The sequence below is a fragment of the Ictidomys tridecemlineatus genome, chromosome 9, assembly GCF_052094955.1.
Source record: "Ictidomys tridecemlineatus isolate mIctTri1 chromosome 9, mIctTri1.hap1, whole genome shotgun sequence".
Taxonomy (NCBI): Eukaryota; Metazoa; Chordata; class Mammalia; order Rodentia; family Sciuridae; genus Ictidomys; species Ictidomys tridecemlineatus.
The window spans coordinates 125,109,215-125,685,930 of record NC_135485.1 but is presented as its reverse complement, the minus strand read 5'-3'; the positions used below and the strand labels follow the sequence as shown (position 1 = coordinate 125,685,930).

The 576,716-nt window shown below is 36.3% G+C and overlaps 2 protein-coding genes and 1 non-coding gene across 3 annotated transcripts; 1 reads left to right on the top strand and 2 right to left on the bottom strand.

Annotated features, from left to right (window-relative positions):
* Nucleotides 1–108,720: 108,720 nt before the first annotated feature.
* On the bottom strand, nt 108,721–414,621 carry Iqcm (IQ motif containing M). Its single transcript, XM_078020750.1, is given in 16 exon segments — nt 108,721–109,126; nt 177,479–177,616; nt 242,846–242,863; nt 258,144–258,160; nt 259,195–259,318; nt 266,063–266,207; nt 272,282–272,477; nt 291,881–291,939; nt 311,855–311,967; nt 350,833–350,924; nt 355,080–355,170; nt 393,517–393,784; nt 395,962–396,044; nt 404,301–404,377; nt 405,654–405,745; nt 414,433–414,621. Coding segments are annotated over 16 exon segments (1,815 nt in total). The 3' UTR covers nt 108,721–109,013.
* LOC120892634 (U6 spliceosomal RNA) lies at nt 120,751–120,857 on the top strand. Its single transcript, XR_005737421.1, has one exon. It is a non-coding gene; the product is annotated as a U6 spliceosomal RNA (small nuclear RNA).
* On the bottom strand, nt 180,116–181,877 carry LOC144364714 (AP-1 complex subunit sigma-2). The gene has a single exon (XM_078022046.1). It carries the CDS (start codon nt 181,823–181,825, stop codon nt 181,352–181,354), a length of 474 nt encoding a protein of 157 aa, XP_077878172.1. The 5' UTR covers nt 181,826–181,877; the 3' UTR covers nt 180,116–181,351.
* Nucleotides 414,622–576,716: the final 162,095 nt, after the last annotated feature.

Sequence of the window (576,716 nt, the reverse complement as noted above, 5' to 3'; positions counted from 1 at the left end):
CCTTGCCACAAGTCCAAAGCCAACAGATTATGGACTGGAAATTCCAAAACTGTAAGCCAAAATAAACCTTTCTTCTTTTAAGTTGACTATCTCAGGCATTTTCCTACAGTAAAAGAAAACTGACTAACATAGGAACTTAGGGAAATTATTCCTTTCCTACACCTGAATGTTTCTAATGATCAACGCTCATGGGCTCTCAGTAACAAGGGGAGCCTATAATTTGCTTGCTCATGGTGAGCTACACTGTTTGAACCAAGTCAGTCTTCTCTTTCTCCTCAGTCATTTTTGGCATATGGAGAAGAATTTTTGCTGCATCATCAGCAGATAGCTGGAGGAGGGTGTTTCATCCTATAGGTTACCTCTGCACATAAGCAGAAGGTGCTCCTTGACTAGACTAGTATTTATAGAGATTCTTTGCCACTGAATATGCAGAGACTAAACCCTTCTAAAGCTACTGGCATGAAAAAAAAAGTAAAGAATTCAAGAAACTTGCTGGTTAAATTATTAACCAAAAAGAACTTAGTATACTAGGGGGAAAGTGCTATGTTTAATATTTTAGAACCTTTTAAATCCCTGCAGTAGTGAGCTACTGTACTTTAGTTGAGATTAGTGCCACGTAAACTTGCCAAGATAAAGCACCCTTGTCAAATGACTGTTTCCCAGCTGCTTTATGATTAGCAATACAACAATCATAGAACCACATCTCGAGATCCCCTACCTGCTAAAGACTTTCAGTACACCAGAATTTCACATTAAATGAAAATGACTATTAAAATCCATTTTAGTTTATGTTGATTGGGCCTCTGCAGTTCTGAAATTTCTGATGATTTCCTCTTTTCATCATTTTATACTGTGTTTTAACATTCTGAGCTTAAAAAACACAAATTCATTTTAGCTTTTATGTCACTCATGCCTAAGCAAAAAAGAACCACATCTTTTTTATTTTTCCTGTGAAAAGAAACAGCGTTACAAATTTACCTAGATGCAAACATATTTTTCAGTGGTTATCCAGGCCATATTCAAAAACATTCCAGTGGAAGAAAATGACTGGGTGACATTCTTTACATTTTTAATTCCTGGCATTATTCTTGTGACTTCAATGATTTCATTATTAAGTCAAAACGAAGGCCTTGGCAGCAGTATCCCTTGAAAGATGAACAAAGCAGGTTAATTAGAAGCATTTTGACTTTTCTTAGGTTACAAATTCTCATGAGTATAAGAAATGGAGGAAAAAATCTCATAGTGCAAGAAGAAAAATGGCATTGTTTTTATACTCCCCGATGAATAAGCTAGGCTCTAGAAAAGCTATCATTTATGGAAAATCTATAACAATAGTGGGATTTTTTTCCCCTGAGAAAATTGGCCCCGTGCCTTCTTTCTTGCTGAGAATTTACTCCCTATTGCTACCACAGCATCAGCATTTTTACATAACATTTTCTCTTCTCTTCTTTTCTTCCCTGTCTTACAGCCCTTCTTTTCCATGTTTGGATGGGAATTGGTGAGTGTGTGTGATCACAATGATCTATAGTTTTCTTTCGATAATCATTATGGACATTTTCCACTTCCCAGATTACCTCCGGCACTTTCTGAGCCAGCTTCTCCCACTGTGCAGCAGGCTTCCAGGATAAATTCCCTGCCATCAGTTGCTGTGTGGGCAGCAAATGCAGACTAATTTTAACCTGAGCTTAACCAAAGCATTATTAGAATCTTCAAACCACAGAAAACAAATCATATGAGAGAGGCCAAAGGCAAATAGGAATGATCTGGGGAGCAAGTATGTGGCTGTGTCACATAGGGGGTGATTCCAATGTCTGATTCCTTTAATGATAGCTGGGAGTAGAGTCTATAGCTGTGAATATTTATTATTCCTAAAGCACATGTCAGACAGGCAATATTTATCTGGGTCAGTGAGTTCAGTTGGTGTGGCGTTCGTAAGGCCAAAAGCATGGGCTCCTTCTCCATAGTGACCTGGAAAATGTGACTCTGGGAGAAAAAACAAACCTATTCTACATTCACAAGTTGCACCCCCAAAGCTGGCCAGACATCTCGCAGATGCATGCTCTGGGTAACAAGTGGGGTGGACGTGCTCCCTCAGAACAAGTCCAATGCAAATGTTCTAAAGCCGACTCAAACTGAGGTCCTTCAGGAAGCAGGTCGGGATTGTGGGTGATCAGGAGATATGGGGATTCATACACCAGATAAAACAGCATACAGAAGCATACCATCACCATTTCTATAGGAAAATTGTAAGATGTTGTTATTATACTGGCATAGACGCATTATTTGTTTTAAAGAATTAATAAAAATTTTCTGATGGTTTCCACGACGCTCAGCGTCTGCATCTTACATGTGGCTCAGTGTCTTGGCCACTTTGAAAGCCTCTGTATAGAATTATGCAAAAGTCACTGTATAGAATTATCATCTTTGCAATCAAAGAGACCTGAGATCAGATCTCCCTTTGATTATTCACACATGGCCTTGGGCAAGGTACTTACATTCTTTAGCCCTCACATGCAAAGTGAAGGTATAATAGAGACATAGGGAGGATTCCATGAGATAAAGCATATAAAATTACTTAGTATCTAAGACATAATAAATTCTCCTATAGAAGCCACTTTTATTATTATTATGCCACGGGCTAGCCTATGCAAAGTGGCTGGTATGGTGTTAATTTCATAATAGGCAGTCAGTAAAGAGGAGTGCCCATTCTTCTTCCCTTGCTTGATGGGTTTCTGTTGTTTTCCTGCTGGTACCCGCTTTTCCTCATGGTGCTGAGTTTCTTGCATTTTTGTGGGGCACTCTGCTCTTCCAGCCCAGGGCAATCCTGGTCTCCGAATCCTGGTGCGTTGCTAGCCCAGGTGTGCTGTGTCCTCCAACCCTGGCTTCCTGCCTGGACCATGTTCTGATGCCCTTTTTTTCTGAAACAGCAATCTTGTTATTTAACTTTCTCCAGAGCTCACTCATCAGGAGAATTATGTATCCTCAGCTTAAAAAAGTTTATACATGGTGGTCTTCCAGAAGCCAAATGTGAGGGATGCATTTGGAAGGGAGAGACGACTTAGTTCCAGAAAGTTGAACTCTTGTGGATTTCTTAGTGTCTAGGAGCTGTGTTCTAACTGATACGAGTGGTTAGACGGCAGGAGCACCCACCTGGATTCCAAAGTCTCATGATCTGGTTATTTAACCTTGAATTGCATCAACTTAGTTCCTTGTGGACCTGCTGACATCATGGGCATAATAATAAAGTTGGAGAAGGCCTTGCTGCTACGATCACAATTCTTACTGGGAGTGTATACCATAAAGTGAGCACCATCCAATCAGCAGCCTATGCTCTTGTCCTCCGTCTATCAGTGCAACTATAAGAACCAGTTTGCTGTAATCTTCTCTTCCTTTCCTTCTCTCCTTCTTTACTTTCTTCCCTTCCTTTCCTTGGCTTTTCTCTTTTTCTCTCAGTCGATGAAACCAGACCCCTCAGATGCCACATGGGGAACCCCTACTCTGGGCCACTAATTCCTATTTTTCCCCAAAGTGGCCGTCCTCCTTTGTTTTCTCACACACTGTGCCCCTCAACTTGCCTACCAGGTTGACAGTATCTTTACCACATTCAATCTGCTGAATTCATTGTTTAATTCCCCTCTCAAGTGAAGTTGAAAGCTGGCTTCATCAAAACAAATTTGTGGGCATGAGAGAAATTTCTAATGAACTGTAACTCTATTCTCTAATGTTAGGTTTCTCAAAATTCACTGTAAGAGTAGGAACTCTTACGTTGCTTCTGTATTTCAGTGATTTAAGGAGTAGAAATCACCGAATTTGACTTTTCCATTTGCATCTGAGACAGTTCTTTAATTCATCTTCCAAGCCATTAGAGAAGAAAAATCTCATTTGCCTCCTTCATAGGAAACAGGTTCCAAAGGCCTCTGTAAGAACCCCACCAGAGCAGTCCATGATTCAGGAAATTTGTGCAGGACTAACCAGTTCTGAATCCAGAGGCCCTCCCCTATCTTATCTCACCTGATCTTATCCTACCTTATCTTAATCTTAATCCTTTTCCAAGGTGTGTCTTAATAAGATTTGATGTCTTCTGTTTTTAATGCAACCCAATCTCAGTTTGTCCACAGATGTGATTTTTCTGTGTGATTATTCTAGACCTTCTCAGATATAACTCACTGATACTTGTACTTTGTATGAGTTTTGGAAGCAATTGGTAGGAATCACAGAGACAAGATTGTGGATGCAAGCATCTTGGTATGGAAGACACAACTGAATGAACAAAGACCAATAAATCACATATTTTAAAAGTGTTATCCCTGAATAAATGAATAGCATTTTAGAAAACATCTAAAGGATTTCGTCCCCAACCTCTTCTTCATATAATATCCATCAATAAAAGCAGATGTGTTAAGGTGTTTTGTTTTTTGTTTTCTCAGATTCTCCAAAGAATTTGTGTGAAAACTGACAGGAACACTAGGAAGAAATATCTTTCCATATGGTTTAAGAAGCTAAGAATTTGGTTTACAACTTGGGAAGGCATATTCTAATATTTTCTGGCCACTCCATGAATAGGGTCCAATTCATTCATTCATTCAACTAATGTATATTAAACACTTAAAGATGATTAGACACACAGATTTAAAGATGAATTCATTATCTCTACCCACAATCTAATAGGGAAAGGCAGACACGTAGACAAATCACAGTATGAAGTTAATTATATAGGTAAGTGACATATTTTAATACTTAGTTTCCTTATTGACTATATGTTCTGCTTTTAAATACTATTGAAAAATTGCATCCTTTTGGATGCAGTTAGTATCATATATTTTTCTACATAAAGTCTCACTATGTTCTTTATCAATATTATTCCCATCCTCATTTTTATTTTTAATTTATTTTCCTTCTTCTAGGATTCAGGCCCTTGACTAACCAGTTTTCTCTGGTTTTCTTTTTGCTGAGAGGCAGGAACAGTTGTATTATAGGTTATAGAACTAACTAAATCACTAACTAAATATAGTCAGATCTAGAATCATTTGACAATGCTGTTGATTTGGGTCTCTAATGGAATTATATACTGGATGATACTTGAATTGAGCACAAATATGAATACTTTTTATTGAGACCCTCCCTCTAATCAAGAATTCACATTTAAAATCCCAATATACAAATAAAGTCCTTTCTTGTGGATTTATTCACTTATTCTAACTGCTGTCATAATGTTTTCAAAAATGTATAGGTCCCAGAACACCAAGTATATTCATTAAGAAGGTATATCTTAATCCAATTACAAAAGGTAAAAGATCTCAATTAGTCAAACTAAGCTCATGAATATTCGTACAACTTAGCGTGCTTTTTTTCCCCTCATAGAATATAAGACCCTGCAAATGTATTCCCTTTTCTTTATACTGAATGAACTTATTAACAAAGATTACAATGATCAGAAGTGAAATGTTTAACGGAGCTGACATTTAGGAGCTCATGACTGGCTTTCAAAGTTACCATATTATTAAGACGGATAGGAGACTGTGTCATTTTATCTTGTTTCAATGGGCTGGTTCCATGGGCCATGGTACATCACCAGAGGAGGGCATGGAGTCCATGAGTTTAAGATAGGATCCAGTAGAAATCTCAGAGAGCCATCAATTTTCAGGAGTCTTACCTAGACTTTCAGTACTCTTCTAATATGCTGACTCTGTACAAGTTGGATCTTTGCTTATAAATCAACTACATGTGTTTGTGTGTCTAAGTGTTTTTCACTTTGTTCCCCTCGGTTACATCTGTTTCTATACTTTTCATCTTTTATTTTTCCTTTAGCCTCTGGAAGAAATTGATTCTGCTCAGGTGCTGCTTTGTAAGGAGTGTTTTTAATCTAGTGTGTTCATTATATGTACCAGAATCCTAAGATTTTTCAATTGTATCCCTGGGTTAAGCCTCTATCTATAAAAATAATAGAATGGGTTTTTACTAAATCTTAAAGCACAGAGAGAGTTCTGTGAAAGGGATTCCTGTACAATTCACTTAAGTAGGATAGAAAATGAAGCCTTGGTCTAATGTTAACACCCAGTCCAGCCCTTCCTTAAATTGGTGACAGTCTTAGGTAAATTTGGCTAAAATGCTTGACTTTAACCTCTTTAAGTATGGATCCTCATCTTTGATTTTTTTTTTCCTGACATTGCTTTGCTCCCTTGCCAAAAGGTAAGTTCTATAAGGCAAGACCTCCATCTATTTTGGTCTTTTTTGTTTCCTTCTGAATTTCCCATGCCCGGATGGTTCTAAATCTTACTACTACATTAACTGTTTCTCTGGCTTCTAGGAGGGTAGTGACTCAGCTTTTCTGTATAAATGTCATGTTTGTTTTTATGTAGCCTACTAATTAATCATATACATATATATATATATATATATATATGCATTTGTATACATACTCAATTATATATATACGTGTATAATTTTTTTCCCCAGAACTGGGAATTAGACCCAGGGCTTTGCATATGCTAACCCATGTCCTACCAGTGAATTATACTCTCAATACATATATAAACATTTGTAGACAAATTATATGCATACATGAGTAGTGAGGAACTCATATCTATTTGCATAAATTTATATTCATATATAAATTTATTAATAAATTTTTATATAAATAAATTATTTTATATATTTTTATATAAATAAACATATAAATATATGTGAGTATCAGTCCATTAGTTCTACAGAATTCTAGATTTTTGAACATTATCAAATGCCAAACACTCCTCTGTTATTTTCTTAGTCACACAGGACTACCTGGGTGTATGGCAAACAGTACTAGGATTATCTTTAATTTTACGTGAAATGTCTCGTACAACTATTCCAAAGTTTCAGAAAGTTGCTGATATCTAGTATACTGTCCCCTGAACCTCAGTTAAAAAAGATGTTGCAAAAATCCCAGCTGTTCACTCAGACGTTACCAAGTCATATCTCACAATGCCACTGGTTGAGGAGGGTCTAGAGAGAAGACTTGGATTGGAAAAATTGGATCTACCTCTTCAATGTTTCCAGGTGCTGGAGCTCAGTACTGTTCTATCGTGGGAACTTCTGCCATTGGGTTTTTTCCTTTTTACTTGACATAACAGAGCTTGAGATTCTAGATTTGCTTCAAGAGAGAGGAACAAAGTGATTCTTTGCATCTGCAGAGCCAGATGTGTGGGAGAGAAGAGAAAATTCCAGATGCCTTTGGGAGTCACCTTCTGGAGGAGCAGAGTGGAGTGTAAAGGGATGAAGGTCTAGAGAAGCCGCAGTGCTAGCAGCCGCCGTGGGTCTCAGAGATTGGTCTCTGGGATATTATTTCTAAAAATCTCAAGACTTCTGAGATCAGAGGAGATGAGATGGGGCCCATTCAGGATGGGATGGCTATAGACAAAACTCAAGACTCGATGATTCATGAAGGGTGGAATTCACGGACGGACGGATCAAGACCACCAACTTGTTCACCATATGTCTACCTCCTCTTCTGGCCCTGTTCCTGGCATTTGTGTTTCAATATTTCCATCAGTTTATGGCCAGTTTTACTCAACAGAGATTTGCATAGCACATAATGTATGTTGAGAGCTACTCAAAGAACTGAAAAATATTAACTCAGTGGTTCTGCACCAGGAGCCATACTGGGAATATCTTTGGTGACTGTGATGAGGGGGGTGTTGCTTTTCTGTCTCCTAGGTAAGGGCTCAAGATGCTGCTCTGGGTTCTCTCATGCACAGGACAACTCGCCTTCTTCCACCCCAACAAGAAATCATCCAGCCCCAAACCTCAATAGCACTGGTGTTGAGAAACTCTGCATTAGCTCATTAATCTTCTTAACAGTCTTATTAAGTAGGCACTGTTATTCTCCTCCTTTTACAGATAAAGAAAGTGAGCCACAGAGAGGTTAACTAACTGGCTCAAGGTCAAACAGCTGATAAGTGACTGGTGCTCAAGACCAAGTAGCCTGTCTTTGCATAATCCATGTCCTATCACCTCACCAGGATGCCTCTCCTGCAGGCTTAAGTGCAATTTACCTCCACTATTTTGAAATCTCACAAAGAAAGGCCACTCTGTATGTCCTTCTATTTTCTTACCCCCAGACCACAGTGCCCAGACACTGCTGGCTTTGTTCTATGTGGTACCTTCCTTCCAAGGATGCCTTGGTATTCTAACCAGAGCAAGTATGTCCAACCCAGGGAATTTACTCCTCCCGATGCTGATCTCAGCTTGAAGTGCATTCTTAATACTGCTCAGAAATTATTTGATCTTTTTATCCTCTTTTTCAATACTTCTAGCCTTTGGGCTATTTTTAAGCTAATTTATGTATGCTTCAGAAGGTAGGTAAGGGGTAATGAAATTTAAATGAATCTCTTTTGTGACAAGTTAGCAGTCCCAAGAAGATGTAAATATACAGTTTGAAAAATAATGAATAAAATTAAAATTATCCCATTATCTGGACATTCTTTATATTGTAAGAATCTTCTAGGTCCTTAGATTTAATGCTAGGTTAAATGTAAATACATTATTGACAGTTGCAAAAATTGATGCAGCAAAATTACATGATAAATCCATACTTAACCTGAAAAAAAAAAAAGTGAAACTGGGTATTTGTGTTATCCCAAACAGTACTGGGTGTATATTCCCTGGGAAAACACAGGGTTTCTAAGCAATACGTGAATGCTGTCACATAAAATATCTCATGGGAAATATACTAACATGCAAGTTTCAAAAAGCTATTCTAAAGTTTGCAAAACACTTGCTGCCCGTCAAACAATGTGTGGGTGGACAGCCTTGCTCTCAGTAAATAAGAAACAGGGAGTAATAATTGGACTCCTTTTTACTTTCCTGTACAATGTGGCGCTGTTGATTATGTATGATGTTGAGAAACCATGCTACTTCATCATGACTGCCTAGATTTTTCTGATGTCATGTCACAGATGGCCTGCGACCCAGAGTTACCTGGTGTGACCTGTGGAGACTGTATACAACTTCTTTTCTATTAAAGCTCTCACTTTTGCGACAGCATCATTACCAGCCCATGGGTGCTGAAGGGATGAGACCCACAGGGGAAGAGAGACAAGGGAAGCCAATGAGACGAAATGGGCCAAAGCTCAAGTCTGTCAACTTTAGAAAGAAGAGGGGGACCAGTAAGGAAGTATTTAGGAGATAACACAAATATCCAGCTTCCCTTTAATTTTTTCAGGTAAGTATGGATTTATTGTGTCATTTCATGTAATAACTCTCCATGTTCAATGACAATGTTATCTTCCAAAGGTAGAAAAAGAAGTATGTCAAAGTGAATAAACAACGACATCAAATATCCTGTGATCAGACAGAGTGAAAAATCCCCAACCTGATCTGTTTGGGTATTTTTGGGTTTTGTTTGTGGGTGTTCTTGTTTTTGTCCTTTTTTTCTGATTTGCTTAAGACAGAGTCTCACTAAGCTGCCGAGGCTGACCTTCAACTTGTGACCCTCCTGCCTCAGTCTCCTGAGTAGCTCAGATTATAGGCATGTGCCACCACACCTGGGTCCCCTCCAGGCCCTTCTAGCTGACACTGAGGCCTGGTTTCCCAGTCTTGGGATATAAGTTCTTCCCATGAATTACTTTGCTTCTGGCCACCTCAGGTACATTCAGTCATGTCTCCTGAGCCTCCTAGGATCACTTCTGTCATCAGTACCAGGGGCATTAAATGCAGAATGGAAGAAAACAAGAGAGAAGAGAAGGCCCCTCCTGCCCAGGAATCCTAAACTCTCTTCACGGTGCCTCTTTTGTTCTGTCATATTCTTTCCACCACAGAATTGGACTCTAGGCTATTTCTTCGGTGTTCTCCTGCAAATCTAAGCTGATAACTTGGGAAAATGAATCTTGTTTCTGGTTCCCTTACAGAACTAAGATTTTGAAGCCAGGCACTTTCAGTTTCTGTCCACATTCTGCTGCAGAGGACAGAATAGAAAATATTGAACATGGACTTTTTCTTTTAAATACTGAAAATTGCTACCTCTGGCCACAATTCTTCAGTTAGTCAGGCCCATTTCAAGTGGCAGAATCACTAAGCCTTTATCAATAGTGATTCTGGGACCAAAATTCTATTCTCTTTTGTGTTCTGTGTGTGGGCACACATGTATGCAGAAGCTAATGGATACTCATGGGCACAGAAGCTAATGGACACACATGTGTGCAGAAGCTAATGGGCACACATGGGCACAGAAGCACCATGGCTCTCCCTCATTAGAGTGAACATGGTGTCAGAATGCCAGGACACTGGTCTGCTTTTCAGGTGGTTGGCTGGAGAAAATTAGTTCTATCAAAACTTTCCTCCAATTACAGTTACCATGCACCTTGCACTATTTGGTGTGAAAGGTCCCTTAGCACTAAGTAGAAGTACTAGAGTTTCCCCTCTCCTCAGGAACCAAGCTCTGCTTGTCTTAAAAACTGGTCTTCTAAATCAGAGTGAAGGATCACATGTGGTTGATGCTCTCATGACTGTATTTATCGGGAAGCACAAAATGCCCCTTTGAGAAAAAGTATAGTTGGCCAATAAATATATGAAAAAATATTGCATCTATAGCCATCAGGGAAGTGCAAATCAAAACTACAGTGAGATTTCATGTCACCCTGGTTAGAACAGCAATCATTAAGAAGAAAAATCAGTGTAGGAGAAAAAGGGAATGAAGGGAAGGGAGGAAGAGAAAGACTGGAATGAATCTGCCATAGAGTTCCTATGTACATGTATAAAGACACCACAGAGAATCCACCATCATGTACTGTACATCCATCCACAAGACACTGATTGAAAAAAATAACTATAAGTAAATAGCAAAAAGATCAATAGAGTAAAGGGAAGGGACAAGGGGGTGGAAGAAGAGATTGGAGGGAAGGGGAAGTACTGGTGACTGAATTAGAGCAAATTATATTCCATGCTTTCTATAATAATGTGAAAATAAATCCTATTGTCATGTATAACTAAAAAGAACCCATAAAATTTGACCTATTTATCCCTCTCCTTGGTCTATATTTTATGACTTAAAATCAGCATAGTATAGGGACACAGACATATCAATGTTTTTAGCACCTAAACTGTGGAACCAACCTAGATGCTCTTCAGTAGATGAATGGATTTAAAAAATGTGGCCTATATACACAATGAAATTTTACTCAGCAACAAAAGAGAATAAAATCATGGCATTTGCAGGTAAATGGTAGCATTGGAGAAGATAATGCTAAGTGAAGTTAGCCAAACCCCCCCAAAAACAAATAATGCTAAGTGAAGTTAGCCAATCCCCCAAAAAACAAATGCTGAATGTTTTCTCTGATATAAGGAGGCTGACTCATAGTGGGGTAGGGAGGGAGAGCATGGGAGGAATAGACAAACTCTAGATAGGGCAGAGGGGTGGGAGGGAAAAGGAGGGGGCAGAGGGTTAGCAAGGATGGTGGAATGTGATGGGCATCATTATACAAAGTACATGTACAAAGACACAAATTGGTGTCAACATACTTTATATACAACGAGAGAAATGAAAATTTGTGCTGTATATGTGTAATAAGAATTGTATGGGCTGGGGATGTGGCTCAAGCGGTAGCGCGCTCACCTTGGTTCGATACTCAGCACCACATACAAACAAAGATGTTGTGTCCGCCGAGAACTGAAAAATAAATATTAAAAAATTCTCTCTCTCTCTCTCTCTCTCTCTCTCTCTCTCTCTCTCTCTCTTTAAGAAAATTGTAATGCACTCCACTATCATTTATTTTTAAAAAACTCAATAAAAACATACAAATAAAAAATAATAAAACAAGAAATAATATGAACTAAGGAGACCAAATCCTCTCAAATAAATACATTCAAAGAATTTTAAGAAGCACGAATTATAGCCCAGTTCAGTGGCTCACTCCTGTAATCCTAGCGACTCAGCAGGCTGAGGCACGAGAAACTCAAGGTCAAATCCAACCTCAGCAACTTAGTGAAACCTTATCCCAAATTAAAAAATACAAAAGAAAGAGTTGAGGATGTAGTTCACTGGCCCGAGGTTCACTCCTTGGTACCAAAAAATAAAGAAGACATACAATAAATACTGGTGAAAATAGCAAGAAAAAGGAATTCTTGCACGTTGTGGGTAGAAATGTAAATTAGTTCAACCATATACGTAATTATGTTTATAGCAGCTCAATTCACAATAGCCAAGTTATGGAACCAACCTAGGTGTCTGTCAATGGATGCATGTATAAAGAAAATGTAGTATATATACAATGGGGTTTATTTAGCCATTAAAAAGATCGAAATTATCCTATTTGCAGGAAAATGGATGGAGGAGGAAGATTTTATGCCAATTGAAGTTGGTTAGACTCAGAAAGTCAAGGGTCCTATATTTCTTTTACATATTGAAGCTAGACAGACCAAAAAAATGGGGGGCATCTCATGAAAATAGAAGGGAGAGCAGGAGGGCAGAGGAAGAGGAGCTGGGGGAGGCAGAAGGGCAGGGGAAGAGGAAGTACCTGGGAATGCTATATGCCAATATGCCACAATGAATCCCAGGATAATGCACCAATACATTTTAGAAAAATAAAATATTTTTAAAATTTGAACACATTTTTTTTTTTGGACTGGGGGTGAACCCAGTTGTGCTCTAACTATTGAATTACATTCCAGCCTTTTAATTAATCAATTAAATAATTATATTTTGATTTTTTTTTTTTTAGGAAAGATCTCCTTAAATTGCTGAGGTTGGCCTTGAATTTGTGACCCTCCCACTATAACCTCAGCTTCCCAAGTCACTGGAACTATTGGCATGTGCCACCAGGCCCAGCTTTGAATATCTTCTTAACACAGATACAACATCCAACAGCATACAAAGACTGTATATGTGCCATTTGATGAGCTTTACCAAATACATTTATCTGAATAACCCATATCCCTATCAGGACATAAATTATCTGATCACTCCAGAATATTTCCTCATGATCCTTCCCAGACAGTCCCCTTATCTGGTTTCTGTCACCTTATAATAATTTTGTCTATTTTGAAAATGACATAAATGTTTTATACAATATTATGTATAAGAATTATTTTACTTTTTCTCACTTCTTTATCATGTTTTGACATATTTCCCGGGTGTTGCTTGTATCAGTTCATTTCACCAATTGCTGAGTATTATTCTGTTATATAAATGTACTATGATTTGTTTTTTGATTCTCTGGTTTGGGATACCTGAGATGTTTCCTGTTTGGGGGTTATTATAAATAAAGCTTCTACCAACATTCTTGTTAGAAAAACAAAAAATGAAAATACAATGCCTCTTTGAATGGAAAGATTAACAGTTTGCTAAACTTTTTTTTAAAATTTACTTTTAAAAAAGAGAAATCATGTGGGATGTGGTGGTGCATGCCTGTAATCCTAGTGAATCAGGAGCCGAGGCAGGAGGATCACAAGTCCAAAGCCAGCCCAAGCAACTTATACACTCTGTCTCAAAACAAAATTTATAAAAGGGGCTGGGAATGAGACTCATGATACAAAAAAAAAAAAAAAAAAAAAACACCAACACCAACACCAAAAAACCGGAATTGTTTCTGATTTCCAGGAAAAATCTGAGTTAAAAATATGGAGAGTCTTTGAGATCCTACTATTGGATTTATTCTAACCCTCCAGATAAGTATTAAGAACGCTATTTTATACTGAGGAATTGGCGGGCCACTCTGAGAGCTGAGGAATCACATTAGTCCCATTGAACAACAATCTAATGCATTGAACTTGGGTCATAATAAGCTTAACAGGGGTCCCAAGTTAAAAAGCATCCAGATAAAGGTAGATAGATAGAACAGGTGGCTTGTAGGTGGCCAGAGGTAAAAATGGTACAATGGAGAAATACTGGGCTAGAATAGGATCCCTTGTCCTAGTGGCAGCTGTACAAGTCTCAGCTGTGTGACAGAGAGAATTGCACTCTCTCTGAGCCTCAGCTCCCTTATTTCTAAACTGGGACGTGACGTCCTGCCTACTCTCCCCAGCCTGCGTTTCTTCATTTATACAATGAGTTGTAACTTGGTAGTTAAGAGCCACGGCTGCAGAGTTCCACCACATCCTGTTGGATGACATTCACAAGTTACTTGGCCTCTTTCTGCCTTGTTTCTCATCTGTAGAATGAAGAGAACCACAGCACCTGCGGCCAAGGAGTGTTCTGAGAGTTAAACAAATCGATCCTTAGAAATAGTGAGAGGGATGCCTGGTGAAGAGGTAAGTGCTGGTGTTAGTTGCAGTCTCAGCCTGGCCGCCCGTGGGATATGGGAGTGAGGGGGGCGTGAGACAGATTTGTCCCGTGCTCTTGTGGAGTTTGTTGTACAAGGACTGTATGCACAGAAAACTTCATACATTTGTTTTAAGAATCAAGAAACAATAAATGAGGGGGGAAAGCTTTGTAAGTTACGTTCTTTACCAACACAAGGCAAGAAAACTGACTTTAATGATGTACATTAAGCTTAATAATGCAGAATTTAATTAGTTTAAACGGTGGGATTCTGTATGAAAGACTTTTTAGGTGAGTAGTAACATTGCTTTTAGGAAATAATGGGTCCGTTTTAGGGTATTAAATGAGTTTCTAATGCCTTAAAGAATGAATGTGCCCCCTGATGAGCCCTTCTTAGGACCAACTTGGCACTAGGGAAAAGACAGATCTTGTTGAGGCTGAGACAGCTCTTAATCCCTCAAATAAGCCATTTTGGGCCATGTAGGAATGGCCTGGGATTAGGCAGACTTCTTTTTGTTAGTAGTTTCCATTCTACTTTTTAATAGGTTTAACCCTTTCAATGTTTACTTTCTTTAAAACGTTTGAGTGTTTTCTAGTGTTCTGTTTTATAGAAGGTTAAGTTCTTTAGACTTAAACACAAGAAATTCTTAGGACTGTGATTAGTGTTGGAGGTCTTGGGCCGTGAACCCAGAGCTTTGTATATGCTAAGCAAGTGCTCTACCACTGAGCCACATCCTGCACCCCACTCCACCCCTTGCACCGCCCTTTTTATTTTTTGAGACAGGGCTTCACTAAGTGGCTGGCCTTAGTGAAGCTGGCCTCCAACTTGTGATCCTTCTGCTTTAGCCTCCTGAGTAGCTAGGATTACAAAAGCAGGCAACCGCACCTGACAAGAAATTATTATTTTTTTTTTAAGGAGACTGATTCAAACACTGGTACAGTGTCTGTCAGTTTTTAGCCTGACAGTTGAATATCTTGAATCTTTTGACAATTTAAATGTTAATGTCATTTTCAGCAGCCCCCTATGTGTTATATCCAATACAATTGAAAGATAAACAGATACATTCGAGAGAGAGCAGGCGTTTGATAATGTGAGCTGTCTGAAATGTCCAACAGAGACGTTCCCAAGAAAAGGGAAAAGTGCAATTTTTGATGCAAGACCTTGGCTTCCATGTAGCTTCTCCATTTCTAGAAAAGTTGAGTCTAATTTCATAAAAGATCCTATCCAATTTGCTACCTCTAGAGATAGACAGTTTTTGGATTCAGGGGTTGGGCAGGAATAAACCCATCATTTTTCTCGGAAATAAAAATCTCTAGCGCCTCAAAAATGAACCACTTTCAGAAGATGGGCTCTCAGTTCCTGCTGTTATTTTGAAAGGTAATCTTTGAAAAGGAGTTTTTAAACCAATGGTACAGCTTTGATAGAATTCAAGCACCCAGGTAGTTTTAAAAATGAAACACAGCAGAAAATTCAGACACAAGTTAATTGTTGGCTATATTTAATAATCATGAACTTCAGGTAGCATCCATTGAATTCTGTATTCTACATTCTGTAATGAGTAATAACCAGAAATAAGACAAGTTCCAAGAATTTGCAGATAGAATTAAATTGACAAGATACAAAATGAGGCTGGTTATAAAGAATAAATTCAGGATAGAAAAGCCAAAAATTATATAGTAATATTCAGTCTGTCACAGCTCATCTTTGTACCAAATGGTGAATCTAGAAATTTTTTTCCAAGAGAAAATTTTAAGAATAAATGTTCAATGGCTCACTTTGAAGTCAACCGGACCTGGAATTGAATCCTGTTTCTGCTAATTATGTGATGTAATATGTGATGATGGACAAATTACTTAAACAAATCTCTGTGCTTTCCTCTGGAGATAGTGTATAATAAATAATGTCTACCTCCAGAACTGAGGGGAAAGAACATGACAACATAATTGAAAAATTCTTAGCTCACGACGAATAATTTCCGTGTAGTGTATATGTGTACGTGTGTGTATACATATTCCTCACTTACATAAAGATACATGGAGAACATGGTGGATAAAATGTGTTCTCCAGGCACACAAAGCTTTTCAGTAGCAAAATTGACTTTGAATCGAAGACAAACTTTTTAAGGTTTTTCATAGTCAATGCAATCTTCATAAAGACCAATAAAAATCTGTAGGACCCTCTAATTCTCACTTCTAAAAACTATTAGTTTGCTTGGTTATTTCTATACCTGATCAAGTAACATCATGACGACGACAAAAACTGTGTATCATTATCCAAGTGAAATAACCCACAAACCAGCATGACAGAAGACTGAGGAAGTCTCCAAGATGCTAAAACTGGAAGAAAACTAATTAACTTGGAAAGCAGGTTAAATGTAAACACAGCAGACAACCTGCTGGGTCTTTATTTAGGATTGGTGAGTGGGAGAGAAATGTCTATTTCATTCACAGTGTAAACTAAACCTTGCAGCGGATGTCAGCAACTTAGCATATCCAAAATTTTTGATTCATCACTGTAGGTTTTACTTTCCTTTCAGCCATCTTTTGCTTTAGCTTGTGTGTTTTTGCTTGCAGTAATAATGATAATTAATAGTGATAATTCCTGCAGTTCTTCCAAGTTTTATTTGAAACTAAGTCTATGTTAAACACCAATTCCATTATGAATTGATTGCAATGCAAATGTAGTCCCAATAATAATGCTATGCTTTCTCTCTCTTCAAGACTATATGAGGTATGTAAATGATTCTAAGATGCGGTCATTGATTTCAATATGTTACTATCATTTGGGAAGAAAATATGTAGGATTAGGTTACTTTATGAGTGACAGAAAATTCAAAAAACTCAAACAAGTGTATCTGTTTCCTAGGATTGCTGAACAAAATGATCACAACTTGGTGAGGACAGATATTTATCCTCTCGTAGTTCCAGAGGTTACAAGCCCCAAATATAGGAGCTGGCTGGGAATACTTTCCTTCTAGAAGTTTTTTGGGGGAGATTTCTCACTGATCTCCTTCAACTACTGGTGGCTCCCCCATTCCAAGAAGCTATAGCATTCCAGTCTGCCTCCTGCCTACCTGCCCTCCTCTTCTGGCTTCCCAAGGCTTCTCCACATCAGTTTATCTGTCTCCTATAAGAACATGAACTTAGGGCTCACCTGGAAAATTCAGGATGATCTCTTCCTAAAATAAATGCTCACCTTAATTACATTTGTAAAGATTTTCCAAATAAAATGATATTCCCAAGTTTCAGAGACTGGGATGTGGGCATATCTTTTGGGAGAGCTACTCTTCAACCCAGTACAATGAAGTAGAAGTTTATGTGTCTCTTATAAAATCTAGGTAACCAGTCAAAGGCTGATTTGACTTTCCGCACTGTCTGCCATCCAGACCCCTACCCCCTGGTTTCTCTGCTAAAAGCAACTTACTTTCTGAGAAAGAAAGAAACCACCTTATAGTCCACGATGGTTTCCCAAGCCATCACAAACTGATTTTGAGCTAGTACAAGGAGAAATAGGGTAAAAGAAAGATAAGAACCAAAATTTAAGTCAAAAAATGGTGCAGCTTTTCCTGAATTTGTAGGCCTACATTTAAACTTATGAGTGTCTTAAAGGAATCTTCAAATGGCCATAAAAGAGCTGCAAAGGAAGTTTGGAAGAATTCATGTGCTCAGCTGAAATTCAAGGTTTTTATTAAATGTGGAGGGTCAACTGGCAGTTCCCTGTCTAGGGAACCTGGCAGAGACTATTGGCTTGCTAACATGGCCCTTCAGCCCTTATTTGTTTTGTGATAAAGGCTCTAAAAGCTCATCTCCCTATTCTGTGCACCCTGGATGCTCCAGCTGGCCACGTGATCCAGTTGAACAGAAGTGAACCGAGCAAAACGTAAACAGAAATTGCTCCAGCATCCTGGGAAAAGTCAGCATTCCTGTTGAAAGGGAAGATGAGGGTTCTGCTTGGAGCTGATGCAGCCATTATGTTATCATGAGACAGCTTTCCAAATAAATTGCAAAGTTGCTGCCTCGGATACTCCAGGCTCCTTTTTGAATAAGAAATATAAACTCCAAACTTTAGGTCTTCATAAATTAAGCTAGCTTTTCTGTCCCTTTCTGCAAACACATTCTTAAGAAACATCAGGTCTTGAGGTACATAAACACATTATAAGCTATTAAGACATAGAGCAGCACCTCATAGTGGGTGGTGATAGAGTCCAGAAGAAGTAGGGAGACTTCTGAGGCTTAGATGCTCCAAGAGGAACTGGTTCCTCAGTATAAAGATTAATGGGATTTAGCAATCTGGAAAAAAAAAGTGATTTTCAAATGCCTTTAAGATTTGATTGATAGGTCTTGATCCTTGGATTGTCTTAGTTACCTGTTACCTAAAAACACTGGATTACCATATCAGGAACAAAATAATGTTATCCTGAAAAGAACCTGATGTTGCACCACTACAAGCCTCTTAGGTTTGTTTTGTGATGTTAATGGAGGCTGGTCCAGGAAGGAAGGTTAGATGACACCTAGATTTACCTAAGAAAGCGCTGCACTATCTGAAGAACAAAACTTGATCTGGAAGATAAGCGGAGAGGTGAGAGGGTCAAAGATTTGAGGCAAATGGGGAAAGAGTTTGTGCAGGATACTCTTTTGTTTGCAGTACTGCTACCCAACCCATGCTGCCGCATATTTAATGCCTCTTAAAGAGAATTCAGAACTGCTTTCAGTACTGTTGAAGACCTTTGGCATAACATCTGGATTTCTTCTAATGTTTATTTTACAATATAGACAGCAAGCCTAAGACAAGGACAAGAAAGAAGGCTTAGATATTTAGGCAAGGCATATTTGGGATATATTTGTACCTCTAGGATTAAAACAGTAGCAATACTCAACAAACTCTGCACTGTCCAAATCCCCATTGTGATCACTTGTGATTATCTAGAGGTAGATAACTCCAGGTAGAGATCCTTGAGAAATTAGGCATAGAAACATTCACTCACTTAAAAGAACAGAAGAATGGAGAAGAGGAAAATATTTAAGTGTGGTGTTAGGTATTGGTCATGTGCATGTTAGGTACAGTAATATATTATCTTCTTTTTTGAAAAAATAACATGCAAAGTATGTAGATATTCACCCTGAATATTTGTCCATAAGTTTCCCTTGTGAAAGGGAACCCTGGATACCCGGAGGACCAGGCACCTGGTGTTTACTTGCTACACACTGCCATCTGGTGGCAGGTGCTGAAAATTTCAGACACAGGGTCCTTGGGTTCCAGAAGACTCTCAAGGTCATTACCTAAAGTGTTAATTCAGTGGAAAATAATAAAATACACTGTCTGTCTGAGAAAATCTGCTGAAGTTGAAGACTGAGTTAATTGTGAATTATTCTCATTGGTATTCCCACTATATATTAAATATATTCCCAATAAAAATGAACTTCTTCAGGAAGAAATTGATTCTTAATCCAACAATTCTCCCTTTGCATAGTTCTGCAATATTTCAAGTCCTATTCATATTCATGATCATGCCAGATGGGCATGGATATTATATTCTGCCTTTCTTACAAATGTAAACTGAGGCTCAAGTAAGTTAAAGAAAACCCTCAAATTTACAAAGCTTTTATTTCAAAAAATGCTAGTGAAGCAGAAATAAAAACTGTGTTTCCAATTCATATGCTTTCTTCCTAGTGATCCTGTCCCCCTCTGCTTACAATGGAATGAAGCTCTTTCATTAACAAGATTGGAGCTTAGGCTCTAGCTGAAAGAAGTCTTGAGTTAGTTAGTACTAACTCAAGTGTCCCCACAGATTCTGGAGGAAGACACAGCAAACCTTGGTAGAAACCGCTGTGCATTCTGAAGCTTGGTGCATGACTTTTTTCTTGTTGTCTTCCCAGTTAAACATACGCAATGTCATTTCTTTGCCTCTGCATTTTACTCTACTGCTTTGTCTCGGAATTCATTCTTTCTAAGCTGTTTTCCATCAGAAGCACCTCCTACTTTTCCGTAGACCTTCAGGTGGCCTCTCCCTCTCTCCCAGTAGATGTATTTCCTTTGGAGTAAATCAAAGGATGATATTTAAGCTGGCATCTCTGATTGGACATCTAAGATGACTTATGCCATTCATATCAATGAGACCTTTTCAACCCTAATATCTGTACCAATGATCTATGGAGTATAGCCTTGAAAGTTAATTATGGCCATGTTTCAAAAGCTTGATAGACAGTTTTAAACATCTTGCTTTAACATCATTAAACAGTCCTAAGTTTCAGTGCTATAAAAGATTGAAGACCAGTCTATGCATGTCTTACCTTCATTATGATCTGTAGATATATTTCTCAGAAACTATAGGAAGGTTTCTTATTTTGTGGCTATGATATTTCACCTTGAGTGGAACTACTGAAATTTAAAACCATTTTTTTTTTAAAGCCTACTTAAGCCAGAGGATATTGTCTTGATGCTGTCAGTAAGTACTTTGGTTACTGTTATAGAGTCACTACATTATTAGACTTGAATGATGAGTCCTGTAACCATTCCAGGACCCAAACTGAGATTTATTAATCTTGTATTCACCTAAAATAATCTTCTGAGATTATTATTAATATGCATTTTATAATGTTTAGTTTTTATTATTCCATCAAATCCACTTAAAATATATACATACTTTAAAATTTATCTGAAAATGCAGAACATTTTCTTTTCTACAGTTAGAACTCCACTACATTCGCCACCAGCAGCCATAAAGATTTTGGAATTAGAATTTAGGTGACCATTTGAGGATGATGTATTAGCCTGTCTTTGGCTACGTTTGGTCTAGAGACCTGATTAATATAAATATCAGTTTATTTGTAAACTAGGAATATGTAACACAGAAAAGAGCCGAGACTGCCATTTCAAGAGCCTTCTCCCAAACCCTAAATGAACTTGAGTTGGCCATAGCTGATAAACACGGGAAGTCATGCTGCCCACTGTGAAGGGAAATACACCGACATCAATCTCCTGTCAAGGTTAAGAAGGTGGAACTCTGTGTCAAGAGCTCATCATATAAATCCAGTTTACAAGAAATTTGAAACTGATCAACAACAACAACAAAAAACTGTATATATTTGCCCGTGAAGTCAAAAGGAAAACTGGTGTGTTGATGGAGCCCAACAATCATGCTTTAATAACCCTGGGAGGGAGCAGCATGTTGGAAAGGGTAAGGAAGGTATAAATCAACTGAAGGAATTCTGAGCCAAAGACCTTCATTTTTTTAAAGGCGAAGATTAAAATCACCAAGCTAATAAGATCTGCTCAGGGACCTAGAAATGTCAGCCAAAAATGTGGAAAATGTATCCCCCAAGAGCAGCTTTATTCAGGTTGGTTTATAAATAATAGTTATCTGCTGAAAACAGACTATTAAGCTTGCCATTTAGCTTAAAGGCAGTCTTTAGTTAGAATTCTCTATATAGGATGTCTTATTCGTGTATTAATGTTCATGTCTAATAGGGAAAGGAATAAACGTCACAGTGTTTGCATTAGCTTCCTATCTTTTTTGCTTCAATCTGGCACTTGCCTCTCTGTTCCAATAATACAGCTTTGAAAACTCTCCCCCATCCAAAACCCTCAAAAAATCCTCTTTGTCAATGGGGTGGCCCCTTCTTACTGGGGAGGGGGGATATTGATTTTATCCAAATATTGTTATAATTTACTAACTCCAGATACATACATTGTCTGCTGAATTGGTGATCATTCCCAATAGAATAGAGACTGTCTTAAAGAACAAAAGAATTACCTTGCTGATTTTTATATCTCCAGGGCATAAGAAAATTCATAATAAATGGTGGTGCTCAATGCAAAACTCTTGGCCTTTATTTGATCTCTCACGATATCTCCATATAAACCTATAGCCAACCCAGCTCGTCAAGTTACTGGTCCTTAGACCCTAAAATTTCCACCTCAGTGACCTGCCTCATACCATTTCTTCTTCCAGGAAGTTTGACTCTTGTTTAATTTTTAAATCTTCCTTTTCTTGTTAGTTTATTAAACATTCTTTTCCAGAGAACATGAATTTTTCTCTTCTGGAGTGTTTACTGTTTTCTTCAATTCTCCTAGCTAGCCATTATTAATACATCCTAGCATGAGTTTGGCTTATCTTTTTAACTCACAACCTGAAGTTCTAAATGAGGTTAAGTTTCCTCAAGAACCAGAGTCACATCTTGGATTTTGTTACCCAGCGGTTACCTAAAGCATTGTATCAGCACGCTTGAGTCCTCAGTAGGATTGTGTTTAAAGAAAGATGGTACAATGTTAGTCTAATAAGATAGCTTTTCAAAAAAATTAAGCTCAGTGCCTGACAACTACAAGAAGAAACTATGAATAGTATCTTGATAAATTGTGTCAAAGTTCAGGCTAAAAACACAATACATACAATAACTGGATGAAATTCACTATTATAGGTAGCATGAATCATAACAAAAAAGTTGTGTAGTGGATCCTACTCATTCAAGGTGCGAAGGAACGAAATGCTCTTGATCTCAACTAGAGATAATGACCTCCTACCATACCTAAGTAACCAAAACATAGGATTTGTTTCTCAAGTATTTTATTTTCTCTACTATTGCTTGGGGTTTCTATAATCTTCATTTTAGAATGTACTCCATCAAACATAACCTGATTTGTTCTCTTCTAAGACAAGGTATTAAAGGAAAGGGTCAGAATTAATTTATCTTCTAAATGATCAAATGATCCAAATACTTAAAATGCAGCCTTCCAACTGAAAGGAATCTATGTACACTATATATAATACGTGAATGAATAATGATATATGACACTAATATGGATACATTCAAGTTAAAATTTTAGTGCCTGGAGACTACCAACTGATTTTGATCCTAAAAAGGATTTTTTATGGGTGGGGGGGTACCAAGAGTGGAATAAGGAGCACTTAACCACTAAGTAATATTTCCCAGGCCTTTCTGCTCTTTATTTTGAGACAGGGTCTCCCCCAAGTTGCTTAGCAACTCTCTAAGTTGCTGAGGTTGGCCTTAACCTTGCGATCCTCCTGCCTTAGCCTTCCAACTCCCTGGGATTAATGGCATGCACCACTACTACCCTCGCAGCATATTTTTCAATTACAATGTTTCTGGAATAAAAGTATCTTTTGCATTTGATATAACATTTAATATTGTTGGTGTGCATGTGTGAACAGCAATTTAGTACTCCATGGCACATCTTAGAATAAATGCCATCTTTGATTTGAGGAAATAACATATAGGTCCAAACTTCTGGCTCAAGGATCAGATACTGGGTTTACATGTGTCCACAAAAGATAGCACATGGTTTAGGGTGAAGTGAAGAAGTATCCATCTTCCCAGAGAGGTGCAGAGTTGTTTGCTCTGTGCATTTATCTCTGTAATGAAACCAGAAAGTCTCAACTAGGACTAGAATACATATTGACCCCTAAAGAACTCCAAGGAGTTGTTTTAAAAGAAGGTCTCCACCTGCTCATTTCTCTTGCATTTGGTCATTCTCAGTGTGAATCTGTTAGCCTCCCATTCCCCATTAAAATTTTAGTGCTGGAGACTACCAACTGATCTTCTTTGAATATAGTTGCCTTTTCTTCTCCTTCTTTATTCATGTTTTTCCTGAATCTTCTCGTTCATTATAGAGAAGAGCTACTTTGGATATGCAGAATCTTGGGTCCATAGCCAAAGAGTGGTTGGCCGGTTTGCAAATTAAATCCTTGGTTACAAAGAGGTCCAGGAAACAACCAAAAATGTGCACCACATAGGGCGCCTAGAATTCTACTTCTAGAAACACATTCTCTGGCCCTAGATGTGCTGACAGCATGATGTGAGCATGACCTTAATCACAAAGGACAGCAGGCTAAGCTACTCCCATTGCAGGGCAGGAAATAATCAAGAGTAAAGAACCATCTCTGATCCCCTGCCACCTTCTTTGGGATTATCCATAAAATCAATAAAAGCAAACAGAGGAGAGAAATTACACACTGCATTCATTTTGGATAATGGCCAAGACAGCTGCTTAAGTAGATATTCAGGAAATCTCTGATAAGACAAAAAGACATTTATTATTTCTCAGGAATGTGTGTGTGTGTGTGTGTGTGTATATATATATATATATATATATATATATATATATATATAAAATGCTGTTGTTTATTTATCTTTTACATAGCATAGCAGTCAAACCACTATGTGTCTGCGCATGTATCTGGGCAGGGATGAGTGGGCAAAGTATAAAAAAGTATTAAGTGGAATTGTATTTTGACATTAGATCATTGCTATGAGGCTGTCATTTTCCTTGTGAGTCCACAGAGTTAATATTTTTTTTCTAGCATGATGTTATTTTCCATCCGAAAGAATCAGATTACTCCCAGAAAAATGCCACTTAAATGGAGGAAAATAAAAGAAAGCAAGAAAGGGATCGACAAAAAAAAAAAGTGGGTTTGAATGCATAATGAATGCTTAGCCACTCATTGATAGGCAACCCTTAAAACAAAGCATCGTTGTGTGAAATGTTCTAGAGAAAGGAACTCCAGAGTTTATCAAATGAGTTATTGGAAAAGAACTTTTTTTTTTTTACATTTGCTAGAATGTACCAGGCCATTATTGCAGCTTATAAATTATTTATTATTCTTAGATATGTCATAAAGTCCAACCCAAATAAAAGAAAATTGCTGACAAGACAGAAACATCATTGTGAATATAGAGATAGCTTCCTGAAGCCGCGCAGAAAAGTTCCAAGAATCTTTGCACTCTGCCTGCCACATTTTCTCCACTTAACAAAGTTTGCATCTGTATAATTGAAAGTGTCAGCACTTTCCTTTCCCAACCAGACCACCCTTTCCTATTTTTCTTCATATGACTTAGCTAAGAGAACACAAACCCACAAACCCTGCATGTGAATGTATGTACGTGTGTGTGTTAGAGAGAGAGAGAATAGATTATGACAAACTAAGTAAAATACAATAGAGAAGTTCAATTCTTAAAACATCAACCAATATCATTGCTTCTGTGCACCTTTGCCAGATTTTCCAGTTGCTCAGGACAGCCTTGGCTCTTCTAGAACCTCACTTAATAAAACAGTGAAGTCTCCCTAGACTTTCATCCTTCCGAAGCAGGCTAATGAAATGCCATAGAAATAGCTTCATGTTAACACTAGAAAGTCATTAAATGTCTGACTGTCAAATGTTTTTCTCCCGATTCATTTTTTAAGGATCTTATGAGAACGAGTTTGGTTTCATGTGATAGAAATCTCAAAGTTGCCTGGTTACATGAAGATAGAGCATCTTTCATCTCTTGCTTTATTCTTTGCCCACTGCTTATTTCAGATTCTGAAAGCACATTTTTTTTTTCTCCTTTGTGGCCTTACCAGTGAATGAATAGAACTAGATCACAAATTCCTTTAGGAGACATCCTGCCTTATATAGCTGACAGTCCTCAACATTTCAAAAGCTTTGAAGGTCCCAAGTTATAAATATTCCTTGATTTTAAGGAACATATGTGGAGGCTGGGGTGGGGAGAATATTTCACATCCTTCTACTGGGTACTTAACAAAACTCTTGGGCACTGAATATCACACCAAATTATCTTTTCTTCTTCTCCATGGCTGATGTATAGGAGATCACAACTCCATTCCTTTGAAGTTGAGAAATAATATAACCTCACCATTTGCCATTTAACTCCTGTTCATAAGCAAAACAAACCTAAGAAGCCAACTTGCCTACTGTCAACCCTCAGGTGACTCAAAACTTGCCTACCTCCATCTTCTTAATCTTTTATCTAAGTAAATGCACTTTTGATACATATTTTTTTTTTCAGAAACATTCCTCTATTCTTTGCAAAGGATTTCTCTGGAAGTCTTCAGATGCAAGAAACTAAACTCTGGATGGCCTAATATGTAACAGAAAGTAGAAAATTCAAGGCATTGTAGTAGCAATTATAGAGGGAATGGAGGAATGATGTAGAAGGGTAAATTTGCCTGTGGAAAATAAGGAATTATTCTCATTTTATACTCTCTATTTTCCCACCATCATGGCCTTAGAAAGACTTAAACATAAATAGGAAGTTAAGGCAGTGGAAAAGATGGGGCTGGTGATGAGGATGGCTTACTGCTAACACTTTGGGAGTCAGGTGAAGTATTTGCAATTGTAAAGTGAAGACATTTGTCTGGATTACTTAATTTTCCCATCAGCTTTTGTGTTCTTTGGAGTCTGTCTGAATTTTTCCTTTCTTCCAGGTTTCTTTATCAATCATTCCACAAGGACTCCTGATATTTCCTTCAAAATGTGCCTCCATCTCTTCTGGCCACTGTCTTAGTTCAGATTAATATAAAATCTTCCTATATAAGCCTGTCTTTTAAAAGCTAATTCATCCTGTATTTTTTAGTCTCCTCACATCATGAGATACATGTCAGCATGTCCAGCTCTAGTATCTTCAAAGATACCCCCTGACTAGAGAACACAGTTCATGTGCCCTACTCTAAGTCCCTCCTTAGGTAGAGTTGCATTTGCTTTGCATTTGCTCTTTGTTGAGAAGTTAGTTACCAGCTGGCTTCCTACCCTTTCTTTCTAAATGTAGGTACAAAGGATTCTCTCTTGTAAGTACCAAACATAATCTTTACAGGTGCAATTTGAGGACTACTTCCTTTTCTGGTTCACGATACCAGACTTCCTTGTCTTCTAACTCTCCATTGGTGATGTCTTTACCATTCATTTCTCCTTTGTCGTGTATTGCCTCATAATTAGCTGAAAACATTACCTTCAGTTATTATCTGTGTGGCTTTGGGAAAATGACCTCCTCTCTCAAATCCTCAGTAGCTCTATCTGGTAAATTTGAGTGACAGACATATGCACACACATAGTTTGGGATTCTTTCAGATAAGCATGCAAAGCATCCAGCACTGTGCTCAGTTCCTAATGGCAACTGATGGTAATATCTACAACAGATGCACATTGTTCTTTCTCATTATAAGGAGTTGGCTCTCGATCACAATAGGGTACAAGGCAAGGAAAAATAAAAGTAACATCTATTTATGGGTAGAATTCATTAGGTATCTAAACATATGTTCCAATAATGGTATAAGTGGTCAAAAGTTTGTAAACATGGGGAGTATGAGGCATCCATGGTAGAAAAAGATGTGGGAAAATATCATTCTCATAATTTTCAAGGGCTTCCTTGTAGAAATAATGCAGGGAACCATATTAACAGGTGATACTCAAAGGACTTATTGCAACTCATTCCTTTATGACACAAGGATATCCTGATGGGATCCAAATGAGAGTATTAAAAACACTTGGAATGGTATTTAACTTGGAGAGCAAAGAACTGGAAGGGAATGTGAGCTACAGTGTAGAAGGGATTCCCTTTGGCAGTTGTGGATTGAGGACAGTTGAGGGATTGTAAGAGGGTATGTTCAGGATCATGGGTGTTTATCCACAGCAGAACAAATAGTGGTGTGCTTTTCCTGCTCTCCCAGACCACACTGATGCTCTTAAACACTAGGAAAAGACAGTGTTGACAGTCTGTACCTCTTTGGAGGATTTTCTACCACTTATACAAGGAAACACACAAAGTAAAAATCCACCAAATCGAACTTTATACTCAGTGGTTTTTTTCCCTCTAAATTTCCTAAATAATGGATTTAACAAAAGTCCAGTCAATATAGTTAGTTGACTAAAGTTGTGCATTGAATTCATTTTTTTTTAAAGTTCAAATAAATGCTATACATTTGGTTGCAGAAATGGCAATGTCAGTTTTTGAAAAGTAAAATATGTGATATTGTGAGACTTTTTAAAAAATGGAACCATAGTCTTAGATGACATGAAGAGAAAGCCAGAACTTGAATGAAAAAAAAAGTGGAGTAAAGTATGATGATGTTTTCATCTTGCATTATAGAGAGCTAATAAATGCCATTTTGTTCTTGATATCAATAAAGCACTTTCTGAAAATTAAGCATTCATCTAAATAAACTGTGAGTTATTAGTATTTTGATATTAATATATCCAAACTGAATTTGTCAAATATATTGGGAGAGACATTGACAAATGCTGCATGTTAAAGATTATAGAACCTGGCCAACGTGGAATTTAAAAGCAAATTTATGCCACAAAGTACTATACTAGCCGTATACTATGACTAAAATAAGAAGAAATACATGTATGCAACAACAAAAATAACAGTACAAAAGAAAGGAGAGAAAGAAGATATAGAGATATATTTAGAGGTAAGCATAGGCAAAAATGGTTAAAAGGAATTCCTTCTATTGATCACTCAGAGTGATAAAAATGTTCATAAAATTTTGAATTACATTTGAGCATGTCTGATATAAAATATTGGATATATGGCACCTCAAAATTAATTTTAGAGGCTCTTTAGGGCAAATCAAGTAGGTTTTCACATCTTAATAGAATTCAAACTGAGGATGAATTTTCATCTAATCTTAAGGACAACTGGAAAGGTCTTCTGTCAAATAAATACCACAAAGGACACACAAACTTGGGAGCTCATGAGGGTAACTAAAAGTGATGTTCTTAATTGTACAAAATGACTGGAACTGAGGCAGAATGAGTGATGCAGAGATTAAGAGATAGGATGTACCACACGTAATGTAAACATAGGGAGTACGAGGAATCCATGATAGAAAAAGACATGGGAATGTAAGAGAAAAAGAAGGGTTTATTTCAACATAAGGATAAAATTTTTAAAAAAATCACAATGACAGAAGGAAGAAGTGTGAGGAGACTGAAATTTTATCTTTTCAAACTAAGTTCCCTTTGCCTCCCAAGTCCTGTGGGGGTGATATGGAGTCACTGTATGAATACTGGGCACCCAGCATATTTATATCCCAGCTAGAGAATCCTGAGCTGGATTCTAAGTCTCTAATAACGGGCGACTTGTAACCAGCCTGACCTATTTTCCAGAGGAAAGTCTTACCTTTATTATTCTCAACAGTAAAGAAAGTTTCCCTCTGCTCCCAAAGAAGATACTGTCTCTATCTTCCAAGGCTGTCTGCCATGCAAATATCCTTGAAAAGATAGTCTAGAACAATGGCTACCCTTGCCTCTGCTCACACTGTGGGAAACACACATGAAGTATTGTTTCCACGGACAAATGCTCTAAATTGCAGATATTCATTTGTAATTTCTCTGCCTTTTACCTGTATCACTTCATATAGCATGTGAAAAAGATAAATAGCAGCCAGGAATTGTTTCACAGTTCATGAGTCTTTATGCAAATTAGGATAGATAGTTCAGCCAGTGGTATATAGATTCAGAGGTTAAAAAAACTCAAACCACCAGCTGGATGATCTGGACAAAAGTAAAAATCATAGAAAATTAGAAACTAGAGAAGATGTATAACCATAGACATAGAAATCACAAAATTAATTATTTAAAAGCACTCTATGTAATTAATGATAACATTGCTACAATGCATAATCCTCTAGGAAAATATGAAATACCAATATTTTGGGCATTTAACATTTTAATTCACTTGGAATAAACTTTAGTAAATAATATGATAGAGGCACTGAATTTTTTAAACATCAATATTTCAAATACCCCAACACCATGTATTATATAATGCAACTTTAATGTAGTTAGAGAAAACTGCAAATAAAATCAAACAGCATAAGATTAGCACAAAAACTAAATTTTTCATAGTTTTAATTTGTGATATTATTACTATACATCCTACATCGGAAGTAGTCTAGGGTAACACTTACTAGAATAGGACCAGGTAAGAAATTTAGCCTGCCCCTTAGTAGCCTAATGAGAATGTTTCTTTACCTCTTAAACTTTCTGAACCTCTGCTTCATCCAGTGTGAAGTGAAAATTATTTATTAGAATTAAATAAGTCAGTAACTATGAAGGGTTAAAGCAGTACTAGCATATAAGATTCTTATGCATTGCTATTTCTTGCAGAACACAATGAATAAATGTAGACGGCAAAAGAAAAAAAGTGTAATATCTCTGAGGTGCAGAGCATGAAGATTTAATTTTTCAGAAACAGAAAAATATTTAAGAAAAAATATGAATATCCTGCAGTGAATCCTACTTATATATGTAATATAATACAATAATTGAGATAATAGTAATAATGATGATAATGATAATAGTAATATAAGGGAGATCAGCAGAGCAGAGCAAGTGCATTGTGGGAGGGAGAATTGGGAAATGAGATTGATCAAATTGTGTTTTGTGCATGTACAAATTCAGCATGATGAATCATAATGAATCCCTCTATACTCTTCTGTATAATTATAATGCATCAATAAAATTTTTTAAAAATTACAAAGACCCTGATAAAGAAATCTAAGCTAATACACACATACAAAAGTACAATGGAAAATAATATAAATTATTTAATATTAGTAACACTAAAAAATGAAAATTCAAACATTAAAATCTATAGAAAAATACACATGGAAGTTCCTAAACTGTAAGAAAAATACAGAATGTTATCAAATTTCTGGAGGACATACATCAATATGGATCAAATCCTCAAATCTCTTAAGAAGAAATCACAGTACTAGAAATTTATTCCAATGATAAAATTTAAAAAGTCTATGGTGTTATTTTTACATGTTCACATAGAATTATTTATAATAGGAAAATATTAAAAAAGCATAAATGGACCAACGGTAGACCAATGGTTATGTACATTATGGTGCATCTACAGAGACTGTGTGCAGGACTGGCCCTCCGGCAAGGCCAGGGAGACACTCAGGACACAAAGTGTAAGGACTCCCTGTCATGGTCATCCATGCACTAACACAGATCTTGTAGACTCCTAAGGGTGAGCAACTACTTACACTTCACTACCAAGTGCCGCAGTCTGGCTGGGCAAAATAACCGGGGGTTGGGGTGGGGTGACAAGCAACTTGTGAAGGTTGATACAGCGGGAGCCACTTTATTGTAGGACAGCAGAGGTATTTATACCTAACTCATCATACACAGCTTGTTTCAATTAACATCATCTAGATTCATCAATTAGTCATTAAGGAATCCTCATCATCTTAATAATTACACACAGCTTAACTTAATTAACATCATCTAGATACAGCAGTCAGTCATTAAGGAATCTCCATCATCTTAATGACTCGCTGGTATTACTTCTCAAACGACTCCTCCTAGCAAAGTGCCAGGCACCATCTTGACTTGTCTGTGGCCCTCAACAACCAAGGCCCTTTTTTTGCCTCACTCTAATCCAGTTTCTCAATGTGAGTATCACCAGGCTAGACACATGCACATACACAGCATATTAGGTTTATCACAGTCTAACTTTTCTATTAATTATTTGACATTAAATTATTTAATTCCATGCTTTTATTTTACTACTTTCACTTGCATTATAATGACTGTCTTTGTATATAATTCTTTCTATAGGTTGTAGATTATATTTGTTTATTTTTTAGAATTGAGATCATTGGTCAAAGAGAATAAGTATCTTCCAGACCTTTCATAAAAGTAGATGATTGATTTACAGAAGGCCATTTTCCACCTTCAAGTGGGCAGTTTAACTCTCTAAGACCACTGGACCATGTGTTCACCTCTTCTACTGAACTCAAACGCATCATCAATTTGCATGGTTTCCCCAACTCACCAACTATGTTGAGTCCTCCCTCCATGGAGGGAAAGATGTGGCTGTATACATTTTTGTTTTCCTTTATGTGCTTTTCACTTTGCATATTTAGACCATGTTAGAAACCTACTTGGTACCAGTTGAGGACTAACATCTTGGACATACTTTTCTACCTCATTCTTTAAATTTTTTTAAAACTATGTGTTTTTTTTTCCTTTCCTTCAGTCTTTGGGTAGCAGCAATTTGAAGGGAGGCTGGCCAGAAGTCAGGGCAAGACAAAGGCTCTAGCTGGCTTTGGGAGCTTCTGTAAAGTGGTAGGAGTCACAGCGTGGAGGATGCTGAGAAATGGCAAATTAACGTTAGTCTTTCAGAAAAACTTCTCCCTCTGCCTCTTGCTAGCCCTGATTGCCACTATTCTGGGATTAAACACAAATGATATGGCACAGGTCATACTGAGAATTTACTAAATTAAAATGTGAGCAATGATATATATATATGCATGCCACTTGAAGAAGAGTAGAGAGAAAAAATCCCTGACTCTTGCTTGCATTGCTGAGGCATATTAGAAAAAGGCAGCTCTCTGAAATGTTTTCATGGGAATGGCCCCGGTGTCAAAGTAGACATGTTGGTGCTCTCAGGCCACATCTAAACTGACCCCTGGCTAATCTATTAATCTTCTTGCTTTCCTGACTGTATTAATGGGAATTTCCACCCACTTGATCAGGTCAGTGATCCAAACCTGCTATTTAGGGACAGTAAGTATACAGAATCAATAGTGTCACAAGTGAATTTTCCTTATTCTCCAGGACACAGGTCCAGACACCACATTAAATAACTTCAGGCTTCCCTGTTAGTAGTGACTTGGCTGCTGGTGACAGTGAACAGCTAGAATTTGCAGTGTGAGAGAAAAACCAACACATACCCCAAATATGGTATTGTCCATGTTCTCAGAGTCTAGAGAGGAAAATGTATTGTTTAGGTTTTGACATTAGTTCCTTCCTCTACCTCTTTTGGTCCCCATCTCATATTTATGACTTTATAAGGGAACTGTCAACAAAGACTACCTGTGCTTTTAAAAAAGCAGGTGGTCCACTTTGTTATTACCTAATAACCACAAATAGGCTCTTTTGCAAAGAGATTCAGGTATTGTAGATAGACATGAAAATTATTTTAAAAAGAAGAAGAAAGGCCAATGTCAATTTTAGCCATTGACCCAGAGATAGTTACTTGTGATCTTTCTTCCAGGCACTATGAGATCATTCTTACAATTATCACTTTTGAACTTTGAACCATCCACATCCCTTCTTTAGCAGCCATGATGTCGAAAACAGTAATATGGTTTTTAAAAATCTAAAAACCTTTTCTGAGAACCTAAACAAAATGAAGCCATCTTAAGAGTCTTCTCTCTTTGGTCTCTCAACATCTGGCTGGGTCAGGCTTTCTTGGCACCTGCTGTCACCAGCTGTGGTGGCTCCAATCTGGCCATGTAATAATAGCACTAATCAGAATTTTGCACTACCAGCTGCTCCATGCTTCCATGTTTTGTCCTCAGGGTCCCATTCTGATTCTGGTTGACCCACTTGGTTATAGTGCAAGTGCTGTGAGCATGAGTTATGAATGGCTCGCCTGGCCCATCCATCACCTGGACTCCACGGGCCACCCACACCTGTCAACACAGGCAGGTTGCTCCTTGCAAAAAGCTATCGCCAATAACCGAGCACATTCAGGAAAAGGTGACATTCTCTGCATCCGTGTTGTACAGTTCGGTTCTGGGCCTTCCATGTTCCCTGATCTGTTCAATAGAGCTTTCCCTTCTTTCTAGCCAGTGAGGACGTTTTGTAGTTGGAAATCTTCTGACAAACATAAAATGAGATGAGAGGAAAGAGTCAGAAGAAGTCTTGAGTCTGAGTTCCACTTGAGGATGTGAGCTCATTTTTGCAATCTGGACCTGCATATTCATCTAATGAATTCCGTTTGGAAATTTGGCTCCCAAAGCTACTTCCTAAAAGAGGTGGAATGCCAGGAGGGGAGCAGCTGGGGGGGAGGGAGGGAAGGCTGGAGAGTGGGCGAGACTAATTGGTCTTGTCACATAACACAGATTAGATTATGTCTGCCTAGACTGAGGAAGGGAAGGGAGATTTAATCTTTGTTTAGACCAAAAAGATACAGAGCAGAGCATCCTCACAGAACCAGAGGCAGGGATAGAAGCACAAGTCTCTAGACAAGAAAACAGGAAAAACTAAGCATAAGACAATTTTAAAAAGAAAGGCATGACATTTTGCTCTTCCATTAGATACAGACTAGGAACCAGAACAGGAAAGCATAATCTGATAAGGATTGTATGGATTTTTGATAATCCACTAAGGTCAGAACCAAACTTTTTCCAAACTTTTTCTGTTGATCAACAGATTTAGAAGAGACAGAGAGTGCAGAGGTTGCAGGGAGCATTCTAACAATAATGAAAGGTCGAACTTTGCAAGAAATTAAGAGTAAGCATTGTAATATGAATAATTAATATTGATTACTGTGAATTATTATCTGACATGAGAGTAAGGCATCTTAAGATCTCTTCTCTAACATGAAGTTGCTATCGTAATCCAAGTGACCATATGTTCTACAGAGTAAAACAGTATTTTTACAGACAATAGATCAGATTCAGAATCCAGGCCGAGCTTTCTATCATTTACTCTCAATATTTAAGGGGATCCCCAGGAACAAAGTTCCTAAAAGAAGAAACCCTATGTGTGCATTCTCTATCCTCTTCTTAGCTTCAGGTTCTGCTTCCATTCTTTGATCTTCCTGTTTTTCCTTCTTTCCTAAGATACTTAGTCCCTTTCTACCAAGTCTCAGTTGTTTTACTAGGAAAACAGAGGGAAGAAATAGAAAGTGTTGATTTGTGACTGAAAGGTTCCTGTAGATTATGTGTAGGTTCTGTAACATAAACCTTTTCCCTAGACTCTGGGACTCAAGTGAAATAGATATTTCCCACTGGTCATTATCTGTGTTGTCTCTGGCCATGGACCGGAGTTAAATAAACCTCCCTTGGTTTGTCTTACATACCACATCGAACGTCCTAAACCCCCTTCATTATTAAACCCAGCTGTGAGCTAACTAATAGAACCGAAATAGATTTTTCTCTCCTTTTTACTGTTGGGAAAACATATACCAGAGTCATAGCTCCCTGTACATAGCTGAGTTGGTTTTGTAGCTTTAGTAAATAACCCTTGGCTTTGTAATAGAACATTTTTATTTAATTGGAGGACCTGGTTTGTCCCATTGCATTGCACCGAAGACTTTTTTTGTTGTTGTCTTTGAGAAGGTTTCCTGGAGGTTTCCTTTACTCAATAAATCTTTCCAGCTTTTTCTTTCTTTTTCTACTTTGAGTTGCTAAATATTCATTTTCTGTGAAATTGCAATCAGTGATACTCCTAAAAAGAATAGTACTGGATTTTATATGGCACCTTTCACGCTCCAAGTTCTCCCCGGATAGGTTTTAGCAAGGTGAATGTTAAGGCAACAGAATTACAGGGAAGGTTAAACGTTTTAATCATTTGTTGTTCAAAACTGACTTACTTATGAGCTCCAAGTCAAACTCAAAACATTTTTTTTTTTTTTTTTTTTTTTAGGGAGAGGGGGAGATATTGGCCAGGAAGTCCTATCAGGGAAGATTATTGCTTTTAGACACATCAGAGAATAATTTGAGCTTTGAAGTATATATGCACATGATCACAGCTGTTGATAAGGTGGGAGCTGGAGGGTAGGTCCCAGGGGGAGCATGCAGAGAGGGAGGGGTCATGAAGTGAGGAGGAAGGGCATTTTGGGTGAATACGTAACATGAGCACAGGAACCAGATTATTTTGGAACACAAAAGTGACTTTGGCCTTCAAATTCATTACAGGAAAACTCTGGGCGTGACATAATAAAAAAAAATAATCCTCTTAATTTTTTTTTTTTAAAAAGTAATTAAATTATTTTTTGCAGACACTATTGCCAAACTCTGATTTTCAAAAACATAAGCCAAGATATAGGTTCAGGAGGAGCAAGCTTCCTTTTCCTTGTGACTTTGCTGTCCACTAAACTGTGGAGCAGTATTTTAATCTGTTGTGGTAACGATTGCAGCTGCAAGCAACATGGACAGCTCTGGTAGTCCATGATACTTTTAGATTCCATTCCAATAAACAAAAAGTCGTCTATGCCTTTTGGTATTTATGAAGATGATTGGTGCTAAATTTTATTGATCACTTATAATTGTGATAATGATATCTATCTATCTATCCTTATTAAATTCTCATAATTTTATGAAGGTGAGTAATATCTTTATTTTTACAATGAAAAAAAAGTTAATACTAAAAGGTTGAAAATTTCCCAGGGTCATAAGACAAGTAAGAGGCAGAACCTAAGACCTGAATCTGCATCATTTTGATTTCAAAGTCCATATAATTACCTGGCTGATTTGACATTCTAATAGATTTCACTTTATTACATGACAAAAATGTGTTTTTACCAGGTAGCAGAGACAAGAGTTACAAGAAATGTCGAAATAAAATGACCTGGTTTTGTTTACGTTCATTCGCACATCTCCCCTTTTCTGGTTACTTATTATAAATTCTTACCCAGGTAATTAGATCAGAAAAAGTACCGATAGGTTCACAGGATTGCACGTTGGTGCTTTCTGTCTGCTTTAGCACTTGCATTATTCTCAGGGAACATTTTATAAGTGCTCTGAGATCTTCTTTCCCAGCTGTATTTTGCACTACTTGGTTTCTGTTTTTATTTGTCCCTCAAGAGACAGAGTTTTAGTCTCCATAAAACTCATAAGAGTAACTAGAAATATTTCTCAAGTTCTAAATGACCTCCAAGTCACAACCTTGAAATGACACTGCACTGTATTTTTTAAAATATCGAATTTGTCTGAATCCTATTCTTTATAAAATGACTTAATGTAACTTACAGGAAAGAGGCAATGATACTAATATGAAGGAAAGGGGATCAGAAAATAAGTTGTAACAAAAAGGGGAGAATGAGACAGCCCATGGAGGGACTCAGTTATACAACTGAACTCTGAGGCTCCCTCTGAACTTCCTCGGCAACAGGATCAAAAGCAAGTCAAATGGACTACACTGTTCTTGTCTCTGGAGGTCCAATGTTTTTGATAATGAAACTGAGTGTGTGTGTCAGCCTCATTATGAATCTTTCTTTATTTTCTTGTTTGTATTCTGCCCGTTCCCCCATGTTAATTTTTCTGTATTATTTGGGGGTAACAAAATCATATGTGACCTGTTTTTTTAAATCCCATATGTTCCTGGAATTGATATAAACAAAATGTTATTATAAAAGGAATATTCATTTTAAAAAATATATAAATGTTCAGAATCATTTTTTTCATATACCTGTTGGCCATTTACTTGTCTTCTTTTGAAAAGTATATATTTAGGTCCATTGTGGATCTTTTGGTTCTTTGCTATTGAGTTTTAGAGTTCTTTATGTCATATCAACCTCTTGTTACATGATACTTTCAGACAATTTTTCTCCCATTCTATAGGTTGTCACTTCACTCTGATGATTATTTCCTTTGCAGACACATTTTAGTTTGATGTACACTATTTGTCTTTTGGCTTTTGTTTCCTGTGCTTTTGAGGACTTGTCCAAGAAATCTTCAGCCATTCCAAGAAGCTGAAGAATTTTCCCTATGCTACCTTCTACGAGTTTCATTATTTCAACTCTTATGTTTAGGTTTTTAATCAAATATTACTTGGGTTTTGTAAGTGGTGAAAGATAAGCATCTAGTTTCATTCTTGTGCACATACATATAGAATTTTCCAAGCACCATTTATTAAAAATACCGTCCTTTTGTTAATGCATGTTCTTAACATCCTTATTGAAATCCAGTTGACTGTAGATGGGTGGGTTTACTTCTAGGTTTTCTATTCTGATCCATTGGTCTATGTGTATCATTTTATTCCATTGCCATGCTGTTTTGATAACTATAGCATTGTAGTATATTTTAAAGCCAGGTTAATTGACTGCTTCCTCTTTATTTTTTTTTCTTTTTGCTCAAGATGGCTTTGGATATTAGGGCGTGTTTGTGAATGTGTGTGTGTGTGTGTGTGTGTGTGTGTGTTTCCATATATATTTTAGGATTGTTTTACCCATTTCTGTGAAGAATGTCATTGGAATTTTGAGAGGGATTGCACTGAATCTATAGATTACCTTGAGTAGCACAATTTAACTATATTGATTCTTCCAATCCATGAACATGGGATATCTTACCGTTTTTGTGTGTGTCCTCTCCAATGTCTTTAATTAATGTTTTATAATTTTCAATGTAGAAAACATCACTAATTATCATGGAAATTCAAATCAAGCCATAATGAAGTGCCACCTCACCTCAGTTAGAATGGCTATTACCACAAAAGAAAGACTGAAGATAACAAGTGCTGGTGAGCACGTGGAAAAAATGGAGCCCTTGCAGTGTTGGTGGGAATGTAAATAACTACAGCTATTTTGGACAACAGTTTGAAAGTACTTCAAAAAATTAAAAGTTAAATTACCATATGATCTAGCAACCTCACTTCTGAGTGATTACACAAAAGAAATGAAATCAGTATGTCAAAGGTACATTCCCATGTTTACTGCAGTGCTACTCATCATAACAGATAAATGGCAAAAACCTAAACGCTCATCAACAGATAAAGATAATGTGGAGAAAGAAAATGCAGTCTACATACACAATGTAACATTATTCAGGCCTAAAAAGGAATGAGATCCTGTTATTTGTGACAACACAAATGAAACCAGAGATCATTTTGTTAAGTGAAATCAGCCAGGCCAGAAAGATATCATCTCACATATATGTGAAATCCAGAAATTCATCTCATGTAAGATAGAAGGCTGTTTACCGGAGGTCAGGAAGATTATAGAAGGAAAGATGGGAGAGGTTGATCAACGAGGCCTAAGTTACACTTAGGTATAAGAAGTCATGGTGTGCGATTGTACCTGAGCATCGTTAACAGTAATGAACTATACATCTCAAAAAGCTAAAGTACTCTAAGAGTTTTCACAAATACAGAATGATGAATATTTGAGGAAACAGATATGTTTAACATGATTTAACATTACAGAAAACATAGAGGGATTGAAACATCACATGTTACCTGTTAACAAGGACAATTTTTATGTTTTGATGTAACAGTTTAAAATAAATTTAAGGTTGAAGATGTAGCTCAGTGGTAGAGCACTTGCTTAGCATGTCCAAAATTCTGGATTAATCCCCAACCTCAAGCACACCCAAACAAATAAATAATAAATTTAAATTATAAATGAAGAAATTTGGGCTGGAGATGTGGCTCAAGCGGTAGCACGCTCGCCTGGCATGCGTGTGGCCCGGGTTTGATCCTCAGCACCACATACCAACAAAGATGTTGTGTCCGCCGAGAACTAAAAAATAAATATTAAAAATTCTCTCTCTCTGTCTCTCTCTCCTCTCTCACTCTCTCTTTAAAAATAAATAAATAAATAAATGAAGAAATTTAAAGCCTCGTGTTTTATTTTAATGATTTTTCTCTTGGGTCTTCAATTATGAAAACCATTAGATAAAGCATTGAGGATTATGAAAAGAGAAACATAAGCATCTGTAAGATGGTACCAGTGACCCAACTGAAGAGGGGGAGCAATCTATATTAATTTCACATCTCAAAATCTGGCTGGCAGTGTTTAACTCGCTCTCTTATTATGTGAGCGTCAAAAAGAATATGTGATGGTACTGGGAATCTTGGGGAAGTTATAGGATGAAATATTGAAGACGCTTCCCACCAGTTGTTTTGTTTTCTTTAAATTAATGACCAAATCATTATGTGTTTCTGGAGCAACTGACTACAAAATCAAACTTCACAGTTTCACAAAATTATTTACAGTCTGAAAAATATTTCCCATCTAGAACCATATACCTCAGCTGGCCACTACAAACAGCGTGAAATGTGTTTAGGGAGAGCGTTTTCCAGCTGTTCCTACAGCTTTTGGTTAGTCATAATTTTTCTTGACACTGAGTTTTTCCCAAACCCAATTCTAGTTGGTATTTTTGTAACCCTTGAACCGTTAAATGAGTCATAGTCTCACTAGATCTGCAATCTCAAACACCAACAAAATGGTTTTTAGACTTTTCTGGTATATAAAAGTGAAAAAAAATTTAAAAAGTAAAAGTAAAATGATTTTTATTTACATTTAACAACAATGACCAAAAAAAAAAAAATCAAAGCTATCTTCTATTTACATCACTTTATAACACTTCTGAAATCAGAATGTGTATTAATGTGCTCCTGGTTTGCATTATGGAAATTTTCTATGAAAAATGCTACCATTATTGTTGAGAAGAAACTTGGCACACAGAAATAGCTCATAAAATCCAAGCAAGGCAGCACACACCTGTAATCCTGGTGGCTCCAAAGACTGAGGCAGAAAGATTACAAGTTCAAGGCCAACCTCAGCAACTTAGCAAGACTCTAAACAACTTAGTGAGACCCTGTCTCAAAATAAAAAATTTTAAAAAGTGCTGCGGATATGGCTAGGTGGTAGAACTTCCCTGGGTTAAATCTCCAGTACCCCCATAAAAATAAAAGAAAAGAAAGTGTTCATTAAAAAGTCATGTAAACAGGTATTTACTGGAATTCATGAGATGAGATTAATCCCACTTAATGATTTCATTGCTCTCAGTTTTGATAAATTTGTCTCTTAATTTTGAAATAAATGTATTATAAATTTTTATGTAATTTCACTTTATACAGTTGCCATTAAACTTATTCCTTATAATATAATTGGAAATGAAGCAACATATAGTGGGAAATGTCCCTCAGGTTCTGATGCCAAAAGAATTAATCATTCATTATCAAGGATGAGGTTCTATGTATGCTCTGGGGTAACATACTAGCAAATGTATTTTTGGAACAATATTTATAGATGATACAGACAGGATATAGGGAACATGACTATTTCTGACTTTGTTTGCATTATTAACATCATGCTCTGATCACAGATGAAGAAGGGGACTATTTACCTGGGAAGGTAAATTCTAAGAAAGAACAAAAACTGTTTTCAGATCAGATATGTAGAGGAGATGCTACATTTGATTTATGTTAGCCAAGAACACAAATTTTAGTATCCATAAGGGGCTTTTAGGGTGAAATTGTTTTCAACTATTTACAAAAATCACTTTATATTATAAGTTCCATGAAAGCTGGAATGGCATGTGTTTTAGCACTGTATCCTAAGTATCTAGCAAAATGAGTGGAATCAGGACTTTAGGAGAAGGGAAAGAATTTCCATTATGCTGGAGAACTTGCTCTCCAGTATATGTTACCATCCACGGAGGGGAGGTCTGGCTAGAAATTTAGCAGAAAAAGACATATAGGGAGACCCAAACTGAGCGTCACAATCTAGACCTCAAGAGTTCAGATCCTCCAGTTCAGCAGTTGTAGACTTTCTCTATAAATGCCAGAGAGTGAATATTTTGGTATGGAAAGCCAGATGGACTTTCTCTTCTTATTCAGCTCTGCTATCACAGTCCCAAAGCAAGCCCAGACAAGGAAACAAAATGGTGTAACCGGACGTGACTCATGGGCAGGGCCTAATTTGCCAACCCATGATCCAGTTTCATATCATTCTATTCCTACTTCCTTCATTTCCCACTGCCTTTCAGTGCAATTTTATTTCAACGTCCCAATTAGATCTCAAGGGAACTACAAGAAATTCATCAAAGAATGAACTTCTGTTAAAGCTAGGGCAGCTCCCTCTGAGCCAGGAGAATGGTATCAGCGATGACAAGGAAAAGATCACAAATGCAGACAGAAGTCACAGGAGCAAATTGGGGCATAAGGTCCAACCAGCACATTTCCTTAACACCTCCCCAGAAGATCTTCTTGGGCATTTACAGCACCTGTCTTATGTGATTACGGTATGATGATGATGATGATGATGATGATGATGATGATGATGATGATGGTGATGATGTTGTTAGGGGTTCTGGCTCTCAGAAAAATGGAGTAAAACATTATTTCCTGTCTCCTACACTGAATGCATTTAAATGCATGGACAGAATACATACTTAGGTATTTGAAGACACTGGTAGGTAAATAGCAGCAGACGGGTTGGGGGATGAGACTAGAATTCTAAATACCATGAAATCACCAGTGATTCTGCCATTTTTTCTTTGTTGTCTCCAGACTTAGAATCAAAGCAGCCTCAAACTCAGAAGTAGACATTCTCAAAGAGAGGTCCAGAAAAAGCCCTCAGGTGTCAGCTTGCCCAAAGGGAAAGGGGGCTTCAAAGGCCCAGAGTCTGGTAGAACTCATCATTTGTTGGTGGTGTTTTCTGTTTTCTCTCCTAACCTCCCTGCCCTCCCACCCACAGTCCTCGAGCAATCCAGTGCTGCTGGTGGTGACAGTGGCAGCAGGGACCATAATGGCAACGGGGCCCACAGGAGCCTAACAGTGAGGAACAGAAGCTTCCTTTCAACTCAGAGAATGGTAGACTCTGATGCGTGCGTAAGCACCTAGGTTTTAAGTTTGCTTTGTTTTGTTTTTGTTTGCTTGCTTTGTCCTTTTTCTTGCTTCAAATGACCATCACTGCAAAATGTGCAGGACAGACCTGGGAGAATAAAATTCCCTTTTCCTGTCCAAACTAAAAATAAATAAATAAATAAATAAATAAATAACATTTAAAAGCTTCATGGAGCCAGAAAATTCTAGGGGAATCATAAAGAGAAAGAAATTCTGATGTAATATCCTAGAACACCACAAGATCCATATGTATGATTTTTAATAACAGAATGCCATCAACTTGAACAAATGAGCAAAATATAGATCTCCACCCAGAACTTAGAATAGCCATAAAGTGCACAAACATAGGTCAGATCTGATTACAGTTACCAATGCACAGATAGAGAAAGGGACAGATAGAGAAAGTGACATTAAGACCACAACCCCCATCCACTTTGCAACCTGAAACCAACAGGGCCTCCTGTCTGTTGAAACAAAAATACCAAGGTCCAGAAAATCTTAGCATGATATGCACAACATGCAGGATATGATTCAAAAGTGCATGGCATATGAAAGACCAGGAAAATATCTATTTGTATGGAAGATGAAACCAACACGGAGCTAACACTGAAGCTGGGGTTAGTCAACCAAGACTTCAAAGCAACGATTGTAAAAATTCTCATCAGTTAGGCACAAGAGGAGATGGAAATGACAGTCTTACTGAACTTGAAGAGAGATTTTAAAAATTATTCAACCCAAATAAATGGGAAAAACAAACTATTTACCAAAATAAATGACCAAGGTCTCAAGGACTTGTGGAGCAATGCAGAAAGGTTTAAAATTTGTGTCACTGGAGACACTGAAGATAAAGAATTATCTAAAAATTTCTCAAGTTTAGGGAAAGACATAAACCTACATGCTGAAGAAATGCAGCAAACCCTCAACAGAATATATCCAAAGAAATTCTCACAGAGGCATATTATAATCAAAACTGAATTTAAAAAAATCTTGCTAAGACCAGAGAAAACACTGTATTACTTACAGAAGAACATAATTTGATTCTGAAGAAGAAGATGAAAAAGAAGGAGGAGGAGGAGGGGGAGGAGGAGGAGGAGGAGGAGGAGGAGGAGGAGGAGGAGGAGGAGGAGGAGGAGGAGAAAGCTACAAGAAATTAGAACAACTCTTTTTAAAATGTGGTAAGAAATGTAAGAAAATCCACCCACGATTCTATATCAAGCAAAACTATTATTCAGAAATGAAGGTGAAATTAGGTCAATAACAAATGAAGGGCACTTAATAATAATTCATTTTCAGCAGATCAGGACAAAAGAAATTGTTAATGAAAGTTCATCAGAAAAAAGGAAATGATAGATGAGGTAACTTGGAGGGTAAGGAATCAAGAAATTGCAACAGAATGGTAAATAAATTAAAACATATCATAGACTATTTTTCTCTTGAGTTCTTTTGAATATGTTTATAGTAGAAAGCAAAAAAATATAACATGTCTGATGTGATTTTCAAACTATGTAGATGCAATTTATGAGTAAGGGGATCTAAATGATAGAAGACTTCTACACTCTACTCAAGTGGTAAATTGTAAATATTAAATTAACTGAGAGATGTTAAGTTATGTATATTATAATCTCTGCAGTGACCACTAAAATCTTTTCCAATGAAATAAAATCCCTTTGCCCATTTATTAATTGCTTTTTGTTTTGTTTTCTATTAAGTTTTCTGAGTTCTTTATATATCCTGGAGATTAATGCTCTATCTGAGGTGCAGGTTGCAAAGACTTTCTCCCAATTCTGTAGGCTCTCTCTTCACGCTCTTGGTTATGAAAAGGCCTTTCAGTTTGATACCATCCAAAAGGGATGATCTTACTTCTTGGGCTTTAGGAGTCTCGTTGAGGAAGTCAGTTTCTAAACCAACATGATGGAGTGTTGGGCTTGCATTTTCTTCTGGTAGATGTAGGGTTTCTGGTCAAATGCCTAGGTCATTATCCATTTTGAGTTGAGTTTTGTGCAGAGTGAGAGACAGGAGTCAAATTTCATTCTGCAGAATATAGATTTCTGGTTTTGCCAGCACCATTTGTTAAAGAACAGACATTCACAGAAGAAGAAGAAATATGAATGTGCGCTCTCTCTCTCTCTCTCTCTCTCTCTCTATATATATATATATATATATATATATATATATATATATTCAATGTCTATAGCAATTAGAGAAACACAAAATAAAACTACACTGAAATTTGGTCTCACTCCAGTAAGAATGGCAACATCAGGAATTCAAGTAATAATAAATGTTGGAAAGGATATGGGGAAAAGAAAACACTCATACATTTCTTGTGGGATTGCAAACTGGTGCAACCACTGTAGAAATTAGTATGGAGATTCCTCAGAAAACTTGGAATGCAACCATCATTTGACTCAGTTATTTTAAGATCTTAAAATCAGAATACTATAGTGATGCAGCCACATCAATGTTTATAGCAGCCTAATTCTCAATAGCTAAGCTATGAAACCAACCTAGATGCCCTTTAGCAGATGAATGGTCAAATAAAATGTGGCATATATACACAATGGAATATTACTCCGCCATAAAAAAGAATGACTTCATGACATTTTCCAGAAAATGGATGGAACTTGAGGACACCATGCTAAGTGAAATAAGCCAATCTCAAAAAACCAAAGGTTAGATGTTCTCTCTCATATGTGGGTGCTAACACACAATAAGGAGGGGTGGGAATAATAGATGTTCAGTGGATTAGACAAAGGGGAATAAAGGAAAGGGAGGCAGGAAAGGAATAGGAAAAACAGTGGAGTGATTCCTTTGTACATAATGAATACATTAGAGAATCTCTTCATCATGTACAGCCCCACGACTGGAATCTTTATTAGAATAAGATGTACTCCATGTTTGTAGGGATAAGTCAAATTGTTTCTCTACTGTCATATAAAAAGAGCAAAAATTTAAAAAATAAATATAGTAAAAATAATAATATAATAGACTAAATCCAAATGCTCAAAATATTGGTCAAATAAACCAAAAGAAGTCAGGAAAGGAGAAACAAGATCAAATAAAAAAGGGAACAAACACCAGTGAAATAATAAGGCGGTAGACTTAAGTCCAAACATATCAAGAATGTTATTCAACAAAAATGGCCTGAACAAGCTAACTGAAAGGCAAAGATTAGCATAATATATTCCTCTTTTAAAAAATTAAAGAAAGACAAACATAAACCAATTTGATGCTGTCAATAAAAACTTACATTTAAATACAATTATATATATCAAATAAAAGAAATGGAGAATATAAACATGCACCAATATAACTAAAAATAAAATCAGACAAAATAAATTGTAGAGCAAAGAAGATTATCTGGAACAAAAAGAAACTATGTAAAGCTAAACAGGCAAATTTACAGAAAACATGTAACAATCATAAATATTTATGCATCAAACAACAGAGCTTCAAAGTTCATGAAACAAAAAAGTCACACAGAATGGAAGAATTAGAATTGCAATTTTATTTTGTATTTTACCTCATGTCGTTTTCTTGAGCATTGTTTCTTACGTCAATTATTCTTTTAGAATTTTCTATACATTGCTTATTTTTCCTTTGTGTCTTTTTCTTGCTAATGTATAAGAATTCTTTGGATTTTATAGATATTAATTCTTTGTCAGTAATCTGTGTGGAAACATTATCCTAATAGTTGTCTACAGTTATTTGTCAACTGACTACTTGCTCACCATTTTCCATATAAAAGTTTTTATAACAAAAAAATTGCAATTTTAGCTGAAGCTGTCAACATTCCTGTCTGAATAATCAATTGAATCAATAGACAGAAAATCAGTAAGGATACAGAAAAACTAAAAGCATCATCAATCAGCTGGATCTATTTGACATTTACAAAATTCACAGCCAACATCAGAGGAACAAACATTTTTTTTTTTGAAGTCTATATGAAGCATTGACCCAAATAGACTGTATTCTGGGTGATAAACATTAATGAATAGTATGTTCTTTAACCAGAATGGAATTTTATTAGAAATAAATAACAGAAAGCTAAAACTCAACTCCTTGGATATTAAGTAAGATAATTCTAAAATAACCTATGAATCAAAGAATAATATAATGTGGGTTACATATAAAGAGAGAGATTATCAGAATATATTCATACACATGTATGTATGTATGTGTGTGTGTGTGTGTGTGTGTGTGTGTGTGTGTGTGAGAGAGAGAGAGAGAGAGAGAGAGAGAGAAATATTGGGGGTCAAACCAGGGCCTCATGCATGCTAGGCAAGTGCTCTACTGCTAAGTCACATTTCCAGGCCCTCAAGAAAGATTTATTTAGGAAAAAATATAAAATATTTTCCATATATCAAAACATGTTAGCAGTAGTTGAAGCAGTACTTAGCTGTAGATTCGTAGCATTCATTGTTTACACTGAAAAAAGATGAAAAGCTTCAAGTTGACAATAAGAAATTTTCTTGCTCTTTTTCTACTCTAAGAAAAAGAGCAAGAAAATTTGTATCAAGCAAAAAGAATGAAATAAAAAGAGAAGACATCGATAAAATTGGAAATAAAACACAGAAAAAGGGAAATATATGAATTTCTTTAAAAAAAAAATCTATAAACTCGATAGACATCTTGCAAGACTGATAAGAACAAATCCAAATCATCAAGAATGAAAGTTTTTATCACTACCAACAGGGATCACATTGAGAGAATACTAAAAGAATACTAAAGCAATTCTATGCATAGATCTTTAAGAACTTGGATAAAATAAGAAAATCCCTTGAAAACTACTAACTCCCAAGACTCACCCACAGGGAAACAAATAAACAGAATGGCCCTATAACTACTAAGAAATTAAATTCGTATTTTAAAACCTTACAAAAAGGAATCTTCAGGCCCTGGTGCTTTCTCAGGAGAATGCAACCAAAATTTAAAGAAAAAGCAAGAGAATTTTAAAATAATCTCTAACAGAAAACAGGAAAAGATAGGACGATTTCCAAATCATTCTATGAGGCCAGCAACCCTGATACAATTAGAAGATAGTACAAGAAAAGAAAACTGCAGACTAATATTCCTCACTAACACAGATAAAAAAAATCTCCAACAAGATCTGAATAAAATTCAGCAATATGTAAAAAGAATAATATCCCTCAAACCTAGTGACATCTATCCTAAGAAAGTAAGACTATGTTAGTCTTCCAAAGGTGTTTGGTCTAATCCACATCTTGTAGTCAAAGAAAAATACGATAAATATTAATTGATGAAGAAGAAGCATCTGACAACATTCCCAATTCACTTATGATAAAAACTCTCAGCAAATAAGGCTTAAAGAGGAACTTTTTCAAGTTAATAAAAAATGTAGGCAAGAGTCCTATACTAACATGACACTTGATAGGGAAAATTTGAACACCTTAACAGTAGAGATTGGGGACAAGGGAAGGATTTCTACTCTTGCTGGTTATATCAGTGTTAAACTAAAAGTCCTAGTTAGTAAGATAAGAAAAAAATTAAAATCCATAAATATTTTTTAAAATGACATAAAATTGCCACTCTACTCAGACAATATGATTATATATGTTGAAAAGAAGTTGTAGAAAAATTGGAAAAAGGGCTGGGGATGTGGCTCAAGTGGTAGCGCGCTCGTCTGGCATGCATGTGGCCCGGGTTCGATCCTCAGCACCACATACAAACAAAGATGTTGTGTCCACCAAAAACTGAAAAATAAATATTAAAAATTCTCTCTCTCTCTCTCTCTCTCTTAAAAAAAAAGTTGGGAAAAGCCAACTTTTGACTCTGGAGGCTGAGGCTGGAGAGTTACAACTTCAAAACCAGCTTCAGTAACTTAGTGAGGCTCTAAACACTTTAGTGAGCTTGTGTCTCAAAATAAAAAGTAAAAAGGGTTGAGGATGGGGCTCAGTGGCTAAGCGCCCCTGGGTTCCATCCCTGATACACACATAAAAAAAAAAAAGGCACAATAATTATTGTTGGTGTAAGCACAGGCTTAGATCAATGGGCCGGTGAAAGGTACAGAAATAGACCTACAATAGTTTGACCAGTTAATTGCAAAGGAAACTCAATGAAGAGACAAAAGTCTTTTCAAAAATGGTATTGAAAGAATTGTCTATCAAATCAAAGAAAAGAACTTCAACCTAAAACTTGCACCTTCTATAAGAATCAACACGTAATGGATCATAGAGGTAAAAGTCAAAAGTAAAATTAATTTTTTTCTAGAATTAAATGGAGAAGAAAATCATGTGCTTGGGATTTAAAAAAGAATTCTTAAACATGACATCCAAAGTATGATCCATCTAATAAAAAGGTGAAAAATAGGACTTTACCAAGATTAAAACTTTTGGGCAGTGAGAGACACTGTTGAGAGAGAGAAAATAAAATAAGCCATCACTGGGAAAGATATTTGTAAATCATATGTCTGGAATATAATTTGCATTCAGAATAAGTAAAGAAGTCTCAGGTTCAACAATAAAAAACTAAATAAGCCAATTTAAAAATGGGCAAAAGACTTGAATCAAAACTGCATTGTAAAGAATATATGGACAGAATAGGAATAAACTATGTTTCACGCCCTGGACATCCCCAGTTACATCCACGCTGAGGTAGACACCACTGCACATCTGTGACAACAGTTAATATCAAAAGGGCTGAAAATGCCAAAGGCTGACGAGAAAGAAGCACAACTGGAACTTTATAAAATGCAGAAAAGAATCACAACGTCATAACTGCTCTGAAAAACACTTTGACAGTTCCTTCCATGCTTCCCATATGACCCAGGGATCTCCTTTCTAGACCTTCACCCTGAGGAACAGAGATTCCTGGAGGAATTGGTAAACAGATGTTATAGGCCTTCACTTCAGGATGAGCCCCCACTGAGAACAGCCAAGATGTCCTTCAGCAGGGAATGGCAAATCCAGTAAAGGAAGATGCAGATGACAGAACACAGCTCCCAGTAGAGGGAGGGAGTCCCCAGAGCCACAACTCAGACACCCAGGGCATCGAGCTGAATAAAAGCAGCCAGTCCCCAAAGGTTGCTCGTCTGATTTTGCTTATAGGGCTTTAGCAAAACACCGCAATACAGTGCAGGGAGGGGTCTGACTACTGCTGTGACTTAATGGGATTGTCCCCCAAGTGCCGAAAGCTTAGTCCTGAGTGGTGATGCTGAGAGGTGGCAGAACCTCTATGAGACTGTGCTCCTTGGGAGGTGATAGGTCACTGGGGACACCATTTTGGCAAAGGATTAATGCTGTCTCCAGTGAGTCCCAGTTCTCTCATGGGATCAGATTAGCACTTGTGAGAGCAGATTATTATAACCAAGTCTGGTACCTCCCCTGAATCCCTTTTCTGCATGCTCTCATCACCCCATACTAGTCATGCTATTCACCAAGTTTTGACTCAGCTGGAGGGCCTCACCAGATGTGGACATGTGAACTTAAACGTATCAGCTCCTGAAATCATGAGCTGAAATGAACCTCCTTTACTTTACAAAGTATCCAGTTTCCGGTATTTTGTTACAGCAACACAAAGCAGACTTAGACAACATCAGAGGGATAGTATGAGGGCATTTTTTTCAGTGATGGAACTATTGTGCATTATGATTGTGGTAATGGTTGTATGAATCAATACTTTGTTAAAATACAGAGACCTATCCACTTAAAAAGTATACATGTTAAAAGCGTATTTATATTGTACTTTAATTTGAGCAATAAATTTTTAAAACATAAAGCTCATCAGGGAAAAGTAAAATTATAATGTGAAAGGAACTTTGAGTTGAAAATCCTTCATTCTAGATCAGCTTCTAGTAAGTCAATTTTACCAAGTGAATCCAGTTTTAATCATTGTAATTCCCAATCTATAAAATAAATGTTGAAATACCTGTCTCAACTATTTTGACAGTTATAGTTCCCAGTGGTGTTTTTTTTTTTTAAATCTAGATCTCCAATAATGTTCTTAAAAATTACTATGAGTGCCAAAGAATTTGTTTAGGGGTTATTATTGTCAGTACTTACACTATTAGAAATTAAAATGAAAGCAAGTATAAATATTTAACTCATTTTAAATTTGCTAATAATAAAACCATTACAAATTAACACAGATAGCATTTTTAATAAAAACTATTTTCCAAATTAAAGAAAAGAGTGGAATTGGTTTAAATATTCTCAAGTCTAATATCCACCTTCATAGAAGACAGCTGAATTCTCTGTGTGTCTTGTTTGTTGGGTTGGTTGGTTTGGTTTGGTTTTGCACTATGGGGAAGGAAGCCAGGCAAGCGCTCACCCCTGAGCTACACCCCCAGACCCAGGACAGTGGACTTCTTATCCTCCGTACTCATCTCTGGGACTCCTGGAATCTGCACACCATCCCTTGAAACTACGACCTTCTAGAATAGGAAAAATAATAAAAACAAAATTGCCCCTACCAACAAATATCTATAAACAAACCATTCACATGTTTTAAAGTGGCGTGAGTTATAAATTTATAAACCGGCTGAAGGATACTCATTTCTATATGTATGAAAACACGTGGAAAATTATTGCCCTGGCCAAAACCAGTTCTACTTCCCTCAATCCTGAATTCCACAGGCCACATTGTTTTCCAGATGCCTTGCTAGGGACGTTACAAATTCAAGCTCCCTGCCCAGATTACGTTGCCAGGTGTATTAAACAAGTTTGGAATCGCTCAATATTTTTATACTCTAAAAATGCTCTTCTGATTTACTTTGCTCTTTCTCCCATTTTTTTTTCCTCTTAAATTCTTTTTCCCTGATAATGTCTTCCCAAATATTGTCTGAATTTTTCTGAATAACAACAGCTGTTCATTCCCAGGTTGGCTACGACCCCAAAGCATCAATGGCACCACGCCAGCGTTCTCTCCTTGACAGCATCACGAAAACTAACATTTTCTGGATTCTGCTCATTGCCAGATCCTCTTCGTGTTTGAACCCACAGGAGATGATGATAGGAAGAGAGAAGTTAGATGAAAATAGCACACCTTCTGGACTCTTTGTTTTGGCATATTTGCGAATATTGGCATGTTTGGAATGTCATTAATGCAGAGTATATCTGGATGTTCATGTATTTTAAAACTCAAGAGTTTGAAATGCCCTCAAGGGCGGTTGGATTGCCTATCCCCTTTATCTAGGAATTCATGGGTGCAAAGTACATCAAAGAAGAAACGGGAAGGGGACGTCACATCTTCCCAAGGAGCCCATTATAGTAGATAGGTTTTGATGCATAATGAGCTACAACCTCAATGTGGTTCTTATTTAGCCTGTGATTCTGTGGGCCAGCAGTTTGGGCTCAGGTCAACTGGCTGGTGTTTCTGGGCTCAGCTAGATTTATGCATCTAGAATGAGCTGGGAGTGTTTGTTTCTGCAGCATGAGGCTGACTCCCCTGACTGGCCCACATGTTGCCTAGCCAGAATTTTGATGCAGACCAGATCATTAAGACTCTTTTGAGGCATGAACTTGGAATTTTCAAACTGTCATATTTCCTATGAGCCAGAGCAAAGCCATCCCAGATTCAATGGGTAGGGCTGTAGAAGCCATCTCTGGACAGGAGCACTGCTGTGACCTGGTAAGGGTATTTTCACAGGAAAGGGTAAGACAGTAGTTTGTCACACAATCGACCACACCCATTTTATAAAGAGATCCAGAAAGTTACCTCAAGTCCATTTTCAGCACTAGAAGAGAATTGTAAAGAAGGTAGAAATGGAAATAAGAAATATTCACATGTGGAAAAGTATCAAAATAGATGAGAGACACGTTTGTTGGTGGTAATAGGGAAAAACAGAAAAAGCAGAGTTTTAAGAAAAATTTTAAAGAGTACCCGGAACACTGTTTTGTGGTTAGCTAGGGTATAACTAAGGGGCAATGAAGAGTGAAATTGAGAAAAAGAAAACTTCAGGCAGAATTCTAAGTAAGTTCTAAGAGTTAAAATTGTTCTTCTGTAGAATAATCTTGCAGACAAAGCCGTGCATTGTGTGTTGCATAAGCATTTAAAGAAAAGCCTGTAAAAAAACACACTGATTTCATAAGGAAGGAGTTTGCTGTACCCGGCAATGCGGGGGGATTTGTTTAAGCATCTTTCTTTCTATCCCTGTCTGCTGACGTCACTAATCTTCAAAGCACATTTGCCCTTTGCCCTCCATTTTAACATTCTCTGGACCATCTTAATTGGATCATGCCTGGTGTGATGTAACATCCCAACTGGCCATCCTGTTTCTTCTTTCTCTTTTCTACACCTCTGTTTGGAACTAAGTCCCCAAAGCATCACCGGGGAATTACACTATTCTTAAAACCTGAGTATTTTACTTAAACCATCATTACTAGTCAATAAGCATTTTTTCAGGTCTTGACAAATGCTCGATACAAACTGATTCTGTTATTTAAAATATCGTGATTCTAACTGCATAGATCCCCTTGAACTATTTCCAAGAATGTTGTCATCTAGGATTTCATTGGGTCAATGGAAATTGACTATGTAGATATTCTTTCCTCCCTTCTCTGTATATGAAAACTGAGGCACTTGGATATACACAGGAGTGATCACGGGCATGTGGCAAGTTTGTCAAATTTTCCAGTTGCCCAAGTTTAAGAATTAAGACTGTAAGGCCTAAGGAGGAGATAGGAGTGTATCTTGCTCTATTTGTTCTGGTTGAACTGTTCATCCCAAATTTGTCCCAAATTTGATCTTCTAAATTGACCTTGACTCAAAAACCACTTGCTCTGCAAACATAGGCCATCCTCCCTCCCATGATGATATGCTCTTCCTACTGCCAATTTTCTCCTCTCTACAAAAATGTTGCTCCATTTTCACCTCCTCCAGAGAATCTCCTCAGAGAATCTCAAGCCATAAAATATATATTACACTGCATTAAAAGAAACGATTCCTGTAAATTTTATCTGATCCTCACCTGGTGAGTTTAGCGGTCATTTATCCTACTTTAATAAAAGACCTAATATATCTCAAAAAGTTGAAGGAAGCCAGGCATTTTGGCACATACCTACAATCCTAGCAACTCAGGAGGCTGAGGCAGGAGGATCAAAAGTTCAAGGTCAGCCTGGGTAACTTAGTAAGACCCTGTCTCAAAATAATAACTAAGAAGATGGGCTGAAGATGTGGCTCAGTGGTGTTCAGCCCATGAGCTCAATACCCAGTCCCACCAAAAAAAGAAAAGAAAAAAAAAGGTGAAGTGTTCCCTAGGTTCACAACTAGTCCGAGTCCATATTATGATTGAAGAATCAGGGAAGGTCCTTTCACAAACCAGTGGCTCTCATCAGTAATCATTAGTAATGACAGTTTCTCCTTAATGCCTATGAGTGTTGCTATATCTAAGCCCATATTCCCTTGTTTAAATACCTTTTCATTGGGGCATCTTCTCCTATTCCCTGTTATTTGCTGAAACATGTCCCTGGCCTCCAAATTCATACACTGAAGTCCCAAGTCCCAGCTCTTTGGAACATGACTGTATTTAGAGATAAGGTCTTCATAAAGGTAATTTAGTTGGTTTAGTCAAAACAAGGCTGTTAGGATAGGTTTATAATCCATAGCCCTCGTGTCCTGATAATCAGAGAGAGACACAAGGATATAAATGCCCACCCAGAGAAAAGCCCACGCGGAGGCACAGGGAGATGGCCAAGGAGAAGAGGCTGGAGGAGAAAACCTGTCAACTCCTTGATCTTAGACCTCCAGCTTCCAGCACTCTGAGAAAATGAATTTCTGTTGCTTGGACCACCAGGTTTGTGGTACTTTACTATGGCATCCTTTGCAAATGAATATACACCTAAACCTATGCTGTCATAGTGCTTACTGTTCCTTTAATATTATTGTGCTATTCTTGTTGTAATAGCACTATTTTCATTTCCTGGAAGGTTTTGTTCCAATTTAAGATTTCACACTTAGGAGGTTTTTCAGGATCTTCAGAAATCAGAAAGAAAACACATATAAGCTTTAGCCGCGTTATTCTTTCTTCAAGATATATCCATCAAATGATCTCTGCACTAAAACAACTGTTAAGGGTTTTAAGGTAAGAAAATGGGGCGGGGGAGGAAATTTGATCAGGCTGGTGTTATTTCATATTATGTCCTCGCAGCTTAAGGCTTTAAGGTCACCAAAGATAAAACCTGAGGAGCCCTTGCTTATTATTAAACGCTTATCGGGAGCAAGAGAAGTGTGGTTGGAGAGCATCACACACGCTGTGTGACCACAGTAACAAAGTGTGCAGCTCAAGGAGAATCTGCTCCTTCCTCCACCAGCAGTTTAATTTCCAAAGGGAGAAACAGGAAGAACATATATGGCAAAATGCTGAGCCTCACTGGGTGCTAAAGTTTTGATGCACCCTGTTTTCTACCAGGATCTTGAATGTTTCTGGTCATTTCTGAAATGCAATGTTGACTTTTTTTTTTTTTTTTAAGCTTTGGGATAATTTGATCATTCTCCTAAAATAATGAGTTTTCGATATACAGGGAACTGATGAGACGTGGCAGCGTGGTCCTTAGCCTACCAAAGCCCTGGCAAGGGATTTAGAGGAGAAATAACTCACATCAATGCCACTCACACCTGCCAGATTTTTGGTCAACGAATGTGGCAGATATTTGACAGAACGGTGATGAATGAACAATGAGCATGTTTAGGAAACATTAAAAAACTGCTCTATCCTATGATCTGCACAGCGCACAGACTAAACGACATGATGGATGATGGATTCGAGTCACAGCTCAGAGGACAGGACCTCACGTAGCTGGGCACACATCAGGACTACAATGGATGGAAGGGTAAGCAAATTATTTTTTAGGAATCTCTGAGATTCTGGGCTTGGCCTGGCCTGGGCTGCACTTCTGGTCGGCCAGATGCTCATCAATGGATCTCAGCAGATCAGGAGAACCACAGAGAAGTTAAGAATCCCTCTATGGGTCTGGATTCACTACAGGGTTATTTGGAACCAGCTCTGTGGGAACTGACCAAAATAAATATTCCCTCCTTTCAATAAACAAACCTCTCAGGTTACACTAGATCAAAACTGACCTTATTCTGAGTAGGAACCAAGACCAGAGACAGTTTTCTAGTGAACACAGAATCAAATTTCAGATCTCCCCAGGTCTCAAGCACCAAGTCAGCCTCTAGGGCTGGGAGGTAGGGTGGGCTGGAGGTAAAGAGGGTCCTTCAACCTGGGATAAAACAGGGAGGAAATCTCTCATCAGGAATTCTTCCCACAAATGTCTATAAAAATTTACTTTCCTCTTCTATGTTGCCATTGAGCCCCAGAATGCCTAAACATTTGTCAGCTGAATTCATTTCTTTTGCCTTTCTGGTTAGCATGTGGAAGGTAACAGATAAGAGGGCGCAGCACACACCGCACCTGAAATCTAACTTTCTTTCCGCTCTGTAGACCTCATTAATATGGAGAAGACCATGGTGTCAGAGGGAGGATTACGTTCTGAAGGGGAGTAAAATATGGAGCTGCCCTCTCTGCCTTAAAGCTTCAAAGTGCGTATAAATAATTCAAAATGCAGATTATTAACTTGTTCATAAAGTTAACTTTTGCTACAAATTCAGCAGGCCAGTATAAATGAAAAGAAAATACTTTTTTTGCAAAGAGATTTGGAAAACAGAGTTCTATTTTCAGATTCATTTTGAAAAAAAGGACTTTAAATCATTGTAGGTATTTTTTATTATAAATAATGCATTGAAATAGCATTCATAATAAAAAATTTTAAAAATTTTTAAAGTTTAGACATTACAGAAGGATATAAAGTAAGACATATATACTACTTTCTTCTACCTAATTTGTCCCCTTCCTCTGAATGCAATTCTCTGGGACAGGCTTCTAACAATCTGATGGACAGCACTGTATGAATGTCTTTATAAATTCATAAATATGTATCTCATACCCAACCAAATTATAGTGATTAAATCATACAGTATAGAATGCCCTGCTATACTTTCATTTGGCAATTTACCAAGGATACTTTGTAAAACAGAATATATAGATCTGCATTATTTTTAACCACCACATATTTTAGTACATGAATCGTAGCACACTTTATTTAACTAATCCCTAAAGATAAAAATACAAGGCTTTCCAAATATCTGCATTTATAAGGAATACTGTACTTATACACTTGAGCGTATATTATACACTATTTTCCCTTGTAGCACACATTCCTAAAAATGCAATTGATGACTGAAAGAGTATTAGCAATTTAAATATTGACATATTTTGACAAATTTTTCCACCAAATGTATACTGAACTCATCAACAAGTCTAATAGCACAATATATGAATGCCCAATTCCTTCACCCAAACTGGTAGTGCCTTTTTGTCTTTTGTTCATAGAACAGGTAAAAAAATTACATCTCTTGGTTGCTTAACTTTTATTTATTTAGTGAAATTGAACATGTTTTATTTGACATTGGATATTTGTGTTTCCTGTTCTGTGAGCTGCTGGTTCATACCCTTGTCATTAAAAAAAAAAAAAAGTTTTCTTGATCTGAGGATGTAGCTCAGAGGTACAGCACTTAAACTTAACTAGTATTCATGAGGCTCCAGCTTTAATCTCCAGCTTTGCAAAAAAAGAAAAAGAAAAGTGTTTCCTTCCTTTTTTTAATTATATTGGTATGAAAGATCTCATTTCATTCAAAGATATTATTTTATGTGCTATATATTGTGAATATTTTTCATTTTTATCATTTTGGAGGTTACTTTGCTCATGAAGAATTTTAAATTGGCATGTAATATTAACCTACAAGTTCATTAATAGATGAATGGTTAAGGAAAATGTGGTACATATACAAAAATGCCATACTAGTCACTCTTTAAAAAGAAGGTCATTCTGCCATTGGCAAAAACATGGAGAATGTTGTGCTAGTGGAATAAGCTTGACTCAGAAAGACAAATACCTTGTTATCCCATTTGTATGTGAAATCTGAAAAATGTTACATTTCTCAAAGTAAAGAATACAGTGGTGGTTACCAAGGGCAGGTGGGAGGATTGGGGAGAGAATGATCAAAGTATACAAAATTCCAGTTAAACAGGAGGAATAATTTCAATAAATGTATTGTCCATTGTGAAACATGGACTATAGTTAATAACAACGTATTGTACACTTGAAAACTGAGTACATTTTACTCACCACATAAAAATGCTATGAACTTACCACAATAAAAAAATGTTCTGTAGTTAAAATATATTGTTTTTCTTCTTTATTATTTCTAGATTTTGTATCAGGCTTCAAAAAGTCTATTTCAAGTCCAGATTTTCATAATATTGATTGCAGCTCATTCAAGACTTCTGTGGTTGCATTAAAATATACATAACATTTTTAATTCATCTGGAATATATTCTGGTGTTAAATTTGAAGTGAATATCCAACTCTTTTTTTTTCTTTTGTAGTTGTAGATGGTCAGAATGCCTTTATTTTATTTGTTTATTTTTATGTGGTGCTGAGGATTGAACCCAGTGCCTCACGTATGCTAGGCAAGTGCTTCACCACTAAGCTACAGTCCCAGCCCCCCATCTCTTATTTTTAAATGACTATGTCACTGCTCAAACTATCGGTGACTGAATTATTTCCCCAATGATTTTAAATGCTGTCATCATTATACAATAAATTCCAATAAATGTTTTAATCTACTTATTGATCATTCTGCACCATTCTATTATCTATTCTTTAACTGGTGCTATTTTATTTTAACTATCATAGCTTTATAAGAATGTCTTTAAGTCTGAGACAAATATTTTTCCTGGTTATTTTTTTTTCTCTAGCATTTTTTAACCCACTCTTGCTTACTTATAGTTATAAAAAACATTTTTGAAGTTTTACAAAATCTGTGTTTGACTTACATTGGGGTTACATTTGCTGTCAAGATTTCTTTTTTTTATCATGACAGTACTCAGTCTTCTCAATAAGAGTTCCCTTCCTCTTTAAAATTATGATTTTTCATAGTTGTGTTTATCATTTTCTTAAAAGAAGTGGTATTTTTTTTAAAAAAAAATTAATATATTCCTACATGTTTTTTTTCTGTGCTATTTCTTTGACTGAAATATTTTTATCTAATTACCTTTGCTAAATGATTATTAGCATTTGTACGGTAATTGTTAACTAGTACCTGAGCAAGTTTAAGAATTGAATTTGATATTCTACTGTGTTTCATTCCCCTCCAGATATGCAAATAATCTACCCCACGTGAGTGGAAACTCCATGAGCTCAGCCAGTACATCTTTGCATGAGAGTATAGCAAAAGAAACTTATGATATGGCTGGCACTTACCAGGCCCATAATTAATGTTTGTGAAATAAATGGATGAAAAATGATCTTCTCCTTTGCCCAAACACTCCACACAATTCTTCATTAGTCTAAAACTTTACCAGCAGTTGTGGGCATCACCAATGTGTCTCTAAGTCTCCCTGTGCTTCACTCTTCATCATTGTACTTTTAGTAGACATAAATACTTTTTTAAGTAAATGAAACTTCTATCTGTTCAGACTTCTCTAAGCATTTTTCTTCTTGAATCAGGAATGGGTAATGAAATTTTTCAAATATCATATCAGCATATGTTGAAGACATCATTTGTTTTTTTCTCCTTTGGCTTATTAATATGCTGGCTATTATTAATGCATTTTAAAATATTGAATTGATTTTTGATTTCTGGACTGAATCCCACTTGGCCATAGTGAATTATTCTTTTAATGTACTGCTGGATTCTATTTGCTAATATTTTATTTAGGACATACATCAATATTTCTAAGTGAGATTAGTCTTTACTTCTTGTACATTGTATTTATTTATTTATTTTTGGTGTCAGCGTTATGGACTTCAGATAACAGGGTAGGAAGTTTAATTTCTTTCTTTGGGTCATAGAACATTTTAAATAGTGGCCAATCATTTCTGACTTAGAGCTCTCCTTCCTGCAATTCTAATGAGATGAATGTGCCTTTGAGTGGCAGTTCTTCATTCCTAGGTTTGAACTGTGTCTCCTATCTGGATTTTTCAGGTTTGGCAGTTTTTTTTCATTTGTTTTGTTTTGTTTTGTTTGTAGCTTATTGCCCCTTGGATAAGAAAGCATGTATAATTACAGTGTGTCCTCAACACACACACACACACACACACACACACACACATGCGCGCACACGTACACACTTGAATACTTAAGAAACTTTTTCTTCCTTATTCAGAGCAAATCTGAATTTCATCACATGCTTGTCCTTTCTGTGTGTCTTTCTGTGTTTGGTGTGTGTGTGTGTGTGTGTGTGTGTGTGTGTGTCTGTCTGTCTGTGTATGTGTGTGTGTGTGTGTGTGTGCTGGTGATTGAACACAGGGCTCTGTGCATGCTAGGCATTCACCTTACCCCTGAGCTATACCTCCAGACCCACATATTTATTACAATTCCCATTGGTATAAACATATGTTGCATACTATTAAAGACCTTTATCAAACACAATACTTGGGTTCTATGTAAACATTTTAAAAGAGAGATCTCCTGGAGAAGACTATTTACTATTTATCATTATCTTTAGTACAGGTATTGTGAATAATTTTGGAAATGTGTCAAATATCACTTGAGAGAGGTGCAGGATGAAATCAGAAGGGAGTATGAGTTGCTAGAAGTGTTGGTAAATATAACAGTATTTTTGTTGCTGTAGTATCATTATTTGATATTTTTAAAAATGTAAAATCTGGATAATTTCTGCCCAAAATGTCTCCAGAAAATTTTATGCTACATGAAAATTTCAACTGGAACAAAATGGATTGCCTTAAAAACATCCCTCATTATAAAAACCCTTTCAATGTATCTTACTATTTTTATTCCAAATGATATGTTACCCCAACCAGATTGAGCAACTATTATTTGCTCAATCAGATATTTTTGTTTACTATAAATGTAATTTTATTAATTTTCCCAGAGCCAGTTTTGGATTTTTTCTACATTTGTAGGATGACAGAAGGACTTAGAAAAATGGGAGAGGCCCATGGAAGGACAATTGGAGAGGACAGTGACACCTTAGTGAAAAGGATGATGGAAGCTTTTGTTTTCTCATAAAGCACTCTTGGTGGAGCTCCTTCTGGTTACCAGAAAGACTAGGCTTGGGTTAGAAGGATGGTACTTTCAGCCCTGCCTCCTAACTTCTTGGGAAGAGAGGGGGGCTGGAGATTGAGTTCACCACCCATGACCCATGATTTTATTAACCTCGCCTCTCTCGTGGAACCTTCAGGAAAACCCAAGCATGACAAGGTTCCTGGAGGTTCTGGGTTGGTGAACACGCCCACTGCTGGGAACAGGGTGCACCCAGTTCACAGGGATGGAAGACACTGCGCTCAGACACCTCTGCCTGTCACCCTATGTGACTCTTCATCTGGCTGTTCATTGTGTCCTGGATAATAACCTGGTGAACCTAAGAACATGTCTCCATGAGCTCTGTGTGCTGCTGGAGTGCACCTTAGAACCCGAGGAGGGTGTTATGGGAAACTGTCTGTAGTCAGTTATCAAGAGTATGGGGGCCCCAAGTCTTACAATCGGCACCTGAAGTTGGAGGGGCAGTCTTGTGTGGCTGAGCCCTTGATCTGTGGGATCTGCATAACTCTGGGTAATGAGTGTCAGAATTGAACCAAACTATTGGACAATTAGTGGGTGTTGGGGTATTGTAGAAGTGGTGCTGAAGAAACACCACATATTTGGTGTCAAGAGGATAAAACAACTGTCAGGTACACATCATTATTAGCCTGATCAATGTAAAACTAGAAAACATTGAATAGAAAATCAGCTATAATGAGATGAGCTCTATGAGTTCTATGCTATTCCCCATATAAAATTTAGTAATAGGGGATGGGTGTGTAGCTAAGTGGCTCAGTGATAGAACACACTCTTAGCATGCATGAGGTTCTGGGTTCAATCCCCTGCATGCAAAGAAAGAAAGACAAAAAGAAAGAGCTGTGGTTGTAGCTCAGTGGTAAAGCACTCACCTAACACATGTGAGGTACTGGGTTCAATCCTTAGCACTACGTAAAAATAAGTAAATGAAAGTATTCTGTCCATCTACAAAAAAAAAATAAACTTAAGAAAAAAAATTCAATGAAATATCCTATATGTCCAAAATCAAATCATGAGCACAATTAAACCTTCTTTTTATGCATGCAAACTTTATAAAATCAGCAATATTCCTTCCTCTGCATCATCCGGACAGTTTGAGTACTGTTTACAAGATAAGAATATAATAATTATTTTATTTAGCTTATAAATTTTAGGATCACTCTGAGATAAAGCTTATATTGCAATGAGTCACAATTCTAGACCTGTGTTGTAACTACTCCAAAATATTATATGATGAGACATTCAGGACATATACCAACAATACAAATGTCCCGTGAAATAAATGTATCATTGATTTTTACTACAATTCTGGTGTGCATTTCAAAGGAGCAGCAAGAAGTTATCTTTGAGACCCTGGGCATCTTCCTGAGATGAAATTTAAAAGCATAAATTTCCCCTCAGAGTCAAAGAGTATGCCAGTATGGAAATTGAAGTACTGTCTGTTACAGAATTCTTTCTTGTAATTTATACTTTAGTTATTTACTGAGGTATACACATGCTATAGAAATAGATAAGCATCTCATCTTTGTTCCCTCTCAATTCACATAAATATTCTAAAGCAAATATTATTCTCAGATACTATATTAAAGAATCTATGAAATATTCATTGGTTCTTCTATCTCCCTAGAAAGTAAAGGGTATGTCAGTTTTAGTCTAAAATGTTAATGTGAGATAACATTTTCCTCAATAACTTTCCGGTGTATATGGGAATAAAGGGGAAAATTATAAACCCAATACTTGTTTAATATAACACATAATGCCAATGTGAATCTCATAATTAATAGATGATTTTACAGACTATGAAAAAATTAAAATTCAATCTATTTCAGTCTTATTCACTCAATATGTTGACAAAAGGTTTTATATGGCAAGTTAATTATATATTTGGAGATAGAAATCTTTGGCTTATATGGCTTTAAGTTACCCAGAATTATTTCTACTCATAGCCAATAACATATACTGAATTATTTAAGCAATGTTCAGAATCAGTGAATGTATTTTAGAAGAAAAATATTACACTTCTTAGTGGTAGTTTTATATTGAAGACAGACCTGAGTTATTGATAGAAATTTCTTAATAAAGTATAGAATACCTCTTCAATCCCTCTCACCTCTTTCTCTTCCCCTGTTCTATATGGAATTTTGATTTGTAACATAAGCAATTTAAATGAGATGACAAAGATTTGTGAATACATGAGCAGGTGTTGCTGTTAAAATTAGAGCAAGAAAATGAAAAAAAGGGGGCTTATCACATCTCAATTCACATTAGCATAAAAACACAATGATACACACATATGGATATCTGAGGCAGAAGGTTCATATGGAATTTTATTCTATGACTGTATTGTTCACACATATAAATTAGTAGAATTAAAAACTATCATGTCTATAAGTGGACACATTGACTTTAATGTTAAAAAATAAACTACTGGTATTTTGGAAGACATGTACAAAAAAAATAAAGAAAAGAACATAAAGGCAAAAACTGAAGAATGATTAAAAGAGTAATTATCTCTCCTTTTTTTTCCAAAAGTCTGCTTTGTATTGTACCTAAATGTAAACAAAGAACTATGTAAGTAATAGTTCCATTGATAATTTACACTTTATTTTATTTCATTTTATTAATATTTAATTGATTAAAAAAATGCCGAATATTTTCTCTGATATAAGGTGACTGACCCATAATGGGGTAGGGAAGGGGACATGGGAGAAATAGATAAACTCTAGATAGGGCAAAGGAAAGGAAGGGAGGGAAAAGAGGGTTAGGAATGATGGTGGAATGTGATGGACATCATTATTCAAAGTACATGTATGAAGACATGAGTTGGTGTGAGCATACTTTATATACAAACAGAGATATGAAAAATTGTGCTCTATATGTGTAATAAGAAAATTGCAATTTTTTCCACGGTCATGTATTTAAAATAAAATCAATTAAATTATCTCTCCTTAACAATTTTTACTGCATTATATCAAAAAAGGAAACTCTGAAAATATTAACTGACCAAATTCAAGTTAACTCACAGACCATTGGATACATTCCCAGGTGCTATGGAAGGCAGTAAGGCTCTGAATAAATCAAAGAACAATCTAATCATGGAAAACTAAAACTCTTCAGGTTATAAAAAATTTAAATCAAATACAAATTTAAAATTAAAAGAGAGCTTTGTCTAAAACACTGCTGCAGTCCGGCTGCAGCAAAATAACCCGGGGGGGTGGGGGTGACGAGCAACTTGTGTACATTGATACAGCAGGAGTGGGAGCCATTTATTGTAGGACAGGAGGGGTATATATACATTACACACAGCTTATCTTAATTAACATAAACTAGATACAGCAGTCAACTAATAAGGAATCTCCACACTTAATGGCTTGCTGGCGCCATCTTGACTTGTTTACAGACCCTAACAAAATACCACAATATGAAACTTTTTCTTCCAGAATATTGACACTCTTTTTTTTTTTTTATAGAAAATCTTAGTTATCTCAATTGTCCTATTCATATTCAGGCTACTGGAAGCAGATTTATGTAAGAGAATCTCATTAACAATGTTTTATGTAGACACCAGAGAGATTCTACACACTTTCATTAGTTTTTCATAACAAAATTAATATAGCAATGTCAACATTTAAAAGGATGCCATTTTGTTTTACTCAGAGTATCCACTACATTTGGACCAAAATATCAAAGTATTGGGGATGGTCATTTTCAAAGGAACATAGTTTAAAGGGCTTGGATTTCTTTTTTAGATTTTTAAAATTTGTTCTTTTTTAGATCTATGACAGCAGAGTGTATTTTGACCTATTATACATACATGTAGTATAAGTTATTCTAATTAGGATCCCAATTCTTGTGGTTGTACATGATGTGGAGTTTCATTGGTGGTGTATTCATATACAAACACAGGAAAGTTATGTCTAATTAATTGATTTTTAATATATAGCACTTCTACTCATATCAGATCTGGCATCTTTTCAGAAAAGCATGGAAAACCCAACAAATGTGAATCAGGTTTTCATGCAGATCTCTTTTAAGCTTGGACCATCTCCAGAATTCAATCTAGTAATGAATGTACTGTACTATATCTGACTGCAGACACTTTTACTCAGTCAAGCCTCCTGAATTTTTGCCTTATAAAAAAAATGGTAAAAGTAGATCTTTCTATTATGTGCCCACTTTGTTAAAAGACAGTTTAGAAGCATTGACTCCTTTCCCTTGTTCCAATCATCCAATTTCCAAGTCAGCACTTTATCGCTCACATTGAAATGTTCGTGTTCCATGCTAGTCTAGAATTTTTCCGTTTGTTTCCTTTTGCAGAGGAAAGGAATGGGGTGAAGACAGCGTGGTGATAGAGAGCCCCTCTTGAAAGCCATATTCTTTTTCTCTCCTCCAATTTCATGAGTATCTCCATGACAATCTACTAAATAACAGATATTGTCTAACGTGTCATTTCCCACTAGATAATTCCAATGTAAAACAGGATATTCTGGTCTTTCAATTGCCTGACAGGAGAGACTCTCTTTGAATGAAACAGACCATATGTTTTCCCACATCGAAAACAAAGACGGGAAGAGTCTGGTGGGAAGGGATCAGACACACCTCACCAGGAGGAAGGCAAGCAGCAGGGCAGAGGCCTCTCTGAGCCACACTCTGAAGGAGCATGTCAGAACAGATTTAGGAAATGATGATCCAAGCCACCGAGAAATATTTAGCCAGGGGAAAGGAGAGTACATTTTCTAACCAAAATGCTATTTAACATGGAGTTCTGCGGAGCAAAAAGTTGATAGGGTAAATTCTTTGGCTTCCCTGCTAAGATAATTCCCTGAGAATGCCTCTTCAACCCTTATCTTAAAATACCCCACTGAATCTTGGAATGGTAATGACTTTCATTGCTTTTATGAGGACTTGTCAGTTTTTTTTTAAGTTCAAGTATGTGAATTATTTATTTCCTCCAAATAACTAGGGAAATATTCACAGATATTATTTAACAAGTATTCCTTCATCCTGAGTTCAGTTATAAATAACATTTGCTTCATACATTATTATATTACATGTAATTTTAAAGAGGGATAATATTAATATAACTGCAAATGACTTATATATACCATGAAAAAAAATGTAACCATAATAATAATCTTCATTAGGTATTTTCATCAAGTAGGGGTCTTGTAAAGTATGTTTGTTATCATGACTAATCAATGTTCCTTTCTTAACTAATACTTATCAAGTGTATTTTACATACTAAATACTATACTAGGCACTGGAGAAACAGAAATGATTGAGAACATATTCTACAAAATAGAATAGTTGTAATTACTATCTTTTTTAATGAGCTAGAAATTAATTTCTTTCTTTCTTTTTTTTTTTTTTTTTTGGTACGAGAGATTGAACCCAGGGCCTTAACCACTAAGTCACATCCCCAGAACCCTTTTTAAATATTTTGTTTTGAGACAGGATCTTGTTAAGTTGCTTAGGGCCTCACTAAGTTGCTAAGGCTGGCTATGAATTTGCGATGCTTCTGCCTCAGCTTCCAGAGCCTCTGGGATTACAGGTGTGTGCCATGGCACCCAGCAAGAAATAAACTATTTATAAACAGATACTTGTTAAGTGTCTCATAGGTTCCAGAAGTTGTGGCTATTTGCTGAAAAGTTAAGAGTATATAAGAAAGGCAAGATTACTTCTCCCAAGAGGATACTATATAGTGTAAAATGTCGATTAATAACAACTGCAGAGAAATGTGATCAATTCTGAAAGGGAAGTAAAGATTACTAACAGGAGTACATAGCTGACACGCCAAAACAGTTAAAATTAACCAAGGAGTACAGATGTCTAGGAGGAAATGTCTACGCTGGGACCCAGGGAATCATTAACAGTTGTAAGACCCAGGCAGGGAAAGTATTGAGAAGGAAGAATTATAGACAGAGAAAGGGAAGAGGAAGTAGCTGAAACAAGTTTATTATGCTGAGGTCCAATCTTTAGGAATGGGAGTGCAGAAACTAAGGGAAAAAAAGGAGAAATCAGCAACCAGACCAGGAAGGATCTTGAACACTACTTGGTAAAATTGGTCTTCATTTTAAGATCAGTCAGGAATCATTCAGGTTTTAAGTACAGGGACAAATTATCAAACTAGGCCTTGGACATAGGACAGAGGCTGCACTGTGGACGTCACATCAGGTAGAAAGCAGAGGGACAGATGTGGACTTTACAACAGTTATCCAGATAAGGATAACAAGGGCACCGGTACTGCATTTGGAAAGGCTGGATGATGAAGATAGTTAGAGGGTACAGTGGTGGTTCTGAGTGGCTGGTCAATGCAGAAAGAGTGAAGGAGACGACGCCAGAATAACCCGGGTTTCTGGTGGAAGTGGATGGATGTGCCAATCACAGAGTCATGGAATCCAGAAGGAGCTACCGTGTCATGAGGTGGGAAGATATGATGGGTTCAGATTTGGATATGCCAAGTTTAAAATTCTGTGAGTTCTCTAAGTAATAATATCTATCAGGCAAAGAGTCTAGGAGCATAAGAGAAGACTGGATTAGAAGAATAAATGTGGGAGTAGGTGTCTCTCAAACCCATAAAGTATGCCATCAGAGAAGCCAAGAGAAGAGAGTATGGCTTCAATAACAATCTCCCTACCTGAGGGCTTTATTTTTTCTTGCCTATGAACGTACACTAGGTCTACCTACAGTGCCAGACAGAAACTGTACATTAAAACAGTTCATCATCCAATGATAGATAGGAGAAGTGTGAATACACACCCTAGCTCACCTGTACCTTTTTGCAACAGCTCTGAGGTCTAGCCTACACTGATAACAGTGAAATTGGGCCTCAGTTGTCCTTGGTGGCAACATGCTTGCTAATTTGCCCTTTATTACTTCCTTTTCTACCTCACTTCATCATTCCTCTACTTGTTTTCTGCCCACTGGAATCACCTGGAAAATTAATAACTTGCCTTCACGTCCTTGTCTCAGAATCTGCTTCTGAGATAACTGAAATTTAAATAGCTGGCACAAGAATTTGTCTTAGGAAGCTGTCTCTCAATATGGCATTCTGGAATTCCATCATCCATCAATCAGATAGCAATTAAGGGCACCATTGCTGGTTGTAAGTGAGGTGGTCACAACTCTTGATGTGTTGTAGCACCTTAATTACTGAGGCTCCCAGGTGTGGTGAATTGGGATGAATTGGGTTCAGCCAGGAATGCACTGATTGTGCAATACCTTACAAAGGAGAGCGAGTTGACAGTAATATAAGGATTGAGAAATAAGTCGATGGAAACTCTAGCCCCTACACATTTCCTATGTTTAAATTAGGGCCCCCACAGAGTTGTTGAAATCAGAATATTTGGGCCAATAGGCTTTGAATGGTTTTACCAAAGGTATGAGCCAATATGATAACTAGATGACCCAAAAGACCCCCAAGCCTCCCTGTTAGAGATCAGTATTGGGAGGCCTAGTGCTGAATGGATTCCATGAATCTGCACAGTGGTTATTTTTCCAGTCTAGGAGAATAAACAGGATAGATATAATCAACCCTTCCCAGAACCCTTAGATTGGTTTCCTAATATGTAAATTAAAACCTATGATTTGAATTTGATTGGCAGAAAGAAAAAAACAAAAAAACGAAGATAAGCCCCTGAAACAGCCCTAGTCCCAGGCAAAATCATCAAGTCAAAACAAAAGCAAATCCTCAGTGGAATGTTAGAGATCAGTTCCGCCTTCAAAGATTTTATGTAACACACAGGTTTCCTGATCATATTTCCATCAAATTAGCCAGTCGGGTACTTTGAAAAGCCAGATGAATAATGGCAGATGATAGCCAACTGCTGCACACTTAAGCAGTAGCCCCAAATCCCAACATAGTTGTTGTGTCCTATGTGATGTACTTACTAGAACATACTGACTCAGCCTCTGGAAATGGGTAGTTATTGACCAGGTAAATGCATGTTCTGATCTTCATCATGAAGGAGGTTCTGAAGCAATGTGCCTTCACCAGGGATGGACAGTAGTTTACATTCTTGGTCTTTTCACAGGGTTAAGCCTAATTTTTCTTTCGGCTACATAAAGAATAAATCGTTCCAATTTATATTGTCTCCAACTAAGAAAGAAGAATAGTGGTTCCTATCTCTCTTTGGATTTGGAGAAAGCACATACAACACTGTTGTCTTAACCAATTTATCAAGTAATTTGGAAGCCTGATCATTTCTGGGGATCCCAGATAAAAAGAGGGCAATGCACCTGATACAGACTGTAATACCATTAACCCTGTTATTTGGCCACATGACTTAGCCATGGGGTCTATCTTTGATATTAAAGGGGGTACTCATGGTAGATAAGGATGTCATGTAGACTTGGTAGTGAACACTGACTTCAAAATCACAATGTATGCTTCTGGATTTCTGGAACAAAGTCATGGCTTTTATATTCAAAAAGTAGTCTAATGTGCCATTTTACCTCATGTATGACTATGTAACTGGAACATTCCAATATGACTATAATTGAAACGTCCCATTAAAAGCTGGATATTGCCAAACCAATCAGATCCTAAGGTTGATAGGCACAGCAGCAACCCATCAGACAACAGATATGGTATATTTGGAATGGGATTTATTCAGATCAGGAAGGCAAAAGTAAATTATATTAACAGGTGGAACACATCACCATGTCACCTATTTCTGTTCCAACTAACTCCCCTTCTCTCTTAGCTCACAAAGGTGGCTTTGTTAAGGAGTCCCTGTGATCAGCTAATAGAGAGGAAGGAATGAAAACTGGCTTATTTCCCAGATGATTTGGCTTTGTATGTCTATAAGACCCAAAATTGGACTGCAAATGAGCAAGAGCAGTAGAGCCCCACTTAGGAGTTGTCCTGAAGAACTGGTGAGAGACAGTGGGCAGAGTTTCATATCTTGGTCATCAACTTTATAAAGTATGAAAATTCTCAGTCAGTAGTGAGTGGCTTGGCTATTTGTTGGGTCTGGGGCCATGAAGGTCAATGACTTGAAAGTTAAAAACAACGAATTATAAGAAACAAGTCTGTGCCTGGATTTGTGAGAATGTACACAGAATCTGCAGTTCTTTGTGTTTCACAACTGTTATGGTTTAGATTTGGTGTCTTCCAAATGCTCACGTGTGAGACAGTCAAGAAGGTTCAGAGGAGGGATGATTGGTTTATAAGAGTCTTAACGCAATCAGTGAATTAATCCCCTGATAGGGATTAACTGAGTGGTAAATTGAAGTGGTGGGGTGTGGTTAGAGGAGGTGGGAATTGGGGCGTGGCTTTGGGGTATATATTTTGTAGGTGGAGAGAGGAGACTCTCTCTCTCTGCTTCTGATCATGACGTGAGCTGCTTCTCTCTGCCACACTCTCCCACTATCATGATATTCAGCCTCACCTCAAGCCCCAAGGAATGGAGGTGGCCTTCTATGGATTGAGACTTCCAAAACCATGAGCCCCTCAACCAAGTTTTCCTCCTCTAAAATTGTTCTGGTTGGGTCCTTTAGTCACAGCAGTGAAAAAGCTGACTAAACCAGCAACCATACCTGACTGACAGAATCCCCTAAAAAGAAGGCACTAAGGAGCCAGATGGGCAGGATGACATTTCCTGTGAATGTCAGCCAACCTATGCTTTTGGTCACTTCAGTGTTTGCACAATAAGCCCAGGAACAGAGTAGCTGGGTGATGGAATTGGAGGGTTTGAATAGGGTCAGCGTGGACTGCCCGGCTCCAAAGCTAACCTGACTACTTAGCAGCTGGAGAGCAGCCTATCAGAGGCCAAGACCAACACTAACCCCTCAATGTGGCGCAATCCTAGAGGAGACGGCTATATGTGGGGTGTCCCTCCAAGGCCCATTCATTAAAGGCTTGGTCCCTAGTCCATGATGCTATTGGAAGATGGTAAAAACTTTAAGAGATGGGGCCTAGGTCACTGGGGGGGTGCTATGAAAGAGGATTGTGGGACCATGGTCGCTGCCTCTTTCTCTCCTTCACTTCCAGCCTCCATGATGTGACAGCTTTTCCCTGGCACATGTTCCCTGCCATGCTGGGCAGCCTCCCCACACACCCAAAATCAACGGAGCCCATTGATTAAACACTGAAAACCCCCCAAACTCTGAATCAAAATAAACCTTTTCTGCTTGAAAGTTGATTCACTTAGGTATTTGGTTTAAAGGAATACAAAGCTCACAGAGAACCAAAGAATGGCTTGGTAGAAAGTTAATTACACTGAACCACTTCCTTCCTGGAAGGAGTAGCAATTCAGAATGATTGGGATCAATACAGTGTCTGAGTATGAATTTGTCTTTCTTACTGTGATAAAAGAGTTCATAGAGTGTTTCATCTGTCATCAAGGGATCCTGGGCAATAGTACCTTGGTCCAATTTTGTGGGGAAGAGGGTATGATAGTAGGCACATTATTATGGGATCCTTGTTCCTATCATTACCACAACATCCTGAAATTGTCAGAATAAAAAAATTAAAGTAGAGGCACAGATATGGTGCCAACTTGAAGATAATTCTGCAAGGCAGGGGTCTGCCCTTAAAACAAAGACTATAGTTTGAAGCAGCTGCTATATAGTACCATGTCTTTGAAAGGTAGAAAACATGGTTTGGAAAACAAATGGTAGAAATATAAGAATGACCTTGATCATCACCACTCTTGGTGACTCACTCACAGATGTTGAGTCTTATTTTCAGAAGGACACTTCCTAGGTTTTGTCAAATTATTTTGGGATCCTCATTCCTATAGAAGTCTAAGAAATGAGTTACAGGAATATCAGTGGTGCTGACTCTGTCTATTTTATGAAGAATGGGGCTGATACTGTACCACAGGGTCAAAAAAGGGAAATGTAGAAGTAACATCTAGAACCAAAAGACCCCCGTTCACTGTTGCCTCTCTTGGTACTTTCATGTCTTCCATTCCTGTGAACAGGAAATTGGGGCATTGATCACTAGACCCCTGGAGCTTTACTTAGGAGCTCTGGCCCCTCCAACCTAAAGGTCTGGGATACCCTACTGAGAAATTCAGTTACCTTCTCATAAAAGGTGACCAAGGTAGGAGATAATGAGTAGCAAAGAAGGAAAATGGTAAATGCCAGCTACATTCAGAACCAGCTGCAATGGGGTAGAACACAGCTTGGCTCCACGGGTCTTCCTGCTAGGCATTCTTTTATGGGAAATGGTAACTAGGCATCACCTAGAAAAATCAGTGACAAAACAGAGGGTCTTAATTTAGGACACAGGTATCCATGAGTAGTATAAGGGGTGGATCATATCAAATGCAGTCTCATCACTTATTCTGTGGGCACACACTGGAACCTACTGAAGCTCTTTATTGAAGAGACCTGACCTCTACCTGAGGATCTTCTCTGTCTAGAGCAGCACTCTCTGTGAATTGGAATTATTGGGAAACAATTATCCCAGAGTAGAATCTTTTGATTGAGGATGGTGTTTCAGGTGAGTCCCCTTGGCAGGAATAACTCTGGGATGTGTTTTACATGGTCACCCAGGTTTCCCCAGTGGTTTTGAGGACCCTTTCTCATGTCAGTGACTTGTTTGAATATGAAGTCTTGACTTGCATCTGAATCCTTACCTTAGGGTTTGCTTGTTGCCTTAGATTCAAGCTACTGTGTGTCTTGTGGTAGAGATGGTTCTCGTTCAGAGAGTTGTTCATGGGTAAATGGGATCTAGAAACCAGAAGACCGCAGAGAGCATAGGCAGCCGTGAACTTCACAGACATGAACTATACAGGGCCAGAGGAAATCAAGAGGACTATTCAATTGGTATGCCACATGAGGTTTTTAAAGACTAAATTGCTGGGGATTCACTAATATGCAAGATCAAGCATAGGAATGCCTTTTGAACAACACAAGAAGACATATCTGTGAATTATAAGTTGGACTGTCCCTAAAGAGAATGGACAATGTCATTTATCCAGGGAAGAAAGCAACCTTAAGTTAGCAAGGAAGAACTCAAAAAGAAAGCCTTAAATTAGACAGAAGGAGGCTCCCACCCTGCCAACCATTTTTTTTCTTCTCAAGTCTTCCCCCACCCACCCCAGGGGATTGAACCCAGAGCCACTCCACCACTGAGCTATCTCCCCAGCCCTTTTTATTTGTTCATTTGTTTGTTTTGAGGAAAGGTCTCGCTAAATTGCTTAGGCTGGCTGGGAACTTGGAATCCTACTGCCTCAGCCTCCCAAGTAGTTGGGATGACGGTTGGTTTCTGCCTTGCCCAGCTTTTCTTAAGTCTTGGGGATTCTGAGGCACCTGGGAATGGGCATGACTAGAACTCTCCTCGTAACCTCTGCCACGGTTAGACTGGAAACTGACTAGAACGCATTCAGCGAAGGAACTTAGGGATGATCTGGGATTCTGGGTCTGACCAGAACTATGTCCAATAAAGTCAGACACTTTTAAATCATATGGACTCTCTGCTACTCTAAACGTGAGTAAATGGTTTTATGTACTATGGTCTCATTTGATTTAATTATGGAGATTAAGAGAGGTTATGAATCACCCTACAACCAAAGGATAATGATGAGGTCAGTGTCCCTCCCAGCCCCATCCATCAAGCCAGAGTGCTGGGTTAATAAGCCATCCAACTGACCCTTACAGGGAGGATGATGCCCGAGGAGTCGGGACAAGAGGAGGAAGTTTATGCAGGAGAACAAAGGCGTAAAGCATAGAGGTCTAGTCTCTGAGTACAGGTGGAACAACACAGTGACAAATTCTGTAAGATAAAAAATGGACACTTAAGGGCACAAAAGGGTAACACAGAAAAGTGGGGGCTTAACATAGTAGGGATTATTTGTAGAAATTTAACCTAATGGAGTGAAACTACTGAGACCAGACCCATTTGAGTTTTTAAATTAAAAGAAAGTGTATACGGAAGGTGTAAAATGAAGAGAAGAAATGATACCAGTCATAAAGATTTATTTTAGCTATTTTGAGAAAAGTTTTGACTATAATTCAGTATAACAAAGATTCAGAGTATCCTTTTCTAAAGATTTTTTTTTGAGGCAATATAGAAGTAGGGTCATATTTGTAATCAAGGAAATGGGCTCCCTATGTTCAGCTTTCTATTTAAAATATGTGAACATGCACTTGAATATATTATTTAGACTTATTATAAACTCTTCTTAAATACATGTATGAGTTTTTTTAGAAAATTTGATTTATAATAATATATACATATAACAAAATGAAAGCCTGATAGTAATATATCACAAACTTAAAATTTTCATATAGATCAGCTGGAAGATTAAATTGCTGTATAGATACAGATCAGTTTCATAAATAGATACAAGAGGGTAGGTGTTTTTATATTTTTGTTTAGCGATGCTCACAAGAAACTAAGATTTATATTACTGTTACATTCTTATAATCAAAACTTTTCTTGAAAATAAATATTAAATCACTGTTATATTTTGCTTATTTCACATGAAAATTTGAAATATCAGAAATGTTTTCCTAAGCAACACCTTATCCTAAATATATATCTATACATACACAGGGTGTGTGCTTGTGTTCACATATGCTATCAAGATGATAACTACCTGTTGATTTTTGTACACAGGGATTCAAAACTTTTTGATATGATAATGGGCCTCTAAGAATGTAATTAGAATGTGTCTATTTGCTATCTTGTTAGGCTACTCAGTATATGCCAAGTTATAGGACTCTAAAAAATCTAGTCTAAAAATTTGAATTTCACAGATGTCTAAAACATATTAGAAAATTTATCTATCAATTATCAACATCTTTGTATGTACAAACAAAACATTTATGGTTTTCTAAGAATGAGATTAAAAACAGAGAAACACAAAAACTAGGGATTTTCTACATATAGCCTTCTTTTATTTAATAAAAATAGTTGACATGTACAGAAATCAGAAAGAATGAAGACATTCTGAATTTATCCCACAAAGTTGTAGGAATCTAGGTTTCTTGAGTTCATATGTAGAAGTATTCTGGAGTGTTTGTTTAGGAAGAGAGACCAAGAATGTCAACAAAAGTTAGGGCCATGGGTACAATGGCACATGCCTATAATCCCAATGGCTTGGGATGATAATTCAGGAGGATCTAGAGTTCAAATCCAGCCTCAGCAAAAGTGGGGCACAAATCAACTCAGTGAGAACCTGTCTGTAAATAAAAAATACAAATAAGGGTTGGAATGCAGCTCAGTGGTCAAGTGAGCCTGAGTTCAATCTCTGGTGCCAAAAAAAAAAAAAAAAAAGTTAGGGCCTGGAGCTGTAAGTTAGAAATAGAGCAGAAAAGTTAGACATGGTCATGTTTGGAACTAGGAAATGTGCTCTATTCTTATTATCCAGTAAAATATTTTACCAATTGATACTTAATATATTTAATATATTTGGGAAAAATACATGGTTACATAGTTTGATAGTAATGCTAAACACTTTATTACATATTTACTATATATTTAATAGAGAGGTAATGAAAAAATATATATACATACATATATTTTTCAAAGGCAAGTTGTAAAAATTATTTTAAATTATACAATTCCCATGCTGTATTAGTGGGTACTGAATATCAACTTACTTTTTTTATGAAACAAAAAAGATTTTTATATATTCTGAGGTCAACATATTTTAATTAATCTAATTTTAATATAATTTTCATGATTTTAGTATGTATACAAAAATCAAATCTGAAATCTGTGAATGCATGACTCTTTAGAAACCATGACAAAGTTAATTACATTGATATCACATAATATATTGGAAAAATACCAAAATTCTATGCAACTCTAATAGGTTATTTTTGTGTAACCATATAATAGTCTGGAGACCTGGTAAAAACCACATAGATGGGTCTACCTTCTGCATGAAAATGTCCCTGGTAAGTACCCTTGTTCTTGAAATTGCCATTGCTTTTATAGATTTTTAATAAAAACCATAAGCTCCATGTGTTACTCATAGGCTACAATCAATAAATACCTATCATATGAATTAATTTGGACCATGCATTGTAGAACATTTAATATAGCAAGCATCTTAGAGATCAATTGATCTAAAACCAATATTGTATACAGAAAGAAAATGAGGCCCAGAGAAGCAATTTTATTTGTCCCAATGATTCAGTTAAGAGTAGAGCTGAGATTGGAACTCACTCAACATTAAACATTTGTTTATTTACTTCCCCACCCTGCCTCACACATCCCATAAAATCTAGTACCATTCCATGCTTTACTATTAGTTTTATTTCTTAAAACAACCTTATTTTCACAAAATTATAACATACTTCTAAGTTGCCTTCAGAGGGCAGCAGGGTGCTCATTAAAAGTGTATTCAGAGGCTAATGGCTGACCACTCCACGCAGCCACTGTAACCTGTTATGTGGTTCCCGCAGCAGCCTCCTGCCTTGTCTGACTGCTTTTCCCTGCACCCTGTCATCTTTGCTCTACATGGACCCACAGTGATGCTTCAAGTTGGGTGATGTCACCCATCTTGAAGTGATGTCACTCCTCTGCTCAATATTCTGTAATGGCTCCATGATTCTGCCTCCAGCCCCAGAACACACCTCTCTCACCTCATCACCTATGGTTCATGCCCACTCTGATGCCATCCCAGCCCCGCAGACCTCCTTACTATGCCCACATATGCCATTAGTCCTTTGAACTACATGCATTCCTGTATCTAAAATTCTCTCATCCCAAATATCTGCAGATTCATCTTACCCTTTTTAAGTGTGCTCCAATGTCATGTTTTAAATAAGACCCATCTCACCACCCAGTGAGTACCTTCCTCCTGTTGTAAAGCACCTTAAGAGCTATTCCTTTATTTTGGTTTATAGCATGTATTACGTTTAAACACTAAAGTTTGTTTTTGTGTTATATTTTGTAATTGTGTCTCCTCTCACTGGAAAGTAAGCCCCACAGTGGTAGGGGCATTATTTTTTGCTTACTGATGTATTCTATGTACCTAGATCTGTAGATGGCACAGAGCAGAGACTTAATAAACGTCTGTTAAATTGAAGTTAATAGCCCTACTTTCCAACGAAAAATCAATTACTTCACTAACAGAATATTATATTTTTAAAATGCCTCCAATAAGTGCATTTATATTGATTACCATGATAAGAATATATTAATAATTTTCGATTGAGCAAAGTTGATACAGAAAAATGAAAAACTGGGCAGACTATATGGAGTTTATATTTCACATAATTCTGATTTTGATTTTTTCAGTGTATAGCTCTTCCTGAAAGTGTTTTAGTTGTCTTTGAAGCTATATCAAAACTTTAGGTGACTAAGGTACTCTTGAAAACACTGAACAGGAAAACAGTAGTTCAAAATAGTAAACCAAAAATTGCCCTCATTCATCATGTTTGTACCTTTAAGACTTACAGAAACAGTTTTATTGTTTTAACAATAATTAATTCTGATTGGGTCCTTATGGTTTAAAAACCTCATTCATATGGTTCATCTTGTCACTTAAATTCAAGTAGAAACAGATCTGGCCAAATATAAATAGAACCATACATATGGCAACAATAATGTTCTTTCAATTCGGTTGTATTTTCTTTAATCCAATTACAAATGCTTTTTTTTTCCTTTTATTTTTTATCATTATTATGTCTTCTAATAATTTCTTACAATAGAAAAAGCAATATATTAAAAAAAATTCCTGAGTAAAAATGTTATTTAAGAAAACATTGTTTGGGAATGTTTAAAAACAACTTTGTGTCTCCCCAACAAGAGTTAATTGTAAGATGAAATTTTTCTAACAGTTTTCTTTTTATAACTATAAAATTTGCTAATTGAAGCAGAGAATCTTTTGAGCTTTTGTTATCCCCAGTAGAGAAGCTGAAAATGTGTGAGTTGATATACTGTGACTACGGAGCTTAGATACTATTAACAAGGGGAAAAACGGATATGCTTCTAGGCCACCATCCATTTTTAGTAACTATATTTCTAACTATTATTTTCCCTATTGAAAAGGTACATTAGGATCTGATGTGCTTGGCATGGTGTATAAAATGCTAATAATTTCTAATTATAGACTGTTTCTTGAAAATCAGGTAAATGCTGCAAATAAATGTTCAACCCATCTGCACCTGCAGCATAGCTCTATTAATTCTGTAGTGCTCAGGCACCAAGCGGTCAGTGGAAGATGCTGCTCAACAGGACGATTTTATCTTCATTTTGATTTCCTTCTCAATATATTCCTCTGATAGAACATTCTGGATTGTTCTCTCAAATTTATTCTGATTCAGGTTGAAAGACCATTTGAAAGCCTTAAAAATCTTTTACGCTCATCCTCTTGGAATATAAAAATCTCCATGGATATTCACAAGGAATAAGAGTAAGGAGTTAGACTCAAACTAGATGAAACTGTGGATAGGCAAGTTATCAAGGTAGGGAGGGAGTGTGCCTGATGGAAAGGCAGACGCTCTGGGGCCAGCCCAATCTTAATTCAAATCCGGCCTTGGCTTCTTTAAATTAAGCCTCAGTCGCTTCATTTCTCATAATGTGATAATAATAACCTAACCCAAAGGATTTTTTTCCTGTGTGTGAGCAATAATGAGATATCATAAAGCTTCCAGTATAATCTTTGTACTTGCTACATTCTCAATGAACAGTAGCAATTATGTGCATTATTTTGTTAACTTTACTTACATTTTTCTTTTAGATGGTTAGATCATCCTAAAATTAATAATCCAGTAGGACAAGAACATTGAAATTATGCAAGGTAAATTTATTACGGTATTTTTCTTAGCTAAATAAAACACTGAGGCTTCTATTGAAGTTTTTACTAAAAAACAAATTTCGAGTGAGTTTTTGCAAGATGTTTTAAGTACCATATGGCTACAATGGAAACCTAATTCTGAAGAGCCTCAAGGTAGGATGACTGGCACCGCCAAAGGAATAGGAAAGCAGACTGTCTCACTAGAGGTTACAAGAGGAGATATTCATTGCCCCAGCAATTTCCTCATGATCCAAATGATGAGCACCTAACTCCATGCTCAGTTGCAGGTTTGTGATGTCTAAAATGTTTGAATCATGGCATAACTATGGCAGGAGCAGTTTTTTTTTCTTTTCCTCAAAAGTTGTTTTTACACTTGCAGAACAGAGCCGACTCCATGATGTTTGATAATGTGTGTGATTTTCTGTCCCTACTCTATATTAGATTTTCCATTTTTATAAAGAAATCAAAGTTTGGCAGGTGTAAGTAATTTTCACCAAGAGCATTCAAATAGGACTGTAAATAAAAGACTTCTAAATGTTCAAACCCAGGAGCATCAAACTCCAAATCCTGTTCTTCTCTTTTGTTTGGGTGTTGGGGAGTGGATCTAAGTCCTCACACATGCCAGGAAGTACTCTACCACTGAGCTCCAGCCCTGGTCTCAAAGCTATTACTTTTTCTACTGTATCATATATTTATCCCCACATACTGAGTATGGAGCCCAATGACTTCTTTTTGGTGGGGGAAGGGATCATAACCTCTTCCTCCAGCCATTCCATCAATTTTTCCTGATGCAAAAATGCTTTCTTGCAAATGGCTATAGCAAGTGCATGTGAAGGTATTGTCAGGTGTAACTGAGACACGCTTCACATGACAAACCAAACAAAGTGTATAATATACATAAGCCTCAAACCCACACAGGTTTAATTTCAACCTTCTGTTTTGCAAACATTTGGATTGATTTAGACAATGGTCCTCAACTAGAAGTGCTGGTATCCCCCAGGGAATATTTGGCAATGTTTGGAGAAAAAAATTTGGTTGTCAGTAACTGTGAATGTACTACCTTGGCTTAATAGTACCAAAAGTGTCTTAACAAAAGACAAAGGTGATATCAAGCATCCTACAATGCAAAGAATAATCTTCTGCCACAATTTAAAGAACAAGATTTGAATTAAGGCAGGATTTGAATTAAGATTGTCCAAATATGTCACTAGTACTGAAGTTGAGAAACTCCAGTCTGGGCAACTGTGATAATTCAAAAAGCCCAATTTTAATAACAGTTCAGATTCTCATTTACTAGTCTTCCTAAGCATCAAATATATATCCACAAAGTGGGAATAAGAATATTCACTTTACTCAGATATTTTGCATATGTAAACAGCTTAAATGGGTTCCTGATATGGTGAACCCTTCATATTTGTTATTGCTATTATTACTATTGTTGTATTCTTTGTAACCTCTGTGCAAAACAAGTCTCAGTTTTTCCTTGAGGAATATACCCTAACCTTTCCTCCAAAAAATAATCACTTCCTCAATCTAAGCAAAAAAAAAAAAAAATGAATTTGGTGGTTAGTAGGAGTACTCTTTCTTCTTTCATACCACACCATGTCTGCTCTGAAAACTGAGCATCTGTGATCACTTTACACTTTTCCTGATCCTTTCTGTGAACTAGCAGATTGATTTTTAAGCTTATCCTGTTGACATTTTCAGCTCCTAGGAAGTAAGACATTTGTTTTGCTCTAAGTTTTGTCGCTGTGGATAACTCTAACCCAATGGCACCCATCTTTTTGGGATTTCAACAATCCCCCAAATAAACCCAAGTCCATCTGCTAAAGGATCTAAAAAGCATCGGATGTGTGATTAAAGGAAACTGAGATTTTGGTCTCACCATTCCCTCCGGATTTTATTTTTGTTTGGTTTTCACAAAACTCTGAATTTTCCATGGAACGAAGACTGTTTCCTGCAGGCTGACATGTGTATTTCTCAGTAATATGAGAAAGAGGGAGAAAAGGTGTTGGATAAAAGAGGTAATGACTGGGGGAATGTAGGAGGATGAGCTACAATGAAGGAGGAAAGAATATTCCAAACTAATGCATTTTTAAAACTTTCTTCCATGATTAGCCTTTAATATGTAGAGAATGACATTTTCCATATGGAAAGGCAATTTGGTAGAAAAAAATCTTTGGCTTGGATTTAGGCATGCCTAAATATCTGGACTGATTCATTTACTTTCTCTATCTATATCATGAGGACAATAATATGTTCATAGGGTAATTTTAAGAATTAATCTATCCACCTATAAGGACTTGACACAGAAAACACTCAACACATTTTACACTATGACTTTAATTTTCTAATACCCTATCTCTATCCCTCTCTGGGATGAGGAATGCCTAATGTGTTTTAATCAAACTTTTGAGATAATTATAGCTTCCTATATAGCTTTTAGAAATATCAAGATTTCGTGTTCTCTTTACCCATTTTCTTACAATAGCAACATCATACAAAACTATGGTACAATATCACACCCAGAACATTGACAATGATAGTCAAGATTCAGAACATTTTTATCTCCACAGGCTACCACATAATACTATTTCAGTTACCCTCACATCTGGACCATCTCACTCTCTTCCTAAACTTGGGGACCATGATTATATTCTCCATTGTCTATCATTCTTCATTTTAAGATTTCACAAATGGAATCATATACTGTATATGATCTATCCAGCATATATCAATGGTTTATTACTTTTATTGCTGAATAGCATTTCATGGTATAGATGTACCACAGTTTGTTTAAACATTAACCTTTAGTTATTTACAGTTTGGGGCTATTACAAGTAAAGCTACTATAAACATTCCTGTGAAGGTTTTTATATAAAGGTATGTCTCCTTCTCTCTGGGATAAATGCCCAGGAGTGCTTTGGATGGATCATATGGTAGGCCCATGTTTAATAGTTTAGGAAAATGCCACATTATTTCCCAGAGTGACTGTACAACTACACATTTCCAAAAGCAATATTTGAAAATGTAAATATCCATTTACAAATGAAAAAATATCCATTTTCTTTAAATCCTTACCAACATTAGTTATTTTTATTACTTTTTGATTTATTGAGATATAGATACTTGACAAATAACATTTACATATAATCAAGATATACAACATGATGTTTATGTCATATGTCATATATAGTTATAGATGTATATTATGCATACCATATACTATATATACACATTTCAATATACATTAAACTAGGATATGATTGTCACAATTGAGCTAATTAACATATCCCTCATTTCATATGGTTACCTTGTGTGTATACATACATATGTATGTACTGAGAATATGTAAGATCTACCCTCTTAGCAAAAATAAATATACCTTATTTTTAACTGTAGTCACCTACAGGTGTGCTGGGCTCCAAGAAGAAGTCAGAGTTGACTCTTGAGGGGCAGCAAAGTCTGGTATAGGATTACTAAGATCATAATGAGAGACTGGAAAACTACAGGTACACCTGAGGCAAGGGCTGTATAAAGCCACATGTTGGGGGGGGGTCACTCCAGGAGCTTGAATTAAGTAAGGCCGAGCCTCCCTTTAGGTTGATGACCAGATCTCTGATTGCTCCAAGGTCATTTCTATTTTGAATATACTATTGGTCCAGATTCTGTGCAGCTGAAACAGGTTAAGATGGACATGGCAAAAACTATCCCATAAGTAGGGATGCTTAAAGGAAAAAGAGACACAGAGAGAAAGCAACAAGTAAACAAGTAGAAATAATCCCCAGTAAAATGGGTATGAGACAAAGTATAGGGATGTGTCACAAACTAATACAATGGATGACCATAAACAAGCTCAGTAATCAGGGGATCAATGTTCAGTATAAAATAAAAAATAAGCATAAATGAGATATAGGGAAGAAAAGAAAACATTTTTAAGAATACTTCAAGAATCAAAATCTGGCATATGGGCTGAGGCTGTGGCTCAGTAGCAGAGTACTTGCCTAGCACATGTGAGGCACTGGGTTCAATCCTTAGCACCACATAAAAATAAATAATGGCATTCTGTCCACCTACAACTACAAAAATGTTTAAAAATCAGGCATATATGAATTAAGAATAAATAGATGTACAAAAAAACTATTTAGAAAAATTTTGCAGTTAAAACATGTTCATTAAAAAATGTCTTAAAGAGAATAAAAAAAACAACTTAGGATAGAAAGAGTCAAAGGAGGAATTAGTAAATTGGAATAGAGCCCTGGGAATCTATAAAACACAGCTTTGAGAGATGAAGAGAAATACTACAGAAAAATTAAGAGACATGAAAGAGAGATTGAGCCACCAATATAAATTTAGAACAAATACATTTCCCCAAACTGAGACTAGAAAGAGTGACAAAGACACAATATATATTAAGTACAGCTGAAAATTTCTCAGATTTGAAGATTAAATATACACATAAAATCAGATAAGTGAAAATAAATTACTCCATATATATATTTAGTAAAACTGATATATTAAGAAAAAATTCTTATTAATCTTTGAGAAATGTTTTTAAAAAATTCATTACAAAGGAATGATAAATACAGCACTGATCTCATCAATAAGAATATATAGCAGAGGACAATAAAATAAAATCTTCAAAGTATTGAAGAAAATTAATTCAAATTATCGATCCAGTAAAAGTTTCACTCAAAAGGGAGGGAAGTAAAGATAGTTACAGATATTCAATAAGCGGAAGAGAATTTACTATGTGACGAACCTCATTACAAGAATTACTAAAGGACATTTCAATGAGATTAAAAATAAACCAACAAAATATCTATCTACATGAATGGCAGAGGGAGTGGTCTAGGCCTTAGAGAGGATGGCTGCTGGGCTCCTGCCCTTGCTGAGAGGCCTCCCATATTTTTTTCTTTTTCTTTCTTTCCTCTGTTTAAAAAAGTCTTTGCACATTGATTTTATTATTAAATTTATGAGAAACAGAAATTTATTAAGAACAATCTCTGGTCTTCTAGAACATAGGAGGAAAGACAGGAAGAGAAGAGCCAGGGGAGGTGTCCTAGTGAACAGTCTCTAATGTCTCTTGCACGTGGGGGCAGAGGAGATTCCTGGTGGATTCAGAAGCTATACTCCTGAATCTATGCAGAGAAGCTGGAGTGAGTCTGCATACCTCACTCTTGCAGCTGCTTGAGTCCACACCTGACTCATGCCTACACCTGGATGGCAGGATCCACAGAGATCAGGGTCTTCTGGCTGTCCACTGGTTTGTGGGTCTCAGCTCTGCATTTTCCTTGGAGCCACTTGGTTTCTGAATTTAGCACTTCTCTACCCTCGTTCCATTGGTGCCATTCTCTTTCTGAATTCTGGCCCATAGAAGCATGGCATGCAACAACACAATTGTTGGATGTAAGTGGTGATCCTCCTAGTTGCATACTTCCAGCCCTTGCTATTGTCATGGTTTTGCCCTGTGGAGGTTCCTTAGGAGGACATGCTGCTATCTGCTGTGACTCACCTACTAAGGATCATCCAGGGGTTAGGTCTATGGGACACATGGGCATGCTGGGAGGCTATGCCAGGAGGGTTCCTTTTAAAATGTCCTATTTGTTCACAATTGTAGCATGTTCTTGGCCTGGCATCTAAAGCCTGTTTTACTGCAGCTGCCACGACTTGCCCTTGTTCATTAATGTCTCTGGCATCTAAAGCCTGTTTTACTGCAGCTGCCACGACTTGCTCTTGTTCATTAATGTCTCTACATAATTTAATATATGTGTTTAAATCTTCATGTTTCCATGATCTAATGACTTCTCTGCACCAACGATTCGCTTGTTCATAAGCCAGTTGTTTTAGTAATGGCATTGCTTGTTCTGTATTCCCCAAAACTCTGGTAGCTGTTTGAATAAGCCTATCTATAAATTCAGCATAAGGTTCATTAGCTCCTTGTATTACCTTAGATAATTGACCTTGTAAACCTCCATGTCCTTGTAAAGTCTTCCATGCCTTAACTGCATCTACAGCAATTTGTGCGTATACACCAGGATCATATGCAATATGTTGCTGCTGATCCTCATAAGGTCCCTTTCCTAACAACATATCTAGATTTCTCTGAGGATAACCAGCTGCTGCATTTCGCCTAGCCGTCTCCTTGCAAAATTCCTCATTGGCAACCTTCCATAACAGGTGTTGTCCTCTATTTAGCACAGCTTTACACATATTAACCCAATCTGCTGGCGTCATGTTCAAGTTGTTAATGGATTCGACCAAGCTTACAGTGAAGGATGCTTGAGGACCATAGGTTGTTACAGCCTCTTTTAGCTGCTTCACTGTTTTGAAATTTAAAGCATGGTGAACTCGCTGCCCTCCTGCCTCAAACACAGGGCATGTTAATATTTGAGATCTTGTCCCAGGATCCCAACTATCAACTGCGGGGGTTGGGGGCCTCCCAGCATATGGAGGTGGCCTTGTTAGTTGGACACTTACGTCCTCTGGTGATAGAAAGGTGTTAGTAGCAGTCTCCTGTTGTAACTTTCCCCCTGATGGCTTTTTCTGCTTTATACTTTCTTTCTCTGTCTGACTAGCTTGAGAGGCCTTCTCTTTTACTTGAATTTATTCCTCTGACTAGCTCGAGAGACCTTCTCTTTTGCTTGAATATTTCTACTATAACTATAATACAACCCAAGAAGATAACGCCAAACAAAACTGAAACAGAATGAAACAAAATTGGAACAACAGAAAATCATTATAGCCTTTCTATCCTCCTGAAATGTCCATCTGTCCTTTCTCTCTATCTGTTCCTCAGATGTGAGCGGTTTTCCTTCCATCTTACACATCTCCAGGGACAGGCAACTTAAAACAAAAGTGAAGCAAAACAAAAGAGGAATCTTAAAATGGCTACCCATCCTCTCGCCCTGCCCTCAGGGGCGAGCAGTTTACCTTATCACTTACCCTCAGTCATTCCCTGTGTGGCCCACCAAATGCCGCAGTCTGGTTAGGCACAATTCAGGAGCCACTTGTCAAAAGAAATGAACTTTATTTTTAGAACCACACTGGCCAAGCAAAACAGCTCCTCAGGAAAAACCCTCAGAGACCAACTGCCACCACCGGCTTCCCACAAGCCTCTCCCTCAACCACCAGCCTCTCCACCTCCCACAATCCTCTTGCTTTTGAGGCCGATTGGCTGGGTCGTGTGGGCGGAGCCAAAAAAGTCCCCCAATGAGCAGCTCCATGGTCTGAAAGGGCAGGGAAACAGCCCAATGAGCATCACCACAGAGGAGCCAACCAGTTGGCAGCTAGAAGTTGTTGAGGCCGCTGTGAGCCAATCATCAGCTGGCAGCTGGAAGCTTGCTGGCAGCTGTAAGTTTGCTGGGGCCCCTTTGGCTGTAGCTGTCAACATCATATCGCACATCCTGATGCTATACTGTATCAGGTACATAGCCATCTTCTCATTCTATTTTTGATTTGACAGGGACACCCAGGTATTATAGGGGTCATAACCCATGTCAAACATGATGTCACAATTGTAGGGTCTGGGTTTGGAAGAAGCTCACTCAAATGTCTGGGTGAATCATCCTCACGGTGACCATGAGTGCCCCATTATCTGCTCTATTGTGGGCCTCCCTGTGGGGTGCACTGTCTGTATTTGAAAGATGCTCTGTTCTCCCTCAGGAACATTTGAAGGAAGGTTGTACTTTGTCAGCTGCTTAAGAGTGGTTGCCATAAATGGGCATCTCCCTGTGACCATAAAATACAGAATGACACCAGGTTTCAGGTGTCCACCCTGGGAGACCTCATATTATTTCTATTGGAGGACTTTGATGTGAGATCTAGGAGAGTAACCTGAAACTTGTTCAACTTCTGCCCAGCTATGAATTTGGTGCTCAGGCCAACGTTGATGCATTTGATTTCACCTCTGGTATCCACCAGGACGTTCTCTGTCTTGGAGATTAAGTGTATGATGCCCTTCTTGAGGCAGTAGCACAAGGCACTTGTGATATGCCTGAACTGTCTCCAAGCCTCCTCCTACATGTCACCAGTCTCCAGGATGCAGGGCCATCACTATCATTATGCAAGTTCCATAATGATGTACATATTTTCAATAGTCTCAATGATCTCAATGATCACCACATTTTGGTGATCCATAGTCATCATTATACTAGGTTCAGATAGGATGGCATGTTCCACTCTACCTTTGGCAGGACTTTCATCACCTCTTCTGTTCTGGTGAAGAGACCGCACGAAAGTTTTATCTGGGTGAAGCCCCCTTATCTGACATCCCTAAGGACCTGATAATGGTCCATGAAGGTGATCTCATAGCAGGAGCTGGGCCCCTGCAGCACTACCCTGACTATCTCACTACACACCCTAAGCTAGAACACCAACTAAAAATACTAGCTAAAATTAATTAATTAAACAAATAAACTTCCTTAACAAGTCTCCCAAAGTCCAAGAAATAAATCAAAAATCACTAAGTGGAATGCCGTCAAACTAAAAAGCTTCTGCACAGGGAAGCAAATGATTAAAAGCATGAAGAGAGAGCCTACAGAATGGGAGAAAAGCTTGCCCAGCCCCTCCTTTGATAGGGGATTACTATCCAGAATACACAAAGAACTCAAAAAACTTAACACTAAAATAAATAAATAAATAACCCAATCAATAAATGGGCAAAAGAACTGAACAGAAATTTCTCAAAAAGAAGAAACACAATTTCCCCCCCCTCCAAAAAAAATACATGGAAAAAAATGTTCAGTGTCTCTAGCAACAGGGAAATGCAAATCAAACTCCACTAAAATTTCATTTCATTCCACTCATAATGGCAATTATCAAGAATGAAATGAAATTTTAGTGGAGTTTGCAATAAAAATAGTGAGCAATAATAAATACTGATGGGGTTTTTGGGGAAAAGGAACACTTGTACATTTTTGGTGAGACTGGAAACAAATACAACCACTCTGGAAATCAGTTTTGAGATTACTCAAAAAATGAGGGATGGAACAAGGATATGACCCACTGCTTGATTTTTTTTTTCCCCCAAAGACCTAAAATCGGCCTACTATGTAGCTACCTCAATGTTTATAGCAGCACAGTTCACAGTAGCTAAATTAGGAATCAACCCAGATGCCTAACAACAGATGAATGGATTAAGACATTGTGGCAAACATACACAATGGAGTTCAACTCAGCCTTAAAGAACAATGAAATTATGGCATTCACCTATAAATGGATGGAAATGGAGAGTATCATGCTAAGTGAAATTAGCCAAACTCAGAAATTTAAAGGTAAAATGTTTTCTCTCATGCATAAACTAAATTAAAATAAAGGAAAGGGGGAGGGAAGGACAGGATAACAAAGAACCAATCAAATATAAATTAATAGACAAGTGTCAGGAAGTCTAGTAAAGGAAGGAGAATGGGAGAGGGGAGGGAGGATGAGAGAAGAAGAGAGAAGGAAAAGCCGGGTAACATGAAATGAAATCAATTTCCACGCACATATGATTTTGTTGGGATGAACTCAACTACTATGTATAACTATAAAGCTCTAAAAAAAAAAATACATCCAAAGAACACAACCACCAACCATCAGCCACCAAATGGGCTATCTGGGACTGACAGGTCACCAACAAGAGCTTCCAGCTACTTATGGACAAAACGCAGTCACAGCCAGCCTCTCATATGCCCCAGGTATGAAATTCCCTCACACTGGCTCCTTGTGAGATCACAGCAAGAAATGTCCCAGTCACGCCTGCCCATAACCCCAGTGATCATCTCATGTTTTGGCCTCTAGGCCTTTTTCAACTTTCAGAATGAGAATAAGAAAGGACTCTGGGAGCTTTTTTGCTGCAGTGGATTATGGGAACTGATATTTACTTGTTCAGAAATTAAAATGTGGAGGATACTTCAATGGTCCTTTCATTTTGAGGCTGAAAATATGTAATAACTTTTGCTTTTTAAAGAGCTCATCATATCTACATTCAAAGTTTTCAATTCTTTTTTTCTTCCAGCTTGGAATGATAGGTGTCAAAGGGATGATAGCACTTCACTCACATGAAGACAATGTAACAAAATACTCTGCTGTCTAACACACTCTAGAGCTTGGTATTAACACCTACGAGGTTGAGAGCAAAGGAGTGCCCATCATCATTTTCTCATAACGTCCTCAACAGATGTCTCGTTAGAAACTCTGGAGTACAAAAGGCAATGGGCTGATCTATTCAAAGTGGTAAAGGACAAAAAATGCAAGCAAGAATATTAGAATGAGCAAAATGGTCCTTGCCATAGAGAGAAGAAATGGAGGCATTCCCAGATGCCTTGGTCCCTTTGTGCTGCTGTAACAAAATAACTTAGATTGGGTAATTAACAGACATTCACTTCCCACAGTTCTGAAGACTGGCAAGTGCAGGGTCAAAACACCTTGTTATTGTATCCTCACTGGATGGAAGGGACTAAAGGGTTGAACTCATTCCCTCAAGTCTTCCTTCTCCTTTTCCTCTCCGCCTTTCTATATTGACATACTGGCAATGGAACAGAGGGCCTTGGGCATATTAGGCATGTGCTCTACCACTGAGGCACAACCCTAGACTTTTTTATTTTCAGAGACTGTTTCACCAAATTATTCAGGTTGAGATTGAATATCTGATCCTCTCGCTCGGTGTCCTGAGTAGAGAGGATCACAACCTGTTATGGATTTGAGGTTTGGATTTGAGGTGTTCCCCAGAAGCTCCTGTGTTAATGAAGGAATATCCAGAGGTGAACTGATTGGATTGTGAGCTGTGACCTCGACAGTCCATCTGCAGGCAGGTGGGGCATGGATGGAACCAGCCTCTTATACAGCCTGTGTTTGAAATTCCCTCACAGTGGTTCCTTGTGAGGTTAGAGCAAGAAATAGCCCAGTCATGCCTGGGCAAAACTCCTGATGGGTCATCTCACTTTTGGCCTCCAGGACCTTTTTGATTTTCAAAGTAAGTACTAAAAAAGATCTCCAGGAGGTTTTTTGTTTTTGTGAGTTTTGGAGACTAATATTTACTTGTTTAGAAATTAAAATGTATAGGAACAAAACCCAACCCACAAGAAAAAACTAATATCACAATACTAACAATATATTTACTAAAAATACTACTGCTTTGAGTTAAAATTATGTGTAAATCTAGTATTCTAAAAATAAATTCTGTCTAATGAAGAGCAGAGAGTTAAATTTCATAAAATAGCAAGTTAAAACCTTGCTACATTCGATTTCTCACTTGGGAAAATAGAGGTAATGAAAACTTGAGGCTGATAAAAAATGAATGTATATTATTATTAACATTGGTAAGGGTAATAAATAGAGGCTATAAATAAGGTAGGGTTTTGTACAAATCAACAGCAAGTTCTCAACATTTTGCCAGTAAATCAAAAACTTCTTTATGTCAATTGCCAAAAGCAACCTAAGAAAAAACTAAACCAATGCTTATTTTAAAAGTGAAATTGCAGAATAACATCTCTCCCTCAAAAAAGAAAAAACAAAATTAGTAAGCTTAAGCAATTTTATAATATAGTTTTATTAATCATCAAATCCTACCATATGTAAAAAATATAGTTAGGGAGTGGGTTAACAACTTAATGTAGAGAAGCTAATATTGGAAATAAGACATAATAGAATATTTAAGAAAATAAAAAATTATAGACAATCTCATGTAACAACATACCTACAAAGTCCCAAATATAATCTTAATAAAAATATAATTTATTTATTTTGGTAGCACTGGGATCAAATGCTAGACAAGCATTCTACCATTGACCCACACACTTCTATCCTCTGCATATATTTTTTTGTAAATCAAATCCATCAGTTTTAATAAATGCCTTATAAATAAGGATTCATCACAGAAATGCAAAAATGGTTCAACCTTAGAAAATATGGCAATGCACTTTACACATTAACAAACGAAAAGTTATATAAGGACAATATTTATATATATATACTTATATAAAATAACATATATGCTTATAAATATTATAATTATGTATATACATAATTTTATAAATGTATAACATATAATTTTATGTCTATATACAGTAAAACTTTGAAGCATCTTCATTAATCATGAATAAAATAGTGTTGCCTACTATCACTCAATACTCATCATTGCTCATTATGGTACAGAAGTTCCTAACCAAGGCAAGGCTACCAGAAAAATAAATATATGAGAGTGGTAAAGAATAAACAAAACATTATTTATATAGAGCACATTTATCATAAAATGATATATGATAATCTCCAAACTATTAGATTTCATAAAAATGTTCATCATCAAGATGGCCAGGCATAAGATTAATATATAAAATTTAAAAAGTGTATGCTTTAATATATTAAAGATCCAAAAACAACAACCAACTAAAATAGAAAATGATACCATAAAATCAAAACAGTTTATAATGCGCTGGGGATGTAGCTCACTGGTAGAGCGCTTACCTAGCATGTGCAAGGCCCTGGGTTCCATCACCAAGACTGCTAAAAAAAAAAAAAAAAGAGTGCAATATATAAGGGATAAAAGACTATAAAAATGTGAGTGATTATTTATTTCTTACAGTTTCCTTAACAAAGTAGCACAGATCACGTGGCTTAAAATATCAGAAATCTATTGTCTTACAGATCTGGGAACTAGAAATCTGAAACTGATGTGTGTGCATGTGGCCGTAGGACCTCCCAATCCTCTCGAGGAGGATCCTTCCTTGCCTCTTCCAGTTTCCGGCCACCCTGGGTGTCCTTGCCTGGTAGAGTCTTTCCTCCATTCTGCTTCTGTCTTCCAAGTTGAAAGGATTATTTAAAGATTTAGAAGGCACATGTCACTGCCCCAAAGTTAAAAATCACAGGGAACAGACCTGTCATCAGAATGACCTACTGTGAATTTTAAGGATTATGATACTTGACTCAGCAAAGACTGTATGATACAGGGCATGGTGGGCATCTCCGTGAGAAGGGAAGGTGCATGGTGGTTTTTTGATCCAGATTTGAACTTGCATTGGGTTATTTGGGGAAGGCTTAAGGAAGTGGGGGGCTTGCTCCGGACTGGATGGCGTCAGAAAGCAGAGGTGATTGCTTGGGGAGTGAGGGTCACTGGAGAAGTTAATTTTTTATCCAATAAGTATGGAGGACAGTGTGGGGCTAAATCTATAACTGGTGAGGAAGCAACATTCAAACCTGCTAGCTGGGAAAGGAGATGTTTGGTCAGTTTCATGGTGTGTGGGGTATTCTTGCTTTGTTCTGATGTTAGGGGATGACTTTTTTTTTTTTCTTTTTATCTTCCTCTATCACGGTCTTGGTGACCTCATCCTTATATTGTTTAATAATTATATTGTTAATGATTATTAGTCTTCTCCACCCCACCTGAGTAAATGATGACATTTATCTTGACTGTGAACAGGAGCCATAGAAAGATCTTCATTCCACCCAAATTAATCCGTGAAATCACTTGGTAGTAGGAACTATGGCAAACTTGAAATTTCATGTTCCTTACAAAAGACATCAAGATTTTTCAGAAGGAAAAACTATTCATCTGTGGAACTGATCCAGCCTTTAATTCATTGCCACAGTCTGGCTGGGCACAAAATCACGAGCCACTCACAACCTTGTACATTCAAACAGCAATTCTTTATTCTCGAACTCACACCAGCACTCTACACGCATGTTTTTGGAGAAATCCATATTCTAGGCCAAATCCACGTACTCCACCAAGCTCTCAATCCCAAATACTCTCTGAATCCGAGAGAACTCAACGGGAACTCAAGGAGCAGGATACGCCCTATTCCCAGCAGGGTACACCTTAAACCTGGAACCGCCCTAAACCCAAGGAGCGGGATACTGCCTAATCCCAGCAGGATACACCCTAAACCTGGATCCGCCCAGTCCTTGAGCAAGGTCACCTTACTCAAGCATACATGCAATGTCACTGCAAATGACCTGGGTCCAAAACAAGCCCATTTCCACAATGGAGAGTCCTTCCTCTAAGCAACATGGAGTAGGCTGACAAAGAAATTGCCATGCGTCATTCCTACTTGGCAATGGCTCTCAGCAATTCATATTTAAGGTGACAACCCATTCTGGTTTCACTGGAACAGCACTGGCTTAAGCCTGTTTCCCAGCTTCCAGTCTGGTGGGTAGACTTCCACCCTACCCCAGGGCTCCTAGAGTTCTCATTTTTAAACTTAAGTATCTATTTTCATAATTACATTAAAGGTAAGAAAGAATTGGTTTGGAAATTCTCCACCATGTACTTCCAGCTTCTAGTAGTTTCATCTAGTGGTGTGGGATATGTATATGCAGTGAAGAGCTTTCCTTCAACAGAGGTTACTCATAACATCAGTGAATCGCCATCTTTCTTCTCCAAACTCTTTTCCTACGTATGAACCTTACATTTCCCACATGAGGACAACATGCAGAACATTCGCTGATAAAACAAAATGTGTACCGAGAACAGCAAGAGAGACAGCAGACTTCCCTTGTGCTCCAGTTACTTATGGGTGGAAGGTATTTCCTGCTGCTTTCCCTGCAGCATTAAATCACAGGGTGTACCATGTACTTCTGAGGAGCCCTGTCATTGTAAGTAAGAAGCTAATTAGAGTCAGTGGGGTCAGTAGGAAACACAAGAAATTTTACAAATGTTAGGTTGGATGTCTTTGAAATATGTATTGGAAATGGAGGCTGAGTGGTCAACCGTAATGTATAATCTGAACACCCTGGCACAGCTTTCTAACTAATGCCTATTTCAGTAACACTTTTTGTCCCCTTCCCCCATTTTGGAAAGATTTGTTCCATCATTTATTATTTAAAGACTTGTGAATTTCCCCCCTCTGGGTTAAAAAATGCAGTATTATAATTAGACTTCATTCTAGCGTTTTCAGTTTGTTCATAAACTTCTCAGAAAGTGAGAAACTTATCAATTATTATTTGTAGCATATTTACTTCTCTGTTTAAGCCTAGTATCCTCGCAAAATATTTGCAGCACCAGTAACCCATATGTTGTTCGGTAACAATATAATTTTTCAACAGACACTATTTAGTAGCCATAAAGTCAAGGTATGATATCTACATTCTGTTACAAATTAGGGCCTGGGCTGGGATTGTGGCTCAATGGTAGAGTACTTGCCTCTCATACATGAGACCCTGGGTTTGATCCTCAGCACCACATAAAACACATAAAAAATAAATAAATCAATAAAAATAAAGATATTATGTCCATCTACAACTAAAAATTTAACAAAAAATTAGGGACTGAATTTTTTTCTCAAAAACATTGATAATAAAATTTTCCAGTCATTATTTTAAGAAGATACAGCTCAAAATGATGACTTAAAATGTTCGGATTCAGAAGAAGCTTTTTAGTAAAGTTGACATCATTTAGATCAATTATACAATGACTTTTTGCTTAATTTCAATTCCCACTTTTCTTTTGTATGTTCTCCAAAGGAAGCAATAGCTGTTAATGTGTTAACTTTATTAGCAGAAAAAAATATTCCGCAAACTATATTATACTAACACCACTAGATCTTATAAAGAGAAAAATTAGTGAAGGTAACCCCAATAATTCTATTATTTTCCCCACATATTTTGTGGAATTAAATAGAAACTTAGGAATTTCATTCTCTCAAAGGTGAACCATTTGACCTTTCACCTCTCAAGGTGGTAATATTTGAAATATTTATTAATTATTTTGCCAATTTAATCAAAAGGCTTACTGTTACTTTTGTTTTTGCAGTAGTTGTATCAATATAAAGTTTGTGAAGAGTGGAGTTATGATAAAAGCAACATCCTAGCAAAAACTACAAAAGCTTTAGGGCAGGAATATTCTTGAAATTGATTGTCCCACACACATATTTACAATTGCATACAAATGAGCTACAATGTTCTGTCAATTGAAAAAGAAACTGTAGTTGTTAAATTTCAAATGTGCACATGCATACTTTTAACCAGTTACAATAATCATACAACAAAGTTGGGGGTATGAAAATGAAACTGGTAATGAAGCAGGACCTCAGCGAAGCAGCATGCACTTTCTCTCCTCACTGCCAATCATCAATCTGATTTCAAATATGTGAGGCCTTTAAAGAACAACTTTGTGGTTGAGTCCTACAGTGGTATTGAACCTTTCTTGACTCCTCCACATTTTGGCTCCATTTTATCAGAACCAATATGAAATATTTAATTAAAATATTCAACAGACAGATTTGTTACAAGATGGTACCTCTCTGTGTTTGTGTGTGTGTGCTCAAATGCATGTGCACGTGAACATATTTATTAATATGAATCATACCCTGTACATTCTCAGTTATTTTTTTTCCTATATTGGGCAAATGTTAGCAAATAAGCATGTGAGTGAATGCCTAATATCCCCCCATCTTAGGATTCTGTTAATTTCTCTGAATTACCAATAATTTTTTATTGATTTTTAAAATTTGTGCATTATAGTTACCTATAAAAGTGGGATTCATTGATATGCTAAACATGCATATGACATAGTTTGGTTAGCTCTATTCTGCAATTCCTCCCCTTTCCCTTCTCTCCTCCCTACCTGTCATTTCGCTTTCTCTACTTCGCTGTTCTCTCTTCTCTCATGAGATTCTCTACTCCACCTTTTCTGTGAAGAAGCCATCTTTTACAGACTTTGCTGAATTTCAATTTTTGGAAAAGAAAACTTGGAAATAGTCTTTCAGACACTGACATCCACATAAAATCAAGCAAGGAAATAAGCAAGTTAAACAACAGTAGCTTAAATAGTATCTACGATTTAATTCGCAAAGTCTACAATTTTACTTTAAAGTATGTTGACTAGTAGGAATACTATTTACTGAAGTTCTGGTAATTAATAAGAGAAATTATGTCTGTAATACAATGAAATTGGCAGTGCCTTATGATTTTGCAAGAACTAATGTTGGTAAAACATTAAAAATTAACAAAAAAAACACCAAAGATATTAGTCAGATTTACATCACTATAATGAATTCCTAGGCAATTAACATGTAAGCAGGAAAGGTATATTTTCATTCATGGGTTTGGCGGTTTCTGTTTAAGATCAGGTGGCTGGCCCCATTTCTTTGGGATTCTGATAAGGTGGCACATCATGGCAACAGTATGTGGGAGAGCAAACCATGTACTTCACATCATAAACCAGGAAGAGAGAGGAAGGGACCGTGGGCTGGGTCTCGCAATCCCTGTGAGGAACACTACCAATGACAGAAGGACTTCCTACCTCTCAAAAGCCTACAGTTCCTCTCAATAGTGCCAACTGTGGACCTTGGAGGACAGTCATTTAAACTATCATAGATATATTTATATACTTTCTTCAAATTTAATAAAGAATGGTTTCTGGAAGTGTACATTAAGTATCTGTGAAAACATCTGTGTGCAAATATTTATATACATCAACACACACACACACATAAATTTACAAATTGGAAATATCTTTCACTTGGCATATTTTTCCAAGCTTACCAGATACTCAGTACATACAAACAGTATTTCTTTCTCAACTAAAAATAATATAACAGAGAAGATTTAATTTTAGGTGTCACGATTTTAAATTCGTTCATCATAAACTGCAATTTAGGAAAATATTTCAGCTAATTTTATTTAAAAAAATAAAAGAATGAGATCGTATTTGAGAAAAGATTTGAAGATGCTGTATTAAGGAGGTGTGTAATTTTCTAAAGCATATGATTTTAAAGTTTAGATTTATAGTGGCAGGGCCTGGAACGTAACACCCCAAAATAGGGCACAGTGGAATTAAGCTGCAGAAGCAAGAGGGTCACTCTGCCCTTCCTTGTCTTTCTGAGTGAAGTCTGCTCACAAAGGATTTCTCTGACATAGCTCCTTCAAAGCAGGTCATCAGACCCTCATGCTTGGGGCCCCGGTGGGGATAGGGGGGCTGCCACATCCCCAGAGGGAAGAAATGTTTCCCAAAGAAGACAAGAAGAATCTGAACAGATAGGGCTTTGCAGTGTTCCCCCAGGTACTAGTGTTAGTTAATATTCCCTTTTATTCAGTCATGATTCTCCACAACTATTTACTTCCTTCATCAGACTAACCACAAAAATACACAGTTTTCCCAGGCCTTTGGGTCCCCGTTTCTGAAGGCTCCCACATCACTTAACATATTGATTAAATATGTAAATCCACAAGAATGAGGTCCTAGTTAGAAGAAGATATACTCCTTGCTGGTGTAATTATTTCAGAATGACTTTTACTGCCATGTATAATGAAAAAGAACCAGTTAAAAAAATGATATTAATTAAATAAATATGGTACACTTCTCTCTTGTTGACATGCCTATTATTGTAGGAGTATCAGTCATAATCTTTGCAATGAATGGGAAGAAGATGGTACTCTTTCTCCCCTATAATATCAAAATAATAATAATAATTCTGCTTATCCAATATTTAATGTTGAAATAATCAATAAAAATGCATTTCTATATATTACAGTAAATATTATAGATATATTTATCTAAAAAACTTATTTTTGAAAGCAGTTTTTGAATAGAAGAATTTTTATAGATACCAATGTAATAAAACTAATCTATTGGACAATACGAATATAATTTTAGTTATTTTTATTACCCCTTTTACTCTCACAATTGTGTCAATTTAGTTGAGTAGTTTTTGACCTGCCTGTTTATGTTGCTACTGTTTCTATATTTTCCAGCATTGACTATAGGATCAAAAACTGAAGGCTCTACATCTTGATGAAATCCTTCCTAGCCTACTCTCCTTGCTCAATCAACCTGCTTCAAATTCTCTCCATTCAAGGAACATCTCTCAAAAACTTGTGCTAGGTTTTTGCATGTGGAATAATCTTTGCTTTCAGAAATATTTCTCTTTCCCTGGTGAGTGAGAAGTTTTTCATAAGACAAATGAGTGACACCAGCATAAGTCAATTCAAAATCTATGATCAAGAGCAAAAATAAATGGTATAGACAAATGCAAAGTGGCAGAAGGGACACAAAAACACAGAGAATGGCTGAGTGTTAGGGAAAGATTTTAAGGTGCGTAGCTCTATGGCTGGTTTCCTAAAAGACCTGCTCCACTCTAGGGAAACTAGAAGAAAATGGGAATGGAGTGTTGACAGCAGGAGACTAGGAATCGGGCTTTCTGAGGATGGCCAACAGCCTGCTGAAGAAGGAGATGTACATTTGCAGACAAGGTGGAATGCTAGGTGAAAATTTGGATTTCAGCTCAGGATATAGAGATTCAAGAGTGAGGTTTCAGAACAGCTTTGAGTAGAACAGCGATCTAGTGCTAGATGGATTCAAGTTGTATAATTACATCTGATAAAATTCTGAGACCTGTTAAGAAATTCAGACTAGAAGTGATAAGGACTTAGAACAAAAGAAGAAAGATGAACAAGACCCCTATCTCCCTACAAAAATCAAACCGAAATGGATCAAAGATCTACGAAAGACCTGAAACCCTGAAACTGAGGTAGGAATGGAGGAATAAGTAGGGGATGTAAAGACAGGACAACAACAACAACAAATTTAATTCAAAAGTTCCAGATCCTTTTTCAGGCCTGTCACTCCTCAGCCAAACTCTCTTCCAGACCAGTTACTCCCAAATCCCTGAGAAATCTGTAAAACTGCCAGTGAGTTATAAAGTAACCCCCAACGAATGAATTAAGCAAAGAAAGCTAAGACATCTTGAGCAATGTGAGATGTGGGGGATTTCCCAGTGCCATCTATTGATCAGATAATGAAGGTTGCATCAGCCTGAGGACCTTGAGACTAACTCAGAAGCCATCTGGAGCTCACTAGATTGACCTCATTCCTACATCCATTTCGATGCCCAGCCCCCACCATCTCCATTCTCTTTTCTTCTAAAAGAAGAGCAGGGGAACCCCCCAAGCTATATCTTACTCTCAAGATGGCCCACATTCTCCTTTGAATGCAAAGTCCCTATTTTATCCCCACAGGCATCTCTCTCTGGAGCTGTGCACTTTCTCCCTTCAAAATGTGTCTACTTTCCCAAATAAATCTCTGTCTGTGTCTCTGACTCGCATTTGCTGAAATTCTTTTTTGTCATGTAAGTCAAGAACTCCTCTAGTCCTGAGATGAGTACCTCTTTCCCTCCAGAAACTCCTCAAAACCTTCTTTGGAGACATCTCTTCTCCCACGACCAAACTGCTAGGGGAAAACACGTTCAGTCATTGGTACAGGCAATCATTTCCTGGATAGGACCCCAAAGCACTGGAAATAAAAGCAAAGAGTGTTAAAGGGGATTGTATCAAACTAAAAAGCTTCCTGTTCAAAAAAGGACACAATCAATGGAGTAACAAGCCAACTTAAATGCCACAGTCTGGTTGGGCACAATTCAGGAGCCACTTGTCAAAAGAAACGAACTTTATTTTTAGAACACACACACCAAACCACACAGCTCCTCAGGAAAACCCTCAGAGCCCAACTGCCACCACTGGCTTCCCACAAGCCTCTCAATCTCCTCCAATCCTCCTGCTCTTGAGGCTGATTGACTGGGTTGTGTGGGCAGAGCCAAAAAAAAAAATCCCTCAATGAGCAGCTCTGTGGTCTGAAAGGGCGGGGAAACAGCCCAATGAGCATCACCACAGAGGAGCCAATCAGTTGGCAGCTGGAAGTTTGCTGGGGCCCCTGTGAGCCAATCATCAGCCGGCAGTTGGAAGTTTGCTGGCAGCTGGAAGTTTGCTGGGGCCCCTTTGGCTGTGGCTCTCAACATCTCCCCCTCTCTGTTTAAACAACAAGCATGTGGCTTAGGGACCATGCCTGCCTTAGGTTGTCCAATAGTACATATGGTCCTTATCCATCATCAGATGAGCTGACCTCAAGGCGTCAGCCTCCTGTCTTAGGTTGGTACCATTGTAATTGGATCTTACCCGTCATTGACTACCGGTCCAGCATACAGCCACACCTGTGGAGAGGTCTTTGTACCAGCAGGGGCATGAGGTTCTTTGCCTCACCTCTGTTGGCCTCCAAATTTTAGCTGAACGACCATCACAAGCAAAAGGGAGGAAGATACACCAAGCCAATTGATGGCTCCTTTTGGAAAAATTGTACCACCAATGACACCATCAGCAAAAATTCCCCAACACTACCACAAGTCGCTGCACCAACAGATAGTTCACAATGCATACAAGTGAGTTTACAATGCATACAAGTGATACATAGTCCAGGCAAGTTCTGCAAGCAGTTCAGTGATGGCTATTGCAGAAGCTGTAGATTAGTTTTATCTTTGTCTTCACCGGCACTGGGATGAAGATAGGAATTCTGGCAATAATGGCTAAAGAAAAAATTATGTAACTTCCAGAAGGCACTAAAGAAAAAGAACTTTCTGAACAATTTACATTATCTTGAACAGAATTATTAAATATAATGAAAAGGAAAGGTGAAAGTAAACAAACAGATCTGTTAACCTTCTTTTTTGTTCACATATTAAAACAATCCTCAATAGCTGTTTACCCAATTTAAATTTAAATCACGTGAATAAAAAAAAATATTTGGATCCATTTTTTCATGAGTGCTCATCATATATGATATATGGACATACATACATACAAACATACAATATAAAACACAAGTGTGCACACATAATATAATACATACAACACATAACATAGTAGTAAAGGCCTTATAACTTTCTACAGGTGGAATCTCCATTGCAATGTTTAAAAACTCTATAATCAAAAAATAGAACTGATCAGCAAAACATTAACCTAGGTCTGTATGAGCTCAAAAAACAAAATAGAACTTCATGATGTGGGAAAGGGTAATAATAAAATAGATATTGAAAAAAGCATCCTGGTTCTGTTGCAGATGTAAGGGTAGCCAAACTGGAGTTCTGGATATCAGCTGTTATGAATTTGAACTAAATCATCTTCTTTTTGGTCTGTAGAAATCGCTTTAGTTAATCTCTCTGGAATCCAAATAAACTGCTGTTCTCCCTGTGGAAACACACAAACAGACCCCCGACTCCAGACAATCTCTGGATCAGGACCTTTCCATTGTCCTGGTAGAATATCCTTCCAAAGTACCTTGGGCTTATGTACATTTTTTGGACACATAAACCTTTCTGCAGCACTAAGAGAAAGGCAGAAATATTTGTCAATCATTCATTTGATAGAGGGTTAATATCTAGAACTCACAAGGAACTAAAAACAAAAAAAAACTTAAAAATAAATGGGAATGGGCAAACAAACTTAATAAATACTTATGAAAAGAAAAAAATACAAATGGCCAACAAGTTCATGAAAAAAATGTTCATTATCATTAGCCACCAGGGGAATTCAAACCAAAACTATAATGAGACATCATCTATTTAATTTAGAATGGCTATTATCAAAGATAAACAAATATTTAACAACAAATGCTCATAAGGATGAAAATAAAAAATGGGACTTTTATATACTATTGGTGAGAATGTAAATTAGAGCCATTGTACAGAATAGTATGAAGGTTCTTCAAAAACACTAAAAATAAACTTACCTAACAAGCTATCCCACTTGTATATGTACAGAAAGAAAATAAAATCAGCATATCAAAGAGATAACTGTAAGCCTGTTTACTGCAGTACTACTCATAATAGCTCAGATATGGAAACATCCTAAGTGCCCATCAAAATATGCATAAAGAAAATGTGACATTCTCCACAATGGAGTATTATTCAGCCAGAAAGAGGAAAGAAATGCTGTCATTTGCAGAAAAATGGATGGAGCTGGAAGACATTATGTTAAGTACAATAAGCCAGACACCAAAAGACAAGTACCACATGTTCTCTCTTCCATGTAAGACTTAAAAAAAAAATGTTGACCTAAAGGTAGAATAGGTAGAAGAGTGGTTAATAAAGGATAATATGTGTTGATAAAGGGAGTTTGGATTTGATCAGAGCAATCTCTATATAGGTATGTAAAAAGTCAAATGGGACCCCATTAAGATGTAGAACCCCGTTAATATATAGAACCTCATTAATATGAAGAACTCCATTAACAAGTAATCAAAATAAATAAATATAGGTGTGAGTGAAAAAGAAAGGGACAAATTCAAAATGTATCTTTAAGAAAAAGTGTGGAGAAATTGGTGGACTATCATACATTAATAAAATGAATCTTCTAATACAATGCAATTCTTTGTGGTTAACTGAGGGATTTTGTATCAAGTCTCTTGGAATCCACGATTAAATAGGCACTTTTCCTGCATAAAAATCTCAAATTACCTTCACATTGTACTGATACAGTGATCTTTTCACATGGTATATATAATAGGAGTCTCACTTTATGAAAATCGTTAATACGCAGGCAAAATAAAATGTCTAGAGGGATGCTTTTGTGTTTCTATGAAACCAGTGGTCAATCCAGGTGATGTGGATGTCACCAAGGTGCCCCTTAACTGGTCCGCATAGTGTCTGAAGCTCCCATCATTACTCACTCAGGATGAGGGGATGGGCCCTGTTAAAATGCCGGCAAGGTAACACAGAAGCAATTAGGATCCATTAACGCTTTAACCCATTTAATGGATTGAATTAGCTACCCTATGTTTAGGTGACGGAAAGGAGGGCAGAGGACACAAAGAGGGTGGCAGAAAGCTGTGTGTATGAGAGAAGGAGACAGAGGGAAGATGGTCAAAGATGTCAGGAGGAATCCATCATCCTGGGTGCGCGTGGTCATTTGGGCTGCTATCCAGTCACTTTGTCTTCTGTGAAGGGGATCCAAAAAGTCGGATTGGCATCAGAAGCTCTCATGCCAACCCCAGCCTGGGCCCTGAATTGCTGTAGAGTTCTCGTACCCTTTCTGCCCCAGCTCTTGCTACTGTAAAATGAAGCCCTTGGACTCCTGATCCAGCTGTTCAGTTCTGTTAGGTACATTCTAATTTTCATAGCTGTTTTTGTTGTTGTCTTCTCATAGTATAAGGGAGACAGTTTTATAAAAAGACAACTTTTATAAAGAAAATCACCTGAGATTCTATAGCATCAGCATTGTTTCAAAAATCATGTTTTCAGATTCTTTTTACAGACTGGCTGGCCATCTTGATTTATGATGAGAATATAGAATCTATGATACGCACAATGCGATATCCGTTTTCCTTATAATCATATTTCACTGATTACAAAATCCCAATATATGTTACATTTATCACCTAACTATGAGAGATTTCACTTCCAGACTAACCATTACATTATCATTGAAATTGTATATGATTTACAAATATTTTAGCCTTCAATATACATGTTGTCAAAATGCAGAAAGATTAAACTGATAAATGTCTTCCTATTGCATCTTTTCATTTTTGTGGATTATAAACAACTGTCAAATCTCCAGGGTTTCATGAAATTATCATCCTGCTATCAAAAATCGAGTTACTTTTCTGATACCTTTGCCTTTTCTTCTATAGAGAATTACTTACAGAAACACTATTTAGTATACAAATATGCTTTCAACTAAGGTGAAGCTGCAAGTTATATGCAAGGGGAACAGGGAACTAGGACTGCTGGGGACAATGTGACATGCCAGGAAATCTGATATCTGGCATTTACACTTATGGAGTATATAGAGAGTCTTCATTTTGAAAAAGGTATCTTGATTTTTAAATATGCTTGTATTGGTAGAGCCCTCATTGACTAACATTATTTAACAAAGAGGAAGGAAAGGATGCAATGGTAAATGGGTGGAAGGAAAATACATGGGTGTTGTGAGGGGGCAAAATTGCAACATGTGTAGTCAGGGGAGAAATAAAGAATGTCCACACGCTTCTGCCCCTTTCAATGCTTTATTCACTCAAATTACCCAATACAATTTCACTCTATAGGTTCTTAATCAAGAAAATGACAATCCTTAATGCTGGGCACAGCAGTAGACATCATCAATTCACAGCAAACAATTCTAGATGAATTCTAAGCACTGCAAAACACACTGAATCAGGACAGGCTAAGGACAGACATTCCCTCTGCATGTTAAGTTCAAAGGTCAGATCAAAAGTCTGAAGCCTTAGGCTTTGAGTCCAGCAGATGCACACTCACTCAGACCACGGTGACCAGGTCCGGAACCAAGGCAGGCTTCTCCTGGCATGGAGTGGATGACCAGTTGAGGAGAGGGTCATAGGGAGAAGTTGAAGCTCTCACCTGGGTCCAGATAAAGGTGGTAGAGTTTGAGAGTGGTGAGGACAAGGATGACCAATGATGGGATGTCAGTCCAGGTCCTCCTCAGGCTCTCCAGCTCCAGTGCATCCTTGTTTCGGCTGGCTGGATCCTTGTTCATTTGCTCTATTGTTTATACTAAATTTGGGGGCTTTTGACTCCTCTTCCAATCCTTATCAGCTACCACCAGATTTCTCAGTGACATCCTTTACCCTGGGGTCAGAAACATCTGGTCTGGTGGTCTCCGCCCTGATCTTCTTGCCTTTCCCTCTCATCAGGTGAGGACAGGCTGCCAGGGGCTTCACTCTGTTTACCAGGGTGAGGGGGAGTCACTTGTCTGAGGCCATACGGGAGGGCTCTGTCGGTGCGCCTGGTGAGACTGGAGTTTTAAAAATGGAGCTGCTCAGGCTCAGGCCTAAGGCCATTCTCACAGTGGGTGAGGATTCTCAGTTGAATTCTAGCTATATTAATCAGAAAGAGACTTATTTTATTATTATTTTTATTTTTGGCACCAGGGATTGAACTCAGGGGCACTTGACCATTGAGCCACATCTCCAGCCCTATTCTGTATTTATTTAGTGACAGGGACTCACTCAGTTGCTTAGAGCCTGGCTTTTGTTGAGTCTAGCATTGAATTCCTGATCCTCCTGAGCCACTGGGATTACAGGCATGCATCACTGCACCTGGCCAGAAAGAGGTTTATTAAGGTCTATGGGCAACTCAGATATTGGTTGGGATTGCAGAAGAAATAATTCCAACAAAGTTCTATGAACCAACCCTGGTTTCATCCCAGAACTCCTTGCCCAAATCAGGAAACCGCATCACAAAAGTATGCCACAGTCCTTGTCCTCAGAACCACTAGCCAGACCAGGCCACTGCCATGTAGAACAGTAGAACATATGCTCTGTGCTCACCCTCTATCTCCACATAACTAATCTCCAGAGCAAAGTTTCATTTAGGATCAAGGGAACCTGAATAGCTTGTTATTTTGTGTCTTGAAAAGTATGTTTTACCATATGGAAAACTAGCAAAATGTGCAGAGACTTCTCAATTAAAAAAATAAAAATAAAGAGAAAACAAAAAGATATTTAATGCAGAATTCGTTTTATAATCCCCAAACTTGAAAGTTTAAGACTTTATTCCAGAAAGAGCTAGTGGCCTTGAAAGCAGAGACTTAAGCTAGCATATGTCTTCAAAGATTCTAGCAAATTTGTTTGAAATTTTGGTTAAGACTATGCTTTCTGTTTCCTTCTGCTATTTAGAGAAAGGTGAGGGGGGGGGGGAGAATAGAATAGAATAGAATTTTAATTCCTCAGTGTTCTTCCCATTCCAATAAAATGAAAACTCACTTCTGAAATGGCAAATCAGACTTGCCTTAGTACCACTTTATCATACCTGCTTTTATTGATTTATTTTACATAAAAAAGTATGGAGATGTACAATTCTGTGTCCCTTTCTACTGTTCTGAAAATATTAGTTTCTGATCAAGTTTTTTTTTTCCAAACAGGAAATGGTCTTTTCTAGTAAAAGAAGGATGCTTATCAAAATATTACTGAAAATTAGGTACTTGACTTAATTAAACATTAAGAACAAATGAAAAATAAAAACCAAAGTTTTTCAATTTCCAGAAAGAGTACAAATCTAAGAAATGAAAAGGAAAATGGGTTTTCAGAATTTTGGATGGAACTGTGCAAGGGAATTAGCATCAAAATCTTGGGGAAACGAGAAGGGATTGGATTTTGGAGTAATTTTATTATAAAATTATTTGAAACCAGGACGATGACAGTCCAACTGGAGCCACTGAAAATATTTCCTATACCCCCAAATCACGGTGTAGACAATCTACTTTCTGTGGCAGAAATAAGCACAGTCCTCTTTGATGCAAAGCTAGGCCACATTTCCTTGTACCTTTGAATATAGGTGGACTCAGGTGACAAGTTTTCCCCAATAGGCTGGTATTGCTCATGATCCAATTTTAGACCCAAGTAGTTAAGAAGTTAAGTAACTTGTCTGAGTTTCTTTCTCTACATTCTCTTTTGTCAATTTCCTGGATGGAGAGAGTGTGGCAATAGTCTTAAAAAATGGCTATTAGAAGAAATGTAAATTAAAACTATACTGAGATTTAATCTCTCTCCAGCCAGAATGGCAATTATAGAGAATACAAGTAACAATAATTGTTGGTGAGGATGTGGGGAAAAAGACACACTCGTACTTTGTTAGTGGGATTGCAAATTGGAGCAATCACTTTGGAAAGCAATATGGAGATTTCTCAAAAAACAAGGACTGAAACCACAATTTGACCTAGTTATTCCACTCTTCAGTATATATCCAAAGGACTTAAAATCAGCATATTACTGTGACACAGGTACATCAATATTCACAGCAGCAAAATTCACAATAGCTAAGCTATGGAGCTAACCTAGGCACCCTTCAACAAATGGATGGATAAAAAAATCATGGTACATATACACAATGGAGTATTACTCAGCCATAAAGAAGAATGACTTCATGACATTTTCCAGTAAATGGATGGATCTGGAAACTATCCTGCTAAATGAAATAAGCAAATTCAAAAAAAAAAAAAAAGGCAAATGTCTTCTCTGATGTGTGGAAGCTAATCCACAACAAGGAAAAGAGGAGAATAGAAGTTCAGTAAGTTAGACAAAGGGGAATGAAGGGAAGGGAGGGAGAGTAGGAACAAGAAAGACTGTGACATGAATCTGACATAACTTTCCCATGTTCATATAGAAATAGACCACAGTGAATCTCACCATTTTGTATATCCACAAGACTGAGGTCTTAATTAGAATAAGCTATATTCCTATATCATTATTGTATAATTACTTCAAAATGGACTCTACTGTCACATGTAACTAAAAAGAAGCAATAAAAAAAATAAAGAATAACTATTAGGATAGAAAAGATCTGTATCCCTGAAAGACTGCATGGAGTAGAGTCCCTGCTGACTCACACTGGATTGTGAAATAAGCTACAAAGAAATTAGTATCTTAAACTGATAGTATTTTTTTTTAATTGTTAACTTACCCTGACTGACACACTTCTGTGAACATAGGATGCTTCAGGAGAAAACAGTTTTAACGTAAAATTTGATCCACCTATTAAAGTCTCCACAACTCATATTTGTGCAAAAGTTCCCTACAAACTCTAAAGCATTTTGCAAATATATTTTAGCAGAATTAACAGAAATATTAATAACTACACAGAATTCAACGGTCCAATTGTTTTTGTTCTTTGGAATAAAAGTTGGAAAGAAATGAAGGGTCAAGGAAAAATATCCTCTTAAATTGTAATTACTTGAGAGCAGTCCATGTTGCAGGATCACAGAAGTTTGGCATTCAACTACTCTAAATGCCACAGTTTTAAGAAAAAAATCTGAATTTATAAGAAAATGTAAAATTCATAAGACACAATTTAAAAGAAATAACAAGCCTACATCTCGACCTTGCCTTGTTTCTGTTTTTCCTTTTCCTTAATGCACTTTTATTTAATTTGGCTTAGCTATTTTAAAGATCTCATATTACTTTAGTCAGAAGCAGTGTTTTAGAATTCAGCTGGGTCACAGGAACTTTCTCACCACTCCATTCTAATTTGCAGTTTTGCTATAATAAAAGCCCTAAATATATTGCTACTGTCTAGACGTTTTATCTGAAACAAGTGTCCTTTGTAGTCTCAGAGGACTTTTCTATTTTATTTCCAGTAAATCAAAGTCTGTGAAGAGCTTCAGCTCTTATTAAGACATACCCTTCACAGTCCAGTGCCTGCCAACTGTGGGGAGCCATTGACAGTTCATTTACATATAAGTGATGGCTTCCATCAGGTAGTTGGCTCCCAACACAATGGACATTCAGAGCATATCCAATATTTCTTGTTCTTTGATGAGCACCAAGTGCCAATTTTTATATAGAAACTGACTACTGAAAAGTGAAGCCTTCTTCCCCCTGACCTTACACTGTCTTCCCCACCTCTAGAGGGACATTGTCACTGAACTTAATGGAGAATCACATCTCTCACAGACATTCAGCAGGAGCCCTATTTGACTCTGCTAAGAATCCGGAACAGTTAAATGTAGAAATGTAGGAAACATGAAACAAAAGTGATCAGATTGAAAAAAATATGTGTGTGTGTGTGTGTGTGTGTGTGTGTGTGTGTGTGTGTGTATACACACACAATTAAGGAAAAACAAACTTCTAGATCCTGCCCCAAATGCCTTCATTGCAAGTTAATCTTTATATTTTATTTTTATCAAGTACTTTTTATATTACTTTGTGTTAATTACATCTTATAACTACACTTACCATTTGGAACAGCAATTGAACAACACCCACTGAGAAATCCTGTACTGAAGTTGGTAAGTATCTTACATTATAACTGCAAGCTTTTGTTACCATTTTCATAGAACAGAGGTCATAAAAATCTAGCCAAATTTTTACCACGGTGATGCCATAAAACACATCAAACTGATGATCTGTGACCATACTGATATTCAAATTGTATATGATTTTCCCTCATTTTCTTCTTAATTGTGCCATTTCCACCTTTTTCAGCATACAATTAAAGAAAAAAAAACTTTTTAAAGTGAAATTCTCGGTTATCAATAAGGAGAATATATACAATTTAATTTCATAGAAAAACCAAGCTTAAACTAGTATTCACTGCTTTCTTTCCCTACCAAATGTTTTATTCTAAAATTTTCTTGCTAGACTTCATCATTTGTCTTTAGCCCATCTTGGTTTGGTTTGGGTGAACTCTTAACATTTATATAATTCTTATAATTGACTTTCTAAAGATTAGTGTCAGTAACTTTCATATGTATTCTTACAGTAAACTCCAGCATGAAAGCAGCCTGAAAGAGCTGTCTGTTTAAAACCAATGAATTTATCATAAAAGTAACAGATCAAGGATAAGTACTTTGAAAAAAATAGAACACCTGTCATGCAGTTCCCGTCTCCATTCACACCTTGTCTCTATGCTGTGCAGAGATTCTATACCTTCAACTATCGTTCTTTTCTTCTTTCTTTAATTCATTCATAAATAGAGGGTGGAGGATAAATGGATGGATGGATAAAATTAATTCCAATATTTTTAAGGAATTGGTGTTAGCCATTATGCGTCAAGTTTTTCTAGACCCAAGGCAAGTAAACTCAGAAGGCAAGATAGATTGATAGAGTGTCCCTTCAGAATAAGAAATGAGTAAAGGAATATAATATTCTGGCCATGCTAAAAATTACTATAGCTTCAAACCCATTTTTCAGAAGCAAATTCAAAAAACTTAAGTGATGCTAGGTTTGCTAAAAAACAAACCCTTTGATATATATTTTAGTAAAACAATACCCTATTATCATTTTAAAGAATAAAAAAGATGAATCTAACAGCATTTAATATCAGAATCATGAGTTTTTAAAATAATTCTAAAGTTTCTTCCGAGCCTTTATTGTTAATAGAACAAAACAAATTTCAGTCTGATGAAAGCAGTACTTGACACTATGTAGTTTCATTTTATCATGATGTTTATGAAGAAGATAAAATAAGCAGTGTTCAGGCAAAGATATTTAGAAATTACAGACTAACTCATCAAAGTCCTTCTTTGCATGTACAAAAATGCTTGTTTTTTTTTTTTTCCTGTTGATGCCAAATTCATCCATGGCCACTGTAAACCTTCTTTTTGGATAGACAGATTGAACCATTATAAGCAACAGCACTGGATTGCTTCTCAACCTTATTAAACTTCTCGTGATTCAAAATATGCTCTCATTTTCCTTTCTCTTATCGATCTGGCCACCAATTTTCCAACAATCTGGATGTTAGCTCTTCTGAGTATTGGATGTCGATTCACTATAATACAAAAAAATAATAACTACATTAATAAATGCTCCATGAATATAAAAGAAATTTACTATGCTTCGGAAATACTAGAATGTTATAGAAAATTAATTATGGTTGTGCTAGAACATGCTCAAAATTTGACATGGGCACATTTCCATCAGTCTTTTTGTATTACCTATAGATCATGCCAAGAGACTTGGGAAATGCTATGGTTAGACCAGAGCTGAGGGAGGGGAGAGCAGGAACAGAGTTCTACCAGTGTACAGAATACTTGAAATAAGTTAGATGTATCATGTTTTGTTATAAAAATTATACCAGTTCTGATACTGATATTTGAATCAACATAAACCACTAATTGTATAGATTGCTTATATTTGGTCCATTCTTATCTATAAAAATGACACTCCAAATAAGCAATGAAAGTCTTATGTTTACCATTGCTACCATTATGCACAGCAATAATTTTTAGACAGGGTAGTATATCTTCACTGTTCAGGTCCTATAGTTGTTATTAAATAAAAACATAGCCAACTGCCCCAAAACAGTTAAGGTTGGGCGAAGAATCCACCTTAATAAAAGGGCATGAATGACTTGATGGGTTATAAGGCGAGGACATTATTGCCATATTTATACCTGCAGAGTTCTTAGAGGAAGAGCAAGGCCTTATAACAATACAACTAACTTAGGTCACATTAACAAAGGACTTGCACAGGCATCACTCCAAAAAAAGACATACCGATGACTACCAGGCATATGAAAAATTACTCAGCATCATTAATCATCAAGGAAATGCAACTTAAAATCACTATGAAATGTCACATCACATCTGTAAGAATGGCTGTTATCAAAAAGTTCATAGAGATAAGTGTTGGCAAGGGTGTGGAGAGATGGACAAACTTGGATACTGCTGGTGGGAAGGTAGACTGCGCGGCCCTTATGGTAAACAGTAAGGAGGTTGCTACAAAAGTCAAAAGTAGAGCTACCCTGCAACCCAGCAAGCCCTCCTCCAAGTAGACACTCAAAGAAATTGAACTCAACTCCTCATGAAAATTTGTGCTCCCATGTTTACCACAGCATTATTTGCAAACTGCTGGGATGTGAAAATAAAACTAAGTACTGAGTTAATGCATGGATGGATAAAGAAACGTGGGCTATTACTACAAAAGGAGATCCTACTTACCACAACATAACACTATGTAAATAAGGCAGAAACTGGAAGACATTATACTATGTGAAATAAGCCAGGTGCAGAAAGGAAAGCCTGCATGATCTTACCTATGCTATGGAATTTTAGAAAAGGTTTAAGTACACAGAGGTAGATAGAGAACTAAATGGTGGTTACTAGGGGTGTCAGGCATAGGAAATGGGGAACTATAGCTCAGTGGTTACAAATTGCAAAACTGAAGGAAGGACAACTGTGCAGATATACTTTGAAAAAAAGTAGATGATGAATGTGTGCTTCACTATAATAATCCTTTTACCACCTGTATATCATAATATCACATATTCCATTAAATATTCACACTAGTATTTATTTTTAAAAATAAATTAGCTCATATTAAGAGAACTTATAAAATAATCAGTTCAGTAATTATTCCTATTATGATAATTGGAAAGGCAACCACCAATTCAGGTCCTATCTAGTTGTTACACTAGATAAGCAGGTTAGATTTTTATTTTTATTTTTTGGTACCAGGGATTATACTCATGGGCACTCTATCCTTGACCATATTTCTTCGTATTTTATTTAGAGACAGGGTCTCACTGAGTTGTTTAGCACCTTGCTATTGCTAAGGCTGGCTTTGAACTCGCCTTCCTCCTGTCTCAGCCTCCTGAACCACTGAGATTACAGGCATGTGCCAAGGAGCATAGCAGCAGGTTAGATCTTGAGATGAGATCTTAGTATAGAATATTTTCCTATTGTGAATTTTTCTGAAAATATGCAGTGCTAAGAATATTTAATCAGGCAGAAGAGAGCTAAAATTCAGGATTACTCAATGTAGTTACAACAGAAACATAAATATAATGATCCACATTCTTATTCTTACACATTTGTAAATGAATCTAGGTTTAGTACACAATCTCAAGTTTCTTATTGTTGAAATGAGCATAGTATCTATCTTGTGCAGTTTTTGAAGGAATTAAAAAATATCCATCAAAAGATACATGAACAATAATACTTTATGGTCTTCTCAACGGCCTACAAATGTGGCATACTAATTCAAGGTATTAAAAATAGGGGAACCTTGGAGGTATATGATAAACACTGTACTTTAGACTCAATATTTCTGTAAACCAATATTTCTAGAAAACCAAAATCACCATCATCATCATCATCATCATCACCATCATCATCATCATCATCTATGAATTTAAAAGATGTATCTAAGGCTTTGTAAATATTAAAAATATAGTAGTAGTATTATCTATATTATGACATTATAATAGAGGGTTTTCAAATTTCACTAAACAATTGTTTAATCTGTTGTTTCATAAATTTTTAAGTTCAGTAAAAGACCACTTCATCTTTGGAAAAATACAAATGCAAGTTCAAATGATCTTTCAAAGTAAATATTCTTGACCTTCATTTCTGTCATATGGCAGGATAGATTCAAAAAACAATCCTTTTGATTAAGTCCAATCCTGAATAAAATATTAGATGTGCTTTAACTTCATTGCTGAACTGGCAGGGAGGAAAGAAAACACAGAGGCCAAAAACAAAGTGAAATCAGTCACCTTAGTAGATATTTCAGTGCCAAAGCCATTGTTTTTTTTTAAGTCCAAGGTTCTCTGTTAAGCCCTGGATGTCTGAGCTGCAGTCTTGGGAGGGGAGTGGGGACAGGAGATAAAACCTGGGTTCCCCCAAAGGGGGAGTCTAGCATGAGACCCACACCGAGGGCTAGAGAAGGAAGGAGGAAGGAAAGAAGGCAGGAAAGGTTGGAGGATGGCCTGTGGGAGAAAGAGTGGGAGGGAAGAAAGCAGGGGAAAAAAGAAAAAGAAAAAACTTCAATGAAGGGGACAGCAAGAAAAGCCTGTTTCCATGAGGCTGGGCAGAGGCACCATGACTCCAAAATTGGCCCATGGTTTGGTGTTCCAATTCATGTCACTTGTGTGGTCCAAAAAATACTTCCAATCTAAAGTTTGTTGGTCCCCAAGAACAAATGAAAAACCCCTTAAAAGAAAAGCAATTTCAACTAAGACCTTTAAAATATATCACAGAAGTGTATTTTATTAAAACCCAGTGTGTTACAGTGTGCTTTTAAATGGAAAAGCAGGTTACCAAATAGTATCTACAATGGGATCCCAGTTTGTAAAAAGTTATATGCCCAGCAAAACATGTAAAATATTAATATCAAAATATTAGTAGTGACTGGAATTATAATTTAGCTTCAGATATTCCTCCTTATTCTTATTTTCAGCAGAAAATATTATTTATGTGAAAAATAACAACATTAAGGGATTTTCAACTTTTTAGATTGGAATATGTGGTAGAAAGTGATTTTAATAGTAGATGGTTAAAAAACAATTAAATATTTTGGTTTACAATTCAATTATTTAAAGAAATGGTTTGGAGGGTATGGGGACAGAAAAGATGGTGGAATGAGATGGACATCATTACCCTAGATATATGTAAGACTGCACATAGGGTGCAATGCTACATCGCCAACAGGCAGATAAATGAAAAGTTGTGCTGCAATTGTGTACAATGAATCAAAATGCATTTTGCTGTAATATATACCTCCTTAAAATAAATTTAAAAAAGAAATGGATTGAACTTTTTTTTGAAAATGTTCAAATGAAATAGATAACATGCTGATCTGCATTACATATATCATATTCTAAGAAATGTGATTTTTTTCCTCAAAGATTTGAAAAGCAATTTGCTGTTTTCTTTTAAACTAGATACAAATTTTCATATCCACCATTTTATTTTATTATTTAGCATGCAAATTTGCCTGTCTACTCAAGGTTGTACATTGTTCTACACTACTGACTACTTCTTGTGAATACTTCAAAATGAATCTTTGTAAAGCAACATGGAAAGAAAACAATCAGAGATTGTGTAAATGCAAGTGTAGGTCATGGAGTATTTGTTGAGTCTAGATGCATGCTAAGGTCTCAGCTGAGACCTTTCTGGGTCACCACTTCTTAATACAGAAACAACAAATAAAACAGCAAAAACTCACAATAATTGTGTTTTCATAGTGATTTAATCTTAAAATACAAGAAAGCACTACCTGGCCTGGGGTTGTGGCTCAGTGGTAGAACACTTGCCTGGCATGTGTGAGGCATTGGGTTGGATCCTCAGCACCACATAAAAATAAATAAATAAATAGAAATAAAGGTAAAAAAAGATAAAGCACTACCTAACATGGTATCGTGGTCCTGACATGGTCATAGTCAATACAAAGCTAACTCCAGTTCTAAATGACAAATGAGAGTAAACAAATAGTTACAATTGATTTTCATACAGAGCAAGGTCCAAGCTTGAACCTAACTTTTGCTTACTTTAGAATTTCAGAAAGGGATATGTCCAGAACAATGAAAGAATAAATCCTTGAGGGATCCCTTTGCAAAAGACCAAGAATCCTTTTGTGGGGATGGGGGCAGAGTGGAGCTGCAAGATTCTGGAAGATCCTGGGGTGTATTACTTTGAGAGGAAGGTCCCAAGTGAATGAATAGAAATATCTAAAACATTATTCTCCCACACAAGGTCCTGGGAATGCTGAGAGCACAGGACATCAGGGTCTGGATTAAAAAAAAAAAAAACCTGTGGTACAAAGGACAGGAAAGGGGCTTCTCCCCTCAGCAGGTTGTCTTAGATCCATGTGTCTTCACCACAGAAGAGTCTAGACAGATGCTGGAACAGAAACAGCAAAACACTTTCACTAGGGTTCCCCAGCTTCAGAGTAACAGCAGCGGACACCTCAAGAGGGCAGGGGAGGGTGTGGTGTGGTGTGGGGCTGGAATTGTGGAATTCTATGCTGCAACCAAAAGTGATGGATTTGTGAGCACATGCAAAATACATTAGAATTCCTAGATATTTCTGAGGTTATTGGGACTTCTTTCAAGAGACCAGAGGTTGTGACCATTCTCGTGTGTGTGTGTGTGTGTGTGTGTGTGTGTGTGTGTATGGGGTATGTAGTTGGATATTGTTTTGAAACATTAAAATCCTCACTGCTCTTAGCTCCTGACTCTGATATTCAGGTAACACTAATGGCTTCCTAAAGACTGAAAATAGATCATCTAATCTCTGATGCTTACCGATTTTAAAACAAGGAAAATTATTATAAGCAGCTAATAAATATTCTATTCTTGAATAGAATATTTTAAATAATCAGACTGTTCTTTGATAATTTGCAAAAAAAGGAAAGCATAGCTATTTAAAATGATTCAAATTGTAATACTCCATACATGCATGTCCCTCAAGCAGAAAAATCCAAGAACACAGAAGACAGCTGCATTTCAAGAAAGAAGTTAAAAAACGAAAAGAAAAGCAAAAAGCCATACTTTCAAAAGTAAGCCTTCCACTTGGAAGTGTATGGCTTTGCTCAGAATGAATGGTATTTTGGGTATCCAAGAAACCAGAATCTGGAAAACTCAGCACATGGAGCCATATGGTGAGGAAGATTGTGTGATGATGAGAACCCCTTCCAAATTAATGAAGTAAGTATTGAACTAGCAGATTGGTGGGAGAACAAAAGACAGACATTGAAGGGCACCTGAAAAAAAGATCAGTCTCTGGGATGTGTGTGTGTGTGTGTGTGTGTGTGTGTGTGTGTGTGTGTGTGTGTGTTTGTGTTTTACTGGGAATTGAACCCAGGAGCATTCCAGCACTGAGTTACATCTCCAATCCTTTTTGATTTTTTTTTTTTTTTGAGACAGGGTTTTGCAAAATTGTCTGAGCTTGGATTCCATCCATCTGCCTCAAATTTGAAAGTAGCTGGGATTATAGGCATGTGCCACCAAACCCATCCTCTTATCCCCTTGTCTCTTGCCCTGAAGGAGTAGGAAATAGAAACTTCAATGATGGAAAGCACTTAGAGTCAGTGGGAGAATCTGGCAGTAGGGAGCTTTTGTTGAAAGGGGCTTCATTCTTCTTTAAAAAGCCATGTGGTTAATATAGTGCTAAGCAATATGGGAAACAGTATTTAGGATCTGCAACCATAGGAAACAAATAGCATTGCAGTGTGGTATGAGGACACCTACTGAGATTACTGAATGTCCTGAGGGTACCTGGGATTTCTGAGAATGCTGACTGATTAGAAGAAGCTATGCGTTCAACTACTGGGACCATAGCAGATATTAAGAATGGATGCCAGTGAATGGCTCCCAAGGTCCAGGTGAAATGATTTATAGCACGGAAGAGTCCATCAAGGAGAGGAGATTGCATTCAGGATGTCTCTCAGTAGATGAAAGAAATGAGAGAGCAGGTCTATTATGAATGGGTGCCCAGGCACAGATTAAAAATAGAGGATGAAATAGATGGAATATATAAATAACAGGAGCAGCATAAAAACACAAAATTTAGAAATGTCACTTATAGAAAGAAGTTAGTCTGATTACTAGCAGGAAAAATGGTTCTACACTTAAGGATAAAACTGTACATACCAAGAAATGAACGTTTCATCCTAAGTGATTGCAACACAATAAAAGGCATGGAAAAAAAGAAAGAAACTGACCCAAGTAACTTCAGAAAATGAGTTCCGGTTAGAAACTGGAGGTTAAGGACAAAATGCAGATGGATATACAATCACAGATGTGTAAGTATATGTGTGTATATAAGCATGTGCATTGTTTGTGTTATAGAGGAACAGTGCCAGGAATGAGTGACACCGTCGGTAGCAATGAGCTCCTCCAGTGATGCGATCTTGTTTTCCAAATATCACTTTCCAATAGAAGCAGCTTGGACTACTGAAGAAATGGACGATTCCAGGGTTTGGCCAGAGCTAATACAAGAAGCTCCTACAGAGTAGGAGCTTCTTGTATTAGCTGTGTAGTGTAGTGATGGAAAGTAAGAAAGTACTCAAAAGACCAAAAAAGATCGGGGCATGTCAAAGGGACTGAGGAGTCAACCTGGAAAAGCTCTCAATGTCTAAAGGTATCTAAAATTGAAGAATATTCATAACAAAATAATGTAGCATTAGATTATAACTTAAATTATAAAATAAACATGTTAGTAAATACTTGATTGGATAAACAGGAGAGGAAAAAGTCTTTATTACATAATAATTCTTAATAATATATGTAGATGCTTCCTTATCTGGAAAGAAAAGTTTAATTTTGTCCCCTTTCTGTCCTTTGGATATGGGAAAGACTTAGTTTTATGCTTCCCAAAAACAACTCGCAGAAAGGGTATGTGTGAATTTATAGTAGAGAAACCTGACAAATACTACCTTGGTCAGGTGATCAAGGTTAATATCATCAGTCATAAGTCATATTGACAGCAAGTTTCTGTAGAGATGATGTACTGAAAAGGGCACTTAGCTTCTCGATGTTCTTTCAAAAATTGTGCAACCCCATTTTATCCCTGAGAAAAACACGTAACAAGCCCACGTTGAGAACATTCTGCAAAATACTTGTCTAATAATTCTCAAAACTGTCAAGGTCATGAATCAATAAGGAAATACTAAGAACCTGCAAGAACACAAGGAGCCCAAGAAGACAAGCCAAGAGAACACAAGTGGTATTTGAGATCGCATCCTGAAGGGCAAAAAAAAGACATGAGTGGAAGAATTAGTAGCATCCAAATAAAGTCTAGAGTTTGCTCAATCACAATGTGGAAATATTGGTTCCTTAGTTTTTATAATAATATACCCCAAGTACCACAATTATGTAAGGTATCAGTAGGAAAACTGGGAGAGGGAATTCTGTACTAGGTTCAGAGTCATCTGTAAATTTAAATTGTTCCAAAATAGAAATGACAGAATAACAACTGGCATTCAATACACTTGGTTCAGTGTCAGGCACTGTGTTGAGTGCTGTACTTATGTTAACTCAATTTCTCTTTCCATTAGTACCTGTTGCTAGCATCATCATCATTGTGAGAAACTAAGACTATTATGAGTGATGAGTTTCACTAAGCAGTAGGAAATATTGACCCACATGGATTTCAAAACTGTTATAACTCATTGGAAACCAAGCAGCATCTAAGCCATTCAGTTTGTTTTTTTTTTAAAGACAGATACATTTTTATTAGAACTATTTTGCTTAAGTTCACATCATAAATATATAAGGCACCTTTCCAAAAGAAAATAATAATAAAAAAATGTCTTTAAATGTGGACTTTCTTAACATCTATCCAGAGCATGGGTTCATGTTGTCTTTATCACTTGGAATTTTCAAAGCCAAATATCAGGAGAGATTTTCTTATGCTACATTAAATTGTTGTCTGTCTTTAATTATGCATGTGTTACACCTTCAAACCACCAGTAATTCATTTATTTCTCTCACTGTATTAATCCCAAGGACAGTGTCTTACAGATAACGGAATATTCAGTAAATATGTAAATGCTTATATTTTAACAGAAATGATATATTCACATTTTGCTTCTTTCACTTCAGAATTGTTCATGGAAATCCCTCTAAACCAACAAATATAGATATAATTCATTATTTTAAGTGCTACATAATATTCTGTGAGATGAATAGATCATAATCTCTTATTAACAATTACTTAGTTCCCATTTTCAAACTACTAATAATGCTAAAATAAGCTTTTTTGTTCATTTAGCAGTGCTTTTATTTCCATGGGATAGATTCCCAAGGTGGAAGTGCAGTCAAAAGTGTATATGCATGATACTAAAAATAAATATGTATATTTATTTTTCATACATATTGCTAAGTTGCTTTCTAAAATTCAATGAAATTCATATTGCTACTAGCAGTGTGACAAGCCAGCAATAGCGGTTATTATTTTATCTTGCCTTACTTAATTTGTGCCAATGTGAGAAGGGTTGATCCCACTGTATTCCCATAGGTAGTGACCTGGAGCATCTCAGTTTATGTTGGATAGCAGTAGATTTGGTTTTATGAATCGTTTCTCTGCCTCTTTGGCCTATTTTGCTCTTAGATTATCTCCTTGTTTTCATTTTAAATAGTTCATTGTATTAAACCTCCGTCTTCTAGCATGCAATTCCCCTTCCTATCATTTTTTTAGATTTATTTATGATATTTTTCCATAGAAAATTTTTGAAAATTAAAAAAATCAAAGTCACTTATATTTTATTTCATATTCTTTATTTTTCTTTTTGGGCTGGGGATTGAACTTAGGGCCTTGTGCATGTGAGGCAAACACTCTACCAACTGAGCTACATCCCCAGCCCATCATATTCTTTCTTAAGGGTATTCTTTATTGCTCCTATAGTAAACAATTGATTCTCTAGCTTGACTTTCAGAATTTTTATTCATCTCTTTATCTATCTATCCCTCTATCATCTAATTATTTAAACTGGGTATTGAATTTTATCAATAGTTTTTATAATAATTAATAATATATACTTGTTGTCTTTGATATATTATTATAATGAAGTATGAGAACAGAATACTTAATATGGCAGCATTCTTATATTCCTAGAATAGTATGTATTTGGGCTTTATGATACCCTTTAATATATAACTGAGTTTACATTTTAACTTTTCTTACATTTACCTATGACCATTAATATAAAGATTCTCTAACCATTTTCATCTTGGAAGAGACCGTCTTTGGATTGTTCAGGTCCCATTAGAAGAAATCTACTCTCAATAAGAGCTCTCCAGCCAAGTTTCTATAAAAGTAGCCTGCGTTGTTCCCATTACCTAGATCTCATTCTCTGTATGGTGGCTACAAAGTGAAGTTTTGAAGTAAGGACACAAGAGATAAAAATATAAGAGCAATCTCAGGTTTTTAGTCTGAAATTCTTTCTCATCATATTTCTTCTTTTGAGGCATTAAGTGGTTGGTAGAAAAGTACAGGCTAATACAAGTTGAAGACTTCAGAGTCTATGTGAAAGACAAAAGTAAATTTCCCTGAGTTGACATAAATCCTAGTAATCCAAACAAATAGACAAAATTAACATAAATAGGCCTAGTTAGAAAACACATCTGTATTTATTTACATACTTTGAAAATTAATAAAGTAATTAATTGATTTTTGGTGCCAAAGATTGGATGCTTAACTACTCAGCCACATCCCCAACCCTTTAAAAATATCTTATTTTGAGACAGGGTCTTGCTAAGTGGCTTAGGGCCTTGCTAAATTGCTGAAGCTGCCTTTGAATTTGCAATCTACCTGCTGGGATTATGGGTATGGGCCATTGCACCCTGTTACTCTAAACTTAAACTCATTTAATTAAAATGGTCATGATTATTTGTTCTGTCATATAAGTTCAGGCAATAATTTCTCAGTAAATAAGTCTATCTCAAAAAAATTTCTGTGGAGCTGAATGCATGAAAAACTCCATTTTCAAGTCGTTTAGATTCACATTTAGTATTTCTCTGCTCCCAGGGATGGCCATCCCTAGACCTAATTTAGTGGCATGTCCCATGACCAAGTCATTTTTCTCTATTTGATAATTTTCATGAATTTCTCAAGCTTTAAGAAAATTATTGTAATTAGTCTGAATGAATAATTGAAAATACCACCACCCAAACATGTACAAACTGTTAAGTCCCACAATGGTGGAGACATTCTCTCATTCTCAGAGGTCCAAGTTTATCTTACTTGGATGTTATCTGAAGGAAGAATTTAAAATCCCTCAAAAATGAGTTGTTTGTGGTCTTGGTTAAAACTTGGAAATTGGCTGGAAATGTAATGAAGAAATTTACTTCAAATTTATTCAATTAATGAGTTTATGTGATATTGAATAGATTTTCTTCTCTTTCTGGCATATCTTGTCTTGATCAGGGCACTTGGAATAAAATTTTAAATTTTGGCTTCAAAATTATCAGCATACTGCTTGGCATTGTGACATTATCCCAAGAGTCATAAAGTTCAGTCTTGCTGATGCCTCTATTTTACCATTCTACACTACAAAACTAACCAACCAAAACCAACAACAACAAAAAATGAAATGTACTCTTAGCTCAAGTACAGAGCAATTTTAATGTTGAGTACAGCAAGTTTGTTTTAAAATTCTGGGTAATAGGTGCCACAAGGTAACCCAAATGTAAGTCAGGAATCCATGTGACCCCATTTTGGGCATAATGTATGCTAATAATAAATAATTATAATTTTATACTGCTCTAAGGTAGTGATCGAGAATTCCCGTTTTTACACATAAGAAAATGCCAAAGATGTAGCTTCTTAAAAATTCTTTAAAAATAATCTCTAGAAATATTTTCATTCAACCAGTCAATATTTTTACATACCCCCTTGAAACTCCTTTTAAAACTGTACTCTCCATTTATTCTTCTGCTCCTCAATGATCCCCAACACCAAGCCAATGAGTTCTTTGTCATTATCCTCTAATTTTTACTACTCAGCATCAGCTAAAAATCTTTCACTCTTATATCCAAATGTCAAGAAGTGTTCTATTGTCATGATACTTCCTTACTCTCCTTTTTCTTACACAAACCTAGATGGCACAGGTCAATCATTCCACGTGGCCTTTTGATTCAATTAAGAGATTCCATAAATACAAGATACATACGTGCTCACTTCGACAGCATGTATACTAAAATTAGAACCATATAAAGAAGATTAGCATGGCCCTTGCGCAAGGATGACATGCCAATTCATGAAGTGTTCCATATTTTTAATGTGATGATCATTATTATCCAAAGTGCATGTATGAAGACACGAATTGAGTATACTATGTATACAATCAGAGATAGGAAAAATTCAGCTCTGTAGATATAATAAGAATTGTAATGCATTCTGCTGTTATATATAAATAAAAAATTTTAAAAGTCATCCTAATTGGTGAAAATACAAATTCACAAAATACAAATGACACAGGGAAATAATATTTGAAATAGGAAATAGTAAATGTCTACTTGGAATAATTTCTGTGCAAAAGTAAAAAATAAAATAAAAAGATATATGAAGTTGCTGTTGGTATAACAGCAATAATGTTTTAGAGTTGGTTTTTAAAATAGTAGTTCACTCTAAAATAATAATCAAAGTATAGTACAGTAAATATATAAACCATGTTGTACATAATTGTGCTATACTTTTATGTGCCTGGAAGTAAAATAGGTTCGTTTACATTGGTATCATCACAAACGTGAGCAGGGTCTCACTGAGTTGCTTAGTGCCTCACTTTTGCTGAGGCTGAGTTATGAACTCGACATTCTCCTGCCTCATCTTTCCAAGCTGCTGGGATTAGCCTGAGATAATTTATAATGTAATCTGTGTCTATAAAATAGAATAAACAGCAAAAGGATGCAGAAACTATATCTTTGTTCTTAAAATTTCCAAGAAAAAATTAAAAGTTGACTCGACTGATATTGGTAAAGTAAATTCAGTAACTAACTTTAACTTGGTTTCTGGCAGTACACAGATGGAACACAGGGATGCTCTTACCACTGAGCTATATGCCCAGATCTTTTCATGTTTTATTTAGAGACAGAGTCCAGCTAAGTTGCAAAGGATGGCCTTGAACTTGTGATCCTCCCATCTCAGTTTTCCAAGCTGCTGGGATTACAGGTGTGCACCACTGTACCCAGCTAAATATAAAATGTTTTTTAAAATATCTTGGATTTTATGTTGTGCAGACACTATTAAAATTTTGTATGAATTATTTTATTCATTTCTTAATCACATTTCAATATAACAGCATTATAATCTCAAGTTTTCATATAAGAAAACCGAGGCATAGAAATTTTAAGTAAATTTCTCATAGTGATATTTTTAGTAAATTCCATAACCAGATTCAAACTTAAGCCGTGGTGGTGAAGTGCCTGAGTCCAACAAGCAACACAAATGACCTCAGCAACAAAACAGAAAGAATTAATCACATTACATAAGCACTTTACATCTATTTTCTCATCCATTCTTGTCACTGAGTCTATGAGATGTTACTCTTATAATTCTCATTTTAAGGATGAAAAAACTAAGATTTACACAAGTTACGTAACTGATAGAAAAGACCATATTCTTTTTTAAAATATATTTTTTTAGTTGTAGATGGGCACAATACTTTCATTTTGTTTATTTATTTTTATGTGGTGCTGAGGATCAAACCCCAGTGCCTCACCCACACAAGGCAAGCACTCTACCACTGAGCCACAACCCTAGCCCCAAGATCACATTTTTAATGAGTTGCAAGATCAAGATTGAAATCTAAACTGTCAGTAAAATGTACTATCAGTACTATTTTACTATCAGTAAAATTTACTTCTCTTAATATTAATTACTTACATAAGTAATTCAGATATATGTTTACATTTTATATAAACTAATGGACAGAAGGTAGTTACTACCCAAGTCTTGGTTGCAGGGGCATCTTATAAATATAGTTGCTCTTTTAAAAAAATTAAAAGAACAACTATATTTACTAAATGGTCCAGTAATTGAAATGCAAAATAACTATACAAGTATTGGCAGATATTTTCTGTTCCTGGATATTGGATCTGTAGTGGGTATTATGGGATAACTGTCCCTTTCAATCTTTCTTAGACCTAAAGTAGCCAGAAATTAAATTAAATTAAATCTTATAAATATAGTTGCTCTGTTTTATTTTTTTTCTGTTCATCAACTCTTTGTTTTATTGGTTGTTCACAACATTACAAAGCTCTTGACATATCATATTTCATACATTAGATTGTAGTGGGTTATGAACTCCCAATTTTACCCCAAATGCAGATTGCAGAATCACGTCGGTTACACATCCACAATTTTACATAATGCCCTATTAGTAATTGTTGTATTCTGCTACCTATTCTATCCCCTACTATCCCCCCTCCCCTTCCCTCATATCTTCTCTCTCTACCCCATCTACTGTAATTCATTTCTCTCCTTGTTTATTTTCCCATTCCCCTCACAATAGTTGCTCTGTTTTAAAAGAGCAACTATATTTATAAGATGCCCCTCCAACTAAGACTTGGGTAGTAACTACCTTCTGCCCATTAGCTGCACTTAACACAACATCCAGAAGACAGAAATGAGGTGGAAACCATTTTTCTGCCCCACTCCCCATCGGTATTTTAATTCTTTCTGGCAAGGTCTAGAAAAAGTGAGTTTGTCTTGCTGCAGTGTTCCAAGGCTGGTTACCTGGATTCCTGGGTGACCAGCAGCAGTCACAGCAGCAGCAGACTATAGGGTCAGGATCTTGGTGGATCAGCCTTCCATTGTTCTGTCCTGGAACCCAATCGCCTTCAGCCCTCCAGCAATGTTTTAAAATAACTTCTATCAAATCCTTACTTTTTCTTAACATTATGGTGTGCATTTCATTACCCTCACTGAGCCTTGGCTGATAAAGTATGTGCTGTTTAAACTGTATTACTGCGGGTTGACAGAAGTTCTGGCAGCCGATGCCTTTCAGAGATTGAAGTGCCATTGGGTCTTAGTTTTGCCTCCTGGTGCATTTCAGTCTGCTGTGATTTGAATGTCTCTCCAAAGCTCATGATGAAACTCAGTTGCCAGTCTGCCTGGGAACTGGGAGGTGTGAACTTTAGAGGTGTCAGAAATAATCCATTCTCATGGATACATTAATGTCATTATTGAGGGAATGGGCTAGTTAGTCCAGGGGTAGCTTTGTCCTGTACGCTTCACCTTGTCATATGATGCCCTCTGCCATGTTATGATGCAGCAAGAAGGCTCTTCCCAGATCTGTCCCCTCATTCTTGGTCTTCCCAGCTCCAGAACTGTGAGGAGTATATTTCTTTACTTTGTAAATTATCCAGTGTCAGATATGCTCTTACAGCAACACAAAGTGGACTAAAACGTAATCCATCTTCATCACCCCAATCCCCTTGTTCACTGCTCCAAAGCCATCTTTGAAAATCATTTTGACAGGGGCTGGGGTTGTAGCTCAGTGGTAGAGCGCAAGACTTGCTTGCACGTGTGGGGCACTCTGTTCCATGCTCAGCACCGCATAGAAATAAATAAAGGTATTGTGTCCATGTACAACTAAAAAAAAAACTTTAAAATTTTAAAAAAAATCATTCTGACAGCCAAGCCTACCACAACCTTTGGTTGTAGTTTAGAAGTGTTAAAATTGTTTTAAAAGAAACAGAAAATTCTGGAAGCAGAATGTTCAGATTTTTATTTAAGACATTTTCAACAATGAAGTTTCTGACTAAAAGATTCCTTCCTTTCCTTTATTCTTTCCTTCCTTCCCTCTCCCCATTTCCATTCCCTGCTGTATCTGAACTAGGATGCGCTAATATCAAGCTCTTAAACCCTCCTTTACTCATTTTCCACATACTTTTTACCCCTGGTAAAATACCCCTTTCCATCCTTCGCTTCTGCTATTATTGCTTCTTAACCCTTGCTCTGAATATTTTGTTTCAAAAAGGGTGTATGTGCTGTTGCCTGATAGTTGACATTTGCTTGAAAATTAGATGTCTAGACATATTTAAAAACAGAGGCCAAAATCATCCCCAGTCCTGTGCTCTGCCACAAAATTTCATGCAAAGTTTAAGCACTAAGAAACACACCTCTTTTTCTCTCCCTCCCTTCCCACTCATTTTAAAAATCTTTCTGGATATTCTATTTCAGCAAAATTTATCCTAAAACCAGCCATTAAGTTAGTCCCAAATCCATTCAGTTTAAAAGCTCAATAACTTCATACTGGTACCAGAGTACCTTGCTTCGTTTGTTCTCAGCTGCACACTAAAATAAATACCATACATATTTATACATGATGGGAGTTGGGAAGAATATCAGGAGGGTAAACAACATTTGGAAAAACCAACAGCCATTTGTTTCTTTGTACCTGATCAAAAATACATTCAGCTGGTATTTGTGCTACTACATAGATGGGCGCCTACAGGCCATCTGACACTTCTGCTCTCGTCCTCGTCCTCTTTCCCTGCAGAAGGAGGGGAGGAGGCAGAGACATCAAAACTGTATCCAAGTCCAGAACGCCATGGCTAAGCCAGAGAAGCCTAACTCAACAGAGAGTCCTCATCCCCAGAAGTAAGTTAGTTCCCACTTTTTGGTGTCTGGATGGCTGGGAATTGGAAATGTTTTTGTAAAAAAAAAAAAAAAAAATTAAAAATAAAAACTAAGTCAACAATTGCTCCTCTCAAATTTTATTTTCAGTATTAGTTTTATGGTTTGTCAGTTTAATTTAATTTAATTCTATGGAATGAAGAACAGGCACTTTTTATACTTTGGTTTCTTCCTGAATCTTTTGCAAAAACACAATTCCCATTGCTTCTTTCTTGCTACCAATTGTGGGGTTTTTTTACATACTGTAATTTAATTTATAGATTCTTCCTCCAAATTCATGTTTCCTCATATTCAGATGGAAGTATGGAATTTCCTCAGCAAACATGCTGCCATATTATTTAACTTGGAAATGAAATAATCATTGGATGAAATAAACAAATGTCCATTCCCTCTGCACTAACGGATCAAGAGCAATATTTGAATATTTTGTGTTTTGAATGATTTGTTATGAAAAATTTCCAACACAGTAAAACCATGAAAGAGCCAAACAGTGAAAACCTTGATTCTACAAGTGATATTTGACTCTGTTTTTTTTTAATCATATGTCTGTCCATCTATTTTTTCTTGTTTGGGGATATTGTAACCACTTTATAAGTGAAAACAGCTGAAAAAAAATCTGAGCCTGATTTAATAGAAATATTCCCACCCCACCTTCAGAATGTTTTCCCACTTTCTGAATTTAGTTTTTCCTATGTAAAAATTATGATAAAAATCTGGGAAGTATTAGAAGTGAACCTTAGATTATGACTCACATTTCAATACTTTCTGTAGGTTTGCCCATGTTTTTCAATAAAGTGGAGTTTGTTGAGTAGTAGAGGAGAAAGGGTTATCACTGAGCATCGGGCTCATAAATAAAGCTCCTTACATGCCATCGCTCTGCCCTCAATTTTTAAATAATGGGATTTTATAAAAAGACTGAATAAAGGACTCTAAAGCGATAAACTACAGAGAGATACAAGACACTAGTGCCAAAAAGCAGATAGCATTCAATTAGTTTTTTAAAAAGCATTCTTATCACATCTCCTCCTAATATTAGCTTTCTCCATAAACAATAGCCTGCTGCAATATTGCCAGAGTTGCCCAGCTGAGATGACATTGTGCAGTGACAGATGATAGGGCTGGGCCAAAGCTGTGGATGTTATTCACAAATGGCACTCAATGGTCCTTCAGTTTTAAAGATTATTCTATGACTCTAACATGAAACTAGATTCATATTTATGGGGTAATCGAGATAAGAAACGTATTTTTTCTGCAATAAAAAATTAACTAAACATATCTTGGGGGCCCCCTTTTGAGCGGCTCATTTTTATCTAACAGAATACTCCAACATACAGAAGTAAAAAAAAAAACAAATGATTCTGCATTTTTAAAAAAAGGTTTCAAATCTTATATGTCTATTCAAGACATCCATTTAGATTGCATTTACTTTAAATGAAGGTGAAGTGGGTATGGCCAAAAAAACTCTATTTTAATAATGCCATGCACCCTGGGCTATGTCAGTCTCTCTTGTTGAAATATATGAATGATTTGCCCTCATGAAGCTTTTGGTTTTAACTTATCATCATATTTCATAACCAGTTTTTTTCTCCAGAAGACAGGAAATCTTCCACATTTAGAGCAGTAAATAAATAAATCACTACTTTAATCCATCTAGTGAAAAAGCTTCTTTTTAATACCTTTTGGCCAACTCGATAGAATCGAATAAATTGACCTTATAACAAAATTTATTTTTATTCAGATGCTAGAACTAAAACTAAAGTGAGGCATACTAAATCTTCATAACATGATTAATATTTCTAATCAAGACATAAAGCAATCATTCCTAGCTTATCTCTCATAACCACAAATTTCGGAACCTTATCCATGAGGCCCTAAAAGTCTGGCCCCTTCCTATCTTCCCAATGGCATCTGGAATGTCCCAGGGCTTCCAGTCAAATCAGACCTCTGCTGTCCTCTTACCTCTTCAGCCTCCTCTCAGTGTGTCAGGGACTCTTCCTCCTCCTCTGACCCGGGATCCTACGGTGAGCCTTGAACTTCTCCAAAGCTGCTCCACTCCCATTTCCCCCTCCTCTTCAGCTCAAGAATCTCTCCATCTTGTAAGGTTCCAGGCTTCCGTCATTAGACTTTCTTTTTCTGAACCCCACAGCTGGTCCTGGGGCTGGATCTCCTGAAGACATTCCAAACCTAAACACTCGCCACCATCTCCAGAGGCCCCTTCTCCCACGCCATTTCTGCCTGGGCTACTCCACCTTGTTCTCCTCAGCCCTCAGGTTCTTTCTCTGCAGTGGTCGGGGTATATAATGGCCCTCTTTTGCTCCATTAAGCTTCCCCCTTCCCGCACACTCGAGCACATAAACCCTGCCAGGCCCCTCCAGTCAGCTCCCCTCCTTCAGGCCCAGCTCTTCACCTCCTCATTCATTCTTTTCCAACTGCCTGGGCTCCTCGGCTGGTCTGAAACCCTCTACACCCTCTCCGCTCAGGTCCTTTGTCTGTGCAGTTCACTCTTTTGATCAGAATGTCTCCTCGATTATTCACTTAGCTCCATCCCTCGCCTTCTTCAGGTCACACTCTGAAGGCAGTTCCTCCAGGTCACCTGCTATGGTTTGCCTAATTGTTAGACACAGTCCTCAAGGGGACTCTATTGGGAAGTGCTTGAACCACTAGGTGGCAGGACTTTGCAGGAGGTTCTTAGAGGGTGAGCCCTCAGGAGGACTGTGTGGGTCCTTCGACTTTTGATTCTTGGCTGAGGAGTTGGGTGGATTCGCCCCACCTCACAAGCCTTGGGCTAGGCCCAAATCAATGGGCCACTTGACTTTGGACTGCAAGTTCCAAAACCACAAGCTCAAATAAACTGTTTCTCTTCTAGAATAATTCCCTCAGATATTTTGTTATAGTAACAGAAAGCTGACTAATGCACCATTCCATTTAAATGGAAGCACTGCCTAACCTCAGGCTGCCCTATCATCTTTCTGGTCCTTTCCCTCTCACAATATTAAGAAGCATATAATATAGTGTGTTTTTCATTCATTTTATGTATTTTTTTCATTTTATCTAAAATATGTATTCATTGCTGGCAGAGATTGTTTTTTTACTATTTAGATCACAATTGTTCCCCATGTTTCTAGGATGGAACCTGGTATGTAGTAGATGCTCAATAAACCGCTGAATAAATGAATGAGTGAATTCATAAAATATAAAAATACTTGTCAGGGTGCAGTTGGGGGAAATGGCTGAATTACACAGACTATTTGTCTTCACGGCCCTAATTCAATGGAATATTGCCAACTCTTTAGTCTGCTTTGTTCTATTTAGATTTTGCATCTGTGTAGATTTCTCTTCCAAAATTTGGGGATGTATAGTAATTTAGTCAGTGAAAGAGTTGTTTCCATGGATTCCTGGTAAACTGATTATAATGAAATTGGCACTGGGTCCTAGTTTTAATATGACACTATGGCATATTATAATTCTAATTTCTACTCTGAAGTTTCTCTAGTAGCAAAATGGGTACTTTCCCAGGTCATTTTTTACCCCTACAGAAACTTAGATAAAAAGCCCATGTTGTATTTGGCATCTGATCACTCAGAGCAATCTTCTGGGATAAAAACACAATGTCAGGGAGAAAAAGAAAAAAGACCTCGTGCTGAATAGAAAGGAATAATCCCTTGCAGAACTGTCTCTGGATGCTAATGAATCAACAATAAAGGCCCTATTATGTGATTGTTTTGAGTGATACTGTTCTTATTAAGTTTCAGTGGTACCAAAGGCAGAATCACCCTGAGGCTTTGATACTTTGGTTAGAATAATGAAATAGATTTAAGCCCATCAATTTTGCTAATGCTTCATGCATCTAGTTTAGATCAGCAATGGAAAAGTGGAACTTGAGTTTTATTTTTATCCATATTTTGACTGATCATATCCTTGAGCAGAAAAAAAGAAAAAAAAATTAAAAGCTTTAATATTGTGAAACACATGCAAATACATACCTCTGAGACAATACATCCATTACAAGTATGTGGAGTCCCCCCACCTGTCCCAGGGCCCCAGCAGTAGCACTGATTGTGTTCTCTTGAACGTCTCTGTCATCCTCCAGGAGGCTGAAGCCTGGTTAGACTGGTAATTGCTTCCACTGCCTAATGAAGACGCTTTAAATAATGATGTGCGTGATGCAAACTGGGACAAAACGCTTGGTCAATACATTTTGACTTGCTCATAAATCTAGAAAACTCAGAGAAGATCTAGTCATTAAGAGGTGTTTGAAATCATGAATGTGAAAAATGAACACCTCATTGATTCTCCAACGATAATACAGATTCCGAGAGGCATAATCAATTTATACCACATGCATGTGATGTTGTGAGTAGACAGACAGTATTTTGCCATGGTCAATGAACCAACTTTGATACAATTTTGTTTTTTTAAGTGTACAATTCTAGTTAGATTGAAAACTCAGCAGCTGGTTTCAGGAATGTTAAAATAATCAGCTATGAAATGTGAAAGGATAGATCGTCTTGATAAACTGTCTACTGAAGCTAAACCTTTCCATGGTAAATCTTCACATTTTCTATACAATATTCTGGAACTTATCCTTTATTAGAAATCCTCATAAATTTACCAGGTTCTGCGAATGGGAAAATCATTAGAACCAGTGAAGGAAATTAGGTCTCCCAGTGAAATCTGAGACCTGAGAGGAATAGCAGAGAGATCATCTTAGTTCACTGAGATTCAAGACGGAGAAGCAATATGAATCCATACTGACGTTCCAAGTGCATGTGCCACTTCCAACAGGCCACACATACGAATTATTTTAAGGAAACTGAGAAGCAGCAGATGCAGGAAGAACTCTCTGCCCTCCCCCTTTCTTCCTAAAAATGCCATTTTCTCTTTTGAAAGTGACCCATATGGGGAAGAGGAGATGACTCTCACCAACAGTAGTGAGTGAAGTATGTGCAAGAAATCTTACCCAACGATGCTTATCTCCCATTAGTTTACCCAGGTATTCACTTTCCCACAATTTACTGCTCCTACAAACCCAACCTCTTTTCCTTTATCTATTCACATCTCCACAATTTATGGCCCTTTGTGAAAATGCGGTAGAAGCCCAAGTCCACTCTCTCATTAGGTTTTTCCTCTTCTTCCTGTGAACTCTTTCCCAGCCATGCATGTAAAAATTCTAACACCCACAAAATTCTCCTGCTGATCTTTTATCAGTTGAATATTCCATGTGTTGCGGTGGTGAGGTGGAGGGAGGGATGAAGGAAGGGCTGCTACTGCCATTCATCCTAAAAGGCTGTTTTAGAAAGATTCTAGAGGGAGCCTGCTGCCTCAGTGATGTGGGACCAGCTCTGACCCAGGATTCATTGTTGTAGGGTCTCCATGCACCTTTGGATTCATACCTTTATGTGCCCCTAAAAGTAAGTACCTACAAGTGTCAGTGCTGGTAACAAAAAGTAAGTTTGATGCCTCTGTTCAAAGGCTCTACAACAAAATATGAGGAAACTGAAAACCAAGTGTGATGGAGAGGCTATGGTCACCATGGTAGCAGCCCATGCCAAGATAACAGGGGCACAAAGGAAGGAGGAGACGCCGCAGCACAGGGCAAGCTGAGAAAACCCAACAGAGAAGGTGACCCTAGAGCTCATGAAAACTGCTTAGAAGGAAAGTGGTGAGATATGTCATTTTTATGTAGATGGATGGAACACAAATTGACCTCCAAGACTTCAACAAGCCAAGTCTCCCCCCACCTCCAAGATGCAGGTCGAGGTATTGACTTGATAAATTCATCAAGCTTTATATATTCAAAATTTAACTTGTAATTTTTTTCCTTGCAAACTGATCTTCTTCACTGTAGATATTTGATCTTGTTTCGTGAGTTAAAAATCCAAGCCAAACTCAACTCCTCTATTATCAAACCACGGTCAAGTTTTTTCCTACTAATATTACCCTCAAAATATCTTTCATATACGTCCAAGTCTTTCAGTTTTCTCCATGACTACCATAATTCCAACTGTGATGATCCATCATCTCTGCCACTGCATTGCTTCAGCACTTAGAAACAAGCCTAGCCTATTCTTGGTGCTCAATAAACATGCTTGAATGAATACACTGTTGACTGAACCAGGTTCCTTCCAGCGCCTTAGCTGACTCTTCCCAGAGTAAACTTCTCAGTTCTCTAATGTGATCGTGCCATCTCCTATTAAAAACCCTTCAGTGGTTTCCCATCACTTTTAAAGAGAAAAATTAATAAGACTTGGAAGGTCTTGCATGGATAGATTGGTTAATGCTCTCTTGTACAAAATAAGATGAGAAATGTGAGTCTGTGCACTTGTGATTTATTATCACTGTACAGCATTTGCACTGTGATGTCACCTACAGACCAAATACTGTGGAGCTCCCAGGATGCCATACTCCAGTGGAGGCCAGAGGAGAAAAAAGAGTGGGGGAAAGGGGGTGACCCCAGAGGGACTCGTTTGTTTTAACAAATGTTTTTAACTGTAAACATTTTTCAAACAAAAAGTAGAGAATACACTCTTGTTGCATAGATATAGGCATCAGCAACATTTTGCATTCTATTTTTTTTTTTTGGCTGAAGTACTTTCAGAGCAATCCTAGACCCCATTTCCCTTAATTTTAATGTGCCTTTGAAAGACATGTGCATTTTCGTAAAGCTACAATTATTGTTACATACCTAACAGAAATAATAAAAATTCCTTGGCAAAGCTGTACTAATTTTTTTTCAATTGTCTCAAAGATGAACCTTCTTTTACATACAGTTATAGGAATCAGGATACAAATAAGGTCCACATATTGTATTTGGTTATATCTCCCAAGTCTCAATCTGAAACCCTCCTTCTTCCCATTTTTAAAACAATTTCATTCCACTAACTTGAAGAAACTGGACCAATAGCTCTATAGAATGTACAATACTCTAGATTTTTTTTCTATTTGATTCTGTTGTGGTGTCATTTAATCAGTTCCACCAACAAAACAAATGTTTTGTCCACTCAAAATGTTCAAATACTTTCAACTTGAATGTCCTTTTCCATCTCCCTTCAATAAGAACTTCATAAGTGATGGTCCACATCCCATATTAGCACCACAAAGCTGGACGTGATATTGCTATCTGTCTTTTGGTGATGCTAAGATAGTTAATGGGTTTAGATAGTGTCTTAGTCTACTCAGGCTTCTATAACAAAATACCTTAGACTGGGTGGCTTATAAAGAACATAACTTCCTTTCCCATATTTCTGGAGGCTGGGAAGTCCAAGATCAAGGTGCCAGCAGATTTGATGTCTGGTGAGGCCTATTCTCTAGTTCCTTCTAGTTGAGTCTTCTTATGATGGAAGGGGCCATAAAGTTCTCTCAGAAATAGTCACACTTATGGGCCTCCACCATCCATCATGAATTAATGACTTCTCAAAGGTTTCCACCTCTTGATGTCATCATCACAGGGGTTAGAACTTTAACATATGAAGTGGGGGGTTGCAGGAAAACTATTCAGAATGTAGCATGAGTGACAGAGCGATTCCCCAACTATTAAAATGATCAGTTAGACTGTTAGGTTCATTCTTTGATGATCTTTGTCTCAACTGGTTTCTTAAATGTGACAAAATGGTGATTTTTCTTTAATATTCTTTGGTGTGATTTCTTGGTAAGAAAATCTGTATTATCTTCATCAACCAAGATTCTTTATCAACCCTCAAATACAGTTCATATATAAAGGAGGAACATTTTTAATTATTTTCCTCTAATTGATAAGAGGAGTTGTTCTAGAGTAAATTCTTTTCTTTAAAAAAAAGTAGCTTTAAGGCTGGGGATGTGGCTCAAGCCGTAGCGCGCTCGCCTGGCATGCGTGCGGCCCGGGTTCGATCCTCAGCACCACATACAAACAAAGATGTTGTGTCTGCCAAGAACTAAAAAATAAATGTTTAAAAAATTCTCTCTCTCTCTCTCTTTAAAAAAAATTCTCTCTCTCTCTCTCTCTCTCTCTCTCTCTCTCTCTCTCTCTCTCTTTAAAAAAAAAGTAGCTTTATTGACAGTTCATACACCATAAATTTCACTCCTTTAAAGAGCACCATTCGGGGCTTTTTAGCTTACTCAGAATTTTGTAGTCATCACTGCAATTGGGTTTTAGAACATTTTCAATACTCTTCCAGAAAACCTGCCCACTGGCAGTCATTCTCATTACCCCTGCTCCCTATTCCCAATTTGTCTATCTCTACAGATGTGCCTATGTGGGGCATTTCAAATAAATAGAATCAAGCAATATGCCACATTGTCTGATAGATTTCTTTAACTCAGCATAACATTTTCAAGGTAATGCAAGTTGGAGCATGTGTCAGAACTTCATTCTTTTTATTGCTGATTAATATTTCATTGTATGGATATACCATGTTGGTTTATCCATTCATATGTTGGTAGATACTAAATCACATCTATTTGGATTTTTCATAGATATTCTTTATCAAGTTGAGAATTTCCTTTATATTCTTAATTATTGAATGTATTTATTACAAAACTGTATTGGATTTGGTCATATGACTTTCCTGTATCTAGAGAAATAATCATATAGTTCTTATCCTTTATTCTACCAATGTTGTATGTTGTATTGATGATTGATTTTGTATGTTGGATCTGTTCATATCACTTTTCTGTATCTATTGAAATTATAGTGTGGTTATTGTGTGTGTTGTGTTGATTGTCTTTTGCAAGTTAATTCAGTTTTGCACCCTGGATTAAATCTCACTTGATGATGGTATAAAATCCTTTTTATATATTGCTAAATTCAATTTGCTAATATTTTGTTGAGCATTTATTTTCATCTATCTGTATAAGGAATATTGTTCTCAAGTTTTGTTTTCTTCTGATATCTTTATCGGGTATTGCTCCTAGAATGAGTTGGAAAGTGTTCTGCTCTTGATTTTAATATTTAATATGTAAACAGTGACATTACAAAATAAGAAATATCTCACAGCAACAATCTAAATTTCCACCTTAAGAATGGAAAGCTATAGTAAACCAAGTGGTATGAAACTAGCATATGGACAGATGTAGACAAATGGTAACTGTGCTTTATAATGATTGGCATTAATATTAAATGTTTGATAACTTTGAAAGATGGCACTGGTGGGGGTTATGTTTTCTTTACAGGAGGGTTTTGATTACTAGTACCATCTCTCCTTTTGTTACCTGAGCATTCAGATTTTTATTTCTTCCTGAGTCAGTTTCGAAAGTTTGTATGCCCCTTTCATTTGTTTTCTATTTGTTGACATCCCAGATGTTTGGGTTTTTTTTTAATTTATTTTTTAAATTTATATATGACAACAGAATGCATTACAGTTCTTATCACATATATAGAGCACAACTTTTCATATCTCTGGTTGTATACATAGTATATTCACACCAATTTGTGTCTTCATACCTGTACTTTGGATAGTAATGACCATCACATTCCACCATCATTAATTACCCCATGCCTCCTCCCTTCCCCTCCCACCCCTCTGCCCTATCTAGAGTTCATTTATTCCTCCCATGCTCCCTTCTCCCCATTCCACTATGAATCAGCTTCCTTATATCAGAGAAAACATTCAGCATTAGGTTTTTTGGGATTGGCTAACTTCACTTAGCATTTGTTTGTTTGTTTGTTTGTTTGTTTGTTTTGTGTGTGGTGCTGGGGATTGAACACAGGGCCTCCTGCATGTGAGGCAAGCACTCTACCAACTGAGCTATATTCCTAGCCAATGTTGACAGTATTCATTAAACTTTTATTTCTATAAGGTCAGTCACAATGGCCGCTGTTTTCTTTCTGAACCCAGTAGTTTGAGTCTTTTCCCTCCCTCTCCCTTGTCTTTCTGAATTTCAATAAATATCTGTAGCTTTTGTTGATATTTTCAAAGAACCAACTTTTGTTTTTGTTGATATTTTCTATTGTTTCTCTTTTCTTATTCCATTTATTTCCTTTTGGATTTTTATTAACACATTTCTGCTCCTTGCTTTGGGTATTATCTCCCATTTCTAGATTTTTAAGGAGGATGGTTAGATTGTTGCTTTGAAATTTTTCTTCCTTTTTAATATAGCCATTTATATACTCAATATTAACAGAATTTTGCTCTAAGCACTTCTTAGTTGCATTCCACAAATTTCAGGATATTGTATTTTCATTTACATTTTTTAAAAGTGTTTTTAAATTTCATTTGAGATTTATTCGTTGACATCATGGTTCAATTCAACCTTTTATTTTGAAAACAGATTCATTAAAATAATTCATATGACATATGAATATAAAATACCACCATGATATAAAATTTTTAAGAGTGAGGGAGAGTTTTTGCTAAATGCATGTAAAGAATCTGGAAAAATATGCAAAAAATTAAATATAGTCAAAGAGGTGATGACAAAATGAAGGACTAACTTTAGAAGACTGTCATGACTAATGACTGATTTAAACACCGTCTTTAAGAATCCTTTGCAAGTAATCAAAACTGTACTAAGATTCCAACTCACTGCAGTCAGAATGGTAAGGATCAAGAATACAAGTAATAATAAATACTGTTGAAGTTGTGAGGAGAAAGGAACACCTGTACACTGTTGGTGGGACTGCAGACCAGTACAACCACTCTGAAAAGCAGTTTGGAGATTCCTCAAAAAATTAGGGATAAAACTTCCATATGACCCATCTATCCCACTTGTTGGTATTTTCCCAAAAGGACTAAAATTATCACATCACAGTCACATCAATATTTATAGCAGTACAAATCATAATAGCTGTATTATGGAATCAACCCATAAGCCCGTCAATAGATGAATGGATTAAGAAATTACAGTTCATATACACACATGTGTACACACACAATGGTGTTCTACTCAGCCACTGAAAAAAATGAAATTATGGCATTTGCCAGTAGATGGATGGAAATGGAGAATATCATGCTAAGTGAAATTAGCAAAACTCAGAAAATCAAAGGTTGAACATCTTCTGTAATGTGGAAGCTAGAGTAAAATAAAAGGGGAAGGAAGAATAGAAAGACATAAAGAAGCAATAACATTAAATATATGAACAAAAAGATGCCTAATAGAGTAGAAAGAGGAGAAGGAGTGGGGGAAGGAGAATTGGGAGAGAAAAAGGGGATCATGAACTGAAATTGATTTCCATGCATGTATGAGTTTTGGGGAATGAACCCAACTAATATGTAAAATCATAAAGCTCTAACAGCAAAAAAATTATAATAAAAATTTTAAAGTTTTAAAAAATAAGAATTTACATTATACTGATTTTAAAAATCTCATTGAGTTTCTGCTGTGCATGATGAATTATTTTTATCATACTGATTTCAGTAATATTATTTTTACTTTTGGAACTGTGAATTAAATTTGTTCTTATCTGAATATGAATGAAAGCACTATATTTAAAGAAATTATCAATATATATGAATAAAAAGAGGTATCATGTACATATTTCACTTCTACAACAAAAAGAATACTTCGAAAGTATGGCATATTATAATACTGGACTGTGTATAGAAAGGAGGAAGGAAGGGGATAACTCATGTCCCTTGCCACCTAAAGACTCTAGAACCCCCTATTAAAGTAATGCAAATATCCAAGAGGCAAAAATTAATAGGAGGATATAAATCGGCGTGAATAGTAGAAGCTAAAATATAGAGCTACCTAGGGGTTGTCAGTCTTCATCATCTGTAACCAATATCCCTGAGCCAACATCAGGTAAAGAATGCACTTACTGTCTCCATGTAATGCTTTGAAAGATTATAACCTCAGTAAATGAATGGAACAGATAAAAATCTGTCCATGGGGAGAAAGAAATGACTTACAAACATGTCTGACATGACCTAGACACTAGATAGAAAATATAAGACAAAATTCAGTCTTCACTGAATATATACGACCATAGTTCTTCCCTTGTGGATTTAAGATTAAAATTTATACCAGCTCTATGGTCCCAGAAACCCCATGAAACAAATTTACAGTTGTTCCATAATGGGGGGAGGAGTCCCAGAAACCTGGGAAAAAAAGTCACAGAAGATCTTTTCTGAGCATTTTATAAGATCACAATTTAAAATCCACATAATGCCCCAGGAAACAGTCATCAGTAAAAGCTGAACAACACACTGAAGATTTAGACTACCAAGAATTTCACATTTTTAAAAACATATGAGATAAAATAGAACCTTGGGAAACCTGAGAAATAAGATTGTATTAAAAACATGAACAAGGGGCTGGGGTTGTGGCTCAGTGGTGAAGTGCTTACCTGGCACATGTGAGACACTGGGTTCAATCCTCAGTACCACATAAAAATAAATAAAAATAAAACAAAAGTGTAAAAAAATGAACAAATAATGAGATTTTCTTAAAACACAGGGTGACATAGAAAACAACCAGTTACATTTCTATATGTTAGAACTATAATACCTGGAATTATAAACGTCCATTTGGTTAAATAGATATTGTTAAAGAAGAAAGAGTAAACTATGAGAAAGAGTTGAAAATTAATAAGAATGCTAAGTAAACAGAAAATATGAAAGATAAATTACAAGATATTAAGGAAAGAAAGAGAGATTCCAATATCAATTGGGAGCTTTACGTACAAAGGGCATAGTGTAAAAGATGGAAAAGTCAAAAGAACAGTGGCTAAAATTTTCTAAGAACATACTGAAATATCCACATTCAAGATTCTGGAGTCTCAAACAAGATAAATAAAAACAGATCTACCTCTGAACACCTCTTAGTTAAACTGCAGGAAGACAAATATCAAGAACATATTTTAAAAGATTCAAGTAAAAAAAAAGAACACTTAAGTTAAAAATAACCACAATAAGCCCATCTTAATACTGGTAAGGCAATAAGAAAAAATGACTGCAGAACAAGAATTAAATGACTAGATTAATGATCATTCCAAGCAAAATGAGAGTAAAGAAATTTAGGCAAATAAAAATAAAAAGAGAATGTTTACCAACAACGGGCCCCTTACTAAAACATTTTTTTAAAGGACACATTTCTAGAAAATGAAGTATTGCCAAGGGAACATCTGAGATGTAAGTATATAGCTGGGAAAAAATGAGCAAATTAATTGGTTTACAAAATTCTAATGTCAAGTGAATAAAACAGAAAGCGGAGTGGATGTAAAATCTTCCCATGCCAGGAGGTGGGATCTCAGATCCATTCCTGCATTATCCTCTCATAGCCATTGTTCCTGTTACGTCTAAAGCAATTTTTGTTCAAGTTTGTTTAAATATAATCTCTTTTACTTGTTTCATTTCTTTTTTGTAAGCTTTTTGGATAATTTGACATGGGAACTTATCCTGGTGGGTACATTACCACATTTATTTTATTAGGTTCATAGAGGTCCTGTTTAAATGGCTCCTACCTTAAATGTCAAGAAGCTTTTCTTTCATTATTTCTTTGATAATAGTATTTCCTTCATTTTTTTCTTGCTTCACTTTTTGAAACTAGTATTTCCTATGGTACTTTTTAGATGAATCTTATACGTTCCCCCCAATGTTTTCATTTGTTGTTGTACTATTTCTTTTTTTTTAAAGAGATTAATCTTGCAAACGTATTATTTTAATGTTGATTATAGTATCGGTTTCTAAGCACTCTTTTTGTCTCTCTTCATTGAATGGGCCTAGTTTATGTACTCTCTTGGTTTAGTGTAGCCATACCTACTCCCTCTGGGCACTTGATTGCCTGTTCTATCTAGAGTCCTGAAGTTCACCTCACTTTCTTTCTCCCATAACCAGAGAGCTTAGTCTTCCTGTGAGGTGAGGATCCGTTTCAGTGGCACCCAGGTGCCTCCCAAGGTGGAAGTCCCTCTATAGGTGGATGCTTAGGTCCTGCTCAAGCAAATCCATTCCCACTACTTAACAACTGACTCGAAGCTCATGGGACGTGGCCTCTACATTAGCAAATCCATCACACACTCAGAAGAGTTAATCTGAAAGACTTACTACAAATAGTTTTGTATATCTAATCTCCTCATTCTGAGAAAGGATTAATTTTAATAAGTTTTCCTATTTATTCATTAATTTATGCCAGAGAAAGGGACTTAAATATTTCTGGAGAATTTGCTTGATTATACAATTACACTGCCTTGGGGTCCACCTCACCTACTCTGGACAGGCTTATTTTGTTTTTTATTGGCTTATAATTTTACTGACACAGGAAACATGTTAGAAAGAAACTTTACCAAATAAAAAAAAAGTAGCTAAGGGAATAGGAAGAGCACATATCCACATATAGTATTTAAAGATGCCCCACTGAATCTAAGAATTTAGAAGAGGCCAATTCAAGTGGGAAAGATGTCACAAAGCGAAACATATAAACATATCTATAGCTAACATTTGTTTTCATCACACATTCCTCTAGGAAACACATGGCAACTAGGAAGAAAAAATCCTAGTTTTCACTGCCAGCAGTGAAAGGGCTAACCTGCTTCGGAATCCAAAGTATTAGGGGTGTTGTGTGTGTTTTAAAACTGAGCAAGTGCCACTTTACACAAATGGTAGAGACTCAACTTTTTGCAGTGATGGTAACTGTTTCTATTATAAAAATATCATTTTCTGAGCATGGTTTTCAGGCAGAAGGAAAAAAAACAGTGTGGTAATTAACAGACATGAGGTCTGATTAAGTGTTGCTCTTTTAAGAATGGCTTATAGAAGGGTTCCCCAGATTTAATGTTTTATTTAAGTACAGGTTGGTTTGTTTGGGTTTTTTTTTTTTTTGATACAACAAATAATGGGAAATACAGAAGCATAATCTGAAAGGCATCCTGAAGTGTAACACACTGCTTCTCTTTAACCACTAGGGCATTATATAACCCACATGTCAAGGGCTGTGTGTTCTTTATCAAAGAATGAGAATGAATGCCAAATTACTCTAAGTAGCTCAGTTCGATTACCTTAACCAGATCATCAGGAGACAGAAAAATATTGGGGGAACAATAAAGTACTATGCAAATGCTAGTTGTTAAATACTGGGTAGTAAGACTTTCTCACTATCCCCAGAAGAGAATGACTAGACATGTTGTATCTTAAAAAAATCCTGGTGTCTTTGAAAACACTGCTTCTTTTCTGCTTTCTCTATAGAAATAACATTCAAATTTTACTTTTTCCCAAATAGCCCTACTTCTCCATCTCATGTCATTCTTCCCTTTGGATAATTGCCAAAATTTTCCATGCTGCAAATTTAAAACAAGTAGGCAATTAGCAAAAAGAAAAAAAGTGATTTTGGGGGTAAATTCTGACGTTATTAATATTTTAATAAAGGCCAAGATCTCATTCAAATCTATCATGTATAATACTTACATCTTAATTTTTAAGACTTTTTATTATAAGTATTTTTGATGTATAGAAAATTCAAAGACTACAAGGAATACCTGCATCACTAGGTAGCCAACTTTGTTCAATACCATTAGCTTCATTAAATTGATGCTGTTGTCTTCCCAAATGTCTTAGAATCTGTGGGTGATTATTACAATCATCTATCTAATTACCTATTATACTCACCTATTTCTAGTTTATCTTTACTTTTCTGAAATATAAGTATATGCAGCCAATGTGGTGACCATACCTGTAGTATCAGCATCTCAGGAGGCTGAGGCAGGAGGATCACAAGTTCAAGGCCAGTTTCAACAACTTAGCAAGGTCCTAAGCAACTTGGTGAGCCCATGTCTCAAAATAAAATATAAAAACTGCTGGGGATGTTGTTCAGTGGTTGAGCACCCCTGGGTTCAATCCCATCATGAAGAAGAAGAAGGAGAAGGAGAAGAAGACAATCTCTCTCTCTCTCTCTCTCTCTCTCTCTCTCTCTCTCTCTCTCTCTCTCTTTCTCTCTCTCTCTATCTCTCTCTCTCTCACACACACACACACACACACACAGGAAAGGAATGTGGAAGAATGCATGCAATACAGTTCTACATCATATTGACTTCATGTAAAATTGTACCCTGATGTTCTTCAAATACCAGTGACAATGATCATTTTCACTCTTTAAAAATTGTCACAACACTTAACATGAGGTTACCCTCAACAAATTTTTAAGTGCACAATATATTATTACTGACTAAAGATATGATGTTGTACAGTAGCTCTGTGGACCTTAGTCATCCTACGGGACTGCAATATTATGCCTATTGACTACTGTCTCCAATTATCCAGTCTCCTCAGCCCCTGGAAACTACCATTCAGGTATTTTATTCTATGAATTTGGCTATTTTAGACATTTAATATCATTGAAGTCATGCAATATTTGTCTTTGCTTCACTTAGCATCATGTCCTCAAGTTATGTTCATGTTGTAATTGGCAGAATTTCCTTCTTTGTTAAGGCTAAGTAGTATTCCATTGTGTGTATGGCCACATTTCCTTTATTCATTTGTTTGCAAATGAACAGATTATTTTTATATCTTGCTTATTGTGAATAAAGTGCTATGAATGTAGGAATCCTAAATCCACTTTACATGGAAATACTGATTTCAATTCTGTCGAAAAAACAAAAAAAAGCAGTGTGATTGCTGGATCATACAGTAATTCTACATTTTTAATTTTTTTGAGGAGTCTCCATACTGTTTTCCTTTCCTTTCCTTTCCCTTTTTCTGGAATTGGATCCAGGGGTGCTTAACCACTGAGCAACATCCCCAGATCTTTTATATTTTAAAATTGCTTAGGGCCTCCCTAAGTTGCTGAGGCTGGCCTTGAACTTGTGATCCTCCTTCTTCAGCTTCCAAAGCTGCTGGAATTACAGGCCTCACCATGGTGCTCACCTCCATACTGTTGTCTTCAGTGCTATTCCAGAATGGGAGGAGACAGCCACTGATTCCATGACACTTTTCCACATTCGTCAGGTAATGGTCCTTTATTTCATGACATCATCTTATGAAGATCAATACTTCATCAACCAAAATGAGAAATTGTATAATAATGCTCCACTCAACTATTTAATTATCACACATTCACATTACTGGATGCTTAATTGAGAAGTTTTCTCTATTTGGAATGTCATGCCTCATAAGAGTATTTTAAATAAAGTATGTGTTTATTCGAATGGTGTTTCATAATTTACAAAGCATTTTCACAAAATTGGTTTTCATCTAAACCTCACAACTTTTTGAGGACTTAACTCTATTTTATAAGTGAGGAGGTTTTTGATGACATGAGCTAGTAAATGGATAAGCCAGGATATTAGTCAGGGTCTTTCAATTCTATTTCATGTTATTTTTGTTTCAACAGAGTACTTGCATTTCATGATACAGAAAATACACTGTTCTTTACCTTTTTTCACTTATAAAATAACTTATCACAATCCTCAGATGCCATTCTTATTTGAAAATCCATCAAAAACATCTCCAGTATAAGCATTTTTAAGTGAATGGAATATTTTGATTATCTTAAGCATTTTATTTCTTGAGACCAAATTTAGTTGGTGTTCAATCCTCCTTAAGAGAGATATTTATAGATTGAAACTACCTTTCCAGACTGCTGGTTTCATTCCAAACCAAATTTCTCTTTACTTTTTTTTTCCCTCTGGCACAAGTTCCTGCATGTAACAGCAGGAATACAAATTATGTCCAAAGCACTTACGTAGTTGGCAGAAGTATTTTCTCTTTTGCTATAAATTTATCAAACATTTCTCAAAACAGTAAATCCCTGAAAACAAGGGCTGAATTCCAAATAGGATCATCATAGTTATGCCATTTACAATGTTTTAGTTAAAAGAATCTTCAATTATCCATTGTAAAGATCCTAAGTTTGAGAGCAATAACAATTTGCTATGGGTCTGAACTGGCAGGCTAATTTTCAGCCTCAGCAACTCTATTTTTTTTTTCTTGAAACTTTAGGCTAATTTTTCACTATGGGAAATGCATTGCTAATTAGTGATCAGTTTCTGCTTGAGTCTTTAGACTCAGCCTAGGAATATGCATGCCGTTGCTGGTAGCACCATCATCAAATCAGGGGCACAGTGGGGCAGATGGAGGAGAACGGAAGCTCTTTGAGGAGTCAGAAGACAAATTGAAGTGCAGTGAGCATCATTTATAATGTCCCGATGTGTGCAAATTCAATTAGAGGTAAAATATTGATTAGGTAGCTGATGTCATAGATAATATATTATGGAAAAGCAATTAAACATTTTCAATTTTTCATTTTTAAAATATTCACAGAATTAAAGATGAGTTAGTCTGGAAGCAAATGGTGTTGACGAAAGAGAGAAATGAGTGGACTATGGACAAACAGCAAAATGGGTAATGTTTAATTATCAAGTGTTCAGCAAGCATTTATTATGTGCCTAATACATGCCAGGCACTCTTTCATACCAAATGGACACAAAAGATGGATACTAAGAGGAAGACTTAATTCTTTTATTTGTTTTTTTTTTTTAGTTATATAGGACAGTAGAATGTATTTTGACATGTTATACATACATGGAGTATCCCCTTCTGGTTGACATGATGTGGAATTACACTGGTCATGTATTCATATATTAACATAAGAAAGTCATATCCAGTTTATTCTACTGTCTTTCCTATTCCCATTTCCCCTCCCTTCCCTTCACTCCCCTTTGTCTAATCCAAAGTGCTTCTGTTCTTACCTACCCTCCCATTGTAAGTCAGCATCCTCATATCAGAGGGAACATTTGGCCTTTGGTTTGGGGGATTGTCTTATTTCACTAAGCACGTCAGACATAATTCTTTTCCTCAAAGAACTCTCACCTCTTGAGAGCAGTGAAAAGATCCTTAATCACTTGGCTACCTCACACCATGGCTCAAATTGAGAGAAGACATTCCTAAGATGCTGAGGCACATTCTAGTGACCCAATCAATATGGGAACCTACTCTGGAAGCAATATGGAGATTCCTTAAAAAATCTGGAATAGAACCACCATTTGACCCAGTTATACACTCCTTGGCATATACTCAGAGGACTTAAAATCAGCATACTACAAAGATGCCACCACATCAATAGTTATAGCAACTCAATTCACAATAGCTAAGCTATGGAACCAACCTAGGTGCCCTTCAACAGATTAATGAATGGATAAAGAATATGTGGTACACATACACAATGGAATATTACTCAGCCACAAAGAGAAATGAAATTAAGGCATTTGCCGGTAAATGAGTAGAACTGTAGACTCCCATGCCAAGTGAAATTAGCCAATTCCAAAGAACCAAAGGCAGAAGGTTTCCTCTGGTATTTAGATGCTAAATCACAATGGTTTGGGGGAATGAAAGGACGGGAGGGGAATGGAAATAGGAAAGACAGAACGAATTGGACATGTTTCCTATGTTCACATGTGAATATATGACCAGTGTAATGTCACACCATGTACAACCACAAAATAGGAAGTTATCCTTCATGTATGTTTTATATGTTAAAAATACATTCTACTGCCATGTATAACTAAAAAGAACAAATATTTTTTTTAAAGGAACCCAGCTGCCCCATTCTATTGATCCAATCAACACAGCACATGGTATGGTGCAGCACATGGCCAACACCAAAGCATGGATTTATTGAGACCTCCCAGATTCTGAATATTTAAACTTTGACCTCTTTTTGTAAACCGTACTAGAAAATATCAACAAGATGAAAAAAAATCAAATAAAAAGATGCCCTGGGAGTTCACATATCAATCTGAATAATCTTTACTACAAACATTGAAATACACAGGAGGTAGAAATCTTATGAAAAGTTCCAATGTATAAGCACATGAGGGAGAAGAGCGTGTAAGAGATACACGTGTGGGGGGGGCAATGCTTTTTTCTTGGGATTAAAAAAATAAAGAATTCAAGTGGGTGGCAAAAGCTCAAGAAAAACAATCAAATCAGCTATAGAACAAAAAGAAGTATAATTACCGACCACAGATAGGAAAGTGTTTAAAGTACATAGTGAAAGAAAAGAACATACTCTCCAAGGTAAGGAAAAAGAACAGTATAGAATATGCATACACAAACACAGGGTTTTTCAAAGTAATTTTATGGGGAAATATGAATTAGCAAGTTAATAGCAAAGTGTCCTTCTGTTGAAATAACAAACAAATACATTTGACAGAGGGATACAGACTTTATATATATATAAAAAATTTTAAGAAGTTTATGTTTTTGTACTGGGGATTAACCATTGATTGACAACCCCATCCCTTTTTATTTTGTTACAGTGTCTTGCTAAGTTGCTGAGGGCCTCACTAAGGTGCTGAGGATGGCCTTGAACTCACCATGCTCCTGCCACAGCCTCAGAACATTTATATTTTATGTAGCAAGAATAATTTGAACAGCCTATTAAGCTGAAATCATTTAAGTTTCCCTTGGTGGAAAAGCAACAACTCATGAAATACATACAAGTGTTCCATCTCGAAATGGCAAACTGTGTTTAGGGATTAAAGGAGATCCTCTTCATTTAGGGGTCTCCTGTGCGGCAAATCTGCATGTGCAGAAGAGCAGCCAAAGAAAGTGGGTAAAGTTATTATAAAATGTCAGCACAGTTCCTAGCACAGTGCCAGCACGTTTGTTGATTACTTAATCAGTCAAAAAGAAACTTCTGTGCTCTCATTCTAGAGCAGCTTGACCCTTATTTTTAACACTTTTCTGGTTTTGCCACCTATTTTCTTAGCCCACAAGACACTGGAGAGGGAGGTAAGTAACCTGATAACTAATAGCAGGCTTTGAAAGACTAAGGGACAGGACAGAAAATATGATTTGAAAAAAGCCTCAAGAGAACTACAATCAATCACTACTTAATGTTGGGATTTGTCCCTGAGAAAGCTCTGTGAAAATGGCATTTGTTCATCCATTCTTTTTTTTTTTTTTGTACTGGGAATTGAACCCAGGGATGCTTTACCACTGAGCTATATCTCCAGTGCTTTTTTCATTTTTTATTTTGAGACACGGTCTTTCTAAGTTGCTGAGGCTGACCTAGAACTTGTGATCCTCCTGCCACAGGCTCCCAAATCTCTGGGATTACTGACGTGTACCACTGCACTTGACCCATTCATCCATTCTTGCAATAAATATTTTTTGGTCATCTGTCTTACTGTTTCACTGTGATTTTCTCATTTAATCTCCTAAGGGAAACTTTTCAGATATTTATTCCCCAAAGCTCTCCTCTCTGAGACTGTATGACAATACCATGAAGTTGTTGTACCACAGAGTTTTTATCTTTTTATGTCCTGCAGCTTTTTAGAGGGTTGAAAGCCATTGTGTCATCTAAAATTAGTTTCACCTTCTCATGAATCAAGCTTTCCTTCTTGAAGGCAATATCATCCCCATTAAAAATGTACATTCTACCTTAAGACAGGTGCTGTCCCAGATACTGAGGGTTTGAAAGGTCAGCAACACAATTTTTGCCCCTGTAGAATTCATTGCTTAGACAGAGATATAATTAAAGTAGACTTGTTATAGTGACAAATGCTAGAATGAACACTGAACCAATAATGCTGAATATCACCTTCAGTCAGGTAGTAAAGGCTCCTTTGGAAAGTGACAATTGAAGAGAGGTATGAAGGATGAATAGAATTATCTAGTAGTCACAGTAGAGAAACAGCATGTACAAAGGCCTGTGGCAAGAGGGAACATGGTAAAAGTAAGAGACTTTAGAAGACCTGTATAGAAAGAAACATGAGAAAAAGCAGTGAGACAGGAATAGGAGGTAAGGTAAAGTGTGCAGTGAGACTGGAATAGGAGGTAAGGGGTCTATAGACCATACTAAGGATTTTCATCTCTATTCTAAAAGCAATGTGAAAATAAAAGCTTTAAACACAATCAGGATCTTTGAAATGATCAGTCAGAGTAATCACGCACATTGCTGTATCTTCAAAATAAGCGGTTTTATTAAATGCCCACAACTGTGCCAGTGGTAAAACTTAACAATGATTTTCATTAAACCAACTTTTTTTTTTAATTTAATGCTTCTGGAGCAGATTTTAGTTATTATCTGGAAAATTAATTCTCAATAATCCAAGGAAAAGCAGGTGTGTTTTTACTTAAAGTTAAACCATCTTCTTGGGACATACACAGTAATAAAGAAAATAAATTATGAATTATGCAGCAGATAATTATATCTAAAGTAGAACAAGTAGACCGACTATAAAATAATGGATGAAGAATAAATGCTGATAAGAAGCCTAAGATATACTATCCTGAAAGCCACAAGAATCTCTCCTCAGCTGTTAGACTGTGCATCCATATATAAGGAAACCAGAGAACCATTGTGTAATCTGCTTTTTTATCCTAGAACACCTGTTTCCTCTAACAGATAAGCCATTTCCATTAGAAACCAGGTAATTTTAAGAAAAAGCAGTAGCAATCACTCATTCCCTATTTTTTTGGAACTATAATGATAAGAAGTGAATCTTCAAGAACTCAAACATTTGTTTAAATATAAGTTTCCATTAAGTTTCAAGCATCACTTTGAGTAATACCCTTCATACTTTATGCTTGTGCATGTGTATGCTTACTGTGTTGATATGAAGTTTAAAAATAAAACAAAAAAATCTTTTGAGGGTTTTCTAATTATTAATTTTGGTTTTTCACATAATTCCACAGCAGAAAATTAAAATCTGTTCTTAAGAGCAGACTGCAGCCCAACTGATGCTCCCAGGGTAACCAGAAAGTATATAATATGAAAGGTAACACGGTGAGGTCTAGAAGTTTGATTTTTAAGCCATTCAAGAAAAATCTTGCCTCGTTCTAGCCCAACAACTCAATACTTTGAATACACAACACAACCTGTGATAAAATTTCTTCGGGCAGTTACTTACTTTTTCCAAATGAGGTCAAGTTATATAAAACGATTGACAATGTTCCACAACCCTCCTGAAGATGGCAGAAACACGGCCCTATGTCATTCTGGAAAAATAGGATGAGCTCCCCAAACCGACAGGAGTCCCTGAGCCAATTCTAGGGCCTTTGGAAACTATCCAGTGGGTGAAAAGCCAGGTCTGAAAATATTTACCAGGAAGATTCACAAAAGGTCAGTCACAACGGGGCCTCGGAGGACATTACAAATGACTCTAGGAGGGTCCAAGGCGGGAGGTGTGTGGGAACTGAAGGACTGAAAGGTCTGGCAGGGGTCAGACTGGTGTGGGCCAGGCATCCCCCAGCCCAGGAATTCATGGCTCACACCAGAATGCTCTCCACTCAGACATTCTGGCACTCCCTGTGGCTGCACACTGAGTCATAGGATGTGGCAAATAGGCCAGCAATTATCATTCTGGCATTTCACAAAGTAAAAATCATGGGGTTGCTTTTGTTCTATTTGGTGATGGCCAAACTGGCAAAGAGCAGCACAAGAGATGGCAGAAAACTTTCCTTAAGTTTATTCCCCAATGCCCTTTTGGAAGTCCACTAGAAACCTGGGGTGGCATAGAGTGCAACTGTTTTTATTATAGGAAAGAAAAAGAGCAGTGTGTACAAGGGCTCCAGGGTGGCTCTGAATCCTGCTTGAGGACCTGGGATGCTGGACTCGCTCCTGTCTACTGCTTCCTCCCTCTTTTGATGAAGACCCTCCATCCTTCTCGCTTTCAAAGAAGGCCAGGGCTCAGCAGTGAGGCTTTTGCACAGAGCAGACAGTGGCAACAGCCTGTTGGCCGCCCCTCCCTGCTGCTTGGCCCTCCGCACGCTGCCCTCCGCAGCATCCAGCTTCTCCTGAAAACCCAGGTTTCAGTCGCTCAAGTGTGCACCCTAGCACTCCTTAAAACCACAATTTCTAAAATTACGCTTTATGCTACTGTATTTATATAGCAAAACAATGTGGCCCTAAGTTATTAAAATAAGCTTTTCCTCTCAGAGGTACAAATATTTGTTCTACAAATATATCCATATACATAACATATAATACATACATATGTATTCATATGGATATATACATATATATGCATGTATATATTCATAGATACAATATCCATATATACATTTTTATATTATTTATATTATATGATATGTTTCATAATATATAAGTAAGCTTTATCTATTTATCCATGTAGTCTTAATTTTGTAATTTATAAAGTACTAGTTTATCGTGGAAAATCTGTAATTTTACACACTGGAATCTAAAAACCAAGGATATTAACAGTAGCATTCATGTTGTCACTTTTTTTTAAAAAAAAAAAGCAGACAACTTGTTCATGCAACTTTTTCTTAAGAAGAGCTGTTTTCAATGACATTTAGGTTAAAATTAGTGAAAAATCAGACTTCTATCTTTACCTAAGATATTTGGTGAAGATGAAATTCTGTGGCTATCATTATTAAAGAAGCTATCCTACAGCTGCAGACTTATTTCCAGTCCTCAATAGAGCAGAATTTGTTGATTTATTTCACCTCAGTAGATGCTAATTTATATACTATAACTATGTATAATATCCTTCTGAACAAATGAGCAAAACTCTTCTTCATTGTTGTTTGAAATTATGGGCGGCAGGGGGAAGGGGGGAAGAAATGAAGAAAACTTAATTATCTTAGTGGTTTCCAAAAGTTAAGTGTGGCCTTCCCTGTTGCCATGGTGATGGGTATCATGTTTATAATAATGGGATTTTCAAAGAAATTGAAGTTCATTAAAATCACCAATTATAAAGAAGTACTTCTACTGCAATATCCCATTAAATTTATAAAATTTATGTATCCTCAATATTACACTTTTAGTAGTATTTAGTAGCAGATTTTTCCTACAATATGTTTTTTTAATGTCACCTTTAAAAGATTAATATTTTAGAGCATTTTAAAAGAAAATACAGATTTCTGTTCATTGCAGTCCTGTTGGAGAAAACATAATTGTTTAACAGTTCAAAATATGTTTGTGGTCATGAAAAAAGGTTAAAAATCTGTCATTAAAAATCCAATTGTAGCGAACATTTTTGAGTGTTCATTATGTGTTCAACCTTCCTGTAGGTGACTTACATACAACTTATTTGTTTTGGGAGATGGAAATTTAGTTGGCAGATTGAACAGAGACTGAAATAAGTTAATCATATTTTGATTATGCAGAAAAATGAAATGTATTGATCAGATGTTTCACCCAGTGAAAGAGAAGAAAAACAAAAGGAAAAAATTCTTAGAGTGTTTTTTTCAATGTTTCTAATTCATCCTGAGATCCCTTTTATTTGATTAAAAGGTAAGTTTACTAGGGAGGAATGGCTAACAATTGGGTATTTTTTCTTCTTTTTTGAGATGGGGTTGCACTATGTTGTCCAGGCTCCCCTTAAATTTCTGGACTCAGGTGAGCTTACTGCCTCAGCCTCCCAAGCACACACCACCACACCCAAAATTACTGAGTATTTTTAAACTGGGTATTACATTATGCTACCTAAACATCTTACATTATTAAATCTGCACAATATTCTTTCCAAAATTTTCATTTTCAGATTAAAAACTGATGCTAAAGAAAGTAAATAATATGCTCCAAGACTTTATTTGGGATTGAGGGATGGATTCCAGATTATTCAGTCATTCTATCCCAGAACTGGAGGTCTCAACTAAGTCAGTCATTTATTTTCATAATTATAGTAGTCCCCCCTCCTTACTCCATTTCCCATCATTTTGGTTACCTGCAGTCAACCTGTCCAAAATATTAAATGAAAATTCCAGAAATAATTCAAAACGTTTGAATTGCACATTGTTATTAGTAGCAGGATGAAATCTGTGTCATGCCACTCTATCCCACCCAGGACTTGAATCACCCCTTTGTCCAGTGTATCCATCCTGTATATACTATATGTCTTTTAGTCACTTGGTGGCCATTTTGGTTTTCAGATCAACTGTTGCAATATAGCAGTATTTGTATATAGATTGTGGCCCTATCTGTGATTTCAGGCATCCACTGGGTATCTTGCAACATATCCTCTGCATATAAGAGGAACTACTATATATTATTAAGCTATATAGCCTTTTCTGGTAGATATAGTCATAAATATTTTGTCTTCATATATATCATTATATATATATGCGTCTGTATATACACACATATATTTCTTCAGTATCTAATCCCTCTTCTTCAGTCTTAGAGAATAGAATAGGAGAACAATGGAGGCGACTTATAGTGGTTATGATAGTATAATAGCTATGTCTTTAGGCTCTATGGAAAAAAAAAAGAAAATATAAGACCAAGAAAATAATAGACCAAGCCTGGGTCTAAAAAATCCTCAAAACTTAACAATAAGGCCAATGAGGTTTTCTCCATTTATTATTTAGAGTATAGTATCTTTTTCGTTTTGACCATTTAAAAGGCAGCTATGAATACCGAGACCCCTTCCAACAAGAATCTAATTTTCCTTTGTATTCTAACATCTTCACATCAATGTACACTGATTGAATTTAAAGTCATATATTTAGTTTTTGTTGTAAGCAGGATCTGTTATACACTCTTTTTTTCTCTTTCCACATTTTTATAGGTGCTTTATAGTTGTCCATAGTGATGGGATTTGTTGTTGCATATTCATACATGCACACAACATAGCAATAAAATTTAGTCAATATCACTCCCCAGTGCTTCCTGCCTCTCTCTGTTATACACTCTTAGATTTCTGTTCACTTATTCAAAGCTCTTTACAGAGCACCTGTGATGTACCAGCAGCGTGTGAGGTACTGTAGATGTGAAGATTAACACAAAATGGTTCTTACCTCCCATAGCTTAATGGAGACTATGGGAGGCAGATGTGTAGTTCTCAGTTAGACTGTACTGTGCCCAGTGTTTCCAAAGTGTAGAACAAAGGACAATGGGAAGTCATAAGATGTGGTGACTACAAAAATCACAGTGCTTCATGCCATGAGGCCACTAGATTTAGTTCATGTACAACATGAGGAGACCAGAAATCTTCTGTAAGAAGGAACCTGTGCTAAAGCATGTTTAGGAGAAGTGTGAAGTTCAGAGTGGTCAAGAAAGGGGCAGGTAGGTGATGGGGTGAAAACGTACGGGGTCAGACTATGGAGGAGCTTTAACTTTATTCTTATAGCCAGTGGTTGCCCAAATCTTTTGTTGTGCTCCTCTGTTAGCTTGAGTCATCCAGTCTATGTATATTTATCTGTTTATAGGAAATACATGCACATTACAAAAACACATTAAAAGTACAAATTTTGAAATTACAAGATAAAAGATAAATTCAGGTAGTGATGCTAAGACAATGGGTCCAACTGTGAGTGCCTCACATTAGAAACAACTCCTCTAGGCAATGGCCATCAGGGAGAGATGTGAGAAACGCAGGATGGGAGCAGCTTTAAGGGACTGAATTGAGGGGAAGGGAGGAGAATGGGTGGGAAGAGGAAACCAGGCAGCAGAGAGAGATCTGGGAGATCAGGAAGGGCCCAGAGTGGTCTTCCAAGAGAGATGGTGGGAAGCCAGCTTGAACCTGCAGTAGAAAGTCAGGCTGCAGCTAAGGAGGGAGAACGGGAGGGGAGCGTGGGTGCCAGGGTCTCCTGCCACCTGTCCACCTGCCATGGCTACACAGACACAGTTCCTAAGGGTACTCCTCTTCTGCATGCTTTATCAAACTTTGTTGTGGAAAGAAAAAGAAATGAAATGAAGAAAAGAAATTTTAAAAGGGTTAGTACAGAAACAAAATTTGAAGAGTTCTGTTGAGTAGTACACGGGCAAGTGTCCACTATATTAGTCTCCATATTTCTTTCTGTTTTGAAATTTTTTAAAATACAGCTTATTTACATGCTTATATTTTAAAATCAACTTCATTAACTAATGGAGAATTTTGATAGCTGTGATTATTAAACATTAAATTCCCCTTGCGGAAACTGAGCAATTTTGTTAAATTTGGCAAAATGTTGACATGTGAGAATTTCTTACCTTAAAATGACTAAACATTTCATACATCTGCAGATAGGTGCAAAATTCCTATCAACTCCCCTCTTCTGTTACAAAATTAATGAGTGTTCAGTGAAGCTATAACAAAGAATTTTCCTCTGGGCATGTTATAAAAACATTTCCAGTTCTCATCTGAATGCAATGTCTTGTGCGAGAGCCAATGATTTGAAAAATGCACATTTTTGAAGATGACGAATACCATACAAAAGAATTCTTTTGATTTTTCTCATATTTAAAACCCTGTCCTCCCTTATCAACTCCTATCTTATAATGAATGTCTTCCTAAGGGAGGGCTGAGGAACAATTAATGATTAAATTCAGAACATTCTCCTCCTTTCACCAGACTACATAGGGATGTGGAGCTGCCATACATTCTGAATATCACCAGAGTACTCAATTGATTCTACTGTATCTTCTTCATAATGGATGATTTTGTCCAAAACTGATACCTCAAATTACCTCAGGAGTAAGGGATTTGCTTTCACTCTGACAGCTTTTCAATTACATAATAATGCCAGCGTCTGAATTTCAGATCTGATTCATGGTACATTCATTTTAGTCTCACTATAAGGGAAAAGCAGTTTTGGAAAGGCGAGATATGAGGCTGTGGAGTGCAGAGAGTCATATATTCATGAAATAAATCATCATCCATGCACTTGGAGTTGGTCCATTATGTTCCTTATGGTAGAAATGTAAGACTTTCATTTTATCTTCTCCACTTCCCTTTTTAAGAGCCCCTAAGAGAATTTTCTATATTTTATACTTTTCCATTACATAACTATTTGTTATTAAGCTTAATAAATAAAAAATACCCGAATTTAAGAATCTGAAGATTTGTACATCAATAGTCTTACTTAAAAATGTTAATGTTTTACAGAATAATAAGAAGTTTCAAATGTAAAACTTAATACAATAAGTTTAAAATGTTCATGGTCTCCAGAAAGAACAATAAGAAACAATGAAAATGCAAATATGAGAATCACAGAAGCAAAACCTTCCTGCTTTGTATTCTCATGGAGGAGAATGATTTGCATGAAATCTAATACCAACGTGTTTGGGGGCTAGGGAGGTGGCTTAGTGGTAGAGCACTTGCCCAGAATGTGCAAAGTCCTGGGTTTCAACCACAATATCAGAAGGTTGGGGGTGGGGGTGCATTATAGCATGGATTCAACTATAAGTATATTTTCTTTTAAAAATTTCCATTCATATTTTATAGTATTTGTATCTAATTGAAAATGAACTTTTGTTCTATAACTTCTAAGATGTCAATTATGCTGCAAAAGAAATGGATACTCCAATTAAAATGTCATCACGTCACATTTTCATCATATTTAAAAATGTATGCAGGGAAGGACAGCCTTGAGCCTGTTGAAGTTTCGAGGTTACCGAGAAAAATTATCTTGCGATCACTGGTTTGTGAAGAAAGCTCAATCATATCAATCATAGACATTTCCTGCTCATGACTCTTTGTAATTGATGGTATCACTGTATCAAAGAGAACCTACTATAAGCTGACTGTGGAATCTCGGGCAAGACATTATTCTTTAAACCTCAACTTTCTAGTATGCAAAGTGAAAACAAAAATCCATCTATATGTATTTATCAGTTCTACCTACCTACCTACCTACCTACCTACCTGTTACTCATCTCAATGTTATTAAATGGTCACTGTTTTTGTAAACGACATAATAAGGTCCAACATGCACAAGGAACAGGTAGGAGCATCCGATCGAGCCATACTGGAATACCAGGTGTTGGCTACAAGGCTGCTCTATGACCTCTGAGTTCTTAGAATTAAGTACTTTTCTAAATCTTCCATCCTAACCCCAGAAATGTCCACCCTACATCTACTCATCAATTGCAACTACATCAGGAAAAAAAAACAACATAGGGACAAAGAAAGAAACTGATAAGAGCATATACCATTCTGGAATATATAAAATTATACATAATGTAGTAATAAATACTTCAATGATTGATTGATTGATTGATTGATTGATTGATTGATTGATTTATATCCTGGAGATTGAACCCTGGATGCTTTGCCACTGAACTACATGCCCTGTCCTTTTTTTTTTTTTAAATTTTGTGACAGAGTCTTGCTAAATTGCCAAGGATCTAAGTTACCAGGGCTGACCTCAACCTTGCTATCCTCCTTCCTCAGCCTCCCACATCACTAAGTTTATAGGTGTGTACTACCATGACCAGCTAGGCTCTCTTTAATAAACCCATCTATTCAAAGTCAGAGAAGCAAACAAGAAGATTGGTATAAAAGCCTATTTCAGTATAAAAAGGGTTGGACTAGGTAAAAAGCTTGCTAGGACAGCTAGTTTATAATCCTCCTAATCAGATGATGAACACCCATAAACACATGATTAATATCAGCCCTGTGGTTTTTTTTTGGTTTTTTTTAGGATATGAAGAGATATGCTTCTATGAGAATTAAATGAGATCACTTAAATAAATCCAGGTAAATAATTTATCAGTGATTTCCATAGAGGAAATATTCAATACATGTGAGTTGTAATTATTTTCTTCACTAAAAATGTAGTGTCTTGAACACAGATATATATTTACTAAACAGATGTTGATTTTCTTTGACTTTAAATAATTGCATTTAATCTCATAATGAAAACTGAAATCACAATTCCCTGGTAATTCTTAAACAGTAAGCATATACTAAAGAACACAATGAGTGGAATAAATGCTTTACAACAACATTTTATGCAGCAATTATTTTAAAAATAGTTAACTTCTGCCTGTACCTATGACAATGTATACTGAGGTTCTAGCACTACTATAAAATTCTTCTCACATATCTCTTCCATAATTTTCCCTTCTGTCTTTTAACTTTTACTTTTGAAATCTCTAGTAGGTACCAATTAGACAATCAGATGGAGGTTAGTATGGATAATTATTAAAAACACAAGTGTTTAATAGTTCCAAACTATTATATTATTTGAATTTTTTTTAAATTCAGGTGTCCTGAGAGTCCACTGCAAATTGGAGAGAAAGAGATCTACTTCATGTCCAGATGTTCTTTTCCATTTTTTATGTCTACATTATTAGAGATCCCAGATACAGAGTACCAGAATATGCACTTCAGAATACTCAAGGAATGAATGTATAAATGTATAGGGGTTTGAACTTCCCTTCAAATAAACTGAGACGCAACTGCTCATTTGTTGCAAAGATATCTGTCATACTCACTTTGATAAAAGAAGCAGACCGTATCACCAAAAAAATAATAAAATAATAAAACTGGACAGTATGTAACTGTGATATGAATGCATAAAACAGATGTGTGGAAGTCTAGTTCACTGAATCCTTTCCATCCATAAATAAAGGAAGTAGGGTTAAAATTGTTGGAGGACCTCTAATATTTGCAAAAAGAAACAAAGATGAATTACTTTCATAAAACTGTTTTGTACAAGCAGCTGCCAATGTATCCAGGTGTTTGCATACAGAATGAAATCTTGGAATCTCTACATTTTTAACATCCATTACTCACTATTTTCCCCCCAATATGCAAAAAGTAAAAGCTAAATAAATCGTATTTATTGGTTGATGCTAAATCTAAAATATCTATGTTTCTAGAGAAATACCTATGTTCCAGGCAGGACTTCCAGCCACTCATTCACACAGCACCTCCGGCCACAGTGCCTGAGCAGGACCACTGGCATCAGCACCTGTGCAGGACCTCCAGCCACCACTCCCATGTGGACCCCCATCTACCAACATGGAGCTCCCGGTCACGTCCATCTTCAACCATGGCCATAGTGCCCTACACACAAGTAGCCTACACCTGGGACACTGGAGAGGTTCTGGAGACAGCCACCCGCCACAACACTGCGCAACACAGAGCCTCATCTCTGAACTTGCCACCTAACACCAGTACCCATCACACCCAACCCAACACCCCATCTCTGAAAACAGCTGCCTCCATCTTGGGACCCCTTTGGCACCATCTTTAGTTGGGACAACTCCCAACTTGGGACACTGGCTAGGGCCTAGAAGCAATATTAAGGTACCTAGATTTCCCAACTGCTCCCCTCCCCTGCAACCACTAACCAGGCGCAGTGCTTGTGGCTACACAGCTGATCAGGAGCTCGCACAGCCTGGTCCTGAATGGCCATTATAAAACAGCTCTCTGTGACAGGTGTGCAGCCCCCCAGGGCACAGCTCACATGACCTCCAGAGAGAGAGGTTCCTAACTGGGAAGTAGAAAGGAAGAGGGGGAGTGAGATACAGTTTAGAGACTAAATTAGAGACCAAGAATTGCATGGTATGCAGGTGATATAAGATGAGACCAGGTGCCCACATCACAAGAGGAGGCCTCAAAGGAGATCCTTGGGGTGCAGTCTCCACTAGGGGGCCAGCAAATGCTATCTCCAAGAGCTCCACCCCAAAGACCAACCTTCCCACCCTAATAACCTTTACCATCCTGAGGGTGGAGATACCAGCAAACAACAGACAGCCCCACTACTGGATGAGAAGGGAAGCTGAAAAGATACCAATCTCCAACAAAAACAATCCTTGTATTTTCCTTGAAGTTTTTCTTCTTCTTCTTCTTCTTCTTCTTCTTCTTCTTCTTCTTCTTCTTCTTCTTCTTCTTCTTCTTCTTCTTTTTCTTCTTCTTTTCTCTCTCTCTCTCTCTCTCTGTCTCTCTCTCACTCACCTTTTCTCCCTCTCTCTTCTCCCACCCTCACATTCCTAACATTTACGAAACCAAGTACCTTTCATGAATTAGGCTACTGAGGACTGGGATATCTGAATAGTATATTACAGTTGTGTTGTATATTTTTTATCTCCTATTTTTACATTTTAAATTTTTCTTAATTTTTGTTTGTTTGTTTGTTTTTGTACTCTCTCTACTGTCTTCCCACTGACTTGTCTCCCCCAAATCACTTTATTTTTTTCCTGCTACTAGCCAACTTCTTTAGATTCCTCTTTCAAGCTTCCTAAGATCTAATAACTCTATATACTCACCTCCTACCTTCTTAACATCACACCGTACACCCCATCCCTGGTTCTCTCTTTGTCCACCATCAGAAACTGTAGAGCCTTTTGAAAACCTACTGTTTATATTGTAGAAAATAATTGAACTCACCATTTCTGTATATTGGGACAAAACCATAAACATCTTAATAGCATCTATTTGGTTTCAGATTGTATATTGTTTGTATTGGGATCTGTTAATATTGTTCTCTCCACTAAAGAAGAGATATTGGAACCCTGCAGGAACACTATAAGCCTATCAAAAACTGTAATGCCTCAGATCTGCAGTGCTGGGAGGGAAGACTCACAAATAACATACAAAAACAAAGGAAGAAAGTGCCCAAACAAACCAAGATAATACATTATTAGAAACCATGGCCCGCACAGCAAAAGAAAATAGAGAGTAGGAGTTCAGGATGTACATAATTGAAATGTTCTGTGAATTAAAGGATGATATAAGAGAGAAAATACAGACAGCAAAAGATCATTTTGATAAAGAGCTACATGAACAAATACAGAAAGCAAAAGTGTAAATCAAAAGGAGCTTAAAGGTTCTGAAAAAACAAACAAACAAAAAACCCCAAACAAATAGAAATCCTTGAAATGAAGGAAACAATAAACCAAATTAAAAACTCAATGGAAAGCACCGCCAACAGATTAGATCACTTGGAAGACAGAACCTCAGAGGATTAAGACAAAATTTATAATCTTGAAGATAAAGTTGACCACATAGTAAAGATGGTAAGAAACCATGAATGGAACATTCAAGAATTATGGGATAACATAAAAAGATCATATTTAAGAGTTATTGGGAGAGAGGAAGGCATAGAGTTCCAAACCAAAGGAATGAACAATCTATTCAATAAAATAATATCAGAAAATTTTTCAAACATGAAAAATGAATTGGAAAATCAAATATAAGAGACTTACAGAACACCAAATGTACAAAATTACAACAGACTTACACTAAGGCACATTATAATGAAAATGCCTAGTATGCAGAATAAGGAAAGAATTTTAAAAGCCACAACAGAAAGGAACCAGATTACATATATGGGGAAACCAATTAGGATCTCTGCAGATTTCTCAACCTAAACCCTGAAAGCTAGAAGATCCTGGAATAACATATATACCAGGATTTGAAAGAAAATGGATGCCAATCAAGAATCTTATATCTAGCAAAATTAAGCTTTAGATTTTATGACAAAATAAAAATCTTCCATGATGAACAAAAGTTAAAAGAATTTACATCTAGGAAGCCTGCACTCCAGAACATCCTCCGCAAAATATTCTATGAAGAGGAAATTAAAAACAACAATAAAAATCAGTAGAAGGAGGTATTACACTAAAGGAAAAACCAATCAAAGGAGAAACCAAGTCAAGTTGAATACCAAAAATAAACAAAAATGACCGGGAATACAAATCATGTCTCAATAATAACCCTGAATATTAATGGCCTAAAATCATCAATCAAAATACTTACACTGGCAGATGAGATTTAAAAAAAAAGACCCAACAATATCCTGCTTTCAAGAGACTTGTCTCATAGGAAAAGACATCCACAGACTGAAGGTGAAAGGTTGCGAAAAAACATACCACTCACATGGACTGAGTAAGCAAGCAGGGATTTCCATCCTCATATCAAATAAAGTAGACTTCAAATCAAAGTTAATCAAAAGGGATAAAGAAGGACATTTCATACTGCTTAAGGGAAATATACATCAACAAGGCATAATTATAAATATACATGCCCCAAGTAATGGAGCATCTACATTCATCAAACAAACTCTTCTAAATTTCATGAGTCAAATAGATGAGAATACAATAACTCTGGGTAACTTTAACACACTCTTTCAACACTACATAGATTTTTTTTAAAAAGCTAAAAAAAGAAACTATAGAATACAATAATATAATCAGTAACTTAGACTTAACAGACATAAAGAGAATATTTCATCCATCAACAAGTTAATACACTTTCTTCTCAGCAACACATGGATCCTTCTCTAATACAGACCATAATTATGCCACAAAGAAACTCTAAGCAAATATAAAAAAAAAGTAGAGATACCACTCTGCATTCTATCATATCATAATGGCATCAAATTAGAAACCAATGATAAAATAAAAAAAATAGAAGCTACTCCAACACCTAGGAGACTAAATCATATGCTATTGAATGAACAATGGATTGCAGAAGACATCAAAGAGGACATTAAAAAATTCTTAGAGGTAAATGAGAACACTGATACAAAATATCAAAATCTCAGGGACACTATGAAGGGAGTACTAAGAGGAAAATTCATTGCATGGTGTTCATTACATAAAAGAAGAAAAAGTCAACAAATACATGACCTAACATTACATCTCACAGCCCTAGAAAAAGAACAATTCAACACCAAAAACAGTAGAAGACAGGAAATAATTAAAATCAGAGCTAAAATCAATTAAATTGAAACAAAAGAAACAAATTTAAAAATTGACAAAACAAAAAGTTGGTTCTTTGAAAAAATAAATAACATTGATAAACCATTAGCCATGCTAACAAAGAGAAGGATGGAGAAAACTCAAATTAATAATATCCATGATAAAAAAAGGAAATATCATGATGGACACTGCAAAAATATAGAAGATAATTAGAAATTAATTTGAAACTCTATACTCCAGTAAAATTGAAAATATCAAATGCATCAATAAATTTCTAGAGTCATATGATTTGTCAAAACTGAATCAGGATGAACAGATCAATTTCAAGCAATGAAATAGTAGAGGCCACCAGAAGTCTACCAACCAAGAAAAGCCCAGGACCAGATGGATATACAGCTGAGTTCTATAAGATCTTCAAAGAAGAATGAATATCAATCAAATTATTCCATAAAATAGAAAAAATGAGAACACTTCCCAACTCATTCTATAAGGCCAATATCACCCTGGTTCCAAAACTAACACAGATATATCAAAAAAAAAAAAAAGAAAACTTCAGAACAATATCTCTAATGCACCTGGATACAAAAATTCTCAATAAAATTCTAGCAGATCAAATACAAAAATATATTAAAAAGATTGTGCACTACAAACAAATGAGATTTATCCCAGGGATGCAAGGTCAGTTCAACATACAGAAATCAATAAATGTAACTCATCACATAATATACTTAAAGATAAGAATCATATGATCATCTCAATATATGCAGAAAAAGAATTGAACAAAATACAGCACCCTTCATGTTTAAAACACTAGAAGAAATAGGAATAATGGGAACATATCTCAACATTTTAAAAGCTGTCTGTGCTAAGCCCCAAGCCAACATCATTCTAAATCAGAAAAAATTAAAAGCATTCCCTCTGAAAACTGGAACAAGACAGGGATGCCCTCTTTTACCACTTCTATTTAATATAGTTTTTGGAACTCTGCCAGAGCAATTAGACAGATAAAAGAAATTAAAGGGATACAGATAGGAAAAGAAGAATTTGAAATATCCAAAAATTCCACCAGACTTTGAGAACTAACAAATGAATTCAGCAAAGTAGCAGGATATAAAATCAACGCCCATAAATTAAAGATATTTCTGCACATCAGTGACAAATCCTCTGAAAGAGAAACTAGAAAAACTAGCCCATTTACAATAGCCTCCAAATAAAATAAAATAAAATGCTTGGGAATCAACCTAAAGATGTGAAAGTCCTCTACAATGAAATCTACAGAACACTAAAAGAAAAAAATTAAAGAAGACTTTAGAAGACAGAAAGATCTCCCTTGTTCTTGGATAGGCAGAATTAATATTGTCAAAATGAACATACTACCAAAAGTACTATACAGATTTAGTGCAATTCTAATAAAAATCCCAATGACATTCCTCATAAAAAAAGAAAAAGCAGCTATAAAATTCATCTGGAATTATAAGAGACCCAGATAGCTAAAACAACCCTTAGCAAGAAGAGTGAAACAGGTGGCATAACTATTCCAGATCTTAAACTATACTACAAAGCAATAGTAACAAAACAGCATGGTATTGGCATCTAAATAGACTTATAGACCAACGGTATAGAATAGAGGAAATGGAGACAAACTCATGTAAATACAGTTATCTCATACTAGACAATGGTGCCAAAAACATATATCAGATAAATGATAGCATCTTCAACAAATGGTTCTAGGAGAACTGGAAATCCATATGCAGCAAAATGAATTTAAGCCCCTATTTTTCACCTTGCATAAAACTCAACTCAAAGTGGATCAAGGACCTAGGAAATAGACCAGAGACCCTGTGCCTAATAGATTAAAAGTAGACCCAAATCTATATCATGTCAGATTAACAATACTCCTATAGCACAAAAAATAAAATCAAGAATTAATAAATGGGATGGATTCAAACTGAAAAGCTTCTTCTCAGCAAAAGAAACAATCAGTGAGGTGAATAGAGAGCCTACACCTTCAAAGCAAATTTTTACCACATGCACATCAGATAGAGCACTAATCTCTAGGATACACAAGGAACCCAAAAAGCTTAACAACAACAACAAAAACAACAACAACAAAAAACCAAACCAAATTACCCAATCAATATATGGGCTAAAGAACTCTTCTCAGAAGAGGATATATAATCAATCAACAAACATGAAAAAATGTTCAACATCTCTAGCAATTAGATAAATGCAAATGAAAACTACTCTAAGAGTTCATCTCATTCCAGTCAGAATGAGAGCTACCAAGAATACAAACAACAATAAGTGTTGACGAGGATGTGGGGGAAAGGCACACTCATATATTGCTGGTGGGACTGAAAATTGGTGTAACCACTCTGGAAAGTGGTATGAAGATTTCTCAGAAACATGGGAATTGAACCACCATTTGACCCAGCTATCTGTTTCCTTGTTTTATACCCAAAGGACTTAAAAACAGCATAATACAATGACACTGCTATGTCAATGTCTATAGCAACACAATTCACAATAGCTAAATTATGGAACTAATGTAGATGCCCTTTAATATATGAATGGATAAAGAAACTACGGTGTACATACACAATGGAATATTAGTCAGTTTTTTAAAAGATAATAAAATCATGGCGTTTGCAGGTGAATGGATAGAGTTGGAGAATATCATACTAAGTAAAATAAGCCAATCCCAAAAGACCAAATGCCAAATGTTTTCTCTAATATGAGGATGCTGACTCATAATGGGGATGGGGGAGCATGAGAAGAATGGAGGAACTTTAGATAGTGCAAAGGGGAGGGAGAGCCAAGGAGGGGATATGGGGGAAGAAAGATGGTGGAAGGAGATGGACATCATTGAGCTAAGTACATGTATGAAGACAGGAATCGTGTGACTCTAACTTGTGTACAACCAGAGACATGAAAAATAGTGGTGTATATGTGTACTATGAATTGAAATGCACTCTTCTTTTATGTATAACAAATTAGAATAAGTAAATAAACTTAAAAAGAAATACCTATGTTCCTAATTTTAAAGGCTTTGCATAGGAAAGACAGCTATGGTTTTAATATAAGATTTAGATACTTGTTCAAACTAATGTTAACTTTAAAGGCATTTAAAATGTTCTCTGCCCTGCAGGTAAGCTTATTTAACAGGTTAATTTATTCTAATATTATATAATCAAAACAGGATTCGGGCAAACTATATTTGAACCGAGATTAACATAATGACATACCTTTAATAGAAATTCTTATCAGCTCCCTACAATTATCAAATGTTCTAATTTAACTGACAGTCAAACAATACGGAGGATAATTATAAAAATTCCAAAGTATTGTGAAAACATTTTTGCTTTATTATGCTGCAGTATTGGGGGGAGGGGAGTCACCATCCTCCCCTGGGGATATTAAATGATTTTTTTAGCTTAAACAAAGTTTACATCCAATAAGGATCAGTTTTCATTGTACGTGAGATTTCAAGATAAAATTCTATTTCCTACCATGTGACCTGTGTAAATTGAAGCAGAAAAGAAACTCAGCTTAAAACAGTCACGCAAAACCAGATTCAAGGGACCCAAATGCAACATGGAAGCTTTCCAAAGAGCTTGGAACCCAAGGTGACCACAGCAAGCAAAGATGCTGTGAGCTTAGGATTCAGGAGCCAAGGCCTTTGGCTCACCCTCCCGGCTCAAGACAGAGCAATAGGGGGAGCAGGTAGTATGCTTCTTTCAGATTTTGCTTCAGAAAATATACAAAGAACAAAATCAGCAACCAATTTTTAAATTTAAGGAAAACAAAGAGAAAAATAAAGACTAGTAGATAAACAAATGTGACGCTTTCTTTGCCCAGAGAAATTGCTTTGCATAAAAATCCAGGATGTTTTTGGAGAACATCTGTGGTAGGCAGGGGGGAGGGTGGGGGTGAAGTATGAACTTAATGAGACCCTGAACCTGAATCACTGGTACAGTTATAATTAAGGACATGATCTTGAACAAGCCACTTAGCCCCTGTGCCTTCAGATCTTCAATTAAAATGATACAATTTAATATCCTAATTGGCTCGTGGTAAAAATAAAAAGAGTTGGGCAAAATGACATATAATATACCTTCCAAGGTTAAATATTACATTATTCCTTCTTTTTCTTTTGGCCCTGGAATTTGAACCCAGGGCTGATATACCACTGAGCTATATCCCCAACTCTCTTTTATTTTGAGACAGGGTCTCATTAAGTTGTCTACTTTGTGATCCTGTCTCAGCTTCCTAGGTAGCTGGAATTATAGGCATGCACCATTTTCCTAGGTTAATTATTCTATAGTTATGAATAGTTTTTTTTTTAATACTGGAAGAAACTGTGCCTAAAGAGTAATAAGCAAAATAAGCAATTATATTAGAGAGATTAAAAGTCTTGCATGTGTGTGTGTATATATATATGTATACACACACACACACATACACACACACACACACACACACACACACACACACACACACACACACCAGGGATTGAACCCAGGGATGCTTAACCACTCAGTCACATCCCACATCCCCAGTCCTTTTTGATATCTTGAAGAAGGGTCTCACTAAGTTGCTTAGCACTTTGCTAAATTGCTGAGGCAGGCTTAGAACTGACTCCTTCTGCCTCAGCCCTCACAAACTGCTGGGATTATAGGCTTGAACCACCTTGCCCAGCCTTGCTCATATTTTCTTATTTTTCAATTGTACAAATTTTCTCTAAATCTTTCTTCTATTAAATTTATACATGAAAACATTGATGTTTAGGAGACCATAGTTGATCACTATATAATGAAGTAGGGTTTATTCCTTAGTAAGCAAACGCACTAATTTTAATTATTGCTGTGACTTTAGAAGGACTGGTTATGTCTACTTTGAATGTCTTAATCGCAGGGACTCTTCCTGCTGAGTGTGGAGAAACACTGAAGAAGCCCTCACTGTTGAAGACGCCTGTGGTCTCCATACCGAGTCTCATCCTCCTCTGTGTGAAAAAGCCCTTCTCTTGCCCCCTCTCTCAGGACTGCTTAGCAGAGCAATAGAGTACTCAATATGCACTTGCTTTACATCACTCATCAGATTGTATCTTTTACTATAGTTAATTATGTAAATGTATCATTTCCGCAGCCTAAACCAAAAACACAGGAGATGGAAGATATTTTATTTACCTTGGCATCCTCTTCATGTCTATCACAGAGTATTGAGCACAAGGCATTCAATAAATATTTGTGGAGTGAATAAATAATGCTCCTATCTCATGTTGGATATTTGTCTCCATAATGGTTAACTTATATTTTATTTATTAAATAATAACTTTAAATGTTAAAGCAATGAACCTTATTATGTTATAGCCATATGATGTTACAGTCATCTTGAAGGAATTCAGAGAGAAAATAAAAGTAACTATAATATGTTAATAATAAAATATATTTATTCTTAATGTACAAGAATAGTTTATCTGCTATAATAACATTTTAGGTATATAATGTTTATCTATAAATACATATACATATTATTATTTCATAACAAATAGTTAATATAGAGGTACCTAGTATTGTTGAGAATTACAGTGATGAACAAGAATAATTAGGTATTATCAAAAGCTTATAGAACCACTAGAGAAAGAAATGCAGTTTTAGATACATGACCATTTTAAGTGGTTTTGAAAAATAAAATTATAAAATGTTCCTATTTATAAATATTTACATGAGTAAAATGCAGTTTTAGATACACAATCATTTTAAATGATTTTGAGCAGTAAAATTATGAAATGTTCCTATGTATTTCTCCTTTTCTTGAGATGCTGCTTCATTTTCACATAAGAAATATTCTTCTTGGTATAGTTTAAGTGAAAAAATAAATAAGATAAAGGCAAATTCATTTAACAAAAACAATGTAAAACTAGATACATTTTTATTTTTAAATTCTAGAATATGATATACATATGGAGCTTCAGAATGATATTTATCAAGTCCCAAATCTTTTATTATTATTAAATAAGAAATACACATCAAAATGTATAGAATATGGAAGCCAGGCATGGTGACACATACCTGAATCCTAGCAACTCAGGAGGCTGAGGCAGGAGGTTTGCAAGTTCGAGGTCAGCTTTAGCAACTTGGTGAATCCCTAAGCAACTTAGTGAGACCTTGCCTCAAAATAAAATATAAAATGGCCTGAGAATATGCCTCAGTGGTTAAGCACTCCTGCATCAATCCCTGATACCCCAAACAAAAATGTATAGAATATATAAAAATTTTTGAAAAGTTATTCATACACAAATAGCAAATAATGTCCACAGGATTCACAAATTCTAAAGATTAAAATTATATGTTCTTACATTCATTTTATGTATATATTAATATGTTATACATGCCATGCTATTCTGTAACCTTTTTTCATTAAAATATATTTTTCATATTTTCCTATTAATACTATATAGAATTCTAACTTATGAATCACAATGTATTTAATAATCCCTCTAGTACTGACATTTATATTATTTCAACATCTACCATAATTACAATGTTTTAATTACTAACCTTATAAATAAATATGTATGCATTGTTATGCTAAGGTAAATTGTTATACATACTTTACTAAATTATAAATGAATAAATTAATCATAATTTAATATTTTCATGATGACTTAGACCATTTAAAATAAATCACCATATTTACTGCAGTATAAAGTGGTAAGTGCTTGCTCTAGGGTCAAATGACTGAGCTGAAAGACTGGTGGGACTGCCCAATAGCTCTATGTTCCCAAGGAAATTATTTTGATTGATGGAATATGAGATCTTCCTCTGCATGGTAAGATTGATAATAACATGTATTATATAAATGATTAAGATGAAATAAGAAAATGCACAGAAAACATACTGTTCTGAATCTTTTAAGATTATGAATTGAAAAGATAACTAAATTAACTATATCAGTGTATCATCATAATAATTGCATTAGTTGGTGTTCTCCAGAAGAATAGCACCAATAGGACACATGCAGGTTTATGCAAAGTGATGGATCATGAAGGATTGGCTCGTGCTATTCTGGAGACTAAAACATCTGTCATCTAAAAACTGGGATTCAGAAAAGCTGCTTAGGTAGTGCAAACTTGAAGGCCCGAGAACCCAGGGAACCAATGGGTTTCAGTCTGAGTCTGCAAGCCAAAAAATGGGCGACTAATAGTTAAAGTTCTGGTCTCAGTCCCAAGGCCCAAGTACCAGGGGTACTGATGCCCAGGGTAGGAGAAGATGGATGCCCCAGCTCAAGCAGGGAAATTGTCCTGCCTTCATCTTTTTGGTTAAACCCAGGACCTTAAGAGATTGGATGAGGCCCACCTGCATTGGTGAGGAACATCTTCTTTAGTTAGTCTACTGATTACAAGTTGACACATGTAATAATCTTCACAATAATCATAGTAGATATCAGAAACCGCTAAGCTTTTCACCTATGTTTATGTGTTACTCAACAATCTCAAATTAAAATTCATATTTGGTTTTAAAGTATGCTTTATTTTATTTACAACTTCAAGAGTATGTGTGTGCATGTGTGTGTATAAATACATATAGTTAAATATTTATATTTGACACAGATAATTTTACTTCTAAGGAAGATTTTTAAACTTTAAGTGTACCGTATTAGTTTTTTCATAATGGTTGTGATGAGCACAAATAACTTATTAGATAAGGATCTAGGATACAGTATGTCCTTTGATAAAAGAATTGGTTTTGTGCAACAAAGAAATATCCCATATTCCAAACAATGTAAAATATTCTATTGTAACTTCATGGGAGAAAATCCTGCATATACTTATAAGCATAGGACCCAACAACTTCCTTTTATAGATAAATACAAATATTTTTTAGCACTGTTTTAAAATACTGTGTAGAGAACACAGTAAAATGTAAAACCCAAGCATACACTGTCATATTCAGAACCTCACCAAGAACTGTTCATTGATTGTAAAATTACTACCCCCAAAAGAAATGCTTCTCAAAGTATTTTTGAGCCGACAATATAAAACACTTTTATCAGTCTATATTTGTAGCTGTCATATTTATGGTGTGTCATATGTATTTCTGCAAGCATATAACTATTTTATTAGGTTTTCTAGTATAGTCACGCCTTGACATTTAGATATTAAAGTACCATATTCTCAAACACCACCTTTTTCTTTTATTTATATTTCTAGTATATATTACTACCTGCATATATAATTTCCACATGTACAAATATTATAAAATTTAAGTATAAAATTTTATATAGTATGTAAATGATATTTTATTATTAATTATATATGAACTATAAGTACTTATATATTTCTAGATATGTTTTCATATATATAAAATTATATGTGTATGTGTTTTATATTTGAATTATCTATGAAAACAGAAGTTAAATTACAAAATATTCATTACATAAAGTGAATACTGGGCATAAAATTTGAGCACCATAGGTCTACAAGAAATTTCTCTTTAATAAGATTGTGGCTTTTCTAGTTTCTAAAGTAAGGGTAAATGGATATTGAGTGAGACATCTGCGGGCTTCAAGAGATTTTCCTTCTATGTCAATTTTGACAGGCTAGAAACACTTGTTTTAAAAAGTCAAAGTTCTTTGTTGCATTCTGAAAAACTGAATTTATTACCTAAAATGCCCTTTAGAATATGAGTTACCCTAACCCCTAATGACATATTACATGATTATATCACTTTTAATTATTCACATATACAAAGTCTCCAATTACACATGCATGTATGAGAGAGAAAGAGACCTAAAACTATAGATAGGATCATAAATGGTCTAAAAAATGTTCAAGTGGGGCATATTTCCAACATATTATTCTTGTCTTTCCATTTTATACCATGTCACCTATTTATCCGACTCTATAAAACCACTATCTTAACAAGAGTCCTGTGCTAGGTAAAGTAGTATAAACAAACAAAATGAATTTCTTCCAGTTCCCATGCTCTTCCCCACTGCCTGCAACACTGCCTTTCTCTACCTGGTAGCTCTAGCAAACTTGTATATCATCTTCTTCAGAAAACCACCTCTTCATGCTGCCAGATGTAGTCATTACCTTCTCTAAAACAATTACACTTAATTGCTTACTTGATGTCAATAAGCATATAATCTCTAATTTTTTTCTTCATGTGCCTATTTATTGAGAATGACATTTCCCCATAATCCTAAGAAAAGCCAGCAGTTCTACAGTTATGGTAACAAGTTGAAACTATTAAAATTCTTTTATCATTCAGTTTTCATTCTATAGCCATGATGACTCATACACACACACACACACACACACACACACACAAATAAATAAATAAATAAATAAACCAGAACCAGTTTTAAATCTGTTTTATCAATTAGTGACAACTAAGTTCAATGCTTCTGAAAGCCAATTAACAAGAGATCCAACTTTTGAAAATTAACCAGTGATCAAAAGTCTTAATCTTGTAACACATTTTTGAAACCCAGTCAGAAACTTAGTCTACCTACTAAACCACACTCATAAATTGTGTCATTTTACTTCCACTGCTAAAAGCCACCAATTACTTACTTAAATGCTACAGCTATCAGTTATTTATTGCTGGGTAACAAATTCCCCCAAATGAGAACCTTCAATGAACACATATTTATCTCACACAGTTTCTAAGAGTGAGGAATCTGGCATAGAAAGACTCATGGTCTCTCAGGAGGTTTCGGTCATCCAATGGATCGACTGGGCCTGGTGGCACTACTGCATGTAACATTACACACATAGACCTCAGTGTCTCACTGGCTGTAGGCAGAAGGTCTCAGTTCATTGTTACGTAGTCCTCTCAACTGGACTGCTGAAGTGTCTGGGTGTGGCAACTAGTTTTCTCAAAGAAACACATCCCAGAGAAAACAAAGCAGAATCCAGAAAACTTTTTACAACTTGGCCACAGAAATAATGTACCATGACTTCTGTTATGTTCTGTTGGTAACATAGGCCAACTCTGATGCAATGTGAGAGGACAGCACACAAGAGCCTGGACACCAGGAAGCACATCACTGAGACCATCTTGGAGACCAGCTTCTGCATTTCCCAAAAACCCTACAAAAGATTATCAGTCAGCTTGGCTCTGAGGGAATGTGCTTCACTAACAGAATTCTCTCTTACATAGTGGACAATGAATTCAGCTTTGCGTTTTCATGCCAGACACTGAAGGTTAGTATCATTGTTTGTCATTTCTAGATGTAATTCCAAGATTTTTTTTTTGTGTGTGTGTGTGTGTGTGTAAACTTCTTCATTCCATAGCATTATATTTGACCCATGGACCAAGAGCACTTTCCAATGGGCCTACTTGAACAAAAATTCTGACCGTGTTTTGGATCTGCAAGGACAGGAATTAAGAATATTTGTCAACATTTCTTGCCAACATATAGGAGGACTCTGATAAAGAGTTGTTAAGTAAACATATACAGTTGGAAATGTGCAACTCCTGTTTCCTTTACATTATAGACAGGATGCCCTCTTAACATCTTCTCCTCAACTTAAGGACAACCAGTTAAGAACCAAACCCAGTAAAGATGGGTTGGTGGGTGGAAGACACATCTCAGATTTCATCACTAAAGTACAAGGAAAAATGGCATTCACATAGCACACATTCATTCCTCTAAATGAGAAAATCCATATCATCATCCTGAAGAAGTTTTAGTAACTCGAGCACAGTTGAAAAACTTTAACTAGATTCAGCATAACATATTTATCTTTCTCTGGGATGGGTCCCGTTGAGTACAGAGTGTGCAAAGATTTAACCAGCTGAACCCTGTAAACATAAAATATCTTCCCCAAACATGACAGCACATTCTCTTCATTTACCATTAACAAAGGAAACCAAACAGGAGTTAGAGAACAGGAGAGAGGATGCTGCTGGCCCTGTACAGTGAGCAAAACAAGATGAACAGGCACAGACTCAGACTAGTCCCAGTGGACATAAAAATAGAATTTTCAGTGACAACATTCTTCTCCTAAAGCAAGCAGGCAAAGCACAACACTGAACTAACTATAGCACATATGAACTTATCTAAATTACAAGAGGTCATTTCCTATTCTTGAGCAGATACCTGTGGTATTTATATATAGTTCCTTTCAAATCAGAATTTGGGTTTTTCCACATTATAATGATTAATCCTGAAGAATTATCTTTATTCTATAAAAACCCTAAAAGAATAAGCTCAAAATTCAGGTTAATTATGTGAGGAGTAATAAATGTATGTATTTCAATAAGTAAAGGAAAACCAGGGTAGGGGAGCATAAATGTAAGAAAGGAAAATAAATCACACAATATCAAATAACCACAAGAAAAAAAAAGAAAAATTCAGATCAAAATTATAGCTAGAAATCCAAGTAAACATTGGGATGTGCACTGAAAGAGTCTTTAAAAGGGTACCAGAATATAAGCAGAATTAGCACTAGCTAAAATTATATTCACAATAAATTAGACATATATTGGATTATAATGTCTTATTCTGAGCTCCATCTCTCAAAAGGATGAGCCAATTTGGGAAAAAAAATATGTTTGGAGAGAAGTTCCAAAAGGTATGAAGAACTACAAGACGGGCTTCTGAAGGATATTTTATTTGGTCTAGAAAAAAAAAGAGAGTCATAATCACCTAAGCATAACCTTTGCTTTGTGAATATCGAAAATGTATACCTGCAATAAAGGGCATATTAGATAAGAAAGTCTTATGTTACTGATGCTGCAAAGCAGGTCATTCTGAAAAAGATCATCGAAAATCAGACTTAACTGTTAAGGACGACTGTGTAATTGCTTCAGTCTTTAAAGATGGGATAGATTCTCATTTGGTTAATATACATCAAATCTTGCCTAAAGGCCATGGAACAAACTGAATGACATAAAAGGATACTTTGTACTCTTTTAATGGGTAACACAACAGTGATTAGGCCAGGGAATCAGGTAACAGTATTAATTATATAATTTAAGTAACCATATGGTATAAAGGCAAGTAGAATTTATGATATGAAGTGTACTAAATGATATATAAAAAAGAAGTAGTAGTACTAGAAATCTTTGCTCATTACTCAGGATATGAACTAATTAGAAACCTTACAGTAATACAATAATATGATTTCAGTTAAAATGGACCATTGGTTTGAGAAAGTAATTTAATCATCCATTTGTATTCTCTAAAGGATTTTCTTGAAAGATAATGGCTAACTTACACCTTTCAAGGTATCTCTATTTAAATTCCAAGAGTTACAGGGCTAGGATGTTACTTACTATAATCTACAGCTTCCAGATTGAAAATTAACGAAGGTCACAAAAGCTCAATGAGGGATAAGAACAAAGCCTATTTTTGTGAGAGAGTTAGGGGAGATCAAGGACAGATAGATCATAAGGAAAAACAAGCAAAAACATGTTGAAAGACTAACTTTCCAAAACAGCCTTTCTGAAAATAAGTCTGGCAAGACATAGATCTCTGAAAAAATAATTGAAGACTTTTTTTTTTAAACTTGGTCTAAGCTTATAAAATTATCATTTAGGAAAAATTCTTTGTGCATAAGCAAATCAAAGTTTGACTCATGCAGCATTCCAGTTATATCCAAACCGCTATTAGAGGAATGATGGGATATGAAAATACAGACACAACAGGAAAAATTTTTAGAGAATGCATAGTCCTAATCCTAGAAGATTTGTTAGTAACCCAAGGCATTTATAGAGCATTCGTAACTCTATTAACTATTCATCCGTTCTTGCTGATGATACATCTCTGAATCTACACAGTGAAATCAATAAACAACAGTGCTCACACTGTGGAGTATTAATATTGGAACACATCATAAATTCCCATAGCTAGCTTCCCTAAAATGTTTATTGTTAGGGAGTTACTCAGTTTCAGAAAGCACTTCAGAAATAGACTAATCTTTTTCATGGCAAATGCTTCAACTCTCTTGTCAGTCAGTTTAATAACAACTGTAATTCAAAAAGATGCAAGTGTCTGGTCACCTACCCAAGAAGAAGGGGAAAAGACCAGCATAAAAACTTGAAAGATGGAGACTTCAAGTTATGACATAAAGCCACTTGGATGTTTTCTTTATAGTTATTTAATAAAAATATCCGCAAATGGGATCTAAATAAAAACAGAAAACTATAGAATGAAATAGTCATGTTCTGGTAATTTTAGGTGGACAATTGCAAAGAGAAAATAAATAGCAACCAGGGTTTTTCTTCATCTTCAGAACCTGAAGCCTTAAACTTGAGACATTCTTTTATTTTTTTCATAATTTTCTCTTTCTTTACCTCCTCTTCCTCTGGGCTTTCACAGAATTATGCTCTTAAGTAGACATTCATATGCACCAGCATCTAATCTATTTCGCAGTGCTAGGTATCAAACCTAAGGACTTATATATCCAAGGCAAGCTCTTTACTGTTGAGCTACACCCCAACTCATGACCCTCTTTAAATCATGTCTAACATGCAAGTTTTAAAACTGAAAGAGAAAAATCTCTTTCAAAAATATGACCAAAATAAAAGCTTCACTATTTTATAGCTTTATTGAGGTATAAATGAGAAACAACAAACTACATATATTTAAAGTGTATCATGTGATGAATTTTGGCATGTGTGCATCCATGAAACCATTACCACAATCAAACTGACAAACATTTCCATCACCCTAATTGTCCCTTACTCCCACTCCCAACCCCCATCACCATACAACCTCAAGCCTTCTATCACTATGAGTTAGTATGCATTTTCTACAATTTTATAGAAACAAATCATACAGTGTGTGCTCTCTTTCATCTGGCTTCTTTTACTTAGCACAATTATGTTAGAATTCATAGATACTGTCTGTGTCATTAGTATCAAGATTTTTTCTTTTTATGTCTTAGTGTTCTATACAACATGCTTATCAATTCTTCTGTCATTTTAGTTGTTTCTAGTTTGATTCTTTTACAATAATGGATTCTAGGATTACTCACAAGTTTTTGAATAAATAAAAAAATAAAGTTTTTGATAGATAAATAGGTGTGTAGTGATCAGGTTGTGTGACAGGTATATGTTAAATTTTTTAAGAAAGTGCCAAAATATTGTGTCAAAGTTTGTACCATTTTACATTTTTCAGTGAGAGAATATTAGAGTTCTGGTAGCTACACATGTTTGGCAACACTTAATATGGCCAGTATTTTAAATTTGATCCCTTTGGGTAGGTCGTGTGGTGATATCTCATTGTGGTTTAATTTATATTTCCCTAATGACAAATGATGTATACATCTTTTATGGATTTGCTGGCCAATGGTTGAAATTTTCTTTTTATTTTGGGTTTAATTTTTAAAATTTTTATGGGCAATAAAATTTACTACTTTTGGTGTACAGTTCTATGGGTTTTGACTTTGTACAACCACCAGTGTGATCAAGATACAGAACAGCTCCTCCAAGTCTCAGAATCCCCTCTTTGTAGCAGACCCCCAACCACCAGCCCTAAATTCTGGGCACCACAGGCCTGATGTTTGCTCCTGCAGTTTTGTTTTTTCCAAACTATCATTTAAATGTAATCGTACAGGGCATGGCCTCAGAATCCAGCTTCTTTCACTGTCACTTATCATGGTGCATTTGAGATTCATTCATGTTGCTGTGTTTGTCAGTCCTTCCCTTCCTTTTATTTATTTTTTGTCCATTCTTTTTATTGATTTTTTTAAAAAATAAATAACAGAAGAATGCATTACAATTCTTATTACACATATACAGCACAATTTTTCATATCTCTGGTTGTATCTAAAGTATGTTGACAACAATTCGTGTCTTCATACATGTACTTTGCATAATGATGTCCATCACATTCCACCATCCTTGTTAATCCCCTGCCTCCTCTCTTTCCTTCCCACCCCTCTGCCCTATCTAGAGTTTGTCTATTCCTCCCATGCTCCCCCTCCCTACCCCACTATGAGTCAGCCTCCTTATATCAGAGAAAACATTCGGCCTTTAGAACAATAATCTCTAGGGTATATAAAGAACTCAGAAAGCTAAGCATCAAAAACAAAACAAAACAAAACAAATAACCCAATCAACAAATGGGCCAAGGACCTGAACAGACATTTCTCAGAAGAGGACTTAGAATCAATCAACAAATATATGAAAAAATGTTCACCATCTCTAGCAATTACAGAAATGCAAATCAAATCTACTCTAAGGTATCATCTCACTCCAGTCAGAGTGGCAGCTATTGTGAAGACAAACAACAATAAGTTTTGGCGAGGATGTAGGGAAAAAGGTATACTCAAAAATTGCTGGTGAGACTGCAAATTGGTGCAAAAAACTTAAAAACTCCATACTACAGGGATACAGCCACATCAATGTCTATAGCAGCACAATTCACAATAGCTAAACTATGGAGTCAACCTAGATGGCCTTCAGTGGATGAATGGATAAAAAAAGTGGCACTTATACATAATGGAATTTTACTCAGCAATAAAATAGAATAAAATCATGGCATTTGCAGGTAAATGGATGGCATTGGAAAAGATAATGCTAAGTGAAGTTAACCTCCCTTTTATTTAGAGCTAATTTACTGCTTATTGCATTCCATTTGCATGGATGAACAAATCTTGTCTATCCATTCACCCACTGAAGAACATTTGTGTTATTTCCAGCATTTGGTAGTTAATAACTCAGTTATGTACATTCATGTGTAGGTTTTTGTGTACAAAAATGATTCATTAATCTTGAGTAATTACTTAGGAGTAGGATGGCTAAGTTTTATGGTTAAAATTTTTTTAATTTTATTTAAAAAGTACCAAAAAATTTCCAAGGAAGTTGTACTATCTTGAATTCCCACTAGCAACATAATCTCCATACCCTTCCAATCTGGTATTGTTAGATGTAAAGTTTTGTTTTGTTTTGTTTTTTTTAATTTTAACCTTCTTAATAGATAAGTAATGTTATCTCACTATGATTTTGATGTGTATTTCCTTAGTAACTAATGATGTTAATTACCTTTTCATGTAGTTGTTAGCCAACCTCATACCTTCTTGTTCTATTTAGTTTTTACAAAGTTCAGTGAATTCAAAGGGGGAAAGTCTTTTCAATAAATACTACTGGAAAATTTGGATATGAATATATAGAAACAAATTTTCAATCTAAGACTTGAATCATGTACAAAAATGTACTCAAAACCAATTGTACACTGAAATATAAAATTTAAAATTACAAAATTTCTAGAAGAATACCTTTGTGACCCCAAGTCTGGCCAAATATTTTTAGCTAAAAATATAAACCATAAAGAAATACAGGATAAATTTAAATTCATCAAAATTTAAAACTTCTCTTCAAAAAATACTATTGAAAGAAAGAAAAGATAAACCATATTTGCAAAGCACATATGTACTGAAGGATTTGTACCCATAATATCTAAAGGACTCTCTAAATTTAATAACGATCCTAAATATTATAAAATAGCCAACAGCTATGAACAGACCCTTCATCAAAGAAGACACATAAGTAACAAATACTTCAAAAGATGCCAACTCTCATTATTTACTAGAGATATTCAAATTAAAACCACAATGGGATATCAAACAAATATATCTATTATATCCCCTAAAATTAGAAAGACTGATTATGTAAGGCTTAATATAGCTGTGGAAAAGAAGTAACTCCTCTCTGCACATGGGGGAACATGAAATGGTATGATCAATTTGGAAAACATGATAGCTAAGAGAAACGTAAGCACATGTCTACACAAAATCCTGAACCTGAAAGTTCATAGCAGCTTTACCTATAGTAATCCAAAAGTAAAAAATCCCTGTCCATCAACAGGTGAATGGGTATATATACTGTGCTTCCAAAATTCTGCAAAGGCACCAAAATACAAAACAGATAGTTTTAAAATTGCAAACATGATACCTATGAAGTAAAGGGAACCTACTATGTAACACCCAATCTCATCCAAGTGATAAACAAGAGGTAAGCAAGCACAAAGCATCATTTCCTCATTATACAAACAACAAGTGCGGATCTTACCTATATATTTATATCCTTCTTCTCCATTTACTATGGGTCTCAGCCAGGTTGACTTTAGTCTGCCTTTGTTGCCCACATGGGCACCTTTAGGAGGGTAGAGCATAAATAACAGTTCAATTGCATGGGCCCTTTTGATCACTTCAGGATGTGTTAGTGACTTATCTGTGAAGAAAAAAGGAAAAAAAAAGAATATTAAAGCAGAAATTTTTAAGTTTTAGATATTTACAGTATATCTAACATGTTTAGTTTGGGACATGCAAATAGAAGCTACTGATTTGAAAACTAAGTGTTACATTGAAACTACAGATTTTCTGCCATCAAAGTTACTTTGCCAAAAATCTTACTGTTCATATAATTCTTTGCAAAAATTAAAGAGTAAAGGCTTTACTAATATCATCTTCAAGTGCTACCACTTTGCTAAAACTATAGAAAAAAATTAAAATAACCAATAAACAGCATTCACATTGTACATTCTATAACATAATGATATATTTTTAATTGCTATGAAACAATGGAATCAGATTAATCTGACAAAATTGTTATAACTAAACATAAAGTTTCATAAACTGGAAATACTTAAAGAATTAATAATTTTAGTCTATGGATTTTAAGAAAATATAAAAATGTATATGCTGTAATTGATTTTTTAATCTGACAAACATTTATATAGCACTTATTAGATACAAAGATTACTTCTTTAAGTGCATAAAAATATTAACACTTTTAATTATCATAATGTACCAATATAGTAGGTACTATTATGATTGTTTCTGTTATGTGAAGAAACTGAGACCCAGAGAAGTTAACTTGCCTAGATCTTTCTGTAAATGCATCAGGTAGGATATGGATATTTAAGGATATTTGCCAACAAATCTTTGTCAATTAAACATGACCTGCATTAACTAGATGTGAAAACTGGAATTAAAAATTAATTTAAATTGTAGAGTGAAAAATAAAACTGGGCTATGGCCTTTGGACCTCCAGTTCCCAATTTCCATTTTTGGTTGCTAAGTCAGTGCCTTAAAATTCAATGGGTCAGTCTTCTGAGCAATTAAAGTGCCTCTACCTAAGAAACATTTCAAAGACAACAGATATGCTAATAATGCAAACTTCCGTTTAAAATCTTGCTATGTATTCCTTCCTTCCTTTCCTCTTATTTGCCTTTATTTTGTTAAAAGTCACATGTTCTGGTAAAGTAACAGACAGTATGGTGTAATGATTAAGAAAGTAAATTCCTACTAGCCTCGTTCTGTGGCACATGCCTATAATCCCAGGGGTTTGGGAGGATCTCAAGTTCAAAGCCAGCCTCAGCAAAAGCGAAGTGCTAAGCAACTCAGTGAGACCCTGTCTCTAAATAAAATACAAAATAGAGCTGGGGGTGTGGCTCAGTGGGTGAGTGCCCCTGAGTCCAATCCCTGGCACCCTTTCCCCTCATACCAAAAAAAGAAAGAAAAAGAAAACAGATTTCAATTTTCTGATACTGGCATGGAGTCAGCTATCAATCTATTATCTTACAGCTCCAAATCCAACCTTCCCTTACTTGAGAGACTAGAACATTTTTACCTGCCATGTGGCATTATTTTAGGTGTCAACCACAAATGGCAGTCAAGTGAACTAGAGAATGAAGGGGATCTTCTTGGTTCTGGATGCTTCTTTTGGCAGGTTCCTGTGGTGCACAGTGGCCAGCCAGGAAGGGCAGCTTCCCTGGCACCCCCAGGGCACAGCCTTCCTCTCCCACCACTGGGAGCTTCCTGGAGAGGTCCACGTGCAGAGCCTTTCCATAAAGGGGTTTCCCGTGAGTGCCATAGTGTGAGATCTCCCTAGGGACAGTTTTCTCAAGAACCCTAGAAAGGGACTTTTCATGAAACCAACTAGCATGTCCCCTCAGAAGATTCTCCACCATTTACTGAGCCGAAGCTACACCTCCTCCAAAACCAAAACACTCTGACATAAGTTCAGTGTGGGAGCCAGCGGCCTTCTTTGAAATTTCTTCTTCCCATAGGTATTCTGCCTCAGACAGAATTGGAGTGGCTACTACCTATACCTGTCGTTCTCAATTCTGTAGAGTTTTTTTATGCCTTAGTAGTTAATAACAGTTACTTCAATCCCTGTCATAGTTAAACACTGTTCTTGCTCAAATTACTACATATTTTTTGCCTCTTGACTGGACCCAAACTTACACAGCTAGTCTTGAGTTCTAATTCTTGAACCATCTTTAGTAGGATTTGGAATATTGAACAAATCAATTATCTCCAGGTGATATATTAACTTCTTCAGTTATTGTTAGATTAAATGATATATAAGCACTAGATATGTGCATTTCTAATTTTTCTTTTTTTTTTTTTTTTTTTTTTCAAGGTTTTAAAAGCGGCATTTATTGATTGAAAATAAATGTGTTGGTAAGCTCTTGGTAGCATGGAATCCATGTTACTTTTCAATGAACTTGGAAGTACATGAAGACTCCGTAAATCATCACCATTTTTTCTTGTGTGTGCTTATAAACCCACCACCACATTCAAATGGGGGGGGCAGTCAAATGAAGGGAAATTTTCAACATTTACTGGGGAAAAAAAATCTTCCTTCAGCAGCTTGCCAGTTTGACACACTTTTGGAAAAAGATAAAAACACACTACGGTGTTTGTATGTCGAACATTTATTACAGCTAATTGGCAATGTGATAAGACAGTGCTCACGTGGCCTGATGTTGGTCACAATTACAACAAAGCTTAATCCAGCCCAGCATATACAAGTGAAAGTGTAAACCACAGACATGTTTAGATATGTGTATGTATAAAAGTGATGCTGAACAATTATATAAGCTTTAAAAAATATAGGGCCACCTAATGCATTTTACTTCAACTCTCACTGTTAAATGAAAGGTATCTTTTTAAGATTTTTATACTTCTGATAACTAGGTAGTGCCATGGAAGGAAAGGAAGCTTCTGTAAAGTTTGCAGAACTTCTAATTGGAAGGAAGCAAAGGGAACCAAAATAAACTCAGCTTGAACAAGAACTCCAGAAGGAACATTCATGCTTTAAACAATGACTGTGAAGAGGGCAATGTTTCTGTAAGATACTGTTATGAAGAACTGATAAACTAACATTTCTACTTCATTTGGGGGGCATCAAAAACAATCTGAGTAACTAAATGATTATGATCATCAAAAAAAAAAAATCATCTCAGGGTTCAAATGTGCCTTGGCCTTAAAAATTATGTGCTATTATAAAGCAATCTTTGTTCCTTATCCCATTCATTCAGAATGCTTAGTTATTAATTTTAAATGACATCTTCCAATTTAGTCATCTAAAATAATCTGTATTCCCTTTATTTTAAGGTATGTAGTGTCCAATAGGGTTCTTTGGTATAAATTTGTTTTTGTTTAAGTTTCAACAATTAAATTTTCATTCATTCAATATGTGACATGTTGATTCCCTTATTTTTACCATATATACGGAAATGCTGCACTCATCTTTGGTTTCGTAAAACCAGGTTACACATTATAATTTAACCTTCCTTTGTCAAGTACAGTAATTAACAAATGTACACTGCCGAATTGTTTGATAGATATTGCTTGTACAGAGATGTGTCATTTTCACATATGCACATAATCAGTTATGAGAAATAGACCTATAAATTTGAGAAATCCAAGAAAAGTACTTTATGCATATTTCTAATCCAAATTTAAGTCCCTTTTCATTCAATTGATCAAAGTTCCCTTTAAAAAAAAAAAATGTAGGCCTGAATGAAGCAGCTTAGCAAAACAGTAATACTGACAAGACATCATCTTACACCATTAGCTAACATGGACATGAAGGCAGTGACCATCTACAGTGTGTGAAATGCCACAAGAAGTCATCAACAAGGGAGGAGAGTTATGTCAGTCCAATTTCTTCAAGAACACTACGTGGGGTCTCAGCTTCCTCCTGTAGTAGATCAGCCTGCTCAATTGCTTTAAGGACATTTTTCTTGGATGTTTCCTGAACTTCCCCTCCCAAAAGAAACTCATCCAAAATAAAATAAGCCTTCTCAAAATTAAAGATGATATCAAGTTCACACACACTGCCAAAATACTTGTCAAGTAATTCCACATAACGATGAATTATTTCCAGGGTAATTAGTTCATTGTCCTGATCCTCAATAGCGCAGCAAAAATACAGACTAGCATATCTTTTATAAACAATCTTCAGATCTCGCCACTCAAGGAAGCTGCACATTTTAGGTTTCCGTGCTAAAACGGTTTGAACAAGTTCTCTTGTGATCTTTTTCTTCTCTTTGTCTGAGAGTGGGACATACCATTTCTGCAGTCGAAGCTTTCCCTGACGACTAAAAAGCAACATAAACTGCATGGCGGCCGCTGGCCGCGGACGCGGCGGAGCTCGGCCGGCGGGGGCGGCGGCGGCTGAGCTCTAATTTTTCTAATTATTATTATTTCAACAATAATAAAAATTGAGTTGGAAATAAATATGCTATTTCTTTCTTTTTTCTTTTCAATTTTTTTTTTTTTTTTTTTTTTTTTTTTTGTGGTTGGTCCTGGGGATTGAATCCAGTAGGGCTCTACTATTAGCTACATACACAGTCCTTTTATTTATTTATTTATTTTTTGAGACAGGGTTTCATTAAGTTGCATAGGCGGGCCTTAAACTGCCTCAGTCTCCAGAGTAACTAGGATTATAGGCATGTATCCCCAATCTGGCTGCATCTTTTAATTAGAAATATATTATGGAACTCTTGGCTATTTCTTTTTTATATATATATCTGGGATTGAACCCAGGGGTGCTCAACCACTGAGCCACATTCATAGCAACCCCGCCCCCCGTCATGCTTTTTAATTGTTTATTTTGAGACAGGATCTTGCTAAGCTACTTAGGGCCTTGAGGAGTTGATGAGGCTGGCTTTGAACTTGTGATCTTCCCGCAGCCTCCAGAACCACTGGAATTACAGGTGTGTCCCCACCCCACCAGTCTGTTTCACTTCTAAAATGGGAAACTTAAAAATCATTCTCTTCTAACAACAAAAAATCAAAACCAAAACACCCTGACATACTCTCAGATATGTACAGATACTAAATATATCACCTACAAATTGTAGATTCCTTTTCCTCATATGTCAACAGCAGACAAGGAAACTAGGACTGTTGTAAACCTGAAGAGTAAACCCTGAATTACTTTTTGGCCCTGCTCAGACTTCAAGAAGCTGAGCAGGAGAGATCCTCAGGCAGTGGGCCACTTTTCCAGTTGTGAAGGAGGCGAAGGATGGAGAGTTACATCACAAGAAACCACAGAGCTAAACTAGATACAACTGCCAAGTTTGTCGTAACATACAAAATAAGGAGATAAAAGAGTTTAGGGCTTCTTTCTGAAGTCATAAAGAAAAAAGAAAAAAGAAACCAAGTAAGACAAACTAGGAGTAACTGCTGTGCTTGGTGTGGAGGACCACATTGTTCGTAAGGCTTCTGCCCTCCAGAGCATTTGTGTCTAATTCCCTCAGCTTAACATCAATGTTTAGTAACTTTATTTCATAGGATTATACTGATTAATTTTAATAAAGCACTTCATTTTTCCATAAAGACAGATGCTTCAATTTTAGGCAAATAAAATGTCTACACTAAAATCTAAATGGTGGTAAATGTCACACTGCCACTTTCTCTTACTGGCTTTCTCTTACTGGCTAAATTTATCTCCAAAAATAAAAAGGTATACTTCATACTAACACCAAGATCACAAGCTAAAAAAGATGGGAACAGGTAATGTAGGCTTTCTTCTACTGTGAATATTATGCATTCATTAAAATGCTAATGTCGCTCCATGGACCTGTTCAGTCACATGAGGTTTTCAGGAGAAGGCTATCATACCTGAGCTTGAACTGGAAGACAAATAATCTATAATCCACTGAAAATGGCCAGTTCCTAAATGCTCTGCTTTTACTGTCTTGTCACCACACGGTTAAAGCACTTTATGTTGCATTCATTTTCTTTGATTTGAAAAAAATGAATGCCATACTTTTTTGTCATGTCATTTTTATCTAAGCTTTTTGCTGTTCATTAGTAAGTTTAAGAATATCAATTTATCAATATGAAAAATTACATATGCCTTAGATAAGAGAAAGTAAATCTAAAGCTGTCCCACTCTTAAAATAATGCAACTTTCTTAATGCTAATTTCTTTTAAGCTGAAATATAAGGTGTTAAAGATCACTGAGAGAGGAAAAGGAACATTAAGATTTAACACCACAGAATAAAATGGTTAAGAAGAAAGTTAAACAACATGCTTCAGGAAGGACCTAACTCAGAGATAAAGCAAGGAGCACTGATCTCATATAACAATTAAATACTGATATTACTTCATTTACATAAGAGCATAAATGTCTATTAACACCCCCTTGAGAATAAATAATATAAATTAGAACATGAATTTTTTTAAAAAGTTGAAATATAACAAATTTTTACTCCAAATCCTTTCAGTTCACAAAAATGGGTGCATATAAATTTTGCCAGGATGTTTTTCACTAATTAAAAGGCTAAATGTGGAAATCGTGCCCTTGATAGACATCTTTATAAATTCAGTAAAAAATCTACTACAAAACAGAAAAAACACTAGGTTATTGGAGCCATTCAATTCTTCAATTTATTTCAGAAGGTCTCCTTCTTTAGAGGAATAAAATACAAAGAGTTCGCAAAAAAAATCTTTTATTATTATTATTTATTAATTTATTTATTTTAATTAGGTATAGATGACAGCAGAATGAATTTTGATTCATTGTACACAACTGCATCACTATAGTAATGCAAAGAAATATCTTACTATTTAAATTTTCAGATTTTTTTGTAGTTTTTAGACTCGTGAATAAATTAAATACATTGCTTGATATAGAAAGCTAAAACACTTTTCCCCTTTTTGTCTTGTCTGTATGGAATTCAGACAGAAACACAGATCATATTACTTTACTTAAAAAATCATACAGTTTCCCAACACTAAATAACTTTGATTAATAATTCTAATGGAATTATGAGTATTCCTTAGGAGGAGCATGTTCTTTCTTTTAAAAGCATGTGTGTGAGTGTGTATGTGTGTGCATGCACGTGTGAAAGAGTGTGTGTGTGTGTGTTGGAAGTGACGCGAACTTTGCCTCATAAAAGATTGGAGGAGTACTATCATTAATTTTAAGTACTCTATTTTAAGATATGCTCATCACTTTCTCTGAAGGGCTGAGTCTCAAGATGGCCAGATTAAACACATTAACAGGACTTCATTGTGACAGACCAAGGACAAGTGCTGCTCCCACCTCAGTCACAACGCTGTCTCTTGTTAAGAATAAGAGTGTCACACAAACTATTTTAAGGTGAGAGCACAGGGACAGCTTTTATTGGGTTTACCATACATAACATACTAGATATGTTGAGTTTTTTTTACTTGGTTTGGAAGAGTATTTTAATACATTTACCTTCCAGGTTGGAAGCATAAAATTTCCAATTAAGTGTTGCCACTCTTAATTGTTAAATGAAATTTGAAATACCCTGCCCCTTGTTTTCTTGCCACAAATACTAGCCTTTGGGTCATTTTTCTATATTTATACCACTCCTTTAGGGACAGGGAGAAAGTCAACCAATCTTGACATTATTCATTACTAATACTAATTTAAAATGCAGTTGATTACTGAGTTCATTATTTTAAGTATTATTTTTCTAGACTATTTTAATCCCTTAGCAAAAAAAATGCAATTAACTATAATAGGCTTAACTCTATGCCTTTGCTCAACCATTATGGCAGCCCTACATGGAAAATATGTGTACATATTTTTTAAAAGACTGATCTCACTTTTCATGACTTAGGACTCTTCCTTAATTGGGGAGGTAAAAATAATACCATTTTATTTCAAACAGTGAAAAAGAAATCCAAATAAGTGAGAATCTTTCATGGTGTGGTTTTCCAACTGAATACCAAATTATTATTTTTTTATGTATCTTTAAAATAAATATGCTGTTTTTCAGAACTGGACCATTTCTGGACTTCAGTTACCAGACTTATTGAGGTTTCACTGGTACAGATGTCTAGAATTTGACCTGCTTAGTATTCATAGAAAAGTTAAGATTACTCTAAATTCATTTGGAAACAAAAGTGGGCAAAAAAATTAATAAGACTTTAACTTATTTTAAAAATGGACAATTTCATAGCTTCAATTTATTTATAAGTACCAATGGTAATAATATCCCAATGGAAATATATCTTAATCTACCAAGAGTGTGTGTATTTGTGTGTGTGTATCTGCAATCATTAGTCGAAATTCCCACAACCTCCAACAACTTTGAAGAATTTTGACACAAACAATAAATTTCAGACTTAAATGAGAGCATTCTTAGAACAGATACATGTAAAATTTCATATTGGTGAAGTCCTGATTGTACCTCATCTTGAGGTACAATTCTTCTTTACCTATGGACCTATGAAACCCAAGAATAAATTATCTGCTCCAGAATACAACATAGGGTAGGCATAAAATTGGTTCATACCCAGGCTGCAGTTAATAGTCACAGGCAAAATTTCTTCTAGGGAAGCCTCAGATCTATTTTAAAAATGTTTCAAATGATTACACCAGGCCTGACAGGTTATCTAGGATAATGTGTGTGTGTGTGTGTGTGTGTGTGTGTGTGTGTGGTTCTTGGGATTAAACCCCGGGCTTTGTGCATGCTCGGCTATAGCTCCATCCCCATGATAATCTTCTTTACTTAAAGTCAATTGATTATGTACTTCAATCATATCTATAAAATCCCTTTGTAGCAACATCCGTCTAGAATTTGATTGAATAACTGGAAACCATAGCCTCCTCAAGTTTAGACATCAAAAAGATCATGAGCTTAAGGATAAAGCTTAATGAAGTTAAGGCTATAGAAAGCATTCTTTGGGAATCCAAATCACTTCTCACAGGTGATAACAGCTGGCAACAGATTCCCAAAACAATATCTAATGGAAAAAGAAAAATGTCTATAATGTTCTCAGAAAATTGTGTGACTCATGAAGCCAAGTGTAAAAATTTCAAAAAACATTTTTAGGAAATATGGTACCCACAGTCTCTTCTAGGAATACAACAAAACAAAATCAAATACTAAATGTTGTTAAAATACAGCCAACAAAACTGAATCAAAATAGAGAACTAAAGAATGAAGAAGTCAATGGTGAAATAAAAGGAAGGAAGAAAAGGGGAGGGAGGGAGGCAGGAAATTGTAAGCCTTGAACTTGTTCAAACACACAGAAAAATATAGAATTGCAGGATCAAACAACTAAAGGACTTGTTGAAAAAGGAGAAATGTAGAAACCTTGAAATCATGTTTAAATCATAAGCTCTTTTTAAAGTTAGGGAGATGTTTGGAAGGAGAAATAAAAGGAAGTATAATTTTCTCATTTTATCAGTTGGTTGCCAGTGGAGGTTTTTGATAAATTAGGAAATATTTAAGTATTTAAATTTCTAAAAGTACTCTTTAGAAGGACCAAAACAAGCACAGAACCACCCCTGATAAAGCTAAACTTTCAATTGGTAACAAAGTATTTCCACCAGGCATATCATTACCCTCCAACAATTCAGAGGTTTGGTTACCAATGAAAATGCAAAAGGTTGTACACGTACATATTTCTGCTGTCTTCATTCACCAGGTGAATTAAAGGTATTTGGAAGAAAAAAATTTTGTTTCTTTAATTCTCATTTACATAATATTTTGGAAACAGCACACCTTTAACATAATACATAAATACATCATTTTAAGCTATTGTCTAGATCTAACCAAATGTTTAATAATAAATTTACCTAACAATTTGCATTTGGGAGAAAACAGCGAAATTTAAATGTTTTGGGCATGCTGTTTCTTGGAAATACAAAGCAAGGGTTATTTCCCCTTGGGTTTTTTTTTCCCCCTAAAAGAACAAGATTAATTGCTTGAATAAAGATAGGTCTATGTAATTTATAAATGTGTATGTGGTCCACTGCTCGGTATTTAATTTCTTTCATAGGATAACAAGCTTAAAGGATAAAGAAAATTAGAGACCTGCTATCTCCATTTTAATGGGGCTTTAAAGAAGATTTTCTAAAAAAATATAATGAAACTAAAGAAAAACAGATTAACAGGCATTAAGATAAAATGAATTGGCAGAAATAATAAACAGATTGTTTTTAGTAGTCCATGGCAAACTGACAGGAGATATTAGTTAAATTGATAACAAATATGAGCCCAACATATTGTATTATCTTGAGGAAAGAGGGGGAAAGTTCATATAATATACTCTAGGAAATGATTTCAGATAATCTTCAGAAATAGTACAAAATAAAGAAAATAGATGAATTTGACTAGATGAATAGAGAACTTGGGGGCTGGGGATACAGCTCAGTGGTAGAGCATGTGCCTAGTATGTGTCAGGCCTGGGAAGGAAGGAGGTGCCCTGAGAAGAAGGAAGGAAGGGGGAAAGGAAGGAAGAAGAGGGAAGAAAGAAAGGAAGGAGGGGCTGGCTATTAATTAAATGACTCCCTTACCCATCAACGATTACTCCTCTTTGAGTTAGAAATACCTTTTATAAGCATCATATATAAAATGTTTTTAATACACTGTGATTTGCTCATAGTTGCAATGTTCATTATTTTTCCTTAACTCTGAAACCTAGAGACATTTTATTGACACAACCAGCTTCCCCTGTGAACAATATAACCTGTAGACAGATTTTCCAGAGCACATACATCCATGTTTCCTTAGTTAAAAAATTAGTATTAACTAAGCCTAAGTGCCTGAGAGAATGGTAACTAAACATTCAATAAAGCAACAAGGTAGGGCTAATCTGGATTCCTCAGGCTCATGGAAGTGTGTTGTGTCTGTGTTTAGATATATACTTATGTATATTTCTGAGTTTTAGACATATATTTCTCATATTAGTTACCATGCATTTAAGCTTATATACATTCCATACTCCAGGTATCTGAGTTAGAAATTAATATTGAAGTCAATATAATAAACCAGATACTGGGTGATTAAAAATATGATTCTAATAAAAGGCAATTATAAGATGTAATACACAAGGCTGGGGATATAATCAGTGGTAGAGCTCTTGCTTAGAATGCAAAAGACCCCAGGTTTAATCTCCAGCAACACACACAAACACACATCAAACATACAGGTCCCACCTGCTGGTCGAAATGATACCTTTCAGCTAATTTAATAGCTCTGCTAAACTTGCCTGTGCTTAGGGTAATTGTTATCTTCATTGGGTAATTTAAAAAAGAAAAGATTCCATGACTTTGCCATTTTTATTCAAATTGTTTCTCATGCATCCCATTCATAACCGGCTAACTGCTGTGTCTCTGATGATATATCCCCAAATCTGAAATCTTCCACTGGAATTTTACAGGATGTTTATATTTCAGGCTATATTGACATGTTTTACTCAGAATTGCAGTTGAAAATAAAAAGAGAATATCTATTTTCCCTCTGAGAAATAGAACTGTCCCTTAACTTATGTTGCCCTATGATTTTTCTACTGATCTGGTTAAAAAAAATTCAAGATAATTTATTTATTATAACCCTAAAGACAGCTTATATTTTATATTTATTTAAGTATCTTGCACATTAAGTCCCCAAAACAAGATGTTAAATTCATCATGTTAAAATAAAAGAATTCTAAAATTATTTTTTTATTTATTGAGTACTTCTTAAATGCTAGACACTGTGTTTATTAATAGGAATAAAATAGCTCCTTCATGCTGCTGATGGTCTAATAGGATATAAGATAGATAATAAAGACATAAATAAACAAATACATACAAATTATTATTTCTGTACCACGGGAAAAGGACATAGTGACATTAGAGATGAAAAATAAGACAGTGAGTCATTTGAGATTGGTTTGTAAGAAATTGATTTTTTAGGTATTAAAATCACAAGAGTATTTATAGGGATACAAATATGAAGTATCATCAAGGCACAATGCACAATGTCTAATATCCAATAAATTATCAGCCATGAAAAAGAAATAGGAAAATACAATCCATCCTGAAGGAAAAATGAATCAATCTAAACAGACCAACAAATAACAGATAGAATTAATAGATAATGACATTAAAAGTTATTATAACACATTGCATATATTTGAGAAGTTGAAGGAAAGATTAAGCATGTTAAGTAGAGACATGAATGCAATAAAGACTAAAGTCAAACACTTGGACATGAAAAATGTCTGAGATATAAAAACACATTTGATGAGATTAATGATTGATCATACACTGCATAAAATGGGTGAAATTGAGAACATAGCAATAGAAGTTGTGCAAAAACGAACAAGGAAAGGAGACTTGTAATCGCAGTTTCAGTGAACTGTGGAACCAACATTAAGTACCCTAATATATGTGTTAAGTCCCCTAAAAAGAAGAGTGGAGTACAGACAGAATGGAAAATCTGATGAAATAACATCAAATTTTCCAATGTTAATGAAAATAATAAACTTACAGGTCCAAGAATTTCAATAAACCTCTGGAATAAGAAAAATGAATGAAACTATGGCAAAATATATCAATCAAATTGTAGCAAGCTGATGATAAAGAAATAATCTTTAAAGCATTCAAAGGAAAAAAAGACATTTTATAGATTCATGAACAAAGATAAGTATTTGAAACTATGAAGTTTTTAATGCTCCTCCCAAAATAATGGATAGAACAAATAGAAAATCAGTAAGAATACAGAAGAATTGAATAATACTATCACTAACTTAGCTACATTGATAAAACACTTAAACCAACAGCAGCACATTACACATTATTTTTAAAGGCACACAAAATATATTACAAAATAAATTAGCAAATTTTGAAGTTAAAAAAAGTCTTAATACATTTTAAAGGATTTAAGACATAGAATGTTTTAAGACTAGAAAGGAATTCAATGAAAAATCAAAAGTATATAGAGTTCAGCAAAATCCTGTAATCCTTGAAAATTACACAAGACACTTTTAAATAACCTCAAGGTCAAAAAATTAGTAAATATTTCGAGATGAACAAATAAATGAAAGCATAATATATTAACATTTGCAGGTTGTCAGAAAAATGATGCTTTGGAATCTTTAGTACCAGATGCCTAGATTAGAAAAGAAACATTTCTCAAGCTTTTACCTGAAGTCTCTAGAAAAAGATAGGCAAAATGACACCCAAAGTGATACAGAAGAAAAGAAAAAAATACAGATCAGAGCAGAAAAAGAGTGAAATATAAAACAGAAATCAATATAGAAAAATCAATGAAACTAAAGTTGATTCTCTAAGAAGATTAAGAGAATTGGCAAGATTTGAGCCTCAAAATAGACCACACACACACACACACACACAAAAATCCAATATGAGCTGAGAAAAGACCATATCACTGTAGTATGAACAAGTAATAAAACAACAACAGGAGAATATCATAAACAACTTTATGCCAACAAATTAAATGACTGTAATAAAACTTACAACTGCCTTGAAAGACTCAAATCTCATGAAATGGCTTGAGGAGTATTGGTGTCAGTTCTCCATTAAAGGTCTTGTAGAACTCGGTTGTGTATCCATCTGGTCCTGGGCTTTTCTTGGTTGGTAGGCTTCTGATGGTGTCCTCTATTTCCTTGCTTGAAATTGATATGTTTAAACTGTGTATATCATCCTGATTTAGTGTGGGCATATCATTTGCCTCTTGAAATTTGTCAATGCCTTTGATATTTTCTATTTTTTTGGAGTATAAATTTTCAAAATAATTTCTAATTATCTCCTGTATTTCTGTAGTGTCTGTTGTGATATTTCCTTTTTCATCATGTATATTTGTGATTTGAGTTTTCTCTCTCCTTCTCTTCATTAGCATGGCTAATGGTTTATTAATTTTATTTATTTTTTCAAAGAACCAACTTTGTGTTTTGTTAATTTTTTTCAATTGTTTCTGATTTGTTTCAGTTTCATTGATTTTAATTATTTCCTATCTTCTACTACTGCTTTGGGGTTTATTTGTTCTTTTTCTAGGGCTTTGAGATGTAATGTTAGGTCATTGATTTGTTGACCTTTTCTTCTCTTAAGGAATGAACTCCACGCAATGAGTTCATTGCCCTCACTCCTTCATTCCTCTTAGTACTGCCCTCATAGTGTCCCAGAGATTTTGATATGTTGTATCTGTGTTCTCTTTACCTTTAAGGATTTTTATATCTCCTCCTTCATATCTTTTGCAACCCATTGTTCATTGAATAGCATATTATTTAGTCTCCAGATATTGGAGTAGCTTTTATTTTTTATCTTATCATTGATTTCTAATTTCATTCTGTTATAGTGTGATAGAATGCAGGGTAGTATTTGAAGCTGATTGGAGAAGAAACCAGCTGTGTCTATAAAAGAAATTCAATTGCTAAGTGAACACAACTCCACAAAATCCTCCAGGCTCATAAGAGTTCCATGATGAATCCTACCTAGAATTTAAGGTTGAAAGGACCATAATTTTTTTGAAATAATCTTCATGTATTTGAATAGGAAGAAATTCTTGCCAATTTGTTATTAGACTGAGAATTATTCAAATGTAAAAATAAGACGAAGACATTGCAAGAAAACTACAGAAAAATACTGCTCATGAAACTGATGCAAAAATTCTTAAAATTTTTAATAAACTCAATCAGATGTACAGAAAGAATAATAAATCATAAATAAATAGGATTTACCCTCAGGATTCTGATTTAGTTTTAACAACTAACTTTAAGACTCCAGAATAGAGTAAATGATTGAAAACCAGTCAAGAAATCCACCATGTCAACAAGATGGCTGGCTGACTGAAAGCTCCTAGCACCTCCCCCACACACAAAATAACAAACACGTATACTTCAACCAGAATAGAATCATTAAAGGAAAACACCAGAGAAGTAGCCAGAAATACTGCAACCCATAGAAACCCAAGATAGACAGAACAGAGATGGAAGCACCCTGTCTCTGCTGCCTGATCTCCCCAGATGTGATCATCTGGGTCAGAACTAGAAAGAACCTACCTTATAAGGAGAAAGCAAGCAAGAAGATCCAGCATCCATCATTACCATCAGAGACATCCACAGTCCTCAATACTGGAGACTCCAGCAGCCCTCATATGCTCTGACCTCAGCCTGGGGAGCTCCCCAGAGCCACAAGCTGAGCTACCACAGAGAGAAGCTAAGGCTGTGCCCCTCTGCCCTCATAGTCCACGTGGCTCCTACTCTTTAGATGTTGGAACCAGAGCCACAGCTAGGTACACCCTTCTCTGAGCAGGTGAGTAGTCACTTCACGCCTCCATCCCTGAGACTCAGCAGCCACTACCCCATGGCCACTGCCCACCTAGCAGCACACCATGCTGACTGCTATGCCATGACCCCTATGGCCAAGCCACTGTCCAGCTTCTCCAGCACCTTCATCCCAGTCAACACTGGACCCTGCTCTTAGGGCTGAACTAATTAGTGTCCTATGCATTGCCACACATGAGATCCCATCAACCACAAAGATCTCTTTTGTTGTTATTCCCATTTTACCAAGATTTTCTTAAAGGCTCAGAAAGGTTAAATTTGCTGAATGTTCCACCACGCTAAATAAAGCTGTGGTTCCAAACTTAGATATGTGTGATTTCAGTTTGATTTCCCTATGCCATTCTCAAAATAATACCACTTTAATTTCTTAAAATGAATATAGTTTTTACTCTTTCGCTTGTTTGTAACCAGGATTACCAGAAAACTTCGAGAAACTTTTGCTTTTGGACTACATTATAATTAAGACTACCTGGAAAAGTAATGTTCTATTTGTTCCCAAATAAATCTGTGTTGGTCTTAGAAATCTCTCTGGCCTCGGTTATCTTCTGTTAGTTACTGGGGTCACTACCATTGGGAGAGCAAAAACAGTGTTATGTAAATGTGCTGTCTTCTCATCTGTACTTCCAGAGCAGGCAAGGAAGGGGTCGTTTGCCCTGGGATAATTGAAATTAAAGGGATATGAACAGGAAAAGAAGAACTATCGCTATTTGCTGATGACATGATGCTATACTTAGAGGATCCAAAAAAACTCTACCAGAAAACTTCTAGAATAAATGAATTTAGCAAAGTAGCAGGATATAAAATCAATACCCCTAAATCAAATGCATTTCTATACATCAGTGATGAACTCTCCAAAAGAGAAACTAAGAAAACTACCCCATTCACAACAGCCTCAAAAAAAAAAAAATGAGGGAATCAATTTAACAAAAGAGGTGAAAGATCTATACAATGAAAATTATAGACACTAAAGAAAGAAATTGAAGAAGATCTTAGAAGATGGAAAGATATTCCATGTTCTTGAATAAGAAGAATTAATATAATCAAAATGGCCATACTACCAAAAGCCTTATACAGGTTTAATGCAATTCCAATTAAAATCCCAACAACATTCTTCATAGAAATAGAAAAAGCAATCATGAAATTCATTTGAGTTTTAAAATTTCTAATAAATCTGAAGAAATCTAAAACAAAGCCTAAAAATACCAGTTTTTTGCTATTAGTCTGACCAATCAATCCATAAAATAAATAAATGACATCAGAGGTTAGTTGGTGGAAAAAAGAAAAAAAATACAAAAGTGATATCAAAATTGTATAAAATAATTCATGAAAGAAGACTCAAAGGAAATATACCATGATAACTATACTGTGTTTTAGAGATGGGATTTAGGAATAAATTTTAAAATTCTTTTTTTCTGTAATTTTTTTCTGTAATTTCTGTAATTCTATGGCAACCATGCTTCTTTTCAAAACATGGGAAAGAAGAAAAGGGCTGTTGGCATTTTCAGAGGGAAAATTTTAAAAATCAGAAAATTCACACAGAGTCCCTCTTTTACTTCCTTTTTCCTCCCTGTACATGTCATATTGAGCCCATTTAGGACCAGCCCGGGCAATTCTGGACAAAAGAGAGGGAGAGTGCTATAACTAATAGCCCATGAGGCAGCACAGAGCAGAGCACACAGAGGAGGGACAAGAATTGAGTCATCCAGGAGAAGTAAGCACCCCAGGAGAAGACTTTGAAAATTGTACCGGGAAAACAAACTAAAGAGTTTGAAAAGCATTTAAAAGTGCTAATAACTAAGACACTGTGCTAATCAATTTCCTTAATTTATCCTGGCCATCTGAAAAACAATGTGATTTCTTTATATTAAATTAACAACAAAGAATTTAAGAGAAATTTCCCTAAAGCAGTACACAGTATGTGTAATAAATAATTCATATATATATATATATATATATATATAATTTACAAGCCAAGATTAATGAAAAGCAGTAAGAAATGAGTGAAAACATTGGGAGCATTTAAATTCTAAAATGTAAGATTATTCTCTAATCCTCTTAGTGTTTTTTGACTTGTCTTTAATGCTAGTCTTTTAAAATTAAGTAACCCTGCTGTGTAGTAGGTTTTAATTGGTTAATATGTAGTTTGCAAGACAGAAAAACAACTGAGGAGTTCATTTTCTCACAGAAAAGATTAGAAAACAGAGATTCAAACTATTTCATACAATGTTCTTATAGACAAATTAGTTGGGTGTCTTAAACATTCTAAAAGCTAAACCAGAATTTAATAGTTTAGCAGCAAAATCATTTCTCCAAGTGGTGAAGAACAGAGGAATTTAATAATTGATTTATAGGTTGCAAACCGACAAATCTAACCTATAAAAACTATTTAGTTTCCATTATCCTCTGTAAAATACTAAGTTTGGGGACTCTGCTTTACCACAGATTAAATAGTTTATCTTTTGGGTGCCCTAGGCAGCCATCCAGTCTAGTAAATGGCGAATGTAAGTCATAACAATAAAGCTAGATGGAGGGTTTCTGTTGTTGCTATTTTACTTTCAGCACCACTAGATTATAGTGCAGTGGGAGTGTGAATCCCTGTCTAATGCCTTCAAAATGTTCCCATATGTTTCATAGAGTGGCTTTGACTAAGAGGAAACAAAAAAGTTCTAAATACCTAAAGAAACATTATACTCCCTATGCTGAAAGGCTGTGTTATGGTCAAATATTCAAGATGGTTATAACATAACAGTTGCCTCTCTGAAGACACACCCAGGAGTGATACAAACAAGAGTGTTCTGGGCTGAGGTTCTTGTCACCTTGTCTCCCCCAGGGTCAGAAGGTCTTTCTCCACCATTTGCCTTTGTCTTTCCAGTGGCACTTGGGGAGGTACTCACTAAAGGTGGGCTGGCGAGTTAACTGAAAAGAGAACTAAGAAGTAACTACAAAACAAAATTGGAATCCCCCCTCCTCCAATTATTTTCCAATCATTTTTTAGTTGTGGGAAAAATATGAATAACCAGTGTTTATCATTTTTAAGTGTACAGTTCAGTGGTGTTACACACATTCAGAATTTTGCAAACCATCACCATTGTCCATGGCCAGAACTCTCCATTTCATAAAATTGAAATTCTATACTCATTAAAAAAAAAAAATTCCCCATTCCTCCTTAGCTCCTGGCAACCAGTTTTCTATTTTCAGCCTCTATGAATTTGCCCACTCTATATAGCTCATATAAATGTGATCTTACAGTATTTGTCTTTTTATGACTTGTGTCACTTAGCACAATGTCCTCGAGGTTCCCATTTTGTAGCATATGTCAGAATTTCCTTCATGTTCCAGGCTGGGTAATATTCCCTTGTATTTCTACACCACATTTTACATATAATGGGCAGTTGATTTGCTTCTATGTTTCAGCTATTGTAAATAGTGCTGTTTTGAACATGGAGTTGCACAAGCCTCTCTTTAAGATCTGTCTTTAAGCGTTTTGGTTTTTGGTTTTTGCGTGTATGTGTGTGTGTGTGTGTGTGTGTGTTTTGGCATATATATCCAAAAGTAGAATTGTTGGATCATAGGGTATAATTAATTCTATTTTTCATTTTTTGAGGAACTGTCATTGTTCCACAGAAGCTTGACTATTTTATGTACACTTGCTATCTTCTGAGTTTCAGATAGCAGCCATTCTAATATCAAGTACAAGGTTGTATCTCAGTGTAGTTTGGATTTGTGTTTTCCTAATGATTACTGATGTTGAGCATCTCTTCATGTGCTTATTAGCTATTTGTGCACCTTTGGAAAATGTCTTTTCCAGTCTTTTGTCCATTTTTGGCTGTTTTTGTGTTGTTGAGTTTTAGAAAAGGATTCTCACAATGAATCCTTTTACATATTCTGGATGTGAATTCCTAGTAAGATATGATTTTCAAGTATTTCTCCCATTATGTACTGTGCTCATAGTTTCTTAGGCTTTTTATTAATTTTAAAATCTAAGTTTAACTTCAGGGTTTCAGAAATAGATGCAGAGCATAGAGTTACTAAGTAAAGTTTTAAAGTATCTGAATTATACTAAGCAATGTATTTATGTTGCCTCACGTTAAAAAGATCTCTGGAATTGAAGACGGACCTGGGGGGAGGGTATCACATAAAAGAGGACCAGCAGAAATATACTGATGAAAGAAGAAAGGCAGGAAGAGGAAAAGGGAGGAAGGAGTGAGGGATGGGACCAGAGAAACCCAAGTGTTCAATGGTGGAAGAGAAGGGAGGAAAGGGTCAAGTGATGAAATATGTAAATAAACAAGTAGACACAGAAAGCTCAAATGCTCTTCAATACCCACTGTCAGGAGTGGCGACTGAATTATGGGTCTTGAACTGTCCTGTGACAGAGGCAATACCTCTCTTGGGAACTCTCAGTGGAAAGGCATCAATTTGAGACTGCCAAGTTGCTATGGTGACGCCCTGTTCAATAGGAGGTTCTGTGCCAGCCAGGGAGCTGTTTAGTTCTTGACCTGGAGGTTCAGACACCAGCTGCTCAGCGGGTGGAGAGCCATGGGAGCAAGCTGATAATCATAATTGTGCTGCTCATACTCATGACCTTGTTTCTGCTTACTTTGAAGAAACTTTCTCACAATGAATCCTTTTGGTGTTTATACCTATATAATAAATGTGCTGAGCTTGTGTGTCACCACCTCCTTACCAGGGTTGTAGTCAACCACCAATACTATTTGTGTGTCTGCTTGTCTTTTCTCCATCTCCTCTCTGCCCAGTCTGGGGACCTGAATTAACAGCTGTGCAGGTTGCAGCAACCCACCTTTGGTACATGAATCAAGAGGTACTGACAATTATTGAGATATTTTATTTCTAATGGAATTAAAGTGTCTACTTTTAAAAAATTGATTTCAAAAATCTTGTTTGCCCCAAAATACTAGCTTCACACAATTTGAACACTTTTTCTGTTAAAACTGTATGAAAACATTTCATTAAGGTAGTGTTCTAACACCTAAAGGGTCACCTGGAATGCTGCGGTACCTGGCACAGTAACATTAATGACCAGTTTTACTATGTTAAAACATCAAAATACTTCCCCTTGATTGGAATTTTAAAAATAACCATTATGCTTAGGATCATCTGTCTTTGTTTACATCGGCTTAGATTAGAAAATGTCAAAGAAAAGAAACATAAGAAAATATATTATTTTTTATTTCATTTTCAGTGTCCAAATTAATTGGGAAAAAAAAGGAAGAAAAACTCGAGCATGGCAAGTCTCTCATCAATAGCAACGTGAAGCCAATTAAAATTGACGGGTAATTTATATACATATCTATCCATCCTGAAGCCATACTGGCAGTGTGGATCATTTTGAAGAGAAGAAATTTCTATCCAAACAGACTGAACTTTATCAAAACTTGGATTAGTCTCGATAGAAATTTCTTGTCTTGCATCATCTTATAAGGTTGCTTATTATACTGCCAAAGGAGAGAAGCGATATATTGCTGAATATGGAAGAGATTTAGGGGAGACCATGAGCCCAGAATACAAATGGTCCAAACGGCCTGTGGCATAGACAGAAGAAGATACTTAAGAATTCCCTTAGAACTACTTGAAGAAAATCAAATCTAAGGTAGGGAAGGAAGATATACAAAAGCCCAAGACTGTTAATAAGCCAACTCCTATTCTTCAATAGCATAATTTTTAAATGAAGTATTAGAAAATGTGAAGGTGATGTTTTTAAAGGTTATATCTATTATGGATGAGCCATTATTGCCAGAATTCCTATCTTCATCCCAGTGCCGGTGAAGACAATGTAAATTGTTAAGAAAATTGTTTTCTTTTAGTGTCTTCTGGAATGTTACACAATTTTTTCTTTAGCCATTATTGCCAGAATTCCTATCTTCATCCTAGTGCCAGTGAAGACAAAGATAAAACTAATCTACAGCTTCTGCAATAGCCATCACTGAACTGCTTGCAGAACTTGCCTAGACTATGTGTCACTTGTATGCATTGTGAACTCACTTGTATACATTGTGAACTATCTGTTGGTACAGCGACTTGTGGTAGTGTTGGGGTATTTTTGCTAATGATGTCATCCGTGGTACAACTTTCCCAAAAGGAGCCGTCAATTGTCTTGGTATATCTTCCTCCCATCTGCTTGTCATGATCGTTCAGCTAAAATTTGGGGGCCAACAGAGGTGAGGCAAAGAACCTCACCCCCCCCCCCCCGCTGGTACCTCTCCATAGGTGTGGCTGTATACTGGACCGGTAGTCAATGACGGGTAAGATCCAATTACAATGGTACCAACCTAAGACAGGAGGCTGATGCCCTGAGGTCAGCTCATCCTAAGACTGGTAAGGACCATATGTAGTATTAGACAACCTAAGGCAGGCATGGTCCCCAAGCCACATGCTTGTTGTTTAAACAGAGAGGGGGAGATGTTGAGAGCCACAGCCAAAGGGGCCCCAGCAAATTTCCAGCTGCCAGCAAACTTCCAGCTGCCAGCTGATGATTGGCTCACAGCGGCCCCAGCAACATCTAGCTGATTGGCTCCTCCACGGAACTGCTCACTGGGGGACTTCTTTGGCTCCGCCCATGCAACCCAGCCAATCGGCCTCAAGAGCAGGAGGATTGTGGGAGGTTGAGAGGTTGGTGTGAGGAGAGGCTTGTGGAAGCCTGTGGTGGCAGTTGGGCTCTGAGGGTTTTTTCCTGAGGAGCTGTTTTGTTTGGCGTTTGTAGTTCTAAAAATAAAGTTAGTTTCTTTTGACAAGTGGCTCCTGAATTGTGCCAAGCCAGACTGAGGCATTGATGTCCTACCACCTCTTTAGATTAAAAAAAAAAAAAAACCCTTAAAAGGGTTTTCCTTGTAATTTCCATTAAGCAACCTATAAATTACTTGGAGATCTTGTTAATATTAATATTCATATCTGTTCTGCCTAAATGCAGAGTATGATTTGGCAGGTCTGGTGAGTAGCCTGGAACTCTGCATTTCTGACATAAACCCAAGTGATAGCGATGTTGCTGATATCAATGCACTTTGAGTGCAAAGGTTCTCATGGGCTGACTGGTCTGTGCAAGAAAAGAATCTTTGTCAAGGGCAGACTAAAAACAGAATAGAGACATTTCAGAGAGAAAATGACTCCTTCAGAACGTGATCAACCCAGCCCCATTGTCTTAGTGCCTAAGTGTTTCCTGGGCCATCTGAAGACACAGAAGGAAAAAGAAAGCGTATCAGATACAAACGAAAATCCACAGTCTCTTCCCGTCTCTGCAACAGACGCAACCTACACAGAGTACACTGAAGTTAATTTTCAATAAGGCAATAGAAATGTTTCCTACTGTTTGAATTTCTGTCTTTTCCTGTTTATCTTACATGTGATTTTTCTTCCTTTTCCACTTGGAGCCCATTAGTTATCATGGAAACAATGACTCTAGTGAGAATGAGAATAGAGACATAGCATTTGCAACTGAGGCAAAGTGCCACAAATTGCATTCAATTCTCAGAGCTGGGTTTACACCACAGTTGGAGAGCCGAGAAATTAAATCAGAAATTAGACTGCTGAATTATTCTGGATTCAGCTCTAGAAGACAGGCTGCTAGTCTCTGCAGGAGAACATATGAACCTAAGCTGCGGAGAATGATTAGGCAATGAACACCACACTGGGAGAAAATGGATTTGTAGGAGGAAGGGATAAATAAAAGTTCTCCATCCCTTTTCTCCAAATTTAAAATATCCCTTTGATGTGAGGTGCTGGAATTATTGCATTGAAAAACATGTTAGTGAGAACTTAGGGAAATAGCATGATTTCCATCATTTAGGGAACAGCCTCTGGTTAGGAAAAATAAAAAAAGACATCCACCTTGTGTCAGGAAGAATTGCATCTATGCATGACAGTGAGGTGAAGACTACAACCTGGAGGTGTCTGATGAAAATCTGAACCCTATTCTTCAAGCCATTAAAACAAAAGATAATCAAACAGAGCATTTTAAAATGAACTGCCACAAACAACGAGACTACAGCTTACTGCTGCTATTAGCCATAATTGGGTTTCAGGAGGAAACAGAAGCCGAATGCAATATAGGTAATTAAAGAACAAGTTTTTGTTAACACTGGCAATCAAGAGGTTGTGATTTTATAGACTTTGAACATATTATGATGCTGTGAAACTTGTCTATTTTTAAACAGGTAGTGTAGTTCTATTTCCTACAGCACTAAGGTATAATTCTAGCTAATAGACAGGTCGTTTGCCATACAAACTATTTGCTATCCATATAGGGCAAAGATGAGCATTTTCAGAATCCAGAATTACCATGGAAACCATATTCTAAATCCCTGAGGACTGGGGAACAATCGGTTATGAAGTCATGATAGCTAAATTACAAATCCCTCCGTGTGCATTACTGTAACTATTGTCTTAATACTAAGCATATGGATTTTTATTTTTGTTTCTCTTTAAAATGAACTCATTGTTCTTTATAAGATGCCTATAACATTTTGATTGGGTTACTTAAAGCAAATATGTTATTTTCAAAATATGATAACGGAGAATCAAAATTAAAATCATAGTATAAAAGAATTATTACAATTGTCATCCCAGATGTTCAGCATTTCTGGAGAAACAGGGTTTTTAAAAAAAAATATATTAGAAATAAAATATGAAAATAAGATGAGAAGATCCAGTATGCAGAAAATTTTTCAGGAAGATCTTAATTATGCTGCTTTGAAAAAATATTGACTTTCAAAAGAGTAGTTCTTCAGATAAGAAATTAGAGCCAACTACATATTTCTTCCTAGTCTAGAAAGGAAGAATTAATCCACTGATAATGGATTAACTGGGTGGTAACTGGAGGCAGTATGGCTTAAAGAGGCTGATAACTAGTTTTTTTTTCTTTTTTTCTCAGGTGAGCAGAGCTCTCTGCTTCCTGCTTGCCATGTCCTGAGCTGCTTTCCTCCTCCACACCCTTCCACCATGACAATCTACCCAGAGCAAAGGAGTTGGCCATTTATAGACTGAGATTTCTGAAACTGTGAGCCCCAAATGAACTTTTCCTCCTCTGTGTTGTTCCTGTCAGGTCTTTTGGTCATAGTGATAAAAAGGCTGACTAAGTCACCCACCAAAATATTCTGCCTGGCCATGGGCTCAAAAACTATGGAGCCAACAAACCATGGACCAAAACCTCTGAAACCATAAACCAAAATAAATTTTTGCTTGTTTCATTTTATTCTCTCAAGCATTTTTCCACAGTGATGGAAATCTAATTAACACAAACTTTAATGTGATTTCATCTGTACCTACAAGTTAATGATGAATGGGGACATTTAGGTTACATACGCTTGTTGGGGTCAATGTGACCAGTCATTGGTATTATATGATTTAAATATAAATTGCCACTGCTACATTCTAAAAGGTTTTATGTGCCTGTTGTGATATTTCTTTACAGTGTATTGGTATTGTTATGCTGTGAAATATTTTGATATCTACACTGACATTTGAAAATATGTGATTAATATACAATATTTGACCACCATGAAAATAAGCATTTGGGAATAACTATATTAATTTGTCTTACAAATATATACCAATGATCCTAATTTAATAGGGAATATGCTGATTGTAAAGTGGATTTTAAAAAGTTATGCTGAGATGAGAAAAAAAATTTTAAGGTAATTATCTTCTCTCTGAAATTATTATTCATTATTTAATGTATGTTTGGGGCAGACTAAGTATTTGGAAACAACCAAAGTTTGAAACTACAATTTTATTTTTATATGAATTTTAATTCAAGGGCTGGAGTTGTGGCTCAGTGATAGAGCACTTGCCTGGCATGCATGAGGCCCTGGGTTTGATCCTCAGTGCTGCATATAAATAAACAAATAAATAAATAAATAATCCATTGACAACTTAAAAAATAACAATAAAAAGATTTTAATTCAAGAACATACATACATTATGAAAAGTTGTTAATATTAGTTTTATATGTAGTATTTCCATATTAAATTTTATTCTGTTGTTTTTGAGGAGGTATTCATAGACTATAGTCTACATTAAAATGTATAAAGAAGGTTCATAGCTTTCTTAGGTCAGTACCTAAGAAGACATACAAACTTAAACATAGATATGACTCCAAAAGGCTCTATTTTGCACTTAGGCAAGTTCTAAGTAAACTAGAACTGAGTAAGTTCTAGAAGAAAAAAAAAAAAAAAAGAAGAGGCTGAATAGATAAGACAGATCAGTTCTAAGAAGAGAAAAAGTGATAGTAGACCTATCATCAGCATCAGTTTCCATAAATGTGGCAACTTGGGACTATGAGTAGCTTTTTTATACAATGAGCAAGTAGAAATACTGAGGACATGAATGGCTATGCAAACACAGAACAGTAATTTGAAATATTTTACCAAGCCATAGATCAACAAATTTTAGTGAATTATAATGAGTGGCCAAGGGTCCCATCTATGATCAAGTGATCTCCAAATACATGTGGGATGAGAATTTAATAGGATGGAATATTCTATTTAGAGACTGTGCTATTGAAATTGGATGTTTTCAACATCAAATGGGCAGAGTAGCATAATTCAGCAAGCAAGGAAGTAATGGAATGGAATTAAACAAAGGAAAACATACACCCACAAAGGTGAATTTAGCGTTGGAGGTCTTTAATTGCATTTTTTTTTCAAATTCTGAATTAAACACAAAATGTCCAACATAGTCTTCCCAGCAAGTACATTATTTATCAGAAGCCAGAATGCTGCTTCAATGCATTCTGATTCCTTATTTTGTTACATAATAATATGCTTAAAAAGCAACACATTGTGAGCTTGGGAGCTGTTAGGCATTTATTTACCATGGTGGGTTAATCTCATTCAGTGAGGTATAGAAACTCAATAATGAGTGCTACAGTATATAAGCTAATTGCTAGGATAAAACCAAATGAATAATTACTTAACTCCAGAATGAGGCCTGCGGGAATTTTTCTTTAATAAAGGTTTAATTCACCAGTGATAATGAATGCAATCTCACATACTACTGAATAACACCATTAGCATAATGGCTGTGATACAAAAACTATAATTAGAACTAAACAGAAACGTTAATTACAACCACCAAGGTACTGAATGAAATACTGTTGTTTAAGAAATTGACCTGCTTTGCTGTCATGCTTTATGGGCTCTAGGATATCTCTGTAATTAAACATATATGTATATAAATATATATGCATATATGTAAACAAAGTAGAATAGGGTTTATCATTCTACTGATGTCCTCTGAAATAACAAATATATTAATAAGGAATTATCTAGAATGTGAAATACAAGCTAAACAAAAAATGATTAAAACTTGTTTTATCTTGGTTAAATACAAACATTAATATTTGTGTTTTAAAAATCCAATATTAGAATAGGTGTCTCAGATTTTTCATTTTACCAATACTAGCTCTATGAACATTAGAAGCTGTTACTGAAAGTGGACAAATAAAGTAGGAATACTATCAAATTAAGTTGGAAAATTAGTTGCACAATTATTTTTTTAAAAAGTCAAAGTTTTAAACTAATGGTTGTAAACACATAGCTATAACTTTTAAAATTCTCTCAATTTTAATTACCATGTATGTAAATATTTATATATAAATGAAATATTTAACTGCACACATAAGATATATATGTGCAGAGACATATATAAGAAGCATTTTAAAAACAAGTGTCATTCTCAATTGAACATCAAGAATAATAATAACCATACCAACCCTCTATTATTAAACAATTTCAAAAAAATATGCTTAGACCTATTTTAATAAAGCCAAGTACCTCAAATATAGTTTATTGTCCATGCCAATGGTATTATGTTTTCATAATCAAACACAAATAAGATCCCACTTCTTCAATAGAAAATAAAAAACATCCTATGAGCCAAACCAGTTGAGACTAGAAAAGTATTCTAGAATCATATTCAAAATTCATCTCTGGCTACTCTTCATATGTTTACTCCATTATTCAGTTTTTAATTGAGTAAATATATTTTCTGTCTTTTAAATAAACATCTTCTTCCCTTTATTCCATTTTTCTAATTGTTCAATGCAAATGTTGGAGGACTCATTATTGCCATACCCAACACAGTACACTTGGGAAGCACCTTTCTTCCCACTATGCCAGACAAGAACTCCATTCTTTAATGAAATATTATCTCCTTCTAATAATGCACATGAGGGACATAATTATCCTTATAATGCTTTTTAAAATCTTCTGTGGCATGGCAGTTACTTACCACAAGTAGGATGCTGACTATAGCATCTACCCTGACAACAGCCCCTGAGGAAAAAGGAGAGAGAGAGAGAGAGAGAGAGAGAGAGAGACAGAGAGAGAGACAGAGAGAGAGAGAGAGAGAGAGAGAGACCGGACCGACCAGGAAGAAGAACTCACCCATCTGTATCCTTTACTATGTTTTCATCTTTTTATGCTAATGAAGTGGATGAATAGAACTGATTTTTAACTGCAAGTTTCTCTTTTGCCATACTTCATCCAGTGGAAATGTACTTAAAATAATTCCTAGACCTAAATTATCCACTTTGACTTGTGAACTCCAGACTCAGAGTTCTAATAGGTGAACTCTTAGAACACTAGAACTCTTTTAAATTGACAGATGAAAACCATACATATTTATTCAGTGCAGTACATTGTTTTAAAATATGTATATACTGCAAAATGGCTAAATTGACCTACTTAATGCACATTTCTTCCCTTTTGGGGGGAGTGTGACTACACTTATAACCTACTCTTAGTAATTTTCAAGAATACTGTACCATTGTTATTGTTGGTAGTTACAGTGTTGCAGAAAGGTTGTCTTGAAGTTATTCTTCCTATCAATATGAAATTTTGCATCCTTTGAAAAACTTCTCCCCAACCTCACCTCCCAATCCTCACCTCCTGGTAAGCACCCTTCTACTCTCAACTTCTGCGAGTTCAAATGTTTTGGATTCCATGTGTAAGTAAGATCATGAGTTGTCTTTCTGTGTCTGGTTTATTTCATTTAAATATCATGTCCTCCAGGCTCCTCTCTGTTGTTGAAAATGTCAGGATTAACTTTTTTAAAAAAAAAACTAAAACAATATTCCATTGTATAAATATACCATATTTTCTTTTTCCACTCATCCATTGATGAGCACTTTGGTTGATTCCATATCTTGGCTATTGTGAATAATGAGGCATTAAACATGTTGGGTACAATATATCTCTGACACACTGATTTCATTTCCTTTGGATATATACTCATTAGGGAATTATTTGATCATATGGGAGTCCTATTCATAATTTTCTGAGTAAGCTCCATATTGTTTTCCATAATGGCTGTACCAATGCATTCTATCCCAACAGCATGTGAGAGTTCTCTTTTCTCAACCTCCTCTCCAATACTTTTTATCTTTCACTTTTTTTTAAAGAGAGAGAGAGAGAGAGACAGAGAGAGAGATTTTTTTTTATATTTATTTTTTTAGTTTTCAGCGGACACAACATCTTTGTTTGTATGTGGTGCTGGGGATTGAATGCGGGCCGAATGCATGCCAGGCAAGCGTGCTACCGCTTGAGCCACATCCCCAGCCCCATATCTTTCACTTTTTTTATAACACCTATTCCAATAGGTATGAGGTAATATTTCATTGTGGTTTTAATTTAAATTTTTCTGATGATTAGTATTTTGAGCATTTTTTATATACCTATTGATTAATTAGTATGTCTTCTTTTGGGAAATACCAATTCAGATCCTTCAGCATTCTTAAATCAGGTTACTTGTTTTCTTACTATTGAGTTGCTGGGATTCTTTGTATGTTTTGGAATATTAACCCCTTATCAGATGTAAGGTTTGAAAATGTTTTCTTCCTTTCTTAGGTTGTCTATTTTAGTGACTACAACTATTAAATTGATCTTTGATCAAAGAAAGTGTCTTTTACATCAGGGAAGGTCATCCTCTTGCACAACTTTGGATGAGTAAAAGAATGTAAAGTAAAAAGGGGAGAAAATATTATTATCTAGCAAATTAGATGTGTCAAGTAAACTTTGACACCAAAAGTGAATGATCACCCCATCACTTGGACTCATGTATTTGCCTGTTGAGTGTTTCCAACACAATTATTTACAAACTAACACCTGTTTAGTACTGGTCTTTACAAGTCTTCTTCCTATGTTCTCTACCTCAATTAAGGTAATACTACCAGCTCAACTACTGAAGTATACAATAATAAGAGACACATTTTGTCTATAAAGTTGATAACCTCAAGTCCAACTCAACCATTTTGCCAGGTCTAGAGTATGTATATCTTACCAATATGTTGCAACCTGGCCTGGGGACTTCCCACCTTGGCCCCAGGACTTACTGGGACTCTGTGGCTGTGGGTCTTAAAATTCCTGGTTGCCCCAGACAAGGGCACCTCGTCTCATATAGAACTTTCATGAACCTTAAAGAAAATACCTTTGCAATTATAATTTAAACTCCCTCTATGGAAGAAAAACCCAGTAACTTCTTACATGGGCATAAGAAAGGAGGAAGAATTCCCCCAATACTAGAATGGTCTCTGGAGGACAGAGAACCTCTGGTCAGGCAGTCATCTGACTATATCTGGCCCGTGCTCCACTATTCAGATCTTGCCATTTGTCTTGGGAGAGCACTGCCTAAATAAATTGTATGAACATTAAATAGTACCTAAGACTCTTCTTTGACACAAATAGGATGGAAGGGGAAAAGTTACCTCTAGGGAAGCTGTTCAATTAGCATCACCCAAGAGGGCTGGACTGGACTCCCATTCTAGAAGCTTTCCTCTACATTCTCGTATTTAACTGAATAATAACTTTTAAATACTTTGAAATTTTAAATTTTTCTTTCCACCCTCAATTCCCTTATTTTTTCCCCTCATTGAAGAGAGGTGAAGAGGAAGAAATAATTTTCTTAGGGCAAAACTTGAATTAGCTTCTCTTTACCTTCAAAGAACTTTTAGACCAATTAAAAGACACATGAGGATTTTTAAAATAATAGCTTAATTTGGAGGGCATAATTTTATCATTCTTGTAAGTAAACCAACTGCCTATCACAAATGTTAAATAAATACTATTAGCCCATCCAAGCAGGTATGGAAATGCCCATTGCCACATATTAACTCCCCCAAACACACATGTTGAAATTGCATCTATGTGGCTAGAGAGATATCTCGTGCTTCCTGCATTAAGCAACCCCGAGAATATCTTTCTAGAGAAAGAGAAGGCGGTGTTGGTGGGGGGCGGCGGGGGGGGGTCCTAATGGCTCCCAGCAATCAGTTCTTTTATCCTTGGGTGACATCTGCAGTCTGAGGACACATGCAAAGTCTGAAGAAAATTCACCTTGCTATGGACCTTGAACCATGATGCAAACACAGAAAAATAAATTAAGCTAATTCAAGTGCTGTTGCTGCTGCTAACACTGTCCTTCACTGAGAAGAGAAAACAAAAGTGGATACAAGCAGTGGGGAGAAATACAGAGGAGAAAATTTGGAAATGGCACAAAAATTTACTTTCTGTCCTAGCATACAGATTTCTGAAAAGAAGAATCACAATCAAACAGAACTATTTACTTAGCGGTACAAAAATTAGCAACCATGGTATGTGGCTCTATCTAGATAGAATTATTATTATTATTATTTTTACTTCTGGGGTAGGTTTTTTTCCCCTTCTTTTTTGCACTTTCTACTTCAATATATATAAAAACTCCTGTCCAAACAGAGCCTGATACTACACCCACAATAAGATTCTGCCTCCTCTGTATTTTTAATTAACTCAGACCCAGCAGTCGTTTTTAACAGCTAACATTTTGTGTGAGTTACAGTATGCACACTGCTGAGACATAAATGCAAAGTAATCACTCTAATAAGTAGATATAAACATTTACAACAATTGCAACAAGTCTCTGCAACAAATAAAGGAATATAAAGAAAAATAACCAGCAGTAAGCCAGGAAATAAGTCTCAATAAGACTGCTTGGTATGAATGTCATTCAAAGCACTGATCTTTTATTGCATTTAGTAATTTCAATACCCCAAAGTCACTAATAAGCTTGGGCTTTCAATGCCAAAAAAAAATGAGAACCCTGATTAGGAAACAAAAACAAAAACTAAGACTTCAATTTTCATGTTTGAGCCAAAGACACCTGCAGAGAACTCAAAGCACTAGGGTGACTGCATCATTTCCATAGCATAAAGAACTATAATCTCTAGTCCAGAAACAAACAGAGCAAGCCTTCAGTACTTCACTCACAAACAATAGGCCTTAAGTTGGAAGAAGCTTGACAGGTGTGAGGAGTAGAGAGAATGCCAAGGGTGGGGGCCAAAAGAGGCAGGGGAGAGTTCAAGGGGGTGAAGTGGGAGAAGCTGGGAGCCACTAGGGTGTGGAAAGTATGGTTAAGTCAGAATAGGGGGAACAGATGTTTTATTTTTGTGTGTGTGAGTCAGTTTTCCATTGCTGTGATCAAAATACTTAACAAGAACAACTTAGAAGAGGAAAGCTGATTTGGCTCATGGTTTCAGAGGTTCAACCTATGATTGGCCGAAGCCATTTCACCAGGCCCAAGATGAGGGAGAGCATCATGGCAGAAAAAGCTACTCTGATCATGGCAGCCAAAAAGAAAAAAAAAAAGAGAGAGAGGAGCCAGAAAAAAAGATGTAATCCCCAAGGGTATCGCCCTTGTGACTCACCTCCTCTAACCATGCCTACCTGCTTAGTTTCCAACCAGTTTGCCCATTCAAATTATTCACCCATTAAATTAGGTTAAAACTCTCATAAATCTAACATTTAACCTCTGAAATCTTCCTGCATTGACCCAGAGCTTTTGGAGAACACCTCAGATCCAAACCATAACATTATTTCAAGCAAAATGAAGTCATAGTGGCAGTGGAGGAAGTAAGGTAATGTTTTGGACCAATGTATCTTAAAAAGATTGTCTGTAGCCATACTGAAAACAAGGAAACCACCCAGGGTTTGGCTTGGTTGTTTTTTTAGGGGTGGAACTAGAGATAACCCAGGAGGGATAGACAGATGAAGGACAGGTGGTAGAGGGGAAAGTAAGGAAAAGAAAGAGTTGAAGAAGAGTCCCCTGGATGGAACTTGAGCATCCAGCAGAATGATGATCCCATTCATAGAGAAGGGAACACAGGGAACAGGGAAAAATAAAATCTTAGACAGGATTCAGGCTGACAGTTTTTGTTTCTGATCCACATCAGGCATTTTCTGCTACCTACCATAAATAGTGTCTTTGCGGCAGTCATTGCCTTTGTACAGCTTATAATCATGGCAGTAAAGGGACACAAGTACGTAGTTCTCACTGGAAAAGAACACCTGATGCATTAACTACATTAAGTGCGAATTAAGCACCAGTCTAAGTGTCTTGCTCATTCAACTCACATAAACCATGTGACAGGTGAGAACACTGGGGTCCTGAGAAGTTAAGGGGACAAGCCCAAAGCCACCCAGCAGATAAATGTTTCAGCCAGGATTTAAAATGGAGGCAGTATGGCTCCAAAGTCTAGGAGCAGAACCATTTATAACACAGGACTTTTAAAACACTGGGGTATATGCGTGCACACATGCATGGGCACGCACACACAAAGTTCTGTGATAAAGGAGCAACAAAATAAAGGTTGATTCCAATTCCAAGGATCTGGGAACATGGAAATGCCACTCTGAGGAGGACAATACAGAATGAACCTCAATGATAATGTGAGCTTTCTCCAGCAGGATGGGATTATCAGGCAAAATGGATAGTAAACAAAATATGGGCAGGATAAAGACACCTTGTTTATAGAATTCTAGTGAAGCTAAAAAAAATTACTTCTATTTGGACACCATTTTCCCTCAGTCATGATTTGTCTAAATACTTGATACAAAAAAAAAGTAAATATCTATCCTAAGCTGGTAGAGTGGTTTGTCTGATTAACTTCAATAATTTTGAGAATCTGATAACTCAATATTTACATGATCTATCTCAGAAGAGAGGAGCTATATTTAGCTGCATGAGATTAAGCAAGTAGAGCAAGTTCATGATATATTGTACGTTGGCAGTTTTCATTGACAGACCTTTGTCCAGAGAGGTGCACATATCTTTGAGAAAGGTCAATGAAGTCTTCTCTAAAGCAAGAGTCAGACTGGGGAGGGAAGAGGAACAAGGTGGGGGTGAGGGGGGTATTTTGGCAAATTCTAGCACCAAGAATAACAATATCTAGCATATACCAATATGGTTCTCACTTCTACTTAATATAAGACAGACTTTAGGGGTTACAAATTTTGCAAGGGTCTCAATGGTAGAATGATATCTCACACACAGTTAACCACAAAGTATCCTCTGACACCTGAGACTGTGTCACCTTACATGGCAAAGAGAGACTTTGCAGATGTGGTGAAGTGAAAGATTTTGAAGATGGAAGATAATCCTGGGTTACCTAGGTGGGTCCAATATAATCACAAAGATCTTCATAAAAGCAGGGCAGGAGAAACAGAGAGAAAGAGATACAAACATGAAAGCAGAGATCAGAAAGGGAGAAATCTGAGCTGGCTTCTGAAGGAGAAGAGGCCACCAGTCAAGGAATTTGGGTGCCCTCTAGACTCTGGAGAAGTAAAGAAATGGATTTTTCCCCCTAGAGCAAAGTCCCAAATTGACACATTGATTTCAGGACTTCTAACCTTAAGAAGTGCAAGATAATAAGTTTGTGTCATATTAGGGCACTTAGTTTGTGGTAATTTGCCATAGCAGAAACAAAGAAAAAAATCATGAATTTCTAACTTGTTCATTTTATTACTTTTATTATTCCTTTTGTTTAATATTCATTTATTTTTTTCACTCATTTATTCACCAAATACTCATCAAGCCTGGAAGCTTGCCAAGGCCTCCTTGGTACCCACAACATAATGGCAAATAAGACAAGATACATTCTCCTAAATTTTGCATTAGAATGAACTATGAGATCATCTTATGGAGAAAAGAGTATGCCCCACTCCTCAGTCTTTTAGAGAATGGAAAGAAAATCAGGATTGATTAGCAGCTACTGTCTCATAACTGCATCTAGAGCTTCTTGGGAGAAAGTGTAGGAACCTCAAAGAGGGCCTACCTGGCCTGAGAAGGCCTCTCGGGACCAACAGTATCGAAGTCATGGTGCTTCAGGCCAGGTCTATCATCAAAATTAATCCTTCAAAAAAGACTAGATATTTGTGGGGAGGGGTTGAAGGGAGATGTTATACTTCCCTGAAGATTTATCAAGGTATAACATAGTACTGACATTTTATTTTGTTTTGTTTTCTTAAAAAAGAGCGACTAATAGAGATAGAGATTATGAGATAGAGAAAGAGATAGATAGAGATAGAGATACACACATACACACACACACTGGTATTTCTATTAATTGAATGTCTTTTTGTACTTTGATTTGTAATTTTTCTTTTAAAAATTCACAAATTCACATTTTTCCCACGATACTAAATAGTTTTTGTTTAGTTATCACCAAATAAGGACCTCAAGTTGAGTGCAACAGGTGTGACACAACACTACATTGCAAAGAATGTGTCTGTGATTCCAGATATATCCTCGGAAATTTTCCTAAGAGAAATTTCAACTGACCTTACTGACATGACCCCATCCCTCCACCAGGTCCAACCTGTTTACACAGAACCCTAGGAAAGTGAAATGAAATATGTAGGCAGTGGGTGAATGGTTTGAAAAGAGAACAGTTTGCCTTTCCTTTCTCTTCTCATAAGAAGTCTGCTCCTCCCACAAAATCATATTGATATCAGAAATAATAATATTACATTCTATGTCTGTTTGTGCAGTAGAATTGCTCTGTGATTTGTGGACCACAGGGAAAGGAATTGGGGGCAGTGGTAAGAGGAGAGTCAGTAGTCAACGGTGGGAGCTGCCACCTCTTCCATTACTGTGGCAAGATTACATACTAATCGTAGGTCACATGAATCATGAAAAGTAACAGGCCAGGACTGCCTTGCTGGTCAACCAGAGGACTGCCTTCTGGGCAAGGGGATCCTAGCAGTCCTAGGACCACAGCAGGCTCTGGGCTACCCTACCGGACAGAACAGATCTTCATGCCTTTCCTATATTCCTCTCCCAGTTCTCCCCACCCCAACTCCAAGGTCCAGCTAGAGAAGAAACAGCAGAAAAGGGCACAGGGGAGAAGAGTGAAATGCTCACTCCCCACCCATGATTCCAGCTGGCACCCATCTGCCTGGGTGGGGAAGGCATGGGGCACATGGAAGAACAAAATTGGAGCTTTACACTGGAATAAATGGAACTGGAATTTTTCAATATCAAGAAAGCTATTGATCTGTCAGAACTTTTTTTAAAAGGAGGCACATCTGAAGGTTGTGAATGAAGAAAACAAAAATGGGTGATCTCCACCCAGTTCAGACTGCTCAGGAATGGGTGACTAACACCACATGAGGCTATTTAGAGAATAACTTTACAAGTGATATCTAGCTTGACATAAAGTTTGAAACTGTGATTCTCCCACTCTAGCCCTTAAAACAAACAGAGAAAGCACATATTCAATTTTTTCAGAGTCCCTAAAACGTAAACATAATTTCTGACTCCAAGGTAACAGAATGAGCAGTGGAAGGATGCTAGCTATGCAAAGAAGAGCAAGTATGAGATGAAAATGCTTCTCTGAGTAGCAATATATTCTTCTGCAAGTTAAAAATATACACACATGCATACCTGCTACTTTTTTCCTAGAAATCAAAAATAAAATCACCACGGTTTAATTTTTTCAAATAATCAATACTTTCCATCAAAACATTAGAAGAAAAATAATTTACCTTCACAAAGATGAATGCAAACATTGTAACTCTTAACTTGGAAAGATATTACACCTGTATTTATTGGTTAATCAAATACATTGTAAAAACAGAAAGACACAGCGATATTTAAAATCTAGCTGATTGCCTTTTGGAGGCAGATGACAAATAGTTTACTACAGCAAAGCAAAAACTGCTACCAGAGATACTATTATTTTAAAAAATGATCCTTATTTATTATCTAAGATAACAATTATGTCCCCCAGAGGCAAGAAATGAAAGCTTTAAAGGCTTGATTTAAAAAATAAATCCAAATCTTATATTACAGTAATGTGATGCTAATCAAGTGGTATCTTGGAAATAAATTTAAAATGCACACTCTTCATAGACCACAATAATAATTAAAAAAGGAATTGTAGATTGACCAAAATAGTAAACAGTCAGTCAGTTCTATGTACTGTAGGGTACAATTTTATTTCAACATTAGGACCAGAAGAATAAAAGATGTCTCCGAAATTGCCTAAAGACTACAAGTTATTCTGTCTGACCCTTCCTTCCTCCACAACTTCCTGTAATGCAAGCTGAGAATACACAGTTCTTTCTCAGCTGAACATCCCAAGCTTAACAAACCTTCTAACACTTGCTAAGGAAGAGTAGTTTAAATGAACAATGCGCTGTTAAGCTCCTAATTTGTCCAAATACAATTTGGTTAAGAAATTTTTTTTCAACAATCTTTCTCACAATATTTGAAAGCTAAAGTATCTGAGATAGTAGCAAGGAAAGAATAAATGAGAAATGGCTCCACTTATAAATAAAGGGAGATATACCTGCAGAGTGAATGCTTTAGATGTTGGAATGAGTATTTATGGCTTAGAAGAGTGGCATACCAAATGACTTGCAGGCTTAAGTTAGTGTCTTTTGGAAAGCATAAACTGTATTTATCTAGGAAGGAGTAAAAACAATCTTCTGTTAGACATAGTGAATTGAAGCTCAAGATAATTGAAAAAAATAAGTTAAGAGAACATTTGAGGGTATGAAAAGAATTCAAGTATTCAGACCCAGCTGACTGAATCAGAAATGGCTGAAGGCATTTTCAAATATGAACACATAGTGCCTTGAATTGCAGTAGTTCCCCCATATCTGTAGTTTTATTTTTTTGTGCTTCAGTTACCTGTAGCCAAACATTTGTTAAAGTTTAATTGTGTACTGTTCTGAATAGCATGATGAAATTTCAACCTGTTTCTGTTCCATCCTGCATGGGACATGAATCATCTCCCTGTCCAATGTATCCACACTGTATACTTTACCCACCTGTTAATTATTTAACAGTATCTGAGTTATTAGATCAACTGTTGATTGGGTTATTGGATTGACTGCAGTGCTTATGTTCAAGTAGCCCTTATTTTACTTGAGAATGCTCACAAAATACAAGAGCAATGATGTTGACAGTTCATATATGCCAAAGAGAAGCTATAAAGTGATTCTTCTGAGTAAATTATGAAAGTTCTCATGTTAATAATAAGAAAAAAATCACATGCTGAGGTTGCCCAGTCTATTTGTAAGAACAAATGTATCCATGATTTTATAAAGAAGGAAAAAAATTTCTCTAGTTTTTCTATAAAACCTCATTCCACAAAAGTTATAGCCACAGTAAATGTTTAGTATGGTTAAGTGTTTAGTTAAGATAAAAAAGTGTTAAATTTGTGGTTGCAAGACATGAACAGAAAGCATGTTCTGATTGATGACAATGTGTTATGCTACAGAACATTGAGCCTATATGAAGACTTCAGCAAGGGATCCCCTGAAATGAGTGACACCACCTATTTATAACAAGTAGGGAATGGTTACACAAATTCAGGAATAGGTTTGGATTGAAATATAAAAAAAAAAAATACTACAGTGGCTCTGTCTGCCTGAATAAAGAAGCTGATGCCACATTGTTGGAAGAGCTGAAGAAGCTCATTAAGGAGAAAGGATACCATTGAAGCAAGTCTTCAACTGCTATGAAACCAGGAGAGACCCAACAGAACCTACATTAACAGACAAGCAAAAGAGACACCAGGGCATAAAACATGGAAGGATAGGTTAACTCTGGTACTAAGTGGCAATACTGCAGAGCATGTGATAAAGCCAGCCATAGTGTACAGAATGAAAACAGTGCTCTCAAAAATTAAGAGTATCTGCCTATGTTCTGGCAATATAATCAAAAGTGTAAGCTACAGCATCTTGAATATGGAATGGTTCCACCAAAGGTTCATTCCAGAAGTTAAAAAAAAATTGTAATTTAAAGTCCTACTAATAATAAACCATGTGCCTGGACATCCTAAATCTGTTTCAAGGTCACATTTTTATTTTAAAATACAACCCCATTGCTTCAGCCCCTTGACCAGAGTGCATTATTTGGTTTGTCAAGGCGACACATACCCTGATATCTGATTACATTTGATCAGAAATTGATATAATCTTAATCTGGATATGACACAGTGCTGGAAATCATTTGCCTTAACTGATATAATGGATGAATAAAACTAGAAACTGCAAATGCCAGCTGGAATAACTTACAAGGCACAGAAGAATAATTTTAAAGGTTTCCTGGGGATACATGAAGAAGGTAGGAAAGTCATTTGTGCAGCAAGACAAGTTGGCAAAGGATTAATGCCATGCTTGATGAAGTGAAGAACAAATTGAAAGCCATCAAAAAGTATTAACAAATGAAGAACTGGAGGAACTTGTAGTATCATCCTCAGAGGAAGATGAAAAAAAAACTGGGCAGAACCAACAGTGTGGATATTACCAAAATTTGCTACAGAGTTTCAAATTGCACAGTCATATACAAAAGGACAAAATTATGGAAAACTTGAATGGAACACAGCATTAAAGTCACCCTTGTGAATGTAACATTTTGATGATTTAAAAAGAAAGAGACAGAAACTTCCAATTACAACGTTGTTTAATACTTTCAGGCAAATGAAAACAAAACAAAAAACAACAAAAACACAAAACCTCATTCAACTATGGAGGGTCCCTAACCACAACATTGTGTCCCCCTAAAATCCAACTTTGGTTATTCTCTGTGGCCCAGTGAGCCACAAGCATTTGAAGCAGATGATCCTCCTGCTAATGTATATGATCAGAAGGTTGATAGCAGCCTAACAGTATGTCACAGTGCCTACATCATTTACCTCACCTCCTCTCTTCATAGAGGCATTTTATCATTCCATATAATCACAAAAAGGATGAGTACAGTATAGTGAGATGCTCATGGAGAAAAAGAGAGACACCCCATTCACATAATTTTTATTACAATAGTCCTTTGATATCTATGGGGGATCAGTTCGATTTCCCTTCACCCACTACAGATACCAAAATCTAGGAATGCTCAAGTCCCTTATATAAATGGTGTGGCATTTGCATATAACCTGCACAATCTTCCCATATACTTAAAATTATGCCTAGGCTTTTTATAATAGCAAGTTCAATGTAAATGCCATGTAAATAGCTATTATACTATGTTGTTAAGAAAATATCAAAAATAAAAGTCTGTGTATGCTCAGTACAGATGAAGTATTATTATTATTTTTTGATCCTTGGTTGAATTCATGGATATGGAATCTTCAAACACAGAAAGATGGCAGTATATTGTTACAACTGTTTTTTTTTTTTTTGCCATTGTTGCTAATCTCTTACTGTGCCTAATTTATAAATGTATAAGAAAATAAGAAAACAATAAATATCGGGTTTGGTACTCTTTGCAGTTTTAGGTGTCCCCTTGGGGTCTTGGACATATTGCCCTGCAGAAGCCACACAAACGTGAAAAGGTACCCAAAGATTTAGATAGGCTAAAGGTGTCTTATTCCTTTTGTTTTAAGTTTGGGTTCCAGAAACCATAGAAACGTTGACATCAATCTCAAGAGAAAATTCTGGGACAGGTTTTTAAGCAGATGGCTTGTATATATTTAGGGAGAAAGGGTGGGAACCACAGGAACCCATCTAAGGTCAGTAAGAAAATTCAGATCGTGCAATATTAATTCCTTTTTGTGATGCTGATTCTCCAGTAGTAGATGGACATAGCCAACACTCACAAGGCCACCACTGAAAGAGCCAACAAACATCATGAGATTCTTTCTGGGCTCTTTGCTTTGGCGATACTGTTTCTTGGTGACTCAAAAGAAGACTCTGAAGTCATGATGATCCACTTTTAGAAAGCCAAAGTCTATTTTTATTTATTTAGCATGAAATACAGTTTTTCCACTTTCACACTTTGGCTTCTGTACACGCTGTTACTTCTCCTTCAATGACTTTCTCCAGCTCCCCCAACCCTGATCTGTCCAACAGAAAATCTTCTATGTTCCTACCAGATCTCAGTCTGACTTAGAATTATATCGTCTTTGATGTCTTCCTTAAGGAGCTGTAGAAATACTTTACCCCAACTGAATAATTGAACTAATCTCACTGTGGCATAAACGAGTTGATTACCTGCTGTCAAGCCATCTAGACAATGCCTGTTTTGAAGAAAGCATTTTTTTAAAAATTCCTCTTGGTACCCTGAGTGTCTAAAACATAATAAATATTCAGTGTTTGATGAATAAAATCAACTTGCATGACTCCAGGTGAGGTTAATCAGGATGGTGAGAAAGTCTATTTAAAACTTACAGAAGAAACTGCATCCATCTAGATGACAGAAAATTCCTGGTATCATGGAGGACATTCTCCAGATTGCTCCAGATTCCTACTGAAATGACCTATAGAATATTTTTTTAAAGTAAAAATGGACATAAATCTGAACAAGAAGAAGGAATCACAGCGTGATACCAGGAATAGGAAAAAAATATAGTAAAAATACAAATCCTTTGGACATGTACCAAGGAGAGGTATAACCGAGTCAAACAGTGATTCCATTCCTAGTTTTTTGAGGAATCTCCATACTGCTTTCTAGAGTACTTGTACCAACTTGCAGTCTCACCAGAAATTGTATGAGTGTATTCTTGTCCCCATATCCTCACCAACATTAATTGTTACTTGTATTCTTAATTGTTGCCATTCTGACTGCAGTGAGATGAAATCTCAATGTAGGTTTTAATTTGCATTTCTCTAATTGCTAGAGATGTTGAACAATTTTTCAGATACTTGTTGAGCATTCATATTTCTTCTTCTGTGAAGTTTTTATTCAGTTCCCTTGCCTATTTATTGAATGGAGTATTTGGATTTCTGGTGTTAAGTTTTGGTATATATCCAAAAGAGTTAAAATTAACATACTACATATACTGTCATGCATTGTGACGCACCCATATCAATATTTAGCTCAAATCAAAATAGCTAAGCTATAGAACTGACCTAGGTGCCCTTCAATAGATGAATGGATAAAGAAAATGTGGTATATATACACAATGGAGTGTTACTCCGCCATAAAGAAAAAAGAATTTATGACATTTGCCAGTAAACACATGGATCTGGAGACTATCATGGCAGATAAAATAAGCCAATCCCTAAAAACCAAAGGTCAAATGTTCTGATATGTGGATACTAACACACGATAATATGGTGGGAGAGGATAAAAGTTCAGTGGGTTAGACAAAGGGTAATGAAGGGAAGGGGGAGGATAGAAATAGGAAAATGAATCTGTCACAACTTTCCTATTTACATATATGAATACATCACAATGAATCTCTACGTTGTGTACAACCACAAGACTGGGAACCTAATTAGAATAAAATATACTCCATGCTTGTATAAATATGTGAAAATATACTGTCATGTATAACTAAAAAGAACAAATAAAGAACAAATAAAATTTAAAAAAAAAAGAAAAGGATCACATTGAAGACAGGATGAGAGATCATCCCCAAATTCCCCCAATGAGAAAGCTCAGAATCACCAGGAAGGAGGAAAAGCTGGGCAGAGACTCATTAACACCACCCACCTTTGCAAAATAAACACTGGAGCCATGGACAGCACATGGCCAGTAGAGGGTACTCCATTTAGACTCCTCTTTGCCTCTAGGAAGTTAATGGCCCTGGGAAACTTCATGTGAGCTACAGTGATAAACAGCTCAGTGGAATAGCAACAGTACCAGAAAGGATCACCTGGGACACTTTATCTGGAAATCACCTCCCAACTTCATAGTCTAATTAATAAAAAGAAAATTCTCTGTAAGTTCCTCTGCATGGTGTTCCAATAACTTTAGCTCCCTCCTAGTTCACCTTAGCCTGCTAGATAAATTATTATTTATTATCTATTAATTATCATTTATCATCAATTTATATCCACCATTCTAAAATATTAATATTATAAAAGATTTTTATGGCAATATTTGAAAAAATGAGAACCTGTTTAACAGTTTATGGCCAATTATCACCCTTGTTTAGACTTCCCCTATTCAATGAATAAATTTTTGTATTTATATGTATGTGTGTATGTGTGTGTGTCTGTGTGTGTACACACACACAGATGCACTTTTACCAACATAATTTACTATTAAAAACAAAAATAAAAAATGCAAATGTATCAACATTTGTTTACAATAAAACTCAAGGAAAAAATGGATTCTCAAATCAGAGATAAAAAATCAAATAGTAAAGTAAGAGATTGAGAGTAAAGTGGGGTGGAGGGAGCATAATGAGATGAGGAAAAAGGAAACAATACAGTAGCAGAACTAAAATACAGCATGCACCAGGAACAAAAAACAGTAAAACCGGCATGATATAAAACGTGAACCCATTATTTAGAGGACAAATGAGAGAAATTTACAATTTGAGGACAGCCCCATAAGCAGAAAAGCTAAAAATGGGTATCCAAAAGACATCTATGTGTTGTTTCAAAAGAAGATAATAGAAAAAAATTGGATTAAACATACAAATAATCATTAAAAACATTTTTCTGACCTACAGAAACAGCTTAATTCGATATCTAAAGGGCTTATACAAATCATAAAAATCAATACAGACAAAATAGACATGCCTATATGACAGTGGCATTTTTAAATCCCAAAGATTCTCAAATCATCTAAGTTAAAGAATTCTAAGAATGAGGAAAATCAAAATCAAAGAGACTTTGGAATTTTTTCCCACCAAATATTAAAAACTAAAATGAAATTTAATTACATCTAAAAAGTTTTTAGAAAAAAAAATAACCATTACCAAAGATTTTGATGTGCAGCCAAATTGTAGGTCATATGTAAATGCAAAAGGTTGACATTCTTTTAATGTTAAGACTCGGAATCCAGCATATCAGGTATTTTTCCATAAATATTATTTTAAGGTACAAAAACTAAAAAATAATCAATCCACAGGAATAAAACAAATTAAAAAAACAGAAATGACCAACAAAATACCAAAAATAATAAAGAATTTGTATCAGGCCAAAAATGTTGAGGAACTGCAAAATACCACAGAGACCTCTGAATTGAGGGATATGTTCATTAACAAAAATATCTACACATGAAAAATGTATCCAAATTACAATAAACAAAATTGAAAATAGAGTTAACAGAAAATGTTATTATTAGTAGTATATAAAGCATTTTCAAATTATTAAAAAAAGACAACTGGGCTGAGGTGGTGGCTCAGTGGTAGAGCACTTGCCTAGCTAATGTGCCAGGCACTTGGTTTGATCCTCAGCACTGCGTAAAAATAAATAAATAAAATAAAGGCATTGTGTCCATCTACAACTAAAATATATTTAAAAGAAAGACAACCAAGCCAATTAAAGCAATTAGCATGTGACCCAAAAGGACCATTAGCAAAATAAAATTTCAAGTGACATTTAAGTTTGAGAAAAGAGTCAGTCTTGCTAGCAATAAAATAATTTAAAACATTGCTGTGAAAATAATTTTCATCTAGCAGGTTAAAAACAATGAAAAATCATGATACTATCCCAATTCTGCTAGGGCAAGAAGAAAAGGACACTTCATACACAATAGTCTGCTGGAGACAGACATTTAATATCCATGAATCAAAAGTCTTGGAAATGACTTATTCTATAACTCAAGAGTTCCACATTAAAATTACTGAACAAGGACTGGGGTTGTGGCTCAGTGGTAGAGCACTTGCCTTGAATGTGTGAGGCACTGGGTTCAATTCTCAGCACCACATATACATAAAGGCCCATTGATAACTAAAAAAATAAAATAAAGTTTAAAAAATTACTGAACAAAATGTATGCATGAACATAAGAATAATGTAGGAAAATCATCCATTTATTTACTTAACATTTATTGGTTACCAATTATGTTTCAGGTACCATTCTAAACATAGGATATTATAAACTGCAAAATTTGTATGTTGAAATCCTAACTTACAATGTGAGGGTATTAAATCACAGGGTCCCTGGTGAATAATCAGGTTATGAAGGCAGAGCTCCCATTGGTGGGATTAGTATCTTTATAAAAAGAGCCCTAAGAGATGTCCCTTTATCCCTTCTGCCATGTGAGGAGATGGAAAGAAGGCAGCTTCCAGGGAACTAGGAAGAAGGTCATAACCAGACATGGAATTTGCTGGCACCCAGACTTTTTATTTCCCTGCCTCCAAAACTGATATAAATTAATTTCTGTTGTTGATAAGACACTATGTGTTATTTTTGTTGCAGCAGTCCAAGAGGATCTAACTATAGTGATAAACACGTTGACTCGGACATCAAATCTCATGGATTGTACACTGTAAGGGGTAAGAAGTGGGACAAAAGGCAAATCACTGAAATTCCTAATACAGTACCTAAAAGATACATGGGAAAGAAAAAACTTTATGAAATTATACAGCAACATGGCTTAGATATAATTTAAAATAGTCTCTCTGACATATCTATTGGGTAGTGTTTCTCAAAGATGTTCCATACCTAGAAAGAGAGGGCAAAGGTGAAGGCTAGGGAAAGGGGGCAGAGAGGAAGAGGGAGATGGTCTAAGAGAGAGAGAGAGTGAGGGAGAGAGATAATGAATTAGTTCTGTGCCACATTATATTGGAAATACTCTTGGAAATTTCCAATATGTATCTTTACATGACTGAAACAATCGAAAGTTCAGAAAGTAAGATACCTGTTTCATTTTCTTTAAGTTTCCCCAAACTTGTATTTTTTAAAAAAATATATATATAACTCTATTGTTTTTACCTGGTCATACAAAATGCATTTGAGTTGCTGTCATAAAAAATAGTAAAAGGAAGCTGCATGAATCATCTGAAATCCCACCATTCTGAAATAACCTCCATAAAAATTTTGCTGCTGACCTCTCTTTTCTCTCTCCATGAGTACATAATTACATAGTCAAAACGTGTATTTTGAGATCAATCAAAAATACTATAGTTGTTATTTGGATATATGTTTTCTTTTTTTTTTTCCTTTTTTCTCACTCCTCCATTCTTCATCCAGAAAAATCAATGTCAAGAATCTGGTTGTTACTTTTTTTCCATATTCATATAATCATATATGAATTTTTTCTTAACAGGATGCTAAATAGGATTATCCCTGTTCTCTGAGAGTGGGATGAAGCCCTAAGCAGATGATGAGTGGTAAGTGTCAAAATATTCTAAACAGAAGTCCTGGATACATCTTCATGTGACTTTTTAAGAGAAGAACACCATTGGGCCTGTAAATCTTACTCTAGCCTACCATATGAAGATTTAATTATATGAAGAGGTGCAGACATAACAGGAATGAATCAGCATTTCCTCTTCCTAATGTGGAATGAAAGGGAATGCTACTCTTTCACTAAGCCTCAGGGCAGGAGTAAGAAGTGGGAGGAGGAGCAACAAGATCCTTGCAAGGTGAAGAGATGCTTGCATAAGGATATTCCACCATGTTATTTTCTGGTTTCATACTTATTGACCTAAGGAAACTTTTCAACCCAACCAGTACTTTATCTTTCTCTATCACAAAGAAAATTCTTACAGAATATGCTTCTGAAGAGTTTAAAGGAATATATGATAAATAATAAAAGCTGTTGGAATTCCTCTGACATCAATATAAGAAGAGAACTTCCTAACAGAAACAAAGTGCATTTCGATGTAGGATAAGGGGGCAAGTTTTCCATAAGTCAAGTGTAACTTTTAATAGGCTGACTGCCTCAAAAAGACCCTTTCAGGGTGCCTAACAGGAAAAGAAGACCTAAAATTTAAATCTTTAAGGAAAAAGAGAAAATTATTTGAAAACCCCACTCAAAGTACATCACTCAAATCAGGAAAATGTGGGATATGAAAGCCATAGTTGCAGGGAGCTAGAGATAGGGGTACCACTGAATAGCTAAAAATGCATTAATAAAAGAAAGGGCAAGCAGCAGTTAGATACATGTCATGATTGACAGCATACAGGTGCCAAGAAAGAACTCCACATTACGTCACTATTACTTGGTTACCTCTCCCCTCTCCTCCCAGCTCTGATAGTGGAAGAATCAAAAGCAATACGCAAGCAAGCAAGGGACAAGGCAGGACAGAACCATCCTGAAAGAACTGATAATACTCCATCACTGTCCACTCTCCTCCTCAGCTTCCTGACTGCTATTTTGCAGAACCAAGGTCCAGCTCCAGCTGGGGGTAAAGGATTTGGATTGAGTAAGGGAAGTTTTGATATTAGATTATATAACATTTTTATTACTTGAAAAAAAAATGACTGGAAAAAACAAGAGATCTGAGATCAAGATATAATCCATAAACAAGGATGAAAGTCCCAACAAAGTCTGGTCATCAGTGGAGAAAAGTAAAATTTATTTTCTTAGTATATCCTCTTGAGACTGTCATGTTTAATAAACAAGATCTGTCTATCCAACCAGCTATGTCAATCAAGCAACCTATCTACCTACCTAACTGCAGATACAGATATATCCTTACATTGACAAAATGCAGCCATATTTTTATATATTTCTTTATATATTCTCCCTATTTAGGAATACACTCTGGAAGACCTCCAAACCTAATTCATTCATAATGACTGATTTTGGCTCCTGATATCAATGTACTCCAGTTTTTCATCATTCCTTTATTAAAAGACTTTTGCTTCAATTCTTTTGCTGCTCAAAATAATGCTACAATATCTATCCTCATTCTATAGCAACTTTTATTTTTATGAGATCATTTACTAGGCATCTGCTTGCAAGGAAAATGTATGCATATTATATTCTAATATATTGCCAAAATTATTTCCACAAGGAATGTAACAAAATTTCCACCAGCAATAAATGATAATGCCATATTCTTAGAATCCCCACTAGTACCAGATAATGCTATTCTTTTTAATTTTAAAAAATATAATAGGTAAAAAGATATATCTTGTTATTTTAATTTGCCTTTCCCTGACTACTGGGGAGGTTGAGTATGTTTATGGGTCGTTTGAATTTGCTCTTCTGGGAAATTCCTTATAATGCCATTTGCCTAGTTCACTACTCATTTATCTTTTTCTTATAAATTTAAAGGACTCTTGTACAGTATAGAATTTAAGTATTTATGTCCTAGGTCATTTACAAATCTATGATACATTATCCATATTTTATTTTTTATTCTTTGAAATAAAATTTTAAATTTTAAAATAATTTTAGATTTAAAGAAAAGCTACAAAGGTAGTAGCAAGTTCTTGAATACATCTACCTTAGTTTCAGCCCTGCCTTGATGTTGCTGTTTTCCATCATCATGATACATTTGTTGAATTCAGGAAAACAATATTGGTATATTGCCAATAACATAATTCTAGACTTTATTCAAATTTTGCTAGGTATTCCAATCGAGGGTATTACATTGCATTTATTTGTTATGTCTTTCTGATCTCCTCTGGTTTGTGACAGTTTCTCATTCTTTCCTTGGTTTTCATGACCTTGACAGTTTTGAGAAATATTGGTCAGGTATTTCATAGAATGTCCCTCAATTTTGACTTGTATGACTTTTTTGTTGTTGTTGAATTGGGATGATGTGTTTTTGGAAATGGAACCATCAAGGTGCCCTTCTCATCACATCATATCAGGCAGTATCTGTAGTCCAAGTGGCATTATGGATGATGGTAACCTTCACTGCTTGGGCACCATGGTATCTGTCAGATTTCATCGCTATAGAGTTACTATTTCTCCCTTTCCAAACTCTTTCTTTGAAAGCAAGTCCTCAGAGCATACATTGTTAATAATCAAATGTATAATTTTCATTTAAATTTTCAGGCTCACTACATAAAATATTTCCTCTCAGCCTATGGCAGAGGCCCAGCCTCCTTAACATGACCTGAAGGCCATGGCAGGTAGGAGACTTGCTGTCTTTGCTACCTTCCTCAATTTCATTCAGGCATGCCTATCACATTTTTCCTTTCTCTCCCTTACTCTCAGTTTCACCAAGTTAAATTCCATTCCCCACTCCTTCTTCACAATCAACTTAGTCTATCACCTTTTAAAAACTATATTTTATGAACTCTTCAGTTTGAATATGGTGACACATCTCTGCTCCCATGACATGTTGTCCTCCCTGTCACAGACCTTATTGTGTATCATAATCTTCTATATTTGGCACTTGATTCTGTATTATAATAGGTCAATAATACTATCTGTCCTCTTCCCTTTGAATTTCCATGGGCTAACAATGCCTCATATTTATTATGTACTCAATAAGCATTTGATGAATGATAAAATAAATGTTTCAAAATAGCATGATCTTGACTGCTATTCTCAAAACATTTGTTCATCGCTTTTAACTTTCACTCATGCATTCATTCATTCAACCAATATTTATTCCATCCTTTTGCCAGATTCATGCTATATCTTGGGAGCTAGGACCCTGAAAGATAGACACAGCCCCTATTCCCTTGATATTATAACCACATACTGCATGAAATCACAAAAATTTTCAAAAGCTTAAGGCTGTTCCAAAGTCTCTCATGGGCCACACACTGTGACTGTCAACACCGACCCATAAACTCCCTAGTTTCCAGGGGAACATGAGCTATCCTTAGGAGAAAAGTTAAATCAAGTTCTGTTATTCCAATGATCAGCTTCCTTTAGAAAGTGTAAATATACAGTTTGTGGGAGTTGGAGAGACAATGTGGGGTTGGAGAGTAGAAATATCAAAGGAAGGAGGGAAAAGGTTTAGAAAATGGACATTTTAGCAATGTAGTGATACCATTCCAAAATGTTCTGCAAATTTTATTTCAAATGCTAGGAAATTTGGCTATAGAAATGGCAGTGAAAATTTTAAACCCTTTATCACAGATGTTCATTTGGCTTAACATGAAATAATTCACAAGTGTAAATTTTAATGGAGTTCTCTTGACCTTTTATATTAGGTTTAATTTATTTCTCTTTTAAATTGTTTGACTATTTTCATTTGATTTTGTGTTATCAGTTGAATCATTCCACTAAGTTGGAGGTAAAGCTTACAATTATGAAACAGAAGCATATTTGTGACTTATGACCCAACCACTGCATATTACTGCTGACTGGCTGAACCCCAGACCTCCTAAAATATTAATTGTGTAATTTTCGCTGAGGCCCTTGCTGTTTCTCATAAATATGTGTTTCAAAAAAAATGAAGTCACTATAGTCATCTAGTGTTCTGTATAACTTTTATCTCATAAAACTGAACTGAAATGTTATTAATAAAGATACCCTCAGCTTTCTACAGTATGATTGCTTGGACTGCTATGTGAATATAACCAAGAGGGATTTAATCTAAGTTTAAAATATCTTGTTTAGGTTTCTATATCCTAGTCCATAAAATACTGCCAGTTATTTTCTGTTATATGAATAACCCAGCCATGCCCTTGATGCCGAGCTCAATATAGAGCTAATACAGACTAATGAAGTACGTGCATCCCAAACCCACTCTGGCTCACCAGTGAGCCATGAAGTCTAAAGTCGGAGGAGAAAATAAATCTGGTCTCTTTCTTGTAAAGACAATCTTTGAAAGATTTATCATTTCCCATCTTCTATTTTGCTTCTAACGGATATGAAATAATTTAAAACTTGGACAACAGAATCAGTGAGGAGAGGGAGTTGGATATTTCTCACTATGAGCCAATTCCTGAAGGTGAACAAGACCTCTGCAACTAGTGTACTCACATTATTTATAGCACCCAAGTCTCTCTTAGGATCTTCTTATCAATAGGGTTTTAAGTGCTAGTATTCACTCCTCTAAAAAAAATACAAATATACAAATATGCAAACCAAATATGCCCTCTGCAAGAGTGTCAAATGAAAAGAGAGAAAACAAGAACCACATTTACTCATTTAGTTGTAATAAATAATGCAAGCTTTCTAAATGGAAGTATTGAAATAATTAAACTAATTTTCCAAAATTATTCTAGTGTATTCAATTATGTATTTTAATTATTTTAGAGAAGCAACTCACAGTGGTAATGAGAGAGACAGAAGTAAAAATCATGGTGGAGTTAGGTTTCATGTTTCTGCATTCTATAAGCTTTATTAGACAATGTTAATCAAATATTTGATGAATACTAAGAGCCTTTTGGGATAGTAAAATGAATATTACCATCATGACTCTGAGAACTAGGTTGAAGTATAATCACAGTCAGTTAAGGTAAGTGGATTTCACTGCCAAAGGGAACATTGGTTGTTGAAAAGAGGCCTCTGGAGAACTGTTCAGTATTAAATAGAAATAATACTAAAATAGAAATTAAAGCATGCCGAGTCTGTGACGTAAACTCCTAGAAACCAAAAATATGGGGAAAATGTTGTTCTTCAATCTTCAACTTATAATGAAGAAAAAGAATCATCAGGGTGTAAAGATGAGAATTGGCCTCTTATCATTTGTTTTTACATTATATTTGTTTATGTGTCATTCAAATGTATCATTTTTTTTCTTTATGACATCTTAAAAAAGAAAATAAGACAAGGATGAAAGAAAACAAAACAAAATGAAATTAGTGTTTCTTAGACTACCTGTGTCATAACCATCCAGAAGTGATGGTTAGAAAAACAATTCCTGGTTCTCAACTCAAATCAAACAAGTTATTTGCTAGGGTTCGAGCTAGGGATTTGTGCTTTAAATGATCTGCCCAAATGAGCCTACTTATATTAAAATTGAGATTATCAAATGAATAGACATGTTGAATATCTGATTATTACAACTCCCTCTCATTCTTTTAACATTATTGTCATAACCTTTACAAAGTATATGAATGCATTTTACCTTCTTAATGAGTGTCCCATAATGGAATACTTTTTGGCTTAGCGGAAGATTAAAAAAAAATCTTACTGAAACTTAAATCAAAAAGCTATTGCTAGAAAATGAAAAATATCAGGAGCAGACAATGATGGGCAGTTATTTAACTTATGTCTTTATCATTAATGATAAACTGATGACAAACATTTCATTAGCACATGAAAGTTAACTGGAATCATAAGAACCTGGCAGGTAGCTACAGGTTTCAGGATGTTTTTTTGGTCTGTTCAATGTCTCTCATCTTCCTCCTTGGACCAGAGGGCTAGCTGGGGCTATCTGTCTCTCATGGTAATGACACAAGTCCTAGCAGACTAGTCCAACCAGACAATCTCAGTTCAAGCCTTTGCTGATGCCAAATCTACTACTATCTCATTGGCTAAGGCAACTTACATGGCCAACTCCAGACAGTAAAGATGTACATTCCACCCTCCAGAAGGCAAAAATTAATTCCATGGCCAACCCCAGCTTCAACAGCTCAGCAAAGTATATGCCTAACAAGGGGACTAGGGGAAGAAATGACAAGTTCACAAACCTAAAAATCATAATTTACCTTAAAAAATCAGAGTAGTTAGACCTCTGCTACCCTACTGCTAACTATGTAGATGAGGGAGGCCTGAACACAGCCTTCTGCTCATGGATGGTGACCTAAAATGTCACTATTTAGGTAAAATTTGAGCTTATTTAAGTCCATGTGATAAGCAGCAATACTCTAGTAAAATCCAAGCTTCCCAGAAAGAAGGCACTACTGTCCCTGACAAACAGAAATCAGCCCAGGAGCCGAGAGAGAGAGAGAGAGAGAGAGAGAGAGAGAGACAGACAGACAGACAGACACAGAAAGACACAGACAGACATAGAGACCACAAGTGTGAGCATGTGATGTGAAAGTCTCAAACAAATGACAAATGAAAGCTGAGAAAGGTAGAGAGGCCAATTAAGAGAAGCACTAAGTAAAGCACGGCAGGCCTCAGGGTAGAACGAGAAAAGACATACAGAGAGAGAATTTTTGCATTAAGCTTCCTTGTCCAGGACAAGTCAACCATACAATAAATAATAGATAGCAAATCCCATCCCATCTACAGATGATAACAGAGGGATGGCCCTAAATCCCTGCCGTGAGATTTCTTGTCAAACAGTGCAAAAGACCAGGCATTATTGTTGTTTTCCTAGATACAAATCACCTTCCTGAATCCAGTTCAATAAATAAGTAAATAAATAAATAAAGTAAATAAGTAAAGCAACCTGATGCTAATATATAGAGAAAGCATTATGCAAATTCATGATTAGTTTTCTACTGGTATTTGGTAACTAATTCTGTACCATATTGGAAAACTGGAAAATCGTTCTAATACTTTTGGTTTCTGGGGGTGAGTGGTATTTGCTTTTTTTTTTTTTTTTTAATCAGACCACACAATTGAAACCTGCTTTTTTAAAAAAATGTGCCATTCACTACGTGCTCCATGCTTATGTTTGATACCTTTTAAACAATACATAGCAGACTTGGTTAACACATGTCCACCATATGGTAACAGCATGGGAACAATGACAAACATTATAAACAGTAATCTCTATGCCAAGTACTGCTTGAAGCACCTTCTGTATGTTAATTTGTTTATTGCACACAATTACCTTATTTTTTTTTCTTTTAGGTAAGAGCACAGGAAGTTTAAGCAAGGTATGGAGGCTCTTGTAAATGGCAGATGCAGGTCCCAGACCAAGATTATCTGATTCTAGAACTCAGCTGAGAACATAGCTTCTTTAACCTGGAGATTCACAGTTTTGTCTGTAGTTTCAGTATAATTATTAGGGTCATGTCTCTGGATTCTCAAAGTGTCACTCTTGCAATGATAAATTATATGGTGAGCCTACCTAGAGTACAAATCCTTACCAGCAACACAATGCTGGCTCTCTGGCAAAGACCTGATGGTGCTGAGGAAGAAAAGAGAAAATGAAGAAACTGCTGCTAAGAGCAACGAACAGATTAAACTTAAAATGGACCACCTCAAGGAGCTAGAGAATAGATCAGGCATCTTTTCCTTATGTACAGAAATGTAATGCTCCATGTATCACCAGCCTATCAGCACAAATGCAAACTAATTAACAATAACACATAAGTTCTGGTAACTCTTAACCCTGGCTAAATGATTTTAAGACATAAAAAGTCTTTCCCAGTTATATAAGAATATACCTCACAAACAGGTAGACAAAATGCACCATGCTCTTCCTAGCCTTCTCATTTGAAGTCCTGTGGGTTCATAAGAATCAGTCTCTACCCAAATTTTCACCAAGTGATTTATGAATAGTTCTTTCTTTCATAGTTATAATCCCTCTTTACACAAATTGGACCACAAAAGGTGCCAGAGAAGAGTCTGTCATCTCAATTTTCCTCTTTGTCATCTCAGTACCTAATAAAGGAGGAGGTGGGGGAGGGTGAGGAAGAAGGAGAGGAAGCAGAGGAGAAGGAAGAGGAGAGGAAGGAAAATAAAAGAACAAAAAATAATTTGAAAAAAAAAAAAAAAACTTTCTACAGTGCAAATAATCACTTGCTTACGATTTCCATACAAAATTAGTTGGCTTCTGTCTCAGAGACAGTAAGAAAAACAATTGTCTCTAATTGTTTTTCAGCTTGAATATTTGAACCTTTCAAGCTCCCTCAGGAAAAAAAAAATGTCATAAGTTTTAGGTTAGAATGGATTTGGATGTCACTGAATTGCAATCTAAAAGTCAGATGACCCTTTAGATGATGATTCGACTAAGCTGTCTGATGCACAAGCTATTATTTAAATACATATAAATACTACAACAAAGGATTCACTGGACTAACTGGTGTGACTGAGACAAATACTGAACTTTATGGTGCCTCAGTGTGCTAGCTCTTCAGCAACTTAGTTCATCTTGTCAAAGTTGATAAGAACAACTCAGAGGAGCAAAAGTTTATTTGAGGCTCACAGTTTCAGAGGTTCAGTCCATGATTGGCTGATTCCATCAGTCTGGGCCAAAGATGAGGCAGAACATCATGCTCGAAGGGTCTGGTGGGGGAAATTTGCTCAACTCACAGCACACAAGAAGGAGGGAAGGGAGAGTAGAAGAGAGCCAGGGACAAGACATATTCTAAGGCCACAAGCCCAGTGACCTATTTTGTCCAGTCACACTCCACCTAATTACAGTTACCACCCACTACTTCATTCAAATTATTAATCCATCAAATGAATTAAGCCACTATTGAGGCTATAACTCATAATCCATCATTTTACCTCTAAACATTCCTGAATTGCCTAATGCATGAACTCTTCAGTGGACATCTCATATTCAAACCATAACACTTAGTTTTCCAATTTGAGAAATGAGAATAAATAATTACTGAGTCAGTCAGATTATATTGACCCTTTGGACTCATGCCTGCCACCTCCTCTCCTGTTGCATCCAACTGATTGGAGCATTTGCTTTGTGTCCAGACTAGTTGGAACTTGAGAGTCTGAGGGAGGCTGGGGCTTTGACATTTCTCAGTAGAACTGAACTTCTAAAGGATATAAAAAACACGAGAGGCTAAGTATGCAGAGTCCAGGGACAAAGATCAGAATATGACCCCTTATTCTGTCCAAGCTTGGACTTGGCTGGTTCAAAACTTAGAAACAAAAAGCTGCCTATTCCAGAGAGCACATGCTAGTCTCCCTCTAGTTTCAGGGTAAACTACAGGCAAATCCAGAACTTCTAAACCCTGAGGCTGAGAACCCCCAGGATCAGCAGGTAGCCACTGTTCTTCCAGTCCTTCCCACACCTTTCCTGCAACTGCCAAACTGCCAGTCAGTTCCTACCCACCCAGAGGGCAGGACATCTGCCCTCCCCACTGCTATCCAGGTTGTTACAACTTAAAGTAACCAGCATCTGGCCTTGGCCACTAAGACATAAAGAAGCATAAATGTGTACAGAGGAAAACTAATTCTATACTCCAAGATCCTGAGAGCCAGGTAGAAGAAACAGAATATGTAGATCAGATTATTCTAATTAGAATAGAACAGATGATGGAGACAGAAAAGTTCCTGAACAAAATAAGGTAAAAGAATTGCAGTACAATTAAAGATAAACATTTCTGCATCCACCACACATTCACGATTTCTACTTTAATAATGGAGATGAAAAACAGGATAATCGCTGTTAAAGCCTGAAATAGTAACCTAGAAGATACAGAGAGGGAGGAAGTAATTCAAGACATAAAAAAAAGAATAAAAAGGAGTTTAACATCTCCAGAGAAAAGATGAGCAACCTACCAACATTCTCCAAAACATAACATGGAAATAGAGGTTTTATAAGAAAATAATCATGAAGAAGAAAGGCAATTAATCGAATGTAAGAAAATGATTTTGCCTGAGTTAATCTAGACTTTTATGTACAAGTTAAAAGGATTTATCCAGTTTTAGAGTTTCCATTAGGATGGCAAGAAAAGACACAGAAGCAGGTATATCCTGGTAAAACTCCCAAGCTCCAAAAAATAAAAACTAAACTCTTACATGATTCCAAACTGAAAAATGCAATGTCTTTGTCATCTCAAGCTATAAAACAAAAATACCACAGACTGGGGGAATTAACAAGAGCCATTTATTTCCCCCAGTTATAAAGTCTGGGAAGCCCAAGGTTAAGTAGCAGCAGATCCACAGTATGAGGTGGTACTACTATAGACAGTGCCTTATGGCTACATCCTCATAAAACAGAGCAGAAAGAGGAAGCAAGCTTTCTTCTCTCTTCTTATAAAGCCACTAACTCTATCCAGAGGGCTCAACCCTCATGATCCATGGGCTACATCTCCAGATATCATCACACTGGAAATTAGAATTAATCATGGATTTTGAGGAGACACCAACATTCAGTCCATAGCACACGATTACTTACAAGGAAAAAATAATCAAGCAGGGATTGGATTTCTCATTAATAAACATGGGTAGTTAAAACTACAGTGGAATAAAATCCTTAAACTGCCAAGATAAAGGAACATAATCCCATACATTTATATACAATCAAGGGCGATGATTGTGTGTGTGTGTATATGTCTGAAAATTACATATTTATGGAAATGTAAGAATTTTGAGACCACATTAACCACGTATTCCATCTGAAGCTGATGATCAACAAAAAATGAATCAAGAGCTAAGCCACAAGCTAGAAGGAAAAAGAGAGTAGACAATGGTGAGCAATACCCTGGTAATATCTACATTAACATTTCTATAGAGATATATTTCTATATATTTCTATATAGATAGATGGGTGCATTTATAGATGGATCAGTTAATCAACTGAGTGCTCAATCAGTTGATAGATCAATAGATCGAAATCAAAAGGGATAGTAAGAAAGAAATGAGATTGTACATAAATTAAGTACTATTTAAGAATCCCAGAAAAGATAATCAAATGATTTTAAAGTAAGAACTCTTAACTATCTCTGCAAAACCAGAGTCTGAAAGTAGGCAAAGGGCAAGCTTTTAGCCTAAAAACAGTAAGTAGAAATATTAACCCTGTTCATACCTAACTGCAGATAAATATATGTCAGATTATGATTAAATGGATGAGTCATTGATATTGATTGAGTAGAATACTTCAGTAGAATTTGTCAGTTCCCACAAGTAAAAAGGCTTCAATGCCTCTGAGCAAAAACCAATTATAAAGGAAAGGAGGAAATGACAAAACAAGATATATAATAAACTTGACCCAATTGATAACATGAAATCCAGTTATTTACAATTTACCACACACATACATACACACACACACACACACCAAAAAGTTTTAAAAAGAACATTTTTTTAAAAAGCGATAGAGATAAACTTTAAAAACACAGTTTAGGGGATAGAAATTTGGGGCAAATACCAGGAAAAAATGAATTCTAAAAAATAATAACTAAATACTAAAAATTAATACTAAAAATACCAAGTGTGGAGATGGTGGCACTTAAGGTTAATCTCAGTAAATAGAATATAATGGCAAAGGACAAAATTTATGAATAAAATATAATAATCATAAATCTTCATGTACCAAACAAGATAACAGTCAATTATATGAGGCAAAATCTATTCAAATTATAGGAAAACTTGATGAAAAATTCATAAAGATATAACAAATTCAATAATGGACAATTTTTCTCATTTTCAGAACCAGATCTAACAGTAAAAACAAATTTTTAAAAAATGGAAAATACATAACAAAAATTTAATTTTTGTGGCAAATAATTCTGAAAAATGTACTTGGATATGGCATTTTCTCTGTGTCCATAATTTCTTTTTATCTTTTCTTTGTGTGTGTGTGTGTGTTTGTATGTGTGTGTGTGTGTGTGTGTCTTTTTTTGTTTTTGAAACTGGGAACTGAACCCAGGGCTTCACATATGCAAGGCAAGCATTTTGCCACTGAGCTACATCCCAGCCCCATGATTTTTTCCTTAAAAAAAAAAGGCAAGCTAAATTTTACATATATTCTGGATATAATCCAATTACATTAAAAATGAAAATGTAAAGTGAATTAAATAAATCTTGAAAATTCAAGAATACTCTTAAATTAATATTTGTGTCAATCCAGAATTCCATTTCCTAGTATATGCCATTAAGAAATAAATGAATATGTCCAACAAAAAAAATATGCACAAGAATGTTCACAAGAGCTCCTGTGTAATAATTCTAACAAGAAATTCACTAATTGTCCATCAAGAGGAAAATGAATACTTTATAAAAGATTCAGACAATGGAAATTTAAATAATAAAATAAGAAGTACTGTTAAATCCAAGGTAGATGACTCCCACAGATGTTGAAGGAAGTCAGAAGTACTATGTGAATTTGCTAAGTTGTCAAATTAGTCAGTAGCTGACACCTGTCAGCTTGGTGATCACCTCTGGGGTATTGTACTGACTGAGGAGGGGCATGAGGGGATCCTCTGGGGTCATGTACATGTTCTATGTTAATCTAGTTGGTGGTTACCCAAGTGAAGACACACAAAATTCATCAAGCTGTATATGTATTATTTGTAAACTTCTGAGTATGTGTTATAATTCATTAATTAAAATATAGAAAATGTTTCCCCCCCTTTCCCCTCACTTCCTCTTACATGTAATTTTGTATAACCATGAGGGTCTCCTTCCATTTCCATGCAATTTCCCTTCTCTTTCCAAAAAAAAAAAAAAAACAAAGGGGAGAAATGAATTACAGTAGATGGGGTAGAGAGAGAAGATGGGAGGGGAGGGGATGGGGGATAGTAGAGGATAGGAAAGGAAGTAGAATACAACAGACACTGGTATAGCAATATGTAAAACAGTGGATGTGTAACAGATGTGATGCTGCAATCTGTATACGGGGTAAAAATGGGAGTTCATGACCCACTTGAATCAAAGTGTGAAATATGATTTGTCAAGAACTATGTAATGTTTTGAACAACCAACAATAAAAATTAAAAAAATAAATAAAATATAGAAAATGAAATTAACAACTGCTAGAAAGGGGTAAAAAGGAAATACTTTATACGAAAATAAGGATAATTAAAGTCATACTTTGTATCTCTCCATTATTAAGGGAAAACAACTACAAATAAACCTAATACTCATTTTAGTACTGTTTAAAACTAATAAAAAATTAGTAATGATAAAAACTGACACTAATGAAAAAGAAAACAAAAAAATAAAGTTATAAATCCAAACTCTGGTGGTTTGAAGGGACTAATGATGTAGGGAAACCTTGAAAAGAAGAACTGATATATAAAACAGTAACGATGAGAAAGGAGACATAACTTGTAGAGAAAATACTAGTAGAAATCATGAGAATATTTTTGAAATGTGATTGTAATACACTTATAAATCTTAAATCAATAATTTCCTAATTTCCTAAAACTAATATAAATTACCACTATTAATTCAAAAAATGAGAAATTTGATTAAAGCAATTAAAGTTGATTGAAACAGAGATCAATGATCTCCCTTTTAAAAACGCACCAGCACCAAATGTTCCTAAGGTTTTACCTAACCTTTAAAGAACAAATAATTCCACTATTTTAATTAAACTCTCCTGAAGCATAGAACATAATATAAAAATCTTTATTTTATTAAACCAACATGATCTGAACTGCAAAAGTTGATGCTGCTATTCTAAGTTATTTACAGAATATTCCCATTTCTTAAAATGGGACAAAATATTTTAAACAAAATATTATCAAACAGAATTCAACATGAGCCTTACTATACCAATAAAGTTTGTTTAATATTAGGAACGTCACTGCAATGCCAGAAAATCCATCAATAAAGCATACTGAATTGAAATATTTACATCAAAAACACATGATCAATGAATCTTAAATTTGCAACAGACCTAATCAAACAGCCATTCTTAACAAAAATTTTAACACAAAAGCTACATAGATCAATATAACAGAATAAAGGGTACTTACCTAGATCTAAGTTTGTAGGGGAATTTAACACAGCTCTGGGTTGCTTGATAAGGCCATCCTTAATTGTTTTGCAAACATCACACAAACCCACATGGTATAGGTTAATCACTAGCCTCTCAATGTAGTTAAGAGATGATGTGAACATGTATGCATGAGGATGCTGCCAATGTAATGGATGCTGCCATGGCACAGATTTACAATAAATGTGTTTTGTATATGTAGCAGTACATGCTAAAATAATAATAAGTAGTATAGTGAGTACACAGACCAGTAACAGTAATTCATTATCAAGTATTACATACTACACATAATTGTAAATGCTGTGTTGTTATAAGTCTAGCAGCGCAATAGGTCTGTTTATACCAGCATCACCCCCAAACATGTGAGTTATGTGTTGTATACAACTTTATCCTGGCTGTTTACAGTATGAGGCAATAGAAATTTTTCAATTTCAATAGTGGTTCTACGAGACTACCGTGGTGTATTCAATCCATCAATGATTCTCAAATCATTATGCAACACATGACTATACACAGAAAAGTATATTTCTCTAGTCATCAAAAGATAGTTATTAAATCATGTTGATACACGTGGATGTCCATCTTGGAGAAAAAAAGTTAGACCCCTATTCATACCACACCAGGTACAAACTCCAGATTTATCAAAGATATGTAAAATATAATAATAATTTTAGGAAAAAAACCTGTAGTATGTTATATAGGTAGCTTAGAACTTAGAAAACTGTTTAAACCAAAAAGGATATACCAAAGATGTCAAGACATATTGATTACAAAGAAATTTAAAGTTTCTTATTAAAAAGATAATAATTAAAAAACTGGAAGTGGTCATAAAATATGACAAAAGAAGAATTGATATATACAACAGAGTAAAAAGCACTTAAGATCAACAAAACAAAGACAAAGACAAAATAAAAATGCAATATTTGTACATATTTATGAGTTACAAGGTGATGTTCTGGTGTGTGTGTGTGTGTGTGTGTGTGTGTGTGTGTGTGTGTGAGAGAGAGAGAGAGACAGAGAGAGACAGAGAGAGACAGAGAGAGACAGAGAGAGACAGAGAGAGAGAGAGAGAGGAGTGTTCACCTCAACTCACAAGTGTTCAACTCCACCATTTTAAACTATAAAATTATAAAATATAGGCAATTCATAGAAGAGCCAACTGAATACAAAGGACAGGTAAATGTCATAGAGAAATGTAAATTTAATTAAGATTAAATCATTTCACATTCATCAAATAAGCAAGCACACTTGCTACTTGGAATTCATAAATACAGGATATACCACATTTCACTTGTGAAACTGTTATACTATTTCTTCTTCAGTATAAATGCAATTTTGTTTTTCAAAATATTTTCAGTATGTGGTTGGTTGCATCCCCAGTTGTGGAATACATAAGTATGCAGGAACAATGGTATTTTTCAAATTTAATTTAAATTTTATGATTTATATGTATGTGACACTTATACATATTTATGAGATACAAGCTGATGTTCTGATTTGCTTATGTAGAGAAGTTCAACTCAGAGTCAATAGCATATCCATCACCTTAAATTTCTATCATTTCCTTATAGTAAGTACATTCAGACCCTTCTAAGTATTCTGAAATATACACATTAGTGTTAGTTTATTCACCTTGCTGTGCCAAACAACACCAGAACTTATTCCTCCTATCAAACCATAACACTATATCCACTGACCAACCTCTCTTCATCCCCCTTTCTCTGCTATTTATATCATCAAAAAATTTTCCCCCACTGTGAAAAATAAGAAAGAGCTATACAAATGTGAAAAATGTCTCCTCCTGAAATAGTTTGCAGCCTACTTCATTATACAAATGAAAATTTAATCTAGACAAAATGAAACCTGTGTGTAATCATAATGAAGGACTAATCCATAGGTTTATTTATAAAAAATTTTAAAATACTATTCAGGAAAAATACTCCAAGTATAAATAAAACAAGTTAATATTGTCTTTGATGGTTGAACAAATTTGTAAACATTGGAACTAGAAAATTACACAAAAATATTTTATAGCAATATTTTAATATGAAAACAGGAAATTCAAAAATTAATAAACAGAATAAAAAGTAACCATCCAAGCATGCTTTTATTTTCATTTTTGTGGTTTTTTATACATTTTTCTGGTTGATAAATGTTATATTCCATTTTAAGGAAAACACTTATAAAAATTTACAAATAATCAATTCTATTATTTATCTTGATATCTCAGGAACAGTAATTACACATAAATTTGTTTGTAGGAAATACACAGATCAGCACAGCAAGGGGAATTCTAGTTAACATGCCAAGGTACTTTCCTATCTGACTTTTGGAATTATGATCTCAGCCAGAATTAAATTATAATAATGAACCAAATGGAGAAGTGAATCACCAGATCCACTTACTATAAAAAGATCATGACTATCATTCCCATCAAGTAGGAAGCACTAAACAAAGCAGGATGTAGGCCACACTTCCCAAAGCCAGTTTTATGGTCAACTCCTATCCCCAGATCAGGAGGGAGTAAAAATATAAACTTGAAGGGGTGTGTGTGTGTGTTCCCCCACTTTTTTGGACTAAATGTTGGTGACTCCAATTTATATGGTGACATTGTAACCTCCAATATGATGGTATTAGGCAGGACTTTGGTGATGTAATTAGCTTTAAATGAGATCATGAGGGTGGGTCTTCCATGAAAGGATTAGTATCCTTGTAAGGAAAAGCAGAAAGAGTTCCCTTCCTTCCTTGTAAAGGAAAAAAAAGGCAAAAATGAGGCCATCTGCAAGCCAGGAAGAGGGCCCTCATCATATGTTGAATCTGCTGGTTCATTGGACTTCAGCTTCCAGAACTTTGAGGAGTAAATGTCTATTGTTTAAGCCACCCAGTCTATGATCCTCCATTAAAGCAGCCTGAGTTCACTAAGGTATCTACCAATCTCAGCAGGTACTCGTCAAAATTACACAGCAGTTAGTAAGGTTTAAAAAGACAACTTGCCTCAAGTTATACAGACAGAAAAAACACAGCTGGTTCTCCTCCAGCTCTCCCACTCCACGCTGCACTAATACAAACACAACCATGCAACAAGGCGGACAAAAAGGAATGGTTTTCTGGACAGAATGCCTGAAGACTAATGCCTCTTTCCTCTCCTGACTTCAGCATTCCACCCAGTTGCAGCATCTCTTCCTAGCCATCCTGACATAATAGATACTTAATTATGTTGCTTAGATATCTTCATGAGAGATTATCTTGATTTTTAAATGGAATGAATACTCAGCCTTCTCAATTCAAGTTGAATACTCAACTTCTCAAAAGCCTTCCTTGACATTCTATTAAACATCACTTCTAAATCCTGTAAGTTAGGGCATTAAAAAGTTTTGTAAAGTTACATATCTTCTATATAAAAAGGATAATATCACATACCAATCACAGCCATGTCAGACGTAAATATACAATTATGTCAAGCTTGGAAAAAAGTGGGTTACTGAAGAATCAAGCACATGAAATGGGGAATTAGATTAGGAAGAAGAAGCCCAAGGAATTCAGATAACGGAACACAGAAATGAGAATCCTGGGTACAGGAAGTATGACCTTAACAAAGTTGATGGAGGAGTCCTTGAAGCAAATTTCTCACACCCCACAGTATGTCAGAGGCTCTTTTCGATCCTGGAACAACCTGACAGGCAGTATGCATTGCCCTGTGGAAGCTCTCAACTGACCACAGCATTGGGCCTGAGCTGAATCTCACAAGGACATGAGGAGGATTTTTTGTGTTAAAAGCAAAAATAGTTTTATTCTGCTGCACTGAAAGAAAAATCATTAAATACTGTATACTACTTTAATAATGGACGAAGTAATCACAAGAAACCAAAAGTAAAGAGAAATCAAACACAACCACAATATGTACTGAGCAAGATTTATTATTAAAAGCAAGTATGTTTAATATTTGGGAAGAACACATTTTAAAAGTAAGCTTTCCTTCATCCCAAATGTTCTTGTTTTGAGTTTTTATATTTAATTGCTTCCCTTAGGTTGGAGAGTGACTTTTTCCCCCATAAAACCATAAGATGTTTTCCCATCTAAGACTTTCATAGACATGCCCAGGGTGATTCCCTACAGGCTATCCCACAGCCGTAGGGATGTTTCCATGTTCTGCAGAAAATCTGATATTATTTCTAGAAATGCAGAGGACTACAGAGAACATTTCTGACCTGGTCCAGTTTTTAGTGGTAAGGACTCCAAAAGATGAGGAAATGATCTCTTTGAGAGGTTCCTGAATCCACCAGTCTCATCACCCCATTATAAACCTTGCCCAAGCTTCCATGCCGTCTCATCAGAACCCCACTGCAGACCTTCCAGTCAATCTCCGCTTCCATGTGTGCGCCCCAAAGTCCACTCGCACAGTTGTTATGGCCACTCCTTTTACAACGACACCAGATAAACTTTCTCCATCACAATTACAACTAAACTCAAGGTAGCCTGCAGCCTCCGAGGTCCTCCACAATCTAACCCCTGGAGATGCTCCTCTTCACTCGCTCCCTCACTCCCTGCCTCTGTTGCAGCCACACAACTTCCTGGTCTTCCCTGAGCATTTCCTCTCTCCTTACACTAGATCCTTGCCACAGTCATCTGCATGGTTCCTCCTCAATTCCTGTGGTCCTTGCTTAAACACTTCAACTTCATTTGAAAGGATTTTTTTTTTTTTGGAACATTCTGTATTTTTTTAAAAAACGTTCTCCCCTTGTGCTCTATTATATACTTTTCTTTTTAGTGCTTATCACTGCTTTGATATGGTATTTTTGCCTCTCCTGGTACAAAAGCATTTTGAAGTATATTTATCATGAAATAGTATCATTGCAAAAGGAATGAAAATTTAGGGTAAACTCTAAATTTATTAAACCAATTTAATTTCTCTTAGTACTATATTTTACCAGTTTCCATTTGGGGCATAGCTCAGGAAGCCAGAGATTTAAATACAGGTAGAAAGAATAAAGAAAAGGCTAATAATTTTTTCAATGAAGATGTATCTTGGTATTGTATTACCTACCCACACATTTGCAGTCAGTTAACATGGTGGTCTATTTAAATTATGAATACCACCAGGTTGAGATAAAGCAGAGGCACACATTCCTGAGTATGTATGGGCTGCTGTGTTTTATGTTTTCTATGTAATTACCACATTGTTTTTCTGGGAAGGGGTAGGCTAGTAACATTTGTAACTTATTTGCAAGGGTATCTTAGAAACATTTTTTTAGAGGAATTTCCACATCTCAAATATACATTCAATATAATTTGACAATATTGGAAAATTATGTGAAAAAGTTGTACCCAGGATCAGCAATGACGGAGTAAGTAATAAGCTTGTAACATCAAGATGAATTTGCTCCATTCATTATGTTCCAGCCATAATGAATTATGTGGGATTTTATGAAGAACTATTTCATACTTTGTTTATATACAGTAACATGAGTAATGTCAACTCTCAGGAAGTAGCAAGTGTTATCTCTTGGGGATCTGTTTGATACACCAGCTCAGAGCAAGGTCCTAACTCATTGTACGTGGTAAGAATGGATGTTAACAAGATAGGCATTTGAGAGGAGATTTCTCTCAACTTTCACAAACTACGCATGTTTCAAACCCCAAAACCCTAAAAAAGATTTGAGAATACTGGAATCCTTACTATTTGCTTCTTTTTTTTTTTTTCTCTTTCTCTTCCCCACACTATTAATAGGAAACACTCGCTTCTCTTTCTCTCTCGTTTCTTCCCTTCAACAAATATCCAGAGACCTCTTTAAATGTACTAATCCTGCAGATTCTAAAAAGTATAAGATAATGAGCCCATCCTTCAGGTGCTTACCATCTACTTCAAAAGAGGAAAGTATTTACTGGATGTAAAGGTAAGATAATTGACAATTTTAATTTCAATACATCTGTCATCAGAAATTATTACAAATAATAATTTCTTGGATGTAAGCTGGCAGGCAATGGTTTTTAAAATTCGTTATATTCAGCACTAACAGAATTAGGACCCAAAGTGGTGACTGCATACCGCTTACCATTCTCTTTCATTTTCATTTTAACCATCAGAATGACACCCCTTGTTAATATTTAAACATTTTCTCTGATTAAACAGCTCATTTCTGCTGACTTTTAACAGACACTGACCTACTACTGTTTATTAACTTTCTTATCAACACGCTGTTTACAGCAGGTATCTGATGAACAGAACTGGTCATCCAAGGCTCATTGGCCATATGACAGAGCAGAGCAGCCTGGTCTGGCAGCAGAGCCAGCTCCTCTATCACCTCATGTATTTGAATCCTAATCTGATTTAATTCCCTCCCAACTTTCCTTCTTGTTGGGTGACTCATACTTGGCTGGCTTTTCAAGCATATCTTAAATTCTCCAGCCCACCGCAGAAAACTATTTGAATATTTTGGTATCGATATGGCCTCAGGATACATGAAGGCTGTTTTCTCCTTACAGATCTGAAAGACAACATGAAAACTAAAGAAATACAGGAGCAACAACATGCCCTTTGGGGGCCTAGTAAACAGAGGTTTTGCTGGTAGACAACAGGGACCAGCAAGCATCCTCAGGGCCTTCAAAGCAATACACGTTCTACAGATGTTTCTAAGCCCCATGCTTGAAGTCATGTCCCCAAATGACCAGAACACTCAGATAAGAAATTATTACCTGAGCAATACCCATAGAAGCTCTATAGGATTTCCTGACATAATTTTGGAAAGATCTTAGGAGCTGGATTTTTCTGAAGGGTAATTTTAATTCTTTAACAAGAAAAAAGAAGAAGGAATGAATTGCATTATCACTATATGGACATATCCTACCTGCTTGTATTTTTTCCTACTCCATTAATTTGAAAGCAGAGTAGGGAATATTTGCCTTTCGGTCCCTTACCTGAGAATTGGCATGTGTCTTTCATGGTGCCGTGACAAGTGACACCACCTCTCCCCTTCTTTCTACATACAAGTTCCAGTTCTATGAACTGACTCATAGCAGAGAGAAAGAAGGATAAGATCCCTGCCAGAATGGAAATCAACTGACTAGTGGATACAACAAACCATAAACAAGCACATGTGCAGTGCATAGTGCTAAATGGAATAAAGGGAAATAAATATTAAAGAGATGGAACAACATTGGGTTAGTCAAAGGGGAATGAAGGGAAGGGTGGGGGATGTGAATAGGAAAGACAGGGGAATGAATCGACATCAATTTCTTACGTTCATATATGAATACACAACCAGTGTAATTCCACATCATGTACTACCACAAGAATGGGAAGTTATACTCTATGTGTGGATGATCTATCAAAATACACTCTACTTCATGTATATCTAAAAAGAACAAATTAAATTTTTTTTTTAAAAAAAGAAGTGACACCATCATGTGACCCTGTGGGATAAGCCAAAGACAAGTGGTCTTTCTGTAATCTGGCATTAAAATAATCTGAATCAGAATAAAGTTCACAAATTAGAACTTTCTATTTCCTAATGAAACAGAATGTGCTAAACCAACATGTACCCCTAGATGGGGACTAGTTTCCTTGGATTAAAAGGCGTCTACTAAAGTCTACTAAAGTAAAGCCTCTTTTGTACGTCTTAGCATTTTTTTTCTATTAAAGAAAAACATGATGAGAGAGAGAGAGAGAGAGAGAGAGAGAGAGAGAGAGAGAGGAAGAGAGAGAGATGGCTTGAGGAGAGAAGGCAGAAGGCAGTGAGGGGAAGGGTGTACTGGGAGAAGAAAAGCCTTCATGAACAATTTGCACATAAGCAGAAATGTAACTCAAAAGTAAACCATGAGGAGAGAAAATTCTGAATAGGAGAGACACTAGGTGCAAAGAATCTAGAGTATTTTAAAAAGTCAAGTCATTCAAGTTATTAGCCTGGTGGGAATGGAGTGAGCAGGGGAGAGAGGTAGGCGTTGATGTCAGACTGGTAGGGCATGTGTTATTTGTGAGGCATTTACATTTTATTCTATGTGTAATAGGAAGGGACTAGGGAAGTTTTATTTTGAAGTATTTCAGGCACACACACACACAAAAAGAAATAAAGAAAAAAATGGTCACCTGTGTGTCTAGCGCCCAACCTAAGAAACACTGCCAGAGAAATGTATCTCCTTCATATTCCAAGGGAACAATAATAATAAGGTACTTAAAAATGGATCCAACAAAAAATTATAAGATTTTTAGGGAGGTGTTTTAGTCAGCTTTTTCACTGCTGTGGACTAAAAGCAACCAACCAGAACAACTGTAGAGGAGGGAAAGTTTATTTGAAGGCTCACAGTGTCAGAGTTCTCAGTCCATAGACAGCAGACTGCATTCCTCAGGGCTCCAGGTGAGACTAAAAATCATGGCAGAAGAGTTTGGCAGAAGGAAGAAGCTCACATGATGATCAGGAGACAGAGAGAGAGACTCCACACTCCAGCAACAAAACAATATATATTCCCCTTAGCCACGCCCCCAATGAACCACCTCCTCCAGACACACCACACCTGCCTCCAGTTACCACTCAGTTAATCCCACCAGGGATTAATTCCCTGATCAGGTGAAGGTTATAATACAGTCATTTCTCCTCCAAACTGTCTTGCATTGTCTCACATGTGAGCTTTTGGGGGATACCACATCTAAGCCACAACAGGAAGAAAAGTGAAAAAAACCTTATTACAGAAAAACTGAAACTTTAATAAATAGATAACCTATTAATAAGGAAAAAGATTTAATATAAAAAATCAATTCTGTATAAATTATCTTGATATTAGCTGCATTTTTAGTGGAAGTGAAAAGACTAATTCTCGCACTTACATAGATCTGAGAACTCCCAAGGAGTTCACTGCACCAGGCAGCAAAAGTTCCACCACTTCTTTTTATCTTTAGAATTCTAATGAGTGACAGTGATATAAGGGATATCTTTATATCAACTCAAATTTCTTTCTTACTTAAAAAAAAAACCTAGGTGCCTTAACTTTCTTATAAATTATTTAGTATTCACATTAAAGTTTATTTTAATTCACTAACGTGTTATGATATCTTGGTTCAGCTCCACTAGTTTAACTGAGTGTTTAATCTTAAATGTAAATTGCAATGCTAGAAAATATGCACGATTATGTGTACACACTCACTTTTGTATCTTTTCTGATTATTACAATAAGTTAAACTCCAAAAGTTTAAATCCAACAAAGATAAAGAGAAAGTTCTGGTGTCTGTCCTTATTATACACAGCCATCAGCACTGATGGATATTACTAAGTATAATGCACATACTATGTCAATGGGCTTATGTCTGTATCTGTATTTACTTCATTCAGAGACAAGTGCACAAAAAGATGTAATTGAAACCTAGTCCTCCATATCCAGACAACTGAATAACATAAAGTGAAAGAATGTTTGATCCCTCATCGTGCTAAAAATAAATAAGCACTGGTGGATAAGGAATCACTGGCAGGAATATTTCTAAAGAATAAAAACCCAACATCTTTTATGATAGAAACATGAGATATTTGTGCTAAATGACTGAAAAACTATGCCCCAAGTTTACTTTCATAAACATCTCCATGCTGTGTCCAGCATGACTTACAAAAGATGTAGTTACCCACCAGTAATCTCATGTTGATTTCAATATGAAAACAATCAGAGTTTTAAATTTTGAAAATCAGACTACCAAAATGAAATTTTAAGTGGTTTATCACAGCTCTAGAGGTAACTTTAAGGAAATGAGCCTTTCATACTAACAATTGGCTTAAATGCTGCCAAAAAGGCAGTTTCCATCAAAGGGTTTGGTTTAACAATTCTAAATCATAAGCTTTTATTTCAATACCACTAGTAATTTATATTGTGCACGATGGGCTTCACAACATAGCAGCCTCATGGTGTGTTATTGAGCAAAATATAAATTCTTTTAAAAGCTTGAATCAGAAAAGCTTGAAAATTTTCATTACAAAAGGTGACTTAAGAAGTGGACTGAGAATTGCAAAATTTATGCTGACCATAAAGTGCTGAAAACTACTTTAAGTCCTTCGGAAGTTTTCACTTTACTATGGGAATTAACAGGACTCTGGATCAAGACAAATGTCAAGAGAATAAAAAAAGCTTTAAATGCAATATTTAAAATGTTGGAATGATTATACCATATTAAAATTTTGCATTTCCTAAGAACTTGTGATAAAATATTTTGTATTAATGTGTCTTTCATTTATCAGAGACTTGCATGGCAAAGTTGTTCTCCTCAAGGAGTTTGTATCCCTGATATTATAGTAATTTAATCTCATAAAACAAAGCCTTGCCGGTAGATCTCTCCATGTTAGGAGTACTGGATGTGTAATCTTAATAAACAAAAGGAGCCCAAATTCTTGCTCTCTAACAGACTTATGAAAGTAATTATACCTTTATTGAAGTTACACCAGTCTCCAACCCCTGCTGTCCCTGCTGTTTCCTAAAGATGGTTATTTTCTACTTAAAGAAAACAGACAGACTTTGGAAGAATAGCTGGTGTTAAGTAATATTACAAAATTTAATCAGATTCTCTGTGCAGCTTACATAACAATGATACAAATATTTCAACCCAAATATTAAAATTCTCAGAGGTTTTTAAAAATGCAGAATAGCTAATTAGGATAACTTACTAATTGGAGCAACAACTCACATGACTGTAGGGTAGGACAGGAAAATGGGGGAAAGGGGAAAGTCTTCCACTCGCCATGATCATTCCGAGGCTTTAAGGGGCTTTGTGTAGCCATCAATAGGGTGAAAGAAGGCGTTAACAGAGTCAAATAATGTAAAATGAGACAATATGTCACGAACCATATTTTAAAAAGTGCTAGGGGACACAGCTTGCAGAACTGTAGGAGCAGCTGGTTGGACAAGTAGCTAAAGCAAGGTGATGATACAAAGTCCTTTCAGAGTGCTCTCTGCCTGCAGTGTTTGGTCTCTTTTTTACTCAAAGGTATTCATTTAGTTCTAGGGAAAAGTGCTTCAATAGCTCCTACTGAAACATGGTGATTTATATTCAAAATCTAATTTGCATTGTACCTTTGGAAGTCCAAAAGGCAGACAATAGGTGATTTAATGGGCACAAAATAATGTGAATTCTCTAGGAACCAGAATGAGCAGAATCTCACAGATTGACCAGGCATGTGTAGGCCAGCAGGGTCATAGTAACACAGGTCTTCCCCAGTCACCCACTAGCAGCCAAAGGCTTTCTCATGCTCAGTGATGTCCGTTGGCCTGGATATTCAAGACCTGCCTTGCATACAATTTCTTACGTGTTAAAACTCTATTTTTGTTTTCTTACTTAGTTAACTCCCCTGCAATGATTAACCACTTTCTTTAACCTTCCATGATGTCCAGGCTGAAGACATAATTAGTGTCTGTATCATGTCAGCACTCCATGTGTGTGTGAATGGATGAGCACTTGGAACATCTAGCTCTGTGTGTGTGTGTGTGTATGTGTATGTGTGTGTGTGTGTCTGTGTGTCTGTGTGTGCACATGCATGCACGCACATGCCCCTCTGGTTATCATGGGAACTCTGAGACCTTGGAACCATATGGCATTTCATAGCATGTGAGGTCTCAAGAGGTGCTTATGGGATATATCTGTAAACAACAACTTCATCAAAGAAAGGTTCTGGGTTGCCTCAACCAATGAAGGCTCTTAGGCATTTCCTTACTTTATGACTTATCCCTAACATTATCACCCAGAGAATGTGCTTGTATCTCTCATGGTTGAAAGCAATAAAGAATACCTAGTAAATACCAACAAAGTGGCATCCTGCTGCACAAGGGTTGTAGACCCCACTGCCAAGACCATAATATCTTTGTAATACATAGTTTACAGATCCAAGGCCCTTGACAGTAGAACCATCAAATAGGTGGGATGAACATCCAACAGTTCTCTCAGGGATCCAGTGCTGCATAATACAAACACCTCAACTCCTGCTAAAGAAGCCCATGGCAGAAAAGTTCTGGTGACTCACTTTATTGGTGAAGTAGAAGTGACAGTGGAAGGAATATTCTCATTGCCAGACTTTGGGTACTATACCTTCCCAATACAAACCAGGTCTAAATCATCTTTGTTGCTTTTCTGATGGTTATGATTCTGTGCTAAGAACTCAACTCATGTACCTCCACCATACTATGGAGCATTCTATTCTTCTTTAGTGAATAAATACAGATCTCCAAGGTCCTAGGTTCTATTAGCTGGTCCATGACAAGAATTGTAAAGACCTGAAACAATATCATTATGCCTAAGATCCGGATTATCATTCTGTTATAACCAGCCATCACATGATGCTAAATGGATTTAAAGAGGTGGGTAAAACTCACAGCCATGACTCTGACAATATTCATAACAGACTTGGTCTGAAATAAATGGAGGAAAGCTTCAGTTCTGCTACCCTCAGGTGCAGACCAAACAGAGTTGGGACCAGAAACTTGTCATGAGTTTAAAAGGCAAATTCTGGAAATAAAAAGGCCATAGAAAAGGATCCCAGGATAAGTAAGAAACCATAGGAATCTGAAGGAAAGATTCAAGAGTGCCAACAGAAAATAAAACATGAAGCAGACATAGAAACTGGCTGAACATGGAACGTGCTCTCCAACCCACACACAGATCCACAGGCCATGGGCGGAAACCTCAGGAGCTCAGGGTGTTTGAGTGAATCCTCTGCCCAGTCATTGGCTGACCGGGAGACATGCAGAAACCCTTAGAGGAACCACTCTAAAGAGTTAAGAGCTAAAGTAATGACAGCAGGGAAATGAACAACCAAATACCATGGGGAAAACAGGTTCCATACATCAAGTCCAGGTGAGTTATTAAACACATCAAGAAACTTTTGGACCAAGGGGAAAAGTCATAGCTGCAGTAATACACTATCTAAAATGTCCAGCATCAGCCACAAAGAAGAATGAAATTATGGCATTTGCCAGTAAATGAATGGAACGGAAGACTATGTAATAAGTGAAATAAGCCAATCCCCCAAAACCAAAGCAGAATGTCCTCTGATGTATGGATACTGACTCACAATAGGCTGGGGGAGGGAGAGAAGTTCACCAGATGGGACAGGGTGGAGTAGCAGAAAGGGAGAGGGAATGGGAATAGGAAAGGAAAGACAGGAGAATGAATCAGACATCACTTTCCTCTGTTCATGTATGAATATACGGCCAGTGAAACCCCATATCGTGTACAACCACAAGAACAGCAAGTTATACTCCATGTGTGTCTGATGTCAAAATACATTCTATCGTCAAGTATAATGAAAAAGAACAAATAAAAAATAAAAATAAATAAAATACAAAATGGGTTTTTTTTTAAAGTCTGGTATTCAATAATAACAAATAAAAATGAGACATGCAAAGAAATAGGAAAGCCCGCCCCATAGTCGGGGGGGGAGTCAAAAACTAACTCTGAGAAGACTTAAGTGATGGATTCAGCAGACAAAGACCTCAAAAGGAGTAAACAAAATTCAAGCATTAAAAAATAAAAAATTCACAAAAGGGCTCAGCCACAGACTCAAGAGGCAAAAGAAAAAAAAATAGTGAATTTAAAGATAGATCAATAAATATTATCTAATTTAAAGAACAGCATAAATAAAAATTTTAAAGTAAATAAACAGTCTCAGAAACCTCTGAGACAACTTTAAATTTACTAACATAAAGATTGCGAAGAATTATAGAAGGATAGAACAGGGAGAGAGAGAGAAAGGTGCAGAAAAAATATTTAGCTAAAAAAAGTCAAATTTAATGAAATATAGTAATCTACAGATCCAAGAAGTTCAATGAACCCCTAGTGTGATAAATGGAAGAAATACCTCTTCATACACAGGGAACAAAAAGCAAGGACGACTGATTTCCCATCAGGACCCATGGGGGTCAGCAGGCAGCTGAGGGACATATTCAGAGAACTGACTGGAAACTAAAACTGGCAACCAAGAATTCTCTATCCAGCAAAACTACTCTCCAAATACGAAGGTGATGAAGACATTTCCAGACTTACAAGAGATTAAAGATTCGCTGTTAGGAGACCCACTGAAAGGAAAAGACACCAGATGGTAACTCATATCTCAAGAAATAGTGAGAAGCAAAGGAAATAGTAAATGTATTCATATATATATAAACTGTATAGGACACACTTTCCCAGTTCTCTCTTGACTGCTTTAACGATATATGATTACATAAGGACATAGTTATAAAACTATTGCTAGGTTTATAAATTTTATATATGGAATATACAGTGATAGCAGTGATAGTAGAAGGAGGAGGGATGTCATGGAGCTGCCCTGAAGCAGTTTTTTTGTTTAACTAGAATTCTTTTACTATCAATCAGAACAATATTGTGATTAAATTAAGGTGTATGTTGCAATCTCTCGAAGAACCACTAAAAATAAAAATTTTAAATAAAAGTTTAAAAAATTCCTAGTGTAATTATAATGGTCCACTAAAATACTTGTGTACAGTGCTAAGAAGAAAGTCACACAGGCACACAGGGACGGAGAAGAGAGGAACGATGTAAAAAGCAAACTGTAAAAATGAGAGACATAAATACAACCACAGCAATTATTCTACCAAGTATGAATGAACTAAAGCCTCCGATCCATTGGAAAAGCTTGTCAAGTTGTACAAAAGCAGCAAGATAAAAGGTTATGCTTATGATGAGAAAGACATTTTATATTTAATATGCAAATAGGTTAAAAGAAAAATATACCTCAGACCAAAAAGTGAGAGACAAACTATAAAATTTCTAGAAAAATTATAGAAGAAAACCTTTTTTATCCTGTGGTAGGTAAAAATTTCTTAGATATTACACCGAATGCCTACTCCAGAGGAAAACATATTAATGAATTTGACTTTATAAAAATTTAAAAATTGCTCTTCAGATACACTCTTGATAAAATAAGAAGAAATAACAGCCCTTGGTAAAAATATCGTATATACTTACATAACATGAACTTACATTATTTGATAGATAATTTTTATTCAGAATAATAAACAAAATGAGAAATAAAGCTCTCAAATGAGATAATATACTGCATTTTGTATATAGGCCCCTCTACAGAAGATAAACACGTACCTCTGAGCATATGAAAAATGCTCAATATCTTTCATTCTTAGGGAAATGTGAATTAAAACCACCAATGGATGTTCATAGCACTATTGGTCATAATAACAAAAAAGTAGGAAGAACCCCCAAATCCATTATCTGATGGCTGGATAAATAAATGTGGTTTATCCATACACTGGAATATTATTTGATAATAAAGTAATAACCTACTACAACACGGATGAACCTCAAAAACATTGTTAAGTGACAGAAACCAGTCCTAAACTACAATTCCATAATTCTATTTACAAGAGATTCCCAGATACACAAATCTATAAAGACACAAAGCAGATCGGTGGCCAAAGTTGTGTTTAACAGTTGGGATTGACCTCCTTCCACCCTCATTACTACCTGAGCATGCCTGAAACGAAATTTCTGGAATATGGACATGAAAAGAACAAAAAGTAAGTACCTATAAAAAAACAGCAAGTCTTTGACTGAGATTTGTGCTTACAACCTTTATACAATGGGATTATATTTTGATTATATTAATAAAGAAGATAAATTGCCAAGAACATTTTCCAAATGTTAATGGTGGCATGGAGGATTTTTTTAAAGACTTGTTTGTCTATTCTAGTTGAACCATGGTCAGTAGTCTCAAACCATTTGGAACATAAAATTGCCAGTATTATTTGTTTTATCTTCTGTTTCAATGTGTATTTTCAAAATGTTTTATAATAAGAATGTGTTAAATTTCACTCTTAAGTGTTAAAATGTTCATCATCTCTAGAAATTACAGAATTGCAAATCAAGCTACTCTAAAATTTCATCTCACTCCAGTCAGAAGACAAGCAATAAGTGTTGGCAAGGACGTGGGGAAAAGGTACACTCATAACTTGCTGGTGGAACTACAAATTGGTGCAGTCATTACGGAAAGCAGCATGGAGATTCCTCAGAAAACTTGGAATGGAACCACCATTTGACCCAGCTATCCCACCCAGCTATCCTTTATACCCAAAGGACTTAAAATCAGAATACTATAGTGACTCAATCACATCAATGTTTATAGCAGCTCAATTCACAATAGCTAAACTATGGAACCAACCTAGATGTCCTTCAACAGATGAATGGATATAGAAAATGTGGCACATATATGTATTGGAATATTACTCAGCCTAAAGAAGAATAAAATCATGGCATTTTTGCAGGTAAATGGATGGAACTAGAGAATATAATGCTGAGTTAAATAAGCCAATCCCCCCCCCAAAAAAAAAGGCTGAATGTTTTCTCTGATAAGTAGATGCTGACTCATAGTAGGGGTGAGGATAGGTAGGGAAGGAGGAAGGAACTCTGGATTGTGCAGAGGGGAGTGATGGGAGAGAAGGGGGCGTGGGGATGGGAAAGACAGAAGAATGAAACAGACATTATTACCCTATATACACATATTATTATACTAGTGGTATAACTCGGCACCACGTACAGCCAGAAGAATGAGAAGTTATGCTCCATTTGTGTACAATGTGTCAAAATGCATTCTACTTTCATGTATAACTAATGAGAACAAATAGAAAAAGAAAAAATAATAATAAAATAAAGGTTTTATAGCATGTTGTCTGATACTTCCACATTCTTTTGAAATCAGAATTTGCCAGTTTCTCTTTTTCTATACCAAAGAATCTTCTATTATCTTTTTTTAAAAAGCCTTTTGAATCCCTTCTCCACACAATTAAAACTTTATTGTTAGAGTGCCTGTTCATGTAAAAATGTAAAAGGAAAATATTTATGTGTTTCCCATTTAAAAACATAAAACCATATATATGGTGATAAAGGAGCAGAAAAGAGAGCATTTCCAGCTTGTGGTGGACAAGGCTATGCTCTGAAGAAAGAGGTCCAGGGCAAGGTTTTGACTTACCAACCAGTAGTCACGGACTCCACAATAATTCACATCACATCTCAGGCAATCATTTCTTCAGAGACAAAGGGTATTTCAGGTTAAGTAACATAGGAATGCCTTCTACATTTTGGATTTAAAATTTTTCTTTTTGGTTTTTGTCTGGAGCTCCACACGAAAAATGGACTTAGCATCCCATTGAGTTTCTGATCATTCTAATGGTAGAAAGTGAACTAAAAGTTTAATTTACATGTTGGGAGCATCTTGATAGTTCAGATTTCTGCAGACTAGGCAGATGTGTGATTCAATGATCTACAAGCACAATGCATTTTCCCCCCTTACTTTCAGTAGTGCTATTTTCTATTGTCAATGGTTTCATTTATTTTGGATTTAAGTGAATATCAGGAAAAAGTTCTCATGTTTGTGTGGTCTGCAGCTCTTAAGATCAGACTACACACAGCTCGAAGATGCTTCATTCTCCCAAAGGAAGATTTTCAGATGAAATTCATGTCCTCAGTCACAAATTCTTTTGTTACCATAGTGATAAGAATAAAGAAAGAAAAAAGAAAGAATGAAAACAAAAAGCTAAAAATACCTGATGACATACAGACAGTTTTAGGAATGTGACCTACTTGGTGCTGTACACTGAAGAAGTTAATCAATTGAATTAACTACATCTGCATTAGGTGAAATATTCTACTGGATGAGAAAATGCGTAGGTTGCACATCTGGAGCTATTATCTCCAATCAAAGAAGTCAGTATGAATGAAGATGACTGACAATCTAAAATGCATAAAATCAGATGCTTTTAAAATGGAATATATATAAGTAGCAAACAGAAATCCAATAGTTTTCTTCCCTTTTCCATAAATATTATTTTCTTTCCACTACTTTAGAAGAGTGCCTCCATTTTAAGTGAAAGAAGAAAAAGCTTCCGCTGCACCAAAAGAACTAGTTTTACTGAACAGAACAATAGAATGGGACATATAATTACAATGTTGTAATGGACCCTTTCTCAAAGAGAAAGCATCCTAGTCTTAGGTATTTGAATAAAAACAATTTTGAAAACTCTAACTTTAATATGAGTCTTAATAGACTCAATCATTTGCAGAAAACCTACTATACTGAGAAGCATTAAGCAAGTAGGAGAAAAATAAATGTCACTCTCTGCTGCTGAGATGTCTTAATCATCCATTTATGTTTTCATAATACTGATCTTTAAAAATGTCTCTACATGATAAAATGAAAAGAGTATTGACCTTTGATTGAAGGGTTAAAATTTCAGTTTAACAATGAGTTTAGAAATCCTCTAAATCTCAGTTCTCTTATCTTCAAAATGAGCATAAATGAGAATATCACCTGCTTTAGCAAGAAGTTCATTATGATAATCAAAACCAAACATACATGTAGAAGCCAATGGATGACATTCAATACAAAAATCTCTATAAAAATGAGTCAGCATCCAATGGATTCAATATTTAGACAGTTTCAAAATAAAAATAATTGAAAACAATTATGAGAATATGGATGTACAGGAATTATTAATGAATAATATTAGCAAACATTTACTGAGCACTTATCATGACTCACATATTTTACATGAATAATTTCATTTAAGCCTCACAATAGTCCAATGATGTAGGTATTATCATTTTTTTATAATTGAGAAAAACAAGCATAGGTGCAATAAACAACTTGTCCAGACATATAGCTGTTAAGAGGTAAAGTGAGGAAATAAACCTAAACAAGTTAATTCTAGAGCTATGTTCTAAATCTAACCCATTATCATGTAGCTCAAAGTAATTGGAAGAGGAAAATATCCCTGTGAAACTACTAACTTGAAAAAAGCTTTATAATTAAATTGATAACACTAATTTGTAAAGTTCTGAAACACTTAATATTTTGCTTTGCTTAATTTTAAAAATTTTATTATTATAAGGAAAATAAAACAACATAAATGTAAAACAGCAAATGTATGATAGGACAGATATAATCATGACAGATTACTAGTCATAAATAATGTGATAAAATATATTTATGGATTGGAAACTTATTAAAAAGCAAAAAATCAGATACTCCAGCAATATGTAAAAATATCAATTTTCATAAAAATTAACGTAATCTGCACAGGAAAAAAAATGGAAAGATAAAAATCCACTGTTACCAAATTCGATTTCTTAGAAATGTTATATATTACAGTATTTCCCACATTTTTTATATTCACTATTTTGGTCATTAGGAAAAATAATTTGAAACAACCTAGTCATAACCACAGAAATGCAAAGTGATTTGGATGTCTCTGTCAAGAAGTGAATGAATATTTATCAAAGTCTTGAAAAATGTTCATTGTACTAGGACAACAGCAAAACAATATTGTGGGTAAAGAACTGGGTAAATCTGCACTAAGAATGAAGGGGAGGAGCTCCAAAATACAATGAAGCTTCAATATTTACTCACACTTTTAGGAGTGAGTCTTTCCCTATATCAAAAATTGGTCCTGAAATGTTTTAGTTTGTTTACCTTTGATTCTTGATGAAATTGTGGACATATTATCTCTAAACACATCAGAAAGCCACAGCATTAGTAAAGAAAAAAAAACTAATATACAAAAGTAATTTGCATTTTCCTACACTAACAAATCATTTGAAAAGAAAACTTTAAAATTCTTTGACAATGACATCAAAATAAATAAAATCCTTAGGAATAAATTTAAAGAAGATGATGAGAGATCTCCATATTAAAAACGAGAGACACTGATGAAACAAATGAAAGTTACAAATAAATGGAAAGGTAGCCTATCTTCATAGATTGGAAGAACATTACAGTAACTGTGCTACCCAAAATGACCTATGGATTTGATGCAATCCCTACCAAGATTCCAAAAGCATTTTAGAAAAAGCAAACCTAAAAATTGTATAAAAACAAACCAAAAAAAACCCAAATAGTCAAATCAATTTTGAAAAAGAATAATTGGAGGCATCATACTTCCTGATTTCAAATATTACAAAAAAAAAAAAAAAAACACTATGGCACAGGCAGGAAAATGAAGAGGCAAATAGAACAAAATAGAGGGCCCAGAAATAAGCCCACACATAGACAAACAACTAATCTTTGACAATGGTGCCCTACAATGGGGAAAGGAGAGCATCTTCAATAAATGGCTTAGAGAAAAACAGATTTCCTTGTGCGATAGGATAGGATATTGGACCCTTATCTCATACATATAAAATCAAACTCAAAAGGAATTATACTCAAATCTATGATTGAAAACCATAAAATTCCTCGAAGAAAGCACATGGTGGAAACTCCTTCACACTGTTCTTAGCTAAGATTTTTGAGATGTGATCCCAAAAGCAAACAAAAAGAAACAAAATTCACCAAATAAACAAAAATGTGGAACTGAATCAAACTAAAAACCTTCTCAGAGCAAAAGAAACAACCAACAAAATGAAAAGGCAACCTACAGAATAGGAGAAAATATTTGCATGCCATTATGTGTGATAAAGCTTTAATACTCAAAGTATACAAACTCACATAACTTAATATCAAGGTAACCACAAATAATTCAACTAAAAATAGGTAAAGAACCTGAATAGAGTTTTTTTCCCCCAAATGGCCATCAGAAAAATACAAATCAAAACCACAATAAGGTAGCAACTCACATACGTTATGACTATTATCAAAAAGACAAGAAAGAAATGTTGGTGAAGATTAGGAGACAAGGGAACACAGAAACACTGTTGTTAGGATTGTGCATTGGTACAGCCATTATGGACAACAATATGGAAATTCTTAATTAAAAACCACAAGACCCAAAAACCCATTCCTGGGTAAATATCTGAAGAAAATAAAATTAGTATGTCTAAGAGATATCTGTACACATGTGTTCACTGCAACATTACTTACAATAATCAAGGAATGCAACCAAAGTAAATGTCTATTAAGGAACAAATGGATGAAGAAAATCTACATGTACACATGGAATATTATTCGGTCTTGTAAAAGAAGGAAATCATGTCCTTGTGACAATGTACCAACCAGACACTGTGCTAAATAAAATAAGCCAGACAGAGAAAGGCAAAAAATGTATGAACTCCCTTATTGGTGGACTCTAAAAAAAGTTGAACTCGTGAAAGCAGAAAGTAGAATGGTGGTTGCTAGGGGAAGAGTTTTGAGTGAAATGAGGTGATGTTGGCGAAAACATACAAACTTTCTTTTATGGAGTGGATACTAATGACATATAATATACAGCAGAGTGATCTATAATACAAATAAGAGAAAGGAGAAAGAAAAATAGTTGATAACATTGTATTGTTTACTTAAAATCTGCTCAGAGAAGATCGTAAGTGGCCTCACCCCCTCACCTACACACACACACACACACACACACACACACACACACACACACAGCAACTATAGATAGGTGGCTTCATTAACTTGATTGTGGTAATTGTGGTAAATGATTATATCAAGCAACTTGAATATTTTTACTTGTCAATTACATATCAACAAATCTGAGAAGTGAATGAAAGAAAAACTGAAAAGAATCTTAAGGAAAATTCACTGGTATTTCCTATACCCCAGTGACAATTCCCACCCATCTACTAGGGATCCAGAGAAGAGTGAAATGCTGCTCCATATACATTGCTAAATATTGTCAGATGATATTATTCTTTAATTTATTTACTGTTCAGAAAAGAAATCATTTTCTAATGGTAAAATTCTATTGTATTGAAATAGTTTATGATATTGGTATATTTAAACTTGACTGTGTTTACCAGAACCAAATGTAACTATCCAGGAGAACAATTATTAGTATCAGTATTTAAAATTTTATCATTCAAAATATATTCAGCTATGAGGAATTTGTTATATCAAAATAGACATTTACAAAGATATAAAAGTTAAGAATAAACTTATTAACATTTTCTACCCTGCCTTCCTTTGTATGTACTAAACTCAGGTACAAAGAGATTTGAGGAAAATGATTTTAAAACAAATTTAATGTAAGTAAGAGAAGAAAGGTATGGAGGGATTAACGAAGGGAGAAACAAGGGAGAAAAGTAGGGAGAAGGAAAGAAGAAAGTGAAAAGGTAAGAAGGGGAGAGCAGAAAAGACATCAGGTACCCCTTACCTTTGTTGAACAAGTCCCAATACTCATCAACCTGCTTCTGGGTTGGGTAATGGCCACAGTCTCTAAAGTACTTCAGGAGATCACTTCTTTCCAATCCCTGCCAATCTTCTCTCTTGGAAAACTTTGTTTCATAGTCTGAAAGTCCAAAAAGGTAAAAGAAAATGAGTTCTTTATAAGTGATACCAAGTGCAAGCCACCTCAGAGGTTCATCCGGATTTGAAATGACTTCAGCCCCAGCTTTATTTTCCTGTCTGCTGACGTGCTTCCAGGATTTAAGAAGCCTGATGGCCTTGAGAGCGTGTTTGGAGGTTCTAGCAGGGGAGCGCACTACTCGTAGACCCTTGACCAAAGAACGGTCCTCCTCTATCGGGGAAGGCATTCCTCTTGGACTGAGTGTGCAGCTTCGGGAGGGACACACATGGAACCTTGAGGGAGAAAGGGGACACCCACCAGATGAATGGATAAAAAACATGGCATTTATACACAATGGAATATTACTCAGCACTAAAAAATAACAAGATCATGGCATTTGCAGGGAAATGGATGGCATTAGAGCAGATTATGCTAAGTGAAGTTAGCCAAATCCCTAAAAAACAAATGCTGAATGTCTTCTCTGCTATAAGGGAGGGTGACTCAAAACAGAGTAGGGAGGAAGAGCATGAGAAGAAGATTACCACTAAACAGGGAAGAGAGGTGGGAGGGAATGGGAGGGAGAAGGGGAATTGCACGGAAGATGAAAGGAGACCCTCATCGTTATACAAAATACATATATGATGGTGTGAGGGGGAAGAAAAAGAGAGAGAAATGTGTTAGAGTAGATTGGGTAGAGAGAGGTGATGAGAAGGAGGGAGGGATAGGTAGGGAAGCAGAACACAACAGGCACTAGTATTGCTGTATGTATAAACGTGGCTGTATAACCAATGTGATCCTGCAACCTGTACACGTGGAAAAATGAGAATTCATACCCCATTTGAATCAAATGTATGATATGTCAAGATCATTGTATTGTCTTGAGCAACTAATAAAAAAAAAAAGAGCCGGATGGCAAAGGGACAAAGGCAGTGCACCCCCAGCTGGCACTGCATGGTCGTGAAACTCAAACTGGACTCCCCAAATAAAACAGGGGTTCCTAGATTCTGGTTTCATGACCCTACCTCTATCAATGCTTGAACTGCATCATAAAACATAGCTATATAAAAGTTTTATTTTCAAAGAAGATGTATTCATTGTACATGTTACTGGGATTCAGTGTGATATTCCAATACAAGCACATGCTAATCAAATCCCACCTCTGTTTATCCACCCCCAACTCCCTTCCCCAACTTCCAGTAATCATTATTCTATATTCAGGTTGATGTTTTTCAAATTCCACATAGGAAGAGGCCATGTAGTACTTGACCTTCAGTATCTGTCATTTCATTTAACGTAATATCCTTCAGTTCCACCCATTTTTCTGTAAATGACAGGATTTCATACTTCTTTATGGCTGAATAACACTACATGTATATATACACATTATGTATGTGTGCATATCATATCCATAAACATATATACATATACACACAATGTGTGCATGTGTATACACATAAACACACACACACACACACACACACACACACATATATATATATTGCATATTCTTTGCTCATTCTGGGGTTGATGGGCATCTAGGCTGATTTTACATCTTAGCTCTTATGAATAGTGTCCCTATAAACATAGGTGTGTAAGTATCTCTTTTATATGCTGATTTTATTCCCTTTGGATTTACACACTGAAGTGGAATAGCTGGATCACATTGTAGATCTAATTTTAGTTTTGTGAGCAAGCTCCATACTGTTCTCCATAATTGCTGTACTAATTTACATTCCCATAAACAGTGAACTAGAGTTCCTTTTTTCCATATCCATGCCAGCAATGTCAAAATTTCTTGGAAGCCTGACACCTGTTGATCCATTTCAGTATTCATTATTCATTAAGTCCTTTAATTGTTCATCTCTCTCTGTCTCCCCACTCACATCCTAACTGCATAAATCGCTGATTCCAGTTTGTACTGCTTATTCTATTTCTGATTTAGCCCCTAATTGGGAGCAATGTCTACTTTTTCTCACTGACTTCCTAAGTTCCTACTTCCTACTTTATGGTACTTTGCCCATCTGCACCCCCAGTTCCAGGCTACCAGCAAAAACCACTCAGTTGGGCCACCTGTCACCGATCTCCTGTACTTGACATTAGACAGGAGTTAGATAATGACCAAGAGAACTGATGCATACATTTTGTAAGTAAAGTTCTCCATAAACATTTTTTCCTTTCAAAATATGATTTTGACAATAGCCCAATTTATGGAATCAGCCTAGGTACCCATCAAAAGATGGCTGAATAAAGAAAAGGTCGTCTATATACACAACGGAATTCTATTCAACCATAAAGAAGAATGAAATTATGGCATTTGCTGAATGAAACTGGAGAACACCATGCTAAGTGAAATGAACCAGACTCAGAAAGTCAACTGTCAAATGTTTTCTCTCTATGTGGAAGGCAGAGACAGAGAGACGGGGGTAGGGACAGGATTTTTTTTAAAAAAGTAAATTTTATTCAAATAGAATGGAGAATAATAAGAGTACATAAAAGGGATTAAGAGGGAAGAGGGAGGGGAAGGCATAAGGAAATACTGGGGAAAAAAATAAACCAAAGTATGCTATGAATGAATCCTATATATTATATAATTTACATATAATTATAATGTACTAATTTAAATAATAATAGAAGGGAGATCAGTACAGCAAGTGGATGAGGGAAGGAGGAGGGGAGGAAAAGGGAAGGTACTGGGGAATGAGTTTGATCAAATTATGTGATGTGCATGTACAACTAGGGCATAATGAATCCTACAGTTATGTATAATTATAAGTACCAATAAAAAATATTTTTAAAAGGTGATATTGAGTCTCCACTCTAAGATATGTTTGATTAACCCCATGAAGCAGAATGTTGTCAGTACTGACAGTAAGACAGGGACTGCCTGAAGCAGATCTAGCTTTGAAGTAAGGGCTCCCAATGAGAATAGACACCAGAGTAATTTCTAACAGAACTATATCATCCTGGCACTCAACCATATGGATTTCAATTGTATAGTCATTCATTCATTCACTGGTTCATTCATTGAAGGAGATAGTGATGAGATATCAACAAATTCAAGAAATAGTTAGTATTTAGAAATATTTAGTAATTCCCTGATATGAGTAGCTAGATTTGGGAAAATATGAGTAGTAGATATGAGTAGTAGATTTGGAAAAATCTTAAAACCCAGCAGCAAAATAAACAAATTTATACTTTTTACATCTATGCATTTCTCTCTCTTGGCAAATAAAGTAAAGCAGTTGCTTTTGGTGCCACATGAATATCTCCTTCTCTATTACTTTCCTGTGCATTTTGACTTAACTTGGAAGTGCCAGCATCTGCATTTCATTGCCCAGGACTTTATTCTACCCACCTGTGCAGGAAGTAAGACATACCAGGGAGTTAAGACTCCCCACTAGACTGGCCCTCAATTCCTGACTAGGGAACGGGGAAGAAACTGTGGTCAAAAACTTGAAGCAAGCTGGCTCTACTGTTTTATTGAGTTCCCTTGATGATGCATTCTGTTTTGAGTTCTGTCCCTTTCCTGTCTCACTTCTCCATTCCACTAACACATCTTCTAGGATCAACTCCCAATATATTTGCACTTGAAATCTTCAGGGATTTGAATCTGGAGAAACCCAAACTACATGCAAGACACAAAGAATGTTACTTTCCATTTTTTATTTTTTGTTTAAGTAAACATATTTCTCCTTTAAAAAGTATATGTATCTTTAGGTTATATTTTCCTTGAACTGATCAGTTTTAGCTGTTTCTCATAAGATCAGAGTGATACACATATTAACATTATGGCTTTGTGACTAAATAAAGACATCACAGTGTCCCTAGCTTGCAAAGGATGCCTTACAAGCAAACCTTCAGCAAAACACTAGCAGAAATAATATGCCAGACTAGTAGAACCATGGTTTAATATAAAACTTAAATCATGGAAGTTAATGAAACTTTCAAAGGACTAAAAGATGCTTAAAAATGTACAGGGAGATTTGTCAAATATCATCACCCAATTACCAGTCAATACACAGAGAAAGTTCAGAGAAATATTCCTAGGAACAGGAAGACAAAAAGAACTCGTAAATTCTGTGGATGCTACAGTTACTTCAACTTTCCGTGTAAATGGATACATCTGTTGGTAATTCTTTAAATTATTCAGCTAGATAACTAACCCTATTTTACTGTTCAGATCCTGTGTTGGGCAGAGAACCATCTGTTTTAACTGAGCTCCTTTATTCGTTGTGTCTTGTGAGCCTATTCTCAACACAAGTACAAGAGTGGTGTGTTCAACATAAGCTGCACCATAGTTCTTTGTCCAAAATCTTCCAACGGATTCCCAGCTCTCTTAGGGTAAACAACAAAGGCCTATGAAGTGTGATATGACCTGAGCTCCCCACTACTTCTCCAATCCCATATAGATCTGTTCACACTCACAAACTCAGTTCCATATAAAAGCAGTCTCCTGACTTCCTCCCAAACCAGCAAGCCTGCAACTGAAAGTTTTTGTGCTTGCTCTTCCTCTGCCTAGAACACGCTTCCTCCTCCATCTGTCCACTTGGACCACCTCTTATTTTTTAAGGACTTTTTACTCAAAGAGTTCTCCACTAGAAGTCTGATCAGGGTCCAGGATAGAAAACAGACCCTGCATTAGTTTTTTTGTTTATCCCCCTCCAAACTAAGAGGTTATTTTAAGATGAAAAAAAAAATATTGAAATCTCCACTTACAAATCAAGGAGGAGAAGCCACAGAAAGAAGGTAAAACGGAGAAAAATAAGCAAGGTTCTATAAGGTTAAAAATGACTTAGTGACAGAGGTTTGGGCACCAAGTTAAAATGGCATAAAATAGCAGGACCATTTATGGGAATGGTATATGATTTGGAGGTCAGCAGGAAAACTAAAGGGGAGGGGTAAAGAGAGGTCTGTGTAAGACTGTCAAGTCCTAGTATGTATTTTGATAAATATTATAAAATCACCATATTCATATTAGATGATAGAATATAAAACTACTATATATAGAAGATAAGAATCTCTTGCTGAGTTTTGTACTAGTGGGTGGAGAGTTTGGGAGTGAAGGTCTTCAACTCTGAGTGCTTGTGGCTGGAACACCTGTCTCTAACTTTTTCCTTCCTCAACCTCTAGCCACTGGAAAGGAATTGTTCTCATCCAAAGAGTTCTGACAATTTATAAATATCTTTTGGCAAATAATTTTATCATAACTAATAAACTTAATGAAAACGATCCTTTACCAAGTTTCTTGAGCCCTTCTGATAAACCAGGCATTCGTTAAATAGTGGCATTTACTGAAAAATTTGTAGTCCCTGTCTTCATGAAATTCACAGTACTTAATGTGAAATAAACATTTTATAACTAGCTGAGATGGCCAAACATATAATACTTTTTGTCTTATAAATCCATAAAATGATACAAATTAAATATAATTTATTTGCATCATTAATTTTTTGTGATTTGAGAAACTAATAATCTATTCAGGGCTAATAATCAATCCTAGTCCTCAGCAATACTTGATTCATTTATTATAAATAGAAATCAGGATCTCTGAAAGCTGAGCTACACATTGCAGAGCCAGGGATAGAATGCCAACACTAACAAGCAATGTGTGGTTTTGTCCACTCAGGATCCACTGACTCTGCTATCAGTATGTAATTTTCGGGCTAGGGATGTGGCTCAAGCGGTAGCACGCTCACCTGGCATGCATAGGGCCCAGGTTTGATCCTCAGCACCACATACAAACAAAGATGTTGTGTCTGCCGAAAACTAAAAAATAAATATTAAAAAATTCTCTCTCTCTCTCTCTCTCTCTCTCTCTCTCTCTCTCTCTCTCTCTCTCTCTCTCTCTCTCTCTCTCTCTCTCTCTCTCTCTCTCTCTCTCTCTCTCTCTCTCTCTCTCTCTCCCCTTCTCTCTTAAAAAAATTTAATTTTCATTTACACAGCAATCCCTCCTTCAGTGGACAGAGCCTCTGGGCAACTCTCAAGCAAGGTTGACCCTCCCACTGCAAAGAGTCAGAAATATGACTCAGGCCAAACCAATCATTTGAGGTCTCCCTGGATTTGAATTTAAAGCCTTGGAACAACAACAAAAAAAATTCTTTAAATGAGCTGGGTGCTATGGCACATGCCTGTAATCCTAGAGGTTTGGAAGGTTGAGGCAGGAGGATCGTGAGTTCAAAAACAGCCTCAGCAACAGCAAGGCACTGAGCAGCTCAGTGAGACTCTGTCTCTAAATAAAATACAAAATAGGGTTGGGGATGTGGTCCAGTGGTCCAGTGCCCCTGAGTTCAATCCTTGGTACCTGCCCCCGCCCCCGCCAAAAAAAAGGAATTCTTTAAATGATGTAAGCTGATATATCTCCCAGGGACAAGTAAAAATTTTTCTTTCCTGTTCCTTCCATCTCTCTATAGTACCTCTGATTCATATTCCATCTGATCTAATTCTTTAGTTCTCTTTCTGATAATCTCCCTTTCAATACCTTGGAATTTATTTATTTATTTATTTATTTATTTATTTATTTATTTATTTATTTATTTTGCTTAGCCAGAATGAGCTTTCTGTTCCTTATCAACAGAGGATCATAATGAATTAATCCAGTTATATAAATATACTACCTTCAAATGCAAATAGCTTACAGGAATATAAAATACGGCTTACCTTTGGTTACTATGGGTAATTATATATAAAATTTCAATGGTTAAACAATCCCAAACCTAAAATCCAACAAGAAATGACTGTGTCACTTACACTTTTTTCTGTCCATCCATTCCTCTAGCTCTGGAAAGTTTATGATTTGTCTTGTCCTCCGGAGACCAAGTCGACACCTTACACGGTGGATTAATCCCCGATACATGTTAATAACTTCTTTCAAATTTGGCCCATGATACAAAGCCTATAACACAATAATACAAACAGTGTGGCTATTTATACTTAATTTGATCTACCCTTTTTGTCTAATCTATTTCACCCAATTTCTTAGACTATGGCTGTGTTGACTGGTGATTCCTGTGCTGGTTGAACAGATGCACTCTGGACTGAGATGAGCTCCCTGAAGATCAGAGCTCCACCCTGAGTCCTTGCCCTCAGACAGTCCTACTTCCTACAGAACAGAGGTTGCAATGACATCTACTTCCATAGATGCTTCCTATGTTGCTGTCCATATTTCTATAATATGTGGCACATTCAACTAGAAAGATAAATAAAAGTTTTATTAAGGGGCTATATCTGTGGCTCAGTGGTAGAGCATTTGCTTGGCACGTGTGGGGCACTGGGTTTGATTCTCAGCACCACATAAAATGAATAAATAAAATAAAGGTATATAAAAAACTTTTATTAAGGAATTATTCTACAGTGGATAATTATTTCCTGAGCTGTCAACTCTGGGTGCTCAATTCTATTTCTTTTCTTTGAAAACTATTCATTCATGTCCTTGTCTTAGTTTTGGCTGAGCTCTTACAGGTTTTCTCTGATTTCTTAAAACTTTGAATATTAAAGAAATTATAACTTTTGCTACATATATGTTAATTTTTTAGTTAGGTTACCTGTGACTACATCACTCTTCCATATATGCATTTTATACATTCTACTATAAGTTTTTTTAAAAAATTAAGCTTTAAAAATTCATTTCAAGTTTCTTTCTTTTCTAAACAGCCAGTTCCATTTTATTTAAAATTCATTTTTTTACATTTTATAGATCATTAATTTCTCTATTAATTCCTTCCTTTTTTAGTTTCCTATTCTTGACCTCTTGAATTACAGATTTAATTCATTTATTTTTCATTATTTCATTGTTCTAGAATGTACTGAAATTTCTAAACTTTCCTTAAGTAGCTTTCCTTTGATGTGCTTTGCATACCATCTTATAAAAGAAAAGATTGAAGTGGAAAATCTTTAAATAACTTTTCAAGGCCTCATACCTAGTTGGTTGCAATATTAGTTTCAAAACCAGAATAGAAATACTCAAGAACCTACATTTTCATCTATATCCTATATGCCTGTTAATTTAATTGAACTTTGTGTTTTTTGCCTATTTTGTGATTTTTTTGTATCTTTTTTTAGTTCATTTCTTTATACATTTGATTCTACCATGCTATTTTCTTTTTACTATTATTCATTGAAGGTTGTAGTTATCATTTTATTTTTCTTCACCTTTGCTAGATTTTCTGATTCTTCTCTGAAAATTTTAAATACTATATTCAAACCTACACTTCTTACTACATAATTATTGACAAAATAATATTTCTTGTTTGTCTAACTACAAACATTATTTAGCAAAATTTCACTATCTGCCTCTTCTTCCATCAGATTGTAGATTCTGAACATTTGCTAGTGTTTTTCAACATTTAAGTAACATTCTCCAATGTTTATGTTTAATCTACCTTTTGTTCATAGAGTTTTGTTCTTTTATAATAATAATGATGATGATAAATTAGTTGTATTTTGGGGCATCTCCCACCATATGAATCCTAATGGGAAGCAGAACCCATCTCTTACAATTATGAAGCCAAAGGCAGATGCTCATGATCCATCCCTTTACTGTTGCTCAATTTTATTTCTTTAAAATTTAAAATCTGTCCCATGATACAAACATGGGACAAAATGTCATTCATTATCTGCACCAACCCTGGACCTTGAATCAAAAGTAATAAAGCTTTCACAAGGAAAACATTGGGAAACATATTTGTGTGGCAAATGAATTGTGGCTGCAATATCCATTTTCTAAGGGCAGCATCTCTGGAGACAGGGATAACTTGGATTTAGTGTCTGCATCAGACCTCACAGGAGTTAGTGAAGTGACAGCAGTAGACACAGCCCTTTGGGTTACATGGCTTTGTTAAGTGCCCCACAGAACCTAAGCCTTCTTTGTGTTATCTGCATCTCTCACTGAACTATGGGCTTAAGCCCAATATTTGTTATCATCAAATTTTCAATAAAATTTCCATCAAACTTTTTATCATCAAATATACATTACTGAATAAATGAATATAATTTTCTAGGTAGCTAGAAGCCAATATATTTATGTAGTAAAACTATATAATGCTACCTATTCCACAGAGTTCCTGAATAGATTTAAGGATTTTGTTATTACATATAGGGTTATTTTGGGGGGGGTGAATAATGAGATGCAATCCATACTTCATCAAAATTTCAAAAGATTCTGTAACCTCCAAAATATTAAAGACATTGATGACCTATGTATAGGATATTGGTATAGTAACCATAAAGCTCAGATTTTCCAAGGTTGTTCCAATTTTATTTATTTAACAAATGTTATTCCAAGCCAATTTCAAAAATTATTTCTTACTGCAACCATTAGCCATTCAAAAATGCTAGAATTTCAGTATCTTAGGCCAACAGCAACTGGATGTAAAACATGGGATTAAAATTCAAAATTTTTAATTATAAATATTCAGAGTAAAATAGTGAACTCTTAGAGGTATCATTTTGAGGAAATTATTTTGTTTTGTGTTTTTATGATTTTTTTAAACATCATTAACACACTCAAACACATGCAAACAAAGCAGAGATTTTGAAAAGAAAAGGACAATTTGAGTTATGCTGAGTGTTAAATAGAGCTCTCTCCATACTCTTCTTGTGTATGATTGGTAAGGTAATTCAATACTGCTTCATTATTTCCAAATGAACCCAAACTGAGAGCATCTCACAAGAAATATTGGGAATCATATAGTCCCTAGAGTGACCTTAAAGTGACGTTATAGCAGACACTGTCCAAAGCAAAAATGTTTGTAGTAGCAGCCATGTAACGAGATGACGGAAGCCTCCCAGTGGAAAGATTGCCATCGTGCTAACAATTATCCAGTGATTTTCTGTGCAGCCTCTAGAGCAGAAAGCCTCTTAAGAATTCCCCCAATAGCATCCCTTCACGTAGGCACAGTCCTGGAAACACCATTGATTGAATCACAGGAGTGTCCCACTAGCAATTTGACAGTAGACAAACAACTTTAACCATATCAACAAAGCAGTCATCCAATTTTATACAAAGTACCATTCCGGTGATGGAATTTTAAAAAAAAATCAGTGATCACAAACAAATTTTATAACCAAATAAAAGTCAATAACCTAGTTCATATTGGATTTGTTCCTCTAAAAGTACTTACCATTCTTTTCATCTCCAATTCTATCTCAACATAGAAATTCATTATATTCTTTGTCACTTTCTCTTTTTAATCTCATCCTGGGCCCATTCTTGCTCACTAAGTTTTCTAGAGCTATTGTTGCCCTAGAAATTATGAATGACTATAGTTCTGTCAGATACTAGGAAATGGTAGAAATTATGCTGCATACATCAAAACTATGCTGAAAGAACTTTAAAGATATATCTTGTTGAATGCCATGATAAACTTCTACAACTATAATCTGTCCATTCAATTCACCCACTCCATAGATATTTGTTGAGTGCTTCCCATACATTAATCATGATTCTATACATTTGAAAATAGTAGGAAACAGTAGCAAACAAGACAGATTGTTGTCTTCATAGAGTTTACAATGTATTTCACCAAAACAGAACGTAAACATACACAAACAAGAAGTGAAATAAGAAAAACGGCAGGTAATAAGTGCACATAGTTAAAGTGAGACACTGTATATAATACATCAAGACAGTGTATGGTGATTGATAGGAATACAAAAATAAAGGGTATGTGCTCCCCAAAATTCATGTAAAATATACTGCTCATGACAGACACGTATGAGACCATTACACTGCAGAGAACTGTGCATTATAATGACCAAGAAGAATGGAGAGATCAGCTCTGCTTGATGGATCAGAGAGAATGTCTAACTGCATATACTTACAACGATCTTGAAAAATAAATCAGGAGTTCATATGAAGACATGGGTGGAAGAGTATTCCAGGGCGAGAGATTATTACACATATTAATATTTAGAAGTTTGCTAGAACACTGGGACTATGTGAATAAGAGCCATGTAATGAAGTCGGACAGAGGCACAAGCCATAACAAGCAGATCCTACATATTATGTTAGAAAGTTCACTCTCTCCTATAATCAGTACTGGGCTATCAAAAGATAAGGGCATAAGAAGGGAGTGTTTTAAATGCAGTGTGTAGCAGAAGATGAGATGGGAAAACATACATGGCAAGGGGTCACTGAGACTTCTGCTCTTCACCATTTAAGTTTACATGATGGAAGCTTTAGCAAGAAGCACACAAAATAAGAGAGAATAAGAAATGTGGCTGGGCTGGGGAGGAAGCTAAGTGGTCGAATGCTTGGCTACCAAGAATGAGGCCCTGGACAAGTGAGGTTCTGGGTGCGTTTCCTAGCACTGCTGGAAAAAAATAACGTTATGAAAATCATAACCAATTGGATATAGGAATACAGAAGTTGAAGGGATTGAAGAGAATTCCAGGTTTATGGCTTGGACAAGGGAGGAGAGAAGATATGAACACAGGTAGCAGAGGAAAGAAAGTGCTGTGTGGAGGAAGAAAATGAGTTCTTTGAGGTGTGTGGAATGTCACTTAATATGGATCTTTCAGGCAGGCAATTTAATACCTGGGTCTAGAGCCCGAGAGAAAGGTTCAGGATGTGGCTTTAAATTGGTTTAGGCAGCAACTGGCCATGGCTACCGGAGTTGAAAAAGGTGATTCCATATGCAAAATAAGCACAGCCCTTGGAGTCAGACAGACATAGGTTTGAATCCTAGCTCTGTAATTTACCAGCTGCTTGACTTTGAGCAAATGACTTAACTTCTCTAAGCTTCCATTATTTCACTTATATAATAAATACAGCAGCTATCTGCATTAACATGTTCAATCACCAGAACTACATATGTCTATTATGTGTACAAACTAATACATGTGCAAATTTATACCCAGAGATAAGCAGATGAACTACTTCTAACAGTGTCACTGTGCTATTGATATAAGACAGATGAGGCTGGACACCCAAGGAATTTTCAGAAAGCAGGTTTATTTAAGCTACAGCTATTCAGACCGACTAATGCCTAAAAGTCTCTGAACCCCAAATCTTGAAATTCTTTTAGATTTCTACTCAGTGGGGTAGCTACATGACAGTGGGTACAGTACATAACAGTTACTCTTATGTCCCATATTCTTAGGCTAGACAGAGGTTTCACAAGTTGTTACCAAGAAAAACCAAAATAGTAATCTTTGCTCAGCAAGTTTTCTTGAGGCAGAGTCTATGACACCATCTCATAGTAAACCTGGCTTTTACAAGAAAGAGGAGGCTTTAAACCACAATGAGCTCGCTGCAGAAACCCTGCTGACATTCTTTGTAATGATCTTGTTGACTAGGAGAGAAATTTATGTGTTACTATTATGGCAGGGGTCTTTTTGGTAGGGGTACCCCGTGGCTACATCACTCTCAGGACAAACGTGTTCAGGAGGGGCCAAATTCACCTCTTCTCTCATTTTCTCTTTATAGTTTGTCACCAAGCTTTAGCCTTCCAGGCAAGGACATTTTGCATTCTCTCAAAGGTTTGCCAAGATGCATGCAGCCAGGCTCTTCTGCATTTACCCAGCCAAAAGAATTCCTCATAGTTTATTTTAGGAGTCAAAGCCAGGAGAGCTGTCTATAAAAGTTGTCCACATAGATACTGGGAGGGAGGGCATAGTTCTTATTAAATGTAATATTTGTGTACTGCAAAAAAAAAAAAAAACAGAAGTGTGGGAAGTGAAAGTTCCTCTGAAGAGAAAATAAATAGCAAAGAAGAAACAATATTAGTGCAAAGACAGTTTATACTGTTTTAAGAGTAAATGGTCTCAGAACTGTTAAGGATAAGTTGGGTCTTTTGTTCAAGAGTATCTGATTTGGCACAATCTGAAGCTGTCACCAGAACAGATTATTCATGACATTTTCCTAATCAAAAAATATGTAGACAGAACTCTACTTAGAAAAATCATAGACCTATTGACCAGATGGCTAAGGATTTTAGAACACAGTATAAAATCTCATGCATGTCTTACCTTGGACATTAGTCTTTGAAACCTCTTGCGTTCAAGCCACCCCCTGACATGAGCCTGCATGAGGGTGACCATGTCAATGATGTTTTTGGTAATGAAGAGTTTGCTTTTCACTTGGAATACCTGGAAGATTTCTATGTGTGGTCCAATTCTTTTAACTTTATTTTCCAATTTATCATCTTTTTTAACAACTTTTACCCTAAAAATAAAATATGAAACTTTTTTAGAAATAACAAGAAAAATAAACCCTTCTACCGTCTTAATTCTATCAATGACAAATGCATTGGAATAGGAAATGGATTAAAATTTGCACATAGATTTCAACACATGATATCACTTGCATATATCAATAAAGTTCTCAAAGAAGGTTGAATATCCTAGAGTTGATATCCCATGGATAAAGTTAACCTTCTGAAGAAAAGAAATCCAAAAAAAAAAAGTGAATCTGTCCAAGTTGATTCACGACTCTGCAAAAGAGAATACCTTGATAGGGTAGATTAATCCACATAATTTCCCCATCCCTGCAAATTGACCTATGGATCTTTATTTTAAACTAAAAACTACTTTAAAATTATTAATTACTTGGCACTAATACTCTGCTATCCAAATATTATCTGAAAAGTAGTTTGATCCAAACGTTCTCCACTGAAAGGGACTATCATGTGGTGGTGGTAGTGACAAAGGGATCATGGCTTGTGGGATTAGCACAGGGAAGAATCATACTAGAAACCATGAGCCCTACAGTACTGATTTGGACAACCCTTGGAGTCAAGATAAATGTGAGAAAACTGAGGACTGTCTACCATGAACAAACCAACTGTAACCTTGTAACTTTGCTTCTAATTTTTTCCCTTTGTATACCTATTTTTCATATGGTGGTCAGTCTTCCTAAATCCAAAGACTCATTCCCTCGTAATTCTTAGCATGTAAAGGTGCATCCTGGTTCTGTATGTCTCTGATAGCTAGAGTTCCACAGAGATCCATAGGTCAATTTGCCCACTAGAGCTGGGTGTTAACCCAGAAGTATACCTCCAAACATACACCTCCAAATTGCAGGCCCAATTCTACTAAATCCCAGAGTACAGAGTAAATCTTTAACTCAAGTCAACTCACTTTTGCATTATTTTCCCTCCTATTTTATTGTGATTTCTGCATTAATCGGGTTCTTGAACAAGTCTTATTTTGCTTTGTTTTTTATGCAGCTATTATTTTTCTTTCCTTGTAACAAAAATGTTGGGAGTCTGATTTTGATCGTTTAACCCAGATATCACAAATCTTTGCTAGGTAGTAGAGAGCAGAGAATCTTAGTTGTCTGTTTTCCTTTATCTTTACTGTAGTTTGTCTTGAAGCTTGTGGTATCTTCTGATATGCTCTGTATTATGTCATCTGAATAACAGTGTAGTACCATTCTTGAACACCAGTTTTAATATCATTCAGCAATAATTTTGTAGAAAAGTAGAATGTAAATCATCTCCAGATCAATAAATGTTCAAAAGCAGTATTCACTGGAGATTCTTTTTGATTTCCTGACCTTCCTTATCCTAAGCAGCCACAGCCAACCAGTGAGATTTGCTGAGACACAAATCATGTTCAGTAAAGAGGTAGAAGTGAGGCTGCTAGTTATCTTTGTGTCTCTGTGTGTAAATGAAATTAAGTCTTTCCCCTTCTTGCAAAAGGAAGTTAGCCCTGTGAAAGTGTTTTCCTATTTGTGGTTCTTTTGTCTCCGTGGTTGGTTCTTTGCCTCACGCTGTCTTGAGAAAACTTTTGGAGATGCATAAATCAAAAATATATCATCTCGTACATTGGAAGGAAAGACAGCTGCCTCAATAAAATAGAAAAAAAGGCTACCAGAATAAGTGAAGAAAAATGCTACAGTTTGAGTATGTCCTCCAGAAATTTTGTGTGCTAAATATTTAATCCTGAGATGATATGTTGATGGTATTTGCAGGGGAGATCTATGGGAAATGGTTAGGATTAGGTAAAGGCATGAGTGTGGAATCCCTATCCCCACACCCTCTATAGCATGAGTAGCTTTATAATAACAGGAAGAGAAATGAAATGCATCATGCTTGCTCTGTCTTGCCATTTGATGTACTCTGCCATATTTTGATGCAATTAATAGGCCCCTACCAGATGATAGCACCACACGATAGACTTCCCAGCACCCAGAACTGTATGAAATAAATGTATTTTATTTACAAAGACATATGTCCCACATGTGGTATTTGAGTATCACAATAGAAAGTGACAAAAAGTGATGGCTGTGTTTTATCTGTTTTTTTTTTCTTCTTTTTTAAACAACAGGACTAAGACCAAAAGGAAGCAAAGTTTGATGTCTATTTAAGACTGATTTTTAAATTTGTTCTAATTAGTTATACATGATGGCAGATTACTTTTCCCAAATAGAGCACAACTTTTCATTTCTCTAGTTGGACTAAGGAGAGCTTTGCTTGGTTAATATAATAGTTTTTCTAAATAGGGCTCAATGTGTGAGGTAAAGTAGGAATGCACATGGAAATGATTGCTTCTGGCTTGTCCAATACTGGAAGACCTAACTATGAAATCTAAGAGAGTCTGAGTTGACAATTTTTCTCCTTTCTTTCAGAAGAAATTAGGGTTTTTTTGTGAAAATATTAAAATGAATCAGGACAGGAAAAAAAATGAGGGGAAGTTTCATGTTCTCACAAATAGATGTCAATAACTCTTGAAGAGCTTGGTGTGATGCTGGGGTGCGACATAATGTATAACGTTGAAGCATCAGCTCCAGGAAACTTGGGCTCTGCTGGTCTCCTGAGCTGCCACAGTTGGCACCAAGTTCTTAATCACCTGCTCGGGAGTGTGTGTGTTTATGAGAAAAACAAAAGGGGATACAGAGAATGAAATTAGTCATTTTGGTTAAAATTGTAGTTGATATGAGTGATTGGAACTCTGTTATGCAAAAGAATTATGAAGAAATGCAAATGTTTACAAAATCATAGATGTGTCTTGTCTACTTTTTAACACTTGAAAGAATTTTTATCTTAGGCCCTAAACATACAGACTTTGATCAATAGCACATCTCTAGATGTTAAACAAAAGACAAGTTTGAGGCTGTATAGAACTTAGAGAAGGCTTGCTGAAAAAGTGAGTTGTATTTACAAATAATGGGTCAGAAAAGAAGCTGTGAAACATATTAAATGTTGACAAATGTGAATTTTACTAACTTAAGCATAAAATAGAGAAACGATTGTGAATACTTAATATAGGTAGGATACCAAGAAAAAAGCAAAATTAGAATTTTAAATCCTTACTATTATACTGACAGTGATTTTTAAAATATCTTTCTTCTTAAATATATGTGACTGTAGACAAACTGATTTTTTTTTAAGACATAGTCTGCTCTTAATTGGACAAAGGAAAAGTTATTCTGTGTTTTCAACATATTTTGACTTAGATAACAAAAAGCTCCTTATATTAATAAAAATATTCCTTTTATCAGTGCTTGTGAAGTTTTTCTTCTCCATTTTTGTGATTGATTTCTCACAAAACATGGTGTTTTCATATTTAATGTTCCTTGCACCTCTGTGACTTTGTTTTACCCTGAAGGTACCTACGACTCCACTCCTATTTGGTTCCCTCTGACAGTTCTTTCCAACATATTCCCCACCAAATCAAGTCCCAGATTGAAAATAAAACTGCTACAATATCTTTTTAACCTTCCTTTTGGGTGTCCCAGCTGATTCCAGGAACATACCAAAGATTCTATTCTTAGTTATATAAAAGGAGAGACGTGAGAAATAGCAAGGTGCGTTTTACATGCTTGTTACACAAATATTATATGCATCATTTCATAGGAAGCCAAAGGTAAATCCCGTATATTGACATCTATATTGCTTACTTCTTCATATTTGGTCCTAACCAGGAGTTCCAAAACCTGCTAGCTTTTAACTTAAAATTCTCAGACATTCAGTTTTTCAAAACATGGTCCAAATAAGCACATAGTTTTAATATTTTAGCCATCAATCAGACAACCCTAGGGGCTATAAAAGACCTCAAGCCACCACAGTCCTACAGAGCTCTCTGACCCAGAGACCTCCACACCCAACCTGTTGCTGAGTGATATCAGCTATGCTCCTAGGACCCCTCTCTGGTTCCCCTCTCCCATGGAGTTCCCCAACCTTTCCCATTCTGGGTAGTGGCTCCACATCACTGTTTCTGGAAGGCCTCTGCTATTAGAGACTTCTCTCATGCAAACCAGCCCACGTGTTGCCCAAATAAAGCTTGTGTTGTGTGCTACCGCTACTTTGTGGTCATGTCTTTTCTTTGATCAGCTCCAAGATCCTTGAACTTACTCCAATGGTCCATATTTTAATCTAAATCAACACTATACTGTTGATGTCTTATTTATCAAAGTCCAAAACATGAAAAGAATTGACTAATCAAAGAAAATGTCTGCCCCCTATGTTAAATACATAACAACTAACACATTATTAATATAAGGACATTAGAAATAGGCTATTGTAATTGATGGCACTGATGGCAAATTAATACCTCCAATGTGACCTTGCAGGTCTTCCCATCAAGAGATGAGGTTTATTTACCCACTGTGTTAGCTTCCCCTTGTTGTGACAAAACACCTAAGATAAACAACTTGAAAGGAAGAAGGTTTATTTTGGCTTATGGTTTCAGAGGTTTCAGTCCCTGAGCACTAGGCCTCAATTGTTTCGGGGCCTGTGCTAATGCAGTACACCATGGTGGAGGAAAGCAATTATTCTCATGGCAGAAGGGAAGCAAAGAGAAAGAGAGAGGAAGGGGCCAGGGTTCTAATAGCTCCTTCAAGAGCATGCCCCACAAAGACCTAACTTCCTCCATTAGTTCCCACCTCCTAACAGTTCCACTGGTGGCCAAGCCTAAAGCATATGAGCCTTTGGGGAAGATATTTAAGATCCAAACCATAATACCCACACTATGAATCTGTGCTGATCTGTGAATTGTCTTGGCCAATAAAATCCAATGGAAATAACAGTGTGCCAGTTCTGAGCATGTGTCTCAAGTGCCCTGGTTCCATTTTTTAAAAGAATTTTATTTTCGCAATACCTTTATTCCATTTATTTATTTTTATGGAGTGCTGAGGATCAAACCCAGGACCTTACATGTGCTAGGCAAGCACTCTACCACTGAGCTAGAGCCCCAGCCCACATAGATCCATTTTTAGAACCTGACATCTCCAGGAGAACCAATCTGGCCTTCAGAGGAAGCTACATGAAGAAACGATAAGTTGCAGCCACCCAAGTAAACCCAGATGATGCCAGCTGGGTCTGGGCGACAGCCTCACAAGACACAATAGTTGTTATAAGTAACCAGGTTCTTTGATGTTATTATGGCAATAGTTGTCAAATTGATTTTTTAAAGATTTTACTTTAGAGGCAAATTGTCACTGTCAAGTAGTAACACTCACGATGAACACCTTCCAAAGGATAAAATTTTAAGACCTTGAGTCTTGTCAATGCCCTCAGGGTCCATAATATGTTTTTATTTCAAAGTGGTCAATGACTAAATCCTTATGGAATGAATATTCACATTCTCAAAAGAGGACTGCATTCCTCTCCACTCTGAGATGGCTGGTTATTACACTAAGTCATCCTAAATATTTTTATGTGGTTCAGTCATCTCACCAGCAGGTGGTTTCTGCCTCTCCCTCACTTGCCTAAAGACCCTGCAATATGTTACAGGTCATAAATTTTGTTTTCTGAAAGAAACATCAAAAGAGTGTAGCCTTAGGGGGAAATGCATCGTCTTAATAATTTATTGTAGAAAGAAAAAACTTAGAGATAAGAGCCTTCTCAGTTTAAACTCGTATCATAACCGCAAACCTGCTAGACAAGCAAAAGAACCAAAACAGGATCTCACAACTTCTTTCATCCAGAAACAGTATCATGTTTAGTCTGCTAAATCCAAGAATGCAGAATAAGAATTAATTATCTAGGGCTGAATAATTAATTTGTGACTAATGTTCAATTTCTTATAAAAATATAATACCCTTGCTTCAAATCTATTTATACACTACCGTTTGTGCCTTTATTTGTTCAAGCCTGAATGAAATATCTTTTAAATGGCATAAAAATCGTTCCAACTACCTGTCAGTACTGAGGGAAAAAATAATTCTGTGAGTAAACTTTTAACTGAATTATAAGTTAATAAATCACCAGAAATAATGTCAACAGGAATTAATTCATGCTCACTTATTTTATTCATAAAATAATAAATATATAAATGCCTTTATCAAGTTCATTACATACATATTTATTTATAAAGTTTTAATAATAATATTTTTTCTACCATGATATAATTGAAAACTCTAATTAGTATCCATTTCCCATGCTTAAGGTAGTATATTTAACTGCAAGTCATTAAACTCAGTGTGATGGCCCCATTAATGATATAGATTCTTTTATGTAAAATGATGCTCACAAAGTTCTACTAGAAAACCAGTCTATCTCCTATATTTCTATAGAATTCTCCACCCAAAACAATGTTACTTCCTGACAAATAAGACATATTAGGAAATTAGTGAATATTAAAAAGAGAAAGGGGATACGTTTACTACTGTATATAATGTAGGTAAAACCTGAGGTAGGAAAACTGGATGATTACTAACTCCTAACATCAGTAGAAGAACTGACAAGGGCAATAAAAAATCTCTGCCACATAAAATCATTTTAAAAGAATATGACATGATGAAATTTGTCAATCTACTAGACAGAAGTTATTGATGCCTTTATACCATATGATGCTAGTTTTGCTAATCATACAATATGGATATCTATGTTTTAATTTGTACCTTATTCCATACGTTAATGAAATTGGTCCCCCAAATATTATTAAATCAAAAGTTACTGAACATAGGTATGCAGTCATAACCACGCCTTACAAGTGTACCTCAATCACAAAGTGAGACTGAGAGAGCAAACTGACTTCTCCCTCCACATCTTCACCATATGTAGGCATACAAATCCTCTCTCACAGTCCGGTGGGGTGAGGGCAAGGCATCTGTCACCTCTTAATAAACAAACAGGCAATTCTATCTACAAAATTACTGGAGCCTCAGTCTCTTTTCCAAAAATTATTACTGAACCCATAACACAACAATTATGTTTAAGTCGATCCTGATTTATTGTGATCCTGGATGGAAATGCAAATTTTAGTCATTTAGTTGATGCTCACCTAACACAATCCAAAAATAGTATTCAGACAAGATTAGGAGATTAGATCCCTTCATATTCAGATTTATACTCATTTCATTGTTACATCTATTGCTGATTTCTTTTTAATTCTAGCTCCCAAATCTGTCTTCATATAAGTCTCATTTCAAATTCTCTGTCCCTGACACTATATCCTCATAAAAATTAACATCCCATATTTTGTTCTCATTATATTTCCTGATTTTGGAATAATAATTCCTAAACTCAGTTTTGTGGTAGCCACACGACCAGGTGCCTTGAAACTTTCATTGTATTTTCAAAAATCTTATTGTGATTAATTAAAATACAACCTGGCCCCCCAAAAATGAATTAGAAACATATATACAGGAAAATGTCCCAATAATAATGTTAAGTTAAAATATAAATAATAAGTCTCCATTTTTCATTTGCAAAATTAAGAAGAAAATTCTACAAAGTTATCTAATTTCAGAAAAAGTTTTGTTAAAGATGCACTTCCAACATTATTTTTGACTGGATAATCAATTTGAAAAGTGACTTGGCAACACAAAGCAAAAGCATATTTCCTAGTAATTTTCTTTCTGAGAATTAGGAAAAAAGTCCTATGTATGAAGATAGACATCCTACTTTCATTTATGATGGTGAAATTCAGAAACAAATATCTATGTGCATTGTGTTAAATCCAATCAATAAATTATTACAGGGTCATAAAACTGACAAACACTAGACAATGTAATAACTTGAGAAAATGCTTATGATTTCATTTATAATAGAACAGAGATATTAAAATATATGCATTACATGACCATAACTTTTTAAAAAGTATATAAGCAAGAGTAGAAATAAACATGACAAAATGTTAGTGTGGTTATATTAGCACAGTGTTTGTAAACCAGAGTGGGCCACAATCATCTGATGATTATTTTCAAGAAATTCCTATTCAGGTCCTGCTTCCATAGCTTCTGAACCATTCACTCCTCCACTAAAACTGATGCAAACTCCTAATTAAATATCAGACTATAAAGAGAACATAAGAAAAATTATTGTTTCTCATTTTCTAATTTTTTTCATATTTTCTGAATGAGGCCAGCATGCATTGTATAAGGTAAAAACATAATCATTAGTTCCATGATAACAGTAGTAGCAATAGTAGTAACATTTTATTAAGCATTTACTTTAGAATTTCACCTTCAATTCTCAAAAACAATTTTTTTTCTATAAATGTTACTATTCTGATTTTATAAATGAGGAAATTGACACTGGGAGAAATCAGATGACCTACTAAGATCATAAAGTCAGAAGGGCTATGAAGCCCTGTTGATCTTATTTGTGACAACATCAGAGAATGAAATGATGTCATGACAGACAGAAGGCTGCTACTGATAATGCCCAGGGCTCAAAGGTCAGGTTGCCTTAGGTGACTGGCTTTAGGTGCTTGTTCATTTCTTTTCAGAAGTAATTAAAAAATTATATTATATAAAATATTACATATAAAATATTATATATATAAAGTGTTATATATATAATATTATATATAAATGTTTTATATATATATATATATATATATATATATATATATATATATATGCCATATGATGTATATAGATGGTCACAAAAGTGTTTAACTTATGCAGGGTCCAAGGATGAGTAGTAAATGAGATGTAAGAAATATGGGATGTCAGACAGAGAGAGGCCAAGGGACCTCTTCTGAATTAGTGGTTTGGTAGAAAAGAACCTTGGCTACCCCCCAAAGATGATTTTTTAAACTAATCTTCATTAATACAATTCTTAACAGAATTCTGAAATGGAGAGAATTGCCATTTTTACAAAGATTCTTATCCATTAAAGAGTCTCCATAAAAGTCAGAAAATCTTTATAAAGATAAAACTGTGAGTCATCAGAGACTGGATATAAAACCAGTTTCTACCACAGAAGGGCTACCCTGTTTGTGCTGATGCCACTTCCTTCTAAGGTCACTTTGAAAAGGTGAAGGACCAATGTTGAATGCATGCATTTGAGTTTTTCACTGGAAGTTTGACAAATATATGGTGGTCAAGGCATCAAATCAAATGATTTTCAGAGAAAGAAGAAATCATTTAGGAAAATTACATGTGAGAAAAGATAAAATAAGTTAATTAGTAAGTTAATCATGTCTGAACATTGGACCCTGAGCTTGGCAAACATTTGAACAGGGAATTTCCTTTCAACTGCTAACGCTTATACAATAATATATATTAAACATTAAATCAGTTTTAGAGTTTGGTTCAGATATTGGTACTAATTAGTTTTGGCTGATATTGAAGTATTTTGTATGCTCCATTTATAAAAGCACTGTTTGCCCATCTGTTCATAGGTTGAAAGTGATTAAAGGATACTTATTATGGCTGTTGTAAAAGCCAAATACTTTTTAAGCTGCAAATATGTGACAAAACCAGTTCAGGCTGCCAAGTTCAGAAATATATTAAAAGAGATCTGTGATGCTACCCTCCCCCAATTCCTCTTCCAACCTGCATTATCGAAAAGTAAATATCACCGCTTTCCTGATTAGACTACTATGCATGCTTTGTCCAAATGCTTTGCAATTTAGTTATAATTTACACAATTTACTCTGATTTGGATCTTCTGCTACCAAGCTGTGTCGAGGGCTTTCGTTTCCTGTACGCGCAGCCTTCGAGTAGATACATGTGACGCCCTCGTGCTTTGAATGTGGGATTTGAAAGCAGCTTGGGTAATGAGGGAAACGGAATTTGTGGCCTACTTTAATCCCCTAAATGAGGTCTATTTAGTTTGAAAACAATGCATTCAATTCAGCATAGTGGTACAGATTTTTTTAACATTTATTTATTTATTTTAATTTTATATATATATATATAAAACAGCAGAATGCATTATGATTCATTGTACACAGTGATACAAATTTTTAAGAGATGATATGTTTTCACAAAGTTCAAGTGTTGGCTCCATATTACTTCATCATTCATTTCCAAATCTTCCCAAGGGTTCAGTATTTCATGTTAGGAAAACCTGTTCATTTTGAAAAATCAGAGCAGGGTTCCTGAGACTTTCTAAAATAAGATGCAATCCTCCTGGAGTGGAAGATAATTTGCTTTAATTTAGGCAAATTTTTTAAATAGCTTAAATATCTGAATGAGATGTGTTTCCTTTGGTACTTTCCACTCTATATTTGTACCCCTATCGTTCCTCACAAGGCCTCCCTGCCTCAACCTCCCAAACCAAGCGCCATCCTATTTTTGGCTGTCTCTAGGTCCTCAGCAATCTGTTTAACTAGATCATATTAAAGGATGGAGGTCCATATTCCATTTAAAGTCTCCATGAGTACTTGATTTCTTAATAGGGTGCTTTTCACTTATACAGATCCTGACTTAGAATTTACATTGCAGAAATATGTTTAAGGCTATCAATATAAAAGAAAAAAAAGGCATGTGGAAAGAGGCAGAAAGAGTTCTCCCACCCCATTATGTCATATTTAAGGAAAGACAAGTTATTGTTATTGCTGCTGCTGGGTTTCAGCTTTCCAACAGATTTTCTTCAAGACACAATAGAAATTTTAAATTCCAAATTCAGTGAGAAAACACAATTATTTATTTCCTCTTAGAATAGATAAACATGCTGAAGGAGCATTGTTTATTATGAATTAAAAAGAAATGATCATTTCACATAATACAAAGGCAAGACCGGAAAGGAAATACTGTTTTGGTTCTAACTTGAATTGATTCTGACTTTGTAATCCAGGTAATCTAGGATGAACTTTCAGGGAATCCTCTTTAACCCAAACATGAAGCTCCTTTTTATTTTATCTGATGTTTTACTGGTAGGGCACTCAAAAAATTATCCTTAAGACAACTGAAATGACTGGAGTGTTCATGCCCAACGTGTAATGGGAGCTGAATTTTCAGTGGCACAGTGACCAGGCTGTCAGTTTTTCATCAGCTTATCTCTGGAATAGGGAACATAATGAATTAGTCTGCTCTTCCTCCGGGTACAGTCATTTATTTCATTTGGGGTAGCCCTCTGCTTCCAACCCAAACTTTAGTCAGTCATGGCCCAGAGCTCGCTCTATCTACCAACTCCCATCCATCTCTCTCATCTTTGCTCAAGGGTGGAATTAATGAAGATTTGGTGCCTGTTCAGATTCCTTGTCCTTAGAATAGGGACATCAGATTACAGGACTTCAGATAATGGGAAAAAAATTCCCCTAAGTTGAATCTAAAAACAATTTCCTTTTAAAAAATGTTCTTGGTTATAGATGGACACATATCTTTATTTTATTTATTTATTTTTATATGATGCTAAGGATCTAGCCCAGCACCTCACACGTGCTAGGCAAGCGCTCCACCGCTGAGCCACTACCCCAACCCCTAAAAACAAATTCTGATATTATATACAATATTTTATTTCAAGCCATATTTATGTTTTAGGAACTGTCATTTCCAGTGGATCACAAGCTGGAGCACAGAGTAAAAATCACAAGATAGTCAGCCAAACACTATTAGCAAAGCAGGAAATGAAGAGAGATCTTAGAGCACCTTTGGAGTAGAGAGAGATGGGAATTTTTGCTCCCCAACCCCAAGTTTCTGTCACCTTAGTAGGGAGGGTTAGGTCTCCCTACCAACCTTCTTTGAGAGTTCTTACAAGAAAAAGTAGTTGCAAATCAGACTTTCCCTGATTGAGACTCCATTCATCCTCCATGTACTACGGGACAGTTTTACTGTGCTGAGCCACAAGAACTTCTGTTCCTCATCTCACTATTCACCTTGCAACTCCTCGGACATTTATACCTGATTTCATATAAGAGTCACAGCCACAAGGCTCTCTCCTTGTACTAGGCCTAGTCATCCTCTCTACCAGTTTTTCATTTCATATGGTCAGCTGTTTTCCTTACTCTCTGCTTGTTTTAGTCAGCTTTTCACCACTGCAACTGAAAGACCCGACCAGAACCACTGCAGAGGAGAAAAGGGTTTTTTAGGGGCTCACAGTTTCAGAGGTCTCAGTCCATCAATGACTGGCTCTATTCCTCAGGGACCAAGGTGAGGCAGGACATCATGACAGAAGAGTATGGCAAAGGGAAGCAGCTCACCTGATGATCAGGCAGCAGAGAGAGAGAAAGATTCCATTCACCAGATACAAAATAAATATCCCATAGCCACGTCCCCAATTAACTACTTCCTCTAGCCACACCCCACCTGTCTCCAGTTACTACTCAGTTATTCCCATCAAGGATTAATTCACTGATTATGGTAAGGCTCTAACCCAGTCATTTCTCTTCCAAAACTTCTTGCATTGTCTCACACATGAGCTTTTGGGGGACACCTCACATCCAAACCATAATATTGCTACATCCTTCAGCAGACCCTAGTAGAATTATGACTTTCCCATGCATAAGAGTGAGAAAGGAGACTCAAGAATCCTTTAGGATTCAGGATATCTCCTCACTAAGAGAGAAAGCAGAAAACCCTAATTCAGCCTATAGCCAAAGCCAATAAGCTATAAGTCAATTTTAAATGAGAGCTCAGCTATTATAACCTGTTTGTGAGGTGTCCTCTGTCCCACCTGCTAGTCCAGTGCTTTTTTTCCCAGCTCATTGGGCTAGACTAGGAAAGAAAACGGTGCTGACTCTCACCAAAGTCAGTCTGTGGCCACATTCAGAGCTACAGGCTACTGTTTAGGTGTGTAGCTCTTCATTAGAAGATGATTAGAAGAAGGAAGACAGCAAACTCCACAATTGGCAAAGCTGAAAATGCTTGGCCATAGTCATAAGTAAGGAACAGTAATTTCTGAAGAGGCAGGAGAAAGAAGGCCATCTGAAGTGCAGCAACAGAAATAAGTCAGGAAAACTGAGAAAATGGAGGACAAGGACAGAAGTCACACTAAACACCAGGAAATGATCTCAGGGAAAAGAAATTGATGGCTGAGGTAATTATTTGCTTTAAACTTAGCTACCTTTTTGTCTTATTCACTGAAAGGCAATCCTGAGAAAGGCAGGCCCAGGAGATGGAAGATGTAGTTATATGGCAGCACTTGACTTGGAGGTCAGCATGGGAGTTTGGAGATGGTAGCACTGTGTGGAAATGCAGTTCTCTGGTAGCTATCTTCCAAGCCTCATTCCTAGCAAGAGATCAGGGAGCTAGGGTGTCATCAAGGTGATTGACAATAGGTCTCTACAAACTAGCAGAAAGCATCCAAGTTGCACTAGGAATTGACAGCAGGAGTGGAGAGTTGATACTGGACCCTGTCAAATAAATCCTCACATTTGCTCCTCAGAGTGTGGTCTGAGAACCAGCAGATCAGCATCACCTGGGAGTTTATTGGGAATACAATATTTTAGGATGTATTGATTCGACTGCACCAAAGAATGACTATCAGACTCAGAAGGACAGAATGAATACTGATAGTGGAGAACTGAAGCTCAAGCCAAGGAAGGAGCTCATAAATAAATCGGAAGCTTCTCTTAATTAGTTAAATTTTCTGGGCTCAGGCAAAAAATTTTCCATATTCATCTGTTGATCTGCTGCCTTTGAAAAACCAGAGAATGAATATGATGTGAGAATCCCGAAGAATGGCAAATGTCCTCACTTTCAAAAATGGAAAAACATAAAATTTTCTAAGTACGGTCCAGCGAGTTTAATGTCAGAATTTATTAGCTGTCAGCTGGACGGTGAGTGAGGACTGACAGAATAAAGCGGTGGGGCTAGAAAATGAGCACAAAAAGAAGAAGTCATACTATTGTAAGTTCATTTCCTGTAATTTAATTTAATTATAATTTGGTTCTGCTTTGACTACTGCTAGAATAGGAAATGATTTTTTTATATGTCTGATTTCAGGAAAGACGTTTTCAACATTCTCATATGATCTTTGTAAAGACAGTTGGGAAATATACAGACTGATTTGGGTTCTTGGGTGATTAGAGGTATAGTATAATTACTGACATAAGGAATATAGGAGAGAAGGCTGGGAAAGGCGGGTACATAGTTATTTCACTTTTCAGAGGTAGTTATAGGATACCCCAACAAAGATGCCTTCTTTATAGCTTAAGATAAGAACTATGCATGTCTAGAAGGGAAAGAAAGGTCATTTCAAAAGCAGGGAAGTTATCTAAAAATTCGACCCATGAATTAAACAAATATTAAACAAATATTTATTTATTTGTTTGCTTGTTTCTTTTTTTATTTATTTATTTAGAGTATAATGTATAAGATGCTGTTCTAGTATTGAGGGCACACTGGTGAATAAAACAGAAAACTTTCCTGCCCTCATTGAGCTTGTATTCTAGTGAAACAGGTAAACAGTAATCACAGTAAACAAGAGAATTGTAGAGGTTGCGGAGAAGGCAGGATGGTAAAAAAAAATAAAGCAGGGTATGGGAGTTAGTTAAGGCAGGGTAGAATATGCTATTTTAAATAGTTTGCAATGGTCGGTGGAGGGGTTCTTGAAAAGATACGGTGTTAATTATCAGAGGAAAATGTGACAAGTAGCTAAATCAAAATGTAATAGCCTCACTTCTGGGGTCCTACAAATAGTATGCATACCTATGTATGAGTGTCTAAACTATGATTTCTATTACCTAATCATATAGACTTCTTTTGATACTTTACATTAAAAATACCATGAAAATAAGCAAAAGTGTAATAAGCATATATAAGGGAGGAAATATATCACTATTCCTCATCTACATATTTACATGAATTATATGAATTTTTGGAATTATAAATTTTTTAAAAGTATGAACTTAAGAATATCAAAATAGTGCACATTACTTCAGAGATGATCTATTTAAATGCTGACACTTTTTTAAAATCTAGAATCGAAGCAAATGAAATACCAAAAAGATCAAAAGCTGATGACCAGCCTCAGATCTTAGAAAAACTACAGATTTAATACTACAAATCAACATAGTAAGTTTTTTTTCTATGACTTAAAGGTGCATCAATTGATCTATTCTATACTTGAAAATCAGGCATTTTAAAAATGGTTTGGAAGTTGAACAAAAGGAAAAATTATCACTGATAACATTAATCTGCAAAGGATTAACAGCTCATTGCAAAAGAATGTCAAAATAAATAGTATTATATTCATGAAATGCAATAGTTTACCTGAAGAGAAATGAAGACTTTTGTAATACAGTTAGAGGTTCTCAACAAATCAAAATGGAAGATTGTTTATATATAAAGTAAATCTCATACAAAATAAAAGATGAATATCATTTCAATAGTTAACTAAATCATAATCCATGTAGCTCTTGATTCAGTTTTTGCTTAAATATTGATAATGAACTCTAGTTCTCCTTATGTAATCATATAGACTTCTTTTGCTGCTTTACACCTAAAGATATCATATGAAAATAAGAAAATGTGGACTACATATAAAGAAGTGAATAAAGAGATTAAAGAGGAAAGGAAGAAATCAGAGGAATCTTTACCTAAATTAAGGTGTATACTATAATCTATAAATCAAGGTTTATACTATAATCTTAAAAAAACTAAAATGGAAGAATGGCATCATTTGACTCTAATTCTTTCAGATATTTTGCTTTGAGTATTTTACTACAAAAATAAAAGTTAGAAAAACGTTCCTTTGGCAATTCTGGTTGAACTGAGATTGACTGGCTTTCTTTGATAAGTTTCACATAAACTTCCTTTTCCTTAAAAGTAGTTGAGGGCTTTCTCAATCATATTTTAATCTTATGGATTTCCAACAATCTTCTGAGTTCCAACAATCTTATGGAGTTCAAAGGATTTCAAAATTCATCATTCGCATTGAAATATTAAGGACATGAAGGCTTTCACTCAGATATTAAACAATTTCATTTTATAAATGCTCATCTATGAAAATTATTTTCTATAAATGTTGTGCATGTTTGTGTACATAATACATATTTATATAGCAGAATCATAAACTCAAGGCAAAATGATCATCTTTCTCTCATAAAAATACACAAGTATATATTTCAGGACAAAATCAAATATACATTGTGTGGGTTTTACAACCTGGCTCATTAATCTCCAACATGTGGGATTCTAGTATTATAGCTTTTTGTTTAATAATGCTGTTAATGAAAAGTCTTGTATATAAACAAATGTACGTAGGCAGTACAGCACTTTCTTTTCTTCCCTTTCTGAATACTAAAATGAATATTTTCATTGAAGAAGCAGGAAGATGAACAGCAAAATAAATGTGAACATTTTCCTTTCAGGTTTGAGATGACTGAAGATGAGGACAGAAATAATCAGGACTTTGACTCATCACCATACAAGGCAAGATTCCATTCCCTACTGTGAATAGGAGCGGGTGCTCACAGTTGCAGAAATTCGAAACTCTTGCAGCAGCCGCACTTGAAGTCTGCCTAATTTCCCACTCTCACCTTTTAACAGTCAAGTGACTGCCTCCTTAAAAAAACACTGCTGAGTGGATGAATAAACCAGTCCTATTTGCCAACCGTTGAGGGTTCCCGCAAAGCTGGTGGGTATGTGTAAATTAATTCCATCATCTTTTTATTTCTATAACTGAGAAGAAAGGGGGAAAACAGACTCTCTGGTATTTACTGTAACCCAGCAATGGTAATGTATGTGTGACATATTTTTACCCGTGAAATGCAAAAAGTACTTTAGAAACTGCCCAACACTTTATTGAAGTTGACGGATGACTGATGGAAGGTTATAATATACTCTGCCTCACACAGGCTCTAAGGAGACCTCTAGCCGAAAATACATGGAAAATTCCTCTCCAACAAGAAAAATCCTCCAGGCCAAGTTACAGAGGGTCCCAAGATGTGGATTCTAAGGTTTCATGGAATTTTTAGGGAAGAAAATGGTACAGTACTTCAAATAAAGAAGAGAATCATAATAATGATTCACTTAAATATTTTCAACAAAGTATCCCCTTGTGTATGTGTGTATATTAAATATATGCTTGTGTCTTTTACTGATGTGTGTGTGTGTGTGTATCTCCAAACACACACAATTCTATTTTGTTCACTGCTTTATTTTCACATTTGGTTTCATTCTTTCTCTCTTTTTTCCATGATTCTATTCTAAGTTTCAGTTTATATCTTGCAAGTAATCATCAGAAAGTTCGTTGAAATTTAAGATACAAGTGGTATAAAAATTGTACAACTAAGAATTTCACTATACTATGAGTGGAGGGTTGAATTCAAGCCACAATTCTGTTCTTTTACTTTGCAATCTTAAAGAAGTCATTTTACCTTTTTGAATCTTTCTGTTCTCAATAAGGAAATAGACCAATGGGATCAAGTTATCTCTAAAATTCCCTTCAATCCTCATCCTTTAAAATATTTTAGATATCCCAAGAAAAAGCAGCTAGAGATCCCTGCAAAACTTGGCCACAGCTCTTTATGCCTGCAATGACAGATGGTAGACTATATGGAAAAATGTTAACAATTCAGATTAGCTGACTGAGTTTAGGCAAATAACGACAGTACAATAAATTCTCATCTTTGAGGCTGCACAATTATGTAACATTGATAGGGCTGTACTGATTTTAAGTTAGTAACACCAATAAGGAAAAAAAAACTGTCCCAATCAAACTAACCAAAAGAATATTTGTAGGCAAAAGACTTAAAGAAGTGGATAAGTTGCTTTTAACACCATTCAATATTTTAGAAATAATTTACATGTGACACTTAAAAGTTGTTTTCTTTAAACCATGTCTATTTGTGAAAAGGTTCTTGATAACATCCAATGTCCCCAAAATGGGTTATTTAGATTCTCTACTTCTTCTTATGTCAGCTTTGCTATTTTATCTTTTTTTAAAAAATCACCTCTTAGTTGAATGTAATTGGCAAGAAAATTTTCACATACTGTGATATTTTCCTTCTGATATCTATAGATACACAGTGACGATTTCTCTTTCATGCAAAAATTGGTAATCACATTTTCACTCTTTATTTAAAGTCAGTTGTGCTATGAGTTTACAAAGTCTATTATTTTTATAAAGAACTATTTTTATTTTATTAATTGCTTTATTGTTTCTCCATTTTCTATTTCATGGCTTTCTGTTCTTTGTAACTCATGTTACACATGCCCTTTAAAAACACGTATATTCCACAGTTGTTGGATATAGTTTCTATAAATGTCAATTAGGTCAAATTAACTGTTTGTACAAATTTTCTATACATAGACTTTTCATTTGATTCTTTTATTAATAGCTTCTGTTTCTGCACTAGAGCTTTCCTGTTGCCATGAATATCTTCTTAAATTCTTAAACATTTAAAGAAGCTTCTAAGCCAGGAACAATGGCACATGCCTATAATTCCAGCTGTTCAGGAGGCTAAAGCAGGAGCACTATCAGTTCAAAGCCAGTTTGGGCAATTCCCATCTTATTCAGCAAGATCCCATCTTATTAATCAATCAATAAATTAATAAATATAAATGAATAATAGAAAAGCTACATTAAAGTCCTAGATTGATAATTCAAACATTCCGGACACCTTTTTCTTTTGATGTGACCAACTGAACCAATTGAAAACTATATAAGTTGCAGCTTTAGGCTGGATTTTTTTTTTTAACAGCCTCTTTTGCATGCACAGGTCAGGAGCCAGCCAAGAATGTGAGAAGAGTTTATATGCAAGTCCCCTTCCTCTGTGGCTTTCTCCTTTGTGAGATTCCCTAACCAATTTTCAATCATTTTGGAAATCCCAAATTCAGTCTTCTGATACTTCATACCAATAATGCTGAGGGATTCTGCTTATTATCTACCCACTTTATACATCTCATCCATTGTACATCCTTTCTTTCAAGAATCAAACAACTTTTCTCCAGCATCTATATGTCGCCATTCCCAAGTGCTTTCAAGTATGCCTTACATTTTCCAACTTATAATCATGTATAAGTAATAAATAAATATATTCCCAGTGAATAAAAAAGCACAAGTGTGAAACCTGCCCTTTTCAGAAATATCCATCACTATTAACTTCTCATAATCCCTTCTTTTCATCTCACCCTCCAATCTAAAATCAGTAGATTTACACAAATTTATCAATAAATTTGGTATATAAAGTACAAACAACCTAAGAATACCCTAGAAGAATCACTGAAAGATGGCAAATAACTTCTAATAATGAACTAAGGCATATAACTTCTAATAAACAAAAATCAGATTAAACATGGGCAATAATATTCACATTGCATCAACCCAGATACCATCAGGCTGGGTCCCCTGCCTGATTACCAAAATACTTAGAAGAAAAGTATTATTCTCTTTGCTTAAGTTGAATAAAATGGCAAAAATGAAAAACATCTATCAGAACTTGGGCTCTTAACCACCTAAACCTCTTCAAACCCAGACACTAAAGTACATTGGCAATGCTAGAAATAAGCACCTTCACTTATGATTTTTTTTTTTTTTTGCTGTCGTATAAAAGATTTACCTGGGTCCTGGCTTTGGTTCCAGAATGATAGGTTTTTGCTCTTTTTTCATAGAAGTTTTCTAGAATAAGAGAAAGAAAAGTGGATATAAGAAGAAAAACTACTTCACTGCCTGTAAAATTTTAATTCCACTGAAGTTCTATTATATTACAAAAGGGAGAAATACTCTATTATAAAATAAACCAAAACACATAAATTTGTAAGTATGCCAAGAGGAGTATGATTGCTAAATGTTACCCCAGCATCTCTGGCACCCAGAAATACAATTCCTACTAATTGTTTCAGTAAGCAAATATCTTGAAATCTATTACAGATGATAATTTATTTATTTACTTATTTGTCCTCTGTCTTAAAAAAAAAGACTTAACAGTTTACAAAAAATACAGTATCTATGAAAAGGGAAACTAAAAAAAATCAGGTATAGGGGAAATATAGGTAGAAAAGTAATGACAAATATTTTCTGATGTTACTTTATGTGTCAGACAGATTTGGTTCTCAAATTCCTAGCTACCAAACTGTTATAGATGGAACCATCTTCACCCCAGATCCATGTATCAAAGCCTTAATTCCCTCAATGTGCCATTATTTGTAGAAAAGGCCTTTAACACAGTAAACTTTATGAGGTCAAAAGTGTGGGGCCCTAATCCAGTAAGTTTAATGTCCTTATAAGAGGAAGAGACACCACAGATAAAGTCATGCAAAGACACACAAAAAGGGTCACCATCTCCAAGCTATATATAGAGAGATAGGCCTCAAGAAACCAACCCTACTGGCACCTCCATCTTGGACCTCCAGACTCCAGAATTGTAAGAAAATTAATTTCTGTTGGTTAAGCCACTGACCCTGTGGTATTTGGTTAAGACAGCACTGAAAGACTAATATATAAAGTAATGAGGAAAAAAAAAAAAAAGTAGTCTAGCATTCACAATGTCAGTAAGAAAAGCCACCTTATTTTAGTGAAATTTTTTTTCATACATCATTTAAAAGACTGGTACCACGTACTAACTTCAACAGCATCATTCACAATTACACAACAATGTTCAATATGGATTTTTCTTACATAATTGTTTAATACTTATCAATGATAAAAGGAATAATTCAGGAAGACAATTCAGACCTCAGAATAAGTGAGCCATTCTCTCTCTGGGCATTTGGTAGAATCCAAAGGTAACACTGATACATAAAGTCATTAATGGATTGTACGTCTACTTTATAATGATCCATTATAATTATTTTACATGCAGTAACTTGAAAAAACAGGGAAGAAAAATTTAAAGTAATCTTGATAAATCAGCAAAAAAGGGGTTGAGGTTGTTGCTGAGTTATCTCCCTCAAACTCTATAAGAAATCAGTGACAGAAAGTCTCTTGGGTTTTGATAATATGGTATGCACACAATATCACAAGGACAATGCTTATTTTAGTTCTGCACTATAAGTTTCAAATGTATATTTGACTAAAGCCAAAAGCATTCCTTTTATAAATTCCTAAAAAATAAAAAGGACAGTGTAAAGATGGAATGTGAAAAAAGTTGTGTTTATACTACACAATAGTCAGTATTAACACTGACTATTTTTTTAAAAATATTTTTTAAAATCATAAATATCTCATAGAGCTAAGCTTCATTCTGTCTTATAGTGATCTCTCAGACCCCATGTTAATTGTATATGTTAACTTCCTTTCATGACATTAATTTCTTTAGAGCAAAGATTAAACTTTCTCCCACAGTTACGTTAGAACACAGGAACCTTGAAATTGGTTTACATTATCTCAATACTTGTTACATTTAGAATTCCCTGATCATATGATCATATATTCTTTTTCCAAGAGAACAATCACCCTCAAGAATAGTACTGAACTTCTTAAAATTTATGAGCAACACACAGGTGATAATAAAGCATGATACAGGAACTTTTTTTAACTATTGCCCTTCACGATGTGCCATGACATATTTTATGACCACAAAAATAATAAGGACTTACAGAAATTAATTTTTAACATTTATATTCCATACTTTCACATAAAGTCATGTGTTTGGCTTAGGGAACATTGTCCTTATGTGATACTACTATTTATAGTTCCCATCTTTGTTTTCTTTTTTTTTTCCCAACAACTTCCTTCTTGGCCAAACTAACTAAATTAGCAAGTTCTCCATAATGAAGAGTGTCAAATGTGAAGGCTGTTAGTAAAACAGTCTGACAAACATTGTTGAGGATTTCCTTAAGATGTTCTTTTTGATGTCTTCCGTTTTCTTTGATGATGTCATTCTTTCACATTCTCCATCTCTGCATATTTCTTCCTACTTAACATAACTAGAAGCTGTTGTTTGTTGATCGTTTGGTTTTGGTCTCTGTTTTGAAAAGTCAATTTCAGTTTTTGTTTTAAGGGGTCAGTCTTAGCCTTGTACATACTAATAGATCCAAGTCTCAAGTCCATTCTACCTTGATATTTCAACTCCATTCTCTCTTAAAATCTTTCTCTCCTCTCTCATACCTGCTTGTGACTTCCCTTCAAGTTCCTATTCTCTCCAGGGCAATTCATCTCAGATGTATCCTGAACACTTGGCTGCAGATATAAGTCATTAATAATACTCTCTTAGCAACATTTTCAAAACTTTTAACAACCTGAATGGATTTCACCCGAATCAGTTTTCAGACTCTTTCTCCCACATATTTCCCCAAATCCCAGAATTAACTGATACCAAACTTACTTCTGACAATTCATACAATATTACTACACCTCAGGCTTCTTTTTTAGAAAAACAGCTGTCTAATCCATCAATTCCCATCCTGTTTCAAAATCTTACCTAGATTTTTTTTAACTTTGTGACAATTCCCTCTTAGTCTTAATAATTAAATCCTTGTACTGATTAACCATAGATCTGTAGTCTTCCATCCTGCATATTGATGCTAGAAGTATTTTTATTTGATTACAAGTATAAAATTTTGGAGTATGTTTGTTATAAAAAGGTAGTCTATAATTGGCATACTATTCCTCAACACTTTTACCCCCAAATGTGGCCAGGGGCATTTTCTAAGTAGCAAGGAATTTTCATATTTTTAAACTGTCTTGTGACCATACCAGAAGCCTACATAAATATATGGTTCAAGGTAAAATGAAAGGTTTCTGTAAAACCAGGTAACTGTGAAAAGAAAATAATGACTAGCACATACATATAAAATTAAAATTATACATTAAAACATGTGAAATAAACTGAAAAGATTTTTCTGCCAGGCTGGACTATTAAAGCTCCTGTTTGCCTGTGGAAGTCAGTCATGTCACTAGCACCTTCTATGAAACAGCAGTGAGCTGCATTCCTTTTACCACTACTGCTTCTAGTGTGGAAAATGGCATAAACAGAAAAAAAAATGTCAATCATTTGTACACATGGAGAAACAGAAGGCATCAAACACATCTTTCTGGGATTTTTCACAAGTCAATCTCTTTGCATTCTTGAATCTGAGTGTCCAAAAATGCACATACACCACAGAAGGATTTTTAAACCATATAAGCAACCCTAGGAAGTTGTGATATTCATGGGAAAAACATATATTCCCCCAAATGTGCTCACAGAGTCAAACCAGCCCCCACTTTGGAAGTGGTCTCAAGTACGATGTTTCCTTGCATGTGTTTACGGAGAAGAAGGTGTCCAAAGATAACGTTGGTCATTCTGTAACAGCCATGGCCCTTCAGACTAAGGGAGACGGCAGACGATGACTCCGCAAAACATCAGTTTTTCATCTCTTTAAACTCCATGAAAAATCAAGACTAAGTTTTTAAGCATGGGCAATACAAAGGCTGAACAGAGGATGAAGGAAAACTAATCCCAACAGAAGAACCCTATGAAGGACTTAAAGATTTATGAAGAATAAGGAGATAGCTGCTTCCAGGATATACCAACAAATCATAGCACAATACAAAAATAAATTCTAAAAAAAAATCAAAATAAAAGATATTTTTAATGTGTGGTCGAGCTGATGGGAAAGTAACGGAATTCCATTGTATCCCCAAATAATCAAATGCTGAATTTACTTTTTTCATGAGTTATGGAGCCTTTTTTTGCCTTGGGGATAGATAATATGGCAATTCCTGAAGGCCTAGAATCTGGGTTTTTTGTTTTGTTTTTATCTCTTTTTAAATTTTTAAAATTTAAACTAAGATTTTTTTTACTGATGCATAAAAACAAACATCACATATTTATGGGATACCATGTGATATTCAATATATGTATACACTATGTAATATACTATGTTCAAATCAACGCAAGCATATCAATCCCCTCAATCATTTCTTTATGTTGAAAATATTCTAATTTTTTGAAATATACAGTATATCATCCTTATCTATACTCACTCAACTATGCAATAGCTCACCAGAACCTCTAATTATGACTTGTTTCCTGCTGATCAACCTCTACCCATCCCTCCCACCTCCCTACTCTCCCCAACTACTCATACTACTACTTCTAGAAGATCCATTTTTTGTTTCTGTTTTGTTTTATTTTGTTTTTTAGATTCTATATATAAATGAGATCATATGATATGTGTCTTAGCTTTATTCTGGTTAACTTGGTGATCTCCAGTTCTATCCATGTTGTCACAAATGACAGGATTTCATTCCTTTTTATGGATGAATAGTATTCCATTATGTATCCTTTTTTCTTTATTTATTAGTTTGAATGATATATAAGATCTAAGAATGTCTCTCATAAAATCTGGGAGGACAATAACCTCAAAGCATAAATCAGGATTTAAAAACTTCCATGAGAGTGACAGAGCTTGGCTGTGAGACCACATGCTATATAGCCTTGGCTTTGGGTGGAAAGGACAAGAAATTATTATCTAGGAATTTCTAATGACAAGACTAATTTACATGGATTTCAGGCCACAATTCATTTTCACCTTAAATGCATCACCTCCCTCTCCTCCACAAAAATGGCTAAAATTTAGAACAGGGAATCCCAAGTTAGTACTGCCCTAAAACACCTGGAAAAAATAAGTATCAATCATTTTCAGAATGAAGTTGTAAGCTGAAAACTAGGCTTCAAAAAATTCTCACAATAAAATACCAAAAAATGAGCTAAAAAATCAGAGGAGTATGAGAAAACATAAAATCAAGGAATCAGAAAAAAGCAAACTATTCATTCAGAACCTCAAAGATGGCATCCACTGTAATTATTATCAACAGAATATAAGAATGAGCTTCCATTTCTATGATTAGAGAAATATACTGAAGGAATCAAAAAATTATCAGAATTGACCATGCATATGTGGAAAATGAGTAGGCATTCTAAAAATGAAAACCATAATAATTGAAATTGGAAGCTCAGTGAATAGCAAAAGAAAAGAATAGACACATATAACAAAGAGACAATAATCTAGAAGATAAAGAGGAAAAATTCATGATCAAGCAATGAGAGAAAGATGGCAGATCTGAACGAGTAAAAAGGAAAAGGACGATCACAAGTAACTGGAAGAAGCACATATTTTTAACTAGAATTTATGAAGAGTTTTAATTAGAGTTTTAAAAGAAAATAATGGAAGAGAGACATCATTTGAAGCGAAAGGCGAGTTTCTGTTTTTATTTTGGAATTGCTGAAATGATTCCAAAGAATTTTCACATTTAGGTAGCCTGACAAAAGCCATTCAGAATAAATAAAAACAGAAGCACACTTACTTTATTACAAAAAAAAAAAAGAAAGAAAAAGAAAAACAGAGAAAAGAAGCCCTTTGAAGCAGAGTATAGATAGATTGCTACAGACAAAAGAGGGCTAACTGGATAAATACCTGCTTTTTCTCAGCAGCTAGGGCAGCCAGAAAACAGAAATAACTTCAATATGATAAGAAGGTATGGGAAAAAGAAGAAAAAATAAGTAGACATTCAACTGAAGTTTTCTGCCAACTTACTCTTCCTTAAGTACTTCCAGGAGGATGCAGATTTAGAAAGAAAATTATCCTACATGTCTGAGATGTAATAAAAAATAGTGAAGATATTGGTAAACTTGAACAATGCAATTTAAGAAAATAATTGTTTCTAATTTGTGAAGTTAAAAAAAATGAGAAAAAAAAACAACTTCTACTGGTTAAGGCAATCTACCATTTTTGTATGGGAAGGGAAGAAAGTAAAGATACTTATCTGAAATGTATGTATTAAAATCAATAGATTGAGCACTTATGAAAAGTAAAAAGAATACATATGCTCAACTAGTAGGAAGAAAAATTAGAATAAGAGGTAGTAGGGCTCGCCTGGCATGTGCAGGGCGCTGGGTTCTATCCTCAGCACCACATAAAAATAAAATAAAGATGTTTTGTCTGCTGAAAACTAAAAAATAAACATTAAAAAATTCTCTCTCTCTCTCTCTCAAAAAAATAAGAGGTAGGAATAAGAGAGGGAAATAAGTCAATCAATTTCAAACAAAAGGCAAGAAAGGAGAAAATAAAAAAGCACAAAATGAAAGTTACACAAAGCACGAAATAAAATGGAAGAAATGCCCCCAAATACTTTTTTTTTTTTAAAGCACAACAAAAAAGAAATAATGTTGACCCAGGAAAAATTCCTCAACTTTTCTGGTCATTACCAAAATGTGTATTACTAGAATCACAACAAATATGATATTATATCTGCCATATTGGCAAAAGTGGCAATTTGGAGAGTGTTTTCAAGCGTATGAAGCAATACGGATTCCATAATCTGCTTCTGGGAGTGGAAAACTTCTTGCTATAGACTGATGAAGTTACCATATGCCCTCTGGCCAACACAGCCACTGCATGGTTAGTGATGTTAAGAGCCCTTGGTGGAGGAAACAGTGGAGCTGCTTATTGCTACAGGCAAACAATTATTTAGTCAAGGAATTCTTACTAAGCTCCCACCACCCAGGCCCTGCCCACCTGGCTTCAGGAAGACAAAGAGTCAATATCCTGGCCTATCATTAGCCCATTAGGGATGCTTGATGCATCAGGATGCAGGTTCCTATTGATGTTGGGAATGCTTGCCCTAGAGAAACTCTTGCACAGAGACATGTGGAAGAATGCTTATAGCATAGCTGTTCAAAAGAGAACATTTTTTAAAAGCCAAATTACCCTTAGCAATAGAAATGATAATTAAATTGTAGTGTGTTCATTCCATGGGGTATTGTATACTGAGGTAAATGAATGAACCATGGGGCACACATCCACATTAGTACAGATTGACAGTTCTTAAAAACATTGTTAAGCAGAAAGAGAATGAAGACACTATGATTCCATTTACATAACATTAAAAACCAAAAAAAACTGAATAAAGTACTAATTAAGGATATACATATATTTAAATGAAAAAGTAAAAGAACATTTGACATATAATTAAGGAGAATGGATATGAAGAGAAGAAAAAGACATAAACTATTCTACTCCTTAAGCTTTGTGGGGCTTTATTTTATACCATTTATGTGTATTTGTATATATAAAAGTGTGTGTGTATGTGTGTGTATGATTGATGAAGAGAAAAATTTAAAATAATATGGTAGGAATATTTCTTGACTTTAAATGAACACCTCTCCTTTTGATAAAAAGAAAGATTTGGGGAGTCTGAGTTTCCCAGGTGTATCAAAAATTCCTAGGCTGCTCCATGGCTCCGAATTGTTCCTGTGGTTTGCGTGTGTTCTGAAAAGAATGCCAAGTGAGGGAACAGCTGTTGCCAGCTGTGAGTTACTTTATTCTGAAGTTTTAAACTCCATGCATTTATAAATTCATGAGACTAATTTATTTTTTTTACTAGCTGGAATTAAAACTTTAAAGCACAGGTTGAAAAAATGAGTTTCATTTTATCATTTAGGTGGACTTTTATATTCTTATGAACATACTGATGTGGAAGCTGATATGTATGTGTGTGTGTGTGTGTGTATATATATATATATTTTTTTTTTTTTGATTATTTGCTTTAGAATGCTTCCCCCTTTGACGTGAAAATAGCCACCTGGGAATTTATTACTAAACAATTTGGCTATAAACAGCATAATATTTTTTAAAAATGAATTTAAATTTCATCTTGGGTATTTGGGTATTTTCTGAGATTAATTGGAATGTGAAGTCATTCTAAATGGTGAGTTTGATTACTCTGAGGTTTATATACTATCTGAGTGATTTGAAGCTGCAACACAGAACTAATTTATAATCACTAACAATTAGAGCCTAGTGTGGATATTCTGTGTGTTATCTACAATCTCCACCAAGATTATTCATTATTATTCATACTTCCAACTTTTTTTGGAGGATATTGAAATATTTAGTATCTTTACTTTGATCACACAAGTAGGAAAAAGCTGGGATTCAAACTCAATATGCTGCTCTACTCATAATGTAAATTTTCCCAGGCAAATTTGACATTCACTACAATTCTATTTTATTTCTTTTTAATTTTTTTCCCTAGAGGTAGACAGACACAATACCATTTATTTATTTTTTCATGTCTATGTGGAACTGAGGACCGAACCCAGTGCCTCACACATGGTAGGCAAACACTACCACTGAGCCACAACCGAAGTCTAATATTTCATTTTTAAATTTTTGTGTGTGTAGTTCTAGATGAGCAGAATGTCCCCTTTTTTTAATGTGGTGCTGAGGACCCAAACATAGTGCCTCATGCATGCTAGGCAAGCGCTCTGCCACAACCCCTGCTCCTCTATTTCATTTTTGGATAGTGTTTATATATATATATATTTTTTTTTGATCAGTTATACTCACTAATCAACTTTCACAAGAAAATGCTTGGGTTTTTTTTTGTTTTGTTTTGTTTTGTTTTTGGTACCAAGGATTGAACTCAGGGGCACTTGACCACTGAGCCACATCCCCAGCACTATTTTGTATTTTATTTAGAGACAGGGTCTCACTGAATTTCTAAGCATCTCACTGTTGCTAAGGCTGGCTTTGAACTCACAATCCTCCTGACTCAACTTCCCAAGCCACTAGGATAGAAAATACATTTTTTATTCTACCATGTAACTAAATTTATCATAGAATATCTACTTCAAATATTTGAAAAAAAAATCAGAAGCTCATTTAAAAGCAAAAATGTTATAGGGAATTATCTAAAACAAAGCTTCTCAAACTTTAATGTGCTTATAAATCACTGCAGATTTCTCATTCAATAGATGGGGTGAGGCATGCAATTCTATATTTCTAACAAATTTTTAGGTATTTTAATAATAGTTTTCACTTATTCTGGGCAGTTTAAATAAACTGATATATAACACTAAATATATCCTGAATCAAATCCATATCTAAGAATAATATCCATAGGCATTTATGAGCACATTCAAGTTTGAGAAGCACAGTTCTATAAAATTCCCCATCAAAATCCTCTAAACAGAGTCAGGTTGTAGTTTGGAGATTGGGGAAGTCTTTGACCCAAGTGCATTTGATTAGCAGTTCTGAATCCCATTATAATTAAGTCCCAGTGACTCCCAAAATTACTGGAGCTTCTCTAAATGAAGTAAAAGGGGAAAACAAAATGGCTGAGTGACAATCAACTAAAAAAAAAAAAAAAAATCTAATACAAGCGCTGGAGTTGTGGCTCAGTGGTAGAGCCCTTGCCTAGTATATATGAGGCACTGGGTTCGATTCTAGCAATACATGGAATAGGAAGGGCAAGAAGGTATTTCCCCATTCCTCATGATAATCTAAATTCTATTAAACTAAACCAGCAGGAGCTGAACACCAAGCTGATATTGTTTCCATTCCTCTTCTACCACAGCAATCCACATTCCCCAAACTTCCCTATAAAGGTGCTTTCACCAAATTCTGCTTTATGTGATTAAATTAGGGTCAATATTTAGCATATATTACTGAATTTTGAGAAAGCATATTTTGAGCACATCATTCATTACATTTATTTTACCGTACTTTCTTCATAAGCATTCACATGGTTAATTTTTCTGGTTTGCTTTTATTTTATGGAAACACTCTGAATCAAGTGACTAATCGCTGTGTCCTCTTTTATTAGCCATTGAAGTGTGCACAGCTAAATTTGTGGCCTAGTTATTACAAACATCTAATATGCCAAATTAGGAACTATGTATTTAACTAAATCTTAATTTGTTCTTTTCTATTCTCTTTTCCATAACCCCTGATATTCTTGCTTACAGATTCACGTTGTACATATTTTATAAGCTATCATAAAGTCTTTTAGAAAGAATCAAATGAATGCTTTAACAATGTAGTAAATGAAGTTATTAACATCTATAATTCATTAAGCCCTGTTTTAGTCAGCCTTTTCACTGCTGTGACTAAAGGACCCAACCAACACAACTGCATGGGAAGGAAAAGTTTATTTAAGGCCAATGATTTCAGAGCTCTTAGTCCACAGAAGGCCAGCTCCATTGCTTGGGTGAAGCAGAACATCATGGTGGAAGAGTGTGGCAGAGGGAAGCAGCTCACATAGAGATAAAGAAGCAGAGAGAGAGGTCTCCACTCGCCAGATACAAATATATACCACAAAGCCACGCCCCAATTCCCACCTCCACCAACCACACCCTACCACTTCAATTCCACTCAATTAATCCCTGCCAGGGGATTCATTCACTGTTTGGGTTAAAACTCATAACCAATTATATCTCCTCTGAACCTTCTTGCATAGTCTTATGCGTGAGCTTTTGAGGACACCTCACATCCACACCATAACAAGCCCTTACTACTGCAATCCAGTCATACTATCCCAAGCCTTTTCATGCATGGTTATCTACTTTTGACTGGTCATAGCTATGTGTTTTCTTTGTGTACTTTTGATTTTTAGTAGAAGAAGCAGTGAAAATCTTTAAAAAAAAAAAATTCGTAATCCAAAAAATAGCACTTTGGAGGGAAGAAGGATGTAAAAACATACCACTGCAAGGAATTTACTTTAAGGAAAGTAAGAATAGCCCCCAAACACTTAATTACAATATAGCATGCCATGTTCTGTTAAGAAATTGTTCTACTGTCAAAATATACAACAATGAGTTATATTCATTAATGAAATGATGCTACATTGATTCAATGTTCAAAAGATTATATTAGTATGGAAAGATGTTCAGAAAATATTTTTGAAAGAAAAACTAAGGTTATAAAGTATTATCTTAGTAAACATTGTTGAGTTTCTCCTTACTTTAGGCTCATCTGAGTTTTCTTCCAAATATATGTATTGCCTGTTTCCTAGCACAGTCTTGTTCATTTGCTTTTTGAAGCTTTGCAGTCATTCGCATGGATGGGATTTTTTTAGTTAAACACAACTGATGTAGCTTAGTTTGATATGATTGATATAATTTTGATGTCATATTTTAAAATATTTATTCTTTCAGGGATTAATCATACTACATAAGCAACATCTGTACCAACTAAAAAATAGTTAGCATATGATACTTTTTTGTCATGACAGAGCCACTGGTTAGACAAAAATAAAACTTGCTCAAATGGTAAGAAAGAAAGAAAGAAAGAAAGAAAGAAAGAAAGAAAGAAAGAAAGAAAGAAAGAAAGAAAGAAAGAAAGAAAGAAAGAAAAAAAGAAAGGAAGGAAGGAAGGAAGGAAGGAAGGAAGGAAGGAAGGAAGGAAGGAAGAAAGAAAGAAAGGAAAAAATCCAATATGTATTGCAAGCATAATTTAATTTACAAAAAAGAATATTTTAACATTTTAAAAAGAACAAACATTAAAAAGCTTTAGAGAATGGTCATAAATAGGTGGTAACAGGCATAAGAACAGATAAAGAAGCATAAAAAGACTTGAAATTAATTAGAAGTTAAAAGTTATACTGCATGTTTGGTTGAAGAATAAAACTGAATCAGAAAAGGAATCAATCATTGAAGACTCAAGTCCTGGATCTTGAAACATTTCGTTACTGGTATGATTTCCATTGTTTGAAAATTTCCCAAGACAACCACTGTGTAGTCTCCCATTTATTTCTAACCAGGTCTCACTATTTGTGACCTATTCTTCATTAGTAGGAACTCCTAAGTCCTGAGTGTTTTGCAAAACACTCGGAAATGCTTTGCATTTGTAGACTTGGTCCTTCCAAGCAGCCACTGCAACACGCCTTGCCTGTAATCCAAAAGGGGGCCTTCTAGTGAGTGTGAAGGACGCTAGAAGAGGAAAAACAGAAACCAACAAGAGAGCTGCCTGACAAAATGAGAATGACCACTGATTCCGGAGAAGAGAAATGGGGAGAAAAGTTCATTTCAAACAGACTATATGTCTTTTTCATCAATAAAATAAAAAATAATTATAAGGGGAAAATATATTTAACAACCCTAAACCCGTACTTTCTCCCTTTTCCTCTACCCATTATATTATCATGGCTATGCTTTTTACTACTTTTGCTGTGTGTGTGTGTGTCCTCTTGTCTTTCCCCATTCTCTTCCATCAATTTCAACTACTTCTGCCATTACTACTTCTGCTGCAAGTCCACAGTTCCTTATCTGAAACTTTAAAATTTAAGAAGCACTAAAAACCAAGATATTTTTTGTTAAAACATACGAAGGCAAAACAACTAACCTCGATTTTGGTGGCAAAACCTGAAGTGAATCAGTCACACAAAGCCAAGATCTCACATTTAGTGAGAATATTCACATGCTTTACTGCAGATATTAACCGGTTTGATTATAGGTTTGATTTAAGATCTACTTACCTTTTTACCCTTCCAAAATTCAAAATTTCCTGAATTCCTAAAAATGGGTGGCCCCAAGAGTTTTGGTTCAAATAAAGGCTTACGGATCTCTACAACTACAATAAACTACAACTATTACTATTGCCACTGCTTGTGATACAAAACTTTTCATTTGAGTAGCACTCTATTTGTTATTCCAAATCATGTTAACATCTCATTAGCCTAAAGGTACATAACCAAAAAAATAAAAAATAAAAATCTTTCACCTAATTCATCTATTGTTTAATGAACACATACGATTTAGACTCCTTAAAAAAAAAAAATTCTGGTAACAGGAATCAAACCCAGGACCTCCCTCAAGCTAGGCAAGCATTCTACTACTGACCCATACTCCTATCCCTTGAATACACAACTTTCAAAATATTTTTCTGGACATTAAATAAAGCAAATTACAGCCAATCCAACTCAACATAATATTAACAGCCATAATAATTTCCAAATTCTGTGGCTATAACCCTGGCCAAGAGCCCTTTCTATATCTACTTATTATTACTATTAGAGCTTTCATTCATATTCAACATCCATGTCTGATGCACTTTGTTTGATGAAAACAAGTTAATTAGTGCTAAACCTTCCCTAGTTCATAAATTTATTCTAAGAACATTAAAAGGAAGTCAAGTGAGACATGTTCAGTAACAGATGTTTGCCTTTTTTGGCTGCCTTTTTACAGTTTGTTCTCTTTCATTACTTTTTAAGAAATTTAGTTAATGTTCCCTTCACTGGAGAACAAGTGTACCTAACTTCCAGGGGGGTGAGGGGTCCCTAGGGCAAACACAGTCTGTTCATTCCCTAACCTAATACCTGTTCAAATGCTCTCTAAACTCAGCTTTTCGTGTTTCATGTCTTAGATGTTGGAAACACATTGACTGGCTATTTAGAACTATTATCAACATGATTACTAAGGCTTGTGGGCTTCCTGATCCTCTAGTGTCTCTCCCACCTGAGGACATCTTAGAACAGAAGGGCAGATGTGACTGAGAGAATTGGATTGAATCTTTTGGCTTCTACAGAAAAAGAAAGGGTGGGAAGTAATTCCCAAAAATGAAAATCCAATAATAATAATAAATTTTATTTTCTTTCATAATAAAAGAAATGGAAAACATATATTAAGATTTTTTTCTCTAAGAAATTAAATAGATCCCAAGGTACAAATTTAAATTTATCCTAGTTTACCTAACTCTCTGCATTTGAAAATCATTTACTGTGGGTATATTGATGTGTCTACAGGGTGGTACACTGGTAAATCCAAGTAATATTACAATTCAGGTCTTACATTTGCCAAGAGTGCTCTCTTAAAACTTTGCGAGAACAGTTGAATACACGCCTTGACCTATTTACTGCTAAAGGAATTTTGCATGGAGTACATTCCTTATTTTCCCCAATAAGCATCTTCCTGTCTAGAATGATAGAAAGAAAGGTTACCTAGAAAGAAAGATTCAATACAATAAATAAATATAGTTACAGAAATACACTTCGGGCCCAGTTAATACTGTTACAAGACAACATGACCACTGAAACAACTGTGTAAATTAAATATATGTTTTTCCAAAGTAAATATCTGCCAATATTTCATAAATATTAAAATCTTTGAAACTTCATAGGAAAAGAAATATGCATTTAAAATTAAAATTTGAAGTTTGATGATAAAACACAGCACCGGGCAACACTATTCCTTGTTAGAGGACCAAAACAAATTTTTAAAAGTAGGTCAGAATAAAGTGCTGGAATACTGTTCAAAATATTTTAAAGTTACTTAACCATTAACTCAGGACCTAAGTTAGTCCTATGCCTACACAGTATTTTCAAAAAGTAATGTCTAACTAAAATAATTTTTTTAAAAATTAGAAAAACATTTGAACCAATAGACAAAATTTAGTAGCTATGATGATTGGTGCTAATTCATTGAAATATCAGCAGTTGACCATCTTTTATCAAATATAATCCAATAGTGGAGAAAAATCAAGAGTATAAAAATAATAACAATACCTTTTCAAATATTTTTGAGGAGGAAAGAAAAAAAACAGAGCTAAGACATCACATGTGATGTGGGAGAAAGAAATGAGAAAATGTTTAAAATAAAAATGCATTTACTATTTTTCATTATGTAACAAAATCTTTCAACTTTGTTCAGTCTTCTGATAGTACACTTTGGTAAAGCATTATAAAAAATAAATATATAACTTGAAATTTTCAAGTTAAAAGAAAAAGATATTCTTAGATTCTTATGATACTTGTTTTCACTGGAATGGCTTAAGAACATTCTCCAAAGGAAAAAATGATAAAATTCTTTTGTTAAAATCTAGGCAACTCAAACTATGGTTAAAATTAACCTGATATGAACAATTTAAGTTACATTTGAAACTTTTTTCTCATCTTTAAAAAATGTTTCTACAAAATACTATTATTTGTGTGAGGTGAAACTGTGTTTTAATTTTAATAAAAAATATAAATAGCAAAGCTTTTTTCTCCTCCCCTTTCATTAAGCTTGATCCTTGGAAGGTTGAGGGAGAAGACTGGGAATCCCTAAGTCCAGAAGGCCCACAATGTGCTCTTTGAAATAGAAAACAATTTATGATGCAACCAATTATGAGACCAAGTTCTGTTTGTTTGTAATCTTCTATTTCCATGCATCAAGGTTAGGCAAATAATTTTTTCAATTGAGGGTTAAGAAGCTAAAGTAAGTGAATGGCTTCCTCCTGTCCTAAGGCATAGAGTCACTGTGGGAACCCTTGATGATTGGTCTTTGCTGACCTCAGTTTCATCTCTTGTCACTTTTCCTCTTGCAGTCTGTGCTTTGGGCACGCTAAACACTCAATTCCTAAGGTACCCATTTCCCACCTGGGACAGCTATGGCTGTCCTTTGTGCTGATGGAACTTTTATACCACGGATGGAACCCAGGGGCGCTTAACCACTGAGCCACACCCCCAGTCCCTTTTTATATTTTATTTAGAGATGGGGTCTTACGGAGTTGTTCAGGTCCTTGCTAACTTGCTGAGGCTGACTTTAAACTCAAGATTCTTCTGCCTCAGCCTCTCAAGCTGCTGGGATTACAGGTGTGCATCTCTGAGCCTAGCACTGTTGGAACTTTTTTCCTCCACCTGGCCACCCCTGCACCCTGTCACCGCCACAACATGCATGTGTGCCTGGATGGCCAGTTGCTTTTCACCTCATTCTCACTCCAGGGTATCACCAAATGGCACAGTCCCTCTTTCCTGAGCCCTCTGACCTCTGCAGCATTGTTAGCCACTTATGGAGAAGAGACTCGCCTTATGACAACTAACGAATAAGCTATTTCATTCCCTTCTCTGTTTCCAAATATTAGCTAGAAATTAACTACTTAACAAGTCTCGCTCAATATTGGCTTTAAACAATTTTTAAGAATACTGATAAATGCATTACTTTTCCATTACAGAATATTGACAAATACAAAGTTGTTGTTGTTTTAGCTGCAAGCATAGTCCTCCAGGCTGTGTGTTCCAAGATTGCTTCATTCATTATCATAAAGTTAGTAAACCTTTTTTTAAAGAAGAGTTATTACATGAAATTTCATGAAGAAAGTTGGAGCTGGTGGCCTTTCCTTTCTGATTGTAATGGAATATTACATTTTTATGTTGCATGAGGTATTGTATTCATAGGTCTCATTTACCTTAGATAAATATTATCTTTCAAGATAATTAATGCTATAAATATCTCAGTACAGCAGAGGCCATAAAATGTAACACTAGTTACTGTTTCTTCAGGATACGTGGATTTGTTTTTTTAAACTTCATATAAAGGAGTTTTAGGTACCATGTACAGTTGCTTAAAATAATTGGAAGTTCTAACACAATAAGCATGTGGTTGGAGAAATGGAACTTTAAAACACAAAGACATGTAGTATTATTTAATTAGTATTTAATTAGAACTAAAAAAAAACAAAGATACCAAGTATTCTTTAAAAAACACTTCAGGCATAAAAGGTCTAGTATTCCTTTGCCCAAAGAAGATATATTCATAGTGGCTTTCTTATTTGAGCAAATTAAGGTTTTGATATAAATAGCTAAATATAAAGCATGTTTCAAGGCAGAATGTGTTATAGTTATCTTTCTTCCAATAAAAGACTGGGTTTCCTGAATCCTTGTTCCCACTTGCCTTTTAACAATGCAGGTTTCACTGTTCTCAGCTTTCCCATTACCTGTGTTCTGAACTGATAAACTCCAATCAGGAAGACTTAGTACTTCATACACATTAGGATGTAAAACACAGGAAGACTCAACAAGTGTTCGTGAGGATGTGGAGAGGCCAGAACCCTTGAGCAATGCTAATAGGAATATAAAATGGTGCAGCCACTAGAGAAAACAGTATGCTTCCCCAATATATTAAACAAAGAAATAGCCTATGACCCCAAATTCTAATTCTGGGTACAAACCTACCAGATGTGAAAGGAGAGACTCAATACTTTCACAACTCATGTTCATGGCAGCATTCTTCAAAATACTGAAAGGGTGGAAGAGACCCACATGTCCACTGATGGAGGAGTAGGTAAATGAAATGGAGTATATACCTACAATGCAATATTATTCAGCATTAAACAGGAAAGAAGTTCTGACAGAATACACCTGAAGGAGCCTGTATGACATTCTGCTAAGTGAGAATAACCAGTCACAAAAGAACAAATGCTATAGGATTCTGCTTACTTGAGATACCAAGAGTAGTCAATTTCATAAAAACAGAAAGTAGAATGGTGGCTGCCAGGAGATCAGGGGAGAGATTAATAGAGAATGAGAGTTTAACAGGTATGGAGTTTTAGTTTGAAAGATGAAAAGTTCAGGAGATGGATGGTAGTGACAGTTACATAGTGATGAAAGTGAGGTTAATACCACTGAACTGCATACTTAAGAAGAGTTAAAACAGTAAATTTTAATGCTCTGTATATTTTACTTATTTCAATTTAAGTTTTTAAATATTTTTATAACTTTCATTATCTAAAAAGTGAAACACACACACACACAATTTAGAACCTGGTGTTTGACCCCTTGTGGGAGTGCCAGATTTTAAAGGGTAAGTAAAGGGGGATACTCACTGAAAGAAGCCATTTATTTTACTAAATGGTGAAAATGCAAATGCAGGGAGCAGTACAAACAAAGGTGAAAGACTGAATCTCACCCTTATTAATTCCCCACACCCGTGCACACATACTTGGTACAAAAGGTAAGTACAGCCGGAATTACCTCTAACTAGACTCAATACTAAAGGCCCATTATTGCTCCTCTGAGCTCCACTCTTGTTTACCTCCAACACTGTAGACAGGTGCACTGTCCCAAAATACTATGTACTGGGTCAAAGCCAGGGTCAGCAGTCTTTTATCTCCTGGTTTCCCTTTTCATTCAGCAATGAATAAACACTCTTAAGTCTTGCATTTGGGGTTTTCCACTATCAAGTATACCCTTGGCGGAAATATTCCTCACAAAATGATTCATGAACTTCTCTACACAACTGGAGCACTTTCTGAATCAGGGCAGGGAAGTTAGAAGCTGAGGTTCATTCATTGTTTCAACTTCCCTTGAATGTAAACAGTTTTCTATGGATGTTACTTTTGATAAGAATATGCACACATTACAAATATATATTCCATTAGCCAATGACAACAGACGGACATTGTGATTAATAAGTATGTTCTAAAAACAGTGGATTAATAAATATGTTCCAAAATAGTGAATCACAATGACTATCAGCATTTCAGGAAATACAATGTTAATATAATTTCCTTATCTAAATCAGGGTTGTAAAATTTAGTTTTAATAAATTTGATGTAGAAAGAATTTAGAAAAATAAGCTAATTAATGACATAATTTTAAAGTATTGGTTGCACAAGAAAAATATAAAATTCAACTTTTCTATTTTAACATGACATATTAAGAACTACTGAATAGGGGAATTTTTAAATATATTTCATTTGTCTAATTGTGTTAGGGACCAAAGTGTATTTTCCAAAAATTCATACAGTAAAGTTCTAATTCTCAATGTGCCCATATTTGGAAAAAGGTTTTTAAGGAACTAATTCAGATTAAATAAAGTCATAAAGATGGGGCTCTAACCCAATATGACCGATGTCCTTGTGAGCGAGAGACACCAGGGATGCAGGCTCACAGAGGAAAGGCCACAGAGGACACAGTGAGAAGGCAGCTCTCTGCAAGCCAACGAGAGAGATCTCAGGAGAACCAACCCTGCCAGCACCTGATCTTGAACTTCCGGCATCCAGATCTGTCAGAAAATTTTGTTGTTTTTGTTTAATCAGCCCAATGGGTGGCAATTTATTATGGCAACAAATGGCAAGTCAATTAAAAAAAACAGTTTTATGAACAGAAAAAGATAAGGGATGAGACAAATTCATACACAGAATAGAACATGTGGGAGATGTAAGAAACCCAAACATATATGCAGATAATATAAGAGGACATGTTATAAAATGCTATTTTAAGGTCTTTTTAAGAAATTGTTGATATGGCCTGGGTTGTGGCTCAGTGGTAGAGCATGTGTGAGGCACTGGTTTGATTATCCACACTGCATATAAATAAATAAAAGTAAAGGCCCATCAACAACTAAAAAAAAAATTTGAAAAGAAGAAATTGTTGATTTAAAGATGTCTGATTCACATGAATTTCTCTTAATATTTGCATAGTGACATCTTAGAACTTGCCACCGTGAACAGGTGAACTTAAATGAAGCCCCCACTTTCAGGTCACAGGTTCCCATGTCCTAGATTAGAATCCACATTCCAAAAATCATTAGTAAGTGGTCGTGAATTACTTTAGGAATTTTTTAAAAATCCTTCAATTATCATGCTGTTAACCGAATGTCATCTTTCTCCATTGGCTTCCATGATACTTTTGTGATGGTCTATGTACCAAAACAAAACTAGTTACTGCACAACTAGAGAAATGAAAAGTTGTGCTACAATTGTGTCCAGTGAATCAAATACATTCTGCTGTCATATTTACCTAAACAAAATAAATAAATACATTTTAAAAAATTCAACAACCATTATCAATAAAAATAATAAAGAAAAAAAAACTAGTTGCTGAACTATTACATTTGGGGCAAGTCATGTGATGATCACTCTGATCACTAGTGCTTGCCATATAAAAAATTATACATGCATCTATAAATGAATTAAGATTTATACAAAACACAATAACAGTATTAATTTTAACAGAGAAATTATCTTAGGAATAAAATAGCTCCATAATAAATACTCATCAAGATTAACTCAACAATCTGCTAAAGGGAAAATGATAACTCAACTCTACATTCAGTTTTATAAACACTTACAGTGAAATAGCCCCGAAATTCTGCTGATGATCCAGCGAGACTCTTATCAGGCTCTTGAGGAAACTGGAAAGACTTTGTAGTCACAACTCCTCTCCAATCATGCACTGTTTTGCCTGTTAGGTGAATCCATGTAGGTTAACAATATTTATCCAGGAAAAGCACAGACCGATCATACTGCTTAATGTTACAAAGAGGAAAGCAAATCATCCTTATGGGCTCACGATTCTGTGTTCAAAGCACACCTTGTCATCTAATCAGAGAGATGAAGAAGGGACAGCATTGCATAGAGAGGCTTCAATTAATTGGCTCCTTCACAGAGTAAAGCTCTCGTGTTTTTATTGCATGCAGGGTGCCCAGCAGAAAACTAATAGGTCCATTCTCTTCATTCCTCTTCAAAAATATTGATTTTTTTTAAAAAAAAGGCTTAAAGCAAAATCCTATTTGTGAATAGCACTTATAAATATAGAATGAAGATTTCTCTGTTATGTAAGTACTTTAAAAGAGAATTTGGAATTACTGTGAAGGCACAAGTTATGAAACTGCAAAGTAAATGAAATTATTAAACACGTTTAAGGTAAATAACTTGAAAGAGCAAAAAGTCAGCCAGCAGATACCCACAGATTTCTTCCGTCTCCTGGAAGTTGTTTGGTGGGATTTCTTTAGTAACCTTTTTTTTTAATTATTATTTTTTAGAAATGGGGAGATTTAGTTGTCCATTTATTTCTAAGAAATACTAAAAATTTTAAAAGACAAAAATGAATTTAATACTGCTATATAAAATGAATTAAACTATTTTCAATTTCCAATCTTCCTTCTAATACTTAATCATAGACATATATTCTTTCCTGAAACTTTCAATTTAATAGTTACACATGGACTGGTTAAATTTTGTAGAAATTTAGACACCACTCAAAAGTAATTATCTCACTTGATTGCTTTTATTCGTTTAATGGATCTTATGTTGAGTGTTGTTTAGGGAGGCAAAGACATAACATGAAATAATAAAAGGGTCCGTGTTATCTCAGAGACATCCTAGTAAATACACATCCTAAGACATTTTGATTTTCTATATACTGTTTCCATTCACTCAAGAGTCCCTGTCCTCTATTAAAAAAGGCAAAATCTATAGAAAAGTAACACAGTAAATCATATATTTCAAACACAAATCAAAGTAAGTGAAATTCCTTCATAACAAGGAACTTGCAGAAAACATGAGAATATTCGTATCTATGAAGATGCCATCAAGGGAAAGAACATGCACTTTACAATTGGGAACCTTCAAGAGACTAGGGGAATGTGAAGGGAAAACCCCAGAGTTTATTAGAGGTCTAGAGCCCTCACATTTTTCATGAAACTTTCTTGACTCATTCAAAGCCTTCTCCAGCTCCCAAGCAGTATTCCTGATCACCCTACTTCCCTTAATGAACTTCTACAATAAGTGATCTCACCTATTTTCAGATAACCACAATACACTTTCCAATCTCCTTTTTAATTCAGAAACTCTGTTGGGGTGAATACAACATCTGACTTGGAGTGGCTTTGTGTTTCTGACTCATTAGTAATCTGAGTAAAGTAGCTATGTAAATAAACACTGGGAAATAAGAATTACTGGCAAGAGGTTAAATCTCACAGGCAAATAGGGGAATCTTTTTGATCACTAAAGAGCCAAGCCCAGAATGAAACTAAAAACTATATAACTTATTTTTACAAGAGAGCCCAGAGCATTTTCAAATATTTTATCTTGTTTACCCACAAAACAGACTCATGCAGCCGAGAAGGCCAGGCATTATTTTCTCCAGTCTATAGGTATCACACTAGAAAATATAGCTATAACTTTTCCACTTCAGGAAGCAGTAAAGCCTCCACTAAAATCCTCAAGGTAATCATTCACACGCTGATATATGCTAATGATTCTTCCTCGGAAGCCAGGCACACAAGGTGACATGCAACAAATTCCGGTTTATTCCACAAAGTCATTCAAAAGTTATAAGCTGATAGTTTGAAGACAACCAAAGTCATGTATCAGACTAAATCTTCACAAACCCTTCCCTGAGTCAACAATCTTCACAGATAAAGCCACAGAGAAATAAAGATTCTGAATTCTAGTATGTGTGTGTGTGTGTGTGTATGTACACACACAGGAGCAGGCTACACAGGGATAGGTGGCAAAATAAGAAATCTTATGAGTAATCCCAGTTATCAGCCAGCAGGACAGAATAAAATGCTCTGAGATTTAAATATGTAGGAAACTGCAATTTCAGAATTTGGAAAGAAACCAAAACGGTTACATCAGTTTAACAAGGAGTTCGTTAAATAGCAGCTATTCTTGAAAGTTAAAAAAAAAAAAAAAAAAAAGTTGAATTTTTTTTTACTACTCACACTGAAGTCTTCCTGACTTTGCATTTCCTTAATACTATTTTAGATTCTCTTTTTAAAAATATATTATAACACAAGTTCATGTTATTTTACTGTCTTCCACATATCTCCTTGTCATATCGAGATTTAATTAAAAGTCTTTTACTTGCTTTGTATTCCCTACAAAACTGAATGGAATGCTGTGCCCCAAGCATGTCTATGGGTGTTCCTGGATCCCAGCCCTGATTTGGCATTGATTGAAAGGCCAACCAGCAAAACTGTAAGTGAAAGGCCTCATACAATGCAAATGACAATTGCATGAAGGAACAGGAAAATCTTCAAAACGGGCTTTTAAAAATCTACTTCTTTTCCAGAATCAAATATTTTTCACCAGGCCATCTCCCCTCACTATCTAGAATCATCTTGATATTTATAATGATAATGATTTCTAAATAACCTTTCAGTTGAAGGTAACTTTTTATTTTATTCTCTATTTTTATTCAAATTTATGTCGTTCACAATGTGCCCATTATTCACACAGGTGGGAGATATTTCAAATAACCTAATAAGCATAGTTATTTTAGAAACCTAAATTATTCAAATCACTCACAGAAAACCGATAAGACTGCATATACCACAGGCAATACTGCCAGGGCATGAGGAAAGAAGAGAAAGAAGAAAGGAACCAAAGAAAAATTATTTGCCAGTTAAAACATTCACCACTCTGGAATTTTTATAGTGACACACATTTCCTCCATGTTGCAAATGATAGATTTGTTCACCTAGACATTAGCAAAAAATAATAGCCATTCAAACTTCATATATACTGTCCACCAAGAAACCAAATGCTCTTGAGAAATAGTTCACAACTGCCTGGAGGAAAAGCTGGGGAAGTCCCCAAAGAAAATGCAATATATCTTGATTAGGACCCAACAGAAACAAAGCCACCACTGGATTCAGTGGTTCGAGGTCCCCAGAGCCTTATGCATGCCAAGCTCATTCTGTTTCTTTTTTGCAATTCCTTTGTATCAATTAATTCTTTGAGTTAATTGCACATGCCGTTTTAATCTGTAGGTAATTACAAACAATTAATAGTTAGGAGACAGAATTAGCAGATCTTAGTTTGATTCTCTATATAATTAAAAGGGATGGTAAACTAGAGTTGACAAATAGCATCTTAATCATTTGAATAATCAGACCTCAGAAGCTTGCTTGGTTAGATAATTCCATCTGCCATATTAGTTCAAATTTTAGAATAAATGACTGAAATGCCCATTTACATCAATCCACATGTGTTCATTTCTAGTATAAAAATGAACAAAGTATATAATCCTAAAATTACTTAAACAATCTTTTTGTTATTTTTGTTGTTAAACAATGAGTTGTTTCCAAAAGAATTTAACCCAAACCAAGATTTGTAAGGGAGAAAAAGTAATACAGTTTTCTCATCCATTGCAAGATTCATGGATTTATGGTTGACAGTCCCATAAGGCTGATTAATAAAGAAAAGCATGAAAAGTTAATCTTTCAGAGTTTTATGGGCCCAGGGAAAATGTGTATTCTGAAGTCTCGGTGTGATGAAGAATTGGATGGTCATGTACAAGTATGATTGGATAAAGAAGGGATGTGACCTAATGGAAAGGTCTGGGGGTGGGAGACAGTAGGCCTGTTTCTTCAGTGTGGGGAAGGACACCTGCTCTCGCTCGGCCTTCAAGAATGGGACAGGACACCTGCCATATGAAGGTCTCTATGGGAGAAGGGAGGGGGTCAGAGGGTGTATTGCTTGTTTTAAAGGAGAGGAATTCTAGTTTCTATGACCCACTTAAGGGAGAAAAGGGGAGCAGAGGAAGGTCAGAGAGACCTTCCTGCTTCTGCAGGCCTCCCAGACTTCTCCAACTCAAAATGCTCCCATACCAAGGCATCATACTTCAGAGCACCATGTTCTGCTTCAGCAGATGATTTATGTATAGCTACTGAATACCATGAATTAATATGGTTTCTGTTCCTATGTTATAAAACATCTAAAAAATATGGTTAACCTTTTTGTTCTATGTTCTATTTAACACTTTTATTTAAGTGTGTACTGAGAAAGGACAAATAAAACATGTCTTTCATCCTTTTGGGGCTGATAGGACTGGTAGATGAATATCACTAGATGGAATTCTAGGAAGCAGGGTAACCTTTACATGAATTAGAAAAATATGTGGAAACTTCATTCTGATACAAAAGAATATAATACAGAACAGCAGCATGGTTGATACATTCTTTTTTCTATTTCAAAGTATTTTAAGAAATTTAGCAGATGCTTCCAAGCTAAAGTGAATTTAAAAATTTCAAAAAAATAATGATTTCTGAGCCGGGTTAAGGTGGCTCATGCATGTATTCCTAGCAGCTTAGGAGGCTGATGCAGGAGGATCCCAAATTCAAAGACAGTCTTCAGCAACTTAGCTAGACCCTAAACAATTTAGCAAAATTCTGTTTCAAAATAAAAAAAATATAAAGGGCTTGAGGTATGGCTCAATGGTAAAGTGCCTCTGAGTTCAATCCCCAGTACCAAAAACAAACAAACAAAAAGAATAATGACTTCTGGTTCAAAAGAGCTTGTTACCTTCACCTGTGAGGTAGCCCCTTTAATACCCCCAATAATATATTACAATGATAAAGATAATGTTAAAAATCTCAAAGTCACAAATATCAATCATTCACCAATTTGTAAATAAGGAGCAAATTTCCTTTAATTGGTATAATGGAAGAGAACTGAGGAAAGCTATCAATGACCTTTACATAGTAATATAATGTCTCTCCCAATCTGAAAAAATGGTCAGAAGAGCTTGATACCTCCCGAGGAAAAAGTTAAACAAACAAACAAAAAAAAAATTAACCCAAAACCATTTCTCTACAACATGGAGTGCTGTATGCACTTCCCATCACTGTCACATCCCACTTGGACCCCACAACTCCAAGACAACAAATGTAAAAAGAAAGTGATCCTAACTCAGAAGAAGCGGTACAGTCCCCTTGTAGCGAAAGAGTTCTATGCAAAGGCTGGACTGGCAGGTCTCCATGACAATACATAATGGGGATCATAATTACTCATGTGCTAAATAACTAAAGTAATAAAAGAATGAAGGAGTGAGGAAGGTCCCACTTCAGCAGAGCTAAATGTTCCAAATGGCTATCTGCAGATTACTGGGAATCAGGCAGAGAAAGAAGCACTGACATCTGTTCATCGAGATAGAACTAGAAAAGGTTAATCGGCATATCAGAGCAAACATGGAGCAAAGCTGAGAAAAATCCTCATGTTCTATTCACAATCACTGACTTGACATAGAATTATTGCTTTTCTTCGGGGAAGAGTAAACAAACAGCAGCCTATTTTAACTACATCGATGCTAGTTAACATGTTTTCAAAGCTGAGATTGTTAAACCCCTTATAAACATTACCTGATTCAATCTGCACAACAACTCTAAGAGAAGAATGCTAATGATGTCCCCATTTTGGAGAGGAGCAAATGTATTAAATCACTTGCCCAAGTTCAGACGGTAGGTAAGGGGTGTGGGAACCCAGGTGTATATGAATTTGATGTCTACCTGACTAAGACACAAGGAAAAAGAGCCCTTGGTTGACTGGACAATAGCTTCAAAGGTATTTAATCTCCTAATGGTAGAACCTTTATGTATTAGCTTATGTGGCACAAGAGACTTTTCAAATGTGATTAAATCAAGAATCCAAAGAAGGAATTATTATCCAGTATTATCCTGGTCTGTCCTACATAAAATCACAGGTGTTGTTATAATACAGTGGCTTAAGATCTGAATACAGAAGAAGAGAAGGAAATGTTTTGATGGAAGTAATAGATTAGGGTGATGTAAAGACAGGGTTATGATCCAAGGAATACAAGAGGTGTCCAGAAGGGAAGAACAGATTCTTCCCTACAGATTCAAGAATGGACAGTCCTGAGGATACCTTGACTTAGTCCAGTGAAGTTGATTTCAGACATCTAGCCTCCTGAACTATGAGGGATAATACATGGGCTGTTATAAACAGAAAGAAAAAAAAATACACACACACACACACACACACACACACACACACATCACAACATAGCAAACCTGAGACTGTTATTCTGACTTTAAATTGGATGATGTTTATTTTACAACTGTGTAATGACTTGTTACAGCAACAACAGGAAACTAATAGAGTCTACCATCTAAAATTCTAGTAAAAGAATATAAATCTAAAAATATTCTGCTGAAACCAGGGGAAAATTATGAAAAATGTTTGACATCCTCACTGTAACAAGCCAAGCCATAGGAGTTAATAAGCTAAGATGTTTAAAAATAATAATAATCATAAGGTAAGTGGAAGTGGAAATGAGCATTTTTAAAAAGATAGGACATACAAAGAAAACAAAATGTAATGGCAAAATTAAAATCTGCGTCAGAGTTAGTAGGAGTGTGAATGACAGTGCAAAATACCAAATGACTGGATTTGGCAAGCACTCCTGGAATGCAGAAGAGAGGCATCCAAAGACAAAAATTATGAAAGAGAAGATTCTAGATTAAAGAAGACAAAAAAAATGTCTATGAAAAGAATCATATGCATTGCAGAAGATGGAGTCAGAACAACTAGAAATGAAAATACATTAGGTAATGACTTCTAGAGTTTCAAAAATGATCTGAATCTTGTAGCAATTGGGGTTTATTAACTTGGGGGAATTAATAAAAAGTATGCAATTATATACTACAAAATTACAGGAATAAAACAAATTTTATGAATAAAGAATAATTCAGGCATATTCAAAGAAAAAAAAAACATTTATATAGGTGTAAAGCTCAGATATTCCCAAATTTCTTTTGTGAAACAACAGAAGAACCAACAATAGACAATCACCAACAGAATTTTCAGGAAAAAGAAGTTATAAAACAGAAATTTCACAACTAAATTTTCTTCAGTGTATAAAGGCCAAGAATAAAAGTTCTCTAACATATCAATAATCTGAAATCTGCTCAGAAAATCAAGACTTTTATTTGAATAAATGCATAGTTGTCTGAAAACCAACACATGAAACAAAATTAAGAATAAGGGAATTTTAAGAACTATGGTGTAAGAGTACCAGCAGTTCTTCCCATTTCGAGTTAATGCATCCAGTTCTTGTAGGATCCAGTGTAGTCATGTGATTTTACAGCTTGGACTTAAAACTTGGTGCTGCCTGGCTCTAACTCATAGTTTCTTCTCTGTGTACTATAGTTTCCCTGGATCCTAACCATTTTCTTCCTGCAGTATAAACTTGAACTCATTCAGAGTAAATCTGAAATGAACTGTCAAATGGCATCTTGTTCTATGATACAAAATAACAATACCAGCGTGTACTGTCGTGCATTTACAATGGCTAAATATTGTAATAAAACACATAATAAATGGCTAGTTTCTTTTTCAGAGAACTTAAAAATGACCCCCTCATGACACTGCCCTTCCCAAAGCTCCTCATTGTATTATGGGAACAACCTGAGCATTCCTGTGATGCTGCATGATTTAACTGACAAAAATATACCTGGAAAAGAGATGGCAGGAAAACACACAAAAATTTCCCAATGATTATCCCTAGATAATAGAATACTAGATGATTCTTGTGTGTTTATGATAGTGTTCTGTATTTTACAAAATTTCTGTAATTATTTATAACTAAGTGCAACTTGAAATACATTAAAGATAAATTATGCAACTTGGGGTAAAACCAGGCAAAATTAGGTTAAATAAAATAAACAACAGTGAGGTCTGGAGAAAGCAACACAGAACTTTTGGGTTGTGAGCCTCTAGAGAGGCATTAACATGGAGACGTATATTTTTCTGTTTTCTAAGGAGGACATTTGTACTTGTAAAGTAGCTCCCCCTCCCAAAAAGGTTGTTAATTAAGCAACCCCTGAGCAGATGGGGAGGTACTAATCAAAGCCACCTGGGCAGAGGCTCCCTTCCTGCCTAGCACTCCATCTAGGCCCTTCCAGCCCACCTGCTCACCCCCGGCCATTTTACCGACATCCCCCAGTCACTCTGCAGGATTAGGGGAAATGAACAAGATAAGGGAGAAGAATGCAGGAGAACAAGGGAAACTTTAGACATACAAAAGCCAAGGGACTTCCTCATCCCAGGGATCTGCCTTTGGGTCCCCTTCTCCACACCCAAGAGAAGTCTCTTGTACTATCCATTTTAATAAAATGGATTCTTTCTACTCTATGGTGGTCTCCACGTGCTTCTCTGGTGTTGTACTTCAACACTGAAGGAAGCAGGACTCATCACGGTAACTGGTAACCAGTGGTATCAATGTCAGCATCATTAGAAAACTTTTTGGTCTTGGCATGGGAGGTAAAGATAAGAAAATCAGGAGCCAAGCTACCAGGTTCATCACAGATCAACTCCTGCACTGAGGGGCAGCTATCTGAATTTGTAATCTGGAGACGCCTCTTGGAGGGCAGCTTAGTGTCATCTTTGCCAGGAGACTCTATGTCAGCTCATCCTGACAACAAACTGCAAACTCCAGGCTGCGTCCAGCACACTGTGTTCATCCCCTGCACAACCATGACGCCTGGGTCAGAACATGAACTAAATGGTTTTTTGAACAAATGAATTTTAAAGTGACCTAGATGATGCATGTTTGTTTTACAGGTGAAGGTGAACTCACTGTTTTCTAGGCAAAAAAGACAAAGGGAAAAGTAAATGTTAGTTGATAATTTACCCCCTTCCCCACTGAAAGCAATCATTGACTAGTCTTTTGTCTCGTGTAATTCTAAAATTTTTAAAAAATCAAATTCTTCCAAATTTATTATATATTAATATTTGGGCCACATGGATCTCACCTATTTGTCAGAAAATAAAAATCTTTTAAATGGTCATATACATGTTACACATTTTAAGAATGCAATACAAATGTCTAGTAATCTTTCAGAAGGGTAACATCTGAAATACGACTGAAGATAAACAAACATGTTTATTATATCATTATTTTTAATAATTATGAAGAAAGGAGTTACCACAGCAAGCCTGAGATTGCTAATCTTAGTAGATCTTTTTTTGCAAGTTGACCTGTGGTGAGAACTGGGGGAACAAAGCTGGTAAACATATCCCCACACTGATATAAATTTTCTTTGGATGAAAAGGGTATTTTTACTACACCTAGATTGTGCGAGCAGTATGGCTCACACTAAACACCTGCTTTCCTTCCAGAAATCTGAAATTTTGGTACATGCTAGGCAGAAGATGCCTGTGTAACCATGCCCCAATAAAAATTGTGGGTGCTGCCTGTCTGATGAGCTTCCCAGGAACACAACATTTCACATATGTTGTGATGATTCACTGCTAAAAGAATTAAATGCATCCTGCGTGACTCCACTGGGAGAGGATGGTTGGAAGCTTGAGCGTTCCTTCCTCTGTACTTCATCTCATGTGCCTTTTCCCTTTCCTGATTTTGCTTTGTTTTTTTTTGTTGTTGTTGTTGTTGAAGTGTTGTTTTGTGTGTGTGTGTGTGTGTGTTTATTTCATTGTAATAAATTTTATCCAAGTATGTAACTAGATGTGGAGTTCTATGAATTCTAGCATGTCACTAAAGCTGAAGGGGGTCTTTGGGACCCTGATGCAAAAATAAAATTGGAAATAATATAAATATCCTGGTAAGGAGAGACTGGTTATGTAAATTTTAGTATATTATGCACTGGATTATTTTTTCAATAACAGATTATGTTTATGAAGTATTTTACATTAAAATTACAATGTAAAAAATTAAAGATCGTACATATTTTATGCTTTTAATTATGGACAAAAAAATCTATAAACAAGAAGATAACCAAAAATGTGTCAAATGTTAAAAGTGATAGTTTCGGGTTTGATTCAGTTTATTTTCTGTTATCTATTATCTTCTTTTGTTCTGATTGGGCTGATTATGTGAGTTGGTAAATATTTTATATCTAACTCATATGCAGCTACCTTTTAAGGAAAATTATCCTGTATTTTCTCCACACCAGTGGCCACGGGACCTGAGCCATGCTTTGTTTGTGAAATCAGGCTTGCACTGAGCTTCAGAGAATAGTCTGGGAAACAGACCACAGTGAGGGACAAACACATGAGCTGGACATTCGAGGGTCCACACCTGGTCATGTTTGGCTCCAACTCAGCCATTTGGTCTCTACATCACACAGAAACAATCTGATAAAAAACAAATCTTATATTTTAACAGATTCTTATGTGAACCAACAGAAGCAGGTTATGTTAGCTGAAGGGTTAAAAAAGAAAAAAAAAACTACAGTTCTCTCTGAAGTTGGTTGTTAATCCCAACACTAGGAAATCTGGAAGCTGGGATGATAGTGGGGTTAGGACAGGGTCTTGCATGAAGCCTTCCCATATATGCTCTATCACTAAAGGGAATGTGCATGTGCTTCCTAAGGAATGTGACCTGTTTGACTCTCTAGAAATTCTATAATAAAGATGTGTTTGTTTTGCAATATGAAAGAATGATTAAGCTCTAAAACACAAAACCCATCTAACAAAATGTCTAGTCGCAAATCTCTGCTATTTGATTTATTCACAGTTATGCATGAACTAGAATTACTGTGCAAATTATGGAATGAGCTGGTCTTTTTAGAAAACAAAAATAACAATCTAATCCCATAAGAAAGATTAAGTTTGTTACTTCCATCTGTCTTTGATGATTGGCTTGTCAGAAGACTGAAGCTCATTAATGTATCATTATCTTTACTAAAAGCTCATTAAAGCAATACATTCAAGAGAAGAAAAGACTGTGGTCAAAACAACAACAAAAGGGTAATTATGGAGAAGAATTATAGCCCTGCTTATTCCGGCATGTTCACTCCAAATGTTTCGCTCTTTTTACTCTCAGAGTCAAAACTAGGTAGGTGATAACTAATTCCTTGTCCTACAAGCTATAAACTGTACATGATTAGTGGAAATTTCATTAGATTGCAGGCAAAATATTGTGGAGAATTATATTAAAATTTTGTATAAGTACCAAGAAGCCCACAAAGTCCAAATCTATAATGTTACAGCAAACATCATACATAAATGTAATAAGATTCATGAGCTAAGGCAAGAATTTTACTTTATTAATGACCAACATTTACAATTAGTAGGTTTAAGAAATGAGATTTCTACCTGTCTTTTTCAGTCCTTTCATCAAATAGAAAGCAAAGATGTAGCACAAATCAGTTTCTGTACTTGTTAAAAATACAAGTAAAAGCTTAGGTCCTGAAAGGATGAAGGAAATTCTATATATCAATGCTTCAGAAGCTATCTATGGAGATAGATAGCCATGTGGGTTCCGTTTCCATTATTACTAATAATTGAACATTGACTGTACTAATAAAATTTCTCACAGATGCTCTGTCTTCTTCCTCCTACACACCAACAGATCACATTCAATAAAATTTGGTTCTTTAGAGAAACAGAATATGAATTATTTTAGTAGGAATTTTAAGAATAATTCAGAATAAAGTTTATTTTTCTCAATCCATCATACTAGTTTTACTAACTACCACATCCAAGTGTGGAGATATCCTCCTGTTAAAATTGCTCTGCTTGAAGGGTGGAAAGGAAAGGGAGGGGACAGGTGATTAGCAAGGATGGTGGAATGTGATGGATATCATTATCCAAAGTACATGTATGAAGACACGAATTGGTGTCAACATACAACCAGAGATATGAAAAAAAATGTGCTGTATACATGTAATAATAATTGTAATGCATTCTGCTGTCATTTATTTTTTTTAAAAAAATCAATTTAAAAAATTGTTCTGCTTGCCTTAACCTAAAAGCACAGTGAGGCCCATCTCCCCACACTTGCTTATGCCATGGGTCCTGCCCAAGCTCATTCTAGATGATCTATAGGTTCCCAGAGTACAGCCAAGTTCAAGGCCCAACTGTAACACCATCATCTTTTTCTCTCCACTCACAAAAGCATAGAATTCAAAGAAATGTGACTGTGTGGTTAGAAAGATAACCCTCAACCTACTCTTAGTTATGAAAAAATAAAAGTTAAATAATTCTCAAAGGTTTTTTCTTTTCAGTATTAAGAAGAATATCCCTTGAAGTCACCTGACTGATGCTGATGCATGAACATGAATGGTCACAGAGGCTATGAACTATCAGTCTCTACCATGGGACAGAACACATATCAGTGCTTGTGGTCTGGGTCAGTACTTCCTGTATTTTAATGCAGCCACAGATCAAAACTTCTTTCTAAGACATGGCTGATGTCTAGTATTTATCTGTATACTTATAGACCTAACTTGAACTTTGTATATTCGGTTTAAAGAATTAACAACAAAAAATCTTTAATCAACATTTCTTTGCCTTCAAAATTCAGATATCATCTTTACTTCCATTATACTTATAACAAATGTTTTTATCTTTAAAAAAAAAAAGACATAAATACTCCATCTGTACTTGAATGAAACCTCTATCAAAATATGATAAGACAGACCCATTTGAATAATTAGTGTATATTAGTTAATATTAATATTGCATTATTAATTTTAGATGAGGTTTTTTTCAGTTGTACTTTAAGAAGAGATTATCTTTTTCAATGCAAGCTGGAAAATATGGATGGGTATTAAAGAGTTTGGTTCAAATAATCCCAACAGAGAAAGGAAGTACTGGGTGGATGCATAAATTAAAGAAGTAAAATTAGCCATGAGTTTATAATGGTTGGAGCTAGATTGTGGGTAGACATCAATTTATCATCCTAGTCTCTTTACTTTTTTTTCCATGAATGTTTTTAAATTGGTGGTGCATGCCTCTAATCCCAGCTATTTGGGAGGCTGAGGCAGGAGGACTGCAAGTTTGAGGCCAGCTCTATCAACTTAGCAAGAACTTGTCTCAAAATAAAAAATTAAGAGGACTGGGGATGCATCCCTAGATTCAATCTCCAATATCACAAATATATACAAATTAAGTTATTTATTCCAAAAAAAATGTGACTTGCATTGAACATCTAAATTATCAGAAAAAGAGACTAGACCCAGAATAAAGCATGAGTAATAGTACTTTACTATGTAGTGAAGTACAATTTTTAAAAATCAGGAATGGAATTGCACAATAAGATACAAGGAGACTCATCTCAGCAATTTCCCAAGCAACACTCTAAGTTTTTACAAGGTGGTTTTGTTAAATATAAGATCGAAGGCTATAACCAACCTCAGGATGAGCCAACCATTCAAAATTTGCTTACTTGTTTACTACATTCTCACCTAGTAATAGAAGTTTAATAGATTTATCTTGCTTAAAGTGATCTCAATAAGCAATGTATCTAGCTCATACAGCAGATGCTCAATAAATATTTTCCAATTATCCTAATATATAAAATATGCCCACTCCTATATACTGCCAACAGGCCATAAAGTACTGTGGATATTAAGCTATTAAAGATTCATTTAGGATATTCAAATTTTAATTATATGTGCTTCTTTCTGAAAATAGCTTGTCAGCAACTTATATTTATTTAGCATATTAAAAATTATCTTCTACACACACCTTCTCATTTTAGCTTCATATCTCCCAATAGAAAGATAAAAACAAGGATTACCTCCCAATCCTAATAAGAAAAAGTTCAGAATACATTGATTATCTGCTGAGACCTCAACTCTGTTTCTGACTTAAATTTATTTGTTCTTTCAACTGTAAAACTATCTTTATATTCTTTCTAAATTAGGGCACATTAATTATTCCAGTAAGAGTGGAAAGAGATCCTGAGAAGCGGAGCCCAGAAGCCAAACAATAAAAGATAGAAAACCAAACACATTGCACAGCTTTTGGGTGGAGTATTAAAGAACATCATTTCAAAATCTTAAAAGATATGCAGATTTACACTTTTACTTAGATATAGAAAATCACAAAGGAACACCTTCCCAACTTTACCCTAAGAACAAGACTGATGGTCTATAAAAAAAAAATTGATTTTTTGGAGCCAATCAGAGAACTATGATCACAATGCAACCTGATCAACCGCAATATATGGTTGACAAGCTCCTCCAAAGAGAGACAACCCCCAAACTATCTCACATTAGGCAAATCAAAGAAAAGATACCCACTGTCGAGGAAGATAAGAAGGAAACTTTAGATCTTTAAAGGTCAATTGCACCCAAACTTGATGGTGTAGAATCCTCAAATGCCACACAGAAGGAGCATTTGTAGCCTCTCTCCTGCTTTATTTAGGGCTTTGACTCAGTGCTGATTAGAAACCAGGCAGCAAGACCTGAGAGAGACAACATCTATGATGAAGGTATGTGAATCCTGTCTTGGTTTGGAGGTGAGGCAGGAGAACCTAGAAAAGTCTATCCCCAAATTCGAGTCCTGCAGAAATACAAGGTTGTGGTTGGCTGTTACCGGAAAAAAATCTGAAAGATACTCAGAGCCCTGATGCTACACTGATTCTGGGAAAAATTTGTCTGCCACTAGGGGAGAGACAAGAAACCCAATTCAGTTCAACAGTTATAAGCCTGAGAGCAAAGCTACACAAGATGTTACAAGGAAAGAAGGTGACAGCCTGCTGATCTTGAAGAACATACATACAAAAGTCCTTAACAAAGTGCTGGCAAATCGAATTCATGAGTATCTGTAAAGCATGATATAGCCAAGAACGCAAAGCTAGATTTACATATGAAAATGAACTAATGTAATTCCAGGCAATAAGAGAAAAGCCAAATGATATTTTAAATAGATGCATTAAAAATAATAAATGCAAAACATTTTTAAAAACTCACAAACATACATTTATAATTTTAAAATTTTGTTTTCAGCACCCTGAGAATGAAAGGAAATTTCCTTATCCTTACAAAGGAATATTGCCAAACAAAACAAAAACCTAGAAGCAACATCATAAATGTTTGTGAACTATGAAATGCCTGGACTAATATTTAAAACAAGACGTCTGTAATCATTGCTTCTGCTCAGCATTGTGCTAGAGTTCCTAGTCAGTTAACAAATAAAGCCTAACTGACAAAAATTGAAAAGAAAAAAGTAAAATTGCCTTTTTGCATTAATGACATAACTTTTCACATTAATGATATTTAGAAAAACCTAATGAATCTGAAAGAAAATTAGCAGAACTAAAATTTAGCAGTGTTACAAAATGCAAAACTGGTCAAAAGGTCAATTGTATTCTATACAATATCATGAACACTCAGAAAAAGGAATTAAAATTTGATATCAATTGTAATCGTTTAAGAACTTCAAAGCATTAAGAATAAACTTAATAAAAAATGTAGTTCAAAATATAATTGTTGCTGGGAGATTAAAAAGACAGAAATTAATACAGAGATCACTATACCCATAGGTTGAAGACTTAATTTTGAGATTGCTATTCTACATGTTCATTTGATATATAGATTCAAAAGCAATCCCAATTAAAATCACAAAAGGCTTTTTTTCTAGAAATAGATGAGATAAATTAAAATTTTACTTGGAAAAGAAAACAAAAATAGATAAAAAAAAATAATCTAAAAAAATCAAAAACATGGGCTGGAGATGTGGCTCAAGCGGTAACACGCTCGCCTGGCATGCACGGGGCGCTGGGTTCGATCCTCAGCACCATATAAAATAAAGATGTTGTGTCCACCGAAAACTGAAAAATAAATATTAAAAAATTCTCTCTCTCTCTCTCTTAAAAAAAATCAAAAACATATACAACATGATCTCTAGACCTACTATAAACCTACAGGATTAAGATAATGTGCTATTAGCAAAAGATATACAAACAGTGGAACATTAAATATAGAGTCCTGAATTAGACTTGCACATATACTATCAAAGACAAAGTCACCAAAGCAACTCAATATAGGGAAAGAAAAATCTCTCTAACACATGATCTCATCTTCAACCATTCACGAAAACCAATTTCAGATTGATCATAAGGAGAAACATAAAAGCTAAAATAGCAAAGCTCCTAGGAAAATATATGAGATATTTACAACTTTGGGACCAGCAAATACTTTTACAGAAGACACAAAAAGCATAAGTCATGACATTTTAAAAAAATGAAAAATTGGACTTCATCAAAAATAAAACTTTCTGCCTTTAAGAAAAGGCAACAAAAATGGACTGGGGTTGTGGCTCAGCAGTATAGCGCTTGCCTAGCATGTGTGAGGCCCTGGATTCGATCCTCAGTACCACATAAAAATAAATAAGATAAAGGTACTGTGTCCAACTACAACTAAAAGTTAAATGTTTTTTAAAAAGGCAATTTTTAAAAAAGCAGGCTATGTACAGATGGAGTAATTACAACACATGGCAAAGGACTTAAATTCAGACTATCCACCTACTCCTATAAATCAATAACTACCATAACAAAAAAAACATTCAATTTAAAAAATGGGCCAAAGACACAGATGCTTCACAAAAGATGGACAAATGAAAAATACACATGTGAGAAAGTAGCTAGCATCATTAATCATCCAGCAAGGAAATACAATTAAAACCCCAATTACAAAGGTTGAAAGGAAAGAGACTGACAACATAAAATGCTGGAGAGGATGTGGAACAACTGAAATGCTCTCACAGAGCTGATGAAAGTCTCTACTGGTGCCCCCACTTTGGAAAAGTGTTTCTTCTACAAGCAGGGCATTAATCCTAGAAAAAATAAAATACATGCCCAAGTATTTGTACATAAATGGTAGTGAAAGCTTTATTTATAATAGTTGAAAAGTGAAAATACAGATGTCCATCAACAGAAGAATGTATTGATATACTGTGATATAGTCAGATAGAATACTACTCATCACCTGATCATGGTTGTGCATGCCAGCAGCTCAGGAGGCTGAGGCAAGAGGATCACAAGTTCAAAGCCAGCCTCAGCAACAGCAAGACACTGAGCAACTCAGTGAGACCCTGTCTCTAAATAAAATACAAAATAGGGCTGGGGATATGGCTCAGTGGTCAAGTGCCCCTGAGTTCAATCCCTGGTACCAAAAAAAAAAAAAAAAGAATACTACTCAGCAATAAAAATATAGAATTACTAATATATACAAAAACATGGATAAATCTAAAATCAAAGTCATAATGCTAAATTAAAGCAGCCAGACAGGAAAACATACAAACTGTATAATTCCATATTTCTGAAACTCCCAAATTGGCAAGTAGTTCAGTATACAGAGTCAATTAACTATGATGATGGAAATCAGATCACTATTTACTCATGGAGATGGAGGATTGTAAACTGAATCAGGAAGGGGCAGATGGGAAATTTCTGAGAAACAGAAATGTTCTTTTGTCATGATATCTGTTTACCAAAACTGCTTTAAAGATATATTTGAAAGCTGAACATTTCAACACCTCAATGAATGTAAATTATATTTCAATGAACAAAAAAAGACAAATATTCTATTCATCTTCTTTTAGTATCTTCACACAAGCATTTATATTATTCATGTTGTGGTGTGAAATAGAATTTGAGTCATCTTCCTGAAAAGTCATAAGGTCCTCCCAAATATTTTAAAGGTAAATTTCTTTTCTTTTTTTTTTTTTTTGGTACTAGAGAGTAAACTCGGGTAGTTTGTTAATTAAAAATTCACTTTTTGCATAACAAAATAAATTAGAGCATTTCAAAATAAAGGTAGCAAAGTTGATCTTTCTGGGAATGAGCTTTTATTCTTTCACTAGAAAAATGTATAAAATTATTAAGGAGAAAATTATTTTGGAAACAATCTAGATGCAACACTTAAAAATTATTTTAAAATTTTATACATTTGGTAGTGAAATAATAAAAACTTAAATCAGAATTCCTGTAATTGTTTTAAACTTATGAATATGAGATTTCTTTTAGAATTATAGAACAATATTATTTATACTAAATGGTTAAAATTTTCAAGTAATTCATTCCTTAAAATAGAGCATTTCTGTGCATTTGATGCTTCATTGTAAAAATAGTAATGAATAAAGATTAGTGCTTCATGCTTTATAAATAACCTCTCCATAAGCAACTTTAGCTGGTACTCATATTCACCATGAAAAGTAGGTGAAAAAGGGATTTCCTCTTCCCTTCTTAATAAGACAAAAAAACTATTATTTTCTCTTATTGATCTTCCTTAATTTGTTTGACACAAAAGCAATTTAATGGTGCCAAGAATATATTAAAAGTTTCTAGGGGCTGAGGTTGTGGCTCAGTGGTAGAGCGCTTGCCAAGCATGTGTGAGGCACTGGGTTCGAGCCTCAGCACCACATAAAGATAAATAAAGATATTATCCATCTACAACTAAAAAAATTTTTAAAAGTTTCTAAATAATCAGACAACATCCTTAATGCATCCCTCAGAAAATATTTATTCTCATATTCATTGACTTACAAGTTAACCGAAATCTGACAAAATTAATAGAAAACTGGGAATAATTACAACTAAAAAGAATAAAAGAAGCCAATGGCAATGTTATTTTGCCATTTTACTAAAGTATTTTTCTAGACCTATTTATTAATCCTAATGGAAACAGATTTTTTAAAGACAATCATACACAAAATCCTCATCTAATTAATTATGTACTATCTCCAAAACACTGAAAATTTAAAAAAATACTATTTTAAAAAAATTCATCCTCTACAGATTAATTGTGAAAAAACATTTTTATTCAAGTACAACTAGATAAAAATCATTAAGGGGCACTTAAGATCATGAAAGACATAAGTGAGAATATTTTTAAAGTCCGTGTGTTTTCCCCCTTTTTGTAAATAAGAAATAAATGGTCTCACTTTTTAAACCACAATAAGAGAGAAAGCATTAGTCATTTAAATATTTTAAAAATAAAATTTCCTGCCCAATTTTTTCCTACAGTAGAATTGAAGCCAAAAGTTACAAAAGCAGAAAAAAAATATTATCCTTTCTTCCATGCTTTGGATTTCTATTCTTTAAGTAAGATAAGTTTGCAAAGTGTTATATGATATAATTTATAATGGTCATGAATTATTAATTACAATTTTTAAAACTTATGCCAGAGAAATTACCTCGGATATAAAAGACATTGTAAATCTGTTCAGGAAATTGCCTTTTTGAAAAAGCAAATTAAGAAATAAGACCTTGTTTGTGTGTTCTAAAAATTGGTCCAAAGTTGCTATAAATAAATTAACCAACTAAATTAATTAATATTTTGTAAGTGTCAGGACAAAGTATAAACCTTAGTATATATCCTCAAGAAGAAATACTCCATAGAGTGAATGGAGGAAGGAAAAATATTCAGAAAATGCTTGCACAGAGATTTGCTTTATAGGACTGATGGTACAAGTAATTAGTATGACATTTAATAAATGGCACTTTGAATAACTGCTAAGCCCCAGTAAACCTTCAAGTCAAACTGCCTTTGCTTTTTTTTTTAAGCCATACAACTGTAGTATATTTTGCCAGCACAGTTTCACTATCTCATGTTTAAAGATTCATATGTATGAAATGCTTGAAAGAAACATCACTTATATACATCTACTATATTTCCCAGTGGACCTCGCTTAGCACAAACTGATAAAAATGAGGGGTTGTAAAATAGAAAATCCATTTTCATACCCATTGGTGTGTAATTGAATACATCCTTTCAATAGTTGCTATAAATTAATTCCAACTTAAAAGCAATGAAATATTTTACCTCTTGCAAAGCAGTCAGGAATGACAAAAAGTATTTCTCCCTCTTCAGCAAAGAAGGGATATTCTGTGATCTCAACAGTTATTACCTTCATCTGTCTAAGTATAAGCTCATCTCCTGTACTGCACAGGAAATTCTGAAGCTCCTTCAAAGCTCAACCATCCAAAGACAACAGAGACTCTCATTGGTTTAAAGTACATTTTAGAATGCTAGAATATTGTTCCAGGATATTAAATTCAAATAATGACTGACTTTGGCTTCCCTATGAGTTAGGACACAGTAATAAATAGTTCTCCTCAGATATTAGATTCAAAAACATATTCAGGGTCCCAACATGTCTACTGGTCCATAAAATCTATATCACTCTTTGCCATATGTACTAGGAAGAAAACTCATCAGTTATTATTTTTAATTAGGATTAATAAATGTGGTCATTACTTAGCAGAACTCTCATATAACACATCACTGCCCTAGAGCAGTTTATGTTCTAAGATATTAATATTCAATAAGTATAAGTAGTTTACAGATCAGGGTTGATTTTATTTTATTTTTTAAAAAAGAGGGTTATTTTTTTTAATAAAAATGTTCTTTACCACAGCTACCCTCAATCAAGCAGGCAATGCTTACTATATGAAGGAATAATACATAGCATGTTTTTCTTTAGGCCAAACTGATTCTAGCACCTAGCATATACATGAATTCATTGTCTACAACCTCAGCAAGTATTCATTTCACATTTACTAACACTGACCTTTTACTATGTGTCAGGCATGTATTAAGTGATAAGAATACAAGATGAACAGGACATGGTCCCAGGTTTTGAGAAGTGCGTACTCTAATGGGAAAATAGAAATGAAGAAAACTACCAATTTGTAGTAAGTGTTATAACAGTTTGACATTAGAAGCTCACTCATAGACAAACTCCACCAGAGGGAGGCCAGAGAAACTTTCATAGATGATGGGACATTTAAGCTGGATATCAAAGGGGGGCGCGGAAGGGTTTGTGTCTCTCAAAGGAGGACAAAAAAAAAAAAATTGAGGAGCTAGACCTCTGAGTTCCATGGTCTCAGGGCACTCACATCCCCTTTTGAGATCCCTATAACCTATAATCTAATCAGGAAGGTATAACAGGGGGACATGTTTCATAGAGTTTGTATCTTGACTGTGCTACAGGGAGATGGTGGAATCTTAAGGAGGCGGGGTTTAATGGGAGGAAGTTAGGTCATTGGAGGTGTCCCCTTCCATTGGATATTGGAACCCCAGCACTTTCCTTCCTCCTTTTTATCTCCTGGCCACAAAAATGAGAAGGTTTGCTCTGCCACATATCCTGACATGATGTACCGCCTCACCATGGGCCCAAAATAGCAGCACCAGCCCATCACAGACTAAAATCTCCAAATTGTGAGCTGAAATACACCTTTACCTTTATAAGTTCATGATCTCGGGTATATCATTATACTGACAGAAAGTTGACTCATACAACAGTCAAAATCTAGACGTTGCCCAAATAGCCAGAGAGACTGGGTAGACAGGAAAATACTGGGTGGCCAGGAGCTTCTCAAGAAACTTGAGCTCTTCAACTGCTGTGGCCTTTTCTAGATGATATAACCACAAGCTCCAAATGAATCACTCCATTGAGTTTTAGCCTGGTTCTTGCTCTAAGAACTGTTTTAAAGACTATGTACTTTATTGTTAATATATTTTCCATCATAATTGTACCACAACTGATGAGGCATTCAGGTTTTTCCACTGGAGTCAATGGTCTCTTCTGTGGTAAAGGTGTGAAGGGATATATGGTGACCAGCCATCTCAGTTTGCCCAAGACTGTCTCCATTTGAGAACTGAAAGATATGGCTCTGAGGAAACCTCTGAGTCCAGATCAAACTAGGCCAGCTGCTCACCCTAAAATTTCCTGCTCCCAATGCATGGAGCAGAATAGGTGCTTGGCATTGCTTTTCTCAGAGAAATTTGTTCTTTTTAAAACCTATGATTACAAAATAGAGAGAAACAATTTCCATACAGTTTTTAACCAATAGCAGGTCATTTAGCAGAAATACCACCCTAGAATCTGCTTTCCAGTCAAAGAACTTTCCCTTTACCAAGAACTAACCATTTTCCTGCCTCTTGTAAATACATCTTTGTGGTTTTTTTATACAAATTTGCCAATGGCATTCAACTGTAAAGCTTCATTTTACCTTTTAATTTAAACTTAATTTACTAAAATTCTCTGTGTTTTGCTTTGTTGTTCACATTATGTTTATAAAACTGATTCATGTGGGTACATATAGATGCAAGTGGTCTATGTTTTTGCTATATAATCTTACTATATAGCAAAATTGTAAATTATAAAATTATAATTTACTATAATTTTGTGTACTATGCTATCAATGATATTTGAATTATTTCAAATATTAAAATATTATTAAATATTAAATATTATTACAGACAATGCTGCTATAAATATTCCTGTCCCTCTTGGTGCACATGGGCAAGAGGTTCTCTAGGGCTCTGCCAGGGAAAGCAAGGTCTTTGGATTAGCCCGATCCTCAATATTAGAGAGTGTGATAAAAATACACTCCGTCCCAACCAAGACCAATGCTGAACCAGAGTCTGCATTTTAACAAGATTTGTTTGCACATTTAAGTCTTTGTTAATGATATCCATAGTGAGTATTAGTAGCCCCGCTCTGGAGAATAAGCTAAGAAGTGCAATCACAGAAATTTAACTCTACTTGACACCAACATGAGTTACCAGCCATCCACATGTGGCCAGCACTTTGCTGTCATTTGTGTTAAAAACTTTTTACTATTATTTTCATGCTCTACTACTTTGACAGTTATGAAGTTTTAAAAGTGACATTACAAATATTTTAAAATGCATATGTAAAAACTTTATACCTTCATGAATAAAACAAATGCCCTAGAAAACATTAATTTATATGCTAATTTATATAAAATAGATCATAATCACTATTTAATATTTTAATTCTATACTCTAGACTGACTAGACATTATAATTGATATATCATCAGTTTATTTTCCTGTTTAGAGCTTTGAAAATCTATATCTTCCCTTCTATTTCAGTTCTCCCTGCTAAGATCACTTGATCACTTTCCTTGTCCTGTACTACATCTTTAGTGTATTTCCTAAGAGTCTGTCGGTTATGAACACCCTCAATTTTTATTTATCCAATTATGCCTTGAACTTCCTGAAGGACGTCCACCATGCCTACAGACTTTCAGATTGACAGTTATGTTCATTAAGCACAGGGAGGGTCCTATTCCACTCTCTCCAGGCTTCCATAATCACTGTTGGAAATCGGCTATCTTAACAGCCCTGACTCTGGAAATAATTTTCCTCTGTATTATCACTGGTTATTAAAAGTGGTTCTTATCTTCAGTGTGATTTCAAGTTGTTTATTTCTTTTTATTAATTTAATTTAGGATTTTGGGGGCTTCTTGAATCTCAGGATCAAGTTCTTTCATCAGTTCCCATTTACTCTCAGCCATTCTCTCTTTAGATACTGCCTCTGCCACATCCATAGCCAGGTGGCTCTTGGCTCTGACCACACATGTAGAGTCTTCTCAGTGTTTTCACAGTCTCCTCTTTCGTATTTCCCTATCATCATTCTGTATTGCATTCTGATCACTTCCTCCCTCCAACCTTTCTACCCATTCACTAGTTCTCTTTCCTGGCCTTCTAACAGGCTCCTCACTATGTCCTTTGACAATGTAGTTCTAATTTTTAATTTCTACAAGTTCTGCTGGTTCAGTTTCAACTTATATGTCACTTTTTATAATTTCCTATTCTCTGCAGGTATTTGCACATACTCATTCATTTCTTGGACCACACAAAGTGGAACTGCATTAATATCTGAAACTGACCATTACAATATCTGAATCTGACTGAAGTATTAGTCTTGCCTATTTTTGCAGTTTGTTTTGTACCTTTTGTAATTTTTCCTTATGTACTTACCTACTATTGACTCACTTGTCACCACCCTTAAAAAATAATTTGTGGAAGTTCTTGTTACTCAGTAAAATTCATATTTCTTTCAACAAGCAACCTGGGGTACTACCAGTTAGATGTCATCTTATACTAATAATTTGAAGTTCTCCTACCAAGCTAGGCTGGTTATTCATATTTAAGCTACAAACCCATGAAAGGCACTGCATGTGGTCACAATACACAATTTCTTAGGGTACTTTTTTTGTCATATGCCTCTTCTGTTCAGCAACAAAGCATCCTTTAAATATATAAATAAGCAGTTCCTGTCATCTGATAGAGCAGGGTGGATCCCATCCAGTTTTCTCTTATCCTAACATAATGTGGGGAGGGTGTTCATGATGTGGACAGCCCCAAGCCTGCTCTCCTTGCCTACATGCTTGTCTTTTCTAATTGTGTTTATCAACACAATAATGCCTTTGAAATTCCATAAACAGGTTTGGCTCTGCAAAATTCGGCTTCCCACTCCGAATATGATGCTCAGTCAAAAATCAACCTGTGAGACTTTCTACTGTCTTTTTAAAACCTTCAATGATTTTTAAAGATGATATTTTAAAAAACATTTCTCCAATATTTTTATCATTTCAAAAGGAATGATTATCAAAAAAAACATTCTCCCTCATTAAATGAAATAAATACCCCATTAGAACTGTCAAATTATTAAAACTAAAGCTTAATATATTTCATTCACTCACAATAAAACAAAGCACTATTCCAGTGTCTCCCTTTTCTGGACTCAATCATAACAATTTTTATAGACTTTTATAAGTATTTATCTGTTTATGAAATAGATAGCTCAAAATGTTGGACCATATTTAAGTCTCCTGATATAACAACTGGCAAGTCTCCAAACATTTTTTACTCAAGCAAGATATAAATTTAAACATAGTATTAAAACAAAGAAATTGACATATCTCAATGGTTTGAAAATGTTTGTTTAAAAAGCATAATGTTTATGTTTTTTAAGCGTTGTTTTACAAACCTGCTTAAAAATAAATTTTTAAAGATATCTGCTAAAAAATAGACAGTAAATTAAAATAATCAGCTAACCTAAAAGATATTGCTAATGATCAGCTAACTACCAAAAGACAGTAGGCCCTATGTTTTAGATTGAATTGTGCTCCCCAAAAAGACATGTTGAAGTTCTAATCTCCAATATCTGAGAATGTGGCCTTATTTGGAAATAAGGTTATTGTAGGTATAATTAGTTAAATTAAGATAAGGTCATACTAGACAAGGGTGCCCTAATCCAATATGACTCATATCCTTATTTACAAGAGAAGAGACACAGACCAAAAAGACTTAAACTAGAATTATGTTGCCACAAGCCAAGTAACAACTGGGTCTGCCAGAAGCTGGAAAAAAAAAAAAAACAAGGAAAGACCCTTCTTACATAGAGGATATCAACTTGGTTTGTCTCACCTCTAGAACTGTAAGATAATGAATTTATCAAGTTTGGGTAATTTGTTATAGCAGCCCTAAGAAACTAATACATCCTACTAAAGTGGTCATTTTAATTTTACATATTAAAAGTAACTTTTGAGGAGGTTACAGAATATCATCTAAAAATAAAATAAAAATACAAATTGATAATATGTTTTATGTTGAATATTCTTGTATGAACTCTAATTCTTTCAGGGAGGCTGCCTTCCATGTCATTTGCTTCAGTTACTCAAAACTGTGAAGGAAAAATACAGGTTTTGTCCCTCTTCTTGAAAATAATCCAAATTCAATAATAAAAATCATTAGTGAAAAGTTCTTTTTGATTGGTGCATATTAATTATACAGCAAGCTAGGTTTCATTGTGGTATATTTGTGCATAATATATTCAATTTCACTTCCCAATACCTCCACTTCCCTACCCTCCTTCCTTCCCCCGGCCTTCTTCCTCTACCTTACTGGTCTCCCTTGCAATTTCATGGAGTCCCTTTTGTTTTTACCTTGTATCTTCCACACATGAGAGAAAATACAATACTTTTTTCTCTTATTTCACTCAAAATTAGGGTCTACATTTCCATCCACTTTCCTGCAAATTACATGATTTCATTCTTGTTTATAACTGAATAAAATCTATTGTGTATGTGTGTGTGTGTGTCTGTCTGTCTGTATGTGTGTGTGTATGCTATAATTTTTTAATACATCACCTAATGGTGGATACCTATGCGGGTTCCATACCTTGGTTACTGTAAACAGCATTGTAATAAACATGATTATGCATACATTTCTAAAATATGCTAACTTTAACTATTTTGGGTAAATACTCAAGAGTGCAATGGCTCGATCAAATGGTACTTCTATTTTCACCTTTTTGAAGAACCTCCATAGGGATTTCCACAGTAGCTAAAGTAATTTATTTTCCCACCAACAGTGTATGAGAGAGTTCCTTTTTCCCTCTGATAAAGAGGGAAAGATAAGATAATTCTTCAGCATTTATTATTATCCATATTCTTAATGCTTGCCATTCTCACTGGAGTGAGATGAAATCTCAGTGTAGTTTTGATTTGTCTTTCCCTGATGGTTAAATATGTTGAATATTCTTTCCATGTAATTGTTAGCCATTTGTACTATTTCTTTTAAGAGTTATCTGTTCAGTTTATATGTCCCAAAATGCAAATTTCTCAATGAAATGACAAGATATCCATTGCTCTGAGGCACATTATCTGATTAAAAATCTTAATATAAATGAAAGATAAATTATGAGCAGAAGATAAGGAAGTTAAAAATGCCCACAAAGCAGAGAACAGGTCTCTAAAATAAGTAGCCACATCCTGAGGAGCAAGTCCATTTGGGAAAATAGGAATAAATCCATAAGCACCCTGGATGACGTCATTTTCACAAGCACTCAAGACATTGGGATGGTGGAGTTGATGAAGACTCTCACAGATTATTTGCACTTTCAGGGCTCAACATCTAGTTGAAGCACAGGTGAAGAGAGACTTCAACAACAAGAACTGTCTATCAGTATGGAAATAAAATGGCCATAAGCAATAAAGTTCAAAGAACACATGCACACACACAAACCTGTGCCATTAAGAATGTTCCCCATTTTCCCGGAACACTATCCCAGCTATTCTCATATAGAAGCATCCTACAAACAGCTTGTCTAGAAATAACTCATCACATTCAAAGTGAGTAATAAAAAATGAACTGGCCTAAAATATATGTGAAAACTGTTGCAGAAATAAATAAAATAGAAAGGGAACAAAACAGTTCCGATGGATGAATATCATGAGGAAAATGGAAAATGTTACTTAAAAAAGGATGAAAAAATGTTGCCACCAGCAATATGAACATTTTGACTAAAGATTACGACTGAGAAGTGTTTTGGGAATGTGGTACAGTGATGCACGCCTATAATGCCAAATATTCAGGAGGCTGAGGCAGGAGGATCATAAGTTCAAGGCCAGTCTGAGCAACTCAGCAAGAACATGTGAAAGAAAGAAAGAAGAAAGAAAAAGTCTGGGGGTATAGGTAGAGGTAGAGCAATCTGGTTTTAACCCCCAGTGCTTTGGGGGAGGGAAAGTAACTTGCCACTATTAAATATATATAATTTTTAATATAATTAGAGGAGGAAAGATACAGTAAGACATTAGAAATAATTGAAATAATCAGTTGGGCTGACAGAGTCCAACAAAGAATTTAAAGGGAAAAAATAAAATCATTTGCAGAAATGAAGATTGAAGATTAGAAATTGAAAATAGGATAGACATGAACAACATGAGAAACAATAAAGAAAGAGTTCAAAAGGATTCCAAGAAAAATAATAGATATAATAAACAGGGAAAAGAAAATAAAAGAACAAAATATTATTAAGTTCATAGTTGAAGAAACAGTAAGTGAAATAAAGTAAGGTTAGAATCTTCAAATTGAAGGATATACCTTCTCTTAGAAGAAAAAAAAATCACCACATATTGATGTATTATTACTAGAATTCAAAAATAACAGATATTTTGAATGGGCACGCAAGAAGGACAATCTGCCTGTAAATGGCAAAGCCCTTGGCTAGAAGGCAGTAGAGCAAAGTCTAAAAACTTCTCAAGAAAATGAGTGTGATATAAGATTTTTTTCTAGCACAGGTCTCACAACTCGTACACAACAACTAACAATTCTGAAAGAGGAAAAGAAGTTGATAAGGGGTGCAAGTAGCTGATTTTCATAGGCAAGAGGTAAAGCTATTATTTGGAAATAATAAGTCACATGACTCAAAATACATATAGTTCAAGAATGAAGGTATACACAAACAGAAATAGCATAACTATTAGTGGAGTGGTAGATGGTGGGAAGAACAGAGACAGACAAAGTCTATTATTGTTCATGTCAAAATTAAGTATAATGAAAAAGAACCCAAGTCTTCTACTCACGGAATTTTAACTGCTAAGGGAACAACAGCTAGACCACTGGACAAAAGATTTATTATCTGGACTGGGGCTATAACTCAGTGGTGGAGCGCTTGCCATGCAAGTGTGAGGTACTTGGTTCAATCCTCAGCACCACATAAAAATAAATAAAGATATAGTGTCCATCTATAACTAAAAATATTTTTTAAAGATTTATTAAAAACACATGGTGATTATGAGTGTTGTACTCTTTGAAAACCAGAGGACAGGTTAATGAAATGGCACAAGGGCACAGAAATAGATCTATGCTTTTACGAAAACTGAAAGAGGTGGCCCTTCAGATAAGGAGGACTTTCAGCAAATATTCTGTGATAATTATTGAGCAGTAGGTAGAGAGGATGGGGAGAGAATGGAACTGGACACTTCTCTTACACTTTGCACAAAAATATACTCCAAGGATCTTAAAAGCCTGATTTTATAAACATAAAAAATAATAATTTAGATCATAATAGACATTATTTAATTGACCTGGAAGTAAGAAAAAAATTTCATGTTTCACCAACAAGGCACAAGAAGAAATAGCTATAAAGGCAACATTTATAAATTCAATTCTTATCGATCAGAAGACACCATAAAAGAGTACATAAGAAGAGCAATAAAGAGCTGGAGAATTTTTCTTTCAACAGACAAAGACGCAGTTCAGAATATTTTATGAAGAAGCTTTACAATTCAATAAGAAAAAAGGAAAAACCCAGGAGAAAAATGGAAAAAGGCAATTGAGCAAGGTTTCAAAAAAGGAAATCTAAAAGGCTGAAAAGCATATGAAAGAAGTACCCAACCTCAAGGAAATAAAATTAAAATGAAGTTCTAAAAAAACAACTTATTGCAACTAATTGGCACAAGTGTAGGGGCTTTACAATTCCAAGAACTAATGGAGATGTGAAAGACTGGGAAAGTACATTTTTTTGCAAATGAGGATATGAGTAAGTACCAACCTTGGCGTAAAGTTGGCACTTCTGAGACTTTAAAAATAAATATCACCCAGAATCAGAAAATCCTCCTCTTGATATACCTTAGAGAAAGAAGCTCTTAGACATGCACACCACAAGACAGGTAGTGTTCATAACAATCCTCCAGTGGAAACAATTCAAATGGCCCATCAACAGCATACTAAACGCTTCATGGTGTACTTTTGAACAGGCACGCCACACAGCAGTGAAAATAAACCAGCTACCACATTCATACCCATGACAAAGTTCATCAGCGATGCTGAGCAAAACAGGCATGGCACACAAAATACATGAGGCATGAGGTATTTACACACTTTTTTTTTTTAGATAGGCAAAAATGACCAGCCTGGGCAACTTAGCAAAATCCTGTTTCAAAATAAGAAATACAAATGGTTGGGGATGTACCCAGGTGGTAGAGCACCCCCAGGTTCAATCCCCAGTACTACACACATACATACACACAAAAAATAATACCATCACTCTGGGTGATAAAACTAGACAGAAAACACAGACATTAGTATCTAGCAGTAGTCCACCACTACTAAAGCTGGTAGTCAACTGTGAAACATGAACAAGCATTTTATTTGGGAAGAGGTAAGGTTAAGGAGTAGGTGGGATCCTTAGTGGGTAACAGTATTCGATTTTATGACCCGTGCAGTTCTTACACAGGGATTGCTTTATTCTCACATCAGTCCAGAACTTGCTACCTAATTGATAGCACACAGTACAAATAAAACTGGGAATTCATTGTTAAAAAAAAAAAAAAAAGTGGTTTTCATTCATTCAGCAGTCTCTCTCCACCGGTCGGGACATTATTTCTAGGCTATAATGCTGTGCTCCCTTCACATTGGGGATATCTGCCAGGTGAATGCAGACCCCCACACCCACCCAGACCTCCTTGCTCCTACACCCAAGCCCACATTCAGGATAAAGCAACTGGAGTCTCTGAGCTGGACCCCAGAAGCAGGTGGCCAAGAGACTGTCCCTGGGTGGAAGGAGGCAGAACCAACTGGGATTCAAGGCTTCGGTGCATGCTCTACTATTCCATCAGACCCACTTACAAAACACAGAAGTAAAGTCAAAGTTATTGAAAGTCAAGAAGGCCAGCACCGAGGGTGAAACCCCTTCTGAGGGTAAGGCCCTGAGTGACTGACTGAAGGGTGGCATGCTTATGAAGCCAGCCTCCAGCTCACACATGTATCACATTTCCTGCACCCTTCTGCATGCTCATTATATTCTGCATGTGTATATAAGTGCAGGCCAGAAAAGAACAGATCATGCCCCTATTTCTTCTGAATTCCCTGAGCCATGGGTCAGCCTGAGCAGAAGCGAAGCGGAGAAGGTCTGAAGTGATGCTGACATTAAAGTTTTAAATTGGATATCAGACTGACACTTCTTTACCAAAATGTTCATATATCTAAATGTGGACCTGTGCATTTATAGAAGCTGTTTTATAAATTAAGTATTTATAATTAAGCTCATGGGCAATTAATTCCACAGCATGCTAAGCAATTTAACATAATTGTCCTTGGCTATAGTCTCGATGCCAAGAACCTCCTACTCTCTGATTCTAGTTTCTTTCCATTCAGTTGTAACTGGAGGGAAAAAAAGAGTCCTAAGTTTGGTGGGGTAATTAATAAAATCTAATATAAATGGGGACAAATAGATTAAATCATCTGACTTATGACTTCAGATTAAATAAAGAAAAGGTATGAAAAGAAAACTAAGGTGTTTCACCTGTACTGTGCTCATTTATTTCTTACACAATAATTCTAAAAGGCAGATGCAAATATCTTCACTGCTATAATGAGCCCAGGTTAGGGAGAATCAAGTTCCCTAACCAAGTCATCAGCTAGTAAAAGGATCTGTAGTTCCATCTTAAGAGTGCCTGCCTTTCACGTGTGAAGCACTGGGTTTAATCCTCAGAACCACATAAAAATAAATAAATAAAATAAAGGTACTGTGTCCTTCTACAACCCCAAAATTTAAAAAAAAAAAATATGAATGAACATTTACTATGTTCCATGCATTATAACAGCAATACAAACACAGAAATAAATGTCCAAGGTCCTTGGAATCACAGTCAAAAATTATGCTGTCAATATTAAATCATAAGCCCTGTATGCCTATGAGCACTTGAAATGTGCCTAGCATAAGAGATGTTAGGGCTGGGGATATAGCTCTGTTGGTAGAGTGCTTGCCTCACATGCACAAGGCCCTGGGTTCAATCCCCACCATCATACATACAAAGAAAGACATGCTAAATGTTATATGACAGATTTCAATTACTTGGTAAGAAGGAAGTATACAAATAGGTTATTAATAATTTTTTATATTGATCACATATAGAAATGATACATTTTGTATGTATTAGGTTAAATAAAGTGTATGTTTAAATTTTACTTCAAGTGTTTCTCTACTTTTTTATGTGGCTACTAGAAAAATTTAAGTTATAAGAGTATTGCATTTTATTTCTATGGAACATCACTGGTCTAAATGTCCTCACAATCTTGTTTAGGATATATAAATGAATTAATCTTACTGTAAATGTTCTGTCTCAAGATTACTTCAGAAAAGAAACATCTGTAATCCACTTACTGATACCATTACTTATTGACTATGTATTCAATCGCTCTTGAAATTTCAAAAATTAGCTAGACTCTGGTGGTTTTCCTTTTGCTGACAAGTATACAGTAAGAAAAGAGCTACCTCGATCAAGACAGGTGTGTTATTGTAATGGTCGGAAAACAGTTTTCCTTTTATCTCACAAGTCTCTCTTAGAGATTTGCTGAACACTTAATTTCACAGCATTCATTTCTCCCAGCATGAAAATTTTTGATTGTTTAGAATTTGGCACATTAAAAATATCTTTCACATTTTCCTTAAAAAGATGAGGCAAGATGTGTTTTCAAATAATAAAACTCTTATGTTTTTATGAACTATCCATTAATATGAACAGTGGGATATCATCTGAGAAGGTATCTTTCCTATTATATTGTTATACAAACTGAAAAAGCAATAGAAGTTAATTTATAATTCAAGATAAAAGCTAATGCTCCAAAGTTGTCCAACATGAAATAACCATATTGGTAAAATTCGTAGGACTGATTAAAAATATAATTATAAAAATACGTTAAGTAACAAGAAACACCATAGTTACATACAGCACATGGAGAAAAATGGCCAAAACAGTATATATTTTTATACTACCCATTAGCTCATAACATTGCCCATACCACAAAATACTTTATGAGCCTCTTGTCCACTGAATCACTTTCTGTTGCCTTGAAATGTTCCACTTTTATCATTACCAAAGAACATAACTCATAAATGCATCCAAGACAATATGAACATATATATATATATATATATATATATATATATATATGTGTGTGTGTGTGTGTGTGTGTGCATGTGTGTGTGTGTGTGCATGTGTGTGTGTGTGCATGCATGCACATGTGTAGTAATAACAAAAAAAATGGATTAAAGAAAGAAATGGGAATTAGAGTGTGATACTTGGGCTGGGAGTGTAACTCACTGGTAGAGTGCTTGACCAGCATGTATGAGGCCCTGGATTCCACCCTTACCATGGTTAAAAAAAAAAAACAAAAAAAAAAAAACTAATCTTTGTTATAAGACTTGAACTGGCCACACATAAACTTACTGACATTTAGGTTCCCTCATCTGTAAAATGAGAAAAATTTACATTGGCCATTTAAAGACCCTGTGAGAATTAAAGGAGAGCACATATAAAAGGAACTTGTTACCAGTGAGGTGTGACACAAATTGGTGTGACACAAATTATGCCATTTTTTATTTTATTAAAAAAAATGATTCCATTATTTTATTAGAAAGCTTTAGCTTTAATTTTTGAATAGCCACTGCAGCAAAAACTAATAAGATAACTTAAATATATTAAATGTCAGCTTTTGAAACATTTTTGAATCATGTTGCTATAAAACAATAATTAAAATTGTGTCAGTAAGTGAAAATATTTATGAGAAGGCATTTGATGATCACAGTAAAATTTGGGGAACCGGGTGCCGTAGACTTCAAAGGACAAGCTGTCGTAGACTGAATGTACGTAGACAGGCACTCTCCGTGCCACCTGTTGTGATAAAGTGGATTCCGGCACAAAACTAAATCTATTTTCTTATTTTAAACAATTAAATTCTATTTCCAAAATGGGCGAGTAGTCCCTCCATCCCTTGCTTCCTTGAGCTGCCTTCACACAGTGTCAGAGGGAAGGAATGAAGTATGGCTTTTCTTCCTCGGAAACCCAGCCACCCTGGTGGGGCAGGCACATGGGGAAGCTGGGGCGGGGGGGTTGCTGCACTGGGACACAAGGGGAGCATTCTCTTATAAGCACTGGGAGAAAATAAGCGGACATTTTTGTTCAAATAATGAAATCATTACAATAGACAACTAGAAAAAATGTTCACATAGCCGCAGGTTTTAAAAAGACACAAAGGAGACGAAAATCATAAGGGAATTAACCAAGTTATTAATCATGGCTGCAAAGAAGTGGTGGCATTAATGGAAAAGAATGCTCTTTAATATGGTTGCATATGCTTTTTATAATGAAAAACTAAAACCTGGAAATTTGCAATTGATCTTACTATGATATGAATCCAATAATGATGATTTTATTTTAGACTATCTTCTTAGGGAACAAAAGCCATTTATAAAGTACTTTTTGAGATTCCATATGTCTAGCACTCTATGGGATATTTTTAAAGGGAACTTTTGTCCTAACAAGAGTCTCATCCATTTTATAGAAAGAAGGTTCCACCACACTCATTAGGCAACATTACTATACATATTCATATTTAGAAAATGTCATTATTAGGAGTAAGTGTTGAAATGACATCAAATAGCAAATATTGGTACCTAAAAAGAAAGTATTCCCTCAGAGGTAAACAACATGAAGAACAGGAAATAATAACAAAAATTCATGAAGTAGAAAGTAATGTAATATAGAGAAGACTGGCAAAAGTAAAAGGTGGTTTAAAAAAGGAAACAATAAATTTAACAGACCCATACAAAAATGACCACGGAGAAAGACAACAGAGGGAGGGAAGGAAGAAAAGACGGAGAGAGAACCAAATAATTGATATTGAGAATTAAAACAGAGACATCAATGCAAATGTTATTACCATCAAATTTGTGGCAATACTTTTGACAATTGAGACATATCTCTATAAATACAACTTACTAAAACTGACAGATGAAAACAGTCTCATCATTTCTAACTTCATTAAAGACATTTAATCTGTGCTTTTATGATTCCATATAAAGAAATCTCCTGACCAAGTAACTTCATTGGTAATTTTCCCCCAACATTAAGAAAAGAAACTATACAATCTTACACAAATTTATCCAAGCAAGAGAAAGTGGGGAAATACTTTCCAACGCACTGTAAAATGCCATCATCTCAATATCAAGTCCTGACAGAAATATTATAAATAAGCAAAATTACACACCAATTTCTCTAATACAAATAAAAAATACATATAAGCAAATTAAATTTGCTATGAATTGGATGTGAAGTATCTCCCAAGAGCTCACATGTGAGATAATTCAAGAATTCAGAGGAGAAATGATTGGGTTCTGAGCGTCTTGAGCCAATCAGTGAATTAATCCCCTTATATGAATTAACAGAGTGATAACTGAAGTGGTAGGGTGTGGCTAGAGGAGGTTCTCTAGTCCATAACTATTCAGAATAGATGGAGTATGATAGAAGGCCAATCGCTGGAGGACCAGAGCCCCAGGAACTGTGAGTTAAGAGTTTATTTATCTGAATACCAAAATCACCAAGAATCACAAGTGTTAGAGAGAATGACAGGGACCCAAGGGCTAAACTTAAGATATGAGAGAAAAGATAAAACATCAATGATTACTGAGAGAGAGGGGCGATGGAGGATATAGTCAGATACCAAGAGATCGAAGCTCAGAGTTTCAGGGAAGAAGAAAGGAAAATGGTCTGGAATCAGCAATGAGAAGTGAGGAGAACCCCTCCCCATCTCTAATCCAAGAAGTGTGAGGTACAGGAGAGGAAACCAGCACCACTTCCAAGGGCAGGAGAGACAGAAACATTATCAGAATCCAGTTAGGCCAAGAAAGTGCAGGGAGTGCTTCAAGGAGGTCAAGGACAGGGGATTTGCTGGCTACTGGCTATGAGCTCAGGGAGCACAGGAGACAGCTTCCAGGAATGGGAAAGGTGGGGGAGAGGTCTGGGAAGAAAACATACAGAATTAGATAGGGAGGGGGTTCAGCCATCACAGGTGAATCAAATCCACAGTGTCTTGTAGAAAGTGGTGTAGACAGAGTTACAGGAAGCACTTAATGAGATTCACCTTGAGGGCCTCAAGGATGTGAACGTGGCAAGCAGGGAAAAGTGAAGCAGCGTCTCTTCTCTCCCGCAGATGACCCTGTAGAGATGTTCCAAGGGCTAAGAAGCAGCCCCAGAGAAGGAGGAAATCTTCTGACCTATCCCTTTCCTTAATGGCAGCTTCATTCTTTCCTTGAGGGTTACAAGTGGTAAAACTAAAGCCCAGAGAGGCGAAGGGTTCCACATAGGCCAGTGAGGGAAGGGATGTAGATAGGGTGGGCCTCTGACTCACCTCTCTCTCTCCATGGACTCAGTTTTTAAAAGTCTGTTAAAGTGTTTTTCTATACAACCATTTTTACCATGAGTCTTGTTTTCTTAGAAGAAGTTGTGAAATTACCAGGGAAAGAAGCGCCGAAGGAATCAGTTTAAAAGTAACCCACCAAATGTCTGGAAATAGGAGGGCAAAGAGGCAAGTTCAAGGTCTTAAGCAGATGGCAACAAAACAAACCCCAGGTGGGGCTACGGTTACTATTTACGTACTTCCTGAGTAAGTCAGGCAATGAAGTCAGGAGATGGGACTTCTGATTCTGATAATCTATCATCTAAGATAGGGTCAAAGCTAGATGATGGAACACCAGGTTTTTGAGTGTATTGTGCTTTACAATTCATTCATACCTAGGGAAATGATGGCGAATAGAGAGCTCAATGGTATGAAGCACCAGGATGTCTGTCAGGAACTTGACAAGCTAAACCTTGTGTGTTTGGTATTGTTATTATCCCCCCTCCATCCAATGAAGAAACGGAGTCACAGAGTCATGAATGAGATTTCCAATTAGAACCTGGTGGAATCATGATTCTCCCCTCAGTGATTACAACCTTGCTCTAAGCACTACCTACTCTACCACGCACGGGAGGCTTCAAGCTGTGATTCATACTTTCATGAAATAGATAGAAAGCAGAATTTGTCTTAATTCCTACGTTCTATTTTCCTTTCCTTTTTCCTTGAAGAAAAACATTTATTCTAAAAAAGAATTGGGCAATTTTAATCTGTGACATGTTCATTAAAGCTGTAACTTAGTAATTGTTATGAAAATGTGGAGAAAAATATTTTGTTGTACAGATTTGTTAGGCTATATCCTCAAGATGAACTAAAAAATTAAAAAGCATCTATAAAAAGTATTCATTATTTTTCATCCAAGATCCAAAGTAAGTAATGTACCTAAAGTTACTTTAGAGTAAAATTAACATTTTTCATATTTTAATTTTACAAAATAATAGCCTTCAGGTATTTCAGTTCTTTTTATTTTTTTTAAAGTTTTTTGTTGTTATTGCAATTACAAAAGGATGCTTTGGCTAAAAACAAAATAAAACAAAAATTTCACATACAACAAAGCATGTTTAAATATCAATTCTTATTTTTTATTAAAGATACATTTCATTTTAAATGAAAAAGGAACAGCAACCCTATAGCACTGGGAAATGATGATTTTTCTTTGGCATTTTTTTTTTACACTTTCAGCATATTCAACCTTCTCCCTCCGCATGTACTTACATGAATATTGAGTGAGTTATAAATAATATCATAAAACAAAATAATCTGTTCAACAATTTGATTTTAATGTATATAAACTGCATGGCATTTTATCTGGTTTGGTGATATTTGCAGTCTACACATAGTATTAAAAAACTATTAAAATAGTGTTCAAATATGTTTCAAAGTGTGCTCCATTTGGGTGTTTTCTTTTAATTTCTTTTCACTCACTCATTCATTCATTCATTTAAATGCCTACTGGGTGCCAGACATTATGATAAGTATGGGAGTTTTTTGACTTTCATGAAGCTATGATTCCTGTGGTAAATATCAGATATTTCAGCAGAACATTTTTGAAGTGGTAGAATCTTTAGCAACCTCAAAAGTTACTATACAAATGGACTGAAATTCTGCTCCTTCCGCTCACAATTTCACAATGATTTGGAGCTACTAACTGAATTCTCTCAACAAACAGTTTAGAAAGGTCTTCTGTCTTTTGTTTAGCATTAAATAAACAATGGCCACGCCCCAATATAAGTGAACTCCATGTATATGTAAAAAGAATACTCGAATAAATTTCAGTATTCAAACTAAAGCCATAAGAATGGCCAACCCTTTTGACCAACTCAGAAGCTCTTCTGCAAGAAAGACATGTGTGATATCTTTGAGGAGAATGAAGATGAAGGTAAAGGTTTTCACCAACCCTCACAGGATCCTGAATAAACTCTAAATATCACAGAATTAGTGGGACTTCAATTGATGCTATTTATGAGCTGTAGACCTCAGCTTTCAGAGTTAACAGATTTTAAAATTATTACCTATTAACACTGTCAGTCCTGTTAGAACCCACAGGTCTGTAAATATGGGCCAGCATTTACTTCTACATGTGGATATTCAATTCTAGACTCAATTGAGATCCACACATTATTCTATTAATCTGGAACCTCAAGTGATCTAATCAAGTCTTTAAAATGTTTAAGCTATAACAATAACATGTTTAAAGCAGACCCAAGGCAGATAGTCAGGATTTTGACATTATATGCATTAATGTTTGTAGTTTTGGTGAATACTGGTTGGATAATGAAATGGGTTTCAAAAAAAAAATTAAATTTGGAAACAAGCCTTGATACTTGAATTCCTTCCATCACAATCCAAACAAAGGATGGTAAAACTGAAATGAGATAAACAACATTTTATTCAACAGTGGCTTGAGAGCCCAAGGAGGAGTTAATTCTGAAAATTTAAAAATTTCTTCCAAAATCAATCAAAGTCCTGCTCTACAAGAAGATTTTTTTTTCTTAATGACAGCCTGAGGCTCAAGAACATGAGTAACAAGTTTTAAAAAAAGGGAAAAACTACAAAATAGTTTCTTTGAATCAATAGCCCCCTAGGTTTTCCAGTAGTTCCCCAAGTTCTAGAGAGTTTCTCAATCACGCTCAAGGGAATTTAAAGAATCATGTGTATTTTTCTTTTGAAGAATATTATGTATTTTTAAAAACAAGAATACATCAACTATAGAGAAGCTTCTTAAATTATTAAGAATTTACCTTTATAATTTCCTAAAACCTTCAATATTCATGCATATTTTTAAAAATTCAGCCTCTCAAATTCAAATAAAGGAGTGAAAATTAGTTACTCACCATTGTTTCCAAATCTCTTTCTCTTTTTACACAATACTTGAAATGAATTATGAAGGAAATAACTCTCTTCGATACAATTTTTTTAAATTTTAAATGAGTACAAAATTATAAAAAATCATTGTGCTTATACTAACATTTATGTTGTGAAACTCACCAGGTTCTTTCTCAAGTCCTGTGGAAGAGGAGATCTTGGGTGGTATTGACAAACCAGGAAGAATGGGAAAGGCTTCTAAAAAATCCACCGTTCTGTTTCCAAAACATAAAGTTAGATCTGTATGACAACCTTCAAGGCTAATGTTACAGGATTAAGTGCTAGTCTCAGCGTCTCCAGTCCACAAGACAAACCTGTAGCACCCTCAGTGACATGCAGAGTCAATACTCATTACTGAAGAACGATAAAATAATAACAAACTTTTCTGAGCAAGGATAACAAATAGGAATATCTGCTCTCTGAACTGGCCCTGTCTAACAAAAATCAGGAAGACGAATAAGCATCATGTCTATTTCTTTGTTGTTTTACAAGAAATTTTAACACTTTCCTAACATGACTTGGGGAGCTTCAACCAAGTCATCTGAATCAAGAGTTCAGTACCACATAGAATTTTATCAAATGTAAATAGCAAACTGAAAGAAAATAAAAATCACTCCTAATCCCATCAGCATGACATGTTATATTACAAACCCTTTTAATGCTTCCTTTGAGTCAGATACTATTCTAAGTATTTTACACGTCTTCCCTGAATTAAACCTACCAACAATGTGTAGTTCCTATTTTAATACCCATTTCATACATGAATAAATTGAAACATTTAGTTGTCAAATAATATATAGTTCAGATTGCCCATCCAGAAATTGGTAAAGCTAGGATTTGAAGTCAGGCATTGGGGCCTCAGAAGTTATATTACTATTTTATACGATCTCCATGTGTCAAGTATAATATATTTCAAACCCTCTCTATGTTCATGGGTACCTAAATGCACATGAACTTTCCAATTTGTTTGCACTTGGTATTATGTCATTAATAAAAATACAAAGATGCACATTTTAGCCCATTGTATTTTGGTATTCCATTGTATGGGTTTAGTATACTGACAGCTTATTTACCAGTCTTCTTTGGCTGATTATATAAGTTGCTTGTACACTTTTGTTATTTGCAATTAAGGATGAAAATCTTTGAGCATTCATATTTGTGCACCTGTTCAATTCTTTTCTTACTAAAAATGTATAAAACTGGAATTGTGGTTCAAACATTCTGTAAATTTTACATAAGTTTTTGCTATTTTAAAACATTTTGCTGACCAAAATACTAGGGTGTATAAGGGCAGAGCCTGTGACTGTCCTGTTCAGAGTAACATACTTGATAGAAAGTAGTCACTCAGCAAATGACAAATAAATGACCAATTCATAGAATCCATTAGTTTATCTGTTACTTTTGTGGCATGCCCACAGATTTGGCCAAAATATGTCAACAAAATATGGAACACTTGAATATATAGGCAGTTTTGCAAAATTTCATATGAAATTCTAGAATTGACTTATATGCTAGCAAGAATGGGGTAAAATATATTAATCAGACACAGCTTGCTTTACTTTCCAATATGTGGTCCATGACTTAGTATTAATCTCTAAACTAGAACTAACAGCATTTTCTCTGTGATTCCCTACTAATGAAATATTCTACTAGAAGTAGACAACTCATTTACTTAAGCAAAATATTTGACAAACATTAAGGTGAAATGACAAAGTGTTTCAACACAAATAAGAAATGCCATCAGGGATTCTACTGCTATTATATAATATCCTCATTCTGTTTTTAAATTGATCATAATTAACCTCCACACAGACTGTCATGTGCCCTTCGAAAATTCTCACTGAACATAGAAGTAGGGGAAGAAATCCAGATTCACTCACCTGAATTACAGTGTGCCTATACAGAAATGCAGTTGTCCTACTTTTAAAGGCTCCATATATCATCAACTAAATAATATATTCCATACCATCTCTATGTTTATAGGTACATAAATGCATATGAACTTTCTAATTTGTTTGCACTTAGTATTGTATCATGATAAAAATACTATATCATCAACTAAAATATTATATCATCAACTAAAAAATCAGCACTGGTAAATAATTGAATAAGTAAATTTTTGTTGCTAGAAAATTAACATTTAGAATGCACCTACCTTTAACATTATTGTCATCAAGAGTATTTTAATATATGACAATGAATCTTTGAATTTAGAATTCAAAAGTAGATTGAAGAATTTCAATCTACTTAAACTCAAATTTGAAAATGCAGAAATACCCCCATTTGTTTTTTTCTCTGCCAGTTAAGAAACAGAGAAATTTGAGGGAAAAGTAAGAAATCATACTTTTATAAGACTCATATTTTTCACACTTTATTTAAGAAAATTTATTTTATGTGGCTAGAGTGTTTTATAGTCTACCTAAAAATGTTATGTGTCACCTTAACAATTAGTACTTTCTAAGGCATCTTCAGGGGAACTGTAAATAGTTTATATACAACTAATCTCACAGGGGTCTATGTGACTTGAACAGAAACCTTGCCAGATCTCTCAAAGAGCTGGGCAATTCATGATAATTATTCCTAGAACGTAATTGTTAACAATCCCCTATCTGATTTCCTGACTGATTCTATTTTCCCTCTGTTGCTTGTATTCTCAGTGCTGCTTTCTGATATGCATTACATGGAGAACTAGATTTCAATAAATATATTTGGTTCAATGACTTTTTGTCTATTTAAGCATAGATTTTCAAAAAACCCAAGTCACCATGTCCCAAAACACTTATTTGTCCTTTCCTCCACATTCCCATCACACTTCTAACATTAATGAAATGAAGCTAACTGCTAAGGTAGAAAACAAGTTACCACCATAAACTAGCTATAAATAAAGACAAGGCGGCCCAGGTGGATTGAAGTTCGGGCTTTATGTGCCCAGGGCTGTCATTGAAGTACATGCACTTGCTCTTAATTTCAAAGGGGGTTGATATTCCTCATTAAACAGGACATGTTTTCATTAAAAATGGTAAGTTAGGGTGTCGTGAGATCTTTATCTTCCACGAGTTGCAGAAGAAACAATTCTCTGAGAAATATTCAACCCTCTTGAGAAAGACATTATACTGAAAGATATTACACCTGATCAGATTTATTATTCATGAGTGCTCCACTTGTCCCTAAACCATTATTCTTCTTCCCTGGATTACGAGCCTCACCTAAATACGTTGAAATTGATTTTCAGATGAGTTTTGTTAACTTGAAATTCTAAACTCTTTCGTTCAATTGCTTTATTAACTAGTCTTTTCATAGCTAACCACTCTACTAGACCAACCTTTTCTAGATCTTGGGTTAAACTTGGAAAAACCAGAAAGGAGATTTAAAAAAAAAAAAAAAAAACTGTTACATATCCAGTACAATTTCTTTCCCTCTGTACTTAGTGTCCTCCCTAAAGCTGCAGTGTTGAAGCTGCAGACACATCCACTGCTCCACATTGGCATATCATGTTACACTTAAGCCAAGAAAGTGGTCACCCTGCACATGGATCTCCTTGTACAAAGCACAATTTGCAGCATCAATGTTAGAAGACATAGGCTATTCTTTACAGCCATAGTAGCATCTTCTCCAATTTCTGCTATTTATAGTTTGTACCCATTACCCCCCTTTCTGACCATGTTTTATTAATGGAACAATGTAAAATAATGTTAGCAACACATCTTAACAGAGCAGTGTTTATAGTCTGAAAGTATAAATGTCTCCCAAAATATGTGCTGAAGGCCTGTGAGTGGTTCTATCTGCAGCCTGAGGGCCAACAGTTGTGTACACAATTTTCAAGTTTTCTTGAAGAAGACAGTGATGCAAATCTGTAGAACAATTCAGAGAAGTAACTGACCCATCTCCAAACACTTGGAAACCAGAAGCAAGGCTCAAAATTCCTATGTTCAAACTGTGTTCTGTAGAGCCAGCCTCACCTTCTGTTAGGGAAAGACTAACCTTTAATTATTAGATTTTAAAAGGAAAATTATAACTTACTCTGCTCCATAATTGCTGCAGAAGAGTTATTAAAATTCCAAACTTATGTAATATTATCATAAAATATGGCATTTTTCTCAAGAAAGACACAAATTGGATTTGAGCTTATGCACTATAAAACCCAGATGGTTTGCTTAACTACTCAGACATCCTCCAGTTCAAAAGTTAATTGAACTGAAAACTAAAATTTTGATAATTGATATGCTTTGAGGGACTCAAGTAGAAAGATAAATTAGCCTCATGCATGGGGTGTTAATAGATAGATTTGAGAAACCATGACAATTGGCCAGAGAATATTGGCAAAGTATAAGAAATATACATTTTCTGTAGGTTATTTAATTACCTATTACCTGGACTTCCCGGGTTGCTGTTGCTTTTCTTTCTCCATTTTTTTACTCACGGGTTCAATATCAATCATTATTTTATGCAGTTTAACTGGTTCTGGAATTTAAGGGGGAGAAAAAGCTTTAAGTGTATAATGCTTCATAGTTTTCTATATGCACTTTTCAAATTAAATTGCAAATCACAGATTTTTAATAAGAAGAGGTACAATATCCTTCAAAACAATTACCAACACAGAGATACTCAAAGAACACACTCGTGTGTTTTTTTTTCACCCCATGCTTCTCAGATACTTTGCAATTACTAAAATTTAGGACTGCAAAGTATAGAGTAAATGAACTGCATATATCAGAAAGGAAACAGCTCCCAGAAAAATGCCTGGGACAGCACAGCACATACCAGCCTGCACAAGCCGCTTCCTTCACACACAGACAGCACGGCCCTAGTCCTTATCAGCACAAAACTTCGTTTTTATAGGCAGGCCTGATATTTTAAAATAATTCAGCAAATCGTAGCTAATGCAAACAGAAACACTTTCAGAAATCACATCATTTAAGACCAAAAAGTCCAGAAAAGGCAAAATCTTCTTCAAAAAATCTGGTTCTTAGAATCTAAAGAGAAACTTACATCAATATTTTTAAATATCCATTGTTTTTTATCTTGTACAGAAAATGGGACAAATACATAATCTTAAGTATTATAACAAAAATACTATGTCAGAAATTTAATGAGCACCTTTTAGCTCCTTGCTCAGGCACAATACAAGATTCAGAGAAAACACAAGATGAAACCCTGTGCTTTAGAAAAAATGGATGAACTGATTGAGGGTCTCTATGTCAGCAAACAAAAGCACACTGGGCCATATTAAGTAGTTTAGATTTAAATGTATAACAGGGAATACAAAACTGGGGGAGAAATGGAAAGCAGAACATGGATGTTTACTATTCATAATGTAATGGGAGGACTGGTTAGTATCGTCTATAAATTATCCCACGGACCTCAGAACAGTCATTTTTGGCAAGGTGCCTTCAACACATGAGGAAGAGCAGCTTTCTCAAGATCCTGGAAGGTCAGACCCAGGACTCATGATGTCCGTCACTGTGCTCTACTGAAGTGCCTCCTCATGCAAAGAGACAAGTCCAGCCTCACTGTCCTCAGAGGGTGACTAAAAGCTCGCCAGCCAAGGTTCATATACAAACACACATGGTAGGTTGAGGAATGGCTCTCTAAGTGGTGGGAGTAGAGAGTTCAGGAGAAAACTTTTTAAGTTTGTCTTCAAAGCAGGAGCATTTAAAAATATTTACCATATGCCAAGTGTGCTAATTGCTAGATAGGGATTCTCATATTTTTCTCACAACCACCCCATAAATTGAGTATCATCATTACCCGCATTTCACCGATGAGGAAACTAAAGCAGAGAAGTAGCAAATAACTTTCCCAAAGATATGTAACTCGGAGTAGGTAGAAGAACATTCAGACTCAAACAGGCAGCCCCCCAAAACTGCATTCTTAATCATTCCATGCTCTGTGGGCATCTTCGTTTATATGCTTATGGATATCTATCTAACGAAAACTGCGACGCTGACTCCAAGAGAGTGGAGATGGATGCAAGCCACAATCATTAATAAGACACGATTGCCACTCTCAGTGGATGGCATAAGTGACAGCGAGAAGAAGCACGGCAGGAAGTAAAGGAGAAAAAACAGGTGGGGAGGAAGCCCAAGAAATGCAAGCCAGAGATCTAGAGACTGACTTTTACAGTGGCAATAAGGCAATAATGCTGCAGAAAGACAGCAATGGACCTTAAGAAAGTCTTAGAACCCACAGGAGGTTTTCATTTTGTTGTTTGGCCTTTCAAGACAGGAAAACTGCTGCATGTGTGAAGTTAGATGTGGAAGAAGCTGACCATCCATCAAAGATTGCTGATGCTTACATCCAAACACACTGCAAATTTGACATCATGAGCCGAGAACGGATGGACTGCAAATTAGGGGAGAAGGTGAAGAGGTGTTGTTTAAGAGTTATATTATTTTGAGAAGAATGCTCTGTGGGCATTTTTATTTATTACCTAAATGTGCTATGAAAAATCATAATGATTATCTCACATTTATATATTATCTGTGAGTACTGGTTTATTCATTGACAGATGCACAGTGAAAATATGAAGAATGCATACCCCAGTGGAGACCCCTGATGATCAGGATAAAGACAGGAGAATAGATTCTGGCCAATCAGATGTGAGCAGATGTGAGTCACACCAGGCCCAGGCCTTAAACCGTTCCTCCAGCCTGCTATGTGTCCTGGGAAGCAAGTCCACAAAATGGTAGAGCCACAACATGGAACTGTCTATCACACTGTGATGGAGGGAAGAAGGGCAGAATAAATCTTCACTAAATGTGAAACAAGCCACCGAGAATCAGTGTTTATGTGTCACTCAGCAGAGCCCAATCTTGACTAATACTTACACTAAACTAAAATTAACAACGGCGCCTATCTTTGAAGAGAAGGAGGGCAAAATATTATAGGGACTTTCCTTCTCAACATTATGTGTCTCTTTTTGTACTTCTCAAAGGTTTATAATGAGCTTGTGTTACTATAATAATTAATAAAGCAAAAGAGTTACTATAAAAATAAAACAAACAATATGCCTTTTTGGAAGACTGTTAAAATCTTTAGGCATAATCCATTTAAGTGCTAAACTAAAAGCCCTCTATAGTACCAGTTAACTAAATCGTGTTAGGACTGCATCCAAAATACAAAGTAAATACAGTTTTACCCCTTAAATAGCAACACAGAATTAAGGGAAACATCTAGAAAGGCAATTAAGACTTGGGAACCCGACACTGGTTCCAATTAGCTCACCCTATTGGGAGAATAGACTCACTGTGTGACTCTGAGAAAATTACAACATCTCTGAGTTGATAACTGATTGCCTTTTTGTAAAATCTAGTCCTTAAATCAACCTCATAAAACTCTAGAATTTCAGTTCTAGAACATGAATTATTAATCTCTTCTGATTGGAACAGTTAGTACAAGAAAGAGAGAGGAAAAGAAAAGACGGGTTAACTGATGAATATTTTGAGGTTGTGTGATGAAATCAGATAAAAGGAACATAATACATTAGAATGTCAACCAGACGCCTCCAGTCCTTAAGAGTATTTGCCACAGTGGCCTCAGAGTCACTCTGCCATCAATTATTCATTGACCAAAAAGCAATTGTCTATTCAATTTCCTGCACTTTTGACTTTTTCACCTCTTTCTAGGGCTCATTTTAGCCTGACCTCCTCCAGCTGTTGTGTGTGCCTCGTGGTTCTTTCCTTGACTAGACTCTTTTTTTTTTTTTTTTGGTAATGAGAATTGCACCCATGGATGCTTAACCACTGAGCCAAATCCTCAGCTCTTTTTACATTTTATTTGAGACAGGGTCTTGCTAAGTTGCTAACAGTCTCACTAACTTGTTGAGGCTGGCTTTGAACTAGTGATCCTCCTGCCTCAGCCTCCCCAGCCGCTGGGATGACAGATGTGTACCACTGTGCCCGGCTCCTTGACTATATATACTCTTGAACTTCACTTGAACGATATGGCCCACTACCATGTTATGCTTGTTACCTGAATGTGCGTGAATTACAAATCTACGTGTCTTGTTCAGACCACTCTTGATCTCCAAATTTGAATAATTATCTCTCTCTCAATCAACATATCCCTCTCACTGTTAATGACACTACTGTCCCTTTTAAGCCTAGAAGCCATCTCCACTCTTCATTCTCCCTCAGTCATCAAATCCCCCCAATCCCTTCCCAGTCACACAGCCTTAATATGGCCTTAATATCGTCGTCTCTCATCTAGAACATCAATAGCTTCCATAACAGGATTCCCACTTACAACCACGATACCATCCCCATCCATCCCTCATACTTTCCAAAAATATTTTATTTCCAAGTTACAGAATTTTTAAATTGTCATTGTGTTACTTTCTAATGTAATTTCATGGTAAAGAACAAGTTTTGTAGAGCTCCACCTCTCTGAAATTTGTTGACTTCTACTTTATAAACCAATTTTCATAATGTTCCACATTTGCTTGAAATAATATATAATCTAAAATTGTTAGGAATAGTGTTCTCTATCTATCTAATAAATAGAGCTTGTTAATTTATTTGTTCAAATAAAATACTTTATATCCTTACCAATACGTGTGCACATATTTATATAAATACACATGTATAAAACACATGCATACATTATTTTTTTTCAGAACCACTTGAAAGTAGGTTACAGAGTATGCCATTTTACGCTTAATTATGAAGTTCCTGAAAAGTACATCTCCTACATATTCACAATATCCACCCCCCAAATTTAACACTGATGTAATAATGTTATCCAATATCATTATTCAAAATTTCCTAATTTTGTTCAAAATATATTTTCCAGATATTTCTCTTTTACCAATACACAATATAATCAAGGGTCACAGATGTCTCTTAGATCTACTTTAAGCGAGAACTTCCCTTCTAATGCCTATCCACATATAACTACCAAGTGCTTCATATGACTACTCTGGATTAACACATGCTATAATTATAAAATACACATTGAATTTTCAAGATTTATTGCAAAAATATAAGCTACCTAATACATGTTGGTTACATTTTTAAATAATGTTTTCCTAGATCAAATAAAATATATTATTGAAATTGAATCAATTTCTTTTAGCACAGCCAATGGAAATTTTTTAAACTACATTTTCAGTTTACCTTGATTTCCAACTGGACAGCACTATCCTAGGCTATTCCTCTCACCCCTTTCATCTTTTTTGACATCTTTAATGCAATCTGGGTTCTTATTGTGTCTCTTTGATTAGATTGAAATTAAGCATTTTTGACAGGATTACTATATAATATAGTATTATACTATATTCCCTTTATAATCATATCAAAAGGTGCTACTTAATTTGGTTACTTGACTAAGGTGGTAAGTGGCACATCTTCCCATTAAGAAGGTACATTTGTCCTTTTTGTTGTGGTTAGTGGCCAATCTGTCTGATCCTTTGAGTCCATGAGACTAGGTTGTCCCTCAACTGCCTTTCATTAAAAAAAAAAATGATTTCAGTGTCCATGGATAACTTTTGCCTTAGTAGTAGCAAAATAATATCTGGTTGTAATTCTATGGTTCCTTCTACATTGTAAAAACTGGCATTTACCTGTAAAGGAGACATTTCCTCTTTTTTCTCTCCCTGGCCCAACCCCAAGTATTATTATAGACACATTAATTCCATTTTACTGAGTGTATTATCATCTATTTCTATCATTATTCTCATTTTGTTTTGTTTCAGTACCAGGGATTGAACCCAAGGGCACTGGACACTGAGCCACATCCCCAGCCCTATTTTGTATCTTATTTAGAGACAGGGCCTCACTGAGTTGCTTAGCGCCTCGCTGTTGCTGAGGCTGGTTGTGAACCATGATCCTCCTGTCTCAGCCTCCCGAGTGGCAGGGATTACAGGCATGTGCCACTGCACCTGGCTTCATTCTTCTTTCTGATGTTCACAATGGCAAAACTGGCAGGTCACAGTCATCCGCTCCCATTCCATTTGGGCATCCCTCCTGTAGTCTTTTACCTTTACACCATTCTTGTCACAAGAGTTCTCACTTTGTCCTTTCCCTATTCCAGACCAGAAATCTGGTATCCAAGAAGCAGCAATTATTCCTCTTCTAAAATAACTTTTTTCTAAAATAATTTTCACTCATTCTTCTGTTGCTTCCTAATTAGAAAAATCCCGTTACATTTATGTTAAAGCTTCTCAGTACATCCCCCAGGGCTCTTTGTTTTTCTTGTTTTCTAAATCTTTATACTTCACTGGCAAATTTCTTAACATTTCTTACAAATTTTATTTTGACAATATCTTCAAATATTATAGATTTATTTCTAAAAGTTCCCTATTGTTTCTTTATAGAGCTTTCTGAATATTTAATAGTCTCTAGTTCGTTTATGTTTGTACTTTCATATTTTAAAACATTAGGTTTACTTATTTCTGTTCTTTATCAGATAATTCAAATACTTGTTGGTCTTTGTGTGACCAATCTAAGTCTAGTAGTGGGAAGTGGCTCAGTCTCAGTCCTAGTGGTTGACTTCCTGATACATTTTTATTTTATACATTTTTATACATTTTTATTTTACATTGGAAACTCATATGGGAATGGGGATTATTTATATATTCCATAGAAATGATTATTTGTATATTCCATAAGAATATGAATTATTTGTGTTGAATGCAACTTGGGATTAAGAACTATTGCTCAAAAGATAATTTGTATTTGTTTCCTGTAGGAAGTTGAGGGCATTTTCAACTCATGACAATTTTAATTTCTCACTTTAGGGACTTTTGAGATACCAGTAATATGAATTCTGATTCGATCCCAAGTGAGCTTGTTTGTGGTTATGAATTACACGAGAAAACTTTTACTCTCCTTCTCACCCCAGTTTGCACTTTCAGGGGTCACCCCAGTTTCAGATGTGACCACCTTTCCAGGGCTAAGGGGCTCAGGTTGGGGGAGCCTCTGACCTAACGTCCCATCATGCAGTGACACAGGTATTTTCCCTGTGCCGTGCTCATCAAGGTCCAATGAAATTGAAAGCTTGGGGCCACCAGAGATAAGCCTATCCTCCTCCCAGGTGCAGAAGTGGGGCTCTGCCCTAAAATACCTCCTTGGATTTGTTGTTCTGTTTTTTCCATTTGGATTCTCGGGTGCTATACAAAAATATGTTAAATAAAGGATGTTTTAAATGATTTTCTCCATATTACTAGTCACATTTTAAGACTCAGCTGAAGGGATACTATCTATTTTGACTTGGAAACAATTTGCACTACTTATCGTTTCCCTGGTCCACCTCCCTTTTATTAGTCTGTAAACTCTCATAATGTGGGCTGAAACTTAACTCTTCTTGAATTTTCTTTAAAACCTCTTGTTAAGCCTTGGTTACATGAATCAGTAACAAAAATATTTAGTACCTCTTATTCAGTTATGCAGTTTTTGGATATTGCTATTTTATGTTTGCCAGTGACATGGATTTATTTCTTCCCTTTTTTTCTGAGATACTTTAGATACTATATACCTACCTCCTTCAAACTACTTCAAAGGGGAAAAGAGGCCCATTTCTCCCTTGACCTTTGTAAATAATCCTATCATCCTCCTCCACAAAAATAAAATAAAAAACTAAGGGCTCTAATTCATGTCACATAAACATTCAAAGTTTTTAACTGAACCAATGTGTCACTGGGAACTACAGTCTGAACAATTTCAAAACTGGATGTCATAAAAGAGACTGTTCTCTCCATCCTGGGTGTCCCCTGGTAGAGGAACTTTCTAAAGGACATGACAGAGGCGATTTTAGGGTGTAAAAATGGTGGGGCTAGAGGAGTTTTAAGGTCTTTTCCACAGAGATGCTTCATGATGCTATGAAAGTGCTTCATACCAGTTAAATGCAGATCTTTTTTTATTTAAAAAAAACTGAGATTTTTATATTGATTATAAAATGATTCTTTTCATTTCTTTTTAAGACCCACTATTTAAATCATATTTCATTTTATGTAATTATAATAAATTTAAAACTTAAAAATGTTGCAAATTTATAGACAGATTCATTAGTCAAGAATGACAGATTGCAATTTACTGACATTTCACATTCTAGTGTGTGGGCTGGGTGGATGTCATATGATTTTCTACTGTTGGAATTTCCAGCACATGTGTGTTCTACAGAATGCCAATTCCTCACTGGATTGTGAACTCTGTGGTGGTTTCTTGAGGACAGGAATTGTGCTTTTATGCATGCATCCATTTATTAAATCATTAATCCAACAGGTCTTTACTGAACACCTACGATGCGTCGGGCAGTCTGGTGGAACTAAGAATGCAAGAAACATCTGGGGTTATGAAGCCCACGTTCTGGGAAGTGAAATTAACTACAAATAATTGAGTATTCCAACTGCAGTACAATGGAACTTTATTTTCATTATCTCATGAATCTAAGAGAAGGAATGAAATGTATCCTTTAGCTTTATAATTGGGATACCAATTATCCTCTAGTGACATAGCTGAATCTTTGCCAGTAAGAATCATCAGTAGAGGCTTCACAAAACTGCACAGAATAAAAGGGTTGAGATTGATCTTCCCTGGACAACAACAACAAAGATACAGCTGCAGTTCAACGACTCTCCCTAGTTGGAGCCTTTGCTCAGGCTTACCTAGTCCTGTGTCCCTAGCCAATCACTTCTGGTTTTGCCATGAGTAAAATCAAAGCAGGTGTCAGGAGGCTATTCTCCATGACTATTTTCACATATCTACAAAGTCAGAGATTTCTGAGAAATGAATCCTAGCCCCCTAGATTAAACAATGCTTGAAAGATAAATAAGTCATGGAGTTAAAGACAGAGACCTCAGGGGAGACTGAGAGGACCCTCCCCTTGGCCATCTACCTACCTTTCAGAGAGTAATAGACCAGGGGCCTTGACTCCACCTGATCTCTCCTGATTGGAGTAGCTTGCATTTCCATCCCCTTACTCTCCCTGTCCCTACTGTATTCAATGAAAGAGGGCAAATGTGTCAAATGCCCTAAACAAGTTCCAAGATTCCCCATTTCAGAGTTCTTCTCCGGCAGCAATAACTCCATCATGCATGTAGACAACATCTGTCCTTCTTGTGTTGGTCTCCAGGGGACTGAGGCACGAAGAACCTGAGGCAAGATACTGTGAATAATTTTATACCATCTCTAATCCACAAACCTTGTGTTTCCCATCAGGAAAGACAGAGATAGACAGACAGACGCAGACACCCCCACGTACACACATGAAGATATGAAGATTAACAGAAGCAAGACTAACGTGCCTCTTTCCTTCACAGATGGTATGGAAAAGAGTTAGGAACTCCAGATAGGTAAGCTTCCTTTAATCCTGCAGTTAGCCTGGCCCCTTGAAACTGTTCTCCAAGGTCAAACATCTGGGAGCTCTCACTCTCTTCCCTGTGCAACTTCAGAGGTCTCAGATTCATTGCTTTTGTCGCAATTCCTCAAGCTGAGCTCTGTCAGGCTACCCGCTCCATGCTGTCCCCCAGCTCCTCAGCACTGTGGAAGGAAGGCGCCTCTGGACCTCTTCAGTTTCCACAAAACACCTCAGCACTAACTATTATATTTTGGTACTAACTATCTTGTCGCAAATTTCTCTCAGCTCAAAAATTTTTGAAAACTCCTTAGAAACACCCATTCATTCCTTCAGGGGAATGAGTCAAATAGTGGTGTGTGACCGACTTAAGTTGAGGCTCACAGGCACTGGACTCAGCAGGCTGAGTGAGTCTGGAGCTCAACCCCAGCCTTGGGAAATCCATTTGGCCTCTGAGTTCCAGTTTCCTCGTTCTTAAAATTGGTGACTGATACCTCTGAGCATCATAAAATTCATTATCATGAAACATTAAACAAGTTACACACTCAATGCATATAAAGCAGTGAGCACTTAAGTTCTTGGGAAATACAGAACTGTTCCTCTTGTCAGTTATACTTTTGTTGTCTCTTTTTCGTCTTCACTGAGCAAAACATAAATAAGCCCGCTCCTGTTTTACTTGGCAAGACTCCTGTATTTGGTAAGGAGTCACCATGGGTACCCTACAGGAATTGGTCTTTGCTTCCCATAGGGTCAGAACTAAAGAAAATAGGAGACTCAGTTGCAACTCCAAATCCTTCTTAGCATGCTTCCCCCAAATGAGGCCTAAAAGTATACAAACTGGGTCTAGAAGTAAATAAATACACAGGGATATGCTAACAAAGTTTGAGAAGTCAAAGAACTCATTCAACCTCAGTTAGAATTCTGAGGAAGCCTGAGAGGGGAGTGACCATGGACCAGTGGGTGACAGATACAAGAAAAAATATACCATCATAACCCATGTGTTGCAGGGTGCAGAGAATACAAGCATTCCTGGAGAAGCCAAAAATACTGCAGTCCTTTATCATAACCATTTCGTGACCTGGACATAGCAAAGAATTTATAATATTTATAATTTTATTCCCCAAGCACGGGGAGAAGGGTGTAATTTCTAGGGTAGAGCTGCTAAGCACAGAAAGTGGAAACTCTGAAGCATCAGGGAGATGTTGCAAATGAAAATCTTCTTTATTTATTTCATTTCTGTGGCATTAATCATGTTGCATCTTGCAAGGGTGTTGTCGTTTCTCCCGCATGCACACGCGGAGTGACTGAGCAGTGCTATGCAATGTGTCTCTCGCGCTCTGGCACTTCCATTTCATACTTCACAGTTTTAGTGTCACTTTGAGGTTTGAAATGTTTCACAGTTATTTGCTATATGTGGGTGCCAAAATTAAAAAGAAAAAAAAAAAGCCAGCCTATATCACTAAAAAAGATCCAGCAAGAACAGAAAATAGTTAGTCAGATGGGAATTTTTGTCCCATTAACATTCAGAACTTTGTCAAGAATCAATTTACTTTTTATCAAAATCTAATTTATGTTCTACAGATGCGTGGTGCATACAATTATTTTTATCACCACATACAGTTCTTATAAAGTTAAATATAAACCTTTATTCCTGTAGATAAGATTCTATAATTAAAGGAAATTGCAAACACCATACATCTTTCCTAGCCTCAAAACTTGCCCATATGCTCCAGCACAACAAACTGCAAAGCCTCAATCCAGCCACCTGATCGGATCCAGTATAAATATTGAGTGAATTTCTATGTGTTTATCTCTATGCGTTTTTCAGCTGAATGTGTGAAAGTCAATCTATTTAAACAAAGAACGACTTAGATCTGCCACAAATATGCATTCATTAAAACTGATAATGCACTGAGCAATATATTCCCTAATAGTTACTAACAATGACAGACATTTTGCCATTAAGTTTTCTAAGACAACAGCACACCCAATGACCTCCTGCCCTCTCTCTATGTGCTTACTGTTGATCCTCTCACTGTATATACCAGAGACCCACCCACAGTCGTTGGGCATCTGACCACCTAAAAGTTGCATGTGTTTTTTAATTTACTCACGTATTCTGTCCAGCAGCCACCAAAAAAGATAAGTAAATAAATAAATAAATACACAAATAATGATAAAAATGTTGGGACTCATAAAAGGAAGCATTTTGCACTTGAGAATTGTCTAGAATAAGCACCTAACACAAATCAAGCACTTAGCAGAGACGCACCCCTTTCCTCTCCTCGTCTTTTCAACTTCACAAGATGCCTCCTAAAGCTCTGTTGTCTGGTTTGTTTCATTAAGAATGGAAATTGAAAGCCATGGGTAAGCATGGAAAGAAGGCACACAGAGGGATGAGCAAATACAGATAGGAAACTCAAATAGCAACACTTTTAGGCAAGCTCTGGACCAGATTTTAATATCTGAAATTATTTTTCTGAGACAGTATAAAATAATTTTTCCACTTAGGGAGAGGGAATTTATGCTTACAATATTGGCTGTCTAAAAGATTATAATTAATTACTGGACAGAAAGAGAGTTAAGTTTTCCATCTGAAGAACCCAGCACTTATCAGAGAAACTAATAATGGCTAATTATGCAAACGTGTTGACAGCCCTAGTAAAGGTTCACAGGGCCTACTCTAGTTTCAAATATTTCAGCAGGAATTCAGGATAATTCTGAAAGTGTGCATGTGTGGGGAGAGGGCCAACCTGCCACAAAACGCATGTAAGAAAGCTGATGGAGACAGTGTTAGCGTGACCTGCTTTGTGTTCTCAACGAGTCTAAATTCCAACTTGACTAAGCCATGCCAAAAATGCAAAACTGTCTCCATTTTATTTTTTATTTCCAACTTACTCTTTAAATGTGTGCACAATTAAATGCTCAGCAGCAACTGAGAAATTGAACAATTTCCTTATGATAAGGATACCATTCAGCAATAATGTTACATTATTTTAAAAAGGTTTGATTTAATTTCACTACTTGCACTAGACATTCTGACGGGACAGTACGGGAGCCCCAAAGGAATAAAATTGTATCAAGGAGTCTCATGAAATTAACATAAAGGTCTCAAAATAAATCCATCAATTTAATAAATTCAGGAATTTATTAAACTTAACACTTCTGAGAGGCACCCTTAGAGTAGAGTGGGTGCGGGGGAGCGGTGGAAAGAATGGATCAAAAAATACATGCAAAACTTCATAACTATCATAACATCCCATCAAAGGTCAGGAAGTATTGGCACAGACAGTCGAACAAAGCCTACTAGCCAATTGTTTTCTATTTTCTTATTTAGTTACATGTGTGTTGCCCTTTGTGTATCAATAACCCATCAGATGCTGTGGGATTAACAAAAGATATAAAATATGCAGCTTAATCCATCAATAAAATTAGAAAATAATATTCATATAAAGTAAGAATTTATTTGAATACAATTTACAAGGCAATACTTCAGAATATTCTTGTGAATTTCAAAGGGAAAATGATGACCATGAAGGGGAAAACTACAAGTAACGAGATGGTTGCAGAAAAGAGAGTCTATAAAACCAGAGAGCATTCACGAGGTCCTAACATTCTCCAGAACACTTCCCTTATTTCAAATTCCACAACCACCCCTCCTAATGCCTTTCCTGTGCTTAATACTACTGTTCTTTTGTATAAGCATATGAAAGGCATATTTCCAATGCATCATCTTCGTGAAAAGTTCAACAACTTGGAACAGGAGCCTCCAATTTTCTAATCTCTCTTTCCATACTGCCATCACTACAAAATACCTGGAGTAACTGCCTCTATATGTAAAGTTATTTATCTATAAATTATAGATTCACATTCTACCCTATTAGCATAGTTCATATATTATGAAACAAACACAAAATATACATTATAATCTGAATATATATAAAAAATATAAATAAGAGCTTCTTCAGACACAATCAGGTATCATTTTACTCAAGCCCCCAGAATAAGCACTTCCTCTTATGATACCAGTGGATCAGAGCAGAGGTTGCCAAATGCTATGGTTGGGAAGTGCTCCCAATGGCATATGTGTTAAAGGCTTTGTCACCACCATGTGGCACTAGTGGGAGGTGGCAGATCATTTGGGGCCTAAAGGCAAAAAATTAGATCACTCAGGGTATGCCCTTCACAGGTTGTAGGAATACTGGTCCCTTCCTTTCTTTGCTTCCATCACACCCTCTCAGCACCATGATATACTGTGCCACCCACCACAGGCCTAAAGCAATGGGGCCAAGTGATCATCAACTGGAACCTCTGAAACCATGAGCCAAAACAAACTTTTCTACCTTTTCAGTGGCTTACCTTAGCTATTTTGTCATGGCAACAGAAAGATTAGTAGTATAGCAAACTATAGTCAATGCCTAATCCTATTTTTGTACACAATCACATCCATTTGTTTACCTGTGACTTATGACAGTTTCCTCTCTACAAAGGCAGAGATGAGTAATTGTGACAAGAAAACATATGGCCCATAAGGTCAAAAACATTTAATATCTGACTCTACAGAAAAAGTTAGCTGACCTCTAGATTAGGATTAGTTTCAACATAAAAAGGAAGAGTTCTGCAGACAGAATGTTAAGAATATAGAAAATTGAAAGAAAAGAAAAGGCAAAATTGATTTTTAAAAAACCTGCTAATTAAGGATGCCAATCAACATGCAAAACAGGTCAGATCATTAATTTCATATGTCAACTTGATTGGCTAAGGGATGCCCAGATAGCTGGAAAATATGATTTCTGAGTGTGTCTGTGAGGGTGTTTCAGAACAGATTAACATTTGAATCAGTAAGAAGATCCACTCTCACTAATGGAAGCAGGCACCATCCAATCTACTGAGGGGTAGAGCAGAACAAAAAGGCAGAGGAAGGGTGAATTCTCATTCTCTCTCTCCCTCCCTCTCCCTCCCTCTCTCTCTCTCTCTCTCTCTCCTCCCCCCACCCCCTCTCTTTCAGGCCTGGAACATCCACCTTCTGCCTTCAAACATTGATGGCCTGGTTCTTTAGTCTTCGAACTCCAACTCTGGAACTTACACAAAAACAACACGTGTCCCTCTACATTCTCAGGCCTTTGGACTCAGACCTGGACTTACAGCACTGAGCTACCTGGTTCAGGCCATCTTACTCAGACTGAACACCAGAAACTTTCCTCATTCTCCAGCTTGCAGACAACATGTGGTGAGATTTTTTCCGCTTCCAGAAATCCCATGTACTCTGTTGCTCTGGAGAACCCTGACTTCTACCACGGCATAGGAGGGGAATTACCTACGAGGGTAAAACTGGCTATAGCGTCATAGAGTATGGAAACAGAATTTTAAGAAGAGTGAAAAGTAAACATAGATCAAAGGGCATAAAGACCACAATGGTGGTGTCTTTTTTTAAAACAATGTTTCTTATAACACTTCTTTCAGGGAGTAGACCCATCTCCCCATTCTAGAACAACCTCAGTTGGCAGGGCTCTCGTATCCATTGTGCACTTGCTGTAAACTTCAAAATAGAGCACAGGGGGATATTTAAATATCAATGGACAAAAATTGTGATTTAACATGAAGAATGAATAGCAGTGATTCCAATTCAATCTCTTACATGCACACACGTAATTCTAGGTTTGGGGTCCTCTAGAAAATGTTGTGATATTCCTATGGCCGTCACAGAGAATTTTGTTTTTTTAATAGGCCACCAAAGACAACTATTAGTCTATAAAGAGTTTAAGGCCTTCAAATCACCAACAATCTCTTTTTTTCTTAAGTTGTATTATTCTTGAAGTTAATGCCAAAGATTGTAGTCCTTAGTTACTGTCCTAGTTTTTTGGTGAGGATAGAACCCAGGGCCTTGTGCATGTTAAGCAAGCACTCTACCAGCCCCTTATATTAGTTCTGACTTCCCCAACTAGAGGACAGAAAGAAACAAAACTGTGTTGTGTGTCTTTATATGCCCCGTGCCACTTAACTGGCCACTTGATATTATACTCAGTGAATAATGATCAGTTCCTAAGAAGTTATGTCCAAAATACATTGCTGCATGTCAAATCTGATTTTTTCCACTGCTTTTCATTGCAAAATAGAATATTCTTTTTAAAAAAGTGTTTCAAGAGACTAAGTAGAAAAAAAGACTAGGAATAGGCACGTCTGGTTCTAGTTACTGGTGTGACAAACTAGCTGTTTGGACTTGAGGAAGTCATCTCTTTAATTTCCCTTTCACCATAATGATGGGTTAGAGATGCTGACAACTAATATCCCATTTAGCCGTAAAAGTCTATGCGACAAAATCACATTTCAAGATATTATGGATATTTTACACCACATTATTCCAGTCACGAGTTGCAAAATGGTAACAGAAGGACCAAATTCAGAGGGAGACCTGGCTGAGGAGTTAATTTTCAAGAACTGTATTGAAGCCAGGTGCAGTGGCACATTCCTGTAATCCCAGCTACTTGGGAGGCTGAGGCAGGAGAACTGCAACTTGGAGGGCAGCCTGAGCAACTTTGTGAGAGGCTGCCTCGAGATTTAAGAAATAAATAAACAAAAATAAAAACAGGGTTGTAGCTTAGTGGTAAAGTGTTTGCCTAGTATGTATGAACTAGGTTCAATCTCTAGTTCCATACTTAAAAAAAAAAAAAGGAAAGGAAATAAATTGAATCAGAGTATGTCTGGATGACTGTGCTATCTCCAGTTTGCTATAGACTCCATTCCTCCCTCTGATCACACACCAGCTATTTCACACATTTTTGTTACCTGATGATCTTAAAAAGTATTTGAATTTGTAACTCATGATTTAAAGGAATAATCACTCTTGTGATCATTCTGATAGCTAGTTTATTGTTACTAAAAAGAACTTCAAAACACATAAATTCGAAGGTACTAAGCTTCTGCCAATATGCTCAAATTGTTTTGATTTCAGAGTGCAATGTAGCATAGTGACAAGAACACTGAATTTTCTATACAAAAAAAAAAAAAAAGACTAGGTTCTGATCTTGTTTACCACTAATAAGACCAGTGACCTTCAGTGGCAATTCACGGAGATTCTCTGGATGTCTGTTTTCTTATTAGTAAAGTGGAAGTGGGGTAGCTAGACAAAATTACATCTAATGTACATTTTATCTCAATAACTCTGCAATTCTAAGATAACAGGCAATTTCATTGTTTTGACCCTATTTCCTAGAACTTTGTGAACGCTACAGACCTTTAGAAATAAACAAATCTTTCTAAACTAAAGAGAGGTAGAGATGTAGGAACACAGTAGACCAATAGAATCAAAATGCAGCCATGGAGAAGCAAAAAGAGTTGCTAAAATGTAGACAGCCATCATCTAATGAAATAGCTCATACTAAAACATGGGGTGATCACAGCCTGAAAATGCTTTTTTCTTTTGAAGCAGCCAATTCTTTTTTTAATATTTATTTCTTAGTTAGGACACAATATCTTTGTTTTATTTTTATGTGGTGATGAGGATCAGACCCAGTGCTTCACACATGCTAAGCGAGGGCTCTACCTCTGAGCCACAAATCCAGCCCCTGAAAGTTCTTTATCAATAATTCAAAACTATCTGATGGCCACAGCGTTAGGCTGTGGATTCAGAATGCTGAGTTGTGGGGTTCTTTTGTACTCACACTGAGACTCAATTTCCCCATTTTCAAAAGAAAAGGGAATAATAATGCTTTGAAACATCAAATAAGTGTGCCTAGGGTTTATGCAGGTTATGGTTTTCTTGAGGTCCTTAATGTTGGAAGCGGCTGTCCAACATGGACCCAGAGTGTCCCTGACAATCCTACTAGGTACACCAAGAATGCACAGTTCTGGCTGCTCTTTTACTCTCAACCCAGGCCTTTTCTCAGGGTTGTGTTTGCAGTGAGAAACCTTGAGGAATTAAGTAACATCTCACCCCAGAAGGAAATGCAACCTTACTCAAAATGTAATAGATTCCCCAAGCCCAGCTGTAACACAAATCTGCTATGTGTGTGCATCTCCCTGAGCCTCTCCATCCTGCTCCCAGGAGGACTCTGGAGAACTGGATATGGACAGGAAGTTCAACCTGTAGATTGTGCCATGAATAATAAGGTCCTTATCTCTGCTAAGACCTGATTCTGTGAATCCTGCCCACATTCATGACACTGTGAAAGTGCTGCTTAGAGGAAATTCTAGCTCTTTCCTTGACCCAGTGAAGATGCTGAGTAAATGTATGATTGTTCGATGAATGCAAATTAAGGCATCTTGTTTATGTTTCATTACCATTTTCATTTTTTGGTAGAATAAAACAGTCTTACATTTTAATTTAAAGCCAGTAAGACAGTTTATATGAAATTGCAATCTTCCTTTCTCCTGATTCTCACAAATTGTCACCTTGTAGGTAATACACTGCTGTATCATCACATCCCACCCTGCCAACCACTCAACATTATTAGTGACCTAGGGTATCTAGTACCTCAGCCCTTTCTTCTTTATTCTCCCACAGTTGGAATTTTTCTCACATTTGATACCAAGATCTTACACCTCAGCTCTAAGGATCTTCTGATCCCTGAGCTAATCCAAGATCTACCACAATAATTACAAAGCAAGTTACTGATCTAGCACCAGAATGGAAAATATGCTTGCTTTGTCGAAACTTTACGAATTATACTTCTCTGCCTTAATTGCACTTGAAATTGTTATAGAAAACAGGTAGAACTAAAAAGACCGTAAAATTGCTTAGGATCAGAGACAGGATTTCAGCGCCACCTCTACTATATTTTGTTAGAATGTAAATATAATGGCAGGTGCTTAGGGGAAAAAAAAAAAGACAAGTATACCAATAAAAATCTTACATGCTGAACGCCAGGAAAGCAATAACACTTCTATTATAAACCATTTTATGTGATAATTGCCTTTTGAGAAATAGGGATAGGGATATTATCACTAACAGAAAGGCTTTTAAAGAAATGCGAATTCCAGATTAGGATCATTTTCAAGTGAGGTAAACAGCGATTTGTACGTGATTATTTCTTTGTTTTCTCACCAACTCTCAGCACTCCTCGTATTTCATACCATTATTTGTTTTAGGTAAAGTATCTTGAACACCTCGATATGCTTTCTCACCTTGCCTTAGGAGTCATGCTTCTCCCAGGCCTCAAACCGAGTCTACATGAAAGGACAAAGAATGCTGGCCAAATCTTGATATGCTGTTTGTCCTCAGATGGATTTGGCACTCTTTTTGTTATTTATCAACATACCCTTGCCAATGGTATGAACAACCAGACAGAACAGGAATCTGACTCATTTGCAGCCAATCACAAAGCTTCAGGCTGTAAAAGCTGACCAGCTTTTGGGACTGGTTGCCAAATCAGAAACCAAGGTGAAATAGAGGATGGAGCCTGGCCCCGCTCCTAATTAAGGCACTTCTGCGGAAAGCCCTATTGCCCAGTATATTTGATGGCAAAAACATTTGTCACAGCTGTTCTCTAGCAGTTTACCAAGTAGTTAAAGTTTTATTAACTCTCAAAAGCCACAAGATACGCTAAGTTCTGAAACCATATGCTATATTCTTGGGGATCAACATAGCTTGAACATGGTTACATAAACCAAAATATTTATTTCCAAATAAACGTCAGGTAAATATATCAAACTCAGTCTTAGAGTTTCTAACAGGTGTAATGTGCAAATACAACCTGTTGGCTGATGGGGAGTAAAGAAAGACAGCACATGTAACCCATATGTATTTCCAAAAAAATTCTCGTTTACAAAAGCACTATGTGTCTGCTTTATGTGGATATAGGGCCATCAGCTTTATGGGAATCAGCAATTTGCATTAGTCATCAGTAATATGTCCATATTTTATAGTTTACATTGTGTTTTCATACACAAATCTCATTCGGTCCTTGTAGCAATAGAGTCAGCATTTATTTTTATCATTATCTTTTAATAAAATAGGAAACTGAGCATCCAATATGTTAAATAATTTGGCCAGGTTCATGCAATAAGAGAATCAGACCTTAATGTTCGATCTCCACTCCCTAAATCCCAGATTCTTTCCAAGCAGATGCAGGGAATTTATTAAGTGTGGCACATATAATTAGAGTCCCATTATCATCCATGAGCAGACCATCATTCTGGCCTGTGCTTGCAATGTGGATACAGCAATGCAATGCCTTCTTGTTATTCATCCTACACAGCCATAGAAGATACTCCTTTAAGAAGGCAATATATTTCTTCCTGGAAGGAATGTTAATTTCAGGGCTGCAAACACAGGAACAGGAAGATGTGAAATTCACTCCACAGGCAAGAAAATAAAACTCAGTGGCCAACAACAAAAAAAGAGAGCAATACCCCTTGTAATGGTGGAAGTCAACACTTTGAGACTAACAGTCCTGGAAGAATGATCCAAATCTAATGATCTGCACTATTAAAATTTCTGTAGGAAATAAATGACTAGAGAAGTCATATACTCATCTGATTTTACTGTTGATGCTGTAAAAACTCTTTCTAAATGCAATTATGCCTTTAATAAGTAAATAAAATCAGTTGCAAAAGGCCGATCGGAGCAAATCGGGGTTCCAGTTATTGTTGCTTTTTCTTTTTTATTTCTTAAACAAGGCAGAAGTATTATGTACAAATTAAAAACAGATTTCACTTTAAAACCAGGCAAAGAAATGCCTTGGGCAATATAAACCCAAGGCATAGCATGGGGTCCCAGAATTCGAAACATATAGTGTCTTTTCTAAGTTCTAACTCACAGAACAATTTTATCTAAGAAACTGTCCAGGAACACCAAAATAACCTTTATGGCCATTTTGGGCAATTCATTATGGTTACCCAGCAAGGTAATCATGCGCTCGCCTCTTTTTCAGAAACAGTCAATCTATTCCCATATTCTTGCTGCTCCTCCCATTCAACGAAGCCATCTGCTCTCCCATTAATAAATGTAGTGTTGTTCAAAAGTACTCTCCAGGTAGGTGTAGGAAAAGTCATCATTTTCACCATAAAAAGGAAAAACAAAGTGACTGTCAAAGCTCATCCCAAAGCTAATATTCTAACCTGTAAAATACCTGTACCACACAAGCTCCTTCTTCATCTTTACTAGCAAAAAATATATATATTTGTTTCCTGAGATTTCTTGAGCTCTCCAATTCATAGCACAATATCTCCCTTAGATGTCATTTCTTTGTGGTGAAGTTTCTGAAGTGCATCAGTTCTCGGCAGCTTTGGTCAGACAGGAGAGTGAAGCAGCAGCAGTAGCTGAATATTTCATTACTGACTTGTACGCACAATCAGTGCTGAATTACATAGCTGTCAACACTCCCTGCCATTCTTTCTCCCCATCCCCAAGACACCTGTGAAGACCTACTGAAAATGACTCTGCCACTTGGGAATATCTTTGGAATAACCAAGAAAACATTCAGTTGCTATAGTACATAATCGTCAATGGGCTGTTTTCATTATTATATTATATTGGGCATTTAAAATGCCACCTTTCTTCTGAAAACTCATAGTTCTTTACGGAAATAAAACAGCCTCCAATGCAGCTAGGTTTAGATCAGTTTTTCTGAAGTAAAGCAACTTGCTCAAGGTCATAAAATAATTTAGAAGAAATACTGATTATCAAGTCCGCCCAAAGCACCTGCAAGACCCCATTTCAAGCCCCATAAGTCATTCAATTCCATCAAGAAAAAATGTAGCACAGCACATGAGTTGAAAGAATGCAAACTTCAGATTGACAGAGGTCTCAATTCCTGGTTCTGCCATTTACCATTGGTGACAACTTAGACACATATCTTTCTGAGTCTGGACTTTTATTTTCCACAAAATGCATGTAATAATATCATAGTTTGCAAGATTTGGCAATGCATGGCTTAGTACAGTGACTGATAAATTACTAGATGCACAATATATGCTATTTTCCATTCTTTCTCCATTAACTGGCTTCTAATCAAACTGGAAATATTTTCCGTCTTTTAAAAACAAATATCAGTTTGCATGATATCAATACATTTTCAAATTTTTATGAAAAAATAAAGAAGCCAAGGTCATTAGTTTACAGAGTCACAACCAGATACTTCAGTCTATTCTGAATGTTGCTCAAAGGCCATATTTAGGGGCAAAGTATAGATGTAAACTAGAAACTTTGCTAGAAACTCCCATCGAATCAATTAAACTGGAGTACATATGACACCTATTAAACATGTGATGACATGTTGTATATATGTCTTTATTAATGTCTCTCTGGTGACTCCACAAGATGCTTTTTGAACCATCTTCACTAAAGTACAAAGTACTCATTGGACTTCTGAAACAGTTTTTTAAAAGATAAGATGTCTCTAAAATAATGTTTTGATTCATTAAGTACAGTGGGATCAAAACCAGAAGGACTTGGCATTGGGCTTGTTCCTCTGGTTCTCAGGCTGCTTCGGAGCAGTGCCAGCTCAGGGAAAGGATGATCAATGTCTCGCATTCCACACTTCAGGCACTAATAGATCCTTGGCTCCAGGTTTCCCAGTGTTCAGAGGAAATGCCAGAAAACACATGCTGTGACAGAATCATTTTGGAAGCATCCATGCAGGCCAGAGAAATGAATAACTACCCTCGGCTCTCAGGAGCTCAGGCACAGCTGCTTTATACTGGACAGTGATTAGGATGGATCTCTTTATTCTGTTCAGTAACTGTTGTGCTATTAATGTTCATTACACACACACAAAAACACACACACACATAGTCTTCTTAATGTGTAACTCGGGGATCAGTGCCCTATAGCAGAAGTACTTCCATGCCATGGTAAAAGGAAAAATTGAAAAGCCACTTGGTTTGTTTTAAACCTGTTTAGCTAATTACATACACATATATATACACACATACACACACACACACACACACACACACACACACACACACAAACAATCAAACTTCTTTCATTCCATTATTTAATAATAATTTCTAGAATATCTTTCAGGTCTCAATGAGCTCAACATTCTGCTGTCTAGTCACTAGGATATGAATAAAATCAAGATAGACAAGGTCCCCCGTCTCCAGAGAATTACCTTCTAGCAAGGAATGCAACCAGTGCACAGGCAAACTCACCTTTTGGAAGATGTTCTTGAAGCTACAAGTTACCAGGAGTACCTGACACTTCTCGAAAAGGTAATAAGAACCTAGTCCCACCACGCTTTAGAAGACTGTTGATGTCTCTGGGGAAGCTCCTTCCCAAGCAATCCTTAGGTGTCTGATTAGTCAGTGCCCTTAGAGTACAGCACCATGAAGAAGGCTCTTTCTTCTTCTTCTTCTTCTTCTTCTTCTTCTTCTTCTTTAAGGCTCTTTCTTTTTATTTTTAAAATATATGACCTGAAAAGGAACTTACCCTGGTATGTTTGTTGTGATACAAAATGACTGTGTAAGTCAAGATGTAAATAAATTTCTCCTCAGGAAAAATGATAAGAAGTTTATAAATGGACTGGCTATCCAAAGCTTGCTAATAGTAACGGTTATTAGTAAAATAACTAGTATTAACTATTTGAGAGTAGAATTCTCTTCTACTGACCTTCTACTGAAATAAAAGACAAAAATATAAAGGCTAAAATGCATATTTGCATAATTGCAAAAACATTTTTGTTTACTGTGATAGACCCTGCTTTTTCCTACAAGATCCCCTTCTCTCACAAAAAGGTGATTTGTTTGGGGTTGCCTGTCCCATGCACTTCCCTCCTCCAAACATACTCTGCTGAAAAGTTGGGCCTGATCTTCTATATTGGTTCCTTCTCACCACCAGCCCTGTCCTGATCATGGATTTGGGATGACCTGGCAGGGAGGAACTTTAGTGACTAGATGTCACAGAAAATGTCTATATTTCAGAGTACAGAAGAAGCACTCTGATTTTTTTTCCTCTACATTGCAGAATTCCATATTAAATTTATTAAAAATAAAAAGTCAATTAATTTAGCCTCTGCTTATTTCTTTTATATAAACATATATAAGTCTCAACATAGTATTACCCCATAAAGACAACTAACATCTTCATAAGTTAAGCCTAAAATATTTAAAGTTAGCTTGGTTTGATTTACTAAATAGTATTTACTGGTCCAATTTGTGCCTGAAAAGGTTAAAGTAATATAAATGTTAATGGGTGTGGTTGACCAACTTCCACACAGTAGGGCAAGAGTAATTATGGGCTCCTGGGCTACATATAAATACCCGAGAGAAGGGAAGTGTTCCATGGTATACATTATTTTAATGTCCCAAAGTACCTAACATGGCTAGCAGGAAATTTATGTGCCATTCAGTAAAAGATTTAATTACCTTAATAACCAGTTTATGGCTGTTCCTTTCTCAACCCATCCTAAAGTTATGAAAGCTCAGACTACAGGCAAATCCCCAGCACCCACAAATGAGGAACATGGTGGCCTTTAGAAATAAGGATTTTTATCATTGAGGAGCATGTAGATATTGGCCACAGTAATGCCAATCTTCGTTCAGAAATACAAGAGAAAAAATAATACGGTGCAAGAGAAAGGCTCATAACTCTGGTTAGTGATAGTAAAAGCCCTTCCTTTTCTACAACTCGTAAGGGGAAGTTTAATTCTAGAATAGGATTAAGAAGCCATGGAGCCACTTATCCTGAGCCACATTCTCAGTTTTCTCCATTGCCTTAGTTCCTGTGTCTTACTTTTGAATTCAACTGGTTCCAAACTCAGAAAACATGGTGCTACTTTAACAACACTGATCCCTATCCCATTCCCAAAACCCCTGAAAGAGTTATGTTTTTGCTGTTGTTGTCATTAAGCAAGAAATAAGAAAAGTCATTGCTGCTAGTCTGACAGTTCCTGAAGGCAAAGACCATGGTATATCGTGTCTGATTAAAGGAGGAGCTCAATACAGCAGCTCAACAAAAATATGATTGAAGAAGTGGGAGTTGGAACAATTGCCCTATTAATCATCTGTACTCATCCTGACAAGGAAAATAATCTAGAAAAATGATGTCTAGAACTGAAACTTCCTTTTGGAAGTACACTGAGGTCATTTTCTACACGCATTATAAAAAAATTATGAGAAACTTGGTGATTAAAAGGAACAGAACCTTATTCTCTCATGATCATGGAGGCCATAGGTCCAAAACCAAGGTGCCAGGAGGGCTGCTTTCCCTCAGAGGCTCTGGAGGCAAATCCATTCCCAGCCTCTTCCAGCTTCCGGGGACTCCCAGCAATCCTTAGTTATGGCTACCAGGTGCCAATCCCGCCTCCATGGTCATAATGCTGACTTCTCCTCTTCACCTGTCTCTACTCTCCCTCTCCTACTCTTTTATAGACACTTCTGATTAGTTTTTACAGCCCATCTGGATAATCCAGGATGATCTGCCCAGTCCAAGATCTTTCACATGATCACATCTGGAAAAACCCTTTGTAGAGATGGGCAAGATTACAGATTCTAGGAATGAAAATTTTCTATCTTCAGGCAGCCATTATTCAATTTACTACGTACACCTTGAGGAAAATTATTCTTGTAATGAATGGATAATAAATAAGTTCCTATCAGAACTCCAGTGACAACCAACAAAAGACAAAATCAGCATAACCAAACAGAAGAAAGGACCCAAGTGGTAAAGCTGGGATTTGAGCCACTTTTACTGTTCTATCAAAATACAGGAATCCGTTAATTCACAGAAACTGGAAAACCCAGGAAAAGTTTATCTTGAGCAACACTTGGTCCAAAGCCCTAAGCAATGTCATCAGGACTTGACTTCTCTCCATCATTCAGCTACTCCTCCCATGGTGTGTTCAGGGATTTCACGCTGTGTCTTCTGGCACTTCCAAGTTCTCATCTTCATTGCTGTTGGTGCCAATCACTGGAGGCATTACTATGGCCAAGACAGTAACTCATCTCATTGGCTGGGCCAAAATCACATGCCTGGAGCTGGGAATGGGTAACAGCCCTACCTAACCTGCATGGACTTGAAGTAGATGGGTTTCTCCAGATGGGATCAGAATGCTATTACTTAAGCTAAGGGTGAAGGATACTAGGAAGCTCAAAGAAGCAAATACTCACCCAAGAAGATTTTCACTACAAATAGGAAAGTACCATGCATTTTAGTTCCTGAGAAGAGTTAAAGAATTGGTATTATTTACTCATATGTTAAAGCTCGTGGAATGACCCTGCCCACTGTCACACTTTGGGTCCCTGCCTGTACTCCTCATTAAGTGTGAAACATGAAACAAATGGGTTGAACCAGAAAACCTCTGCAAGTTACTACTCCGTCCTCTGGGTCAAATGATATCACAGTTAGTAGAAGGCAGATGGTAATAAAAATGTCTTTCAATTGTTTCTGAAGCCTTATAAAGTTTTTCATATTTAAGACACTATATTGTTGCATTAAGTTAGTAAATTCTACAGCTACTTCAAGATAGCAAATCTCGATACTACAACAAGTACTATTAAGGTACTAGGGTACTGTCTTACTCTGAGTCATCACTTTGGCATCTTTGTATTTCAGAGCTCACCAGGTCAATATGAAAAGAGAAGAAACAGGAGGAAGAAAGGGAAAGGACTGTGTGGAAGACATCTGTCACTCAGATATGTAATTCTATTCCTTTGCTAACTTTAAGAATTCTGTTTAGGTTCTTTCTGCCAGAACATTGAAAAGCAAAAGAAAATTCCTGAGAAGAAATGGGAAGAAACAGCAATCTGAACCAGGAAGAAATAAAGAAAAGAAACAGCAGTTGCAGAATTCCCTGTGTGATGATCTCCCAAAAGATTAACCCAAATGTATTCCTTCATTTATAAATTCCACAATAAGAGTCTGTTTTTATGCATGAAGAAATATTAGTACGTTTCAAGTTCCAAAGCTTCAAAAATCAAATTATTTTGTGATACCAAATTCAATATCATTTTCCACCTCATTGAAAAAAAAAGTCTAGTTTCCACTTTTCTTATAAATTGTTATGGATCCCAGTCTTAAATTCTTCCAAGTAATTTTGTGGAAATAAGTAAAAGACAGTTTTAACACATTTGCTACTATCACATGTGTACTTGAAATCATTAAAATATAAAGTGGAATATTTTATAAACATCATTGATCAAAAAACCATTTGGTGAGTTGTCATGACTGTGGGCAAAGGAATGAGCAGAGCACAAAGTCGTTTTTCCTGAGAGTTTTCTCCAGTGCTTTCTCAATATGCAGTCATTTTTAAAGCATTATTAAAATTCATTATGCCTTCATTTTATATACAAAGGAAAAGACTTTTGATTGGGAGACCAAAGAACACATTCATATTCTCTCTCTTCCTCTTTTCCCCTGCCCCCTCTCTTTCCCTTTCTTCCTCTCTCTCTCTTCGTCTCTCTCTCCCTCCCTCCTTCTCCTTCCCCTCTCTCTACCTTTCCCAGACTAGCTAAGATCCAATATCAGCCCTAAATATATGTACTTACATGGGCAGTGTGAAATCTCATCGAGTTTAATTAAAGATGGTTTTCAAATTTAACTAGTCCAAAAAGTAAACCTAAATATGTTTTATTTCCAGGGGAATGCATAAAGAAATGAAGAGTATATATTTTATGAATGCTATGAACTAATATTTAGTTGTTTCACAGTCAGATTTTATGCCTGATCTCTAATGTCTAACATTCGATAATCATTTCTAATAATTAGAAATTAATCAGATTCATAATGGATTAGCAGAATGACAATAGACACAGGTTAAGCAGGACTGCAGAATATCGACATACTCAAATGGGAAACTGTTTTCATATTTTTCCTTATTTTGCTCTATTAAGAAAAATAGGCAAGTATAAAGAACATATTTACTGAAGATATTTGATATTATAATTGTTACAGTGTATTCTTAAACTTGATATCCTTGGATCAAATTCAAGGATTGGCCTGTTCTCACATAAGATATTGAGTTTACAGAAGAAAATGCAACTGAATTTGTCAGCCTGAGTAGAGAGGACACGTTCCACACACAGGACATACTTTTTCTTCCCCCCTAATCTTACAAACTTAAATCAAGTTCTGGAATTAATGCCACTGATATCTTAGATCATGCTTCCATTCACACAGAGTGAGTATCAGGAATATGTTTAAAAAACAGATCCAAAGTATGAACTTACTATATGCTTTCCAAGATAGAACTTTGAAAAATAAACTGCAATTTTAATTCACATAAGATCAGCACTTCACAGCTGTCTGGTGGGGGCACATAGGAATGGTCTCAGGGAAAGTCTCTGAAACTGTCTTCCTTCCCCCAAAATCCTTGTCCTCATGATTCCAACTGTTCAAGAGAACAATCCTCAAAAGAGATAAAAATGCCGTCCTTAGAATGAATTACCACCTTCTCTAAGAGACCCTTGGGACTAGTCTCTCACTCTTCTTCCATTCCCCTCAATCTCCACAGACCCATAGTCTTTCATCTCTCTCCACACAACTCCCTGAACTCTACATGGTGCTTTAAGAACCTCAGGACAGCTGGGTTTGGCGGTGCTTGCCTTGTAATCCCAGCAGCTCTGGAGGCTGAGGCAGGAGGATCTCGAGTTCAAAGCCAGCCTCTGCAACTTAGCAAGGCCCTAAGCAACTTAGCGAGACCCTGACTAAATAAAATATTTAAAAGGGCTGGAGATGTGGCTTGGTGTTAAGACCCTTGGGTTCAATCCCTAATACCAAAAATAAATAAATAATACAAACTCAGGGCTTTCCATCAGCTAAACTGATCTCACTACATTTTCTATAGATTCCCTCCCCATCTTCTTGTTTCAACCACCCTTACTGTCCTAAGGACTCAACTCTCATGATAACTTCACCCTTCTCCTTACTCCTACACTCCACCTCTTCCAGCTCTCCCATGGTCTGTTTACTCTTTCCTTCTAGCCCTCGCAAACTCTTAAGACTTTAGGTAAAATCAATTTCTTCCTTGATCCTCAGGGACACTTTCCAACCACTTATCTTTTCTCAGGAAAAAAAAAAAAACTAACACAACAAACTATCTCTTCATTTTCATACTCACCTCGATCATGATAACTTCACCCTAAAACTCCATCTCTTCCAGTCCTATCCTGCCCTCAAGTGAAGACCCCAGTTCTAACTGCACTGAGAAAGTAGAAGCCTGTCCATCACCTAATCCACCAGCCTGTCCCCTCTGTGCCGGTGTCCTTGCCTTTCACCTGGGACAACAGGTGAGCTGTCCTTGCTCCTGGCTAAGGCACTTTTCTTGATTGAAATATGAGTAGCATACACCATGCTCCTCTGATTTCCCTTCTAGCTGTTCATTTTCCACTTCTTTCGCTGGGAACTCCTCTTCTTGCCCTTGATGTTGGAAATCCCTGAAGCTCAGTTCTTAGATTTTTTTTTTTTTTGCACTTACATTCACCCTCTCATTGACATTATCTGTATTGCTGCTATCCAATACGGTGGCCACTAACTACCCGTAGCTACTGAATATTTAAAATTTGTCTAGTCCCATTTGAAGAATAGTTCAACTAAAATATAGACCAGATTTTGAAAACTTAGTGTCTTGGTCCACTTTGTGCTATTATAACAGAATATGTGTCCCTGGGTAATTTATTAAGAACAGAGATTCATTTCTTATGGTTCTGGAAGCTGGGAATTCCAAGGTTGAGAGGCCAGTATCTAGTTGCTATGTTGTCACATGAGAGAAGGGAGAAAGGCAAGAAGAAGTCCACAAGGGACAGGGCGAGAGGTGGAACTTGAAGCCTCAAGTCTTAAAATAACTGTTGTTTTAAATTCATTCATGAAGACAGGCCCTCACTGCCTCATCACCTCTCGACAGTCTACCTCTTACCACTGTTGCAACTAGGATTATGTGTCTAACATATGTTTTTTAAGTGACATAGCACTTACTATGAAAAAAAGACATAAAATATCACAGTAATTTTTATATTGACTATTAAAATTGATAACATTTCAGCTCTATTAGGTTAAATAAATGCATTATTAAAATTAATTTGACCATTACTTTTTACTTTTAAATGTAGCCACTAGAAAATTTTCAGTTATGATATTTGCAGTTCACACTGGACAATATTGATGTATTCATTAATGGCTTTAGCAATTCCTAAAAAGTCCACACCTATGGAATAGATTACCTCATTGATATTTTGATTTGTATATCTAATAAGCACCTCAAACTTCCCATGTCCAAATCGTAAATTTTGAGTTTCTGCCCTTTCAAAATTGCATCTCCTTCTCTTCCCCAATTCAATGAGTAGCAATGCTCCTCTCCAGTCCACCAGGCAGGACTAAAGCCTAAAAGTCATTCTTTTTTGGGGGGATTGGGGGATAACTAGAAATTGAACCCAGGGGAACCAAGCCATATCACCAGCCCTTTTTAATATTTTATTTAGAGTCAGGGTCTCTCTAAGTTGCTTAGGCCTTGCTAAGTTGCTGATGCTGGCTTTGAACTCAAGATCTTCCTGCCTCAATTTCCCAAACCTCTGGGATTTTAGGTATGTGCCACCATGCCCAGCTAAAAGTCATTATTGTCTCTCCCTTCCCCTCACACCCCATGCCTCATCATTCAAGGACTAACAATTCCACCATCAAAATATTTTTAAGGCAGCAGTGTAAGGAAGTGATCTTAGGGAGATCACTTAGGGAATAAAAGAGGGAGAAATAAAACAGGCAAAATAGGAGAGCTAATTTAAGAATCTATGTTGACCTAACCACCCATCACCCTGTGACACTGGTTGCTTAACTGTGTGGAACTTTCTGAAAACTTTATGGAATGGTGCTGAAACCCTGTGCCTGAGGAAAGAGAGGAGGAATCACTATCCTTGAGCAGTCATTCGCCCTTCCTGCTCACTCAAGTGGCTGGGCTGAGCCCCAGGTTGTGTGCAGAAGGGTAGATCCCAGGGCAGGAAGAAGTCAGGGAAACTAGAGCAGAAACCAGTCAGTAGCTGGAATGGGTAGAAGAATATGAAGCTGAGAAGATTTCAAGTGGTGTATGAAAGGTGTTCGACTGAACAGCCCATAGGCAGTGGTATACTAAAATCAGCTCACACCTGTCAGGAGAGCTGATTGCAGGCATCTCCTCCCAATACCTACGATCAGTGATGTCACATTCGTCATCTGAAATGGGCTGTGTTAGGAGTATTTACACCATGGAAATCAGCAGATGCTACAAACCAGGGCTTCCTCCCTCCCTGCACCAGAGCCAGTTGTTCAACTTTTACCAGCATACCATTTGACATCAGGTTCTGTTTTTATACAGGCTCAGTTCACTTCTTCTCTAGCTCATTCTCAAAACCTGCAGCCACATTAGCTTTTTTTTTTTTTTTCATTTTGAATGCCACCCCCCCCAACTTTGGTTCACTGCAAATGGTTTCCCTGTTGCCTAGATTTTCCTACTACTAGGCTGAGTGATTCCTACTCATCTTGTACATCATCACTCAAATGTCATTTCTTCTAGGAAGGATTTCCTGAGCTTCACCCAGGTCCAATTCACTCCGTCTACACTCTTAGTCTACATATTTGTGAGTATTTATTGATAATGCCAGATTCGCGGGAACCCAATAGGCCTCCAGGAGCCAAATCCGATGCAGTCACACAAGAGTCTTTATTGCAAGCTCAAGCCTGGACTCACAACTGTTTCCGACGCAGTGGTCCCAGGGAGTGAGTCCCAGCCCTTTGTTCAGTGAGATTTTATAGGTTTTTGGGGATACTCTATGCGTCACAAAATTACATAGCAAATCATTTCACATCGCAGGAAAGTCAAACAACAACTCTTAACATTGATTAGCACATTCGCTGGCGGGAACAAGTTGGGTAGGGGTGATTGGTTAGTACAAGAGGGGGATTTCTTTGAACTGATTGGTTTAGGCCACGAGAGGTGTACGTGCTAAACTACATGGTTTCCCAACATGTTATCAACCACCATAAACTACTGGGGGGTCATCTGGCATCCTTGGTATTTTCCCTGTCTCATGCTGATTGGAGGTTTGCTGAGGGCCATTACCAAGTAGGAATGACGCATCGAAATTTCCTTGCCAAGCGTACCCCATGCTGCTTAGAGGACATTCGATGGGACATTGCATGCATGCTTTAATAAGGTGACCTTGCTCAAGGACATAGGCGGATCCAGGTTTAGAGCTGATCAGGTTTGAGGAAGTAACCGGCTCCTTGAGTTTAAGGTGTTGCCAGTTTAAGATAATGGGTTTTAGGGAAGTTGGAAGTTGAAGATTATTGCTGGGATTAGGGTGTTCCTGTTGCTTGTTCCCATTGAGTTCTCGGGAGATTAAAATGGGATTTGGAGATAGCCTCGTGGAGTAGGTGAACTGTGCGGGCAGACGGCAGAACACGTTTGCCCCTGGACCTGTGTGGAGGCGGTGTGAGAGCGGGAATAAAGAATTGCTGTTTGAACCTACAAAGGTGTGTGGTGGCTCGTGATTCTGGTGCCAAGCCGAGACATTGGCCTTGGCAGAGGTTGCTGGGGGGTTGCTATGGGCCCTTACCTAGCTTAACTGAGTCAGGGACACCTGGTGCTGCAGATCCCTCCTGTTACTTACAGACAAACAACTCAGCAGGGTGGGTATGTGCCTATGAGTGCTCTGTGGGTTTTTCCCAGGACAAGGGTCACGTCCCCTTCCTTAGGACAGGCCTTGAGGTAGAAGCTGGTTTCTCAAAAATGGAGTCACAGCAGTTTCTCAAAGTTTCTCCAGCTAGACCGTGAGTTCCATGAGAACATAGTTCAAGTCCAGTTTTTCTCACCTTTGTATTCTCTGCCCAGAGTGTTGTACAGTGTGTTAGTCATGTCTGCACCACTGTGACCAAAATATCTGACAAGAACAACTTGGAGGAGGGAAAGTATTTTGGCCCACAGTTTCAGAGCTTTAGTTTATAGTCAGCTGACTCCATTGCTCTGGGCCCAAAGTGAGGCAGATCATCACAGAAGAAAGGTGTGGCAGGGGAGAGTTGCCCGCCTCATGGCCACCAGGAGCAGACAGAGAAAGGAAAAGGAATCAGGGAAGATGAACCCTTCCAGGGCATGCTCAAGTGATCCACCTCCTCCAGCTACTACCCCCTGCCTAGTTACCACCCAGCTAGTCCATTCAACCTGGGACAAACTGATCAGGTCACACTCTCATAATCTAATCATTTCACCTCTGAACATTCCTGCATTAACATAGGTACACCTCATATCCAAACCATAACATATAGTTATTTAATGAACAAAAGTTTTTAGATCAACAGATATTAAAAGAAATATTACCTCTATTAAATGAGTAAAGCTACAGTTGTCTGATGGATATTGAAAAAAAGTCCTCATACTTGGAAATTTTCAGAGCCAAGTTAGAGAAAACAAGAAGACTCCATGGGTGTGCATCACAGCTATAATCTTCTGAGCCAAATATGTCCTATAGCCAACTATTAAGGACATGAGAAACTTCTTTAGCCAAACATCAATAAAGAAAAGATGTGAGCCTAGAGATGGGCACAGTGGTGCACACCCACAATCCCAACAACTTGTGAGGATAAGCCAGAGGATCACAAGTTCAAGGCCAGATTTTGCAACTTACTGAGTTCCTGTCTCAACATTAAAAATAAAAAGGATTGGCTATTCTGGAAAGCGGTAGGTAGTTTCCTAAAAAAACTAGGAATGGAACCACCATTTGACCCAGTTATGCCACTCCTTGATACATATACAAAGAAGTTAAAATCAGCATACTATAGTGATGCAGCCACATCAATGTTGACAGCAGCACAATTCACAATAACGAAACTACAAACCAACCTATGTGCCCTTCAAAAGATGAATGGATAAGGAAACCATGGCATATGTATACAATGGACTATTACTCCCCCATAAAAAAGAATGACTTCATGACAGTTGCAGGTAAATGGATGGATCTGGAGACTATCATGTTAAATAAAATAAGCTAATCTCAAAAAAAACAACAGTTGATTGTTTTCTCTGATATGTGGATGCTAACACACAACAGGAGGGGTGAGAGGAATAGATATTTAGTGGATTATACAAATGGGAATGAAGGGAAGGGAGAAGGAAGGGGAATAAGAAAGACAATAGAATGAATCTGACACAATTTTCCTATGTTCATATATGAATCTGCCACCAGTGAAACTCCACATCATACACAGCCACAAGACTGTGGTTAGAATAAGATATACTCTGTATATCTAAAAAGAACAAATAAAATTTGGAAAAAATATAAAGGGTTAGGGATGTAGCTCAGTGATAAAGCACCCCTGAGTTCAATTTCTAGTACCAAAATACAAAAGCGGATGAGCTGATGATGCAGCTCAGTGACACAAAGCCCCTAGTTCAGTCCGTCCCCTCTGCTGGGGTTAAAACAGGACATAAGTCTGTGGAGTATCTATCGTCCCTGCCATAGTATCCCCCATTAGAGTTCACATATCCATCCATGCTTGATCCCTGACACACTTCCCCTCCCCCAACAAGACAACCCAAAGTTGTCCCAGGCACTGCACCCAGCTCTGGGCCCAGGACCAATGGTTGATTTCCGACTTTCTTGGTCAAATCTTTATGGTCCAGTAGCAAGTGAACCAAATTCAAAAATTATCTCTAGCTTCCCCCTGAAGTTCACGACATGCAGTAACAAAGCAGGTACAAGAAAACCGCAAGAAACTTCCCTTAGTGAAAGGGAAGGAGAGGATATGCATAGAGGTTCCTGATCCAGAGAGGGTACAGAATTCTGCTGGGCTGCTGGAAAGCCACCAAGAAGACCCCCTAGGGATGTTCTTTGAACACACACAGTGACTCTATTCTGGGAAGCATTCTGTTGTTGTTCTGGGTCTTTTTGTTTTTGTAGTGTCTCCTGGATCCCCAGCCTCTCAAGGCTCTTATTTCTTGCTCCCCAGTCACATCTTGCTGTCATCCTCCCTAGAGGCTGCAAAATGTGTGTAGTTCACTTCCTGTGGGTTATTTTACTTTGTGAACATTCAATTAAATCAAGTCTCATGGTTTTTTCAGCAATGGAATTTTCTTAAAAATTTGGTGATTTTTTTTTTTACAATCTATTTGCTTCCAATTAATTTTACATGACAATAACCACATTCAGTCTTATTTCCCCCCCCCTGAGGTTTCTTTTCCCCACTTTTTAAAATTGGTGCATTATAGTTTTACGTACTGATGGGGTTTATTGGAACATATTCATACATGCACACAATATAATTTGGCCCATACCCCTCGCCAGCAATCCCCCTTCCTCCCCACCTCCCACCCCTTGGAGCATTTCCTCTACTGACCTCCCTTTGGTTTTCATGAGATCTATCCCCTCCTCTGTTTGCTTTTTTCCTCTCTAACTTCCACATATGAAAGAAAACATATGGCCCCTGACCTCCTGAGTTTTACTTATTTCACTTAACATAATGGTCTCTAGTTCCATCCATGTTCCTGCAAATGACATAATTCATTTTTCTTTAGGACTGAAAAAAAAAAACTCCATAGTGTATATTACCAAATTTTCTCAGAGTCATTTTTTATACAGAGTTCTAACATTGCCTTGGTTTCCTTACCCCTTGGCTTTAGTCTCTTAGTGGTGACTGCCCTGAGGCCATCTGAGATAATGGGCTAGGTGGTGAAAGATATATCCTTTATATTATTTTTTGCTGCAATGTCAAATCATAAGGGTATTTGCTCAAAAAAAAAGAAAAAAAAGCCCCAAATGTCTCTGGGGTATCTCTGTGGAAATTTCATTTCCCATTGCAAACTAGTTGGTACTTTCTTAGATATATATTTATATATATATATGGTTTCTGAATCCTAAAGGCATTCAGAAACCACCATAACACTTCTTCACCTAGAGCTACAAGGCTCAGGAGGCAATGGTCTACATTCCAACTTATTCCTGGTGGCAGCATTGCCATTTACATAGGATGCTCTCCAGCCTTCTAAATTGCCCTGGGTTCTAGTACATCAATGGTTCTGTGTTGCCTCTTAGAGGAAACCTCTAGGCCAAGGCCACATCTCTTCCCAGTTTCTCATACTCCACTGCTGACCAAGTCTAGATCACTCTACCTCTCCAATACCTCTAAATCCCTTTCCTTCAGTGCTATCCCCAGTACAACTGTCTTAATTTAAGTCATCCTTTCTCATGTAAATTAACGTTTCCATACTGGTCTCTATTCCTCCAAGATCACATTCCATCTCTGCTGCCAGTAAACATTCTAAAGTGCAAATGTGATTGCAACTTTTCTTGAAAACATTTGTATGACTCCTATACTTTTAGGTTAAAAGTCAATGTTTGTTATGGTTTGGAGGTGAGGTGTCCTCCAAAAGTTCACATATAAGACAATTTAAGGTTCAGAGGAGAAATGATTGGGTTCTGAGAGTCTTAACCCAATCAGTGATTTAACCCCCTGATAGGAATTAACTGAAGTGGTAGGGTGTGGCTGGAGGAGGTGGGAATTGGGGCATGGCTTTGAGAATATATTTGTATCTGGCAAGTGGACTCTCTCTCTGCTTCTTGATCACCAGGATGTGAGCGGCTTCCCCAGGCCACACACTCCGCCATGATGTTCAGCCCCATCACGAGCCCCGAGAATTGAAGCCAGCTTTCTATGGACTAAGACTTCTGAAAACGTGAGCCCTCAAATAAACTGTTCCTCCTCTATAGTAGTTCTGGTCAGATCCTTCAGACACAGCAGCAAAAAAGCTGACTAAGACAATGTTCTTCAGTGTCTAGTTACCACTCCCGAAACCTCATGTTCCAGGTCTAGAAGAACAATTTAGCTCCTTTAAATATACCATAGTCACCTTTTCAGAATTCTATCATCAGGAAAATGCTAAGACCTCTAACTAGATGGGGTTTTTCTTCTTTCTTGAGTTAATTATTCATACTTCAAAATTTACCAAAGATGTTAAATTTCCTAGGAACCTGTCTCTGGCTGCTAATCTGAAAGAGGTATCCCCCAATTGATTTCAAATCAATAGATTTGTTTCTATATATAATTATCAATTTGGTATATTTTAATTACCTGTCCTTCATCCCACAGCATGCAATCATGTCCATCAAATTTGAACTATTAAGGGCAAGTAGCATATCTTTTGTTCCTTATACATCAAATATTTAATAAATAGCTATTGGGGAACACATACATGAACCTCAAAGTCTCAGCATGGTAATGGACCCTCCTATATACACACATCCTCAGTCTTCAGTCTCTTAAGTACCAGATCTCATTTTCCAACCTCCTAATGACTATCTCATACACATACCTATTTAACAGGTCTAAAGTAAACGTCCCAATCCTTCTCCCAATCCTTTCCCTGTCTATCCAATATCTGCTTTTCTCTGATATGGCCTGAAGGTTTGTGTCCTTCCAAAATTATTCCTGGAATCTAAGACCCAGTGCAATAGTGTTAAGAAGTGGGGTTCCGGGGGTTAGGTCATAAGGGCTCCACTTTCATGGATAAGACTAATGCCTTCATAAACTATGCTTCAGAGAGCAGCCTAGCCCTCTTCTCTTCCATCCCTCCAACTATGTAAGGGACATTCCCTCCAGAGGATGCAATGTTGACGCACCATCTTTGAAGCAGAGAGCAGGCCCTTACCACTTACCAATTTTTTGTGCCTTGATCTTTGACTTTCCAGCCTCCATTACTGTGAGAAATAAACTTAGACCATTTACATATTACCCAGTCTCAAGTATTTTGTTATAGCAGCAGAAACAGACTAAAACACCCACTGATTCCCTGTTTCAATTCAATGATATCTGTCTAGTTTCAAAGTCTAGAAAACTCAACATCTTAATTTTCATTATACAACCAGTTGATCTTCCAAAAAATAATTAAGTCATCCTAAAATAGTTCTCTAAGTCTGAATTTACCAAAATATATATTGTTTAAAAAAAACAGACTCAAGAACATTAATTGGAGTAATATGAAAAACAATGGTATTCTTTGGTCAAATGAAAACAGTAAACTAATTTCTTTTTTGCAGTATTTTCCAGAGGTTTTAATATATTAATGATCAATATGAATGTTCAAGAGGGGAAAATAATAGGTATTTTTTCAAACTTATCTGACCAAAGAGCAATTTTGCCACAGCAAGTCACTCAGGACTAGTGTTCCTGCACTTACATGCCATCTCCTCTCTACGCGCCATGCTTCACTGTGTCCCTGGGAGAGAGCCCTCCTCTCTTACCTGCCCCGTCTCTGTGTCTCAGCCAGCCTCCCCACTAAACTCTCTGGTGCCATTCTCTCCGAAGCCTCTGCTGCCAGTTTTATTTCCTGACAGAAATAACAGGTCACACCTGACCCCTTCCTTAATCACAGCTTCAAAGTCATCTCTGGTTTTTCATGAAACAGATTCAATTCCTAGTCTGCTTCTGTTCCCTCAAACCTAGCCCTACCACTCCTCCCAACTTCATTTCTTACCACATCACTTTGTTCCAAAAATATACCATGATTTTTTACCCTTTAGAACTTTAATATGCTTTGCTCTAAATGCTTAATGTGTCCTCTGGGTCCCTGCCCTACCTCTCAACAAACTTCTCCTTAAAACCATTTCTCACGAGATCTACTCCAATAAATTGTCATTCTGGCCTTTCTTGGTTTCTGCTTGATGTCTCCATAACACTCTGCATTTACCTCTATTATGGCAAGGATCACCCTGTGTTTAACCCACACAACTGTCTGAGCCTTTTCATTTTAATTTCTTCAGTTCCTAACATAGTGCTTGGCACAGGCAGGCACTTTTTGTAGAGTGAAAAAGATACAAATGAATGAATGAATGAATGAGCATGTTTCAAATATAACTAAGAGGAGAAAATTAACATGAGGGCTTGAAAGCCATAACTAGAAACATGCTATGAAAAGTTCCTTTATGGGACTGGGGCTGTAGCTCAGTGGTAGAGCACTTGCCTAGCATGTGTGAGGCACTGGGTTCGACCCTCAGCACCACATAAAAACAAATAAATAAAATAAAGGCATGCTGTTCATATACAACTAAAATGTTTTTAAAAAAAGAAAAAGGAAAGCTAATTTATTTAAGTCAGTAATGACTCAGGCAAATAACACTTTCCTTGAATAGAACTCAGGTTTCTAATTTACTAAGTTTCTGATAGGGGGTATATATCTTGTCTTCAGGGAAAAACGTTTCAGCTTAAAAAAAAAAATCTTTGTAGTGTTTTGGGGGAGCATACTTGTACTTTATTGTATGTATTATTTGTAAGTTGCCTGCTTCACCTACCTCATTTGATAGCAGAATTCAGGCCTATAATCTAATGACTGCTTTAGTTACAGTAAAATAAACAGTCTCTGAGGATCTGCACTAGAAAGAACATCACTGCTAGAAGACACGCCAGCCAGTCTGGTCCCCTAAACTTCCTTTTCCCATAAAGATGCTCTCTTCGTTTTCTGGTGGTCCAAGAGTTTGGCAGCTCTTTTAATCACACCTCCCTATATTTCATGGCTCAAATTTAAAGTTTAGAGATTGTCCGAACAAGGAAATTCTGTTACAAGCACAGGAGAAGTCAATAGTTTCTTCTACTGGTTGCTGAATTGCTTAACTCCACCCCAAACTTACCTTTTGTAAAAAGATCTATACACTGGTATTTTTCTTTCATTTTAGAGACATGTGGCTCCTGGGAAGAAGTTTGTGGTATCGAGGGCTCCTCTAAAGTTTCACTTTTGGAAAGCTCCTTGGAGAAACCAATACTTCTCAGTGCTGTCCGGTGTTCTTGGACCATGTCAAACGACTCCGTTTTTTTAATCTTTAAAGGTATGTATTTGCTGGATTTCAGTTTTTGATGTTTATTTCTAAAAACATTTATAGAAGGACCTCGAATTTTATTCTATAAGTAAAACAAAAAAGAATTTTTCAATTGATTTTACTATTCATGATTTATAAAATTCATAATTTTCATCAACAAATTAACAAAAATGTATAATATACTGTAATGACAAATTAATAATTTGGTAATACATTAAATTTTAATAAATAAACAAAATTGTGTCTTCACCAAATACGTTTTACAAACTACCTCACTATACCAAGCATTCACTATCAAGCACATGATAATAATCAGCTAAATCAAGTGTTGTTCTACGTAACTCTCCAAAAGCCCTTCACAAGTATGAGATTTATATCTCACTTCAAAAGAAATGTTAATTTTTAAAATAGTAACTTTCCCTTCAAATGTGATGTTTTAAAATACAGGTCCAAAGTCTATTTTAAAATAGGAGTTTTCAAATAGACATATAAGAATTTAATTCTTTCGACCATCTTTAAGGAACTTTTAAATGTCCATAAAATGCTAGCATCCCTGAAAGAACGAACAAGGCTCGTCATCGAAGAAAATGCTCCTTTATTGAGGAACAGCTCTGTATATTTATAGAGCCAGGGAGATTTGACAGTTGGCACGGGGTGCTTTCTGGTTGGTGGGTAAAGATCATGTGAGCCAGCAGGGCTAGTCTGATTGGTGGGTAAGGATCATGTGAGCCAGCAGGGCTAGTCTGATTGGTGGGTAAGGATCATGTGAGCCAGCAGGGCTAGTCTGATTGGTGGGTCAGGATCATGTGAGCCAGCAGGGCTCACCATTGGAGGCTCTTCTCGGGGGATGGGAAAATTAGTCTTTGGGGCCGGGGTGACTCCCAACAATCCCCAAATCTCTTTTTCTTCTAAACTGGAAATAATTGAACAGCTGTGAAAGTAGGCTGTCAAGAAAACCATACTGATAATAGGATATGTATTTCAGAGTCTTTTATTCACCTGATTCTATGTTCATTTTGACCAACTTGAATAAAGAAACTAATATAGCTCCAGGCCTTTGATGGATAATTACCTGAATAATTATAATTGGTCTAAGGATACAGCAATAGCTCTCTGCTCCCAACCTTGGAAGAGGTCAAATCATTGCCATTTCAAATCATTTCCAACTCGAGATGCCAACAAAAAGGCTACTACAGTACGCTGGCATTGTCTGGCCAGGCAACCTTATGCTTTTACAGTCAGATAAGATTCCTAACACAGGTCATGTTTCCAAAGGCAGGTGTGTCGAAAAGAACACTATCAAGCTTTCATCACATGCTCCTCCCAGCAAAACCAATACAATTAAAAATTATTTTAAATGTGTTAAAGGAAAAAATTGATAAGTGATGTTAATAACAATGTTGATTATAAGATTAAAACCACCTATGGCCCGTGTCAGCATAGAGAACCATCCAAAAGAAACATAAGTAAAAATTACAGCCCTCCTTCTTACCAAAATAAGCATTATAAAACATTTAATATATTCATTTAAAATTCTGTAAAAATTTTTTTAAGTATTCAAACCAGAAAAAAAGCATATAGTACACCATTCTAAGATCCCCTTCCCCCATCTGCCTCTCAAAGGTCCAAATGTCACAACAGCTACCCTTTCTCCAAATTTCCCTAGTGGTCTGTGGATGCTTTTCTCCAAAATGTCATCCCATGCTGGCCTTCCTCTTCTCTTGGCTCTCCCTTTCCCTGCCTCTTCTCATCTTCCAGATCTATGCCATTCAGCAAATATTTATTGAGCCAGGCATAATGCTTGTTGCTGGAGATGCTATCAGAGTGGCAAGCAGACTATTCTAATGCAAAGTGACCTGGATGAAGACACAGGTAAGCATGTCTTGCTATGCGCAAACACAAAGTAAGATGCATCTCCCGGTTTCTCACTTTATCTTCATCTACACAGTGTTTAGAGAAGTGTTTACTTGAGATAACAAATTCAAATAATCCTGTTATAATTCACCAAAAGAAAACATCCAAAATTGTATTAAATGTGCAAACTCAATACACGTGTATATAATTAAAAACTTGTATGACTGAAAAATCCTATTTTTAAATGCCATCTGAAATCGACTTTCATAGCTACTGACAGTTTTATTTTCTCTTCTATTCTGAACCTATCACATATTAGGGTTCATGCAATTCTTGGAATAACCCATTGTAGTATACAAAAATAGTTTCCTAAAAATCAATGATAGATAAAAACAAAGCACTAACCTCATTTATTCTTTGATAATGTTCAGCAATGAGAGTTTTTGCTTCTTGAAAAAAATCTTGCTGGATGATCTCTGATGTAGGACCTAAAAGAGAAACAGAGAAACACTTCATTTTTTTTAAGTAGTTACTTGTACTATCTCTATCAAAATTATGAAACTCTAAGATTAAATTTTGGGGACAGGTATGACTCTCACAGGACATTATAAAAAGTAAACTTTATAAAAGAACATTATAAATGGATACAAAAGAAGTCAATACAATGATTACTTAACTTAATATTTTGCTACTTAAAATGAAAACTCAGTTTGCAGAGGTCACAGTGATGAGATAGATTATCCTAAATTATTAAAGCTCAGTGAACGGAGGGAGTGGGGATAGGAAGAGGAAAGACAGTGGAAAGAACCTGACATAACTTTCCCATGTACTTATATGATCCACCATAGTGAATCTCAACACTATGATGTATATCCACAAGACTGGGCCCCTAATTAGAATAAGATATACTTCATGTACATATAATTATATAAAAATGGACTCTACTCTCATGTATAACTAAAAAGAACCAACAAAAAATATTAAAGCTCAGGAAAAACAAATAAAACACAAAATTAAAATATCCATCTGTTTTGGAAGTTCTTTAAATATTACTTTATAGAAGAAACAACATATTTTGGACACAAAAGTTATTAATCTGTGTTTTCTATACTTGATGACTAATGTACGCGGCTGAACATTTCTCCAAGAATATTTACCTTAAAACTTGTTGAAAAAAAATTTAGCTGCAAAATAAGATGCTTCCATAAATTTAAAGGGTAGGTATAGCCGTAAAGTAAAATTATACATACTAACAGATAAGTAACATGGTAGTGATAGCTCATTTCTGTTTATCTAAATTTCTTAATCCCTTTTAACCCAGGCTACATATAGATTTCTACAGCATGTACAGTCCAAATCATTCTCTTTTACTTTTGTCTAAGATTTTATTTATTTTAAATATATATTTCCTTTATATTAGCTGTTCCTGATATTTCTATTTCTTGGCTTCCTCCTCCTAATCTCAACTCAGTAAAATTTAAACATGTTATCTGCTGATATTAGCTTCTTCTTCATCTATCCAGTGGGCTCCTCATATCTATAATTCAACCTCCTTTAGGGCTCTTCTTCTCATAGACTCAAATTTTAATTAATTAAAAGTCTATCTTCATGCAGATACAAAACATAATAAGATACTTCCATATCCACCAGAATGACTAAAATTAATAAAATGGATAACTCAGAATGTTGTTCATGCTATGGAGCTAATGAGACTCTCTTGTTCTGGTGGAAACCTAAAACTGGGTCATCAGTTTGGAAAAAGGTATGACAGTTTCTTGAAAACCAAAATAACTACTCATCCTGTGACCCAGCAATTCCACTCCCAGATATTTACCAGAGAGAATGAAAACATGTTAACAAAAGACTCCTACAAGAATGTTCACGACGGCTTTACTCATAATTCCAAGTTGAAAAGGACCCAGATGTGTATCAACAAGAGAATGGATAAACACATTGTGGTATACTTATACAATCAAAAACCACTTAGCAATAAAAAGAACCAAATTACTCACATGCACAAGAACACAGAAAAATCTCAAAAACATTATACCATGTTAAAGCAGCTTTACAAAAAAAAAAAAAAAAAAGTACATTTTGTGTAGTTCCAATCATATGAAGCTCTCCAGCAGACAAAACTAATCTATGATAGAAAGAACACTGATTCAAGGATTAACTGAAAAGGGACAAAAAAAGTTTTTTTTCTGAGATAATGATGATATTCTATCACTTCACTTAATAGGAACAAGGCATATATAATTATCATAACTCAATAAATGGACACTTAAGATTTCTGTATTGTTTACATATATTTTTATATAAAAGTTATAGAGTTAAATACTCTATAGTTATGGAGAAACTACAAATATTGAATTCTAACTGATATACACGTTGATTAATGGATAAATCCATGTTCAATCAAGTACAGTAAAATATTAATGCAACAACTGGGTAGTAGATATATGGGTGTTGAATAAAAATTCTTTCAAGTTTACTATAAGTTTGAAATAATAAAGTATTGGGGCAAAACTCTCTCTTCATTCCTGCTCAAAATACCCCTTGCTTTTCATTGTGTAGACTCGCAGGCCACAAGCAGCTGAGGTCCTGAGGAATGGATCCTACGAGAGAATCCAGTAATAAAGAAGAAGTAAGTGGTCTCTCAATCTACCATACAAGTGCTTGGTTAGAATAGGCAGCGTACCAAAGGTGACCCAACAGCACACACAGCCTTGGAGATGTCCCTCTGCAGTCTTCTAGGAAGAACAATGCCTCCCTAGCTCTCCAGCCCCTCCCTAAATCCACTCCTACTAAGGAAGTGCTTTTAAGTCATTAACAATACAATGCAGCACAAACTCACGTGCAAACCACAAAATCTATATGCATTTCACAACTTGGAGCCATAGATGCACTGTCCTCACATGGAATATACAAGAGTTCAAAAAGGAGAACGTCAGTTTCACCAAGTTTCAACTAAAATCAACTCTGCTCTGAGGAGGCCTCTATCCAGAGCACTTTCTTCCTGGAGTAGAGACAGTGAGCTCTTCCCAGGTGTGGCTCCACAACTCGTCCTCTTTTTCTTCCTCTCACAACACTCCTTTCCTCTTTCCATTCCCTTCTTAGTAATCAAACCTCCCTAACAATTATTTTAATTACAATTAATTGCAATATGGTCATGAGTCATGCACAGGACAAGCTATATAATGAAATGTTAAGTCACCATTTTTTTAAAATATAGCTTTATAAAAAAAAACTATCATTTCCGCCAAGAACTTAGAGATGATCTGGTCTTCATTTACAGGCAAAGCTCTGAGAGGCAGAGGGCATTAGTGACTTCTGAAGCCACACAGCTGCACTGCGCGCCTGCAGAGGCTTTGGTCTTCCGAGTCACATGCTGCTTTTTTTCCACACATCTGCCACTTTTCCTGATGCCATTTACTCCCTGCTAGGGCACTGGAGACTCCTCTGAGACTTGGCTGGCCACTCTGGTGAAATGCTCACATTTCACTGACATTTGCATTTTAAGCCTGCACTCCGGCACCCTTGATGTCATTTAATGTGCTGATGCAGCTGTTCTGATTTTCCCAGTAGTAAGTAAAAATTAGCTGTTGACAGAGGAGTTCAATTCCCAAGATGCCTTTTCTTCCTAGCTGGGCTCTGTTGATCTGTGTGCCTAATTTCCCCACCCCAAAGGGCCACTGGTCCTCCATGAACCATGGAGAAGCTCAGCTCCACTCTGACAACCCTAATGGCCTTCTTGGGGCCAACCAGCCAGATTCTGACTCTTTGAGGTGCTGCCTCAGCGAACCCATACGGCAGGCACCAGAGTCTTGAATGGAACGAGGCCTTAATATTGTTCATAAAAGAACAGAGACAGACAGCCATGGTCAGAGTGTAGCAATTGTGCACAGTTCCCGAAGCAGCTCCACAGACAGCGGGTGGACACGCTGATCTCAGGCAGGCAACCCTGAATCCTTGTTGTCATTTGGGTGCTGAGGCAGCTGTTCAGATTTCTTATGACATCAAAAATTAGCCTTGAAGCAGGAGCCATGGTGCACTGTACCTCCCAGCAGCTCAGAGGCTGAGGCAGGAGGATCACAAGTTCAAAGCCAGCCTCAGCAACTCAGAGAGACCCTGTCTCTAAGTAAAATATAAAAAAAGGGACTAGGGGTGTTGCTCAGTGTTGAAGCCCCCGAGTTCAATCTCCAGTACCAAAAATAAAGGCCTGAAGAAAAGGGTTAAATTCCCAAGGTGGCACAAGACAATTCATATTGCCATGGCTTAGCAAGGGCCATGCCAGGGTTGTTTCTTCATAATGTTCAAGGATCTAGACATGGTTTAAATGTGAGGTGTCCTCCAAAAGTTCACCTGTGAGACAATGCGAGAAGGTTCAGCAGAGAAATGATTATGTCGTAAGAGTCTTAACCCAATTGGTGAATTGATCCCTTGATAGGGATTAACTGAGTGGTAATGGAAGCGGTGGGGTGTGGCTGGAGGAGGAGGTTCATTGGGGGCGTGGCTAGGGGGTATATATTTTGTATCTGGAGAGTGGAATTTTCTTCTCTCTCTGCTTTCTGATCGTGGTGTGAGCTGCTTCCCTTGGCCACACTTTCCTGCCATGATGTTCAGTCTCACCTGCAGCCCCAAGGAATGGAGCCGGCCTTCTATGGGCTACGATCTCTGAAACCACAAGCCTCCAAATAAACCCTTCCTCCCCTACAATTGTTCTGGTCAGGTCCTTTAGTCACAGCAACAAAAAAGCTGACTAAAACAGATATGTAAATATCCAACAATTGAATCTAAAGTTATGAGAAATTGAACAATTCTGATCATGAGGATCCACCCTGTTGGGAAGCTCTGAGGCTTCTGTTTCTTTGTTCGCAATGGGATGAACATTAAGCTTGCAGCTTTTTTTTTTTTTTTCCCCTCACGTGCTGGGGATTGAACCGAGGCCCTTGTGCATGAGAGGCAAGCACTCTACCAACTGAGCCATATCCCCAGCCCTAGTTTGCAGCTTTTAAGCATTCAAGTTCACATTTTAACTGAAAGTATTAAAAGGAAGTCACCAATGTCTGCTCCTTCTCCATTAAGACAACTACACTTAATCCTTTGTTTATTTGTAAATACACATCACCAGAATGATTATGTTAAGATTATTTTTCTAATTTAGTTTGAACAAACTCATATCACAGTTCTTCTTATATAAAACTAATGAATAAATGTGTTCACAGATAATAAAATCTCTTTATCCCTGGGATTCTTCAAATTACTAAATCCCCAAACTAAGGATATAACTCTGAAACAGCAGTTGCCTAGCATGTGCAAGGCCCTGGGTTCAATGCCCAGCACTGCCGAGAGAGAGAGAGAGAGAGAGAGAGAGAGAGAGAGAGAGAGAGAGAGAGAGAGAATAAATCATCATAAGCAATAACAAATGCTTAATAATAAAGTTTGTGAAGACACCGAAATGATTATATTAAGCTGACTTACAAATGAGTGCAAATATTAATGTTTCCATAGAAAAGAAAATGTGAGTACTTCTAATCCTAAAGTTTTCAATAGCCTAAAATAATTTCTTACATTTATTTTCTCTTTGAAGGAAAACTCATTTTTCATATATCATCCATTTAATGTTATTGCAATGATAGTTCATCAACTGTTTTAAGGGCTCTGTATAGTTTCAGTAAATCTTAGAACTAAAGATACAGTAAGAAAATGTAGTCATGGAAACTCTGACAGGGAATGAGCCATTTCTTGATTATAATCATTCAGCAAATCTTGTCTGTATCCAAAAAGACCCAGGGGCTTGCAAGCATGTGTTTTTCATAACCATAACAAATAACTGGCCACATTCAGAGGGTTTCCATTCTTCCCATTAAAAGACTGTGTTCTCCAGAGTGTTTCACAAAAATTTGCTAAGAAGATAACCCTAACCAAAGGTGTATGGCCACATGGATAAGGCCATCAAAGTGTGTGTTTTCAGAATAAATGCCTGACTGATTTCACAGGTGTTAGAAAAGCTTCCCCTCAGGTACAATGGGAGCTGGGTTCAAGGTATATTCATTAAGTACCTACTTAGGGTTAAGTACTTTGTAGTGCTAAATGACCCAAAATATGTAAGATAAAGATAGATAGCTATTTTTACCCTCTAGGTGCTTAACAGTCTAGTGCCAAAAAAAAAAAAATTGTTAAGAAAGGAACTTCAGCAAGAAACATGGTATAATAGAGGACAGTGTAAATCACTGCCAACCAGCTCACTAATGCAGAAATTTCTCTTTAAAGAGATAACACTTAACGTTGCATTATTAGAGATAAGGTAAATCAGAAATATCCCAAGAGAAGTAACACAGTGAATCAAATCCAGGATAAGGCTGTGGTTTTAAGTTTGTGCTTCATTAATTTCATGTGCCTTGGGGGCTCTTCCTTCTTTCAATCAGAGCAGCTCAGACGTCTCTGTTTTACATATGTGAGCTCTTCCAAACTTGTATTTTGCAGAAAAGAATTTCTTGGCTAAAAATAACATACACCCAACAGGTAAAAAACAAATCAACAAAACTTTGGGTATAAGTGCATAAACACAAAGATCTCTTTTCAAAGACATCTTCAAAAAGAACCTGTGTTTTTAGCCTGTTCAGAGGGTAGAAGAGGTCAGAATTATCCTGGTGTAGGGGCAGGAGGAGCTATGGAGAGGGGAGAAGCTGAAGCGGGGAGAAGCCAGACAGGAGAGAAGCTGAAACTAAGATCACTAGCCATGTTTCTAGGGTAAAGAGTTGTAGAAGCTGGAAAGTGAATAGAAGCTCTTTGAATTAAAACTTCAAATCAAATAATTTATATACAATTCTTTTCACATGTAAAAGAAGATATGAGGCTAGGCCAACGGCTCAGGAGGCTGAGACAGGAGGTTCACAAGTTCAAAGCCAGCCTCAGCAAAAGTGAGGTGCTAAGCAACTCAGTGAGACCCTGCCTCTAAATAAAATACAAAATAGGATGCGGGTGTGGCTCAGTGGGCAAGTGCCCCTGAGTTCAAAAAAAGAAAAACAAGACATGAATTATTTCTTTTCAAAAAAAGTTAAACAAGTGAAACTCAAATTTCAAGGGGCATATAGTAACGTCCTAAATCACATATTGAACCATTTTTTTTCTCACAATACATTCTGCATCAAGATCCAACTCTTCAGTTCCACATTGAGGGCATCTGAGATGCATTTTTCCTTACTGTCCCTCCTATTTCCCTGGTCATCTTTAGCAATGTATCTTACCTTCTGGTCAACAAAAATGATCAATAGGTTCCCTTCCTACCTAGAGAGATTTTACATCCCTCCCCCCTCAAAAAATAAATAAGTAAAATCTCTGTTATTTCTCAGACTGGGGACAGGCTGCTAAGAAAATGTAGGGGAATTCCAAGCTCATAGCATTGTGACTTCCAATATGATTTAAGTAATTGTGGGCATGACCTGAAGGCAAAATGAAACTGAGAACATTCCTCCTCTGCTTCCTGGATCTTCTTCCCTTCCCACCCTTTGTAGCTTGAAAATTTTGCTGTATTCTCCAAATGGAGAAATAGGAGAAGTGATCCTCACAGCACTACATTGTTAGCACTGGACAGATGCCAGGTGGTGGTACCATATACTAATGGAGGCCATAACAGAAGAGTAATACTCTCAGCTTTATGCCCACCATTATAGGTTTCTCAGGCATGCTACCTAGCCCTAAATTTAGGATTGTTTGCCGAATCAAGATCAATTCTAAAAGGAATATAATGTTCATAATGGATTCTATATTTGAAATTTGATGAGAGTAAACCAAAGTATTTTACACACACACACACACACACACACACACACACACACACGCCACTACGTGAGGCAACAGATATGTTAATTAGCTTGACTGTGGTAATAATTTCACAATGGGTACATATAGCTAAACATCATGTCATCATGCTGAACACCTTAAACGTCTACAAATTTTATTCATTCGTGATACCCCAAAGAAGATAGAAAAAATAATAATGTAAGCTGCATATGTAATTTGTATGTGATTTAAAATTTTCTAAAATACTAAAAATTAGTGAAAAAATAAGTAAAAATTCAAATTAATTTTAATAACATAGCTATTATTATATTTTAATAAAATATATTTTAATAAAATATATTTTAATAAAATATGCCCTAACATATTGCCAACATTAATCAATATTCAATATTCCAAAAAAATATAAAATATTATATTTTAATAAAATATGTACAAATATGCTCTCAACATTAATCAATATTCAAAATTAATGATATATTTTACATTGTTTTTTGGTTCTATTTCGAAATCCTGTGTTTTTCACATACAACATATCAATTCAGATGCTAAATTTTTATCAGAAATATTTCATCTATATTTTGATTTTATAAAATATTCACTTGAAAAAGCAGATTTATATACTCAAGATAGGCTTCAAACACACTTAAAAGTTTCCCAATAACTGAGTTATCCATTTTCAAGATATTAAATTAAATATTAATTTTCTTAGTTTCACTGGCCACATTTCAATCAGTGCACATTGGCGAATAACACACTGGACAACATACTAAACTAAAAGTTGCTACAAATCTCTCAGAAGTCAGTGATATTTAAATAAAAATAATGTAAGGTGTGCAAGTACAGAACAAAGCGAGCTATTAATTAAAGACAAGATTCTTTAAGACAATTGGAGTGCCGTGCGCCATGCACCAAGTAATTAGGTAAGCATCAATACTCACCTTTCTCTTTTTCGGGCTCAGTCTCTGCAGAATCCATCACAGTGAGGGCGATCCTTCTGAAGGATGATCTCCAAGTCCTTAAACACAGTTACATTAAGTCATTCAGTGATGAGGAATGTTTATTTTTAGCTATGTCTTTTCACTCACAAATAAAGAGGATGAACAATGAACACCTTTTACACTTCATTCTTCTGCTCTAAAACCTTCAATGGCAATAACATTAATGCCACCATCAGGTAGGGCTCTGCACCTTACTGGTTCCGAGTAGCCTGTTTTGTGTCCCGCTAAGGCTCAAGTGCTGAAAGCTGGGTCCTTCCTCTGGGGATGACCTCCCACCGTGCAGCCTGGTGAGAGGTCCTTAGTTCTACTGGAGGCGTGCCATCGGAAGGGATCCTGGCACTCCTCTTCTGTGGCTTCCTGTTTCTAGGATGTGATCTCTTGCTTTCACATGTGCATTTCCACCAGGATGTGATTCAACCAAGGGGGCCCTCACCTGAGCTGGGCCAAAGCTAGCACCCATTTACCCTCCAAAATTGTAAGCTAAATAAGTCTCTTTTCTTTATAAAGGTAGACTGCCTCAGATGTTTCATTATTTTCCAACTTAAATCCAATTAATACCTGGCACACACCTTATGTGTTTCTGCCTTTGAGCAGAGGGTTATGTCAGTCACCTGGGCCTCCAGCTGTGTTGTCCATGTACCTCCCTTAAAATTTATATGCACTTGTATAAGAAGAGAGGATAGGAAAGGTAGCAGAATATAACAGTCACTAATATGGCAGTATGTAAAAATGTGGATGTGTAACCGATGTGATTCTGCAATCTGTATTTGGGGTAAAAATGGGAGTTCATAACCCACTTGATTCTAATGTATGAAATATGATATGTCAAGAGCTTTGTAATGTTGTGAACAACCAATTAAAATAAAATAAAATAAATAAAAAGACAAAGTGACTGCTATATACAAAAGACCAATATTCCCAAAGAGATTTTAATTGCCTTGGAAACAAAATTAGACTTTATACCAATAGTCCTCAACCCTTGATGAACATCAAAATCAACTGAAAAGGTTTTAATAAAGTATCAAAGTCTAAAGTGAAGCCTAGGCAGGTGCATTTTTTGAAGTTTCCCAAAGATTCAAATGTCCAGAGGAGTGAGCTCCTGCCTTGCACCTCAGCTCAGTGTTGGGATTCTAGAGGTGCTCAAAAACAGGCCAGAGTAATGAGTTCACAGAGCTGAGCCCTTGCTCCTACAGTTTAGATTGGCATTACCTTCACAGTTTCATCCAAAACACATCAAATGTGGTCTCTATAGCCAGGGAGTCATTACACTGATATATACTACTATATACTCACATGGCTTTATAATTACGAACAGGGATACTAAATGCTTTAAAAAGTCCCATGAAGCTTATTGTTATCAACCTGTCAGTAGAAGATTCAGTTGTCTGATTCAACCAACAAATTATAGGGGGAGTATGCAAGACCTGTTCAATAATTTGGGTATTATTTGAGTACACACAGAAGCCAGTTTTGACCTAGGAAAGTCTAACTCTTAGTTAAAGGACTACAACACTTTGCTGCAGTTTCTTCCCCAAAGAAGGGAAATTACTGTAGTTATAGTTTTAAAATAACAAATCTAGGACATCCAAAAAGATTAATTCTCAAATCATCAGCATCATACCATGGGCAAGGGCACAGAACATATACCTTGTCTGTCTGGTTCGGCAAGTAAACCTGGATAAATTAAAATACAGCACCTCCCTCAGCAATTAACCATCAGAAGTCATCTCCTGGTTTGGCTTAATTAGTGTCTTCTTACATTTAAATACAAGAAAAAATAAATTAAAAATGTGCTCTGTCATTGTCTCATATTAATCTCCATAGAAATGGACTCTTCTCTGGGGCTGTTGGCTCCTTTACCTTAATTCGGTGTGCCAGGAGTGTCATCCTGTATTAAACTGTCTGGCAGCAAGACATCCCACTGTCCTTCTAATGCAGAAAACTAGTCCAGCATCCTAAGGGGTGCTGTCATAGTAATGCCCTCACAAACCCAAGGTGATGGGCGAAACTCCGAGACAAGAGATGGGGATGGAAGAAGGATGCAAAGGGTAGAATTGCTTAGAGATAGAGGAGCACAGTGACCCAGACTGTCAGGACCCAGGGTCCCTCTCCACTTTAAGACCACGCAGACAGTTATGAGATTCTGAGCCCCTCCTGATGCATTGATCCATAAATAAATGCATATCTGGTACCTGAGTTGAAAGGGCTTTCCATCTATTTTGGAAGAAAAAGCAAAATCATGGTCAAGCTTTAAAATCAAGATACAACTATACTCCAGATGTCGTAAGAAAGTCTCTGAGTGCTGGGAAGTAGGTGCTATAAACCCATGACCAGCACAAGTTCAAAGGTCAATGACACCAGCAAGGGCTGAAAGTGTAATGCCTCAAGAGGGACTGAGCCATACTTGGAAGGCAGGGCCCAGGGGCAGTAGTGCAAGCAAGGGCATCAACCAGACACAAGCCAGCACCTGCCTGTGGCACTAAAAATCAGCCCTGAGTAGGTGAGACTGCTCTCCCTAAGAGGGACACAGAAGGCAGGCAGGTAAAGGAAACAGCACAGCAGGTGCAGGGCTGAGAACACCTGTGGTCCTGGGGACAGCAAGCAGCGCCTGTGTCTAAAACAGGGTTAGACTTCCTGCTGCTGTTACGGACAATGAACTAATCCATTTGGGGACATTTTTTGACATATCCACTGTTCTGGAATGTTGCTTCCATAAGGGCAAGGACTGTTTTCCTCCCTGCTATACTCCCAGTGCCTGGAATGGGGCCCAGCATGCAGAAGTGCCTCATAAAATATTTGTGGAATGAGTAATTATGGCAACAGCACGCTGGTCAGGGATGCCCTTCCTCCTCATGCCTCTTTCAGCACATTTAGAAAAATGTCCCTTCACCTTTCTCTTCCAGTAGATGCAACTTAAGGCTCTCCTAAACTGGGTTACAAGGATGCTAAGAATTTCTAATTCCATTTTTATGCGGGTAAAGACAAGTAGAAGAGAAAAACATTTTGTATTTTATCTTATTAGCTTGACCTTCCTAAACTAGACAACTGGTAAGACTTTATCATAGTGTCTACTATAATTTGCATCTTAAATGTCCTCCAAATGTTAAGGACTTGGTCCCCACTCCATGGCACTGTTGGGAATGATGGAACCTATAGGAGGTGGGGCCTGGTAGGAGGAAGTTAGGCCATTGGAAGCATGCCTTTGAAGGAGATAAATATTGGGATCACAGCTCCTTTCTCTCTCTTTTTATCCTCCTCCTTCTCTCCCTATTCTCCTTCTCTTTCTCCTTCTTCTTTCTCCCCTCCACCCCCTCTCTCCAGAGCCAAGTAACCATGACGAGAAACCTCTGAAAGTATAAAATAAATCTTTCCTCTTTATACGTTGATTATCTGATTATCTCAGGTATTTTGTCACAGCAACAGAAAGCTAACACTGAATCCTTTATGAATTAAGTATCCTGGTGGCAAAGAATTGCCCTGTGGTTTGCAGCAGAATGCAGAAAAATGAACCATGCTCCAGGGATGGACAGGCAGTTTTAGCATTTGATATTAGGGCAAATGAGAGCAAATCTTTATTTTCAACCTCAAACTTTCTCCTCATTGTTCCTTCCCACAACCCTCCTAACCTTCAATCACACTTTCCCTCCTTCCCATTTCTTGAGAAACTGTCCCTATATCTACCCAGTTGCGCAAGTCATGAACCTTTGATTCCTTCTAATTTTCACTTCCCACAGCATCCACCAAGTTTTCTAGATAGATGAACTTCAAAATACACCTGCATCTTCCAGATAGAATTGCTTCATACCCAGACCCCTGAAACAGCCTCCTAACTGCTCTCTTTCCACCCCTTCCCTATTCATTCTTCACACCGCTGGAGTCAACCTTCTTAATGTGAATCAGATCACTTCCCTTCCATGGCTTCTGACTGCAATGAGAATGAACCCTAGCCTCTTGCCTGGCAGTCTCTTCTCTCGTGCCACTGAGTAAATATGGATGAAAAGTATACAGCTGTCATTCCACAGTTCCACCCAGAGCTGATTCAAGGGCCCTAGTTTGACCTGTCTTGGCCTCATTTCATCGTTTGCATAATAAAGTTGTTGGGAGAAAGGACTCCTCAGGCCCCATTAGATGCTAAACCCTATTACCACACTGCTTGCTTACACTAAGCTGAAAAGCAGTGGTGCCAAATCCCAGAAATCAACTGCATGGTCCAGGTTCCTGCCTTTCCTCTGTCCCTCTCAACTTTCCCATTTCCTTTGGAGCTCTGGAGCAGGATACCAAGGAAATTCGCTTGGATCTCATATCTCTTGTTGCAACTCCTGCCACTGCTCTCGAGTTGTGGCTTCTGGAACCTCCCTCCCAGGATCTGTCCTTATCTCTGTTTCCTGTATGAAGCATGAGCCTCCCTCTTTATTTTTCTTCAAGTCTACAAGGACGCTTAAGTCAGCCATTTTCCAGATTGGCTTCCTGACTGGCTTCTCTCTCTCTGTCCCTCTGACCAGAAAATCTGATGGTATCAAATACTGGGAAGAAGAAAAGAGAAAGAGCAAGGAACTAAACTGCTTTAGTCAGCTTCGTGTTGCTGTGACCAAAAGACCTGACAAGAACAATGTAGAGGAGGAAAGGTTTAATTTGGTTATGGTTTTGGAGGTCTCAGTCCATAGATGGCTGGCTCCACAGCTCTGTCCCTAAGGTGAGGCAGAACATTGTGGTAGGAGGGCTGGGTGGGCGAAAACAGCTCTGGGCCTGGCAAACAGGAAGGAGAGAGCGTTCATTCACCAAGGACAAAACCCCAGTGATCCACCTCCTCCAGCCATTAGTTGCCTACAGTTAATACCTAGCTAATCCACATGAATGGATTAATCCACTGATTAAGTTACTACTGTCGTAATCTAACCATTCACCTCTGAATGTTCTTGTGTTGTCTCACATATGAAGTTTTGGAGACCACCACACACCCAAACAATAACAAAAACCAAAACAGAACAAGTATCCACTAGGACCAATAAAACAGGGCCAATAACAGGTGCCTAAAATGGGTAAAGGTACACTAGATGACAGGAGAATGAAAGATTTATAGTCACACAGTCAAAATTTGAACAAATTATATTCAGAGGGCTATAAAATGAGATGGAAAGATGACACTATATCAATTTGTGACCATGAGTATCAGATGGGAGCCCAGGGGCTGGGAGCAACATCAGCAAATATTGAATAACACCTCTTTCCTGAGACAGACACCACCCTCTGATTCTCTGAGTAACTCGGGTTAATTTGTTATCCAGAGCAAGGAGGTGGGAAGGAAAGGGACATAACGAATCTTTGGGCTGCCCAGTCCCGCTTAACACAAACCACGTGGCAAGAGAAAACTCAGATTTCAGTCCCACCTCTGCCACAGCCAAAGGTGTGATCTGGGCCAGACCACTTAACTTCTGAGTCCTACCTCCTCAACTGTAAGGGGAGGACTTTAAAATAGACACAAGGTGTGACAATCACAGCTTCAGCCCAGGAGTAAGGGAATTCTCAGAAGGCAGTGAGAACTGATGAACAGAATGCACAGCTGTTCTGATTGGACAGGGTCACAGAGCCGCCCCTGAGCCGATTCTTATTCCCAGCTAATCCCAACCCCAACACTGAGAAGTTATCTCACCGGTGCTTTCCAGCTATCAGACTTAATGGTTTCATAAAACAGATGTTATTGTCTATTCCACTGTGGTCAAGCCTAGACACACATTAACTGAGATACCCCAAATACTCATACAAAAAAAAATTTAAATCTTTAAATCACAAAAGAATTCACTTCATTTCAATTATCAATTCATTAAGAAAGAGGTGCTTAACTAAGAACATTCTCCCATGATGCTTTAAAACTCTCTCAAAGACGCTGCTTAGTTAAAAAACATTCTTTTCAACTTTACGTCTCTAAATGAGTGAAAGAAAACTGACCCTTCAGAGCCATATTCAATAAGCCATGCAGTTTTTCTGTGATCTTATTTTAGGGTTTGATAGAGCAACACATGAAATACGATTTGTCAGTAATGAACATGTATCCTAAAGATCACTGAGAATCAAAGATCACCAACAGGTAATGGTGGGCTGGGGTTGGGGAGATTAGTCTATCATTCCACAGTGGCTAAGGGGAATAACTTGGTGGGGGTACAGGGGTGCACACAATCAGTGTCATAGGTGGAACTATTCCTGAGTTAAAAGATTTAACTGTTCAAGGGACTTGAAAACTGAATTTTAGTCCCTTTATCATTCAAAATGATAAGCATAAACATAGCATATACAATGCAAATAATTTTTTTTGCATGAATTCTTTTTTTATTTATATATGACAGCAGAATGCATTACAATTCTTATTGCACATATAGAGCACAAGTTTTCATATCTCTGTTTCAATACAAAATATATTCACACCAATTTATAACTTTTACAAATCAATGAAAAAGATAGACAACCTAATATAAAACTAGCAAAAGATTGGAGTAGTCACTTTGTAAGGGGGGGTTCCAAAGAGAAATAAGCATGTGAAAAGATGCTCAAAACCCATTTGTCATCCAAGACACACAAAATAAAACCACAGCCATCTCACACCCAAACAAATGGCTTTTTAAAAACATCAAGAGTAGGGCTGGGGTTGTAGCTCAGTGGTGAAGCACTTCCCTCACAAGTATGAGACACTGGGTTCCATCCTCAGAACCACATAAAAATAAATGAATAAAATAAAGGCATTGTGTCCATCTATAACTAAAAATATTTTTTAAAAAATCAAGAGTCCATGAGGACACAGAGCTACTGAAATACTCATTTACTATCTCAAGGAGTATACATTTGTAATCTTTGGGAAACTAATTGGCATTGTCTTCAAAAACCAAATCTATAACTAAGACCCAATCCTCTGAATCCCAGCACAAAGTCTTAATAGCATTTACTAAACGACACATATGAGATGGATATAACATCTAAATACTAGAAGCAAACCAAAGGTCCACTGACAGCAGAATAATGGTAAATAATGTCATTTTATTTGCTCAATGGATATTTTATAGCCATGAGAATGAATTGCTGTACACAGATATAAATGATCTCACACATACCCTTGAAAGAAAGAAGCCCTAGGGACATTAGCTAAAATAAAGTTAAAACATAAGCAGAATCTTGTGTCTAGTGTTACTATATTAATAACAATAGAAAACAAGACAATGGCAACCTCTGGGGAGTGTAATATGTCAGGTGAGTTCACCAGGGTCTGTTATTGCTCTCTCTCTATGGGATGGTGGTTTCATGATGTGTTCACTTTGTAAATATGCATAAAGCTGCACACTTATAGGGACTGTGCAGTTTTCTAAAATGTCAGACATCAATTATAATTTACTTAATAACAATATTAATATATAGTACATTAATTTTTCAATGTGACACATTAAAACTGAAAATACTACCTTAGTCATTACATTTCTCTTCTTTTTACCACCAAAACAAATATGAAGCATAGATCTTTGCTAAAAGCCATCAATATTGGTGCTAGATTATAAGCCCCACCAGGGAAGAAACTAATTTTTAAAATTTCCTGTATGTCTTCCTTAAGATCAAGTACACAGTAAGCCACGTAATAAATACTCCATAAGAAAAATTGATTTGAATTCCTGCAAGGAAATCCTAAAGTTTTACAACTTTCTAGGCTTTATAAGACTACTACTGAAATGTCCTTATGACCTATCATGAATTTTTGCACTGTGGCTAATGGACTTTGCTTGTTAAATTTTATCCATCTAGTTATCTTGATAGGAAGACCACAATTATAGAAATGAGATAAGAAGATCATTACTTTGGTCCTGAGCGAGTGCTAGAGAAACACACACATACTCACACAAACCAAAAACTAGTCTGAAAAAAGTTCACATTATTCCACATTTTTCTCACCTTAAATTCCCATTTCGGTCTTTGAATTCAGCTTTTAGATGCCGGGAGAAAGGGCCAGAGTGGAAGTAGCAGAGAAAGTGCAGCTTTTCTTGCATTAAATGTTAAAATATTAGAAGCTATATCTTATAAAATTTTATTTCTGAGAATTTTGTTAGAAACCCATCATTAAGAACACATGTGTTCACGAACAAATGAGGGTACTAGTGCCTTGTGTCCTAGTCACTCCACTGTAGCAGAAATGTTATCCAAATGGCTTATAAAAATCCCTATACCATGCATGCAGTGTTATGCCTTCAGTGATAACTGTGGCATGTTTTCCTTGTGATTTTCACAGATGAAAACAGGGCTGGTATAAAACTACATTCTCTCAGCTATTAATCACAGGAGCCTTAAATAGAAGCCATTAACATCTTATAAATAACAATAAAGAGTGAAAACTTGATTTATAAAGCAGTCCCCTGCTGAGATGTTTGGGACACTGTGTAAACATTTAAAGACAACAATGAAAACACTATAAAGTTAATTGTAACAAATTAAATAAAATAAATTAAAGGCCAACACTGCTAAACCGATTCAATAGAATTATGCTTTGTGCAAAAATACCAACTGATGTTAAAGAGCCAGATCTAGAAATTGAGCACATTATGAAATATTGCAAATCCTGACTTCTACTTTCAGTTTTCTTTTTTCTCAGTGACCTTGAGAAAACTAATTTTACAGTCTTTGAAATGGTTTTGGAAAGTTTATATTTAAGGGACAGCTTCAAATAATATCATTTAAAATTGGAAAGCATCTTAGGAGTCATCTGGTTAGCCCCTTGGATTACAGGTATAGAAAGAGAAACACAGGGATGTGATTTTAAATTTACACTGGGTTTGTGAATGAACTAGAACCAGATTTCTGGTCTCCTGACTCCTGATAATACACAATTACCCCAGACAAAATTTCTTTCTGGAAATGGTTATTTGCCCTCTGTGAATTTTTCATGCCTTTATCTTTTACCTACTCTCTCAATCAAGCTTTTCCCCCCATATTTGTCTGATGAAGACAATAAAGCATCATTGGGAGAAGAAAGACTCTATGCTCAGATGGGTCTGGGTTCCTGCCCAGGGTTCTTTACCTGCTAGTCACTGACCTTAGGCTTTGGGTAACCAGCTTACTCTGGTTTTCCAAGGATATTCTTGGTTTTAAAAGTAAGGGTCCTGAGTTCTATCAAATTGAGTTCTTGATCCCAGCTAATTAACTCGCCTGGCTAAGGTCTTTCAGATAAAATATAGATGTTAATAATAATTAAGCTCAAAGCCCTGTGGTCAGGCCAAATGAATTAAATGTAAAAGACGTGACACAGTGCCCAGGCCTGACCCCAGAGAGCACTAACTTTCATATCTTTCCCTTCTTCTTGGGTCTCTTTCCATGTTGGAAAGGTAAATTTCAGAATTTTTTTTATTTGCTTGTTTTGTTTTTTAACAGAGGAGATATAAAACCAAATAGGAGAACGAGTTAAATAGAGGCCATTAACACCTTATAAATAACAATAAAGAGTGAAAACTTGATAGAGTTTGAAGGTAGACCTGGCAGAATTTGCTAAGGAATAGATATGGAATGTGCAAAAAAAGAGAATATTCAAGGATGAGCGTTGGGCCTCAGTAACTGGATAAATGGAGATGTTATTTGTCGAGGTTGGGAAGATTGTTGGAGGAGGATCAGAGACTTGGTTTTGATATGAAAACTTTGAGATGGTTTTGTAACCTACAAATGGAAACAGCCAGGCTGAAAAACATCTATGTTGCCAGTTGTTAACACAGAGAAAACAGAACAAGCAGCAGTCTGGAGGAAGGTGGGAGTATCCCAGAAACAGAGGAGAACACAGAGAAGGAAGGATAGTACCGTGAGGCCATGCTGGTCAACATAAATAAACAGGAACCGAAGGAACGCCAAGGTCATGGCATGCAGGAGAGGACATCATAAAAAACCCTACACTTAGGTTTATTACTAGATATGAGCTCTATGAAAGTTTAAAACAGAAGAAAAGAGGAAGAGTAAGCTTTTCCCTAAAAAATGAGACAGGACTAAGGTAGGGATGTACTTTTAGTCATCTTCAAGGACCAAAGACAGAAAATAAATGCAGAATGGAGATGGAACTCACCGTGGAGGCTGCCCCAGCTCCCCAAAGCAGGAGAGGCAACTGGAGCTCAGCTCCCAGGGGATAACCGGAACTCACCACAATCCCCACATGAGGTGAGACTCGGGGGCCAGGCTCTGTTAAAACCACCCGATGAGTAGAAAAGAACAACTTCCAACTGTCGCTGGAAGCTGAGCTCATCATAAATTCCATGTTTATAAGGATGGTGGAATGTGATGGGCATCATTACCCAAAGTACATGTATGAAGACATGAATTGGTGTCAACATACTTTATATACAAATGGAGATATGAAAAATTGTGCTCTCTATGTGTAATAAGAATTGTGATGCATTCCGCTGTCATTTATTTAAAAAAATACAATCAACTAATAAAATAATAAATAAATAAGTTCCATGTTTGTGCGGCAGAGAAACATTTGACCACCAGGCCTGAGCCTCACTAGCCACTGATTAGAAGCAGGATGTGAAGGCAAAGGGGCAAGAGCCACAAGGAACCAGTAAGGGATCCAATTCTAAACGGGGAAATCTGGTGACAACTATAGTACTGAGAGTCAGAAAGTGGTGAGTGTGAAGGCAAATAAAATGCAAAATATAATAAAATTTCCTACTATACACATCCTGAAAAACTATTAGATAGCTTTAAAATTACAAAACACATGTCCAAAACTAGCACCAGGAAAGACAGCCAATAATGTCAACAATTGGAATAGTAATTCACTCCATAGGAAATTAAAACAATAAAAGAATAAGAAAAAGAATTTACAGTAAGTTAAGACTCTACGTAGAGACAGAAGAGGAAATAATATGCCTAAAAAAGAATAATTAAAATATGATGCAAAATAGTCAGAAATAAAATATGTATATGAAAAAAAAACAAATCAGAACCCTTGAAACAAAGAAAATCAGAACCTTTAAAAAATGTTTAAGTTCAATATATGGAATAAAATCTAGATTGGACACAGTGTAAGAAAACTAGTGAATCAGAAGATAACACTGAGGAATTTTCCAGAAACCAGGAAAAAGGAAAATAGATGAAAAAAGAATTATAATATATAAAGAAGAAGATTGAAAAATTCCAACATGTATATAAAGGAAGTTTGAGGTGGGAATAGGAGGAAATAAAAGAAAAGCAAAAGTTGAAATATCAGTATTAGAAAATGATGGGAATTTTGAGACTGGAATATATTCCTGATGCCAAGCAAGAAGAATAAAAATAAATCTACAGCCAGACACTTGCTAGTGAGCAACAGAAATGAGGAAGCCATCGAGGCTCCTTGCCTCTGGTTTCTGTCTTACCCTTCTCCTTTAAACTTGATCCCTTCAGGATTTTGCCTTTGCTACTCCATCTAAACCACTTCTGAGGACTCTGAGAGACATCGCCAGAGTCCCCTAGAAGAATGAACTCCCCAGCTCCTAGAAATGCTCCCACAGTCCTCAGGGATGAACGCTCTTCAGAAATGCACTGGCTAAGGATTTGCCTTGTCCAAAATCATGCCCCTTTCCTGGGCACCCCCCCTCTTTCAATGACTAGTCAACAAGGGGTTTGTGCAGGCCTGGACACCTTGTCCCAACACAAGACTATTCTGAAGGGTCACCTTCACATCAGAGCTCCGATGACATCTGCCGAAGCCTTCACTAGACCACATCACAGACCATCTCTCCCTCTGCTTCCTTCTCTTTTGCACAAGATGGGGATTCCAAGAGCACTCACTTAATAACCTTTTGTTCACCTCCATCTCGGAGTCGGCTGCCTGAAGAACACAGCTGCCATCCTTTTATTGAGGTCATTGATAACCTCCATTGAGACATTTTATCATTGTCTCCTTATTGATGGATTTCCTCCTCTGGCTCCTGGGAACTTGTGCTGTCCTTTCCTCCTACCTTCTGTAACATCCATCTCCATCTCTTTTGCTGGTTCCTTCATATTTCACTGACCCCCCTGCATCAGAATTCCCAGGCTCTGACCTGGAACTGCTTTTCTATTCCATCACATAGCCCCACTTACATATCATCTCTCTGTTAACAACTGGCAACATAGATTTTTTTTTCAGCCTGGCTCTCTCTCTCCTTGGTTATTTCATGTTTCCATTTGTAGGTTACAAAACCATCTCAAAGTTTTTATATCAAAACCAAGTGTCTGATTCTCCTCCAACAATCTTCCCAGCCTAGACAAATAACATCTCCATTCATCCAGTTACTGAGGCCCAACGCTCATCCTTGAATATCTCTTTTTTATACATCACATATCCTATTCCTTAGCAAATCCTGCCAGGTCTACCTTCAAACTCTATGAGAACTGAAAGCTTCACACTATCTTTACTATTAACACTCTAGTGCAAACCACCAGTCTCTCACCTAAATGATTAAAGTAGCCTCCAAACCAGCCTAACTCTACACACTATCTGCAGTCTATTCTCAACCCAGTAACCAGAATTTTCCCATTAAAACAGAAGTCAGAAAGCATCCACGGATTCCAATATTACTCAGCACAAATGGAAGTCTTGCAATTCCCCTATGGCCCTCCCTAGTCTCTGACCTCACTTTTCCTAGCCTTAATCCCTTCTCTTGGAACCACAAAGCTTTCCTTGATGCTCTGGTCAGACCAGGCAAGCCCCCACCTCAAAATATTTACATTTGATATTTCTTTTCTTCCAGTACCCTTCCTTCAGATCCCAGCAAGGTCACAACCCTTTACTTCTTCTAAGTATACACTCAAATGCACCCTTCATTAGCCATCTGTCTACAACTGCAATGTTCCACATCCTACTCTCTGATTTACTTTCCCCCTTAAACCTGATGCTTTGAACATATTTTGTGTTTTCTTTATTTATTATCAGTCTCTCCATGATGAAGATTGCTAGCTGATTCCAAAATGACTTTCTCTTACTCTAGGGCCCACAAGTGGACCACGTTTCCCAGGAACTCTTGAAGTTAAATGTGGACAAGTGACTGAGTTCTGGCTGCGAGAAGGTGGGCTAAAACAGTATGTTCCATGGGCAGTTCTACTGGTCCTAAACACATCCTCCACAATCCTCCACACTCTTTTTCCTCTCTGGCTGCAGGAATGGAAGTGAATCTGGGATGGCGTTGGAGATGGCAGAGCCACAAAGTGAAAGAAGTCTGTAACTTTTAACAATCTGCTTAGAAGACACTGATATAATGAAATAGTTTGATTAAAAAAATAAATAAAATTGCAAGGAATTGAGCCACTGATAATTAGGAGTGTGATTTATTATAGCAGTTAGTCTTCTCTTAGCTTATGTATTTGCTCCTTCGAGAGTAAGGTCTATTAGTGTGGGATTTTTGACTTCTTTGTCAATGATGTATCACTGGTGCCTAGACCACTTACTGGCAATCACTAAATATTTGAAGAATAATGGATAAATAAATAAATGATTAGAATTCTCACAGAGTAAAAACAGGCACTCTAGAAAGGGATGAGGACTTTGGTAGAAGAATCTTGTTGTCAATGATAGTTGACAGAAGAAAAATAATATCTTAAGACATCTGAGGGATGTAGAACTATAGGTCAAATGTGCACAAATTAGTAAGGATTCATATTGACATCAAATGCATTTTTTATTTAATATATATTTTTATCATCTTGCACAAATTGAGAATACATGCTCTTTTTAAGCATTTATGGGGCCTTTTCTTAAAATGCCCATATGCTAAACCACATGAAATGTCTCAATAGATATTTGAATAATGTAATTGTCAAAAATTAGCTATAGATAGCTCATTAAAAGTGTACTCCTCCATAACTTATTGATTAAAGCACGATCAGTAGTCAACATAACGCTGAACTACCCTACTTCAAGATTTATTGTAAAGCTGCAGTCATCAAGACAGTGTAGCTTAGATGAAGGAATACATAAATACATCAGCAGAATGAAGCAGGCCAGAAAGAGATCCACATAAATACAGTCAACTGAGCTTTGAAAATGGAGCATAGGCAAAACAAAAGAAAAAGTCTTTTTCAACAGATGGTTCTGTAACAACTGGACACTGAGGTGCAAAAATGAATCTAGACACAGAATTTACTCCATACTCAAAAGCTAACTCAAACTGGGTCACCAACCTAAATGCAAAATGCAAAACTAGAAAACTCTCTCTAGATAACTTAGGGAAAAGTCTAGATGACTTTGGTTCAGCAATGATTTTTTTTTTTGATACAACACCAAAGGCATGATCTATGAAAAATATCGATAAGCTAAGCTTTATTAAAATTTAAAACTTCTCTGTAAAAGACACTACCTAGAAAAAAAGATAAGCCATAGTCTAGGAGAAAATGTTTGCAAAAGACATATCTGATAAAAGACTATTATTCAAAAATAAACAAAGAACTTAAAACTACACAATAAGAAAACAAACAATCCCATTTTAAAATTTGCCAAAGATTTTAACAGACACTTCAATTAAAAAAAAAAGATATGTAAATGGAAAATAAGCATATGAAAAGATGCTCTGTATTATATGTCATCAGGGAAATACAAATTAAAACAACAGTGACATACCACTATATACCTATTAGAAGGGCCAAAATATAGATTAGTGATACCACCAAAAACTAAATATGTTCTAGAAGTCCAGCAGCTTCACTCCTTGATATTTACTATAAGAGTTGAAAACTTATGTCCAGGTGAAAGCCCACACATAAATTTACAGGAGCTCTACTTATAGTGGCTAAAACAGAAACATTCAAGATTGTCTTCAATAGGTTGGAATATTATTCAGCCCTAAAAGGAAATGAGCTATCAAGATATGAGAAATCAAGGAAGATACTTCAATTAATACTGATAAGTGAAAGAAGCCAAACTGAAAAAGCAATATAGTACATGACCACAATTATATAACATTCTTGAAAACACAAAGGTACGGAAACAGTAAAAAGATCACTGGTTGCCAAAGGTAAAGGAGGAGAGAGAGATTAATAGAGCACAGAGGATTTTTAGTTAAATGAAAATACACTGTATAGTGGTAAACACATATCTTTGTACAATTGTTCAAACATACAGAATGTGTAACACCAAGAGTGAACCCTCATGTAAACTACAGACACTGAGTAACAATGAGGTGTCAGTGTAGGGTCATTAACTGTAACAAATCCATCAGTCTGGTTGGGATATTGATAGTGTATCTCTGAGGGCAAAAGATATAATGGAAATATCTGTACCTTTCTGTAAAAACTGTACATATTATGAAATATTTAAATCTGGGAATAAGTGAAAATATAACAAATCACTACAAGTGATGGTATCAAAAAGCTTCTTCACAAAGAGCATAAAAATAAAGCCTACAAAATGGGAGAAAATCTTTGCCACTCACACCTCTCAGATAGGGTGTTAATTTCCAGGATATACAAAGAACTCAAAAAGTTTAGCACCAAAGAAAAAAATAACCCTGTCAATAAATGGCAAAGGAACTAACCAGACACTATTCAAAAGAAGAAATACGAACAGTCAACAAATATATGAAAAATAATTCAATATCTCTAGCATTACTGGAGAAATGCAAATTAAAACGACATTGAGATTTCATCTCATTTCAACCAACATGGCAATTATCAAGAATACAAGTAACAATAAATGTTGTCGAGGATATGGGGAAAAGAGTATACACATACATTGCTGGTGGGACTGCAAATTGGTGCCACCACTCTGAAAGGCAGAATGCAGATTCCTCAGAAAACTAGAAATGGAACCAGTTATACTACTCCTCATTATATACCAAAGACCATGAAATCAGCATAATACAGAAAAGCAGCTACATCAATGTTTGAAGCAATTCAATTCACAATAGCTGATCTATAGAATCAACCAGTTGCTCTTCAACAGATGATGGATAAAGAAATTGTGGTATTTATACATAAGGGGATATTACTCAGCCATAAAAACGAATTACTTTTGTATGGGTCTGGAGACTATAGTGCCAAGTGAAATAAGCCAATCCCAAAAAACCAAAGGTCAAATCTTCTCTCTGATATATGGATGCTAACACACAATAAGGAGGGGAGGGGAAGACCAAAGTTTAGTGCATTAGACAAAGGGGAATGAAATGAAGAGAGGGCAGGATAGGAATAAGAAACACAGTGGAATGAATCTGACATAACTTTCTTGCATACATATATCGGGAGCTACATAGGAGCTGAGGGCCTCCTAGCTTTGAGCAATGGAGATGCAGATACTGGCTTCCCTGACCAGTAAGCAGGTGGATCCCCATCTCTGCTCAGCAGAGGAGCAAAGCTTTGGGTGTGGGTGTTACCCAATGGAGTGGGCTGCCTTCTTGTTCCTTTGTAATACTACCCCTGACCTTTTTTGGAAAGAACATTCCATGGAACCTCCCTTTGTTTGTCTCCCCGCCCCTATATAAGAATAAAGAATTCAGGTGGTGCTCTGTCTTTCCAACAGACCTCTAAGGTTGAGAGCCATCACAGAACCCAAGGAACAAGGATTTTCTGTCTGTGTGTAATTATTTTGTGCCAACCCAAATTCACCTGCAGTGATCCTGAATGATTTAGTTGCTTATTGAGGCAGGTGGTGCCTGAACAGGGAATTTTACAAATTTAGTGGGTCTGGAATTTCTCTCCAGAAGTTAAGAGTGCTTAGGCTTTCAAAGTATTGTGGGTTGATTTGTAGAAAATAAGTGAATTAGACAGAAGAAAAAAATTGTGATGTTAAACTCAAAACATCTGGGAATTTTTCATCTTTAGAAAGTGAAAACAAATTTATTTTGCAATTCTAGAGACCCTAATTAGGCACAAAGAATCCTCTCCCAAGGGAAAAGTGCTTTGATGGGTCTTTCTTAGATTGCTTTTGTGAATTTTTGTATTTTGAAAATAAGGTAAAGTTTGGGGGGTTTATGTGCTAGAAATCTGTGCTTGGAGAGTGAGGGAAAAAAGGAGAAATGATTTTTTTTATAGTGAGACTTGATACAGAGGATTCTTTATCTGTAGAGAAGTGGATTTTATTTTTCTATTGTTTTTTGAAAATACTCAATTTATACTAAATCTCTTCACTACGTTCTTGTCTTACCAGGATCAAAATGACCTTGACCCAACTATTGTTCTGGGACAGATGTAAGGTTTTGACCACTCCCTATGACTCTGTCCACCCCCAGCAGTATTTTTACTCCTTGGAAAACCCAGTCTAAATGCCACAGGCAAACTGCCTAAAGATTTGGTAACAGCACCAGTGTCTGCTGAGGGGCCCATTTTTTAAGTTAAAAGATTTTGAGATGCTCACAGGAGAATGCACTACTAAGGGGAAGTATAAAAGATGGGAGCACAACGGCTCTGTGCCATGGTTCCTGCAGGATAAGGACAGCTGGGGAAATTCTGGGGACACATGGTGGCTTGAGGAGAAGGGTGTTTGCCCTGGGCAACAGAGGACAGTTTGCTGGTTTCCACCCCAATCCAGGCAGCCACAAGATGGCCTACAACACCATGGGTCCAAGACAACTGGTGGGACAAGCCTGTGTGTGACGCAGTCGCAGAGGGACCCCCTGCGGGGAAAGGCAGACATATCCTACGCGATGTGACCAACTGGGGAAGCTCTGGGAGTACTTGCCCTGAACAGGACCCTGCCTTGGGCAACCACGTGGCAGCGGGCACCACCATAGTTTCCCATCGCTCACTCCTGGGGCTCACCCGCTTGTGTGGACAATCACAGGCATGAGAGGCCAAGTCAGCCCGAGGGGCCCATGGCAGCAGTGGCTGTAGCTAGTCACAGCAGCCATGCCTACTGGCTCCACACTGGTCTATCACCTTGACAACCACTCACAGGAGCACAGACTGGACAGCACCAAACCATGGACATGTATTACCAGGCACAGCAGAGCCTCAACCAGGACTGCTATGTTCAGAAGAGAAAATGCATGGGGTAAAAATTGTAAAATTGCAAGCAAAACTTTGAGTTATGTTCTGGCTCCAGGCTTCTACATGGAAGAAGTCTTGGGGCAACATGGCGGATGAGTCCCACCTCCTGCATTTTCCCTGGGCTTCCCATTGGTCCTTCCCACTGTCACTTAAGCAGGGCTTCCAGCTCTGCCTTTCAGCTATTAACATACTTCTTTCTCACAAAGGCTGACAACCATCACTAGACCTGTGCCCAGCTGTTAAAAAAAAAAAAAAAATTCCTTTATGATTTTAATTCATTCCCACTAAGAAAGATATTTCCTTTTCAGGCAAAATCAGGTGTGACAGGTTTCTACATTGCTACTCTAATCCTGACATGTTCTCAAAGCTAAATAACCTGATATTTTCTCTATAACTATATTGTTTTTAAAAAAAATTGCAAAAATAATCCCAGGAATAAGAGATACTATGCATACCTTGTTCACAATTTAACTTTCTTTTTAGAAACTATATATATTTGGATGAATTTGACCATTGTGAAAACAAGCTGGCACCAAAAATGTTTTCACAGTATTTTCATAATGGTCAAGAAATCCTTATTCTTTTCATTTCTAACTATGTGTTAGGATGGCCTTAGGCCTGAGCCTAAGCAACTCCATTTTTAAAACTCCAGTTTGAAACCTGCAGTCTCACCAGGCACACCCACAGATCCTTCCAGTACGGCCTCAGACAAGTTACTTCCCCTCCCGCTGACATAGTGAAGCCCCTGGCAGGCTGTCCTCGCCTGATGAGAGGGAAAGGCAAGAAGATCAGGGTGGAGACCACCAGACCAGATGTTTCTGACCCCAGGGTAAATGACGTCATTGAGAAATCCGGGTGGTAGCTGATAAGGATTGAAAGAGGCGTCAAAAGCCCCCAAATTTAGTATAAATAATAAAGCTGATGAACAGGGATTCAGCCAGCTGAAACAAGGATGCACTGGAGCTGGAGAGCCTGATGAGGACCTGGCACCCCATTACTTGTCATTGTTCCTGATCCTCTGTGTGATCCTCCCTGCTCTCAAACTCTACAGCCTCGGTGAGAGCCACAACTTCTCCCTGGTCATCCACTCAATGGCAGGAAAAGCCTGCCTTGGTTCTGGATCTGGTCACCGCTGTCTGAGTGAGTGTGCAGCTGCTGGACTTAAAACCTAAGGCTTCAGACTTTTGAACTTAGCATGCAGAGGAAATGTCCGTCATTAGCCTGTCATGACTAAGTGTGTTTTGCAGTGCTTAGAATTAATCTAGAATTGTTTGCTGTGAATGAATTAATCTAGGATTGTTTGCTGTGAATTGATTATGCCTACAATTAAGAATTGTCGTTTTCTTGGTTAAGAAGCTATAGAGTGAAATTGTATTGAGTAATTTGAGTGAATAAAGCATTGAAAGGGGCAGAAGCACGTGGACATACTTTATTTCTCCCCTCAACTGCATACGTCGCAATTTTGCCCCATCGAGACACTATGTAATTACAAGAAATAAATAAAATGTACAAAAGGATCTTATTTTAACCACATCATGTGACGTCACCAAGATATAAAAAGTGCACTCCTAATCAATAAGTTAAAAAATGGATCTAAATATTTTAAGAACCACTTGGTTTCATAAGATATACGTAATTGTAAGCTATACCTTTATTCTTAATGCATATTTTTCCAGGTACTTAAATAATCTATATACTTTAATTTATATGATAATTAACATATGTGCCTATTTGCTTCTAATTGTTTTCCCTCAACAGGAAGCATGTAATTCATACCTTTTATACATACATTTATCTGATGCTCTACTTTTTATAGCTAAAAATATTTAAGATAAATGTAATTTACTATAAAATACTTAATTCAAGAGATACTTGAATAATAAAATCAAAATATAACCATCAAATGAAATGATAGATACAATTTTGTAAACAGAGATGTCCAAAAGGCATTTCATTTAAAGTATCTCTTCTTATTAAAAAAATAACAATTATTTAGATTCTAAGATTTATAGGAATTCTTCCAAATATTACCAAGGAAGAATTCTAAAAGGAGACAGAAGGAAATACTTCTACGGAGAGAATAAAAAATTGGAAGAATCCGCAGAGGAAGAAATAAATCATCTCTAGATAAAAGAAAAGGTCTTTATATTCTAAATTTTAATAATGAAAGAATTTTTCTGAATAGGGAAATCCTTATATGATTGTCTAGAAAATGATATAGGAAATTAAGATAGTTTGAAAATAGATTTATATATGACTAGATTAACTATATAAACTGACCGATTCTAGGATATTTCAGGATATTCCCCTGATACTAATATACTGAAGTAAGCTAAGATTTTTGTCTATTCTGACATGACAGAGCTTAATTATCATTAAGCTTATATGTAATGATTTTTGCTATTTGAACAAGGACTAAATTTTTAGTGAATAAAATTCACACATCTTTGGCTAAACAATAAATGTCTTTCAATATTGCTTTGAGTTCCAATTCTGAAACTTCTATTTTAAGACTAAGACTTAATTGATTCCAATAATTACTGATAATCTTGCATATGTTAGTGTTGAATAATAAAGTTGCAAACTTTATAGGAAATTCATTTTCATCATATAGGGTTCTCTGACTGAACCTATTCTCCATAAAATATATCATAAGACTTGTATGCTACTCCCTAGCAGTAGGGGAAATAGCCGTAATGACATTTTTTAAAGACAACTGAGAAACACTAACCCATTTAAAAAATAATATTGTGAAATATAAGGATATTTTGAGATCTTCTTTCAGGAAGGGATTACAAGTTCCTTTAGTTTGTCCATTTTACATGTAACATCAAAATGGCTCATCTAGTCTATATACTGGGAAATTACAATGATTAATAAAAGATGTCTCACTTTTATATCTAGCCTCAATTACTGTCATCAGAGAAGGCCTTTAAACATTGCCTACTGGAAACAAAGATCAAAGGAGACGTCTCAGACTTGATAGAGACCAAAACAAATTCAGAGAGAGTTTTTTAAAGATCCAAATACATGTATTGTACTGTTTTAAAATTTATGCCAAATGTCTAACCTCACCTAGAAAGATATATGCTAGCACTTAGTTAAATTTTTAGGTAAAATAACACCCTAAAATAATTTTTAAAAAGATTTATCTTAACCATGTCCCAATAACACAGAATAGGGACAAATGTAATAGTTTGTCTGAAGCACAGACAACTCCCCAAAACAGATTAATATCCAACAGATAAACAAAATACCTAAAAATAATTTTAGTAAGCTTTTAGAAAAATTCTACTATTTTCATGGAGAGGCTCAAAAAGACAGTACAACACCCTGGATTTATAGGGGGCCACTAATTTTCAAAAGATGAGTTTATCATCCAGTTTGCCCTAGACATTCCAAGGGATTTACAAGGTCAACATAGCTGCCGCAGTCTGGCTGGGCACAATTCAGGAGCCATTTGTCAAAAGAAACTAACTTTATTTTAGAACCACACAGGCCAAACAAAACAGCTCCTCAGGAAAAACCTTCAGAGCCCACCTGCCACCACCAGCTTCCCACAAGCCTCTCCCTCAACCACCAGCCTCCCCACCTCCCACAATCCTCCTGCTCTTGAGGCCGATTGGCTGGGTCGCATGGGCGGAGCCAAAGAAGTCCCCCAATGAGCAGCTCCGTAGTCTGAAAGGGCAGGGAAACAGCCCAATGAGCATCACCGCAGAGGAGCCAATCAGCTAGATGTTGCTGGGGCCGCTGTGAGCCAATCATCAGCCGGCAGCTGAAGTTTGCTGGCAGCTGGAAGTTTGTTGGGGCCCCTTCAGCTGTGGCTCTCAACACATAGTCCCAGCCAAGTTTGGATGTTACACCATAGTTAAATGAAGACCAAACAGAAGAAAGGGAAAGGTAGAGACAAAAAGAACTGAACTGCTAATCTTACCCCCAGAGAAATAAGCTACCTGGGTAAAAATTTTACTCCTCTTCAAAATTATAAACAGATTTTGGAAGCCTCTAAACATTGAAACAGGGTCTTACTTCAAGCCTCTTTCATCAGTTTGTCACTGAGAAAAATAACCCTCAAAATAGTCACCCCTAAAACACTAGACAGACGGCCATAAATAAATCAGCTCAACAGCCAATAGTTTATCTCAATAGAAAGCTTCAAATGTAATAAACCCATTCTCTATCTTAACTAAAGACAAGATAATGTCCCACATCATACGGTGGTATTTTTAAAATTAGTAAAGTCATAAATCATACATAATTATTAAAACTAATCTTGCTACATTAAGTAAAATTATTAAAGATGTTTACACAACTGTTTCTTTATACAAAAGGTTATTTTGAAATAAATCCCTCAATATGTCACTGCTAACTCAATACCATATAAAATTCTAAATTAGATCACTGTCTTAAACAATACTGTTGACTTGTTTTTACCCATTAATTTTTAAGGTAGTAACTCCCCATACTTAAACCAACATGAAGCTTTATAACAATAATAACAGTTTTTTATAGATAAGTAAATAGAGGGCTATCCATTTCTCTACTTCTAATGTTAAAAAACAAAATATCTTTCCTATGTTTATTAAACACATGTATTTTCTGTTCTGGAAAGATGTCTCTCTATATATTTCTCATGCCCCTAGTGAAGGCCACAACTCCTAAATTAAAAACTCTGTCTCACTTCTTTCCAAATTAAGATAATTATTTAAAATTCATCTAGAGCTAATTTCAAAGTACAAAGTTTTATATACAATTTATTATATTCATTATTGGTAATCCTGTTAAAGTCAAAATCAAGCCATACATTTAGTAAAGGCTAAGTTTCTATTTAGCATGGTCCCTTTCCAATTCATGAATGTTAAACTCAACATAACTAGTAGATAACCTTAGTCAAATTTTATGACCAGATAGAGATAATAGACCTCTTCTTATTATCTAAATATTTGTACTACTGTCTATAACTTATACTAATGATATTTTGGCTCTATTTAATTTTATCAAATAAAGAAAGGGTGAAAACAGGACCCCATGTACACACACTAGATCTTACAAAATATTTTTAAAATTTTTCTTAATTTTGATACTGATAGTCTTACTGCTGCTGAACATGATTTAGTAAGTTAAATCAAATTTCAAAAGAGTTTAAACCGGTCATCATGGAAAGGCTGAAAACCCAGACACAAGAAGGTAAATCTCCCAGCTGCAGAGTTTACAGCCATTCAAGTTTCACAAGCTTGTAAGGTAAGTAAAAAATTACGAAGAGACTTCTGTGGACCCAATTTCTCAAGTCCACTTTTAATGTACTATACAATGTGGACTGGAAAATCTAGTTACCCATGTAATTAGATTAATTATATAGACTATAATGGTCAGCTACCTATGTTGATTCTATGATATATGTTGGTCCTTAGAAATTAAGACTATATATCTGGACAATTGTCAAAATAGAAAGACTGTTAAAATATTTTCCTAAATAGGTCAGTTATTTACAGACTGGTTTCCTAGAATTGACAAGGACAATTTCAGAAGGCTTAACCCTCAGTGAGATGGCATCCAAAAGGAAGTCTGATGCTTAACTTCTGCCTCCAGAATTTTTGCATTACTGACAGACCTAAGAGATTCCTTAAATGTGAGAATTAAGAGAAAGGATGATAAATATCATGTAAAAATGCAACTTGCCTAATTGCATAACTATTTATAATAGAAGAAAAGGACATTTATCCTTCATCAACATTTCTTTGTCATATTGTCAGCTAGCATTTTGGAACCATGGCATGCTGAAATTGACATTCAGGCTTGAAACAGGTGCATGCCAATTAACCAGACCTAGGCAAGCTCTTGATCTCATGATCCTTGAAGTTACTACTTAAAATATAATTAGAACCATTGTGGCTATGTCTCAACACCTACAACATGTGAATTTTCTTAATAATTTGTCTTAAATTACTTCCAAGATCCTCCATGGTCAGATGAATACTGATGGAAGGATTAGAACTAAGTTGAACACTCTAGAAGCCACTGCAATGAATAATACAAAGGAGCTCTCTGCTCTATGGTTTGAAGAAAGTTTTAAATGCCATGCCAATTAAATATGTCTGTGTTACTATGGCCAAACACAATGCTTCCCAATAAAATTGGGAAAAGATTAAAAACCTGATGAGTGTTTGGCAGAGTAATAATAATAACCTGGGTCTTTTGAAGTGAATTAAATGACTTTAATCCTAAAAATGTGTTGGAACATTCTATATGATATGTTATTGAATATGTTTTTCTACTAATTCCTTTTGTGTCTCAATTGTAGGTCATGAAGACCTTGGACTAAGAATCCAGTGACTGGAAGAAATAATTCCCTAATTGCCTTTATATATTAAGAAAGAGGAAATATGTCAGGGCCTGCCACATAGGAGCTGAGCACCTCCTAGCTTTGAGCAATGGAAATGTGGAGACTGGCTTCCCTGACCAGGAAGCAGGAGGATCTTCATCTTCACTCAGCAGAGGAGCAAAGCTTTGAGAGTAGGCGTTACCCAATAGAGTGGGCTGCCTTCTTGTTCTTTTGTAATACTAAACCTGACCTTTTTTGGAAAGAACATTTCACGGAACCTCCCTTTGTGTATCCCCCCTATATAAGAATAAAGAATTCAAGTGGTTCTCTCTCTTTCCAACAGACCCCTAAGGTCGAGAGCCATCAGAGAACCCAAAGAGAAAGGATTTTCTGTTTGTGTGTAATTATTCCATGCCAACCCAAATTCACCTGAATGACCCTGAATGACTTAGTCATGCGTCACGGCATACATATATGAATACACTGCAGTGAATCTCACCATCATGTACATCCACAAAACTGGGATCCTAATTAAAATAAGATATATTCCATGAATAAATATATCAAAATAGATTCAACTGTCATGTACAACTAAAAAGAGCCAATAAAAATTAAAACTTTAAAAAGAAAAAAATGCAACATGTCGTATCTGTGGAAAGCAGGCAAAGTAGTATTAAGAAGCAAATTCATTGCCTTAAATGTATTTATTAAAACAGAGTAACAAATATTTACAATAAACATTCAACCTTAATAGATAAGCAAATATATATATATATATGTGTGTGTGTGTGTGTGTGTGTGTGTGTGTGTATTAAAAGCAAAGAAAGTAAAAGAAAGAAACTAATAACTATGAGAAAAAAATCAGTAATATTAAAAAAACTGCCAAAAAATGGCACAGCAGAGGCCTTCAACAAAAGCTGATCATTCTTAAATAATAACACAGTATACAAAGGTCTAGGTTCTAGGGGCTGCAAAAAAGGAAGGAAGGGAGGAAGGGGCAGAGGGAGGAAAAGTGAGACAAATATGCAATACCCAGGACTAAAGGCCAGGCTGAAGACAGACAGGCCAAGTAAGACAGCATAGTAAGGAAGGTCCAAACCTCCAAGACCACGCAAAGATTCTAGGTCTTACATGGAAAAATAATAGAGAACAAGAAAAAGATTCCAGAGAAGAGCATGATGTACACTATTGGGAGAGGCAATGTTTAGTGCATCAGGTGCCCATGAGCTAGCTCTTCCCTCTAAGAAGAACTTTCCTTCTAAGTAAAACGCTAGCATTACATAAAATAAAATCAATGTAGACTACAAGGCCTTTATTAAGGACTATTTAAAGAAGATTAAAATAATATAGCAGAAGGCTGAGAGTGAATTTCATTGTTCTTTTATACATGTGAATAGCTCATTAATAGAAATCAAGGTATTCATTAAAAAAGCACAGCCAATCTTCCTCCAGAGAAGAATCCCTCATGACACTACTTTCCAGGGATCTTGATTACATATGCTAGGAAACAGCTTGCAGGCATGGAACACTGATTATTTAATTTTTATTAAACTGAAAAATGTAAACATTATCCAGGGAAGTCAGAGCATTAGATTTATATATTTTTATAGATGTATATTTACTTTCTTATATTTGGCAGATTTCAAAACAGTATAGGGAAAATTAGATAGTCAATCAAAAAAATAAAAACCACAGGGCTAGATGTGCAGCTCAGTGGTGCACCATTTGCCTAGTATTTCTGAGGCCTTGGGTTAAATTTCTAGTACCATAAATAAAGAAATAAATACCAGTTTGTGAGCAACAAGTACAGACTCAGTGGCAGAGTGGTTGCCTAGCATGTGTGAGGCACTGGGTTCAATTCTCAGCACCACATATAAATAAATAAGTAAAACTAAAGGTCCACTGTGACAACTAAAAAATATATATTTAATGGGCTGGGGATGTGGCTCAAGAGGTAGCGCGCTCGCCTAGCATGCGTGCGGCCCAGGTTCGATCCTCAGCACCACATACAAACAAAGATGTTGTGTCTGCCGAAAACTAAAAAAAAAAAAGTAAAATATTAAAAAAAAAAAAAAAAAAAGAACAAAGTAATGAAATAGCTGTTGTTAAAAAAAATATATATATATATATATTTAAAAAAATATTTAAAAATCATTTATCAGTGTAGCAAATAAGAAGTAATAAAAATAAGATACAGTAAGATAATGTTAAGTAAAATATTAAGAAAATTGCATGGTGGATTTTTAAAATTATATCTAAAAGCTTAAAAATGTGGAAGTTCTTCATTGATCAGGAAATTTGAGGCATATGTGAATTTAAAAGTAATAAATAGAACAAAATCGAATTAAGACAAAGATCCTTTGAAGACAGCCTCTGCTGTCTTCTCCCCAGTGACAGGGACATGGAGCTGTATCAGGAGGGTAGCTTGAAAGATGACACTAGAATCCAGTCTGGAGATCCAGACTGCATACTCTAACCGCCCTGCTACCTCACCAGCAGGCATCGGAGCAAACTGGGCCAAATATAAATGAGTAATCAAACATTTAATGCCACCTTCTGTGAGGCAGTACTACAGAGCTAACTGACAGGACTTTCTTACTCATTCAGCCCCTTCCTTAAGAAGATGGAAGCACTGACAACCAGAGTTGTAGCATTTCTATATTATAACAGCATCTAGCTCCTACAAACTCTGCTCCTCTGGCCCTTTCTAAATGGCAATCAGCATCAGCAGGGACTTACTCTCAACTGCTTTGCTATTTAATGTTTCAGATAGAGTTTCACATGATGAATTTGAAAAAAGAATGTTTAGTTTAGATAAAATTTTTAAAAGCCTATTCAGTTGTAGCTCAGGAATCGTATTCTGCACAGATCTTAATAGCCTTTAAAAGACAAATCCCCAATATTTTATTTATATGACTTTTTTTCAAATCACTCTTATTAGGGGTTTCTAGAGATGTTAATCAGTCACCATGCTGCCATTTTTAGTAGAGGTTTAGTAAAAGTGTTAAATTTAAATACATATTTATATGGGGTGCACACACATGTGTATATATGCATGTGCACACACACAAGCATACACATTCACAGCAAGGACTGTGCTCCCCTAACTCCAAATGAATTTAGACAACAAAGGCCAAGCAGTACATTCAATGAGTGAGATTAAAACTTAGATCTAATCTAACATTGGTCTTCCTCCTAAAAATATTATGGCTTCCTCTCTATATAGTTTATCATCATCACTGTCATCACCAGAAAGCAATAGCATAGACAGTACATTATGCTGACTAGTGTACAGGCCAGTGTGATTTATATGACATCAGAGAGAACAAGCAAAAATACCTAGAATGCCTACTAAGCTGTTAGTTGAAAAGTCAGACAAGCAGGCATCAAATTCAGATTTGGCAAAATAAACATTTGCAATAGTTGCGGAGTATTGTATTTTTGCATGTAGAGTTGAGGAAGCATACCAAAATACATGAAAAAGACATGATTTTTAAGAGGTTCTAAGGAGAAAAAGAAATGTAGAGAAGCACATTGGAAGATGAGACATAATCTCACCTAGGTTCATAAAATATGAGAAACTGGGATAGGAAGCTCTCAGGGTAGGACTCTCTATGCTAGACCCTTTAACTCATTATCTTGTTGAAGATACACATAATAGCTCTGGTTTTAGTAATAATAATCTCAATTCTTAAGGGCATTTGAGTTTGCTCTTGGCCAAAGAACTACAGATGGCTAAGCCAGGATTCAACCCAGACCCCACCTACTCAAAAACTCCAGCTCTTACACACTGGGCATCCTGCCATTCACGATGAAATGAACAAGCAAAAACTCCCACAGGAACATGCAATGCCTCCTCAGGAACTGGAGGAATCTCTGCAATAAGGAGAAATGACTGAGAGCAGAAAGTACTCAGTGGCCCGGCAGATAGAGAGGAAACAAAGTGCCTTTATTTGCCAGGGAAAGGATGAATGTTTCTGAAGGAAAAGCAAAGTCCAAATTGACCTTATGAACAAAGTGCTGGGGTCAAGTACTTGGTTACCAGGCAAATCTGGACTGAACTCAGGATGCTACAATACCCCCACTGCAGGAGCAGGCACTACAGACATCATAGCTGGATCAATATTTGCCATCCCTGTGAGAAGTTTCTTAACAAAAATAACAAGATTCAACATTTGTGTCCATCTGGATGTTGCAAAAATCAGGAAAGGTCAGTAAGAGGGCCCTAGAGAGATGTTTGGGTCAGCCACCAACCCAGAAAATGATAAGGCAGAGCTGAGAGCCACTACATATAGAAAAAAAAATAATAATGTTTTCTTCTCCCAAATCACTTTAAAATCATTTAAACAGATAAAAATACCAAAATATTTCTTCATAAAATTTCCTTGTAAAGTTTAGAATGTGACTAATACATTTATGGAACCGATGGGCTGGCTAATGCTGGGATGGGGAAAACCAAGAGTGAAGGTCCGAGTTCCTCAGGAAAGTCTGCCTCTGAAGGAAATGCCTCCAGTAATAATAGTCAGCACCTGTGAAGCAGGAGGCAGACATGGAGCAAACCAAAATCTCTGTGAGAGCTACACAGGGAAATCAAAGATAAAGTACTGTTGAAGATGAGAGAAAAGACGATCGATCAAGAGCTCTTGGTTTTCTCTATACAGGTTGAATATCCTTTATCCAAAATGCTTGGAACCTGAAGTGTTTCTGATTTCTAATTTTTTTTTTTTAATTTTTGGAATATTTGCATACGTATAATAAAATCAGGGGTTGGGACCAAGTTTAAGCATGGAATAATTTATGTATCATACACACTTACTAGCCAGGGTCTGGATGTAATTTTGTTCAATATTTTTAATAATTTTGTACATGAAAATTACGTTTCGCAGTGCGGAATTTTCCACCTATTGTCTTGTGTTGGCACTCAAAAAGTCGTGAATTTTAGAGCATTTTGGATTTCAGATTTTCAGATTAGAGATGCTCAACCTGCACTGTATTCCCCTGATGTGCTCAACATTTACTATTTTGAAATCATCACCCCGCAAATGGCAGAATTGTTATGAAAGAACCTTTGCATAACAAAGATAGTTAATGAAAACAGAAAATTCCCTGGGTCCTCAACAGCACAGGATTTGGTTCTCAAGTTTGTAAATTAAGAAATTCACTACATATAGCTTTTTTTATTTCTAAATTCATTGTCACTATTGCTTCTCTTTCTACCTTAATGGGAAAAGATAGGAAAAAAAGGAGGGGGGCGGAATTAATGCTTAACCTAATAGTAGTAAACATATTTTTTCTTTACCTAGGGACTAACTGAAATAATTTTACCTAGTGATATTTCTAACAATAACAAATATTATGTTTTCAAAATAATATACAGAGAAAGATCACATTTTGTAAAAATATAAATCCAATTATGATACAAAACTATATGCATTATTCATATCTTTTAAAAGAGGGACTAGGGAGAAGTAAATACTAATAAGATGATTTTTATAAACAAAAATCACCTGTCATCACCAAAATGGCACTGTACGTATTTTTTATAGTAACTATCATAAAAATCTTAATGGAGTTAGGTATTCTCAGACACTGTCATTCATGAATTTTCAACTGGGTAACATCTTTGCCTGAGAAAACTTGACACATACATTTTTGTTGTTTTATTGAAATTCTTACTCTATAACTCAATTTTTCAAAGATCTGTATTCATTTCAAAATACCTCCATAATATATTTTTCTTTTAATTATATGTAATTAGTAAGTTCCTATTATTTTAGAAATCATACAAAATCACTTCTCAAGGAGATGACAGTAAATAGTAAAAACCATCCATGCAGGAGGCTAGAATAGTCACAGAGGGCAATATCTTGTGCTCTTGTCCGCAGTGTCTAGGGTGCATCTTGTCTCACATCTTTCCTACACTGACGATGTTGGTGAGTGTGAAATTTCCAATACTGCAAATACGCATTTTGGTTCCAAACTAAATGGTCTGCTAAGCTGTGTATCACCACTGCTGATCATTAGTATTTCCTAAGGAAAATTATAATGGTATGAAGAACTAGTCCTTATGTGTAAATAGCATTTAAAAATATAAAAGAATGAACAGGAAGGTAAGTGGGATTATGAATACATTTTAAAATATCCTAGAATGGACTTTTGTAAACATACATGTACTAAAAATGTCAGTTTAATAGTTTATAGTATTTATCATTTTTAACTTAGATGTCTGGCCTAATTTTATATGGGCCTATGGGCCTACAGAGGAAAAAAAAATCTGTGTGAAATAAGTGTGACAACCAGTCCCATGTCTCACCCAAAGTCACAGCCCCAGTGAAATTTATCACCACTGTTAGTTCCCGGAAAGATAACTCAACTGGAGATGAGGTTGTTTTCACACATCTTATATTTTGCTTAAAATTAAGCTATTGCTTCATTTTTTAAAATGTGAAAGATGGGTATATTAAACCATGGCCAATCATGACATAAGCAGAAACAGTTTCATATCACTCTGGAGCCTTCTGAGATTTAGAGATTGGATTAACTGCAGCATCCAGTGACCTTGCCCACATTACTATCTCTGCCGATAATAAAACCAGAGTTAGAATCTGAAAGTATATTTACTAGATAAAATCATTTTCTATCCCAACTTTGGATGGGGATATAAAGCTTAATAAATTGCACAAATAACCAACAGTCAATAAGAAAAAAAAACAGTTAAGCAGAGATATTATGTCAAATATCATTGCCTCTCCTTAAACATTTTTGGAGAAGCACATCTGGAAGTTAAAATCGAAACTTATTTAGGATCAACTTTCTGAACAGCCTACATACCTCTCAGGAACATTAATGTTTGCCGCCAAGAGTCCCACCATGCAGAATCCAGCCTGTGACGTTTCTGTCTGTAATAAGATTATCCCAATATTCTCCCCACCCTAATCAGGGTGAGGTTACTCAACAAAAGGAGCTCTTAAACAGGGACCAAGGATCATGAGGGAGAATACTCACGAGACTTGGCAATTGAATCACATACTTACTGAAGGATTAAGATGTGTGAATACTCTGTGGAATTACTTGGCACTAAGAATGATGAACAAAACAGCTGACAAACTTGAGCCTTTGAGGCATTTTATGTAACTTGTCCACCAGAATAATTAAATTCTCTGCTGAAGCTGAAACTAAATATAGAAAAAAAAATATTTAGAGATAATTTAAACTATTTGACATATTACATTAGATCAAATGTCTTTCAAAGGAATATTGAAACCTCTCCAGATCATATAGTAAAATATGCAAATAATCTCCCATTATAAAGATTTATTGGTGTTTGCATTTAAATATAAGGAAGTTTTACTAACCCTACATTAGAACTTACCTAACTTTAGACTTTCTCACTACATGTCTGTGTTAGACCAGGACGCAAGAAAAGACCACTGACTCCAATTAAAATCAAATTAAAGCAAGCTTATTATTTCAACCGGCCGGGCTGCCTCTCCCTCCCAAAACGGCGGGAACAAGACAGCACCCCAGCTTTCCTGCAGCCCCGCTTTATAGCCCAGAAAGTTACACAAAGAGGGGTTACAGATAAAGAACTCTGACAAGCATCACACTAATGGTAGTTTACATTTTTTGCTGGCCCCAACATCAGAATTTATGAGGACCATTAGAGCCTCAGAGAGGGTCGTTGTCTGGCCAGGGAGGCCAGGATTTGTGAGGTGTCACTAAAGTTTCAGAGACGGCTGCTATCTGGTCAGAGAGCCAGGCATGGGTGCGTTCAAGGCACGGGCAGGCATTCCAAGCAGGTTCAGAGTTTGCAGTAATTTATAGTAAAGCCAAAATTAGCTTTTCATGGCTTTGTGGCGAGATGCCCAATTTTAAGAAGAGATCAGGTTGGGTCTATCATCTGTCCATTCTTGACCAGCTTTCATCCTGAATCCCCTTTCTCATTCTAAAAAGGTCTCTTAGTGGAATTTATCTGCACCCATGTATCCAAATACCTCCTGAGGTCTAGAATAGATAGTTAGATGCCTGCTAGATATATCCCACAAAGTAGTCCATCAGGAATCATAAACTCAAGTTTGCCAGATAAAACCCATGGATTTTCACATTTGAATAAGCCCTTCTCTATATCTGTGCAAATGAAAAGACCAACCATTCTGACTAAGTATGGTGTGCGCATGGCGGGAGAGAAAATACAGCCCAAGTTCCTCAAAAGTGCAAAGTGAGATTAGAGACCAATCCACACCAAGCCTAGATCATCCAAAACATGTGGCGCTGTACAGATAAAAGAGCACACAAAACATAGACCATGGCCAGGCACAGTGGCTCATGCCTGTAATCCCAGTGGCTTGGGAGGCTGAGACAGGAGGATCATGAATTCAAAGCCAGCCTCAGCAATAAGGCCAGGCCCTAAGCAACTCAGTGAGATAATGAGAGCAACTAAGAACAGAGCAAGGAGGAAGAGCAGGAGGAAAAGATTAACATTAAACAGAGACATGAGGTGGGAGGGAAAGGGAGAGAAAAGGGAAATTGCATGGAAATGGAAAGAGATCCTCATTGTTATACAAAATTACATATAAGAGGTTGTGAGGGGAATGGGAAAATAAACAAGGAGAGAAATGAATTACAGTAGATGGGATAGAGAGAGAAGATGGGAGGGGAGGGGAGGGGGGATAGTAGAGGATAGGAAAGGTAGCAGAATACAACAGTCACTAATATGGCATCATGTAAAAATGTGAATGTGTAACCGATGTGATTCTGCAATCTGTATTTGGGGTAAAAATGGGAGTTCATAACCCACTTGAATCTAATGTATGTGTCAAGAGCTTTGTAATGTTTTGAACAACCAATAAAAAAAAAAAGGAAAAAAAAATTGGGCTGGGGATGTGGCTCAGTGGTTGAGTAGACCTTAGTGCAATCCCCTGTACAAAAAAAAAAAACCACTGTAGACCATGTTACACTAATAAAAAAAGAGATAGAGTGATTATATTAATAGTAAAGTCTATTTCGGAGCAAAGAATATTATAAGGGATGAAAATGTCACTCTATAATGATAAAATGGTCAACTCATCAAGAAGGTAAAACAATCCTCAAGGTTAATGGACATAATAACAGAGCTTCCAACTGCTTTAAGTAAAAACTATATAATATATATATTTTACATATATATTTATTTTTATTTACATATATATTTGTTTTTACACATATATTTGTTTTGTACATATATATTTTTTACATATATATTTTTACAAATATGTACATATACATATATAAATAATTGCAAAGATAATTCTACAAGTATAGTTGAGAACTTTAATATCTTTTATATCAATAATTAATATATTAATATAAAAGTAGATAAAACAGTAATATAAAAATAGACAAAAGTAAGAATACATAATACTATATCAAGCAACATGGATAAGACAGGGTCTCCCCAAGTTACACAGTCTGGCCTTGAACTTGTGATCCATGTGCCTCAGTCTCCCAAGTTGCTGGGATAACAGGTGTATGCCACTATGCCTGGATCCCTATATCTATTGTTAAAATTGATCATGTAGTTAAAACTTTTTTAACAAACAAAACTCCAGACACAGACAACTTTACTCATGAATTCCACCAAATATTTACAGAAAATACAATATTGATTCTACACAGGCTCTTCCAGAAAATTGGAAAGAGTAACTACTTTCCTGAGGCAACAACTCTTATGAGGCATGGATTAAAGACATAAAAATTATCAAAACTAATAACACAAAACCTATAGATACTAACCTTCATGAATATGAAAGTAAAAAAACTTCCACAAAATATCAGCAAATAAAACTTTGCATGGAAAATAAAAAGGGGCAATAAAGATATGATCATGATAAAATAGTTTACCCCATAACACAAGTTGGTTTAACAATCAGATATCTATAAGCATAATTCACCATATTAACAAACTAAAAGGTAAAAAACATATGATCATCTCAATATTCAGAAAAACATGACAAAGTCTAATATGTGCTCTTAATATTATAAACAAACAAACAAAACCTCTTTGCAAGCTATGAATAGAAGGGAATATTCCTGACCTGGCAAAGAACAACTATGAAAATTTTATAGTTAGCATCACACTAAATGACATAAGACTAAACAATTTCCTCCTGAAATCAAGAGCAAGGCAAGGATGGCTGGAATCATCTCTTCTTTACAGCAGTGCATTCAAACCAGTGCAGTAGGTGAAGAAAGTAAAATAAAAGGCATCCAGATTGCAAGTGAAGAAAAACTCTTAATTTCTCCAGTTCTCTTACTATTGTACCTCTAACTTTATGATTTAGATTTTTTCACTTTTTACATACCTTAAATAATAAAAGAATTCCATAATTATATTAAAATTAGAACAAGGATATCTATCAACAATTATGCACTTCCTATAAATAACATGATTATTTTTGGTGAGATCATCAGGGAAAACTGCTATCTGTTTAATAAACTGAATATTATTTTATGGCAAGAACCTCCTGACAACCACTTTGAAATCTGTTTTTTTTTAAATCTTCTACTTACTTATCTATTTTGACCTAGAATTATCATTTAAATATTTGCTCCTGACAAACACAATGTCTAATCATAGGAAGCAAGTAAAACTAAAACAAAAGAAGAAGGATGTTAAAGGTTTGGGTATGAGATGTCCTCCAAAAGCTCACATATGAGTCAATGCAAGAAGGTTCATAGGAGACATGATTGAACTGTGCCTTAACCCAATCAGGAAATTAACCCCCTGATGGGGATTAACTGAGTGGTAACTGAAGTGGTGGGGTGTGGCTGGAGGAGGTGGGAATTGGGGCGTGACTTTGGGACAGTGAGTAGAGAGTCAGTCTCTCTCTCTCTCTCTCTCTCTCTCTCTCTCTCTCTCTCTCTCTCTCTCTCCCCTTCTTGATCATCATGTGAGCTGCTTCCCTCTGCCACACTCTTCCACCTCAAGTCCTCACCTCAAGTCCCAAGGAATGGAGCCTGCTGTCTATGGACTAAGACCTCTGAGATCATGAGCCCCTAAGAATTTATAATAAAATCACCTTTCCTCCTCTACAGTTGTTCTGGCTGGGTCTTTTAGTCACAGAGGTGAAAAAGCTGATTAAAACAAAGGACTAAAGACAAAGATCCCCTGAAAATAATTATGCCATAGTATCTCTTAAATTTCCCTCCTGTTACAAGCTAGCAAATTTAGCCTTTCAAAAATATTCCACAATATAATGGAATTCTTTGCATTTTTATCTGATAAGACTCACAGACGAATAAAAATTTTCATTAAAATCTTTATTATTTATTTGTTGCTAAGTTACTTGGTATGTACTTCTTCATAGTGATTCTTTGAAATGTGGTGTGTTCAGATCTGTTTCACAATTTTATAATAAAATCACCTTGTAGATTCTATGTTTACAGTAGTTTTACTCTCACTCAGGAACAAACTCAAGTGAATAAAAAAAAGCATAAGTTCTTGGGCTTGCTAATGAATTGTTTTGATGACACTTTTATTATCTTTATTAAAAATGACCATGCTAAGACTTATTTTTTATCCTAATATGAAGTAACATTGGAAGATTTTTGAAGACAAATAATGGTATTTCTTTAGTAGGATGACCCTATGTCCCATTTCAATCTGTTAAGTTTTTCTTTACACCTACTAACCCAGTTCCACATAGTTCAGTATTTGTTCTGCTGAAGGTGTTCTAGTAAAAGTTTGGGTGATTAACTAGATGATGATTCTCCCTTTTAAAGAGACTCTTCTGAGCCTTAGGAAATGTTCATACCTTTTGATCCATTAACCTTTCAAGAAATCTGTATTAAGAAAATTGTCATGGATGCAAAGATATTCATTTGTATGCAAATATGTCCACTATGAGAGCATTTATAATCATAAAAACATGAACAACTTAAAAGTCCAACAATAGAACTGTTAAGTTTACAAATAAATGGAATATTATATAAAGCTTAAACATTTTTAAATGTTCAATGACTGAAAAACATTCAAAATGTAATACTGACAGAACAAATAATATACACAATGTGTTTATAATTTAATTCCTACTCTATCACATACATTGCATACATAAGGACATACACATTCACTCATCATTCAGAAAAACAGAAATTGCAAAATAATGAATGGTTATTCATGGATAACGTACCCATAAATATATTATCTGTAATATATTTCTTTAAAATTTGATGTAATTTCCAGATTTTTTAATAATATGTCATTTTTATAAACAGAAAACAATACACATAACCACAAGAACATAAGAAGGAATCAGAGTGATAAGAGATCTACCATTTTGGAGTACTGGCAATAAAGTGATCAATTTGAATAAGAGAAAGATAAAGCAAAAATTTTTTCTAAAAATAACATTCTAACACAGGTTAGTAGCATAGGTCTTTTTCTGTGTTTTCATCCTTTTCAGATTACTAATATTATAATTAATAATTCAAACAGAAAAAATGTCTAAAAACTGAGCTAGTACACAGTCTCATAATATTAGTAAAAGTCTTATAAATTTGTAAGAGCCACACATCATCTTGATTCTCATATTACAGGCACTTTAAAAGAAACATATTTAGAAATGGAACACGTTTAAGGACAGCAAGTAAGATTTAAAAAAAAAAAAACTTGAAAGCATGCTGTAAGGAGAACTCTTTAAACCCCAGATATTGCTTATCTGAATTTTAGTGGACAGGGGTTTTGTGTAATCTAGTGAAGAAATAACTAATGCTCAAAGCTAGCTAAGAATGAAATGGAATATCTCATCAGGCAACAAGTTCCCCCTTTCGTGCAAAAGAACCTGCATGACAACCACGTTGACATCTGTTATTGTTTTTAAATATATCCTTCTTAATCTTGTCTAAGAAGAGCTAGGCATCAGATGGGCATTTAAACTATTCTCTAACGATTCTCTTCAAATCTGGCATGATGTGATGTTAACAGTACTCAAGGTTGAAATCCACATTGCTCACATTTCTTTTTACATCAAACTGTAAGATAAAGCTAACGTGCCATCATTAATAGCCAGTTAGTGATTATCCACAGCCCCCGGATTGTTCGTTAGTACTCCCTCTAGAGGTGGAGCGGGCAGAGCAGAGCTCATTCCAGTGCATGTTAGAAGTTTAAAACCTGATTTCATGCATGAGCTTACTGAATACCACTGGCCAAAGTGGTAAACTGCTATTATGAGTACACTCCCTTAACGCCTTCCCTATTACCTATTTCCCTTTGCATTTGGCATTTTTGGGTTGTTAACTAACTTTACAATTAAGATTTTAGAACAGTAATCTTCTAGGCTTCCCTGAAATGCCAACTTTGTAACACTATGAATAGAAAGTGCTGAGCTCATCTAGCCCTAACTCAAAGTTCCAATGTTACCATAATTGAATACACGTTATAAAAATGACCCTGTGTCCTCCTCCACCATGACTTCCAAAGTAAATGTTAATGTTGTTCACTCCAGGATGAATGAATGTTAATATCTCCACACTTCACTATTCTAGATTTAAGAATAATGTTAAGTTTCTCATCCAGAAAATTTATTTACAGAAAATATAATACACTGACCATTTTTTAAAAATGTGGTTTTCACTTTGGGAAGCAGTATGGAGATTCCCCAGAAAACTTGGAATGGAACTACCATTTGATCCAGTTATGCCACACCTTGGTATATACACAAAGGACTTAAAATCAGCATACTACAGTGAAGCAGCTACAACAATGTTTATAGCAGTTCAATTCATAATAGCCAAGCTGTGGAACCAACTTAGGTGCCCTTTAATAGATGAATGGATAAAGAAGATGTGGTCTGTATACACAATAAAATATTACTTAGGCATAAAGAATGAAATTGTGGCATTTTCTGGTAAACGGATGGAACTAGAGACTATTATGCCAAGTGAAGTAATCCAATGGCCCCAAAACAAAGGCTGAATGTTCTCTCGGGTATGTGAATGCTAACGCATGATGTAGATTGGGGGTAAGTTCATAGGACGAGACAAAGGCAAATGAAGGGAAGGGGGGGATGGGAATGGGAAGGACACTAGAATGAATTGGACATCACTTTTCCATTCCTTCCAGTTGTTCTTTGTAGATATATATGACAGTAAGATATATTTTGACACCTTGTACACATATGGAATGTAACTTCCCGTTCTTGTAGTTGAGCATGATGTGGAGTTATTCTGGCCATGTATTCCTACAGGGACATAGGAAAGTTATGTCCAATTCATTCTACTGACTTTCCCATTCCCTTCCCCCCTCTTCCCTTCATTTGCCTTTGTCTGATTCAAAGAACTAACCTCCACTCTATATCATGTTAGCATCCACATATCAGAGAGAACATTCAGCCTTTGTTTTTTGGGGGGATTGGCTTATTTCATTTAGCATGATAGTCTCTAGTTCCATCCATTTACCAGCAAATGCCACAATTTTATTCTTCTTTATGCCTGAGTAATATTCCATTGTGTATACATTCATCTTATCTGCAGAGGGAAATAATGTTTGACAGCCTTGTTTACAGGGACTGATTGATTTTTTTCCTCTTCTCACGTATCATTTTATAATGATTTGTTTAAAATTGAAGTCAAACTTAGAATAGTATTCCACTCATTAAAAAAATAAATAAAAAATAAAAAGAACAAATGAAAATAAACAGTTAAAAAAAGAAAGCCATTTCTGCATTTCCTAAACGTACAAAATCTGTTAAGATAGTTCAGACTTGTGTGTTATTGTACATAAAGATTTATTAACATGGGATTTTTAGCAATAAAAATTACACTCTGGATGAATATTTACTGACACGAAAGAATTTGTGATAGACTGATAACTAAAAAATCAGGTTGAAACAATATGTGCTGAATCGTTATTGCAGTAAATAAATGTATAAAATGTTTTTTAAAAATTGTTTTTTTGATTTTAGTAAAAAAAACACCTAGCACAAAATTCACTATTTTTATGTAAAAAGCCTAATAATATAAAGCATGTCTCCATTGTTGTGAACCAAATCTCCAAAGCTTTTCCATTGCGCACAACAGAAATTCTACAGACATTAAGCAATGTCCCATTTCCCCCTTTCCCAGGCTTAGTACCTGGTAACCAACATTCTATTTTCTATTTTTAAAACTTTTACATCTGTGTGTGTGTGTGTGTGTGTGTGTGTTTGTGTGTGTAAGCAGGAAAAAATGCCGACTAATGTTTCAGCTAATTTATTTTTATAAAAATCAGTCATAATTCAAAAACACGGTTTTCCTGAATGCCACAGTATGTAATGCTACTCAACTATAGAAGCAATCTGGAGAGTGATGGCCATTTTTTCTTATTAGAACTAGAAAGTGTTAGAAAAAAAACACAAGACGTATTTAAATAGCTTTTCTTCTCAGTTTTGCTCCAATATAGCAAGAGTATAATTAGCTGAACAAGTTGGCTAACTTTGTAATACATGTCACCTCCTCGACTTGCAAACCTGAAGCAGTGACAAGTTTTGCAATAAAACCAAAAGTCTCTAATTCCTTAAAAACATACATTCAGAAAGAGGAAGTAAAAAAAAAAAAAAGAAAAGAAACTGATTTTTTCTCCCTTTTCCTCGAGGAATGTATACATAAAAGAAAGGTTAGAAATACATATGTATTTTTAATTTAGAAAGTTAAGAGGCTGCAATAATTAGAAGACACTGTCTCTTCTCACCACCAAGTCATCACTTCCACACTATTAGACAGCTTCATGAGCCTGGCTGCTCATTGCCATTTAATGATGCTGGAAAGAAGCCAGCATTTTTCTTGGGTTCTTTTGCCAAGGGGGAAAAAAATCCAAGAAGTTTCTTTAGGCAATGAAGCTACTCAATTATTTTATTTCGTCTTGCAATATGCTTCTTTTTTTGTGAACATTCAAACATTTCCTTCACACGACACCCAACTTTAAGGTTTCCAAGAGATAGAACTCTTGAATTTACCCAAGTTCTTGCAAATGATTAAATATAAGATCTTCTCTGAAAGAAGTATCTCGTTGCTTCTCTAAAAATGAATGCCTCAAGACTTGGCCCAGGATGTGTATTAACCAGATTAAAAAGAAAAAAAAAAACTAATGCATGAGGTGTTTAACATCAACAAACTAAAGTCTGTAATAATCTATAATAACCAAATAAGCCATTCATAGAAGTTCAGCAGAACCTTAATATGTCAATTTAGAGACAACAAAAAATGAATCCCCAAAGCTACAAAAATCTACTAAATAATCTGATAATATAATAACTATCACCTCGTAATCCCCAAACTTCTAATGTTCTTCCTGGACTTCTGTTGGCCAGCACATATCATGAGCTATATATTATATAGCAATTTTAGCTAGGCTGTTAACCAGATTAATGATTCTAAGGATATATTTTATAATTCTTTAGCAGTTGCATGTCTTAAATTATCCTTTGCTTGCACAAGTTGAAAAAAGTTAGCATATTATAGAGCTTTGAGTTTCTCCAGTTCACCTATTTTAAATTCTGATATTAACCAAAGTAATGATGTTTGTTCACCAGGAAACACTATCTATGCAGGTTCGAGTATCTATTTTTTAAATTGTCGTTAATTCAAGGGTTAAGTGCATCCTAAATGAAAGACACTCTACTTGTCAGGGATGGTGACACAAAGATAGACAATTATGCCTGCCCTCATTCAGTCTTCAATCTACTCTTATGTCAGATGTAACAGCTATGTCCACATGTCAGAGGGTAACGACTGTATTTTGAGTGATGTGTACATCTAATTGATAAACACCCCAACACAATAAGGTTACATATGACAAACCCACAGCAAACATCCCACTGAATGGGGAAATGTCAAAAGCTCTCCTTCTAGGAAAGAACTGCAATGAACAGAAGTGATACCACCGGTGACCAGTGACGAGTCCTACTTCCTCAAATGTTGAAGTTTGAGCGTTACAGAAGCTCTGAGGCAAGCATATAAAACCGATTTTATTTAAAAAGTAGTAATACAGACTTCTCCTGGGAGGGAGAAGAGGCCATAGCTGGTATCCTGGTATCCCAAGAAGGGAGAGCATCCTGCCCCTTTTATATATTTTAGACTTTCTTTATTCCCCTGCTCTCTTCCCCATTCTCTCTCTCCTTCCAGGTACATGACTAGGTCCAGGAGTTGCTGGTGGGATGACCAAAAGGTGAGAAGAAGATGGACAGGGGGAAGGGCCAACTGGAGTAATCTGGACAGAAAGGGAGCAGCAGCCCATGGGCCTATTAATTAGCAGCTCCCTGTCTGCTCAGGGGGTGCTTCATTAACAACCTTCTGGGAGGTGTAGTGTAGGCAGGTAAACTTGGTAATCAAAGTGCTCTGGAGGCATTAACACTCCAATCTTCAGGGTCAGTCTCCAACTTCTCAGACTCAAATCGGCCTCCATTTTCTCCATCCTGCCTACTTGCCTCTCTACACTGACTGCCTGTCTTTAATTCTTGCTTCACAAGGATGGCTATTTCACCACTCTTACTCCACATAGAGCTGGAAGTCCTTGTCAGAGAACCTGGGTAAGAAGAGAAAGGAATAGAGGGTCCAAATTGTAAAGAAGGATGGCAAATTATGGTATGAATCTGGTTTGCAGATGGCATGATCTCATATGTGGAAAAATCTAAAGACCACCAAAAAGTTGTAAAAACTACAAAAAGAAAAAATAACAAGTTCAATTAAGTTGCAGGATACAAAATCAACACATACAAACCAGTAGCATTTCTATACACCAAAGAAGAAATCAAGAAAACAATACATTTTCAATAATAACGAGTAAAATAAAACAAAACACCTTGGAATAAAGTTAATGACAGAGAATCAAGATCTCTACAATGAAAACTACAAAATTCTTCTCAAATAAATTAAAGAACACATACCACATACAAAAAGGAAAGACATCCATGTTCATACATAGAAGAACACTGTTAAAATGTCCAGGATAACCAGAGCAATTTACAGATTCAATACAATTATTATCCAAATCCCAATGTCATCCTTCACAGAAATAGGAAAAAAAAACTTGTAATTCACATGAAACCACAAAAGTCCTCAAACGATCAAAGCACCAGAACAACTAACTTCAAATCATGTTACAAATCCTGTAATAATCAAAACTGAAGGGCTGGGAATACAGTCCAGTGGTAGAGTGCTTGCCTAGCATGTGGAAGGCTTTAAATTCAATTCCTAATACTGTAATAATAATAATAATAATAACAATGATAATAAGGAAGAAAGAAAACCCATCATGACCCTAGCATAAAAATAGATACATGTTACATACACTAATAGAATGAAACAGAGAACCCAGAAATAAATCCACATATGCGTAGCCAAACAATTTTGATTTCCAATGAATGTGCAAAGAACATGTCCTTCAATAAGCATAACTTATTGAAGGACAGTCTCTTCAATAAGTTATGCTGGGAAAACTGGATATCCTTATGAAGAAGAATGAAACTGAATCTCACCACATCTCACCATATACAAAAATCAATTCAAAATATCAACTCAAAGGCGTAAGTGCAAAACCTGAAACTATGAAGCTACTAGAAGAAAACATAAAGGAAATACTTAAGACCTTGGTAGAGGGAAAGCTGTTTCAGACAAGAGCTGCAAAGCACAGGCAACAGAAGCCAAACCAGACAAGTGGGACTATATCAAAATAATAAGTTTTTGTGAAGGAAGGAAACAACAGATTTAAGACAGAAATTCTGTAGAATGGGAATAAAAATTGTAAACCATCCATCTGACAAGGGAATAATACATAGGATACATAAAAAATATAAATAACTCGTGAGCAAAAATATCTATTAATCCACTTAAAATGGGCAAATGATATGAATAGACATCTCTTAAAAGGAAATATGCAAATGGCAAAAAAGTATATGAAAACATTCAACATCACTAATGATCAGGAAATGAAAATCAAAACTACAATGAAATATTGTCTTACCCCAATTCCTATGACTATTATCAAAAGGATTTTAAAAATGGTGACAATGATGCAGATAAAGATGAACTCTAATACACTGTCAAGAATGTAATGTAAATTAGTGTAGCTATAATGAAAAACAACACAAAGTTTTCTCAAAAAAACTAGAAATACAACTATCATATAATACAGAAATCCCACTAATGTATATGTATCCAAGAGAAGAAAATCAGTATGCCAAAGAGGTAACTGAATTCCCGTGTTTATTGTAACACTATTCATGTTAGTCAAGATCTGGAATCAATCACATTGTCCATCAAAGCAGGAATGGGTAAAGAAAATGTGATACATATAAACAGAATGTCATTAGGCTATAAGAAAGAATTAAATCTGGTCATTTGGGGCATAATGGATAGAACTGGATGATATTGTGTTAAGTAAAATAAGCCAGGAATAGAAAAACAACTGCCTCAAAGCTTCATTCATGTGAGAGCTAAAAAAAAAAAAAAAAAAATTGATCTCATAGAAACAGAGAAATAGTGATTAGCAGAAGTTGAGAAGGAGAAGAGAGAAGGGTTTATTAATGTGTACAAAAGTATAGTTGATAGGATTGAGTCCTAGCATTTTATGCCATGGTAAGGGAACTAAAGTTAATAAAAATTTATTGTATATTTCATTTAGGTGCAGTGGTGCACACCACTGCAGCTCGAGAGGCTGAGATAGGAGAATTGCAAGTTCAAAGTCAGCCTCAGCAACTGAGACACACTAAGCAACTCAGTGATATCCTGTCTCTAAATAAAATACAAAATAGGGCTCAGGATGTGGCTTGGTGGTCAAGTGCTCCTGAGTTCAATCCCTGGTAGCAAAAACAAAACAAAAAAAATTATTGTATATTTTAAATTGCTAAAAGATAAGATTTTCAATGTTCCTAATACAAAGAAACAATAATTGTTTGGAAGTTAGAAATGATAACTACACTAATTTTGATCATTATATGTCATTATATGTTGTATACATGTATCCCAGAGGTTGGGAAAGGTAGAACAGTACCCAATACTGTTGTGTATTGGGTTAATAATACACTGAGTAGATTAAAATGGATTCTCAACATATTAAAATTTATGAGACACAACTAAATAGAAAAATATAGTTAGTTAGAAGGATTAAGTCCTAGTATTCTATACCATATTAAGGTAGCTAAAGTTAATAAAAATGTATATTTCGAATGGCTAGAAGAGACATATACAACTGAAGAATTGTTGAGAAGGAAATTCTATAAAGATTTATATTAGAAAATGGATTCTGAAAATTAAAGCTTCCATCTCCAGAACCTAGGAAAAGAACAATGAAGAGAAAAAAAAAATCAGTTCTTTGAAAAGTTAAATATAATCAACAAGCTACTTGAATAACTGATAAAGAAAAAAGAAAAAAACAGAATACATATAACTAATATCAGAAATGAATTAGGATATCACTTTGGATCCTGCAGACATCAAAAGAATAAGGAAATACTTCAAATAACTCAATGTGCATAAATATGAAAACTTAAGTGAAATACACAATGCCTCCCAAAGTATAACTACCATAAGTAACCTAATAAGAAACAGATAAATTGTTTTGTTTGTCTATTATTTGATTGGTTCCTTTGGTAATCTTATCCTTCTCTCTCCCCTTGCTTTATTAACTCTAGCTTCCACATGAGAGGAAACATTTATTGTCTAAATTCAGCTAATTTCACTTAGCATGATTTTCTCTATTTCCTTCCATTTACTGGCCATAATTTTATTCTTTTTAATGGCTGAATAGAACTCCATTGTGTGTGTGCATATGTGTGTGTGTGTGTGTGTGTTTGTATACCATAATTTCTTAATCCATTCATCTACTTACAGGCATCTGAGTCGATTCTATAATTTAGCTATTGTGGAGGATTGTGCTGCTATAAAAATGGATGTGGCTGTGTTGTTGTAGAACGCCAATTATTCAACTTTTTGGAAAATACTTAGGAGTGGGATACATGGGTCATATGATGGTTCCATCCCTTTTTTGAGGAATCCACAAACTGCTTTCCAGAGTGGTGGTACTAGTCAACAATGTACAGGTGTTCCATTTTCCCCACAACCTCACCAGCATTTATTGTTGTTTATATTCTTGATCAATGCCATTCTGAATGGAGTGAGATGAAATCTTAGTGTAGTTTGATTTGCATTTTTCCCTGCTTGCTAGAGATGTTGAACAATTTTTTCATATACTCGTTGGCCATTTGTGTTTCTTCTTTTGAGTTCTTTTGCATTTTTAAAAATTTATTTGTTCTCATGAGTTATGCATAATAGCAGTTCTCATCAGTTATACATGATTCTGTTCAATTCATTGAACATTAATGGAGCACAATTTTTCACTTCTCTGGTTGTACACAAAGTAGGCTCACAACATTCAAGAACATGGGATCTCTTTCCGTCTTCTAAGTGAAATAGACAATTTAATTTCTTTCTTCAGTATTCTACAACTTTCAATGTATAGCTCTTTTACCTCCATGGTTAGGTTAATTCCCAAGGTTTTTGTTTATTTGTTTGTTTGTTGAAGTGATTGTAAATGGGATTGTTTTGTTGTTTTCTTCCTCAACTGAATCACTAATGAAATACAGGAAAGTTACTGATGCATGAATGCTGATCTTGTCTCCTTCTACTTTGCTAAATTCATTTATAAGCATTTGAAGTCTTCTGGTGGAGTTATCCTATAACTAGTCTTCTAGTTATAGGATCATATCATGTGCAAACAGGGATAGTTTGGCTTCTTCTTTTCCTATTTGTATCTCTTTGATTTCTTTCTCCTGCCTGATTTTTCTGGCTAATGTCTCAAGGTCTGTGTTGAAAAGTAGTGGTGAGAGTGGACAGCCTTGTCTTGCTCCCGATTGTAGAAGAAATGCTCTTAGTTTGTCTCCATGTAGTATCATGTTGGCTTTGGGTTTGTCATAAGTGGCCTTTGTGCTGATGAGGTAAGTCCCTTCAGTCTCTAGTTACTCCAGCATTTTTAACATGAATAGGTGTTGGATTTTATCAAAGGTCTTTACTTCTTCTTTTGGTTTTTATCCTTCATTCTGTTTAAGTGTTGGATTACATTTATTGATTTGTGCATGTTGAACCAACCTTGCATCCCTGGAATGAAAACCACTTGATCATGTTGTTATCTTCTTGATGTATTTTTTAAATGAAATTTGCTAATATTTTACTTAGGATTTTCACATCTATGTTCATCAAAGATATTGGTCTGTAGTTTTTTTTTTTCCCTTGATGATGCACCTTTGTCTTGTTTTGGCATCAGGGTTATATTAGCTTCAGAGTGTTCTCTCTCCTTCAATTTTGTGGAATAATTTGAGAAGCAGTAGTGTTAGTTATTCTGTAAAGGTCTGGTAGAACTCAACTAAGAATCCATTGGGTCCAGGACTTTTTTTTGAGGAATTTTAATTGCTGTTTCAATTTAATTACTTGATATTTGGTCTGTTTAGGATTTCTATATCTTCCTGGTTCAATACAGGCAGGTCATATGTGTCCAGAAATCTGTCCAGGTCTTCTCGATTTTTCAATTTATTGCAGGATGAATTTTCAAAATAGATTGGATAATCTTTTGGATTTCAGAGGGGTCTGTGTTGATATATCCTTTTTCATCCCTGATCTTGTTGGTTTCCTTCTTCTCATCCTTTCTTTTGGTTAATTTGGCTAAGAATTTGTCAATTTTATTTATCTTTTCACAGAATACATTTGTTTAAAAAATTTTATAGTTGTAGATGGACAGAATGCCTTTATTTTATTTATTTTTATGTGGTGTTGAGTATCTAGTGCCTCACATGTGTTAGGCAAGTGCTCTGCCACTGAGCTACAGCCCCACCCCCAAAGAACCAACTCTTCATTACTTTGATCTTGTGTATTGTTTTCTTATTTTCAATTTCACTGATTTCAGCTCTCATCTTAATTATTTCCTCTCTTCTGCTGAAACCAGCAGAAGAGAGGAAATAATTCTTTTTCTGAGGCCTTGAGGTGGTGCCCTGCTTATTTATTTAGGATCTCCCAAATTTTTTTAATATAGGCACTCAGTGCTATAAATGTGCCCCTTAGAACTGTTTTCATACTGTCCCAGAAATTTTGATATGATGTGTGTTTGTTCTTGTTCATTGCTAAGAATTTCTTTATTTTAGTTCTCATTTCTTCTTTGATCCATTCTTCATTTAAGAGAGAATTATTGTTCAATCTCCATGTGTTTGTGGGTTTCTATATTTTTCCTGCTGTTGATTTCCATTATGATCTGATAGGCTGCATGAAATTATATCTTTTTTAATATTTGCTAAAATGTGCTTTATGGCCTAGAATATGATCTATTTTGGGAAAAGTTCCATGAGCAGCTGAGAAAAAGATAAATTCAGCTCTTTGTGAATAGAATATTCTGTAGATGTCCATCATGTGCATTTGAGTTACAATATTGTTCAGGTTGGAAATATCTTTGTTGATTTTTTCCTTTGATGACCTATTCATGATAAAGGTGTATTTAAATTCCCCCAGTATTACTGTGTTGGGGTTTATGTGGAATTTAATGTCATAGAGTATTTTTTCCATGTAATTAGGTACATTGACATTTAAGACATAAATGTTTACTATGGTTATACCTTCTTGATTAATTGTTGCCTTTACTAGGATGTAATGTCTTTGTCTCTTCTGATTAATTTTCGCTTGGAATCTGCTTTGTCAGATATGAGATGAACTACTTGTTGTCTTCAATCACACACCTGGAATATTTTTTGCCATCCTTTTACCTTCAGCCTGTGAGTGTATTTTCCTATAAGATGGGTCTCAGCATATGGTTGGACTTTGGGTTTTGATTCATTCTGCTAATCTGTGTCTTTTAACTGAGGAGTTGAGACCATTAACATTCAGTGTTAGTAGGGAAAAGTGTTTGTGGTTTCCTGTCATTTTGTGGTTTTGCTGTATTTTATCCCATCTTCTCATTTAGTGGATTATTATTCTATTGAATTTCCCATTTGTGGGCTTTGGGAATTGCTTTTTATTTCCTCTGTGTTAAGGGGAGGCTGGGAGAATTAAATGAACTCTAGATAGGGTGAAGGGGAAAAGGGGAGAGAGGGGAAGGGAGGGGGCATAGGGATAGGAAGGATGGTGGAATGAGATGGTCATCCTGACCCTAAGTACATGTATGAAGACATGAAGGATGTGACTCTACTTTGTGTACAACAAGAGAGATATGAAAAACTGTGCTCTCTATGTGTAATATGAATTGTAATGCATTCTGTTGTCATATATAACAAATTAAAAGTAAAATAAAATAAAAAACTAAAAAATAAAAGTTTATCTTTGAGTATTCTTTCAGTGCTGGTTTGGTGCTCATGAATTCTCTTATTTTATTCTTGTCATGGAATGTTTTTATTTCCCCCTCCAATTTGAAACTGAGTTTTGTGGACATAGTAACCAATCCTGGCAAACAGTTGTTTTCTTTTAGGATTTGGAATATTTCATTCCAGGTCCTCCTTGATTTCAGGGTCTGAGCAGAGAAATTCGAAGTGAACCTTATTGATTTGCCTCTAAATATGAACTGATGTTTCTCTTTTGGCTTTTAATATTCTTTCCTTTTTTTATTTTGATATCTCTTGACTTTGATATATCTTGGCAAGCTTCTCATTTGGTTGTGTCTAGTTGTGGTTCTGTAAGCCTGCTCTATGTGGATATTTATCTCATTTCTGATACGGGAGAAGTTTCAGTAACTCTGGTAACTAGTCTGTTAGTGATGCCTTCAAATGAGTTTGTAATTTGATTGATCTTGTTTTTATTTCTAGGAGCTCTGCTTAGTTTCTTTTCACGATTTGTTTCTTTATTATAATGGTCTTTCATCTCCTTTAATTGCTCTCTTAATTCTTTGCTTTGATCTTCTTGAACACTTTAATAATCAGTTTTTTTAAAAAAATATAATCTTTCTCTGGGTTTTCATCTACCTCACTATCAGTGGGTTACTTTGTTGGGGAAGATTTTTTGTTTTTGGAGAGACATTTGTTTGCCTGTTTTCTCATGTTTCAGAGGTCTTGATCTTGCACAGGAATTGAAGTGGATTCCTCTACCTCTTTTTTTATGTTTGCCTTTTTGCATGTAGTTGTCTTATTCATTCTGGGATTTCTATTTTTGATGTAAGAATAAATACCAAGTGGTGGGACCTAAGTTCCCTCCCTGGTTGTTCCTTCTTGGGTTCTTGTTAATGGTCCGAAGCTTTTGGTTTCCTTCCTTCTTTGAGTTGGGAGTAATTTGAGGAATCACTTAGTTCTGCAGCAAAATCTCTACTTGTCAACTTTTAGTGTCTATGTGCATTCCCAGTACCTCACAGAATGGGGGCAAGATAAACAATAGTAAAAACCGTTGCAAATAGTAAACAGTGTTAAAGTAAATTGCCAGATCCTACTATGATGTCTTCAACATTAATTGCCACCAATAAACAGCAATGGTGGGTTCAGCAGCAGAAACAAACCTTGAGTTAGCAAAATCAGGTATCAACTATGTCGTCCACAGTGGTAGTGATTGTAATAGCATTAATGGTGGGGGCATAGTTTATATAAGCCATTTGGTTCTCAATGATGGTATAGATACAGTTAACTGGAGAAAAAGAAAATGTGTTAGGAACTTAGAAAAGATTTACAATTTCAGAAACTGAACAGAGAATGCAGAAGAGCAGTAGCAGGTAATGTTTATACAGAGGGAGGGGAAAAAATAGAAGCAGTACAGTCCTGGGAGAGAGGGAGAAAGAACAATAGAATTAGGATGATAGCAAGAAAAGATACGATTGAAAGAGAAATAAACACGTAAAAATAATACAAAATCAAACTATGATGCACAATCCAAGGAACCCTAGCTCTCACAAGACAATCATTGAAAAAGATAATTTACATTTTTAAAATGCTAAATATGAGAGAAAAGAAGACAAATAAGTGTATTATAGATGTGCCCGAAAGAATTGGGACAGCCAGAATTCACAGGCATGCATGTGTGCCTGCATGCACGTGCACACACATGGAAGGAATAAGAAAAAAATGATTTATTTATATTTGTGTGTGTGTGTGTTTAAAAATCCAATATCTTAGTTTAGACTGAAGAGACCTTTTCCACCTAAGTGGTCAAAATATTTGTCCATAATGGGTGGTTACTGTCTATGTCCAATAGTCTTTCTTACCAATCATTCTTAAGTAAAGTACTGATAGAACAAGGGGCGGGAGTGTTACTCCTTCCTGTTATTGTGTCTGAGTTACCAGTTGGAGTGGCCTAAAATTGAAGTTGTTTGATATAAGATTCAATGTCCCTTCTCACCAGTTTGAGGTGCAGTTTGATGTACAGTTTGCGATTTGACCCTTCTACCAGATCCATGCGATCCTAAAGTACCACTTCTGCAGCACATTCCATGAGGGCAGATCCTGCAGGCAGTCCCACCAGCAATGTATAAGAGAACATTTTCCCCCACATCCTTGCCAACATTTATTGTTACTTGCATTCTTGATAATTGACAAGTGACATTTTCAATCTCAGATTTCCAAGCACCAAGCCATACCTCATTGCTACCTGAAATGTGGCTTCCTCTGGTCCCCCTTCCTCTGTCCATGGTGGGTCAGCTCAGGCAGCCACCACCTGTGGTGGGCCTGCTTCTTGATTTTATTGTATCCAGCCTTCTGAGTTCCCAAGCTGTTCCGTGTCCAGTATTAAATCCCAGTGAAATCCCTCTTTCACCCTCCTCTCTGAGAAGCTGTCTATCTGCTGCCTTCGTCTCACGCCATGCAGCAGCCTGAAAAGCAGCTTCCTCTACTTCACCATCTTTCTTTTTCTCAGAAAGAGGTCATTCGTATAGCTTTATAACTATTGAGCAGATTGAGATGGTAATCTTTAAATTCCCCCAAAAGAAATCACCAGACCTAGATGGTTTTCCTGGGAAATATTACTTACTTGTTTAAAAAAGAATTAACATAAATTCTTGAAATTTCTTCCAGAATGCAGAGGAAAGAGAAACACTTATAAGTTCATTTTACCAAATCATTAAAACCAGACAAGAATAATACCAAACAACCACAATGTACGTACCCGGACTCATGACCCCCATGAACATAGACACAGATCCTTAATAGAATAGTGGTAAATGAAATTCAGCTAGCAGTTTTAAAATTATACACCATGACCAAGTGGGATTTTTTTTCCAGGGATCCAATGATGGGTCAACATTCAAAAATCAAGAAATGCAATCCACTATATTAACAACTCAAGAAGAAAAATAGCCCGATTGTATTGATTGAAGCTTTTGACAAACTTCAACACCCATTCTTAGTAAACACTCTTAGAAAAACAAATACAAAATTTCCTCAGTTTAATAAGGTGCATCTACAAAAAATATATAGTTGACATTATGCTTAATGCTGAAGACTGAATGTTTTTTTCTCTAAGAGGGAGAACTCATCAAGAATTCCCATCCTCATCACTCTGTTTAATGGATAATAAAAATTCTAGACACTGCAGCAAAACAAGGTAAGGAAATAAAAGGTATCCAGATTCAAAAGGAAGAAATAAAACTGTCACTATTTGCAGATGGTAAGATTGGCTACCTAAAACATTACAAGGAATCCACTAAAAACCTATTAGAACCAATGAGTGAATTCAATACAGCATTATACAAGATAAATGACTATATTTTTATAATGTAATGAACCTATACACACAAATGAACCCACAGATACAAAATATAAGAACACCATACCATTTACAATCACCTAAAAAGCAAATAAAATATCCAAATGTAAATATACAACAAAACATGTACAGAACTTATATAATGATAACTACACAACGCTGCCCAAAGAAGACAAAGATCTAGGTAAATGGAGAGAGATTCCATGGTCATGGATTGGAAGAGTAGAGCACAATGTGTTAGTCAGCTTTGCATCTCTATAACCAAAATATCTAACAAGAACAACTTAGAGGAAGAAATTTTCATTTTAAAAAATAGTTTTAGTTGTAGACGGACACAATACCTTTATTTTATTATTATTTATCTTTTTACAGTGCTGAGGCTCGAACCCAGTGCCTCACATGTGCCAGGCAAGGGCTTTACCACTGAGTCACTACCCCCAGCCCAAGAAATGTCTATTTGGGCTCACAGTTCCAGAGGTTTACTCCATGATCCTGCCGAGTCCACTGCTTCATGGCTGAGGACACGGTGAGAGAGCACTACTCCATTCAAGTAGAGAGAGGGAAGAGGGAGGAGACAACAGGGGACGATGCACCCTTCTAGAGCAGTGGTTGATCCACTTCCTCCAGCCACACCCCACCTACCTACAGTTCCACCAGTCAGTCCATTCAAACTAGGATAGACTGATTAGGTTACAGCTCCCAGAATCTAGTCATTTCACCTCTGAATATTCCTGCATTAACACAGAAGCTTTGGGGCAACACCTCATATCCAAACCATAACACATGGGGAAGATATCAATTCTCCCCAAACTGAGACGCTTTTAAAACAATTTCTATAAATACCCTAGTGGATATTTTTATATGGATACACAAGATTCTTCTAAAATGTATGTGAAAAAGTAACTTGAAATTGCTAAAAAAAAAAAAAAAAAGAACTTTTTTAAGATGGTAGGAATCAGTGTACCCAAGTTCAAGACTTATTATACAGTGACCAAGACATGAGGCACTGGTATAAACACACAGAGCCCTGGAAGGGAATGCGGAACACAGAAATAGACCCACAAAATTCAGGTCCAAGTTTGACAAATATGCAAAAAGAATTCAATGGAAGTAGAGTCTTTGAAACAAATAGTGCCAGAAAAATTAGATAAAACCGACTAAAAAATGAAACTCAACCACTTACATGTGAAATAGAAGTGTAGGTTTGGAAAGTCAAAACTGGGAAATGAAACAGATAAAGAATTAAATGAACAAGCAGCCATTCATTCACTCAGAGAAAGCAATCATTTAAAGATTCTGGTACACAGACTCCAAATGTGCATTTGATTTTTGAATATCCTGAAATACATATTGACAACTTTACACTAACTCTCAAACACTGAATTAGCACTGCCTACGAGGCCATAAGTCAGGTTTAGTAAGATCATTATCTTTATATGATGGTGTTTATAAAGATATTTGAATTTTTATTGTATCACTTCATTATTTCACAAAAATGTGTGAAAATCTGAAAAATCCAGATTCCTAGTGATGAAAAATATAAGCCATAAAAATCCAATTGAATTTGAGAGAAAGATGGAAGTTATTGAGTGTACCCAAAATAACACATTCTTAATGCTCATGAGATACTTACTAGATTTCAGTCATCTCATCTGATGTCAATACAAAGGAAAATGACAAAATTAAATTTACAACATAAAATATGTTGAAACTTACTGTTGAAAGTTGACATTAAAAGAAAAGTAATAATTAGACATGTTATAAATATTTTTAGCTGTATTGAAACAGAACCTATGTTAGAACAAGTAAATACTGCCTAACTTTTGCACATTTGAATTGGTAGATCAGCCTGGCAATACAGCTCAGTGATTCTTAAATGAGTCTCAGCATGAAGATTTCAAAATTCAATTAAACACACACACACACACACACACACACACACACACACACACTCACACACACTCACACACATTGGGAGTGTGTGACCACCATCCTATTTAAGGAGTCTCATGATCCATGACATCATCAACAACCCAATGTGGACATCAAGCTAATCTTTGGCCTTAATGGAATGATTATGTTTTTTTAAAGTTTATTTTACTCTCAATTGATATATAAAAATTATACATATTTAGGGGGTATAAAGGGATGTTTCAGTACATGTATAAATTGTGTAGTGATCAAATCAGGCTAACTGCATATTCATATTTCAAACATTTATCATTTTTTTCTGTTCAAACACAACATACATTATTAATAACTATAGTTCACTTACTGTGCAACAGAACGCCAGAATTTATTCCTCCTATTACTTGTATGCATTAATCAGCTAGAGTAACTCTTAAATATATATTTTTCTTTAGGAAAAAAAAAACCTTTAAATGAAGCTGCACTGAAATTTTCTGATGAAAGGAATGAAAAGAGTCTTATTGCACTGAAAAGAAATATAAGAAAGGAAAGTAGGTATACATTTCATTTCCTAGAAGAAAATTTAAAGTAATTTAAAAAGCCTACTCCTACACAGAGTGTAGGAAGCAGGTATATTAGGTAAATAAGTTCAAGACTCAATTAAAAATAAAACTTTAGAAATTAGTTGTCCTATTAACACGAAAAGTTAGGTCAGTGTCCAGGTTGACTTGCTGATAATGTCCTAGATGGCAGAACTTTACATCTGGGGTGAGAGTCAAACTGGCACAGTGTTTCTTTTCTCCCTGTTGTGAATTATCACTGCTCACAGACCTCCACCTAAAGTGTATTTGCTTATTGTACTTCCCCATGTAGTAGAATATAAGCCATAAGAGGGCACAGGCTTCATGTTGTTACCCTATATATGTGAAACATTTTATTGAATAAATAAATAGGTAGATATGTTAATGAATTAATTAAGAGCAAAGTGAACACACTAAGACATAGAAGAAATTAACAACTATGAAGAATAAACAAAATAATCTAATATAAGGCTAAATTCTACATAACAAACCGAACAGAAAAAGCATTCAGGGATATAATAGACCATAACTTTGCAATTTTTAAAGATCCACCAAGGAAAATAATAAGCTTTTTTTTCACTCATGGAAATTAAGCTGACTTCATCATAGCATTTGCCAGAAGAAAAAGAAGAAATGACTTAAATATTCTAAAGAGAGTGTGACCTTAGAATTTTATACTCGTCCAACTTTTCCTTTGAAATCCAGTCAATTTTAATAAGCACACAAAATCATTAAAATTATGATTTCTACAGTAGATTCGGAAAAAGTGAAATCCTGCCTATCAAGAAATAGATTAAATAAGGAACTCAGAAGTGAAAAGACAACTGATGAATAAAGTAAGTGTTGATAGGCATTAAATCAATTTAAATCTATTTAAACAACCACAGGCATTGACTTTAAAATATTATTTCATTGCTTTAAGCTTTGGAAAAGAAAATGATATAACCAACAAAACTTAAAGATTTGTGGAAAGGTAGCTGGAAGAAGTGAAAGAGTAATTGCTTCCTTGTAATTCATGTAAGGGAGAAAATTAATATTATCTCAAATTGAAGCATGAAATCTTTTTCTTCCTCATGACCTAAACAACTTAATTATCTTCCATAATATTTTTTTTACCTTAAACCTCTTAGAAATTATTTTGCAAATCTTTTCTTAAATGGTCAAATAGGAAATATTGCAGGCTTCTTAGACTCTGTACAATATTTTTTATTTATTATTCTTTGTTTCCCAATTCTTTAAAAACATAAATATCAATTTTGGCCCTCAATTGTATTAAAACAGGCCATGATCAGGTTTTGCCCTGCTCACTGAAGTTTCCTGACTCCTGGCTTAAGTGAAGTAACATCAAGCCAAATTTCTGTTGTTTGTCAGTATCACTCTAGAATATTTTGATTGTGTTAAGTTTAAGTAAAACTGATTGTATTATTTTATGTTTCAAAAATATGTGATAATGTTTAAGACTTCTACTTCTGACTGAGAAGAAATAACAAAGACTGGATTTCCCCTCTAACTGGATCAACTAAATAAAAGAACCTAATGTATAAAACATATCAAGTCTCAGAAATCATGTAATGAGGAGCTGGGGCTGGGGCTCAGAAGTAGAGTGCTCATGCGTGAAGCACTGGGTTTGATCCTCAGCACAACATAAAAATAAAATAAAGGTATTATGTCCACCTACAACTAAAAAAATATTTAAAAATTAGGAAATTAGAAAAACTATCCTATTCAAAATAGCCTCAAAGAAAATAAAATATTTTGGGAATGAATCAAAAGAGGTAAAAGACTTCTACAGTGAAAACTACAGAATACTAAAGAAAGAAATTGAAGAGGACCTTAGAACATGGAAATTTTCCCCATGTTCTTGGATAGGTCGAATGAATATCGTCAAAATGGCAATATCACCAAAAGTGTTCTACAGTTTAATGCTATTCCTATTAAGGTTCCAATGATGTTCTTCATAGAAATAGAAAAAGCCGTCATGAAATTCATTTGGAAAAATAAGAGATCCAGAACAGCCAAAGCAATCCTCATCAAGAAAGTGAAGCAGGAGGCATCACAAAACCAGACCTTAAATTATACTACAGAGCTATAATAACAAAAACAGCATGGTATTGGCACCAGAAAGGACATGTAGACCTATGGTACAGAATAGAAGACACAGAGACAATCCCATATAAGCACAGTTATCTCATACTAGACAGAGGCACCATAAACATACATTGGAGAAAAGATAGCCTCTCTTCAACAAATGGGATACTGGGAAACTGGAAACCATATGTAATAAAATAAAATTAGATCCCTATCTCTCACCCTGCACAAAACTCAACTCTAAGTAGATCAAAGACATAGACATTTTACCAGATACCCTGTGCCTGCTTGAAGGAAATAGTAGGCCCAAATCTCCATCATGTTGACTTAGGCACTGACTTCCTCGACAAAGACTCCTAAAGAACAAGAAGTAGAATTTTAAAAAATCAATACATGGGATTATATCAAACTAAAAAGCTTCTTCACAGTCAAGAGGATGAAGAAAGAGCCTAAACAATAAATGCTGGCAAAGATGTCGTGAAAAAGGCACACTCATAAATGGCTGGTGGGACTGCAAATTGGTGCAACTACTATGGAAAGCAGTATGGAGATTCCTCAGAAAATTGGGAAGAGAATCACCATTTGATCCAGCTATTCCATTCCTTGGTTTATACAATCAGCATACTATAGTGATACAACCACATCAAAGTTTATAGCAGCTCAATTCACAATAGCTAGACTACAGAACCCTACTAGGTGTCTCTCAATAGATGAATGGATAAAGATACACACAATGGAACATTACTCAGCCATAAAGAAGAATGAAATTATGGCATTTATTGGTAAATGGATGGAACTGGAAGCTATCATGCTAAGTGAAATAAGCCCAGTACCCAAATCCAAAGGCTGTATATTCTCTCTAATATGCAGATGCTAACTCACAATAGGCCTGGGAGTGGGCAGTGGAGGGAATGATTGGATAGGGGGGAATGGGGGAAGATAGAAGGGATGGGAACAGGAAAAATAGCAGATTGAGTTGGACATAGACTTTCCTGTTTTCATATATGAATACCACAACCAGTTTAACCCCACATCATGTACAACCACAGAATGGGAAGTTATCCTCCATTATGTATAATGTCAAAAATATATTTTAGTATCATGTATAACTAAAAAGAATAAATAAATAAAAAGTTAAAAATCCTTAAAAAAGAAAATCCCAGGACCAAATGGATTTTCAGCTGAGTTGTACAAGACCTTTAAAGAAAAAAATAGCACCAGTCTCTCTCATATTATGCCATGAAATTGAAAGGAAGGGGAGAATCCCAAATATATTCTATAAAACCCGTAGCACACAAATACCAAAACCAAACAAAGACACAATGAGAAAACTAAAGACCAATTTCCCGAGGAACAGATATGTAAAAATCCTTAACAAAATATTAGCAAATTGCACTCAAAAACACATCAAGAAGATCATACAACATGATCGAGTGCATTTCATTCGAGGGATGTAAGGTGATTCAACATGTGGAAGACAATAAATGTAATACACCACATAAATAGAATTAAGGACAATAATCATAGGGTCATCTCCATAGACTCAGAAAAGGTCTTTGGCAAGATCCAGGATGCATTCATGTTAAAAATGCTGGAGAAACCAGGTATGGAAGGAACTTACCTCAAGATCATAAAGGATGTATATGATAAAAAAAAAAAAACAAACCCAACAGCATACTGAACAAAGAAAAGCTGAAAGCATTTCCTCCAAAATCAGGAATAAGACAGGATGTCATTCTTACCACTCCGATTCAGTGCAGTCCTTGAAACTCTAGTCAGAGCAATCAGGTAAGAGAGAAAAGTTAAAGGGATACAAACAGAAAAAGAGGAAGTCAGATTGTTATTTGCCAATGACATTGTCCTACATCTAGAAGAACCCAAATACTCCACCAAACAACTTCTAGAGCTGAAAAATTCATCAGGATACAACATCAACATCCATAAATCAATAGCTCCTATAATGAATCTGGTGAAGAAGAAATCAGGAAATCTATCCCAATGACAAGTTAATAACTTCAAAAAAATAAAATAAGTTAGTAACTTCAAAAAATAAAACAAAATACTTGGGAATTACTGTAAACAAGGAGATGAAAGATTACCACAATAAAAACTGTAGAGAAATGAAGAAAGAAACTGAGGAAGATCTTAGAACATGCAAAGACCTCCCATGTTCTTGGATAGTCAGAATTAACGTATTCAAATGGACATATTACCAAAGGTATTATGCAGACTCATTGCAATACTCAATACCAATGGCATTATTCCCAGAACTAGAAAATACCAATGGCATTCTTCCCAGAACTAGAAAAACAGTCCTAAATTTCTAGGAGTAAGAGACCCTGAATAGCAAAAGCAATACTGAGTAAAAAGAGCAGTGCCCATCAACTCATCCTCAGCTCCGCTCAGCAATGCAACTCCTCAGTGAAGCCCTAAGCAACCTAATGAGACCCTGTCTCACAATAAATAATAAAAAGAGATGGGGGATGTGGCTCAGTGTTCAAAAGCCCCTGAGTTTTATCCCTAGTACCCCCAAATAATTAATTAAATAAGTAATTTTAATAACAGAGGAAAATAATTTAAAAGATATATGAGAGAAAATATATGCCATTTTACACTAATTTTAAAAATATTGAAAAGGTTACATTAATAACACACAAAGTAGACTTTATACAGGAAATATTATCAGAGATAAAAGAGTCTTTTTATACTGATGACAAAGTCAATTCATTAAGAGAACATAATATTCTATAACAAGTACATACCTAAAATATAGCTTCAAAATACATGAAGCAAAAATTCATAGAGCTAAGAAAAATCCATAAAACAAAAAAAGTATAGTTAAAGATTTCAACACCACTTTTAAGTAATTAATATATCAAGTTGACATAAAATTAGTACAGATGAACACATAAACACATCTACCAACTTAATCTAATTGTCATTTATAGGATACTCCTACGAACAATTTCCTCTTATGTGATCCATTCTCAATAATTGTACTCAGAACAATTATTGAGATGAACCACATAAAAGGAAAATAATAAGAAACATTTAAAAGAATACAAATTATATAAAGTATGTTCTCTAACAATACTAGCAATAAATTAGATAATAAAAACAGAAATATAGAAAGCAATAATAGAAATACAGGTGGAAAACTTTCAAAGGTTTAAATCAACTTAAAAAATAATTGGCTGTTTAAAGCAAATATAATAATAATGTACTGTGGCATTGTTAACATCTTATAGAAGCAAAATACTGTAAACTAAGTAACACTCCTCTAAATAACTCAAAGGTCAAAAAAGAAATCAAAAGAAATTAGAAAAAGTTTGTGAACTATATTCACATATATCCACCATATATTAAAATTTTGTAGGATTCAAAATTAAATAAATACATTTAAAAAAACATGTGGGATTCAGTTAAAGTAACACTAGTATAGAAACAGGTACTAAATATCCATATTGTGAAAGCATAAAGTCCTACGAAATACAACTTCAGCTTCCACATTAAAAATAAAACAAAAACTAGAAAAAAAGAATAAATACAAATAAGCAGGGCAAAATCAAACAATAATAAAGATTTCAGAGAAAACCAATAATATAGAAAAATATGGAGAAAAATCAATGAAATCAAAATCTCCTTCTTTGGAAACATTGGTAAAATTGATAAAATTCTACTGCACTGATGAGCAAGAAGGAGAGACAGCTTACGGCTATGGACTGGGGATGTGATATCACTAAAGTTTTCAGAGAAATTAAAATAATTTCGAAGGAATATTTTATCAACTTTATGTCAATAAGCAATTTAGATGAAATTAAATTTCTTGGAAAACACAAACTACCAAAGCTGACTCAAAAATAAAATGATAACTGAAATGGCATGGTATCTATCGAAGGTATTCAAAGTGCAGTTTCAAACACTCCCAGAAAGAAATTTCCTGGGTGGGATGGCTTCACTGGTGGCATATGTAAACACCAAGAGTCAGAAAAAACTGGGGACCATCCTTAGCTTGCCTGCCTGAAGGAGCAGAAGGCATAATTCCATTTAATTAAGCTATTTCTATCTCTGCATCTATCACTTGAACCATCTGTAATATAGAGAATGTTCATTTAAGAAGGGAGGCCATTTCTGAGTAAGGATTTCAGGTGCTTTGCAGCTTCATTCCTAGTAGCTCTATATGAAATTGATGCAAATCCACTCTACAAAGTGCCCCACTACAATAATAAACATTATTATTCTTTTTAGAGAGAGAGAGAGGATTTTTTTAATATTTATTTTTTAGTTTGTTTTTGGCGGACACAACATCTTTGTTTGTATGTGGTGCTGAGGATGGAACCTGGGCCACACGCATGCCAGGCGAGCGCGCTACCGCTTGAGCCACATCCCCAGCCCCTAAAACATTATTATTTTAGAAAAGAATAAAGGTTGAAGGATCAAGTAAGTGTGCAATGTCATAAAATCAATGAGGAAGAGTATTTGTATGTGTTCCACAGAGCTACATTCAGCAGAAAGTTTCCAAATCAAGAGAGCTGAGAACAGGCCACTCAGTTAAGTCATTGGGAGATGAGGACAGCTTCTCTGAGGTGCAGATGGACAAGCCAAATTACAAGTATTAAGGAGTGAGTGAGTGGCCAGGTAGTGAAGAAAATGGCTTAATGGATCTGATTGGATGATATCCACTGTAAGGACAGGAGGAATCAGAAAATAAATAAATAAATAAACAAACAAGCAAACAAAGAGTGAGAGGCTGGGGTTGTGGCTTAGCGGTAGAGAACTTGCTTCACATGTGTGAGGCAGTGGGTTCAATCCTCAGCACCACCTAAAAAATCAATAAACAAAATAAAGGTATTTGTCCATCTACAACTAAAAAAAAAATAAGTGGGGTATCTCAGAAAAGCCATCTTAGTCAACTCATGTAATTGTTGGAAAGCATCAGGGCAGAGGGTGACATCCACACAAGATGATATGAAGTAAAAGACAATGTATCTTCAAAAGGGAAAGCAGGTGAGATTACACATGTCCTGAAAGAGAGTCAAGTATTTCTCCCTACAAAATAAAACAAGAAAAAGACATCTTAAAAGCAGTCAATTAAATGTAGAGAACAATGTGATCAAATTGGCCTTATTGTATCATTAAGACTATACACTGCACAAGAGTGCTCTGTTTCTATTCTCAAAAAAAAAAAAAAAAAAAAAACCCTTCAACCTTCCTTCCAAAATCTATCTATAGAAAAAGTGTTCTTTAAATATGTTACTGTAGAGGCAATGGAAATCACATTCCTCACCATGTCCTTAGAGTGATTACCCTCTGTGGTTTCACTTTTTAAACAAGGAAATCAAATCAGTAAGTTGATTTCAGTATATGTGAAAAATTCTCAGGTGTATCATCTTAAAATTCATCTCCTATAGACATTTTTAAGTGTCTCTTAAATTGGCAAGCTATATTTAGACATTTTTTAAGTCCTAAATGTCTAGTAAATTTATATTATGTACCCAGTGAAAATGCCAACTGTTCTATTATCATTTATCTATTTGAATAAATCCGATTTAACCAATTGCATTTTCCCCCAAAAAAAATTTTTGGTGTAACCAAACATTATAGATGATTATAAATCAGACAGAAAATGCTAATAAGGAAAGATTATTTCATTGGCACCATATTTTTTTGTCTACTTTGATGATTTCGATGGCACCATATTTTTTTTTTCTACTTGGTTTCTCTGCTGGAAATGGAATGCAGAGAACCAAATGAAACCCCGTGGGTCTTGTCTTTACACTCCAAATTGTTCATCAGCAAACATCCTGCAGAATCCCTGGACTCCTAGGAGCTCCATCCAGGTATGTATGTGTCTTCAGCAGAGTTGTTTGGTTCACATTCAGTCATTTTAGGCTGGAGATGAGGCTTTGGGTCAGTGTCCACATTTGTCCTCTATTGAAGAACTGGCTGTGGTGATAAGCCTGTCAGTGTGTCATGACATGTGGCCTGAGACATTTGAACCTCCTCAGGCAAATATCTGCTCCCGTCATTTATCAATCATATGACAATGAAAAGGGTGAAATTTCAGATCAAGAAATGCGTATCATATGGACACGTGAGTCTTGGAAAGTGCCTTCCTTAACTAAAAAATAGAATATTTTACTGTAAAAAAAAAAAGAAGAAGAAGAAAGAAACAAAAATACTAAAAAAAAAAAAAAAAAAACTCATCAAATTAGCTCCACAACTATTCCTAAATCACTGTTACTTTAGACCAACTATACTACCAGAGAGTCGTTCTTATCATATATGACTTGGCATTTGGTAACAGTTATTATTTCCTCTACTGTTACTGTTTAATATTCACCACTTAATAATTTTATGTTGCCTGCCTTCCGCAGAGAAAACTATTAATTGAGATCTTTTCCTATTGCAAGTTTTAGAAAGTAATGTAAAATTTGAACTCAGCAAAGGGGAATTAATAAGCTCATATCATTAAAAAGTCCAAAGTGAAACTTGTTCCCGGCATGTGTAGATCGAAGGGCTTAAATAATTTGTTGGGATTCAGTTTCTCTGTATTCATCTCTTGGCCCTTATTACCTTTCTGTTAGTTCCATCCTAAGCAAGATCCTTATTGGTGAAAAGATGGCTTCCCTCAGTTCTAGGTTTGTACCTTAATTTTAACAAAGACCCATGGATTGATTGCCTTTAGCTTAGAGAGCCTGGGCCTGGGCCTGGTTACTTCTCCTTCCTGACCCAATCAAACACTTTGACAAAGGCACATGATATTCTCCTTGGTCTGCCTTGTTTTATACCCACCCCTGGAGATATATCCAAAACACACGTACTAAAAATGGTTGGCATATCAGGAGCAACAGAGAAATCTTACTGAAAGAAGCAGAAACAATGGTGTTCAGGGAAAAAAAACAACAACAAATGTCTACTATAGTAATGATATAAACCCACTGTCTCAGTAAGATGGATTTTGGATTTCTCTTCCCAAAGAATTATATAAAAACCTAAATAAGCATTTTTTCATCACCAAAGGCACAGAATGTAATGAGGTCAGGTAGTGCTTTGGAAAGATATATTATTATACAGAATTTGAGTCCAAATTCTAGGTAAATTCTTCATGGCTCTTAGATAAGTTCCTTATCTTCTTAAGCCTTATTTTCCTTAACTGTCAAATATGAATGATAGCACCTACTTCACTTGGTTCTTATAAGGATAAATGTGAGATAATGGAAAAATACGCTGTAAGCTATGAAGCATTCAACAAACATTAAAGTTAGGTGGAAGATGACTCACTGGATCAGAAATAATATCTAATACCAGAAACTTTGGTTTTCATTATCCAAGGCTAATAGTCACATCCATGTACAGAGCTTGTAATACTAATATTATTTAATTTAGGGATTTCCAGATCTCATGTGCTACAATACACAGTTTCTATCAGAAACTACCAGTTTTCCAAAGGATAAAACCTGTCAGAAGAAAGCAACAAGGTTCATAAACAAAACATTCATGTTACACACCATTAACAGGAGGTGAAAACAAAAAATAGAAAATTTTGTTTACATTCAGAGGTATTCACTAAACCTGAGTACAGCTCATAGCAGAAATAAAAATATCTAATACAAGCTGAAAACAAAATAAAACAATAAGAAAACGAAAACAATTTTTTTAAAAAAACACACTTTTGCAGATTCATCCAGAAAATCAATTTAGAGAGAATAGCTACTATACTGACTCATTCCTTTGCTCTTCTAACCTTTAAACTTGTCCCACTTATCACCCAACCACAAGTTCGACCCTGCATGAAGATTACTAATCCTGAATTTAAAGACCCCAGACTAGCAATTCTTCAATGAATCAGGCTTGCTATTGGTCCTGGTTGACTTCATTTTCCGGGACTAATAACTGGATTGTGGCTTTATTCGTTAAAATAAACCCCCACTCATATTGCAATTACAAGGCTGCCTTGTTCCTGAGTTCATTTTCCTGTACATCCCTAACCTCTAAGTCAACTTCACTTCATTCATTCACTATTCCAGTAAATACTCATTAAGCATCTGTTGGTTTCTAAACATTGTGCCTTCATGTTGCTAACCATGGGCTATTTGCAGACTCCGCTGGTCCCACACCTCACCCACTCACTGGGGTGAGAGTAGTTTGCCAGTGACCTCTTGACACCTATCACCTAAATGCCTGCCTTTCACAAGCAGCCTAGGGAGCCTAAATAACATCCAAGGGCAACACACTGTTTGCACGCTCTGTGCCAGAACTGAATCTGTTGAGAAATTTACTACATGTGTGTGTGTTCCTGCAGCGCGTGTTCAACATTCCAGGGCAAAATGGAGAACAAAAATTATCAGGCCATTAGTCTAATACTAACGACCTGTGGTTGCCTCCTTCTCTTCAGTATGGTTCCAATATTCATGCATCACCCTCTGTAATGCATGACTCCTGCTTCCCAACCTCCACATGTACGCCTCCACGCCATCATCAAGGCTGCCTTCTCAACGTATGGCCCTTTCTTGTCTCTTCAGTTCAGCCACCAAGTAGTGAGTCTGTGTTCTTTACTAGAAGGGAATTGGAGATGTCAAAAGGAAAAATCACACACACACACACACACACACACACACACAACACACACACACACACACACAAACTGGATAAGAATAATTACCTTGGATTGGTACTGAATACAAGCTACAGCTTATAATGGTGCCTGACACACAGCATTTTACAGTTCCACAAAGAATATTCACACACATTACCTCAGCTGAAATCAGAGAAGTTTACAAAAATGTTAGCAAACAGCAAGCAAAGGGGGAACAAAAACCCCAAATCGGGCTTTGTCGTAACACGGATAATGGAAATGTCCACCCTATCTTTTGCAGTCACTGAAGAGCTTAACTGCATGATATTCTGATAAATGCTCACCTCCATTCATCAAAACCCAATCATGCCATAATCTGATTTAAACTTTTCATGGTTTTACACTATTTTTATAAAGAGAAAAAAAAAGAACTTTTTAACACTCACCACGGATTTCCTGATTTAGTTGGTTCATTCCTCCCCAGTTTTATCTTCCCCTGACTCCCAGAACTAACTGATTACTTTGATTTCTACTTGGCCTTTACTGCCTTCATTTTTATCTCCAAAGCATCTTGCTTTCTCCTCCTTCAGGACCTTTGCTCTTCCTTGGAATGCTCCTCCATCATCGCCTAGTAGGTATTTCCTATGCTTCCTTCCTATCTCTGCTCAGGTTTCTCCAGCTGGCATTACTCATGCCCAGAGAGCTCTATCCTCTTCCCTGAGAGCATTTCTTATAGTTGTGGTTTTATTTTCAGTATTATGAATATTTTATATTATCAATCTTCTCCAATGAGACTATAAATGTAAGAGGGGAAACTGTGTCTATTTTTACGTATCACTAAACCTACAGAACCAATGTACAATTTAATTATACTAACTCCCAGGGATCACTGTCTGCAGAGGGTTTGGTATATGTTAGTAGCTCACAGCAAGGTCTTCAGCATCGGAAAGACCTAGTTTCAAATTCTGTTACCACCCATGAAATTTGGGGCTGGCTGCCTCGTCTTTTGAGTCTTCATTTTTTTCATTTTTATAGTAAGAATAATAATGGTCTAGCCAAACCATAGCTTGTGGAGATTTTAAAAATCACATAGAAAGCAAAGGTAAATGCTCATTTCCTCTCACTGCCTACCACTGGGTCTCAAATATACCATTTACATTAGGAAGGAAAGTTTAATGGTTAAGCATTTGTGTCCACTTCATGGAGCTAAGAGATGGCCAGGTAACTGGTAAAATATGGTTTCCACGTGTGTCTGTGAGGATGTCTCCATAAGAGAGAAGCATTTGAATCACTAGACTGAGTAAAGAATCGTCTTCACAAATTTGAGTTGGTATCATTCAGTCAGGTTAAGGGCTCAAATAGAATCAAAAGGTGAAAGAGGGCAATTCATTTGCTTCCTGAACTGGGATGTCCGTCTTTTCCTGTCCTCATTCAGACGTCCTGCTGCTTTTCAGGCTTCTGGACTCTGAATTTACACCTGTGCCCTCCCTCCACCCAGGTCTCAAGCCTTTGGACTACGGGGGTCACCATGAGCTCTCCTGGTACTAATGCTTCAGACAGCACACAGTATAACTTCTCCATAAATGTGAGAAGCCTATTCATATAATGGAACTCTTTCACGTCCGTACATATCTGTGGGTATCCTATTGGTTCTATGTCTCTGGGGAACCCTAACACAGAAGATGCCAGATTGGATGTGGTGGTACACATTTGTAATCCCAGTGAGTGTGGAAGATCAGGCAGGAGGATCGTAAGTTCAAGGTCAGCCTTGATAATTTATCAAGACTCTGTCTCAAAATAAAAATGAAGAAATAAATAAAAACGGCTGGAGATAGAGTTCAGTGATAAAGTGCCCTGGATTCAATCCCCAGTACCCACAAAAAAAATCTTGTCAATAAAATCACCTAAGTACAAACTCTACATTGAATCTGTCACTAGAGAATGAAGATCTTGAAACATGTTTTCTGATGCAAGAAACTTTAAAATGTCTGTGGGATTGAATAACTCATGAGATGGTTTAAGATGGTGATTAGAAAATGATGGCCTGCTTGTTCAATTAAGGGTTAAAGATGAAGTGGAGGGTCCTTGCATAATTAAAAATAAAATTCTTCCCAGAACATAAACTGAAGCCTCAATGCCAAAGGTAAGTAACTACAAATTGTATTCTGAGATAACTCAAGGGTCAAGCCAAATACCAAGGAAAAACTCGCATACTCACATCCCTCTAGTATCAATTTAATGAACACCTAGTCGAGAGTCTGGTGACTGAACTCAACCATTCAGTTTTAGTGTTCTTTATATCTTTAAGTTCATCATCTCAATACTAACATGAAACAAATATGAATTTACACACATTAGTATCCTCCTATATGTTAGGTCATTGACATCATTTTAGAAAGAGCATTGGTGATCACAGAAAATCAAAACTTCAGTAATTATAAAGCAATATAATCTAAGGTACAAATAATTTTGTAATTAAAAATCCCAATTAAAGAGTCAACACTGGCACTGATGCAGCCTATTTCATTACACATAAACCATTTTTGTAGGTAACACAGTTCACTGACAAATTTCATTATTGTCTTTTGTTGTTTTTCTCCAGCTTTCTTTCATTAACTATCATTTTTAACCTGGAAGTTATTTTAATGAGTTTTCTACAGCTATACTATTGAATGATGGAGAATTCCAAAAGGTTCACTGTACATCAGAAACATAACCTTGTTTTACACAACGTCCTTATTTTATACCATCTCGATGTTTAGATGAAGAGCCTGTAATAACAGAATAAGCAGCAAAGCTCCAAGATCCCATATGATCACTTGGAAACAGTCATCATTGCAAACAGTACACATTTAAACTATCACACTGGAATCCTAAATCTTAAACTCAACACAGAAATGAAATACCAGTAGAAAAATAAATATGGGTTGAGAACTAAAATTGTTTTTCCTTCAACACATGAAGAAAGTGTGTATACACAACTGACATCAAGAACAAGCTAACCAGAGACCAAATTGATGCAAACAGGATGCCAAGCAAAATTCAGCTCTCTGCCAAAGGTTTTCCCCAGGAGGTGAATAACATTTTCCATAAGTCTATGGAAATTGCAGAATTGGTTTGGTAATGAAATACTCTTAGCCACTTTTTATGTGTGATTTAACATTTCTCTTCTCTACTGAACAGTATAGGTTACATTAATTGCATCAGAGGGGAACCCATATTTATATTCAGTGAAAGATTAGCAGTATTTTAATTCACTTGAGAAAATTTTACCGTATGTAAAAATGAAATATGCATTTTTAAACCTACTTTTGATAGTGTAAGACTATTTATACAATTATAGTGTAATTCTGCAAGATTAAAATTAAATATAAAATTTTCAGCCAGGAGCACTTCATATTATGTTAATCCACAGAGTGTCATAATTAAAAGAGTTGTATTGTAATTTTCATAAAGTTACAAGTGTAGGCCAACTTGTCACTAGAAAGCTAGATCATCTTGGGGAAAAGAAGAAGATTTTTAAAAATACTTTTTTGTCCAATTGGTCCTGAAATTTATTATAGGTGATTTTCAAACAATAGAAAAACTTAGCATATAAGTAATCTTTTAGCTTTAACACATCTTCAGTTACCTTCTTTGCAATTCCATGTGTTTATAAAAAGAAGTTGTAACTGACTGCTTTTCTGTTTCTGTGCTTACTGTTTTCATTTTACTAGAGCATTCCCAGAGATGAGAAAAGCAAACAATCAAACAAAATTATGGAAAATACAAGTGATGCTGCAAAATTATACTGAACCCTTGAAACAGTCTCCAAAGTACTCAGGAGAACAAAGGCTTTCAAAAGTTTTCAACCATGATGCTAAAGCAGGCTCTACACCGGGCCCCGGGCCTTTTATCAGCCGGGCAATGTGCACATGCAGTAGATTGTCCTGGAACTATTCATAAATTGACTACATCCTTGGTCTGACACCTGTGATGACTTAGAAAATTAAACTTCACATTTGTTTATCTATGAGGTCATCACAAATCCCTCGATGGTATTTTGGCTTAATGAAGAAGTGTTAAGAGAGATTTTCGTCCCTTTGCTAATTTACGTAAGCACTCCACTGGCTTAGTTAGTACACGGCTACCTTCTGACCAAGGAAAACAGGAGTCCATAGCATTTTAAACCTAAGATCTTCTAGAGAAACTGAGATCTATTTTCTGTTGTAATCTTGATTTTAAGTGTTCAGGGTCAGAGCCACCTCAAATTTTCTTCTATGCTAAAGGAAGGAGGCAGATGATGAATTTTTATTAATTTCTTATTCTTTACTTATAGACATCTCTTTCTCCCATGGTTTCAGTCTTTTACTTTACCCCTCCTAGAGTCTCTCTACTAATTTTGCCAGCTTCTATCCCACTCCCTCAGTCCTTTCCTGCTTCATAACTATAAGATCAGGAAAAAACAAACATTGCTTTAAGCAATATTCATTCTAAGCATATATTGTTCGAAATATGGATGAATTGTTTTCAGTTATTTTACTTTTGCCAGAACACAAATTTGCAACAACAAAACTTTCACATGTTGTATTGTAATACTTATAGTTTAGACCAGTGAATTTTAAAAATTAGCCATTCAGAGGCTGGGGAGATAGCTCAGTTGTTACAGTGCTTGCCTAGCATGCACAAGGCCCTGGGTTCAATCTCCAGAATCACAGGGGAAAACAATTAGCCATTCAACAAGTATTTACTGGGTCACACTGTCCATTAACTCAGTCTATGATAGAATCTATGAAGAATAAAGAAGGGGGAAAGAAACCTATGAGGTACTTAAAACCTAAATTCAATTCTCCTAAAAGTATATGAAAAAGACCAAAAGCATTGAAATTTAATATAACACTTTAAATGAATGCTACTGCTGAGACAGGATGGATGATTAAACACAAACATTTGCTTTTCTCCCAAATAATACTGAAAAGTGTAGAAAAAGAATATAGTGACAAAAGCAAATGAAGTAGGAAATCAGAAAAAAAAGCAGAGTGCAGGTGGTATTAATAAAGCTAAGAAAAAGACAGATTTCTGAGATGTGCAGAGTTCATTGGTCTATAATTTCCAATGATTATAAAAGAGGATTACTGATTTTGTGGTAAAGAGAGAGATAAAAGAACTCCATTGTTGAAAGCCACAGCTGAAGGGGCCCCAGCAAAATTCCAGCTGATTGGCTCACCATGGCCCCAGCAAACTTCTAGCTGCCAACTGATTGGCTCCTCTGCGGTGATGCTCATTGGGCTGTTTCCCTGCCCTTTCAGACCACGGAGCTGCTCCTTGGGGGACTTTTTTTGGCTCTGCCCACGTGACCCAGCCAATCAGCCTCAAGAGAAGGAGGAGTGGGGGAGGTTGAGAGGCTTGTGGGAAGCCGGTGGTGGCAATTGGGCTCTGAAGGTTTTTCCTGAGGAGCTGTGTGGTGTGGTGGGTGTGTTCTAAAATTAAAGTTCGTTTCTTTTGACAAGTGGCTCCTGAATTGTGCCCAGCCAGACTGTGGCAGCCAACCTTGAACATTCAGGAAGTATTAGAAAAAAAGAAAATAAGTAAACAAGACCAGAATATACAAGAACTTTGAGAAAACATGAAGAGATCAAATTTAAGAACCACTGGGATTAAAGAGGTTTGGGAGATTCAGGATAATGGCATTGATAAACTCTTCAGGGAAATAATGGGAAGTTTTAGAAACTTTGAAGATGAGGTAGACATCCAGATATACAGGATGCATTCAGAACCCCAAAAAGAGAGGATCAAAAACAGCCTCTCCATAATCCCTTATAATTAAAATGCCTAACATACAGAAGAAAAATAGAATTTTTAAAGTCTCAAGAGAAAAAGTCAAGTCACATTTAGAGGTAAGTAATCAGAATTACTTGTGATTTCTTAGAACAAACACAAATCCAGGATGGTTTGGAATAACAGGGTGCCTAGCACTGGATGAAAATAATAGCCAGCCACAATTTCTATATCAAACAACACTGTCCTAAGAATCAAAGAAGAAATAAAACCTTCCAAAATAAGCAGAACCAAAAAGAATTCACAACTGCCAGAACTACAGAAAGCACTTAAGGAAATACCACATACAGAATAAAGCAAAAACAAAACCTAGTATATCCCAAATGGACAAAGCTCACTTAAAGAATAACTAATAACATCTTGGAAGGCTGAGACAGGAAGATCACCAGTTCAAAGCCAGCCTCAGCAACAATGAGGTGCTAAGCAACTCAGTGAGATGTTGTCTCTGAATAAAATATAAAAATATGTTTGGATGTGGCTCAGTGGTTGAATATCCCTGAGTTCGATCCCTAGTATCCTCCCCTCCAAAAAAATAGCTTATAAAATGAGAAACAGGACCAAATTAAACATTAGAAATAAATGAAAATGGCAGGAGTTAATAAATATTTCTCTATATAACATTGAATAAAAATGGACTCAAGTCTCATATTAAAAGGCATAGGCAGCTGGCTGCATGGATAAAAAACAACACCCAACTATATGTTGTTTGTAAGAGACTCACCTACCAGCAACAACCACCACAGGCTGAAAATGAAAGGACAGTAATAGATATACCATGCAAAGGAAGCCTGAAAACAAGCAGGAGTAGCTATTCTCATATGTGACAGAGCAAGCTGCATGCCAAAATTAATCAGAAGAAACAAAGAAGGTCATTCATACTGGTAATGAAAATAATACAACAATGAGATACAATGATAGAAAATATTTATATCCCCAATGTCAGTGCACCTAATTACATAAAACACACTACTCAAAGACTTGAATAGATCCCAGTACAATATTACTGGGTGATTTCAACAGAAATAAATTCAGTAAAGACATTTCAGACCTAAAAAATATACATCAAATATTTATAAAATATTTCATTCAACAGCCAAATCCACTTTTTTCTCAGCTGCTCATGGAGACTTCTCCAAATAGACCATATTTTACTCCACTAAGCAACTCTCAGCAAAGGCAATTATATATATATATATATATATATATATATATATATATGTATAAAATTTTATGCATTTTATCTGATATCAATGGAATTAAATTAGAAATCAAAACCAGAAACACTAAAAGGACATTTAGTGTGATAGACATCATTATCCAAAGTACATGTATAAAGATGCAAATTGGTGTCAACATACTTTATATACAACCAGAGATATGAAAAATTGTGCTGTATACATGTAATAAGAATTATAATGCATTCCACTGTCATTTATTTTCTAATCAATTAAAAAAGATACACTTTGAGTAAAATACACTATGAGTAGGCAAAATATACTATGAGTGCCTACATAAGAAAATCAGAAATCTCAAATAAACAACCTAATGCTGCATTGCAAGGCCTTTGAAAAAAACAGAACAAACCAATTGTAAAATAAGTAGAAATAGAAAGAAATAATTAAGATTAACTCAATGAAATAGCGAATAAAGAAACAATATAAAGGATCAAGAAATAACTCTTTGAAAAGATAAACAACATATAAACATTTAGTCAAATAAACAAAAAGAAAGATCCAAATCAATAAAACTAGATATGAAAAAAGAGAAATCATTACAGACATCACATAAATCCAGAGGATCATTAGGTACTATTTTGAAAACTTGTACTCCAATAAATTGAAAAATCTAGATGAAGTGGATGGATATATTTCTAGACACATACAACCTGCCAAAGTTTAATAAAGAAGAAGAGAAAACTAAACAGACCAAAAACTAGCAATGATATAGAAACTAATAGAAACCCTTCCAATAAAGAAAAGCCCAAGAACAGATGGATTCTCAGCTGAATTCTATCACACCTTTAAAGAAGAACTAAGGTCAATACTTATAAATATTATATATGAAAAACCCAAAGTAAAATAGTGAATGGAGAAAAATTGAAGGCATTCCTTTAAAACTCAGAATAAGGCAAGGATCTCCACTCTCACCACTCCTGTTTAATATATTACTAAGAATCCTACTCAGAGCAATGGGAGAAGATATAAAATAGGGGGAAAATAAGTCATATTATCACTGTTTGCATTTTAAAATCCAAAAAGTTCCACCAAAAAATGCTAGAGCCAATAAATAAGTTCAGCAAAGTACCAGCTTACAAAATCCACATACAAAAATCTGTAGCTTTTCGATACTCCAAGAATGAATATGATGAGAAATAAATCAGGAAAACAATTCCATTCACAATAACCTCAAAAAAAAAAAAATACAATACCGAGGAATGAATCTAACAACTGAGGTAAAAGACCTATACAATGGAACACTGAAGAAGACTCAAGATGGAAAGATGTTGGAATAACTTTTGGTTCACAGCTAGTAGCTATGAGCAGCTCAGAGCTAGGAACACCTGCAGGACGGGGCGCTCTGCTCTAGTGAGCTGTCTGTGAAACCACATCCTCAGCTTGTGGTCAGCATTGCCAAGCTACCAGACTACCAGGTCAAGAAACTGAGATTCTTGTGGGGGCTATGAATTGTGGGGTTACATGCTTCATGGCATGTAACCCCACAATTCATAGCCCCCCTCCCTTAGGGACAAAGACCCTTCCAGACTGCCTTCCATCATGATAGCAATATTTAGCACTTCCTCATGGTGCGGTTACATTAGGCATGAGATGATTAGCTAATAGATGTTAAGGTGCTTCTGTGTGATTGGCGGGCACACCCTACCTGAACCCTATAACAGCTGTATGCATTCCAAAAATAAATGAGCTTGAGTTTGCTGAACGTCGACTGAGCTTGTTGAAGGTTGACTCCGGTTTCTCATCAGCCAGCTCTCTTACCAGCCCCCAGTGTCCTTGTGTTGATTTGACACTGTGTCTCTACACACACCCCCACCCCAGCAATTGAAGTAGCCAAGTGACCACCGACCACACCAGGAACGTAGGAACACATACAGAAAGAGCTCTCCAGAATTAATATTAATAGAATATTAAGATTGCTAAAATGGGCATAGTACCAAAAGCAATATATAGATTCAATTCAGTCCCTATCAAAATAGAAAGAACAGTACTAAAATTCAATTTGAAGAATAAAAGTTCCAGACAAGCCAAAGCAATTCTTAAAAAAAAAAAAAAAAAAAAAAAAAAGAAAGAAATGCTGATTTCACAATACCTGACTTCAAATTACACTACAGAGTTCTAATAACAAAAACTTCATGCTACTCTTGGAAAAACAAACAAACAGAATAGTATACAGAGAGACAAACACACATAGAGTTGCCTGATCTTTGACAAAGGTGCCAAAAAATAAATTAGATAAAAGACAACCTTTAATAAAAATGGTGCTGGAAAACTGGTTATCCTTATGTGGAAGAACGAGACTGGATTCTTATCTCTCACCCTGCACGAAAGTTAACTTAAAGTGGTTTAAAGGCCTAGAAATTAGATCAAAAACTAATTCTTAGGGGAGGGGGAGTAAGATCAACACTCCAATATATAGACACAGGCAACAACTTTCTCATTAGGACTCCTAAAACTCAATAAATAATAACAAAAATTAATAAATGGGTTAATATTTTTAAAATGTCTTCTTCACAAAGAAAATAATTAAGAGTTTGAAGATAGAAAATACAAAATGGAGACCTTGGATAGCTATTTTTCTGATGGAGGATTAATATCCAGAATATATACATATGCATATATATAAAAAATTTAACCCCCAAAAAAAGTCCAATTAATAAATGAGCAAATAAACTAAACATATGTGTCTCAAAAAAAGAAATACAAATAGACAAGAAATATATGGGAAAAAAATGTCCAACATCATTAGCAACAGGGAAATGCGAATTGAAACTTCACTGGGATTTCCTCACTCTCCAGTTAGAATGGGAGTTATCAAGAATATAAATAATATCTCAGCAACTCAGGAGGCTGAGGCAGGAAGATCACAAGTTCAAACCTCAGCAACAGTAAGGTGCTAAGCAACTCAGTGAGACCCTGTACCCTGTCTCTAAATAAAATACAAAACAGGGCTGGGGATGTGGCTCAGTGGGTGAGTGCCCCTGAGTTCAATTCCCTGTATGTGTGTGTGTGTGTGTGTGTGTGTGTGTGTGTGTGTGTATAAAATAAATGCTGGATAAGATGTAAAGAAAAAGGAAAGCTCTACACAGTTGGTGGGATTGTAAATATCTCCACTATGAATATCAGTATGGAGGTTCCTCAAAAGATTAGGAATGAAATTTTGATATGACCCAAATGTACTACTACTCTGTACTTATCCTAAAGTATTAAAAGTCAGCCCATTATAGCAATATCTACATATTTACTCATATTTACAGCAACAAAATTCATGGCAGGCCAAACTAGGTGTCCATCATAGATAAATGGATAAAGAAATATATATGAGTTTTATTTAAGCCATAAAGAAGAATGTACTTATGTCCTTTGAAGGAAAATGGATGGAACTTGAGAAGAAGTTGGCTTATTTCACATATGAAGTGAAATAAGCCAAAATCATAAAGTCAAAGGTGAAATGTTTTCTCTCATACATGGAAGTGAGAGAAAAAAAAGAAGGAGGGAAGAGGAGTAGAAAAGGGAAATAATGGGGAACAACATTAGCCAAATTGTACTGTTATATCATGTGCATGCATGAATATGTAACAACAAGTCCCATCATTGTGTACAATTTTAATGCACAATAAAAAGATGGGAAAAATCAAAATAAAATAATTTTGCACATTTTTATTTCTAAATTTTCTCATCACACAAGCATAACAGCTATTAAAGTGTTAGATCTGTTAGCATAACAAGAATTTGTAAATGTTCAAGTATTTCCAATTTCCTACCAATGTCATCAGTTGCCATGAGTGGAAAAAAAAAAGAACTTAACACCTATAATGGTTTGATTTTGTTTTTCATCTAATTTACGCACTAAAATTAAATCTCACGAATGCTCATCCAGTCAAAGGTGAAACATCTGACATTTTTGCAAATAAGCATGTAACACCAGATAAAAATGCAGTGTTGACAATTATTTGTTCTGTGATAATAATACAAATTTTGATAGAGCACAATGACAAGATTAAAAACAGCGACAATGCTAAATTAAGACTGGAAAAACGTACTTGGAGCTGACCGTGGTACACACATAATATATAATTGTATTGAAACAAGCTGTGATTATTTGCCAAATGAAATAGAAAATTCAATTGTCAAAATATGCAAAATATTGAGTGTCTAGGAATATTAAAGGTACTAATCTAGAGGTGTTTTGTGAAAAGCTATTGTTAATTTTTTCACATGTATATACTATATACCTTAGTATGGCAATATGTGTATTCTCTTTTTTTTGGCTACTCAATTGAATTTTGAGAAATATTACTTTTTTTTTCTTTTTTTTCATTTTATTTTTTTTATTGGTTGTTCACAACATTACAAAGCTCTTGACATATCATATTTCATACATTAGATTGAAGTGGGTTATGAACTCCCAATTTTACCCCAAATGCAGATTGCAGAATCACGTCGGTTATACATCCACAATTTTACATAATGCCTAATTAGTAATTGTTGTATTCTGCTACCTTTCCTATCCCGTACTATCCCCCCTCCCCTCCCCTCCCTTCTTCTCTCTCTACCCCATCTACTGTAATTCATTACTCTCCTTGTTTATTTTCCCATTCCCCTCACAACCTCTTATATGTAATTTTGTATAACAATGAGGGTCTCCTTCCATTTCCATGCAATTTCCCTTTTCTCTCCCTTTCCCTCCCATCTCATGACTCTGTTAAATGTTAGTCTTTTCTTCCTGCTCTTCCTCCTTGCTCTGTTCATAGTTGCTCTCATTATATCAAAGAAGACATTTGGTATTTGTTTTTTAGGGATTGACTAGCTTCACTAAGCATAATCTGCTCTAGTGCCATCCATTTCCCTGCAAATTCTATGATTTTGTCATTTTTTATTGCTGCATAGTACTACATTGTGTATAAATGCCACATTTTTTTATCCATTCATCTATTGAAGGGCATCTGGGTTGGTTCCACAGTCTAGCTATTGTGAATTGTGCTGCTATGAACATCGATATGGCAGCATCCCTGTAGCATGCTCTTTTAAGGTCTTCAGGGAATAGTCCGAGAAGGGCAATAGCAGGGTCAAATGGTGGTTCCATTCCCAGCTTTCCAAGGAATCTCCAAACTGCTTTCCAAATTGGCCGCACCAATTTGCAGTCCCACCAGCAATGTACAAGAGTACCCTTTTCTCCACATCCTCGCCAGCACTTGTTGTTGTTTGACTTCATAGTGACTGCCAATCTTACTGGAGTAAGATGGTATCTTAGGGTGGTTTTGATTTGCATTTCTCTGACTGCTAGAGATGGTGAGCATTTTTTCATGTACTTGTTGATTGATTGTATGTCCTCCTCTGAGAAGTGTCTGTTCAGATCCTTGGCCCATTTACTGATTGGGTTATTTGTTATCTTATTGTCTAATTTTTTGAGTTCTTTGTATACTCTGGATATTAGGGCTCTATCTGAAGTGTGAGGAGTAAAAATTTGTTCCCAGGATGTAGGCTCCCTATTTACCTCTCTTATTGTTTCTCTTGCTGAGAAAAAACTTTTTAGTTTAAGTAAGTCCCATTTGTTGATTCTTGTTATTAACTCTTGTGCTATGGGTGTCCTATTAAGGAATTTGGAGCCCGACCCCACAATATGTAGATCGGAGCCAACTTTTTCTTCTATCAGACGCAGAGTCTCTGATTTGATATCAAGCTCCTTGATCCATTTAGAGTTAACTTTTGTGCATGGCGAGAGGAAGGGATTCAGTTTCATTTTTTTGCATATAGATTTCCAGTTTTCCCAACACCATTTGTTGAAGATGCTATACCACGCACACGGTCCTCGTAAGCAAGCAGGGGTGGCCATCCTCATATCGAATAAAATAGACTTCAAGACTAAGTTAATCAAAAGGGATAAAGAAGGACATTATATACTGTTAAAAGGAACCATTCACCAACAAGACATAACAATTATCAATATTTATGCACCAAATAATGGCGCTGCGACATTCATAAAACAAATTCACCTCAAGTTCAAGAATCAAATAGACCACAACACAATAATTATGGGTGACTTCAACACACCTCTCTCACCATTGGACAGATCCTCCAAACAAAAGTTGAATAAGGAAACTATAGAACTCAATACCACAATCAATAACCTAGACTTAACTGACATATATAGAATATATCAACCATCATCAAGTGGATATACATTTTTCTCAGCAGCACATGGATCCTTCTCAAAAATAGACCATATATTATGCCACAGGGCAACCCTCAGTAAATATAAAGCGGTGGAGATAATACCATGCATTTTATCTGATCATAATGGAATGAAACTGGAAATCAATGATAAAAGAAGGAAGGAAAAATCCTACATCGCATGGAAAATGAACAATATGTTACTGAATGATCAATGGGTTACAGAAGACATAAAGGAGGAAATCAAAAAATTCTTAGAGATAAATGAAAATACAGACACAACATATCGGAATCTATGGGACACAATGAAAGCAGTTTTAAGAGGAAAATTCATCGCCTGGTGGTCATTCCTCAAAAAAAGAAAAAACCAACAAATAAATGAGCTCACACTTCATCTCAAAGCCCTAGAAAAGGAAGAGCAAAACAACAGCAAATGTAGCAGAAGGCAAGAAATAATTAAAATCAGAGCGGAAATTAATGAAATTGAAACAAAAGAAACTATTGAAAAAATTAACAAAACTAAAAGTTGGTTCTTTGAAAAATTAAATAAGATCAACAGACCTTTAGCCATGCTAACAAAGAGAAGAAGAGAAAGAACTCAAATTACTAACATACGGGATGAAAAAGGCAATATCACAACAGACGCCACAGAAATACAGAAGACAATTAGAAATTATTTTGAAAATCTATATTCCAATAAAATAGAAGATAGTGAAGACATCGATAAATTTCTTAAGTCATATGATTTGCCCAGACTGAGTCAGGAGGATACACACAATTTGAACAGACCAATATCAATGGATGAAATTGAAGAAGCCATCAAAAGACTACTGTTGAGAGCCACAGCCAAAGGGGCCCCAGCAAACTTCCAGCTGCCAGCAAGCTTCAGACTGCCAGCTGATGATTGGCTCACAGTGGCCCCAGCAACATCTAGCTGATTGGCTCCTCTGCGGTGATGTTCATTGGGCTGTTTCCCTGCCCTTCAGACTGCCAGCTGATGATTGGCTCACAGCGGCCCCAGCAACATCTAGCTGATTGGCTCCTCCACGGAGCTGCTCATTGGGTGACTTCTTTGGCTCTGCCCATGCAACCCAGCCAATCGGCCTCAAGAGCAGGAGGATTGTGGGAGGTTGAGAGGCTGGTGTGGGGGAGAGAGGCTTGTGGAAGCCGGTGGTGGCAGTTGGGCTCTGAGGGTTTTTTCCCTGAGGAGCTGTTTTGTTTGGCGTTTGTAGTTCTAAAAATAAAGTTAGTTTCTTTTTGACAAGTGGCTCCTGATTTGTGCCAAGCCAGACTTCGGCAGACTACCAACCAAGAAAAGCCCAGGACCGGATGGGTATACAGCGGAGTTTTACAAAACCTTTAAAGAAGAATTAATACCAATACTTTTCAAGTTATCTCAGGAAATAGAAAAAGAGGGAGCTCTTCCAAATTCATTCTATGAGGCCAACATCACCCTGATTCCGAAAACAGACAAAGACACCTCAAAGAAAGAAAACTACAGACCAATATCTCTAATGAACCTAGATGCAAAAATCCTCAATAAAATTCTGGCGAATCGAATACAAAAACACATCAAAAAAATTGTGCACCATGATCAAGTAGGATTCATCCCTGGTATGCAAGGCTGGTTCAATATACGGAAATCAATAAATGTTATTCACCACATCAATAGACTTAAAGATAAGAACCATATGATCATCTCAATAGACGCAGAGAAAGCATTCGACAAAGTACAGCATCCCTTTATGTTCAAAACACTTGAAAAACTAGGGATAACAGGAACGTACCTTGACATTGTAAAAGCTATCTATGCTAAGCCTCAGGCTAGCATCATTCTGAATGGACAAAAGTTGAAGGCATTCCCTCTAAAATCTGGAACAAGACAGGGATGCCCTCTATCACCACTTCTATTCAATATATTTCTCGAAACACTGGCCAGAGCAATTAGACAGATGAAAGAAATTAAAGGCATAAAAATAGGAAAAGAAGAACTTAAATTATCACTATTTGCAGATGACATGATTCTATACTTAGAAGACCCAAAAGGGTCTACAAAGAAACTACTAGAACTAATAAATGAATTCAGCAAAGTGGCAGGATATAAAATCAACACGCATAAATCAAAGGCATTTCTGTATATCAGCAACAAAACTTCTGAAACGGAAATGAGGAAAAACACTCAATTCACAATATCCTCCAAAAAAAATAAAATACTTGGGAATCAACCTAACAAAAGAGGTGAAAGATTTATACAATGAAAACTACAGAACCCTAAAAAGAGAAGTAGAAGAAGATCTTAGAAGATGGAAAAATATACCCTGTTCATGGATAGGCAGAACTAACATTATCAAAATGGCGATATTACCAAAAGTTCTCTATAGGTTTAATGCAATGCCAATCAAAATCCCAATGGCATTTCTTGAAGAAATAGATAAAGCAATCATGAAATTCATATGGAAAAATAAAAGACCCAGAATAGCAAAAGCAATTTTAAGCAGGAAGTGTGAATCAGGCGATATAGCGATACCAGATTTCAAACTATATTACAGAGCAATAGTGACAAAAACAGCATGGTACTGGTACCAAAACAGGCGAGTGGACCAATGGTATAGAATAGAGGACACAGAGACTAATCCAAAAAGTTACAACTATCTTATATTTGATAAAGGGGCTAAAAGCATGCAATGGAGGAAGGATAGCATCTTCAAGAAATATTACTTTTGAATATTTTATGAATCAATCTTTACAATATGGCCATAAACTTTCATAAGCAAATGCTTTAAATTCTGATTATACTCTTGTCAATATTTGTTGGATACTTTTAATCAAAGTTGCCAATGAATAGAGGAACAAAAATCTTTAAGCCTTGAAGTTTTAGTAAATTTCAATTTTTGAAAACAGCTTGGAAACAGGAAAATATATTTGCATCCCTGCAAAAGGAAAGGAGGGAAATGAACAAGTTAAATGATAAAAGATAGGGCTGGGGATGTGGCTCAAGCAGTAGTGCGCTCACCTGGCATGCATGCAGCTCAGGTTCGGTGGTTCAGTGCCCCTGAATTCAATCCCAGTACCAAAAAAAAAAAAAAAAGACATACAGGATTTATATTTTGAAAATCTATTTGTGTTTCACATTTCTCACCTTAGAAGAACTCTTGGTAGAGCTCTTATTTTTAAGAGAGGATGAATATATATCCTCTATCAGACTAGTGAAATTTGGAAGGCTGTGACTTTGCAACATCTAAAGTTTATGAAATATTCACAGGAATTATAAACAAAAAGAAATTTGATGAGGAGTCTTATAAAAATATTTATCAAAAGAAGTTACTCTAAATGAAGGTTAAAAGGTAGCAAACCTTTGAACATATTTGGGTTGAAATAGTACCATATTTTATTTTTTTTTAAATAAGAACTGAGGCCAGGTGCAGTGGCAAATGCCCATAATTCCAGCCACAGGGGAGGCTGAGGCAGGAGGATCACAAGGTCAAGTCCAACCTTGGCAACGTAGCAAAATCCTGTCTTGAAATTAAAATTTTATAAAATGTTGGGGATATAAATCAGTGATAAAACCACTCCTCTATTCAATTCCCAGTGCTAGAAAAAGAGAGAAAAAATAACTGGGGACAATGCCGCAGTCTGGCTGGGCACAATTCAGGAGCCACTTGTCAAAAGAAACGAACTTTATTTTTAGAACCACACAGGCCAAACAAAACAGCTCCTCAGGAAAAACCCTCAGAGCCCAACTGCCACCACCAGCTTCCCACAATCCACAATCCTCCTGCTCTTAAGGCCGATTGGCTGGGTCGTGTGGGCGGAGCCAAAGAAGTCCCCCAATGAGCATCACCGCAGAGGAGCCAATCAGCTAGATGTTGCTGGGGCCACTGTGAGCCAATCGTCAGCTGGCAGTCTGAAAGTTTGCTGGGGCCCCTTCGGCTGTGGCTCTCAACAATTTTTATTTAGCAACACTTACCATGCCTTTACCAGGCACCTCAGCACCTATCCAGAGTTATTTTCTCAGTTAAAAATAATCATGGGGAAGAATCAGTGTAGGTGTCAATGAGTTCAATTTTGTGGGGGAAAAAAACTAAAAATAAAACAACTATGTTGAAAAATAAAATTTTCAGATAAATACTACTATCACTGGAATAAAAATAGGCTAAGAGTTACTTTAGTACATCTCTAGAACATGAATACTTCACTTACCAAAAATAGTTATTTCACTTACAGTTATTTTTCTGCTTGTTTAGCTTAATACATACGGACATATTCTAATTGTTTTCAAGATTTTTATCTTTGAAAATTGTCTTCAAATAGAACAGTTTTATTGGCTATGACCCCAAAACAATCAATTTGCCAATAAAATGCATTAAAATGAGAGCTCTTCTGCAATATCCAACTTTACTGCTTTTGAAAGGTTAAAGTAATCTTGATACACAGGAAAAGTCGGGAGAAGTCTAAGATCAGCAGCACAACCTTCTGCTTGTTCCTTGCCACTTTAGGAGGCACTCTGGTCAAGTCTAACACACAGGCATTATCAAAGTGATGCATGGGACCCATTGCTTAGAGCCATTTTGATCATAAAGCATTTCCATTTCATATTCTGATAATTACACAACTGTCATTGACATTTTCCATCAGGACGTGCTCTGGAAATCTTTCAAGTCTGTAGAGTTGGTTACCACAAGTAAGTGAGACAGATGAGATATAGTCTGCTAAGAATATTTCATAGATAAAGATCTTCATTTATCCCTATCCCCTAGTAAATACCTAGAGTCTAATTAGTTACTTGTTTTTCTTTCTCCCCCTCACTCTCCTTCTAGTTATTCACCTAACTGCTAACCATTTTCTGCTCATAGGTATTATAATGTCAAAGTCTCCAGACCAACATAAGAAATCAGTTTACAGATCAACACATACAGATTTTTTAAATTAAGTAATTTAAAAATTATATGCTAATTGCACATAGCACTTCTTGAATGCTCTTAAAAATGCCTACATTTGGAAAAGGTGATAAATCACATGATCAACAGAACTATTACATACAAAGTGGTGGCTTCCAACCCTCCAAGTTTACTTTTACCAAGCGTGTATGAATGACATCATTTGGCCCTAATTAGATAATAAAGCTGCAATTAAGATAAATACTCAAACTGGTAGGTGGTACCTGGACTCTACTGTAGCTGCCAACTTCCCATTATGTTATGTTATGATAAACTTAGCTTGCTTTTCTATTCCTAAATGCTGTTGTACAGAAAAACAAGCTTAATAATCCCTAAATAGATCAAAGGCTTTACAATTTAGAGCAAGCTTTTAAAAATTGCATAAGATAAAATATTTTTCAAGCCTACCACAGATAAGTACATTACATTATCCTTCTCATGTAGCAAAACAAAGAAAAAAATCACATCTCTGAAAACAATCTAGTGATTTCCCTCCATCAAGAGTTTCAGAACTGTTTTATTGAATAATTCTGACTCTCTGCCTTGCCTGTGACAACAATTAATCTCATTACCCTGATTATTTATTCGTTGCTTAGTGAAATAAAATATACTAACACTATATATGTTTTTGGCCTTGCTCTAATACACCTGGTTTGTTTTATAGAGTCTATATTCTCCTTTCTAAAATATTAAGATGTACGTTAAACAAAATACAACACAAACTCCAAAAAGAAATAGGAAACTCTTTTACACAGTGGCCAACAGTATTAAATCAAGGGTTTTTATGACAGAGAAAGGACTGGCCCAAACATTGCCAAGTTTACCTTTGGCATTTGCCCAATTCTCCTTTTTTTTTCACTCCTCTCCAAGTTTCGTTTCTCCTCCGCCCTGGTCCCAGGTATCCAGAGCCCTCATGCTACCCTTCAGATGTCAAGAGGGAGCCCACTTCCACACTTTCAGCTTAGGCTTGCCTTACACTGAAGAACCCCAGGGACTAAATTACTTCTCTCTCTCTTCCTGACCCTCATCAAAACTTCCATTAACTGGAGGAAAGCAATTTAATTAAACTAAGCCACATTGGACTGTGAATGATTGATTAATAGACTACTTAACCCGCTCTGGGATACTTTTTTTTTTTTTAATAAGAAGACACCGTAATGTAAGTGAATCTGGAATAGGCAGAATTTTAAACAGTTCCAAAAAGTAAAGAGAAATATATGGGCTTCATTCAGGGAGATGTGTTTTGATAGAAGGGCCTTTTGAGGATCTCTTAAAATTATCCCTGTTGGTGGCCAGTACTCAGCCTCCATTCCTAACTAGGAGAATAAAGCATTGACTGAAATGCCCTTTTCTAGTTTTATAAGTGATCAGGAAAGTACTCTCAAAGGAAGGCATTTGACTTTGAAACGGACTTCAGAAGTCAAAGTATGGTTTATTACTCCTCTGGGTGAACTGAGAAATATAAATGCTTCTTTTAACTTGAAGTCAAATTTCTAAGAGCCATCCTCAAATATCAATTATCAATAGGACAAAGGGTAAATCCTTTATTGTGTTGAAGTGACCCTAAAGATATCCTTTTTAGATTCATTACATGTTTTTAACTTTTAATTGGAGGATGCAAATGAGCACCAGAAATACATGATATATAACCCCATGTTGCAAAGATGCAAATGAGAACATAAAGGAAAAGGAGGCTCTCCAAGCTTCATACTAAAGTTCATTCTTTCATCTCATCAGTTCCACCTTCTGCCTTACACACACACACACACACACACACACACACACACACATACACACACACACGCACACGCTCCTTCAGTGAGAGCAAAACCCCTATTCCTCAAACAGTATTGACAGAGTATCCTCTTAAAATTTAGCTACATATCATCTAACCATTTTGGAATAATATTGATAATTAAAATGCTCACATATCCTCGGTGGTAAAATAGACTAGAAGTAATTACAACTAACTTCTTGCTTTGATTGGCCATGCATTATTTTTTCTGCCTTATCCCCAGGCAGAAAATGCAGAGAACTGTTTATGGTTTGCCTCTTGTTTGAGACACATAAATTGAAGTGAATCCTCTGCTCTGGCTAATTACAAATTTTGTTCTCCCCAGATCATGACACATGCCTCTGTGGTCATGATAAAAGCTTCTAGTATTTCACTCTGTTGTAATAATTACAAAAAAAATCAAAATCTATTCCTGGTTATCAGTCAATTATATTAATATCTCAGATTTCTAAGCATCTTGTCAGACCATACTTAGTCCTTGATAAAATTTTCCACTGTATTAAAAGATATACTTAGCCCATGGTGGACTTTTTCACTGCACTGAAAGATCACACTTCATCTTAATTTTCAAAAGTTACATGGGGAGTGGGTACTGGATAGAAAGCTATTATATGCAAGAAAGGCTTCTTAGTTGTGGTATCTGTACTTCAAAGGAAAAAAATGTTTAATTATTGTTTTTCTTTTAACTCAAAAACAATAAATCTCTCTTCTCAGCTAAGTAAACTTTCTACATATTCTGGTGCACCGTGAACTTAAAATCTGGCTTCTGAAAGAAACTAAATTTCTGACTCAAACATACATCAAAGGGTATTCCAAGGTAATGTAAGATATTGAACAAACAGGTGTAATTTGGCTTTCTTTTTTAAAAAAATTGTGATCTGGAAAGAATGGGAAGAACAGTTGATGACACAATGGTGACTTCATTTTGAAAGCTAGAAAGTAGGTGGATTAAAAAGTAACTGAGGGCTGGGGGTGTGGCTCAAGTGGTAGCACGCTCGCCTGGCATGCGTGAGACCCGGGTTCGATCCTCAGCACCACATACAAACAAAGATGTTGTGTCTGCCAAAAACTGAAAAATAAATATTAAAATTCTCTCTCTCTCTCTCCTCTCTGTCTCTCTCTGTCTCTCTCTCTAAAAAATAAATAAATAAAAAGTAACTGAATTACTCAACCCAACAAAGCTCAATCTTAAGTGGGTAGGGAGAAAAGTCAACTATTGACTAGTTGTACAAGAGAGTCCCCAAAACACCCAGAAAGTGGCAATACCAGTTTCTCTAGAACTGAGAGTAGAGATGGGTAGGGAAATAGAAAACTAAAATACAGAGGGTGGAATAAAAGTTATTTGAGAAATGGCTGGATACCTAGATGTCTTCTCCTACTCTACTTAAATTACTAGAATTTTGTGTTAATCCACGTATCTTCATAAAGAAATGGAACAACTGAACCAACCATCAAAAAGAAATGCCCCTAAAGAGCTCTTTCATTGTTTAGTCCAGAACAATGTCATTTCATTAGAAAAAGCCAATGGGACCAGCAAGTACCAAAATTATTATTTTGCCATCTTTAACACAGACTGCCTCTTGGATTTTCTCACAACTTGATAAAGTACAAAACCTGCTCTGATCCATTTATAGAATCCCAAAGCTTCATTACAAACATCCCAAGATTTGGAAATCTGCAGTTCATTAGGAGCATGCTGAGATCCAGGGCTTCAGGAAGGAGTTGGCTAAATGATAGGATCAGCTGAAAACAATGTTCCGAATTGTTTTAAATTTCTAAAAATAAGCAAGAGACTCTCCTGATAAGCTTGAGATACCAAAAATCAAGTGGAATGTAAGTTTTAGGTTCTTTAATACTTGTGAGAATAAAACCTGTGCACACTACCAGTTTTCTCAGATATAGAGAATTATGTCTTAAAATTAGAAGACGTGAGGAGATCCAAGATGGCAGAACAGAGGAGGCGGTCATGTTCCTGGCTGCTCCATGGCGTGAAACCAGGAAAGCAGACAGATGGGTGAGCAAGACATTCCAAGAGGAAATATTGAAGTGCAAATTCCCATCAGATACTGGTCAAGTAATCTCATTTCAAACAATAATTTATGTTGGTAGTTCCTTATTAAAAATCACATTGGAGACTTGTAACTTCCTCCCCTTGAAAACATATAATTAGTCATGCTGTATTGGAAACAGTTCTAGAAAATGACTTCTTACCATCAGAATTGTTTTCACAGTCTGTTCTGAAACAGACTTTATCAAGCTGATTATCTTAATTAAGTCTATATGGTAATTACTTCAAGATGGACAAGGTGGTCTATGTACATTTAATCACCCTAAAAGAATACACTGATATTTTTATTATATTTTCAGGACTGACATTCTTAGTATGTTTTCAGAATTCATATTTTCAGTATGTTTTCAGAATTCCATTAACAACTTTTTCATAACAATTGGCAATTATCAATCAGGTGCCCAGAAAGATTATTCCAAAATCACCATTCACCTCTATTCCATCCCACTTCGGAAGAGTTAAGAATAATTCCTCTGAATAATTTCTTTGATCTATCTCTTGGGTCTATCATTAGCATTTGACCCAAAGGACAGAGACTATCAAGAGTGAAAACCGTATAATGCTGACAAAGATCCTTCATATTACCCCTTTGGAATATAAATTATATACAAGCTAAAAGTCTATGACTTTTCCAATGTCACATTTAATCTCTAATTCAGTCTAAAGAGATTAAGTTTGTCCAAGAGCACTCTAAAAATCTACCTTTAAACAACATGATTTAGTGACTGTTTATTTTAGGGAAAAAAAATGACAAGAGAATATCCCATTCTTTGAAATGGGCACGATTTTATTATATCCTATAAGAAATCTCTAAAGAAGTGGCCTTTGCTGGCAATAGTCATTAACATGTGAGCAATAGTACTAACATATATTTAATCTGGCAAAATATTTCAATCATTAAAAAGAATATTTAAGTAGCCCAAATAAGAAAATCAACTCACAAAACTAGATGGAAGTAGAATATAATTCGGGGTGCAAGACAGTTACAATGACAGTTAAAATACGACATCAACCAAAGGGACTTTGATTTATATAGGCAATGAGGTAAATTAGTAACCTCCACCTTAATTTTTTCATTCTAAAGTAATTTGCTTTTCTTCCTATACAGCATAGAATACTAAGAGCTAATGGACAACATTCTCATATCCTTGTAAAACAGAAAACATTGTCAAGATATAACTAACTATCTATCTATCTATCTATAGATAAATGATAGGTAGATAGATAAAAGAAAGAAAGAAATGTTACCTTAATGTCTATAAGCAAAAACTCCATAAACATAATGTTTTCAGATTCTAACAGGAAAAATCACATATTTTTCCATGAGAAGAAAGGTGTGCTTTAAAGAAAGTTTTGAGGCCTTTTTAAGAAAACAAATTATGAGCCGGGTGCAGTGGCACACATCTATAGTACCAGCTACTGAGGAAACTGAGGCCCGCCCAAGCAGTTTAGCCAGACTATATCTCAAAATAAAAATCTCTTAAAGGGCTGGAAATGTAGTTCAGCAGGAGAGTGCCTGCCTAGCGTGTGCCAAGCCCTGGATTCAACTCCTAGTATCCACAAAAAAATAAAAAGTAAATAAATAAAAAACCAGATTATGAATAACTACTAAAGCCAATTAATACTACTTACTTACCTTTTTGTCTTAGCTCCAACAGAACTTCCAGAAACAAATTCAATTCCCCGAAATCATAATGATCTCAATTGTTTAAGAGTATCTAAGCATGACCTTTAATTTTTTTAATCTTTAATTATCCAACTTTACATTGTCTTAATTTTTAAGACCAATTCCAAATAAGTCACAAAAATTTCAAATAGTTTTCTCTTTCCAACCTTAGGCTACGTCTTAATCTCACATATGCCTGTCTTCATTGGGCACCCAAAGAATTCTAGAATTGGAACATTTCTTTGTGATGCATTAGATGACAGATAACAATCCCACTGCCTTTAATAAGAGTTCTCCTATTCCAGAGTTCAGCTCTATTCCAGGCTGGTCTCCCTTGTGAGGAGCACCCAACTTGGCCAGAGAGCACAGTAAAAAATAACCAAGACTCTACTTTTTTTTTTCAATTTTTTTAGTTGTAGATGGACACAATATCTTTATTTTGTTTATTTATTTTTATGTGGTGCTGAGGATCTAACCCAGTGCGTCACACGTTCAAGCAAGCACTCTACTGCTGAGCCACAACCCAGCCCCAAGACTCTACTTTTAACATGTAAGACCTAAAAGAACCAGAAAACAGTTTGACTGGAGGACGACCCTTATTTCTTCTTATTTCTTAAAATATTTAGCACTGCATAATCGTATAAAACCATAGTTGTCCATGCATGATTAAAAACTAAAGTACTTACAAATGTTAAGGACTATATCACCTCAAAAGACTTGATAATTCTCCAAGCTGTATTAAAATATAACACCAAACCGTCCAGTGTTCACAGTGCCCTCTCTGGTTTAAACTTGCAAGACTTAGCTCTGCTGGACTTAACTCTGCAAGTGGATTAAATAATGCAATTTGCACTTCATTTAATAGACAAGCTGTGACGTCTTCAATATGGACACCTTGTTGTTGGTCACTCTTCTCTCTTTCCAGTATTGTTACTATGTAGCAGTGATAATTAGGGGTGCTTTCACCCAATCACCCCAGGGAAACTTGGCAATACCCAGTATTATGGTTTGGACATGAGTTGTCCCCAAAGAGTTCCTGTGCTAATGCACGAATGTTCAGAAATGAAAGGATTAGATAATGAGAGCTGTGACCTAATCAGTGGATTGATATATTTGATAGGTGAAGAATTTTAGTGTACTACCTGGATGGTAAGTGTAGGCAGGTGAGGCTTGGCTGGAGGAGGTGGGTCAACATGGGAGGTGTGCCTTGGGGATTATCTGTTTTGTCCCTGGCTTCTTGCACTCACTCTCTCTGATTCCTGACTGATAAAAGCTGAGCAGCTTTCTTCCACCACATCTTCCACCATGATGTTCTTTCTCAACTTAGGCCAGAAAAATTTTAAATCTCTGACTTAATTTAAAATTAAGTCAGAAAACCATGAACTGAAACCTCTGAAAGCATGAGGCCAACGTAGACTTTTACTCCTCTGAGTTGTTCTCGTTCAGCCATGGAAAGCCCACTAGTACACCTGGATAAGGTTTGTTTGTTTGTTTGTTTTGGGGGGTACTAGGGATTAAACTCAGAGATACTCAGCCACTGAGCCACATCCCCAGCACTATTTTGTATTTTAGTTAGAGACAGGGTCTCACGGAGTTGCTAAGCAAGCACCTGGCCGTTGGTGAGTTTTGGCTTTGAACTTGCAATTCACCTGTCTCAGCCTCTGGAGCCACTGGGATTACAGGCATGCCGGGCCTTGGATGCGGTTTTGACAACCAAAACCAGTGGTAGTGCTCCAGGTGCCTAGTGGACAGAAGCCAGCAATGATGCAAAACACCCTTGCCCCAGACAACAAAGTATCCAGTCCAAAATCACAATACTGTGGAGGTCGAGAAACTCAAAGAACTAACACCCCAAAGCTCCTACTAACATATTATGCCTTGGGTTGCAATAATGAGGGAGGAGAGAAGGCTTGGGCTAACATAAAACTGCCTCTATGGTCAGCCTAACTCTGGAACTTATTGTACATTTCGGAACTCAAAGCCCATCTTCATTAAGCTTTTACTCTAGTGGCACTCTTTCTTTTAAAAATATTCTTCACCGTGCCAGACTAGAGTCAAGCTCAACAGGGTCTTCTTTCCCCACTGATTCAGCCAAGCCCCTTCCCTTGGCTGTGGTTTCACTAGATAGTAGGTAGGGACAGTGGGAATCTCATTCATCTATTCAAGTGCATCACTAATTAGATGACGAGGCATTCTTTATAAATGAATTCTATATACAAAGGCCCAAAAGTTTCAACTGTTTGAATTAAGAGTAACGTAAACAACATAAAGTATTTTTTTTATTAAAATAAAAGAATTTGTCTAAATTCAGGAAAAAAAATATTCTTGATGCCATTCCAGACCAATGATAGAAGATTCTGTACAATTAAAATTATCTGTAATTTTTAATAAAAGCACTCAGGGCCATATGTCTATTTTTAAGAAAAGCTCAAAGGGAAGATAAACAGAATACATATTATCAGTCACTGGTTCTTCAGTGTCCTCTATTTAAACCATTTAATTTTTACCCCTCAAATGAATCTGATTGTTCACTAATAGTTTCCTGTTTTTAGCAGTTCTCTGAAACCTCAACCCCATTCATGAAGGGAGATGATCTAAAATGCAAATGACGTGTCCTTGCTATGTTTAAAACTATGAGCATCACAATTGAAATATCAGAAGCCAAACTGCTCTGATCAGATGCTTCCTATGAAATATGAAATACTTAAATCAACTTTAAGCTATGCCTCAAATTTATATGCTTCCAAGCCATTCAAATATAAAACAAGCACTAACAAATGGGCAACCTTGTCCACTGCAAGGCTAATAAATCAAAACCACCAAGGTAAGTTAACTGCATTTTCAGTGGGCGCAGATTTATCATCAAAGGCCTGATAATCATGCAACCGCTAGAAAAAGCAATGTGTTTTCCATGACCTTGGTCATAATTTACCAACACTGACTTGTAACTTTTCAATATTATATCACTCTAGGGACACTCTAAAAAAGATTTCAGGAATCCTGGACTTTTGAATGAACACGGATGTATTCTTCTGGTTTTGCAAATATTTGTGACCCGCAGAATAGAGTGATGGATCAGAAAACTGAAGAAGGGCAAGACTTGAGTGTCTTGGAAATTTTCTGAAAACGCAAAGCTGGCTAGCAACCAGGTTAGCTCAAATGCAGAAGCCTCCAAGTTTTCACCTTTTGAGCAATTACTAAACTGCTTGCATCTGGCAATTTATTTTAGTTCAACTCTTCTTACCAAACTGGTAATAAAACAAGAAGGAATGTCATCGAGGTTGAAATAAAGTCAGAAAAGCTTTGAGCATTCCATTTTCTAGGTAGTTTTATTTAGCTCTTCATCAGTGGGAAAAGACCAGACTGCCAGGTATTTCCAAGAAAAGCCAAGTAGTTAAAGATGTTGGTTAAGTTTTCAGGCTTTTCAGAGATTAACAGGAATTACAGCAAATCCCCAAAAGAACATAAGAAACAAATTGTTGCAACAATGGGCAAGAAGTCCAGGTGTATTTACCAAACTCATATCTTCACTCCCAAATTTACAATGAATGAATTTACCATGAAGAACAGAAATAATATCATAGTTTTTAAACATTTAAATGCATGCTTTTTTTACCTCAAGACAAAAGGCCAAGTTCCCAGAGGATAAAATATTTAAAAGTTTCACTATTTGAAGAATTACATAAAATCAAAAACCTGAATTAGAATCCTGACTGGTACCCTTCCTAGATGTGTTAGCTGTATAACCACTCAAACCGTCTGGATTTTCTTCTTCTAGTTACTTGTTTGTTTGTTTGTTGAACTTTGGTTTGGGTTTTGAACTATAAAATATAGATTCTAAAATCTATCATCCAGAAGGATTGCATGGGCTTATGTATGTTGTTGAAAGAAGTTTATGACATCGATTATTAATTCTGACTTTTAAAAGGCTGTGGAAGTCATTATATCAGAAGGCAAAGACAAAGACTGGGCAGGTGCCCCACACATCTTGCTATCATGGGTTCTGAAAATAGTCCAGAGTGACCATTGTGGAATTTTTCTGATATGTGGAAAATTACTTCATAGGAAAACTCAATTCTAATAATAGCTAATATGTCAGATACAACAATCCAGTTGAGGTGGTTCTATGATTATCTATTAGTATTTCTATCCTACAACTGCAGGAATCAGAAGTCAAAGATATGAAGGCATTTCCCCAAGTTACAGACAGCAAATGGCAGGCATAGGGGTTGGCAGTGTATCAGAACCAAAAGCAAGTGCAAAAGCAGACGGCAGTGGGCAGAGAATGGATTCTGCCTGAAATGAGTCCTAGACACTAGGTTATCTTTCTTTAATCCACTGCAAATATATATATATATATATGGAACATATATGTATGTGTGTGTGTGTATATATATATATATGTATACATGCATACATATATATGAAGGACAGTAAATAATCCAAAAATATCAACAGATAATGAGGACCTAAGTAGATAATAAAAGGATGATTTCAAAATAAATGGAAACAAATTATAAAATAATTGAGACAATAACTTCCATTTGGGAAAAGTATTCTACCTCATATCATAACACACAAGATAAACAACACAAATAAACTCCACAGAAAAATAAACTTTTATATATAAATGTCCAATTGCTTCTTTTCAAAATTAGAATACTTCCTTTCAGCTTGAGACTATTGTAAGCATGACTTAAAATCCAGAAATCATACAGAAAAAAAATTTTAAAAGATTTCACATTTAGGAGCTGGGGTTGGGGCTCAGCAGTAGAGCGCTCGCCTAGCATAAGCAAGGTGCTGGGTTCGATCCTCAGCATCACATAAAAATAAATAAAAGGTATTATGTCCAACCACAACTAAAATAAAATAAAAGATTTCACATTTAAAGTTATAACTTTTGCTCAAGGAAATACATCATAATGTTAAAAGAAATAAAATCATTGAGAAAACTATCTGCAGCACATATAACAAAAAGCCAATATCTTTAACCACTATCAAATACTGCTGAACCATTAAGAGGGTTTAAAAGAATCAAAAGACATACAGACAATTCATGAAATAAATGCAAATGGCCAGTAACTTAAAGACCCTCAAACTCACTAATAACAAAAAGATAACAAAGCAATACTCATAATTTTTACTCACCCTGTCTAAAAAGTCAATATGACTATTTATGTTCAGTGCTACTTGAGCATGGGTTCAGTTGGTTGGTTACTGGAGACAATAAACTTGTATGACTCTTCTGAAAAGCAAATGTAACAATCTTAATCAAACACAAACTGTGCCTTCAACATTGTAATCTGCTGCTAGAAAAGTTTCCAAGTATGTAGTCTAACAAGGACTCAGTTGTGTACAAATATATTTATGGAAAAATACTTTTCAATGACATCTTTTAAACAATATAAATATTCCTCAGTTCATTGGTCAAATTATTATATTTCCATATTATAAAATATATTCATTCGTATAGAAAAATAAAGTGGATGGATACTTAGAAAGCTGTTCATGACATATTATTAAAACAGGTTTTGGTATAAATATTTATGGCATATCAATTTATGCATACAATTTAATAATACAGTTTTTACCATACAATTTTTTAAAGTGGAAATGTGTACACAAAAAAGAACAGGGAATATAAACTTCAGGTTGGCTTGATTGTCTATGAATATTTTTTCTTCCTTGTTTCCATATATCCTGATTTTTCCTTAATAAATGTGTTTTACCCTTGTAATAATTATTTAAACTTCTTACAAGCAAATAATGTAGATTAAAACATCCATCTTTTTAATAGGCCTATAAGCATTAATTACAGAAAACCAATCTGTTTTATAGGATAATATTGGTTTTTGCTGTTACAGCAAAATATACCAATCTTCTTGATATTTTTTCATATTTAAAATAACTGATTAGTTATTTCTAAAAATGTAATATTAAGAGATACAGCTCATACAATATACAGAATTTCTGAAGAAAAATTATAAGCTTCTTCCTAAGTCAATTTGTTTTTAAAGAAATATGGGCAACTCAGTGTTGGTAACTAATGCATGCTGCTGATTGGTTGGCTCATTTTGTAGCAATGTAGAAAAATATGACGGTGTCTACTAACACTAAAATGAGATGAGAGACTTTTTTTACTGTGCAAATCATAATTACAGAAAGGCAAAATAAACAGGGAAACAAGGATCCTGAAATTAACTACATCAAGAATTTTGTGTAAATGTGGAAAACTATAGGTTCTTCTATTCATAGATGATAGTTGGATACTTTGGCAATTAATTTTTAAGTCTCCAATCATGTTCTTGAAGCACTCAGTCTCAAAACAAGTTTGTTATTTTAGTCTCCACACTCATTGAGTCTTTCTCCAGAGAAGATGCCAAACCCAGCACCAGCTGGTCCTTGGGAACAAGACTAAACTAACAGCAGATATTTCCTTTTGAACTGTTTAGTAGATATTAAAAGGATAAAATTGAACTAGTCTAAACTTATTAAGTTGGAATAAGGGGTTACCTCCAAGAGAGTTTGAATCGCAGAGTCAAAATTTAAAATATTCCCATGTTCTTCCCAATAATTGCTTATCTCTTAAGTGCTTTGAGTCACAATAATTTTCTTAAATATGAATTATAGATAAAGTGCCAAGCAATTTTCCTGCTCCCTTTTGCCTGGCTCTTTCTCTGGTTGTCAGAGCAGTTCTTCGAAGCATTAATGAAACTTGGATAAAAATAGGCACAGCAGCATAACCTGTGTTATACACAACCCCCTTCCTTATCTACCTTCTGGGACCTCTTCCTCAATATCAGTGAAATTTACAGAGATTCAAATTAATAGAGATAAAAGGGGTTTTTTTAAAAAATGATTTTTTGATTGCTAGTGAGAATATAAATTGGTCCAGTGGCTTTATAAGGCAATGCCCACAACACTCTTTAAAAATCTTCATGCCCTTTGACAGTCATTCCACAGAACTGTTTATATTTGAGTCACAGCATTATTTGAGTCACAATGAGCTTATCACGGGGTTCTCGAATCCACACTACACTTGCTCACCCAGAAACAATATAAGAGTTATAGCAGAGTGAGTTACCCTTCACCCAGTGGTTCTCAAACAGGGTTTGGAAGGTTATTTGAAAATGTGAGAGAGTGTTTGATGGTCCTGGTAGGTGAGGGACAGGCATGCTGTATGCCTGTGGGGCCTGCTTATTTCCACATAACAAATAATTGCTGTGCTGAAAGTACCATAAGCAGAAACTGACACTCTATCCCTTCTTCAAGTCCAATGCACCCACTCCGTTACTGGGAACACCATTAGCTTGTGGCTCATTTGTGTTCCTGATCAGGCATAGCCACCTAGAACAACCTTGCCTGAGAGTCTTCCTCCACCCAGGAGGTACCCATGGTGACAGCTGATAAGGAAACAAAGGACTGAGACAATTCTACAGGACCTTCTTATCCCTATAGCTTCCTGTAGGGTGGATGGAAAGGCCTCAGTTATCCTATTGCAGGAAAGCTTCTCCATCAGTCCTCCCAACTTCATTAGAAAAGGCACGTCCTGTGAACACCCCAGTCAAATTCTCCTCTCAAATCCCCTTCGGGTCTGTTTCCACAGAACTCCATCTAAGATAATCCCCACTGTGACACACTGCTTCAGCCCATCCCTCATATTCCAGTCCAGTCAGGATGGGCCTAGAGACAGGAAGGATCACGGTACACAGGTTGCTAGTTGGGCACTCACTGTGCGTGCTACACACTGAAAACTGTGAGATGCCTGAGAAATGGAAAGAACAGAAAAACAGGCCAGAACACTTACTGCAGGAGATCTGAAGTACCTATTGGAGTAGAAAGCAGAATAAAAATCACACACACACACACACAAAAAAAAAAAAAAAAAAAAAAAAACATAGACCTGACTACCTGGAGTAATGTTAAATTCAGACAGAATCAAAATTGATACTCGTAATTCAGCACGATACAAAAACCAAAGATGAAGACCAAAATATTTCAGTTTGGGGAAGAACTATTTACTGGATTTTCTAACTACTATTATTAGTGTACTTAATCGATGCACATTTAGTGTTCAACCTGGTGATCAAGCAAAACAAACAAACCAATCACTAGACGTTCCTCTAAAAAAAAAAAAATAGCTGGTAAAGACTATCCATTGATATAAGAGAAAGCATGAATAATAAATCAAATATCCAACTACAAGGCTCATTCCTTTATTCCTGGCAAAGGTGGCTAATTCTAAACACCCAAGTCCACCAAAGTCTTTCTCAGGATAAACATTCTCTTTCTAGCTCATATTAAAAGATATGTTTCTTCCATTGCTGATTCCTCCATTCTTCTTTTAACACAGTTCAGAAGAATGCCTTTATGATATTTCTACCCTCATACTTTTACACTTAAAATCTCTTTGTTCTAGTCCAAGTGCAGAAATTTGCCCTATTATTTTCATGAACAGTGTAAAAGAACTGATATTGCTGAAAGTTCCAATTGTGGCTTAACAACTACCCCTTTACTCTCCAAAACAGAAAAACAAAATGTGCAGGTCTTGAAAAAACTTCACACTTGGAATGCAAAACTAAGTTCAAAAATTAGTAAGGCTTTTATTTTTTGCATAAAAGGAAAATTGCTTTTAGCACACTGCCTTTCTTAATTTTCTCAGAATCAAAATTAGTGCTTTTAAAAACAGAGAATAAAGCACATTGAATAAATGGCATTATTACCAAACCCAATGTGATCAAGATAATTTTCCCCAAAGTCTCATTTGAAAAGAATTTGATATTTTAATGTGAAAATTCACATAAGTTCTTTGAGTTTAACTAAAGCATCTCAAAATATTGTGCCAAATACTTAACATTTATTTTTAAATCTTCTGAATAGTACTCTTACCATATACTTGTCCAAAAACGATCCTGAAAAGACAATTTTTCTAAATTACAATAAAATATATCCTGCTTTTCAAACTCTGAGGAGAAGCATGCATAAAATACTAGATTCTGGTTTATTAGTTCAAGATATGAAAAAAAAGAATTTTGTCTGATGGCTTCAGGGGAAAGTCCTAAATTGATTTACTGCTAATAATCATATTGGTTATCCACATGAAGTACAGTAGAAAGGAGTCAAACTTTAGGCTTATCCTTCAAAACAATGACAGGAGTTATTTTTTGCCAGATCCCGCTGTTATATAAACACTATGGTTTTACATCAAAGGACACCATGCTATTATTTTAGTCATCCTCTGATTCACTGGCCACACTCTCTTCCTATTGCATAGAACAATCATATGTTTAATTAAAGCTGGAAAAGGTAATAAGCATTCCACATTTTGGGGGTAGCAATATGGACATCCTCCTGTGTTAAACATCTCCCCGTTTATGGCTAAGTTGAAAATCCAAAGGCTAAACTAGGAAAGTCAGGACAGCTTGACTTTGTTGGTTTTCCAACTGTACAGCTTGCAATCTTTCTATTTCGTCGAGGTATCAGGGCACCATAACAGGGACAGATTGTTCCATCAGCAGAACAAAAATTGAACCAGCATCAGCTTTCTCCAGAACTGAGACTGTTTTCCAAGTGTGCATGCTCTAATCAGATCTAAGGTTATTTATTGAAATGCTAAGCAAAGTTAATGTGGTCACCAGCTATCTAAGTTGAACTTAGAAACTGCTTCTTTTCTCTCCTGCTTAGAAGATCTGGTCATACTCCTAGATTTTTTTTTTTCTTCCTGGCCATTAGACTCTGAACTAAATATCATCTTGTATGACATTGTGATTCAACATTTATCTCCATTTAGCTTAACATTCCACAAATACACATATATAAAATAGAATTGTCTTAAGATCCTTGTAATTATGATTTAGCTTTTTCTCTCCTAGGTCACTTTTAAGGCAGATTCTATGATCCAGAAACAAAAAGTTTAGAAACCTTCAAATCATAGAAATAGATACTTGGTAGACAGTCTTTGTTAAATCTGTTCATTTTATGCCTTGGCTTTCCAATGTCCTTGTGATAAAATCAAAAGTACTTAATTTAGCATACAAGTCCTCCACCATCTGCCTTCTCCTTACTCTTCCAGTTTCTGCCCTGAACTCTAGCCTCAGATTCAGTGAACTTCTTCCCACTCTGGAAGGCTCCAAGCTCTTCCTTGCCTTGGAGTCTGCACCATCTTTCTCTCTGCCTGCACACTCTTGCTGGAAGTACCCCATCCCTTCTGTCTCCCCACTCCTCACATAAATTATATATCTGGAATTTTTCAGTGTTGAATAGAATTGCTATTGTCATCAGAAGATTTTTGTCTCAAAATTTCTCTTTTACTAGGAAGCTTTGTGAAGATAAAAGCATAAAGTTCAAGAGACTTGATATAGAATTATGGAAGGTACTTAGCCAAGATAATAATACAGTTTGCTCTGTGGTTATGTCAGGCAGGGAACAGAACTGCAAGGTGGGGTCCATCCAAGCAGATTAGCAGGCAGAGCACTGGATGGGGAGCCCCTCAGGGACCAGGATCATATATGCTGGTGCTTCTAAACAGGAGACTGGGGATCAGTGCTGGTCTGGGAACTCTTCATTATAGGTCAGTGAGAAGAGAGGAGTGTATATTAAGAATCAACATACTGCTTGCTTCACTGAGGAAGTCTTGCTATAAAATAAATAAATAAGCCACGTATAGTGGCACACACTGTAGTCCCAGCTACTACTCAAGGTAACATTATACACATGGGTAACATTATACACATACACATCATATATATATGTAAGAAACATCATGTATTTGTAATTACATGCACATCATATATATGTAATTTTATACACACTATATATGTGGGATCAGCTGAATTAAACAATATGTTTAGTGACTTTTTTAGAAGCAATGAATCTATAGTATAATCTGAAGACCCTAGAAAAAGAATTAAAAGTCATAGAAAGGAAAAAGCAAGCAAGCAAGCAAAAAGCTCATGAAGTGAAAATGTTGCATCTACTCTATTTAAGGCCAGGCTTTAAATTATATTCATAATTCCATTCTTTGTTTTCTCTTACCTCTAGTGTACTGGACCTCACTATGCTATTTAAGAACAAATCTCTTAAATCAGGAAACCCAGGTAGGACATTGACATCATTTTACAAAAAAAAAAAAAAAAAAAAAGAGGTTGCATTAAATCTGAGGTTCTCAGCTGAGGGTTGTTTTGCCCCCCATCAAGGGAGCTTATGGAAATAGCTGGAGACTTTTTATTGTCACAGCTAGTACCTTGCTGTGGAGGAGCTATGCTACTTGCCCCTAGTAAGCAAAGATGAGGGATGCTGTCAAACATCCCGCATTCACAGGACTGCCCCCCGCCCCCGCTGCACACACTCCCTGTACCACCCACCTCCCAATAAAGAATGATCCACTCCAAAATGTCAGTGGTGCTAATTATGAACATACAACCTGGTGAGCTTTGACAATGTATATCCAACACGCAAGAATGTAAAAACATTATCTTCACCCACTGAGACTCTGCCCCTCAGCCGTCTCCTGCCTCTAGCCTCTGAGCTCTGGTTAATCCTCTTTCATTCTAATCAGACTCTTTCTAGAATTTCTTATAAATGTAATAAGAGAATATTGTCTTTAGTATCTAAGTTATTTCATTTATCCTAATCATTTTGAAATGTATCCATTTTGTTTTCTAAATAGGTAACTACATTTTTATAGCTAATTTTTTGTATTCTCTTGTGTGACTGACTATACACCAGTTGTTTATTCTTTAGTATTTCAAAGAAATGTGTTGGTGGTTTGCCTAATAATCATGAATAAAACTGCTGTGAAAATAGAAGTACAAAAAAAAATGTCGATGGTGCTGAGGACAAGAAATCCTGCCCTAAATAAAATCTAAAGTTCCTTTCATCTCTGACATTCTCTGATTCTTTATTTTGATGTTCACAAGAATTATATTAATTTTAGTGATCTAATTACATGTGGGCAAAAAAAAATGGTGATATCAATTTTGGTAGTCAAACCTATGTAGGACGTAAAGAGAATAGGGTGAAATAATTTTTGTATACATTCAAAAGTTGAAATGGTTATAATGCTTAACAAACTCCCATAATTTTTGAGATGTGCTCTAAGTGAATAAAAAAGACAGCAAGAGGAAAAATGGCAGAAACTTCTCCCTTAAATGACATCCTTTTTTTTTTAATCAGCTATTTGCTTGATCTAGAAAACATTTAGGGAACAAATATTCGCTTGTACCCTTGCCCTGTTCTATTACAGAGCCTTAGCAAGCTCTATATTCTGCACTTTTTTTTTTATTTGATCTTACTGGAAAACAACAGATATTACTTGAAAATTACTGCTGCCGTTTGGATCTTAAATGTCCACAAATGGCCCATGTATTAAAAGATTAGTCCCCAGACTGGTGTGGAAACCTTAACAGGTGGGACCTGCTGGGAAGTTTTCCCATCACAGGGTACACAGGTTCTCCGAAGGGACACAGGACTCCAATCTCTTTCTCTTCCTCTCTTTCTTCACATCCCCGCCATGAACGGCTTTGCTCCACCATGTGCTCTCACCACGATGTGACACCATGGGTCCAAACCAACGGTGCCAATGGATCATGGACTGGAACTTCTGAAACCATCAGCCAAAGTAAGCCTTTTCTCTTTACAAGTTGATTTTCTCAAGTATTTCTTATAGTGATGGAAAGCTGACAAACCCAGCTACAACCAAGAGTATTTAGCAAAAATAGGACAGTTTATTGTGTTCCTTGAGACCTTTGGTTAAACTCATCTTCACTTCAAAAACAAGCTATCAAAACATCAGTTTTACAATGACATTCTACATGCAGTCTCTGCAAACTCTCTAGAGGGCCTATAAATAATAACTATTCCTTTTTCTGTTTCATACTGTATGGCTGGATTACTTTTTTGATTAAATTAAAACACTAATTCAAAAGAAAATATGCCTCAGTGTATATGAAAATTATTTCCTGATGACTTCTAATGCTTGCTTGATTCACGATCTCAGTGCACCTGTGAGATTCACCAGGAGCTCAGATGCGAGGCCACCATGTTTTGGTGATAGAAAAAAAAAAAATTCTCACAAGAGATGTCAGTCATGCCCTTCTATTTGATCTGTTCCAGTTTTGTCAGCTGGCACATGCATACTTGAAAAGAACAGAAAGAAAACCTTCTTAAATTCCCAGGATGGTCTTTTGTCTTCAGTACTCTGTCGCAGAGAGAAGTGATCTTGTCTCTGCATCTTCCAGTACAGTTTTGTTGAGTGGTTCCAAAAGCACTTATCTCATGAATTCCTGGAGATTGCACTTAAGTGTTCTTCAAAGTCATTAGACCTTTTATGCTCATAGTCACAAACAGATATGCTATTATAAGCCATGGATATTATATAAAGATTAATGAATACATGATAAGCATCAGATGCAAAATGGGCAATCATGATTTTTATTTAAATTTAAAGACACAGAATAAAATTATCAAGATCATGGGCATAAACTGCAGAAAAATAAACTGCAGACTCAAGAAGCAATATGGATAACTGAAATGGTAACAAATAAGTTTCCAAGTGTACCAGAATGAGTAGTGAAATAAAAATTTTAAATGCTGCCATACTTATAAAACACACAGCCTCTTTTAACCAGGAGAAATATAATCTTTAAGAATGAAGTCTCTATAAAATTCCAGGTTTGCTTGTGAGATACATCTTCATTTCCTTGCCCATAAAATAGGATTTTCAAAATACTTACCTCCTAGAGTTAGCCTATCAAATGAGTCTACACATGAAATATGTTTGCACAGTGCCTGACACAAAGCATGCACTTAATATGCACTGATCACTAACAACAAACACAATTTAGAAATTACTATAAAATCTATTACTATAGGCCTGGGGTTGGCGAACTACAGCAAGCCTATAGGCCAAAACCAATAGGCCACTTGTGTTTGTAAACAGTTTTATTGAATACAACCATACCCCATTCATTTATATATCATCTAGAATAACCTATTCTATGATTTTCCTATGTCCTGGAACATAGAAAAATAGATCCTGTGATAGAGGTTTAGGGATCAAATCCCCTATTACATTGGGGATCAAACCTCTATCACAGGATCTATTGACAGTTATGGATCTTTAAAAAGCAGAGCCTACTAGAAAATAATTAGAGCATGGGACATTCCCCTAAGGAGGAACTGATGTCATTCTCAAGGGAGAGGGTTATTATAAAGCAAACTGTTCCTTGGCATGGTGACACATTCCTGTAATCCCAGATACTCAGGAAGCTGAGGCAACAGGATCAAAAGTTCAAGCCCAGCCTGGGCAATTTATCAAGACCTTCTCTGAAAAAAAAAAATTTAATTTTAATAATTTTTTTAAAGGGCTGTGGATGTATCTCAGTGGTAAAAGCACCACTGGGTTCAATTCTAACCACCAAAGGGATAAAAAGCAAGTAAAGCAACTTTCAGTAGTTGTACCACTAAAAGGTTTGATCTTTAAGATCTAGAGGAGGGCTGGGGGGTGGGGGTGAGGGTGGGTAGCTCAATGGGAGGGTGCTCACCTAGTGTGTATGAGGCCCCAGTTTAATATCCAGAATCAAATTTTAAAAAATAATTAAAGAAGACTCTGTGTAAAAAGAAGAAGAAAAGAACCAAGCATGGTGGCACAGGCCTGCAATCCCAGTAATTTGGGAGCCCAAGGCAGGAGAATTGCAAGCTGGAGTCCAGCCTGAGCAACTTAAGGACACCTGTCTCAAAATAACAAGGACTGGGTAGGTAGCTCACTGGTAGAGGCTTTCCCCCTTGGATTCAATCCCTAGTACTGGGGGGAGGGGCGGAGGAGAGAGAGAGAGAGAGAGAGAGAGAGAGAGAGAGAGAGAGAGAGAGAGAGAGAGAGAAGTCTAAACATGATTTTGGGCTTCTATCACCTTGGAATTAACTCCATACTTTGTAACTGTACATCTTTTGGTTAAAAATGTCATATTGAGAGGAGGATCCAAGATAGCAGGCCCAAAGGAGGAAGCACTCTGTGTCACTCCATGACCTGGGACTCAAGTAGCAAGAATACTGCTTGTCTGCAAGGGATATTTCTGCTCCTGTGTGGGAATCACTATACCCGTTGAGTATACCCCAGGCCTCAGTGTCAGAGCAGCTCTCCCAACTACTCGCCCACGCAGGACCACCACGTGCTCAAGCAGAACCATCAGCACTGACACAGAACTTTTGGCCACCCACTTGAGCAGAAATCGCCCACACCACTCCCACACAAGACACCCAGCAGCTTCCCACATGGAGGAACTATGGCCGCCACTCCTCTGTAGAAACATGGAGCTCCCCCCGGTCATTCCATCTTGGGACTCCACAGCAGCAGAGAAAATCCCCTACAGGCCATAGACTGCCTGCACCCGGGAACTTCACACAGGCTCTGAAGTCAGCCCACAGCCACACACTGCTGATGGTTCTGCACAGGCACCCGGTAGTCCTCACGTCACAGAGCTCATCTCTGAACTCTTCATCCAAGGCAATCGCCTGGCTCCCCCAACTTGACCTGATACCCCACTGCTGAAAGCAGGAGCCTTCATCTTGGGCCCCTTCATCACCATCTTCAGTGGGAGCAACTCCCAGTTTGGAACTCTGGTTGCCCAGATACCCAGTTTCTAACTCCCCCTTCACCCTAGCAGCTGCTACCCCGGCACAGTGACACCCTGGTTATGTTCATCACCCTGAGGGCTGAGATACCAGCTAACAACTGACAACCACACCTATTGGATGAAAAGGGAAGCAGCAAAGATACTGATCTCCAACAAAAACAAGCCCTGTTTCTTCTTTCAAGATTTTTGTTTCCTTTCCCTCTCTATTCCTCTACCCTCACATCCCCAACATATGTGCAACCAAGTACTTTGCATGAATTAGGATTTTAAGGACTGGGATGACTGAATAATGTATTACAGTTGTGTTGTATATTTGTTTTTTTCTTTTTTCCCCATCACTTTCTACTATTTTAACATTTTTTTATTTTTCTTAATATATGTGTGTTTGTTTTATGTACTCTACTGTCTTCCCACTTACTTGTCTACACAAAACTATATCTTCTCATTCTCCTGCTACTAATCTTCCTCTATGTATTTCTCTTTCACACTTCCTAAGATATAACAATTCTATATCCTCACCTTCACCTCCTCTGCATATCATCCTACTCCTCACCCCCAGTTTCTCATCCATCATCAGAAACTGTATACCCTTTTACAAACCTATGGAGTATACTGTAGATAATAATTGAATTCACCATTTCTGTACATTGTGACCAAACTGTAAATGTGTTAATAGCAAACATTTGTTTTGAGGGTGTATATGGTTTATATTGGGATCTGATAATATTATCCTTCATCTCAAAGGAGTTCGGGATGTACATAATTGAAATGTTCTATGAATTTAAGGATGATATAAAAGAGCAAATACAGGCAGCAAAAGATCATTTTGACAAGGAGCTACATAAACAAATACAGGAAGCAGAAGATTACGTCAATAGAGAGATGGAGATTCTAAAAAATAAACCAAACAGAAATCCTTGAAATGAAAGGAATAATATGTCCAAGTTAGAAGTCCAATTGAAAGCATCACCAACAGATTAGACCACATGGAAGATAGGACCTCAGACAATGAAGACAAAATATATAATCTTAAAAAAAATGTAGATCACACAGTGAAAATAGTAAAGCTCATGAACAGAACATTCAAGAAATATGGGATAGCATAAAAAGACCTAATTGAAGAGTTATTGGGTTAGAGGAAGAAATAGAGTTCAAACCCAAAGGAATGAGCAATCTATTCAATGAAATAATATCAGTAAATTTTCTGAACATAAAGAACAAACTGAAAAACCAAATTCAAGAGGCTTGCAGGATGCCAAATGTACAAAATTATAACAGATGCACACCAAGGCACATTATAATGAAAATGCCTATTGTACAGAATAAGGAGAGAATATTAAAAGCCACAAGAGAAAGGAATCAGATTACATATAGGGAGAAACCAATAAGATTATGTGAAGATTTTTTCAACCCACACCCTGAAAACTAGAAGATCCTGGAACAATGTCTATCAAGCTCTAAAAGAAAATGGATGCCAACCAAGAATCTTATATCCAGCAACATTAAACTTTAGATTTGATGATGAAATAAAAACCTTCCATGATAAGCAAAAGTTAAAAGAGTTTACAATTCAAAAGCCTGCACTACAGAACATCCTCGGCAAAATATTCCATGAGGAAGAAATGAAGAACAACAATGAAAATCAGTAAAGAGAGAAATTACACTAAAGGAAAAATGAATCAAAAAAAGAAACCACATCAAGTTAAATACCAAAAATCAACAAAAGTGGCTGGGAATACAAATCATGTCTCAATAATAACCTTGAATGTTAATAGTTTAAACTCACCAATCAAAAGACATAGACTGGCAGACTGGATTTGAAAAAAAAAAAAGACCCAACAATATGCTGCTTCCAAGAGACTCATCTCATAGGACATCCACATAAAACATCAACAGAATGAAGGTGAAAGGTTGGGGAAAATCATACCACTTACATGGACTGCAGAAGCAAGCAGGGGTTTGCATCCTCATATCAAATAAAGTAGACTTCAGCCCAAAGTTAATCAAAAGGGATAAATAAGGACACTTCATACTGCTTAAAGGAACGATTCATCAACAAGACATAACAACGATAAATTTATATGCCCCAAACAATGGAGCATCTATTTTCATCAAACAAGCTTTTCTCAAGTTCATGAGTCATCAAATAGACAACAACACAATAATTCTGGGTGACTTTAACACACCTCTTTCACCACTGGATAGATCATCCAAACAAAAGCTGAAAAAAGAAACTATAGAACTCAATAATACAATGAATAACTTAGACTTAACTGACATATATAGAATATTTCATCCTTCAAGCAAATATACACTTCCTTCTCACAGCACATGGCTCTTTCTCTAAAATAGACCGTATGTTTTGCCACAAAGCAACTCTTAGCAAATATAGAGATACTAGAATGTAATTAGAAATCAATGATAAAATAAGAAATAAAAGCTACTCCAACACTTGGAGACTAAATAATATGCTACTGAATGAACAATGGGTTGCAAAAGACATCAAGGAGGAGATTAAAAAATTCTTAGAGGTGAATGAGAACACTGATACAACGTGTTGAAATCTCTGGGACACTGAGAAGGCAGTACAAAGGAGAAAGTTTATTGCATGGAGTTCATTCCTTAAAAGAAGAGAAAGTCAACAAATAAATGAATTAACATTACATCCCAAAGCCCTAAAAAAAAAAAGAACATATCAACACCAAAAGCAGTAGAAGACAGAAAATAATTAAAATCAGAAATGAGATTGAAACAAAAGAAACAATTGAAAAAATTAACAAAAAAAGTTGATTCTTTGAAAAAATAAGTAAAATTGACAGACCCTTAGCCATCTTAGCCATGCTAATTAAGAGAAGGAGAGAGAAAACTCAAATTACTAACATACATAATGAAAAAGAAAACATCACAACAGACACTTCAGAAATACAGAAGAGAATTAGAAATTAGTTTGAAAACTTGTTCTCCAATAAAATAGAAAATATTGAAGGCATCGACAAATTTCTATAGTTATATGATTTGCCCAAATTAAATCAAGATGATATACACAATTTAAACGGATCAATTTCAAGCGATGAAATAGAAGACACTATCAGAAGCCTACCAACCACAAAAAGCCCAGGACCAGATGGATACACAGCCAAGTTCTATAATATCTTTAAAGAAGAACCAAATCAATCCTCTTCAATTTATTTCAGAAAATAGAAAAGGAGGCAGCACTTCCAAACTCATTCTATGAGGCCAAAATCACCCTGATTTCAAAACCAGGCAAAGCCACACCAAAGAAAGAAAACTTCAGACCAATATCTCTAATGAATGTAGATGCAAAAATTCTCAATAAAATTCTGGCAAATTGAATACAAAAACATATCAAAAAGATCATGTACCATGATCAAGTGGGGTTCATCCCAGGGATGCAAGTTTAGTTCAACATATGGAAATCAATAAATGTAATTCATCACATCAATATATTTAAAAATAAGAACCATATGATCATCTCAATAGACACAGAAAAAACCATATGACATAATAAAGCTCCCCTTCATGTTCAAAACATTAGAAAAACTAGGGATATCAGGAATATATCTCAACATTGTAAAAGCTACCTATGCTAAGCCCAAGGCCAACATCATTCCAAATGGGTTAGAAATTTAATTGAAAGCATTCCCTCTAAAAACTGGAAGAAGACAGGGTTGCCCTCTTTCACCACTTCTATTTAACATAGCTCTTGAAACACTGGCCAGACAATTAAACAGATGAAAGAAATTAAAGGGATACAGATAGAAAAAGAAGAACTCAAAATAGCACTATTTCTGACAATATGATTCTATACCTAGAATACCCAAAAAATTTCCACCAGAAATCTTTTAGAACTAGTAAATGAACTCAGCAAAGTAGCAGGATACAAAAATCAACACCCATAAATCAAAGGCATTTCTGTATGTCAGTGACAAATCCTCTGAAAGGGAAACAAGGAAAACTACCCCATTTATAATAGCCTCAAAAAAAAAATCCTTGGGAATTAACCTAACAAAATAAGTGAAAGATCTCTACAATGAAAACTACAGAACACTAAAGGAAGAAATTAAAGAAGACCTTAGAAAATGGAAAGATCTCCCTTTTTCTCTGATAGGCAGAATTAATATTGCCAAAATGACCATACTACCAAAAGCATATTCAGATTTAATGCAATTCCAAGTAAAATCCCAATGACATTCCTCATTGAAATAGAAAAAGCAGTCATTAAATTCATCCAGAAAAATAAGAGACCCATAATAGCTAAAGCAATCCTTAGCAAGAAGAGTGAAGCAGGTGGCATCTATACCAGAATCTAAACTATCCTACAGAGCAATAGTAACAAAAACAGCATGGTATTGGCACCAAAATAGAAATGTAGACCAATGGTACAGAATAAAGAACACAGAGACTAACTCACCAAATTACAGTTATCTTATACTAGACAAAGGCGCCAAAAACACACATTAGAGAATAGATAGCCTATTCAACAAATGTACTGGTAGAACTGGAAATCCATACACAACAAAATAAAATTAAACCCCTATCTCTCACCATGCACAAAACTGAACTCAAATTGAATCAAGAGACCCTGCACTTAATAGAAAAAAAATAGGCCCCAATCACCATCATATCAAATTAGGCCCCTACTTCCTTAATAAGACTCCTTTGGCAAAAGAATTAATTAATGGGGTGGTCTCAAACTAAAAAGTTTCTTCTCGGCAACAGAAACAATCAATGAGGTGAATAGAGACCCTACAGCTTGGAAGCTCATCTTTACCCCTCACACATCAGATAGAGCACTAATCTCTAGGGTATATATAGAACTCAGAAAGCTAAACACCAAAAAAGCAAATAACCCAATCAATAAATGGGCCAAGGAACTGAACAGACCCTTCTCAGAAGGTAATATACAATCAATCAACAAATATATGAAAAAATGTTCAACACCTCTAGCAATTTGAGAAATGCAAATCCAAACTACTCTAAGATTTCATCTGACTCCAGTCAGAATAGCAGCCATTAAGAATACAAGCAACAGTAAGTTTTGGCAAGGATGTGGCGGAAAAGGCATATTCAAACATTGCTGGTGCTACTGCAAAACGGTGCAGCCAATATGGAAAGCAGTATGAAGATTCCTTGGAAAACTGGGAATGGAACCACCTTTTGACCCAGCTATCCCACTCCTCGGTCTATACCCAAAGGACTTAAAAAAAGCATACTACAGGGACACAGCCACATCAATGTTTATTGCAGCACATTTCACAAAAGCTAAACTGTGGAACCTACTTGGATGCCCTTCAGTAGATGAATCGATAAGGAAAATGTGATATATATATGTATATATACACACACACACACACACACACACACATACACACACACATACATACATACACATACACACACATAATGGAATATTACTCAGAAATAAAAGAGAATAAAATCATGGCATTTGCAGGTAAATGGATGGAGTTGAAGAATATAATGCTACATGAAGTTATCCAATCCAAAACACCAAAGGCCAAATGTTTTCTCTGAGGCTGATACATAGTGGGGTTGGTAGGGGGAGCATGGGAAGATTAGATGAACTCTAGATAGGACAAAGGGGAGAGAGGTGAAGGGAGGGGCCTGGGGGGTATAAAAGATGGTGTAATCAGATGGACATCATTACCCTAAGTACATGTATGAAGACACGAATGGTGTGAATATACTTTGTATAAAACCAGAGATATGAAAAATGTGCTCTATATGTGTAATATGAACTCTAATGCATTCTGGTGTCATATATTACAAATTAGAATTTTTTAAAAAAATTTAAATGTCATATTGAGGATGGAAGATAAGGGATTAGAGGGTTAGGGTTTAGTCTTCAATTGCTCCTCAGGTCAAGATTCAAGCAGCCGGAGTTCTGCTTCTCAGCAACGTGGGTGACAGGGAATTCACTGAAATCCAACACTGGCAGCACAATAAGCGTAGGGACACAGAAAGTCAGAAGCTTTGAACATAAAATAAGAAATAATACACTAGAGATGTGCCAGCTTAGCTGGTGGCAGCAGTGTCGGTGCCTCCAGCCCCCTGCAGAGGGGAGGCTGACAGAGGAAAGCGTGGAGAATAAAATCAACATAGGGGAACTTGTGGAATAGAGAGAAAGGCCCATCCTAACTGACCCAGAGACAGTGGAGGAAGCTGCTGACAGAGAAGCGACTGGAATCTCTTGGCCAATGAGTGGAGAATCATAGTGGGAACCATCTGCAAGCGGCCACAGGACAGCCTGGAGAGGAGGAAGGTCAGAAGCTCAAAAGGGTGTAGCCACCTAGACCCAGCAGTCACCTGAGAGGCACAGAAAGGATGGTGCCTAGGGCCGTCCAGGATAGGAATACTAAGGGGAGAGAAGCTTGGGTTCCCTTTGTGATGGTGGCCCAATCAAGAAACTGGCAAGAGGCCAACAGCAGGTTAGAAAAGCACATCTGCAGTCCAGGCCTGATGAGGCCCCTCAGGGTGACGCACATCCATGGTAGTGGACTACATGAGAACTGCAAAGAATTAGACATCCCATGGGGAGAGGAGAAGTTTTGAAAGGTCCCTCAGACCCAGACGTCCAGCAGAGGTGAGCGTCTGCCCAGAAACAGGAGGCGTGGTCTAATCTCACACCTTCCGACAAAGTTCTGAAGTAAAGCAAGAACTAAACCCCAGCTGCCAGAACTTCTCATTTCAAACTCCATCACGAGCCTCACTCAGGGAGGGCATCAACCTGGACAGTCCAGGTAAAATTCCAGTTGTCAATAGACCCCAGTCTATCCCACCCTATACTGTGAGACAGGAAGCTGACAGCCAACTTTGTCTCCAGGACCCAAAGGCCAGCAACTTCTTGGAGAAAACAAACATGTCAGATTTAACAACCCCAGCCCTTGATCTAAGGGGTAAGAGCCCAGAATAAAATGCAAAGAATGGCTCAAAGCATAGGCAATGACCACCCATCCATGCCAACAGTTTTAACCACCTCAACAGAAGAAGCCCTTTATTTCTCATTAAAGAATTTTTCCTAATTTTTCCCCTTTTTTATTTCGGAATTTTTACTTTTTCCATTCTGTGTGCATGTGTACGTTCTTGCTGCACTGATAGGTTTGAATATGCAATATGATGAATATATTTTATATATGTAATATGTATAATAATATATTAATATATTTACTTCATTTTTTTCTTTCACTTTAATTGTTTTTTTCTTCTCCCTTTTGTTATTCAGCCTTGTTTTGATTTTGGAGAGATAAAACTTTATATAGATTTGTTTTGGTTTGATTTTTTTTACTTGTTTGTACCTCTGTTTTTGTCCTCCTTTTTACTCCTTCTTCACTTTCTACTCCCTCTTAGAGCCAAACTGTCTTGTTCCTTCTTCCTGTATTACTTGTATTTTTTATTCTTTATTCCTGTCACCTGATATCTCTCTATTACTTCCCTTCTGTTCACTTTTTAAATGTTTCAAACTTTCACTTGCCTTCCTACCTCATTTTCTCTTCACCTAAGAAACTACAATTTCACTATCTGATAGAACTATTTAGCATATATAAGTCCTACCCCCACCATTCGTGTTGTTATGGTTGTTAATACATAATAATAGTCAGTGAATTAACACCTGCTATTTAATGTCAGATCCAGTTCATGGCTTTTTATTGTTGATGCTAATGTGAAAGGCTGACCCCAGTATTTCTATTCAGGTGTCAGTCATCACTAGGGATGTAATAGTAGGCACCAGACATGTCTTTTAAGGCTGTATAGTGGTTGCTACCATGATTTCTATTCCTTGCTCCCCCTTTTTCTAAGAGGGGCAGAAAAGTGATTAGGACACTACAAAATCACAGGACGGAGATCCTACTACTGAACTGAACTCACAAATCAACCAAGTGACAGCAAACCTCACTCTATGCACAAACTAGCCTTACTCAAGCTTCAACAGAACTTCAATACATAGAATAGGACAGACAAAAACCTCAAACCAATGACCAGTTGCCAAGTAGAAACAGCCTGAAAGGGACTTTCAGGTCTCACTTCTGGACATATACAGTAAAAACAAACATAAATCCCAAGAACAAAAATAGAAAAAAAAAAATACACACCAAATAAGCCACACATATAAAAGGAAGAGGAATCCATCTCAACAGATGCACAGGTCCAAGACCTCTAAAAACATAAAGTAACAAATAAGTCTCCCTGAGAATTTACAATCCCTCAAACACTAACCCACAGATATAAATGAGGATTAAATTACAGAGAAAGGCTATAGAAATCTAAATATTAAAGTGTTCAATGAGTTAAAAGAAGATTGAAGGAATGAATTCAGAGAAAATACAGGAGGTGAAAGACCATTTCAATAAAAAATAGAAATACTGAAAAGATACCATTCAGAACTCATGAAATGAAAGACAGAAGGAATCAAATTAAAAATCTGAAAGTATCACCAACAGACTAGATGATGTTGAAAATAGAACTTCAGGTCTTGAACATGGGGTATATGAAATTGAATATTCAGTTTGTAATAAAGTGAAAAGCTTATAAAAGACCATGATCAGAATATATAAGAACTCTGGGACAACATCAAGAGACCAAATTTCAGAGTCTTTGAGATAGAAGAGAACATGAAGATACAGGCTAAAGGCATTAAGAACCTTTTCAGTGAAACAATAGGAGAAAATTTTCTTGACTTTAGTAATGAAATCTAAATCCACATACAGGACACACAGAACCCCAAATAGACAAGATCAAAGAAGAACCTCTCCAAGATACATCATATCAAAATTTCTAAAATAGAAAATAAGAATATTAAAATCTACAAGAGAAAAACATCAGGTCACATTTAGAGGTAAATCAATAAGGCTCACTTCTTACTAATCAACTCACATCCTATAATCAAAGAGGGCTTGAAGTAAGATAGGCCAAGCTCATAAATAAAACAATAGTGAGCCAGTATTGCTATATACAGCAAAGCTATCTTCCAGAATCAAAGTAGAAATAAAAACTTTCCATGTTAAGAATAAACTAGAGGAATTCATGACCCTAAGCTAGTACTACAAAAAATACTTAAAGGTATACCACACACAGAGCTCAAAAACAAACCCCAAAGCCCTCAAATGGATGAAGTTCTCTAGAAGAGCAACTAATAGAAAACTGAACAAATTAAACTTAGAAAATAAACCAAGATGGCAGGAAATCTCTCTACAACAACCCAAAAATCTGTCATAGTAACACTAAGTGCAGATGATCTCAACTCCCCAATTAAAAAACATATATTGACAGAATGTATTTTAAAATAAGATATAATTATATGCTGTTTGCAAGAGACTCATCTCATAAGCAAAAACATACACAGGCTGAAAATAAAAAGATTTTAAAAAAAAAATTAGTTCATACAAGTAGAGTATGAAAATAAGCAGGAGTAGATATTCTCATTTATGAAAAAGCAGAGTTCAAGCAAAAATTAATCAGAAGTGACAAGTCCACTACATACTGGTAAAGGGAACAATTCATTAAATGCATCAAATGGCAGTACACCTAATTACATCGAAAAAATGTTACCTGAAATTAAATATAAGATCCCAGTACTATAATTTAGGTGATATCAACACACGCATAGCACCAATAAATAAGTCATCCAAACATAAAATCAATAAATATATTTCTAACCTAAATAATATTATACATTTTAGTGTATCTAATAGACATCTACATAATACTTCACCCCAATTAGCTGAATTTATTTTCTTCTCAGCAGCTCATGGACCTTTTGCCCAAATTGACCATATTCCACATCAATGTAAGTCTCAGTAAATTCAAAAATATTGACACATCCCATGCACCCCTTTAGATCATAATGCAATGATACTTGAAATCAACATCAAGAAAAATAATAGAACCCACATAAACATATACAGATCCAACAATATTCTCTTAAATGAAGAAGAGATCTAGAAGAAATGAGACAAGAAAGCAAATATATATATATATATATATATATATATATATTGGATACAAATAAGAACAGAGATACAACATCAAAATCTTTGGAACAGTCTCAAAGCAAATCTAAGAGGAAAATGTACAGCATTGATTGCCTACGTTAAAAAAAATTAGGTCCCAAATAAATAAATTTATGCTCCACTTCAGGCCTGAGAAAAAGAAGAACATACTGATTCCAAAATCAGCACAAAATGGGAAATAATTAAGATCAGAGCCAAAATTAATAAAATTGAGAATTTAAAGAAAAATGGTCAATGAAACAGAGAAGTTGTTCTTATAAAGACAAAAAAAAAATGGATAAATCCTTAGCCAAACTAACAAAATGAGAGAAAAGACCTAAATAAACAAAATTAGAGATGAGAAAAGTGATAGCACCACATGCATCACAGAAATCCACAGGATCTTTATAAACTATTTGGAAAATTCATACCCCCAATAAACTGGAAAATCTAGAAGACACTTTACAAATTTCTACACGGATATGACTTGCCAAAATTTAATCAGAAAGATATAGAAAAACTAAATGAGCCAATATCATGTAATAAAATTGAAACAGCAATTAAAACGTTTTAACAGAGAAAAGTCCAGGTCCGAATGAATTCTCAGCTGAGTTGTACCAGAAAGACTATAACACCAGTCTTTCTCAAATTTTGCCATGAAATTGGAAGGAAGGGAACAATCCCAAACACATTCCAAAAACCAGTAGAACATAATACCTGAACCAGACAAAGACACATCAATAAAAGAAAATTATAGACCAATCTCCTGATTAACAGAGATGCAAAAATCCTTAGGAAAATATTACCAAACTACATTCAAAAACACATCAAGAAGATAATACACCATGGTCAAGTGAGTTTCATTCCAGGGATGCAAGGTTGGTTCAACATATGCAAAACGACACATGTAATGCACCACATAAATAGAATTAAGGACAAGAATCATAGGGTCATCTCCATAAATGAAGAAAAAGCCTTTGAAAAGATACAGGACCCATCCAGGTTAAAAAATGCTGGAGAAACTAAGTATGAAAGGAACTTACCACAACATTATACAAGAAATAAATGACAAAAACAAAGCCTACATCATATTGAGCAGAAAAGAAGCTGGAAAAGACAAGGATCTCCACTCTCACCATTCTCTATATAGTCCTTGGAACTCTAACCAGAGTAACCAGGTAAGAGAAGAAAATTAAAGGACTACAAAGAGGAAAAGGAGAAGTCAAATTATCTGTTTGCTGATGACATGGTTCTGCATCTAGAAGACCCAAAATCTCCACCAGACTCTTCTAGAGCTGATAAATTCAGCAAAGTAGCAGGATACAACCAATATGCACCAATCAATAGCTCACCTATACTCCAATAATAAATCTGCTGAGAAATAAATTAGGAAAACTATCCTATTCACAATAACCTCAAAAAATGGGAAACTAAATTAACCAAGGAGATGAAAGACCTCCACAAAGAAAACTACAAGGAAAAAAAAAATGCTGAAGAAAGAAACTGAAGAAGATCTTACAAGGTGGAAAAATACCTCCTGTATTCTTGGACAGGCAAAATTAATATTGTTAAAATGGCCATACTGCCAAAAGCACCATACAGATTCAAAGTAATCCCCATCAAAATACCAATGATACTCTTCACAAAACTAAAAAAAAAAAAAAAAAAAAAGTCCTTTGGAAGAATAAGAGACCCAGAATATCCACAGCAACCCTGAAAGAGAAGATTGATGCTGGTGGTATCATTACACCTGATCTGAAATTATACTACAGAGTTACAGTAACCAAAAAAACAACAGAGTATTGCCATCAGAGTTGACATAAAGACCAATGGAAGAGAATAAAAGACACACCCACATAGTAACAGTCATCTGATACTTGACAAAGGTGCTAAAACTACATGTTTGAGGAAAGATAGCCTTTTAACACATAGTGCTAGGAAAACTGGATATCCATTATAGAAGAATGAAGCTCAGCACAAAAGTCAAATCAAAGTGGATCAAAGACCAAGAAATTAGACCAGAAACTGCAACCAGTAGAAGAAAACATAGGGTCAACATTCTAACTCATTGGCACAGCTTCCAACTTCCTTAACAAGACTCTAAAAGCCCAAGAAATAAAGAATCAATAAGTGGAACAGCATCAAATTAAAAAGCTTCTGCACAGCAAAGGAAACAATTAGGCAATCAAAGAGCAAGCCTACAGAATGGAGAAAACTCTTGTTAGGTAAACCTAGGACAAAGGTTTAATATCCAAAATATATTAGAACTCAAAAAACTTAAAACACAGACACACATACAAATAAATCAATCAGTAAATGGACAAAAGAACTAAACAGGCATTTCTCAAAAGAAGAAAAACAAATGGCCAATGAGTAGATGAAAAGTGTTGAACAACTCTGGCAATTGGGGAAATGTAAATCAAAACTATTTCATCTCACTCCAGATAGAATGGCAATCATCAAGAATACAAATGGTAATGCAGGAAAGTAGTGGAAGAAAAGGAACAGCCATACATTTTTTAGGACACTGCAAATTAGTATAACCACTTTGGAAAGCAATATGGCTATTCCTTAAAAAACTAGGAATGGGGGCTAAGGTTGTAGCTCAGTGGTAGAGCACTTGCCTAGCATGTGTGAGGCACTGAGTTAGATTCTCAGCACCACATAAAAATAAATAAAATATAGTCCATTGACAACTAAAAAATTCTTTTTAAAAACCTTGAAATGGAACAACCATATGACCCAGCCATCCCACTCCTCAGTACTTATCCAAAAGAACTAAACTCAGCATATCTGTAGTAATATAGCCACATCAATGTTTGTAGCAGCACCATACAAAATGGTCAAGTTATAAAACTAGCCCAGGGACCCATCAACAGATGAATGGATTAAGAAAATGCAGTTTACATAAACAATGGAGTTTTACCCAGCCATAATGAACAATGAAATTTTGGCATTTGCTGATAAATGGATGGAAATGGAGAATATGATACTAAGTGAAATAAGCTAAACCCAGAAAACCAAGGGTTGAAGTTTCTTCTCATATGCAAAAGCTTGAGCAAAGTAAGGAAGGGAACAGATTCTGTGAAAACTGGGGGAAGCTCAGTGGAATAGTCAGGAGGTTGAGGAGGGGCCGGTAGAGGGAGGAAATGCGCATTAAATCGACAAAACCACGCTATGGACATATATGAATATCCCACAGTCAATTGTTTATCTATAAAGCACCAACTTTTAACAAAGACAATAAATAACTGGAAAGAAGACCAGCAAAGGAGAGGAAGAGAATAGGGGTAGGCAGGGGGCGCAGGAAAGAGGAAGCACTGAGGACTGAAATAGAGCAAATTACGTACTGCAAACACATTATCACGTCAAAATGAACCCCACTACTGTGTATAAATACACATCAATAAGTATGTAACTATGATGTATCCTAACTATATAATAATACACTGATAAAAGTTGTGATTTCAGGGTATGTAAATATTCATTTTTATCACACAGCTATTGCCTGAGGGACAATGTTTTTAATATGTATAACAAGTTTTTAAAATCCAAAACTAAATTCCCACAGCACACCCCAACCCTCTTCTAAGGCTAGAGCTCAGACCTGCTGCTCACCTTGGGGCCAACACTCAGCGATGGCCACCCACCACCCCCAGCACTTCCTCCCTCCTCACCCATGAAATCCTTCCGCAAGCTGGCTCTGCTCCACCCCAGCATCCTGTGCCAGCTCCTGGCCAGCGCCCTGGACACACTCCTGCTCACATGTCTCCTCCTGGCCCTGCCCCCTCAACCCCGCCCCATCAGGAGACTGCTCCTGGCCAGGGCCCTGGCCTGCCCCACCCCATCACCTGTCTCTGCCCCTGTCTCCACTAATGCACCAAGGGCTCCTCAGCTGCCCTGGTCGCTTCCTTGTCCTGGTGGTGGAAATGTGAACACCCTGAGGAGCTTGGCCCTCCACCCACAGCCAAGCTGCGGGGCTTGACCAAACATCTGCAACCAGCACCCAGTTTGCTCAGGATATAAATGGCTGTTTCTCACAAGCAAAGAGGCCTTCAGGTGCTTTGAAGAGTCCTAGTGTTACCGAGTCTGTCTGTAAGTGTTTTTTTTTTTTTTCTACTCAGTACTAGTTGCAAATGACTAAGCAGTTCTTGGACCAGGTAGGAAATTTTAGTCAGTGGCCAAATGATGGAGAAGGGGAGCTTCACACCAAGTCTGGGTTTGGGATGTTTAGCTGGACTGGCTTTTGGGGGCAGTGAGGGGGAGAAGCGGTATACAGCTGTGATCGGAAATTTTCAGGGAGTGCGGAGGGGGTCCAAAATCAGGGGGGCACCACTTTTATTCTTAATTTTGGGAACAACTGATCTGTCATAGTGACTGTGGGCTTGTTTTGTGATCGTTATCATGAGATTATAATGAGTCCAAGGTCATCTAGAGTGTCAACATAGCACCCCAACCAGATCCAGCTGGTCTGGAGTTGGGGGTGACTGGATAACTAGGTGACCAGCAGTTGGAAAATTTTGTCTTTAAATTTCACAAGCAAACAGCATCTGTAAGCCACCAGACCTGATAGGACAACAAGTGGTCAGTAATTTGGGGGTTCAGACAGGTGGCAATACCCGCAAGTAAAAGCAATAGCATCACCAAGCATCGGGTGTAGTTTGTTGTTTGCTGAGTTTGGGGGCAAAGATCACAAACTTCCTTAGTAGCTGGGTTAGTCCTACTATCTTTATAGGCCTGTAACCTCAGTCTGGTGGCCCTGGACTTCTAGTTCTAGAGGTAACTAGTAGTAATAGAAACTACAGACCTGTATGCCACCTCAATATCAGAACTCTGACTCTGGGTTCCCTTTTTTGGCTACACACTGAAAGGTGACTTCCTCCACTTGTAGTGAGTATTCTCTGTCTGCCTGATACACTCACCCACTCCTTGGACACACCTGCACAATCACCAAATCCTGATTCTAGAATAACCAGTTACATCCAACACTGACCCTTCCTGGGACTGTGCCCATCCCAGCTAGGGATTTGGTAAAATGCTACCTCTTAAAAGTGAAGATATTTAAATATTTATTTATTTATTTATTTATAGTTGTAGATGAACAGAGTGCCTTTATTTTATTTGTTTATTTTTATGTGGTGCTGAGGATCAAACCCAGTGCCTCACACATGCTAGGCAAGTGCTCTGCCACTGAGCTACAGCCCCAGCCCCCAAATTTTATTTATTATTTATTTATTCCAATTAGGTGTATATAACACCAGAATGCATTTTGATTCATTGTACACAATTGCAGCACAACTTTTCATTTTTCTAGTTCTACACGATGTAGCATCACACCATATGAGCAGTCATACACGTACCTAGGGGTAATGATATCCATCTCATACCATCATCCTTCCTGCCCCCATGCCCCCTCCTCCCATTAGTCAGTGGCCAAATGATGGACAAGGGAAGCTCCAGGCCAAGTCTGGGATGTTTATCTTGACTGGCTTTTGGGGGGTAGAGGGGAAGGAGTGATATGTGTGCTGTGATCGGAAATATTCAGGGAGTGCGGAGGGGGTCCAAAATCAGACCCCTCCCCCTTCCCTTTTGCCTAGTCACAGTTCATCCACCCCATGCCCCCGCTACCCATTATGGATCATCATCCACAAGTCAGAGAGAATATTCAGCCTTTGGATTTGGAGGATTGACTTACTTTGCTTAGCATGATATCCTCCAGCGCCATTCGTTTACCTGCAAATGCCATAGTTTCATTCTCTTAATGCTGAGTACTATTCCATGTACCACAGTTTCTTTATCCATTCATCTATTGAAGGGCATCTAGGTTGGTTCCACAGTTTAGCTATTGTGAATTGTGCTATCATAAACATTGATGTGGCTGTGTTACTACAGTATGCTGCATTTAAGTCCTTTAGGTATCACTGATGTCTAGAAATCCATTTGATTTATGGGTATTGATTTCATACATCGCTATTTTCATAAATTCATTTATTAATTTGAGGAGTGGGATAGCTGGGTCAAATACAGGTTCAATTCCAAGTTTTCTAAAGAATCTCCATACTGTTTTCCAGATTGGTTACACCAATTTGCAGTCCTACCATCAACATTTGAATATGCCTTTTCCCCCACATCCTTGACAATACTTATTGTCTGTATTCTTAATAACTGCCATTCTGACTGGCATGATATGAAATCCAAAGTAGTTTTGATTTGCATTTCTCTAATTACTAGAAAAGTTGAACATTTTTATATATTTGTTGATAAATTGTATATCTTCTTCTGAAACATGTCTGTTCAGCTCCTTAGCCCATTCATTGATTGGGGTGTTTGTTTTATTGGTGTTAAGTTTTATGAGTTCTTTATATATCCTGGAGAGTAGTGCTCTGTCTGATGTGCTCCCAAAATGTAAGCTCTCTCTTCATCTAATTGATTGTTTCTTTTGCTGAGAAAAAGAATTTTATTTTGAATCCATCCCATTTATTGATTCTTGATTATATTTCTTGTGCTTTAGGGGTCTTGTTAAGGGAGTTAGGCCCTAATCTGACGTGATAAAGATTTGGGCCTACTTTTTCCTCTGTTAAGCACAGGGTCTCTGATATAATTCTTAGGTCCTTGATCCACTTTGAGTTGAGTTTTGTGCATGGTGAGAGATAGGGGGTTAGTTTCATTTTGCTGCATATGGCTTTCCAGTTTTCTCAGCACCATTTGATGAAGAGGCTATCTTTTCTCCAGTGTATGTTTTTGGAACTTTTGTTTACTATGAGATAACTGTATTTATGTAGGTTTGCCTCTGTGTCTTCTATTCTGTACCACTGGTCTACATGTCTATTTTGGTGCCAACACCATGCCAATTTTGATTCTGTAGCTTTGTAGTATAGTTTAAGGTCTGGTATTGTGATGCCTCCTGCTTCACTCATCTTGCTAAGGATTGATTTATTCTGGGAAAAATAAGATTTTTCCAAATGAACTTCATGATTACTTTTTCTATTTCTATAAGGAATGATGTTGGGTTTTTAATTGGAATCACATTGACTCTGTATAGAGCTTAGGGTAGTATGGCCATTTTGATAATATTAATTCTGCCTATCCAAGAGCATAGGAGATCTTTCCATCTTTTAAGGCCTTCTTCAATTTCTTTCTTTAGTATTCTGTAGTTTGCTTTGTAGAGGTCTTTCACCTCTTTTTTAAATTAATTCCCAAATATTTATTTATTTATTTATTTATTTATTTATTATTTTGAGGCTATTGTGAATGGGGTAGTTTTCCTAATTTCTCTTTCAGAGGATTCATCACTGATATATAGTAAACACATTTGACTTATGGGTATTGATTTTATATCCTGCTATTTTGCTGAGTTCATTTATTAATGCTAAAAGTTTACTGGTGGAGTTTTTTTAGATCCTCTGAATCATGTCATTGGCAAATAGTGATAGTTTGGGTTCTTCTTTTCCCATTCATATCCCTTAATTCCCTTTCATCTGTCTAATTGCTCTGGCTAGAGTTTCAATGACTATGTTGAATAGAAGTGGTGAAAAAGGGCATCCTTGTCTTGTTCCAGTTTTTAGAGGGAATGCTTCCAATTTCTCTCCATTTAGAATGAGGTTGGCCTTGGGCTTAGCATAGATAGCTTTTATGATTTTGAGGTATGTTCCTACTGTCCCTAGTTTTTCTAGTGTTTGAACATGAAAGGATGCTGTATTTTCTCAAATGCTTTCTCTGCATGAATTGAGATGATCATATGATTCTTATCTTTAAGTCTATTGATGTGATGAATTACATTTATTGATTTCTGTACATTGAATCAACCTTGCATCCCTGGAATGAACCCCCCTTTATCATGGTGCACTATTTTTAAATATATTTTTGTTTGCAATTTGCCAGAATTTTATTGAGAATTTTTGCATCTCTGTTCACCAGGGATATTGGTCTGAAATTTTCTTGCCTTGATATGTCTGGTTTGAGTATCAGGATGATACTAGATTTGTAGAAAAAGTTCGGAAGGGTTCCCTCTTTTTCTATTTCATAGAATAATTTGAGGAGTACTGGCATTAATTAAGTCACCTAATATTATTGTGTTGTGATCTATTTGAATCTTGTAGTTAAGAAGGTTTTGTTTGATATACAGTGATGCCCTGTTGTTTGGGGCATAGATATTTATAATTGTTATGTCTTGCTGATGAATGACTCCCTTATATGAAATGTCCTTGTTTATATTGTTTAACTAGCTTTGGTTTGAAGTCCACTTTATCTTCTTGTTTATGTGGTCCACATGAGTGGTACATTTTTCCCACCCTTGCACCTTCAGCTTGAGGATACAGGGGAAAAGGTACATTTATACACTGCTGATGGGACTGCAAATTGGTGCAGCCAATTTGGAAAGCAGTATGGAGATTCCTTGGAAAGCTGGGAATGGAACCACCATTTGACCCAGCTATTCCTCTTCTCAGACTATACCCAAAGGACCTAAAAACAGCATATAGCCACATCAATGTTTATAGCAGCACAATTTACAATAGCCAGACTGTGGAAGCAACCTAGATGCCCTTCTATGGATGAATGGATAAAAAAAAAATGTGGCATATATACACAATGGAATATTACTCAGCACTAAAAAATAATAAGATCATGGCATTTGCAGGGAAATGGATGGCATTAGAGCAGATTATGTTAAGTGAAGTTAGCCAATCCAAAAAAAACAAATGCTGAATGTCTTTAATGATATAAGGGGCACCCCTAAAAATGGAGAAGAGAGGAAGAGCATGGGAAGAAGATTATCTTTACATAGGGAAGAAGGGTGGGAGGAAAAGGGAGGGATAAGGGGAATTTCATGGATGGTGGAAGAAGACACTCATTGTTATACATCTATTGAATTTTTTATTTGGTTTATTGTTTCCTTCATTTCAAGGATTTCTGATTGGTTTATTTTTTTTCCCAGAATCTCTTGGTGGCAACAATCGTGGAGGTAACTCAAGAGAGCAGTGAGGGTGCCCCAAGATGGATGCAACCACTTTCGGGGATGGGCCAAAAGTGTGGGCCTTACAATGGCTTTGGGATGCCTCCAGGACTTTTCTGTTGTCTCAAAGTGGAGGCTACTATGTGGGGAGGGCTATGGTGATGGCTGCAGTGTCCCAAGATGGAGGCGTGGGGGGTGAGCAGCATGTTGGTAAATGGGGAGCCTTACCGTGGTCCTCTGCTGTGTGCGGGGGTGACCCTAGGCCTGGGCTGTCATGCAGGTCAGAGTGGGAAGTCCTGAGACTGACCTGGGCCTGGGCTCCCACCATTAATTTGTTTTATATTACGCTTCTTTATCTGGTGGCTTCAAATTCTATGGTGATTTTTTTTCTTTTCCATTTTTTTTTCTCTTAATTCTTTTCAGCCTATTAAGAAAAAATAAATAAAAAATAAAAAACAGTGAAGTCTTTGGTCTTGGTATTTCTTTCGTGAATTCTTCTGACTATACCCTGAACTCTTATTTCTTAGAGGCCATTTTTTATATTTAAATTTCCTGAAAAAAAAAATGGTTTGGCAGGATGTTGTCATTCCGTGGGGAATTTTCCTGGTGTGCATTCTCTGCCTTCTGTTTGTCTGTTTTTCTTTCTTTTTCCTTCAGTATTTCCACATAGATTTTTATGTGGCTTTTCTCAGCATTCTTCTGTCCATTGGTCCAATTTTTACTGTAACTCTTGTCCCAATGTAAAAGGTTTGTCCTCTCTATTTCTGTTTCTTATTCTTTCTGTTTTCAGATGATTTCAGAGGGACACAGAATCACTGATGTCTTTATGTTGCCCTCTTAAAGCTGGGGGTTCTCTGACTTTTATCTTTAGAGGTTTGTTTTGGGTCCCCTTGAACACTATAGATTTAAAGACTGGGTGGCAAGGGTTTCAGGATCTTGAGCTGATCTGCACGCTCTGTAACTGGGTAAATATTGGAGTTGCAACAGGATTAAGTCAAAGTTTGCCACCCCTTTCCTTTCTTTCTGGTTTAATCTAATGAATCATTTTAAAAACTGGTTACCACACTGTCTATACCAAGCCCTTTGTCATAGGACTTAGCATCCCTAATCGAATTTGGGGTCCTCTATGAATAATAATGGGAATAGAATGTAAAAAGCACTTAGGATCAGGGATATCTTCATGGAAGGAAAGATATGAGAGTATAAGGAAACAGCCTAGAGAATTTTTATTTACTCTTTTGTTTTTAATATAATACTTTTAAAGACATATCAAAAGAAGGAGATGACTCAGCATTAGTTTAGTTGTAAAGACTTTGGAAATTATGTCCCCCAGGGTCTATTTCCTATCCCTTATGGTTTCAGTGTTAATAGAGACCCACATGAAGCGGCCATTGAGATTCTAACTATGTGATTACCAGATGACTTAGAGATGTGACCATACATCTGGGTTTTCATGCTAGTAATCAAATAATTAAAGTGTGTTGGCTAAAAAGAAACAAAGACCTTTTCCAAATATCTTAGAAAAAAAATCTAATAAGAAAAAAAATTTTAAATGGGTAAATGAAACTTTAGTAAAATAGTGAAACAAATAAAAATAAGGTAGTTTTTTTTTCCTCTGTGGAATTCATTGTATAATTGTAAAAATGAGAATATTGAATATATTCAGTGCTTATATTTTAAGAATTAAAAAATAGTTTGCAAAAATCTTTTTATTAAAACAAAATTATTTTTTTAAAAAATGAAAAATTTTAATTGAGAGACATTATGTAGGTATTATTTCTTACTGTTGAATTCAACATATTAAAAGTGACACAAAAATAACAATGACAATATCCAGACTGTGAAAACATATGCATCTCAACACATAAGAAAATATAAGAATTTTTTTTCTGTTGAAAAATGCATTAAGCACCTGTTTTCCCACACAGCGTATTTTACAGAACCAACAGTCTTTGCTTTATATTTTTTTTCCATTTTGTGTGGTAAAACAGTGATTTTAGTACATCCAAAAGAAGGTTAAAAAAGTGCTTTTTCTGGATTTTAAAAAATGGGCTGCTTGTTCACCTTTCATTTTAGTTATGTAGTCACTATTGAAATATGTACTTTTTATGTGCACTTATAGTCACAGGTAAATTGTATGGCTTAACAAAAATTTTCACTTTTTTTCTTTTCTTTTCTTTTTTTTTTTTTTTACTTTTTCTTCTTTATCTATTTTCTTTTAAAGAGATCTGCAAAGTCAGATAAAAGAAATAAATGATTATGTCCCAGAATGTTCTGGAAATTTCAGGGGTGCAGATCTCTATAACGTAACGTGACTTGACTTTTTTAAGAAGAAAAGCTGTTAAAAGGTAATCAACTGCTATAACCAATTTGTCATTTTACCAGCATTGATACTGTAGAACTTTTAGCCCCTGCCAAAGCACTAAAAATTAAGCAGTACTATAATTTGATTTTCTTTAATTCAGAAGTGGTAACTCACTGTTGATTGCCATTCTTAACCTTTTACACACATTTCATATCTCTTAGTTTTAATTACCATATTGATTCTAATGCCCTAGCCATCAATGATCTTCCTATACAGAACATTCAGCCCAGGGTAAAGGAAACTGAAGATGTTTCATTATATTTTCTTCTATTTGTTTTTATTGTTGGGAATATGGGAGGGCAATGGTCTTGGATAACCTAAATCAGAAATCCATCCCAAAGTGTTTGAGATTGGTGTTAGTAAGCTATATGTCATTTTATGGTTGGAGGCAAATTTATCTATTTCATCTATATTAATTTGTTGAAGATACTGATGTTTGTTCTTCCCCCCCCCTGTGTGGGAGATCTGTAGGTTTTCTCTAAAGCCAATTCAAGATATTAAGATGAGAGATAAGAAAGAAGGGTCCTCAAAAAGATGAAGAATAACAGGGTATGAATATGAGAATCCATATAGGAAGACAAGATTGAATTTAAAAAAGGTAATATTATAAATGTGCAAATTGGTAGAAAGATGTAGCCCGAGGTAGGGTAATTCCTGAGAAGTTTAAATCATGATGGTAAATAATAGCAATGCCAGTTCTACTAGATGGAGAGTAGCTGGTTGGAGCACTGTGCTGAATAAATTCTTAGGTTCCTTTCTTGTCTGTCATGAAAGAATGCTACCATCAACCAATGCTGTCTGGTGTGGGAGCAGGTAGCAGAGAGTACGTAATGCTTAACATTGGCTGAGATCATCAGCTGGAGATGCAGTTTCCTTTCACAGGTCCAAATGTCCAGGGTCTGTGGGTAACATTAAATAAAGGACAGTCCTGGATCTGAGATCCAAAGGAAGAAGACGGGGGCCACCAAAGTGTACCTTTCAGATCTTTTGCTCTGGAGAGTGTAACGGACTGTGTGTTTTTTTTTTTTTTTTTTTGTGTGTGTGTGTGTGTGTGTGTGTGTGTGTGCGCTCTCTCCCTCTTCTACTCACTTCTTTTTTTCCTGTTCTTCTTCGTAGGAGTCAGACCTGGATCATGGTCTGAGACTCTCCCAGTTTCCTTCCGTTTCCTGCTCATACTCTGCCTCACCTGTGACTCCCCACAGTGTGTCTCCTGTACATTTAATCTTGTTTAAACATCTGCTTCTGAGGATCAGACTGACACAGAAGGGTTGGCCACAGGTGAGCCAGGGCTTTGAAGGGGAAGTTTAGATCCCTGGAAGCTAATGTGGTGTCAGAAGCCCTGACAGACATGGTGGAATTCCATTACAAAGGTGAAACCTCTGAGGGCTAACTGCTCACCTGCCACTTCCCATCTGCAGATTTTTTCTTACTCCTTCAAGACAAAACACAGTTGAACGCTGCATAAGGACAGACTGTAGATAGGATGATGGTCCCATAAGATTCTACTGCCTAGCGATATCACAGTCATTTTCGTTTGTGTAAGTAAACTCTACCACACTCGCACAGTGAGAAAACCACCTAAAGATGCATTTCTCAGAACATTGTTAAGCAACAGGCAACTTAGATACCATGGCATTATTTTGCTATTATTTCTTGAAATGGTTTTATTTATTCCAAACCAGGCTTCAAATTGTACTTAACACCTTCACACTGGATGACACCTTTCTGCTTCATTCCTCGTATAACCTATTTTCATCCCGTTACACGTACAGCAGATTTTGTTTTATGAAGGACATCAGGGATGTAAGTGAATGAATTGGGGTACAGGATATGCTGTCTGGATCTGTTTTAATCTGTGGAGCAGGGCTTGAGTTTTAGAGAGAAAAGAAGTCCAGAAATTCACAGAACTATGTGAAGGAGACTTTTTGTAATATAGAATAAATAGAGTTGTTTGGAGACTCTGGTGACAAAAATGTGACAGAGTTGGACAAGATGCCATTCTTTTCACTTTCTAAAGATAGCCAGAATAAACCTGGTATGTCAAAAATTAGAAGTATTAGGAATATCTATACTTAGTACCTTTGACAGGGACCTTGGGGTTCTAGTGAGGGACACTGTAAGGAGTGTACCCTTCTTGGTGGCCTCATGGGAAAGTAACATCGACCAATTGGAGCCAGCGTTGTGATTCCAGTGGTAAATAGACTTTTGGGGGGAATCCCACAAAAGACAAAGAAAATTTTTAGAGAAATCAGTTTCTATTAACTAAGTTGTTGGGAAATAAAATTACCAAAATCTGGTCTTTAAAAGTAAATGGCCTTCAAAGAGAGAAATGAATTACAGTAGACGGGGTAGAGAGAGAAGATGGGAGGGGAGGGGAGGGGGGATAGTAGGGGATAGGAAAGGTAGCAGAATACAACAGTCACTAATAGGGCATTATGTAAAATTGTCTATGTGTAACCGACGTGATTCTGCAATCTGCATTTGGGGTAAAAATTGGGAGTTCATAACCCATTTCAATCTAATGTATGAAATATGATATGTCAAGAGCTTTGTAATGTTGTGAACAACCAATAAAAAAAAAAAAGACACTTTATCCTCCATCTTAATGAAACAACAACAACAACAAAAAAAGTAAATGGCCTTGGGCTGAGGACATAGCTCAGTGGTGGAGTGCTTGACTAGCATACTCAAGGCCCTGAGTTTGATCCCCAGTACTGAAAAAAATAAATAAATAAATAAAGCAAGCAGAGCCTTCAGGATGTTTTGGTTACTTTTGTGATCTCTACCAGGATTTATTATTATTATTATTTGTTCTAAATACATGACAGCCAAATGCATTTTGACTTATTGTACACAAATGGAGTTACAACTTTTCATTTCTCTGGTTATACAAGATGCAGAGTCACACCATTTGTGCAATCATACATGTAGATAGGGTAATAATGTCCATCTCATTCCACCATCTTTCCTACCCCCATAATCCAGCCCCTTACTCTCCTCTGTCCAATCCAAAGTTCCTTCATTCTTCCCTCACCACCACCCCCATATGGATCAACATCCACATATCAGAGAAAACATTTGGGCTTTGGTTTGGGGGGATTGGCTTATTTTCTTAGCATGATGTTCTCCAACTCCATCCATTTACCTGCAAATGCCATAATTTCATTCTTCTTTAACGTTGAATGATATTCCATTGTGTATATATACCACAGCTCTTTATCCATTCATTTGTTGAAGGGCATCTAGATTGGTTCCATCTAGCTGTTGTGTATTGAGCTGTTATAAACACTGATGTGGCTGTGTCACTGTAGTACGCTGATTTTAAGCTCTTTTGAGTATAGACTGAGGAGTGGGATAGCTGGGTCAAATGGTGATTCCATTCCAAGTTTCTAAGGAATCTCCATACTGCTTTCCAGAGTTCTACCAGGATCCTTATAATCCTTATACAGTACATACCTACAACTACCTCACTCATAGAATAGAGCAGAATTATCCTCAAAGCTAGGCAACCAGGTTTGGGGGAGTTTCTCTCTGGTCCTCCTCTCAGGGCCCTCCTACAAGGGTGAAGAGGCAGTAAGCCCAGGGCATGTGCCTACCCTAAGCCCATGTCTTTCACTCTAAACTAACACTTGGGCTATCTTGAAATTCCTATCCAGATACTCCAAACCTGCCCAAGGGGTTCTTCTCCCTGGATGTCCACTTACATAAAACCATGCTACTATATACTCCTTTAGGTCCAAGGGAAGGAGATATGGATGAAGCCTGGCCATGTGGGGTGGAGTGTGCATTTGCTTAGGTACAAGATATTGTAAGAAAAGCTATGAATGGGAGGAGAAGGGGTGGGCCATGAAACTAGAGGCCTTCAAACATTTTCTTCATGTAACCAGTGAAATATTAGAAATAGGTTCAAATTTAGGACAATATTCATGTCCTTATTGAGAACTGATGCATGGAATATTAAAAAAAGGATTTTTCAGAGATGTCTGATTTGGTGTATATTACTGAATTGAGATAAAATTGGATTTGGAGAGATTTTTCAGGTGGCTGTCAAGCTTCTGGGAAGAAGCTATTCAAGAAAGAAGATAAAAGGTTTGCAACTTTTCTAGAAAATTTCCAGTATTTTAATCTACTTTATAATATCTCAGAATATATTAGAAAGAGGGGAATATGTGAAAGCAATTTTAATGTTTATATTCAACACTGGAGTTCTAAAAAAGACATCTCTTCTGTGTGTGATGCGGGATGTGTCCAAGTCTTTAGGTGTGAGAGCTCCCAGTGGCCTTTCTTCTTAAGTGAACAGTGATACTATTGTTGCTCTAGGGGTGATGAAATGTGTAGTTGTATATTATTGTGTCTTAAAAGAATTACCTTAAGTGGGCATGGTGGTGCATGCCTGTAATCCCAGTGGTTCAGGAGCCTGAGGCAGGAGAATCACAAGTTCAAAGCCATTACTTAGAAAGGCCCTAAGTAATTTAGTGAGATCCTATCTCAAAAAAAAAAAAAAGAGGGGGGAACGGTAGCTGGGTATGTGGCTCACTGGTTAAGTGCCCTTGGGTTCAATCCCTGGTACCAAAAAAAAAAAAAAACAAATCAAAAAGAAAACAAACACAAAAACCAACCAAATCTCACAAAAAACCAACCTTAATATCTAATATGATAAATATAACACACATAAACAAAAGCCTTTGGGGTATGCAATAATTTTTAAGAGTATTAAAGGATTTTAAGACCCAAAGGCTTTTCAGGTTTGAAAACCACTGGGTTAGACATTACTGTTCCTAGTGATATGGACAAGCCAACCAATGCTCAGCTCCACAAGCATTTTGCTAAGAACAGTAAGAAAGAGACTCAGAGCACTATGATTTTTTAGGCCTACCTAGTACAGCAATGGAATGTGTTTTCTGTCGCTGCTCAACACTAAAGATGCTATCAAAACCAAGCCAGGACAACTCAAGGTAAGCACTGAAATAAACAGTTACTGCCAACTGACTCAGCTGTGGATGCTGGTTGGTAGGAATCAGACTGCAGAAGAAGGCCTTTACCCAAGGAGGATTGACTGACCAGTACTTCTGATCCCATCAAGAGAGGAAAGAGAGACAGTGATTCAGGGAATAAAGATGGGACTACTGACATCTCACACTGGAAAACTGGCCTGTGTTATTTTTGCAGCTCTTAACCAGGTGCCTTTGACCTTGAAGGTAAATGAAGGACTTCCCTTCTGCAGGAAAAGCAGTTGCACTAATACAGATACAGATTCTTACTCTGAGGATGACAGTTGGGGGACTGAGGGAAGGAAAATGTCAAGACACAGGTCTGTGCCCCACCTCATGCTATTCCTGGGGTACCAAAGATGGGTGTTACAAAAAAAAAATTTGGCTTCATGGTAAGACTGATTCTCATGTCCCACCTTCGAAGAAGCACCCAGATTAGTCAGCTAAACAATGTGCTGTTCTTTAGCTGCTACAAAATAATTACTAGATTAGACACTTATCTCTGTAAAGGAATAAAAGAATGTTTTCAGAAGCGGGGGTATATAGAAAAACTTTCTATTCTGAAGTAATCTATCTTCCTTCCGTCATTATCTGCATAGTAGAAATACTACTTTGAAATAATCTAGTTTCCAGTCCTCTTAATTCTTGCCATCTCAGTTTTTCATGCATTGAAGAGAGGTAGAACTTAGCCAACAACAATAATTAAAAGTAGTGATAATAATTAGCATTTGTGTAGTGCTTCAAGCTGGATACTATTCTAAAAATTTTATGTATACAGATATATCTTGCAAAAAGTCTCCCTGGTGAGTATTGTACAACAGGACACACTTTTTTTCCTTCTTCTCTCTCTTTATGTTTCATTTTATTTAAGAAAGGCAATATTCTTGAAGAACCTTCCACATTCACCTTGAACTTCCAATTTTATGTGTTAGAAGTACAACAAGATTTGAGCTGAATATTTGTTTCCATTCTTTTATAGCACAGTCTCTCTGAGGGGCCTCTGGTTCCTGACCAGTGTGAGGCAGACAAGCCCAACATGTAGGGAGCTCTGGAGGTAAAGATGCGGGCCCAGAACACAATCTCAAAGTGCTTAAAGGAGGTTAAGTGAGGAAGATCACATCAGTAGAAACTCCTAAGTCTGTCCTCTATAAAATGCTTACACATAGATATTCCAATGATGTCAGATTTCATAACTGGATGCATTGGACAAATGAAAATCCTCCACATTTTTCTACACGTAAAAAATGATAATACGTAATTGGATTATTTACTTGTTCAAAGAATTAGTACCCGTGAGCTAGAGTAATATTGGAAAGTAAATAGAAAAACAATCATGTTCAAGTAAAATTATAAATAAAAATATCTGTTTTGCTGTATTAACCAACAAATGCTTCAAGACAGATTTTGAAGCCATAAGAAGAAATATAAGCCTCTTAGCAAAGTTACATAACATAACATCTTATTCATTAAAATACAGTGTAGTTTTGTGTTTGTTTGTTTGTTTGTTTTTTGTCAACTCAGATAAGAAACTTAGATCCCATTTGGATTACATATGACTTAGTTTTGTGTTTTCTACTAATGATCTGTCATAAAGTATACATGTTTAATTTCAATATACTTGATGTCTCTATAAAGGAGTAATATATTATTTTTAAGCATATGAATGATCAGAGCAGGAAGAGTTATTGGAAGATATTCTCTGAATTACAGCTTAAATAAAAGTGATCTTTTTTTTCCATGTACAGGTTTTCTGGATCACTCAACAGCAAATGAATTAGAGGTGTATATGACCTGGAATTAGTAAATATGCTCATATATTTATTTCATTTTCATGACTCTCTACAAAAATAATCTGTAGCAGAAATCTAAAATTAACGTTGACATCGTAACATTGTCTTAATTTGGCAATTCAGATTGATTGGCATAAATGACAAAACAATCCCACATTCTAGTTACAAGCAAGGAGTAAGCTTCTACAAACTGATACCTTTCCTTATTATTTTTCTTCTAAACCAAACTGATGAAGAGAATAAAACTCAGGCTCTAGAAAGTTGTTTCCTGCCTGGAGGAGGAAAAAGAACTTAAATCTACAAATGATATGGAGAAAGAGTGTTTTGATCTACAAATGATATGGAGAAACAGTGTTTTATGCCCACGGTATACTATAGTAGAGTGATAAAATTGTACTGAGAGAATCAGAGGATGTAAGAAGCACTCCCATAACCAACATGGCACCCAAAAGATATAAACAGAAATGTACCTGCTAGCACTCTCCTGCATGCACACCTTCATTATACTTTAAGCTCATGGTTCTCAAACTGCATGCTGAGATACCGTCACTGTAATAAACTCACAAATCACTGTAACAAACTCACAAGGCCACTGCACAATATTTGAAATTTTCAGGCAAACAGAAATTGCAAGGATTACTAGCTTGAGGTAGTTCTCAGTTTCAATATTAGATAGTGCTACATCAGTGATTCCCATATCTTTGCAAAATCTGAGTTTTGTTGGTTTGAGGAACAAATAACCACCATGCAAAAATAAATGTGGGACAGGAAACGAAAGTGGTGGTATGCAATCTGATGCCCAGGACTTAGAATTTTGGGTGCCTAAAGGCTCATATATATTATTCATGCCATTGCCTAAAAATGAAGGTATTTTTGAAATTTATGAATTATTTTTCAAAGGTTAGTAGGTTCTTGGCATATAAATACCCACTAGGTTTTTTAGAACTACTAAATAAATCAAACAGCTATTTCTTTTGGCTTAGAATTCTAAGAAGTGATTATTAGAACACTAAGAGCGCTATGAAAATTTGGGAATTTTTTGGATTAAGCATTTTTTAAGCTATTTTGTGCTAGATCAAAAATTTTAGTACCATAAATATTTTCTGAAAACAGATATTTTTGAATAAAATATTTTTTTCATATCCTTTTCACTTCCTATTTGGGAATATTCTCAAAAAACAGCAAAAGGTGACTCTTGCAACAATAAGAATGTAAGAAAAATTCTCAGCCTTTCCTATTTCTCTGCCCTTTCCAAGCAGGCAGCTGGCATCTAGGGCTGAGCACATCCCAGCCCTACCTCATCCCCTGCAGGGATAAAACTGAACTGAATCTGGCTCTTGGACTTAGGTTCTTGACAGGTGAATAGGAGGACAGGAGGCAGTGATTAGAAGAGAAGGTAAGGAAGATGATATGTGTTCCCATGGAAGATGAATTCTGAGTCTTACAAGAAGAGACACTGGAGAAGGTGTGACCCTCAACAAATGGCCCAGCACTTTCCATGCCTGCATGCTGGTGTATTCCTTTGTTGCAGGTCTTCAATGGCAAATATTATAAAGCCATTCTTCTTTATGACTGAATAATATTTCCTTGTTTATATATACCACATTTTCTTTATTGAAAGAATATGGATGCCAACCAAGAATCTTATATCCGGCAAAATTAAGCTTCAGATTTGACAATGTAATAAAAATCTTCCATGATGAACAAAAGTTAAAAGAATTTACAACTCAAAAGCCTGCACTACAGTACATCCTCAGCAAAATATTCCATAAGGAAGAAATGAACAACAACAATGAAAAATCAGCAAGAGAGGAATTATACTAAAGGAAAAATGAATCAAAACAGAAACCAAGTCAAGTGTAATACCAAAAATAAACAAAAATGATCAGGAATACAAATCATGTCTCAATAATAACCCTGAATGTTAATGGCCTAAACTCACCAATCAAAAGACATAGAGTGGCAGATTGGATTTTTAAAAAGACCCAACAATATGCTGCCTTCAGGAGACTTCCTATGAGTAGGAAAAGACATCTACAGACTGAAGATGAAAGAAGGACATTTCATACTGATTAAGGGAGCCATACATCAACAAGATAAACAATCATAAATATGGGGCTGGAGATGTGGCTCAAGCGGTAGTGCGCTCGCCTGGCATGCGTGCAGCCTGGGTTCGATCCTCAGCACCACATACAAAGATGTTGTGTCCGCCTAATACTAAAAAATAAATATTTTAAAAAATTCTCTCTCTCTCTCTCTCTCTCTCTCTCTCTCTTTAAAAAAAAATCATAAATATATGTGGCCCAAACAATGGAGCATCTTTTTTCATCAAACTCTTCTCAAATTCAAGAGTTCATTAGACCACAACACAATAATTCTGGGTGACTTTAACACACCTCTTTCAGCGCTGGATAGCTCTTCTGAACTAAAGCTAAACAATGAAATTATAGAACTCAATAAGATAATCAATAACTTAGATTTAACTGACATATACAGAATATTTTATATTTCAATGAGTCTACACACTTTCTTCTCAGTAGCACATGGATCCTTCTCTAAAATAGACCATATATTATGCCCACAAAGCAGCTCTTAGCAAATACAAAAAAGTAGAGCTACTACCTTGCATTCTATCAGATCATAATGGAATGTAATTAGAAATCAATTATATAATAAAAAATATAGAAGCTAATCCAACACCTCGAGACTAAATATTATGCTATTGAATGAACAATGGGTTGCAAAAGACATCAAAGAGGAAATTAAAAAATTCTTAGAGGTAAATGAGAACAATGATACAACATATCAAAATCTCTGGGACACTAAGAAGGCAGTGCAAAGAGGAAAGTTCATTGCATAGAGTTCATTCCTTAAAAGAAGAAAAAATCAACAAATAAATGACCTAGAAAAAGAAACAAAAAAGCCCTAGAAAAAGAAGAAGAAATCAACACCAAAAGCAGTAGAAGACAGGAAATAATTAAAATCAGAGCTAAAATCAATGAAGTTGAAACAAAAGAAACAATTGAAAACATTGACAAAACAAAAAGTTGATTCTTTAAAAAAATAAATAAAATTGATTAACCTTTAGCCACCCTAATGAAAAGGAGAGAGAAAAGTCAAATTACTAAAATCCATGATGAAAAAGGAAATATTGTGACAGACACTATTGAAATACAGAAGACAATTAGAAATTATTTTGAAAATTCATACTCTGGTGAAATAGAAAACATTGAAGACAGTGACAAATTTCTAGACGCATATGATCAACCCAAACTGAGTCAACAGGTCATACACAATTTAAATAGATCAGTTTCAAGCAAAGACATAGAAGACATCATCGAAGCCTACTAACCATGAAAAACCTGGGACCGGATGGATTCCCAGCCGAGTTCTATAAGACCTACAAAGAAGAATTAATACCAATACTCCTCAAATTTTTCCATGAAATAGAAAACGAGGGACCATTTCCAAACTCATTCTACAAATCTAGTATCATCCTGATAGCAAAACCAGACAGAGACATACCAAGAAAAGAAAATTTTAGACTAAAATCCCTGATGAACATAGATGCAAAAATTCTCAATAAAATTGTGACAAATCGCATACAAAAACTTGTTTAAAAAATAGTGCACCATGATCAAATGAGTCTCATTCCAGGGACACAAGGTTGATTCAATGTACAAAAATCAATAAATGTAATTCATCACATCAATAGACTTAAAGATAAGAATCATATGATCATCTCAATTCATGCAGAGAAAGCATTTGACAAAATACATCATCCTTTTATGTTCAAAACACTAGAGAAACTAGGGACAGTAGGAACATACCTCAAAATGATAAAAGCTATCTATGCTAAGCCCAAGGCCAACCTCATTCTAAATGGAGAGAAATTGGAAGCATTCCCTCTAAAAACTGGAACAAGACAGGGATGCCCTTTTTCACCACTTCTATTCAACATAGTCCTTGAAACTCTAGTCAGAAATTAGACAGATGAAAGGGAATTAAGGGATATGAATGGGAAAAGAAGAACCTAAATTATCATTATGTGCCAAGGACATGATTTTATACTTAGAGGATCCAAAAAACTCCACCAGTAAACTTCTAGAATTAATAAATGAATTTATAAAAATAGCAGGATATAAAAATCAATACCCATAAATCAAATGTGTTTACTATATATCAGTGATGAATCCTCTGAAAGAGAAATTAGGAAACTACCCCATTCACAATAGCCTCAAAAAAATAAAAAATATTTGGGAATCAAAAGAGGTGAAAGACCTCTATAATGCAAACTACAGAATACTAAAGAAAGAAATTGAAGAAGACCTTAAAAGATGGAAAGATCTCCTATGCTCTTGGATAGGCAGAATTAATATTATCAAAATGGCCATACTACCATAAGCTCTATACAGAGTCAATGTGATTCCAATTAAAAACCCAACATCATTCCTTATAGAAATAGAAAAAGTAATCATGAAGTTCATTTGGAAAAATCTTATTTTTCCCAGAATAGCTAAAGCAATCCTTAGCAAGATGAGTGAAGCAGGAAGCATCACAATACCAGACCTTAAACTATACTACAAAGCTACAAAAACAAAATTGGCATGGTGTTAGCACCTAAATAGACATGTAGACGAATGGTACAGAATAGAAGACACAGAGGCAAACCTACATAAATACTGTTATATCTTAGTAAACAAAAGTTCCAAAAACATACATTGGAGAAAAGATAGCCTCTTCATCAAATGGTACTGAGAAAACTAAAAAGCCATATGCAGCAAAATGAAACTAACCCCCTATCTCTCACCATGCACAAAACTCAAAGTGGATCAAGGACCTAGGAATTATATCAGAGACCCTGTGCTTAACAGAGGGAAAAGTAGGCCCAAATCTTTATCACGTCAGATTAGGGCCTAACTCCCTTAACAAGACCCCTAAAGTGCAAGAAATACAACCAAGAATCAATAAATGGGATGGATTCAAAATAAAATTCTTCTTCTCAGCAAAAAAAAAAAAAAATGAGGTGAAGAGAGAGCTTACATTTTGGGAGTACATTTTTGCCACACACACATCAGATAGAGTACTACTCTCCAGAATATATAATGAACTCAAAAAACCTAACATCAAAAAAACAAACAACCCAATCAATAAATGGGCTAAGGAGCTGAACAGATATGTCTCAGAAGAGGGTATACAATTGGTCAACAAATATATGAAAAAATGTGTTCAATTTTCTGGTAATTAGGGAAATGCAAATCAAAATTACTCTAAGATTTCATTTCATACCTGTCATAATGTCAGTTACCAAAAATACAGACAACAATAAGTGCTGACGAGTATATGGGGGGAAAGACACTCAAATGTTGCTGGTGGGACTGCAAATTGGTGCAACTGATCTGTAAAACAGTATGGAGATTCCTTAGAAAACTTGGAATAGAACCACCATTTGACCCAGCTATCCCACTCCTCAGTCTATACCTAAAGGACTTAAAATCATCATATTATAGTAATGCAGCCACATGCATGTTTATAGCAGCTCAATTCACAATAGCTAAACTATGGAACCAACCTAGATGCCCTTTAATAGATGGATGGATTAAGGAACTGTGATACACACACACACACACACACACACACACACACACACACACAGGAATGTTACTCAGCATTAGGATAGATTTGGAGACTATCATGGTAAGCAAAGTAAGCCAATCCCCAAAAACCAAAGGCTGAATGTTCTCTCTGATAAGTGGATGCTGATACATAATGAGTGGGGAAAGGCACTGGAAAATGAAGGAACTGTGTTTGGGCAAAGGGGAGGGTGAGGAGGGAAGGGGAAATGGGGGCAGGAAAGAGGTAGAATGAGATGGACATCATTACCCTAGGTACATGTATGACTGCACATTTGTATGACGCTACATCATGTACGACCAGAGAAATGAAACATGTATTGCAATTGTGTACAATGAATCACAATGCATTCTGTCATATATTAGAATAATTAGAAGAAATAATAAATTTTTAAAAAATTAATTAAAATAGTTTGACAATAGAAATGTTCAGAAAGTCTAGAAATTGGTTCATATGTGTCAGCTGTTTATTGTTCAATATAGGGCATTTCCAAGTAGTAGGGTAGATGGGTGATTCTATAAATGGTACAGACATCTGGGGGAAATGTTATATCCTTACTTATTCTTTACAATAAGAAATATTTTAACAGTTCACATGTTCAAACATAATGAAACTTACCAGAGATTTAATACATTTTAAAATCATTTCAAAGTAAGGTAACTTATAAAGTTCAAAACCTTAATTGATTAAACTTTAAAATTTTTCAATTTAACACATCAAAATGGTTCCCCACAAGCCAAGTCACACAAATGACCAATTAGAAGTTATATATGACCTCCAGAGGCTCTTGAATATCATTAAGAAAAAATATGCACAAGCCAATAGGGGGGAAAATGATCAAAGCCATGAATTGATAGTTCATTTAAAAATAAATGCAAATATAATTTATACACATTAAAATGTCTATATCCAATCAAATTAAAATTATAAGTGGACAGAGATTTCTTATTTCTTAGTGTGACATGATTTAATAACACATAATGTCAACAACTATACAGAAACAGACACCCCCATATATTGATGTACATCAACTAAGACAATTTCTCTGGAAGTCAAACTGACAATATCTAATCAAAATTTTTTAAATGAGCAACTATAGATCAATTCTATTTCTAGGAATCTATCTTGTAGATATGTACACCTATGTTTGCAAGGATATGGACATGAATATTAACTTGCCAAACTGATTATAGGGGGGAAAAGTTTGGAAGCAATCTAAATGTCTACCCATGCAGAAATAGGTCTATCTAGCATCATAACATTGTTTTGCACCTTGCTTTTCTCTTTAAAATATATCTTGGAAATTGCTCCCTTTCTGTATAGGTTTATTTTATTCATTTTACCAGTTACATAAACCATCCTTCATATTTTCTAATATCTTTTTTTCTGTATTTCATGAAGTGTTCTATAGTGCTATATTCAAACTCTCTCCTTTACAAAAAGAAAACCAAATACTTTCTTCATCCTTCATTCCTTTTCACCTCTTTCCCATACATGGATGAACTTCTGCAAAGGGTTCACACGCTTCTTCAACTGCAAACCATTCTTCAAACCCTCTCACCTGTCCCTGTTCCAATCTCTACAACACAATATCTCTAATTAGGAGATTAATATGATATCATTCATAGCACGTCATACAACTGACATTTTTCCCTCAATCTTGATGAGGTGTAACCTTAGAGGTTCATCAACTGAAGGTAATTTCAGAAAGACTCCACTGTGAGTCACTAGCAGTCAAAATCCTCAGCCACTGCAAAAATAAATCCTTCATTCTTTAAGGGGTGCATCGGATTGTGTAACCCAGCATCAGAAGAACTACTCAGTGGCAGCCATTTTTTCCCCCTTGGTGGGAAAGAGCAGAATAGAGTGAGATTTCTTTTAACAGCTTTACTAAGACACATTTCACCTTCTATAAAATTCATCCTCTTAAACTATACAATCCAATAGCTTTCAACATAGTAACAGTTGTGTATCTCCACAATCAATTTTAAAACAACACAAAAGAAACCACGTACTCCTTGTCTATCACTCTCAGAGTCCCCCCATCTCTCAGTCCTAGGCAAACACTACATTCTGTCTACATTCTGACTGCCTATTCTAGAACATTTCATATAGATAGAATTGTACAGTGTGTAGCTCTTTGTGATTGGCTTCATTTACTTAGCATCATGTTTTCAGGGCTATGCTATAGCATGAATCGGTATTTCAGTTCTTTTTATTGCCAAAAAAGATACCATTCCATTCCATAGGTATGCCGTGTGTGTGTGTGTGTGTGTGTGTGTGTGTGTGTGTGTTCATTCCCTTATGTAAATACACCACATTTTATTTATTCATTTACCAGTTACCAGTTGGTAGACATTTGTGGTGTTTGGGGCTATTATGAATAATACTACTGGTCATATGGACATATTTCTCATGGGCATATACCTAGTACATCATATGGTAACTATGTGTAAGATTTGAGGAATGGCCAAACTCTTTTTTTCAAAACATCAGCACCATTTTACATTTCCACTAGCAATGCATGAGGGTTCCTATTTCTTCACATTTTTGTCAACACTTATTATTGTGCCTTTTTATTAAAGCCATTTTAGAAGGTAAGAGTGGGTTTGAAAAGGTAATTCATTACAGTTTTATTTTAATTTCCTTGATGGCTTTGTTATTGAGCATCTTTTCATGTATTTATTGACAATTTGCAAATATTTTTGGAGAAATGTTTAGTCAGATCCCTTGCCCATTTTTTTAATTGTTGTTTTATTGTTCTGCTATTTACTACAGGGACTAGAAGTCGGTATGTTTTATAAAGCTGGCACTTGAGGTGGACCTCATCAGGTATATAGAGTCTAGAATGTAGAAAGAAAAACAAAGCCCTGTTCAGCTGAGGTGAATAGCAAGAGGGGGATCACAAGGGAGAGAGGGGCACTCAAAGAACAGTGAGATCAGCTAAGTTGAAAGAACAACCCTAAACCAGGAGGTGGGAAAAGAGAAATGTTACAAAGTCTGTAAAAGAGTTTGCAACACAGAATCTCAGAGCCAGATAAATTTAAATACTGGTTCAGTAGACCTCAGAACAAGAACTAGCCCACAGGATGGGACACAGTGACAAGTCTCAGGGTGGTTACGTAAGAGTCAGCAGGAATTGTGTGTGGTTCTGGGAGACTTGTACGCTTATAATAGGAAAAAGAAGAAAAAAAATTGTAACTAAGACCAAAAGAAATATCAGTCAACTCTCTAAGGAAGCAAGACTGGAAGGAGATTGTAGTTGGGAAATCCGGGCAGCAAGCCCTGTCTTCAAAGGAAGCCATGATATCCTAGGATAGCTTGTTAGAGTGAAGAGAGGAGTTGAATTCAAAGCCTTGCACCTAGTGTAGAGCTGTGACTCAGAAGTTATCAAGGGGGTCTCCAGAACTTGATGTCTAGAGGACCATAAGTTAATTCTAATCCCCATCTGATCATAGTTTTGAAGCCACTGATAAACCTCCTGGCCACATCTAATCTGTGTAGGCTGTGGAGCAACATGGGGGTGACAGCTGGAGGGAGCCTGGAGAGTAGGAACTGGAGAGGAGAGAAGCAGGAGAAGCAATTCACAGGCACCGACAGCACAACAGGAGACCTGTGCTTGGATACAGTTGTATTTTGAAGGATTTCTTAAAGTGGGTCAAGAAAATGGGACTTGACTCCAGGCTTCATCGGCCACTGTATCTTAATAACCCTAAAGGCGCTGTGGTGTCCTAGTATTATTATGGAAGCCATGTCCAGCAGAATGAAATGCAAGTTTCATTCCACTGTTTCAAACTGAATTTTTCACTCTCAAATCTTCAAAGTGACAATTTCCCTTTCCATTGTCACAGTACCTGAGTATGTTCCCCACCCTGTTTACATGGGCTATATCTTCTTCAGAAACACAGCCTCCTGACTAATTTAGAGAAATGCACTGTGCTCCCAAGCCCCAGAGGATATTTCTTACTTGAAAAGCCTGATTAATCCAAATATTAGAGAATGGAATGGATTGAAGGTCTCTAGTGTCAAAGGCAGACTTCCTGGCTACAGTTGGCACTAATTGAACCCTGGGTTTTTTTCCAGCAGCTTCTGAGCTGCTCTTGGAACTAAGCATAGCCATTTGACCCAATCTTGACCAAAGAGAAATAATCAGAATAATCTCAAGTAGAATTTTCAGAAGAGCCTTTCAAAAGGACAGACTTTCAAAAAGATATCACTGTATGTCTCCAGTACTTTGCTCTTCTGTTTGCTTTCCCATAATGTGACCAGGACATCCAAAAATTAAATAGCCATATTACAATTAAGAGATAAAAGCCACAGGCTAAGAATGATGCAAAGGAAAGGGCAAGAAGCCCGGGTCCTTGACAATATCCCTGAGCCACTGCACTTGGCCTGACAACTTTCTTAGTTCTTTTATTGCATGAGACAGACAAACCCTCATTGTTTTAAGCACTACATGAACAGTTCTCTGTTTGTGCATTGCTTTATTTCAATTGACTTTATACTTCATAGGTAAACCCGTTTGTTCTAGTTTCCAGGTAATAGTCAATGTAAGCTCTGCAAAGAACATCTTACCATCATGCTGGTGGGGGTGTGGGGGACTTTAAGTGACTTGAAAGGCCCTACATGGCTTTCCCTGCCTATCTTTATGAACATATCTCCTATAATTTTCCACTTTGATTCTCTAGTCTTTGTGACAATAAAATAATGCATGGCACTGTGAAGTACAGGAAAATACCATAGAAACTTCTCAAGGTCTCCTCCATGCATCTCCTAAAGGATAACATATTCCTAGATCCACGAGTCACATTTCTACAGTGTTAGTACTGGTACCAGTGTTTACTCTCCTTCTTGCCCACATTGAATGAGACCCAGGAATGACACAGGAAGAGTTAGATACGACACTCACATCACCACCTAACCTTTCTACCTTGGCTCTCTCCATTTCTATGTCCTTCCTCTTCCTCAAGAAGCTATCTACCTTGATTGCCAAGTACCCATATTTGGTCCCATAGTTCCATTAATAAACACATTACTTATTCACTCTTCAGCTTGTAATTGTTAGATTCACCAGAAGAATGCCTTGAATGGCAGCCAGATAACATGGCTCCTAAATATTTGAAGAATCATCCTCCCCCCCCCCATACTAAAGCTACTTGTAAAACTTATATCTCTAAGCTGGGATGGTTGATGAAATTGTACCTTCAAGAGTGAAATGAATTTGCCAAATGTTATAATGTTGTTTTAAGTAAAGTTAGGAGATTATCATATGGTGAGTTGTATAAACTTTGAGCAGTGTAGCACAACTTTGATAGGGTATCTTAAAATTGTTTGCTTCAAACTAGAATTTAAGCATCTGAATCCTAAAAACTAGATTGTTGAGATCAAACCCTCTGTACTCTTCCCAGACACTTTGCATCTAGGGCTTCTCAAATCCAGCGTGAAAGGTATAATCCAACACCTCTGTGTGGTCTTTCTAGAGAATGACCATGCACTTCTTCCTTGTCCACAGAACAACACCCTTGCTGCCAAGGATGTCTTAGTGACAGACAGGAAAATAATAAGCAGGATTATACCACTTTTAAACTGGGGTAAAAACAAGCTCCATAACCCAACCATGAATTACTGCAACAACCACAATAACAATCAAAACAAGGGACGAGCTGAGGTACAAACAGAATATTAAGTAGGAGCTGGATTGAATGATGCTCCAGGGTTTTGACACACATTTTAATTCCTTTCTAAAAATACATGTAACTTTTTAGAACTATAATCCAGTCCACATGGACAGTTGAATGTATTAAAAATAAATTTCTAACACACTAAAGACCTTTAATTAACTTCTGCTGACTTATTTTCCATTTTATTCAAATCTCAGATCTTAGCTTTTCCCACCCTTTCTTTGTATACCTCCTAATTTCTTTTAAATGTAGAATTGATGTTCTCTTTCTGCCGGCTTCATTGATTTTTATACTGTTATAGTCATTGCTCTCATTTTTTGGTTTTGTTTTGTTTCATAGTATAAGGGATCAAAACCAAGAGGCAAGTGCTCTACCACTAAGCTACACCTCTAGTTCTTATTTTGTTTTGAGACAAGATCTCTCCAAGTTGCCCAGGCTGGCCTCAAACTTGTTAACCTCCTGCCTCAGACTTCCAAGTATCTGGGATTACTGGCATGCACCACCACACCTGGCTATATTCATCATTCTTAATTAAACAACTTGGTATGTTTTGACAAAGGTACACAGCTGTGTTACCACCACAACAATCACAGAATAGGATATTTCTTTTCACTACCTTCCCAAGTTCCCGTGTGCCTCTTTTCAGTCAATGTCTAACTCCTGCCTTCCGAACCTTACCAACCACTAATTTGCTTTTGGTCACTATTGGTTTGCCTTTTCTGGTATTTCATACGCATAGAATTATACAGAATATAGCTTTCTGTGTCTAACCTCTTTCACTTAGAAAAACATTTCTCAGATCCATGAATATCATTGTATGTATCAGTAATTCACTAATTTTAGTGCTAAATATAGCTTATTATATGGATTCATCATGGTTAGTTTATCTATTCATTAGTTGAAGCTATTAAGAATAGAATGTCCATGAATATTTGAGTACGAGTCTTTGGACATATGTTTTCATTTTCTGGGGTAATACAATATTTCTTCTAATAATACAATCCTATGCATGTCTGTACTTGGAAAATATTTTGTGCAAACACTCTGCGATAATATGGGTGCATCTGCTCTCCTCAATGCATAATGTGCAATTTTGCAAAAACATGTGAAAGCATTAAGATGGAGCACAGTAATAGGATTGTATTAAAATCATTTTAGTACTGATTATACAGTTCAGTTGCTTCTTATCTGATTCTTATGCTTATGGTAAAGAAAGAATATTGGCTAGATAAGTCTACTGATTCAGCTTTAAAATATTTGCAATTATTCTTTCTTAGCAGCTGTATTGAGTACAATCACCATACTGTAAATTCCAAATTATTTGAAGTATACAATTTGACAAATTGTGACATTAGTAGATACACACAAAACAACACAAGCAGGTTGATGAACAATTCCATTTCTCCCCAAAATTGTGCTTATATCCCTACATAATTCTGTTCCTGGGCCTCTCTGCAATGCTCAGGCAGCCACCTGTTTGCTTTGGGGATGGAACCCAGGACTTTATGCACACTGGGCAAGTACTCTACCACTGAGTGACAGCCCCACAGCTTGTTCATCCACTCACCTATGGGACTTTTGATTATTTCCAGTTTGGGGCCATCATAAATAAAATAAAGCTGTTATAAACATTTGTGTGCAAATACCGGAATGAAAGAACATATGCTTTCATTTAATAAATACCTACCAGTAGAATTGGATCACTTATTACTTTTTTTGTTTAAAGTTTTTATGAAAGTGCCAAAATTTCCAAACCAGTTTGGACCATTTTTCATTCCTACCAGCAGCAAATGAAAATTCCACTTGTTCCACATTCCCACCAACAGTTGGTAGTGTGAGGATTTTGTAAATTGTAACCATTCTAGTGAGTGTGTGCTGTGAGTTTCATTTGCATTTTCCTAACAATGAATTATGTTGACCATCTTTTCATATTTTTATATGTCATTGGTATATATTCTTTAGTATTTGTTTAAATCTTATTTCAGTTTTTTGTGCTTATGTTTTCTTATCAATGAGAATAGAATTCTTTATATATTCTACAAATGAGAGCTTTGTCAGATATATTTGTTATCAATATTTTCTCCTTATCTCTGACTTTTATTTTCATTTTGGCCAATGTTTTCTGAGGAGCAAATACTTTTTGTTTTCATGGAGTCCAATATCCAATTTATTGCTTTTTCCCTTAAAAACAGAAAAAAAAAAAACCTCTCTTTCCCAAACTCAAACCCACTACATTTTGTTTTCTCTTATGCCCTCTTCTAAAGGTTTTAGAATTTTTTACATCTTAAATTAAGAGCCATCCATAATTATTGTTTTACTATGGTATGAGCTAAAAGTCAAGCTAATTTTTAAAAAATTTTATTTACTTATTTTGCATATGACAATCCAATTTTTCCAGTGCCATGTGTGAAAAGGATCGTCCTTTCCCCCATTGAATTGCCTTGGAAACTGTGGAAAATCAATGGACCATCATGTTGGTCAGGTTGCTGTTGCCATTACAAGAACCTAAGTTCATCCACTCATGAGAGATCAGGTTTATTCAGGCTCATGGTTTTGGAGGTTCCCATCCACAGTCAATTGGCCTTGCTGCTTTGGGGCCTGTGGCAAGGCATCACATCAAAGCAGGAAGCATGTGGTAGAGCAAGTTGCTCACCTTGTGGGAGCAAGGAAGCAAAGACAAGGAAGAGTCCAGAGTCATACAGTCCCTTTGAGGGCACACCCCCAGTGACCTAAAGACCCCACCTCTTAGAGTTTCCACAGTCTTCCAAAGGCATCAAGCTGGGAGCCAAGCCTTTATCACATGGGCCTCTGGGATGCATTCCAAAGCCAAATGATGTGTGGGAATATTTCTTGACGTTAAACCAACCTTGCATTCCCGTGGCAAACCTTAATTGGCATGAAATATTACCCTTTTTATTGTATAATTCTTTCGTATGGTTGACTCATTTTGTTCTGTTTTTGTGTCTTTGTTCATGGTGTTTGGTGGGGGCAAGTAGTATTTTTTTTTCCTCTGTGTTTCTTTTTGGGTAGTTTCTATTGCTATGTCTTTAAAATTTACTAAACTTATGCAAATTTTAATCTGCTACTAATCTCATATAGTACATTTTTTCTTAGATAGTTTATATTTTTCCTAGAATGAGCCTTTTTTTCACCTTTTCTATTTCGGCCTAGCCAGGTCCATCTTTATGTAACTTACTAAATACATACAACCTGTGTATAGTACATATTTTAATGTCCTTATCTGCTAATCCTACAATCTGGGCAATTTCTGAGTCAGTTTTGATCAATTTATGTTTTTCTTCATTTCTTTTTATGATTAAAAATTTTTTTTTCTTTTTTTTTTTTTTTAGAATTTTTAATATTTTATTTTTTAGTTCTCGGCGGACACAACATCTTCATTGGTATGTGGTGCTGAGGATCAAACCCGGGCCGCACGCATGCCAGGCGAGCGTGCTACCGCTTGAGCCACATCCTCAGCCCCAATTATTAAAAATTTTTGATTGGACTACAGTCTGTGAATTTTACTCTCTTGTATACTATATATTTTTGCATTCCTTTTTTTTCTGCATTCTTCTAAATGAATGTGAGATTTGTTTTTATAATGCAGTTAAGTAGATAGGACACTGTATGATTTCATTATCTTAGAAAAGAGAAATTACTGGCTTTTAAGCTTTATTAGGCAGGACCAGAACAATCTTAAATCTAAGGTAAGAAGGTAAGAGTCAGAAAACTTTGACCCATGGGCCAAATACAGACCATGGGTGATTCTTTTTTTTTTTTTTTTTTTTTGGTATGGCTTATGAGCTAAGAATAATTTCTAATTTTTAAAGAGGTGTGAAGAAGGAAACAATAGAGAAGGAAAAGGAGGAGAACAAGGAAGAGGATCAACAGAGGCCATAGGTCACACACAAAGCCTAAAATATTTACCATCTGTCTCCTTCTATAAAGACCTTACCCGCCCCTAATTTAGGATGGATCTTGCCCCACTCTTGAGGGAACACCCTGCTGAATACTCAAAGCTTCAAGAATACAGGCTTCTTCTGCCAGCTGGTGGGAACACGGACTGTGCTTGGCCTGTACAGTGTGTAGAGATTGTCTCCTTTGGTGCCTTCCCAGGCCTTGGCTAGTTGTCGCACGTAATTTCTGAGAGTATTCAACTGATGACTCACAGGGAGCCCCGTCATAGTTCTGACTCGTGCTTGCCTGAGCTGCTGTCTGTACTCCACAATGGTGTTTTATAAATTCTAATCTCATTGGTCCTGCCTGACTCTCAGCTATACCTCCTCAACTCAGAGAGGCTGCTCCACCCCTGGATTCACCATGCCAGCACTGCAGCCTGGAGGTTCTAACCAGACAGCCAACTGGTTTAATATAAGCATGCCATGTGTCTTTGCCATCTCTCAGGGATCCCTGCTCTGTGCTGCCTGGTGTCCAATATCTGAAAACCATTGTTTCATAATATTATGGCTAGTTACTCCATCTTCCTAGACATCTTTGTTGTTTCTCTTTCAAATTTCTGGTTCTCCTTGGCTGCATAGTCAGATATTGCAACACAAGTCCTTAAAGGGAAATTATAAAAGTAGGGATCATTTTATTCTTTGTAATTACTTAACTGCGTGTACCATTATTTTCAGTGCTTCGAAATCAAAAAGCAAAAGATTATTGGTTGCAGATAAACTTTCAACTTTTGTCTATAATGCCTTGTTCAGACAAGTAGCCTCACATTCTCACTAAATTATTTTATAAATAAACATCATAAAATTTGAACTTAAAAAATAAATGTATTTTTGTAAAATTGAATTTTTATGTATTGGTGTTCTGTGAACATTTTTTAACTGAAAAGGTTATAGTGCAAAAAACAAAACAAAACAAAAAGTTGCAAAACATTATATAGGAAGAAATACGCTTTTTTTCTGTTAATACCTAAAAAAGATTTTCAAAGATACAAAGGAGCAAAGTCCAACTCAGAACTCAAGAGATGGCCATATGGATGAGACACCCTAAATGCCAACACCCAGTAAAATTACTGTAGCTTGTAATTTCTTTCAGGCCCTAAATATTCTTATCTCTAAAACTGTAGTTGTAGTTGAAAAATCTTTGATAGGGTCGGTTTTCGCTATCCCCATACCTTGACGTGTTTAATTATGTAAAATGAAGGGCATTTTTTTTTTGCCTGTATTTAGGAAATGTCTTAATATTCTTGATCCTCTGTGGGACTTCATTTACTTGACCTCCTAGCTCAATCTTTCTGCCATTTCTATCAAACTAGGCCTAGACCACCGAGGACTTAATTTCTGACAGAATTAACTTTTGCCCCCTACTCTGCATGGCCTCTCTATCCACCAACAATGAAATGAACAGCATGAAATTATATCTAGAGGTTGATTTACAGTGTCAATAAATTTGCTATCTCCAGGGAACTCCTGACTACAAAATCATTATCTAATTAAATTAAAGGGTGAAAGCACAAAAGACTCCCTAATTCGGGTCACAATAAGCCCAGCATTGAAGAGAGCAATGGCAAGCCATTAAATATCTCACCAAGAAAAAAAAAAAATCCTTAGGTCCTCCAATTCACTGATTAAGTAGGCCTAAAGCTTTTAGTATTTTGTGAGCTGATTGTTTATGCTTCTTTACTATTTTTTTAAAAAAAAAAGTATTTCTAAAACAACCCATCAAGCTGTGGATAATTAAATTTCCATGTGAAAGATTTATTTTAAAATAGTTTCATTGCTTATCACAAGAGAAGGGCATTTCCTCAGATACAGAAGTTCTGTTTTAAAAATGTTAGTTTAGAAATTTAAAATCTAAAACTTTGTGAGCATCAATTTATAGTGCACTACAATCTCTGTGCACAAAATGTAGTTACGGAGAAGCTTTGTTCATGCTTTTAATACATCCTAGACACAATGTATTATTCTGATAAAAATTATAAACAAATTTTCATAAGAAAAATCCATAAAAATTAATCATGTATTCACAAAGGAGGAATAAAATATAAATTGAACTAATGCATTTAAAGGGTGGATTTAGAAATATAATTAATTGAAAATTTAACACATGGAATGAGTCAATTCCTACAGGAATTTTTACTTTGAAACTTTTCTGCTATATTCTGATAAAGCATAGCAATGCAAAGCCAAGACAACTATAGGATGACTGTGAATACAATACAGATCTTTATTAGAATGCAGTAACGCAAGAAAAAAATTAAATATACTCCAGGATGATTAATAACTTACTTGCTAAAAAGTACCCAACAATTTTTTTTTCTATTAATGTTTAGTTCTCAAAAAAGTTCTGGAAACATCAGTAGAGAAAGTTTTTTGAAAACTAAGCCTGACACTTAGCTCAGAATCATTTATGATGTGTCATTTATGGCCCATAAAAGTAAGAAACCAAGAACAGAACAGATTTGCCAGATGTGCTAAAAGAACCTGTCTTGGCAAAATAATTTCTCATAGACATTATGACCACTGGTTACCTAGAACCTCTGTATTTTCAAAAGAGATTATTTTTTTAAGGCATACATGAGGAAAAGTACATTTCTAGAGTCAAATCGTTTCGAGCAACTGGTTTTGTGGAACAAATTCAGCTTCTTTCTGACTTGAAAAGTATGTAGTCCAGTTCCAAATGGAATAGAGAATTTTTAAGTGCTTTTGGAAGGATTTTTCTGGCAATAATTTGTATTATCTTAGAAAAGAGAAATTACTGATACCAGCTATCATCCTCAGGATCATCAATCACAATCATCAGGAGAAGTACCTAGACCAGTACCTGCTACGAGAGAGTTGCTCAATAATTACAATTTCCTCCCACCTTACTCTTTCCCTGTCACACATCCAGCAGTGGTTTCCCCTATGGTCCTCAGGAGCCCCAGCCATTGATGGGCTCAGATACGAGAGGAGGTCAAGCAGCTAAGCTTCTGTGTCAGAAGTCCTGTTTTCATATCTGTCATATATATTGGTGCCAGGGTACACATTGGACTAAAGAGCCCAGTAGAAGGATAAAAAGAAGTGGGTCTGAGCCTGTCATGGTAGCCCATACCTGTAATCCCAGAGGCTTGGGAGGCTGAGGCAGGAGGATCACAAGTTTCAATCCAGCCTCAGCAATTTAGTGAAACTATAAGCAACCTAGTCTCAAAATAAAAAAATTTTAAAAATTTAAAAATGGGCTAGGGATGTGGCTCAGTGGTTAAGTGCTCCTGGGTTCAATCCCTGATATAAAAGTAGTGGGGGGTCGGTCGGAGGAGAGAAGAAGATAATGATCTGTCCTAAGCTTTCTCTTTGCAAGGTGATCTCATGTCCTTCTATAGCCTCACCAGCCCCTGTGCAACAATGCCCAGATTTTCTCCCCAGTTCTTCATCTCCACTTTCCCTAGGAACCAATGAGTCACAAAGTCCTATAAATCCTAAATATCTCTTATTCTACTTTACTCTCAACAGTCATTGCAAGTTTGCTAGTCCCCTTCCATCCTGAAAATTGGATCCAGAAAATTATTTCCTAAATTACAAATGGGGTTGTCATTCTGTAAATGCTCTTAACCCTCTGCTTCCTCTACCATAGGATGAAAGAATACAAAAAGTTTCATCATTTGCCTGTCTACCCACTTCCCCCTCCACCCAATCTCCCTCGAGATCCAGCTTTTTGATATCTTGCCATTTCCAAATTCTACCGTAAGGTCTCATAACTGCAGCCTGTGCCCTTTGACGGCAGTGATCCTCCCCTGTTTATCTGAAAAAATCTGGTTCCAGTACTTAGCTGAAGAGTCATATTCTTGGTAAGACACTTTCTCACTCTATGACACAGTAATGGTTGCTAGCTCTCTGCATTCCAAAAACTCTTTAAGCAAAACATGTAAATGTCATTTATTATATTAACACCTTTTTTTTTCTACCCTGTTAGGCCCACTTACTAGAACAGAGCCTATGGGGATGTCATGGATTTGTGGATTTGCTTTTTATATTTCCAGGGTCTGTACAATGCCTTGCTGTGATGAAGTCTTCATTTATGTTTGTAGGGTAAACTGGTGAGTGCTAAAGAGGAAAAGGAGGAGGACCAGGGTGAGGAAGGAGAGACAGATGTGGGAAGGAAGAAATTAAAATTTTAAGAATGAGTCATGGCATATTTGGCTGAAGCATAGCACTCGTAAGGGAGCAACAGGATATAATGTTAGATATAGACTAAGGCTGGGTAGAGTGGTTCATGAGGGTAATCACAGCAGCTTGGGAGGCTGGCCTAGGAGGCTAAGGCAGGAGGATTGCAAGTTCAAAGCCAGCCTCAGTGATGTAGTGAGGCCCTAAGGAACTCAGGGAGACCCTGTCTCTAAATAAAATATTTTTAAAAGGGCTGGGGCTGTGGTTCAATGTTAAGCACCCGTAAGTTCGATCCCCAGTACCAAAAAAAAAAAAAAATAGGTACAGACTATGAAGTTCAAAATTCATCCATCAGTATCCATCCTTAACTTTTGGCAAGGAAGATACTGTGAAAGTTGCTTATGCTAAGAGGACTCTCTAAATCCCCACAAGAAGTTTCTTCACCTTCTACATGCACCCATGTTCTGCATGTCTCCACATGTGCACAAATTTTTGTAACAAAGTTTGTCCTTAACATTCTTTGAGACTGTAGCAATTCAGATGAGATGCCACCGATGTAGCACTGGCCAGGTTATCACACCTTCATCAATGAGCCTGACGCCAACCCAGGCCTTGGGTCTCTGAGATCAGTGACCTTTGTATCCAAGTAGCACCCATGAATTTCACCCTCTTTGTCTTTAAAAACTTGCCCTTGCCTTGGCCTCTTTGAATAAGCACTTACGTCCATGATGGCATGCATATTCCCAAATAAATATAATCTTTGGAGAATCCTTTTCTGTATGATGTTTAGGTTGACAATGACATGTACATAAGTTATTCCAGAGTTCATTCAAGCAGGGCAGGCTACAGTAGGGGAGAACTGGAAGCCGCAAATGTCACATGAAGTAATTAAAAGGAAAGAGTCAAGGGGCAAGGCTGTTGAGAGCCACAGCCAAAGAGGCCCCAGCAAACTTCCAGCTGCCAGCAAGCTTCAGACTGCCAGCTGATGATTGGCTCACAGTGGCCCCAGCAACATCTAGCTGATTGGCTCCTCTGCAGTGATGTTCATTGGGCTGTTTCCCTGCCCTTCAGACTGCCAGCTGATGATTGGCTCACAGCGGCCCCAGCAACATCTAGCTGATTGGCTCCTCCACGGAGCTGCTCATTGGGGGACTTCTTTGGCTCCGCCCACGCGACCCAGCCAATCGGCCTCAAGAGCAGGAGGATTGTGGGAGGTTGAGAGGTTGGTGTGAGGAGAGGCTTGTGGAAGCTGGTGGTGGCAGTTGGGCTCTGAGGGTTTTTTCCCTGAGGAGCTGTTTTGTTTGGCGTTTGTAGTTCTAAAAATAAAGTTAGTTTCTTTTTGACAAGTGGCTCCTGAATTGTGCCCAGGCAGACTGCGGCACAAGGCCCTCCACAGGAAGATCCAAGATCGTTAACCATAATCACCAAGGGAAAGAGAGCAAGGAATCAAAATGATTCAAAAATTTTCAAGCTAAGAAAATTGGAAGATGCCTATAGACAGTAGACTGTAGAAAAGAGCAGTCCATTCAAAAAGATGGAAGAAATTGACCTGGAAATAGAAAGACAGCCTTTGCAGTACCAAGAATTAAAATGGCAATAGTGTTCCAAATGATATATTACATGATTTATGTTTACTTGCGGGAGTCCCGCTGCAGCAAAATAACCAAGGGGGGGGGGCGGCAGGGGACCGACAGGCAACTTATGTACATTGATACAGCAGGAGTGGGAGCCGTTTATTGTAGGACAGGAGGGGTATATATACATTCCACACAGCTTATCTTAATTAACATAAACTAGATACAGCAGTCAACCAATAAGCAATCTCCACACTTAATGGCTCTCTGGTGTTACTTCACAAACCACTCCCTCTGGCATTTTGCCAGGTGCCATCTTGACTTGTTTACAGACCCTTACATTTACTATTAATAATAACTTTGTTGATCATTATTGTAATTATGGTTCCTACAAGAAATTGACTGGGGGAATGTTTGATACCCTGAGATGAGGCAGACATTTAAAAGTCATGAGTACAGAGCAGGGCTCACTGGATTAGTCCACGTGATTGGGACAGGAAGCCAATCTATAAGGAATTTCCCACATGAGAAGGAGATTAGAAATGCAGGTAGTAATGAGTTTTAGGAAGTATGGTTGAGAAAGGAAAGGTTGAGATGGGAAAAATATTACGATCAAATAGCTGCTTAAATGGATTATGATCCACATAAAGTTTATAGCCCCTTTTAGAAGAGAATGGGTCGAAAAGAACCATCCATTTTATAAAGCAAGAAGATTTGCCTCCAGTGTCTCAGTGTCTCCTTTACAGATTGCTCACAAGAGAATACATCTGGCAGCCTCACAGATGTAAGAAAACAGAGAAATTTATGCTGGCGTGATATAAACCATATCACAGTCACTTGTAGCTTTTGGGTACCTGTCTCTGGGTCATGAGGTCCAGGGTGAGGAAATTGCAAAGATAGGCATCACCTTATTACAGATCACAAACATCATGAGTGTGCCGTCTTTTAAGGTAGTGTTTTCCTTCATACTATGAATTTAGCATCTTATTGTCTTTTTCAAACAATAGATTCTAGGGCTGGTGGTGTAACTCAGTGGTGGGGCACTCACCTACCTTGCAGAAGGTCCTAGCTCTGTTCCTAGCACCACGCACATACCAAAAAAAAAAAAAAAAAAAAGAATCTTTATGAAATTATTTGCTAACACACAATGTTAAGAATATGGCATCAAATTACCTATATTAACTAAAAGGTCAGGGCAAACTTCAATCACAAAAAATGGCCAGACGACTGATAGCATATCTGATATCCAGCATTTATAAATTCACTCTCGAATTCAGCAGAAGTTGAAATGAAATTAGAACAAAGGGTAACAATTCCAAATGCATGCAGCTTTCTGGTGGCCCTCACCCCTCTCATAAATAGAGGGTGCTTGAAACCTGCCCTTCAGTTCATAATCATAGCCTGCCAAGGCCTTTTAAAGCAAGCAGGAAGGAATGGGGGAGTGAACTTGTGATCTGAGGAGGAGATACTGTATATTTGGAAAATTCCATTTAAATAACCCAGTTGTAATAAATCCCCTTCCCAGATCCCCATTCTGGGAGAGTGAAAAGCAGTAATTAGAATGGGTGGGCTGAGAAAGCCAACTAAACCCAGATTGACAGATAGGCCTACCCGAAGAGGCATCCCCCGAACTGCATTATTCCAACAATAATGTCTTTATTTACATAGCAGAGTGGGTATATTGTGTTCAGCAAAGCTTTTCAGTAAGTAGAAACATGCTGCTAAAAGAATAGCCCACCACCACAAAGAACTTCTAATTTAAAGATACAAAAACCAGTGTGACAATTATTTCTGTAATCCCCATAGAAAACAGTGCCATAGCTCTTTCTCCAGAGCCTTGCAACTCAGAACCACCGCCACTGAACATGTGCCGTCCCATCTGGGTCGGCTGCTGCTCAGAGTGGGGCCAGGAACTCAGGCATTCAAGGCTCTTGCATCAGAAATAGAGAAAGATCAGACTCAGAATTAGTTTTATTTCAAAGATATATTTCAAACATCAAAAGTCAAGTCTCAGGTAATTATCTTCTATATCCCTGCATCTTGTTATAGTGTACACGTGGATGCTTGTAGGATTTTTCTGGCCTGTTCAATATTCCCACAATGATCAAAGAGACTAACTGATAAGAATGGCCAATGCAAGAGTGTGTGTGTGTGTGTGTGTGTGTGTGTGTGTGTGTGTGTGTGTGAGAGAGAGAGAGAAAGAGAGAGAGAGAGAGAGAGAGAGAGAGAGAAGAGAGAGAGAGAGAGAGAGAGAGAGTTTTTGTGGACTTTTTCTTTTCTGATTCAGAACTGATTTTGTTTTATGAACAGTCACTGAATAAGGCTGATGCTGGAGATGGTCTGCTACCAATTTGTAACATACCCTGAACAAATCAAAAAGCACTAATGTACTACCGGAACCACAGTGGGAGAGCAGTTCGTACCTACAGTTAAGTGTGTGCTTGTGAAGGGTCTTAGTTCTCTCCTACATCAAATGAACAAACTGAACTCAACAGGTTCAAAGCCTGGCTCTCCCACTTAGTTTCCATAATCTTGAACAACTTACTTAACTTTACTATGCCTAAGTTTCCTCATCTGTAAAATGGACAGTGATAATTGTGTGAACCTCATGAAATGAGCCTGTCTGGTGGTAGCTATTCAATGAATGTTTTCTATTGTGGTAGTGTTAGATTTTCATCACTGTAACAAAATACCTGAGATAATCATCTTAAAGGAGTAGAGGCTTGTTTTTGCTCAAAATTCTAGAGGTTTCAGTCCTTAGTCCCTTGGCCCTGTTTCCTTTGGGCCTGTGGCAGAACATCGTGGTCGGAATATGTGAGCAAAGCTGCTCACCTCATGGCAAACAGGAAGCAAAAGGCGAGAGCAGAGGTCTAAATTTCTTCCACTAGACCTCATCTCTGGAAGTTTCGGCTACCTCCCAACAATGTCATCCAATGGAGTCCAGATCTTCGACGCATGAACTTTTAGGGGACAACGATCAAGAAAAGACTTCTAAAGTTCCTCCCAACTCCCAGAACCTGTGACTGTCATGCTATGCTGGCTTTACTCAAGAATTAAATAACAGTGTCAAAATAGAAATAATTCTGATAAAGTACTAATTTTCAAATGTTTTTCTCATCCTATTGGAAAGACCAAATAAATCAGAGTGCTCATAAGATAAATTTAGTCAGTACTTTTTTAAAATCAGAATCCTACCTTTACAATGAAGTTAAATGTGATTTTCATTTTTTTAGAAAAAAAAAAGTAGCTTGAACCATATTTGGGGTTTGCTTTTCTTCCTTATCAGTCCACCCTTTGTAGTTTATATATTTTTTTTCTGATAGAAAACACCTTTTTGAATGTCCATAAGCTGTGGAACTACAGCGCAATGCAAAAAAGTACAAAATGTATAGATTCCACAAATAACTATTAAAGAAGACCCATGAAGAATACCTACAGAGGGAAAGGACCAGAGAACCTAATAGCTAAACCTCTTTTTTTAAGGGTTACAGCACTTTTCCAAAAAAGAGAAAAAAAAAAACCTTTTGGGCATTTTAAATTATCACACATTTTTTCATTGAATATATATCTACTTAACATGTTAAGGACCATTCTAGAAACCACAGAGACTTAAGGAAATACACAACCCCGTCCATCAAGAAGCTTGTGCCTTAGTGGGAAGATAAGTCACATAGGCCACGATTACAATCCAATATGATAAAAGAAGTGTCAGAAGTATATTTAGGTTCCGTGGGAGCTTTGAAACTCCCGCCTGCAAGTGTCTGGCAAAAAAAAAGACTCCACAAAGAAAAAACGCAAAAGAGATTTCCTGATCCAGAGGAATATGAGAGAGCATTCCAGGAAAAAGGAGCTGCCCAAACCTGGAGCATGAAACAGCACCCTGTTGGACCTGCCCCCAAAGATTGGTGTTGCTAAAGGGTTAAACAGCATGGAGGACCAAAGCGAGGAGGAAAACCTGGAGCAGCCGACAGGAATCAAACAGTCATGCCTGGCTATGGAATTCAGGTTTATCCACCAGGTGGGACACAGAGAAGTGTGACAAAAAAAAAAAAACAGGAGTCACTGTTTTCAGCCAGGAGTGGTGGCAGATGCCTGTAATCCCAGCGGCTCTGGAGGCTGAAGCAGGGTTTAAAGCCAGCCTCAGCAAAAGCAAAGCACTAAGCAACTCAGTGAGACCCTGTCCCTAAATAAGATACAAAATAGGGCTGGGGATGTGGCTCAGTGTCCAAGAGCCCCAGAGTTCCATCCCTAGTACTCCCCTCAAAAAAAAAAAGTAACTATTTTCAAATATGGAAAGGTCCCTCTAGTCACAGCACCAAGCCTGGCTGGACAGAGAGGCAGAGGGTGACCCTGGGGCTGGAGATGGTGAGTGCCACCAATGAGACACAAGTTCCGGAAACCAGAAGGGAGGGGATACGGAAGCCCCCAGTAATTGATTTGATGGTCAGAGGCAAGAAACAAGGATAACGCCCAAGTTTCCATCTGGAGTCAAACCAGCAGACAATCGGGGCAGGAGGGCCCTTGTGAGATCTGGATGTAAAGAGCAGAAGGAGCAGTTCAAGTGGAGGCCTGCAGGAGCTGGCCCAGCTGGCCTGTGGGTGTGAGGCCAAGGGGAGAAAGGCTCCTGCCCATGAGTGAGCAGAGGCCGCAGAATTGCTGAAGAGAGGCTCCACGTCATGAGGACCACAGAGGAGGAGAGGGAGAGTGTGTGCCCCTGCCAAACGGTGCTGCCAGGACACGAGGAGCACCAAGAAACGTCTCCTGGGTTTCATATCTAAGGAGTCATTAGCGAGTTAATGGGAAGTGGGAAAGGGTAGTCACTGGGTGCCACAGTTTGGACCTGGTATGTCCCCAAAGGCCCATGTGTTAAAGGGTTGGTCCCCACCTCTGGCACCATTGGGAGGTAGGGGGACCTTTAAAAGGCGGGACCTAGTTCAGGGCCCAACCCCCTCAATCCCATCCTTCCCTGAAAGTCCACTCCAGATCCCAACCACAGCAGAAGTCCCATCTGCTTTGGAAGATGCATCAGCGAAAGGAGCATCTGCAGGGCTTCTCGGGTATAGGCAGGAGTTACGTTTCTTCAGATATGAAAAATCTGACCCCAAGCCTTTTCACGGTATAAATGATTCATTTCGCTTTCTGAAATTCATATAGGCTGAAAACTTTTTTTTTTCTTTTGGTACGGGGAATGGAACCCACCGAACTAAGTCCCCAACCCCTTTAATTTTTTCAATTTGAGATGGGGTCTCACTCTGCTGGCAGGCCAGCCTTGAACTTCTTGACTTGAACTGACTCAGCCTCCTGAATGCTGGGACTACAGACAGGCACCACTGCCCCCCAGCTTTAATTTACTTTTAAGTCCCATCTCCCACCCAGAAGTCAGTCTTTTTATACTTTATACGTTCTTTTGGATCAAATACACAGAAATGAGATTATACTCTATTATTCTATTTAAATGCCTTTTCTATTTACTATTTTGTAAACATCATTCCATGTGTACAATTCTGTCTGCATTATCCTTATTGATACATGCATATTATTCCATCTTAGGGAGATGCCACAATCTACTTGGCTAATCCCTAATTTTTCACATTTTAAGTTGTTTCTAAATTGCCATATTGTAAATAAACATACTGAAGTATACAAAATAAAAATAAAAAAGAGTTGGGACCTAGTAAGAGATCTTAGGTAACTGGGGGCATACCCTTGAAGAGGATTGGGGGACCCTGGTCTCTTCCTTTATTTTTTCACTTCCCAATTGCCATGAGATGAGCAGCTTTCTCCATCACATGGAGCTTTTTCCCACCATGATGTTTTGTCTCATTACAGGCCCAAAAGCCATGGAGCCAACCTACTATGGACTGAAACCTACAAAATTGTGAGTTGAAATCAATATTTCTTCTTTTTTTATTTGATTACTTCAGGTGTTTTGTTATAGTAATGGAAAACTGACTAACACACACACACTGGATTTCGTGCGATGAAGATTTAATAGGAAGTTGAGCAATGAGAGTAAAGGACCCAGCTACCTCTGAACTAATACCCATGTGGCTTATTTTATAGACATTACAAACACTTAGTCCTGCCTTCAACCCACTTGTTAAAACCACACTGGTGAATGGTATGCGAAGCATAGAATACCTACATGGTATTATATCAAGGATGCTGGGAAGCTCCCTTCTTCCTGCAAAGACCTTTCCACAAATGGACTAATGCTTGGAAATCTGACAAAAGATAAAACCTTTCTGTGACACAATAACTAGAAATAAAACTTCAAACATAAATCCCCTTCAGAAGGTAAAAGGTGGGCAAATTTGTTGTAAACTGGAAATTGCCCTCGCCTGACCTATTCGTGAGAAGAGGATTGGGCAGGATAAATGGCCAGAAAGAATTCAAGAGAACACTCAGAGAGACGGGAAGGAGGGTCTGAAAGTACTGGAAACACCTTTTACCTGATCCATCATTTTACTTAGTGTTTTCCCTGTCTCCCCTGGTTTCAGAGGTCACCTGTCACAAGCATAAGGAGGCAGATTCCTAACCATTAGAAAAATCATTTCCCTTGGTTGCAGGGGAAAATCAGCCTCCTTAAGAATTTCCCATTGTCTAAACTCTAGATAGCTTTAAATAAAAAGTCTGCCCTTATTCTCCAGCCCACATATTCATTTCCAGCTGCTACCTAATAATCTTGACACATTTCATTTGGTTTTAAGTTCTTTTGATCTCTCTTTAGCATTAGTTAATTTTTTAATTGCCAAGAAAGATCTTTAAAATCTATTAGGGGTATTATGATATGGGACTATTAAGCTTGAACATATATATACTGACTTTCAGATATTTTTGAAACCTGTCATACAGTCTTAACTTTTTTAAATACTCTACTACTTTCATAAGCCTTCTTTAAAAAAAAAAAAAACCACTCATCACAGCCATTTAGAAAGAAATATGACATTAAAAGGAGGTAAATTTTCCCAGTATTCTACTTTGATTTAGTTGTGCTCTCTCATTAAGTCTAAATCTGTCTTCCAGCCAGCGTGAAGTAGTCATGATTTATTTGAGCCTGATGGTAAAGGTCTATTAAAACAATAACTTGAAAATAGTTTTCATAGCTAACATGTCACTCAGCGAAGAGATTAGGGCAGTAATTCCACAGAAGGCTGGTGGGTCTATCTGTGACTCAAGAAGATGAGCAATCAAAGGGACTAAATATGTCTGGCTCTTTTGTGCACAGAGACACCCACACTCAGAGGGTCTCAAAGAGCCGAGGGAGACTTGGAAGCAGCCCACTGGAAGAGGGGGGATCTCCCAGCCTGTGCCTGATTGCAGCCCAAGAACTGTCGTCACATCAACCCTGCATGATAAAAGGAAATGTTAGTAGTCGAATAAGGAAAGTAAAAGAGTCATGTGCAGCAGAGTTGCTATATAATAGAGTTTGCTAGTAAACATATTTAGACATTCTAAAAATCAAATGAAGATACCCCAAGTCATAACCATCACATGGAGGTCCAAGAAGACACAAACTATAAGGCGGGTTCTCCCATTGACTGTGTTTACCAAATGGTTTCCTTTGTGAGGACTTTCAAGCTTTTTAGGTGCTTGAATCTGCCAAGGACTTTCACCGTAGGACCTCCTTTTCTATTGCTGTGCACCTATTTTTATCACCAAAATTCTCAAATGCAAATTCTGTCCTCACTATCTACTTGGAGCACGAGGACAGTCCTTGGTTCATTGCCTCCACGTTCTCCTGGGACAGCTTGAGTCACCTTCTCATTGCAAACTCTCTATTTTCAGTCCTCACCCCTTCCTGGCCCATGGCCGCGTTGGTTTCTGTCGGTTGTCTTCTGGCCCGGCATTGTCCTCGTGCTCCCTGACCGACCACTCCTTCTGCTTCTGTTGGTGTGCATGTGAGAGTTCTTCTCCATTCACACCGCCGCCGCCGCCTCCTTCGTGATCTCTGCCATATCCTCAGCACATGAGTTTTTCAATCTTCCTCTCGGGCCCCAGTCTCCCCCAACCTCCAGACACCACCTCCACCTTCACGCTTCACAGCTTTTCCTCACACGCCACCACCAAAGCTGACATTTCCCCGCCCACTTCCACACTTGTTCTCCCTCTTGTTCTTATCTCAAGGGTGGTACTCCCAGTGTAAAGCTCTGGGCAAACTCTACACTTCCTCTTTTTCCCTCACCCCTGACACTCCAGTGAGTCACCAAGGCTCATGACTTCCATCACAGAAATGCTTTGTAACTCGATGGCCTCTCTTCCGTAGCCTCTGCCCCTGCCGTAGACCCGGCCTGCTCATCTGTCAAACAAACTGATGAAACAGCTCCTGGTTTTCCAGACATGAGTTTCTCTCTTTCATGACCAGCACTCACACACGTGATCCTAAAGCCAATGGCTGTCTACTCCCGCCAGTATGAAGACCTCAACAGCCTTCCAAAGTTCAAGCTCTCCTTGGGGGAGGCTGGGGGACCTTCAGAGTCACGCCCCAACCTACTTCTCCAGCCTATCTCCTGAAGCTGTTCTCATAAGGCAGCAACATCCAGGGGCCTAGGACTTGTCGTTCACTCCCGTGGAAATCTTCAATGAATTCCTTCACTGAATAGCCCAAACCTCCCCTTTCCAACTTGCTCACTGTTTTAAAACAAAGTGTATCTAATTCTTCACCTCACTGAAACCTCTCTCCGTGCATAACATCCCTGTCCACTTATTTCCCATCCATTAACTCTCTTTGAGCACTTACTGGTTCAAACCTAGGGTCCTTTAGTTCTGCCTTCAACCTTTCCATCTCTCTCTTGCCTTCCTGCTCTTATAACTCATCCTATAAAACCTAACTGTGACTATGTGAATTCTTCGCTCCCATTCCCTGGGGGTAATCACCTTTATCAGTTCTGCACTCAGAAATAAGTCTATCCAATTTTATGAAAATGGCTTATAATAGCAGTAGGTGTCATTATGCTCCATGAGAAATTAATTTAAAGGATGATAGAATATTGATGCTGCTATAAGAGTCAGAGCTTTGTGGTGGAGGAATACTTTGCACAGAAAATTCCTCTGTCTAGGAAAGATTTTTGTCTCGAGTCAATAAAAACTTTAGCCTAGAATCAGGACCACAGGAGTATGGGAACATGGTCTTGTGGCTCTTTCCAGCCAGCTGACATACAGTTTTCATCGTATCAAATATTATTTGTCAGTCTTTTCAGATGGGTTTCTGACGAATTGGTTGATTGAAATGGAGAGTGATTAAATAGCATGAAATTACATTCCCTTTTTTGGTGCTCTGGCATGAACCTGGAAAGCATCGTTCCTGGAGTTAAATAGCAAATTTGCATACAGAGAAAGAGGACTGCTTCCTTTTCTCCTTGGGAGCAGTATTTTGCTTTTGTTACATCCCATCAGGAGCTTCATCCAGAAAACAGTAGGCCAAACCTGGAGCCCTCAATGATGGAGATCCTGCGTAAGCAAACAGGAGCAAAGACCCCTTCCCCAGAGAAGGGGTTTCAGATTGGAGCCTTCCCTGAATTGGATCAAAAGAACAAGAGAGCACATCTATGGTTCTATTCAGATAAGAACAGAAAAGTCCCAGTGCAACTCCAGCCCAAGGCTCAGGAGCTGGACTCAGGAGTCAGAATCAGGTGTGGAAAGAGCTCACCCCTTTGAAGGTGGGCACCCCAGAAGGATCAAGAGTGCCTTCAGAAGGCTGGTGGAGAGTTTGCATTTTGCTGCACTGGGCAATGTCTGAGCACCTCTGTGTGGAAACTATTCCCAGAGGTGGGTCAGAGGTTCCCAGCCATCTGTGGTTGTACAGGTTACCATAAGGACCCATTTCCATGCCTCCTCAGGGGAGGTCAAGCAGTGCCCCCCACCACCACCACCACTCCATGAATCCTGAATCGCCATCACCAAAGGAATCTTAACTTTCTTTTCTCCTGCCAACATCTGTGTTAGCCTGTTGGCCAACTGGCCGATTTAAAAAAAGGGGAAAACAAAGGTGGTCTTCTTTTCACACCTGGCCACTTGGTACCATCTTGAAAGACACAATCTGCCCTTAGTAGACTTAGTAGACTATTGAAATTGGCTAAATTTCAGTTGGGCTCCTGAACTCTTTCTAAAGCCCATCTGTTTGTAAAAGCTAGTTTTAGCCAAGAGCCCTGCTAATGCACCTTAGCAAGAAGCGTGCCCCCCCCCCGCCCCTGATATCTGATTGTCCTCAATACTGATCAGGTTTCTCATTCTCTTCTGTCTCAGGACAAAGGATCTTCTGAAGCAGGACAAAGGGTCAAAATGGACAGGCAGGAAACTTGGGCTCCTTCAAGGTCAGGTCTCTGTGTAGCAGGCCTGAGAAAATACAGACACGGGCCAGGCCTCCTCAAGACCAGGCCAACTCAGGCCTAGACAGAGGAAAAGAAAGGAAAGAGAAGAACCGAGAGGGAGACATCTACTGCATGGCACCTAGACCTCCACCAAAAAATGGCACAGTAACCTGATTGGACCAGAGGGTGCATGAAGAGCTCGCGTTCACTGAGTGCCTTACCCAGGACTGGGTCCGGGGCTGGCTTGCTTAACCCTGTAATTCATATGAACCCCTGGACAATAGCCTCCCTCCAGGAGCCCTGCCTTAGGACCCTCTCACATGGGGAGCTCTGCTTTCTTTCTTTTTTCCATTATTCTGATAAATCTTGCAGCTTTGGTCTTTGTGTCCATGGATTTCATCCTTCAAATTTGCAAGACAAAGAACCCAACCCCATGCTCCGTGCTCCACTTCTCCCTGCCTTCCCCATGTCTGCTCACTCTGTCTGCAGCAAGGACCTGAGGGGTTGGCTTAGCCAGATCCCCCTGACCCCTGAGGTTTCCACTGGTCATTTTCCACCCACCAGCCCTGGCTGTAAATCCCCCTTCCCCTCTGTCTAGGGAGTTGAGCCCAAGCTCTCTCCTCTGCTGCTAAATCCCACCCCCCGGGGGGGCCCTATCACAAAGGCCCTGAATAGAGTTAGCCTTACTGGGCTTTAACCTGCATCCAAACTAAGATCCAGCCTCCCGGAAGAGGAAGGGAGAGGAAGGGCAGAGTAACAGGAGGACCACCAGCATGGTAGGGGAGAAAAGAAGAAGGAAATCATTTATTTGCTTCATTTTTCCTGGATACATTAATTTATGATTCTTGGAAACTTTTGGCAGGAAAGTGGGAAGAAGGATTTCAAGAATTCATAGAATCATTTGTAAAAAAAAAAAAAAAAAAAAACACTTCTGTGGGGGGTGGTGGGTGATGGGGGGATGTGCAAGACAGCTAGTCCAGTTCAATCATTTCACAGATTTAGAAACTAAAAGGAAAGGGGGAGGAAGATATTTATGAAGTTCCCAGTATTCGCCAGTTACTTTAAATTCATCATTGCATTTATTCTTTAAAAAACATGCAAGGTAATGATATCCTCAGTTTATGAAGATGGAAACTAAGGATCAGCAAGTTTAAGTAAGTTTTCTGAGGACACACAGCTTAGCAAACCAAAGAGGCAAGATTGAAGCCACATTTTCAGGATCTGAAGCATCTTTCCACTAAACTAGCTTGCTCGCAAAAAGGCACTGGAAGGTTAAAAGACTGTCCCCAGCAACAGTGAAGAGAGGGCTGTGAGGTCTCCTGACTCCCCGCCCCACAGACTTTCCACTGTAAATAATGCCGCAACTTCAATAGTTTTTAACTGAAGCCAGATGACACTGTGAATTAAATCATCCTGTTCATTCAGCGTGGTGGGTGTCTGCTGCCTTTGCCTGACCAGCTCTGCTCTTCCCACCTTCCCTCCACACCCTGCTTCATACTGGCCCAGAATTCACTGTTGCACTAGACAAGTTCTTGACCCTACTTCACAAGTTCCCTTTTCATTTCCTCCCTTCAAAAAGACACCATCTTTTCTCTTTATTATTTATTTCCAAATGGCTCTCCACATTTATGGGGTACACAGGGATGTTAGGGTTCGGCTCTCTTCTGAGGAAGATAATTTAAGGGCTGTATTGACGAACAAAGGCTTGACACTTCCGCCTGCAGGGCCACTCAGGCGTCATTGACATGTTAATAGTGGTCAATATCTCCATGGAAAGAGCCCCCACATTGTACTGACCTAACCCAAAGGGTTCAAGAGTAGGGAATCACAGACCTCAAGCCAGGGAAACTTCACATCAGCAATTTTAGAATTAAACAGGTACTTGCTCACCTGAAACCAAGCTCCAAAGCCAATAACATATTTATTCAGCACTTACAATGTACTTGATACCGAGCGAGGGTATGGGAGAGTAAAAGGTGAAAAATAAAAGATTTCAGACATCTCTTGCCTGAAGTTGCTTGTATGGTAATATTCATGAAGTTAGAGAAATTGGCATTGATAACCTACTGGATTTCCACCGTTTGGTGCACTCCTAAAAGCACCTTGCACTCAATGTTTCCTCATTTTCCAGTAAAACCTGTCATTATGCATACAGAAAGACCTATATACCAAATAAATAAATCCTCCCATTAATAAAGAACCCTCCCATCATAAACAAACCATCCTCCCAGTAGCTGGATCTAGCACCTCTGCCCTCTCCCCAGCCAACCGGGTCGTCTGGTCTTGTTTCTAGCTCAGCCTTGTCCATTCGCCATCTCCGCCCTCCTTCACTCACTGAGGCCATTAAGTCCACACCTCTGTCATCTCTTCACTTGTGTATTCCGACTGTCCCCTGGTCTATGGTATGGACCTACCTCTAAAACCACGCCCACGTACACCCTGATGAATTTTATCTTCTTTAAACACCTCTCTGGCCCTGCCACTTTCCTGTTCAAAACTTCATTGGTTCTCCATTCTCAACAGAGGTCTAAATGATTAGCTGGAACTCGGAACTCAAGGTTTGGACCAAATCCTACCTTTCCAGCCCCAACTTCATCATGCTCCCTTTGTTGAATTTTGTTTCGCTTTATTCATTGAACCAGCAACTGTTTCTTTCAGAATTCCTGCTCGTGAGCCTTTGTCTGCTCTCATTCCTTAGCCTGGTAAGTCCCTCCTCTTTCTCTGCCCACCCAGACGGAATCCATTCCTACCACCTGCACCATGAAGCCACCTCTCTCAATGCTCACAGGACTTTATCTGATAATATAAAAAGGCACTGATGAGTTCCCACCTTGTGTCATTGTTATTAGTGAACATGTCTCCTTCTTCCTGCAGGCCTGAAACGCCTACAAGTCCAAGACGGCCATTTAATGTGGATAATAGAATCAAAATGCTTCAGAAGTGGAGAGAAGTTAGATAGTCCCTTCCATTCAGGGACAGAAATAAGGCAGCGGTACACTTTGAATTGAGCCTTAAAGAATGAGAAGATTTGAAGGAGAGATTGAAAAGATCTGTTCAAGAGAAGGGATGATCTTGGAATGAGGCTGATTTATGGATAGCATTTATAATGCAAAGAGGGTTCTCCAGTCTGGCTGGAGCTCAGCTTTTCTGTTTTCCAGTTTATAAAAGTGCCATCCAAATAATTTTCTTTAGGTGCATATTTTTAACTCACATAACTCCAAAGCATATAACTTCGATGAGCACCCAGCAGAGGCCCTAGTGAGCTACAGAACTGGCTAGTGAGTTATAGAAGATGTTGTGTTTCTTGTACTTTTGAAGATTGGCCAAGTGGAGAAAGGAAGGGACTAAGAATGGCCGGCTCCTTCTGGAAAGGTTGCCTAATGATCTGGCAGCCAAAGCATTACTGCAGACAACGAGAGGAAACCTAAGAACATAGAATAATAAAATCATCAATGAGAAGAGTCAAAAAGACTGAAGTTGACTTTAGCTTGTAACTGGAAATTATCCTGTTGTGCAGTCTATACAGTAGGGTACAAATTCAGTTCTTACACTGCCACATATTTCACTCTATGTTGTCTTTGGGTGCATTATGAAAAATGAAAGATTATTTCTAAAAAATTTTTAAGACTTCTTCCATGCTCTTAAAGTTTATATACTGCCTTCTCTGCATACGTGTTTCTTCATAATTTGAGAAAAAGATAAAGCAAGAAGAAAAAATTCCTAACCACTGAGACAATTTCTTTGAATGAATCCATTCATAGTCTCATTCAATAAACACTTATTGCAGGTTTCCTTCAGATGGGTGCTCTTGTAGGCACTGAAAATGCAACGGTAAACAAAAGAAATGAAATGTCCCGCCCTCTGAGGGGTTACATTCTGGTGAAGGGGTAAGCAAAATCAATAAGTAGGGGATGTCGTTGTTAGAGGCTGGTGATCACTGTGGAGACAGAGGTTGGGGCAGGTGTGGGAGGAGAGATAGAGTCACAGGGAAGTCATCACAGAGAGAGTGACAGAACAAAGCACGTGACAGAACAAAGCACGTGAGTCGTGATGATCAGAGGGAAAAGCATTACAGGCAGAGGGAACAGCCACTGTCAAAATCCTGAGATAGGAGCAGGTCTGGCAAGAGCAAAGAGACACCTGTCAGGTGCTTCCACTGAGAATTTGAAGCAGTGGGGTTGGGGGGGTGGGTTCGGGGGGGTGGGTTCGTGGTACCGTAGAGGAGGTTACACAGATGGTGGAATAAGTAGTTTAGATGTATAAAATGACTCTGTAAAACAATACTGAAGAGATGAGCTAGATTTGTGAAAGAGGAAAGAGGGTGTTATCTAAAACGAAACTCCAGGGTTCCTGCTGAAGAGTCATTGGAAATGAGAGGCAAATCAACACCACGGAGGGTGGGAGCCCCGCAGGGAGGACAAGGGACTTTGACTTCCACATTAGTGAGGCCCGCCCCCTCTCCCACGCTGGTTTCTGCTGACTGCCTGTGTGCTTCATGCAGAGGACACCAAGCCAGATAAAGCAGGCGTTCTGTGAGAGTGTGAGCATTCATCTAGCATTTTCATGCTTTATGTTTAGTGTGGCTTCTTCTATTCTCTTTGATAATTTAATCTGTCCTGAAAATTTTGCAGAAGGACAGTTTGGTCTCAAAGTCCGTCTTCTCTATACAACAGATTCCCAGAAATGCTAAGGGGAGAGGGATATCCTTCTAAAAGTGGCTGCTATTGTCTGTTTGTGTCCCCCCAAAATTTAATCCTAACCTCCACAGTGACAGTATTAGGAGGTGAGGACTCAGACACAATTAGGTCATAGGAGCAGAACCACAATAGAGGGATTAGTGCCTGGAGAAGAGACCCACAGGATGTCCCTCACTGCTTCCACCATGGGAGGACACAGCAAGAAGTCACTATCTATGAACCAGCCCAAATCTGTAGGCACCTTGATCTTGGTCTTCCCACCCTCCAGAATTGGGAGAAGCAAACTTGTGGTTTGTAAGTTACCCAGTTTCTGTCATTTTGTTACAGTAAGTAAATGGATTAAGAGCCTGAGGAACTCTGGGGGAGAATTGTGCTTGACCCCAGTGAAATATATTACTAGATATTCTTTTCTGTCTGCACAGAATCTTAACAATTTCCCTTACAGTCAGTTGCTTTCTTAAATGGCATTTTTCTAGTGTGTTCTGGTAAACAAATAATAGGTCATAAAACGAAGCATCACGTCTAATCCCCCTATATAGCATTTGACTCTGATTAGGTATTTTAATATAGAGAACAAAGATTAAATTATTAAATTTCATTATCATGTATTAAAGAGAAGCTGTCTTACAAGTCCATTAAAATATAAACGCTTGAATATCCCTTCGTCTCAAAAAGTTGGAAAACAGAGAATGAAAAACTTTTCCTCACTAAAAATATCCATGCCAAACTGCAAATATATACGGAGAAGTTGTCACTTAATAATAGCCAGGCAAACTCTTTCAAAAATACCTGGAACTAATATAACAATAATTATTATCCACTTGAAAGCTCTGAGCTTAGCATGACTTCTATATTTGTGAGAGATTTATGTGATCACATTTGATTCTATCTCCTTTCACAGAAAAGCCATGTCATATGTAATGATGTTTTCAACCTCAGAAAAACATATAACTGTGGTGTCAGGATATCTTAATCCTGCTAAATTAGTGGTTTGTCACTAATTTGCTACAGCACTAATTTTATCAAGGTACAACAGCATGTATAGCAATCCACCTGCGTTTCCTAGTTTGAAAGTCTAGGCCTTTTCTTCAACAACACTGCCACCTTCTGGTTGGTGTGAACTTTAACTTTTATTTCCTTGCCTTCAAAAGCCATGAGATCTATTCTGAATTCTGTATATATGTGAAGTTGGAAGGAACCGTAGAGAATGTCTACTCTGGCCCCCACATTCTACTGTTGAGGAAACTTAGGCCCAAAGGGATTGTGTCACCTGCCCTATATCCTACAATCATTATTGAGATTAGAGCTCACATATTATTCTCCTTAATTAAATTTCCATCAACAGATTTATTATTAAATTGCACAGAGAGAAGTAATATGAAGAATTTACAGCTTTCCACAATCATGAGATTTTTAGATTGTTTTTAATTTGGTAATTTTTGCTTATTGGCATTACTTAAATCTTATGCCATGAGCAGACTTTATACTTTCAATTTTAAAAGATTTGTATTTGTTCAGCTTGTGGCTTTAAATAGACAAAGTATTCTAAACCAGAAAAAAATGATGATAACTATCATTTTTTTTCTTTATTCTCTTCCATTTTATTCTCAATTATGAAAACTTGTGTCAAATCATAATCAATACCAGGGCTAATGGGAAGGTTTGAGAAAAATAAGAGAAGATATATGAAAAAACTATATATCATAAACTTCTTATGGGAGAAAACTACAAGAATTGTTTCATGAAGATTTATGCATTTAGCAAAACTATATATTTAAAAGTAAGTAATTTTAAGCTTAATTCACTTGCATTTAGCAGTAGTTTTGTCTCTCTGCTTTAATTTTTGTGTCAAATGTTTCATTTACCTAACTTGGCTGTATTGGGATTAACATTTCTCGTATAAACCTCACATAGTCATCATGTATTTATCCTTCTCACACATATTTACTAATATTTTGTTAATGATTTTCATATATATCTCATGAGGGATATTGATCTGTAGTTTTCCGTCTCTGTGATGTCTGGTTTGCTATTAGAGTAATATTGACCTTCAAAAGTGACTTTGACCTTCAGCTTTTTGGAAGATGTTTTTTGTAAAGTTGGGAACATTTCTTTCTTACACATTTCGTGGAATGTATCAGTAAGTTTACCTGAGATTTCCTTTGAGGCAAGTTTCCACTTAAGAATTTAAGTTCTTTAATAAATATAAATGTGTTCTGACTTTCTATTTCCTTTTTAATTCATTTTGGCAGTTGATATCTTTCAAGGATTGGTCTGACTCATCTAAGTTGTCATGTTTATTGGCATGAAGTTGTTCATAACTATCGGTTGTTTTCCAAGTCTGTAGGATCTGTACTGATATCCCCTCTTTCAAACTTAATATACATTTCTTGTCTTTTTCTTGGTTAGTCTGGTCAGAGGTTTAGCAATTCTGTTGGTATTCTCAAAGAACCAGCTTTGGGTTTTATTGACTTTCATCTGATATTTGTCTGTTTACCATTCCATTTATTTCTGCTCTTTATTATTTCCTTCCTTCTGCTTACTTTGAATTCTTCTTTTTCTAGCTTCTTGTGGTAGAAGCCAAGATCACTAAACTTAAACCACTCTTCTTTTAACATTTAAAGATATAAATGGGTCACTAAGGCTGCTCTAGATGAAGTCTGACATTCTTGACATATTGTCATTTCATAAGCATTCAGGTCTATTTTCTAGTTTCCCTTTTGATTTCTTCCTTGATCCACTGGTTTTTGTCAAGTGCTTTGCTAACTTCCGAATATTTCAAGATTCTGAAGGTTTGTTGTTGTTGCTACAGCTAATAACTTATTTAATTCAGCTGAGATCATAGAACAAATTCTGCATAATTTCAGTTTCTTAAAAGTAGTTGAGAATTGTTTTGTCACCCAATATACGATCTCAGAGATGGTTTCATGTGCGATTGAGTGGAATGCAGATTCTGCTATTGTTTATATTAGTATTCTTTCAGTGGCGCAAAGATCAAGTTAGTTTTAATGTTTTTTACATCTGCCAATATATACATTTACTTCTTAAAATTTTGTTTTAACAGTTTTTAGATCATTGGCCTCACCCTTGAATGCTATCAAGTCCGTGTTGAAGGTCATTGCCTTTGGCAATTTATCAGTTTAAAAGCTAATGACCACAGGATTTCCTGGGATCCCTATGGTTCTAAACTCTGTGGTTAAACACAAAACCTAAAAATGTAAATTAGAACTCTTCACTTAAGGGTCATTAGAAATTTGCTTTAAAATTTAAGATTAGTAAAAATTAAAGGTAAAACTAAGAATTACAAAGTGGAATAAAATTTAACTCTGTACAGTGGTGAATGTATTTAGCCTTACGAATTTAGTTCTCCTTAACTTATGTTACATGAAGAAATTAAAGTTTCTTTGTCCCTAAGCTGGTGGATTGTTAGGGTATTTTTGTTTCCATTGTCCTAAAGCTATTTGGTCTTGAACGACTTTATTTATGCTGTGGTTTCTTGTATACTAGACACTTTAACGATTACATTGTAAATAAGGATTAGAAATTAGTGAGCTGCTCTGAGAAATTTTAGAAACTGAACTGGATATCCCACGGGAAGAAGAGCCTCATTTCACAATCACAGCATGATGTGTTTTACTCAACCCCTCTCCTCCTTCTGGTCAGCAGCCACTGCAGGAGGGCCTAGAACTATCTGCACACACCACTCCTTGTATTCAAGCCAAGCTACGGAGAGTTCTTGAACAGTCTAGAAGGCTGTGTTGCATTTCCACATCTTCCATCCTCAGCAGTCCACACTGATTCCACCTGCTGGGATACTGAAACCATCATTACAC

Excerpts from the sequence above, each read along its gene's own strand:
- LOC144364714 (XM_078022046.1), bottom strand. The coding sequence starts at position 181,825 with ATGCAGTTTATGTTGCTTTTTAGTCGTCAGGGAAAGCTTCGACTGCAG.